This window comes from Chiloscyllium punctatum, chromosome 23 (assembly GCF_047496795.1).
Source record: "Chiloscyllium punctatum isolate Juve2018m chromosome 23, sChiPun1.3, whole genome shotgun sequence".
Classification (NCBI taxonomy): Eukaryota; Metazoa; Chordata; class Chondrichthyes; order Orectolobiformes; family Hemiscylliidae; genus Chiloscyllium; species Chiloscyllium punctatum.
The window spans coordinates 87,598,132-88,174,847 of NC_092761.1; the positions used below are offsets into that span (position 1 = coordinate 87,598,132).

The 576,716-nt window shown below is 46.1% G+C and overlaps 3 protein-coding genes across 32 annotated transcripts in view; 1 reads left to right on the plus strand and 2 right to left on the minus strand.

Moving 5' to 3' along the window:
• Nucleotides 1–33,875: 33,875 nt before the first annotated feature.
• On the minus strand, nt 33,876–89,242 carry nlrx1 (NLR family member X1). 9 transcript variants are annotated; one of them, XM_072593412.1, is made up of 10 exons: nt 89,182–89,230; nt 83,713–83,857; nt 76,910–76,959; nt 61,394–61,519; nt 59,209–59,287; nt 57,389–57,480; nt 50,172–52,185; nt 46,244–46,330; nt 41,040–41,291; nt 33,876–34,716 (listed from the first exon to the last, which is right to left on the minus strand). In XM_072593412.1, the coding sequence occupies exons 4-10, from the start codon at nt 61,476–61,478 to the stop codon at nt 34,401–34,403; spliced, it is 2,925 nt and encodes a 974-aa protein (XP_072449513.1). In that variant the 5' UTR covers nt 61,479–61,519; nt 76,910–76,959; nt 83,713–83,857; nt 89,182–89,230; the 3' UTR covers nt 33,876–34,400. The 9 variants fall into 9 exon arrangements, with proteins under 9 accessions (XP_072449513.1, XP_072449514.1, XP_072449512.1 ...); XM_072593413.1 differs by lacking the exon at nt 89,182–89,230 and adding an exon at nt 84,398–84,486; XM_072593411.1 differs by lacking the exon at nt 89,182–89,230 and adding an exon at nt 84,291–84,468.
• A 21,317-nt stretch (nt 89,243–110,559) lies between these two features.
• On the minus strand, nt 110,560–485,989 carry phldb1b (pleckstrin homology-like domain, family B, member 1b). Of its 22 annotated transcripts, none has more exons than XM_072593422.1 (27): nt 485,542–485,989; nt 373,715–373,816; nt 361,322–361,445; nt 347,705–347,884; nt 300,752–300,874; nt 266,775–268,351; nt 220,536–220,868; nt 216,983–217,123; nt 213,097–213,234; nt 196,193–196,321; nt 195,442–195,597; nt 193,410–193,520; nt 185,121–185,210; nt 179,500–179,625; nt 171,990–172,115; nt 162,149–162,310; nt 157,801–157,959; nt 155,893–156,009; nt 153,178–153,280; nt 151,049–151,084; nt 149,996–150,311; nt 130,290–130,380; nt 126,672–126,818; nt 121,010–121,229; nt 119,881–119,966; nt 114,787–114,816; nt 110,560–112,471 (listed from the first exon to the last, which is right to left on the minus strand). In XM_072593422.1, the coding sequence occupies exons 1-27, from the start codon at nt 485,689–485,691 to the stop codon at nt 112,331–112,333; spliced, it is 5,214 nt and encodes a 1,737-aa protein (XP_072449523.1). In that variant the 5' UTR covers nt 485,692–485,989; the 3' UTR covers nt 110,560–112,330. The 22 variants fall into 22 exon arrangements, with proteins under 22 accessions (XP_072449523.1, XP_072449522.1, XP_072449531.1 ...); XM_072593421.1 differs by having other exon boundaries at nt 157,801–157,962; XM_072593430.1 differs by lacking the exon at nt 485,542–485,989 and adding an exon at nt 472,167–472,233 and having other exon boundaries at nt 157,801–157,962.
• Nucleotides 485,990–576,000: 90,011 nt separating this feature from the next.
• LOC140494009 (interleukin-18-like) overlaps nt 576,001–576,716 on the plus strand; it is a 19,438-nt gene continuing 18,722 nt past the window's right edge. The window contains exon 1 of the mRNA XM_072592941.1: nt 576,001–576,098. The gene's annotated coding sequence lies outside the window, so the exon portion shown is untranslated. The remainder of the gene's footprint in view (nt 576,099–576,716) is intronic.

Consider the following 576,716-nt stretch of genomic DNA (forward strand, 5'->3'; position numbering starts at 1 on the left):
GCTTCCAATTAAACCTGTTGGACTATAACCTGGTGTTGTGTGATTTTTAATTCTTTTCAGTAAGGTTTCTACCCATTGTCTTTATCCAGCTTCTCCTTAAATACATCAACAAAAGTAAAAAGGAAAACTTGCATTCATACCAAGAGTTACATATCTGCTCAAAATGTTTAAAGCAAAGGAAACATTTTAAATGTGTCATCACTATCATAGTGTTGAAAACATGGCAACTAATTTGCACAAAGTAAACTCGACAAAAAGCAATGTGATAATCACCAGATATTCAAGCGTTTTTGTGATGTTAATTAAGAATAAATATTAACCAGGGCACTGCTCTTCTTCAAAACAGTGCTGTGAGATTTTTCCCATCCCCTGAGCATGGTAATGGGGCCTCAGTTTAACATCTCCTGTGAAACAGATCAGCAATGAACCTATTGAATGGCACAGCAGGATTAAGGGACTGAATGGCCTCGTCTGTTCCTGTTTCTTATGATCGTATGTTATTTCATTCAAGTCCAGTACCTGAGGTGGCAAGGTCTGCATTTGCACTGCTCCCTCAGTAAATTCCTAATAGGAAATCCTAATAAGGATTCTAATAGGATTTATTGATGAATACATTATATTCATATATTGGAATAAACTCCTGCCATTTGTAACTTCACTGTTTGAGTATTTGCTTTTCTGCATAAACCCTTTTGTGCAGCACTTCCACAATTGCACACTGGGGGAAAAAGATAAGAAAACTTGTAGAAAGTGTCAAGAACTGAGAGAAATTGCTGAAATGAACGTTAATAAAAGTACGTTTTATTTCTTGGACTGGAGAGAGTGCACTCTGCATGCACCATCTACTCTTTGCTGGAGTGTTTGCAGGTGGCATTTCATTATTATTACCATCATCACATTCTAGTGGAGAACTTTTTTAGAATAATTTGGCACATTGTATATATTTCTTATTTTGACATCTTCAGATGTATTAAAAACGTCATTTCTATTGTCTTTTGCCTCCTCCTGAGGAGATTGATTAGCTCAGTTGGCTGGATAGCTGGTTCGCAATGCAGACTGATGTTTATGGTGTGGGTTCCTCCCTGCACTGACGGAGGTTACCATGAAGGACTCTCGTTCTTAACCTCTCCCCTCGCCTGAAGTACAGTGACCCTCAACTTAAACTGCCACCAGTCATTTCTCTACTGAGAAAATAACTCTGTGATCCAGTTGGACTGTGATGACTTTCTTTTACTGTATACAGTACAATTCAAATGCTTCAATGGTCAGAATCTGGCCAATCGACTCACATTATGAGCATTAATGGTGAATTTCCTTCTTCAGAGGTTTTCCAAGATTGCAATTCTCATCAGAATGACACCTAACTCATATTGTAGCCCTGTGTTTCATGAAGGCAAGGGGTGAGGTCAGAGTGAAGGGAGATAGTTTTCAGGGTGAGGACCATGAGTTGAGACATGAGCATCAAGCTCACATCTAATCAGCAGTATGACCCAGCCCTTGGGTCTGATTTAAATACTTGCAGCATGGTGTTCCACCCTAACCAAGCAGTCTTACGACAGTGGTGGGCAAATTCTTGGAGAGGATTCTGAGAGACAGGCTTTATGATTACTTGGAAAACCATAGTTTGATTAGAGGTAGTCAGCATGGCTTTGTGAGGGGCAGGTCATGCATCGCAAACCTTATTGAATTCTTTGAGGATGTGACAAAACATGTTGATTAAAGTAGGGCAGTCGATGTAAGTGGATTTTAGCAAGGCATTTGATAAGATTTCCCATGGTAGGCTCATTCAGAAAGTAAGGAGGCATGGGATACAGGGAAATTTGGCTGTCTGGACACAGAACTAGCTGGCCCATAGAAGACAGAGGATGGTAATAGATGGAAAGTATTCAACCTGGAGCTTGGTGACCAGTGGTGTGTGCAGGGATCTGGGACCTCTGCACTTTGTGATGTTTATAAATGACTTGGGTGAGGAAGTGGAAGGTGGGTTAGTAGGTTTGCCGATGACATGAAGTTTGGGGGAGTTGTGGATAGTGTGGAGGGCTGTAGTAGGTTGCAATGGGACATTGACAGGATGGGCTGAGATATGGCAGATGGAGTTCAACCTGGAAAAGTGTGAAGTGATTCATTTTGGAAGGTCCAATTTGAATACAGAATACAGGGTTAAAAGCAAAATCTTGGCAGTGTGGATCTTGGGGTCCATGTACAAAAATCCCTCAAAGTTGCCATCCAAGTTGATAGGGTTGTTAAGAAGGCATATGGTGTGTTGGCTTTCGTTAGCAGGAAGACTGGGTTTAAGAGCCGTGAAGTTATACTGCAGCTCTACAGAGTCCTGGTTAGACCACGCTTGGAATATTGTGTTCTGTCTGGTCACCTCATTATAGGAAGGATGCAGAAGCTTTAGACAGGGTGCAGAGGAGAATTACCAGGATGCTGCCTGGACTGGAGGGCATGTCTTATGAAGAAAGGTTGAGGGACCTCGGGTTTTTCTCATTGGAGTGAAGAAGAATGAGAGGTGATTTGATAGAGGTGTACAGGATGATGAGAGGCAGAGATAGAGTGAATAGTCAGAGACATTTTTCCATAGCGGAAATGGCTATCATGAGGGGGCATAATTTTAAGGTGATTGGAGGAAGGTTTAGGGGAGATGTCAGAGGTAGGTCCTTTACGCAGAGAGTGGTGGGTATATGGAATGCACTGCCAGCAGTGGTAGTAGAGTCAGAGACATTAGGGACATTTAAATGATTCTTGGAAAGGTACATGGACGATGATAAAATGAAGGGTGTGCAGGTTAGTTTGATCAGAGAGTAGGATAAAAGGTCAGCACAACATCAAGGGTCGAAGGGCCTGAACTGTGCTGTACTGGTCTATGTTCTAATGTCATTAGGCTGACCTGTGTATGTAAAGGGTTTGCTAAGATTATTGTTCAGTCACTGTAACCATAGCAGCAAACAACAGTTGTAGCACAGAAGGAGGCCACTCAATCCATTGAGTCTATTCTAGTGAAAATGCAGGCACAGGGCAGATAGAGTCAGGAGGTCTTGTGATGCCTCCAGGAATATGTCCAAAAGATGTTGGCAATCTGAGAGCTGCTAAGTGCAAGGACATTCCATTCTGGTCTGAGAGGGCGTGCACAAATAATAGGTGATGGGAGAAGAGTGAGGGCTGGGCTAAGTGTTTTGCTGTGACCATTTTTACCTTCCTGTGCACTCCATTCTCATCAGGCGAGATTTTGTTTAAATCAAGATAGAGTTTAGGTGCACATTGGAGATGCTTTCCTCCTGCATGAGGTGGTTGTTTCAATGGCCACACGTTGCTACTTTCTGTGTTGGCCTAGGTTTGATGAATGGGAGCACTCACTTGTGCTTGTATTGTCTCGAGGGCTGGGTCAGACTAGTCTAATATCAGCCTACCTGATCAGATAGAAGTGATGGAATTCCTCCTTTATTGGTGGCCAGTGCTGTGGTTAATATTTAACGGGTCTCTTTGGAAATAAAACTATTTGTACAGAGAGTTTGCTGCTGACCTCATCCATGTTTATTGCAAGTGTCTCTCATGCATCACTGTACATTAATAAGCTTTTCAATAAAGTGGAAGTCGTGTACAACTGGAAATCATTCCAGCCCTGGGTCAGTGGATCGCACTGTTATCCCGGAGTCAGAGATTCTAGTCCCACATCATTCTGGCTGTTCTGCTTTCTTCCTGGCCTCTTGTGCATCTTTGATTTTAATCTGCCCAGCACTGAGCCCCGGTAGATAGGAACTGTGAGACTGGGGTGGGGGGAAACCAGGAGAAGTTTTAAAAACCGATTTTTTCACTGGTTTCTTTGAAGCAGAAATTAAACCTTAAATATTGAGCAGCTAGGCCACAGCTGCCATTTTACATGATTCTTCGGATTATTGTCTCAGCTCTGTGTGAAACCTTGCCTATCAGATTCAGCCTTAAATCGATTTGATAACCTGGACTCCACTACTTTCGAAAGAATCCCACACTCTAGCAACCCCCTGAGAGATAGGTCTCTGCTCGCCTTTATCTTAAAAGAATGACATCTCATTTTTAAATGAGATGGTCTGGTCTAGCCTCCCGCGCAGGAGGAACCATCCACCTGACCCAGTCCCTTCAGGATCTTATAGGTCACGTTACCAGATATACAACTCTACCCAGCCCCTCCAACCCCAAATCCTCCACATCTGCCCACTCTGCAAGTGAAAATTTAGAATAATTTCCGATCAGTTAAAGAGATTAAAATCAGTTAACATCCAAAAGAAGGGTTTAGAGGGATACGGGCCAAATGTTGGCAAATGGGACTGGATTAGTTGAGGCTCCCTCATTGGCATGGACGAGTTGGACTGAAGGGTCTGTTTCCGCGCTGTATATCTCTGTGAATCTATGAACTGATGAACAAGGAATTTCCATTATTGAACTTCCTCAACTCTACCCAACTCCATAACCAGTCCTCATTGCTTTCAATCAGCATCTTATTCAGTGTTAACTTATACAGTACAGGTGAGGCCCTTTGGCCCATCGGGTCTGCCCTGACCTAACATACCTGGTCATCAATTAATTTGGAAGTCAATGTATTTAAGATGCAGGATGTCAGGACAGTTATAACACTGGCATCCACCCGACAATGTGGATAATTCCTCAGCTTTGTCCTGTATCCAAAAAGCAGGACAAATCCAGCCTGGCCAAATCCAACCTGGCCAAATCCAGCCTGGCCAAATCCAGCCTGGCCAAATCCAGCCTGGCCAAATCCAGCCTGGCCAAATCCAGCCTGGCCAAATCCAGCCTGGCCAAATCCAACCTGGCCAAATCCAACCTGGCCAAATCCAGCCTGGCCAAATCCAGCCTGGCCAAATCCAACCTGGCCAAATCCAGCCTGGCCAAATCCAACCTGGCCAAATCCAACCTGGCCAAATCCAACCTGGCCAAATCCAGCCTGGCCAAATCCAACCCCATCAGTCAACTCCCGATCATCAGTTAATTAATGGAAGGTGCCGTCAACAGAGCTATCAGGGAGCACCCACTCAGTAATAACCTGCTCAGTGACACTCAGTTGGGATCCACCAGGGCCACTCAGCTCCTGACCTCATTACAGCCCTGGTTCAAGCATGGACAAAAGAGCTGAATTCAAGGAGGCAAGTGAGAGTGACAGCCCTTGACATCAAGGCCACATTTGATTGATAATGGCATCAAGGAGCCCGAGCAAAACCAGAATCAATGGGTATTACGGGGCTAACTCTCCACCGATTTGAGTCATACCTGGCACATAGGAAGATGGTCCTGGTTGTTGGAGGTCAGTCATGTCAGCCCCAGGATCTCTCTGTAGGAGTTCCTCAGGCTAGTGTACTGGGCCTAACCATCTTCAGCTTCTCCATCAATGAACTTCCCTCCATCATGAGGTCAGCAAAGGGTTGTTTGGCGATGATTGCAGTCTTCAGCACCATTCACAATTACTCAGATACTGAAACAGCCCGTGTTCAACTGCAACATGACAATATCCAGATTTGGGCTGACAAGTAACAAGTAACATTTACACTCCACAAATGCCAGACAATGACCATCACCAATAAGAGATAATCTAACCACCACCCCTTAACATTCAATGGTATTACCGTCATTAAATCCCTTATTATCAACATCCCCAGAGTTACCATTGACCAGAAAATCCACTGGACTCGCCACATAAACACAGCGGCTACAGGAGCAGGTCAGAGGCTAGGAATACTGCAGGCAGTAACTCACCCCCTGACTTCCCGAAGGCTATCCACCATCTACAAGACACAAGTCAGGAATGTGATAAAATATTCCCCACTTGACTGGATGGATCCAACAACACTCAAGAAACTTTACATCATCCAGGAAAAAGCAGCTCACTTGATTGACACCACATCCACAAACACCCACTCCCTCCATCACCAATGCTCAGTAGCAGCAGTGTGTGCTATCTACAAGGTGCACTGCAGTAATTCACCAAGGCTCCTTAGACAGCCACCGTTCCTGAAACCCACAAACACTTCCATCTAGAAGGACAAGGGTAGCAGATACAGTACATGGGAACATCACCCCTGCAAGTTCCCCTCCAAGCCACTCACCATCCTGACTTGGAAATGTATTGTCGTTCCTTCAGTGGCAACAGGTCAAAGTCCTGGATTTCCTTCCCTTAGGGCATTGTGGGTCTGTCTACAGAAAAGAGACTGCAGCAGTTTAAGAAGGCAGCTCACCACCACATTCTGAATGGGCACGAAGGGATGGGGAGTAAATGTTTGCCTAGATAGTGTTGCTCACATCTCCTGAATGAATAGAAAAATCTTGTGTAATCTTATGTGGATGATGGAAGGATTTCTTCATTAGAAAAAAATGTCTAACAATTTTTTTGCTGGATTGGGGTGTCCCTGGCAAAGTCAACATTTTTCATTCACTCTCTAGTTGTCTCTGAGAAGGTGGTGGTGAGACCCCTCTTGACTCACTGCAGTGTTGGTGGGGAATGGTGCCCCTCGTGTGCTGTTTGGACAGGAGTTCCTGGAGTATGGGCCAATGACGATGAGTGTCTCCCAGAATACCAGACTAATGTCTAAGATTTGTGCACAAGTTTGCAAGCTTTGTTTGGCCTGCTATCTGAGAGAGTACAGATTGGCCATTTATTGATTGTGTTCTTTGAGTATTGAATGAGACTGCAGTAACATCAATTTCAATTCAGTGCAGCCTGGCTTGTAGTTTTTTATCTCCATCCTTCCCTTCCTCAGGAGATATTTATTCATATCAGTTTTCTGAACACTTACCACCCAACAAAATTGCTGCTTCAGATCTTCATTGAGAGATTTTCATGCTGCTAAATTCTGTAAATGTCTACAGTGTACAAAACTATGGAATTTAATGCATAGAGGTTAAAGAAATGACAAAATGACATAATGTTGAAGAATATGATGCATTCAAAATGGCCGAATGGCCTCCTTTTGCTCTATAAAAATTTTATGATTCTGTCCCAGTGCAGTCTGTCAAAGCAGGCATTTCCTGTTAATGTACAGAGTTCTGCATTTCCTGTTATGTTAGTGGTCGCTTCCTGTCTACCACAATTATCAAAACTTTGAAGAATTAGAGAAGTGAGAATTGCTTGGTTCATACAATGTGCCTTAAATTCTAGAATTTAAAAGGAGACTACTCCCTCATATTATAGAGAATCTCTTGTGAAATATTTATGCTCACCCTGTTCCTTTACACCAAATGATTATTCTTATTGCAGCTAAGGCTTAACCCTCAAACATTCACTCCCTCCACCGCCAACACATAGCACCACAGTGTGTCCCATCTACAAGATGCACTGCAGCAACTCACCAAGGTACCTTTGACAGGACATCCCAAAACCTACAACTTCTACCACCTCGAAGGACACTGACAGCAAAATACCACCATCAGCAATTTCCCCTTCAGACTCTGGTAAAAATTCATAACCCCAGAAGAGATTGTGGATTTTTCAGTTAGACAGTGTTTATGCAGATTGTGAAAATGTTGAACTGTGCTGATTGATTAGTACAAACAATGGACAAACAATGAAAGCCACATTACCCTTAACAAATGCACATTGGTCTTTCTTTCTGGTTTTCTTCCCATCTTTCATGAAGGTATTGTAGCTTGGGTAGGAATAGAAACACCCACATTTTTAAAATTCTTCTCGTTTCCAAATTCCTTCATGGTAGTCCTCTCCTAACTCTGTAATCTGCTTCAACCTTACATCCCTTTTCAACTCAACATTTCTTCAATATAGGTAAAAACAATGACTGCAGATGCTGAAAACCAAATACTGGATTAGTGGTGCTGGAAGAACACAGCAGTTCAGGCAGCATCCAACGAGCAGCGAAATCGACGTTTCGGGCAAAAGCCCTTCATCAGGAATAAAGGCAGTGAGCCTGAAGCATGGAGAGATAAGCTAGAGGAGGGTGGGGGTGGGGAGAGAGTAGCATAGAGTACAATGGGTGAGTGGGGGAGGAGATGAAAGTGATAGGTCAAGGAGGAGAGGGTGAAGTGGATAGGTGGAAAAGAAGATAGGCAGGTCGGACAAGTCAAGGAGACAGTAACTGAGCTGGAAGTTTGAAACTAGGATGAGGTGGGGGAAGGGGAAATGAGGAAGCTGTTGAAGTCCACATTGATGCCCTGGGGTTGAAGTGTTCCGAGGCGGAAGATGAGGCGTTCTTCCTCCAGGCGTCTGGTGGTGAGGGAGCGGCGGTGAAGGAGGCCCAGGACCTCCATGTCCTCGGCAGCGTGGGAGGGGGAGTTGAAATGTTGGGCCACAGGGCGGTTTGGTTGATTGGTGCGGGTGTCTCGGAGATGTTCCCTAAAGCGCTCTGCTAGGAGGCGCCCAGTCTCCCCAATGTAGAGGAGACCACATCGGGAGCAACGGATACAATAAATGATATTGGTGGATGTGCAGGTGAAACTTTGATGGATGTGGAAGGCTCCTTTAGGGCCTTGGATAGAGGTGAGGGAGGAGGTGTGGGCACAGGTTTTACAGTTCCTGCGGTGGCAGGGGAAAGTGCCAGAATGGGAGGGTGGGTCATAGGGGGGTGTGGACCTGACCAGGTAGTCACGGAGGGAACGGTCTTTGCGGAAGGCGGAAAGGGGTGGGGAGGGAAATATATCCCTGGTGGTGGGGTCTTTTTGGAGGTGGCGGAAATGTCGGCGGATGATTTGGTTGATGCGAAGGTTTGTAGGGTGGAAGGTGAGCACCAGGGGCGTTCTGTCCTTGTTATGGTTGGAGGGGTGGGGTCTGAGGGCGGAGGTGCGGGATGTGGACGAGATGCGTTGGAGGGCATCTTTAACCACGTGGGAAGGGAAATTGCGGTCTCTAAAGAAGGAGGCCATCTGGTGTGTTCTATGGTGGAACTGGTCCTCATGGGAGCAGATACGTCGGAGGTGGAGGAATTGGGAATACGGGATGGCATTTTTGCAAGAGATAGGGTGGGAAGAGGTGTAATCCAGGTAGCTATGGGAGTCGGTGGGTTTGTAAAAAATGTCAGTGTCAAGTCGGTCGTCACTAATGGAGATGGAGAGGTCCAGGAAGGGGAGCGAGGTGTCAGAGATAGTCCAGGTAAATTTAAGGTCAGGGTGGAATGTGTTGGTGAAGTTGATGAATTGCTCAACCTCCTCACGGGAGCACGAGGTGGCGCCAATGCAGTCATCAATGTAGCGGAGGAAGAGGTGGGGAGTGGTGCCGGTGTAATTACGGAAGATCAACTGTTCTACATAGCCAACAAAGAGACAGGCATAGCTGGGGCCCATACGTGTGCCCATGGCTACGCCTTTGGTCTGGAGGAAGTGGGAGGATTCAAAGGAGAAATTGTTAAGGGTGAGGACCAGTTCGGCCAAACGAATGAGAGTGTCAGTGGAAGGGTACTGTTGGGGACGTCTGGAGAGGAAAAAACGGAGGGCTTGGAGGCCATAGTCATGGCGAATGGAGGTGTAGAGGGATTGGATATCCATGGTGAAGATAAGGCGTTGGGGGCCGGGGAAACGGAAGTCTTGGAGGAGGTGGAGGGCGTGGGTGGTGTCTCGAACGTATGTGGGGAGTTCCTGGACTAGGGGGGATAGGACAGTGTCAAGGTAGGTAGAGATGAGTTCAGTGGGGCAGGAGCATGCTGAGACAATGGGTCGGCCAGGGTGGTCAGGCTTGTGGATCTTGGGAAGGAGGTAGAACCGGGCAGTGCGGGGTTCCCGGACTATGAGGTTGGAAGCTGTGGGTGGGAGATCTCCTGAGGTGATGAGGTTCTGTATGGTCTGGGAGATGATGGTTTGGTGATGGGGGGGGTGGGGTCATGGTTGAGGGAGCAGTAGGAAGAGGTGTCCTCGAGTTGGCGTTTGGCTTCACCGGTGTAGAGGTCAGTGCGCCAGACTACCACTGCTCCCCCTTTATCCGCTGGCTTAATGGTGAGGTTGAGATTGGAGCAGAGGGATTGGAGGGCTGCGCGTTGTGAGGGTGAGAGGTTGGAGTGGGGGAGGGGGGTCGACAGGTTGAGGCGGTTAATGTCCCGACGGCAGTTGGAAATGAAGAAGTCGCGGACAGGTAATAGGCGAGCGCGGGGTGTCAAGATGAGAGTGATGCTGGAAAAGTACAGCAGGTCAGACTGCATCCAAGGAGCAGGAAAATCGATGATTCAGGCAAACGCCCTTCATCTAGAATTTCCCTGAAACATTGATTTTCCTGCTCCTCGGATGCTGCCTGACCTGCTGTGCTTTTCCAGCACCACTCTAATCTTGACTCTAATCTCCAGCATCTGCAGTCCTCACTTTCACCTCATTGATTTCTCCAATATAGGCCTCTTGCAGCTTCCAAAACGTGCACAAAAAAACTTGCTGGAACATGCGAAAATGGTGACATTAGTTCAGAAGGTTTTGCATGGTGTTATTCTGGGCCAAGGATCCTGAATTAAAGGAAATTGTTTTGCAGCTTGAGAATAATCCACTTGAGGAAGCAGATTTGAGCAATTGATTTTCTCCAATTGTTTACAATGGCAAAGAGCAAAATGATTTAGTTAATTTAACGTGCCGAGTATTCATGCCATCACTAAACTGCCTACTTTCTCTACAATGAGACGAACTACAGTTTGAACTCCTTTCAGTGAATACTTCTGCTAAATATTAAAAATGAACCATCAAAAAAAAAAGAAAAAGGAAAAAATAGGCCTCTTGCATACCTCAGAGTTCTGGATGTGGGTTTGCTCGCTGAGCTGGAAGGTTCGTTTCCATGAAATCCTCAACCTGAGCTACAAATCTTCTGAAAACCTGCCAATATCCCTGAGTACCTTCATGCCATCATTGGTAGCTATTCCTTCATCTGCTAACACCTTGAGATATAGGATTACTCAGTCTATCTCTCTCTGCTCTCTTTCAAGATGCTCCTTAGAATCTATTTCCTTAACCAAATTGGTGGTCACACATAAACATATGAAATAAGAGCAGAAGTAGACTGTGTGGGAGCTCTGCTTGCTCCGCTATGCAATTTGATCTGTCTGTGTTTCGAATTCCACCTTCCTATCAACCCCCTAATAAACCTTGACTCCTCCTGCCTGACAAGAAGCTATATCCCTTAAAACTATCCAATGACCTCCCCCCCACCCCTCCTCCCCCACCACCTTCTCAAGCAGGGACTTCCAAAGCTGCCAAAACCTCTGAGGGGAAAAATTCTAATCTTGTCCTGAAAAAGCAACATCCAATTTTAAAACAGTGTTCACTCACAGAGGAAACATCCTTTCATGTCCACCTTGGAATCATACACTGAATGACAGACGTGATGCCTGATAACGTACAGCCTGCTGAGAAAGCTCGGTGGTGAAGTAGAGCTGGGTGTTATCAATGTTACCCCAGACAGGACAGGCCCAGTCCATATAATCTCTCCTCATTGGACAGTCCTGCAATCCCAGGGTTCTGTCTGATATGCTCCCTCCAAGGCAAAGGGATCAAACTATATGTATTGTCCAGGTGTGACCTCACCAAGGCTCTGCATAACTGCAGCAAGACTCCTTTACTCCTGTATTCAAATCCTCTTGCAACGTAGGCCTATATAGCATTTGCCTTGTCCAGGGCAAGTAGAGTGAACTGTGAAGAGCAGATGCAGATGGCCAGCACTTGTCTGGGTGCTGTGGTGGGTTTTAAAGATGACACAGCACTAGGAATACTGGGAGGTGCCAGTGGCAGTGAGTAATTCTGCTCAGAGAGCATGGGAGAATGGGAGTTTTTGGGATGCCGTAAGGAGGTGGTGCAGTTTGGGACAATTACACAAGGAATTCATTAGGCAATGATAAGAGAATTCCTCCATGAAATTCAACACAAATTACACTGAGACAATTCCTGATCATATCCAGCAACCTGTGCTGTAATTCTCCTTACTAACCTCTTGGGTGCAGCTTATTGATAGTTTCCTAAAACTTCAAGTACACTGCAGCCACCTTATTTATTTTGCTAGTCACATCATCAAAACACTCGAATCTGTTAGCCGTGGTTTCCCTTTCATAAATCTGTATGAACTGGGGGAATTTTTGGGATTCTCCATCACGGGAAATGGTTGAGCCTAAAACAAAGAAGGAGTTAGATGTAGTTCTTGGAGGTAAAGGGTCAAAGGGAATGTGGAGAAAGTGGGAACAGGGGACTGAGTTGGATGATTGGCCATGATCTTATTGAATGGTAGAGCAGGCTCAATGGGCTGAATGGCCTTCTCCTGTTCCTATTTTCTATGTTTCTGTCCATGCTGACTGCACTTTCAAAGGTGTCAGGTTATGACATTCCTTATAATAGATTCCAGCATATTCCCTGTGACTGAAAACAGATCTGTAGTTCCCTGTTTTCGCTTGTGCTCCTCTCTTAAATAATGAGATTACTTTTGCTACCTTTCAACCTGAAGAAACTGTTCCAGAATCGACTGAAATTTGGAAGACCTATCAATAATCTTTACAGCCACCTCTTTCAACACACTCTGAGATGTAGCTTCTCAGGTCTAGGGGGTTAATTAACTTGCATTTCTCCAGTAAGAATTTTTCACTCATATTATTTTCTTCTTGCACATCGTTTTTGCTTGATTCCCTATTATCCCTGAGATTTTTTAAAAAATCTTCCTCTATGAAGATAGACACAAAGTGTTGGTTTGATTTCTCTACCATTTCCTTATTCCTCTGTCTCGAGCTTTTGGAGTTATTTTTAGGCGTCCGGCCAGATTTCCTTCATATTCTATTTTCTCCTTCTTTATAAGTATTTTGTCCTCCCAATCCTCAGGCTTACTTTTTTTTGGAAACTTTATAAGCCTCTCCCTGTGACCTAATACAATCTTGAATTTCTCCTGTTAAATTTGATTGCACCAGGTTTCCTGTTGGACTGTTGTGCTTCGTCTGTTCTGTTGTGGTTCATCCACAGGCAACACAGATCAACACACCTTTGATTTGCCTGAGAAACAAATGTCTCTTCCTGTATGTATGACTCAGTGTCATATGGAAATGGTTATTACACAGGGTACCATTAATTCATCTGCACAGTTCTCAGAATCATAGGATTTATCACTTCAGTTTTCCTTCATTCCAAGTTTCCTGTTTGGCCTGTTGCTGGCTGCAGAGAGGGAGGCAGAGAGCTAAGGGAGGGATGGTGAATGATGAGACTCAGCAATGTAATTTTTACCTTGGACACCCTCCAGCATTTGATTAGATTACTTACAGTGTGGAAACAGGCCCTTCGGCCCAACAAGTCCACACCGACCCGCCGAAGCGCAACCCACCCAGACCCATTCCCCTACATTTACCCCTTCACCTAACACTATGACCAATTTAGCATGGCCAATTCGCCTAACCTGCACATTTTTGGATTGTGGGAGGAAACTGGAGCACCCGGAGGAAACCCACGCAGACACGGGGAGAATGTGCAAACTCCACACAGACAGTCGCCCGAGGCAGGAATTGAACCCGGGTCTCTGGCGCTGTGAGGCAGCAGGGCTAACCACTGTGCCACCGTGCCGCCCATTTGCATCATCCCTCTGCACAACAGCAACATTGAGTAGCTGAAACAATGTAAATTAATCAAATGAATTTGTCAGCAGTTACCAAGCATGGTTTGTGCGCTTAAACTTAAGGGTTAGTGTAACTCAATGACTACCCTGTACATCAAGTGGGCTCCACAAATTACAATTTGGAGATACCGGTGTTAGACTCGGGTGGGCAAAGTTAAAAATCACACAACACCAGGTTATAGTCCAACAGGTTTATTTGGAAGCACTAGCGTTTGGAGCGCTGCTCCTTCATCTTAATGAGCCACCCGATGGAATAATAAACTTCCAAATAAACCTGTTGGACTACAACCTGGTGTTGTGTGATTTTTAACTCCATAGATTATATACAACTTATTTTCTAGCCCTAGCAGTTGGTAAAAACATCAGGAAGCATAGTGTGTTCACTAACATAGAGTCATAGTGTTATAGAGATGTACAGCATGGAAACAGACCCTTCGGTCCAACCCGTCCATGCTGACCAGATATCCCAACCTAAATTAGTCCCACCTGCCAGCACCGGGCCCGTATCCCTCCAAACCCTTCCTATTCATATACCCATCCAAATGCCTGTTAAATGTTGCAATTGTACCAGCCTCCACCACATCCTCTGGCAGCTCATTCCATACACGTACCACCCTCTGTGTGAAAAAGTTTCCTCTTAGGTCTCTTTTATATCTTTCCCCTCTCACCCTAAACCTATGCCCTCTAGTTCTGGACTCCCCGACCTCAGGGAAAAGACTGCCAATTTATCCTATCCATGCCCCTCATAATTTTGTAAACCTCTATAAGGTCACCCCTCAGCCTCCGACGCTCCAGGGAAAACAGCCCCAGCCTGTTCAGCCTCTGCCTATAGTTCAAATCCTCCAACCCTGGCAACATCCTTGTAAATCTTTTCTGAACCCTTTCAAGTTTCACAACATTTTTCCGATAGGAAGGAGACCAGAATTTTACATGGAATATTCTAACAGTGGCCTAACTAATGTCCTGTACAGCCACAACATGACCTCCAACTCCTGTACTCAATACTCTGACCAATAAAGGAAATCATACCAAACGCCTTCTTCACTATCCTATCTACCTGCGATTCCACTTTCAAGGAGCTATGAACCTGCACTCTGAGGTCTCTTTGTTCAGCAACACTCCCTAGGACCTTACCATTAAGTGTATAAGTCCTGCTAAAATTTGCTTTCCCAAAATGCAGCACCTCGCATTTATCTGAATTAAACTCCATCTGCCACTTCTCAGCCCATTAGCCCATCTGATCCAGATCCTGTTGTAATCTGAGGTGACCCTCTTCACTATCCACTACACCTCCAATTTTGGTGTCATCTGCAAACTTACTAATTGTACCTCTTATGCTCGCATCCAAATCATTTATGTAAATGACAAAAAGTAGAGGGCCCAGCACCGATCCTTGTGGCACTCCACTGGTCACAGGCCTCCAGTCTGAAAAACAACCCTCTACCACCACCCTCTGTCTTCTACCTTTGAGCCAGTTCTGTATCCAAATGGCTAGTTCTCCCTGTATTCCATGAGATCTAACCTTGCTAATCAGTCTCCCATGGGGAACCTTGTCGAACGCCTTACTGAAGTCCACATAGATCACGTCTACTGCTCTGCCCTCATTAACCCTCTTTGTTACTTCTTCAAAAAACTCAATCAAGGTTTTGAGACATGATTTCCCATGCACAAGGCCATGTTGACTATCCCTAATCAGTCCTTGCCTTTCCAAATACACGTACATCCTGTCCCTCAGGATTTCCTCCAACAACTTGCCCACCACCGACGTCAGGCTCACTGGTCTGTAGTTCCCTGGCTTGTCTTTACCGCCCTTCTTAACATGCAGATGTCACAGAACTCCAGAATATGGCTTGATATCTTTCACCTCCCAAGGATGTTCTTTCTAATCTCAGGGCTTTTCTTGGGGGTATAAAGCCAAACTGGGAAGAGTCATTGAATCATTATAGCCCAGAATGAGATCATTTGTAGAGTATTCAATCTGCCTGATTCTGCCAATCTATTCACAAATTTACTTTCTTCGAGCACCCAGCCGATTTCATTTTGAAATAATTGATTGCCTTCACATCCACGATCCCTGAGGGCAATGAGTGTCAGGACATTACAAATCACTTGTTCTTCCATGGGATGTGCGTGTTGCCAGGGAGACCAGCGTTTGTCACCTGTCGCTAGTTGTCCTTGACTTATGGCTTAATGGGCCAATTCCAACAGTAGTTACTGATCAGCCACATTGGAGTAGAGTCACATGTCAGTCAGAACAAGTGAGAATGGCAGATTTCCTTCGCTAAGCAGTTGGCACAGTGGCTAAGTGGTTAACACTGCTGCCTCAGAGCACCAGGGATCCTCAGACAACTGTCTGTGTGGTGTTTGCACATTCTCTTTGTGTGGGGGTCCTCCCACAGTCCAAAAATGTGCACGTTAGATGGAACGGCCACACTAAATTACTCAGTGTCCAGGAATGGGTAGGAGAAGTGGATGAGCCATGGGAAATGCAGAGATGGGGGTGGGATGCTCTTCGAAGGGTTGGTGTGGACTTGATGGGCCAAATGGCCTACTTCCACACTCTAGAGATTCTATCATTTCCATGAACCAGGTGGGTAATTGTAATCATAGCTTCATGGCCACTATTATGGGGAGTAGCTTTTTAATGGATTGAACTTAAATTCCACGGGTGTTCCAGTGGGATTGTAACATGTGTAACCTGGAGAACACAGCATCAGTCACATTCCCAATGCCAAGGGCTGGCAAAACTCCCCTATTGCCCCTTAGAATGAACCACTGGAATAGAAATTGACAACTGCTGTCCTTCCCTACGTGGGAGTGCAGATCCACAGCAGTGTGTTGACTCTTACTGCCCTCTGGGTAATTAACAATGGGCAATAAATGCTGGCCTGATCAGCCATACCCTCAGTTTCCGAGTGCAATTCTTGCTCCAACAGATGTCCCACATGTTGGCCTGGGGCATTAGTCTCTGCTTGCGTTGGGTTTCTAAGAGCTGTAGATAATGGCACTGAGGCCAGTAGCTGCAAGCTCTGGTCATTCTCCTCTGCCCACAAAGGGGTCTTCACCTGCTGCTTCTCAATGCAGAGGCTGGCCAGCAGCTGCTTGGGGAGGGTGGGGGAGGGTCCTTGCTCTGACTGGGATCATAACTGCTCCCTCATTCAACACTGCCATCTGAGTCTTCCTAAGGCCAGAAGGAATCCTGTGGGAGCTGCCTCTGTCTCCAACGCAGAAGACCAAAATCTATTGGGAATGTCAGAAATAGAGCAGCGTATTAGTAATACTACTCCGCAGCCCTCACATCAATCATTATGAAGTGCAATGTTAGGTTTTGACATAGTATTCTTTGGAGACTTCACAGGGAAGCTCATGCCATGCCTTAATAAGGGGCTTTTAGCTATGTAACTTTAAACAGATATATGTTGCAGAACAAGAGTGTCAATGCTACATTGAGGGACTGAAGTTCAGAGTTCTCTGCACATTTTTATCCATCGTCATTCCAGCCCCTCCCAACAGATTCCACTCTTGCCATCAGGCATTATACTTACAGTTCAGTGCATGAAGGTGGCACCTCCAAAGTGTCGTCTTCTTGTGAATCAGAAATACTAAACCAAAGTGAGATTTCTAAATTCACATCTACATGGATTTGATGAAATGAGGTGACACAGAGGCTATTGGTGCAACTTATATAGTGATGCTTAAACCCATAATTTTTCATCTTCATCCTTGCTAAATGAATGGCCAACCAACAAATTGCAATTTGCATCTACGTGACTGGTGAATCAGTGGGTGCGTGATTACTACAATTACCACTGGCAGCGCCTCATATTCAAAGAATTATACTCTGCCCCAGATGTGGGAAATGATAATGTACCCCACCCATTCTGCCGGCAGCTGTTTTGTCTCGTTTTTGAGAGTTGGTTTCAGTTTGAAGATGGCAGGCTTTTAGCTCAGCGTACGTGTAGGGGCTGCCTGAGTTGGAGAATGTAGCAGCTCTGAAAATGATGATCCTACCCTCTCCATTGCATTTCCTTTCGTCCTACTGTCCCTGATGACCTTTCAACCTACCCTCATCCCTGTATCCATTCAGAACTTTTTTTTACAAGCATCAATGCCCACACTGTACCCCACCAAGCCCATAGCTTTGTGAATTGCTTTGCCCTTGTTCGCTGTTTACTCTCCCCATGTTGATGCCAGAGTGATTTTCACCAGCACCAATGACCCATTCCTGCAGATTCCAGTGTCCCCCTCTGCTCTTCATCTTGAAGTGCCACACTCCCCCTTCACTACAATCATTCACTCAGCAACCAGTCCATTTAGCCCCAACACCAGACTTGAGCTGACCACTCTACATAGAATGGTCCCCAATCAATCCCCCTGACTGTAAGTGACCAAACACCTGAGACTGACTTGACAGGATAGTGTTATGGACTAGGCCAAACCACTCAAAACATTCTTAAGCAGGCAGCTCAGACCATAACTTTGCAATTTGTTTCATAAGTGTACAGTGAAAATTATCCAGAGTAAGATAGTTAGGTTGACTACTAAATTTTAAAACAGACAAAAATTTATTCACAAAATTACACAATGAAACACAAAGAATAGAATAAAGAACCCCTACAGAACTCAACCTATCCAGCTAGACTTAATTATGCTGTTTCGAATAATCACAACAGTCCCAATTAGCAAACTCCCTTTAAAAAAAAACAGTATAAATGGAATACATGCTGACAGGTTGAAGCTGAAGTACAGAAAGATAGAGAGAGAGAGTTTCCACCTAGCTCCCTGTTGAACTTCTCACCAGGCCAGGATTGAACTAAAAACTGCTCAGCTCAGCTAGAAAGCTGACCACTCCCCTGTCATTATACAGGTCACTTCTAAAATGTGACCCATTTGGCCTGAAGTTTCATCTGTTTACATATAAACAAAAGGCCTCTCAAAATCCTTCTCATCTCTGTACCAAACCAGACTGATTGGAGCCTGGCCCGGTTTATTGCCCCTCTGAAAAATATCAAGGACAGAGTCTCCTTGAGCCAAGGAACAGCTTTTAAGAAAAGGACTATCTTTGTGACAATAGCCCTGACCGATAATGGCCATGCCCCAGACTGATGTCTCCACAGCAGCCTGACTGACTGACCAGCCTCTAATCTGGGTACTCTAGCTGCACTTGACCTGCAGGACCGACCTTGCCCTAATCCCTGACCCACAAAGATACAGCTCACTGGAGTCTGGCAGAACCAACTTCCTGGACTGGGATTGGATGAGGAACTTGAATAAGTGGCCCAGAGCTGGAAAGGGAGGTCCTGAAGGACGAGTGAGAATGGAGTGGGAGCAGGCACAATCTCATGGTGAGCCTGGGTCGGTGGATGAAGGGTGGAGGAGGACAGTGCCTATGGAGTACAGAGGGAAATGGTGGTAAGGGGGGAGCTGGATTTAGGAAGGATGGGGAGTTGTTGCTGCCAAGAAACTGTTCTGACTTCAGGAGGTAGCACTGTCTGGTTTCTCAGGGAAGGAGAGAAGAACAGGGAGCCTCAGATAATTTCTAATTAAGGCATGTTCAAAGATGTTATGACACAGGTTGCACTTGACTCTGGGCCCCTGGCTCAGAGATAGGGACACTGTCACTGCACAACAGGAATCTTTGGGGAGCTGCATGGAAATGAGATGAACGTAGGTATAACTAACAATGAATTCAACGGTAGCAATGATGTGGAGGTGTTGGTGTTGGACTGGGGTGGACAAAGTTAAAAATCACTCAACACTAGGTTATAGTCCAAGAGGTTTATTTGGAAGCACTAGATTGTGGAGCGCTGCTCCTTCATCAGGTAGTTCATCAGGATGAAGGAGTAACGGTCCAAAAGCTAGTGTTTCAAAATAAACCTGTTGGACTTTAACCTAGTGTTGTGTGATTTTTAACAATGAATTGTAAATGTACGGAAACAAAGTAGGTGCTGCGCGTTAGTGGGATCCAGAACACCGTTTAAACCCTAAGGACAAAATCAGAATTCCTTTTATTGTTGTCAGTAACCTGATTTTTCCAACTTTTGCCCCATTGTTGACAACATTCAAGGGAATGGAAAATGGTCTCCATGGCACCAGACTTTGGACTATCACTTCAACCTATTTTTAGGTTTTCGGAAAACACATTAAAAAAATAAACTGCATTCCTGTCTCCAGAGCGATTAGTCCTTCAATTTTCAAGTGTTAATTTAAAAGCTGTTAATTTTTTCATACTTCAATAAATTTGGCACACTCAAAATAGCATTCCCAGCTTTTAGGTGAGGTGTTCCTTCTCCTCAGAGAGAAACAGAGTTCATGTTTTGGAGTTAGTGATCTTTCATCAGAACTGGGATGAGGAACCTGAAATATTAGCTGTCTTTTCACTGATGATGTCATATGAGTTATCCATTTCCAGCATTTTCTCAGTTTTATTTCAGTTTTTCAGCACCCACAGTAGTTTGCTTTTATTTGTTCTATTAATATTTTTTTTTGCTATTAGGATCAAAATGAAAATTGAGGAGGTGATGCTAACAGGGAAAGTTAAAGTTCCAAACAGGGGGCTATTGGTTGTGACTGTGATTGTCAAGGGGTGTAAAATAAGCAGGCATCGTGTATTTATACCTTGAAATAATTCACTGGCAAAAGCATTTGTGGTCTTCCTTTCATTTATTACAAAGGTTTAAGAGATTAGGAGTAGAACTGTGCTTATGCAATGCAGATGATATTGGATTAGGGAAATCTATAGCTAAGGTCACAGACATCACTTACATGGAGGTAAAAACAATGACTGCAGATGCTGGAAAGCAAATACTAGATTAGTGGTGCTGGAAGAGCACAGCAGTTCAGGCAGCATCCAACGAGCAGCGAAATCAACGTTTCGGGCAAAAGCCCTTTTTCGCTGCTCGTTGGATGCTGCCTGAACTGCTGTGCTCTTCCAGCACCACTAATCCAGAATCTGGTTTCCAGCATCTGCAGTCATTGTTTTTGCCTTGTTGATTTTAACCCTACTGCGAATCCTCTTGCAAGGATGCCTGCCTTGAAGAAGTTTTCCTCCTCTCTCTACAAGAATCTCAGGGAGTCCCTCTCCCACTGCAACTCCCAGGTCATTTCCTCTGCTCTGAAGCTCTTCAACCATGTCGTGAAACAAACTTGTTACCGCAGCCACATTTGCTTCCTCAGTGCCTGCCTCTGTAACCAACTCATCCCACACGGACTCCGGAACACCTTTAAACCAGCAGAGTTCGGACCCGAACAGGACAAACAGTACAGACTACAGATTCAAAAACACCAGCAACAGTTCTCCTTCAAGATCCTCCGCTCCACGCTTGCAGCAATGCGCCGTCACCTAACCTCTCTCCAGTCAGCCCTGCCTCAGCTGAGGGCCACACTCTCTCAGAATTGCAAAGGACCCACTCTGTACTACATCCTCAGGAGAATTCATACTCGATTCCTGATGAAGGGCTTTTGCCCGAAACGTTGATTTCGCTGCTCGTTGGATGCTGCCTGAACTGCTGTGCTCTTCCAGCACCACTAATCCAGTAATCACTTACATGGATTCAATCAATCAATCCTGAATTGAAAGCTAGTCTCAGTGATGGGGAGCATGAAGCTACCATCAATTGTCATAAAAACCCATCTGGTTCACTAACCTTCATTACAGAAGGAAATCTGCTGGCCTTACTTGGTCTGGCTTACAGGTGACTCCATGTGGTAGTATTCTAACAGCACTCTGCAATTGCTAAGCAAACCACACTCCAGTCAAGGGCAGTTAGGGAAGGACAACATGAGCAGACCTAGCAAGTTATGCACACATCCCATGAACAAATAAAAAATGATCATGCTACCATCAGAGCAAAAATGAAATCAAAACACAGAGAGAGACACTCTGTACGAGAGAGCAGTACTCAGTATAGGGTAGCTCATAGTGTATATGCAGGACTCACTAAGAGTGAGAGAGAATTGCTCTTGAGTCAAGGACATCTAGAGATGCGAGGGACTCAGAGCAATAGTGGTGTAGCCTGTCAATGCAGCGTCACAGAGTGCAGTGCAGAAAGCCGATGCCACAGAGAACCCAGAGTGTGTGGAATCCATGAAGGGAAATCTAGGCAGAGTCAAGCAAGTATAACCCCTAGGTATAGCTGCAGCAGCATAAGGGAAGGTCACACCGGAGTTCTCTCAACGTATCAGCCCTGAAAATGCTGACAAAAACATCAAGAATGAAGGTGAAGGTAATTTCTCAGATTGCATCAACATTGAAGACTCAAACACATTTATCAAATATCTTGGAAAGTCACTCAGCTGAAGGAAGATCTTTTGCTGTTTCCAGTTTATTATTTTTGAAATTTTGAAGAAAAATCTCAGACTGGAAAGTAGGAAAACAAAAATAAAAATAAAATTTTACAATAGCTTTCTCCCAAACTAGAAATTGAAAAGCAAAAATAAATCAGATTTAGGCTTAAATGTTTCAAAGGCATGACCCTGAGACTTTCTATTCATTATCCGAGTTTGGAGATTCTGTAAACCCTCGGGATTCCCTGAAATAAGTGGGAATAAAATCCTAAAGACCATCAACCCTTGAATCCAAATTTCCAGAGAGTCTGTCAGTTAATCAATCCTGGAATATTGCATTATATGACTTCAAATGCAGCAGGACAAAAACTCAAGTCACACAGGAGACCACAGTAAATGTTTTTGAATTAACCTGTTCAGTCCTATGTATCTCTGGAGCAGGAGGGATTTGAATCTAGGTCTCCTGGCTCAGAAAAGCGGACACTACCATTGCACTATGCAAACCCATTACCATGTGTACAATTAATACAAGGAAGGGGATTTATCATCCAGATTTCTGTCTCTGATGGTACATAGCACCTTCTGCTGGATAAAGATAGCCACTAGGGGTCAGTCTGCATTTGCAAATGCGAATGGCCTCAACCGGGACCTTGGGTTCATGTGACATGACAGATGACCCCGCTGCACGATACTCTCTCTCTCACTCACACACACACACACACACACACATGCAGACCCTCGCTCACACACAAACTCTCTCATATGCAAACACATACACTCCCCACACTCTCACCAACATACGTACCCTCTCACACATAAGCTTATGGGGTGAATTTGTTTTTGCAGAATTACATTTTATTTTGCTCAAAAACTACATGAATCCATGTAACATTCTGTAAAACTATACAGAGGGTTTGTCAGTCTGACATAGCGTTGGGACAAAGACAGACTTCATACCTATTGTTTGAAAACCCGAGCCATCTTGGGGCAGCATGGTGGCTCAGTGATTAGCACCGCAGCCTCATAGCACCAGGGTCCCAAGTTTGATCTAGCCTTGGATGGCTGTTGGTGTGGAGTTTGTAATTTCTCCCTATGTCTGTATGAGTTTTTCTCCGGGTGCTGTGGTTTCCTCCTGCAGGCCAGGTGAACTGGCTGTGTTAAACTGCCCATACTGTTAGGTGCATTAGTCAGTGGGAAATGGGTCTCGGTGGGTTACTCTTTGGAGGATCGGTTCGGGCTGAAGGGCCTGTTTCCACACTGTAGGGAATCTAATTTAATCTTGAGAATGTAATTTAGAAGAAGTTCTGGGATTTACATTTCAAAGGACAGAAACCAGATTATAAAAGATGGAAGTTTTAATCTAAGATTGTTTACTGTATCACATCTTGGACTTCCTTTGGCATTAAACTCTGAGCATGATCTTAACCTCCACAACCACCTGATGAAGGAGCAGTGCTCCGAAGGTTAGTACTTCCAAATAAACCTTTTGGACTATTACCTGGTGCTGCGTGATTTTTTTAACTTTGCCAAATGAGAAAGACAAGAAACAAGGCAAGGAGGCTCACTATCAAGTCAAAAGCCACCCAACTTAGAACTATATGGCTGTTCCTCTGCCATTGCTGGGTCAATCTAGGTGCAGCACCCCTCCTCCCCTCCCTATGTACACCCCATGGACTCATCAAGATAGCTCAGCACGAGCATCACCTCCAGCACAACTAGCAAGGGGTAATAGATAACTAGCCTCTGCTTCTCTTAATTCACACACGAGTAACCAGGGGAAGTAACTGGGGGGCTACCTCGTCCCAGTGAGGAGAGGCTTGTATCTGGGTGCAAATTGGTACCTTCAGAGCTAACAGAAAATTTAGAAAGAAACAGTTCATAGCTGCAAGAATAACACAAGTTCTTTTCATCAACCAGAATAAGTGCTATAGACAGGCAACACTAAGTGATGGTCTAGTGACATTATCGCTGGACCGTTAATCCAGAGACCTAGATTACGTTCTGGTACCCTGTCACGACAGATGTTGGAATTTGAATTCAATTTTAAAAAGTCTGATTTCAGAGTCTAATGATGACCACAAATCCATTGTCAATTGTTGAATCACTCATATCCTTTAGGGAAGGAAATCTGCCATCCTTACCTGGTCTGGCCTACATGTGACTCCAGACCCACAGCAACGTGGTTGACTCTGAACTACCCACAGGGCAATTAGCCAGTGACACCCTCACCCCATAATGAATAAAGGAAAAAAAAATCCTTATCCAAACAAACAATCTGCAATGGGAAATTGTTGGCGATAAACTGAAGCAACTGCAAGTGTTTAATGGGCTTATCTCTCCACGCTTCAGGCTCACTGCCTTTATTCCTGATGAAGGGCTTTTGCCTGAAACGTCGATTTCGAAGCTACTTGGATGCTGCCTGAACTGCTGTGCTCTTCCAGCACCACTAATCCAGAATGCAAGTGTTTAATATTCTTGGCTACACATTGTACTTGAAAGCAACTGTTTATGGCCAGCCTGGTCACTCCTGTTTATTATTTTTCAGGGAGATTCTGATCGTCTGGTTACATATGTTTTTCTTCTCTTTCTTAAAACCCACACTACCACCCAACAGCGGGATTGCCTATTCATTCCCCAGCACTCGTGTTGTGTGTGTGCAGGTGTCAGACATAGTGAAGAACAACAAGTGCGTAAATCTTTCTTTATATTCCACCACCAGGAAGAAAGGAAACACCCGAGTGAACAGTGACAAGCAGTATCCTTCTCAAAAGGGCAATGCTGCGTGATCAAACAGTGAAGGGGAGGGTAGGGACTAAATCAAAATAGAGTTGGATGGGGAAATAATTCACTCCACTCCCTGCGGCGCCCACCTCTCCCTGAACAACTCCAGGGTGTTGGTAGACACCGCGTGCTCCTTCTCCAGAGACACCCGGGCTCTAACGTAACCCCGGAAGAGGGGCAGGCAGTCGGCCCTAACGACCCCCTCCATGGCCCGCTGCCTGGATCTGTTTATGGCCAGCCTGGTCAGGACACTCCTGTTTATTTTAAAAAAAATTTTTTTTAAAACAGTACGAAATACAGTCAACAATAAACAGAAAGCAGCAGTTCACCAAAGGGCCGCTAGATATAGGGGAAGGGGCAGCAAAGCCAAACCCAAACCCCACTGTTCAACCAGTTTTCAGGGAAAACAGAAACAAACCTCAAATCCCACTTTCATTCATCACAAAGATAACAGTAACACAGACATGACAGTCCAATTGAATGAGAAACAGTGCATAGAACACAGATCCAATAAAGCTATATAAAAAAAGATACCTGACACCCATCCACACGACATCCTGATCAGACCGTCCTTGGCTAGACTTCTTGCAGGAGAGTCATTGGCCTTCCAGTCTCTGACCACCCCTGCGTACTGACTGACCCTCCACAGGCCTAAGTTCCTCCAGGCTGGTCATCAACCACCCAGTCACCAGTCACCCCATGTACTGACCGGACTATCCCAAGCCACTTTCCTACGAGCTGGTTGTTGGTCTTCAGGTCTCCGGCCACCCTGTGTACTGACTGACCCTCCCCAGGCCACTTTCCTCTGGGATGGCCACCAGCTCCCAGTCACACCACGTACTGACCAAACCCCCCCCACCTCCCCCCCTCCTTTCCTACAGTCGGACTGTCAGCCTTCCAGCACCCGGCCACCCCGTGTACTGACTGACCCTTTCGCACTCAAACAAGTAATTACAAAATCCATATAAACAGAATTCACAAAATCCTCACAACACAGTTTCCAGGACCCAGACAGAATCCACACCCAAAGGCAGAGTCCACTCCAACAGGCAACAAATGCACAGCCCACAGAACACACACACACACGTGTTCAGTCTCCATAGAGGCTTGATCCATCCACAGAGAACCAGGCCCACTCACAGGAATACAGATCATTGTAAAGGTGCAGTTAACTCACAGGGGCTCGGTTCATGCTTGAAGGCAGAGTCCACTCCCAAAGGCAACAAGTGCTCACCACCCAGCACATACACAGGTGTTCAGTCTCCATAGAGGCCTAGTCTACCCTCAGAGAACCAGGCCCACTCACAGGGGATGGTCCACTCCAACAGGCAGGATCTACTCCAATGGGCAGGGTCTACTCCAATGAATGCTCACGTCCCAGCACACACACTTGTTCAGTCTTTATAGAGGCCTAGTCTGCCCACAGAGGAACAATTCACCTGCATAATCTCACAGGCCTCAGTCCAAACACCAAAAAGTGAAAACACATGAAAAAAAAAGAAAACCAGAGTGCAAGTGCTAAGCCCTGCCACAAAATCAACATTGTCCTTTTCTCAAAAGTAAAAGAAAAAGAGTAACACACAGACTGTACCCAGCCAGTGAGATAACACTTCCCTAATGAGAACTGAATTACACCTGAAACACATTGCCTGTGAAAATCAGCCAGTTTAGAAATCAGTCCACAATAATAAAAAAAGGAATAGCAGGCAATAAACTGGCTATATAGTGCAGGGGTTCAGGTGTCAGGCCTCCCCAAAACACACAGAATCTAACAACAGCAGTACACACACTGTTTGTGTGGCCAGCCTGCTCAGAGACAGTTGCCTGACATGAATGGAGAGTCTTTGACACTGATCCAGCTCCATCAGAGTCAGCTCTCAGAGTGAACCAAACCTCTAACACTCCCATTTATAGTCTTTTATTTTACTGAGGGGATTCTACTCTCCTGGTTATATAAATATAAACGGTCTACTGCCTGGGCCTGTTTATGGCCAGGTAAAAACACTGACTGCAGATGCTGGAAACCAGATTCTGGGTTAGTGGTGCTGGAAGAGCACAGCAGTTCAGGCAGCATCCGAGGAGCTTCGAAATCGACATTTCGGGCAAAAGCCCTTCATCAGGAATAAAGGCAGTGAGCCTGAAGGGTGGAGAGATAAGTGAGAGGAGGGTGGGGTTGGGGAGAGGTAGCATAGAGTACAATAAGTGATTTGGGGAGGGGATGAAGGTGATAGGTCAGGGAGGAGGGTGGAGTGGATAGGTGGAAAAGGAGATAGGCAGGTAGGACAAGTCATGGGGACAGTGCTGAGCTGGAAGTTTGGAACTAGGGGGAGGTAGGGGGAGGGGAAATGAGGAAACTGTTGAAGTCCACATTGGTGCCCTGGGGTTGAAGTGTTCCGAGGCGGAAGATGAGGCGTTCTTCCTCCAGGCGTCTGGTGGTGAGGGAGCGGCGGTGAAGGAGGCCCAGGATCTCCATGTCCTCGGTAGAGTGGGAGGGGGAGTTGAAATGTTGGGCCACAGGGCAGTTTGGTTGATTGGTTCGGGTGTCCCGGAGATGTTCCCTAAAGCGCTCTGCTAGGAGGCGCCCAGTCTCCCTAATGTAGAGGAGACCACATCGGGAGCAACGGATACAATAAATGATATCAGTGGGTGTGCAGGTAAAACTTTGATGGATGGGGGGGGGGGAAGGCTTGTTTAGGGCCTTGGATGGAGGTGAGGGAGGAGGTGTGGGTGCAGGTTTTGCAATTCCTACGGTGGGAGGGGAGAGTGCCAGGATGGGAGGGTGGGTTGTTGGGGGACGTGGACCTGACCAGATAGTCACGGAGGGAACGGTCTTTGCGGAAGGCGGAAAGGGGTGGGGAGGGAAATATATTCCTGGTGGTGGGGTCTGATTGGAGGTGGCGGAAATGTCGGTGGATGATTTGGTTTAAGGAAGGTTGGTAGGGTGAAAGGTGAGCACCAGGGGCGTTCTGTCCAGCGGCCTAGGCGAGCCGAGACTGTGGCCTCCAGCTCCTGCCAGTTGGCCGGCCAGGATTCCTCAGCCGGGCTGAGGTAGACCCCCAGGTAGAGGAGATGGGTGGTACTCCAGCTGAACCCCCGTAACTCCTCCGGCAGAGAGTCCACCCGCCACGGACCGACCAGTAGTCTGGAACATTTTGCCCAGTTGATCCTGGCAGAAGACGCTGCCGAGTACACGGCCTGGCACTCGCGCATCCTCCCCAGGTCAGCCGGGTCGGTGAAAGTGAGGAGCACGTCGTCGGCGTAGGCCGAGAGGACCACCCCCGTGCCCGCGCCGCGCAGAACCAGCCCCGACAACCTCCTCCGCAAGAGGCGCAGGAAAGGCTCCACGCACAGGGAATACAGCTGGCCGGACAGGGGACAGCCTTGACGCACTCCTCTCCCGAAGCGAAGGGGCGCCGTCAGGGACCCGTTAACTTTAACCAGACACTCTGCGGCGGCGTACAAAAGTCGGAGGAGCTGGATCCGCGACCTCACGTATGCGCCCCGAGCCCCGACGAGCTGCAGGTCCCGGAGCGCGGCCTTCTTCTCTTCGTACACCCCGCGCAGGGCCGGGTCCGCGTCGGGCTGACCGAGGCGTGACTCCAGGTCGAGCATCTCCCTCTCCAACTCCCCGATCCTGGATTTCCTCCTCTTGGTCGACCCCCTCGCGTACTCCTGACAGAAGACGCGGACGTGAGCCTTGCCCACGTCCCACCATAGCCTCAGGGAGGGGAAGCTTCCCCGCTTCCTTCTCCAGCCGGCCCAGAAACGACGAAACGAGTCCCGGAACTGCTCGTCCTCCAGCAGCAGGTTGTTAAAGTGCCAGTACGCGGAGCCGAGCCTGGCGCCGAACGGAAGGAGTTCCGCCCACACCAGGTGATGGTCCGTGCACGACACCTTCCACGTGGAGGCCTTTGGAAAACAGGAGGCGTACGCCCGCGAAACGTACAGGCGGTCGATTCTGGACGCTCCGACCCCAGGCCTCATGAAGGTGAAGGCGATGGAGTCGGGATGGAGATTCCGCCAGACGTCCACCAGGTCGAAGGACTTGACCAAGTCCCCCAACCTCTTCCCCGATGCACAGCCAGTGCGGGCACCGCCGTGGTCCCTGCCCTCGAGGACGCAGTTAAAATCTCCCCCGAGGACGATGCACTGGTTCTCGTCGATGGAAGTGAGATGAGCGGACAGTTCTTCGAAGAAGCTCGCTTGCCTCGGCCCGGCCAGGGGAGCGTATACGTTCACCAAGTGAAGCACCGCGCCCCCCAGCCGAACCGTCAGGTGAAGCAAACGGCCTGGCACTGGCTCCCTGACCCCCAAGATCTCCGGCTGAAAATGCGGGGCCAACAGGATAGTCACCCCGCCAGATCTGCGGGTGAGGTGACTCATGTAGACCCTCCCCCTCGCCACTCCAGGAGCCAGGTGGCTTCGTCTCCCGGGGTAGTGTGGGTTTCTTGCAGGAAGCACACCGCATACCTCCCGTCCCGAAGGACCGAGAGGGTCTGGAATCTGCGCTGTGACTCCCTGCTGCCATTGATGTTGAGGCTGGCTATAGTCGTCTCCATGTCGGAAGCGTTGTGCTACCACCACCAGTACCAATTACTGGGAGGACGAGGGAGGGGTACAGGAGTCCCTCGCCCTCACCAGGAAGTTCCTGACTCGCTTTCGCTCGTTGACGTTGAGCCCAGGTGCCTGGCGAGCAACGTGGACCGACCAATAAACTTTCTCGAAGGAGCTCCAGAGGTCGAGCGCCAGTTGGGCTCTATCCCGGCGACCTCGAGTTTCCTCGACAAATTCCCGGAGTTCCTCGAGGGGGATGAGGGGGAGATCGGTGGGGGGCACCTGGGACTCAAAAATGTCACTACAGACAGAGTCTGCGTCGTCCCCGGTGTCCGCCACCGATCCCGAACCCTCCTCCGGGAGGTTGCCCTCGGTCACCGACCCCTCCCCCACCAAGAGGATGGGGGCTGGTCCGGCACCGCCAACCAGCCTCGAACCCCCGGCGACCCCACCCCCAGGGTCACCGGCAGTACCTTCCTCGGCGCACCCCGTCCCAGAACGCCCCAGGTTCAGGTCATCAGGTGGCAGAGGCTTGGGGCCCTGCTCCTCTCCCAACACCGGGACGCCTGGCTCCTCGGGGAAACGTCATCCCCCAGGGCCAAGGCCCCCGGAAAAACAGTCTGGGAGGGAGGAGTGAGGATAACACCTTCCTCCCCTCCACCGCTCAGCGACCCAGCAAAGGGTCCTCTCTCGTCGCACGCACCACGGCCCTCGTGGTTGTTAAAGTCCTCCCCAGGGGCCAGAGGAGTCGAGGCAGCAGGAAGCCCTGCTGTAGCCCCTGAGGGTTCTGGCAGGTTGGGCCGCGGTGCGGGACTGTTGACCCGTCCCCTGGAGAGGGGCAGTGCCACCCACACACTGCTTGTATATCTCTCCCCTCCAAGGGCCAGCCCCTCTTCCCATGGGCCTTTCCCTCCCCGCCCGCCTTGTTGGTCATGGGGCCTGAGGCCCCACCCCCCCAGCCTTTCCCAGAATATGATTGGCTGGGGGAAGACAGGGGGCGTGGCCATGGTGGGGAGGGTCAGCTGTGTCACTTCCTGCCCCATCCCTGGTTGATCAGGTGATGGGCGGGGCAGGGGCGCAGAGACACAGTTGCTGCAGGAGATTGGGCAGCGGTGGTTCCCCCGAGGTTAGTGCCAGGGTGTGGCTCGAGCTCAGGGGCCCCCGGGCCAGGTGTTGCAGCCCCAGGGGTTTCTCTATTGGGGTGGGGGGTAGATGTGCGGTCAGTGGGACCAGGATCAGGTACAGGTTTGGGGGTCAGGGTTCCTGCGCCGGGGCGACACTGGCACGGCCGCAGGGGCATTGTCGTGCCGCGGCAGGACAGGTAGTGGGCTAGGTGCCGGGGAAGGGGATAGGGTGGTCTCCCCGTAGGCGGGCTTGATGCGATGCGTCGCGTCTTTTTGAGCACCTTCTGGCCGGCCGGACACTCAACCCCCTCCCTGCCAGAGGCTGGAGCATTGGAAGCCCCCGGCTTAGCCTCCGGTGCCGGGGCTTGTGGTGTTGACTTTGGGGGAGGGGGAGTGGGTGTGGCGGCACCACCATCAGCTGTTGGCATGGGCTGGGCAGCCTTCTGGGTGGGGCAGTTTTTCCGAATCTGCCCCACCTTGCGGCACAGGTGGCACCACACGCCGTCCGTCGTCCAGAAGGCGCGGTAGGCCGTGCCCTCGTGGAGGAGGGTAAACGAGCCCTCGGTGACCTCCTCCCGGGCCAGGCAAATAAACACCTGGCGTTGGAGGGCGGGGTCCTTAAGACCGAGCAGGAGCGGTTGGATCCCTGACCGGATCTCCCCCAAGGTGGTGAGGTGGGGAAGAAGGAGCTCGCTGGCAATGAAGGGCGGGACGTTGGAGATCACGACCCTCTGGGCCGTAACCTCCAGAGGGTCGACGGGCAAATGTGTCCTGCCCACAGTGAGCCCCCTCTCCACGGCCAGGTGGACCGCCTGCTCGGTCTTAAGGAAAAATACGGCCTTCCCATACATCCGGGCCACAGCGACGATGGCCAGTGGGCCGACCACACTAGCCATGGCCTTGCTGCAGGCCTCGATGCTCATATTGGGGTGGGGATAGGCCTTTACCCCCAGGCGTTTGGTTAAGTGCCTGAAGGGTGCTGCAGCCGGGGCTGGGACAGCCGAGTTTAAGGCAGCGGCTACCCCGGCGTAGGTGCGGCTGGGCCCCGCGACTTTCGGGCTCGCCATATTCTGCTGCTGGGTGTGGAGTCGGGCCTCTGGCAGCAGCAGTGGTGGAGGTTGCAGGGAGAGTCCCAGGCAGTGACGGTGGAGACCAGCCTCAGGCGAGTCCCAGGTAGGCCCTCGGTCGCAGTGGTGGGGGGGAAGACCTGTTGGGGAGGGTCCCCAAGGCAAGTCCCAGGCAGCCCCAAAATTGAGTCCTAGGCAGCAGCAGCAGTAGTGGTGGTGGAGGTTGTGGGGAGGGGCCCAACGCGAGTCCCAGGCAGCAGCGGTGGAGGCAGGCCTCTGGCAAGTCCTGGGCAGGCCCTTGGTCATAGCAGTGGGGGGCAGACCTGTTGGGGAGGGTCCCCAAGACGAGTCCCAGGCAGCAGTGGTGGAGGTGGGCCTCCAGCAGTGGCAGTGGTGGAGGTCCTGGGGAGGGGCCCCCAAGGCAAGTCCCAGGCAGCACCAGGGACAGTCCCCTTCAAGGAGGAGAGTCCTTGCATGTGCACGTACACACACACAGTCACACACTGATCCAATCTCCAAAAGGGGAAAACACCCGAGTGGCCAGTGACAAGCAGTGCCCTTCACAAAAGAGCAATGCTGTGTGATTGAGACACTCCTGTTTAATTCTGTCAGCCAGGGCTCCCTAATTGGACCTGATTAACAGCCCCAATCAGGGAACTCCTATTCCATATCGGCTGTCTGGCTGACCCTGGTACAGTCGCTACAAAAGCAATAATGAAGGGAAGTGCCTGATGCCCAGGTTGTCCTCCCAGTGGTGGGTGCTTTTCCGGTTTTGACCTCCAGAGGGGGCAGTAGGCACATCCATGAATCTTTTGGAATAAAATTTATCAGCGGTTATTCTCCTCTCTGCATCCATTTTAAGACAACAAAGCTCATCTTCAAAACCTAATGCCTCAGTAAAGTAGCTGGACATCCTGAAACATTTCAGAGTCACATTAGTTTAATTGGAATAAGGCTGAGTGCAGGTGGTGACGTGGGGAATCCAATAGCAGACGAATTCGACAGAGTCACACGCTGTGAGGGGTCCTGGTGAGTGTGGGGCTAGAATACGACTAGAAGGACAAGGCCATTCATCTCATGAGACTGCTCCGCCATTTAACACAATCATGCTGATCTCACCTCAGCTTCAAATCCACCTTCCTGCCTGCTCCCCACAACCTCAATCCATTACTGATTAAAGATCTGCCCTCTCTTCCTTGTCTTGGCAGCTGCTGTACTCTGGAGTGTGCAACTCTAGGAAAGAATTCTTCCAGATAACTGCCACCCTTCAGCCTAAAACTGTGCCCTCTCGGAATATATCCGCTCCATGTTTAGATTAGATTCCCTACAGTGTGGAAACAGGCCCTTCGGCCCAACCAGTCCACACTGACCCTCCGAAGAGTAACCCATCCAGACCCATTTCCCTCTGACTGGTGCACCTAACACTATGGGCAATTTACCCTAGCCTTTGGACTGTGGGAGGAAACCAGAGCACCCGGAGGAAACCCACGCAGACACAGGGAGAATGTCTGTGTGGAGTTTGCACATTCACCCAAGGCTGGAATCGAACCTGGGACCCTGGTGCTGTGAAGCAGCAGTGCTAACCACTAAGCCACCTTTATCAATCCCCTTTAGAACCTTAAGTTTAGAAGAATGATTTAATTGAGGTATTTGAGTGATTATAAACCTAAATTGCTCAAACTGTGCTCATACACCAACTCATCCTCCTGTGGAGTCTACTGAGGCTCCCACTGGAAATGGAACCTTCTACACCCCACAGAAGGGTAGTGGGTTGTGGGCATCGCTGGCTAGGCCAGCACTTACTCCCCGTCCCTAATTGCACAGAGAGCTGTTAGAGTTAGCCATGTTGCTGGAGTCACTGGAGGCCAGACCAGGTGAGGATGCCCTAAAGGACATTACTGATCATCATTAGACCCTTAATTCCAGATTTTTACAGAATTCAAATTCCACCATCTACTCTGGCAGGATTTGAACCTGGGTCCCAGAAATTTACCTGAGTCTCTGGATTAACAGTTCAGCGATAATCCACTAAACCATCACCTCCCCGTGCACGCAACGCTCCAGTACAGTACTCGGGGAGATCAATCAGAACAGGGTAAGCCCCCATCATCTGCTTGGGGAGATGTGAAAAATCCCATGGTTTTATTGTGAGGAGGAGCTGGGAATTATGCCTGGTGTCCTGGCCAGGGTTTATCCCTCAATTGATATTCCTTTAAAATAAGAGATCCCAGTGTCCTGGTCATGACTGCTTGGTTCTGCTGAGCAAATTAGCTGATGCTAGTTACAACTTTGAGTGAGTCAGAAAGTATTGAGTGTAAAGCACTTTGAGGAATCTAGTGCTACATAATGCAAGTCTTTCTTTATTAAACACCCAGCATTGAACAGATACCAAAAGAAATGGTTGCCATCTCTGGTTAGACATATTCCTGGGGATTTCACTACATAACTAATAGTCTCCAGCCTCATCTTCCCCCACACTCTTTAATATTTTTACAACTAATAAAAAGAAGCATTTTTGTTAAAAAATGGAAAGAAACAATTTATTGCTCATGTTCACTGAGTTTTGTTTTGCTGGCCGCGAAGATAAATCTTTATTTCCTGAAATTTCCAGAACATTCCTGAGCGTGCAGGGAGATTTTCAACATCCAACTGGTCACTTGCGAGTCATTTAGAGAAACCCTCAATCCCAGGATTAAAACTCCATGTCAGGTAGTCAATTTAAAGATCTACCTCCAGAGTTTGGGAGCATTTGCCTCGTTTTCCCTCTGCTGGGCAAGGGAAATAGCTGTCCATTCAGGATCCCTGAGCAGTAGCTGATCTGTGCCTCTGATCTCTCCCTCCCCAACCTAGTTAGGGGTGATTGCAACATCATACAGAGTTTTACAAGACATTCCCCAGAACCTAACAGGAATCAAAGTCTAAACCTAACAAGGCAAGAACCTTGCTCTCCCCCTGTGATCAGCTCACACAAGTGTCACACAACAGGCCACCAGTGGGATACCACCAAAGGAACAATCCGTGCTAACACTGAAACAGTCGCGGTGTTGGCTGCTACTTCCCCTGTTGGACGTTTCTCAGCAGTTTCTCCACTCGACGTTCCACCCGCAGAAGTCTGAGCTTTTTCCAAGGGTTTCGGATCTGCTGGCGACTGAACTTCAGCTCATTCTGAAACAGTGTCAGGTAGTTCGCCATGCGCTCCTGGTCCCTGTTTGTGGCGTTTCGCGTGACATTCTTCAGGATCAGTGTCCAGTAGGCCGAGATGTTGGAGCCATCTGTGATCGAAGCCAGAACTTTCACCCCGTCCTGTTCCCGACTGAGCGTGTGCAGCTCCTTCTTCCCACTGTCACTGATCTCATTTAAATACAGGCTGAAAACAAAACACACTAATGTTATATAGAGCAACCGCTGGCGCAGTGGTAACTTCCCTGCCTCTGAGCCAGGGGGTACAGGTTAAAGTCCCACCTGCTTCAGAGGGGCATCGTAACATGCCCAGAGTGAATAATCTAATTACGGCGCTCTAAGTGCCATTTACTCATTCATCTGCCCAAACAATGAAATCTTGCATTTATATAGCACCCCGAGTGCACAATACATTTAGAATATGTTAATGACAGAATGGAATCTCTACAGTGCACTCAGAGGCATTCAGCTCATCAAGTCTGCACCAACCCTTTGAAAAGCATCCCACCCCTATTCTTGTAATCCCACATTTCCCATTTGGCAATCCACCTAAACCTGCACATCTTTGGACTATGGGAGAAACTGGAGCCAATACACACAGTCACGGGGAGGACATGTGAACTCCACACGGACAGAGGCTGGAATCAAACCTGGATCCCTGATGCTGTGAGGCAGCAGTGCTAACACCACTGAGCCACCGTGCCACTTCAATCAATACACAAACCACCCTCTGAGTGAAAAAGTTGCCCCTTAGGTCCCTTTTATATCTTTCCCCTTCTCATCCTAAACCTATGCCCTCGAGTTATGGACTCCCCCACCCCAGGAAAAAGACTTTGCCTATTTACCCTATCCATACCCCTCATGATTTTATAAACCTCTATAAGGTCACCCCTCAGCCTCCAACGCTCCAGGGAAAACAGCCCCAGCCTGTTCAACCTCTCCCTGTAGCTCAAATCCTCCAACCCTGGCAACATCCTTGTAAATCTTCCCTGAAGCTTTTCAAGGTTCACAACATCCTTCCGATAGGAAGGAGACCAGAATGACATGGAATATTCCAACAGTGGCCTAACCAATGTCCTGTACAGCCGCAACATGACCTCCCAACTCCTGTACTCAATACTCTGACCAATAAAGGAAAGCATACCAAACACCTTCTTCACTATCCTATCTACCTGCGACTCCACTTTCAAGGAGCTATAAACCTGCACTCCAAGGTCTCTTTGTTCAGCAACACTCCCCAGAATCTTACCATTAAGTGTATAAGTCCTGCTAAGATTTGCTTTCCCAAAATGCAGCACCTCGCATTTATCGAAATTAAACCCCATTTGCCACTTCTCAGCCCATTGACCCATCTGGTCCAGATCCCATTGTAATCTGATTCAAGCATTCTAAAATAGGAGCAAATGTGACTAAGAAAACCAGGAAAAAGCTAAGAGACAGGGAGGTTTTAAGGAGTGTTTTTAAGCAGGATGGAGGAGGGGGTGGAGGGGATGATGGAGGAGGGGGTGGAGGGGATGACGGAGAGAGAGGGCGTTCCAGAGGCAGCTAAAAGCAAAACCTCAATCATGCAGAAACAGAGAAGCCAGGGTGGGAGGGAGTCGCGGAGAGCTGTAGAATCCACGGGAATTTGTGAGGGGCATCTGCACCAGGAGGAGGGCTGGAAAAATCACACTGATTGCCAGTGTCTGAAACACACATGGTTACAGTCATGAGAGGTCCTGACTGGTGGACATGGAAAGATGTTCCCTATTGTGGGGAAATTCCTGATGAAGGGCTTTTGCCCGAAACGTCGATTTCGTTGCTCGTTGGATGCTGCCTGAACTGCTGTGCTCTTCCAGCACCACTAATCCAGTATTTGGTTTTCAGCATCTGCAGTCATTGTTTTTACCTTAAAAATAAATGGTGCCCGTTTAAAATCAAAATTAGGAAGGTGCATCCTTAACGTGGCCAAACAAGCTCCTTCTAACATGTGCCAACGGCAGACAATAGATAGGGTTCGGGTTACAGTTAAGTGCAGGAGAGATTCCTGGTCAGTCATAGCTTGGAAAATTGTTGGAGCTTCTTCCATCACTAACCAGAGTCCAGACTGCAACAGGCTGCAGGCTGCCTCACCAACTCAAACTGAAACACCATTGAGGCTAAACAGTCACTCCCTGACATTCTTTACTCTGAAAACTTTAACATTTGGATTTGGCAGCAGATCGGACAGGAGAAAGTGAGGACTGCAGATGCTGGAGATCAGAGCTTAAAAAAGTGTTGCTGGAAAAGCGCAGCAGGTCAGGCAGCATCAAAGGAGCAGGAGAATCGACGTTTCGGGCAGAAGCCTTCCTTCAGGAATGAGGAGGGTGTGCCAAGCAGGCTATGATAAAAGGTAGGGAGGAGGGACTTGGGGGAGGGGCATTGGGAATGCGATAGGTGGAAGGAGGTTAAGGTGAAGGTGATAGGCTGGAGAGGGGGTGGGGGCGGAGAGGTCGGGAAGATGATTGCAGGTTGAGAAGGTGGTGCTGAGTCTGAGGGTTGGGACTGAGAAAAGGTGGGGGGAGGGGAAATGAGGAAGCTGGAGAAATCTGCATTCATCCCTTGTGGTTGGAGGGTTCCTAGGCGGAAGATGAGGCGCTCTTCCTCCAGACATCGTGTTGCTATGGTCTGGCGATGTAGGAGTCCAAGGACCTGCATGTCCTTGGTGGAGTGGGAGGGGGAGTTGAAGTGTTGAGCCAAGGGGCGGTTGGGTTGGTTGGTGCGAGTATCCCAGAGGTGTTCTCTGAAACGTTCCGCAAGTAGGCGGCCTGTCTCCCCAATGTATAGGAGGCCACATCGGGTGCAGCGGATGCAGTAAGTGATGTGTGTGGAGGTGCAGGTGAATTTGTGACAGATATGGATCCCTTGGGGCCTTGGAGGGAAGTGAGAGGGGAGGTGTAGACGCAAGTTGTGCATTTCTTGCAAATGACGAAGGATGATACGATGTATATGGAGGTTGGTGGGGTGGAAGGTGAGGACCAGTGGGGTTCTGTCCTGGTGGTGATTGGAGGGGCGGGGTTCAAGGGCAGAGGAGCATCTCCTCCACTTTCCGCCACCTCCAAACAGACCCCACCACCAAGATATATTTCCCTCCCCACCCCTATCAGCGTTCCAGAAAGACCACTCCCTCCACGACTCCCTCATCAGATCCATACCCCCCACCAATCCAACCTCCACTCCCGGCACCTTCCCCTGCAACCGCAAGAAATGCAAAACTTGCGCCCACACTTCTCCCCCTCACATCCCTCATTTACTGCAGCCGCTGCACCCGATGTGGCCTCCTATACATTGGGGAGACAGGCCGCCTACTTGCGGAACGTTTCAGAGAACACCTCTGGGACACCCGCACCAACCAACCCAACCACCCTGTGGCTGAACACTTTAACTCCCCCTCTCACTCCGCCAAGGACATGCAGGTCCTTGGACTCCTCCATCGCCAGACCATGGCAACACGACGCCTAGAGGAAGTGTGCCTCATCTTCCGCCTAGGAACCCTCCAACCACAAGGGATGAATGCAGATTTCTCCAGCTTCCTCATTTCTCCTCCCCCCACCTTATCTCAGTCCCAACCCTCAGACTCAGCACCGCCTTCTCGACCTGCAATCATCTTCCCGACCTCTCCGCCCCCACCCCCACTCCGGCCTATCACCCTCACCTTAACCTCCTTCCACCTATCGCATTCCCAATGCCCCTCCCCAAAGTCCCCCCTCCCTACCTTTTATCTTAGCCTGTTTGGCACACCCTCCTCATTCCTGAAGAAGGGCTTATGCCCAAAATGTCGATTCTCCTGCTCCTTTGATGCTGCCTGACCTGCTGCGCTTTTCCAGCAACACATTTTTAAGATTTGGCAGCAGATCGTCTTGTCCACTTTCATCATCTAATACACAGGACCACACTGATTTAAAGCAAATTAACGTGAATGCTGGCAATCTATAATAAAACCAGAAAGTGCTGGAGAAACTCAGCAGGTCTGGCAGCATCGGTGGAGAGAGAAAAACACAATAAATGTTTCAAAGCCAATCTGGCTGAAGAAGCATCAAACTGGACTTGAAAGGTAACCTCTTGCTGAGATTCTCCAGCGTTCGTCCTTTTTTATTTAAGCCACACACTCTGAAAAGACCAGGCCAACACCTACTCTTTTATTAAAATGCAAAGGGCTGATGCAGGCAAAATGAATACAAGCTGAGATTTCAACACCACACCTGATGATTAAAAGGGATTATCTTGCAACTTTTGACAATGTAAAGGCACATCTGTCAATATTCTGCCAAATCATTTGAAGAAGGAATAAAGAAAGGCATCGCATTTTACAATGCAGTTCATCCAAGTGGAAATAATTATGAGTTTTGAGTCTGCTGACACCTGGGGAAAAAATTCCCTTCTGTTTCCTGCCTCTTCTTAACCTGTCCTTCTGATACCAATCTCTGAACTACTGACCGAGAGATATCTGTACTTGTCCAATTCTGGCCTTGAGCTTCCTCGAGTTTAATTGCCCCCTATTGCTAGCAGCTGACCCCAGGTAAAGGGCAGAAATTCAGCAATCTGATTGGCTGGAAGCTCCAACAGCACCACAGTTTGAAAGTGGATGTTGCTGGTATTGCAGTCCGTCCCAAGAAAGAAATCCCAGACCTGGGAAAGCTAACACCTTGGGAAGGGAGCATTTAGCAACATTTGAGGCAGGGACAGGGGAAGAGTTGGAGGTTTTAAAATCTGTGCAGGGAGCAATGAAGAGCAGTATCATCTCCTGGGTGGGTAAGTGGGGGATATGTATAATGGGCACCCACAAAAGTTAGTAAGTACATTCCTTCTCACACCTAGAAACTTGTGAAGTAAGAACAGACTGTCCACTCCCATCTGCCTGCCCAGGCCAGCTGTGTTGTGAGTGGGCCAACAGAATCCTGGATGTCTGAGCTTTTAACAAATTTGATAGACCTCAATACCCACCCTTTATTTGACATGACCTCCAATCCCTGCTGATTGTCACCCAGACAGAGACTGAAACCAAGCTGATGGTCAATATGTATCTTCAATGATTGTGAATCATTAACACCGTAAAGGTGTAGCCCCATGACTTTGACTCAGTACAGCAGCAGCAAGCTCTCCTTTTCTGACACTCAGTAGCAGCGGTCTGTACCACCTACAATATGCACTGAAGCAGTTGAATAGCCCCTTCCAAACCCTGTGATCTCCACCATCTATAAGGGCAAGGGCAGCAGACAGAAGGGAACTCCACCAACTGCACATTTCCCTCAAAGCCACTCACCATCTAGATGTATTAGGATGATATTGCCTTTCCTTCAGTGTGACTGGGTCAATATCCTTGAACTTCCTTCCTAACAGTGCTGTCAGTGCACATACACCCCCAACGGCTGCAGTGCTCCATAAGAACAGCCATCACCACCTTCTCAAGGGCAATTAGGAATGGATAATAAATGCTAGCTCAGCCAGCGACGCCCAAGTCCCATGAGTGATTTAAAAAACACCATCAAATAAAGAACCCGTGTTACCATTCTACTGATCCTTGTCCCGTGATTGGTGCATTTACAGCAACAGAGTTGGCACTAACACTGGGCAGCTATGTGTATGAGGTCCCTACAACTGACCCAATTCCAATATTTCTTATAACTGTTCTAAGCACCCTATGATCAAGATGGCCATGTTGCTACGATCTGCCTGTATTGCTCGCAAAACAAAGCTTTTCACTGTACTTAGGTACACGTGACTACAATAAATCAAATCAAATCAAATCAGAAGAATCCAACAGGAGGTCTGGAACTCAGGGTCATATTGTGACTGTATAGGACACTGGTTAGGCCACTTTTGGAATACTGTGTGGAATTCTGGTCTCCCTCCTATCAGAAGGAGGTTGGGAAAATTGAAAAAGGTTCAGACAAGATTTACAAGAGTTGGAGGATCTGAGCTACAGGGAGAGGTTGAATAGACTAGGGCTGTCTTCCCTGGAGCATCGGAGGCTGAGGGGTGACCTGATAGAGGTTTACACAATTATGAGGGGCATGGATAGGGTAAATAGCCAAAGTCTTTTCCCTGGGGTCAGGGAGTCCAGAACTAGAGGGCATAGGTTTAAGGTGAGAGGGGAAAAGATATAAAAGAGACCTAAGAGGCAACGTTTTCACACAGAGGGTGGTACGTGTATGGAATGAGCTGCCAGAGGAAGTGGTGGAGGCTGGTACAATTGCAACATTTAAGAGGCATTTGGATGGGTCTATGAATAGGAAGCGTTTGGAGGGATATGGGCCGGGTGCTGGCAGGTGGGACTAGATTGGGTTGGGATATCTGATCAGCATGGACAGGTTGGACCGAAGGGTCTGTTTCCATGCTGTACATCTCTGTGACTCCAACTCGCGCTCTCTTCACTTACAAAACACCAAAAGGGTCACATGATCGAGTGTAGCTCATATCTACGTCCCTGCAGAGGGGTCTGTGATGATGGATGCTGGTACACTGTGTGCGAAAACAATGGTGTTTACTCACTGGAGTGTTTCTAACGTTGGATGTTTCTTGATCATCTCCACAAAGGTGATGGCAGCCTCCTCACTGATGTCATTACTGGCTAGGTTGAGGTCTTTCAGCCGTGCGTTCTCTTGGATGTACGGTGTAAGCACCTTCACTCCCTGGTCTCCCAGGGACGTGTGAAGCAGTGATAACTGAGTCACTGAACTGTTGCGAGCGATGGCAGGTCCGATACAATTAACTGCAGCCTCAGACAAAACATTATCACAAAGCCTGGAAGGGAAGCATCCAAAGCTGAGAGTTTGTCACAGTGCAAAAAGATTCAAGGGAAAGAGAGACGCTGCAGATTGCCACAATTCGGAGTGAACAGGAGTACCATTCACAATCAGCTTTCCTTTCAAGTGAGATTCTAGAAAGTGTGAGACTCACTATTGGGCGACGTGAATCTGTGTGGGTCTCAGTGTGTCTGTGTGTGTGTCTGCGTGGGTACACGCGTGTATGTGTTTTTCTGTGTGTCTGCATGTGTGTTTGCATATATACACATGTATGCGTGTCTGCGTGTCTACGTGTGTGTGTCTGCATGTGTTTGTGTGTGTACATGTGGATTTGTGTGTCTGTGTGCATGTCTGTGTTTTTGATTGTGTGTCTGCGTGCATTTGTCTGTGTACACACATGTATGTGTTTGCGTGCGTCTGCATCTGTGTGACTGCATGTGTTTGTCTGTGAGCGTGCATGTGTCAGTGTATGCATGTCTTGTGTATGCACGTCAGCGTGTGCATGTCTTGTGCGTACATGTGCATGTATGCGTCAGTGTGTGCAAGTCTTGTGTATGCGTGTCAGTGCATGTGTGTCTTATGTGTGGGTGTGCGTACATGTGTATGTATTGGTCAGTGTGTGCCTGTCTTGTGTATGCATGTGTATACACGTGTATGTATGTGTCAGTGTGCTCGTCTCTGTGTATCTGCGTGTGTATATAATTAAAGCAGTAAGTGCATACTCAAAGATTGGTGTGGGTGAAATGGGTTCAAATTGATCAGACATTGGCACCAATACTGAGAAACGACGGAGTTGTTCTGAAAGGAAGTCCTGGCAGATTATGTAACGAGGGCCATGGATTGGGCTTTGAAATAAATAGTGGGTAGTTGGTTCAGTAACAGGGAATACACAGAGAAAGTTAAGGGGGACGAGGGGCTCAGCAGAGGTAATTAAAGTTTCCAGAACAAGTAACAGGACAGAGAGTATGGAAAGGCTCAGGAATCTAACTTCAGGCACAGCAGATGAGTGGATGACTTTGAGAAGGGGTCAGTCAATGCAGGACTGAGGGTGTTGTATGGAAATGCATGCAGTCCTCAAAACAAGGGAAATGTGACTGTAGCGCAGGTACAAGTTGGCAGGTACAACTTTGTGGGTATCACAGAGACATGGCTGCAAGGGGATCCGGGCTGGGAACTAAGTATCAGGAAGATAAAGTGAGGACTGCAGATGCTGGAGATCAGAGTCGAGAGTGTGGTGCTGGAAAAGCACAGCTGGTCAGGCAGCATCCGAGGAGCAGGAGAATCGATGCTTCAGGCATAAGCCCTTCATCAGGGATGCTCAGAAATCAGGAAAACTAAATATCCAAGGATACAAGTCTTATCGAAAAGACTGAAAGAGGGTGAGGGGCTACCTTATTAGTAAGACACAAAATTAAATTGACAGCAAGATGTGATATCAAGTAAGAAGGTGTAGAATCTGTGTGAGTAGTGTTGAGAAACTGCACAGGAAAAGACGACTCTGATGGCATTGTGCACGGATCTCCGAGCAGTGGTCAAGATGTGGGAAAGGAAATGGATCAGGAGATAGAAAAGGTGTGTGAGAAAGGCACTATTACACTAATCATGGGGGACTGCAATACGCAACTTGACTGGGAAAATCAGGTTGGTAGTGGATCAAGGAACTCGTAGAATATCCACAAGATGTTTTTTTGGAGCACTTTACAGCAGAGCCCATGAGGGAACAGGCAATTCTGGATTTGGTGGTGTGTAATCAGACAGACTGGATTAGGGAACTGAAGGTGAAGGAACCAGGAGGGAGCAGTGACCATAACATGATAAAATTCACCCTGCAGTCTGAGGAGGAGAAGCTAGAATCAGATGCAACAGTGTGACAGTTGAGTAAAGGTAACTACAATGACATGAGGGAGAAGCTGGCCAGAGTTGATTGGAAGGGGAGCCTAGCACAGAAGACAGTAGAGCAGCAATGGTGGGAGTCGGAGGTAATTTGGGAGGCACAGCAGAAACTCATTGCAAGGAAGAGGGGAGGATGAAGCAACTATGGCTGACAAAAAGTAAGGGATAGCATAAATACAAAATAAAAAGCATACTATGTGGCAAAAATTAGCAGGACTTTAAAAATCAGCAGAGGATAACTAAAAAAGCAATAAGAGGGAAGAAGATGAAACCTGAGAGTAAGCTAGCTAGTAATATTAAAGAAGAGGTAAAAGGTAGAGAGAGGCTAAAGTGGACATTGGACCACTGGAAAATTAGGGTGGAGAAGTAGTAACGGGGAACAAAGAAATGGCAAAGGAACTGAATAGGTAGAGTGGAAGTTTCACAGCAGAAGACACCAGCAGCACACTAGAACTTCAAGAGAGTCAAGGGGCAGAGATATGTGTAGCAGCCATCATTAAGGAGAAGGTGCTGGAGAAGCTTAAAATTCAGACAGTGGATAAATTACCCAGACCAGATGGAGTACACCCCAGGGTCCTGAAGGGGAGAGCTGAGTAAATTGCAGAGGCAGTGGTAGTGATCTTTTAGGAATCACTCGAGTGAGGGAGAATGCCAGAGGACTGGAAAATAACTAATGTAACATGTCAGTTTAAGAAGGGAGGGGAGCAGAAAACAGGAAACTATAAGCCAGTCAGCCTGACCTCGGTCGTTGATATGATTTGAGAATCTATTGTAAAGGATGAGATTGTGGAGTACTTAGAAATGCATGATAAAATAGGTGAGTCAGCACAGCTCTGTCAAGGGGAGATTGTGGAGTACTTAGAAATGCATGGTATAATAGGTGAGTCAGCACAGCTCTGTCAAGGGGAGCTCATACCTGACAAATCTGTTCAAATTCTTTGAGGAGTTAGACAAAGGAGAGCCAGTGGACCTGATCTATTTACATTTCCAGAAGGCCTCTGACAAGGTGCCGCACAGGAGGCTGCCAAGTAAGATAAGAGTCCGTGGTGTTAGGGGCAAGGTACTGGCATGGATGGAGGATTGGCTGACTGGCAGAAGGCAGAGAGTGGGGGTAAGGGAGTTTTTTTCAGGTTAGCAGTCGGTGACTAGTGGATTTCCTCAGGGATCAGTGTTGGAACCACAATTGTTCATATTATACATTAATGATCTGGATGAAAGAACTGAGGGCACTGTCACTGAGTTTGCAGATGACATAAAGATAGGTGGAGGGACAGGTAGTGTTGAAGAAGCAGGGAGGCTGTAGAAGGACTGGGCCAAACTAGGACAGGGAACAAAGAATTAGCAGAGGAATACAATGTGGGAAAATGAGTGTTTGTACACTTTGGTAGGAAGAATAGAGTCATGGACTGTATTCTAAACTGGGAAAGGCTTCAGAAATCTGAATCACAAAGAGACTTTGGAGTCCTGGTTCAGGATTTTCTTAAGGTTAACTTGCAGGTAGTTAGGAAGGTAAATGCAATGTTAGCATTCACTTTGAGAGGGCTAGAACACAAGAGCAAGGGTCTGCTGCTGATGCTGTATAAGGCTCTGGGCATACTGCATTTGGAATATTGTGAGCAGTTTTTGGTCTCTGTATCTAAGGAAGGATGTGCTGACCTTGAAGAGGGTCCAGAGGAGGTTTACAAACGTGACACCGGGGATAAAAGGCTTGTCATCTGAGGAGTGGTTGAAGACTTGGTGAATTTTTGCAGTGCATCTTAGTGCGACGGAGTGTCGGTGGTGGAGGGAGTGAATGTGGAAGGTGGTTGCTATGCTAATCAAGCAAGACACTTTGAAAAATTATTTTGATCATTCATGTTGGACTGAATCTTACAAAATGTTTGCCAGTTTTTGTGGGTATTGTGGTGGGTTCTCTATTCTTGCCCAGGTATGTTTTTTCATGCTAACTTCCCACATTTGCCTCATTAACTAAGTTGCACATCCCTATAGCACTTCACGCATCCCATTCTCCCAATCCGTGCAGGGTTTGGTGCCAGTGCCTGCACCTTCTAGGATTTTTGACACTCCTTAAAACCCAACCATAGGGTGGAAGGGTGGCTCAGTGGTTGGCACTGCTGCCTCACAGCACCAGGGACCTGGGTTTGATTCCATCCTCGGGTGACTGTGTGGAGTTTGCACATTCTCCCAATGTCTGCGTGGGTTTCCTCCGGTTTCCTCCTACAGTCCAAAGATGTGCAGGTTAGGGTGGATGGGCCATGCTAAATTGCCTACAGTGTTCAGGGATGTGTAGGTTAGGTACATTAGTCAGGGGTAAATATAGGATAATAGGCTAGGGGGAATGGGTCTGGGTGGGTTACTCTTCAGAGGGTCAGTGTGGACTTGTTGGGATGAAGGGCCTGTTTCCACACTGTAAGGACTCTAGGTACCCAGTCAAGCGATGGCAAGCTGCAGCTGCCCTATAGGGTATTTTTAATTTGCCTCAGCCATGTTGGGTAGAGGGTAATTGACACCCCACTTTGCTGATGGGCACCTTCAGATCCGCCAGAGTGGGGTTAGTGCCTATAGAGTTTGCCCGGAGATGTTGGTGATTGATGGACATCTGGAGGAGCAGGCGATGACCCGAGATCACCAAGTACCCACTCGGAACGTCATGACGGGAATTATCACCATCTGGTTTCTATCCAGGGATTGGAGAATGGGAAACTCCAAATCAATAAGGCGCAATGATAGTCAGGATACTAGTACATGCTAACGTGCAAATAGGCCTCTCGCTGTTCCAACACTTGGTTGGAGAATGAGACTTTTTTTGCTCTGAACATCAGGAAAACTCCTCATTGCCAATCTCTTTCAGGGGTTGGGAGGATTCTGCCTGCTGTGATGCATCTCTGGGCCAGGGATGTGAACCCAGATCTTCTAGCCCAGAAAGAGGACACTAGCCCTGCACCACAAGAGACCTGGCAAGATTTCCAATACACCGATTTGTCAGAAGCTTTGGAAAAAGTCATTTTTAAAAGTAAAATACTTCCAAGTTCGTTTTGAACAAAGATTGTGGCTTACCACAAGTTCTGAACTGTACAGTTCGGGTCCTGTAACAAATGGCTAACTTCCTGCCAGGCGCCAAGTCCAAGATTATTAAACTGTAGACTGCAAAAAAAAAGAGACAGTTTTATTTCAGAATAAATATGGGACTTTGAGCTGCAAACATTCAAAGTGGTGTCTGCCAACAGCAATGATATTTCTAAATTAGTGAAACAAAAAGAGTCAAATGTTCCGAGCTGAGGGACGTATCACCATTCCATTGATTTGCCTTTCCAATTTGACCCTCTTTTGTCCAGAAGCTGTTCATTCTTTGCTGGGAAACACTATCCATGCCCACCCTCCATCACTTACCCAAGTGGCAAACAGGCACAGGGAGGGTCAGGCCCGACAGGGAGGGTCAGGCCCGGCAGGGAGGGTCAGGTTCGGCAGGGAGGGTCAGGCCCGGCAGGGAGGGTCAGGCCCGGCAGGGAGGGTCAGGCCCGGCAGGGAGGGTCGGGTTCGGCAGGGAGGGTCAGGCCCGACAGGGAGGGTCAGGCCCGACAGGGAGGGTCAGGTTCGGCAGGGAGAGTCAGGCCCGACAGGGAGGGTCAGGCCCGACAGGGAGGGTCAGGCCCGACAGGGAGGGTCAGGCCCGACAGGGAGGGTCAGGCCCGACAGGGAGGGTCGGGCCCGGCAGAGTAGAGTAACTCTATTCGTCATTTCTACCATACACAGCTGGTACAATAAAAACAAGACAGCGAGGGATCTGACAGAGGTGTCTAATACTCAAATGGCAAATGCTTTACCAGTTGAGTGTGTATACACACAGGCTCTAGTTCAGCTCACGAGCAGCTGATAGTAACTGTGGAAAGATTCAGGCACATGGAGAAGAATATGAGAAAAGATTGTTGTCGTATGGTGTGCTGAGCCAGAGCTCTGCTGCTTGTATTCTTTACCATCAGTATTTCTGTGCAGCACAGAGGGCACAGCGTTCACTGTGCTCACACACCACCCCCCACCCCCCACCCTCCCCCCTCCCCAGCACAGACCAGCCCCCAATCTTTGTTTTGGGATGGTTGCTGTTGAGTTTCTGGGGGGCACTTTGACCCGCGGCCCCCGGTCTTTGTTTATCCAGAGCACAGAGGGTGGGGAGGGGTCACAGAATCTGCCTGGGGGTCTGTTCCTGGGCAAAGTGTGGTCCTGACAGTGAGCTATGAAGGGGGTTGTTACACTGCACTGTCTGCCCCTATCCAGGAGGGGACGGAAGTGGTCTCCATTTAAGGACTCCGGGGGCTGGAGTCGGCACTATCTCTGTCCGCAACGTCATTCCAATTTACCTTCAAAATCAGCCTTGAACTTTTGAATTTTGTTACAGTGCTCCTGCTAACTTTTACATTGGCTTAAAATTTGTTCCAGTTTGTTCTTTTAATTTCATTGCTTGCCTACACAGGAATCAAGTCTCCTCAGGGAGAGGCTGGTCAATGGAAGGGACAGGGAACCCGAACAGGGTAATGTAGATCAATCCGTGTGGAACCTGGGTCAGCTGGGCATTTACCATCTTCACAGTCAGGAAGGGAGTATCGGTCTCCAGAGAGACACTGTCTGGAATGAGCATCCAATCTGTAATACTGTCATGGAGAACGAAAGTAAGAAGAACAGCCAACTCCATGTTGTCATCTGAGAACCAAATCATGCAGCCAGGTCTGTCTAACTGGCTTGGTTTCTATTCATTTATGGCACGTAGGTGTCGCTGGCTGGGACAGCATTTATTGCCCAACCCTAACTGCTCAGAGGCAATGAAGAGACATTGCTGTGGGGCTGGAGTCACATGTGGTCCTGACTGGGTAAAGATGTTTCCTTCCCTGCAGGATATTAGTGAACCAGATGATTTTTTTTGTGATTACATGGTCACCGTTAGACCAGTGTTGAATTCAATAAAAATCTGGAATTTAAAAATTCACCATCTGCAATGCAGGATTTGAACCCATCCCTCTAGATAATTAGCCTGAGGATTACCAACCCAGTGACAATACTGACAGGCCAACACCTACCGACCTTTGTCTCAGACAGTTACCACCATCTGCTCCCCCTCATTTGCTTCCCTCTATATAATTGGCAAAGAGAAGAAAACACTACCTTGTGGTTTTCTCAAACTACCCTCACTACAGGAATGTTATCACAGTACATGGACCACATTACCACAGGAGCACCAATAAATCATTGTTTCACTTGTTCATTTTAATTCTGCTGAAAGGCTTGTTTCTGTTTATGTGGTAACACTGAGGTATCTTGCAAGTGTCTCAAAATAAATGGGTGGATAAGTGCTTAATCCTCCCTTTGCCAAGCCAACATCTTGAATACATCCTGGTGAGGACTGAACAAGAGGCAGAATTTGCCTCTCCCTGTGAGTGACTGGAGAGCTGTGTTAGAGACACACTGACCGTTACTGGTCTCATTTTGGGAAGGATTGAAAACCAAATGAAAACAACTTGAGACAACTGGCAAATGAAGCATCAGAGAGGGCTCTTGTGTTACTGTGGCAGTGTCTCTAGCTCTGGACTGAGAGAGCTGGGTTCAAGACCTACCTGCACCCGAGGTGTATAATAATATCTCTGAACGGGCCGATTGGGAAAAACAGGTTAAATTTTTTAAAAAGCAGCAGCCCTTTTAACTCGATGGTTGATTTAGACTCCTCCCTCACCTTTGATGGTCTGCTCTCCCCTAACAGACTGTGTGTAAATCAATCAATTGGGAAGCACGGGGGATTTGGTCATTGTGTACACTTAAGACGGAGATAGATAGGTTTTTGATTGTCAAGAGGGTCAAGTGTTACAGGGAGAAAGCAGAAGAATGGGGTTAAGGAATTTATCAACCAGATTGAATGGCGGAGTCGGCTCAATGGGCTGAATGGCCTCATTTCTGCTCCTGTGTCTTATGGTCTTATGGATTTACCGATGGCGGCTAATAGATGAGTAAATACCATGGGTAATCTGGTGATGGGGAAAACAGAAAATGTTCAGCATTTCTGGATATAAAAACAAAAGCAGCGAATCAAGGTGCTGGTGATGTAATGGTGATTACACTAGAATGTAGAACCCTAGGCTAATGCTTTGTGAACATGGGTTCAAGTCCCACTCTGGAAGATGAAGAAATTTGAATTCCATTAGGAAAGGTTTTGCCCATATAAGTGAGCTTCAAGACTGTTGTTACAAACCCATTGGGTTCACTAATGCCCTTTAGGGAAGGAAAGTGCCATCCTTACCTGGTCTGGCCTATATGTGACTCCAAATTCACTCTTAACTGCCCTCTGGGTAATTAGGGATGGGCAATAAATGCTGGCCCAGCCAGCGACAACCTATAGCCCCCTCCATCTTCCTGAACCTTTGGTGGAAACTGCATGTAATTTCATTAATTGGAAACAGGCGATTCATTGGGGGTGGGTAATAGATGAAAAGTCCCATAATTTGCTGGTGGGAAGAAAAAGCCATCATTTGTGAATGATAACACTCCCGGATATGGAAATAATGCAACAGTGGGAGAGGCTTTCGCAGTGCAGTGGTCATGTCCCTTCCTTTGGGCCCAAAGTCCCACCTGGTCCAGGGGTGTGTCATAACATTTCTAAGCAAAGTGATCAGAAAATATATTTTATAAAAAGTAACTGTGACAAGTGTTAAAACATCCTTTCTGCAGTGAATGAGTAGGGTCTGGCGTTCACTGCTCCTGGGAGGGTGGGGCAGACAGAATAAAGTGTGGCTTTGGAAAGAGAATTGGATTCTTACCTGAAGTGAAAACATTTGTAAGGTTACAGGAATACGATGGAGTGGTGGGAGCAGTCAGATGGTCTGGCAGAGAGGCAGAACAGGTACAATGAACCTCAGAAAGAGGCCATTGACATAAACGATGGAAGATGTTATGGCGGGGTAGGGGTGAAGAATGAAATACATGAAAGAAATGACTGAAAGCTTACTTTAAATTCTTGCAGCGGAGGAGAACTGGTCGCAGGATTTTCAAACAGTCTTCACTTAAGTTGCACAAACTGAGGTTCATCACATCAATTGGGTGGTCGGAGGTGTTCATTATCGAGGCAATCACAAAACATTTCAACGTGGTCATCTTAACTTGGGACAAAGTCAAGCTTTGGAAAGCCTTGCAGATCTCCCTTGCAAACACTTCATTCTGTAACTCGTACAGGAACAACAGAAGATCCATGAGCTCAGAGGGAGGTAGCTTCTCTATGGTGACTTTGCTGAGATGTTTCTTCAAACTGTTGGATATTTCGCGGACGGTTACATTCTTTATCGTGCAGCCGAGTTTCTCCAACAAAAGCCGGTTACTCTGGGCCAGTAACCCAGCCATGAACATTGGGAAGAGTTCAAAGCATTGAGTGCTTGTTCTGTCCCCAGTTGGTGGGCTGCTCACCCACACCTCTTTACCAAGAATGCTCTCATTTATTTGCTCTAAAACATCGTTGTTCAACTCATCGTCTTCTTTGAACATTTCAAAGACCATGGTGTTTGCAATGCCCTTCTTGCTCTTGGTGTTAATCTTTCTGAAGATCCGTGGGAAAATGTTCACAAGTCTCAGTAGCGTTATGATTCGGAATGGCACAAATTTCGATACAATGGCCAATATTGCTGTCACGTCCTCACTGGCTTTTCCAATGGTCTCAGACACCATGTTTCCCACTCGCTCCAAGACAGTCTTTTTCTCTCCCAGAACAACATACAGTGCAGCCAGATATTCCTGCATTGCGGGTACAGTGAACCTAAGGAGTGGTTCAGAGTGGTGCTGGGCAGTGGGAGACATGAAAAACCCCAACACATCTGTCTGAAAGGCAGTTAACTGATTCAACTCTTCCTCTGTCTTGGTGTGCAGTTCAAAGCAGTTCTGCAAGTCTTCTTCACTGAAGAGCATTTTCTTCTTTTCTATCCCCTCGTAGGCCAGTTTGCCAACGGTCTTGGCGATATACCGCACGATTGAGATGTTCTGCTGGCTGCTGGCATCTACAATTTGACCGCTGAAACTTAGGGTCAGGAAGCTGCTGTAGAGGCCAGTGAGGTTCTGTATGGGCATGTCAGCAGTGGTGAAATGGAGGAAGTGCAGGTTCGCACAGATGATCCAACAGTAAGACGGCAGGAAGCAGTCAGCAGTGAGCTGGCTTTGTCTCTGGAGATTCCTGTACAGCATGTTCATCAAATTCTCGCTGGCTGTATCATAGGGAGACAGGTTCAGTCGCCTCCTGAAGTACAGATGCTGCTGCTCCACATCAGTGAAACCGCAGATACGGACATACCTGTCCACGTACCTGCTCGGGACTGAGTCCACAGCCGAGGGCCGGGTAGTGGCGAGGATGTTGGCATCTGGGATCAGGTAATTTCGAAGCAGGTTGACCAGCAGGCTGCTGGGAGGCAGAGGCTCGTTCGGATCATTGCACAGCTCAGTCTTCGAGAGACGAAAGTCAAGTTTAAGCTGCTCCAGGTCAGAGAAGACCAAAAGCACTTTCCCAAGTTTCCCAGACCAAATCTGAGGCAAAATGGACCTCAGCTGGGTGTACTTGCGAACGATTAATTTATTCAGGGATGTAGATTGATTCTGCGAGGACAGATCTTCACAGGAGAAGGGCAGGATTATGTCGAACTGATCGAGTCGCCCATCACACCAATCCAAGATCAGTTTATTAACCACCGTGCTCTTGCCCATTCCCACCATGCCATACAGAAGCACATTCTTTGCTGGAGCAGATGTATCAGAAAGGGAGGCAAACATCTGATTAGCCTTGAGGACCCGGGATTTCTCAGGTTCAATGTGACTGTAGACGCCCAATCTTGATGTGAGCTCCCTGTTCTCTTTGGGGGAACTTTCAGCAATGACAGGATCAATATGCCAGTTATCTACCGAGAATGAACCAAACCTCATCTCCTCATTGGGCATGTGACTGAACCAATCCCGCAGTCTCTTCCGATGTTGCTCAATAGAGTCAACTAGAAAGTGAAAGGAAACTGGATTGGTGAGACCGTGATAAGCACCTACTACAGACGGAGCTGGACATTGACTTCAGGAAGTGATTAGATTACTTACAGTGTGGAAACAGGCCCTTCGGCCCAACAAGTCCACACCGCCCCGCCAAAGCGCAACCCACCCATACCCCTACATCTACCTATTACCTAACACTACGGGCAATTTAGCATGGCCAATTCACCTGCCCTGCACATCTTTGGACTGTGGGAGGAAACTGGAGCACCCGGAGGAAACCCACGCAGACACGGGGAGAATGTGCAAACTCCACACAGTCAGTCGCCTGAGGTGGGAATTGAACCCGGGTCTCTGGCGCTGTGAGGTAGCAGTGCTAACCACTGTGCCACCGTGCCGCCAATAAACGATCCTTCTGCTGGTGCATTGAACCATGACGGAAACAATCGTGGTTCAATGCACCAGCAGAAGGATGGAATAAAAAGCAAATTCCACTTCTGTAGCACCTTTCTTAAGCTCAGGACATCCCAAAGCAATTTCCAACCAATCTGAACTTTAATTTTTGCTGAAATGTAGGGGCTTGACTGTCAATTTGGACACAGCAAGCTCCCACAAAAGTAAAAATAATTGACAATCCATGTTAGTGATATTGCTCAAGGGACTAACTTTAATTAATATTATTTAACTTCCAGGGTAACTTTACACCTACACCATCTACTCTGGTAAGATCCTCATCCAATTTGCTCTCTCCTGATAACAGGTTCTCAAGGTGGCACACAATACCTAACTGTAGTCTAACTTCATCATCAGCCCTCACCATCTGCGATTTCCTCACAAGTTTACAGTGCTCCTCTAACTCTAACCCCTTCCAGGTCCACCTCCTCACCTCATCAACAAGAGACCAAGTTGTCCCAATTGATATTCTCTCAAATCTGCAAGAACAGGAAATAATCTTGTTGAAGCCTGTAAAATTCTTAAAAGGTTTAATGGGACAGATGCTGTCAGGAAGGTGCCTCTGGCTGGGGCGTCCAAGGCGCAAGGTCACTGTCTCAGATTGAGGAGTTAACTGTTTGGGATTGAGATGGGCTGAGTTATTTTGTCACTCGGAGAATTGAGCTTTCTATTAGAGTTGAAGTGGGAGATGGCAAGGGGCAGGGTAACACTAAGCACTTGGACACACAAGATGGCCGCTGAGCAATAAGTTGGCCACTTGACTCACAAGATGGCCGCCGGACCACAATATGCAGAAACAGCAGAGCAAACACAAATACTGCCTGGGGCCACCAGAATGCCAACACAATGCACTCACCATCTAGCTGATTAGTGTAAGGCGGGTGGGGGAGAGAACACACATGAGTAACCTACACTGCCTGAAGTGTCTGGGTCTAGCCAACACCTTTAATAGAAATGTTAACAGATTGATATGGACTCAATACAAAATGCTAATAGCCAGAGCTGCAGTAGTTGTCCTTCTCAGGAAGAGCGATTAGAGCCCATTACTACACCAATGGACTTCTGCGCAGTCCAATGAAACTGACAATGACCGCTCTGAAATTAACAAAGGCTGCGATGGAACTGACAATGACTGCATTGAAGCTATCAACGATTCTGCAATTATTACAATAAACAAACTATGTTACAGAGACAATAACCTCATCACTGACCTATTACATCACAAAATGTATAAAAGTATCTTGACATATGCTCCAGGTTGAGAGAAGACTCACAGCTGCCCACTGTGCTGTTGGGGTCTCTCTCTCTCTCTCCCCAGAGCTCCAGTATTTCCTTGTGCAATAAACTCTGTCGTTGAATACCGACTCTGACACTAAGGCTGGTGATTTTCCCCACAACAGAGTCATAGAGATGTACAGCACAGAAACAGACCCTTCGCTCCAACTCATTCATGCTGACCAGATATCCCAACCCAATCTAGTCCCACCTGCCAGCACCTGGCCCATATCCCTCCAAACCCTTCCTATTCATATACCCATCTTTTAAATGCTATAATTGTACCAGCCTCCACCACTTCTTCTAGCAGCTCATTCCATACACATACCACCCTCTGCATGAAAAAGTTGCCCCTTAGGTCTCTTTTATACCTTTCCCCTCTCACCTTAAACCTATGCCGTCTAGTTCTGGACTCTCCCAATCCAGGGAAAGATGATGTCTATTTATCCTATCCACGCCCCTCATGATTGTATATCTCTATAAGGTCACCCCTCAGCCTCTGATGGTTCAGGGAAAACAGCCCCAGCCTATTCAACCTCTCCCTGTAGCTCAAATCCTCCAACCCTGGCAACATCCTGTACATATTTTCTGAACCCTTTCAAGTTTCACAACATCCTGCTGATAGGAATGTAAATGATCCATTATTGACTATACTTAAGTCAGAGATTGATCAATTTTTAGATGGAATAAAGGTCATGTGGGAAGGAGGAGATGAGATGGATGATCAGCCACGATGGAATGGCGTGGCAGATTGAAGGGCTGGATGGCTGATAAGGAAATAAAATATTGAGCACTTGACATGAGCTAAAATAGATATATTTATGTATCTATATAGGCTAAACCATATGTTAAATGTCATTCAAGAATCTATGCATTCTATAAGTTTCTCGTTACAAAAGAAATGTGAAGCAGCAAATGTACAGCTTGAATAACGAAACCCAATTCTACACCAAATTATTGTTATTTTAGAGAAGGTTTACATATGGAGTCACTTCAACATTTTAGCAGCAACAGTATGTCTGCTTTACCCAAGATAAAAATCACACAACACCAGATTATAATCCAACAGGTTTATTTGGAAGCACTCGCTTTCAGAGCGCTGCTCCTTCATCAGGAAGGAGTGGTGCTCTGAAAGCTAGTGCTTCCAAATAAACCTGTTGGATTATAACCTGGTGTTGTGTGATTTTTAACTTTGTCCACCCCAGTCCAACACCGGCATCTCCACATCATTACCCAAGATAGGCTTTCAGAAATCAGAATTACATATTTTTCATACAACTCTGCCAGGGGTACAACTATGGTAAAAGTAGCACTACTGGACAGTGTAGTAACAAACATTCCAGTGTTCGACACTCTGAAAGGTTCCATACATCATTCTAACAAGAAGAGACCAACTTCTATATTGGTCTTTACTGCTTCATCGAAGTTCAGGAGTGGAGATGTTCCCCAATGATTGCACAAGGTTCAGCACCATTCATTACTCCTCTGATACTGAAGCATTCCATGAATGAATGCAACAAGATCTGAACAACATCCAGGACACTGAATGCCATTTACAAGTTTGCTCATGACACCACCATGGTCGGTCGAATCTCAGATAGCGACGAAACAGACTACAGACGGGAGGCGGGAAACCTGGAAGAATGGTGCACTGAGAACAACCCAGCTCTCAATGCCGGCAAAACCAAGGAAGTCATTGTTGACTTTCGGTGGGATGTTACTCATGCCCCCCTACACAGGGGTGGAACGAGTGGAGAGTGTCAAGCTCCTGGGAGTGGTCATCAACAAGAAGCTTTCTTGGACTCTTCATGTGGACGCACTGGTTACAAAGGCCCAACAACGTCCTCAGACATCTGAGGAAATTTGGCATGATGGTGAAAACCCTTGCCAACTTTTATAGGTGTACCTTTGAGAGTATTCTGTCTGGATGTATCATTCCCTGGTATGGTAACTGTACCATTCAAGATTGGATACAGAGAATGGTAAACTCGGCCCGGACAATCACAAAGGCCAACCTCCCATCTGTAGAATCCATGTACCACTGTCAAGGAAAGGCCGCCAGCATTCTCAAAGACCCATCCACCCGGGGAATGTTTTTCTACAACCTCGACCATTGGGGAGAAGGTACAGAAGCCTGAACACATGCACCAGCCGGTTTCGTAACAGTTTCTACCCTACTGTTGTTAGAATACTGAATGGACTCAGAAACTCTTATCATTCGCCTGTACCTGTGTTTTTGTTTTTGTCACTGTTTACCTATTATTTACTATCTTTGCTACTTAACTCTATGATCTGCCTGTATTGCTCACAAGACAAAGCTTTTCACTGTGCCCCGGTACACGTGACAATAAATTCAATTCAATTCAACTCAGGATTGGGTTGAAAATTGGCAAGTAACATTCACATCACTCAAATGCCAGGCATTAACCATTTCCAATAAGAGATAATCTAACCACCATCCCTAGACATTTAAAGGTGTTGCCATCACTGAATCCCCCACTATCAACATCCTGGGGGTTATCAATGACCAGAAACCCAGCTGGATACAATGGCTACAAGAGCAAGTTGGAGGGTGGGAATATGTGGCAAATAACTCGTTTCCTGATTTCCCAGAACCTGTCCACTATCTAAAAGGCACAAGCTAGGAGTGTGATGGAATACTCCCCTCTTGCCTGGATGAGTTCAGCTCCAACAACACTCAAGAAGCTTGATACCATCTAGACAAAGCAGCTCACTTGATCAGCAGCACATCCACAAGCATCCAGTCCCATTGCCATTCTTTCACTGTCGCTGAGTCAAATTCCTGGTATTCTCTCCCAAAGGGTATTGCAGGTTTACCTGCAGCAGTTCAAAAAGGCAGCTCACCACCGCCTTCTCAAGGGGCAATTAGGGACGGGTAATAAATGCTGGCCAGCCAATGATGCCCATGTCCAACAAGTAACTATAAAACACTCGAGCCATTGTCACCTCCGATAAAACATTCCTGTTCTCATGTTACCAGCAGTAGTGAGCATACCTCCCCATTACCCTAATAACAAATCCCCTTGCTAAATCTTTTCACTGCTCTCACTGTTGGTGAGATGCCTTCAATCCTCATTGTTCAAGAAAGCTTTTGCTCACCATGTTCAATATGCCTTTATGCAGATGCTTGTCAATTTCTGTCTTTACGCTTGTATGAAGTGCTTGAGAATGTTTTATGACATTAAAGGTGCTCAAACAATGCAAGTTGTTGTTGTAGTATGAGTTAAAGAGTCTCTTACAAGGGTTATGTCTGGCTATTCTTGACCGTGTAAAGTTGCAGCAATGTAACCAGTATTAACTTATTATGATGGAATCTTCAAATATATCTCAAGTATTGCCATAGGTGAGGAAGGCAGAGGGGTGTCAGTCAGTGTGCAGGTGACACACAGACCACGCATGGTCTGTTGTTCGTATCAGGTTCAGGTCTTTCTCAGAATGGGACACTTGCAGCCTGCATTCTCCTACCTTGAGTAGCGCCAGTGCTCAGCGACCTGCTGTGCTGAATCCCGTACCGAGGACACTGTAAGAAACCAGGCCTCCCGAAGCGACAAAGGCTCCTGGAAGAAAGAAGAAAATAAAAGGATGATTACTTTTCTTTTGAAAATGATACTATTGAGAAATAGCTGCTTCATCATGAAGCATCAGACAGTTCCTGAGTGGAGGGCTTTGGAGATATTTCCGAGTGTGTGCACTTGCTCAGGTCACCAGCTCTCAGGCCAAAGTGTGACAGGGTGGATGGGAGCTTTAACTGAACAGGAATGAGCCTACACACTTGTTAAATTAAACTTTCAGGGTCACTGAGGTTGTTTGGTCATAATTAAGACTTACCACATGGTTGAACATTCACACACACCTGAATGCACAATCTCTAACATTCCCTCCTGTACTGATGAAGTAAGTAATGGCTCTGTACATGCTATTACATGGTTTCCAATGCCATGTCCATCCCACAATAGTGACTACACTTCAATAGTGCTCTATTAGTTAAATAGCTCTGGGAAGTTCTGAGGTCATGAAAAGGTGCTAGCAAAATGCAGGATTTTCTTTCCCTTTCCTCCCACAGGCAGTGTCAATTTATAATTAAGTCCTTCATAAAAGAGGCTTATGATTTAATTAGACTGAACATGGAAATGGAATTGTCTGCCACGGAGGTTACTGACTGCACTCAGCTATGAGTGAGACACAGAGTTTAACATCAGTTCAATGGGGTTTAGTGGGCAGGAGGTGGCCGAGTGGTCCTATTACTGACTGCTAATCCAGGGACCCAAGTCATATTCTCGGGAACGGAGTTTGAATCCTGCAATGGCAGGTGGTGGAATTTGAATTCAATCAATGAAAGAAATCTGTAATTATGAATCTAATGGTGACCATGAATCTATTGTCAATTGTTGGAAAAACCCATCTGGATCACTAATCTTCTTCAGAGAAGGAAACTGCCATCCTTATCTGGTCTAACCTACAAACCACCTCAGACCCACAGCGATGTGGCTGACTCTTAATCACCCTCTGGGCAGTTAGGGATGGGCCATAAATGCTGTGAACGAATATAAAAAAGTCTGGGAGATAAAGATTGAACCTTAGCATCACTCAGGGTGACATCAAGAAAAGGCAACGATTGTCTTTGTCAGAGATTGTGGCTGAAACACTGTCCACAGCCAGATTTGAAACTGGGAATCACTTGTTGCTTTCAGGAGCTTAAAATTAATCACATCCATTGCCTTGAACAGAGACACCTTCAGAACATCTGCGCAGTGCTATTACTGCCTAGTTTAAATGCAGCACAATGGTTCGGTTCTCACTGCTGCCGCATAGCGCCAGGGACCCAGATTCGATTCCACCCTTAGGCAACGACATGTGGAGTTTGAAAGTTCCCCCCCTGTGGCAAAAGTGGGTACTGCAGATGCTGGAAACCAGAGTTTGGGTCAGAGAGGTGCTGGAAAAGCATAGCAGGTCAGGCAGCTTCCAAGAAGCAGGAAGATCAACGTTTCGGGCAAAAGCCCTTCATCAGGAATTGTGTCTGTGCGGGTTTCCTCTCACAGACAAAGATGGGTAAATTTGGTGGATGGGCCAGGCTGAATTGCCCAAATATCTAGGGATGTGCATTCAGGTGGATTAGCCTGGGAAACGTGGGCTTATTAGAATAGGGTAGGTCTGGGTGGGATGGACTTTGGAGGTCGGTGCAGACTCAATGGGCTGAATGGCCTGTTTCCATGCTGTAGGGATTCTGTGATTTGAAAGCTGAGAGAGGAGGAGGGACAGGTGATCCAGTCTGTTCTCACTTGTACCTGGTCAGGGGCCTGATCAGCTGCTTCGAGTTCCTGGCCCGGAAACACCGAACTCCAGCAGATCCCGTGTTCCTGGCTCCTGGGGGAGAAAAAAACAATCAAATAAGATGGAACCTTTCCCTTCTATCACCCGGCTATCAGAAACACAAAGTCGAAAATACTTCGAGAGGCAAATATAAAGTTTACAGCAAGTTTTTAAAACAATTTCTAAGAGAATGGGCTGATCCATGACTGTTCCTTTAAGGTATGTTATATTCCTTCCCATTACTACCAGCCCTTCTGTGCTTCCCCTCTGCTGCCTTCCCCACATCCACTCAATACTTTGGACTCAACACTGGATTCATATCACAATGTGAATGCTCTGTGTGAGTCACACCATTCTCTCTCCTGGTAATGGCATCTCCCTCGTGTTTATCCAGCCGAATTGAAACACTGCTGTGCTATTCAGCTCAACCACGGAGTTTCACTCTCCAGGTGAAGAGGTTACTCTGAAGTTTCCCAATGGATTTATTAGTGATTGGCATGTTTTTGTGGTCCTGTGTGTTTGAGACAGCTCCACAAGCAGAAATATTTGCTCCACATTTACCCCATCAACACCCACAAACTAAAGTGCAAGTTGCAATATCTCAGACTGGGATACCAATAGTCAGACAACTTCAAAGCAGAACGCAAAACAAAATGTTGCAGGTGTTAGAATTCCAAAAATAAAAATGGAAAATGCTGAGCAGGTCTGACAGTGTCTGTGGAGAGACACAGAAGCAGAGTTAATATAGGGTCAACAGCAGCTGAACAAGTAGCACTTTACCTTTAACTGCAGTTCCCTATAACACTCAGAATCAGGTTCTACAGTTTCAGATTATAACCTCTTCATTTTGACTGTTTATTCATTCAGGGTCTGCTCTCCAGCCATTCACACCCAATCTGGCCACACCTTACGTTATCCATAGCCCCAAAAATTCCTGCCCTCCCCACCCTGTCACAGATGTTCTTGTTGATACTTCCTCCCTCATGTCCCACCCCCCCCTTCCTTCACTTGCTCAAAACCTGTTGTGTTTCTACCTCTCCTCAGTTTTTACAAAGAGTCACCATCCTGTCAGCACCCAAACCATTAACTCGGTTTCTCTCTCCACAGATCCTGCTGAATTTCTCCAACACTTGTGGTTTTCAATGAACTGGAAGCAGTTTCCTCTCTGTCTGTCGAGAACTGGATGTGAATTTCTCCAAATATTCACCATCTTTGTACCTGTTGGTTAGTATCCACTTTCCCAAGACCCCACAGGTCATAGAGTCATAGAGATCTACAGCTTGGAAACAGACCCTTCGGTCCAACCCCTCCATGCTGACCAGATATCCCAACCCAATCTAGTTCCACCCTTCAGCACCCGGCCAATATCCCTCCAAACCCTTCCTATTCATATACCCATCCAAATGCCTCTTAAATGTTGCAGTTGTACCAGCCTCCTAATGGGTCAGTGTCCCATGTTTAAGGTAGTCATTGAGGAAGCAGCTGCTGATCTACACTGTAGTTAGAGGAAGGGACTGAACGTATGGTCAGAAAGGAAGGTTTTTGGGAGATTTCTGAAGGTGGAGAGTCAGGTTTGGATGGGACAGGGGTCAGAAATCTTCAGTCCCATGGAGATCTGGTAGCTGGAGGTACATGAGGTCTGCGTTTGAGTGTGGACAAGTGTGAAGGGGTTGGGAGTAGTTGGGCGCAAGATTGGAGAAGATTGCAAAGCGATGTCATGGAGAGACATGGGAAGAAGAAGGCAGATTATCAATGTGTGGGGCCATTAGAAATCCACACAAGGCCAATGGGGTGACTGGTTGGGGGAAGTGAGGGGAAGACAAGGCCTATGGGAGTGACTGGTTGGGGGGAGTGAGGGGAAGACAAGGCCTATGGGAGGACAGAATGTGAGCTGCAGACATTTGAACAAACGACAGTCGACACCAGATGCAGCTTAGGAATGTTGGATGTTAGAGAGTTGAACACAGGGATGATGGAGGTGGGCTTGGGGAGGAATCCAAACATTGTTATCCAGATCCTGAAAAGAGATGTAATTGTTTTAGCATAAAGCATTCTGTAGCGGAATTTCAGTGTTCTGTTGCAACACAAGACTCCAATCTGCTGCAAGACACTAAAGGAACATGATTAAAGTTAGATGGGACCCAGTGTTTTAGCACCTACCTGGGAGGGGGACAACGATGCTGGAGGGCTTGTATTCTATTAAAGTCCATTTTAATCTGATCAGTAAATTCTTCCGGCATTGCATTTTGGCATAGCAAGACACCAGTGTTCAGAATCCCCCAACACCTGAAAGAGATATCGAACATTCAGAACTTTATGCACAAGTTAAATGGCCCCGTGACTAAACACAATGCAGACAGGTTCAAGACAATTTTCATGATAAATGGCTGCGTTGCCATCTGCAAACATCCAGAGGTTATGAAAGGCTTCTTTCTGTCACTGTTCAGTGATCCCTGATGGAAAAATCAGGCAAAACTGACTACCTCCAAAATGCACTGGCTTCAATCACAGCTCACGCAACAGCAGCCACACAGTAACATATGGGAGGCTGGTGAGGAATTACAGTGTATGTCAGGCAGTGTGTACAAGGGAATAAGATAAATATACACATCCCCTGCACCTTCCAGAAAACAGCTTTGCTGCGTTGTGCCACTACGTGATCACAATTAAATATTCAACAACTGCTTTGTTTGAACTTCAAAGAAACAATGAGCAACTTGAAACTTGTTTCTGAGGCTACACCTGGAGTACAGTTTTGGTCCTTGCATTTAAGATCGGATATACTGGGGCAGCACACTGACTCAGTCAGTGGTTAACACTGCAGCCTCACAGCGCCAGAGACCCAGATTTGATTCCAGCCTCGGGCAACTGTCTGTGTGGAGTTTGCACATTCTCCCAGTGTCTGTGTGGGTTTCCTCTGGGTGCTGTGGTTCCCTCCCACAGTTCAAAGGCGTGCAGGTTTGGCTGTGCTAAATTGCTCGTAGTGTTCAGGGATGTGGATTAGCCATGAGAAATGCAGAGTTACAGGATTGGGTGGGATGCTCTTCAGAGGGTCAGTATGGACTCAATGAGCTGAATGGCCTGCTTCCACACTGTAGGGATTCTGTGTGGTTCAAAAGAGATTCACAAGGCTGATTCCTGGGATAGAAGGGTTGATTTATCAAGAACAGGTTAGGCCTTTATACATCAGAGGTTAGAAGAATGAGGGGCCATTTTACTGAAATGTACAAGACTCAGAGGGACCTTAGCAGGGTACGTGTTGAGATGACGGTTTCACTCGTCAGAAAATCTCAAACTAGGGGATAGTTCATGAATAAGGGGACACCTTTTTATAAATTAAACTATTTTTCTAATCAACCCACAGGGAGATGTTATTACATACCGTCTGACGTGACCCTGTGTCTCCTAGCTGAGGGATAGGGACAGAATCACTGCAGCACAACTGCCCCTCATTGAAGACAGAAATGTGATGCTCAGAGTTGTGGAAGCTCAGTCACTGGAAGTATTTAAAGCAAAGGAAGGTCAGAGTTTGGAAATTCTCAGAGGAGCTAGCACAGGAGTTGATGCCTGTGGCAGATCAGCCATTGTTTTATTGAAGGGGGCCAGACTGGATGGGCCGAACAGCCTCCTCCTGCTTCTATTTCTTATGATGTTATGTTCTTCTTACAATACAATGCCTTTCATTGCATGGAACATCGAGGAGACATTGCAAATATTTTCGTGACATACATTACTGCCACCAACTCTCACCATGGTGATACTCTCAGTGCATCAAATTTCAATCAAGACACAACATTCCCCAACCTCATATGACTCAGAATCTGCATCAGCACGTTCAGGCAAGCAGAGGTTTGAAGGTGCCAATGCTACTTTCTTGGAAGTCACTTTACTGCATTGCAAGTTTGAACAATTCACTGGCAATTCCACTTAAATTATCATCTCGGGCGGTGCTTAGTGGTTTATCAAGACCAGAGATCAGGCCAGCAAGTGGGGCCTATTCTTCAGACACAGCAATAGGTAAAGTCACCAGTGGTGAAGCAAATCCAACCAGGGATGCTGAAGAGGTCAGAGTTGGAGGGACACAGATATCTTCAGCAAGGGACTTTACCCCTTGATGCAGGGACCCATGACCGGGGGGGGGGGGGGCAGAGATTTAAGGGAAGGGGCAGGACAAACAGAGAGGACGTGAGGAAAATTGCTTTCACCCAGTATTTAGATGTAAACTAGTGATGCCAAGACATACAAGACTATGAGCTAAAGTGCTGGAAAATGGGATCAGAAGAGAGAGGTTGGTGTTTTGACTGACACAGACTCAATGGTCTGAAGGGCCTTTTCCCAATCTCCATGACTCTGTGATCTCCAGCGGGTTGTAGGGTTGGAGCAGATTTAAAAGGGAGGGAGGGGAAAGGCTTTGGACAGAACTGGAAAACAGTGAGAACGTCAATGTCTGGTTAAACCAGGAGCCTGTATAGGGCACTGGTGAGGCCGCACCAGGAGTACTGTGTACAGTTTTGGTGTCCTTATTGGAAAAGGACACACTGGCACCACAGAGGATGCAGAGGAGGTTCACCAGGTTGATTCTGGAGTTGGCTCATGGGGAGAGATTGAGTAGACTGGGACTATACTCATTGGAATTTAGAAGAAGGATTGGGGATTCTTATAGAAATGTTTAAAATTATAAAGGGAATAGATAAGGTAGAAGCAGGGAGGTTGTTTCCACTGTCACGTTAAGCTAGAACCAGGAGACATAGCCTAGGGGAGCAAGTTTAGGATTGAGTTGAGGAGGAACTTCTTCACCCATAGGTTTGTGACTCTGTGGAATTCCCTGCCCAGTGAAACAGTTGAGTCTTCCCTGTTGAATGTTTTTATGGCAAAGATAGATAGATTTTTGAACGGTGAGTAAGTGGAACAGTGGGCAAGTGGAGTTGAGTCATGGAGATCAGCCATGATCTATTGAATGGCGGAGCAGGCTTGATGGGCCAAATGGCCTACTCCTGCTCCTGGTTCTTGGGCGCGTGGAATGCACTGCCAGTGGTGGTAGTAGAGTCAGATACACGAGAGACATTTAAGCAATTTTTGGATAGGCACATGGCTGACAGTAAAATGAAGGTTAGTTTGATCTTAGAGTAGCATAAAAGGTCGGCACAACATCGAGGGCCAAAGGGCCTGTACTGTGCTGCTCTGTTCTTATGTTCTGTGCTGTCAGCAAATACAGGAGCACTGAGTGAATGGAGGGAGTGAGGATATGAACAGCATAATAGGGGCTGTTGTGGTATAGCGGTAGATTCCCTACCTCTCAGCCAGGAGGCCCACTTTCAAGTCCCAGCTGTGCCAGAGGTGTGTCATAACATCCCAGAACAGGTTAATTCAGAACCTCTCCTGGATGAACCCATATCTTTGGGGGTTGGAAGATGGAAAGTTGTCTGCTCCACTGAAGGTTTTAAACTGACTTACCAGCTAAAAGTGTAAACAGGGAAGTCTTGTGGACAGATAAAGTTCACGACCCCCCACTGCAAACACTGGCCTCTTTAAATACAAGTTTCAAATCAAAGATGATAGCCTCAGATGTGGCCACAATACGTGCTCAGACTGAAAGCAAGCTAAGCAAATAATAAACCCCATTAAATCTTGGAGGCATCTACAAACAAAATATTGCCAGACAAGAACAAAAAGCTAGTCTTCAACACCAAAGGCTAGTAATCCCCTGCCAAGTCTAGACTTGTGTGGGGCCCTTTGATGGCAAACGCTGGAGCTAGAAGAGTAAATAAGAGCAGCTTGATGTGGACAGCCAAAGGATCGGGGAGGTGACTGGTTCCACAGGGAGAAAGCTCTTCGAACATTTCTGTCAGTCAATGGAATCATAATTTGGAGATGCTGGGGTTGGACTGGGGTGTACAAAGTGAAACATTATACAACACCAGGTTATAGACCAATAGGTTTAATTGGAAGCACACTAGCTTTCGGAGCGCTGCTCCTTCATCAGGTGATTGTGGGGGACACAATTGTAAGGCACAGAATTTATAGCAAAAATTTACAGTGTGATGTAACTGAAATTATACATTGAAAAAGACCTTGATTGTCTGTTGAGTTTTTCATCTGTTCGAATACCATGAAAGAAGTGAAACTATGTAAAATTTCAATGTATAATTTCAGTTACATCACACTGTAAATTTTTGCTATAAATTCTGTGTGTTAGGATTGAGCCCTCCACTACCACCTGATGAAGGAGCGTCGCTCCGAAAGCTAGTGCTTCCAATTAAACCTGTTGGACTATAACCTGGTGTTGTGTGATTTTTAACTTTATCAATGGAATCAGGAAGCTTCGTTAAGATTGATGGGTCTTTAAGACTTTAAGTTTTTGCTTAGTATCCTTTCTATCATGATGAGAAGGATTTCAGAAATTCCAAAAAGATTCACAGGTATCTCTGCAAACAATCCAAAACCAAGTGAGATGAAGTTTAAGATGGTTAGTCCAGAGATTGCAATCAATGTATCTGAATTTTATTTGCGGGAATGTTGCTCACCATGAGAAAAATAAGTATTTTGTCATTCTAACTCCTTGTTTGATAACAACAGAGTGTGTGGTTCATTTGCACTGATTAGGTGGTTAAAAGCATGACCCCAAATCTCTGGTCAATTGTTTTTATCTCTCTATATCTCTGCACTGTTCCAATGTAACTCAGGAAACAGCATGTCAACAAGCCAAGCACCTCACAGACCTCTGGGCTCAACATTGTTGAGACCAACTTGACATTGTTGTCCAATGTCAGAGTTTTCTGTTGGGCATCATGGTAACCAGTGACCTCCTTAATACTCATCTTTTGTTTCTTTAATTCTCCCATTGCCATCTCCCTTCGTCTGGTACTATCATCGCTCCTGTTTTGCTGAGTCACCCTAACCTCTGCTCAATCACAATCGTCCTCCTTTGTTCTTTTCCTGTCCCTTCTCACACTTACTTAAAAACTGGTCAACTCCAACATCCTCTGGTTCTCTGATGAAAAACCTTCATTGATCTGAAGGGTAAACTCTATCTTTCCCTCCACAAGATATTCCTGGCAGAGGGGCCTACAGATTAAGGCTTTCCTGTACATGGATGACATTGCCATTTTCTGCTCAGATCTGCTGTCCGTGCACAGACTCATGTGCATATAGGACCAGTTTGAATGGGCCTCGGGGGTCAAGGTAAATCGAGGCAAGAGCGAGGAACTGGGCCGACCAATCCTTCATCCCCTTCACCGTCAGGACTGACCATTTGAAGGTGCTGGGTATTTGGTTTGAGGGGGGCTGGGGCATGCGCCAAGTCTTGGGAGGAGTGTATCAGGAAAGTGAGGCAGAAACTGGGCAGATGGAAGCTACGGTTGCTCTCCATCGTGGGAAAACACCTGGTCATCAGGTGTGAGGCACTGTCAGTGTTGTTATACATGGCATAGGTCTGGTCTATTCCCAGAACCTGAGCCTTTGCAGTCACCCAGGCCATCTTCCATGTTATACGGAGATCAAAGATGAACCGGGTCCGAAGGGAATACTCAGAGTAGTTGGACCGTTCCATATCACCTGTCCTTCATGAAGGAGTTTATGAAGAAAAGCACCTTTGACCACAAGTCCATCAGGAAGTGGTCAGCATGTAATGTCCTTAAGACCCTTTGGGAAAAGGAGAGGGCGGATCCTGTCGAGCCATTCCCTGGGCAGACTGTCATCGCCAGAACTTTCCAACAAGCACCAAGGCATGGCTTGGCTGGCGGTGAGAAGGGCTCTGCCTGTGAGATCCTTTATGCACGCTCGGACTCTCTCCTGCACCGCATGCTGCCCTCGAAGTGGCTGCGGGAGGGACGAGACTGTCACACACCTCCTTCTGGAATGTGCCTATGCAAAGGAAGTCTGGAGAGGAATGCAGTGGTGTTTGTCGAGGTTCATCCCGAGCAGCGCCGTGACGTGGGACTCTGTGCTGTACAGTCTGTTCCCCGGGGCGCAGGCCGAGACAAACATCAACTGTGCCTGGAGGATCATCAAGTCGGTGAAGGACGCTCTTTGGGCGATCTGAAACCTGTTGATCTTCCAGCTGAAGGAGTTGACCCCGACTGAGTGTTGTGACTGAGCACATTCCAAGGTCCAGGACTACATGTTGAGGGATGTGCTGAAGCTTGGGGCAGCTGCCGCCAAGACGCGGTGGGGAAAGACCACTGTGTAATGTCTGCCCACCAAAGAAGAATGGGGGCCCATGCAGTAAGTGGGCTCCGCTGAAGCCTCAGCTAAATACATGGATAGTTAACGTACAGACCTATATATACGAATGATTAATTCCGATCTCTGTATGTAAAGAAATGCAAGGTGCACCTATGAATGGCACCACCAATTGTACAGATCAAAATATTTTATGAATAAAGTATATTTTTGAAATTAAAAAAAATGCTAAACCTCCGGAAGATTCCCTTCATGTACGGAATTTATAATTCACTTCAGATTAATTCAGTGAATGAACTCTGGAATAACCTCTTGAATTTGCTTCCTGATCCTCTCTATCTGCCCCTTTGACCAAGCCTTGTGTCACCTGCCTGAATGTCTTGAAGTGGCTGCGTGTCAGATTCTGTTCAATGAGATTCATTTTACTATGTCAAGGTGCTATGTAAATGCAAGTTGTTGCTTGGGGAGCAAATGGAAAAGAGCACATCAGTGAATCTTTAGAGGTTGATTGAAGTGAAGGATAGTGGTAAAACCCAACTAGTTACAACTGACCAATCTATCATCTTCATCACTTCCCAGAACCTAGCCACTATCTACAAGGTACAAAGTCAGGAATGTGATGGAAGACTCCCCACTTGTCTGGCTGGGTGTAACTGCCATAATATTTAGGAAGCACAACACCAACCAGAACAAAGCAACCCAATGGATTGACATCCCTCCACCAGCACCGCACACTGGCAGCACTGGGTCCATTTTGAGAAACACTGCAGCAACTGGGAAATCCTCCCTCACTGGCACCTTCTGAACCTGCACGTGCTACACCTCGATGGACGAGGGCAGCAGATACATGGGAACACCACCCCCTGCAAGTTCCACTCCAAGCCACCCACCATCCTGACTTGGAAATGTATCACCGTTCCTTCACTGTTACTGCACCAGAATCCTGGAATTCACTCCTTGGGTTTCTCTGCACACGGACGCAGAAGTTCAAGAGGGTTCAAGACCATATTCCCCATGGGCAATTAGGATAGGCAATAAATGGTGGCTCGGCCAGCAACTAACTCCCCTGAAAAAAAAACTTCCTTCAAGATCTCAGCACCACCTCGACAGAAAGCAATTTGCCCACAACCTTCCCTCACCCTCTCACAGCTTTAATTACCAACCTTTGGTGTCTCTGTTTCTGCTGTCAAAATCCGTCAATTGAATAACCATGATCCAATATCAAACCGCTCTGCACACTCCAGACTAATTGAATGAACAGTAAGCAATTTACCCAGTCCACTCAAACAATCACAATTAAGTGTCACATAAGCACCACCTTATAATGAAAACTTCCTGCAACTGCTATCCAATTCTGGTTGGAACAGGCGTAGAGTTGGTTTTTACATACGTCTTCGGATACCTTAAGGGCGTGCAAACATCTTATGCAAGTTTGCTTTTTTCTAAAGGTTGTAGATATTTAAAATTGTTTTTTAAATGTTCGAAGTATTTCCACACATTGCAGGACCTGTGGGGGCACAGCTCAGCTTTGCCTTTAAAGTGGAAACAATCTTCAGATACTCCTACAAGTTTGTACAACACACTCTAATTGCCTTTATTCAATTTTCTTTAAGCTACTAACAGAGTTTGGGGCTCTTGTCTCAGCTTTCTGGGGTACCTCAGCTACACGCTGATTCTTGACCCGGGGACAGAAGGTTCACATGCTACTGGGTCCTCAAATACAATCCTACTAAACTCAGTTGTGCTGCAGTCCAACACTCATTTTATGACAAGGAGCAACAGTTTGGAGTGAAAAAATGATCCAACCAATCTCCTCCCTTTATCCACAAGTACTGAAAATAATAGTTGCTATTTTGTCGTGGCTATCAGTACAAGGCAGGAATTGCACTGACATTTTCTTTGTTCGATGGTTGGGTGTGACATTGCCAGCCGGCCTGACTCACTCTGCCAGAGGGTACCTGGCTTTCACCAGGAATTAACTTGCTGTTTCTCTGGCAACGGATCTTAGACACAGTCATTCAAATTGAGTACTGGATGAATGCATAGAGAGTTGAGCGAGAGGTGGAGAAATACTCTTATAAGGATCATAACAAGGTCTAGATGCTGTCACCCATGACAATCCTGTTTCAACTTGTACCAGAACAGTAGATCCACAGGACACAGCTTGTTCTGAAAGCTGGAGTATGGCGGAGTAATTGCAAAACAACAGAAACAATATTCCAGTCAGCAGTCAATATTGAACAAGCTCCTAGCAGTGAGAGTGGAAGGAGAGTTAAGATTGCTTCATTCAAATGCAAATTTTGGGATACACAAATTGAGACATGATGCATGTATGGTTTGGAAGGAACAAATGACTTTAGACTGATTCCCTGATGGTCTAGTGGTTAGGATTCAGCGTTTTCACCGCCGCAGCCCGGGTTGGATTCCCGGTCAGGGAACGGTTGCTTTCTTAAATTACATCCGTTAATGTATTAGCTTGTCAGGATGGCTGAGTGGTCTAAGGTGCCAGATTCAAGGAGTGTTAGTTCTTGCCTTACATCAAGGCTAGTGAATAAGGGTGGCACGGTGGTTCAGTGGTTAGCACTGCTGCCTCACAGCACCAGAGTCCCAGGTTCAATTCCAGCCTTGGGTTACTGTCTATGTGGAGTTTGCACATTCTCCCTGTGTCTGCATGAGTTTCCTCCGGGTGCTTCGGTTTCCTCCCACAGTCCAAAGATGTGCAGGCCAGGTGAATTGGCCATGCTAAATTGCCCGTAATGTTAGGTGCATTATTCAGAGGGAAGTGGGTCTGGGTGGGTTACTCTTTGGAGGGTTGGTGTGGACTGGTTGGGCCTGTTTCCATGCTGCAGGGAATCTAATCTAATCAAAGTTCTCCAATGTTCCGGAACTACCTTTCGAAAAGCATTGTGGGTCAACCTACAGCACATGGACCGTAGCTATTTAAAGAAGGCAGTTCACCCCCCCACCTAGGAACAGGCAATAAATGCTGGCCAGTCAGCAATGGCCACATCCCACGAGTGAATTTTTAAAAAAATCAGGTTTTCCATACCTTATTTCTGAATCATTTCTAGCCTCATTCAGATTAATCATTGATCAATCAAGAACTCCTTTGTCATTGTATCATGCAACCACCAGGATTGTGGAAGGAGTTTAGAAATAGATGGATCTTGGGCTTCCAATGTTGTTGTTATTTAAATGGATGAGAGAGGACATTTAGTTTAATACACCCACACCTCCTGAACTTCACTCTATTCATGGTATTATTCCTTATCTTACTAATCCAGAGACCCAGGTAAAGTTCTGACAACTCAGGTTTAAACCTTGCTGTGGCAGATGAGATTTGAATTCAATCATTTTCTTAAAACTCTGGAATGAAAACTCTAATGATGACCATAAACTATCATATAGACTCGACTAAAAGTCACTCTCTTGTAAAAGTCGATCCCTAATTGTGGCCAAAAGATCTAGAATTTTTCATATATCGCGTGCAAAAAGTCAACCCTTGTTCTTCACAGATAACAGATCAACATTTGTGAGTCATGTTATTATCCTGTTCATAAATGTTAAGATGAGGAAATGAATTTTCTTTTTAAGTTATTCTGTGATTTGATGTACAATTCACACCAATTTGGCACACAAGTTTAAGATGCATCAGGGTCAGAGTTAGGTGTCAACAAACCTTGTGGAATACAGTCATATACCTAGTTGAGGTTTTGAAATTTCTTCTTCATTTTGTGTAAAAACTACCCCCCCCCCCAGAAAAAACAAACAACATATGGCAGCATTTAAACTGAAAATTATTGAAGTTGCAGAGAACACAAATGATTGTGTAGCAGCAAGAGAATTTTGTGTTTTAGGGAAACTAGTGAGAGACTGGAGAAAGATATCAAAGCAACTTCAGACAATGCTGAATCAAAAGTGTGTCAACAGAGGTGAACCCAGCAAGTGGCCACAATGAGAGAATAAAAGTTGTTGAGCGGGTACTTGAAAATCGTCAAAATGGAAAATGTGAAGCCACCTGAATCCACGTGCAAAATGAATTAAAGAAGGATGGAATTTCGGATTTTAAGGCAAGTGCAGAATGGTCCACAAGGATCATGAGAAAGCATGACTTAGTACTTTGGCAGAGAATTAAGATTGCAAAAGGCTGCCTGCTGAAGATAAGGTATTATGGTTTCACCAGTGTGTAATTGAAATTGGCAGAAGGAATGCTACAAGTTATCATGCACTGGAAACATGGACAAAATACCTATTACTGTCGACATGCCGAAGAATCAAACTGAGAACCAAAAAGGAGAAAAACAGTAATGGCGAGAACCACCGGCCATGAGATAAAGTAGGTTTACTTCAGTTCTTTCTTGTACGGCTGATGGCATGAAGTTACAACCAACGGCTGTTTTTAAGAGAACAACTTTACCAAAGGAGACATTTCCAAAAGGAATTGTCGTCCTTGTGCATCCACGAGGCTGGATGGATGAAGGTGGATGCAACATCAATAGTTTTCAGTTTAAATGCTGAAACTGCATTTGTTCAGCAACAAAATGCAAAAGTTGTTTGTTTTTTTCTAGAGGGAATTTATACACAAAATGAAGAAGAAATTTCAAAACTTCAACTAGGAATCTGACTGTATGGATTAAGGAAGTTTGGAACTTATGAACTGGTGGACTACACAAGGAAAAGAGTTTGCTTGTCTGGGACCAGGTTTGATCCCATCTAGTGAAGAAAGATGGTGCCAACAACCAATCACATAACAGTGATGTAGCTGTAATTCCTGGCAAACTTACAAGTGTTTTGTAACCAATAGATGTTGGTATCAATAAACCAGTTAAGGACATGATGAGAACAAAGTGGAATAACTGGATGCCTGATGCAGAAAAGCATACGTGAAAGGAGGCAGTAAGTGGGCTCCATCACTGCCACTGATCTCTGAATGGACTGATGGTTCATGGAAGAAAATAAAAGCTCACACTATATTCAATTCATTCAAGAAACGTGGAATTTAGAATCCAATAGATGGTCCAGAGGACAATTCTCCACGGGATAACGGATGAAGAAAAAGCAAATTATGTGCTACCGCAAACTACGTACAGCGTGGGTGAACAGCATCGATATGGTCTGATTCATCCTGATGTTTATGAAGCTTTATTCGTTCTGAAGGTGTTGAACAGTGTGATTTTTGTTTCTCCTGTCTTTATCTGGTAATTTGTTGTGTATTTTTCTTTATTTGTTGAGAGATCAATTGGGCTTCTGCTAATGACATGGTATTTTGGACTATAGCATGAATTTCAGCCCTTCAGAAGTAGTAGCCATGTAATAGTCAACCCCATAAATTTAACCTTAAAAATAGTCTAAATAAATTCAACGTTTCCGCGAGTATATACGGTGTTGCCAATTGTCAGAAAAACTCAACTGGTTCACTAACAGAGAAAGAAATCTGCCATCCTTATCTGGTCTGGCCTACATTTGACTCTAGACCTACAGCAATGTGGTTGACTGTTAACTGCCCTCTGGGCAATTAAGGATGAGCAAGAAATGCTGGTGCAGCCTGTCCTGCCTGCATCCCTACAAATGAATGTAAAAAAAAAGTAGCTATTGCAAATACTCAGCAATTAATTGAATCCAAAATTAGAATATGTTTATTTTTACTCTTTGAGCTGTCATCGTGCTTCATGTTGGAACTGAATTTATGATGTTGCAATCCAGCTCCAGCTTTAAGCATGTGCAGGAAAAGATCTGCCAACCCTGCCTACCCCCAGCATGGCCACAGGGAACACAGGAAATCAAGGCTGTCCAAACCATACAAGCAACACCCAGAATGCCTCAGCATTGACCAAACAGGCTGACAAGGGAAATAACCAGACTTGACCACAGTCACTCGCAGACCAGGGAATACACTTCCCAAGACAAACTAACAATAAGCTTCCTGGACCTGATCACCACAGCTGTCCCAAAGCCCTAAGGGCAGTTGCATACCCCAGTGATACCAAAGTCACACAAAGGACAGGTCAGATGAGAGGCACCAGAATACCTCACTCACAGGAGAAAAACAATGGAAACACCTTACTGTTTCAAAAGAAACATTCTCACCTACCCTCGAAGAGAGCTGGAATCACCTGATCCCATCAAGAACTGTTTGATGCTGTCCGGAAGTTACATTGTATTGACAATCAGGACATTCTTCTGATAAATGTTTCACAGTTATCACCAGAGTAACTGGATTACTTAATTTTCAAATACATTGTATTTTCCCCATTTTAATTAACCTCATTGTACAAGATTCCTATAAAACCTGACTTGATTCTCAGCTCGAGAAAGAGAGCTTCAGTTACCTGGACAGATTGTCGGTGCTGTTTCAGCTTAGTCAATTTCTCTTCCGCAATACCACCGTACTAATAAACTGTTTGTTAATTTCACTTCCATCTGAGGTTTATGATCTCTACTTAATTTCGCCGACAGCACGTAAACAGCCTGAACAGCTATTAAAGAATGGAAGAGCCTTGCTCTCTTGCTCTCTGAGTGACCCTACCAATGCCCCAGCAACATTCAGGCTTCAGAATCCAGGCCCTGAGGTAATCAGAGAGACACAAAGGATGACGAATCCATCCCCTCTCACTGGTCCCATGTTTCCAAAATAGGACAGAAGGGAGAGACAAGGAGGAAATTGGAGAAAGGAAGATAAAGGTGGGGAGGGTGAAGAGAACTTGAAGAAATGGCCAGCCAGTATTCATGTGCAAACTTGTGCTCAAATTCTCATGCCTAAAGCTTTTCAGATCAGAATTTAACATTATCCCAACATAAGAGAAATAGGCGGGGGTGGGGTGGGGTAAAACAGACTAATTTCGAAAATGGATTATTAATTTCAGGTTATTATAAATCCTGGTTTTAACAGTTCTCTCAACAAACAGGTAGTTTTATACAAAGCTGATAGAGAATCCTGCCATTAGGAAACAGGACAACTCCCTGTTCTCACTTTGATGGGATAAGGGTGCTGTGGGGTTGGAAACGTGTGTCAAATTCCACGCTGAGTGAGATGATAATAAATTCAACATTTCAGGATGCGAAATCTGTTTTTAAAAGGATTCAATCATGGTGGAAAAATGCAAGCGTAATTATAATGATGAGATTGAAAAGTCAACTATATCAGAACTGCATCGAGTCTGAAACGGTAGGAATCAACTTGACACAAATACTTTGACCTCTCCAGCAACTTTCACAATCTCAGAGACATTTACAGCACAGGAGGCCATTTATCCCATCACATCTGTACCAGCCAAAAGTCTGACTAGATTACTTAGTGAGGAAACAGGCCCTTCAGCCCAACAAGTCCACACTGACCCTCTGAAGAGCAACCCACCCTCCTACATTTACCCCATTCACCCAACACTATGGGCAATTTAACATGGACAATTCACCTAACCTGCACGTTTTTGGACAGTGGGAGGAAACAGGAACACCCAGATGCAGGGAGAATGTGCAAACTCCACACAGACAGTTGCCTGAGATGGGAATTGAACCCAGGTTTCTGGCGCTAGAAGGCAGCAATGCTAACCACTGTGCTGCATGTCAAGGGAACTACAATCGTCCCCTTTTACTGATCTTGAGCCATATTACCTGGAAGTAGGTGAATATCTAAATCTGACTGAAAAGGTGCAAGAGTTTCTGACCTGGCCACCCTTTGAAGCAGTGAGTTCCAGACTTGCACCACTCAGTTAAAATATTTCTCTTACATTGAAAGGTAGAAAATAGGTGTAAGACTAGGCCATTTAGCCCTTTAAGCCTGCTCCACCATTCAATATGATCATGGCTGATCATCCAACCCAGTCCCTATGATCCCTTTGACTCTCAATTCCCCCTTTAGCCTGCTATCTCTTAACTCAAAGTTATTGATATCTCTACAAATGGGGAAAGTACTGTTACATCCTCCTTATTTGTGTCCCTCATAATCTCATACACCTCTGTCAGGACCCTTCTCATACTGTCCCAAAGTCAATGAAGTGGTGCAGAAACAATTTACAAGGATGTTGCCAGGGTTGGAGGATCTGAGCTACAGGGAGAGGCTGAACAGGCTGGGGCTGTTTTTCCTGGAGCGTTGAAGGCTGAGGGGTGACCTTATAGAGGTTTATAACATTTGAGGACTCTAGGCCTATACCCAATGGAGTTCTGAAGGAATGAGGGGGATCTAATTGAAACATACAGAACCCTGAATGGCCTGGACAGAGTGGATGTTGGGAAGGTGTTTCCATTGGTAGGAGATACTAGGGCCAGAGGACACAGCCTCAGAGTAAAGGGAAGACCTTTCAGAATGGAGAGAAGGAGAAACTTCTTCAGCCAGAGAGTGAGGAATCTGCGGAATTCATTGCCACAGAAGGTTGGGGAGGCCAGGTCATTGAGTATGTTTAACACAGAGATAGATAGATTCTTGATTGTCAAGGGGATCAAGGGTTATGGGGAGAAAGCAGGAGGATGGGGTTGAGAAACGTAGCAGCCATGCATCATTTTCAGCAGACAGACTCAATGGACTGAATGGCCTAATTTCTGCTCCTATGACTTCTGGCCTGGAGGCACGAATAGTGTAAAGAGACCAGGTCTTTTCCCTGGGGCGGGGGAGTCCAGAACTAGAGGTCATAGGTTTAACGTGAGAGGGGAAAGATTTGAAAGGGACCTAAGGGGTAACTTTTTCACACAGAGGGTGGTATGTGTATGGAATGAGCTGCCAGAGGAAGTGGTGGATTCTGGCACAATTACAGCATTTAAAAGGCATCTGGATGGGTATATGTATAGGGGAGGGTTTGGAGGGATATGGGCCGGGTGCTGGCAGGTGGGACTAGATTGGGTTGGGATATCTGATCAGCATGGATGGGTTGGACCAAAGGGTCTATTTCCATGCTGTACATCTCTATGACTCTCAGTACATTTTGGAGAGTAGCTAGTGTTGTGGGAGGCTGTGTTTTAGCCAGACCTGCTCAGAACACATGCTTGTTGCCAGAGCAAGTCAAATCGGCAGGGTTCCAGTTTGCTAAAGGTGGGGCAGGTCAGCATGAACAGCCCATGGGAGGGTGGGTTTTGATTTCTGTTCCAGCTGATGGGGATTCTGATCCATTCTGGGTCAGGTCTGTCATACTCAGTTGTCTACCTGAGGAGGTACTGTAGATGAAAGGGGTAAATATTGAGGAGAGCCCTCTCTGTGCTCGTACCCTGCGAGGCGGCAGACACACAAGGGTCATGCTTTAACATCCCCATCTGAAAATCCGTGTCTTGGACATTGCAGCACCCCCTGAGTGCTCCTACCCAGGAGAGAAGGCATTACCTCCCGCACCACAGGAGACTGGGGAGAATTACAGCGACGTACAGGAACAGAGACGGGGGGGAATGAAATTTGCTCGTTCTCATCTAACGACCAAAGAGATACAACTTTTGACATGAAAACTTCAGGCAAACTTCTTATAGTTTACGAAACTACAGCTAAAACCTTTCAGAGCAGTTCCAAAAAGTTACCTTGAGTTAACGGTTTCACTGGGGTTCTGCACTGACAGCAGGAACTGGCTCTGCACAGAGAGAGAGAGAGAGAGTGTTACTGCTGATCAGTCAGCAGCCGGTATCCCAGTCACACTGAGATCAAATCTGACTCAAGGCTAGACTGACCTTGCCTGAAGCTAACGGGGCTCTGGAATCCTCCTCCAGAGACAGACCTGGTTAGTTAAGGCCTGCTTCATGGTTAGTTAGTGCTGTTTTCTGGTTAGCAAAACCTGCTCCCGTGCAGTTGCAGACTTACCCCTGGTTTTGTTCATCACCAACTTCCTGCCAAATCTGTGCAGCACAGAAAACTACCCTGTGCCACAAACATCAACTTCCTAAATTTGGTTTTGCTTTTTTTCCCCTCCTCCTGCGTGTCGATGAATTCAGTACAGCCGGAGGCCTTTCGGCCCTTTTTTGTGTGTGTGTGTATCTCTGGTAGAACTACTCCCTCCCCAGAGCGCTGTAAATCTATGATACCGAGTTTACTGCTTGAAAATAATCTCTGGCAAACCTTTGACCACAACAGCCACTCTTTTGGATTTGTTTTGAAAGTTGCCAAGTCTTTGAAGTTGATAATTCATCCAAAATTGTCCCGGAAACCCCATTCAGGAAATGAGCATTCATTCATCACAGCTCCAAGCAACATCCGAACGGGAATAACATGCTCAAATTCTTGATTACAGCTCACTGCCTTCAAAATAATCTATCGATATTTTAAATTGCCCAGTCATTATCAGACCGGAAACAATAACTCGCTGGCTATCTCCACAATTGCTGCCAGATCTCCAGCAGTGAGTTTCCATTGGGGTAATGAGACACCTCTGGAACAGGTGGGACTTGACTCAAGGTTAAAAATCACACAACACCAGGTTATAGTCCAACAGGTTTAATTGGAGGCACACTAGCTTTCGGAGCGACGCTCCTTCATCAGGTGATAGTGGAGGGCTCGATCTTAACACACAGAATTTATAGCAAAAATTTGCAGTGTGATGTAACTGAAATTATACATTGAAAAATTGATTGTCTGTTAAGCCTTTCATCTGTGAGAATATCGTGATAGTTTCACTTCTTTCATGTGTAAATCACAAAACCTTTTTTTAAAAAAAGTTGCATTCTCAGGAGCTGTTAACAATGGTGACTGTGTGTGTGTGTCTGTCTGGGATGGTGGTTGTCAGTGTGAGAAAGTGTGTGTGTGTGTAGTGAGTGCAGAGTGTCTTAAGTCTGTGAGGGGGTGCATGTGTGAGTGTGGGAGTGTGTGTGTCTGTGTGAATGTGTGTCCGTGTGTATGTGTGTATAGGAGTGCCTGTGTGTGTGTGTAGGAGTATCTGTGTGTGTGTGTGTATAGTGCAATAGTGATCACTATAATGTGACATGAACCCAAGGTCCCAGTTGAGGTCCTCCCTGTGGGTACCGAACGTAGCTATCAGCCTCTGCTCGGCCACTTTCATCTGCTGCCTGTCCCGAAGTCCACCTTGGAGGATGGTCACCCAAAGGTCCGAGGCTGAATGTCCTGGGCCACTGAAGTGTTCCCCGACTGGGAGGGAACCCTCCTGCCTGTTGATTGTTGTGCGGTGCCCATTCATCCGTTGTCGTAGCCTTTGCTCGGTTTCCCCAATGTACCATTCCTCTGGGCATCCTTGCCTGCAACATATAAGATAGACAACGTTGGCTGAGTCACATGAGTACCTGCCATGTACAAGGTGGGAGGTGTCCCCACGTGTAATAGTGGTATCTATGTCCACAATCTGCAACATCTTGCAGTGTCCACCGTGACAGGGTTGTATGGAGTTGTCCTGAGAGCCGGGCAGTTTGCTACAAACAATGATCTGTTTGAGGTTTGGCGGTTGTTTAAAGGCAAGTAGTGGAGGTGTGGGGAAGGTCTTGGTGAGGTGCTCATCCTCATTGATAATGTGTTGCAGGTCACGAAGAACATGGCGTAATTTTTCAGCCCCTGGGAAGTACTGAACAATGAAGGGTACCCTGTCAGTCGCAGCACGTGTCTGTCTCCTGAGGAGGTCATTACGGTTCCTTGCTGTGGCACGTCGGAACTGGCGGTCGATGAGTTGAGCATCGTACCCTGTTCTTGTGAGGGCATCCCTGAGTACTTCCAGGTGTCCGTCACGTTCCTCCTCATCTGAGCAGATCCGGTGTATGTGAAGGGCTTGTACTCTCGACTATCTGTCTCATTCTTGGACACATGCATCTCCATCAAGGATGGACACCTCAGCACCACACTCTACCGCAAACCCACAGACAACCTCACAATGCTACACTTCTCCAGCTTCCACCCAAAACATATTAAAACAGCCATCCCCTACGGACAAGCCCTACGCATACACCGGATCTGCTCAGATGAGGAGGAATGCGATGGACACCTGGAAGTACTCAGGGATGCCCTCACAAGAACGGGGTACGATGCTCAACTCATCGACCGCCAGTTCCAACGTGCCACAGCAAGGAACCGTAATGACCTCCTCAGGAGACAGACACGTGCTGCAACCGACAGGGTACCCTTCGTTGTTCAGTATTTCCCAGGAGCTGAAACATTACGCCATGTTCTTCGTGACCTGCAACACATTATCAATGAGGATGAGCACCTCACCAAGACCTTCCCCACACCTCCACTACTTGCCTTTAAACAACTGCCAAACCTCAAACAGATCATTGTTCATAGCAAGCTGCCCGGCTCTCAGGACAACTCCATACAACCCTGTCATGGTGGACACTGCAAGACGTGTCAGATTGTGGACATAGATACCACCATTAAGCATGGGAACACCTCCCACCTTGTACATGGCAGGTACTCATGTGACTCAGCCAACGTTGTCTATCTTATACGTTGCAGGCAAGGATGCCCGGAGGCATGGTACATTGGGGAAACCGAGCAAAGGCTACGACAACGGATGAATGGGCACTGCACAACAATCAACAGACAGGAGGGTTCCCTCACAGTTGGGGAACACTTCAGTGGTCCAGGACATTCAGCCTTGGACCTTCGGGTGACCATCCTCCAAGGTGGACTTCGGGACAGGCAGCAGAGGAAAGTGGCCGAGCAGAGGCTGATAGCTAAGTTCGGTCCCCATAGGGAGGGCCTCAACTGGGACCTTGGGTTCATGTCACATTACAGGGGATCACCATTGCACTATACACATACACACACACTCTCTCACACACACAGGCACTCCTATACACACATACACACGGACACACATTCACACAGACACCCACACACACCCTTACAGACACACACACTCCCACACTCACACATGCACCCTCTCACAGAATTAAGACACTCTGCACTCACTACACACAATTATATACACTTTCTCACACTCACAACCCCCACCCCAGACAGACACACACACACATATATTTTGTGGAGTGAATTTGTACTTTCAGAGTTACATTGTACTTTGCTCAAAAACTGCATGCATTCATGTAGAACTCTGATTCTAATCTAAAAAGTGAGATAACAATGTAAACATCATGGCATAGACAGAGAACACAGGGGGCTAACAACTTCAACAGACCATAGCAACACGACGGTTGGAGGAAGAGCGCCTCATCTTCCGCCTAGGAACCCTCCAACCACAAAGGATGAACTCGGACTTCTCCAGTTTCCTCATTTCCCCTCCCCCCACCTTGTCTCAGTCAAATCCCTTGAACTCAGCACCACCTTCCTAACCTGCGATCTTCTTCCTGACCTCTCCGCCCCCACCCCACTCAGGCCTATCACCCTCACCTGGACCTCCCTCCACCTATCACATTCCCAACGCCTCTCCCCCAAGTCCCTCCTCCCTACCTTTTATCTTAGCCTGCTGGACACACTTTCCTCATTCCTGAAGAAGGGCTGATGCCCGAAACGTCGATTCTCCTGTTCCTTGGATGCTGCCTGACCTGCTGCGCTTTTCCAGCAACACATTTTCAACTTCAACATATTGTCTAGCTATCACCATTGTTAACAGTTAACCCGAGAATGCAACTTTTAAAAAAAAAGTTTTGTGATTTACACATGAAAGAAGTGAAACTATCACTGTATTCTAACAGATGAAAGGCTTAACAGACAATCAATTTTAAATGTATAATTTCAGTTACATCACACTAAATTGGACACAGTACTCCAGAAGAGGCATTAGGGAGAGCACTAGTAATTAGAAATCTCATCTCAGCCCGAACTCCATTTTCCTGCCACTCCCCAAAACCCTGCAATCACTTACTGATTAAAAATCTTTCTCTCCTTTAAATGTATTCAGTGTCTAGGTATCCACCACACTCTGAGATAGTGAATTCCACAGATTCATGACTCTTAGAGAAAAGGAAATCTTGCTCATTTCTGTTTTTAAATCCACTACTCCTTATCCTAAAACTATGACCTCTCGTTTTGGATTGGCCCACTAGGTAAAACATCCACTCTGCATCTACTTTGTAATCCCTTTCAGCATCTTTTATACCTCAATTAAATTCCTATCATTCTTCTAAACTCCAGAGAGTATAGGCCTGACCGAATCAATCTCTCTTTATACAGAGTCACACACATACTCCTCATCTCTGGAATCAATCTCATGAACTCCTCTGAACAGCCGTCCAAAACACTTACAAGTGTGTGGTGCTGGAAAAGCACAGCAGGTCAGGCACCATCCGAGGAGCAGGAGAATCAACGTTTCGGGGATAAGCCCTTCATCAGGAATGAGGCTGGTTGTTCGCAGTCCTCACTTTCTCCAATACAATTTCACCCCACCTTGAGTAAAGAGTCCAAAACTGTACAAATACTCCAGGTGTGGTCTTATTAATGCCATGTACAATTGCAGCAACAAATCCCAACTTTTGTATGCTATTCCTTTTGCAGTAAATACCAAAATTCCATTTAAGAAGGCTGAGCTTGTTTATCTGAGAGTGGAGAGGGTAGAGAGAAATTGGATCGAGGTTTATGGTCATGAGAGGTTCTGACTGAGGAAAATAAATTGTTTCTGGTGGCAGGGGTGTCAGTAAATCTGTCAATGGAGACAGATTTAAGGTAATTGACAAAAGATCTACAGAAACCTAAACACATAGAACGGTTATAGCAAGGAGCTAGACTCTTTGGCCCTTTACTCTTTATGACTGTAAGGTCATGCATTTTAGTTGAAAAAAATGGGCAGGCGACCTATTATGTAAACGGGGAGAGACTTCAGGGTGCTCCAGTGCAAAGGGATCTGGGTGTCCTCATTCATGAGTCATAGAAAACTAGCATGCAGCTACAGCAGACAATAAAGAAAGTGAATGGAATGTTAGCTTTTATAGCTAAAGGTATAGAATATAATGGTAAGGAAGTGTTGTTGCAACTATACAAGGTATTGGTGAGACCACACTTGGAGAACTGTGCACAGTTTTGGTCCCCTTATTTGAGGAAAGATGTAGGGCATTGGAGGCAGTTCAGAGAAGCTTCACTAGATTGATCCCACAGGTGAGGGGTTTGTCGTATGAAGAGGGATTGAACAGTTTAGGGCCGATACGCTCTGGAATTTAGAAGAATGAGGGGAGATCACATGGAGGATATTCAAGATGATAAAAGGTGTGGGTAAGAGACACAGGAGCAAATGCTTCCCCTTGTCGGGCATTCTAGGACGAGAGGTCATAGTCTTAGGCTAAATGGTACCAAATTTAAAACAGTGGAGAAATTACTTCTCCCAAAGGGCTGTGAATCTGTGGAATTCACTACCCCAAAGTGCGGTGGATGCTGGGTAAATTTAAGGAGGAGTTAGACAGATTTTTAATTGGTAATGGGTTGAAGGGATATGGGAAGAAGGCAGGAAAATGGGGGTGAGGAGTATATCAACATGATCGATGGGCCAAATGGCCTAACTCTGCTCCTCTATCTTTTGAACTTATGGCCCATTGTGCCTGTACTAGCTCTCTGTGGAACAACTCGCCTCATGCTACTCCCCTGCCTTCTCCCTGTAAGCCCACACATTCTTCCGGTTCAGGTTAACAGTCTGAATCCATCGATTGAAACTGCTTCCATCAGATGCTCAGGCAGCACATTTCAGACCCCAACCACCCAGCACATGCATTGTAAGTTACAAAGTACTGACAGGGTTAGACAGTGTGGATGCAGGTTGGAGGTTTCGGGGACATGATCTATAAATAGGGTGTTGCCATACTGGACTGAGATGAGGGGAAAGTTTTTACTCAGAGGGTTGTAAATCTTTGGACCTCTGTACCTTGGACGATGTTGGAAGCTCAGTGTTTGGGTGTTTCTAAAGTAGAGAGGAATAGATTTCTGATCACCAAAGCCATAAAAGGTAATGAGGATAGTGTAGGTAAAAGGCATTGAGGTGTTCCATCAGTCATGATTGTATGAGATGGTGGAGTATGCTCTAGGGGCTGAATGGCCTACTCCTGTTCCTATGTTTCTGCCTGGCATGTGGTGCTCAGGTCTTGAAGCAATATCTTGAGGCCAAACCAGTTCACCCATGACTTTCAGTATATCATTGGCAAAACTCATGTCCTAAACACCCAGGTCAGTCTCAGTAAAATCCATCACAAGGAGCAGGATCCAACTAATGATGGAACAAATTACTGCAGACTCTGGAATCTGTCCGGAAAACAACAAATGCTGGAGATGACAGCGGGTCGGACAGCATCCATGGAGAGAGAGCGAGCTAACATTTCGAGTCGAGATGTCTGATGAAGTCACTATAACTTGCTCTCTCTCCACAGGTACTGCATTATTTTGTTTCCAAACAATGATCCTGAAGAACTCCACTGTAAACCTTCCTCCAACACTGAAAACAATCGCTCACCTGTTCCTGTCACTCAGCTAATTTTGTACCCATGTTGCTTTTGTACCGTCCATTCTAACTTGGCATCGAGTTATCGGACAAGTTGGGTGGGTGGGGTAAATATAACAGCCAGCCATTAACAGTCTTGAATAACTTCCTCCAGCTTCTGTATATAGCAAGAAAAAAATAAAGTTGTAACCATAGTGTTCATTACCACAGCCTGTTATAGTTCACAGCCAAAGGCAGACCTGGTTTTTCAAACAACTGGATATGTGGGTCATTCCCCAGGGTGTGTCTCTGAGGGAGACAATCAGTTTCCTTTTAATAGCATTGAGAAGTTACTTACTTGGGAGCTGGACTTTGGTAAATTAGGATTAGATTTTATTGTTAGGTGTACTCTTGTATAGGAATGTAATGAGTACAGTGAACTGGTTATAAAATCACCATTGTTGAGATTTCCAATGCTATCTGGAGTGAATCATTTTTTGCTGCACACGAGATCATACAAAACCTCAAATGTATAGATTCAAGATGCAATGTTTAACATACAGCCCAAGACTGACAGCACCAATTTACAATGAAATGCAATCTGACTCTACCTTCCTTCTACGCAATATTCAGGAGAATGCCTTTAGGTTTTACCGAGCAAGGACAGGGATACATCCAGGATGAGAAAACAGACCCATTTTTCAAAAAAAAACTTTACAGGAGAGACGCTGCTGCTTCTTGATCCAGTCACATGAGTGAAAGACAGTTCCTTCGCTGTTCAAGGGCATGAAAGGATTTGAGGTGACGTGGACTGCTGCTGCCAGACTCAGTACTTCCATCTGCTGGGCTAGAGTCAAACTTCCTCTTCCCAAAGATATTTGCAATTGTATGGACTTCAGTTTGGTTTCAACACCTCCATATTATGGCTGCTTCTTTAATATTTTTGACCAAAAAAAACTGATGAAGGAGCAGTGCTCCGAAAGCTAGTGCTTCCAAATAAACCGGTTGAACTATAACCTGGTGTTGTATGATTTTTAACTTTGTCCATCCCAGTCCAAAACCAGCACATCCAAATCTTTTCTCAGCTTGTATATGCTGGTAATGGAACTGGAGTATGTAGGGTTCCAGGTAAGATGGCCTTTCTTACCACATAATCCTTCTGTTTAATAAAGGCTGTTGTTGCTCACTCACCAAAGTGCATCTTAAAGACCATAAGAGCCAGCCAAGTGGCTCGAAAAGGAGTCATCTTTCAGCTCATTCCTATGTCCCTTCTGCTCTCTCAGATTATTACAAAAGATCCCACAGCTGGGTGGTTCTCCCATCTATCCTGGTCAATATTTATCCCTCAACTGAAGATGCTTTAGATTGTTGGCCATTTATCTCAGTGCTATTTCTATGCACAAATTAATTGCCTAATTTCCTACATTGTAACACTGACCACACTACAGCCACAAACTGATCGATTCCCACTAACTAGGGTAAAGTGTGTCTCATGGAAGTTCAAAGGGCAAGTATTCCAATTATTGCCTCATCTTTCTCAGAGTCCCCCAAATCCCCTCAGTCGTCACTTCCATATGGACGCATCAAAAGCCAATGATTGACATTAAACAATTCTCCCTTATTCATCTTGTCATAGAATCCCTATAGCCTGGAAAGAGGCTATTCAGCCCATCAACTCTGCACCGCCCCTCTGAAGGGCATCCCACCCAGCCCCCCATTCTATCCCTGTAACCCTGCATTCCCCATGACCAATCCACCCTAACCTGCACATCTTTGGACTGTGAGAGGAAACCGGAGCACCCGGAGGAAACCCACACAGACACGAGAATGTGCAAACTCCACACAGTCAGTCACCCAAGGAGGGAATTGAACCTGGGTCCCTGGCGCTGTGAGGCAGTAGTGCTAACCACTGAGTCACCGTGCCCCTTTCTATTTTACACTGGATCCCATAAACCAGCTGTTATCCAAAGCGTAAATGATCCACACAAAATCCTGTTTGTCCGTCAACTCAATGCTCATTGATGTAGACTCACACTGTCCCTGACTAGCCTGGTGTTAACATTCTTATCCTTGTTGTTAGGACAAACAATCAAATGAAAACCGAGAGGAATAAATTTAGATAAAGGACTACAGTTATTCTGAAAGTTCATAACCAGGACTTTACGTTCCTCCCCAGACATAAACATTTCCTTCATTATTGATACTTTCTTTCCTTTCCAAATGTTAGGGCTGCCCACGATTCTTATTATTATAAAATGGCTGCCATAATTCTTAGTTAAAATGACTGCCCACGGTTTTTACATGACATAAAAATGGCTGAAGGAGATTGTTAGCTGAAGCAGTAATTTTCACAGTTAGAATCATGGCCTCCGTACTCATAGCAACCACATAAGATAATAAAGTGAAACAAAGCAGAAATTGCTGGAAAATCTCAGCAGGTCTGGCAGCATCTGTGAAGAGAAATCAGAGTTTGTTTTGGGTCAAGTGACTCTTTCTCAGAATTCTACAGAAGCTGCCAGATCTGCTGAGCTTTTCCAGCAACTTCTGTTTTTGTTTCTGATTTCCAGTATCCACAGTTCTTTTGGCTTTTATTAAGATAGCAAAGCGTCTCTATGCAATCACACATTAAGGTCGTCCCTATTACATCAAAAATAAAAGAAGTAAAAATGTAGCCACCACTTACACTGAGATAGTTTTGATTAGCGACCCCCTTCTTGCAAGCTAATTTAAAGTTTGCGATTTGAAATGGGATAGAAATGGAAAAACGTGACTGTCATTAGTGAGGACCCTTTGTGATTGTAACTACATCTGCATGTAGACACGCACGCATAAATATATAATCATGGTTTTAATGTGTCACATCAAGGGATTGAATTGAATATCGGTAGACAGTCAGCGTTGGGTAATGAGACTGTCTTGATAAGGAGCACCCTTTAAAAAAGCCTCTATAGAGGCTCTTTTTTTTAACGAGACAGTTCAAAATTTGTTATTTAGTGAAGATTAGCAGGAAAAATCTGATCCCAGTATAACTAAGACTCTTCAGGTAATTGTCACGACACATTATATACACCTGTAAATTCTAAATGCAACCAACAGACTAACAGCAAGGGGTTTAACTGAATTCCTATGGACAGCCAGCATTACACAGCAGGGAGAAGTTTTCATTGTGCCAGCACAGAGAATTGAATGGCAGGTACAGAGGTCAGCAGGATTGGGATGTGGTTGTATTGTTAGTTTTTTTTTCCCATGAGATTGTTACATGCTTGATGCAACTGCAACACATCAACTTCTGTGAACAACCAATATGTTATTAAGCTTTCTGGAGGCACCCTTTAACACACTTCACCATGTCAAGGGATCTTTCTGGACAAAGGAAACAGTCCTTCCTTTATACAAAATCTTTACATCATAGTCAGTAATACCCACAAGAGAGCTCCCAGCCATTCCCTCACAGTCACATGCTACTCAAGACACAATACAGTGGCCTGACAATGTCCAAAAACAATATAATATAAATCATCCCTTAACGGTCAAATCTATTGTGTTTTTTTTAACTGCAAGGAGTATTCACATTCCAACTGCAACGTTCTTATTGATTTTGAATAGGCTGATGATGCAATTCTTTTACTCTGAATAACTCAGAAATGGCCAGGCAAATGACTGAATCGCAAGGGATGGGAATGTAAATTCCTTACAATCTACCTGTAAGTCAGAGGCATCTCACCCGAGCCTTGGGGCATCCAATTTCCTGCAGGTCAGCAGAGCAAATTAACCTTTTAATATCTCAGTATAAAGGGCACTGTGAAAGCCCAAGGAGACGTGATGTCTGGCAAACAACATGAGATCATGGGAAGGTCCATAGGGTCATCCATCACTGACCGTGCAGTCACATGATTAACCCGATTAGAAACTAATGTAATCAATCAGTAATACGATTAGTTTGTAATAGACAAAGGTGGTCTGAAAGCTAATGTATAAAAGTTGATGTCTTTCTGTTGTTCAGTGAGAAAGCTTCTGGACCCACAGAGGTTTCTTCCAGCCAGTGTAACATCAATAAACTCTTCGATTCTGGACTCTGGGTGATTTATTTAGCCATTCTACCCCAGCACTTGTATTTTAAATCTTCCCTGGGTGTTCCCCCTCCCCATCTCTGTAATCCCCTCTATATCCAGGACCTTCAGTGATCTCTGCATCTCCCGATTTGGGCTCCTTGCGTATCCCTCCATTCATGACCATGCCATTACCTGGATGGACACTAGGCTCTGGAATTCCCTTCCTAAATCTCCCACCCTCTACAGCTCAATGCTCCTATAGACACTCCTTATAAACAACCTTTGCCAGTCAGACCATACTGTTAAATGTACATCTGATAATTCCCGTTAAATGCTTTTAGGTGTTTTCATAAGTTCAATGTTTAAATAACTGCAAGTTAGTTGTGGTTTCTGTGGAGTTAGAGTTTAATGAATGTACTGGTGAATTTCTGGGGTAAAAGTAAAGCCACCCTAGTCTTACCAGACTGCTCTCTCATTACAGAGAGACAATGGGGGTGGTTTAAGCTGAGGGTCACCAAAGCTCAGGCAAGGGGAGTGGTTGAAAAGGAGAATCCTTCAGGGTAACCTTAGCTAATGTGGGGGATTGAACCCTCACTGTTTGTCTTACAGCCATCCAGTTTTGATATATTGTGTTATCGGTTATCTTTATTAACTCACTCACCAGCTAGCTATATTCAATAATGCAGGGTTCCTGTTCATTTATTTGTAACCCTTTACTAACCCATTATTTACTACAACACTTTTTCATTCATTCATAAAATCTCGGTTCTATAGTACATTTTACTATCAAAATTTAAAAATTCCAAACCCATTCCGGCATTTCCACACCTATCAGCCCTTCCCAACCATCTGATACAGAACAATACCATCCCCATCAAGTCTCCAGGGAACATTATAATATACATCAGCCCTTCCCAACCATCTCCTGGACCTGAATAGATTAAGTACCTGTTAAATACCTTTTAATTGGGTCATTATCCCTTTAAGAAACTGATTGACAAAATTGCACTTCCATGAAATTGCATGAATGGATGAAACTCATACTGGCAAACAGCAAATAAATCTCACAACCCAACTGCAGTAATAAGTTTAATATCCCTATAGGTACAACATTTAGAGCATGTAGGCCTAGCATTTTCACTAATATTTACTAACTTAAAGACAAAAGGACTAACAACTCCTAATTATGTAAGCAGACCGGACAGGTGTCCCATCAGGAATAGCAATTTGCACTGAACACACATTTAACCCATCTCCTGTCTCCCAGGACAGAAGCCCTTTAAATCTTTGTGTACCAGAGATTAAAAAATGTAACACCATAGTAATGAAATTGTAATCTATGTAAGAGTGTGTACAAAGGAGCTCTCGTGAGAATTGCATTTGGGGATTCTGTTGCTGTCTCAAACTTGTTCTGTGATTGCTGAATAAAGAGGCTGTTTTCACAACTCACCGATTTCAGTCGTGATTTGAACAGGATCCCACACAGCCGACAGCTCACCAACCCCAAGCTCAGTAGCTGTGATTGTCGTATCCTGCCAGGAGGTTGAAAACTTTCCAGTGCAGAATTGTCTCCTCCCACAGAACTTGCTGGCTCTGCAGCTTTACCATCAGGTCGAGCCTATTAATAGATGGGACTGAGAAACCTGGTTTAAGAAGCTCCAAAGAACCCACATCAGAACATGTTGTGTTCTGGCAACTCAGTCAAGTTTCAAATCTAAAACACCAAATCAAATCTCAGTAAGGCAAGGGAAAGCTGCAGTTACTAATACACAGAGTGCTTTTATTTATTTTTCATCAGAACTGTGAACCTGGGTTTGATTAAATAAAACAGACCATAATCTTTGCTTACTGAAGGATGGTGAAAGCAGAAAGGAATGCTACATGGTATAACTTATTGTTTGAAGGTCACAGAACAGTAGTCGTACAGCAACATGTTGCAAAATTGGACATAAATGAGGCTATTACCTCTGCCAAGACCAGTCTTGGAAACATTGACATCAAATTCCACATTTGAAACTTTAACTTGGAAAGAATTTGGGATCCACAGACACTCGGATTACTATAAAACAGCTTTGTACACTTAGCAACCAACAGGTGGAAATCCAGGAATATATTAAATCTCAGTAAGTTCTCTGCAGAGTTTACAAGAGAGTGCTTTGAGTAAAGTCTTTGTCACAGGGAAGCACAGACACTTCCAGTTTAATGCTTCTGTAAATATTAGCGTGTACAAACCATTGTCTGCAAGAGGTCATTCACTTTATTTTTATAAAACCCACAAGAGGGACCAGTTCTGTTGTTTGTTTTGCATCACTAACACACACGCTGCAATTTGACTGGATTAACAATCACACAACACCAGATTACAGTTCAACAGGTTTATTTGGAAGCACTAGCTTTCAGAACACTGCTCCTTCATCAGGTGGCTGTGGAGTATAAGACCATAAGATACAGAATTTATAGCAAACGTTTACAGTGTGATGTAACTGAAATTATCTATTGATCACAATTTAACGGGGACTGTTAGTCTCGTTTTAACAGGAGACCCAATCTTCTGCTTCCAATCTTGGCATTTATCAAGACCAACAGCAGAGAGACAATGTAACAAGCAGCAGCAGAGAGAGAGAGAGAGAGATAGAGAGGGACACGACAGGCTCTACCAATAACCTGCAATATCAAGTTGGCCTCAATAATAGTGACCATCATTGATGTTGGATCAGCACCTTAAGGCTGGGATGAGGAGGAATATCTTCTGTCTGAGGGTTGAGAGTCTTGGAACTCCTTGCCACAGAGAACTGTGGGGATAGAGTCCTTGTGTATATTTAAGGCTGAGATAGATTCTCAATCAGTTGGGGAGTCAAAGATTACAGGGAAAGGGCAAGAAAGTGGACATGATGGATGCTGGATCAGCCATGATCCTATTGAATGATGGAGCGGGCTCAAGGGGCCGAATGGCCTAATCCAGCTCCCATTTCTTACTGTCTTATTATTGCTGTGAAGCCTCATAGGTCTGAATCTTACCTGAATTTGGTTTAGATGTCAACCTCAGTGAGTTTCACGGAGAGTTTCTCGTGCTATCTTTCTGAACATGCCTAATTCACTCCATGCCATGCCCGATGGGCACTGCTCGTTCCCATTCTCCCACACACTGCAGGGGCAAGTATTCGCTACTGCCTGGTCCTGGCCAGATTCCTGGCACCAGCACCATCTTAGAGCTCAGCTGTGCACCTGGTCCAGAGATGGCAGTCCATAGCTGCCCTGCACAGGGTGCCTCTCATTTGCCTTGAGTATACTGGGCTCAAGAACATTGGTATCTAATTTGCCAACAGGGACCTGAATCTCCAAGCAGATGGGGGGTGGGGGAGGGGTGGTCACTGCCCATGGAAAGTGCCCTGAGATGTTAGTGACTGATTGAGGTCCAAAGGAGCAGGCAGTGAGCCGGAGTCACCAGGTACCCACTCGGAATGTCTTGTTGGGAATTGTCACTGTCTGGTTTCTATCTGGGGTGGGGGGTGCGAATGGAAAATTGAATATCAACGATGCACAGAGACAGCTTAGTAAGCTGTATGCAAATGAGCAACTAGGTCACTGGCCTCTAACTAGCAACAGTCTCATCTCATTGTTCAACTCCTGGTTGTATGTCAATACAATGGCTTTAAGAAGGGCAGTTTGTCCTGCATTTTGTTTGAGGAGAGGTTTAAGACAATGGTACCGTGTGTCTATTTGAATCCAGTAAACAGCTTGTGAGGCATTGAAGTTATTTTTAAAGGTTGGAACAATAGAAGCAGCCTGGGAGGGTGGGGTCAAACTCCCCCCAGAATCAGGATTGTGAGTTTTAGCTTTTCAATTGCTGGCATCTTGAAGCTGGGTTTGGAAACTGCAGTATATCTCTCCCTGCTCGTCTCCCTCTCAGAGTTCCTCTTGATGGCTTTCCTTCTGAGTTAGCAAATTGCCTGTGAGACAATCTATTTTACACAATTTGCCTTTGCCAAGGACATGTTTATGGGATGTTCCCAAATTTGAACAGTTACTGTCGAGCAGTTAAATAATCTATTATTCTGGTACATTTTCCAGTAGAGTTAAGTTATTCCAATTTACTCTTTCTTTTGTTGTATTTTAACCATTATATATGAATGAAATGCAGTTTGACCAATCAAACACAATGCCTGGTATATGCCTTTAAAATAAGAAAAAAATTAAGGTCCAGGCTGTTGTCTTAACATCTTTTGATAGGGTTTGGTCAAGTCCATAACAGTTGGTAAATGGGACTTTTTGATCTTCACATTGGGAAACTCCTCACTGACCATCTCACGTGATTCTCCCAACTTTCTCACCATTTCGCCCACCACCCAGGGGCCAGGGACAATTCCAGCTCACGTCCTTCATTAATGTCCCTCAGGGAAGGAAATCTGCCGCCCCTATCTGCTCTGGCCTATACGTGACTCCAAACCCATAGCAATGAGGTTGACTCTTAACTGCCACCCAGTTCAAGGGCAATTGTGGAAGCAAGCCATGTCCCACAGAAGGATAAAGGGAAATGAAACTGCATTCCTATATCACCTTTCATTCCAAAAAATGTCCCCAAGGCCCTTCACAGAAGGATTTCACTAAAAATATTGACACTAAGAAATGCAAGATTAGGATAGGTCATCGAAAGTTTGGTCATAGATTAGGTTTTAAAGAATGTTATAAAGGAGAGGAAAGTGAGGAGTTTTAAAAAGAGAATTTCAGAGTTTAGACATCTGAAGGCATGGTCACCAATGATACAACAATTATGATCCAAACTGAAACATTCGTAGGTAGGTAGATGTTTATTTTGGGATAGATGAAGTTAATTCCTTTTTCAGAATTCCACCGGATTAAAACCAAACCCCATTTTACTCTTGTGTAAACAATAACATAGAACATAGAACATTACAGCGCAATACAGGCCCTTCGGCCCTCAGTGTTGAGCCAAACTGTGAAACCAATCTGAAGTCCATCTATCCCAAACTATTCCATTTTCATCCATACATTTATCCAATGACCATTTAAAAGCCCTTAAAGTTGGTGAGTCTACTACTGTTGCAGGCAGGGTGTTCCATGCCCCTACAACTCTCTGAGAAAAGAAACTACCTCTGACATCTGTCCTATATCTATCACCCCTCAATTTGAAGCTATGTCCCTTTGTGCTAGCCATCACCATCTGAGGAAAAAGGCTCTCACTGTCCACCCTATCTAACCCTCTGATTATCTTATATTTCTCAATTAAGTCACCTCTCAATCTTCTTCTCTCTAACAAAAACAGCCTCAAGTCCCTCAGCCTTTCCTCATAAGACCTTCTCTCCATACCAGGCAACATCCTCGTAAATCTCCTCTGAACCCTTTCCAATGTTTCCACGTCCTTCCTATAATGTGGTGACCAGAACTGTACACAATACTCCAAGTGCGACCACATCAGAGTTTTGTACAGCTGCAACATGACCTTGTGGTTCCGAAACTCAATCCCTCTACCAGTAAAAGCTAACACACTGTAAGCCTTCTCAACAACTCGATCAACCTGGGTGGCAACTTTCAGGGACCTATGCACACAGACACCGAGTTCTCTCTGCTCATCTACACTGCCATGAGCCCAGTACTCTTCCTTCCTGTTGCTCCTTCCAAACTGAATTATCTCACACTTTTAAGACACTGAAATATTTTTCTGGGTAAGTCTGCCATCCAGTGGTGAAGCAGTGAAGATTAGATAAGATTCCCTACAGTGTGGAAACAGGCCCTTCGGCCCAACAAGTCCACACAGACCCTCCAAAGATAACCCACCCAGACCCATTTCCCTCTGGATAATGCATCTAACATTATGGGCAATTTAACATGGCCAATTCACTTGACCTGCACATCTTTGGACCATGGGAGGAAACTCACACCGACGCAGGGAGAATATGCAAACTCCACACAGTCACCTAAGCTGGAATTGAACCTAGGACCCTGATGCTGTGAGGCAGCTGTGCTAACCACTGAGCCACCGTGTCACCTGAAGTTAAGTGAGGGTATTAGATTAGATTCCCTACAGTGTGGAAACAGGCCCTTTGGCCCAACAAGTCCACACTGACCCTCCGAAGGGTAACCCACCCAGAACCATTTCTCCTCTGACTAATGCACCTAACACTGTGGGTAATTTAGCATGGCCAATTCACCTAATCTGCACATCTTTGGACTGTGGGAGGAAACCGGAGCACCCAGAGGAAACCCACGCAGACACAGGGAGAATGTGCAAACTCCACACAGACAGTTGCCTAAGGCTGGGTTGAACCTGGGACTCTAGTGCTGTGAGGCAGCAGTGCCCCCAGTTGCGGCATGAGTGCTGTGACAACTGGCCTTGGTTGCCTTGGGATTGTGGTTGGCAAGAGAATCAGCAGAGACCCCCTCCAAAAGTCTCCAGTCTCCCCAGCGTGCCTCTGCCTTTCACTGCAAGGTAACCCGTGATTGCCTTCAGCAGAGAATTACACCATCCAAAAATAAAATTGGACCAAAAGTTTGAGGTGTCAGATTATCCAAGGTATAATTGTGAGCTTCAGAGCAGGGCGTGGGGAAGCAGCCCTGGGCAGAGACTGGGGTGGGAGACAGAGTCCTGGCATTTACCTTGGAGCAGCGGGCTGTCAGTATGGAGCGGTCTGGGGGGTTGCTGCAGAGTGGGGACGGCTATTGGACTGGGATCTAGTGTGGCTGGTCAGACCACGTGCGAAGGCCCTGCGTGAGATGTGCCTTGTAATGTGCATTTGAAATTTCCTACCTTACTGTAACGCCAACCCTTTAATGTTGTTCTATCTTTAACTTATTTTCCAACTCTGTAACTAACACAACTGCTTTTGTTCCTCAACCGTATCCAAGAATTGTACCGAGGTACTTACACCTAAGATGTTGCCACAAGAATGCAGAGATTGTAAAAGCTTTTACTGTACTCCTACAAAGAAGGATACATCACAATAAAAGGATATTGTATTGTATTGTTAAATAGGAGAAAGTGAGGACTGCAGATGCTGGAGGTCAGAGCTTAAAAATGTGTTGCTGGAAAAGCGCAGCAGGTCAGGCAGCATCAAAGGAGAAGGAGAGTTGACGTTTCGGGCATAAGCCCTTCTTCAGGAATGAGGAGAATGTGCCGAGCAGGCTAAGATAAAAGGTAGGGAGGAGGGACTTGGGGGAGGGGCGTTGGGAATGCAATAGGTGGAAGGAGGTTAAGGTGAGGGTGATAGGCTGGAGAGGGGGTGGGGGCGGAGAGGTCGGGAAGAAGATTGCAGGTCAAGAAGGCTGTGCTGGGTCTGAGGGTTGGGACTGAGGAAAGGTGGGGGGAGGGGAAATGAGGAAGCTGGAGAAATCTGCATTCATCCCTTGTGGTTGGAGGGTTCCTAGGCGGAAGATGAGTCACTCTTCCCCCAGGCGTCATGTTGCCATGGTCTGCCGATGGAGGAGGCCAAGGACCTGCATGTCCTTGGTGGAGTGGGAGGGGGAGTTAAAGTGTTCAGCCATGGGGCGGTTGGGTTGGTTGGTGCGAGTATCCCAGAGGTGTCCCCTGAAACGTTCCGCAAGTAGGCGGCCTGTCTCCCCAATGTATAGGAGGCCACATCGGGTGCAGCGGATGCAGTAAATGATGTGTGTGGAGGTGCAGGTGAATTTCTGATGGATACACGAAGCCTGGAGGAAGAGCGCCTCATCTTCCGCCTAGGAACCCTCCAACCACAAGGGATGAATGCAGATTTCTCCAGCTTTCTCATTTCCCCTCCCCCCACCTTGTCTCAGTCCCAACCCTCAGACTCAGCATCGCCTTCTCGACCTGCAATCATCTTCCTGACCTCTCTACCCCCACCCCAGCCTATCACCCTCACCTTAACCTCCTTCCACCTATCGCATTCCCAAAGCCCCTCCCCCAAGTCCCTCCTCCCTACCTTTTATCTTAGCCTGCTTGGCACACTCTCCTCATTCCTGAAGAAGGGCTTATGCCCGAAACGTCGATTCTCCTTCTCCTTTGATGCTGCCTGACCTGCTATTGTTAAATAGGCCCTTGTGATTCAGTACCACCTTTGTCTCTGGGTCAGTGGGTCATTGACTTAATCTCCTTTGTACCTAGGACCTGTGCCCTCAGCCATACCTATTCTCCAATGCAGTACCTAGGGGGCGCTGCACTGTCAGAGGGTCAGTGCTGAGGGATTGCTGCACTGTCAGAGGGTCAGTGCTGAGGGATTGCTGCACTGTCAGAGGGTCAGTGCTGAGGGGATGCTGCACTGTCAGAGGGTCAGTGCTGAGGGAGTGCCGCACTGTCAGAGGGTCAGTGCTGAGGGAGTGCTGCACTGTCAGAGGGTCAGTGCTGAGGGAGTGCCGCACTGTCAGAGGGTCAGTGCTGAGGGAATGCTGCACTGTCAGAGGGTCAGTGCTGAGGGAGTGCCGCACTGTCAGAGGGTCAGTGCTGAGGGAGTGCTGCACTGTCAGAGGGTCAGTGCTGAGGGAGTGCTGCACTGTCGGAGGGTCAGTGCTGAGGGGTGCTGCAATGTCAGATAGTTAGTGCTGAGGGAGTGCCACACTGTTGGAGGGACAGTGCTGGGGGAGAGCTACACTGTCAGAACTGCTGTCTTCTGGATGAATAGTTAAAGCCATTTGGTTATGAAAGATCCCACAGTGATATTTAATGAATGAGGGAGTTTCTCCTGGTTTCCTTATCAATTTTCATCCCTTAACCAACATTATAAAAATAGCTTTTCCTAGTTTTTTTATGTTGCTATGTTTTGGGGTGGAGATTTTTAATCAAAGGAAATAAGGTTATGGGGGAAAGGACAGGACAGTCAAGTTGAGGATTATCAGATCAGCCATGATCCCGTTGAAGGATGGAGCAGATTCGATGGGCTGAATGGCTTATATCAGCTCCTACGTCTTTTTGGTCTTACACTCTGGGAGTGGGGTGTGTGGATATTGGCTGTTGCGCTTCCTGCATCATGACTGTGATAGTGCCTCATTGGCTAAAAGACATTTGGGATGTTTTGTGCTTATGGAAGCTGACACAGAAACATTTCATTTTCTTTCTGACATTGTCTCTCTTGAACAGCATCAGATTTTACACAGAGACAGTTGTGGTTGTCTGAGGTTTCTTTTCCAGAAATGAGGAATTAAATAGAACGTTAGGTGTATTTAACAGGCATTGCAGACTTGGGTAACCAATTCCCAATTCTCACCCCCCAGTGGATGGGAAACATACCTGTTGCAGAATCTCTGACCTGTTGTGGTTTAGCTGTTCAATGTCCCATCAGTATAGACTCTCCCACACATAAAACAAGAGATCTAAGGGTTTAATCTGAAGCTCTATCACTAACCCCAACACTACTGACTGGCTTATCAACAATAACAGTTTATATCTATTTATAGAGCACCTTTAGCTCAGTAAAATATCCCAATGTGCTTCAATGGTGTTAATGAAAGTCATGGAGAGATGGAAGTGTGATGCTGAGGTTATGATCAGATCAGCCATAATCTTGTTCAGTGGTGAAGGAACAGGCTGAAGGGATTGAGTAGTCTACTTGTACTCCTAATTCAGATGTTCATTGGAGCCTAATTTTTTCTATCAATTCAGGGGATGTAGGCGTCACTGGTTTGACCAGCATTTATTACCTGTCCCTAATTGCCCAGAGGGTAGTTAAGAATCAACCACATTGCTGTGGATCTGGAGTCACATGTAGGCCAAAGCAGGTAAGGATGCCAGTTTCTCTCCCTAAAAGGTATTTGTGATCCAGATGGGCTTTTCCGACCATCAGCAAGGGATTCATGGAAAACTAATAATTAGGTTCTTAATTCCAGAATTTTATTGAACTCAAATTCCACTATTTGCCTTGGTGGCATTTTAACGCAGGTCCCCAGCACATTACTTGGGTCTGTGGATTAACAGTCCAGTGATAATGTCACTAGGCCCTCCCCTCCCTGAAATCTAACGCCAAAGTCACAGAAGGAGATGTATCAGGACAGGTGACCAGAAGCGTGGTCATAGGTGTAGCTTTTAAAGTGGGGTGGGGAGAGGCAAAGATGTTTAGGGAAGGAATTCAAGTCCTCAGGATCCAGGCAGCTGAGGGCACACCGAGTGGTGAAGCGATTAAATTAACTGTTACACACTTACCTCAGGGACATTTTGCAGCAAGTGAGGTGAATGCCAGTTTAACCAGATTTTGATAATATCACTTGAGGGAGGTTGGATAAGAAACTGGGAAAACTCTCTGCTCCAGCTCATCACAGGCTCCTGTAAGGTCTCCCTGAGGGAGGACAGGGTGGTGGGACAGTGGTGAGGGACTGAGTTTACCATCTCTCTGGAGAGACAGAGCAGTGACAGAAAGTGGTGCAGTCACTTGGAAAGTTTGTTGGATATTTCCCAGAAGCCTTTGAAAGCATGAGCATCAGTAGAGTCTCCTCAGGTTTCCACTGTAGATAAATATGCAGGTCCCTGTAGTACATATCAGACTGGGCTATCAATAATAGAACGATTGTGCATACCTGGATTATTTTAAGGAGGTTAATTGAAGGACATTGGAATATTTTTTAAGTCAGATATTTCTTGTTATTCACATGTTTTGTGCTACGTGAGTTTGAAATGAGGTGAATACAAATATATCAGGTTTTTACAATAGCCAATTATAACTTTAATATATATAAAAGCCTTTGTACAATAGGCTTTATGACGTAAATTTACAACCTGTTTCATGTTTGAATAATAAAGTTTGTTTAGTGTTTGTTTTATTTCAATATTTGCAGGTAGTTCTCCTATAACGCCATAGCTGTGTTCTCATGTGATGCTGTGTTATGGAAGTTGATGCAATAGAAACAGTGAGGCCTATGGGAAAAAAAGAGTTCAGGCAAATCACCAAAAATATCAGTAAAAATCAAAACAAAAATTTAGTTAGCCTAACATAAATGATAGCACAGTCTAAGTAAATGTTGCCCTGTTGTAACTCTACCAACTGAGGGAATGCACGGAACGTAGGAAGAAGATCAATGACCTTGTCCACTCTGCCAGTGAAAGTGCCACCATCTTCTCATTGATACCTCACACTCACTCTCTCTCTGTTACTGTACCCCACCATTTCCTGCACAAGGTCCTTTTAAAGGTGGTGCTGCCCCGCGGATGTTGGTCAATTCTGGGATATCCAGGAAGTGGTGAGTTGGTTTGGAAATGGCACATGGTGTGATGGTGCTCGAATGAGACAGAGGGACACCAAAGGGTGAGGGGGAGGTAATAAATCAGGCGGGGTTTGTAAAATAAGGTGATAAACGTCAAGCATCACGATGTGAAACCCTCCATAAAACTTCACAAAACTGACACTTCGTGCAAGACTTTAAGATTCAGCCCTGAATCTTCCCGGCTCACTCTCATCCTTGCTAATATCTGACTCTGACTCGCCCTGAACCTCTTCTGTACAGCCTACTCACCTCCTCAGGGTAACTCTACCAAAGGTAACAGCATGCCCCCCCCCGACCTTTCTCTCCCTCACCCATGATGTGCAGAGTTTCCTGCCTCTGATCACCCTGAGCAGCTGACTGACCTCGTCCAAGCCCCTGTACTGGTGTTATTTTGCTGTTGGTTACCATAGTGATTCGTCACTGAAACAGATTCACATGAGTCTGCAGATGTTCTTTAACAGGCAAACGTATTTTTTAAACAAGACGATAGGGGAGGTAAAGCTCTGAGTACAAACAACAAAGGAGAATGTGAGGACTGCAGATGCTGGAGATCAGAGCTGAAAATGTGTTGCTGGAAAAGCGCAGCAGGTCAGGCAGCATCCAAGGAGCAGGAGAATCGACGTTTCGGGCATGAGCCCTTCTTCAGGCCGCATACTTGCGGAACGTTTCATTGAACACCTCTGGGACACCCGGACCAACCAACCCAACCACCCCGTGGCTCAACACTTCAACTCCCCCTCCCACTCCACCAAGGACATGCAGGTCCTTGGACTCCTCCATCGCCAGACAATAGCAACACGACGGCTGGAGGAAGAGCGCCTCATCTTCCGCCTAGGAACCCTCCAACCACAAGGGATGAATGCAGATTTCTCCAGCTTCCTCATTTCCCCTCCCCCCACCTTGTCTCAGTCCCAACCCTCGAACTCAGCACCACCTTCCTAACCTGCAATCGTCTTCCCGACCTCTCCGCCCCCACCCCCACTCCGGCCTATCACCCTCACCTTGACCTCCTTCCACCGCATTCCCAACGCCCCTCCCCCAAGTCCCTCCTCCCTACCTTTTATCTTAGCCTGCTGGACACACTTTCCTCATTCCTGATGAAGGGCTTATGCCTGAAACGTCGAATCCCCTGCTCCTTGGATGCTGCCTGACCTGCTGTACTTTTCCAGCAACACACTCTCAACTCTGACCTCCAAAATCTGCAATCCTCATTTTCTCTTTATAGGAGAACTACCTATATTTATAAAAGTAACAATTTATGGTCTCTAGGGTCTTTTATGTTTCATCACTTTACCAAGCAGTAAGACAGCCTGTAAGTATGACTTAGAGGAGACAGTGTTGGACTGAGGTGGACAATGTTAAAAGTCACACGACTCCTGGATATAGTCCAACAGATTTATTTGGAAGCACTAGCTTTCATTAGAAGGAGTGATGCTCCGAAAGCTAGTGCTTCCAAATAAACCTGTTGGACTATGACCTGGTGTTGTGTGATTTTTAACATAGTCTGTAAGTACAATGTGATACCTGACCCCACAACTACAAGATTTTAAATACAGCGTTTCCAGTTCATCTTCCCTGATTTCATCAGATTATAGCAAGGCTTTCAAAAATACAACATGCATTCATGTGAATAACTTCTGTTTTTCCTTTGATTTAAAAAAACTTCATATTGTTCAGATCAGGGTTTGTCTTTTTTTGATGAATTGCCCCAGTCCTGATTTTAATCTAAAATGTTTGTCCCAGAATGGTGCAGCATTTCATCACTTCTGTCACAAATCATCACAATCAGCCAACATTTAACTATCATATTACATTAAATTAAACTGTAAATCAGAGCACACAAGGTATTCCTATCAAATTCATCTGGGATGTGAAAGTCCTAGAACAGTCATCAGCTTTCCTTTCCAATATAGGCCTGTGACAATGTTATGAATACAGTAAACTGATTTGAGTACAGGTGGGGACAGGTCTGTCACTGTACAACACTGGGGTACAGTACTGGTGGGGACAGGTCTGTCACTGTACAACACTGGGGTACAGTACTGGTGGGAACAGGTCTCTTACTGTATAACACTGGGGTACAGAACTGGTGGGGACAGGTCTGTCTCTGTACAACACTGGGGTACAGTACTGGTGGGGACAGGTCTGACACTGTACAACACTGGGGTACAGTACTGGTGGGAACAGGCCTGTCACTGTATAACACTGGGGTACAGTACTGGTGGGGACAGGTCTGTCCCTGTATATCACTGGGGTACAGTACTGGTGGGGACAGGTCTGTCTGTGTATAACACTGGGGTACAGAACTGGTGGGGACAGGTCTCTCACTGTATAACACTGGGGTACAGTACTGGTGGGGACAGGTCTCTCACTGTATAACACTGGGGTACAGTACTGGTGGGGACAGGTCTGACACTGTATAACACTGGGGTACAGTACTGGTGGGGACAGGTCTGTCTGTGTATAACACTGGGGTACAGAACTGGTGGGAACAGGCCTGTCACTGTATAACACTGGGGTACAGAACTGGTGGGAACAGGCCTGACACTGTATAACACTGGGGTACAGAACTGGTGGGGACAGGTCTGTCTGTGTATAACACTGGGGTACAGTACTGGTGGGAACAGGTGTCTCACTGTGTAACACTGGAGTACAGAACTGGTGGGGACAGGTCTGTCTGTGTATAACACTGGGGTACAGTACTGGTGGGGACAGGTCTGACACTATATAACACTGGGGTACAGTACTGGTAGGGACAGGTCTGTCTCTGTATAACACTGGAGTACAGTACTGGTGGGGACAGGTGTCTCACTGTGTAACACTGGAGTACAGTACTGGTGGGGACAGGTGTCTCACTGTGTAACACTGGGGTACAGTACTGGTGGGGACAGGTGTCTCACTGTGTAACACTGGGGTACAGTACTGGTGGGGACAGGTCTGACACTGTATAACACTGGGGCACAGTACTGGTGGGCACAGTTCTGACACTGTATAACACTGGGGTACAGTACTGATGGGGACAGGTCTCTCACTGTATAACACTGGGGTACAGTACTGGTGGGGACAGGTCTCTCACTGTATAACACTGGGGTACAGTACTGGTGGGGACAGTTCTGACACTGTATAACACTGGGGTACAGTACTGATGGGGACAGGTCTCTCACTGTATAACACTGGGGTACAGTACTGGTGGGGACAGGTCTCTCACTGTATAACACTGGGGTACAGTACTGGTAGGGACAGGTCTGTCTCTGTATAACACTGGGGTACAGTACTGGTGGGGACAGGTTTGTCTTTGTATAACACTGGGGTACAATGCTGATGGGGACAGGTGTGTCACTGTATAACACTGGGGTACAGTACTGGTGGGGACAGGTCTGTCACTGTATAACGCTGGGGTACAGTACTGGTGGGGACAGTTCTGACACTGTATAACACTGGGGTACAGTACTGATGGGGACAGGTCTCTCACTGTATAACACTGGGGTACAGTACTGGTGGGGACAGGTCTGTCACTGTATAACACTGGGGTACAGTACTGGTGGGGACAGGTCTCTCACTGTATAACACTGGGGTACAGTACTGGTGGGGACAGGTCTGACACTGTATAACACTGGGGTACAGTACTGATGGGGACAGGTCTCTCACTGTATAACACTGGGGTACAGTACTGGTGGGGACAGGTCTCTCACTGTATAACACTGGGGTACAGTACTGGTGGGGACAGGTCTCTCACTGTATAACACTGGGGTACAGTACTGGTGGGGACAGGTCTGACACTGTATAACACTGGGGTACAGTACTGATGGGGACAGGTCTCTCACTGTATAACACTGGGGTACAGTACTGGTGGGGACAGGTCTCTCACTGTATAACACTGGGGTACAGTACTGGTGGGGACAGGTCTCTCACTGTATAACACTGGGGTACAGTACTGGTGGGGACAGGTCTGACACTGTATAACACTGGAGTACAGTACTGGTGGGGACAGGTCTCTCACTGTATAACACTGGGGTACAGTACTGGTGGGGACAGGTCTCTCACTGTATAACACTGGGGTACAGTACTGGTGGGAACAGGTCTGTCTCTGTATAACACTGGAGTACAGTACTGGTGGGGACAGGTCTGTCTCTGTATAACCCTGAGGTACAGTACTGGTAGGGACAGGTTGTTCACTGTGTAACACTGGGGTACAGTACTGGTGGGGATAGGTCTGTCACTGTATAACTCTGGGGTAAACTACTGGTGGGGATAGGTCTGTCACTATATAACCCTGGGGTACAGTACTGGTGGGGACAGGTCTGTCACTGTATAACCTGGGGTACAGTACTGGTGGGGATAGGTCTGTCACTGTATAACCCTGGGGTACAGTACTGGTGGGGACAGGTCTGTCACTGTATAACCCTGGGGTACAGTACTGGTGGGGTCAGGTGTGACACTATATAACACTGAGGTACATTACTGGTGGGGACAGGTCTGTCAGTGTACAACACTGAGGTACAGTACTGATGGGAACAGGTCTGGGAGTTTCTAATGGATGAATCTCAGCAGAAAGTCTGACAGTTGGCCTCGCATCAACACTGCAACATCAGAAACACAGGAATCCTAATTTTCTCCTCTGATGTGGGAATGTTTGGTGCAGATACCCAAATCTGATTTCTACCCATCTCCCCAGCCAGAGAGCTGTGCAGTGTTGGTGCTGGTTCAGATCATTGTTGCCATGGGAGCCACTGTCTGGATGGATGCAATCACAATATCACCACACTCTGCTCTGCTTCTGATAAATGAAGGTTCAATAGATACTGCCCAATCCCTCTGAGCTTCGAGGCAGACCATCTGAATTACATTTGATGTTTAAAGTAAAGCCGATGCAACAATTATGCTAATTTGTGGGTGTTTTTGAGAAAGTGACATTTTAAATGACGGATGTTTCTATGACAAGGAATTCGATACCTGCAGTTCCTGATGGGACTCTGCTTAAAGTGGCCAATAAAGGTTAAACGTGGTGTGTGTGGTTCGCGCGGTAACCGTGGCGATATAACTTTCAAAGAGCTGGCCCAGAAACTGAGGATGCTTCAAACATTAACTTGTTGGGAAATCCCGAAGTCTCCGTGTCCTTCCTGATGGCCGCATGTTGCTGGGTTAGATACTCTGCTCAATCACCTCCATATCCCTCCGACTCACCGCCATCCACACTCGGAAACGTAGACACATCTCGTCACCATCACTGCAGCCAAATCCTGGAACTCCTTCCTGGAGGGACTCAGGAAAACTCTGGAACCTCACAGACTGAGGGGACGGGGCAAGCGAGGAAACAGGGGAATGGGTGGGGGGGGGGGGGTTAGAGGTGGCAAAAGAGGGGGTAAAGCAGTGAGTTGAAAGTGAGAAAGGTTGTCGTGGGGAGAGGGTCAGTGAGAGAGGAGGTGAGGTTTGTGGCATGGGGGGGCATACTGAGGAAGTGCGTGTGAGGGGAAAGGGGGTGGGATAAGGGGTCATGGTGTCAGGGAAACAGAGAGGGGGGGCGATGGTTGGGTGTTGGGGAGTCAAAGGTGGGTGAGGGGTCAAGGGGGTCAGGGCGACAGAGGGGTGTCAGGATCGGGGTCATGGTGACAGAGGGGTGTGAGTGGTCAAGGGGTCAGGACAACAGAGGAGGTATGAGAGGTCAGACTGACAAGGGGGTGTGAAGGGTTGGGGTGTCAGGTGTTGGAGGTCGGGGTGACAGAGGGGGTGTGTGGTGAGAGAGTGAGAGGCGGGGGTGTGGTGAATGTGCGGGGGTCGGGTGTGTGGTGAGTGTGCGGGGGTCGGGTGTGTAATGAATGTATGGGAGTCGGGTGTGTGGTGAGTGTGCGGGAGTCGGGTGTGTGGTGAGTGTGCGGGGATCGGGTGTGTGGTGAGTGTGCGGGAGTCGGGTGTGTGGTGAATGTGCGGGGATCGGGTGTGTGGTGAGTGTGCGGGGGTCGGGTGTGTGGTGAGTGTGTGGGAGTCGGGTGTGTGGTGAGTGTGCGGGGGTCGGGTGTGTGGTGAGCGTGCGGGAGATAGGTGTGGGGTGAGTGTGTGGGAGTCGGGTGTGTGGTGAGAGTGTGAGAGGCGGGGGGGTGGTGAGTGTGCGGGGGTCGGGTGTGTGGTGAGTGTGTGGGAGTCGGGTGTGTGGTGAGTGTGCAGGGGTTGGGTGTGTGGTGAGTGTGCGGGAGATAGGTGTGTGGTGAGTGTGTGGGAGTCGGGTGTGTGGTGAGAGTGAGAGAGGCGGGGGGGTGGTGAGAGTGTGAGAGGCGGGGGGGTGGTGAATGTGCGGGGGTTGGGTGTGTGGTGAGTGTGCGGGAGTCGGGTGTGTGGTGAGTGTGTGGGAGTCGGGTGTGTGGTGAGAGTGTGAGAGGCGGGTGTGTGGTGAGTGTGCGGGGGTCGGGTGTGTGGTGAGCGTGCGGGAGTTAGGTGTGTGGTGAGTGTGTGGGGGTCGGGTGTGTGGTGAGAGTGAGAGAGGCGGGGGGGGTGGTGAGAGTGTGAGAGGCGGGGGGGTGGTGAATGTGCAGGGGTTGGGTGTGTGTGGTGAGTGTGCGGGAGATAGGTGTGTGGTGAGTGTGTGGGAGTCGGGTGTGTGGTGAGAGTGTGAGAGGCGGGGGGGTGGTGAGAGTGTGAGAGGCGGGGGGGTGGTGAATGTGCAGAGGTTGGGTGTGTGTGGTGAGTGTGCGGGGGTCGGGTGTGTGGTGAGTGTGTGGGAGTCGGGTGTGTGGTGAGTGTGCGGGAGTCGGGTGTTTGGTGAGAGTGTGGGAGTCGGGTGCGTGGTGAGAGTGAGAGAGGCGGGGGTGTGGTGAATGTGCGGGGGTCGGGTGTGTGGTGAGTGTGCGGGAGTTGGGTGTGTGGTGAGCGTGCGGGAGATACGTGTGTGGTGAGTGTGCGGGAGTCGGGTGTGTGGTGAGCGTGCGGGAGATAGGTGTGTGGTGAGTGTGTGGGAGTCGGGTGTGTGGTGAGTGTGCGGGAGTCGGGTGTGTGGTGAGAGTGTGGGAGTCGGGTGTGTGGTGAGAGTGTGAGGCGGGTGTGTGGTGAGAGTGTGAGAGGCGGGGGGGTGGTGAATGTGCGGGGGTTGGGTGTGTGGTGAGTGTGCGGGAGTCGGGTGTGTGGTGAGTGTGTGGGAGTCGGGTGTGTGGTGAGAGTGTGGGAGTCGGGTGTGTGGTGAGAGTGTGAGAGGCGGGGGTGTGGTGAGTGTGCGGGGGTCGGGTGTGTGGTGAGCGTGCGGGAGTTAGGTGTGTGGTGAGTGTGCAGTGGTTGGGTGTGTGGTGAGTGTGCAGGAGATAGGTGTGTGGTGAGTGTGCGGGAGTCGGGTGTGTGGTGAGAGTGTGAGAGGCGGGGGGGTGGTGAATGTGCGTGGGTCGGGTGTGTGGTGAGTGTGTGGGAGTCGGGTGTGTGGTGAGAGTGTGGGAGTCGGGTGTGTGGTGAGAGTGTGAGAGGCGGGGGTGTGGTGAATGTGCGGGGGTCGGGTGTGTGGTGAGTGTGCGGGAGTCGGGTGTGTGGTGAGTGTGTGGGAGTCGGGTGTGTGGTGAGTGTGCTGGAGTCGGGTGTGTGGTGAGTGTGCGGGAGGCGGGTGTGCGGGGGTTGGGTGTGTGGTGAGCGTGTGGGAGTTAGGTGTGTGGTGAGTGTTCAGTGGTTGGGTGTGTGGTGAGTGTGCAGGAGATAGGTGTGTGGTGAGTGTGCGGGAGTCGGGTGTGTGGTGAGAGTGTGAGAGGCGGGGGGGTGGTGAATGTGCGTGGGTCGGGTGTGTGGTGAGTGTGTGGGAGTCGGGTGTGTGGTGAGAGTGTGGGAGTCGGGTGTGTGGTGAGTGTGTGGGAGGCGGGTGTGTGGTGAGTGTGCTGGAGTCGGGTGTGTGGTGAGTGTGCGGGAGGCGGGTGTGTGGTGAGTGTGCGGGAGGCGGGTGTGTGGTGAGTGTGCGGGGGTTGGGTGTGTGGTGAGTGTGTGGGAGTCGGGTGTGTGGTGAGAGTCTGGGAGTCGGGTGTGTGGTGAGTGTGCGGGAGGCGGGTGTGTGGTGAGAGTGTGAGAGGCGGGGGTGTGGTGAGTGTGCGGGGGTCGGGTGTGTGGTGAGCGTGCGGGAGTTAGGTGTGTGGTGAGTGTGCAGTGGTTGGGTGTGTGGTGAGTGTGCAGGAGATAGGTGTGTGGTGAGTGTGCGGGAGTCGGGTGTGTGGTGAGAGTGTGAGAGGCGGGGGGGTGGTGAATGTGCGTGGGTCGGGTGTGTGGTGAGTGTGTGGGAGTCGGGTGTGTGGTGAGAGTGTGGGAGTCGGGTGTGTGGTGAGAGTGTGAGAGGCGGGGGTGTGGTGAATGTGCGGGGGTCGGGTGTGTGGTGAGTGTGCGGGAGTCGGGTGTGTGGTGAGTGTGTGGGAGGCGGGTGTGTGGTGAGTGTGCTGGAGTCGGGTGTGTGGTGAGTGTGCGGGAGGCGGGTGTGTGGTGAGTGTGCGGGAGGCGGGTGTGTGGTGAGTGTGCGGGGGTTGGGTGTGTGGTGAGTGTGTGGGAGTCGGGTGTGTGGTGAGAGTCTGGGAGTCGGGTGTGTGGTGAGTGTGCGGGAGGCGGGTGTGTGGTGAGTGTGCGGGGGTTGGGTGTGTGGTGAGTGTGCGGGAGGCGGGTGTGTGGTGAGTGTGCTGGAGTCGGGTGTGTGGTGAGTGTGCGGGAGGCGGGTGTGTGGTGAGTGTGCGGGAGGCGGGTGTGTGGTGAGTGTGCGGGGGTTGGGTGTGTGGTGAGTGTGCGGGAGGCGGGTGTGTGGTGAGTGTGCTGGAGTCGGGTGTGTGGTGAGAGTCTGGGAGGCGGGTGTGTGGTGAGTGTGCGGGGGTCGGGTGTGTGGTGAGTGTGTGGGAGTCGGGTGTGTGGTGAGAGTCTGGGAGTCGGGTGTGTGGTGAGTGTGCTGGAGTCGGGTGTGTGGTGAGAGTCTGGGAGTCGGGTGTGTGGTGAGTGTGCGGGAGGCGGGTGTGTGGTGAGTGTGCTGGAGTCGGGTGTGTGGTGAGAGTCTGGGAGGCGGGTGTGTGGTGAGTGTGCTGGAGTCGGGTGTGTGGTGAGTGTGCGGGGGTCGGGTGTGTGGTGAGAGTCTGGGAGGCGGGTGTGTGGTGAGTGTGTGGGAGTCGGGTGCGTGGTGAGAGTGTGAGAGGCGGGGGTGTGGTGAATGTGCGGGGGTCGGGTGTGTGGTGAGTGTGCGGGAGTCGGGTGTGTGGTGAGTGTGCGGGAGATACGTGTGTGGTGAGTGTGCGGGAGTCGGGTGTGTGGTGAGCGTGCGGGAGATAGGTGTGTGGTGAGTGTGTGGGAGTCGGGTGTGTGGTGAGTGTGCGGGAGTCGGGTGTGTGGTGAGAGTGTGGGAGTCGGGTGTGTGGTGAGAGTGTGAGAGGCGGGTGTGTGGTGAGAGTGTGAGAGGCGGGGGGGTGGTGAATGTGCGGGGGTTGGGTGTGTGGTGAGTGTGCGGGAGTCGGGTGTGTGGTGAGTGTGTGGGAGTCGGGTGTGTGGTGAGAGTGTGGGAGTCGGGTGTGTGGTGAGAGTGTGAGAGGCGGGGGTGTGGTGAGTGTGCGGGAGTCGGGTGTGTGGTGAGCGTGCGGGAGATAGGTGTGTGGTGAGTGTGTGGGAGTCGGGTGTGTGGTGAGTGTGCGGGAGTCGGGTGTGTGGTGAGAGTGTGGGAGTCGGGTGTGTGGTGAGAGTGTGAGAGGCGGGTGTGTGGTGAGAGTGTGAGAGGCGGGGGGGTGGTGAATGTGCGGGGGTTGGGTGTGTGGTGAGTGTGCGGGAGTCGGGTGTGTGGTGAGTGTGCGGGAGATAGGTGTGTGGTGAGTGTGCGGGAGTCGGGTGTGTGGTGAGAGTGTGAGAGGCGGGGGGGTGGTGAATGTGCGGGGGTCGGGTGTGTGGTGAGTGTGTGGGAGTCGGGTGTGTGGTGAGAGTGTGGGAGTCGGGTGTGTGGTGAGAGTGTGAGAGGCGGGGGTGTGGTGAATGTGCGGGGGTCGGGTGTGTGGTGAGTGTGCGGGAGTCGGGTGTGTGGTGAGTGTGTGGGAGTCGGGTGTGTGGTGAGTGTGCGGGAGGCGGGTGTGTGGTGAGTGTGCTGGAGTCGGGTGTGTGGTGAGTGTGCGGGAGGCGGGTGTGTGGTGAGTGTGCGGGAGGCGGGTATGTGGTGAGTGTGCGGGGGTTGGGTGTGTGGTGAGTGTGTGGGAGTCGGGTGTGTGGTGAGAGTGTGAGAGGCGGGGGGGTGGTGAATGTGCGGGGGTCGGGTGTGTGGTGAGTGTGTGGGAGTCGGGTGTGTGGTGAGTGTGTGGGAGTCGGGTGTGTGGTGAGAGTGTGAGAGGCGGGGGGGTGGTGAATGTGCGGGGGTCGGGTGTGTGGTGAGTGTGTGGGAGTCGGGTGTGTGGTGAGAGTGTGGGAGTCGGGTGTGTGGTGAGAGTGTGGGAGGCGGGTGTGTGGTGAGTGTGCGGGGGTCGGGTGTGTGGTGAGTGTGCGGGGGTCGGGTGTGTGGTGAGAGTCTGGGAGGCGGGTGTGTGGTGAGTGTGCGGGAGTCGGGTGTGTGGTGAGTGTGCGGGGGTTGGGTGTGTGGTGAGTGTGAGGGAGGCGGGTTTGTGGTGAGTGTGCGGGAGGCGGGTGTGTGGTGAGTGTGCGGGAGTCGGGTGTGTGGTGAGTGTGCGGGAGTCGGGTGTGTGGTGAGTGTGCGGGAGTCGGGTGTGTGGTGAGTGTGCTGGAGTCGGGTGTGTGGTGAGTGTGCTGGAGTCGGGTGTGTGGTGAGTGTGCGGGAGGCGGGTGTGTGGTGAGTGTGCTGGAGTCGGGTGTGTGGTGAATGTGCTGGAGTCGGGTGTGTGGTGAGAGTGTGGGAGTCGGGTGTGTGGTGAGTGTGCGGGAGGCGGGTGTGTGGTGAGTGTGCTGGAGTCGGGTGTGTGGTGAGTGTGCTGGAGTCGGGTGTGTGGTGAGTGTGCTGGAGTCGGGTGTGTGGTGAGTGTGCGGGAGGCGGGTGTGTGGTGAGTGTGCGGGAGGCGGGTGTGTGGTGAGTGTGCTGGAGTCGGGTGTGTGGTGAGTGTGTGGGAGTCGGGTGTGTGGTGAGTGTGCTGGAGTCGGGTGTGTGGTGAGAGTGTGGGAGTCGGGTGTGTGGTGAGTGTGCTGGAGTCGGGTGTGTGGTGAGTGTGCTGGAGTCGGGTGTGTGGTGAGAGTGTGGGAGTCGGGTGTGTGGTGAGAGTGTCGGAGTCGGGTGTGTGGTGAGAGTGTGGGAGTCGGGTGTGTGGTGAGAGTGTGGGAGTCGGGTGTGTGGTGAGAGTGTGGGAGTCGGGTGTGTGGTGAGTGTGTGGGGGTCAGGTGTGTGGTGAGTGTGGGAGTTGTGTGTGTGGTGAGTGTGCTGGAGTCGGGTGTGTGGTGAGAGTGTGGGAGTCGGGTGTGTGGTGAGAGTGTGGGAGTCGGGTGTTTGGTGAGTGCGCGGGGGTCAGGTGTGTGGTGAGTGTGGGAGTTGGGTGTGTGGTGAGTGTGGGAGTCGGGTGTGTGGTGAGAGTGTGGGGGTCGGGTGTGTGGTGAGTGTGTGGGAGTCGGGTGTGTGGTGAGTGTGTGGGAGTCGGGTGTGTGGTGAGTGTGTGGGAGTCGGGTGTGTGGAATTCAGATGTGTGCAATGCTGGCGATGCAAAATGTAATTCAAAACTCGGCTCTGGGTCAATCAAGAAGCAAAATGTAAAAGATATAAATGTAATTTATTCATCCAAAAATCTGAACCCACATCAACAAGAGTTACTGCAGAGTAATGAGAAATGGTGTCTGGTCATGTAACCAGGATACCTGGCGAAATCACCGTGGACTCTGGGATCTTGCTCTGCTGAATAGGTCAACTACCCATCATTCATGGGGGTCCACAAAAAGCAGCAGTGGACTATTCAACCACAGCGGCAGTCTCATGTCCTCTCTTGACTTCCTTTTGATGGCATTGGAGGAGTGAGGACTAGAGTGGGATCTTGCTGTGTCTGGCCCAGGGGCATTGAGGTCGGCTCTTGGACCTGAAGCACATCACTGGTCCACTCAGCCGGTGCTGGTTACACCAAGCGTTGAATTGGGCCTGTTGTTGCCCAGAAATTGGCAAAGCAACATCCTACAACATTGGCTGGAGTCTAAACCAGGACCACACTTGGTTAATGAGACAAGGAGAGAGCTCCGACAGTATCTTCACTGAGGTGATCATGTCTTTCCAATTGACAAGTCCAACGTGAACTACAAACCAACAAAATCTTGCCAACCACTTCACTTGTCTTTCAGAAACATTTACACGTTCCTTCCAAACTCAGTTCCCCTTCCTTTTTGGCCACGGTTTGATATTGGCAAGATATAAATGAACTAGGTAAATGAAGACCAGTCAATATTATTACTGGCATGTTAAGCAAAATATGGCACAATATAGGAGACAGTAGCTTAACAGGTTTCTTGATACATATAAACAAAAAAAAATCCACAGAGAAAGAGATTTCTGCTCTCCTCCTGCAAAATAACTCGAGGTGTTGAGGTAAGTTCTTCTGCACTGGGAAGGTGAGCTGTTGCAATCACTGAATTGAGAAAAGTCAACAATAAAAATCAAAATTTGATCAAAGGGAACCAATTTCAATTTCAATCCCTGATTCTGCGCCCAAGAAATGCTGCTACATGCCAAGAACATCTCCAAAGTCTGAGTACATGAAATCCCTGCACCAAAGTTTGAAAGGCACATCAGGGAGTGTCTGTAATCTTCCTCCCTCCTCGTCTACAGACCTCAGCCACCTTGTCGAGTTGATGGTGTCAAGGGTGTGACAGTGGTCAGTCCACGTGTGTGTACACAAAGAGCATGTTTCTATTTGCACACGTTTCGTGAGGGAGATTGAATGTTTCTGCCGAGGGCCCTTCACACATCCAGGCACTGGGGCAGGGCAGCTGTGCCAAGTCCTGATAACAGCATCCAAATCAACCCACATTTGCAGATTCACAAAGTCACCCACGTAAAAGGTTCTTTCTATTTCACAGTCTGCCTCTGGTCTCCTGCCGGGTGTTCAGTTTTATTTTTCTGTGTTTGTTCCTTCCCATTTTATTTCGTAAGAATCCTTTTGCCTCTGTCCGTCATCCGTTTGGAAAATTACAACTGCATGGGAGACTTTGCATAGGTTCATTCCCTTTTATTGTTCGCAGGTGAAGACTTTTCTCTCGCCTGCTTTGAAGTCGGTCTTTATTCTGGTGAAAATGCTTCTGTAAATGATTGGCTGGTTTCTCAAACACCTTGTGGGGAGACAGGACTGGGTTTACCGTTGTTCAACCAGAGAGGACGTGAGACGGAGAGAGAGAAAGAGCGAGTGAGGCGGACAGACAGAGAGACAGCCAGTGAAGACAGGCAGCACCACCTCCGCTGTTGGGTCAGGACAGGACAGTTCCACAAAGGCCCCAGCTCAATGCCAACTCGCTCCACCCAGGAACCCAGTCCTCTCTGCCTCTCAGCTCATGAACTGCGTGTAGCCCTCAGCACCAGTGACAATCACATCCATCCAAATCCGCATTGCCTCCGGCGTTGGGGCCACCATGAAGTACAATCGGTCATGTGTCTTCACGCAGAATGTGAGGCTCGGGTTGGGACTCTGTAAAGAAGCACGCAGTGGAGAGAAGACCTGGGTTAACACGTTATTTTCTCAACTGCAACATCACAACCACTCCGCCCTCCCACCTACCAGATGGGACATCTGAGACAAGTTCCTCCCTCCTTGTGAGCAGCATTGGGATTACCTGAGGATGGGTAAGGCACTATGTAAGTGCAAGTTAAGTCTTCCCTTTAAATAGCTCTGGTCCGGTCACAACTGGAGTATCGCATCAGTTCACCTTGTTTTAGGAAGGATAGAGGGTCTTGGAGAAGCTGCAGGGATTTACTGGGCTCTCCAGGGATGAGGGTAGATCTTAGTGACAAGATTAGGTGGGGCGATTTTCTTTTGAGCAAAAGGAGATTCAAGGGAGATCGGATAGAGGTGGACAGGATTGTGAAAGGCTTAGATAAGCTAGAACAGGAAAAGCGGTTCCCATTAGCTAGTGGCACCAGGACCAAGGGGTGGCGTTGATTCAGGGTTTGGGTGGGAGACACAGGTGAAAAACGGGGGTTACTTTTACACAGTCAGTGGCAATGATTTGGCAGATTCTGCCAATGAGGGCACTGGAAGTGGAAATGATCACTAACTACTAAAGGAGAACAGAGAGGCGCTAGAGAAAACGTAGCTGACAGGGCTACAGGGATAGATCAGAGACTGAGGTGTACAGCAGGAAACCAGTATGGCTGCCTCCTCTGTCCCATATGTGACTCTATGACTTCCCAGTTCTTGCTTTTCTTCTTCGGCAAATGAAATTCATTGCCAGGTTTGACCTACACACCACCCATCTTAGGGGCTCCTGCAGTGCAGTGGTAGTGTCCCAATCTGAGCCAGGAGGTCTGGGTTCAAGTCCCACCTGCTCCAGAATTGCGTATGAACATCTCTGAGCAGGTTGCCTGGAAAATATATCAAATCATAGCCTTAAGGGCTCTTGTGGTGCAGTGGTAGTGTCCCTACCTTTGAGCCAGGAGACCCCGGTTCAAGTCCTAACTGCTCCAGAGCATGTGTAAGAACATCTCTCTACAGGTTGATTGGAAAATATCTGCATGGTAAATCACATTGCCCACCACGGTTTAACGAAAAACACCTTGACAGAAAATCATGGAGCCAAGTCTCTCACTGGAGACTAGAGCAGAAAATCTACAAGTGAAACAGCCAGCCCTGCACAGAGGGTGTGCAGCATGGTCCTGGCACTGACGCTTAGGATGGACGTTAAACTGAGGCATTGCCTGCTCCCTCGAATAGATATAAACAATCCCATGGTGCTGTGCTGCAAAGCAGAGAAGCTCTCTTCTTGTGTCCTGGTCAATATTTATTCCTCAGTCAACATCTCAGGAAAACACTGCTCATTGCTCTTAGTGGAATCTTGCTGTGTCCAAACTGGCTGCTGAGCTTCCTGTATTATAAAACAGACCGCACTTCAGCTAGTCACTGGTTACAAAGCACCTTGAGATACTGTGAGGTGGCACAGATGCAACTCTTTCATTCTACCTTCTTGGTGGATAGCCCGTGTTACCCAGTCTCCCAGCTTCAGGCATGAAACCCACAGCTGGAGTAGGGGATGCTCTCGCTCCTGAGCACTCCCTGTGATGCTGCATGGTACTGAATACTCTGTGACTCTCTCAGCTATCCCTGCTCCAAACTCTCTCTTCATACTGTCTCAGCTCTCTCTCTCTCTCTTTCTCTGTCTGCCCCACACTTTCTCTCTCTCTATCTGCCCTACACTCTCTGCTGCATATATTTGCTCCCCCCCTCTCTCTCTATTCTCCTCTCTGTTCCAAATCTGGTCCCTTGTGCAATCCTGATTTCTGTTGCTGTGCCCTCTGGCTGCTAGTTCTCGAACTGCAGGATTCCCTTCCTGAACCTCTCAGTCCCTCTCTCTCCTTACTGATGACCCTGATAACTTAGATGCTTGAACTGTTCCTTCAGAGTAAAAGACTAGTTCATGCTTGTAATGAGCCCCTGGGGATGTGTTATGACACTAATGGAACAATATCAATTGGCTCTAACGTTAACTCTGTTTCTCTCTCCCCACACACTGCAGAGTTTCTCCAGCACTTTCTGTTTTTAATTCAAGGTAAGGTGGTATTGGTTTGTTTTTCCATTCCTGTCAAAAGGGGTGTTAACCTGCTGCTGATTCTCTCCCAACCTGGAAAAGATTAGCATTGACCCAGTATTCAAATGGTCACCTCATTGGCAGAGACTGAGTGGAAGAACAAGCTCATTGTAAAATTGTTTTGACATGTAACAGAGACAAAGCTTTGAAGACCACAGAGCAAGGGGGTCACAAACCACGGATAATAGCAAGGCATACGTACATTGATTCTATGCAGGTTCAAATATCCCTTCTGAGAACAAGGAAGGAAATAGCCCAGCAACAGGGGGAGAAAAAAGGAAAGAAAAGTACAGAAATAAATAAGCTGCAAAGGCAGATCAATGATCCTGTTCATAACGAGCAGAGCTCAAAACTGTAACTTCAAACCAAAGCATCACTGGGGCCATTGTAATCCAACCTGCTGGATGGCAATGGGGTTAAGATTCCACTCCCACCTCATTTCATCCCCCACCCCGTTCTCCCCAAGAGCGGGTTGGCCTAAACTGAGTCCCCAACAATCAAGGATCCACTCACAGCCTGAACACTAAGGGGGAATAGTTCCTTGGTTGGACAGAGTTTGGGCATTGCTGGAAAAGCTGCACTTTGTCAAAGCTTTTTATTTTTCACTCATCAGTTCCCAAGAATACCAATTCATGGGGAAAACCAACATTCATACTGAATGAGAGGACAATCTCTAATTACAGTTAGAAAGCACATATTCATGCTTTGAATGCTTCAATTTAACAAAATAACAGCCATTCATTGGTTCATTTCTTCCAGCAATGACTTCACCAATCCTGACTGCTTTAAAATTTAAACAAAACCTGCCAGTTAATCATCAATCATCAATAACTGATGTAACTTCCATGGTAATGCCACCACCAAACAGAGTCCACTTGCAAATCTAATCAGCAGCCTCCTCTCATCCATTATAAGTGACCTCTTTTTCCCGTTGAATTAGCTGTTCTTGCAAATTGTCCTGATGGGAGTTGGATAAAATGCCTTGACAAAATGTGTCTTTTTGTAGCGATAGGGAATGTTAAACAATTCACTCTGTTCTTGTGATCACTACAAGGGGTCACTGCTGGAAACTAAGGGGGAGGTCCCCTAGTTGCTGTATAACCAAATAATAATCTTTATTCATTAACGTGTTTTAGTGTCAGCAGTGGCTCAGTGGGTGTCACTTTCATCCGAAAGTCAGAAGGTTGAGGGTTCAATGCTCACAGAATGTAGGTTGCTATTTCCAATGCTGTTACTGAGGGTGTGCTGCTTTGTCAGAGGCACGGCCTTTGGTTGGTCAGCAGTGAGTGCACTTTAGATGTACAGTCAGTTCTTCTGTAACACTATGGTTGTGTTCTTGTTATACAGAAATTGCACTTGATGTAATTGTGTTACAGCCAACACATGGTTTAAATGTTCACATGGTAGAAACAGCATCCCTTATTCATCAACTGCATTACAGCGAGTTCACGTTGATGAAACGTGTGTTATAACAGACCAATTTGCACTTCATTGGCTGCAAAGTATTCTGGGATGTGTATCTGTTGTGACAGGTGCTATGTAAATGCAAGTCCCGAGTGCATTGCTAGAAAAACACAGTAGATCAGGCAGGATTTCCTGAAGGGCTTTTGCCCGAAATGTCAACTCTCCTGCTCCTCAGATGCTGCCTGACCTGCTGTGCTTTTCCAGCACCACACTCTTGACTCTAATCTCTAGTATCTGCAATCCTCACTTTCTTCCTCTGTAAATGCAAGTTCTTGTTTTCCAGCATTGCTAAATTCCTCAGCCAAAACACCACCCTCTGCAGTAAGACCAAACTCAGGTGAAAGCTTATTCCAGGTTTTCAAAGTTCACCCCCAACACTCACCTAGATCTGGGGGTGGGGGGCGTTTGGGTTGGTAACGTTCTGATATCTCAAATCCAATTTTAATGGGAACTGTAACAAAGATCAAAGCCTGGATAGGATGAATAGCCTCAGGTTTTTTATTCCCAGGGGTAGGGGAGTCCAGAACTACAGGGCATAGGTTTATAGTGAGAGGGGAAAGATTTAGAAGAGACCTAAGGGGCAACTTTTTCAGGCAGAGGGTGGTGTAAATGTGGAATGGGCTGCCAGAGGAAGTGGTGGAGGCTGGTACAATTACAACTTTGAAAAGGCATCTGGATGGGTACACGAACAGGAAGGGTATAGTGGGATATGGGCAAAATGCTAGCAAATGGGACTAGATTAATTTAGGATACCTGGTCTGCATGGACGGGTTGGACCGAAGGGTCTGTTTCCATGCTGTACATCTCTATGACTCTAGGACTCTTTACAGGAAGCTAAACAGATGAAATTAAAACGTCATTGTTGGTGTGGAGATAAGGCTGAGGGATAGATAATTCACTCCAGCCGTGCAGTGCCCAAAAGTTGCGGAAGGTCAAAGGATCAACAGGTCAATTAAGGGGTTAATGCTGCCCTCAATCCCAAAGGCACACGACTCCCAAAAAAAGGACACGTGGACTTTCAAAATCCAGGCTGAATCAGCGACGGGCCACTGAGGACGGAAGATGAAGTGACCAGCTTTGTTTAGCACAGAGCCCTGTGATTACTGACGGTCACAGACCAAGTGGCTGCAGCTCACTTTTCTGAATGTAGTGAGCTCTGAGCTGTGGCTGGGAGACGTGAGACAAGAGCACCGACGATGGAAAAGAATATAAATACTGCCACTGCAGCATGACAACGCCTGGAAGCGCTTCACCCACCAAATTATTTTTGGAATGCCGTGACTACGATGTGGTGGCAACAGTAAGTCTGTCAAGTTCTGCAAACACCCAGCATGGGGTCAACCAAGGCTGACATGGTAACAATGTTGGGAAATCTCCCTGGTCTGCCTTTCATTACCAGAATGATTATGCACATAAAGTGGCTACTTTGCCTCCTTTATAAAAAACTATTCCATTAATCCCACTCTCCCTGCTCTTTCACCACAGCGCTGTAATTTATTTTAAATATTATTGAATCTGCTTCCACTGTCCTTTCCATGCAGTAGATTCTGAATCGTAACGTGTGCTGATAAACATTCTCGTCTGTCCCTCTTTTGTCAAATTCACTTAAGTCAGTGTCCCTCTAGTGAAGAAACAGTTTTTCCTCATCTGTTCCATCAAAATCTGGAACATATTAGATTAAATTTCCTACAGTGTGGAAACAGGCCCTTCGACCCAACCAGACCACACTGACCCTCTGAAGAGTAACCCACCCAGACCCATTTCCCTCTGACTAATGCACCCAACACTATGGGCAATTTAGCATGGCCAATTCACCTGACCTGCACATCTTTGGGAGGAAACCAGAGCACTCAGAGGAAACCCACACAGACAGTCACCTGAGGCTGGAATTGAACCTGGGGCCCTGGTGCTGTGAGGCAGCAGTGCTAACCACTGAGCCACCATGCCACCCTCAAACATCTCTAGTAAACCTGCCCTTAACGTTCTCAGCTCTAAGAAGGACAATCCAGGAGTGAAGAGAGAATAAACCAAGCCAGTTGCAGACCAAGTGAGTGTCTGTGCAGGCACCAGTTAGGTTGAAGAGCAGCTGATACTAACTGGGAACAGATGAGGACATGTATATGAAGAATATGGAGCAAGTGTGTTGCAGGCGGATTGGACAAGCTCCTCATGGGTCAGCTCCTGAGGCTGACAAAGGTGATGATGAACAGGTCCAGGCAGCGGGGCCTTCGAAGGGTGTGGGGGCCTCAGACTGGAGTGTCACTCTACAGTGGGTACATCTCGGTCTGATGTTCCTGGAGAAGGAAGACCTGGTGTCCACTACAATGCCTGAGATCTTCCACCATCAGTGGGCACTGCAGGGGCTGGAGAGCATGATCATCTCCCAGCCCTGACCAGCAAGGACATTTCAATGGAATCTTTGTTAGGCTTCCTTTAAAGCTTTGATCTTTATGAGTCTGTCACTTATTCGGTTTAATTTGGTTTGGCTTCAAAGTGGAATAGGAGACTGGAGGGTCTCCTCTGTGGAATGGATTGGTGGTCTGCATTTAGTCTATCTGAGACTTTGTGAAGAAACTGATGTGGAAGATAGACCACTTCCTGCTGCTTCTTTGCCCAATGATGTTTAGCAGATTAACACTCAAAGCCTTGGTGCAGGATTTTTGAGACGATCTGTAGCTCAGGTTGAGGTTTTGAGGTTTTAGGTTTGCTCACTGAGCTTGAAGGTTCATTTCCAGGCATTTTGTCACCCTACTAGGTAACATCTTCAGTGGGCCTCAGGCGAAGCACTGCATTTGAGAAAACACTAAAATATTATTTATATGTTTGGGTTTCTTTGGGTTGGTGATGTCATTTCCTATGGTGATGTTATTTCCTGTGGTAAAGTCACTTCCTGTTCCTTTTCTCAAACCCACCAACACACTAAAGCCAGAGACCTGGATTCAATTCCCGCCTCAGGTGATTGTGTGGAGTTTGCACATTCTCCCTGTGTCTGCCTGGGTTTCTTCCAGGTGCTCCGGTTTCCTCCCACAGTCCAAAAATGTGCAGGTTAGGTGAATTGGCCATGCTAAATTGCCCGTAGTGTAAGGAGAAGGGGTAAATGTAGGGAAATGGATCTGGGTGGGTGGCGCTTCGGCGAGTCGGTATGGACTTGTTGGGCCGAAGGGCCTGTTTCCACACTGTAAGTAATCTAATCTAATGAACTTGAAATACAAACAACAAGCAAAACTAATGTCATTTACAAAATTCCGTGCAAGGACTGTAACAAACACTACATTGGACAAGCAGTTGAAAACTAGCCACCAGGATACATGAACACCAACTAGCTACAAAAAGACATGACCCTCTCTCACTAGTGTCCTTTTGTACAGATAAGGAAGGACACCACTTCGACTGGGACAACACATCCATCCTGGGACAAGCCAAACAAAGACACACACGAGAATTCCTAATGGCATTCCAACCGGAACTCTATCAACAAACACATTGAGTTAGACCCCATCTACCACGCCCTGAGAAAGGAACAGGAAGTGACTTCACCACAGGAAATGAATCACCAACTCAAAGAAACCCAAACATATAAATAGAAAGCAGTAATTTTCAGCAATGCTTTGCCTGAGGCCCACTGAAGATGTTACCTAGTAGGGTGACGAAACATCTGGAAATTAACCTTCAAGCTCAGCGAGCAAACCTACACCCCTGGTGCAGGATGTTAATCCATCGTCCATCTGAAGCAGAGGACAAACTGATCTAGGAACAGCAGTGGATGACAGAGGGATACAGGGTCTGCTGGGTCCAGGGTAGTGTTAGCTGTTAGCTTCTTAAATGTTCTTACCTTTGAGGCACTCCGGAGATGGTCATAGTAAACCTCCTCGATAGCTTGAAAATAAATCACTCCCTTCAATTTACTTTCATGTTTATCTGTCAAAGAATTACATTGGTTAAAATGCACAGTCTTTTTTTTGTAGGTCTTTTCAATTGCACTTCCCTGAGCAAGCCCCCAACAATATCCCATCATGCTTCGAGCACACCCCCCAACAATGTCCCATCATGCTTCGAGCGCACCCCCCCAACAATGTCTCATCATGCTCCGAGCCCCAACAATATCCCATCATGCTCTGAGCACCCCCTCCCCCAACAATATCCCATCATGCTTCGAGCACACCCCCCCAACAATGTCCCATCATGCTCCGAGCCTCAACAATATCCCATCCTGCTCCAAGCCCCCCCCAACAATATCCCATCACGCTCGGAGCATCCGCCCAACAACATCCCATCATGCTCCGAGAGCACACCAGGCCAGGCAATCGCCCTAAATCTCACTGAAGCACCTGACTTCTCCAGTCAGTCTCGGCATCAGTGAAACAGCAGCAGCAGGTTTTGTCCAAATCGCAATGCCCACGCTCCCCCTGTCTTCAGGTCTCTGTCCTTTCCTCGTTTACAGCACACCAACTATCAGTCTCTGTTCTATTCTCTCACAGCAAATCAGAAAACTGCTTCGTTTGGAAAGAGTTTTGCTTCTTTTCTCTCGCGTGAATTCTGCGTTCTGCACTGTTGGCTGGAATTAGCCTTCACTGCCGTTGGCTTTCTATTTACTCTTGGATTTTTAGCATCTCTTTGCCACGGTAACCTCAGGGCATTTTAGCAATTCTTAAAACCAGCTGCTTACTGGGAAATTCACTGCATCCCTGCCAGAACATTCTCTAGTTTCAAGTTGGAATTAAAGAAGATGTGTGACAAAAAAGAGCCATTGGTTTTTCCCAATGTAAGTAATTTATCATAGTCTCAATCTTTAAAATTACAGTTGACCAACCTCCCTCACTACTTTGCATTCTCCCCACACCCACTATTGACACCTAATTGCCATTTCTCATTGTCGGGGCTAATTGTTTCCACTTCCAGAAGAGAAATACAACTATTATTTGTTCCAGAAATAGGCAAAACAAAGTTTAAAGATCGCTTACCCACATAATAAGACAATGTCCGCTTGATGCGATCGAAGACAAACCACCGCTTTCTCCAAGATTTGATTTTCCCGCCCATTTTTGTGAGGTAACCCTTACACATCTTCTCAGAGATAGCCACCTGGTAGCAGGTTTCCAGGTTGTGGCCGGACGATTCGATGTGGGATCGTAGGTCGAAATCCTCCTTCCTGATTGGTAGATACCGAGTTAAAGGTCGTGCCTGGAAGCCAGAACAATTCAGGACAAGTGAGTGGAGCCCAAAGCCAAACACTTACCTCCTTCAAGGAGAAGATGGTTCATCTTGAGACTGATCTGCTTCAATATCATTTACATTTTGTATCTTCTTCTGTTCTTCCCGAGAGACATTGATTCTTATCGGAATTGTGAGAATACAATAGCACCAAAAAGGCCATTCAGCCCATCAAGTCTATATTAGTTCTGTTAATTAGTTCCACTCCCTGGTTCTTGCCCCATAATCCTGTCATTTATATTTCAAGTATCCAATCTCCTTTTTACAACTATTATTGATTATGTGTCCAATATCTGATCATTCCAGATCCTAACAACTTATATAAAGTTGGCCGCGCTGCCATTGGTTCCCCTGGGCTCTAGGTCTATGAGAATCTTCAGCGAGGGGAACTGTTCATTAGGTTTTGAGATCAATGAGTGTCCATTTGTGTGATGCTTTCCAAGTTCTATCAATCCAGTGGAAGGGACCAGGGATGACCAGGCTTGGGAATCCTGGCTGATCTTTTCCCTCTCTCGGCCCAAGCCAATAACTAAAGGTGAAGACACATTGGCCTGGCTGCAGTTAGCAAAATGCAGATGTTTTGTAAACTGAGCCAGGAGTTAGTTGGCTCAGAGAAATAAAATCTTCATTATTCTTTCATGCGATGTAGATGTCCGAAAAGTCTCAGATACAGTCACATAGATGGGTTAACTCCAGGAAAGGTAAGGCAGATAGTGCAGAGTCGTCTGTGGCTATCCTCATTTCAAACAGGTATGCTGTTTTGGAAAATGTAAGGGGTGATGGATTCTCAGGGGAACGTAGCACAAACAGCCAAGTTTCTAGTATTGAGACTGGCTCTAATGCAACGAGGGGTACGTCGGCTTCCAAGAGATCAACTGTGTTACGGGATTCTCTAGTCCAAGGTACAGACAGATGTTTCTGTGGCCAGTAGAGAAAAGTTGGAATGCTGTGTTGCTTCCCTGGTGTCAGGATCAAGGATGTGTCAGAGAGGGTCCAGAATGTTCTCACGGGGGAGAGGGGCCAGCAGGAGGTCATTGTCCACATTGGAGCCAATGACATAGGAAGGGAAAAGGATGAGATTCTGAAGGGAGAATGTAGAGAGTTAGGCAGGGATTTAAAAAGGAGGTCCTCGAGAGTAGTAATATCTGGAGCCTGGTGCTGCGAGCTAGTGAGGGCAGGAATAGGAGGATAGAGCAGATGAATGCATGGCCGAGGAGCTGGTGTATGGGAGAAGGATTCACATTTTTGGATCATTGGAATCTCTTCTGGGGTAGAAGTGACCTGTACAAGAAGAACAGATTGCACCTAAATTGGAAGAGGACTAATATACCCTTCAGAATCTCATCCTTTTCCCTTCCTATGTCATTGGCTCCAATGTGGACAATGACCTCCTGCTGGCCCCTCTCCCCCGTGAGAATATTCTGGACCCTCTCTGACACATCCTTGATCCTGACACCAGGGAAGCAACACAGCATTCCGACTTTTCTCTACTGGCCACAGAAACATCTGTCTGTACCTCGGACTGTACCTTGGCAGGGAGATTTGCTAGAGTTACTCAGGAGGATTTAAACTATTAAGGTGGGGGGAAGGGGAGGAGGGGGAGGAGGGGGAGGAGGGTGGGACCCAGGGAGATACTGAGTAAAGAGATCAATCTGAGACCGGTATAGTTGAGAAAAGAAATGAGTCAAACAGTCAGGGCAGGCAGGGTCAAAGCAGAGAACAAGGTAGGACTGATAAATTAAACTTCATTTATTTCAATGCAAGAGGCCAAATAGGAAAGGCAGATGAATTCAGGGCATGGTTAGGAACATGGGACTGGGATATCATCGCAATTACAGACACGTGGCTCAGGGATGGACAGGACAGGCAGCTTAATGTTGCAGGATACAAATGCTACAGGAAGGATAGAAAGGGAGGCAAGAGAGGGGGGGGAGTGGAGTTTTTGATAAGGGATAGCATTACAGCTGTGCTGAGGGAGGATATTCCCGAAATGTTAGTTATCTGTAAGAATAATAGGGTGGTTATGGTAGGCGATTTTAACTTTCCAAACTGCCATAGTGTTCAGGTTTTATATGGAGAGGAATTTGTTCAGTGTGTACAAGAAAATTTTCTGATTCAGTATGTGGATGTACCTATGAGAGAAGGTGCAAAACTTGACCCACTCTTGGGAAATAAGGCAGGGCAGGTGACTGAGGTGTCAGTGGGGGAGCACTTTGGGGCCAGTGACCATAATTCTATTGGTTTTAAAATAGTGATGGAAAAGGATAGACCAGATCTAAAAGTTGAAGTTCTAAATCGGAGAAAGGCCAATTTTGACGTTATTAGGCAAGAACTTTCAAAAGCTGATTGGGGCCAGATGTTCGCAGGTAAAGGGACGGCTGGAAAATGGGAAGCTTTCAGAAATGAGATAACGAGAATCTAGAGAAAGTATATTCCTGTCAGGGTGAAATGGAAGGCTGGTAGGTACAGGGAATGCTGATGACTGAAGAAATTGAGGGTTTGGTTAAGGGGTAAAAAGACATGCAGAGGGTGCAGTGCGTGTGGAATGAGCTGCTCGAGGAAGTGGTGGAGGCTAGCACAACTGCAACTTTTAAAAAGGCATCTGGATGGGGATATGAATTGGAACGATTTAGAGGGATATTTAGAGGGTGCTGGCAGGTGGGACTAGATTGAGTTGGGATATTTGGTCGGCATGGACAAGTTGGACCGAAGGGTCTGTTTCTGTGCTGTGTATCTCTATGACTCTGGGTCACTGATCAACTACTATTATTCATTCCCAATTACTTGAATGAAGTGTTTTGCTTGGCCTTTTCACAGGGCTGTTAGGATTACAGTGTGTGTGCTGTCAAATGTAGGCCAGACAGAGTAAGGATGGCAGATTTTCTTCCCGAAAGGACACCAGTGAACTGACATTTATATATCACTTTTCACCACCTCAGGGACATTCAAAGCATTTTCCCACCAATGAGATACTTTTGTAATGTAGCGAAAGTTGGTAACTAATTTACATACAGCAAGCTCCCACACAGAACCCTGTATCAACGGCCAGATAATCAACTTCTGTGATCTAGATTGAGGGATAAATACTGGCCTCAGATTGATTTGATTTGGTTTATTGTTGTCCCATGTGCCGAGATACAGTGAAAGGTGTTGTTTTATGCACTCTACAGGCAGATCGTACCATACAAAGTGCATCAGGGTGGCAGAACACAGTGCAGTGTTACAGCCACTGAGAAGGCACAGAGAGAAAGAGATTAACATTAACATTTGAGAAGTCCATTCACAACTCTGATAGCATGGCATCTCTCCCATGTGTTGGGACTCCTGAGATGGTGAAAGATGTTATACAGACATCAGTTCTTTCTTTATTATCTTGAGAATGTAAGTTGAGTTTATTTGAAGATGATAATGTTCAAATGTGAGGTGGGGTTTGTGACCTTTGCCTTATAATCCTAGGCTGTCTTCAGTTGATATTAGATGATTTTAATCCTATTAAGCGCTCTGCATTTTGCCTTGAGGTGGCTGTCGTGATTATTTTTAGTTAGTGAAGCTCCTAATGCCCATGTTCCATCAAATACACCAAATGAACAGTTTTCTTCCTGTGCAATTGATAAGGAAGCACCAGCCCGAGACAATGAAAGCATTCATTGTCTGATGGTCCCTCCCTTTCCATAATGGTCCCTCCCTTTCACACAACCCTCTGAAACTGCCGCCACTTCTGGCCTCTTGCTTATCAACTTCAGTGTGTTGACCCAACCCTTGCCCCCCCCCCCTACCCCTCTCTCTCTCACTCTCTCTCCTCCTTCAAATAACTTCATAAAACCAGCCTGTTTGACCAGGTGTTTGGTGATCTCTCTTGAAACCTTCTCCTCTGGTTCATTGCTGCTTTATTTGTTGCGCTCTTGTGAACTGCCTCACAACAGTTTGTGTTTCACTGATTCCCAGGCTCTGCACTCACGTAGGAGAAAGTGAGGACTGCAGATGCTGGAGTACCAGAGTTGAAAAATGTGGTGCTGGAAAAACACAGTAGGCCAGGCAGCATCCGAGGAGCAGGAGAATCGACGTTTCGGGCATAAGCATTCCTGAAGAAGGGCTTATGCCCGAAACATCGATTCTCTTGCTGCTCGGATGCTGCGTGGCTTGCTGTGTTTTTCCAGCACCACATTTTTCAACTCTGCATTCATGTATGTTGTACTCCAACCCCCTTGAAATAAGTTGCAACATTCCATTCACTCTTCCCGACTCCCTGGTGCCTCTGGGTGCTGGCTTTCTGTGTTTAATGCACAAGATCCCCCCAAATACCTTTGTGCTGCAGTTTGTGCAGTTCTTCTCCATTGAGATAAAGCATCAGCCATGATCACATTCTAAGGTACAGCAGGCTTGATGGGCTGAATGGCCTGTCCTTGCTTCTATGTTTAAATGCTCTACAATCTCATCAATAAAATAAGATCGCATGATGACTCTTCTGGTTAACAAACAGGTTCAACAATTCCAGCCTCAGGTGACTGACTGTGTGGAGTTTGCACATTCTCCCCGTGTCTGCGTGGGTTTCCTCCGGGTGCTCTGGTTTCCTCCCACAATCCAAAGATACGCAGGGCAGTTGACTTGGCCATGCTAAATTGTCCATACTGTCAGGTGCATCATTCAGAGGGGAAATGGGTTTGGGGGGGTTACTCTTCAGAGGGTCTGTGTGGACTAGTTGGGCCGAAGGGCCTGTTTCCACACTTTCGGGAATCTAATCTAAAAAAACTGGCAGTTAGGAAGGTAAATGCAATGTCAGAATTCATTTATGAGAGGGCTAGAATACAAGGGCAGAGATGTAGTGCTGTATAAAGCTCTGGTCAGGCAGCAGTTGGAATATTGCGAGCAGTTTTGAGCTCCATATCTAGGGAGGGTGTGCCTTGGAGGGGGTCCAGAGGAGATTTATAAGAATGATCCTGGAGATAAAGGGCTTGTCATGTGAAGAGTGAGTGAGGACTCTGAGTCTGTACTCGATGGAGATCTGAAGGATATGGGGAGAATCTGATTGAAACTTACAGAATACTGAGAGGCCTGGATCAAGTGGATATGGAGAAGGTGTTTCCACCAGCCGTAGAGACATGGACCCGAGGCCACAGACTCAGAGTGTAGGGATGACCCTTTAGAACTGAGATGAGGAGGAATTCCTTCAGCCAGAGGGTGGGAATTTGTGGAACTCATTGTTGCAAAGGGCTCGGGAGGCCAAGTCATTGAGTGTCTTTAAGACAGAGATAGATAGGCTCTGGATTGGTAAGGGGGTCAAGGGTTACGGGGAGAAGGCAGGAGAATGGGGTTGAGAAACTTATCAATCATGAACGGCAGACCAGACTTGGTGGGCTGAATGGCCTAAGTTTGCTCCTATGTCTTGGGGCCTTCTGCTAAAGAATAAAGTACCTGTGAGAAATGTTTCTCCCGCATCTTGACCTCTTTGTCGATGAGCTGCTGCCGGTGATCAGTTTCGTCCTGGAGCCTCTTCTCCAGCTCTTCCCGCCTCTTGCGTTCCTCTTCAAAGGCCTGACGGCGCACTTCCATCTCGCGAGCCTGATGGTGGGGGAGGGAGGGGAATGGGGGAGGGGGGGCAGGAACCAGCATCAACATCAGCAGCCAGGAAAACAACCCAACCCCCAGAGCCATCGCCGGCAGCTTGTCTGAAACCCCCCCTGAGATGGAGCAGTGCCGTGGGGATGCCCTCCACCTGGCATGGACATTTACTGCTCACTCCATCGACTGAACAGCCACAATGGGAACTCATGGGGCAGGGGACTGGGCCAACATTGAGGACGTGTAAATGGATTTAGGCGAAAATAACACTGAGGGGTGATCTCCCCTCACTGCAGCCTCCCTAATCAGCTGGAGGAGGACCTGGTGGGATTTGGACAGTAGACCCTGGGGTTGCTGAATAATGTCATTTGGACAAGTGAGATCACTTGATTCATTCTCATTTAATGTTCACTCATAAGGAACTCCCAGAGTAGCGCCAAAAAATATGGTAATTGGTACTTTTACTGAAAGCATTAATGCATTTGAAAAGGAATGTTTGACGTGTTGCTATGTCAAAATGAGGACAGAAAAGCCTCTCGCTATCTATTAAACAAACATCTTGTGGCACTTTGATGCAAGAGGCAGACGCTCTTGAAACTCTGACTGATGCTGTGTTCTCATCACAGGTACAGAATGTCAGACGCGCAAAAGGTTCCATTTCACTGGAGTCACATCTGCACAGATTGCCCTACATGTAGCCACATGGCCTTACACACTTATATACCACACATGCATACGCTAGAGACATGTACACACACACAACCAACAATTACATCCCCCTCCCCACCGCCAACCTTCTGAAACTTACATCCTCAAAACCCCAGGAAGTCTGAAGCTATTAACTGCGCCAGAAATGTAAGCAGGAAATGATTGTGAGATATCACTGAATCTCCCCGAGGTCTGGCTGATCTGGAATAGGAAGCATGGAGCCCGATTCCAATCTGCCGTTTCATACTGAGTGCCAGGTTGACACGTCACCCACAATCTGAACCAACACTGGCTCAACCGGGGGCCATGGGCTCACGCTAATCACTTATGGAACTGAAAAGGTCAAACGTTAACACGGCTCAGGTCAAACTGAAGTTTGAAAGAATCACAAACCTCATCCTACCCTGCTCCACCTGACCCAGTCAATATGCCCTTCTGTTCCCATCTCCCTCTTATGGTTACACAGTCTCTTCTTAAATGGATCTTTTCTGTTCAGCTCAACCATGAGTTCCACAGTCACATCACTCTCTGGGTAGGAGATTTCTATGGAACTTCTGATTTATTAAGGACTACCTTATATTCAAGACCCCAAGCTTTCATCTCCCCCAACAAGTGAAAAGGAATTCTGTACATCTGTCCGAACAAAATCCCTCATAACCAGTTAATCCGCAGCCCGCTCAGTAATTCTGCCTCTGAGAGCATCTTTATCTAACATCCGAAACACCTCTGGAACACATTCTTGTCCATCTCTTCTATACTCAATCCACTGGAATCACATTCTCCCTGGGTACCACATTCAAGAAGGATGTGAACACATTGCAGAGAGAGCAGAAGGGGTTTAATGAGAATAGTTTCAATGTTGAGAAACTTCAGTTATCAGGTTTGATACAGGATACTGAATGGCCTGGACAGAGTGGATGTTGGGAAGATGTTTCCATTGGTAGGTGAGACTAGAACATGAGGGCACAGCATTAGAGGTTTCAGACGGAGATAAGGAGAAACTTCTTCAGCCAGAGAGTGGGGAATCTATGGAATTCATTGCCACAGAAGGCTGTGGAGGCCAGATTATTAAGTATAATTAAGACAGAGGTAGACAGGTCCTTGATTATAAAGGGGATCACGGGTTACAGGGAGAAAGCGAGAAAATGGGGATGAGAAACTTATCAGCCATGATTGAATGGCAGAGCAGACTCGATGGGCTGAATGGCCTAATTTCTTTTTCTATGTCTTATGTTCTTAATTTGGAAGTGCTTTCCTTGGAGAAACGAAAAGGCAAAGAGGAGGTTTGGTAGGAATTTTCAAAGTCATGAGGGGGCTGGACAGAGCCAGTAACGAGTCACTCTTCCCACTTATAAAAGAATCAAGGTGGAGAAGGCACAGATTTATAAAATGTCTTCTGAAAGCATGAATGTGATGAAAGAAATCTTTCACATAATGAGTCATTTGGGCCTGGAAACAGGACAGAGGGTACAGGATGGTGGGTTTCATTTAATCAACGTGCAAGGATACAGGGCAAAGGCAAGAGAATGGCATTGAGCCATCATGCTCAATTGGCAAGTTGTGAAATGATGGGCTGAATGGCCTCCTTCTATGTCAAAACACTTCCATGATTCTGTGGCTTTTGATCTGTGTTCACACCAAACTGGAGATCTCAGAGCAGGAAACAGAAAGTGAAGATGGACGTTGATGAACAGTTCCTCTGCCCTGAATGGAGTGGAGCAGATGGTCCAATGAGTGGCCAGTATGAGGGAGGCTGTGGGAGGAAAGAAGGGTGGTATGACATGGTGGCTTGGGCATCAGTGGGTGGATGTGAGTCTAGATCACATGGTTACAGGCTCAGGACAAGAAGCTGGCCATTCACAGTGCAGGAGAATTCCCTTCACCCAAACAATTGTGAATCTTTGTAAATCCCTACACCAGACACTCAGTTATTGAGGATACAATTATTGAGGTTGATTGAATTTTTGGACATTAAAAGAATGAAGGATATGTGCATTGTGCTGAAAGATGTGATTGAGGTAGAAAATCAACCAGGATCTAGAATTGCAGAGCAGGTTCGAGGGGCTGAATGGCCTCCTCCTGCACTTATTTCTTACAATCTCATGAAGATGAGCTATAGGGAGAGGCTGACTAGGCTGGGGATTTTTCCCTTCAGCGTCAGAGGCTGAGGGGTGACCTTATAAAAGTTTATAAAATCATGAGGGGCATGAATAGGATGAATAGACAAGGTCTTTTTCATAAGGTAGGGGAGACCAAAACTAGAGGGCATAGGTTTAGGGTGAGAGGGGAAAGATTTGAAAAGGACCTAAGGGGTAACTTTTCACGCAGAGGAACGTATGGAATGAGCTGCCAGAGGAAGTGGTGGTGGCTGGTACAATATGACATTCAGAAGGCATCTGGATGGGAATATGAATAGGAAGGGTTTGGAGCAATATGGGCCAAATGTTGGCAAATGGGACTAGATTAATTTAGGATATCTGGTCGGCATGGATGAGTTGGACTGAAGGGTCTGTTTCCGTGATGTACATCTCTATGTCTGTATGACCCTGTGTCACACAAGGTTGGCTACCTACCCATCAGCAACCAATGTAGCAGGACTCAGCAAGGAAAGGATGGGATCATTTCGGAACAGCTCTGGGATTTGGGTAGGCAGAAGGCTGTGGCATGAGATCAGCTTTTGAATTTTCCAACTGAGTATTTCACTTCCTGAACATCCACTGACGTGAATCACAGTTTAAGTGAAATCCTGAGGTACATACATACCCTCGTCTCCAAGAGTCGTGCCTTTTCAGCTTGCGCTTCCTTCAACATCTTCTCCATCTCCTCGATCTTTGAGACATCGACCCCACTGGCACTTCCCAGGAAGAGGAAGAAACAACCAGACGTTAACTTCAGGAGATACCAACAAGGCTCATCAATGACCTACAAGTCTTTTGGTTCTTTTTTAAACTAAACATGGTTATGTTAAACATTTTAGAGAACACAGGTCAAATACATGATTCCAGATGAAACAAATCAGGGTTAACATCAGGAAGTACACTGTCACACAAAGGGCTTTTGAAATCTGAAACTCGTGTCTCTATAGACCATCAGAAAAAGTGAGCATGAAACAGTCATGAAAAACCAGCTGGTTCACTGGTTCCCTGAAAGGAAATGGTCATTCCCTATGACGGCATGGTGGCTCAGTGGTTAGCGCTGCTGCCTCACTGTATCAGGGACCTGGGTTCAATACCAGTCTCAGGCAACTGTCTGTGTGGAGTTTGCACATTCTCCCCATGTCTGCTTTGGTTTCCTCCCACAGTCCAAAGATGTGCAGGTTAGGTGAATTGGCCATGCTAAATTCCCCATAGTATTTGGGATATGTAGGTTAGGTGCATTAGTGAGGAGTAAATACAGGATAATTGGTTGGGGCAATGGGTCTGGGTGGGTTACTGTTCGGAAGGTTGGTGTGGACTTGTTGGGCTGAAGGGCCTGTTTCCATACTGTCGGGATTCCAGATTAGTCGGGGCTCAAATGTGACTCCCATCTGTCCACTGAAGTAGCCAGTAATGACAGGCCAGTCAATTCAATCTCAGAAATGTATTTGTTTTAATGTGAGGAGTATAACAGGTCAGGCAGATGAACATGGAGCTTGGATCAAGACGAATAGCTATGATGTTGTAGCTATTAAAGACCTTGGCTGAGAGAGAGGCAAGACTGGCAGCTTGACGTTCCAGGATTTAGATGTTTCAGGTGAGATTGGGGTGGCATGGTGGCTCAGTGGTTAGCACTGCTGCCTCACAGCATCAAGGTCCCAGGTTCGATTCCAGCCTCGGGTGACTGTCTGTGTGGAGTTTGCACATTCTCCCCGTGTCTGCGTGGGTTTCCTCCGGGTGCTCCGGTTTCCTCCCACAGTCTAAAGATGTGCAGGTCAGGTGAATTGGCCATGCTAAATTGCCCATAGTGTTAGGTGCATTAGTCAGAGGGAAATGGGTCTGGGTGGGTTACTCTTCGGAGGGTCGGTGTGGACTGGTTAGGCCGAAGGGCCTGTTTCCACACTGTAGGGAATCTAATCTAATACACTCACTTAACTTCAGGTGACACAGTGGCTCAGTGGTTAGCACAGCTGCCTCACAGCACCAGGGTCCCAGGTTCTGTACTGAGGGAGGTAACCTCTCAGGATAACTACTCAGGAGAGTAACCTCTTAGGATACTTAGGGACAGTAACCTCTCAGGATAATTACTCAGGGAGAGTAACCTCTCAGGACAATTACTCAGGGGGAGTAACCTCTCAGGATAATTACTCAGGGAGAGTAACCTCTCAGGATATTTACAGAAACAGAATCAGGCCATTTGGCCTTTTGGGACTATGGTGTTAAAATGTCACGTGAACCTTCTTCCCCACCCCACCCCCCCTCGACTGATCCCATTAACATATCCTTCTGTTCTTTCCTCCATAACACACACATCCTGTTTCCTTAATAACATATTCAAAGTATTTGCCTCAAACACTCCAGATAGGATCAACATCTGCATTCTCATGACTCTCTGGGTAAAGACATTTCTCCTGAATTCTCTGTTGGATTTATCAGTGGGCGGGCTCATCTCTGTGGCCTCCAGGTTTGAGCACCCCCCTGCCCCACTCCCCTGTAAGTGGAAACATCGTCTCTTAAGTCAGTCCTGATGAAGGGCTTTTGCCCGAAACGTCGATTTCGAAGCTCCTTGGATGCTGCCTGAACTGCTGTGCTCTTCCAGCACCACTAATCCAGAATCTGGTTTCCAGCATCTGCAGTCATTGTTTTTACATCATCTCTTAAATCAGTCCCACCAAACCTGTTCATTATTTTCGAGACACCTATCAGATGCTGCCTCAGTTTGGGAAAAATAGACAGTGCCGAAAATCAGTCGTGAAGTAGAAAAAGAAACGTAGATTCCAACCGATGAATTAACAATGATCCAGGGAGGTTCTTCCCCAGGCACTGAGAGAGAGTGATCAACATGTGGAATGGATTTATGGGGAGGTCAGCTGAAGTAACCAGCCTGAAATCATTTATAAATTCAAATAGAAATAAACAGGATGCTGAGAGTATGTTCCTGCTGCTTTCCCCGAGGTGGGCATAGTTTAATATCACCCTCTTTATTATGGAGAATGAAAAGGAGGGTACGTCCATGGTGTTTCACAGCTGTTGTGTTTGTTGAAGGGTTGTCAAAACTTTAATGTAGGAAACTCAACAGCTATTACATGCATAGCAAGCTCCCACAGACAGCCATGACTGATATTTGATATGTAGCTTCATGATTATGTTCTTGGACAAGTAACCCGGAGGCTTGAATTAAGCAACTCGGGATGGGAGCTCAAATCCGGCCGTGACATATGAGGAATTTCAATCCAGCTAATTAAATAAATCTGGAATTTTAAAAGCTCCTCTCATGGTGAATGTGAAATTACTGGATTGCCAAGTCCATGCATACCCTTCAAGGAAGGGGTATCTGCCAGCTTTACCCAGTCTGGCCTGTATGTGACTCCAGACCCACAGTGATGCGGTTGACTCTGAAAGGACCGCTGGCTCCTTGCCCCCTTCTCAAGGGCAATAGGGGGCGCCGCAGCCAGCGATACCCAGGTCATGTCAATGCAGAGAAAGGGAAAATGGTTCTTGTGAGTTTGTTGGAGAGGGGGTAATGTTGGCCAGGATACAGGGAACTCTCCTCTGCTCTTCCTCCAATAGCAGCTGTGGCTCCTATCACATCCATTTGAGGAGGCAGGTGGTTAAGGACAGCACCTCAGACAGAATGACGCTTCCTCAATGCTACTTTGGGAGTGTCAGCCTGGACTAAGTTCAAGAGTCTGCAGTGGGACTTAAACTTAGCTTTTGTTATCCTCCCTGGGACCTCACCCCCATCCCCACCTTCATCCCCACCCCCACAACAACCCTCACCATCACCCCCACCCCCACTCCCTCACTTCCTGGGCCCACACCTTCACCCCCACTCCCTCGGCCCTCACTCGTACCCCCATTCCTTCACCCTCAGTGCCACTCCCTTGGCATTCACCCTCACTCCTCACTGCCTAAACTTCACCACACTCCCTCGGCTCTCACCTTCACTCCTTGACCCTCATCCCCTACTCCCTCACCTTCACTCCCCACTCCCTCGGCCCTCACTCTCACTCCCCACCTCCTGACCCTCACCATCAGCCCCACTCCCTTGGCCCTCACTCTTACCCCCACTCCTTCACCCTCAGCCCCACTCCCTCAGCCCTCACCTTCACTCCCCACTCCCTCGGCCCTCACTCTCACTCCCTACCCCCTGACCCTCACCCTTAGCCCCACTCCCTTGGCCCTCACTCTTTCCCCCACTCCTTCACCCTCAGCCCCACTCCCTCAGCCCTCACCTTCACTCCCCACTCCCTCGGCCCTCACTCTCACTCCACACCCCCTGGCCCTCACCCTCAGCCCCACTCCCTCGGCCCTCACTCTTACCCCCACTCCTTCACCCTCACCCCCACTCCCTCAGCCCTCACCTTCACTCCCCACTCCCTCGGCCCTCGCTCTCACCCCCACTCCCTCGGCCCTCACTCTTACCCCCACTCCTTCACCCTCAGCCCCACTCCCTCAGCCCTCACCTTCACTCCCCACTCCCTCGGCCCTCACTCTCACCCCCACTCCCTCGGCCCTCACCTTCACTCCCCACTCCCTCGGCCCTCACTCTCACCCCCCCCCCCCCGACCCTCACCATCAGCCCCACTCCCTCGGCCCTCACTCGTACCCCCACTCCTTCACCCTCATCCCCACTCTCTCGGCCCTCGCTCTCACCCCCACTCCCTCGGCCCTCACTCTTACCCCCACTCCTTCACCCTCAGCCCCACTCCCTCAGCCCTCACCTTCACTCCCCACTCCCTCGGCCCTCGCTCTCACCCCCACTCCCTCATCCCTCACCTTCACTCCCCACTCCGTCGGCCCTCGCTCTCACCCCCACTCCCTCATCCCACACCTTCACTTCCCACTCCCTCGGCCCTCACTCTCACCCCCACTCCCTTGCTGCGCCTCAATCCTGAAGGTCCTTTCGTTAATCTCCCAGTGAAACCCAAAGCTCTCGCTAATTCAGTGGTTTTTGTTTTTCTTGTGTCCTGCTGCTTTCGGAGGGTTTTGTACCCTCTGGAAATGGAGTCTATTGTACACTGAATGTCAACAGTCTGTGGGAAAGAATTTTAAATATTCAAATCGGATTATATGTTGAAAGTTAAACCCACTGGATTAATGAGAATTTTGGAAACTCTTCATATTTTGGATTAACAGAAACATCTCAGAAACAGGAAGAACCTGGGCTGGTAGATACAAGGAGGAGGCAGTAACTCATGCCCTGGACCCTAGTTTATTGCTGACATTTTAGATTACTTACAGTGTGGAAACAGGCCCTTCGGCCCAACAAGTCCACACCGCCCCGCCGAAGTGCAACCCACCCATACCCCTACATCTACCCCTTACCTAACACTACGGGCAATTTACCATGGCCAATTCACCTGACCTGCACATCTTTGGACTGTGGGAGGAAACCGGAGCACCCGGAGGAAACCCACGCAGACACGGGGAGAATGTGCAAACTCCACACAGTCAGTCGCCTGAGGCGGGAATTGAACCCAGGTATCTGGCGCTGTGAGGCAGCAGTGCTAACCACTGTGCCACCGTGCCGCACACTATTCTGCAATTTGATTTTTAAATTATTCACTCATGGGATGAGGGAGTTATTGGCTGGGCCTGCATTTATTACCCGTCCCTAATTGACCAAAGGGCAGTTAAGAGTCAACCACGTTGCTGTAGGTCTGGAGTCACGTGTAGGTCAGACCAGGTAAGGATGGCAGCTTCCTTCCTGAAAGGAGACATGAATGAGGCCGATGGGTTTTTCCGTCAAATGTCAACAGTTTCATTGTCATCATTGGACTCTTAATTTCAAGTTTTTATTGAATTCAAATTCCACCATCTGGCATAGCAGGATTCGAACCCAGTCCCCAGAACATTACCTGGGTCTCTGGGCTAATAGTCCAGCGACAAGACCATTAGACCATTGCCTCCCCATTTTCTCATCTTTCCTCCAATCCCTTGATGTCCTTTGGTAAGAATTAATTGACTGACCACAGTCTTGAAACTTGAATGGACCCTGGAGCTTAGGGAGAGAATTCCAGATCTCTAGCCTGTTCCCTGACATCACGATGGCACGATGGCTCAGTGGGTAGCACTGCTGCCTCACAGTGCCAGGGACCCAGGTTCGATTCCAGCCTCGGGTGACTGTCCGTGTGGAGTTTGCACATTCTCCCTGTGTCTGTGTGGGTTTTCTCCCAGAGTTCAAAGATGTGCAGGCCAGGTGAATTGGCCATGCTAAATTACCCACAGTGTTAGGTGCTTTAGTCAGAGGAAAATGGGTCTGGGTGCGTTACTCTTCAGAGGGCCTGTTTCTATGTTATAGGGAATCTAATCCAATCATTCCCATAATGGCCTAGCTCGGATTTGGGAGGACCCTCCCTGACCCCCATCTTGGTTTGGATTCCCCCACACCATCCCATAACCAGAGGATATAGTTTCTCTCTGCCTATCCTTTTGGAATTTTTCATCTTGAAACATCTCTGTTACGCAACCTATTAATCTTCCAAATGCACAGAATGCAAACCAGGGTTAGATCACTCGTGCTCGTAATTTACTTCTTTTATTCCTCGTATTTTCCTTTTGCAAAGTAAAGACTAATCTTGGGGTTGGTTAACGAGAGGGTTGGTACTTCACAAAGGTGTAAAACAACATGTGAAATACAAAGAGACCCCTCCAACCCCACCCTGATGGTTCTTCTTGTCTATTTGCAAGAGAGAGATCAAGCAAGGTATATGACTGTGGAGTGCATCACAACTGAGCCTGATTCTTTCCCTACCTGGTTTTCCAGCAGGATTCTGGATCCTGGCTGACGTATATCCCTTATCCAGGCTGCTTATGCCCGGCTGAAATGAGCAAACCCAATACTGAACAAGGATCCAACAACTGAAGTGTACTGGACACCCGGTCTGGACACATCTCTCAGTGCAAGAAGGAACAGAGAAAACACCTGCACACACGTTCCCTCCAGTGAACCGCTTAGAAGTTCATTCTGTTATTGGGGGGGGGGGGGGGGGGGGGGTCAAACACAGTGGCCATTTTAACACAGCAAGATCCCAGGCTGCATGGACATTCATAACCAGTCGGGTTGGGGTAAAGTGTGTTGCCTAGGACGCTGGGGAGACAACATCTGACTCTTGAAAATCAATAATGTGCACCTAAGACATTGACCATGCAGAGAGGAGTCTTGATTAAAAACTTAGTGTGGGGAACTGTTTATCTTGTTCAGAACATCATCTTCCATATACTCATCCCATGGGACTTGTCTCAAACATTCAAGCCTCAGGCTCAGAGGCGAGAGGCCTACCAACTGAGCCACATGATTATAGAGCAGGGATAAAACCACACTAAGATTTCTTCAAACCCCTTCATTATCCAAAGACAAGCTCCTCATTTAAATCTTTATTTTTAAAAAAAAACTTTCTATTCTAGTATTTCCAGCCTTCGAGAGGTTAATGGCGCTGGAACTGGTGCCAGCGAGGGAGTGAGGAGCACTACCTTCAGGGCAAAGAAGCTCTCTCTGGTGGAGGGTTTAAAGTTCAAAGGCCAAGTGCCAGGATCTGAAACGACTCTGCTCCAGATCGAGAAGGAAATACAGACAAGATCCTGGCTGACCATGGGCCAACAGCCAATCCCCAGAACCCGCAGCGTGCTCAATAAGCAAACAGAGCAACTCAATCCCTAAACCTCTGGCAGCTGGGAAAATATTTCTGAGTTGCAAAAACAAGACTTTTAGCGAGAATAAAAACAAGATCTGTTGGCTCTTGCCAAGCAGCCAGGTTACTGTATCCAAAGTCAGAAAAGAGAGAGAGAGAGAATATTTCTGTTGTATGAAACACACTCACCTGCCACTGTTCCTGCACCGATTAGAAGCCATCAGTCCAAATCTAGTTCTGCTTAGGCTTCCCAACACAAAAAAACTGGGAAAATCTTCTCGTTCATCATCACCTTCAGGTGAGCTTAGGTATTCAAGTGAATTGAGTAGAGGTTAAAAACCTTCCCTTAATAACGACTGAAACTGATTAACAGAAATATTCCCTTTCTCCTTCACTCTCTCTTTCGGAAACTCTTCACAATTGCAAACATGGAACAAGTGCACTGTGCGGAAGAAGTGAAATAAAGCTGACTGGAAATCCTGGAATGGAATCCTTATCCCTGTGACAGAATCCTAGGAATGACTGAGACACAATGGCACCAGAGGAGACTGTTCAATCTATCGAGACGACTTCAGCCCTCTGTAGGACAGGAGCATTGACCCAGCTCTGTCCCTGGAACCCTTCACAGTGCCCTGGGGATCCACTGTCATCAGAGAGATTTGACGGCAGTGGACAGGATAGTGGTAAGATTAGATCTGAGCCACAAAGGAAAGCCCATGGTACAAAGGGTCAGGGGATCCAGGTTCGAGATGAGAGATGCAAAGGAATTAAAGAAAGAATTTTGTGTTTTAAACAGTGACTTTCAGAACAGCCAGGATTTCACTCAATGGCAGAGTGGACTGGATGGGCTTCAATCCCTACCCCACCGGTGCTCAGTAACAGCAATCTGTACTATCTACAAGATGTGCAGCAGAAATTCACCAAAGATCCTCAGACAGCATCATCCAAACCCATGACCATTTCCATCTAGAACAACAAGGGCAGCAGGTACTTGGGAGCACTACCACCTGCAAGTTCCCCTCCAAGCCACTCACCACCCTGACTTGGAAATATACCTACATTCCTTCACAGTCGTTGGGTCAAAATCCTGGAATTCCCTCCCTGAGGGCATTGTGGGTGAACCCACAGCAAGTGGACTGCAGTGATTCAAGAAGTCAGCTCACCCCCACCTTCTCAAGGGGCAACTAGGGACGGGCAATAAATGCTGGCCAGCCAGTGACACACAAATCCCACAAATGAATAAAAAACTCTATGGGCTGAATGGCCTACATCTGTTCCTATGATTTATGAAATAATGGTTGCAATGTGCTGCCTACAAGGAGAATGGACAATGGGAGTACATTTCAGCACTTGAAGAGTCCATTTGGCCCTTTTAAGTCTCTGCTGGTCCTTTTCCACCAATCAGAAGTATCTCCCACCCTCCCCTGTCTCCACTCTGTGGAGATTGTTATCGATTCCAAAGCACATAAGTAGCAGATATTTCAGTGCAGTGACCTGGGGCGTGGGGAAATTCACCTCTAATCCACAACATCCCAGCTGGAGATGGATGCAGAAACAGATACTGTCAGCAACCAGTCTGATAACAACATCCATTCCAGAATGCTCCCACCGCCCCCTCCCCAGAATACGATCCCCATTCAAAGGGAGCTGTCAAACATGGCATCACTTTCTACATTAACCATCAGAATTCTCAAGTTTGTTTTGGCAGCAGAGATATCCACATCCTGATCATCAACAAAATAGGATCAATTCCAGAAAAAACTTGCACCCTTCGAAAATACGACCCCAGATACAGGAACAAGAGATGGGCATTCCAATCTCCTTCAGTCTAGTCCACTATTTAATTAGCTCAAGGCTGATCTCAATGGGCTGAACGTCCTCCTTCTCTAAGACTCTATGTTCTGTTCCTCAATATCACTGTCTTACTTTGACTTCATAGCCATTACAAATCAGATCTGTCCATCTCAGCCTCAGGATCCCCAGGTCCCACTATGTTTTAAGGGAGTGAGTTTCACATTCTCACCATCCTTTCTGTGAAAGAGTGTTCCCTGAGTTTATTCAGAGACTTACAGCATGGAAACAGATCCTTCGTACCAATCAGTCCATGTCGAACATAATCCCAAACTAAAGGTCATTGGTTAATTTGCCGAGCTGTTGGGTAACCATGCTGATGTTTTGTTACCAATAACCCAGCAGGTCAATGAGCTAACCAATGACCTCATCCACAACCCAAGCTACAAATCTATACCAAAGTAAATGAGTCCCACCTGCCTGAGCTTGGCTCATGTCCCTACAAACCTTTTCTAGTCATGTACTGATCGGAATGCTTTTTAAACATTGTAGCTGTACCACAGCATCCACCACTTTCTCTGAAGGTTTATTCCACACGCAAACCACTCTGTGGAAAAAACAATGACCCTCATGTCTTTTTTAAAATCTTTCTCCTCTCACCTTAAATGCATGTCCTCTCGTCTTGAAATTCCCCACTCTAGGGAAAGGACACCTATGCTCACTTTATCAATACCCCTCATGGTTTTAAAACCTTGTAAGGTCACTCCTCAACCTTTTATGCTCCAGTGAAAAAAGTCGCAACCTACTCAATCTCTCCTTGTAACTCAAACTTTCCAATCCTGGCAACATCCTGGTAAATTCCTTCTGAACCCTCTCCTGCCTAATAATATCCTTCTGATAACGTGGCGACCAGGACTGCACACTGTACTCCAGAAGAGGCCTCACCAACATCCTGTACAACCTCAACATGACACCCCAACTCCTGTACTCAAAGGTCTGAGCAATGAAGGCAAGCGTGCTGAAGATCTTTTCAACCACCCTGTCTATCCATGACACAAAACTTAAAGAATTATGTACCTGAACCTTGAGGTCGATCCTGAACAGATGATTCTCACTGTAAGATTACCCCTGAATCCAGACTCTCAGAAAGGAGTTTCTCTCCTTTTCTCCAATCAACTGCTCAAATCATTTTAAAACATTCAGTCATAAGTCCCTCAGTCTTCCAAAACTGAAAGAAATACAAACCCTGTATCAGTCACCTTTCCCACACTGTCCAAGGCTGTCTTTGTCAAATTCCTTTTCGGATTAACCCCAGAGATGTGCATGTTACTGGAAAGCCTGGCATTTATTCCTCATTCCCCTCTAACCCCATTCCCCCTGGTTTGAGGCAGCTGACTGGTAATTACGCTCTGAAGTGACCAATCAACCGCATTACGTGACTCCCATTCGTCATCAATCACAGGACAGAAGACGACCACTTGGCCCATCACATCCATGCTGACCCCTACAAGAGTAATTTGCATGCTGCCACTCGCCCTGCAAAACACTCTCCTCTTCTGACAATGGTCGAATTCCCTCTTCAAAGCTCAATTGACTCTAGCCTTGATCAAACACTGAGGGAGTGCATCCTCCACCCTCATAGAAATAAATTTTCCCTCGCGTTGCTGTTGCATCTTTTGCTCTTAAATCTGTGCTCTTTGGTTATGTCTCCATCCAGCAGTGGGAAAAGCTTCTTCCTGTCTCCTCTGTTCAGATCCTGTTCAATCTCCTCTCAGTCTTCTCCAGGGTGAACAGGCCCAATCTTTCCAGTCTGTCTACACAACTGAGCTCCCTCACCCATGGAACCATTCTCCTGAAGAGACCAGACCTGATAAGGACAGCAGGTTTATTTAGTCCATACCCGAATTACTGATTTGGGTTGTATGGTCACAACTGGACGGTTTTGCAATCACATTTACCAATACTGCTGCTGGTTATTATCCAGAAACTGACCCTCACGCCTTCCTGCAAAACAGGTGTGCATCTGTCGATAGTGGCTGAGGTGTGTTAAAATCACTGATGTCTATGTAGTAAAATAGCTCAGCTGAATCTGCTAGCTGGACTCGTGAAGAATTAATACAGAAACGTGGAGGGAGGGGGTGAGAAACAGGGGACGTGATAATTAACCCCAGAAAAGCTTAATGTCCCAGAGGAAATGGGGGGGAAAACAGCAGAAGTTCCAGAGAATCAAACAGATAAGGGACTTTTCTCAATGCAGCAGTGGATCTGTATCAACTGCAGACAATTCCCTCAACAGACTAAGTCTCCATGAATTCCCACTGCAAAATCCCTCACATCGCCTTCCTGTTGTGTGTCAGGAAATAATTAACCTACTCTCGATGGGGATGCATTCCGTGTCTCATTTAGGGAATGACTCAGTCCCTTGCTATCATCTCAATTGTTTGCCCCAAAGCACAAGTTCAGAATAGAGGGGAGGAAATGTGAAGTCCCATCTAGATAACAGCACAGCGTTTACCTTTTAAACTACGGAACACCAGTGGAATTCTCCAGGGCTGCAGCTGGCTTAATCTCAAACATCCATTACACCATTGTAGATGGAGCTTGGCTGACTGGGAGGAGGGGGTGGAGGGGTCAGGATTTACATAGGGACATGAAGAGGCCATTCAGCCTTGCAATTCAATGACATCATGCTTGGTCTGTACCATGACCGTGTTTAACCATTACAACAAAAGCTGCAGGTACTGGAATCAGAACCAAAAACGCGAGAGAAATTCAGCAGGTCAGGCAGCATCTTGTTCAGGTACATGGAATTAATATTTCCAGTCCTCAACCTTCCCTTAGCTCTTAGTCCCTTATATAACACTTGCCTGAATGATTACAACACGAACAAGACAAATTTACAGAAAATAGGAACAGACCATTCGGCCCTTCGAGCCTGCTCCACCATTCAATCGGATCATGGCTGATCATGCTGCTTTCTCCCCCACACCTTTTGATCCATTTACCCTTGTCAAAAAGTTGGTCCTTTTTCTAAAAGCTGTTCCTGTTCTCAAGGATACTGTGTCCTTGATGTTTTCAGAGGGGTCATAAAACAGTCCGGGCTCCAAAATGACTGGTTTGGTACCGAGATGAACAGAGTATTGGGAGGCCTTTTTGTTTTTACATAAACAGATGAGCCTTTAGGCCACAGCTTTCGTGTTTTAGAAGTAACCTATTTAATGAACGGGGCGTGGTCAGTCCTGGAAGCTGAAGTCTCGTTGTTAGTTCAGTTCAGCTGTGAGCTGTGTGGAAACAGGCTGGTAGATTCTCTCTCTCGCCTTCTGCCCTTCTAACTTCAACCTGTAAGCCTCTGTTTCATTTTTACTGTGTTTAAGGGGTTTGTTCATTGGGACTGTTGCACATATTTTTCAGAACAGCATAATTAAGTCTAGTTTGGACAGACAGAGTTCAGCGGGTGTTCTTTATTCTGTTCTTTGTGTTTTATTCCGTAATTTTGTGAATACATTTTTGTCTGTTATAAAACCTGGTAGTCAACCTCGCTGTCTTACTCCAGGTAATTTTCACTGTACACTTAACCGAAACAAATTGCAAAGTTACGGTCTGGGCTGCCTGCTTCAAAGTGGTGTGGCCTAGTCCGTACACCCTCAAGAAGTAAATCTAACGCCTTCTTGAAAACATGTAATATTTTGACCTTAACCACGTTCTTTGGTAGCGAATCCCACAGGCTCACCACTCTCTGGGTGAAGACATTTCTCCAAATCTCAGTCCCAAACGGTTTACCCCTTATTCTTAAAATTGCAGGAGGTTGAGGCCATGAAAGGCTTTTGAAAATGAAGCTAAGAACTTTAAAATCGGGGCGTGGCCTAATCAGCTGCCAGTGCTGGCCAATCAGGGACTGAGTGCCTCTGTGAGAGTTGACATGCAAGTGGCAGGGATCTGGATGAGGTTGAAGCCACATTACGTTGATCCACTACATTCACCTTCTAGGCCTCCCTTGCCCTTCATGATCTTGCCCCATCATCAGTGGATGCGACATCAGTTGTTAGTTTTAAATCTGAGGTTGATACATTTGTGTTAAGCGAAGGTATTAAGGGAAATAGGCCAAAGGGAGGTATACTGGGTGAGGCGACAGATCAGCCATGATCTCACTGAATCTGTAACAGGCTGGAGGGTCCACATCCCGCACCTCTGCCCTCAGACCCCACCCCTCCAACCATAACAAGGACAGAACGCCCCTGGTGCTCACCTTCCACCCTACCAACCTTCGCGTAAACCAAATCATCCGCCGACATTTCCGCCACCTCCAAAAAACCCCGCCACCAGGGATATATTTCCCTCCCCACCCCTTTCCGCCTTCCGCAAAGACCGTTCCCTCCGTGACTATCTGGTCAGGTCCACGACCTCCCCCAACAACCCACCCTCCCGTCCTGGCACTTTCCCCTGCCACTGCAGGAACTGTAAAACCTGTGCCCACACTTCCTCCCTCACCTCCATCCAACGCCCTAAAGGAGCCTTCCACATCCATCAAAGTTTTACCAGCACATCCACAAATATCATTTATTGTATCCGTTGCTCCCAATGTGGTCTCCTGCACATTGGGGAGACTGGACGCCTCCTAGCAGAGCGCTTTAGGGAACATCTCCGGGACACCCGCACCAATCAACTACACCGCCCTGTGGCCAACATTTCAACTCCCCGTCCCACTCTGCTGAGGACATGGAGGTCCTGGGCCTCCTTCACCGCTGCTCCCTCACCACCTGACGCCTGGAGGAAGAATGCCTCATCTTCCGCCTCGGAACACTTCAACCCCAGGGCACCAATGTGGATTTCACCAGTTTCCTCATTTCCCCTTCCCCCACCTCACCCTAGTTCTAAACTTCCAGCTCAGCACTGTCCCCATGACTTGTTTGGTCTTGTCCTACCTGCCTATCTCCTTTTCCACCTATCCACTCCACCCTCTCCTCCCTGACCTATCACCTTCATCCCCTCCCCCACTCACCCATTGTACTCTATGCTACTCTCTCCCCACCCCCACCCTCCTCTAGCTTATCTCTCCACGCTTCAGGCTCTCTGCCTTTATTCCTGATGAAGGGCTTTTGCCCGAAACGTTGATTTTACTGCTCCTCGGATGCTGCCTGAACTGCTGTGCTCTTCCAGCACCACTAATCCAGGAGGGGCTGAATGGCCTACTCCTATACTGATTTCTGCCCTGTCACACTGCAGGTAAAGAGAGAAGGTAAGAACTGAGCTGTGTTGCACTAACATTCCACTTGAGCTGGTCTCATGACCAAACAAGTCATGGGGACAGTGCTGAGCTGGAAGTTTGGAACTAGGGTGAGGTGGGGGAAGGGGAAATGAGGAAACTGTTGAAGTCCACATTGATGCCCTGGGGTTGAAGTGTTCCGAGGCGGAAGATGAGGCATTCTTCCTCCAGGCGTCTAGTGGTGAGGGAGCGGCGGTGAAGGAGGCCCAGGACCTCCATGTCCTCGGCAGAGTGGGAGGGGGAGTTGAAATGTTGGGCCACGGGGCGGTGTGGTTGATTGGTGCGGGTGTCCTGGAGATGTTTCCTAAAGCGCTCTGCTAGGAGGCGTCCAGTCTCCCCAATGTAGAGGAGACCGCATCGGGAGCAACGGATACAATAGTCAGATAACATCAGAAACCTGTCATCTGAAAAGAGCACTTCACAGGCAGTGACTCACCAAGCTCTGTCCACACATCACCCATAACCAGCCAGCTCTCAAACTGCAAAACTGTTCACCCACCTCATGCAATGTCCCTAATAGGAGAAGGACTGACACTTATATAGCACATTTCCTGGCCTCGGGACATTCCCAGGTGTTTAATACACACTGAAACACTACTATTTCTTTGACTGTCTTTCACAAATGTTTGCTAAAGGGCTTTGGGACATGCAAGTATTAACTCCTTACTGTAATCACTGCTCCTGCAGCATTAAAATGTAGTGGAAAAACTGGCCCATCACTTTTAAAAGACACACACCATGGCATTTACTTTATGTTGAGAAACTTTACATACTCCCTGTTCAAAACATCAAAGTGTCAACTGGGTCAGGATCTGGATCTTCCATGGACATCCAACAACAGTGTGTATTTGTAATAGCACCTTCAATGCAACAACAACTTAAATTTACAAAGGACCCTTCAATGCAATGAGCTGTCCCGAGGCATTTTACAGGAAGTTTGTGAAAGATGGAGTTTGACACCGAGCCCCATCTGGAGAGACCAGGACAGGTGACCAATAGCTTGATCAAAGAGTTAAACTTCCAGGAGTTTTCAGGGGTAGAGCTAGGGAGAAGAGAGAGATGTAAGGAGGAAATGGCGATGTGTGGAACCAGGGTGACTGAAAGGGTCAATGATGAAATGATTAAAGTCAGACTGCACAAAAAAGCCAGAGTTGGATGGAGCAGAGGTCTCAGTGAACTGGAGCAGAATACAAAAACAAGGACATTGGAGAGTGGGGTTTTGCCAAGGCTGCACAGGGAGTTAAAAACAAGGTTGACCATTTTAAAATGGACGCACTCAATGATTAGGAGCCAATGTTAGTGAACGAGCACAGGGGGTGATGGGAAACCAGCAGGACTTGGTGTGAACTAGGATGGGGGCAGCACGGTCAACATGACCCAGGGATGAAAGAGCTTTGGGTTAATGCACTAGGGTGTGAGGGGTGTGTGCTGGCACGGGGAGGGGATGGACAGTCTGCAAGTGTTCAGGTGTTTGTGGGTGTGAGTGTCTGAGAGTGTGGATGTGTCTGTGTGTCTGAGTAAGTGTGTACATATGTGAGTGAGTGTGTCTGAAAGTCCCTGGTGTGTTCCCAGAATGGTACATTCCCAATGAAATACTGTGGTTTTTACAGAAACAAGCTGTTGCTGCAGTCCCTCTGTGTTGTGTAGCTCGGAGCTACAACTGCCAGAGACTCAGGATATCAATGTGCTTTCGATCTGAAGCACACAACGCAGAAAGAAGAAAAGATATGGCCTCTAGCTCCACGCCTGATTTCCGCAGGGGAACGTGCAGCTCTACAGGATGGGAGCTCCCAAACACAGATCCTGCTGGTGATACTGGCCTCTGTCAGCATTAGGATCATTAAGTGATGCCCTGCAGCTTGGCTGTACGTCAAGGGCCTGTCCCAGGGCTGCAAGCACGCCTCTGGAGGATTGTGCCTGGACACAGGTTCAGACAGGCCTGTCTTTGACGATGCATACTGCACATGAGATACTGTTCACTAATTGAGGTGTTTAAGGCATTAAGTGCATTCGATGGGCTAGATAGAGAGAAACCATTTCTCATTTCCCTTTAGGGAATAAGCTACGTGCAACTCCTCCTAACCAATAGTACAAGGAAGGACTGGGGCTGAATCTAATATCTCAACCTCTGGACAGAACAGACAGCAAGACATGAACTGAGACAGCAAGATGTAATGCACATGCTCCATATTGGCAGTGGTTTGGCTTTTGCAGCAAATTTGTATTTGTTTTCCCTTCATCTCCATCTACTTTAAATGTTACATTTATGTTCAGCACAGACTGTTTGGACCAAAAGGTCTGTTTCTGTGCTGTATAACTCAATGTCACATTTGGATAACAAATTCCTATTGCAAAAGAATAACTTCCCAGGTGAGATTCGAACCTGTGTCCCCGTTATGGTGATCAGTAATCCGGTGACATTACCGTCACCCCTCATTGGCCAGGCTGAGTTATAACAAGATTCCATTCTCAAAAGATCACTGGGTGATCAGGTGGATTTTTATAATGATTCAACAGCCTCATGGTCATTTTTACTGAGACCAGCTTATCAACTTCCAGATATTTCAAACTGAATTCAAAATCCCAAACAATCATGGCACAATCTGAATTCACTTGATTATTCGTGTAGGTTTCAGCATTGCTATTAATCAATGTGTGATTCTGTTGACTCCTGCTTGGTCTCCCACATTCTAACAAGTCCCATTTCCCTGTGCACTATGCACTGCACCATAATGCCCCTTGAACAAGAAATATCTTGCCTTTAAAATTTGCACCTTTACGTACAAATCCCTCCATTATCTCACCTCACCTCCAGCATCGGAGATTTCTGAGATCCTCTTGTGCATTCCTGAATCCCAGCGCTCCACCATTAGTGGCCATGCCTCCAGCTGCCTGCATCCCAAACACTGGAATTCCTTCCCTACACATCCTTGCTTCTCCATCTTGTTTTCCTCCTTTAAGATGCTCCTTAAAACCTACGTCTTTGACAGTGGTTTCTGTCAATGCATGTGGCTTGGTAGCATGGTGTTTTATAATGTTCCCGTGAAGCACTCTGATACAATTTATTACGTCAAAGGTGCTATATAAATAGAAATTGTTGCTGCATTCAGCGGTCCAATTGGAGAACACACACTGCCAGAAACACAGACTGTATGTAATCAGAGACTGAAACAAGCCTTCTTATAAAAGGGCTGGGCACATTGTGCACATACAGGAGCAAACACTGACACACAAGCAGGACAGTTGGAGTAGATCATTGGCTGATACTCAATGTGTACAACACAGAAGGTGGGATTGGTTAGCTCAGTGGGCTGGATGGCTGGATTGCGATGCAGAATGATACCAATGGTATGGGTTCCATTCACACACCAGCTGAGGTCACCATGATGCTCCAACCTTCTTGACCTAAGGTGTGGTGACCCTCAGGTTAAACTTACTACCACACAGCTCTGTAATGAGAGAGTGGGACAATGCCTCTTTATCTTTTCACTGTAGAGACACAGACATCATTCATTTGTTCCTATTTGATGTCTATGTAAATGTGAAGAGATGGACAGTAAGAGGCAGCATTGAGCTTTTGTGAATTACACACAATGTTAATAGAGACCCGTTGAGATTGATTTGCTTCCTGCTGCTGTACATACACAGAGGCTGACAGGGAAGTATGTGAGACTTGGACAGAATTACACTGAAGTACAAACTCTGAATGGACAATTGACATTTCAATTAATCACCACATTCTGAGCGGCTGGTGTCTCAATTAGTGAAACTGTCAAGCTATTGCAGTGAGTCCGAAAGGTAACACTCATTGTTGTGTCACCTGTCCATTGAGTTAATCTACATTTACAGCCATAAAGCCACCACAAGAGAGAGCATTCATCATTCTGTCCAACATTTACAATCGAGAATCTAACAGCCCAGGGCCACAGTTCTAACAGCTGAAAGCATCCCCTTTTAGAAACTGATCTCACAATGTTACAGGGCTCTGGAAATATTGACAAGTTTACAGGGAAAGCATGGGCAACTGGGAGAGACCACCTTTTTCTGAGAGCTGGACGAGGCTCCATGAGGCAAATTGCCTTCCACCAATGATTCAAGACTGGCCACTTCCATCCCCAGAGCCACAAAAAAGACATGACCCTCTCTCACTAGTATCCTTACATACGGATGAGGGAGGGGATCGGAACAACACATCCATCCTAGGACAAGCCAAACAAAGACATGCACGAGAATTCCTAGGAGCATGGCATTCCAACCGGAACTCTATCAACAAACACATCGAGTTCGACCCCATCTACCACCCCCTGAGAAAAAGAACCGGAAGTGACTTCACCACAGGAAATAACATCATCACAGGAAATGATATCACCAACCAAAAGAAACCCAAATATATAAATAGAAAGCAGGAATTTTCAGCATTGCTTTGCCGGAGGCCCACTGACGATGCTACCTAGTAGGGTGACGAAACGTTTGGAAATGAACCTTCCAGCTCAACGAGCAAACCTACATCCAAACCCTCAACCTGAGCTACAAATCTCCTCAAAACTCACTAGCTCCTTTATTGGTGGAAATGATCCCCCCACTGCCGTTCTCTAAAAGCAGAGGCTGCATTGGAGCATACTGAGTGAATACCGCAAGAAGTGTCACGTGAGATTTACATCATGAGATGGAGAAAGAAAGACTTCTCAAAGCCTGTCCACAAGGCACAAGTCAGGAGTGTGCTGGAATACACCCCACTCGTCTGGATGGTAACAGTCAAATAGCTCAATGTCAACCTGGACATGTGATTATTGCCACCTTAGGCAATCACTCCTTCTACCACTAATGTACAGTTGCAGCAGGGCCAACTATTAGATGCTCTGCAGACATTCCCACATGCTCCTTAGTCAGCACCTTCCAAAGCCACAGAAAGGACAAGGGCAGCAGATACATGGGAACACCACTACCTTCAAGTCCCCTTCTGAGGCACTCACCATCCTTCTCTATTGCTAGGTCAAAATCCTGGAATTGTGGGTCTACCGATAATACATGGACAACAACGGTTCAGGAAGGTAGCTCACCACCAACGTCTCAAGAGCAGCTAGGGACAGACAATAAATGCTGACCTAGACAATGACACCCACATCCCTAGAAAGGAGAAAGGGAGCCTCTGGACTGAGGTTTAACGCCCACAACCTTGCAGCTTTTAGGGAGAGGACAGACCTGAGGCAGTCATTGGTTTGTGGGAGGGCAGGTGAATGGGGGAATGGAAGATTCAACCCAAATCAGGCAGCTCTGGACCAATGATAGAGACAACCTTTGACTTGCCTTTACCACCAGCAAGATTGAGGAATCGCTACAATTAAAGAGAAAAGTATTGAGCTTCAGCCTTCCTGAGGGCAGGCAGTTCCAGATACTCCCTAACCTTTGTATGAAATGCTGCTTCCTGATTGGACGAGAACCCTGGTCTATACCTGTCTCCAAATTAAATGGTTTCTTCTTGCTCATGGCCCAAGAAGGCAGCTCACCTTCTCTTGGGGCAGTTAGGGACGGGCAATAACGCTGGCCTAGCCAGCAATGCCCACATCCCATGAATTAATGTTTTTGAAAGATCTACCCCATTGATTTGACTAATACTATACACAATGACCAAGCAGCCTCTCTTACCTGGACATGTTGTCAGGTGAACAGGCCGAGTTGCCCGTGGAAACACTGGTCTCCAAGCTGTCAGAACTTTCTAGACTGAGCGTGTCAAAGGCATGCTCCAGATCAATGCCATGTTGAGTGGAGAGAGGCTGTGGATGGTGGTGGAGGATGCTGTGGTGGATGAGGTGAGACTGCGGCTGTCCACTCATGGAGTAAGATTGGCCAAACATTGGCGACTGTTGACCGTGCAAGGCTTCCCATTGTGATTGGGCCTCAACTGCAGCCTTCTGCTTCAGCTCAGCCAATCGCCGCCTTTGTTCTTCAATCACCTGGTGACCTTGGAAAAACAATGAGAGAGGTACACTTTGAGATGGTAGAAGCAGAGAAGGGAGAAGGAGTTAAATTATAATATCTAATATAATGGCAGAACATGCTTGAGGAGCCGAATGGCCTCCTCCTGTTCCTCAGTTAGTAAGCTGCTTCGTTATCACAACAAATTAAAATTGCATTGATATAGCACCTTAACATAATAACACATCCCAAGGCACTTCAAAGCAGAGATTAGCAAAGACAATTTGACAGTGAGCCACATAAAGAGGTATTAGAACCCCAAAACTGAGTCAAAGAGTTAAGTTTTCAGGAGCATCTTAAGCAGGAGGGAGAGGTGGAGAGGGAATTCTGGAGGTTAGGACCTAAGTGCCTGACAGTACGGTGATAAGAGATGAAGCGATTAGGATCAGGAGAAGGAAGAGGCCAGGACTGGAGGGACTCAGACACCATGGTAGGGTTATAGGACTGGAGGAGATTAGAGAGATCGGAAGTGGGGCTGCAGGGTTGGGGGCAGGGTGGGTTGGGAGGAGTGAGGCCATGAAGGCTGAGGGTGAGAATGTTCACACTGACTCAATGCTTCTGGTAAGAAAAGCTTTCATGTAAGACCAAATCGGTCTCTTCGGTCTCAATGTTAGCAAGAGTCTAACATTACAGAACGGAGCCTGAAATCCCAGTAAACGCACACACTCGCCTCAAATGTACAACACCACAGCTCCTCCTCCCAACTCCAAACAGAATTCCTACCTCTCCTGTGGTCTGCTTTGGATATCCCTATTGATTCTGCACAGCGTCAGCAAGAAGGAGAGAGTGTAAAAGGTCGAGTCAGAAGATAGGAGTGACGTGCCATTCAAAAAGGAAAGATACGGCAAGGAAGAAAGGGAAAAAAAACAGAAAGAAATTCAGTGAGTGTTTCTTTAATCAGAGTTAAAAATCACATAACACCAGGTTATAGTTCAACAGGTTTAATTGGAAGCACTAGCTTTCGGAGCGACGCTCCTTCATCAGGTGATCCACAGCTACCTGATGAAGGAGTGTCGCTCCGAAAGCTAGTGTGCTTCCAATTAAACCTGTTGAACTATAACCTGGTGTTGTGTGATTTTTAACTTTGTCCACCCCAGTCCAACACCGGCACCTCCACATAATCTTTAAATCAAAGATACGGGACAAAATTGTGTTCAAACCTTTTGGGGAGCTATTCTGTAGCATTGATGGGGGAAAGCTCCTGATTATCAATATATTTGCTTCCCAACGTGTGGTCAAAATGCCAGTCATAGACCTTTCTGGTGCCAGTGTAACGCCTGTGCCAGGAGCCATTCCAGGCCAGGATTCGGATTGATTATAGTTGCGATGGGTTCGGGTTTATTTACATACATGCTGTGAGCAGCCCCAAACAAACCCAACCAGACAGGACTCCTGTGCAACTGTACAAACCTCATCATTGGGTACACACTCTGGGTGAGGGCCCTACACCTCAGCGATTGTCAGGAGGCTGGCCACATTCAGCTTATTCATTACCAAAGGCTCATACAGCATAGAAGAGGCTCTTCGGCCCATCCAGTCTGCCCCAGGATGTTGCGAGGCTTGGAGGATTTGAGCTACAGAGAGAGGGTGAACAGGCTGGGGCTGTTTTCCCTGGAGTGTCGGAGGCTGAGGGGGTGACCTTATAGAGGTTTATAAAATCATGAGGGGCATGGATAGGGTAAATAGACAAGGTCCTTTCCCTTGGGTGGGGGAGTCTGGAACTAGAGGGCATAGGTTTAGGGTGAGGGTGGATAGATTTAAATAGGACCTAAGGGGCAGCTTTTTCATACAGAGGGTGGTGTGTGTATGGAATGAGCTGCCAGATGAAGTGGTGGAGGCTGGTACAATTACAGCATTTAAAAGGCATCTGGATGGGTATATGAATAGGAAGGGTTTAGAGGGATATGGGCCAAGTGCTGGCAAATGGGACTAGATTAGGTTAGGATATCTGGTCGGCATGGATGAGTTGGACCGAAGAGTCTGTTCCTGTGCTGCACATCTCTATGACTCTGCTGCTCCTCCCCTTCATGGGTATGAACCTCCTGGTTCTGAGATGAGAGTGTTTCCCAGTCAGCCACAGTTCCAGCTTCACACCAGGAGAAAATGTTCCCACCGGCAGCACTGTCACTAACCAGCAGGGCGCAGAGTGAAGAGACCTGCCCCCAAGAGCCAGCGGGGGGAGAGGAGCAGAAATTATTTCCGCAGGGAGAAGCTGTGATCTGGATTGCACTGGCTGAGAAGGTGATTACATGGATTCAAAACTTCCAATTGGAAATGTAGCCGGGAATGAAGATTTGCAGCGCTGTGGGGTACAGAACAGGGCAGCAACACTAACCAGGCAGCTTGAAAAACCAAAAGAGCTGTGGATGCTGTAAATCAGGAACAAATACAAAAGTCGCTGGAAAAGCTCACCAGGTCTGGCAGCATCTGTGAAGAGAAATCAGGATGTGGGGGTGCCAGTGTTTGACTGGGGTTGGACAAGGTCCAAAATCACATAACACCAGGCCATACTCCAAGGGGTTTATTTGAAAACACTAGATTTTGGAGCACTGCTCCGTCATCAGGTACTAGCTAGTGTTTTCAAATAAACCCATTGGACTATAACCTGGTGACTTGCGATTTTTGACCAAGAAAAGTCAGAGCTATCATCCTTCAGGTCCGGTAACCCTTCCTCCAAAATACTAACACAAATTTTTTCTTCACAGATGCTGCCAGGCCTGCTGAGATTTTCCAGCAACTTCTGTTTTAGCTCCTTCACCAATGACGGGCTGAATGGCCTTCTCCTGTTCTATAGGATTCTGGGATGTAACCCCCTGTTTCTTCCTCCTGGTGAACTCCCGGCCAACACTCACCTTTCTGCTGCAGTGCCAACTGTCTCTTTACTTCGATGTCTTGCAGAGTAGCAGCAAGATTCCGTGGTAAACTGCCGGTGCCATTCTGTGCCACCACAGGGGTCTGCAAAACAAGCAGAATATGGAGAAACAGGGTCGAGAACACAGCTTGCTGCATCAAACACTGTTGAACACTGACTGTCAAACAGTCTGCGTTTGACCTCCGTGGTGTCTCCGTGCTGTTACCGGCACTATCATAGAATCCCTACAGCGTGGAAACAGGCCCTTTGGCCCAACTAGTCCACACCAACCCTCCCAAGAGTATCCCACCCAAACCCACTCCCCTACATTTAACCCCTAACTAATGCATCCAACCCACACATCCCTAAACGCCATGTGTTTCCCATGGCCAATCCACCCTAACCTGCACATCTTTGGACTGTGGGAGGAAACCGGAGCACCCAGAGGAAACCCACACAGACACAGGGAGAATGTGCAAACTCCACACAGTCAGTCACCCGAGGCTGGAATCAAACCCAGATCCCTGGCGCTGTGAGGCAGCAGTGCTAACCACTGAGCCACCACACTACCATTCCCAGGTGCACTTGGAATATTGTCTTCTTTTATGACATTTTAAAAATTTCCATTGGAGTCATGGAGTCATACAGCATGGAAACAGACCCTTCGGTCCAACCAGTCTATGCAAACCATAATCCCAAACTAAAGTAGTCCCACCTGCTGGTGCTTGGCCCACATCCCTCCAAACATTTCTTTTTCATGTACTTATCCAAATGTCTTTTTAAATGTTATCACTCTACATGTATCACTGTACCTGTTCCTGCACCCACCACTTCCTCTGGAAGTTCATTCCATGGACAAACCATTCTTTGTGTAAAAATGTTGCCCCTCATGTCATTTTCAAATCTTTCCCCTCTCACCTTAAAAATATGCCCCCTACTCTTGAAATCCCCAACCCCATGGAAAAGATACCTGCCATTCACCTCAACTATGCCCCCCTCCCCCATGATTTTATAAACCTTTGTAAGGCAGTAGTTGTAGGTGTGATATCTCAGTCATAGAAATGTACAGCACAGAAATACACCTTTGGTACAACTCGTCCATGCTGACCAGACATCCCAACCCAATCTAGTCCCATTTGCCAGCATTTGTCAAACATGTCCGCTCTACCCACCTGTCTCCATGACAATGCACCATCTCCAAATGCAAACAACTCAAAGTGGGGTGCAACACTTCAGTGGGTAGAATTCCCAACCAGAGGCTCCTGGATTCCAGTCCCACTGCAGAGACCTGAACTGAAGATCCAGTCTGATCAAGGGATTACGACAGAACAGAGGAGGCCACTCAGCCCATTGCGCCTCCATCTATTAGTCAAGGTTAGAGTGGTGCTGGAAAAGCACAACAGGTCAGGCAGCATCTGGGGAACAGGAAAATCAACGTTTCGGGCAAAAGCCCTTCATCAGGAATGAGCCTCCCATTCCTGATGAAGGAATTTTGCCTGAAACGTCAATTTTCCTGCTCCTCAGATGCTGCCTGACCTGCTGTGCTTTTCCAGCACCACTCTAACCTTGACTCTAATCTCCAGTATCTGCAGTACCCACTTCTGCCTCTGAGCTGGTTCTATTAGTTCTAACAGTTATATTAGCCAGGGCCAATCACCTGTCTTTTCCCTATCTCCCTTTGAACTAAATGACCATCCAAAGCCCTTCGAATGCTTTTACTCAGCCTGCCTCCATCAGATTTCCAGGGAGGGCATTCCGTACCCTCACTCCTCACTGTATGAAAAAGTCTTTTTTTCTCATATCACCCTTGCTTCATTTGTAAATTACTTTAAGTCCATGCCCTCTCATTCTTTTACAAGTGGGAACAGGCTCATCCTATCAACACTGTCCCTTGTGCTCAGGATTTCGATTCTTGTTCTCCCAGTGTCTTACTGAGGGAGTGTTTCACTGTCAGAAGTACATCTTTCAGATAGAACATTAAACCGAGCTCTGTCTGATTTCTTGGATGGAGAAAAAGACCAAGGGTTTTAATTTGAAGAGCAGATGGAATTCTCCAGGTGCCACAATCTGTATTTACCCCCCCAGTGAGCATACTGGAACCAAGCAACCTGGCCATTGAGGAGCACTGTAACCAGTATAAAGTGCAGGAATGGGGCAGCCATGTTTTACACAGAAGCATCCCACAAACAGCAAGAAGCTGATGTTGCTTTGAGAACAGCAATGTTGACCAGGGGAGCTCTTCTTCAGGGTTGCAGTGGTTAGCATTGCTGCCTCACAGTGGCCTGGGTTTTGATTCCAGCCTTGGGTGACTGTGTGGAGTTTGCACATTCTCCCCGTGTCTGTGTGGGTTTCCTCTGGGTGCTCCAGTTTCCTCCCACAGCCCAAAGATGTGCAGGTCAGGTGGATTGGCCATGCTAAATTGACCATAGTGTCCAGGGATGTCCAAGCTAGGTGGGCTAGCCCTGGGGAATGCAGGGTTACAGGAATAAGGTTGGGGAGTGGGTCTGCATGGGACATGTTAGAGGGCTGGTGTAGATTTGATGGACTGAACAGCCACTTCTGCATTGTAGGGATGCTGTGATCATGGATCTATTTTTTGATCCTCTCCAAACTCAGCAGTGAGACACAGGACTGGTGTCTCTCCTGCCCAGGGACTGAACCGTACCGCGTGAGGGAGAAGCTCCACAACGTTCAGCCATTTCCTGTCCCTGATTACCTTCGACATCAGGTTTCGGCCAAGAGTTGATGCGCTGAACGGTGAGGAGGGGGAAGATCCCATCTTCGTCCGAGGCAGGGTGCCAGATCCTTCGCTCTCCATCTTGGATCGGTAAACCTGGGACAGGAAGACACCAGAAAAGCCTCAATTAGCCAATAGATCGTCACAGTTTCTGCTGAGGTGGGAACAGTCAACTGTCTGCAGGGGTTTTTCACCTCCCTGACTACCAACAAGATGAGGTCTATTAACCTCCAAAGGGCTACAAGTCCAGTAGGAGGTCGGATCATTGATTTAAATGCCCCACTCTTGCCTGCCAACCTCCTCACTCCTCTCTTTAAGTGTTGATGTTTTGCACAGGCACCTGCTACCCTTCAGACTTGAGCCAACCAGGTGGTCACTCTTCACCCGGGAGGCATGTCCGGCGTCCGGAGGTTACTCAGCAATAGACAGAGGGGAAAGGTCACGGCTGAGTCAACATCCGATCACAAAGATCTGTCAAAGGGGCAACGCTGACGGAGCTCCACTCTGGTTTGTGTTTATCCCCAGCTCAAACCTGCTCCACCCACTCCCCACCGACCCCCAGCAGATATTCGGGTACGTGTACAGGAGAAGATGGAATTACTCAGAGGAAGAAATTCCTCCTCCTTTCCCATCACCGGTTTGGTGACAGGGAGCTTCTTTACCCCAGCGTAACAACTATCCCCTGTACCACCTCAGTTGGCCCAGCACCATTGGTGTGATAGCAGATACTGACAGCAAAATAACCCTCTAACCAAGTGAGGGGCAGCTAAAGCTGACTGGAAGAATCTCCCTGAATATACCCACAGAGGAGATGTAAAAATCCCATGGATGAAACAGTGAGAACGTTTTCCGGAAGTGTGTGAATTAACGATGTTTCATGGACCTGTTAGTGCACCTTTGGTTACAGACTCAGGTTCAGGCACAGAGAACTAAATGTCTGCAAACTAGTGTACAGACATGTTTCACTTTTACGTGACATATCGCATCCAGATTGAAGGAGGAATTAATCCATCTGGAAACATGCAGAACAGAGGCCCTTTGGACCATTGTAACTGTACCAGCTCTTTGAAAGAACTCTCTGAGTAGGTCCATCACCTCCCCTCAGCCCTATAAATGCTTTCCCTTCAAGTATTCATCCAGTTTTTGTTGGAAGTTAATCCTAATAATTACTTGGTAACAGAGAACTTAAGCATTTGCCAAAAAGCCACACAAAGTCAACGTTTTTCATCTTGCACCTACTTGCCTGAGTTTAATCAGCCAACTCAGATTGGCTGCTCCCCCCCACCTTCTCAAGGGCAACTAGGGATGGGCAATAAATGCTGACCCGGCATCCCATGCACGAGGAAAATAGTTCTTGAGCATCGCCATGCCAACCACCATCCAACTTATCAGCACCCTCTTCTCAAACTTTCTAAACTAGCTTTCTTGTATGTCAGTCTTGAAACATCTCTTAATGTCTTTTGTTCCAAGTAAACACAGGAAATTAGCAAATTAATGCCCCTGTGAAAATAGCAGCAGAACAATATCATAAATCACATGGTAAACTATTTCACAAGGAAAAGTAATCAAGGTAAGAGTTCTTGAGCTTTCTTTCTTCCCTGAAAAAATCAGGAACATATGACCCCAAGAATCTGTGAGTATTGGGGGCTTGTCTGAAATTCTCAAAATTGAGGTGGCTAGACTTTTTTTCAATGAAGTGAAGCAAACAAAGAATGTGGAAAAGACAGATAAATAGATCCCCCACGATTCAACAGAATTATAGAACAGGTTTCAAGCATCTGAATGGTCTCTCATTGTTCAATCCCTCACCCGACAATAATTTGTTGTCTTCAAACAAAACCCTGCTCTGTAAGAGATTTAAATGGAAGAGTACAAAGAGGAATTTACCTGGGTGTATCTTCGTGAGGAATGAGCTTTAGCTGGAAGAGGAGGAGGAGAAGGGGAGGAAATTGGAGGTGGAGAAGCTGAGGCCTCAAAGTTAGCCATTATTTCTTGATACCATCGCTCTAGCTCCAGAGTAGAGGTCAGCAACCTGCTGGTAGGCTGCTGCTACACATCGTGGGGAAGGGAGAGAAGGAGGGAGTAAAGACGAGAGAGAAAGTATAGAGTTGGAGGCAGAGAAAGAAGACATGAAGGAAGACAGAAGGGAGAGAATGGAAAAGATCGAGTGAGAGAGAAAAAACAATCATTGGGAAAGGCAGGTAGACAGGGAGAGAGAACCAAACAGAAAGAAATTAATGAAGTAGATGGATATTTAATTAAAAGAAAAATAACAACAAACGAAAATGCCTTTAGAAAGATGTAAATTTTGCATTTTGAGATTATTCTAAACCACAACAATGATGTGAAATCAGAATGGTGCTGTCCAGAAACTCAAACCATGTTGAACCCTTTCAGGGTGAACAGACTGGAGCTGAGAGTTACCGACTCTATATTCCTGAGGATTGACACACATCACCTCCTGTCCTGATACGCCCCACCCCCACATACTCGTCATTGGTCCTTCCTCAAGGTGCACTACCATCTCTCATCCAACTGGAAAGAGAATTGTCTTGATGTATTCCATTGGATTAATTTTGATTTGTTAGCGAAACAACCTTCACTTCCTCACCTCGAAAACTAGTAAGTGGGAAAGATGCATAAAAAAATCCCCTGCAATTTCCCTTTCATACCCACATGGTTTCTCCCCTAGGATTTGCCTTCACTGCTGTCTTGGAAATTCATTTTCAATTCCTGACGACCACAGGGAAATCATAAGAAAGAGAACAGGAGGAGGCTACTCAGTCCATCGAATCTGCTCCATCTTTCAGCAACGTCATGATGGATTTTCCCTTAAAACTCTTAGTGTCCAAAAATCAATCTTTAACGGGTGAACCGACCCAGTGACCACAGTCTTGAGGCAGAAAATTGGAATGATTCTGTCTGAAAAAGTGCTCCTTATTTCACTCCTAAATCACCAACAATCGATATGGGAATCATAGAACGCTGGCTAACAGCAACAGGCCTTTGTACTGTAAGGGACTAGAAGTTCCAAATCTGGGATGGAAGATCCTACTGAGTGGCACAGCAGATTCAAAGGGCTGAATGGCCTTCTTCTGTTCCTGCTTCTTACAGCCTTATGTGTACCTTGTGTGTACCTAAATGCCAGGCAGGGTGAGCAGGGTCTGAGATTGCAGTTACAACCACCAAGATAGGGAGAAGAAATGTGTATTCCATAAGGAACGAGAGGATAAGCTAGGAGTCAATTTACAAATGCCTTCCAGACTACCCAACAGCCAGTCAGAAAGAAGGAGGGAAATGGAATTTCACATCTTTAAGCTCATGGTGTTGGTAAAATAAAACAGCAGGAATACTGGATGGTGTTTTCCAATTTTCATGCGGGTTTTGACCTGATCACTAAGCTAACAGAAAGCTGCATAAATAATAAGAGGTGATTGACACCAACAAATCAAAAAGTGCATCCTTCATTGGTCTGACTGATGCATGAAAGCAAAATATTGCAGTTGCTGGAAATCTGAAATAAAAACAGAAAGTGCTGGAGAAACTCAACAGGACTGGTGGCATCTGTGGAGACAGAAACAGAGTTAACGTTTCAAGTTCAGTGTAACTCAAAACGGTTTCTCTCTCCACAGATACCGCCAGACCTGCTGAGTTTCTCCAGCATTTTCGGTTCTTATTATGTCGATGTATTAATTCTGTAATGGTTCATGATTCTACATGCTGTTGCAAAGCTAAATGAGAACATATTGGAATGGATCTCATTGAAATGGTACAGGATATACATAAACCAATTTGGATTGAATGGTTCCTCATTGTGAAGGTTTCCCACACGGAGTGCACCTCAAATTCAATCAGAAATGACTCTTCAGGAGAAACACATCAACAGGAAGCTTGGTTTGGGGAGTGGATCTATCATTTAAAGTTATATTTCTGATGGTAAAAACAATGACTGCAGATGCTGGAAATCAGATTCTGGAAGAGCACAGCAGTTCAGGCAGCATCCAAGTAGCTTCGAAATCGACGTTTCGGGTTATTCCTGATGAAGGGCTTTTGCCCGAAACGTTGATTTCGAAGCTATTTGGATGCTGCCTGAACTGCTGTGCTCTTCCAGCACCACTAATCCAGAATTATATTTCTGATGTCCATCCAGTGGCATTCCATAGCAGCGGGAAAGTGTACCTCCATGGGTACATTTTCCATCCTCACTATTCCATCTATTTCTGCTGTCCTTAGGGACATAATAAAAATCTGTCTGTATTTGTCAAACTATTCACGAAGTCACAGGCCAACAAACTCAAACTGAAACTAAATGGTGCTTTGGCTGCTCATGCAGAGCTCACTCCTTCACTTTCACTCTCTGACCTCTCTCACTCTCTGACCTCTCTCGCTCTCTGATCTCTCTCGCTCTCTGACCTCTCTCACTCTCTGACCTCTCTCACTCTCTGACCTCTCTCGCTCTCTGATCTCTCTCGCTCTCTGACCTCTCTCACTCTCTGATCTCTCTCACTCTCTGACCTCTCTCGCTCTCTGACCTCTCTCGCTCTCTGACCTCTCTCGCTCTCTGACCTCTCTCGCTCTCTGATCTCTCTCGCTCTCTGACCTCTCTCACTCTCTGACCTCTCTCACTCTCTGATCTCTCTCATTCTCTGACCTCTCTCACTCTCTGACCTCTCTCACTCTCTGACCTCTCTCGCTCTCTGATCTCTCTCGCTCTCTGACCTCTCTCACTCTCTGACCTCTCTCACTCTCTGACCTCTCTCACTCTCTGATCTCTCTCACTCTCTGACCTCTCTCACTCTCTGATCTCTCTCACTCTCTGATCTCTCTCACTCTCTGACCTCTCTCACTCTCTGACCTCTCTCACTCTCTGATCTCTCTCACTCTCTAACCTCTCTCGCTCTCTGACCTCTCTCGCTCTCTGACCTCTCTCACTCTCTGACCTCTCTCACTCTCTGATCTCTCTCACTCTCTGACCTCTCTCACTCTCTGACCTCTCTCACTCTCTGATCTCTCTCACTCTCTGACCTCTCTCACTCTCTGACCTCTCTCGCTCTCTGACCTCTCTCGCTCTCTGACCTCTCCCACTCTCTAACCTCTCTCACTCTCTGATCTCTCTCACTCCCTGACCTCCCTTTCACTCTCTAACCTCTCTCGCTCTCTGACCTCTCTCGCTCTCTGACCTCTCTCACTCTCTGACCTCTCTCACTCTCTGATCTCTCTCGCTCTCTGACCTCTCTCGCTCTCTGACCTCTCCCACTCTCTAACCTCTCTCACTCTCTGATCTCTCTCACTCCCTGACCTCCCTCTCACTCTCTGACCTCCCTCTCACTCTCTGACCTCCCTCTCACTCTCTGACTGTCCCTAATACAGGCTGCTTCATGAGGTAAAGACCAATACGTAAAGCCAGTTGACGAGAACATTGATCAGAATTGCCAGTGAGTGCTCGATTTGAACAGAGGGAATGATACCAGAACTATTAAGACGGCTTGAAAAGAAAACCAAAACAGAAATTGCTGGAGAAACTCAGCAGGTCTGGCAGCATCTGTGGTGAGGAACCAGTGAATATTTTGGGCCTGGAGAAGTTTCTTTAGAACTGTTCTATCATGGACCCTCCTGGCTAACTCTGTTTCTGTCTCACTGATGCTGCCAGACCCACTGAGTTTCTCAAGCAATTTCTGTTTTGGTTTCAGATTTCCAGCATCCTTAGCTCTTTGTTTTATATACGATTGAAACGATCCTCTTTTTGTGAGAATGCAGAAGACTGTGGGCTGACCTTTAACATAATGCTCTTCAAAATTCCGAAATAATATGAAGGGTGAATATCGGGAGGGGTTTTCCTCCACACAGGGGGACCAAACCTTAGAGACATTAATACAAGATAGTCACTAACAAATCCATTTGGGATTCCAGAGCAATCTCTATCCGGAGAGAGTTGAGAATGTGGAACTCGCTCCCATTGAGCTGGGGCAAGTAACAGAGATGTATTTAATGGGAAGCTGGATAAAGGTGTAAGGGAGGAAAGAACAGACGGATGTGGTGACTGGTTTGAGATGAGGTGAGGGGTGGGGAAGAGACTCAAATGGTGTTTAAACACAGGCTTAAACCAGCTACCGAGAATGGAAGAGTAAATGACTGAAGGAGTAAATGAGGACAGATTTGGCCAGAGCTGGCGATGGACTGAAACCTCCAACACAAAGAAAAGGAGAGAACGTTAGCGTCGAGTGCTCATACTAACCTCAGCTGCAAACAGTGTAGAGGCAGCAGGTGGCAAGGACAGAGAGCCCTCAGTGCAGAGAGTCAGAGAAGAAGAGGTTGGATTAGTGTGGAATGGAATAAGGAGAGAGCTCCCAGCTGAAGTACCGTACAACTCCTTAAGCTGATCTATGGTAACGTATTCCTGGGGAAAGCAGCAAAGGAAGCAGACAGCATTGGCCAACAAAGAAAGAGCAGATTAATCAAAACACTGAATTATTATGGTACAGAGGGAGTTATGTGAAACAGCTTTACAGGTAAATTCACGTGGGAAAAAACAAAGTCATTAACTTTTTCTTGTTTTAAAAACATTCTCCCATTTGTTGCATTCACCAGTTAGAAGATTACCTGTCATTTTAAGAAGGTTCAGCAATTGGAATGGGAATAATTAAATCTCAAGTATCTCCACAATGCAAAGCAGATGCAGAAAGACACAACAGCAAAGCAACCCGGATATTTTCACATGCTGCAAGTTATCTCTGGTTGCTGCCCGTGGTTAGCACGCTGCTGCAGGCTGGGGTCGTACCGAGCTGAGATTCACAAGATAGCATGGAATTGTGGGGATTGTTAAAGTCAGGTGGAAGCCTCACTGTGGGAGAAACTGTAACTGGACAGGTCTGGCCAGTGCAGTTAATGATGGAGGAGGTTCAGACGTTTAGAGTCATAGAGATGTACAGCATGGAAACAGACCCTTCGGTCCAACCTGTCCATGCCGTCCAGATATCCCAACCCAATCTAGTCCCACCTGCCAGCACCCGGTCCATATCCCTCCAAACCCTTCCTATTCATATACCATCCAAATGCCTCTTGAATGTTGCAATTGTACCAGCCTCCACCACATCCTCTGGCAGCTCATTTCATACACATACTACCCTCTGTGTGAAAAAGTTGCCTCTTAGGTCTCTTTTATATCTTTCCCCTCTCACCCTAAACCCTCTAGTTCTGGACTCCCCCACCCCAGGGAAAAGACCTGGTCTATTTATCATATCCATGCCCCTCATGATTTTATAAACCTCTATAAGGTCACCCCTCAGCCTCCAACACTCCGGGAAAACAGCCCCAGCCTGTTCAGCCTCTCCCTATAGCTCAAATCCTCCAACCCTGGCAACATCTTGTAAATCATTTCTGAACTCTTTCAAGTTTCACAACATCTTTCCGATAGGAAGGAAACCAGAATTGCACGCAATAATTCCAACATGTCCTATACAGCTGCAACATGACCTCCCAACTCTTGTACTCAATGCTCTGACCAATAAACGAAAGCATACCAAACACCTTCTTCACTATCCTATCTACCTGTGACTCCACTTTCAAGGAACTATGAACCTGCACTCCAAGGTCTCTTTGTTTAGCAACACTCCCTAGGACCTTACCATTGAGTGTATAAGTCCTGGTAAGATTTGCTTTCCCAAAATGCAGCACCTCACATTTATCTGAATTAAACTCCATCGGCCACTTCTCAGCCCATTGGCCCATCTGGTCCAGATCCTGTTGTAATCTGAGGTAACCCTCTTCGCTGTCAACTACACCTCCAATTTTGGTGTCATCTACAAACTTACTAGCTGTATCTCTAATGCTCGCATCCAAATGATTTATGTAAATGACAAAAAGTAGAGGACCCAGCACCGATCCTTGTGGCACTCCACTGGTCACAGGCCTCCAGTCTGAAAAACAACCCTCCACCACCACCCTCTGTCTTCTACCTTTGAGCCAGTTCTGTATCTAAATGGCTAGTTCTCCCTGTATTCCATGAGAACTAACCTTGCTAATCAGTCTCCCATGGGGAACCTTGTTGAACGCCTTACTGAAGTCCATATAGATCACATCTACTGCTCTGCCCACATCAATCTTCTTTGTTACTTCTTCAAAAAACTCAATCAAGTTTGTGAGACATGATTTCCCATGCATAAAGCCATGTTGACTATCCCTAATCAGTCCTTGCATTTTCAAATACATATACGTCCTGTCCCTCAGGATTCCCTCCAACAACTTGCCCACCACCGAGGTCAGGCTCACCGGTCTATAGTTCCCTGGCTTGTCCTTACCGCCCTTCTTAAACAGTGGCACCATGTTATCCAACCTCCAGTCTTCCGGCAACTCACCTGTGACTATCGATGATACAAATATCTCAGCAAGAGGCCCAGCAATCACTTCTCTAGCTTCCCACAGAGTTCTCGGGTACACCTGATCAGGTCCTGGGGATTTATCCACCTTTAACTGTTTCAAGACATCCAGCACTTCCTCCTCTGTAATCTGGACATTTTGCAAGATGTCACCATCTATTTCCCTACAGTCTATATCTTCCATATCCTTTTCCACAGTAAATACTGATGCAAAATACTCATTTAGTATCTCCCCCATTTTCTGTGGCTCCACACAAATGCCGCCTTGCTGATCTTTGAGGGACCCTATTCTCTCCCTAGACAGCTTTTTGTCCTTAATATATTTGTTAAAACCCTTTGGATTCTCCATAATTCTATTTGCCAAAGCTATCTCATGTCCCCGTTTTGCCCTCCTGATTTCCCTCTTAAGTATACTCCCACTTCCTTAATACTCTTCTAAGGATTCACTCGATCTATCCTGTCTATACCTGACATATGCTTCCTTCTTTTTCTTAATCAAACCCTCAATTTCTTTAGTCATCCAGCATTCCCTATACCTACCATCCTTCCCTTTCACCCTAACAGGAATATACTTTTTCTGGATTCTCGTTATTTCATTTCGGAAGGCTTCCCATTTTCCAGCCGTCCCTTTACCTGCAAACATCTGCCTCCAATCAGCTTTTGAAAGTTCTTGCCTAATACTGTCAAAATTGGCCTTTCTCCAATTTAGCACTTCAACTTTTAGATCTGGTCTATCCTTTTCCATCACTATTTTAAAATGAATAGAATTATGGTCACTGGCCCCAAAGTGCTCCCCCACTGACACCTCAGTCACCTACCCTGCCTTATTTCCCAAGAGTAGGTCAAGTTTTGCACCATCTCTATTAGGTACATCCACATACTGAATCAGAAAATTGTCTTGTACACACTTAACAAATTCCTCTCCATCTAAACCCTTAACACTATGGCAGTCCCAGTCTATGTCTGGAAAATTAAAATCCCCTACCATAACTACCCTATTATTCTTACAGATAGCTGAGATCTCCTTACAAGTTTGTTTCTCAATTTCCCTCTGACTATTGGGTGGTCTATAATACAATCCCAATAAGGTGATCATCCCTTTCTTATTTCTCAGTTCCACCCAAATAACTTCCCTGGATTTATTTCCGGGAATATCCTCCCTCAGCACAGCTGTAATGCTATCCCTTATCAAAAATGCCACTCCCCCTCCTCTCTTGCCTCCCTTTCTATCCTTCCTGTAGCATTTGTATCCTGGAACGTTAAGCTGCCAGTCCTGTACATCCCTGAGCCATGTTTCCGTAATTGCTATGCTATCCCAGTCCCATGTTCCCAACTATGCCCTGAGTTCATCTGTCTTCCCTGTTAGGCCCCTTGCATTGAAATAAATGCAGTTTAATTTATTAGTCCTACCTTGTCCCTGCCTGCCCTGACTGTTTGACTCACTTCTGTTCTCAGCTGGACCCGTCTCAGACCGATCTCTTTCCTCACTATCTCCCTGGGTCCCACCCCCCACCCACCTTTCTGGTTTAAATCCTCCCAAGCAGTTCTAGCAAATCTCCCTGCCAGTATATTAGTCCCCTTCCAATTTCGGTGCAATCCGTCCTTCTTGTACAGGTCACTTCTACCCCAAAAGAGATTCCAATGATCCAAAAATGTGAATCCTTCTCCCATACACCAGCTCCTCAGCCATGTATTCATCTGCTCTATCCTCGTATTCCTGCCCTCACTAGCTCGTAGCACTGGGAGTAATCCAGATATTACTACTCTCGAGGACGCCCTTTTTAAATTTCTGCCTAACTCTCTGTCATCTCCCTTCAGAATATCAACCTTTTCCCTTCCTATGTCATTGGTTCCAATGTGGACAATGACCTCCTGCTGGCCCCTCTCCCCTGTGAGAACATTCTGCACCCTCTCTGAGACATCCTTGATCCTGGCACCAGGGAAACAACACACCATTCTGCTTTTTCTCTGCTGGCCACAAAAACGTCTGTCTGTACCTCAGACTAGAGAATCCCCTAACATAATTGCTCTCTTGGAAGCTGATGTACCCCTCATTGTATTAGAGCCAGTCTCAATACCAGAAACTTGGCTGATCGTGCTACGTTCCCCTGAGAATCCATCACCCAATAGGGGAACGTAGCACGAACAGCCAAGTTTCTGGTATTGAGACTGACTCTAATGCAACGAGGGGTATGTCGGCTTCCAAGAGATCAATTGTGTTAGGGGATTCTCTAGTCAGAGGTACAGACAGACGTTTCTGTGGCCAGCAGAGATTTACACAGGATTGAGCATTGAATGATTAACTCAAAACACTGATCATGCTTTGGAGAGCAACAGAGAGAAGATTGGACGTCATACAATATTGCAAAAAGGTACCAATGATAAAGAGGTAACATAATTATAATATAGCTGACTATTCAGGGATAATGTGAGGAAGGACTTCAGATGAAAGGGAATTGTCTGGGCTGGACTGTTTAGTTGTGAAAAGAGACTGGATAGACTGGGGTTGTATTCCTTGGAGCAGAACCCTCCTGATGAAGGGCTCCTGTCCGAAACATTGATTCTTCTGCTCCTCTGATGCTGCCTGAACTGCTGTGCTTTTCCAGCACCACGCTAATTCATTGGAGCCGAGCAGTCTGACGGGACACGATGATGATATATAAAGCTGTGAGGGGCATAGACAGGGCAGACAGAAAGAAACCTTTCCCCTGGAAAGACGGATCAATGACAAGGGGACACAGATTTCAGGGAAGGGGCAGGAAGTTTAGAGGGGACATGAGGAAATGGGAAGGTGGGAATCTGGGACTCACTGCCTGTTAGGGTGGGAGAGGCAGAAATCCTCATCACATTGAAGAAGCGTTTAGATGCACACTTTTAATACTAATGTATACAAGACAATGGACCAAGTGCTGGAAACTAGGATTAGAATAGTCAGGTAGTTGATTCTGACCAGCGCAGATTTGATGGGCCAAAGGGCCTTATCCATGCTGTAGATCTCTATGATTCTATGACTCCATAAAACAGGTTCTTCCTTTCCAAAAAGCTGACGAGGCTGGACTTTAATTGCAAAAGTATGTTTGGTAGAATTTGTGTTCGGTAAAAGGGTCAATGATACAGGATCAAGATGAATAACGGGTTTAAAATGCAGTTCAGGCACACAATCCAGGTAATTGATAGAACCAGCTCAAGGGGCTGAATGGCCTAGTGTTCTGTTCACGATAGAAAGAACCTATTCCAGTTTTCCCATTCTCCCCAAAGTGAGGAATCAGTAAATCCTGCATTTGGCGAATGGTTAGCAAATGGAAAAATTATCTATAACCGTCAAAACCATAAAACTGGAAGGTTTTCAGCTCTGGAAGTAAAAGAGGAGCAAGCCCTTAGGCACTAAGAACCACGTTTCCCATTCTAGGAAAATGGAGTATACAATTAATGAACAAGGTAAAATATAACCATGGAGGAAAGCTTTTGTGGTGGAAGCTGGTACAATTGCAACATTTAGAAGGCATTTGGATGGGTATATGAATAGGAAGGGTTTGGAGGGATATGGGCCGGGTGCTGGCAGGTGGGACTAGATTGGGTTGGGATATCTGGTCAGCATGGACAGGTTGGACCGAAGGGTCTGTTTCCATGCTGTACATCTCGATGACTCTATGGTCATGTTAGATAGTAACGAAGATTCTTTTTCTGTAATTTAGATGATGGGTTGTTTCTGAAATGGCATTCAGTCAATTAAAAGCAAAATGCTGGAAAGCTACAACAAGTGTACGAAATTCTGGAGAAACTCAGCAGGTCTGGCAGCATCTGGGGAGAAACAGATGAGTCCACCACAACCTTCTCAAGAGTGACCAGGAATGGACAGTAAATGCTGGATCAGCCAGTGATTCCCACTTCTCATGAATGATTAAAGATCAAGTTCAGAACCTGAAGTCATGTTCCACCGGACTCAGAAGACTAACTCTGTTTCTCTCTCCACAGATGCTGTTAGACCTGTTGACTTTCTCTGCATTTTCCAGGGTTGTTTAGTCAAAATTGCTTTTAGTTTGTTACTTACAGGAAATGTCTTGAAACGTGAAATGTTAATGTGCAATTGCTTTAAGTTGGGCACTGCAAATTCATATTTTTTTTAGAGTTAATCAGTTTCTCTGGGAATCTTAATGCTCTGATAAAACTACCCCTTGAGTGGATTTTGATTGTTCAACAAGGATGTGCTATTCCAAGCTGCTATAAGGATCAGAACTATTCCACCTTGGCAATGCATATATGAGCATTTATTGTAGAGAATAACTGAGAGCAGTTTGAAAGAGGCAAACACATATTTCACGAAAGGGACTAGAACACAGAAGGATAAAGACTGGTCCTCAAATCCTAAGAAACAAAAAAAAAGACTAGATAGGTTCTTTAAGATTTGACAACAGCAGGATGTAAGCAGGATGGAAAATGCGTTGCTGGAAAAGCGCAGCAGGTCAGGCAGCATCCAAGGAATAGGAGAATTGACGTTTCGGGCATAAGCCCTTCTTCAGGAATGAGGAAAGTGTGTCCAGCAGGCTAAGATAAAAGGTAGGGAGGAGGGACTTGGGGGAGGGGCGTTGGGAATACGATAGGTGGAGGGAGGTCAAGGTGAGGGTGATAGGCCGGAGTAGGGTGGGGGCGGAGAGGTCAGGAAGAAGATTGCAGGTTAGGAAGGCGGTGCTGAGTTCGAGGGATTTGACTGAGACAAGGTGGGGGGAGGGGAAATGAGGAAACTGGAGAAATAATGAAAAACAGAGGAGATGACCTGGGGTGTGCAGTGAGAGAGGGACTCACTGAAACCCTTGTAGAGGGAGGAAGAGAGCTTCTTCAAGGAAGGCATCCTTGTAAGAGGATTCGCAGTAGGTTAAAATCTTCAAGGAGAAAGTGAGGACTGCAGATGCTGGAGATCAGAGCCGAAAATGTATTGCTGGAAAAGCGCAGCAGGTCAGGCAGCATCCAAGGATCAGGAGAATCGACGTTTCGGGCTCTGATCTCCAGCATCTGTAGTCCTCACTTTCTCCTGTAAGCAGGATTGACCAGGATGAGAGGATAAACTTCATTTTCGTGTAGCAAATTGTTAAAATCTGGAAGTAAGCTGCCTGAGAAAGTAGGAGAGGCTGATTTAATTGAGGCGTTCACAAAGGAACAGGATTATCATCTGGAAAGGATTAGCAGAGTCACGGGAAGTTGGTGGGAGCAACAGCAATGGGTGAGTCGCTCATTCGGAGAGCTGGCACAAACACGATGGGCTGAATGGTCTCCTTCAGGGCTGCAGCAATTCTTTAGTTCTGTGGGTTGTAATCCACTCTGTTAATCCCTGCACAGGTCCTTGAAGGTAAAGCATTGCACGTTGAGGTACATCTGAGGTCATGCTCACACAACACTGTACTGAGATATTTTAAGATCCACACAGCTTGAAACACAACATGCAGAAGTCCTCAACATCCCGCTTGATGTGAGCGCAACTGATCATTGCATGTGGGTAACTCCCCTCAGACCAAGCTAAGCACAGACAATCCACTTGTTTTGAGTATCAATGTTTGAGCTGCAGCTCTCTGACAAGGTGAACCAGAATGGCTCAGAGTTGTTTGACGGTAGGTCTGGCTAATTGGCCTTGGTTTTGAAGAGCTGGGCTTTTTCATACACTCCTGATCATTGGGCATCCGGTGTGGAGGGGGTGGGCAGATCGGAGGACCTGCTTCTGGGCCTGGCCATGCTGATTATAAACAGGTCCAGACAGTGGGCCATGGAGGGGTTTGTCTCTGCCAACTGCCTGCCCCTCTCCCACGGTTAGGTTCAACCCCGAGTGACCCTGGAGAGGGAACACTCGGTGACTATCAGTGCTCTTTGGAGACAGCTTGGCACTGGGAATATCATTATCCTGCTCTGGGAATGCCAATACACAGTAATCCTGTTCTGGGATTATCATTAGTTGAGAATATGGTGCTGGAAAAGCACAGCAGGTCAGGCAGCATCTGAGGAACAGAATTATTGATGTTTCGGGCATAAGGCCTTCATCAGGAATGAGGCTTGTGCGCTGGGGGTGGGTGGGGGAGAGAAGGGATGAGAGATAAATGGGAGGGGGATAGGGTTGGGGGAAGGTAGCTGAGAAAGATGAAGGTGAGGGAGAAGGTGATAGGTCAGGGGGTGGGCTGAAGTGGATAGATGGGAAAAGTGATGAACAGGTCAGGAGGGCGGGGCTGAGCCGGACACTTGGGGCTGGGATAATGAGAGATAAAATTTCTTATCCACAAATTCTGCACTGGGAATACCATTATTCTGTAATAGTTCTCTGGGAATATAATTATCCACTAATACTGCACTGGGAATATTATCACACTGTAATACTGCACTGGGACTATTATTATCCACTAATACTGCACTGGGAATATTATTACACTTTAATACTGCACTGGGAATATCATTACATTGTAACACTGCACTGGAAAATTGTTATCCACTAATACTGCACTGGGAGTATTATTATACTGTAATACTGCACTGGGAATATTATCACACTGTAATACTGCACTGGGAATATAGTTATCCACGAATACTGCACTGGGAAAATCATTATCCACTATTACTGCACTGGGAATATTACTGCACTGGGAATATTAATACACTGTAGTACTGTACTGGGAATATAGTTATCCACGAATACTGCACTGGGAAAATCATTATCCACTAATACTGCACTGGGAATATTAATGCACTGTAATACTGTACTGGGAATATAGTTATCCACGAATACTGCACTTGGAATATCATTATCCACTATTACTGCACTGGGAATATTAATACACTGTAATACTGTACTGGGAATATAGTTATCCACTAATACTGCACTTGGAATATCATTATCCACTAATACTGCACTGGGAATGTCATTATCCACTAATACTGCACTGGGAATATTATTACACTGTAATACTGCACTGGGAAATTCCTTATCCACGGATACTGCATTGGGAATATTATTACACTGTAACACTGCACTAGGAATATCATTATCCACTAATATTGCACCAGGAATATTGTTATCCACTAATACTGCACTGGGAATATTATCACACTGTAATACTGCACTGGGAAAATCATTATCCACTAATACTGCACTGCGAATATTAATACACTGTAATACTGCACTGGGACTATAGTTATCCACGAATACTGTACTGGGAAAATCATTATCCACTATTATTGCACTGGGAATATTAATACACTGTAATACTGTACTGGGAATATAGTTATCCACGAATACTGCACTGGGAATATTATTAACCACTAATACTGCACTGGGAATGTCGTTATCCACTAATACTGTACAGGGAATGTCATTATCCACGAATACTGCTCTGGGATTATGGTTATCCCTGGCAGTACACTGGATGAGTGTTGCCCAGAGAATATTCTGGAAAGGATTCATGAATTCCTTAGCTATTGCGCCAATGCTTCAATCTAATACATTGGTCCACTAAGGTTCCTCTCTGTGTTGTCAAATTGCAACTTCTACCCTTGAGCGATGGAGCTCACAGTGGGGTTAGAGCCTGAGTGATGTCACGGATTATTAACCAGAAAGTGAACTGGGAGTTTGAGACCATTTAACAGAAGAGATGAAATTGAGACATGAGGGAGGCAGGCAACATGCAGCAGAAACGGTGAGGAGAGACTGTGCTGGTAAGCATGTACCTCGCGGGGTGGTGGGGCTACAGGAAGCTGGAGCGAACGCAGAGCAGAAGCACAGAAAGTAGCATCAGGCCTTGTGCTGTAAATGTCACTGTAGAACTTAAACACATCAGCCAGTTTCATATATTCCTAAAGTGAGAGAGAGCAATGGATCACAAAGGGATAGAGGCAACAAGGTTAGTGCATTAGATTAGAGCCAGGGCTTACTACTTTCTCATGTATAACACAATCGATAGGGAAGAAATCTCAATCACATTTCGCTCAGGAGATAAATAAACATCACAATTGCTTATGACTGCAACTTAGAAACTCTCTGTTCCATTTGAAAACAATTAAAAATTACCCACTTAAGAAGTTTTCTGCTGAGGGAAAGCTCATTTGTCCCCTTTACTCGTCTTTTAGACACACACAGAGGATTAGTGCGCTGATGATGATTCCAACCAATGATGACATCATGATTGCTAGTCAGCCAATAACAAGTAAAGAATGCCCTTACATAACACCTTTATCATAGTCAAACAGTCCAAGGAGTTCCACAGGAATCTGATCAGATTAAATGTGACACTGGGCCATAGAAGGAGATTTTAGGGCAAATGGACCTGATTAATGTGTTGGCTTTAAGGAATGCCTTGAAAAAATGAGTGGGAAAGAGAGTGCAAGGGGGAGAAGGGAGCGTGAGAGGGAGAGTGAGGGAGAGACAGAGTGTGCGAAGGGGATCTGGAATCAGCGAAGGGGAGATGGAGAGATTGAGGGGGAGACAGAGAGTGTGAGGGAGAGATGGACAGTGTGAGGGAGAGACAGAGAGAGCAAAGGGGAGATGGAGAGATTGAGGGGGAGACAGAGAGCCTGAGGGAGAGATAGAGAGAGTGAGGGAGAGACAGAGAGAGTGAAGGGAAGCTGGAAACAGCAAAGAGATGGAGAGAATGAAAATAAGGGGGAGATAGAGCGCGTGAGGAAGAGAGCAAGAGGGAGATGGAAAGAGCAAGAGTAGATGGAGAGCGCAAGGGGCAGAAAGAGTGTGAGGGGGACAGCAAGGAGGAGATTGGCAGAAAGAGAGAGAGGGAGAGATCAGGCTGTTTATGGAGGACATTCCTGAGCATGAGGTTGAAGTAGTGAAAAGATCTGGACACCCACAGTGGAGTGATTACAATGAGGGATGCTCAAGAGGCCAGAATTGGACTAGCACAGAGATCATAGAAGGCTGTGGGAATACAGGAGGTTAGCAAGATATCAAGGGAAGGAATTTGAAAACTAGGATAGGACTTTTAAAATGAAGGTGTAACCTCTTCTAACTGGGCCTGCTTCATATGAATGGGGACAGTGGGACAATATGATTACAGTGAGGAAGGTTCAAACAGCTGGTGACCAGTTCCCATTTAGATATTGCTCAACCAGGCTGTCTTCCCGAAGCATTCCAGCCTGAAATGGGTGGATTTTTATTGGGCGATGGTATTGAGGGAAGGTGCGGGTAGATCAGCCACAATCTACGGGTGGCAAAGAAGGGTTGAGGGACTGAATGGCCTCCTCCTGTTGCTATGAAATGTTTGATAATAACATCCTTTCTTTTGCTGCCAGTGTCTCAAGCTGAGTGTGCAACACAATGGGCAATGCTCAGGCCTTTCATTTCCCTGTACGTCACTATTTTCAATCAACCCCCCAAAATAACAAAACAATCACGACTTGTTTCTATAATGAATGTAATTTTCTGAAACATCGTACTATTAAAGCTTTGTTCATGTCTTTGCTCATTCTCCCACTGCCTTCAATCAAAGTCAAATCCCTTTTAATGAACAGCTGCTGACCAGATACACCACTACAGAGCTCTCTCTCACTCCCATTTTATTTCTTTCTCTCTCCCTCTCTCTCTCTCACTCCTTCTCCATCTCTCCTTTCTGCTCTCTGTCTCATACATTCATTCATCCCCCTTTTTCTTTCTTTCACTCATTCCATCCCACGTTATGATTTGGAGACGCCGGTGTTGGACTGGGGTGTACAAAGTTAAAAATCACACAACACCAGGTTATAGTCTAACAGGTTTAACTGGAAGCACTAGCTTTCGGAGCGACGCTCCTTCATCAGGTGGTTGTGAACGACACAATTGTAAGGCACAGAATTTATAGCAAAAATTTGCTATAACTTGTTGTGTTGTGTGATTTTTAACTTTGTCCATCCAATGTCACTTTCTCTTTTTCTCCAGTATGACTCTGTCACTGATGCCAGAGCCTGAAAATTAAAGCTGTTTAGGACATGGACTACAGAGCAGCACAGCACAGGCACAGGCCCTTTGGCCCACAATGTGGTGCCGAACATGACACCAAATGAAACTAATCCCTTCTGCCTGCCCTTGGTCCACACAACCCTCCATTCCTTGCTTATTCATGTGCTTATCTAAAAGCCCATTAAAAACCCCGATCGTATCTCCCTCTCCCAGCATCCCTAGCAATGTGTTCCAAACTCCTACCCCTCTTTATGGAAAAAAAACCTGCCCATCTTGTCTCCTTCCAACTTGTCCCCTCTCACCTTAAAATGTATGCCCCCTAGTATTAGACATTCCAACTCTGGAAAAATGATTCTGACTGTCAATCCTATCTATGCATCCCATCATTTTATAGACTTTTCTCTCCTGTGTCTGCGTGGGTTTCCTCTGGGTGCTCCGGTTTCCTCCCACAGTCCCAAGGTGTGCAGGTCAGGTGAATTACCAGAGTGTTCAGGGATGTCTAGGTTAGGTGCATTGGTTAGGGGTAAATATAGGATAATTGGGTAGGGGACTGCATCTGGGTGGGTTACTCTTCGGAGGGTCGGTGTGGACTTGTTGGGCCAAAGGGCCTGTTTCCACTCTGTAGGGATTCTACGATTCTATAAAGTCTCCCCTTAGCCTCAGCCGCTCCAAAGAAAACAACCCAAGTTTTTCTAGCCCTTTCTTATAGCTCATACCCTCTCACTCAGGCAGCATCCTGGTAAACCTCTTCTGCACCTTCTAGAATTGAATGCAATACTCTGTAAGTGTGGTCTAACCAAAGTCTTATAAAGCTGCAATATAACTCTTGTACTCAGTGCCTTGACCTATAAAGGCAAGCATGTCATACACTTTCTTTACCACCCTTTCCACTTGATTGGCCACTTTCAGGGAGCTATGGACTTGAATCCCAAGATTACTCTGTACATCAGTGCTGTTCAGGGTCCTGCCATTAACTATACATTTCCTTAACACCCGATCTCCCAAAGTGCAACACCTCACACATAGCCGGATTAAACTTCATCTGCAATTTCTTCACCCATATCTGCAACTGGTCTATATTCCATTGTGTCCTTTGATAAACTTCTACACTGTCCAAAACTCTGCTGACCTTTGTGTCATCTGCAAACTTACACCTGTCTCCATTTTCATCCAACTCATTTTTAGATACCATAACAGCAGAGGTCCCAGTCCAGATCCCTGTGAAACACCACCCGTCAAGGACCTCCAACCAGAAAAACACTCTTCTACTATTACCTCTGCCTTCTATGAGCAAACCAATTCTGAATCCACACGGCCAAGACACCATGGATCCCATGCATCTTAACCTTCTGGATGAGCCTACCACGAGGGAGCTTATCGAAAGCCTTACTAAAATCCATGTAGACAATATCCACCACCCCACCATTACAGATCACCTTCTTCACCTCAAAACATTCAATCAGGTCAGTAAGACGTGACCTCCCCCGCACAAAGCCACGCTGACTATCCCTAATTAGGCCATGCTTTTCCAAGTGCATGTAAATCCTATCCCTAAAAATTCTCCCCAATAGCTTCCCAACCACCATTATGAGACTCACTGGTCAATAGTTTCCTTGATTATCCCTATTTCAATTCTTGGAATAATCCCTACTTCCTTCCTTATTATGATGTGGTTTAAAGATGCCATAATGACTATTTTTTCTGGTTATCCAACAACAAGATCCTACTTTTTACCAGCACTTTCAAACCCCTTGACGTCTACAAGCTCAAAGGACAAGGACAGCAGACACAGGGGAACATCATCATCCAAAAATTCCACTCCAAGCCACTCCCCATCCTGACTTGGAAATATATCGCCGTTCCTTCACTGTCGCTGGGTCAAAATCCTGGAATTCCCTCTCGAAGGGCATTGTGGGTCAACCCACAGCACATGGACTGCAGCAGTTCAAAAAAGTCAACCCCTTTTCTCTCCATGCAAGCCTGACCTGTGCTACCCACATCTCAAGGAGTGTGACTATTGACATTTCATTATTAACACTGGTTTATAAATACTTTCCAACCAACTTGCCCTGATGTGTTAACACACACAGCTCTAGAGGTGATGGAACCTGAACCTGTGTCTCCTGGTTCTGAGGCAAAGACACTACCACTGCACCAAAACAATCCCTAACATTATTGGTCAGTGCACTGTGTATTGGAATTGGGAGTTATAGTCCAAAAGGTTTATTTGGAAGCCCTAGCCTTCGGGGCGCTGCTCCTTCATCAAGTGGTTGTGACTGATGAAGGATCACCTGATGAAGGAGCAGTGCTCCAAAAGCTAGTCATAGAGTCATAGAGATGTACAGCATGGAAACAGACCCTTCGGTCCAACCCGTCCATGCCAACCAGATATCCCAACCCAATCTAGTCCCACCTGCCAGCTAGTGCTTCCAAATAAACCTGTTGGACTATAACCTGGTGTTGTGTGATTTTTAACTTGGCATCAGCTCTCCATAAAAAGACTTGACAGTTCAGAGGAAAGAAAGCATTTCGTCATCCATAAGGAGCAGAGATTGGGGTGTACAATAAATACAGGCTGAATCAATGGACATACAAAAAAAAACAGAATAATCTTCATCTAAAACATTAGAGAGTGGGTTAATGGAAGATGTAAGAACTGAGATTGAGAGATCTAGTTAAACAGGAGTATTAAATAGGTGGTTAGAATTATGATATTCATTGTCATTCATTCAGGGATGGAACTGGCTTTAGGGGCTGAATGACCTCTTTAATGACCTCATCAATGACAGAAGATGAAACTATAATAAGTATAGAAGGAAATCAAGGGAAACAAAATACAATGATAAACCTTGCTGGTGGTTTGTTGGGAGGATGGTTCAGGCAGGATTGCCAAGACCATCCGACACAAGAATAAAGCGATAGACGGATGTGATTGGAGACAGAACAAATGTCTAAGCCCAGGCCTCAGCATCCGTGGCTGAATGGGGAATAAAAGATCAGTCAGCGTTCCAAGGTCCAGGCACTGAGTATTGCCGGAAAATGCAGGTGTGCGGACAATGGGGCCAGATGCGATAGTCTCACTGCTCATTTACTGGGTCAACATCCGGAATGACCCAGCAAGAATAGCCAACTTGGCAAGGACAATCACATCTCAGGGGAACTGTATTCTTCCACAGGGTCAGCAGTTTCAAGAAAAGAGGAAGTTGGGAAAAGCAGCAAAAACTAAATCTGGTAACTATTTCCTGAGTGAGTGCTCGGAGAGTTTATATTTCACAGTGTCAACTAATTATGTTCCTTACAGCTGAGAGGACACAGCATCAGGGAGAGTAGGAATGGACTGGGAGGCTTCTCTCTCGAAAAGAGAAGACTAAGGGATGAAGTGAAAGAAGTTGCTAATGTTCTCATTGGATGAAAGGTGACTTAATAGAAGAGTACAAAATGATGAGAAGCAGAGATAGAGTGGATAGCCAGAGACTCTTTCCCAGGGCGGAAATGGCTATCATGCGGGGGCACACTTTTTAAGGTGACTGGAGGAAGGTTTAGGGGAGATGTCAGATGTCAGAGGTAGGTTCTTCACTCAGAGAGTGGTGGGTGTGTGGAATGTGCAGCCAGCAGTGGCAGTAGAGTCAGAAACATTAGGGACATTTAAATGACTCTTGAATAGTCTCAAGGAAGATAGTAAAATGAAGGGTGTGTAGTTTAGTTTGATCTTAGAGTAGGAGAAAAGGTCAGCACAACATCAAGGGCCAAAGGGCCTGTACTGTGCTTACTGGTCTACATTCCATGTTCTATGTTACAAAGAGGAATGAAAGGGTAGTCGGTGAGAAATGTTTCCATTATGGGGTCATTAACATAAAAAGTTGTTCATAAATTCAAAAGGGTATCAGGAACAATGTCTGTATCTGGGTAGGTATGGATCTCACTCCCTCAGGGAGTGCTTGAAATGAAGTGTGGGAATGATTTTAGCAGGGAGTTGGATAAACATGACAGAATGCAGAGAGGAATGTGACAGTGGGGTGTGAACAGGAAGTTCATGTGTAGCACAAACACTGACACGGACCAAACAGACCTAGTGGTCTATTTCTATGTCTGGAAATTGGATATAACAATAAATAACATTCAAATGTAAAATGTGCTTCAGTTATCGAATTGAGACCTTTGATTATTACTTTACCAACACCACACCATTTTTAACATTAAGATCAACCCTTAATGCAAGCCAGTGAGATCGGTCATATTGTGCTTAATGTCTCAAGTGTGTTCCTATTCTTCTGCTCTGAGACACTGCAATGTGAAGTCAAAGTAGCTCTACAAGAAAAGTTTGCACTTCTATAGCGCCTATGGCACCATAAAATGCCCAAAGGCACTTCCCAGGATTGTTCTCAAAACAGGATTTACCACAAAGCCACATCAGGGAGTAACATGACAGATGACTGAAAGTCTGGTCAAAGAGATGGAAAGAGAAATCGAGGAGTTTACGAAGGCTCCAAGGAGCTGAAGGCTGGTGTAGCAGTGAAAATTGGGGATGAGCAAGAGGGCAGGATTGTGAGGCTGCAGAAGGTCATAAATATGGGGTGAGAGTGGGAGGCAGGTGTGTAAAAGGCACTGGAGCGACTGAAATCCACAGATACAAATTTTAAAAATCAACGTGTTGCCACAGAAGATGCCAGGAATGGTCAGTGAACACGAGGGGGAGTAGGGAAAATGATTGGTTGTAAGGACTGGATATGGGTAATAGAGTCTCCAATGGAAACGTACATAAAACTCAAACTCAATCATCACCAATATTAAAAAGAGTAAGAAAGTTAAATAAGGTTAATTAAGAAATTGCAGCTAAGACTAAATTTCTTATGTATCTAGAACTAGATCATCAAAAATGTATTTACTCAAACTTTCATCAGGTTGCCACCTCTTCAGGAATGTTCAGGGGAGTCTCCAACCACTAAAGATAAATTTCTAGGATATTGCTGAGAACTAAAAACCATTGGTTTGTGGAAAAGGAAGCATTATTTATTAAACTGGAACATTTGATAGGTTTTTCAATGAAGCACAAAGGCTATGGTGCCGGGAGGACTGGTGCAACTGACTGGAACAAATCATGAAATGACTGACAGGAATATGCCCAACCAGGAGCTGGCAACCTGAATCTGGGATTGTGATTGAGAATCCAGACCCTGGAAATCAGAAACATGCCTCAAACACTATCCAGTCCTTAATGCAGTGAGTCTAGCAGCGAGGATCAAGAGGGCGTTTTTAATAAAAATAAACAAGTAGCATGCAGAAAGTGTTAGTTACCTCCTGGATCTTGGAGTACGCTGGGATGGAAGGAGAGGGGAATAGAGAAGCTGCCTTTCCTGGGAGGTAATGCTGGGGGTTAGGCTCCTCTAATATGTCGCTAGGCTCTGTGATGTGAAGCATTTCCTGTTCAAAGGGCAAAGGTTGAAGTAGCATTGCGATGAATGATAATAGCATGCAAATACCAAGCTTAATTCAAACTATTCTTGTGAAGGATTCTCAAAGTTTAATTAACTCTAGTGTTAGTTCACTGTTTCAATGCTAACACCAATGGTCATTTCTCCCTCCCCCTCCTCAAAGATGGTCATTCACACTTGGTTCTGTTTCTCTGTACACTGCTAGCCCATCTCTACCCTTCCTTTGCGAATATCTTTGATCACTAAAAGACCGCATACTCATAGAATCCCTACAGTGTGGAAACGAGCCATTCAGCCCATCAAGTTCACACCTACTCTCTCTCCGTAACCTGCATTCCCCATGGCTAATCCACCTAACCTGCACGTTTTTGGACTGTGAGAGGAAACCGGAGCACCCGGAGGAAACCCACGCAGACACGGGGAGAATGTGCAGACTCCACACAGACAGTCACCTGAGGCTGGAATCGAACCTGGGACCCTGTGAGGCAGTAGTGCTAACCACTGAGCCACTGTGCCACCCTTCCCCACTTCAGAATGATCAATTCCGGTAGAGAGAAGGGAGGAGGAAAAAGTAGAAGTCAGGAAGGTGATGGAATACTCCACACTTGCCTGGATATGGTGCAGCTCCAATAACACTCAGGAAGCTCGACATCATCTAGGCCAAAGCAGCTCCCGTTGGATTAGCACCACATCCACCAACATTATGGGTGGCACGGTGGCACAGTGGTTAGCACTGCTGCCTCACAGCGCCAGAGACCCGGGTTCAATTCCCGCCTCAGGCGACTGACTGTGTGGAGTTTGCACGTTCTCCCCATGTCTGCGTGGGTTTCCTCCGGGTGCTCCGGTTTCCTCCCACAGTCCAAAGATGTGCAGGTCAGGTGAATTGGCCATGCTAAATTGCCCGTAGTGTTAGGTAAGGGGTAGATGTAGATGTAGGGGTATGGGTGGGTTACGCTTCAGCGGGGCGGTGTGGACTTGTTGGGCCGAAGGGCCTGTTTCCACACTGTAAGTAATCTAATCTAATCTAATTTAATCATTCATTCCCTCTACCACTGACTTCACAGGAACAGCAGTGTGTGCCATTTACAATATACACCACAGCATCTCACCAAAGATCCTCAGGCAGCACCTTCCAAGTCCTTGACTAACACCATCTAGAAGGACAAGAATAGCAGATACATGGGAACACCATCCCCAGCAAGTTCCCCTCCAAGGGGCAATTAGTGTTGGCCTAGCTAGTTATACTTTCACCCTGTGAAAGAAAAGATTGGATAGTGGGATGGAGAGGAAGGGGAACAAGAATGAAAGAGAAGAATACTGAAGATCAAGAGTTTTGGATGAAAGAAGCAAAGTAGAGGAGAAAGGAGGAATAGAGAGAGAAGGGGAAGGATAGAGGGAGAAGGATTGATAGAGGGTGAAGGGAGGAAATGGAGCAAAGGGGTTGGAATGGTGAAATGTTTCCAAGTCAGGATAGTGAGTGCCTTGGAGGCGAATGTACAAGTGGCCATGGGCACATGTATCTGCTGCTCTCTTCCTTCTACTTGGAAGTGGTTGTGGGTTTGGAAGGTGCTGAGGGTCTTTGGTGAATTTCTGCAGTACACCTCGTAGTTAGTACACACTGAGAGTCGCTAGTGGAGGGAGTGGATGCTCGTGGATGCCTTGCCAATTCTCCTTCATTCAAAATAGATGGAGGGGCAGGTAGTATTTAGTAAGTGGGGAGGCTGCAGGAGGATTTGGACAGGCTGGCAGACTGGGCAAATAGAATATAATGTGGGAAAGTGTGAGGTTGTGCACTTTAGTCAGAAGAACAGAGGTGTAGACTACTTTCTAAAAGGGGAAAGGCTTCAGAAATCTGAAGCACAAAGGGACTTGGCAGTCCTAGTTCCAAGTAAACATGCAGGTTCAGTTGACAGGAAGGCAAATGCAACGTTAGCATTCATTTCAAAAGGTCTAGAACACAAAAGCAGAGATGTTCTGCTGAGACTGTATAAGGCATTGGTCAGACAGCATTTATAATACTGTGAGCAGTTTTGGGCCCTATATCTAAGGAAGGACATGCTGGAAATGGAAGATTAGAAGGATGCATAAAGGACTTATGATTGAAACTTACAGAATACTGAAAGGTCTGGATAAAGTGGGTGTGGAGAAGATGTTCCCACTGGTAGGAGAGACTTGGACCCAAGGGCACAGCCTCAGAGTGAAGGGACAACCCTTTAGAACTGAGATGTGGAGGTAGGGAATCTGTGGAACTCAGAGGGCTATGGAGGCCAAGTCATTGACTGTCTTTAAGACTTAGATAAGATAGGTTCTTGATTAGTAAGGGGATCAAAAGTTCCAGGGAGAAGGCGGGAGAATAGGCTTGAGAAAGACATCAGCCATGATTGAACGGCAGAGCAGACATGATGGGCTGAATGGCCTCGTTCTATTCCGATATATTTTGGGATAATAGTAACAGTCTTGTGATGCAATACCTGGACAGACTGTCCCTACCGAAGAATAAAGTAGGTTTGAGCAAGCTCCGTGTTTTTTGCAGCAGTACTCAAGTTCTGTACTTCTAAATGACTGTTAAAAACATCATTAACAGAGGTTTATCAATAACAAGACCAAAATATTTTAACTCTTTACCCAAAATAACGTATTGCCCATGGAGCAGTGACATAAACTGTAGAGCTGCATTCAAGGGGCAGTTGGGGAAGTCTGCAGGGGCAAGAAATGGAATATTGTGCGGGTCTGTTGAGATGTACTGGGGCTGCAAAGGAGAAGCAAGGTCAGAAATCACACAACACAAGATTTCATCGGATTAAGGGGCAGCTCTCTGAAAGCTTGTGATTTCAAGTAAACCTGTTGGACTATAGCCTGGTGTTGTGTGATTTCTGACCTTGTCCACCCCAGTCCAACACCGGTACCTCCACGTTATAAAGAAGCACAAACACCAGTATAAACCAGCTAACCTGACAGGCGAGTTGCTGTGCTGTATCTATGCTGTACTGCCTAACCCCATTGCTGCTCAGCTACCTCCCTGTGGATAAGGATTTGTAACAGTACAGCATTTTACAGGATTCAGCCTGTCAATGGCAGTGCCAGCTCTATGAAAGAGCTACCTATTAATTTCTCTGACGGGATAATTCAAACTACACACCGTTCTAATGATTCTCATTCACTCACTTCTTAAACGTGTGTCCAGTTTTATTGTTCAACACCTGAAGCCCTGGATGAAGGATCAAATTCCTTGCCTCCATGGTATCACAGTCACTAATCCCATTCATTCACACAGAACTTTATGTCCATGGGCTACAAGAGGAAACTAAGCACCTTCATTACTTTGATGTGGATGGGCCAGTGTTGGACTGGGATGAACAAAGTCAGAAGTCACACGACTCCAGGTTAGAGTCCAACAGGTTTATTTCAAATCACGCTGCTCCAAAAGCTTGTGAATTCAAATAAACCCATTGGACTATAACCTGATGTCGTGTGCCTTCTGATTTTATTACTTTGTCAAAGATCCATCGGAAGTCTCGATGATGCTTTTTATGAAAAATATGCAGGCAACATTTGATATTTATCACCAAGGAGTTCAGTTATAAGATCTTTATGAGCTGAAGACTCAGATCCCTTTAATTACAAAACCAGTAACGGCCTGAACGATATTTCAAGGCTAATCGCCTGACCAGCTGTAATTATTACTTTTTGTTCTGAAGCTGTTTGTGAGCTACACTTGGTGCCATCTGCACCGGACCAGCTTTGATGGCAACAACAAACTGAATTTGCTCGATTTGGAACAGCTGACTCCAGGAAACCAAATGTAAACTGTTCTGGAGGGTATAATCTCCTCCAGGAGCACAGAAATGGGTAACAGCTCATCAGTGCCCATTTTACACTGTGTCAATTTATTGACTGCCTTTGGCAACAAGGTAAGATGGACAATCCATTGAATATTGTGTATCGCTTGGTCCAGGCAGAGGCCAGCTGTGCACCCACGCCCCCTCCACATCCCCCTCCATGCCCATGCACACCCCAATATCTTCCTGGTTGGCATTAACACATCTGGCAATTTGCCAGCTGCCGTGAGACACTAAAGGATCTGTAGCCAGCTATAAATGTCACTTTCAGTCAGGCTGAAATGGATTCCAGTGGGATAAATCCGACATTTTGCAGTATCCCCATTCAACAGTGTTCCAACAAACCCACCCCCTTTGTGGTTTGGCTGTTCGCTGTCGAGTCCCAATGGCTTTTCACATTCCCACCTTCAAATGTGGTCAGACAGAAGGCTGTATACACACTGGATCATTTCAGCTGTGTGTTAGCAGCAGGGACTGCAACAGATGTTCCTCACCAAAAACTGCATATCACGCAGTCAGGATGTGAGGATTTAGGTTTGAAGAGAGACTAGATAGGCTGGGGTTGTTTGGCGGCACGGTGGCTCAGTGGTTAGCACTGCTGCCTCACAGCGTCAGGGTCCCAGGTTCGATTCCAGTTTCAGGCGATTGTCTATGTGGAGCTTGCACATCCTCCCCGTGTCTGCGTGGGGTTTCCTCCCACAATCCAAAGATGTGCAGGTCAGGTGAATCGGCCATGCTAAATTGTCCATAGTGTTAGATGCATTAGTCAGAGGGGGGTGGGTTACTCTTCAGAGGGTCAGTGTGGACTTGTTGGGCCAAAGGCCCTGTTTCCACACTGTAGGGAGTCTAATCTGAGAGTAGGCTGAGGGGAGATTTGACTGAGGTATGAAATCTTCCTCTTCAAAGAGGGGTCGATAACCAGGGGCAGATTTATAAGGAAAGGAGCAGGAGGTTTGGAAGGGGCTTTGAGGGTCACCTCTCTCACCCAGAAGGTGGTCAGTATTTGGATTTCACTGCCTGAACAGGTGCTAGAAGCAGGAACCTTCAAGACACTTGCATAGCATACAATGATATAGGTGAAGTGCTGGGAATTGAGATTAGAACAGACAGATGCTTGATGACTGGCATGGACACAATGGGCCGAAGAGCCTGCTTCTACACTCTAAAACCTTATGATCGTCTCTGACTCTGAGCTCAACCAGAGAATGTGACAAACACCTTTTCGATTGAAAGTGATCAAGAATTTAGCAATTACATGCCAGAGGTTCCCACTGACACAGGGCGGTATGTCAAAGACAGCGATGAATAGAGGCTGTTTTGACCACGTCTGCAAACCCTCAGAGTTTCGGATGGAAACTGGGAGGTTGGGAAGGGTGAGATTTCAGGTGAAATGAATGAGGTGTGATGCAGTGTAGTGACCAGGGTAGACTTTGATCAAGCCATCCAATAAAGCAAGCATTCAGCTCTCTACAGCATTCAGAAAACCATCCCAGCAGTTCCCTTACATAACAGTTAGTCAACTTCATAAGTTGTTCACAATGAGTGGGAAAATCCCTTGAGACATTTTGACTTCATGAAGTACTTTGTGAATGCATTTTTTTGCCAATATACAGATAGGAACCAGAATAATATAAAATCAGTTCACCTCCTTTAGTGCTGTCGAGACTTTGGAAAAGGTTTTTCCTCCAGTCACCATGAAATACTGCTTCTCCAGATTGGCCAGTTTGTCTTTTTCCTGGAAAGAAGTTCATTTGCAAATTAGAAAATGCTTCCCATCAAATACCACAGCCTTGAGTTTGCAATCTGGGTGTTACAGTCAAAGAACAAAAGAACAAAGAGCATTACAGCATAGGAACAGTCCCCTCGGCCCTCCAAGCCTGCGCCGATCCAGATCCTCGATCTAAACCTGTCGTCTATTTTCTAAGGACCTGTATCCCTCTGCTCTTCGCCCATTTATGTATCTGTTTAGAAATATCTTAAATGACGTTCTTGTGCCCGCCTCTATCACTTCCACTGACAACTCGTTCCAGGCACCCACCACCCTCTGCGTAAAGAACTTTCCATGCATATCTCCCCTAAACGTTTCCCATCTCACTTTGAACTCGTGACCGTTAGTAACTGAGTCCCCCACTCTCGGAAAAGCTCTTTGCTATCTGCCCTGTCTGTACCTCTCATGATTTTGTAGACCTCAATCAGGACCCCCTCAACCTCTGTCTTTCTAACGTAAAAAATACTAATCTTCTCAACCTGTCTTCATAGTTAGCACCCTTCACACAGGCAACATTCCAGTGAACTTCCTCTGCACCCTCTCCAAAGCAGCCATACCCTTCTGGTGATGTGGCCACCAGAACTGTATGCAGTATTCCAAATGTGGCCAAACGAAAGTCCTATCCAACTGTAATGTATCAATCACTTTTGGGGAAGCAGCGGATGAGAGGAAAAATCACGCAGCAGTGATTGTCCACAACTTGGCCAATGAAGACAATAAGACATAGGATCAGAATTAGGCCATTTGGCCCTTCAAGTCTGCATGGCCATTCAATGGGATCAAATAACATCCAACGTCAGTATATCTTTCCTTCGATCAGATGGCAGAAGACCATGAGATATAGGAGCAGAATTAGGCCATTTGGCCCATTGAGTCTTCTCTGCCATTCAATCATGGCTAGTATGTTTCTTAACCCCATTCTCCTGCCTTCATTCTGTAACCCTTGATCCCCTTACTAACCAAGAACCTATCTCATCTCTGATTTGGAGATGCCGGTGTTGGACTGGGGTGGACAAAGTTAAAAATCATACAACACCAGGTTATAGTCCAACAGGTTTATTTGGAAGCATGAGCTTTCACACTGCTGCTCCTTCATCAGGTGGATGTGGACAGGAGCAGTGCCTCGAAAGCTAGTGCTTCCAAATAGACCTGTTGGACTATAACCTGGTGCTGTGTGATTTTTAACTACCTTATTTAAATCTTAAAGAAACTAATGACTTGTCCTCCACAGCCCTCTGCAGCAATGAGTTCCATAGATTCACCACCCTCTGGCTGAAGAAATCCCTCCCCCTCTCAGTTCTAACAGGTCATTTTTTCACTGAGGCTGTGCCCTTTGGTCGTAGTCTCTCCTATGTGAGGAAACATCTTCTGCATACCCACTCTATCCAGGCCTCTCAGTATTTTGCAACTTCCAACAGATCCCTCCCTCATCCTTCCAAAGTCCATTGGGTACAGACCCAGAGTCCTCAACCGCTCCTCATGTGACAAGCCCTTCATCTCTTGGATCAGTTGTGTAAACCTCCTGTGGACCCCCTCCAAGGCCAGCACATCCTTCCTTAGATACAGGCTCACAGTATTCCAAATGTGGTCTGACCAGAGCTTTATACAGCCTCCGTAATTCATCCCTGCTCTTATATTCTAGCCCCCTTGAAATGAATGCTAACATTGCACTTGCCTTTATAACTGCCAACGGAACCTGCACATTAACTTTAAGAGAATTCTGAACGAGGACTCAAGTTCCTTTGTGCTTCAGATTTTCAAAGCTTTTTCCATTTAAAGAATAGTCTATGCCTCTGTTCTTCCCACCAAAGTGCATAACCTCACAGTTTCCCACATTGTATTCCATCCACTACTTCTTTGCCCACGTTCCTTGTTTATCCAAGTCTTTCTGCTGGCTCCCCTCTTCCTCAACACTACCTGTCCCTCCACCTCTCTTAGTGTCATCTCCAAACTCAGCGACAGTGCCCTCAGTTCTTTCATCCAGATCATTAATGCATAATGTGAACAAATGTGGTCCCAACACTGATCCCTGTGGAACTTCACTTGTCACTGTCTGCCATCCTGAAAAAGACCCCTTTACCCCCACTCTCTGTCTTCTGCCAGTCAGCCAATCCTCTATCCATGCCAGTACCTTGCCCCTAACACCACGGACTCTTATCTTATTTAACAGGCTTTCTGGAAATCCAAATACATCACATCCACTGGGTCTCCTTGCTCAATTCCTTTTCAAAGAATCCTAACAGATTTGTCAGGCATGACCTTCCCTTGACAAAGCCATGCTGACTCAACCTGTTTTACCATGAACTTCCAAGTACTGCACAATCTCATCCTTAACAATGGACTCTAAAATATTATCAACCGCTGAGGTCAGGCTAACCAGCCTACAGTTTCCTGTCTTCTGCCTCCCTCCTTTATTTTTAAACAGGGGTGTTACATTAGCCATTTTTCAATTTTCAAGGACTCTCCCTGACTCCATAAATTCCTGAAAGATCACCACCAATAGCTCTACAATCTCCTCAGCCGTGTCCTTTGGAACACTGGGCTGTATTCCATTGAGCCCAGGTGAGTTATTCACCTTCAGATTTTTCAGCTTCCCCATTACCTTCTCCTTAGTGATGACCACTGTACTCACCTCCCCCCCTCCCCCCCCACTGTACTCACCTCCCCCCCTCCCCCCCCACTGTACTCACCTCTGCGCCTCCCCCCTCCCCCCCCCCCACCCCCCACCCTCCACCGACTCTCCTGAAGCTCTGGTGTGCTGCTGGTGTCTTCCACTGTGAAAACTGATATAAAGTTCCTATTCGGTTTCTTTATTCCTACTTCCTATGTTATTAATCCCACTTTATCACGACTTCTCCAGCCTCGTTCTCCAGCAGTCGAATGTTCACTCTTACCTCTCTCTTACCTTTTAGGTATCAAAGAACTGTTCTCAGTATTCTCGATGTTTTCTGACAAGTGCCTTGTATATGTTTGGTAAGACCTCATAACTTTTGCACTCGATTTCCTCTAAAATAAAGGCTAACATTCCATTTGCCTTCCATCTTAAACCTCTCATGTGGATTCAAGCTTTTCATGATCCATGCACGAGGCCTCCCTGTGCTAGCATTTTGCAGTCTTTCCCTATTTAAATAATATTTAGCTCGCTTATTCTTCCCGCCAAAGTGCATAATCACACATTTGCCCAAATTAAATTCCATCTGATGAGTTTTTCCCCATTCATTTCAATCTGTCTATATCCCTCTGTAAACTCCTTGTGTCCTTCCCACAACTTGCCTACCTATCTATTTTCGTATCATTGACCCATTTGGTGATATACATTCACTTACCTCCTCCAAGTCATTAATATATATTGGAAATAATTGTGGCCCCAGCACTGATCTCTGTGACACTCCAGTAAAGTTATAGGTTGCGATCCTCAAATTGCCCCATTTTCTCAACTCTGTCTTCAGTTAATTAATCAATTTCTATCCATACTGTAAGTTACTCCTCCCCAACACCATGGGATTCTCATCTAGTGAATAGGCACACGGGTGATTGGAGCAAATTTTCACGCACACTATGTTTGCCGCAAAGTGGGGATGAGAAACCTGACCAATGAGATACAGCTTCTTGATTAAATTTGAAGAGACTCGAGTTTCAAAATGCACAACATAAACCATAGCAAGATATTGCTGCAGGGAAGTGGAGAGGAACCACACAGCAGAGTACAAAGTACGGGAGAGACCTCACCCTCAGATTGACCACCTCCTGTTGGAAGTTACGGAGGTTACACTGGGCAGGGTAAGGTTGCTCAGGGTAAGGCAGGTCAACTCTGCTCAGCACCTTCCCTCTACACCTCCTTCCCTTCCACCCTACCTGTGAGACAGGTAGAGACTTACTACGATAGTGCGATGATGCCAAAAGAAGCCATTTGGCCCAACATGCCTGTGCTGGCTCTTTTGAAAGAGCTTTCCCATTTGTCTCACTCCCTTGGTCTCTCCTCAGAGCTCATTCAATTGTTGATTCATTGCCAAGGCGTTGATGAAATTGGAATTGGGTTTCCCAGTCTATGGGCAGAGGAGATACCACTCAAAGAAGGTAACAGCAGCCAGCTGAACTGGAACCTGCTTTATACAGTGTGTATGTTACTTACTGCTTTAAACAGTGTGTACGTTACTGCTTTATACAGTGTGTATGTTACTCACTGCTTTATTCAATGTGTATGTTACTTACTGCTTTATACAGTGTGTATGTTACTGCTTTATACAGTGTGTATGTTACTCACTGCTTTATTCAGTGTGTATGTTACTTACTGCTTTAAACAGTGTGTATATTACTCACTGCTTTATACAGTGCGTATGTTACTCGCTGCTTTATACAGTGTGTATGTTACTTGCTGCTTTATCCAGTGTGTATGTTACTCACTGCTTTATTCAGTGTGTATGTTACTCACTGCTTTATACAGTGTGTATGTTACTCACTGCTTTATTCAGTGTGTATGTTACTCACTGCTTTATTCAGTGTGTATGTTACTCACTGCTTTATACAGTTTGTATGTTACTCGCTACTTTATACAGTGTGTATGTTACTCGCTGCTTTATTCAGTGTGTATGTTACTCACTGCTTTATACAGTATGTATGTTACTCACTGCTTTATTCAGTGTGTATGTTACTCACTGCTTTATTCAGTGTGTATGTTACTCACTGCTTTATACAGTGCATATGTTACTTGCTGCTTTATACAGTGTGTATGTTACTCACTGCTTTATTCAGTGCATATGTTATTCACTGCTTTATACAGTGCATATGTTACTCACTGCTTTATACAGTGCATATGTTACTTGCTGCTTTATACAGTGTGTATGTTACTCACTGCTTTATTCAGTGCATATGTTACTCACTGCTTTATACAGTGCATATGTTACTCACTGCTTTATTCAGTGTGTATGTTACTCACTGCTTTATTCAGTGCGTATGTTACTCGCTGCTTTATACAGTGTGTATGTTACTCACTGCTTTATTCAGTGTGTATGTTATTCACTGCTTTATTCAGTGTGTATGTTACTCACTGCTTTATTCAGTGTGTATGTTATTCACTGCTTTATACAGTGTGTATGTTACTCACTGCTTTATACAGTGCGTATGTTACTCGCTGCTTTATACAGTGTGTATGTTACTCACTGCTTTATACAGTGTGTATGTTACTCACTGCTTTACTCAGTGTGTATGTTATTCACTGCTTTATACGGTGTGTATGTTACTCACTGCTTTCTACAGTGTGTATGTTACTCACTGCTTTATACAGTGCGTATGTTACTTGCTGCTTTATACAGTGTGTATGTTACTCACTGCTTTATACAGTGTGTATGTTCATCTTCCAACACAAATTGGTTTTGTCAGGCAGTGATGCAGATTAGGAGGGTATAGTTAAACTTTTAAGAAAAACGGAGGTTAAAGTGGGAGAAGAGAAAGCCTGAGCACACTCACTGGAACACAAGAAGGCTATTCAGCCCCTTGACTCTGTTGCAATGTTCAATCAGATTGTGGCTGAGCTGAATCTTAACTCTGTTCAGCCACCCTATATTACCTTTCATCTTACTCTAGTAGGTACATCCACATACTGAATCAAAAAATTGACTTGTACATGTTTAAGAAATTCCTCTCCACCTTAACCTTTAACACTATGGCAGTCCCAGTCGATGTTTGGAAAGTTAAAATCCCCTACCATAACTACCCTATTATTCTTACAGATAGCTGAGATCTCCTTACAAGTTTGTTTCTCAATTTCCCTCTGACTGTTAGGGGGTCTATAATACAATCCCAATAAGATGATCATCCCTTTCTTATTTCTCAGTTCCACCCAAATAACTTCCCTGGATGCATTTCTGGGAATATCCTCCCTCAGCACAGCTGTAATGTTATCCCTTATCAAAAATGCCACTCCCCCTCCTCTCTTGCCTCCCTTTCTATCCTTCCTGTAGCATTTGTATCCTGGAATATTAAGCTGCCAGTCCTGCCCATCCCTGAGCCATGTTTCTGTAATTGCTATGATATCCCAGTCCCATGTTCCTAACCATGACCTGAGTTCATCTGCCTTCCCTGTTAGGCCCCTTGCATTGAAATAAATGCAGTTTAATTTATTAGTCCTATCTTGTCCCTGCCTGCCCTGACTGTTTGACTCACTTCTGTTCTCAGCTGTACCCGTCTCAGATCGATCTCTTTCCTCACTATCTCCTTGGGTCCCCCCGCCCGTCCACCTTACTAGTTTAAATTCTCCCAAGCAGTTCTAGCAAATTTCCCTGCCAGTATATTAGTCCCCTGTCAATTTAGGTGCAATCCGTCCTTCTATCGGTCACTTCTACCCCAAAAGAGATTCCAATGATCCAAAAATGTGAATCCTTCTCCCATACACCAGCTCCTCAGCCATGCATTCATCTACTCTATGCTCCTATTCCTGCCCTCACTAGCTCGTAGCACTGGGATATTACTACCCTTGAGGATCTCCTTTTTAAAATTCTACCTAACTCTCTTGTCATCTCCCTTCAGAATCTCAACCTTTTTCCTTCCTATGTCATTGGTTCCAATGTGGACAATGACCTCCTGCTGGCCCCTCTCCCCCGTGAGAACATTCTGCACCCTCTCTGAGACATCCATGATCCTGGCACCAAGGAAACAACACACCATTCTGCTTTTTCTCTGCTGGCCACAGAAACGTCTGTCTGTATCTTGGACTAGAGAATCCCCTAACACAATTGACCTCTTGGAAGCTGACGTACCTCTTGTTGCATTAGAGCCAGTCTCATTACCAGAAACTTGGCTGTTCGTGCTACGTTCCCCTGAGAATCCATCACCCCCTACATTTTCCAAAACAGCATACCTGTTTGAAATGGGTATATCCACAAAAGACTCCTGCACTAGCTGCCTACCTCTCTTACCCTTCCTGGAGTTAACCCATCCATGTGACTGCATCTGAGACTTTCCCCCCTTCCTATAACTGCCATCCATCACATACTGTTGCTGTTGCAAATTCATCATCACTTCTATTTGTCTCTCCAACCGATCCACTCGAGCTGATAAGATTTGCATCCAACAGCATTTATGGCAGATATAATCCACAGTAACCCTTAAACTCTCTTTAATCTCCCACATCTGACAAGAAGTACATATCACTGCAAAGCTGAAAATGTGTTGCTGGAAAAGCGCAGCAGGTCAGGCAGCATCCAAGGAGCAGGAGAATCGATGTTTCGGGCATGAGCCCTTCCTGAAGAAGGGCTCATGCCCGAAACGTCGATTCTCCTGCTCCTTGGATGCTGCCTGACCTGCTGCGCTTTGCAGCAACACATTTTCAGCTCTGATCTCCAGCATCTGCAGTCCTCACTTTCTCCATATCACTGCAAAGGCCATTTTTGCTCCTTCACAATCTACAGACCCAGAAAATGACACCGTCTTATTCCTCTACAAACACTGCCCCAGGTTAAATTAATAGCTATGGCTTATATTTTAAGTTTAATCAAGAGACTTATCTCCAAAAACATATAATCAAGAAAGAATCCACTGTACTCACTACTGCAGCCTTTCTCTTGGACAGACTTAAAACAACAATTAACTTATCTGATTCTGTGCTGTGAACTTCGCCCAACAGTTCCTCCAAGATTAGTTGTGAATTTCACTGTTTATTACTTTTCCCAGATGCACTCCAATGTCCAGCAATCCACAAATTCAAACAGCAAAGGCGGTAACTGTGCAGATTCTCTCTCTCTCTCTCTCCTGCACTGCCCTCACCATATGCTTCCTTTGTCTGCTCTTCTCCCTTTTAAACTGCTGTTGTTTTGACTTTCTTTTTCCAAAGTTCCAAAACAATACAACAGCATATAAAACAGGAATTGCTGCTCCTGGAATTCGAGGAAATCACCTCCAGCCTTCTGTGGCAATGAATTCCATAGATTCCCCACTCTCTGGCTGAAGGAGTTTCTCCTTATCTCCGTCTAAAAGGTCTTCCCTTTCCTCTGAGGCTGTGTCTTCGGGTCCTAGTCTCTCCTACTTCAGATGACCTGTTGTCTTAATTTAGCCCTTTGAACCTCTGTATCATTTTGGAAAGAGTGGTAACTAGTGTTAGCACAGGGGGCCAGTATCAGCACAGATCAGATGGGTCCTATCCAGTGTTTGAATCAATTCAGATACCAGTACCTTCTGAAGTAACTGCATCATTGCGTTTTTCTCTCTGGTCAACCTCTCACATTCCTGGAGAGCCTGATAGCGAATCTGATTGGCTTGATTCTCTAAAGCAGAAACCTTGTCCTGTGGAACAAAGATGGAGATGATTGAGCCCTTAATCCAGAAGGAACATTCCAGCACAGCATTGAGGCAGTGCTATTGGAGCTATCTTTACAGAGGAGTAAGGAATGAAGCTGTGGTCTCTGTGAACTCTCTTGGGAGGAGGTTAAAACTCACACAGCCAATACTTTAAAGGGGAGCAGCTATTCTGGTCAATATATATCCCTCAACCAATGGGGGATCTTATAAAAACATATGAAATTGTGAAGGGAATAGCTAAGGTAGAAGCAGGGAGGTGGTTTCCAATGGAAGGTGAAACTAGGGGCCATAGCGTCAAAATAAGGGAGAGCAGATTTCGGACAGAATTGAGAAGGAACCTCTTCACCCAAAGTGTGTGAGTCTGTGGAATTCCCTGCCCAGTGAAGCAGTTGAGGCTTCCTTGCTGAATGTTTTTCAGTCAAAGTTGGATAGATCTTTGAACAGTAAAGGAATGAAGGGTTATGGTGAGCAGGTGGGTAAGTGGAGCTGAATCCACAAAAAGATTAGCCGTGACCTTATTGAATGGCAAGGCAGGCTTGATGGGCCCGATTTCTTCTGTTCAATAGCAGGGAGGAGACGGCACAGTGGTATTGCCACTGACTAGCGATCCAGGGACCCAAGTTAATGCTCTGGGACATAGGTTCAAATTCAACACTGACAGATGATAAAATTTGAGTGAATAAAATTTTTGAATTAAACGTTAGTCTATTGATGACCATGGAACCATTGTTGTAAAAACCCATCCAGTTCCCTAATGCCCTTTAGGGCAGTAAATTCTTACCCAGTCTGACCTGCATGTAACACAAACCCTTGGCAACATGGCTGAATCTTAACTGATGATCCCATGAACAAGTTAATCAGGTCATATCAAGAGTAGGCCACTTGTCACCTTTGCTCTGCTGTTCAGCAAGATAATTGCTGACCTTCCACCTCCATTCTACTTTCACGCCTGATCACTGTTTCTCTCTGGTATTCAACAGATCCCTTGATCTGAATGCGGAATCAACTGAGCATTATAGCAACCCTCAAAGGCAGAGGATTCAGGGATGATCCTGATGACACTGTGGAACATCACTGTTAGCATCTCATCTGGTCTCAGGGGATGCCTGAGACCTAATGGATGAGGGAACAGCGATGGATAAACTCATTAAGGGTTTGAATAGTTGTACAAATACAGGGAGTTAGTAATCAGTGGTGTGTGGGCATTATGGATTATGACTAACAAACAAACATCTCATGTAAAGGTGAGGACTTGAATTCTGTTGACATTTTTTTTGGAGTGGAACACAGGAGCAGGCTATTCAGCCTGGCAAACCTGCTCTGACCTTCAATTGCATCACATCTGATCATCCCCTCAATGCAATTTTCCTGCACTATCCCAATATTCCTCAATTTCCTCAATGTGCCCAGAAATCTACTGATCTCCATTTTGAACATACTCAAGTGACACTGCCATTTGGAGTATAGAATTCTAAGAAATCACTCCTCACTTCAATCCAAAATGGCCGACCCGTTATCCTGAGATTATTTCCCCCGGTTCTAGACTCGACAACCCATCTAAACCGTCCTCTCGTGCTCTGAGAGAATTTTCTAAGTTGCAATGAGGACCCCCTTTCATTCTTTAAGGGAAGACAGAGCCAATCTCCTCGATCTCTCCCCATCAATTAATCCCGCATTTCCAGGGATCTACGAAGTCTTGCTGTGAATCAGTTGGCCCACTGGATTTTAGACACTGTGCTTCAGAAGGTTTTGTGAAGCACTCTGGGATAATCCCCAAGACAATGTGAAGCACAGCCTGCGATGAAGTCAAACCCAGGTCCCAGCTGCTCACCACCCACTGTCATTGAACCTGGAGCGGGGAGGAGGGCAGGAGGCAGGGACTTTGGCTACAGAGAGGGGCCAGTACCTTTCTCCGCATGGCACTGCGCTGGTATTCAGCCTTGTCCTGCTGGAGCTGCTGGCTCACCGTCTCCCGTTCCTCTTCCAAGCGACTCTCCTTCTCCAGCTGCTGAAACTCCAAGTCTTCAAAGAGTTTGGCTTCAGATTCGAGAGTCTCCACTTCCTAGGACAGGTCATGAGAGATCCCGTAACTAACAGCAGAGAGAAAGAACATCAAGCCTGCTGTGTCCTGCTGCTCGGCAGCAAATCCTCCCGGAGGACATTAATGTGATTCATTTAAGACTGACTTACCACATCAAGAGCTTAACTACTCAATCTCTCTTGCTCTCTCGAACCCTCAAAAACTATTAGCAAAATACGGAGTTCATGTTTTCAACATAACTTCACAAACTTCTCAGTACAAATGGCCACAGTATATTAATAAGTAACGACAAAGCAAAGTTAAAAGCATTTATAAAAGGAGTTTCTTAAGGCATTCCAACAAATTGGATCCAAAATTTAAAACAACCAAAAACAAAACCCAACAAAATGCAAGACTTATTCGATCATGCAAGTGTCATTCCAAGGTTTCCCCCAAATCTCTTGGGTTTTATGCTGTGTATGGGCGACCGTAAATACTTTATTAAACGCTTCTGATTCCAGAGTCCCTAATCGCCTTTAGGCTGTGACATTGAGTACCTGGAGTCAGCTACTGTATCAGGACAGAGAGGTCATACGATCCAGAGGGAGGGAAAGCCAATGAGGTAGGAGAAACTGACCCTTTTGAGGTGGTCCTGTAACTGCTCCCTCATTGATTCAGGGCAGTTATCAAGCTGGCTCTTCAACTCATGGCAATGCGACTGTAGTCTCTGCACTTCTCTTTCCTCAGCATCAAGCTTTACCCTTTCCTGAATTTGAAAAACAAAAAAGAGAAAAAAAAAACACACTTCTCAAATCCACGCCATGCAGAAGCCTGAAGATTAGAACAGTGGTTACAGCCAAACAGGTTTGGAATAGAGAGTTGGCGATGGGTTTTGGGAGCTGGAGTAGCGAAGTTTGAGAAGAGGCCTGAGAGTAGCTAATCATCACTAAAACAGTTCTGTTTCAGCTCCTGAATGCTGCACAATAGAAGGGCCGAATGGCCTACTCCAAAGTCCAAATAAAGAAAATCTAGAATCTCTGGAACATGAAGCTGATCATAGTGGTGCCATCTCAATTAGCCCCACATCCTGTAAACTTTGTCCCATTCAAGTGGTTAGCTAGCCTCACCAAAATTTACCCAACTTCACCTCTTTCACTGGGCCACAAAGATTTTATAGATTAACGATTACTGTGTGGTTGGGATGTTTTTGTGTGAAGTGGTACTAATACTTAATGTTTGACAATAAAGTCAGTCCCTGTACTTCAAGCTAATCCATCATCAGAAGCACTTTAGGAGGTCATCCTGGTCAAACAATAGAGACACAGGATTTCACTCAACAACAGGCAACCAGTTACACAACGCCACCTCAAACCCAATAGTGTTTCAAATGAAGCCCCTCCATCGCAACGTCACTGTGTCTGGGCAATCCCTTTTCATTCACAGTCCATTGAGAAGGAAGGTTTAATTTGTCTCATTCTATCATCTCTGGGGGGGATTTCTCTGGAATTTTCCATTCCCCAGTTAATCCAATTTCCTTGATAAAGGCTGCCACTGACCCAAGATCTAGGCTCAGAGCTGGCCAAAGGTGTATTCTTCTCTCCTAACCACAACCTCAGGCGGATTAGAGGGGAAGGTTTCCTACAACACCTTGGTTGCTTTTTACCACCCATTTCAAATCTGCCCCAGCAGATCACATGACTAGCAAGGGGACAGGAAGTGTCCAACGATGATGCTCCAAATACTGAGAGGATGTTGTCATGTCCCTGAGCACTGGTACGGATTTGGAAATAGCTCACTAGCTAATAATCAGGAGCGTGAATTGCAGCAAAAACTCTGGTCATTTTATTGAACCTGGGATCAGCTACAGACTGAAGTCCTGCTGACCTTCTTGCATTCCTCCTCAGCCATTCCTTCCTTCAACAGCAACTTCAGTTTGTTTCGTGTGGTGACAGCTTTCCCTTAACTGCTTCTTCCTGACTCGCCACAACTACTCGGAAGCAGCCCATGTCCAGATGCAGCAAGACCTGGACCATATCCAGGTTTGGGCCAAGATGTGGCAAATAACACTCACGGCACAAAAGTGCCAGCAACAGCCATCTCTAACAAGAGAGAATCTGAACATTGCTCCTTGACATTCAATTGTGTTTATCATCTCTGATTCCCCCCCACTTCACTGTCAACATCCTGAGGATTACCATTGACCAGAAACTGAACACAACCAGCCATATTAATACTGTGGCTGCAAGACCAGGTCAGCAGCTCGGAAACTCCCATCCTGCCTCCCAAAGCCTGTCCACCATCTACAAGCACGAGTCAGGGGTGTGATGGAATACTCCCCATTTGCCTGGATGGGAGCAGCTCCAACAACACTCAAGAAACTCAACACTATCCAGGACAACGCAGCCCACTTGATTGGTATCACACCCCCAAGCATTCACTCCCTCCACCACCAACACTCAGTAGCAGCAGTGCGTACTGTCTACAAGATGCACGGCAGAGATACACCAAAGATCCTCAGACAGCACCTTCCAAACCCACGGCCACTTCCATCGAGAAGGATAAGGGCAACAGATACATGGGAACACCCATCCCTGCAAGTTTCCCTCCAAGCCACTCACCATCCTGACTTGGAGATATATCGCCATTCCTTCAGTGTTGCTGGGATAAAATCCTGGAGTTCCTTTCCTCAGGTTAGTGTGGGCATCCCTCCACTCCAAGAACCTCATCAGTTCAAGAAGGCAGCTCACCTCTACCTTCTCAAGGGGCTGAAGAGATGGGTAATAAACACTAGCCCAGTCTCATGAGCAAATAAACTTTCATGTGGGAGGAGGTTCCACAGTCTCACTGCTCTCTGGATAAAGATGCTTCTCCTAAATGTATTAGGAAGTTTACAAGAATCTAGGTTATATTTATGCACACTCTTACAAGTGGAAACATGTTCTCTACACTGCCACACTGCCATACTCCTCAAGGTGAGTTGTACAATTCCATCACTTTTTATTCCAGGTTAGACTACTTCACTGCACATGCTCTGGACATGGTGGTAAGGAAAAGGTTTGGCACAACATGGGTTGCTCAATATCCCAGTGCTCCAGGAATATGCTGACCTCAGTTCATGGTAACAATAGCCAGTAGATAAGCTCCACACTCACTTGCAAGCAACCCTTCAAAGTCTGAGGAACAATTAAACAACAAAATCTGCAGAAATCTTTTGAGTATAATACAGCCTGTGTTTATAAAAGGCACCTCTCCGCACCCAGTCTTGGGGTTGGCAGGGGTGGGGTGAAGGTGGTCAGGGTGTGTGTGAATGGTGTCTGTTATAGTCAAGGGTGCTTCAAGGAGAACCCTTTCGAACTAAGAGGAGGAGGGATTTCTTCAGCCAGAGGGTGGTGACTCTGCAGAACGTATTACTGCAGAAGGCTGTGGAGGTCAAGTCACTGAGTGTACTTAAGGACAGAGACAGATAGGTTCTTGATTAGTAAGGGGGGTCAAAGGTTACAGGGAGAAGGCAGGAGAATGGGGTTGAGAAACTTATCAGCCATGATGGATGGGCAGAGCAGATTTAATGGGCGAAATGGCCTAATTCTGCTCCTATATCTTATGGTTTTATAACACTGATGGTAGCGGAATTTTATCTCAATCAGCCTGTGGTGTTGAGTTTTTAAAAAATTGTTCAAGTGAAGTAGGTGTTGATGGCTAGGTCCTTATTTATTGCCCATCCCTAACTGCCAGGGAGAAGGTGTGGGTAGGTGACACTTAGCTAATGAGAACTAGAAAGGTCTGCCTATGAGTGAGTGGGAAAATGGCCCCCACTGGAGAATACTGATCCAGACAGACACGGAAAATTTCTGCCTCTCCGTAATCTCCTTAACCCCTCCAACCATCTGAGATCTCTGTGCTCCTCCAGTTCTGGCCTCTTGAGCATCCCTGAATTTCCTCACTGCAGTACGAGCAATGATGCCCTTCAGCTGGTAATGAAATCCCTCCAGAAATCTCTGCACCTCTCCAGAACTCTCCCCATCTGCTCAAAAAATTCACTGAAATCCTCAAAGCACCTTCCAAAGCCACAATCACGACCATCGAGAAGGACAAGGGCAGCAGATACATGGGGACACCACCCCCCTGCAAGTTCCCTCCCAAGCCACTCCCCATCCTGACTTGGAAATATATCACCATTCCTTCACTGTCACTAGGTCAGAATCCTAGAATTCCCTCCCTAAGGGCATTATGGGTCAACCCATAGCAGGAGGACTGCAGCTCACTACCACCTTCTCAAAGGGCAACTAGGGACGGGCAATAAATGCTGGGCCAGCCGGTGATGCCCCATCTGAGTGAAAATAAATAAAAACAGCACGGGACCGAGGAGAGATTCCACACGCTGTAGTCAAACAGCGTGTTGACACTTGCTGTGGTGGTTGTTTGGTGAACACCTCCCCAGTATCTCTGGCCATGAGCCCGAGATAGTGAAAGCCTGGAGCTAGTAAAACTGGGTGAAAAACACATGCTTTCACTAAACTCAAAGGAGTTGCTGGAGAAACTCAATAGGTGTGGCAGCATCTGTGGAGAGAGCAACAAAGTGGGACCAGTGACCCTTCTTCAGAGCTCAAATGTCAAAACGTTAGCTCTGTTTCTCTCTGTGCAGATGCTGCCAGACCTGATGAGTTTCTCCAGTGATGTCTGTTTTGTTTTCTGATTTCCTGCATCCTCAGTTCTTATGCTCACACAATTGTACAACCTTACCAATCAGTGGCCGACCACTTTCACAATTTGTACCTTTGTCACTTCTCGGAAAGCAATTTACTTCCACACATTCCACTCCACTCTGACGGACATAACTGGCCAAATCCAAATACACACAGTTAGTATGAGTGTTTGTGGAATCTGTCTCAGTCAGGACAAGGACTGGGAATTGGATTTGAAATTGTTGGTCCCAGGCGCCTGTATCTTCTCAAACTGAGGTCGATCAGGAGATCTGACAAAGTTTCTGGGTCATGTATTTATTGGCCATTTGGGACAGGAGGTAGTTCGTGCACCAAGTCCCTTACACATCTGCTTCAATTTAAAACTTCTCCTCAATGCTTTCAATTCTTCCACCTCTGTATCCTTCTTCAGTCCCACCCACCCACCAGCGTCTCTACATCCCTCTCATCCTGCCCTTTTGCTCATTCATCACTTGTTTTTCGATGGTCACGGTTTCTGCTCCCAAGCTCAGAAACTCTCTCCCTAAACATCCCTGCTTCCCTTCAAGACCCTCCTGAAAACATTCCTCTACCCACCAATCTCCTTTTCTCACTCAGCATTCCATTTTAGTGGATAAGCAATTCTGTATAAGGCCTCAGGATGGTTTAGTATGTTAATGGCACCAGGTAATGCAAGTTACTATTGTATGGAGGTACTGGGCTGTATTAGGAAGGATCATGGAGATACCTGGACCTGCATCCAGCTGGTAATGTGCACTCAGTGTCCTCTCCACTGCTCCAGTTGCTGAGGGAGACATTTTCAAGGGGACAGTCAGATGTTAGGTTAGCCTGGAATTCCTAATACTCTCCGGGGAGCTGGGGCAGGGAATGTTGCTGGTCATTACATGAAGCAGGTTCGAAACACATTCACAAACAGTGTCTGTGCACACACACGCTCACACACACGTGCGTACACAAACGTATACACATGTGCGCACACAGACACGCACATGCAGACACACACACACACAGACACGCATGTACATGCACATACACCTTAAAGATCAACAAGGCTGTCAATGTGTGGAACCACAGGAGTTGCTTCATGAGTATTTTACGTCAATTTTACTGTGGAGCCAGATATGGATGCTAGAGAACTGGCAGGGAAAATAAATATTGATATCTTGAAAAGTGCCCATATTACAGAGGAGGAGGTGCTGGATATTTCAAATTGCACAAAGGAGGATAAATCCCTGTGATCTAATCAGGTGTACCCTGGAACTCTGTGGGAAACTCGGGAAGTGATTGCTGGGCCCCTTGCTGAGATATTTGTATCACTGATAGTCAGAGGTGAGGTGCTGGAAGACTGGAGGTTGGCAAACATGGTGTCACTGTTTAAGAAAGGTGGTAAGGAAAAGCTAGGGAATGATAGCTGACATTGGTGGTGGGTAAATTGTTGGAGGGGAATTCTGAGGGACAGGATTTCCATGTATTTGGAAAGGCAGGGACTGATTACGGACAGTCATCATAGCTTTGTCCGTGGGAAATCCTATCTCACAAACTCGACTGAATATTTGGAAGAAGTAATGAAGAAAATTGATGAAGGCCTACACGTGACTCCAGAAGCCTAACTCCCCTCGAGGGTAATTAGTGATGAGAACAAATGCAGGTCTTGGCATCGATGCCCATATCCTCATTAATGAATAGAGAGGGTCTGTGCCTTACACTGAGAGGAGAATTGATACCTGTCTCATAACTGCCTGGAGATCTATAACAACTGCATTCTGCTTTGAAGGACTGGTTAAACATCTGAGAAACCATACTGCTGAAACACATGCTGGCTGGCTGCAATTTACCCGAGCAATTTTTCTTTTGGGTTTCATGTACGAAAGATCAGACAGAAAAATGGTGTTACCCAGACTTCCCCACCTGGTTTTTATGAAGACTGAGTGTAACAAAACTCTGCCACTCCATTAAAATAAACCAGAACTTTGGAAAGAATCTCAGGCCACTTCTTTTGTTAATTCATTTAAAGCAAGCAATTTTTGGGACTGGTCCCCCTGGCAAGACATGACGGGGGAGGGGGAGGGATTTTGTTTTCCCATCTGGTGAAGTCTCATTCATCTTCCTCTGGCCATGTCACTAGGTTAGGAACAATAGCAGAAAGACGTTATAAACAACCGATGAATCTCTGACACAAATTCATCGATTCGCTCTCGGAGGTGGTGAAAGCAGTGGTCCACGAGGTAAGACGCTTAGCAACGCGAGCGCGCACTCACACATCGCCACGGGGACATGGACGGTGCAGTCAGATGTTGTTTAAGTGGAGGGTGAGGACGATGGGGCGGGGGGAGGGGGGGGGTGAGGGAATGGTCTCTGTGACGTTACCTCAGTTACCATAGCAGACTGGGTGATAGACAAAACATGCAGGAGAAGGAAGGAGCCGTGTCAGTATCTCAAAGAGTTAACAGAGTTAGAAGGAATTAGTGCACAGAAAGTTAGAAACTATTTAAGCAAGAGTAAAGTGTGTCACAAAAAAACCCCTCGACTATGGTAGCCCTTAAATATCAGATTCCGTTTCCCAGTTTGAGCTCGCCCTTACTTGGTGTCACTTGCTGCAGGGAGTAGGGGCTGGAGTCGGAATCTCCTGTTTACTGGAGGCTGCCGCTCAGATCAGATCTCCCAGAACGTGACCTTCCCTCTGACAGAGGACACAAATCAGCTTCATCTGCAGCTGCATTGGCCAAGGCTGCTCTCTCATTGCAGAATGTCCAAGTTCACATTCAGACCGACTGAGAGACCACAGCATCAAAACAATTTCCAGAACAATTCACACACTCACCAGGTCACAGGCTACAGGTGACATGGGGCTGTGAGTCAGCTGATCAGATATCTCTAAGTGTCATTACTGGAGTGTAACAACATACACTGACACACAAAGCAACAACTGCTGCTTATATTTGTCTTTGTGTTAACACCTCTGGAAACGAGACTTGATTGTTGCATACATTTGATTTTTTACAGGTTCCCTGTCTGCTGGTCATTCTGGTCTCACTCTGTGACCACTGCACCTGTGCTAGATCCCTAGAACATCATTGGAATGACCAATCCATGCACAGAGACTGAGGCAGTGCTAGTCAGTCAGATATTTGCCTACAGAAGCACTGCAGCTTGTTCAGAGCCCACATTCAGGCCTTTGGACTTGAGGTGATATCCAGAAACAGGATGTGATGTGTTTTGTCATTTTCTATGGGATCATTCATAAATATCTCAAAGAGTTGAATTTGTGTTGAGATAGATGTCGTGACATTTATTTACAACACGAATAATTAATTAATGGCCCCAATATCACAGGCTTGCACAGAGAGTCAGGACTCTGAGTCCGCTGATTGTAGTAATTGGAACGAGATCAGCTGGGTAGATCTCATAGAAAATAGATTCCCTGATTGGGGTTGTTAACCTGGTCCAATCAGAGAGCCCTGGCTGACAGATATAAACAGGAGTGGCAGGAGGTTCTGCTCACTCAAGGAGCCAGCTCTGAGCTAGCTGGGTCAGTGTCATGTACTGAACATACAATAAAGGGTGACTTGGTGACGGGATGCCAGTCTTTGTGGTGATATTTCACTGACGTTACTGGATATTGCACAGACACAACTGACTGAACCCTGACTGTGGGAAACAGAGAACATGTCCAAAGGCAAGGCAATAAGGAATGTCACATATTACTAACATGTAACTGTCCTGAAAGGTACAGGTCCGTATAGTCTGGAGCATTTGTCATAATAGAATGGGATGAGTTGCCTTGATGAAGGATACAGGCAGGAGGCTGGAAGAACACAGCAAGCCAGGCAGCATCAGGAGGGAGAGAAGTCAACGTTTCAGGTGTAAACCTTCTTCAGGAATGGGGGGGGGGGGGTGGGAAGCTGTAGATAAAGGGGAATGTGGGGGCAGGATGGTGAAGACAGGTAGAGGGTTAGTCAATGGGAGGAATGAATCCAGTTGGAGACAGGGAGGAGTGGAAGGGAGGGGGAGGGGCTGGGAAGGAAGTTGGGGTTGGGAAGGGAGGTTATTTGAAATTGGACAACTCAACATTTGAGTCCTCAGGGCTGTAGGCTGACAGGCGGAAGATAAAAGCACGCAGGAGAGGAACCCGAGGAACTACAGAGGTAGTGCCTCCCACCCGCCCTCCTCCTCTAACCTAATAATAAGACCCGTTGTGGTAAGTAGGTAAGTGCTGCATTTTGCTTGTTCTGTTCTTTAGACCTAGTTTGTTTTTTTTTAAAAGGTTACTTTTAGAGGGATGGCAGTGAAGGCAGTGCAATGTTCCTCTTGCAACGTGTTTGAGGTGAGGGATGCCATGGACGTCCCTGCTGATTACACTTGCAGGAAGTGCACCCATCTCCAGCTCCTCCAAGACCGTGTTAGGGAACTGGAGCTGGAGTTGGATGAACTTCGGATCATTCGGGAGGCAGGGGGGGTCATAGATCGGAGCTTTAGGGAAGTACTAACTCCAAAGATTGCAGACAGATGGGTGACAGTGAGGGGGACTGGGAGGAAGCAGCCAGAGCAGGGACCCCCTGCAGCCATTCCCCTCAAGAACAAGTATACCGTTTTGGATACTTGTGGGGGGGACGACTTACCAGGGGTAAGTGACGGGGCTCAGGCCTCTGGCATGGAGCCTGTCCCCGTTGCTCAGAAGGGAAGGGTGGAGAAGAGCAGAGCAATAGTTATTGGGGACTCGATAGTTCGGGGCACAGATAGGTGGTTTTGTGGGGGCGAGAGAGACTCACGATTGGTATGTTGCCTCCCAAGTGCAAGGGTACGTGACGTCTCTGATCGTGTTTTCCGGGTCCTTAAGGGGGAGGGGGAGCAGCCCGAAGTCGTGGTCCACATTGGCACCAACGACATAGGTAGGAAGAGGGCTGAGGATGTTAGGCAGGCTTTCAGGGAGCTAGGTTGGAAGCTCAGAGTTAGAACAAACAGAGTTGTTGTCTCTGGTTTGTTACCCGTGCCACGTGATAGAGAGCCGAGTAATAGGGAGAGAGAAGAATTAAATGCTTGGCTACAGGGATGGTGCAGGAGGGAGGGATTCCAGTTTCTGGATGACTGGGGTTCTTTCTGGGGAAGGTGGGACCTCTATAAACAGGATGGTCTACACCTGAACCTGAGGGGCACCAGTATCCTTGGGGGGAGGTTTGCTAGTGCTCTTTGGGAGGGTTTAAACTAACTCTGCAGGGGCATGGGAACCTAGACTGTAGCTTTAGGGTACAGGACCTTGAGTGTAGGGAGGTTAGGAACATGGCATCGATCTCGAAGGAGGGTGCCGGTAAACAGGAAAGTGGCTTGAAGTGTGTATACTTCAATGCAAGAAGTATACGAAATAAGGTAGGTGAACTTGCAGCATGGGTTGGTACCTGGGATTTCGATGCTGTGGCTATTACGAAGACATGGGTAGAACAGGAACAGGATTGGCTGTTGCAGGTTCCAGGGTTTAAATGTTTTAGTAGGGTCAGAGGTGGGGGTAAAAGAGGGGGAGGTGTGGCATTGCTTGTCAAGGATAGTATTACAGCGGTGGAAAGGACGATGGATGAAGACTCGCCATCTGAGGTAGTTTGGGCTGAGGTTAGAAATAGGAAAGGTGAGGTCACCCTGTTAGGAGTTTTCTACAGGCCTCCTAATAGTCCTAGAGACGTAGAAGAAAGGATTGCGAGGATGATGCAGGAGAAGAGTGAAAGTAATAGGGTGGTTGTTATGGGAGCCTTTAACTTTCCTGATATTGATTGGGAAAGCTATAGCTCGAGTTCGTTAGATGGGTTGGTGTTTGTCCAATGTGTGCAGGAGGGTTTCCTGACACAATATGTAGACAGGCCAACAAGAGGTGAGGCTATACTGGATTTGGTTCTGGGTAACGAACCAGGCCAGGTGTTAGAATTGGAGGTAAGTGAGCACTTTGGGGACAGTGACCACAATTCGGTGACTTTTACTCTAGTGATGGAGAGGAATAAGTGTGCACTGCAGGGCAAGAGTTATAGCTGGGGGCAGGGAAATTATGATGCGGTGAGGCACGACTTAGGATGCGTGGCTTGGAAAAGTAGGCTTCAAGGGAAGGGCGCAATCGATATGTGGAGCTTGTTCAAGGAGCAACTATTGAGTGTCCTTGATAAATATGTACCTGTCAGGCAGGGAGGAAAGGGTCGTGTGAGAGAGCCATGGTTTAATAAGGAATTGGAATCCCTTGTTAAAGGGAAGAGGGCGGCCTATGTAAAGATGAGACGTGAAGGTTCAGTTGGGGCAATTGAGAGTTATAAGGTAGCCAGGAAGGATTTAAAGAGAGAGCTAAGAGCAGCATGGAGGGGACATGAAAAGTCCTTGGTTGGTAGGATTAGGGAAAACCCAAAGGCTTTCTATATGTATGTCAGGAATAAAAGAATGACTAGGGTAGGAATAGGTCCAGTCAAGGATAGTTGTGGGAAGTTGCGTGTGGAGGCTGAAGAGATTGGTGAGACACTGAATGAATACTTTTCGTCAGTATTCACTCAAGAACAGGACATTGTTGCCGATGTGAATATCGAGTCACAATTAATTAGAATGGATGGCTTTGAGGTATGTAGGGAAGAGGGGTTGGAAATTCTGGAAAAGGTGAAAATAGATAAGTCCCCTGGGCCTGATGGCATTTATCCTAGGATGCTCTGGGAAGCAAGGGAGGAGATTGCAGAGCCATTGGCCTTGATTTTTATGTCCTCGTTGTCTACAGGAATAGTGCTAGAAGACTGGAGGATAGCAAATGTGGTTCCCTTGTTCAAGAAGGGGAGTAGGGATAACCCTAGTAACTATAGGCCGGTGAGTCTCACTTCTGTTGTGGGCAAAGTCTTGGAGAGAATTGTAAGGGATAGGATTTATGAACATCTGGATAGGAATAATGTGATCAAGGATAGTCAGCATGGTTTTGTGAAGGGCAGGTCGTGCCTCACAAATCTTATTGAATTATTTGAGAAGGTGATTAAGGAGGTCGACGAGGGTAAAGCGGTAGATGTGGTATATATGGATTTTAGTAAGGCATTTGATAAGGTTCCCCATGGTAGGCTACTGCAAAAAATACGGAGGTATGGCATTGAGGGTGAGTTGGAGGTTTGGATTAGGAATTGGCTGGCTGGAAGAAGACAGAGGGTAGTAGTTGATGGTAAAGGTTCATCTTGGAGTACAGTTACTAGCGGTGTTCCGCAAGGATCTGTTTTGGGACCATTGCTGTTTGTCATTTTTATAAATGACCTGGAGGAGGGGCTAGAAGGTTGGGTGAGCAAGTTTGCGGATGATACAAAAGTCGGTGGAGTTGTTGACAGTGAGGAAGGATGTGTCAGGTTACAGCGGGATATAGAGAAGCTGCAGAGCTGGGCAGAAAGGTGGCAAATGGAGTTCAATGTGGGTAAGTGTGAAGTGATTCACTTTGGTATGAGTAACAAAAAGATGGGGTACTGGGCTAATGGTCGGATACTTGGTAGTGTGGATGAGCAGAGGGATCTTGGTGTCCATGTACACAGATCTCTGAAAGTTGCCACCCAGGTAAATAGTGCGGTGAAGAAGGCATATGGCGTACTGGCTTTTATTGGTAGAGGAATTGAGTTCCGGAGTCCTGAGGTCATGTTGCAGTTGTATAAGACTCTGGTGCAGCAGCATCTGGAGTATTGTGTGCAGTTTTGGTCGCCATACTATAGGAAGGATGTGGAGGCACTGGAACGAGTGCAGAGGAGGTTTACCAGGATATTGCCTGGTATGGTAGGAAGATTGTATGAGGAAAGGCTGAGGCACTTGGAGCTGTTTTCATTGGAGAAAAGAAGGTTTGGGGTGACTTGATAGAGGTGTACAAGATGATTAGGGGTTTAGATAGGGTTGACCATGAGAACCTATTTCAATGTATGGAGTCAGCTATTACGAGGGGGCATAGCTTTAAATTAAGGGGTGGTAGGTATAGGACAGATGTTAGGGGTAGGTTCTTTACTCAGCAAATCGTGAGTTCATGGAATGCCCTGCCAGTAGCAGTGGTGGACTCTTCCTCTTTATGGGCATTTAAACGGGCATTGGATAGGCATATGGAGGATAGTGGGCTAGTGTAGGTTAGGTGGGCTTGGATTGGCGCAACATCGAGGGCCGAAGGGCCTGGACTGCGCTGTATTTTTTCTATGTTTCTATAAGGTGTCGTTCCTCCAACTTGCGGTGTGGTTCGTTGTGGCAATGGAGGAGGCCAAGGATGGTCATGTCGGAACCGGAGTGGGAAGGGGAATTAAGGATACATCCAATGGCCATCTCTCTGGAGAGCTGAGCTATCATTGATTGCACACAGCTGCTCCCTGAGTAGAATAAGGACAATGGCCCTTTTATCTTGGGTAACACGAGAGAGAGAGTACAGCCCGATGGACAGGCATCTGACACACACCCTGGGGAGCACAGAGCATACTCAGGCCAACTCAGCACCATCACTTGTCAGCAATATTACCATTAGTCCTCTTCAGAAAAATGGATGATTCCTGCTGGAGTGACTTCTAGGACTAACCAACATAATTTTTTTGTTTAATTGATGTAGCTAATCTCCACGGAGAGCATTATGCTAGAGAAATAATCTTGCTTTCATCGGGAGACATCAGTCTCGCATTTGACAAGTTCTGATTGGCAGCAGGTAATGGAAGCTCATGTTTAAAAGAACTCTATTTGCATTAAAGTAGGCTGTTAATGTAAATCCTTCCATAATTCTGCTTCCCTCAAATTCATTGGCTGACAGTCATGTTAATATTTACAGAGCCCTGTTACACCTCGATTTACAGCTGATTTCCTGTCACAAATCATGATTACTGTTAGATTACCTCTCAGTGTCAATAGCTGAGATCCCACAGGTGCAGATCATTGACCAGTATTTAACCACACCTCTCCTCCCACAAGAGAGGAAAATTAGGAACCTGTCCCCCAAGATGAAATTGGACCAAAGGGTCCGTTTCCGTGCTGTACGTCTCTGTGACTCTATGAAGGTCTCATTGTTGGTTACGGGACTCACTTGGACCCAAAGCCCATGTGAAAATCCAGCCAATTGTGTAAATAGGACAAGATGTATGACAGAATCATAGTTATTCTACTAGGTTGTATGGGAGTTGAAAACAACAAATGCTGGAGATCACAGTGGGTCAGGCAGCATCCGTTTCGATTGTAGACGGCTCTCAGGAGGGGACAACATTTATGAATTGGTTGGGGGGTGGATGGGTTGGACTGCAGGGTGTTGGTTAGCTCAGTTGGCTGGTTTGTGATGTGGAGTGATCCGTACCTGTGATATCTCAGCTATTGACACTGAGAGGTGACCTAACAGTAATCAAGTTCAATTCCCACACCGGCTGAGGTAACCATGAAAAACTCTCTTTCTCAATCTCTTGCCTCACCTGAGGCATAGTGACCCTCAGGCTAAAGTGCCATCAGTCATCTCTTGCTGATGAGACTGGAGCCCTATGGTCTGGTAGCATTGTGGCAACACTAAACTTAGTTATCATCAATTCCAGGGACTGCACTAAATGACCTGGAAACACTAGGTCAAATCCCTTCCCCCAGCTGTTGGAGGGTGTCAATTTAAATTGTGTAGTAAATTCTCAGATCCATGATGGTGCCTGGGAAGTTAATGGATTGTTGTGAAAACCCATTGGGAGTATTCCTGGGTTCCAAGAAGAAAATCTCCCATCCTGTCCCACTGCAACATAGCCAATCTGTAAAATTCCTGATGAAGGGCTCCTGCCTGAAACATCGATTTTCCTGCTCCTCGGATGTTGCCTGACCTGCTGTGCTTTTCCAGCACCACACTAATCTTGACTCTGATCTCCAGCATCTGCAGCACCCACTTTCTCTGACTTGTAAACACTGTCTGCAATGTCTTCACAACCTCCCTATCACCTTCTCAAGGACAATCAGGGATAGACAATAAATGCTGGCCCAGCATTTGTTTAATCCCTTGTCCTGTGAATGAATATAAATTAAATCGAGCCAGCTAGGAATTTAACACAAAGACTCTCAGGAGCTGACAATGAGGTTTTCAACTCAATCCTTACTGTTTGTTTAATCAATCTCCTACTCTTTGTACTTATCTTCCTGCATTATTCCAATGAAGCTGAACGCAAACTTCGGGAACCAAGCCTCAGGTTTTAAGGAGGCATTTTTGACCCTTCCAGTTTCAATATCTGTAGGTCATTGCTATCCTTCCCCTGTTTGCCAGGGAGCAGATGCTGGTAGATGTTCAGTGTCACCTTTTACACGTATTCTGGGCCCATCTTTCCTTTCCCTCCTTGTTCTATCCACAGTCTTTCAAATTTGCATTAGTTTTTGTCATTTAACCTCTCGTTCCCTTCATCCCATCTCGACCTTCCCCTTTAGTTTCTCCACCCAAATCTGCCCCTTTCGCTGCTTCTGAACTCGCTTAAAATTAAATCCCTTAATCTCTGAGTATTCTGTGTGAAAGTTTAACCGTGTTTCTCCCTCTCCATCTGCTGCCTGACCTGCTGAGTGTTTCTAGCATTTGCTGGTTTTTGTTTAATCCCTGCTTTAATGGAATGGAATCACAGAATGGTTCCAATATCACTTGCCAAAAATCAATGTTTTTCTTTCTGTTTGAACACCTCTGCTGCTCTGTGCCTGGGGCTTAGTGGATATTATGATTCAAAGTTGCTGACAAAATAGCCCTTTGTCACTGCCTGTGAGTATGTTTAAACAGCACAGTGATATCTGAACAGTAATGTGTCGTAGCTTGTGCTGTGAGAGATTGTTGAGGTATGATGAATACACTACACAGAAACAAGCCATTCAGTTCAAATGGTTCATGCTGGTATTTATGCTCCAGTTCAGTCTCCACACAACTACTTCAGTTAACCCTATTAACATATCCTCCCATCCTTCCTTCCTACATGTACTTATCCAGCTACCCTGTAAATACATTCCTTAACTATTCACCTCAGTCACTTATCTGTGGAAGCGGGTTCCACATTATACCCGTCCTCTGGAGAAAGACATCTCTCCTGAATCCCTGACTGGATTTATTAAGGACCGTTTGACCTTTTTCTGACCCCTAGGCAAAAGCGGGGACTGCAGATGCTGGAAATCAGAGTCTAGATTAGAGTGGTGCTGGAAAAGCACAGATGGTCAGGCAGTATCCGAGGAGCAGGGAAATCGATGTTTTGGGCAAAAGCCCTTCATCAGGAATGAGGCCGACAGCCTCTGGGGTGGAGAGATAAATGGGAGGGGGATGGGGCTGGGGAGAAGGTAGCAAAGTGTACAATGGGTGAATGGGGGTGGGGATGAAGGTGATAGGTCAGAGGGGAGGAAGATTGGCAGATAGGACAGGTCATGAGGATGGTGCTGAGCTGGCAGGTTGGAACTGGGGTAAGGTGGGGAGAGGGGAAATGAGGAAACTGGTGAACTGCTGATTTCAGACAATACCTCACCTCTCCTAAGTTGAGGAATACAATGATCAGCAGTCAGATGTTTTATTTGACATCAGGTCAAATGTACCTGTCACCGGTGTGTCTACCACTCTCACTGCGGTTTTACACAAACAGGAGCACAGACACTCACAAGTCCTGGCATTAACATGAGATAATGTTTATTTTGAGCCAGTTTATGGCATCACTCTCAAGCTCAGATCTGAATGAGACAAAATGAACCAGTGTCAAAGAGTTGCTGTTAATGTCTGATGTGCAATTACAAAATTTGTCCCTGTCATTTTGTCACAGCTCCTTATCGTTACAGTCTTAGGGCCAGGAGCTGCTAAAACACCACACTGCTGCTGGTCTGGATCGTGGCCATGGGCTGGAACATTACCCTCCTCATTCATCAGCCATTGAAGTCAGAGAGCGAAGAAAGCACCACCGTGCTGTCACATCATCAAAACGGGCAGATTCAACAGCAACAAGAACAGAAACGTTGCTGGAAAAGCTCAGCAGGTCTGGCAGCATCTGTGAAGAGAAATCAGAGTTAACCTTTCAGGTCCAGTGACTGGAGCAGAAGCATTAACTCTGATTTCTCTCCACCAATGCTGCCAGACCTGCTGAGCTTTTCCAGCAACGTTTCTGCTTTTGCTTCTGATTTACAGCATCCGCAGTTCTTTCGGCTTTTGTCAAGATGTGATAGCAACTTGGTTACTCTGATGTTTGTTGGTCCAATTATTGGTGTAAATGAGAATCCTTTTAAAAATGAGCCAGGACCTACTCCAGGTATAATTGAGAGCAGCTGCTGTGCATTGGAGAGATGTTTTTTTTTAATGGGGCTGGTTTTGGGGCCCTCTTGTCGCGCAGTGGTAGTGTCCTTACCTCTGGACCGCGAGGCCCAGGTTCAAGTTCCACCTGCTCCATTGGTGCGTAATAACATCTCTGAACAGGTTGATGGGAAAATAGGTTAAATAAAAAATATGAAAGAGCTGGCTTTGTGCACAGTGGTAGTGTGCCTATCTCTGAGCCAAGAGGCCTGAGTACAACTTCCACTTGCGCCAGAGAAGTGTAATAAGATTTCTGAACAGGTTGATAAGAGAAAAGGGCTGTTTTTCTGCAGTAAGGGGAGTGGTTTGGGAAGAAGCGAGAGTAGGTTGGAGTTTGTATCGAACTGTGAAATGCAAAGAAACAACTTGTGGAAGGTCGACCCTTGCTCGCTGTTTGGGACAACTAACAACATAACATCCAAGTTTCCCTCGAAAAGCAAACTGAACTGTCTCCCCTAATGGTGAGGGAGCTGACATCAGACAAGCTCCACATCTCTGCATCTTGAAGAAATAATGAGAAAAGATTAGAGAGAGAGAGAGAGGGGAGAGAGAAGAAAGACAGCGAGAGACCTGGGTGAGAATGGGCTTTACCTTCTCTTTCTCTCTCTGGATGTTGCTCTCCAACTCTGAGAGTTTCTCCTCCAGCTGCGCAATGATCTCCTGCTCCTGCCGGATTTGAGCAACTTCCGATTCCCGCTCTCCCTGAAGCAGCGCCCGCTCCATCTCCGCCTGCGGTGAACGGCACACAACCACAGTTACATAGCGCCTGGCACATCCTCGGGGCTTCCTGAGTGATTTGCAGCCAGCAACGGACATTCCTCCTTCCTCCACACCCCCACATCACCCGCCCAAGGGTTAAAGCTGTCAAAGAGTAGGAAATGCAGCAGCCTAAATTATGCACAGCAAGATCCCACAGGGAGAGGGGCAATGCTGTAAGATAGATCGCGACAAAGTTCGTTCCAACATTTATGTCGATTCAAAGGGATGCTCTAAGCCTGAGAATGTTGGATTGCCACCCTTCCAGAATGTTCCTGGAGTCTCCATCAGTCAAAGGTTAAAGTGCGGGTCACTGCTGCAGGGAAAACCTGGCAGAAAAAGCAGTGCAGCATTTGCCAAAACTGTAATTTCTTTTCATTTCATTCAAACACTTTCATTTCCTTATTGATCAAAACATGGGCTGTAAAAGGTGGTTCACTAACAAGGACTTACATTTATATATTGCCTTTTCCCTCTGGCCAAATTAATCTAAAAATGTACGGTCTGGGAGGTTGAGGAGACACAGACCGCTGGAAAAGCATGGCAGGTCAGGCAGCATCCGAGGAGCAGAAGAATCGACGTTTCGGGCATAAGCCCTTCAAACCCTTGTCAGCGTTTTGGAGAGACCATTCCCTCTGCAACTCCTTTGTCAGATCCATGCCCCCCACCAGCCCACACCCCACTCCCAGCACCTTCCCTTGCCACTGCAGGAGTGCAAAACCTGCACCCACACCTCCCCCCTCACCTCCGTCCAAGGCCCCAAGGGATTCTGCCACATCTGACAGAAATGTACCTGTACTTCCACCAATGTCATTTACTGTATCTGTTACACCCGATTTGGTCTCCTCTACTGGACACCAACTTGCGGATCGTTTCAGTGAACATCTCTGGGACACCCACACCCACCAACCCCATCTCCCTGTGGCTGAACACTTCAACTCTCCCACCCACTTCACCAAGGACATGCAGGTCCTGGGCCTCCTCCATCGCCAAACCCTTGCCACCCGACCCCTGGAGGAAGAACGCCTCATTTTCTGCCTTGGGACCCTGCAACCACATGGGATCAACGTGGGTTTCACCTGTTTCCTCATTTCCCCTCCCCCCACCTTATTCCAGGCCCAAACCTCCAACTTGGCACCGCCCTCTTGATCCTGTCCATCGTTTTCCCACCGATCTGCTCCACCCTCCTCTCCGACCTATCACCTTCTCCCTCACCTTCATCCACCAACTGCATTCTCAGCTCCCTTCCCCCCAGCCCCAGCCCCCCTTCCATTTATCTCTCAGCCCCCTGGGCCCACAAGCCTCATTCCCGAAACGTTGACTCTCCTGCTCCTCGGATGCCGCCTGACCTGCTGTGCTTTTCCAGCACCACATTCTCAACTCTGATCTCCATCATCTGCAGTCCCCAATTTCTCCTAGAGGCACAGACCAAATCAGTGCAGGTTTACAAGATTTCCTCAGAATACCAGGTACAGGAGAGCGAGGTCTACAGAAACACTGGGTTCAGTTCCCACACTGTAAAATGTATGAGCAGCAAGAGGCCATTCAGCCCATCAAGGTTGCTTCACCATTGAAGGAGATCATGGCTGATCTGATAATGCTCAAGTTGGGTTGCTGCAGTTGGTAATTTTAAAAGGGAAGAAATGTGGGAAACATCCCCAGATGGTCCCAGATACTACTGGAGCAGGTGCTCCTCCTTCCTCCACTGCAGCACTGGTGACAGGGCTAGTATAAGGCAGTTGGTTTGAATGGGTAAATCTGAAGTCCTACCCACTGAGGTGTAAATTGTCTATCTCTGGGCGGAGCTAATCAGCTCTAATTGATAGCGCAGTCGTTCTATTTTGTTCGTCTATCTCTACTGTTAACATCCATGTCGTTTAAGGTAGCTTGGTATCTCTTAGGAGATAACCATTTCTTCGATTAGGTTGACGTAGTTATCTCTACTGTTACTTCCTTTATTTAACATTGAACCTTTCTTGTTCCTGAAGAACGGGCCTCTTTTGACCAGACTTGCACGTGGTCATCTGTCCCCGATTAGTATTAGTAATCCCTAGACCAGTGCTAGAATACAGCTTGGTAAGATTCCTGTTGGCCCAGATGCACAAACGAGATCTGAGCAGAGGCTGGTGTCACCTGAAGATGTCTGTTATTACGGTGGGTTGGTCAGGTGGGCACCACAGCACCATGCCATCTCTGATCCATGGGTGACACCCTGGCCCAGACACCATTTGAGATCCTTCAGTGGCAAGTTAATGCTCAGCGAAGACCCTCATCCTGTCACCGTGAATATTAAGTGAGACAGGTGTCGGCATCATGGTTTTGTCACTGGGCAAGGAACCCTGAGACCCAGGTTAATGGTCTGGGCACATGGGTCTGAATCCCAACACAGCAGATGGTGAAAGTTGAATGAATGAAAATCCAGCATTAAACAGCCAACCCCATGGTAATCATTGCTGTTCAGAAACCCATCCAGTTCACTAATGGCTTCTTTTGGGAAGGGAATCTGTGCCATTCTAACCTACAGTGACCCACAGCAATGTGGTTGACTCTTAACTGCCCTCTGAAGTGGCCCTAGATAGACACTCTGTTCAAGGGGTAATTAGGGATAGGCTATAAATGTTGGCCTTGTCAATGGAGCCCATGTGCGCCAGATGAACAAAAAGTAATTAACCCAGGGATTGGCATTCTGGGACGGAAACCAATTGGAGATAGATTGTGGTGAGAGCTCCATGGTGTGGTTGGAAGAGGCGAGTCACTTGTTCAAAGGCAGTGCCCAACTGAGAAGTATGGCGCTGGGAGGTGAACCATCCCCACTCCTGCCCTTATGAGGTGGCACGGAGTGGTTAGCACTGCTGCCTCACAGTTCCAGGGATCCGGGTTCAATTCCATCGTCGGGTAACTGTCTGTGTGGTGTTTGCACATTCTCCCCGTGACTGCACGGGTTCCCATCGGGTGCTCCGGTTTCCTCCCACAGTCCAAAGATGTGCAGGTCATGATGGACTGGCCGTGGGGAATTGTCCCATAGTGTTCAAGGGTGTGCAGGCTAGGTGGGATTAGCCATGGGAAACACAGGGATTACAGGGATAGGGTAGAGGGATGGATCTAGAGGGGACGCTCTTTGGAGGATTGATCAATGGGCCGAATGGCCTGTTTCCACACTGTAGGGATTCTATGATTCTTACTGTCAACTTGCCCAACCCAGGCCCCTCCAGCCTGCAATTCCCCAGCTGTAGCGGTGGGTCGCTCAACAATCCTGAGCCCCTCCGTGAGGGGCAGTGCCATCAGTTGACACAGCCCCCAGTGCCAGCTCTGGGGGGTTTCACTCCTGCCAAAATGGCCCTCAATCAGCTAGTGACTGACGTAGCTTCTCCAGAAAGCACAACGTGAGACACCTGTCAACTCTCCCAGCCACCACTCCACCCCCATGCCCCTCGATCAATGATCACCCAAGGATTCTGTTTGTTCTACAATTGGCCGCAGGGAGGCAGTGTCGCTGGAGGATGGACCAATGACTGGGGGAGGGGGAAGAGATGTCTTAAGATGGGATGTCATGTGATGGAGCCTCCAGGAACCTTGACAGAGGTGGAACCCCTAAAAATTAAATATTTAAAAAAAATCACAGAGACCTGGGTCAGGGGGAAATTTTACCGTCTGCCTGAAGGTGAACTGCAAAATACAATGGAAGACACAGAGCTGAGTAAAATGGGACTAATCCCCGCACCTCGTGATTGGATTCCTCAAGTTGTTGATCAAGTTCTTTAATCCTCTGCTTGAGTTCGTCCACAGACGCGAGGATTCGGAGTCTCTGCTCCTCCAGGTAGACAGCCTGTTGGACTGAGTGACTGCCCGCAGAATCTTCATGCTGTTTACATTGAGACATAACCAAGACTGAGAGGACGGAAAGGAAAACAAAACCAAGACAGCAGCTCGGATAGATTCTCACAGCACGGAACAGGGGCCCTTCAACCCATCACAGCTGTTCTAGCTCACGGGAATATTCTATCAGGTTAAAGCCACTCACCTGCTCACTCCTCATAACCCTGAAAACAATTCCTTCAACATCTATTTTGTAATTCCCTCCTTAACAATCCTGTTGAATCTACCCCCTTTCAAGTAGTGCATTACAGATCAAAGTGACTCCTGGTGTAAGAAAAGGCTTTCCTCTGTCATTTATCTTAAATTTGAGCCCTTCGATTAGCACTGCTGCATTTTCAGCTCTTTTAACTCTCCAGCACAATCTCCCTCTGGCCATTTTATTTTATTATTCACTGACAGTACCTGGGCTCTGCTGGATGATAGCATTTACTGGCAGTCCTGATTGCACTGTCTCCTACAACACCGCATCGAAGGTTAATGAAAGCCTGGTGCTCTGGGCCTCTCACTATGGACAGTGACTGTTACCTAAGATTATAAAGAGGTCTTGATTGATTGGGTCAACGGGTTGAGGACTGGCAGATGGAGTTTAATTTGGATAAATGGTGGCTCAGTGGTTAGTACTTCCGCCTCACAGCACCAGGAACCTGGGTTCGATTCCATCCTCGGGCGACTGTCTGTGTGGAGTTTGCACATTCTCCCCATGTCTTTCCGCCCACAAACCTGAGATGTGCGGGTCAGGTGAATTGGCCGTGCTAAATTGCCCGTGGTGTTCTGGGATGTGTAGGTGAGATGTGTTAGTCAGGGGTAAATGTAGAGGAATGGGTCTGGGTGGGTTACTCTTCGAAGGGCCGATATGGACTTGTTGGGCCAAAGGGCCTGTTTCCATGCTGTAGGAATTGTCATTCAAATGCAAGGTATTGTATTTTGGTAAAACAAACAACAGCGTAGGTTAGGCACATTAGTCAGGGGTAAATGGAGGATAATAGGGGAGGGGAATGGGTGTGGGTGGGGATATTCTTCGGAGGGTCAGCGTGGACTTGTTGGGCCGAGGGGCCTGTTTCCACACTGTAGGGATTCTATGATACATGAATAGGAAAGATTTGGCGGGATATGGGCCAGGAACAGGCCGATGGGACTAGTTTACTTTGCGATTATGGTTGGCGTGGACTAGTTGGACAACAGCAGGACTTATACAATTAAAAGTAGGGCCTTGGGATCTCCAGCCTCTGCAGTCCTGACTCTCTCCTTGGGTAGTGTTGGAGAACAGAAAGGCCTTGGGGCTCAGGTACATAATTCTTTGAAATTTGCATTACAGGTAGACAGAGTGGGTAAGAAGGTGTTTAGCACGCTTGCGTTCATTGCTCAGCCCTTTGAGTATAGGAGTTGGGGTGTCATGTTGAGGTTGTACAGGATATCGGTGGGGCCTCTCCAGGAGTACCGTGTGCAGTTCTGGCCACTCAGTTATGGGAAGGATATTATTAAGCTGGAGAAGGTTCTGAACAGATTTACCAGGATGTTGCCAGGAATGGAAGTTTTGAGTTATTGGGAGAGGCTGGATAGGTTAGAGCTCTTTCACTGGAGCACAGGAGGTTGAGGTTTTTAAAGAGGTTTTTAAAATCATGAGGGGTATAGATAAGGTGAATGGCAGGTGTCTTTTTCCGAGAGTTGGGGGGTTTTCAAGACCGGGGGTATATTTTTAAGGGAAGGGGAGAAAGATTTTAAAAAGACATGAGAGGCAAAGTTTTCACACACAGAGTGGTCTGTGTGTGGAATGAACTTCCAGAGGAACTGGTGGATGCAGGTACAGTCACAACATTGAAATAGACATTTGGATAAGCACAGTGGCTCAGTGGTTAGCACTGCTGCCTCACAGTGCCAGGGACCTGGGTTCAATTCCACCCTCGGGCAACTGTCTGTGTGGAGTTTGCACATTCTCCCCGTGTCTGTGTAGGTTTCCTCCGGGTGCTCTGGTTTCCTCCCAGAGACGTGTAGGTCAGGTGGATTGGCCATGGTAAGTTGCCCAGAGTGTTCAGGGTTGCGTAGGTTAGGCGCATTAGTCAGGGGTAAATGAAGGATAATAGGGTAGGGGAATGGGTGTGGGTGGGATATTCTTCGGAGGGTCAGCATGGACTTGTTGGGCCAAGGGGCCTGTTTCCACACTGTAGGGATTCTATGATACATGAATAGGAAAAGTTTGGCGGGATATGGGCCAGGAACAGGCCGGTGGGACTAGTTTACTTTGCCATTATGGTTGGCGTGGACTAATTGGACTGTAGGCAAAAGTGAGGACTGCTGATACTGGAGATCAGAGTCTAGATTAGAGTGGTGCTGGAAAAGCACAGCAGGTCAGGCAGCATCCGAGGAGCAGGGAAATCAATGTTTCAGGCAAAAGCCTTTCATCCAGCTTCAGTTCTGATGAAGGGCTTTTGCCCGAAACGTCGATTTTCCTCCTCCCCGGATGCTGCCTTACTTGCTGTGCTTTTCCAGCACCACTCTAATTGGACTGTAGGGTTTGTTTCCGTGCTGTATGACTCTATGACTTTTTATAATCTTCCTAACTCGTACAATTTCTGCTCCCATTGTTTTTAAGAAGAGCAGCCAATGCTGATGTTTCCTATTTTGTTCTGTTCAGTTCTCCTTGGCACTGCTTTGATTTCTTGTCTTGTGCTCATTGGTCTGTCAGCATTGTCACTTCATTTAACCTGCCATCCTCACGTCTACTTGCCCCTCCCTTCCCCCTTCACCTGGAAACCTCCCTCGGTGCCTTTTGCACTGCTCAGGCGAACACTTTAACCAATGTGGCAAGTGCTGGAGAAACTCAGCAGGTCTGGCAGTGTTTGTGGAGAGAAACAGAGATAATGTCAGAACTGAGGAAGTGTGTTAAAGGTCTTGAAGCATGATCTCTGTTTTTCTCTCTCTCCACAGGGGCTGCTAAACCTGCTGAGTTTCTCCAGGACAGTCAGTGTTTGTTTCAGATTACCAGCATCTGTAGTGTTTTTGCTTTAATCTATCTGGTGGAAGGTTATTGATCTGACACATTGACTCTGTTTGTCTCTCTCTCTCTTTCCACAGGGGTTGCCTGATCCACCCAGTATTTCTAACAATGTCTGATTTTACCCCAGTAAAAACTAAAAGAACTGCAGATGCTGGAAATCAGAAACAAAACCAGAGTTCTGAGCAAGGGTTACCGGACCTGAAACGTTAATGCTGGCTTTTCTCCACAGATGCAGCCAGACCTGCTGACCTTTTCCAGCAATTTCTGTTTTAACCCGGTGTGGTAGGGCACCTCACTGATTTGTTCCCGTGCACTTCATAAAGCAATAGCTGCCCTCACTCTCCCTTGGGAAAGCTGGAAGTGTTTTGCAGAAAGAGGTTTGGTTTTTCTGTCTCCTTCCTACCTCATGGTGCGTGCTCTCGGTGCTGCTGCACTCCTCCTTCAGGTTCTCCTCCTCCGACCTCTCCAGAGCCTCTCGTGGTTTCTGAGGGTGGGGTTCGGCCACCTGCTCCCTGAACCCTTTGCCCGTCCCACTGCGCTCCATCGAGGTGCCCCTGCTGCTAACGTTGGTGGTGCTGGTGGGAGCAGAGTCCGCCACTCTGGGGTAGAATCCCTGCTCGTCGATGTGGAGCTGCTCACTGTGCGGGGTCACCCTGCCCATGTCGGGGCCACTGGACACGTCAGTCTTGGTGTACTCCGCACACAGGTTCAGGATGGTTTCAAGACGCTGTCGCTCCTGCAGGATAAGAGATAAAGAGATAAAGAGCTGAGACCTGGGATATGTAGCCACCACCTCCCCACCCCCCCACCCCCTCACACACACACACAAAATAGAATCTCTGCAGTGCAGAAAGAGGCCATTTGGCCCATCCAGTCTGCACCGACCCTCCAAAGAGCATCATGCCCGACCCAGATGCCTACCCTATCCCTGCATTTCCCATGGCCAACCCACCTAGCCTGTGCATTCCTGAACACTATGGGTAATTTCCCTTGGCCAATTCACCCAACCTACACATCTTTGGACTATGGGAGGAAACCGGAGCACCCGGAGGAAACCCATACAGACAAGGGGAGAATGCGCAAACTCCACACAGACAGTCACCCGAGGCTGGAATCGAACCTGGGACCCTGGTGCTATGAGGCAGCAGAGCTAACCACTGAGCCACCCCTTAAGAACAAACTAAATGAAAAAATTGACAATACAAGCATGCAGCTCTCTGGAGTGGCAGAGACGTGACTTGGAGGCTTTAAATACCATGGACAGAGGGTGCATAAAGGGTTAAATAAGATCATACAAGCAGGGAGAGGCCATTTGGTCCATTGTACCTGCTCTACTATTCAGTGACCTCACACAGGACTGAACTGATTGGGGCTGATTTCAATTTTCCCACCTGTCCCTCAAAATCCACAACTCCCTTTGGTGATCAAAAATCTAACTCAGTGTTGAATATATTCTCAATCTCCCCTGCTGTCTGGGAAAAGGAATTCCAAACACCAGAAACCTTTGGAAAGGAAATTCCCCCTTTATCACCACCGTAAGTGATGTCCTGGTCAACATCCCACCCTCAGTTAAAGCCAGTAACAGGAAAACGGAATTGCTGCAGTTTGTGAGACCATTTGATCCCTCCTCCCTGTGCTGGCCCTTTGAAGGAGCAATCTAATTAGTCCCACTTCTTCTTTCCTGAGAGACCTGACACTCTTTTCTTCCATATATTTACCCAATTCCCTTTTGAATATTACATCAAAATCTCCTTCACTGCCTTCCAGCCGGAACTTGCCGGAACCCGTTGTGTGAACACAAGTCCCTCTGTTTTGACAGCACCTCCTCCAGATTATGAGGCCTGTACTCAGCACACAGCCTGCACTGTTAGACCTGCACACAACTCGATGTTTTTGTGAACAAACTGTGTCCAAAGAAAATCTTTCATCAGGCGATCAGCCTTGATTACGTCCATTTCACACTTTCTGGGTCACAAGTGTTTACTGATCAGTCTGTACGGAACTCTATCTGCACTGAACAAACAGAGATACATACGTAGTATTGATTTATTTCTGAACTCCTCATTCTCCTTCCCCTGTTTTGTTCATTGGCAGCTGTTTTCGGAATCAACCAGCCACTGAACAACAACAATAATTTGCATTTAAATGGAGCCTTCACTAAGGTATTTCACAAGAGCTGTCTCAAATGAAACTTTACATCAAGTCTCATAAAGAACAATGACGGCAGGTTCAGGTGGTCGGTTTCATGGAGGGTTTTAGAGAAGAGGAGAGTGGTGGGTGGGTTGAGTGAGGTTATGGGTCATGGTCACTGAACGTAACGTGTAGCAAAGAAAATACAGAAATTGTCCTGCATTAGAGAAGCGCCAAAAGTCTGGGATGGGGTCTGGAGCAAACAGGGTCATGGAGGGATCTGAACACAAGGATGAGAATAGACATGGGGCAGAGGTATGATGGGTTTTGGTGGAGCTCCTGTTTATAGACAGTGGGAAATGGACACCAGTCTAGAGGCAGTCGGAGTTACATTGTTATTAGTCGCTAAGGTGAATGGTAGAGATACATTGAAGGAGAAGTATGATACACACACACAACGGAGAAACAAAGCAAAGGGCATGTGGGATGAGGCTGCACTGTAATCTCAATGTAGCAAACACCAGCTGGGCCGAATGGCCTGTTTTTGTGCCTTACACTGAAAGCAACTTGATCATTCACAGCAGGACAAGCAACGGCAGATCTCTACGCGTGAATGTTTAAACAAACTCTTTCCCCGCCAGGGCAGCATTTACTGTTCATCCCTCAATGCCCTGAAGCAAGGGATGGTGCGCTCTCTTCCTGATTGGCTACACTCACTAGTTTCAAAAATCACTACTTTCACACAATTCAAGCGTTCATCAGCAAATCCCAGCATATTCCTCGACATTCCCTCAATATGGAGAATGGAGTGTACATCTCTGAGCAATGAGAGCTGAGCAGTGAATTAGAGATAATGTGAAGAACATAGAGATTGGGCAATGGCTTCCCTGTTCACTGAAACAAGCCTCATCCAGAGACACTGTCAGTCCCTTACCCTTTGTCCCCAGTTCCAGGGCTAAATATGTGGAGAAAGCCAACCTTGACTTGGTCCTTCATTCTCTCACTTTTCCCTCTGACACACACATTCACACACACTTATCCATGCACACTCACTGTTTTCAAAGTCAAACCTCAAAGCGCCACCCCCTTCTCTCTAACTTATTAATGTCCATGACTTTTAAACTGCGGAATTCCTTATCTCCCTCATTCCTCCCTTATCCTTAAAAGTTGCCAGCTTTAATAACCCGAGACCGTCTTCAGAAAGCCTGATGTTACTCATATTTTCCTCCCTACTCCCAGCTCTCTCTTCCTGCTCTTGCTGATGTTCTGAGCAACAGGGCTCCGGCCTACACCTGGATTTAGCAACCTCCTGTCATGACACTCCACTACAGGGTAACTGCTGACTGAACCCAGACACAGCCTATTAATCAATAACCTTCATGTGAGAAGTAATTAGCCTGAATGCAAGCTCAGGCCGTTAGTACTCAGCAATGCAAAGGTTAACTGACAAAACACTGCTGTAGCTTTGAGAGCTAACAGTGTACAGGAGGGACTTACAAACTGATCCATCGGCTGCGCCAGTTTCAGGTGCTTTCTGAGTTTGCACGGCCATTTGAGACGTTGATTTGAAAATCTGGAACGGAGTGGCTCACACGTACCTGCCTGTGGAACCCTGCCTTCATCCTTCCCACTCAGCTCCTGTCAAAACACACCAGCTGCTTCCCAGGGACTGCCTCTACTCTCTAAGGTCATGAAACACACACCAATCAGAACAGAACCTATCAGACAGGTACCTCCCCTGACAACTTACCACTTTCAAACGCAGGGCTCTCCTGCACAGTGGCAGTGTCCTCACCTGTAAACCAGGAGACTCAGGTCCCACCTACTTTAAAGGTGCGTAATAACATTTTTGACTGTAAAGTATCCTGAAGCCAGTTTTAATGTTCCTCTTTAATCACTTTTGGTCTGGACCATTGTAGCCAGGTGACTTGGAAGAAGTTTCGAATGGCGTCATGGTCAGCACAGATGTGGTGGGCCGAAGGGCCTGTTCCTGCGCTTCCAGGATCTATGTTCTCTGTCATGGCCCATGGTTCCCCACTCTCAACTCTGACCCAGGTGCCTGTAGAGTGAAGTCCCACTTGAGCTCTCAGATCCACACTGGGTCTGTTCCTGATCCACACTGGGTCTGTTCCCGATCCACACTGGGTCTGTTCCTGATCCACACTGGGTCTGTTCCCGATCCACACTGGGTCTGTTTCTGATCCATACTAGGTCTGTTCCTGATCCACACTGGGTCTGTTCCTGATCCACACTGGGTCTGTTTCTGATCCACACTGGGTCTGTTCCTGATCCACACTGGGTCTGTTCCTGATCCACACTGGGTCTGTTCCTGATCCACACTGGGTCTGTTCCTGATCCACACTGGGTCTGTTCCTGATCCACACTGGGTCTGTTTCTGATCCACACTGGGTCTGTTCCTGATCCACACTGGGTCTGTTTCTGATCCACACTGGGTCTGTTCCCGATCCACATTAGATCTGTTCCTGATCCACATTAGATCTGTTCCTGATCCACACTGGGTCTGTTCCCGATCCACACTGGGTCTGTTCCCGATCCACACTGGGTCTGTTCCCGATCCACATTAGATCTGTTCCTGATCCACATTAGATCTGTTCCTGATCCACACTGGGTCTGTTCCCGATCCACACTGGGTCTGTTCCCGATCCACACTGGGTCTGTTCCCGATCCACATTAGATCTGTTCCTGATCCACATTAGATCTGTTCCTGATCCACACTGGGTCTGTTCCTGATCCACACTGGGTCTGTTCCTGATCCACACTGGGTCTGTTCCCGATCCACATTAGATCTGTTCCCGATCCACACTGGGTCTGTTCCCGATCCACACTGGGTCTGTTCCTGATCCACACTGGGTCTGTTCCTGATCCACACTGGGTCTGTTCCCGATCCACATTAGATCTGTTCCTGATCCACACTGGGTCTGTTCCCGATCCACACTGGGTCTGTTCCTGATCCACACTGGGTCTGTTCCTGATCCACACTGGGTCTGTTCCTGATCCACACTGGGTCTGTTCCCGATCCACATTAGATCTGTTTCTGATCCACACTGGGTCTGTTCCTGATCCACACTGGGTCTGTTCCCGATCCACACTGGGTCTGTTCCCGATCCACACTGGGTCTGTTCCTGATCCACACTGGGTCTGTTCCCGATCCACATTAGATCTGTTTCTGATCCACACTGGGTCTGTTCCTGATCCACACTGGGTCTGTTCCCGATCCACACTGGGTCTGTTCCCGATCCACACTGGGTCTGTTTCTGATCCATACTAGGTCTGTTCCTGATCCACACTGGGTCTGTTCCTGATCCACACTGGGTCTGTTTCTGATCCACACTGGGTCTGTTCCTGATCCACACTGGGTCTGTTCCTGATCCACACTGGGTCTGTTCCTGATCCACACTGGGTCTGTTTCTGATCCACACTGGGTCTGTTCCTGATCCACACTGGGTCTGTTCCTGATCCACACTGGGTCTGTTCCTGATCCACACTGGGTCTGTTCCTGATCCACACTGGGTCTGTTTCTGATCCATACTAGGTCTGTTCCTGATCCACACTGGGTCTGTTCCTGATCCACACTGGGTCTGTTTCTGATCCATACTAGGTCTGTTCCTGATCCACACTGGGTCTGTTCCTGATCCACACTGGGTCTGTTTCTGATCCACACTGGGTCTGTTCCTGATCCACACTGGGTCTGTTCCCGATCCACATTAGATCTGTTTCTGATCCACACTGGTTCTGCTCTCGATCCACACTGGGTCTGTTCCTGATCCACACTGGGTCTGTTCCCGATCCACACTGGGTCTGTTCCCGATCCACACTGGCTCTGTTCCTGATCCACACTGGGTCTGTTCCTGATCCACACTGGGTCTGTTCCTGATCCACATTAGATCTGTTTCTGATGGTACAATTCCCAAAACGAAAGCAGGGGAGATCTCCCTGAAGATTCTGCAGCCAGTAACGGACAGAATGTGGGGCCAAATGTGTGTGTGCAGTGAGCTCTAACTGAAGACACTAAACAATCACTTGTTGATATGGAGCAGCTTGGGGGCTAAACCGGGAAGGTAAGGCTGCGGGTCTGAATCCTGACTGAGGTGTACAACGTTATGAGGGGCTATAGACAGAGAGAAACAATCTCCTGCATAGGGGGGAGTCAATCGCAAGGGCCACAATTAAGGTAACGATGTTTGAAGGAGATTTGAGGAAAATCTCAGAGGGGGAATGGGATGCCAATTTAAGACTGAAATGGGGTGAAATTTCTTCTCTCAGAGAGTTTAGAATCTCACAGCGCCAGGGACCCGGGTTCAATTCCTGCCTCAGGCAACTGTCTGTGTGGAGTTTGCACATTCTCCCAGTGTCTACGTGGGTTTCCTCCGGGTGCTCCGGTTTCCTCCCACAATCCAAAAAATTGTGCAGATCAGGTGAATTGGCCATCGTAGTGTTTGGTGAAGGGGTAAATGTAGGGGAATGGGTCTGGGTGAGTTGCTCTTCGGAGGGTCGGTGTGGACTTGTTGGGCCGAAGGGCCTGTTTCCACAATGTAAGTAATCAAAAAGAATCCCTTACGACAGACAGTGGTGGTGGTGGGGGTGGGGGTTCAGTCCTGTTGTATATCTCAGGCTGAGATCAATAGATTCTTGATCAATTAGGGAATCAAGGGTTACGGGGAAAGGGTAGGAAAGTGAATGTAGGAATGTCGGATCAGCTATGATCCTATTGAATGGCAGAGATACTCGAGAGGCCGAATGGCCTACTCCTGTTCCTATTTCTATGGCCTTGTAGGGTGGCGAGGAACCGGAACATACTCCCTAAAAGGGTTGTGGAAGCAGGAGCCCTCAAGAACTATTTCAATGAGCACTTGAAACATGGTAGGGCACAAGGCTATGGGTCAGGGGCTGGAAAATGGCATTGCAGTAGGTAGATGGGCCAAAGGGCCTTTCAGTGAGCCATATAAACTCTTACGAGACCAACATTATCCAGGACTCGGGGTGTAATTCTACAAATACATATTCTCCACCTGGAAGGAGAAAGTGAGGACTGCAGATGCTGGCGATCAGAATCGATAAGTGGGGTGCTGGAAAAGCACAGCTGGTCGGGCAGCATCCGAAGAGCAGGAGCATCCATATTTTGAGCATAAACCCATTCCTGATGAAAGTCTTATGTCCGAAACCTCGACTCTCCTGGCCCTTGGATGCTGCCTGACCGTCTGTGCTTTTCCAGCGCCGCACTTATCGACTCTCCACCCAGGAGGGCAGGCTGCGTTTAAATGCAAGTCTCCTTCTCCATTGTTCTGAGGAAGGATCACTGGACCCGTTATGTACACTCTTGTTTTTCTCTCTCCAGAGACGCTGCCAGACCTGCTGAGATTTTCCAACAATTTCTGATTGTGTTTCTCCACTGCACAGGCTGCCTTCTTGACAGCACTCGGGGTTGTCCATACTATCCTCCACTGTCAGACACTGAGTCTGAGAATCCCCTCAGTGCAGGGGCTGCCTGCTAGACCAGCTGCCCTCAGCAATGGGTTAGCACTGTCTGTGCTCAGTGCCGTTAGCACTGGTCTCTGGCACAGGAAATTCAAAAGCCAGACTTTCTGTACACACCCTCTGCTGTTGCCTATCTCACTTAGATCTGCATTTTTGAACAAACGCGAGTTTGCCTTCTATGTTTGTTGTTCCAAACTGATTCATCGCGTCTGTTGAGACAGCTCCTTTATGTCTTGCTTTGCGGTCGCTGAGTCATTCAACCCGTCTATTCAGGTCAGTGTAACCACAGCAGGGGTATGTGCTGCTCTGAGGGTTACACTTTGAGCTGGGATAGCTCAGGCACATTCCACACATTCTGCAGGTTAGCTATTCATGAGCAGAAGGACTTGCCTTCAGACAGCAGCCTCAGGCTGCAAACATCCACCTCTCAGCCCCAGATTCTCCCACCCAGCGCCTTAAGGTCGGGGGTAACCAACATCCTGGTCAACATCAGCTGGGATAACAGGCAGGAAGGAGATAAGAGGCCAAGTTGCATTTACATAGCACCTTTCACACCTTCAGTGTGTTCCCAAAGCATTCCACAGCCAAAAAGGTACTTTTGTGATGTACTCACGGAAATAAGACAGGAGTGCACAGCCTGATCCCACAGACAGTACTGCAGTCACCCCCGAGGGAGTGGGACTGGCTGATTCACCTGTCCCATAATCTCGATCAGGTCTTACACTGCAGGAGGGTTAAAATGCCTCACATTGTGACAAAAGCTCGATAAAAGAATCGGTTTTCCTTTTTATTGCCTGAGCGGAGAGAGAATCAACAAATAGGATTTGTAAGTGACTCCTGCCGGTGAAGGTGGGTAAAAAGACATTGGGTGGAGGTGGGTAACCCCATCCCCTCCAACCGGCAGGAGGTGTAGAATACATAACCCCAGTGCTCCGGCCCAGTGAGAGAGTGAGAGAGAATCCCTTTAGGAGGTAGAAGGCAATCAGAGACAGCTGGACAAAATAGGGGTCCTAATTATGAATGAATTTGATGGAACAGAAGAAGCTACCATTGGTGGCAAAGAGCTGGTAACCAGCGGAGACAGACTGAACGTGACAGAGACAGAGACAAGAGAAGGAGAATGCTTTATAACAACGAGGTATTAGGCTGGCATTCCCTAAAGGATAGCAAAAATAGATTCAACTCTAACCTTGGTTTTTCTCTCTCACAGATTCTCCCAGACCTGCTGAGTTTCTCTGGCAATTACTGTTTTTGTTTCAGATCTTCAGCATCTGCAAACCTTTGTTTTATTCAAGAGTAACCTATCCAAGGTGATTGGATAAATGCTGTGGCAGGGCTGGGGGGCATCAGTGAGATGAAATCTGCAGGGTGAGGGGGAGAAAGCAGGAGGGTGTGTCAGACTGATGGGGTAACCCCTGGCACAATGGGGCTGAATGGCCTCAGATGGAGATCCTTCCAAACACATGCCTGTAAGCACCCAGTGCTGGTGAAGGAAGGCAATGGAGAATGACATTGCGTGCTGTAACCTGGAGACCAAGAACAATTACTGAAGCATTTGAAACTTCAGAGTGACCTGCACACACTTCATTAAAGAGTTGACTAAATTATGGCCAAAAAAAAAGCTAAGAGGTTTAATTCTCGGCTGACTGTTAGGCTTCCCAGTGTGAACGCAGACTGGAACAGCTACAGAGCCTAATTCAACAGGAACTGTCTTTGACTGAGGAGCCAGTTCCCTGGGTAGCAGCCACAACTGTATGAAGTACTCATGGAATGCAGCAGATCCAGAGACCCGGGGCTAAAAGTTGCTGAAAACACAGGGTGAAGGAAAGGGCAATGCTGCATGGACGAGCAGTCATATTTTTTCCCATCGCATTTCACTCCTGGTCGTGCTAAACTCCAGCTGTTTACAGAAAAACCTCCTCCCATTCTCTGCCCACGTCTCTCGATGTCAAACACACTGGCAAGAAATACGGTAATTTGTTTACTGGTAATTAGTTCCATATAAAAATTCAGAGCAAGTTACAAGACCGTGAGAGAAACAAAACAGTAACTGAGCACCAATCCAACAGAAGGCTATCCTGCACTAAATACTTCTGCCTGCATCTTTACTCAGACCAAGTGCCATTCACTCCAATCCCTGTGTGGATCAGGAAGCATCAGGTACCATTTTTGTGTTAAAATCCCTTGCCTCCAGATCCTGCACTCCCCTGGGTCTCTGCATTCATCCTGAAGCATTCAGCTGTTCCGTCCTTGACTATGTTTGACTATACAATTGCTGCTCACTGCACTTGATTGGTTAAGCCTGGATGCAGACTCTGGGAACAGTAAACAAAGCTGCAGTAAGAGCTGGAAGCCAGAGCTACAAACATGAAGCAGATATTCGAAAGCACTGAATAAAGCCCTGAATTTGCTGGAAAAACTCAGTGTTCTGAAGAACATTGTTGTTCTCTGTACAGATGCTGCCTGACCTCCTGAGTTTTCCAAGCAATTTCTGATGTTGTTTTTTATTTCCGGCATCCGTAGTTCTTTGGGTTTTTTTTGTTTTGTGAGTAAACCCCGTTACACACATAGAAACCATGTCACCTCTGCCTCGAATTTTGTTCTCTTACATATCACAGACTCATAGAGATGTACAGCATGGAAACAGACCTTTTGGTCCAACCCGTCCATGCCGACCAGATATCCCAACCCAATCTAGTCCCACCTGCCAGCACCCGGCCCATATCCCTCCAAACCCTTCCTATTCATATACCCTTTTAAATGCTGTAATTGTACCAGCCTCCACCACATTCTCTGGCAGTTAATTCCATACACGCACCACCCTCTGCGCGAAAAAGTTGCCCCTTTTATATCTTTCCCCTCTCACCCTAAACCTATGCCGTCTACTTCTGGACTCCCCCATCCCAGGCAAAAGACCTAATCTATTAATCCTACCCATGCCCTCATGATTTTATAAACCTCTACAACGTCACCCCTCAGCCTCCGATGCTCCAGGGAAAACAGCCCCGGCCTGCTCAGTCTTTCCCTCTCGCTCCCTGAAGTTAATTACCCCAGTCCCAGCCTGAATTCTGAGCTTTAGGATTCCTTCCCTCTACCTCACACTCTCTCCACTACTCACTCTCTAAAGACACTGTTTAGAACCTACCTCATCCTTAAATTATTGTTGTTCTGTCTGAGTGACTCAGTGTCTAATCGTGTTCATAACGCTTCAACACATAGATTTAAAAATAAAGTTACATTTTTCCTCCATGCCTTCTTATGATTCTTTTTTCCACTTAATGTTTAGAGCTTCCCTCACAACAATAGCCCTGAAGCTAAATCTTTCATTTGCAGAGCCTCATAATTGCAGGCCTGCATAGACACCTCACTCTGCACGTGCAGCCTCTCCCCTGTTTATTCAGTGCTCATGCCTCAGCGTCTAGGATACAGCCACTGCATAAGCTCCTGTGCTGTGAACTGTAAGCTGACTGGAGCCCCAAGATTCAAGGACAAATACACAGAGAGTCTGCCCCACCCCCACAGCAGTGGGTTATTTATGCCATTCCCTCCCTCGGAGCTGCTACATTCCTCTGTCACAAGTCCCAGACTTTCCCTGATACTTCACCTGTCCCCAGGACAAACACTGCCCGCCACAGGCGGCACGGTGGCACAGTGGTTAGCACTGCTGCCTCACAGCGCCAGAGACCCGGGTTCAATTCCCGCCTCAGGCGACTGACTGTGTGGAGTTTGCACGTTCTCCCCGTGTCTGCGTGGGTTTCCTCCGGGTGCTCCGGTTTCCTCCCACAGTCCAAAGATGTGCAGGTCAGGTGAATTGGCCATGCTAAATTGCCCGTAGTGTTAGGTAAGGGGTAGATGTAGGGGTATGGGTGGGTTGCGCTTCGGCGGGGCGGTATGGACTTGTTGGGCCGAAGGGCCTGTTTCCACACTGTAAGTAATCTAATCTAATCTAAACAAATGGTTTGCAGAAATAGGGATTCATCAAAGCCCGTGATAAACAGGGTTTAGTATTGACACTGGCACCGATAGTCTTACACAGGTGAACATTTTGGAAAACAGCTCACTCTGTGGCAAGGTGGAACATTTCCCTGGAATTTTCTTTTATTCATTCCCAGAATGAGGATACCACTGGCTAGTCTAGCGTTTATTACCCATCCCTATTTGCCCAGAGGGCAGCTAAGAGTCAACCACATCGCTGTGGGTCTGGAGTCAGGTGTAGGTCAGACCAGGTAAGGACATTAGTGAACCAGACAGGTTTTTCTGACAATCAGCAAGTTTCATGGTCATCATGATACTCTTAATTCCAGACTTTAAAAAAAAATTCAATTCAAATTCCACCATGACAGGACTTGAACCCAGGTCCCCAGGATATTTCCTGAGTCTATGGTTTAACAGTTCAGTGATCCTTGGCTATCACCTCCCCCCCCGATCACAGAATTATAGATTACAGTCTACTGCAATGAAACAGGCCATTTGTCCCAACCAGTTTTTTTTTCGCTACCCCCCAAACCCTTCATGGGAGCTCAGGGTTATTTTTGCAGACAGAAGGTGTTCTGTGAACTGGTCACCCAGTCTCTTTCGTCATTTCCGCCACCTCCAAACAGACCCCACCACCAAGGATATATTTCCCTCCCCTCCCCTATCAGCGTTCTGGAAAGACCACTCCCTCCGCGACTCCCTCGTCAGGTCCACACCCCCCACCAACCCAACCTCCACTCCTGGCACCTTCCCCTGCAACCGCAAGAAATGCAAAACTTGCGCCCACACCTCCCCCCTCACTTCCCTCCAAGGCCCCAAGGGATCCTTCCATATCTGTCACAAATTCACCGACACCTCCACCCACATCATTTACTGCAGCCACTGCACCCTCCTCTATATTGGGGAGACAGGCCGCCTACTTGCGGAACATTTCAGAGAACACCTCTGGGATACTCGCACCAACCAACCCAACTGCCCCGTGGCTGAACACTTTAACTCCCCCTCCCACTCCACCAAGGACATGCAGGTCCTTGGCCTCCTCCATCGCCAGACCATGGCAACACGACACCTGGAGGAAAAGCGCCTCATCTTCCGCCTAGGAACCCTCCAATCACAAGGGATGAATGCAGATTTCTCCAGCTTTCTCATTTCCCCTCCCCCCACCTTCTCTCAGTCGCAACCCTCAGACTCAGCACCGCCTTCTTGACCTGCAAACTTCTTCCCGACCTCTCCGCCCCCACCCCCTCTCCGGCCTATCACCCTCACCTTAACCTCCTTCCACCTATCGCATTCCCAACGCCCCTCCCCCAGTCCCTCCTCCCTGCTTGGCACACCCTCCTCATTCATGAAGAAAGGCTTATGCCCGAAACGTTGATTCTCCTGTTCCTTTGATGCTGCCTGACCTGCTGCGCTTTTCCAGCAACACATTTTTCAGCTGCATTTCATCTCCCCAATGTAGAGGAGATCATATTGTGAACAGCGAGTACAGTATCACCGGCATCATGCAGTACAGTAGATTGTGTATAAAACAGATAAATCACTGCTTCACCTAGAAGGTGTGTATGGGGCCTTGAATGGTGAGGACGGAGGAAGTAAATGGGCAAGTGTTACACTTTCTGTGGGTGGCACGGGGCAGGGGATTATGGGAATGGAGGAAGAATGGACCATAGTTTCCCAAAAGGAGTGGTAGTGATCCCTGTGGAATGCTGCCAAGGTAGGGGAGGAGATTGGGTGTCTGGTGGTGGCGTTAGAGGTCACAGAATAGTCGTCTGGCTGTGGGAAGCTGGTGGGATGGTAATCAGGACAAGGGTGAAGAGAGTGGCTGAGGGCTGAAGTGCGGGGGAATGGGTCCGACTTGGCGTACCATCTGTCAACCACAGAGCTGGGGAAATCTCGATGGACGAAGAAGGTTGTCATTTTGTTGAATTTGGTAACATTGGAACAGATGTGACAGAGGCAAAGAAACTGAGGGAATGAAATAGAATCTTCATAGGAATCAGGGTGTGAGGATGATTAGTCCAGGTAACTGTGGGAGTCGGGGAGTTTGTAGTGGTTGGGAGCAGCCTATCCCCAGAGTTGTCAAGGAAGGGAAGGGAGGAGTCAGATATAAACCAAGTGAAAGTGAGACCAGGGTGGAAATCGGAAGCAAAAGAGATAAAACTTTTCCAATTCCAGATGAGAGAGGGAAACAGCACCAACGATGTCACTGATGTACCAGAAAAAGAATAGTGGGCAGGGGCCAGAGTATAACTGGAACATTCCACGTGCCCCACAAAGAGACAGGCTGAACCAGGCCCCATGTGGGTCCCAATCACCCACATCCTTGATCTAAAACAAATGAGAGGAGTTAAAGGAGAAGTTGTTCAAAGCAAAGATGAGCCCAGTCGATGGTAGCTGGATTGCTGTACAATGTAAGATCCTGAGAAACATGAGAAAACACGTTTTGATTCAATGCTCTGGAATGTGCTGCCTGAAGGGGCGATTCAATAATAATTTTCTAAAGAGAACTGGATAAATAATTAAAAGGAAACATTGACAGGATTGGGGGGGGGGTAATTCCTAAGCCCTTTAAAGAGCTGGTATTACTGTAATGGGCCAAATGGCACCTTCTGGGCAGTAAGAGTCTACAAAAGGGAATGTATTCATTCTCTTCATTAGCAATTTGTTGGAACTTGCTGTTTAGTGGGCGTGAACTACATTCCATTGCTTTACTGAATAAAGCATCACTTCAGAAAGGAGCCGTCCTGTAACCATACCCCTACCACAGGGCAGGAGGACCCCACAGCAACAGATCAGGTCAATGGCTCTGAGGCTTAAATTACATTTGCATATCATCCACTCAGGGATGGATGTCCCAAAGCACTTTATGACAGTGAAGTACTTTTGCTGTGGAGTTGGAAATGTAGCTGGAGTCGACCTGCAAACAGCAAGCTCCTACAAGCTGCTGAGATCAGCCAATCAGTTTCGACATGCTGGTTATTGGGTAATGATGGGCACCGGAGACTGGGCTAACTCCCCTTCGACATTATACCGTGCGATTGCTTTCCCATCCATCTGGGAAGGCACAGGGACCCCCAGTATTGTGGCAGACAGTGCAGCACTCCCTCAGCACCACACTGGTGACTTATTTTTAATATATATATTTTTGAACAACTCTTCTAAGCACTATTCTCAGACATGAGTGAGAAAAAAAAACTCTTTGATAGTTTGGCTGCACTTGATCAACTCTAGGTTTAATTGATGGTGCAAATAGAGCCACAAGAACTAACCAGACCTTACATGACAAAAATGGGGGAGAGAGAGAGAGGGGAAGATGGGTGGAAGGCGGGCAAGGGGAGGAGGAGGGAGGGAGAAAGAAGGGAAGGGGGGGGGACAGGACTTTCTTTTGATGTTATCTCTGGAAGATGGTACGTCTATCAGTGCAGCACTCCCTCAGTACTGCAATGGCAGTATCAGCCTAGGTTTAGTGCTCATATTTGTGGAATGGAGCATTGTAAAGTGAATTCACTCACTCAAAAATGACAGTAACCCAACAGTTCCAGCAAACAGCTTTACAGTAGGAGGTGCTTTCACAGGAGGGTTATTTGACCTGGACAGGTTTGTCCAACATCCCAACACAGAAATAGGAACAAAGCCTGCTGTGACCTTTGGAGATTATTCCCGCATTCACAACAATTACTTTGCAGAGTCTTTCTAACAGTCTCCGTTTCAGGATCCCTGAGGCAGTTCAAGGAGTTTGTGTTGGTAGATGAGATACTGTCATCTGTGTGTAGCTTCGTTAAACAGAGATAAAATATTGCAAAGGGTTTCACAACAGCATATGACACCTGAACATCTTAAGAAATGTCTTGATCAAAGAGGTAGATTTAAGGAATGTCTGAAGGAATGAGGAAAGTGAGAAGGACAGGTTTAGAAAGACAACGACAGAGCTTAGCGTCAGACAGCTTATGGCGCAGCTCCCACTTGGGAAGTGAGGGAACACTGGGAATGTGCAAACGGGAAAAAGGAGAGATCTCTGAGGGTTCTTGACTGAGAGTTTCAAATCACATGCAGCGAATGGTGAAAGAAAATTCAACCTATTTGATCTCTTGTGGGTAACTCCTGGACAAAAAAGAATGGAGAATTGTCAGGTTGCGAACTCCCAAAGGGTTTACTAATGTCCTCAATAAATGAAATCTGCTACCCCTAACTAGTCCGGCCTACGAACATTCAAGAATGTGAAGACATTCTCTCACATGCCTGATTATACACAGCTCCAACAACATTCATTATCCTGCGCAAAGCAGCCCACTCAATTGGCATCCCATCCACCATCTTCAACGTTCACTCCCTCCACCATTGGTACACAATGGCTGCAGTAATGTACCATCTACAAGACACACAGCAGTACATTACTGAGGCTCATCCAGCTGCAATTTCCAAACCTGTGACCTGTCTCCAATAGAAAGACAAGATTAGCAGTCACCTGTGAACACCCCCCACTACCTGTCTGTTTCACTCCAAACCATTCACCATTGTGACTTGGAAATGTATTACCACGTTTTAGATTAGATTCCCTACAGTGTGAAAACATGCTCTTTGGCCCAACAAGTCCACACCAACCCTCCCAAGACTAACCCACCCAGACCCATTCCCCTACATTTACCCCTGACTAACGCACCTAACACTACAGGCATTTAGCATGGCCAATCACCCTAACCTGCACATCTTTGGACTGTGGGAGGAAACCCACCCAGACACAGGGAGAATGTGCAAACTCCACACAGACAGTCGCCTGAGGCGGGAATCGAACCCAGGTCCCTGGCGCTGTGAGGCAGCAGTGCTAACCACTGAGTTACCCTGCCGCCAAGATTTTCATTGTGAAAATCCTGGGATCATGCCCCTACCAGCACTGGGAGTTCCTGAACAGCAGTAGACCTGAGCCCTTCACGAGGGCAATTAGGGAGGGGCAACATATTCTGGTCCAGATAGCAATGCTCACATCCCAAACATGAATATAAAATGGAAAACAACAGCATTGGAATAAACTCAGGAAGTGATAGACACATGAACGTGAGGCCAACAGAGCACTAGAAACCACACATGGGAAATGAGTATTGGGTCTAAGTAAGGATTGGGAATTAGCATAGGCTTGGTGGGCCGAAGGGCCTGTTCCTGTGCTGTATTGTATTGTATATCTGTTGGAGAACCTCAGCAGGTCCAACAGCATCTGAGAAACAGAGTTAACATTTCGAGTCCAATATTCACAGTTCTGAGGAATCCACTGGCAATATTAATTCTGTTTCTCGCTCCACAGAAGCTGCCAGACCTGCTGAATGTATGGTTTTACTTCAGCTCTATAGCATCCACAGTACCGTAACTCCATTTGTAAGAAAAGCACTGGTTCTACCATTAATTCAAAATGCTTCCCCAGTAAGTCATTCAATTGTAAGAATGTTAGTTCCTAAAGGTGACTCCCACTGGTTTTCCCAGGACAGCACAGTGGCTCAGTCAATGGTTAGCACTGCTGCCTCACAGCGCCAGGAACCCAGATTCGATCCCAGCCTTGGGCAACTGTCTGTATGGACTTTGCACATTCTCCCCGTGTATGCGTGCGTTTCCTCCCACAATCCAAAGATAAGCAGATTAGATGAATTGGCCATGAGAAATTGCCCATAGTGCAGGTTAGGTGGGATAACCATGGGAAATGCAGGCTTAAAGGGATGGGGTGGGTCTGGGCAGCATGCGCTATAGAGGGTTGGGATGGGCTGAATGGCCTGCTTCTACACTGTAGGGATTCTATGACATTGAGTCAAGCCCACCATGGGTATGTAAAAATAATTCACCAGCACAAAGTCTGAAGCTTAGAATCTTTCACATCAACACCTCTCACATTGTCCATCTCTTTCACTGACAGTCAGTCATCGAATTCTTTCTTGGGTCTTCTAACCATCATCTGTCCATTACTATTAATATTTTAGCCCTGGATTGTTCATGTTACAGAACACAAGAACACAGGGAAACCGATCTAATTCAACAGAATACCTGTGCTCTGATCTCCAGGCAAATTCTTTCCACCATAAAACCCTTTCATCAACTCTCACTGTCTCAGGTAAACCATGATTTGGAGATGCCGGTGTTGGACTGGGGTGTACAAAGTTAAAAATCACACAACACCAGGTTATAGTCCAAGCTAGTGTGCTTCCAATTAAACCTGTTGGACTATAACCTGGTGTTGTGTGGTTTTTAACTCAGGTAAACCAGTTCATGATATAATAAATACACAGCCACACAATCAACAGAAAGAGTGGAATTCTGCTGCATAGCAGGAGGATAGTGGAATTATCTTGCCTTTTAAATAAACTCAATGGCACCTTTCAAGCATAACTCTACATCGCTTCCTTTGGCCATAATGCTGTGAGGGCAAGAGGATCAAGTTCCTGCCTTGAGGGTGATTTGAGGACGTGATTTCCATCCGTGTTACTGAAGCTAGTTCCCCCCCCCCTCCCCCACCCCCATCCCCCCCCCCTCCCCCACCCCCACTCCCCCCCCCCTCCCCCACCCCATCCCCCCACCCCCCACCCCCATCCCCCCCACTCCCCTTATGTGGAGATGGGAAGCCTCTTCTGCTGTGCCCACTGAACATTGAAAGTGCAGGAAATACACCCCCTCCTCTGTACGCAGGCAGCAGATAGCTTGTCAAATTATTTGACCTAAAATATCATTTGTTCGGTCAGTTTTTGTCTGCCTCCCTCCAATTCTGAACTCTTCTGTCTTCCCCACATCCTTTGCCCCACTCTAGATGGTGGACTGACGGCAAAGAGATGGAGGGTGTGAGAGAGGTGTTGCTGTGATAAAGATTCTAAGCCCCTGCCTTCAGACTTTGTACTGGTGAATTACTTTTATCGACCCACCGTGGGCTTGACTCCATGTCCTGAGAGAGCCAGTGCAAGTTGTCTTAAGGAACTATCATCCTTACAACTGAAGCTAACTAAGCTCAAATGTCTCTTCCCTTTGCTCATCCTATAACATTCCACTTAAAGCCAACCTCTTTGACTAAACCTTGAGTCACTTCTCCAACTATCTATCTCTCTCTTTGGTTCATTGTCAATATATCAGCCTGGCTAAGCTCCTCGGATTGGCTTTCAGCCTCCCAGACTCTGGCCTGTTGCTTCAATATCCCATCACAAAAAGAAAAGCCCCAGAATATTGAGTTTTTCTCCACAAGAACAGGTAAGGTTTGGTATAATTCTGCACTGAAGAAATACAGGAACATTTGAAACTAAGGATTCAACATTCTGTAAACTATGGATTGCATTATCTTCATTCACCAAAGATCCTCAGGCAGCACCTTCCAAACCCACAACCACTTCCACCTGGAAGAACAAGGGCAGCAGATGCAGGGGAACACCACCCTCTCTAAGTTTCCCTCCAAGCCACTCACCATCCCGACTTGGAAATGAATCGTTGTTCCTGGAATTCCATCTCTAATGGCATTGTGGGTCTACGCAGGTGGATTGCAGCAGTTCAAGAAGGCAGCTCACCCCCACCTTCATAAGGGGCAACTAGGAACAGGCAATAAATGCTAGCCCAGACAGCAATGCCCATGTCCCATGAGTGAATTAAAAAGTTGCTTGAATTTACAGACTAGATTCCAGTCTGTAACTCACTATCTGTTATTGTATATACAAACTACACTGAACCACTCGATTAGATTCCATCTAGTCTGTAACTCACTCCCAGGTGAGACAATGAATGCTTTATGTTAGTGAAGGTGTTAGCTCAGTCAGCAACAGACATAGCTCCACTTCAGAAAGTTATGGTTCAAGGCCTACTCCAACTGCTTAAGCACAAAACCCTCAGGTGACACTCCAGAGCAGTACTGAGGCAGTGCAGCACTGTCAGAGGTGCTGTATTTCAGACCCTGCCTGCTATCTCACAAGGATGGAAAGAATCTTGAGTACAGGAGTTGGGAGGTCATGTTGCAGCTGTACAGGACATTGGCTAGGCCACTGTTGGAATATTGCGTGCAATTCTGGTCTCCTTCCTATGGGAAAGATGTCGTGAAACTTGAAAGGGTTCAGAAAAGATTTACAAGGATGTTGCTAGGGTTGGAGGATCTGAGCTACAGGGAGAGGCTGATCAGGCTGGGGCTATTTTCCCTCGAGCGTCGGAGGCTGAGGGGTGGTCTTATAGAGGTTTACAAAATTATGAGGGGCATGGATAGGATAAATAGACAAAGTCTTTTCCCTGGGGTAGGGGAGTCCAGAACTAGAGGGCATAGGTTTAGGCTGAGAGGGGAAAGATATAAAAGAGTCCAATGGGGCAACCTTTTCATGCAGAAGGTGTTAAGTGTATGGAATGAGTTGCCAGAGGATGTGGAGGAGGCTGGTACAATTGCAACATTTAAGAGGCATTTGGATGGGTATATGAATAGGAAGGTTTGGAGGGATATGGGCTGGGTACTGTCAGGTGGGACTAGATTGGATTGGGATATCTGGTTGACATGGATGGGTTGGACCAAAGGGTCTGTTTCCATGTTGTACATCTCTATGACTCTAATCCCACGGCTTTGAAGCTGTCTTCCCTGGGAAGAGCCATTGGTGATTTCTGAGATAGAGAAGATTCCTGACAAGTGAGAGAAGTTGAAAGGTTATCAGGGTTAGTCAGGAATGTAGAGGCATCAGATTAGCCATGACCTTAGCCAATGGCAGAGCACGCTCAAGGGGCTGAATGACTTATTTCTGTTTGTTTGTACTACCTGAAGAAAAGCAGGGAGATCTGGCCATTATTTACCAGTTGTCACTAAAGCAGGTGATCGGTTCATTGGTCATGTTGCTGTTTCTTTGTTGCAGCTTCCTGTGTGTGAATTGGCTGTTGTGCTTCCCTCATTACAATGGTGTCCACACTTCGAAACATGCTTCATCAGATCTCAAGACCTTTTGAACATCCTGAGGTCACTATATAAAGGTAAGTCTTTTTGTGTGTTAAATTTGAAATCACGTGCCTAATGAGTTAATTACGTCAGGAGATAAATGAATAATTAACCATCACAAAGAATTGGCAACTTGATTGTTTAAACAACAGACATGTTTATTGAGATATTACAGTTGCTTCTGTCTAAAGTCTGAAACGATCCAACTAAATGGTGTTAATCATTAAATACAATGAATGGGAAGGTGCAGAGTAAGCATTCCCACACCAATCAGAGCTGTTTGTCCAGCTGCTGGGGTTTGAATGTTTGATCCCTCATGACAGAACCAGGAAGACAGCTGATGTGAGCCGCACACCATGGCTGAATAGCTGTGTTGGAACAGGTGGGGACCCTGAGAGGACTAGCACAAAATACTGGAACAAGAGACCCCTCTCTGTCCGCTCCAGGGAAAATACTGAGAGACAGAACAAGAGAGAGGAAGTGAGGGAGAGGGAGGAAGAATGTGTGTGTGTGTGCGTGTGTAGAGACAAAGAGAGAGAGGTGATGGACTGAGAGAGATAAAAGAGTTACAGGGAGAGATGGGAGAGTGAGAGGGTATACGAGAGAGGAAGAGCAAAAGAGACGGAGAGCATGAGAGGGATAGAAAGCAAAGGAGCTTCAGAGATTGGCGTGATTGGTCAAGTCAAACAGGGTGCCTTCAATGGTGTGATAAACCCTCTTCCTCTCTCACTCTTGGTGGGTGACACAGTTGGATGTTTCTACAGGGACCACCTGAAACTTCATCTGAAATCCTCTGGTAGGTCAATGATTATTATTCCAGGTATTAATTACTCTATATACAAACCCCCACATCCCTTGATTAGATTCCAACCTGTAACTCCTTCCCGGGTATCTGCATGTCAACCACCCTGCACATCTCAATTAGATCTCAATATGTAAACACTCCTATTCTAGATATAAACCCACTGCACCCCTCGATTAGATTCTGGTCTGTAACTCACTCCTGGGTATCTGTTATTGTATAAACAAACCACACCGAACCCCTCGATTAGATTCCGGTCTGTAACTCACTCCTGGGTATCTGTTATCGTATAAACAAACCACACCGAACCCCTCGATTAGATTCCGGTCTGTAACTCACTCCTGGGTATCTGTTATCGTATAAACAAACCACACCGAACCCCTCGATTCGATTCCGGTCTGTAACTCACTCCTGGGTATCTGTTATTGTATAAACAAACCACACCGAACCCCTCGATTCGATTCTAGTCTGTAACTCACTCCTGGGTATCTGTTATTGTATAAACAAACCACACCGAACCCCTCGATTCGATTCTAGTCTGTAACTCACTCCTGGGTATCTGTTATTGTATAAACAAACCACACCGAACCCCTCGATTCGATTCTAGTCTGTAAATCACTCCTGGGTATCTGTTATTGTATAAACAAACCACACCGAACCCCTCGATTCGATTCTAGTCTGTAACTCACTCCTGGGTATCTGTTATTGTATAAACAAACCACACCGAACCCCTCGATTCGATTCTAGTCTGTAACTCACTCCTGGGTATCTGTTATTGTATAAACAAACCACACCGAACCCCTCGATTCGATTCTAGTCTGTAACTCACTCCTGGGTATCTGTTATTGTATAAACAAACCACACCGAACCCCTCGATTCGATTCTAGTCTGTAAATCACTCCTGGGTATCTGTTATTGTATAAACAAACCACACCGAACCCCTCGATTCGATTCTAGTCTGTAACTCACTCCTGGGTATCTGTTATTGTATAAACAAACCACACCGAACCCCTCGATTCGATTCTAGTCTGTAACTCACTCCTGGGTATCTGTTATTGTATAAACAAACCACACCGAACCCCTCGATTCGATTCTAGTCTGTAACTCACTCCTGGGTATCTGTTATTGTATAAACAAACCACACCGAACCCCTCGATTCGATTCTAGTCTGTAACTCACTCCTGGGTATCTGTTATTGTATAAACAAACCACACCGAACCCCTCGATTCGATTCTAGTCTGTAACTCACTCCTGGGTATCTGTTATTGTATAAACAAACCACACCGAACCCCTCGATTCGATTCTAGTCTGTAACTCACTCCTGGGTATCTGTTATTGTATAAACAAACCACACCGAACCCCTCGATTCGATTCTAGTCTGTAACTCACTCCTGGGTATCTGTTATTGTATAAACAAACCACACCGAACCCCTCGATTCGATTCTAGTCTGTAACTCACTCCTGGGTATCTGTTATTGTATATATAAACCAAGACCCTCAATTTGATGTAAATAGACATTAAAATGGAAATTATTAAAAATGCCTGTGATAAAGTAATTTCATGCCAACATGAAAAGTTTGTCATGTAAGAAAGGAAACAATCAGAGAGGATTCAAATGGTGAAAAAGATCATTTTAAACTGGAAAGTTGTTGAATCTCTTGGTACCTCCTGCTAAGCCCATCATTGAAAATCCAGGAGCAGGTGTTGAGTATTCAACAGGCTGAAACCTTTACTCCACTTGTTGCACTGACTTCAGTTCGATCATTTCTGTACCATCACTGGATTCATTTACTGAATGCTGTTGCTCAGTTTAATTGCCATTTAACCACAAGAAAACACTTGGATGAAAATAGCCTCAATAACTAGAAACATTACATTGTGTGTAAATCCCATCTCACTCCCATCTCCCACAACATTACCTGCTTTAAACTTCCCCCGGTTTTTAACCAGTCTCGATTGTAGGTGATATTTTGGTCCCAGTAAGTTAGGAAGGATACCCAGGCACTATCAGTCAGCTCGCTGTCTCTGTTCTGGATTGCCTTTGTTCTCTCAGCTCTTGCTCGGGCTCTGTGTTCCATTCTGAAATCCAGCTGGCGTAAAGGTCACCTCGCTGAGCTTCCACCCTGTCACTGCAGCAAGACTTGCTCTTCTGCTCGGTTTTGTTTTATCTTGGTCTGTTTTTTTCACCTCCCCCCAACCCCCACCCTGCAGGCACAGCTGTCCGATGTCCAGTCCAGTCCCTCAAATGAATTACTGCATCTGTGGGTTACAATCACCTTCTGCCAACTGACTGCACAGAACTACACGGTTAGTCATGGGGATTGGATGGGATGGGGGGGGATGTGCTATGATCTTCAATGGTAATATATCCCGCCTGCAGAGACCCTGAGCTACACAATTACTTTTGCAAATCTAAAAGTATTCCCACATTCACTCTCATTCCGGATGAAGGCCTCATGCCCGAAACATCGATTCCCCTGCTCCTCGGATGCTGCCTGATTGGCTGTGCTTTTCCAGCACCACACTCTCGACTCCCACATTCACTGACAAGCAGGGGATCCCTCGCCCCTCACTTCCAACCCGGGTCAAAGTGGCTGCACAGTGATGTGGATGGGCAGAGTGGCCTTATCCAGTGAGACATTAATCTCTTGGCCCTGCTGTATCAAAGAATTGGAGGCAAGGGGCACACATCTACAACATGGCTCACAGCATATCCGCCATCCAAAACACATTCACTACAGATGCAGTGCCTGTTCAAACAGGAGCAAATGGATCACAGAGCTGGCTGAAAATGAATCCCTTACAAACTATTGCAAAGGAAAATGCATCACCAAAGTCAACACTGAAATCTGACTAGTCAGCATGTAGTGGTTTGTGGGATCTTGCTGCTATGTTTCCTAATCGCAGCTACATTTCAGAGTTAACTCCTTGAACGTTGAATGGCCAATATTGAGGACAGAATGAGGGGCTGAGAGGGCAGAGAAAGTGAGAGAGAGAGGGAGAGAGAGGTCAGGGAGGGAGATAGGAAGGAGAGAGAACAAGGTTGAGGGAGACATGGGGGTCAAAAGCAGAGGAGGTGTTCAAGGAGGCAGGGAGAAAGGTCAAGGAGAGAGAGGGGAGTCAAGGAGTGGGAGGAATGTCAAGGTGAAACAAGGGAAGGAAGAGAGAAGGGGTCTGAGGAAGGAGTGAGGTGAGCTGTGAGAGGGGTGGTGTGGATAAGACAGTTAGTCAAAGAGAAAGGGGTCAGAATTTCACAGTTCGATGGGTTGCTCAAAGTGTCTGATTGTTTTGTTCACTCTTGGGACATAGTCATCAATGGCTGGGCCCAACATTTATTGCCCGTCCCTAGTTGCCTCTTGAGGAGATGATGGTGAGCTACCTTCTTGAACTGCTGCAGTCCACCTGCTGTAGGTTGACCCATAATACCCTTAGGGAGGGAATTCCAGGAGTTTGACCCAGCAACGGTGAAGGAATGGCCATATATGGCAATATATTTCCAAGTCAGGATGGTGAGTGACCTGGAGGAGAATTTGCAGGGGGTGATGTTCCTATGTATCTGCTGTCTTTGTCCTTCTAGATGGAAGTGGTCGTAGGTTTGGAAGGAGCTGTTGGAATATGTTTGGTGAGTGTAGGTAATGCAAACCCAGAAGGTTAACAGAATATTGAATATCTGACTCTAAATGTTCCTGTCTTTCTTCAGTGCAAAATGACACCATAATTTTGCCTGTTCTTGTGGAGAAAAACTTATATACTGGGGGTTATCTTGTTTTTATGGGTTTAATGAAACAATAGGTCAGGATCTGGAAGGATCCCATTCAGGATTTCAGACAGGTGTGGAATGCTCAAACAAAATACCAAGGTTATAGGCAGCACTCAGTCCAATGAGTGACCCCCCACAAAGCTAGAATAGGATTCTGAACTCCACAAAAAAGATTACAGCACTTTGCAAACAGTCTGCATGTTATCCTCCACGGTCTGTTCTTGTTAATGAAGGAAAACTCAGAGAAGATAAAGCCCACGGAAAAGTTAAGAGCGTCCAGGAAATGACAGTCTCATCACAACCTGGGTGGTCACCCTGAGCTCATCCCAGCAGCTCAGCGGCAGGCCTGGTGAAATAGCGGAGAGAGAATTGAATCACTCCCCCACTGATGGGCTACTGGTTTTCCTGTTCAATCCCAGGCCGCATGATCAGGGAGGGAGTGGAGCCAAATGAAGGCCAATCAGCCCTTAATGTCCATGCTAGCCCTGCCCTACTTTGGCCCTGCGGTCAGCAAATGTCAGGCAAAGATTCAAAACTCTTTGGAAGACTTTGAAGACAGTTCATAGAGTGAGCAAACCTTGGCGTACTTAGGTCAGGGGGTAGCTGTCTTCTGAAGAGGCAGAGTAAGGTCAGTACCAATCATCTGCCCAGTTCTATCAGGCACAGGCTCTGTGTACCAACGTGAGACAGTTTGACCAGCTTTCCAATTAGATATAGCTCAGGACTATATGACCAGGTCTTGTTCAAGATGGGTCACCTCCATCCACATACAGTTATAGAGATATACAGCACAAAAACAGATCCTTCGGTCCAACTCATCCATACTGACCAGATTTCCAAAATTAATCCAGAGAGGATTTAACATCTCATCCGAGAGATGGTGGCTCAGACAGTGCAGCACTCTCTCAGCGCTACGCTAAATGTGTCGGTCCGCAGTCCAGGCTCAGGTCCCTGGAATGGGCATGGCCTGTATGCAGGGGTCAGCAGCAAGGTGTACTCTCTGCCCCCTCACAGCTACCCTGCAGCTGACTGGAGACCCAGTGTGCCGGACCTCCGTTACAATGTGAAATGCACAGTTTAGGAATTTTAACATTTAATGGTGGTTGACATCAGAAGCCAATTACATGTCTATCATACATTTCACTCAATTTTCTTCCTCTTGCCTGTAGAATCAAAAGAGAAGGGAGATCTTCAAACCTTGAAATCCATTCTATCGTTCAATTCGATCAAGGCTGGTCTGTAGTGGGGTAACAAATGTCTTTTCTGCAGTCACTAGAAAGGGTCATCAGTCCTTCAAAGCCCTTTGCAATGGAAGGGATCTGAGGTTTTTCACATGATTTTAGGATTTGTTGTACTTGCCTGGATGGGTGCAGTTCCAACACACAGGAAGCCTGGCACCATCCAGGTCAAATCAGCCCACTTGACTGGCACAACATCAACAAACATCCACTCCCCCCACCAACAACACTCAGTAATAGCAGTGTGTACTAGCTACAAGATGCACTGTAGAAATTCACCAAAGATCCTCAGACAGCACCTTCCAAATCCACGACCACTTTCATCTGGAAGGAGAAGGGCAGCAGATACAAGGGAACCCCCACATAGCTTCCCCTGTAAACCACTTGGAAGTATATCACCATTCCTTCACCATCGCTGGGTCAAACTTCCAGAACCCACTCCCTCACAGAAGCGGGCTCTTTCTAATTTCACATGAACTGCAGCAATTCGAGAAGGCAGCTCACCCCTCTCTTCGAAGGCACTGCCATTTTGCTGCTCTGTTCTCAAGGCTGCTCCTGTTAACATGTTTGTATTGTCTATCACTAGCTCCTGTCTGAATCAGCCTTGTGCTAACACTGCCCGAGTGTGAGTGGATTACATTCCTTTCTATTTCCAAATGCTGGCTTTTCACACAATGGCCACCTGTTCCTCTCTAACCCATGGTCATCTCAACACAGCTGCAACGGCTGTTCTCTCTCTGTCTCACTGAGCTGAAATGATGAGCTTACCTGAGCTTTTGGTGACTGCACTGTCTCCAGCATGACTGAGTGCTGATTATTTCTGGTGCCTCATCATTCTGCTGGGGGCGGGCATAGAAGTCACATACAGAAATTCCCAATGACGCAACCCTGCAGCACTTTACAACTGCAATTGACTGATGTTGGTTGTGCCTCTCTCATGAGCTGAAAAATGTGTTGCTGGAAAAGCACAGCAGGTCAGGCAGCATCCGAGGAGCAGGAGAATCAAAGTTTTGGGCATAAGCCCTTCTTCAGGAATGTGCCTCTCTCATGCCCAGTCATGTTTTCAATCAAAGAATCACAGAATTGCACAACATAGACAGAGGCCATTGACCCCACTGAGGTGGAGCTGGCTCTTTGGAACATCAGAGTCAAGAGTGTGGTGCTGGAAAAGCACAGCCAGTCAGGCAGCATCTGAGGAGCAGGAGAGTCGATGTTTCAGGCAAAAGCCCATCATCAGGACTTGGAGAACTTCTTCCAGCTAGGCATCCTTGGAAGAGGATTCGCAGTCAGGTTAAAATCAACGAGGTGAAAGTGTGGACTGCAGATGCTGGAGATTAGAGTCGCGAGTGTGGTGCTGGAAAAGCACAGCAGGTCAGGCAGCATCCAAGAAGCAGGAGAATGGACGTTTCAGGCAAAAGCTCTTCATCAGAATTTGCCCGAAATGTCGATTTTCCTGCTCCTCAGATGCTGCCTGACTTGCTGTGCTTTTCCAGCACCACACTCTCGACTCTAATCTCCAGCATCTGCAGTCCTCACTTTCACCTAGTCTTTTGAACAGCAACCCAGTTCATCTCACTCACTAACTCTCTCTCTCCTGCATCCGCATTAATTTCTCCTTCAAGTATTTATTCAAGTCCCTTTTGAAAGGTACTTTTCAATCTGTGTCCACTGCCTGCATTCCAGATCATTAACAGCTATTGCATGAACAAAGTTAAACTGACCGACAGCTTGCTAAAGTGATGCCTTTTCACCATGGAATATCCTCAGCATCTGGTGTAGGACGAATGGACACAAGGGGAGACACCCAAGGAGGCACTGGCCACTCCGGATGAGTTGGCACAAGCAGAAAACAAGACAATGGGAATAAAAGGTTGCAGCAAGCTCATAATTATGGGAGCCTGCATTCTGAACAACCTGGGTCCGATTCCTCAGTGAATCCGGCCTGTTCCAGGCACATAACATTGAACAACACACCCCACTACAGACACTTTCCAACACACCTGTTCTGGTGGATTATTACACACCTTTGGAGCAGGTAGCTCAGAGGGAGGGACACTACCATTCACCCACAAGAGCCCCCATGTTCAAACATACTCTTGCCCAAAAGTAATTACTTGTATTTGCTGCAAAAACAAAATATAATCAAAGACTGCCAGCGGAGGGACAGGAAATGATATTCAGCAATAACAAAGTCTGGCTGGTCCAAAAAGAGGACTTGCTTTGGGATTTATCGGTGCTTGGGCTGGGATTGGTTTGTTGAGAAAATTTAATCTGCCTTGAAACGTGTACTGGTCCTTTTCGGCTCTGCCAAATGGCCAAGCTGGTACCTGACCCGGACAGTGTCAAAGGGGGCCAAACCGAGTGGAATCGGAGCGTGCAAAGTCAAGATCTCCGCAGTGTTCCACAGACACTAACCCCAAAGCAGCTCCCCCTGGGTGTCTGAGAGATCAAAACATTAACTTAGGAATAAGGCCAATCTCTGAATTTCTACAGTGAATGGGTGAAGACTGGGTCCGATTTGTCTACATTGCCCTACATAATAGAATCATGTTTCAACCCTCACATTCTAAGCTCAGACAGAGAGCGTGCCCACTTAAAGGTGACAGTGTCATTGCGTCTTTACAACAGATCCTCCCTATCCTCTGAGAGACTCCACTCTCTCAAATAGCCTTTTCATTAAAATGTTCAACATTTACTAACTTCACTGACCAGTCCTACTCCTGAGCAAGCCTCCGGATATCAGACTGGATTAAAACCTACATTGGGAGTTAGCGGAAAAACCCCAGCTATAAATTAAACTCTTTGCTGCATTAAATTCCTGTCCTCAGACAGGCAAGGACAACACAAGTGTTCACACAGCTGTGAAAATGTTTTCAGTTCTGACCAAAGTGATGTGGGTTTAAATAGCTGGCGTTGATAAGTCAGACTGGGACCTGTGAGAGATACAGCCAAAGGGACACACAAAATAAATTGAAACTCAACATTCACAGTCAGCACACAACACAGTCTCACGCTGACACACACACACACCCACCCACACACCCACCCACACACACTAAACAGGTTGAGTGACTCTCTAGGGGCAAATTTGTGCTGAAAACAAAAAATGGTGGAAATCACACAGTGGGTCGGTCAGCATCCATGGAGAGAGACAGACAGACAGCAAGCTAACATTTCGAATCGAGATAATTCTTCATGAGTTCTCTGGTAAATTTGATATCCCCATTCCTGGCTGGGATCTACGGGGGCAGCTTGGTCTACTCCATTACAGGACTACTGCTTGGTCACTGGATGAGAAGAGAGTCTTGTTTTTAAACAAGATCTAGTGATAGGAACTGGGAACAAGTTATACTGAGGTGGACGTAGAAACAGGGCAAGTCCCAGATTGTCGACCTTCCTCCTTCGAGATTCTTAGCTATTGTCCCTCCAAATCCGTACAACACTATCCTGGCGGGTGCTGAATAAGGTATTAGCCCTTTCAGACTTGCACAAAATATGCATACCAAATCCTTGTTATCCACAGAGGACAGGGGGCACTGACCTCCCGTGGATAACACAGGAACATAGACAGTGTGATAACAGAATATAATGTCAAATTACAATGTAATGTAAGACATGAAGCTATAAGAGCAGAATTAGGCCATTCAGCCCATCATGTCTGCTCCATATTCGATCACGGGCTGATATATTTCTCAACCACACTCTCCTACTTTCTCCCTATAACCCTTGATGCCGTTACTAATCAAGAATCCGTCTGTGTCTTAAAGACAGTCAATGACTTGGCCTCCACAGCCCACTGTGGCAATGAGTCCCACAGATTCCCCACCCTCTGACTGAAGAAATTCCTCCTCATCTCAGTTCTAAAGGGTTGTCCCTTCACTCTGAGGTCCAAGTCGTTCCCACCAGTGGAAACATCTTCTCCACACCCACTCTACCCAGGCCTCAGTTTTCTGTAAGGTTGAATCAGATTCCCCTCCCTCATCCTTCTAAACTCCATTGGGTACAGAGCCAGAGTCTTCAACTGACAAGCCCTTCATCCCTGGGATCATTCGTGTGAACCTCCTCTGGACCCCCTCCAAAGCCGGTATATCCTTCCCCAGATATGCCCAAAACCGCTCACAATATCCCAAAAACGGTCTGACCAGAGCCTTATGCAGCCTCAGCAGTGCATCCCTGCTCTTATATACTAGCCCTCTTGAAATGAATGCTAACATTGCATTTGCCTTCCCAACTGCCAACTGAACCTGCATGTTAACCTGAAGAGGCTCCTGAACCCCTTTGTGCTTCACATTTCTGAGCCCCTCCCCATTTAAAAAACACAGTCTGTACCTCTACTGTTCCTACCAAAGTGCATCACCTCACTGTCACAGAGTGCCACGCAATTGTCAGCAACGTGTTGAATTGAGAAAAATAAATTAGGCACAGGGCCGGCCTCACAAGGGTGTACCATCCGGGGCAGTGCTGAGGGGGGTGCAGCACTGTCACAGGTGCTGTCTTTTGAATGACAGGGTCTCTGTGTCCTCTCAGGCAGATGGATTAGATTCCTTACAGTGTGGGAACAGGCCCTTCGGCTCAACCAGTCCACACCGACCCTCCGAACAGTAACCCGCCCAGACCCATTTCCCTCTGACTAATGCACCTAACACTACAGGCAATTTTAGCATGACCAATCCACCCTAATGTGCACCTCTTTGGGTTGTGGGAGGAAACCAAAGCACCTGGAGGAAACCCACACAGACACGGGGAGAACGTGCAAACTCCACACAGACAGTCACCCGAGGCTGGAATTGAACCTGGGACCCTGGTGCTGTGAGGCAGCAGTGCTCACCACTGAGCCACCGTGCCACCCCATGTAAAAGCTCCCATCGCTGCCTTCTTGAAGAGGAGTGGGAGTGGGGGAAGAGTGCACTCTGATTATATTGGGCAGTACTTATTCTTTGACTAAGATCGCTAAAACTGATGATCTGGTCATTGTCGCGTTGCTATCTGTGGGATCTTGCTGTGCATGAATTGGCTGCCCCGTTTCCTACATTACACCTGAAATTACCCCATTGGCTGTCAAGCGCTTTGTGATGCCCCAGACGAAGGCACCATCTCCTTCTTCAAATGGCCCTCTTACTTCAGCAAGTGCAAAAACAACTTGCTTTTACATAGCGCTTTTGGTGTCTCAGTAAAGCACCTCAAGGTGTTTCAGAAGACAGCTTCAGAAGGTGAAGCATCCCAAGGTGTTTCAGAAGACACAAACAGTGCTGGGCACCAGATCACACAAGCAGCACACCAAACGTGGTTGGGAAAAGTAACAGATTTTAGAATGAGCAGTAAGTGTGTTCTCCAGCAAAGGTGAAGGATTGATGTTTCCAGCAGCATTTTATTGTTAAACATTGGCCTCATTAAGGGACTGCCCTGTATTCAGTTAGTGGGAGAGTGGCAGGTGTCAAGAGCCAGAAGCTATGTCAAATAATTCACTCCAGATGCCTTCATTCAGCAGATGTTCCCTGAGCTGCTGTGACACGCAATCACTCCTTTGAAGATGTACCAAGGCCCTCCCTCATTTCTGGCCCAAATTCCACATTCCGGCGTTATCTGACAGTACCTCTAGAAGGTTCATCACTCCAGGAGGGGCCTGTAAAAAGCTGTGCTGTTTTTGGACAGAAACCTACCACATAAGCATTAGTATCAGCAAGAGATTATCTAACCAGAGAAACACAGGTGGGGAATTAGACCATTCAGCCCCATCAGGGCCACTCAGTGAAGGCCTACTCCAATGAGGGAGTCAGTTCTGCTAAACTGCATGGGTCAGGATTTGACCTCAACATGGTACAGATCTTCACTGTCAGAGATAACAATTGATGGTAGTTGCTGGGATTACTTTTAAAGAGATTATCTGACATTCATTTTCTATTTGTTCATAGGATGTGAAGCTGGCTAGTGAAATAACTCCACATGGTATCCCATCACCAAATAACTCCACACGGGCCGGTACCCTATCACCAAGTAACTCCACACAGGCCGGTATCCCATCACCAAATAACTCCACACGGTCTGGTATCCCATCACCAAATAACTCCACACGGGCCGGTATCCCATCACCAAGTAACTCCACACGGGCCGGTACCCTATCACCAAATAACTCCACACGGGCCGGTATCCCATCACCAAATAACTCCACACGGGCCGGTACCCTATCACCAAATAACTCCACACGGGCCGGTATCCCATCACCAAATAACTCCACACAGGCCGGTATCCCATCACCAAATAACTCCACACAGGCCGGTATCCCATCACCAAATAACTCCACACAGGCCGGTATCCCATCACCAAATAACTCCACACAGGCCGGTATCCCATCACCAAATAACTCCACACGGTCTGGTATCCCATCACCAAATAACTCCACACAGGCCGGAATCCCATCACCAAATAGCTCCACAGGGGCCAGTATCCCATCACCAAATAACTCCACACGGGCCGATATCCCATCAACAAGTAACTCCACACAGGCCGGTATCCCATCACCAAATAACGCCACACAGGCCGGTATCCCATCACCAAATAACTCCACACGGGCTGGTATCCATCACCAAATAACGCCACACAGGCCGGTATCCCATCACCAAATAACTCCACACGGGCTGGTATCCCATCACCAAATAACTCCACAGGGGCCGGTATCCCATCACCAAATAACTCCACACAGGCCGGTATCCCATCACCAAATAACTCCACACAGGCCAGTATCCCATCACCAAATAACTCCACACGGGCTGGTATCCATCACCAAATAACTCCACACAGGCCGGTATCCCATCACCAAATAACTCCACACAGGCCAGTATCCCATCACCAAATAACTCCACAGGGGCCGGTATCCCATCACCAAATAACTCCACACGGGCCAGTATCCCATCACCAAATAACTCCACAGAGGTCAGCATTTGGGGCTGCACTGTGGTCTAGAGGTTAGCACCGCTGCCTCACAGCACAGGGACCCGGGTTCGATCCCAGCCTCGGGGGACTGTCTGTGTGGGTTTCCTCCCACAGTCCAAAGATGTGCAGACTAAGATGCTAAATTGCCCTTAGTGTCCAGAGATGTGCAGACTAAGTGGGTTAGCCATAGGAATGCAGGGTTACAGGGATTGGGAAGGCGGGACTCTTCGAAGGAATGGTGTGGACTCAAAGGGTTGAATGGCCTGCTTTCACACTGCAGGGATTCTATGATTCAAATTAATCCTATCACCAAGTCTCCCTTTCTTTACATAGGAACAGTCCTTGTCTTTAGTTCTGCGTCAGGTACCAGAGTAGAGCATGTTGCTGGAAAAGCACAGCAGGTCAGGCAGCAACCGAGGAGCAGGAGAATCAACGTTTCAGACATCAGCCCTTCATCAGGAATGAAGCTCATTCTCCTGCTCCTCGAATGCTGCTTGACCTGCTGTGCTTTTCCAGCAACACACTCTTGACTCTGATCTCCAGCACCTGCAGTCCTCACCTTCTCCTCAGGTACCAGAGTGTCAGTCTCCTTGACACTCACCCTTTTTCTCTGTCAGCTAGGGCTCCCTGATTGGCCCATATTAACAGCCCTGAGGTCATCTATTCTTTCCCCATCTCTAATTACCAAGAATGTAAGTAAGGGTCAATCACATTAATGCAAAGTCACATGTAGACCAGATAAGGATGGCAGATTTCCTTCCCGAAAAGACATTCATGAAGCAGATAGGGTTCTACAGTAGTTGTCATTAGATTTTAATTCCTAAGCTTTATTGAATTCAAATTTCACTGTCTTGCAGTGTGGCATTTGAAGGCATGTCCTCCTGGGGTTCTAGGTTACTATCCAATGACATTGCCACAAAGCCACCAAAGTGACCAGGCTCCCTGGACCCCATAGCACCGTGCCCCAAATGAGCTTCAGGCCTCAGGAGAGGGGAGGGGGAGACGAGGAGGCACATTGGTGCAGGAACGAGAACTGTGTGACAGAGTCAGGACAGTCACAAAGAAAACTATCTTAGTCTGATTAAAGAACGGAGGGTTTCCCTTTGGGAGTCCCATGTTGCAGCCAAATAGAAACGGTTTCCATGGCTCCAGAGTGTGGGAAGTCCAACATGAGCCAGATTTCCACTGGCAGGGTCATGAGGAAAATGCTACCAGAGACAAACGTCATAGCTTGGAGTTTGTGACTCAAATCTCCAGCAGTTCATGGGGTCACAAAATATTACTGTGTGTGTCTGCCTTCTGTATTTGCTCAACACCCTGCAGTGACCCAGCTCGCAATGATTTCAACAGCACTCTCTGATGACCTCAAATCAGGAAGCCTTGCTGTGAAAACCTTACAGCGCACAGGAAGATTCACCCAAACAATAACAGTGTTTCTATGGCCACTGAATGAGGGCCAATGGTCCCCACAGCTCTGCAATCAATGATGCAACTTCCTGTTGAAAGGGAGCATTGAATCAGTCTCCACTGGCCATTCAGGCAGCGCATTCCAAATCACAACAACACACCCTGTTTTAATAAAGTCTTTCCTCTCCATGCCCTGGGTCTTCTGTGAATTATCTTAAACATGTGCTCGTTATTGAGGTTCCCTCCAATGGAAATCTCAGCTGAATTGAGGTGGGGCTGGCTGCACGTCACAACTACTTTCAAACACCATGGGTTGGGTGGGGAGGGGCTAAAGAGGCCAGAGTGGGAAGTTTGTGGGCAAGAGTACATGGGGGGAGGGAAGGGTGAAGGGGTGTGATTGCCATTATCCTGTGACTCCTGAGGCCAAGCCCAGATACTTATATTGTGTGTTATGCTGGTAAGATCGTAAGGAATGGGAACAGGAGCAGGGAGAGACCATTCGGCCCCTGTTGCTTGTTCTATCATTCAATAGGGTCATGGCAGATCAGAAGAGAAACCCATCTTCCCAACTCAATAACCCAAGAGATCTGGCCAACTCAATCTTGAACATATTCACTGTCTCAGCCTTCCCTGCACCCAGAATTCTAAAATTCATCATATTCATCAGCAAAATGGCCCTAACTTTGATAAGCCTATCTCCAGTCAAATGACCAACTGATCTGTACTATCCATTCTTGGGAACTTTGACCTTTGCTGGCCTCCTGTATTCACTAGACTTTAAAAGATGAGATGGGATCTGATTGAAATGTTCAAAACTTTATCAAGGCTGGACAAACCAGATGAAGGGAGGTGGTTTCCCCTGGTTGAGGAATCTAAAACCAGAAGAGAACACTCTCAGGATACATAGTAGGTCATCGAGGACGAAGATGAGAAAACAACTCAGTGGTTAGCACCGCTGCCTTACAGCACCAGGGACCCAGGTTCGATTCCAGCCTCAGGCGATTGTGTGGAGTTTGCACATTCTCCCTGTGTCTGCGTGGGTTTCCTCTGGGTGCTCTGGTTTCCTCCCACAGTCCAAAGATGTGCAGGTTAGGTGAATTGGCCATGCTAAATTGCCTGTAGTGTTCAGGGATAGATAGGTTAGGTGCATTAGTCAGGGGAAAATCTAGGGTAGTGGAATGGGTCTGGATGGGCTATTCTTTGGAGGGTCAGTGTGGACTTGTTGGGCTGAAGGGCCTGTTTCCATACTGTAGGGATTCTATGAATCTACTTCTTCACCCAGAGAGTGGTTGAGCTTGGGAATTTGCTAGCACAGGAGGCTGTAGAGGCTAGGTCACTGAGTTTATTCAAGAAAGACATTGATAATGTTTTTCAATATTGAAGGCATCAAGAGGTACAGGGAGTGAGCAGGAACATAGAGTTGAGATACAGGATCGAGTATGATCACACTGAAAGCAGCATGGTTTAATCCTGCTCCTTGTTTCAATATTCCAACGTCTTCAGGACAAAGAATCAGGAAGAAAGGAAATAAAAACAGTCGAATGTTTTCAGACGCCACCTGGCGATGACTCAGCTATTCTCATGTTCATCTCCACTGGACCATCAACGGTTTCTTTACTAGACCAAATACCAATGTGTTTTGATCTTGTGGCATAGAGATTGCGAGCTATGAGTCAGATTCAAGTCCCACATGACGGCGTTGGGGAGGTGGGTCAGATACACAACAGGTTGATCATCAGTCAGTACAGACTCCCTTTAGCTCAGGGACAGCAAGCAAAAACACAACGAGTTTCTGGAGCAGTTAGAACCATGTGACAGCCTTCGAAAGGTAAAGGCCAGGAGGTTTCGATGTTAATTTATTTTAGCCAGAGGGTGGTGGTATGCTGGCACCTACTGCCTGTAAGAACCTGTCTAACATTGAGGAACCATTTCAAAGTGCACTTCACCCTCACCCTAACCCTAACCCAGGGCACACAGCTGAAGGCCAAGTGCTAGAAAATGGGATTGAATAGATGGGTGGTTGTTGTTGACCCATGCAGATTCGATGGGCTGAAAGGCCTTTCTCTGTGCTGTAGATCATTATCACTGAGTCCACACACACAGTCGTGCCATGATCAAACACCATGCCCATTCCAAAGCTCCACTGCACACACTATTCCTGGCCTGATGCTGCCTGACTTCCTGAACTTTTCCATCTTTTTCTGCTTATATTTAAACCCAAAACTTGTTGGGAGTGAATGCAGCAATTCTGATCCCCCTTCGGCAGGCTCAATCTCAAAGTGCCAAAAACCATGGGAACCGTATCCTGAATGGAGAGGTTGGAATCAAATTTCTACAAAAGTATAACATTGTGGGATACAATCTATAAATAATTTTAGATGCAACATGAGGGAGAGTGTAACCTTTTGGAAAGGAGCAGATGACTTCTGACTGATTATTCCCAAAGCTCTATCCTTGGGGATTTTCCTAATCTCATGTGCGTGCGTCTGTTTAAACTCACTGATCGAGATCAAACTCTCGATTAACCAACACCTTCACTATTTTCTGTATTTTCTGATGAGAGGAACTTTGGTCTATTCAATTCTTCAATTGTTAAAATATATATCCCAGTTTTCAAATCCTTTCATGGTTTGATCATCCCGCCTCCTCCCCCCCTGTAATTTCCTCCAGCCTGAAAACCCTCCCAGATCTCTGCAATCATCAGGTTCTGGCTCTTGAACGTGCCTGAGTTTGCGCATTCAGCTGCCCGGGCCCTGAACTCAGAATTCTGAAAACCTTCCGGAATTTTCTCTCCCCTTTTAAAGTGTTCCTGAAAACCTAAGTCTTTGATCAAGACTTCATTCATCTCTCCTAGTTCCTCCTGATGCACTTCAGTCTCAGTTCTTTTTCTGTGAGTTGCCTTGAAACATTCTATTAGATTACAGGTGCTCTATAAATGCAAGATGTTGCCGTTGTGTGATTTCCAATGAATGCTCACAGGAACATTACTTGTGGGGACTTTATTTAAAGTGAAATATCAGCAGGGTTTTCATTTGGGGCTTTTTGTTGCATTATTTCTTGGGTGTTTTTTCAAACCTGGGCTTTTTAAAATTCATTCAGAAAGCATGTACCTTCACTGGTTAGGCCCGTACTCATCCCGAATTGCCCAGAGGGCAGTTTAAGAGTCAACTACATTGCTATGGGTCTGGAGTCACATGTAGGCCACACCAGGTAAGGATGGCAGATTTCCTTCCCAAAAGGACAACAGTGAATCAGATATTTTTTTAAACAGGGGTTCCTATTGAATGCTAATTTGACTCCAGTGGGCCGGCATAGCCCTTGGCTATTATTTGAGTATTTGTTGACAAAGACTTTAAACCTGACATCAATTTTTATAGGGCAGTACAGCCACCTACTTTTCTGTTTGTATCAAAGACATGGACAATGTGCAGTGGAACATCTCAAATCCCTAGAGGAATATCACAAACACCACCTTTTCAAAATCCTACAAATCCAACTGGAGATTTGGAACTTTCATATCGATCTCTTCTCTCAGGCCAACCTCCCCAATAGCAAGGCACTGCTTTCCTCTCTATCAGTTTGGCGAGTGCATGTCATTGGCATTCCAAAACAAACTTTTAATTCTGAGCTTAGTCACAGCAAATGGTTACCAGGAGGCCATTGAGAAAGTTTCATGACATCCTCAACATGCCCTGAAGAAATGCAGCATTCCTCCTGTCTTGTGAGAATCTCTTGCCCGATGCATCCCACCTGGAAAAGGAGCACTCATGAAGGTGGTGACCATCCTGAGAGGCCCAGGAGGGAGGTCAATGGTGCACGATAGAGGCAGTGAGTAAGGAGCTAAGGATCCCACCCACCCACTTCTTCAAACCCTTGCTCCCCACCCTGCCAACATCAGAGCCTGCATAGACTCTGTGGTCCCAGTACTGGCAGTGAGAGGAAGCTATCCTTCATCTTGTCTGAGAAGGAGGGGAGCTGCCTGAGTTTTGGATTCTCTCTGGGATCTGGTGAGCTTGTAAAATTTCAGTGGCAAGTTCCCCACAGGTATCGAGAATTCTCCAGCATCCTTTTCATAAACACAAGGAAAAATCAGCTTAGCTCGAGACTTGCTCTGGAGTTGCGGGTAGGGGCGGGGCGGGGGTGGGGGGGAATATTGTTCTGTATCACATCTAGGGTTAGCTAAATGGGAAATGTTTGTGAGTGAGAGAGTGAGTGAGTTGGTAGAGGAGGTAAAGAGAAAGTCAATGAGTGACGGTGAGAAAGAGGGTGAGCGAGGAAGTCAGTGAATGAGGAAGAGACAGCGTGAATGAGTAGAGAGAGTGAGTGAGGGACGGATAGTGTGAGTGAGGGAGAGAGAGTGTGAGTGAGGGAGAGAGAGTGAGGGAAGGAGAGGGTGAGTGAAGGAAAGAGAGGGTGAGTGAGGGAATGAGTAAGGGAGAGAGAGGGAATAAGTGAGGGAGAGCGCGGTTGACTGAGGGAATGAGTGAGAGGGAGAGTATGAATGAGGAAAATTGAGAGTGAGTGAGGAAGTGGGATGGATGATTTTGTTGCTTCGAAAGCAAATCTATCACACTCTGGGAACCTGGGTTCACCACAAGGTCAGGCAGAATGAGCTGATTGGCTCTCACTGAAGTGACATTTAAATCCATTTCAATGCGTTTCCCACAGTGAGGTAATCCACAACAGAGCAAAGATCATAAAAAACAAAATGATTTTCAGCTTGAAAGTGTTGGCGGGGAAAGAAAAGGTTTACTGCATTTTAACGAGGTTTAAAATGTCATCGAGTTAGAGTGGGTGGAATTTTCTCTGGCTCACCATCCAATACCCTCCTCCACATGCTCTCATTTTCTGAAGAGTTTTACTAGGAAGCCACAATGGTACTGCCAACTCTGACTGGATATATTCCAGATGGTTACATGACATTCCCCCCATTCCCTCCCTGATATCCCATTGGACACCTGATGTCCCTTTCTATCTCAAATGGAAAATGCAAGAGCTGGCTGTTAGCCAGTCAACCTTCTTGAACCCACCGCTATACGTTGCTTAGACTGATCGTTGGAAGAAAATTAAAACAAAGTAACTTTTTCCTCATGCCTTTTCTGAATTTCCACTTCATTTTTGCACTTGGCCATAACCTGGGGATCAATGCTTCATTCAAGGGGTTTCCTGGACAATCCAGGGTGGTTTGACCAGGAGTGAGACTGTGAATGGCACGTTGGACCAAACGCAAAGGTTGGAGCCCCATCCCACAGCAGGGACCTTCAAGTCTTGCTCCATCCAACATGAATCCTAGCCCACACCATACTCTGCGAATTTCAGAATCACATCCCAGAGGAATTTTAACAGGGAGGCTGGAGAATTTCATTTGCCTATATACTTGCCCCAGAGGGAATGCAGCACAGGTTCCCCCAGATTAATTCCTGGGATCTGGGATCAGCCCTGAAGAAGAGTCATCCAGACTCAAAATATTAACTTGCTCTCTCTCCATGGATGCTGCCTGGCCTACTGTGATCTCTGTAGGTTCAGGGATAAATATTCACCAGGATGTCCTGGGTGAGCTGTGATCTCCTCTGCTACAATTTTTGTGAAAATACCATGAGCTCCTTTACACCCACTCAGAAACTATTTAGTTTTATGGCTCACCCATAGGAGCTTTTATTTTTAATTCACTTGCGCGATGTGGGTATCCCTGTCTGGGCCAACATTGATAACCCATCCTTAGTTGCCACTTGTAAAAGGTGGGGGGGGTGAGCTGCCTTCATGAACTGCTGCAGTCCACCTGCTGTAGGTAGACCCACAATGCCCTTAGGGAGGGAATTCCAGGATTCTGACCCAGTGACAGTGAAGGAACAGCGATATGTTCCAAGTCAGGATGGTGAGTGAGTTGGAGGGAAACTTACAGGAATGGGTGTTCCCATGTATGTGCTACCCTTGTCCTTCTAGAATGAAGTGCTGAGGAGCTTTGGTGAACTTCTGCAGTGCATCTTGTACACAGTACACACTACTGCTACTGAGCGTTGGTGGTGGGGAGAGTGGGTGTTTGTGGATGTGGTGCCAATCAAGCAGCTGCTTTAGCCTGGATGGTGTCAACCTCTCTGAGTATTGTTGGAGCTGCATTCATCCAGGCAAGTGGGGAGTATTCCATCACCCTCCTGACTTGTGCCTTGGAGCCACTGTGTTTATGTAATGAGTCCAGTTGCGTTTCTGGTCAATGGTCACCCCAAGGATGTTGATAGTGGGGGATTCAGTGATGGTAACACCACTGAATGTCAAGGTACGGTGGTTAGATTATCTCTTATTGGAGAAGATCATTGCCTGGCATTTGTGTGGTGTGAATGTTACTTGCCACTTGTCCAACCCAAGTTGAGAGGGTATGCTGGAAAAGCACAGGTCAGGCAGCATCCGAGGAGCAGGAAAATCAATGTTTCGGGCTGCAGCCCTTTATCAGGAATGGCTTGTCAATCCAAGCCTGGATATTGTCCATGTCTGACAATACAGCACTCCCTCCGCACAGCACTCCCTCACTACAGTATTCCCTCGTTAACATGTAACCTTGATTTAAAGCTCAAAGCTCTGTAGTAGGCTATAACTCAGAGGTGAGTGTAACACCCCTTGAGTGAACCCTTCCTGATGCTAGTTAAATAGGAAAGAGACAACAAGACAATCTCTCAGATAAGAAGAGGAACACAGAAGGGGTCATGAACGAGCCAGACTTGTTCAGATGGATTTCAAAGTAGTTTTGACTGTGAAAGATTCCGTTGCTAAGAAATGACACTAGGTCTCTGTACTGATCAGCTGGTACTGGGAGAAGGCTCATGTCAATAAACAGGAAGGGTCTGCATCACTTAATAGAAATGGGATACCTTTGGAAAACTAAATCTTGAATCTTCATGTCTCACTTACAATAACAAGAAATTAATCCAGTCCTGACTCACCGCTGGGCACAATGAGTGAAGGTCCCGAGGAACTTCAGAGAGTCAAGGAATGAGGGAAAGAGAGGAGCTGAGGGGGGTGAAAGGGGGGGGGGGGGGGTGAGTGAGGGGGAGGGGAAGTAAGGGGGGAAAGTGAGGGGGGAGAGGGGACGTGAAGGTGAAAGAGAGAGGGGAAGGGGAGGGGAGGAGGAGGGGGAAAGGGGAGAGGGGAAGGGGAGGGGAAGGGGTGGGGAATGGAAGGGGAGGGGAAGGAGAGGGATAGGGAAGCAGGGAAGGGGGAGAGGGGAGGTGAGGGGGAAGTGAGGGGAAGGGGAGGGGAAGGGGGAGGGGAGAGCGGAAGTGAAGGGGAAGGGAGGTGAAGGGGCAGGGAAGGGGGAGAGGGGAAGTGAAGAGGTGGGGAGGTCAGAGAAATGATTATAAAATGAAGCCCGACACTTAGGTCAGGTGGTTAAGACTGCATCCAAATGATAGACTGAATCTGAAAAGGTCAGGGAGAGAGGCTGAGGGGTAAGGAGGTTTATCCAGGGAGTGGAGGAGTTGGGGGGCCAGGTAGCTGAAGGCATGGCTCCCCCAATGGTGGAGCAAGGGTAATCAGGAATACACAAGGGGGCAGAATCAGAGTACTCCCTCTGACCCTCGCTCCCTCTTACTCTCTGAGCCTCTCAAAACCCCCACTTCCTCACTACCCTTTCCCTCACTTCTCCCCCCATCACCTTCCACCCTCTCCATCTCACGCAATCAAAAGACTTGCCCCCACCTTTCCTCTCCCCCTCTAACCCACACACTCTCTTCTCCTCTGCTGTCGTCTCTCTGTCTCGCACACATTCCTTTTCCTCCTCCTCCCACACAGCTCCCTCCAACTCCGACAGCACACTACCAACGGGAAGCTATTCTCAAGCTGGGGGGGGGGGTGCAGAGAGGATGCGAGTTGATGTAGAGGACTCTGGAGCCACATTGCCAGTTAGGATAACACCTCAGTGTTATTTCCAGGCACCTCTGGGAGATTAACTCTGACTGATTAAGACTACACCTTATAGAAAATAAATCGAATATGACCTTAATACATAAGACACATCATGTTACTGATAATGGGGACTCAGAACTGGAAAGCAATACATTGTAAGAATTCTCAAATCAAACATCATCCGCGATGAAGAGGCTTTACAATGATACTGAAATCACCTGATGTTTTCCAGGGTTCAATGGAGGGGCTCAGGGACCAGGCGCTACATCATTTCAGTATTAGTTGGAGACATACCACTGGCCTAGGGAGCTCCAGCAGGCTGAGTGAGGATGAGGAGGGCATTGCTGTAGGGACACATTTGGAAGAGGACAATGGGGAAAGAAAAGGATGTCGCACGGATGTGATGCCCAGTGGGTGGAATCGCCCTGTGACTGATCGCAGTCGGAGTTTTGTTGTGGGGGAAGGGCTGGGCAGGTGGCAAGCTGCCAACTCTTACGGTACTGGACCGGAGGAAGAATCGGTGCCCTCAACAGAGGGGAGAAAATCAGAGAGGGGGCACAATTTATCTCCAGATTCATCAGCCTGACATATCTTCCACCATCATCAACAGATTTCCTGTTCTCTTGTTTCTCACGGGGAATCCGAGGACAGACTGTTCAACAAGACAGACAGTGATGGGATAGCTTTACAGAAAGTGAACAGACAAACATACAAAACAAGAGCAGAAATAGACCATTCGGCCCCTCAAACCTGCCTTGCCATCCAATAAGATAGTGGCTGATTTGTTTGTGTTTTGGAATTCTACATTCCAACCTACTTCTGATAACCCTTGACCCCCCCCCCCCCTTCCGCACAAGAACTATCCACCTCTGTCTCAACAATAACCGTCTCCACTGCCTTCTGAGGCAGGGAGTTACAAATCCACACAATCGTCTGAGGGAAAAATATTTCTCCTCATCTCTATCCTGAAATGAGCAACTCCTAATTTTCAAAGTGTCCCCTAGTTCTGAACTGACCCACAAGATAAAACATCCTTTACATGTTCATCTTATTAAGACCATTCAAAACTACTCACAGGAAATGAGTGTGACCATTACAGGAAATGAGGGCGACCGTTGCAGGAAATTAGGGTGACCATTACAGGAAATGAGAGTGACCGCTACGGGAAATGAGGGCAACCGTTACAGGAATTGAGGGCGACCATTACAGGAATTGAGGGCGACCATTACAGGAATTGAGGGCGACCATTACAGGAATTGAGGGCGACCGTTACAGGAATTGAGGGCGACCGTTACAGGAATTGAGGGCGACTGCTACAGGAATTGAGGGCGACCGTTACAAGAATTGAGGACGATTGCTATAGGAATTGAGGGCGACCATTACAGGAATTGAGGGCGACCATTACAGGAATTGAGGGCGACAGTTACAGTGTAAAAGAGTGTTTGTTACAGGAAATGAGAATGACTGTTACAGGGAATGCACATGACACACACACATATTAAAGGTGTTTTTACGATAATTGAAATTTCTGCCAATGCTCTATGCCTGGGCTACACAGCACAATAGTTACTTGGGAGATGACTCAGAGAAGCCAGAACCAATGGGTGAATAACCTCTGAGGGGAGAGGAGAACATATAAAAAAGGCAAGAAAAGGTTCAAGCCTTTCGTGTGGGCCGAAGATGTGTGACATCCTTTGCTCCATGTCCTTTTCTGTTACTTTTAAATACGTTTTTTATGTTAATCCTGAATCTATGGGCGACATTGCAAGTTAGCCAGGAAAGACTTAAAGAGAGAGCAAAGAAGAGCTAGGAAGGCATATGACAAGGCATATATTGGCAGATAGGATCAAGGAAAATCCTAAAGCTTTCTATAGGTATATCAGGAATAAAAGAATGACTCAAGCAAGGTTTGAGCCAATCAAGGATGATAATGGGAAGTTGCGTGTGGAGTCAGAAGACATAGGGAAAGTGCTAAATGAATACTTTTCATCAGTATTCACACTGGAAAAAGACAATGTTGTGAGAAGAATTCTGAGATACAGGCTACTAGACTAGACAGGATTGAGGTTCACAAGAAGGAGGTATTAGCAATTCTGGAAAGTGTGAAAGTAGATAAGTCCTTGGGCTGGATGGAATTTATCCTAGGATTCTCTGGGAAGCCAGGGAAGAGATTGCAGAGCCTTTGCCTTTGATCTTTATATCGTCATTGTCTACAGGAATAATACAGGAAGGAGCAACAGGAGTAAAGATTCTTGGCAGTGTTGATGAGCAGAGAGATCTTGGTGTCCATGTGCATAAATCCCTGAAAGTTGCCACCCAGTTTGATAGGGTTGTTAAGAAGGCGTACGGTGTGATGGCTTTTGTTGATAGAGGGATTGAGTTTTGGAGCCACGAGGTCAAGTTGCAGCTGTACAAAACTCTGATGCGGCCGCACTTGTAATATTGTGTACAGTTTTGGTAACTACATTATAGGAAGGATACGGAAGCATTGGAAAGGGTTCAGAGGAGATTTACTACGATGTTGCCTGGTATGGAGGGAAGGTCTTATGAGGAAATGCTGAGGAACTCAAGGATGTTTTTGTTAGAGAGAAGAAGTTTGAGAGGTGGCTTAATTGAGATATATAAGATAATCAGAGGGTTTGATAGGATGGATAGTGAGAGCCTTTTTCCTTGGATGGTGATGGCTAGCATGAGGGGACATAGCTTTAAATTGAGGGGTGATAGATATAGGACAGATGTCAGAGGTAGTTTCTCTACTCAGAGCGTATAGGGGCGTGGAACGCACTACCTTCAACAGTAGTAAACTCGCAACTTTAAGGGCATTTAAATGATCATTGGATAGACATATGGACAAGAATGCAATAGTGTGGGTTAGATGGTCTTCAGATTGGTTTCACAGTGTAATGCAACAGCGAGGGCCAAAGGGCCTGTACTGCTGTGATGTTCTATCTTCTATTAATGCAAAAATGGACTGTTACTTAGCCTGAAAACATAAGGGAATTAATATGACATAGATTGCCCAGGAGTGAGATGGAAACTAGCTGTAGGATTTACGTGCAGTAGGCCAGATTGCTGAAAATGGTTATAGAATATTATGCAATGAACATATTTAAATGCTAGGAACCAGTCAGAAGTCACAGGTGAAACCTAATGAAGAAGCAGCACTCTGAATGCTTGTGATTTCAAATAAACCCCCTGTTGGATTATAACCTGGTGTTGTGTAACCTCTGACTTCGTCCACCCCAGTCCAACACCGGCACCTCCACATCAGAAAGTCCAAAAGTGACGTTCAATTGATTTCTGACTTATTAAGACATCTCAAGATTACAGCATGTTTACGCTGTCAGGGATCCATCCATTGCAAGCTTCAACTATCGAGGACAGTGGAGTGTTCCCTGTCTCTGATGTGATGGACGTGGTGGTGGAAACTGGCACCATCTTAAGGACAATCCATAATGTCACCCTCACTGCAAAACAAGCCTCCAATATAAAGACAGAAAGAAGGAGAACAGAGAGACTGGGCTGTGCAGGATCCAAGGAGAAAGGGGGCAGAGAAGAAACAAAAAAGCAGAAAGGGGATGAGGAGAGGGAAGGTGTGAGGGAAGAGGTCAAGACAAAGGGAAGGCATGAGAGGGAAAAGAGAAAGATGAGAATGATAAAAGGATTGAAGGATGAGAGAAGAGGATGAAGAGATGGTTTAAGAAGCAAGAAAAGAGAAGAAAGAGGAAAGAGTGGTAAGGAAAGAGAGAAAGGTTTGGTTCCTAAGCTGCAGGTTGGGGTTTTGTATGCAGCCCCAGTTGCTGATCTACCATGTACCACGTGCAAATGGTTTGCAGATTGCCAACATCTCAATACAGAGTCTAGATTAGAGTGATGCTGGAAAAGCACAGCAGGTCAGGCAGCATCCCAGGAGCAGGAAAATAAACATTTCGGGCAAAAGCCCATCCGAAACATCGATTTTCCTGCTCCTGGGATGCTGCCTGACCTGCTGTGCTTTTCCAGCACCACTCTAATCTAGATTCTGATTTCCAGCATCTGCAGTCCTCACTTTTGCCGAACATCTCAATACAGACAGAGGTAGCAGTGCACTCACCAGCATCTGCATTTCCTGCTCCCGGATTCGCTCCTCCCTCTGTCGACGGTGGTAATCCAGCAGCTCATCCTCATTGTCACTGATTTCGGAAATACTGTTCTTCCGCTGCCGAGTCACGGGTGTCCTCTCGTCCCCTGCTGTCTTCCTCTGTAGCCGTGGGCTTTGTAACGGCGTGGACACAGCCAGCGAGGTCAGGCTGTGGGCGGGGGTCACGCTGCTCCCATACACTTTCCTTGGGAGGTCAGCGGACAGCAGCGTTGGGGAAGGACTGCGGTCTCGGACCCTCCTCCCAGTGCTCAGCAAGCTTAGACCCGGCACACTGTGGGACGAGAAGTCCTCACTCCTCTCCGACGAACCCGACGAATGCTTCCGTCGAAGTCGCGGACTTTCTGGCGTCTCCTTGACGACTTTCCCCTGGGGAGGTGGAGTCTCATGGCGAACTCCTTCTCGGCAGGGCCTTGGGTGAGGTGAGGTCGGCAGATTGGAGAACGGAGAATGCGGTGAAGCCTTCCTGGACATGGAGGGACTCAGCGGGGGCAGGTCTCTCATACTCTCCAGGCTCCTTCGAGCCAGTCGGGGACTCTCAGAGGGCTGAAGGTTTCTGGGATGTAGCGGGACAGGTTGGTTGACGTGGGCAAGTCCCACACTCTCCACTGGCTGGAAAACCCGCGGGGACATCTGCTTGGATGGGCTGGAAGTGATGGCTCGATCCATCAGAGTTTCCTTAACCTCTCGGAAAGGACTCGGAGGCCGTTCCTGAAGGGAGCCACCCACCTTGGACCTGGGACTAGGGATTGGGTGGGACTTGCCTCCAAATCTAGGACTGCCAGGAACTGTCAGAACGGGGACTCTGGGACCCCCACTGCTGGGGCTCACAGATACTGATGGAACGTTGTGACTTGGATGAGAAAACTTTGGACTTTCTGGCACTTTCCTGGCATCGGAGGGCACTGCTGAGGGGAAACTGTCCAGTGGGAAGGCTCTCCGGCTGACCGTGGGACTTGGTGGGGTCTCCTGGACATTGGCTCCTTTCCTATGGGCACGCGGACTGTCTGGCATTCGCTGGCTCCCTGGACTGAGGCCATTACACTTGCCTGGCTCAGTAGGTGCTCCACTGTAGTTAGGCCCAGGCCTAAGGCCTGGGGGCTGTACAGTGTGGTTGTAACTTGAAGATCTGACAGGAACAGTGGGAGGCACGAGGGGTGCCTGCTCCTGACTGCCTGGGGAGTAGCTGGTGTAGCTGCTGCTGCTGGCCGCACTCGGAGATGACAGGGGGGAGAAGGGTGGCGACATGTTGTCATAACTCGAACCCACTGACATGGCACCGGGACTCAGGGGTGGCGACAGGAGGTACCTGCCACCTCCATTGACCATGGGAGACAAAGGGGACTGGGCATTGACTGTCTGCTTTTTCCCAGGGGACGTGGCATCGTCCATCACCAAAGAGTCCATAATGTCTTGTAGGTCCTTCTCAATGGAGCTGACCAATGAGCTATGAGTGACTTGGGCTCCAAGTTGATTACTTGAACCTTCATTAAGCGGAGTTTGATGGTTGCCATTTACCAGGCTCGCGGAATCTAGAAGAAGGAAAAGAAGCACATTCATTCCTTGTTTAAGATGCCAACAATATCACCCAGGAGTAGCCATGATTCAGTAACCTGACTAGATGGGGACCAGTTCCTAACACAGGACTGCCATTGGTCAGAGTGGGGCCAGAGCTGAGAAGTTCACGGTTTGCAGAGAGCCGCACAAACCAGTAATTCCTGCTTGGGTCACTGGACTCGAAACATTTGCTCTGCTTTCTCTACATAGATGCTGCCAGACCTGCTAAGCTTTTCCAGCAATTTCTGTGTCTGCTCCTGGTAAAAGGAACACAGCGTTAAATCCCGGGTCTCCTTTCCGTTTGAAAAGCAGGTTTGGATCTGGAAAAGTCTGACCAGGTATGGCATCACAGTCACAGGATGATACTTATACAAGATGGACATGCATATTAATCACCTATTCCAGAGACAGGATCACCCTGAAGCAAACCTTTTTTTGCCACCATGGAGGTTGGGTGTTACAACAAAAATTTGCATTTAAAAAGCACCTTTAGAATAGCTAACACTTCATGAAGCAGTTCACATAAAGTCATAGAGATGTACAGCATGGAAACAGATCCTTCGGTCCATGCCAACCAGATATCCCAACACAATCTAGTCGCGCCTGCAGCACTCTCCAATATACCCATCCAGATGCCACTTAAATGTTGCAATTGTACCAGCCTCCACCACTTCCTCTGGCAGCTCATTCCATACACGTACCACCCTCTGTGTGAAAAAGACAGAGGTCCAGGAAAGAGGAAGCAAGGGGAGGGGACCAGATGCTTGACCAAAGAGGGAGCTTTTAGATAGCATCTGAGGAGGTTTAACCACTGAGATGGGGAATTCCAGGGCTTGGCGCCTTGGCAGCTGAAGGCTCATTACTTTTAATGCCTCACATCAAAGCGCTGTCACTGGCAGCACAGTGAGGGATACCCACATCTCTCATCAGGAAGGGCTTCACCTTGGTGTGGAGCACCTCACAACGCTCACCCTCACAGAGGGCATGGGGACACAAGACCCAGGAGGAGGCCATCCTCATTGGGAGGGAATCTCAAGACATTTTGACTGTGTGTTCATGATTTCCCAGAGGGAGGGGGGTGCCCAGTTTATAGGAACTCAACACAAGGGGTTTCACACTCTCTGCATTAGCGAGTTTTGAGAAGATTTGTAGCTCAGGTTGAGGTTCTGGATTGCTTGCTGAGTTGGAAGGTTCATTTTCAGATGTTTCGTCACCATACTAGGTAACATCTTCAGTGAGCCTCCGGACAATGTTACCTAGTATGGTGATGAAACGTCTGAAAATGATCCTTCCAGCTCAGCGAGCAAACCTACATCCAGAACTCTCTACATCGACGCGATCACAGACTCTCAGGATTTTTATGACACAGAAGGAGACCATTCCGCTCCCGCTCTTCAAATGAGAATCAACAGCTGGTACTGATCTTTCCTTTTCCCGAATTCCTGCACAGTATCTCGATGCAAACCATCATCTAGTTCTCTCAACGGAAGCTACCTCCACCACATTTCTATACCTGAACGACTTGCTGGGTGAAAAGGCTCCTTTCTCCCATCACTCTTGCTTCATTGGGTTCATCACTTTAAATCTATCCCTCTCAATGATGAGCAGGAATGTTCTCTCCCTATCTTCTCAAACCAACCCGCTCATGAGTTTGAAAACTTCTATCAGATTTCCTCTCAGCCCTCTTCTCTCTGAGGACAACAGTCCTAACGTCTTCAATCTATCCCAATCACGGAACTTCCTCATCCCCTGGAACCATTCTTGCACATCACATCTGCACTTTCACCAAGACGTTCCTTAATGTGGGGCCCACAACTGTACCCAGTCCTCCAGCTGAGGTAGAACAAGTGTGTCTTTCATGTTGAACATCACCTCCTTGTTCTTGTTCTGAATGTGCCTGTTGTTAAGGTTGAAGTACTGTATGCTTTACTGTTCTCTCCACCTGTCCAGCCACCATCAATGACCTGTGCACGTACACACATATACAATGACCTCTGCTCCCACATCCTTCCCTCCCCCATTAGAATTGTAATCTCTATTTTGTTTTGCCTTTCAATGTTCTTCTGACCAAAGTGCATCAACTTGCATTGACCCTCACCCACTCCACCAACTTGTCAATGCACTCTCTGAGGTCCACACTGTCATCCTCATAATTTACAATTCTTCCAAGTTCTGAGCCATCAGGAAAACTTTGAAATTGCCCGCTGCACACCAAGATCCAGATCATTAATATGCATCAAGGAAAGCAAGGGCCCTGACTCTGACCCCTGGGAACTCCTGTACAAACTTCCCTCCAGCCTAAAAAAAATCCATTGGCCATGCCAGAGGCTGAGGGGTTTATAAAATCATGGGGGGCATGGACTGGGTGAATAGACGAGGTCTTTTCCACAGGGTAGGGGAATCCAAAATTAGAGGGCATAGGTTTAAGGTAAAGGGGGAAAGATTCAAAAGGGAACTAAGGGGCAACATTTTCACACAGAGGGTGGTACGTGTATGGAATAAGTTGCCAGAGGAAGTGGTGGAGGCTGGTACAATTGCAACATTTAAAAGGCATTTGGATGGGTATATGAATAGGAAGGGTTTGGAGGGATATGGACTGGGTGCTGGCAGGTGGGTCTAGATTGGGTTGGGATATCTAGTCAGCATGGACAGGTTGGACCGAAGGGTCTGTTTCCGTGCTGTACATCTCTATGACCGTATGACTTTACTCTCTGGTTTCTACACATCTTGTCACTGCCCGTTATATTCCATGGCCTCATATCCCTCCCTGTGTGGCGCTGTGTCAACTGCCTTCTGGAAATCCATGTACATCCACAGCATTACCCTCATCGAACCTTCCTGTTACCTCTTCAAAATATTCCAGCAAATCAGTTAAACATGATTTCCCTTTTAGAAATCCATGCTGTCTCTTCCTAGCCAGCTCACTGTTTCCCATGTGACCACTATTTTTGACAAAGTCAGAAGTCACATGGCCCAGGTTACAGTCCAACACATTTATTTGAAATCACAAAAAGAGCTGCCCCTTTGTCACATGAAGGAGAGGGAAGTACACAGGCACAGGCCTGATCTGAGAAAGAAACAGAAACCCAGAAGGTCTGGCAGCATCAGTTGGAACACAGCAGAGTTAACGTTTTGAGTCCAGTTCTGATGAAGACTCAAAACATTGATGCTGCTTTCTTGCCACAGATGCTGCCTGGCCTGCTGAGTTTCTCCAGCAACTTCTCTTTTTGTTTCTGCTGTTCTGGGACTCCACCTACAAACTGCAGGGTTGGAGTTTCTCCAGTGTGAACTTGGAGATTTGGAGAGGACTCCCAGGTCCATCAATGCCTCAATTTTAAAATCTTCATCCCCATGTTCCAATCCCAATCCTCCCTTTTCCTCCAACCTGCCCTACCCTACAATTCTCGGCTTGCCCCGCACTCAGACCATTTCCTAGCCTCACCATTGGCAGCTTTGCCCTCAGCTCCACCCTCCACGAACTCTGAAATTGACTCTCCGAATCCCTCAGGCGTTGATAACAATGTACATCTTTGGCCAAGACGTTGTTCATCTGTCCTAATACCTGCAGCTTTGACATGCTGTTAATATTTATCTAGCAACACTATTGCAATGAATCTGGGAATGTTCTATTATTTGAATAGACACCACATAAATACAAGATATTGTTTCATTTTGGGCAAATCACATGCTCTGCTTTGATATTTAATACACTTTAACTCACTGACTCACACTGGGATATTAAAGTAACCCCAGGACAGATAGGAACTGCAACTTCTAAAATCACCCAATCCTTTTAATCTTTACTCTGCTTAGAGCCCAGAAATGATGTTATTGTTTCATTAAATAAAAACGAATGAGATTAGTTGGGTCAGAATGGAATTTCTGTCTGCTTTTTATTTCATCAGTAATGCTATAGCTCAATACTAAGTGGATAGATCACAGACATAAGGAGAAATGAGATCTTCTGTTACAAATACCCACTTATACCTCATTAAATGTGAAACTGACTTTTAAGGAATAGCTTGTGTAATTTGCAGATGTCTAGCAAGTGGAAAGAAGACCAGAAGAAATAGGAACAGGAGTAGGCCATTCGGCCCCTCAAACCGTTCAAAAGGATTGTGTCTCATCCAACATTCCTGCATCCAGTTTCCTGCCCTTTCCCTGTAATCCTTGATTCACTGACGGATCAAAACTCTGTTTCAGCCTTACATACACACAAGGGCTCTACCTCCCACAGCTCGCTGTGAGAGAGTTCCAAAAACACTCAATCCTCAGAGAGAAGAAATTCCTCCTCATCTCAGTCTTAAATTGGCGCCCCTTTATTCTGAGACTGTGCCCCTGGTCCTAGACCCTCCCTGAGGGGAAACATCCTCTCAGCATTGACCCTGGCAAGCCCCTTAAGGATCCGATATGTTACAATGAGATCACCTCCCAATCTTCTCCACTCCAGTCCCAACCTGTTTCACCTTTGATCGTACAACAGTCCCTCCACACCCAGCAACATCCGAGGGAACCTCCAATGAAATAATAATGTTCTTTTAAATTCTCAATGCCACGCCGGCAGACTGGGTGATTCCCAGAATAATTTCCCTGATCTGGACACTGTAATCCGGTTGCAGTTTGGTCGGTGTCTCATTACCCCTGGCCTGAGGAAGTGGAGACAGCTATCTGCAAGGTTACAGCACTGGGTGAGGGGAGGATTGAGGGCATCTATGGTTATTGCCAAGAGCCAGCGGAGAACAGTTTAAACTCTCAGACCAACTGGTTGTGGACCTCAAGGTTGGCTCCAGGGAATTCAGGAGCCAATTTGAAATGATAAAGCTGACTTTCCGATGAGATATTAAACAAAGGCCTCAATTTCCTACCCAAAATGTCACATGACACTATATCCCTAAATTAAATCAGTTCAAACAGATTTGACAGAGCGTCATATAGCACTCGAAATGTTAGCTGTTTCTCTACACACAGGTAATGCCAGAGCTGCTGAGTTTCTCCAGAATTTTCTGATTTGTTTTATTTTGGATCTCCAGCATCTACAATATTTTGCCTTACAGTGCAACAGACCTCCTGGTTGTTGTCACATTGTTATTTGGGGGTGGGGGGGGGCTTGCTGGGTGCAAATTTGATCCTGTGCTTCAGTGATAGTGACTGGATCCCCATGTGTGCCTCAAAGATGCTATATAAAGGCTTGTTATTTTGACAACATTCTCTTTCCCAATTCACCCACAACATAGTGCAACTTGGCACTCAGTCCTACAGGACAGACCCTCTCAGAGTCAATGCCTCTGTATTAGGGCCAATGGAACTGGGAGGTAAGGGCTCTTTAAGACTTAAAGGGGAACCACCATCTCATAGATAAACAGAGAACAATGACTCATGATTTCACTGTTATGTATGTATGTAGCTATAATTAATTTTATATTTTTCTCCATTTATTGGGTTTTCCCTTTCTCTCAATGCATGCTAATATCAGATTGAGTTTGCGTAGGAGGCTCAGATTGGTTTTCTCTGTAAAGTCTCCGTAAATTTGTGCTATGTTAGTGTTAAAAATTACACTCAGAGTCTGTGTTTACTGTCCCTTTTTTGCATTTGATTTTAATGTCAGTATTTTACCTTAGTCCCACTGTTTTTCTATGTCTTCTACTTTGGTCTCATTTGTCAGAGTTGCACTAAGGCACTGAGTCACCAACAAAACCTGCATTCATGTGGCACCTTTTAAAGCAATAAAATACTCCCAAGGAGTGATCAGAAGCAAAGTTTAACATGAAGTCACACGGGCTGCTATTAGGGTAGGTTGGTTAGAGAGGTAGTGTTGGAGGGCCATTTGGAAAGGGAGACATCAGAGGTGGAGTGGACAAGGTCAGAAGTCACATGACACCAGGTTATAGTCCAACAGGTTTGTGTGAAATCACAAGCTTGTGGAGTACTGCTCCATCTTCAAGCTTCAATAGTTTGTGATTTCAAATAAAACTGTTGAACTATAACTTGGAGTAGTATGACTTCTGACCTCGTCCATCCCAGTCCAACGCCGGCACCTCTACATCAGAGGTGGAGAGGTTCAAGGAGGAAATTGCTGAGTTGGAGCTATTCAGAGAAGAGCAGAATGTGGATGGTGGTTGGTGGGCAGTGGGCAGTGTGCGATGGGTGATGGTTGGTGGGTGGTTGGTGATGGGAGATGGGCAGTGGGTGATGGGAGATGGACAGTGGCTGATGGGAGATGGACAGTGGCTGATGGGAGATGGGAGATGGGCGGTGGGTGATGGGCTTGGGAGATGGGTGGTGGGCAGTGGGTGATGGGGATGGGGGATGGGTGGTGGACGGTGGGTGATGGGGATGGGGTATGGATGTTGGGCGGTAGGTGGTGGGGGATGGGGGATGGGTGGTGGGTGATGGGCGATAAACTCTGGCATCCCAGAACCATCTGCAGAAAAAGGCAGATTATCCATTCAAAATCTCATTGCAATTGTGAGAGTTTGCTGTGTATAAATCTTTGGATCCAATTCCTAATATGTCACAGTGAGAATATACTTGAGAATTACACCATTAGCTACAAATGGCTGAGGTTTCAAAATAAAGACGTGCACTTATATAGCAGTTTTTAATAACCTCCAGACAACTCAAAATGCAGTCACTGTCACCATGTAGGAAATACATTACCACTCCGAAAGTCTTTCATTTTTTAAAGTCATAGCTTCTTTACATTTCACCAGTTCAGGTTAAAACTAGAATAGATCCTGAATGAAAATCCACCGTGACTAATTCTGAGGCACCATATTATAATGTATTCCTGGGCTGATAAAACCCAGTGGATTTGTTGCAGGGTAAAGCAGCACGAGTTAAACCCCAAGGAATTAAGATGAAACAGACCAGCAGGCAGAGTGTGTACAATGAGAGTAGGTGTGACCAACGATGGAACAGACTGGATTAAAACCTCCGTGCTTTCGCTACTTAATTCTGTTTTAATTCTTATAATGTCCAGGTAATAAGGTCTAACATTGTGCAAACTGGACTCACTCCTGAGTAAAATATTATTCGTCTTGTATGTCCCTGTGTGCCATCTCTGACGCAATGAGAAAACAAAACCTACTCCTGGGGCAGCTTAGTAAATCTGTTCAACATATCATAGAGTGAGAGTTGGAGACAAAACAGCGACACTCACCGTGGTTCTGTTCAGAGAGAGGTGGGTCTCTCCTTCACTTAGCTTCACACCGGGAATGGGTTGTGGCCCTTTGATTCATCGATGTGTCCGACTCCCTCACCCATGACTGGCAGCCAGTCAAGGCCAGAGTGGTCACAGGAGGGGGCACTGGCAGATGCTAGGCCAGCTTCCTGCTTAAAGCAGCAGCATACAGTTCCCCAGGGAGGTAAGAACACCAGAGATGAGTCTCTCTTCCCTGTCTCCCCACCCACAGCCAACAACTCTCCCACAAACCACCCCCCCATCTCCAAACCACCCGCCCAAGAAACAGGCTGAGACAACAGCTGGAGGTCTGCACGCTTCCAACAGAGTCGCAAGGCAAACTGTTTCAGTACAAGTGGCTGCATAAGCAATCTTTTTGAAAACAGTGTGTGGGTCTGTTTCCGCGTGAGTGTGTGCACGTGTAAGAGTGTGTGTGTGTGTCTGTGTGTGCGCAAGTGCGTGTCTGTGCACGCGAGTGTGTGTCTGTGTGCATGAGTGTGTGTTTGTGCACGCGAGTGTGTGTCTGTGTGCACGAGTGTGTGTCTGTGCGTGCAAATCTGTGTCTGTGTGCATGAGTGTGTGTGTACACGAGTGTATGTCTGTGTGTCCGTCTGTGCGTGGATGTCTCTCTACTGGTCTGTGAGTGTGTGAGAGTGAGTGTGAGAGTGAGTGTGAGAGTGTTGGAGCAGGATAAACCAAACCAATGCAAATAGAAAACAGTCCCAGGGTGTTTGTTTTAATTCCCCAGGTTGCCATCAGCCCTCTGTGCCAGGATGTTAACTCCTCGCTGGGTGTTGGTCACGAGCCAGTAACTCACCCCCACTTGGCCACTCCTCGCATGTGAAGTCGGAGACAAAAACGCTACAAATGAGATCATTTGGCCCCCAGCCGTTTCTTTGTAAGCACCAATTACTGACTCTCCCCCACATATTCCCCGGGGCCCTGAATTTTCTCTCTTTTCAAATATTCATCCAACTCTCACTTGAAAGCTATGTTGGAATCTGCTCATCTCTCTCTCTCTCTCTCTCTCTCTCTCTCTCACTCTCTTGCAGACAGATAAATGCAGGACTCAGGAGCAGCAGTAGGCCATTCAGCCCCTCAAGCCTGCTCTGCTAGTGGCTGATCTAATTACATCACATTCCCACCTCCACACCCTGACACTCTTGTTCCTTTATCAAGAATCCATCTCCATCTGTCTTAAAAATATTCAAAGCCTCCGTTTCCACTGCCTTTTGAAGAAGGCAGTTCTAAAAACTCTCAACTCAGTTACTGATTTATAGATCATAATAGCACGAGCTCAGAGGAGAGAGGGGGCGCTCTGTCTCAGCTAATACTTAACCCTCAACCAACATCTCTTGTCACCTGGGCATTGTCATGTTGCTGTTTGAGGTGCTTGCAGTGTGCAAACTGGTTGTGGTAGTTTCCAAAGTCACAATTATTTTGACAGGAGGAAACTGTTTTGGGACATCCTGAGGTTGTGCAAGTCGCAACAGAAATGAAAATCATTTCCTTTAAGAACAGGTCACTGTCCAGTTTCTACGGCAGTCTGTAAGGAACAAGACCACGTTAGGGAGAGCCCAGGAAAATTCATGCCGGAGGTGCACTGTACAATGGGGCAGAGCGAGCACTGTACACCGGGACAGGGACAGCACTGTACACCGGGACAGGGACAGCACTGTACACCGGGACAGGGACAGCACTGTACACCGGGACAGAGAGACAGCACTGTACACCAGGACAGAGAGACAGCACTGCACACCGGGACAGAGAGACAGCACTGTACACCAGGGACAGGGACAGCACTGTACACCAGGGACAGAGAGACAGCACTGTACACCGGGACAGAGACAGCACTATACACCGGGACAGAGACAGCACTGTACACCGGGACAGAGATAGCACTGTACACCGGGACAGGGACAGCACTGTACACCGGGACAGGGACAGCACTGTACACCAGGGACAGGGACAGCACTGTACACCAGGGACAGGGACAGCACTGTACACCGGGGACAGAGAGACAGCACTGTACACCGGGACAGAGACAGCACTGTACACCGGGGCAGAGAGACAGCACTGTACACCGGGGCAGAGAGACAGCACTGTACACCGGGGCAGAGAGACAGCACTGTACACCGGGGACAGGGACAGCACTGTACACCGGGGACAGGGACAGCACTGTACACCGGGGTAGGGACAGCACTGTACACCGGGGTAGGGACAGCACTGTACACCGGGGTAGGGACAGCACTGTACACCGGGGTAGGGACAGCACTGTACACCGGGGTAGGGACAGCACTGTACACTGGGACAGAGAGACAGCACTGTACACCAGGACAAGGACAGCACTGTACACCGGGGACAGGGACAGCACTGTACACCGGGACAGAGAGACAGCACTGTACACCGGGGTAGGGACAGCACTGTACACCGGGGTAGGGACAGCACTGTACACCGGGACAGAGAGACAGCACTGTACACCGGGGTAGGGACAGCACTGTACACCGGGGTAGGGACAGCACTGTACACTGGGACAGAGAGACAGCACTGTACACCAGGACAAGGACAGCACTGTACACCGGGGACAGGGACAGCACTGTACACCGGTTCAGAGAGACAGCACTGTACACCGGGACAGGGACAGCACTGTACACCGGGGACAGGGACAGCACTGTACACCGGGACAGAGAGACAGCACTGTACACCAGGGACAGGGACAGCACTGTACACCAGGACAAGGACAGCACTGTACACCGGGGACAGGGACAGCACTGTACACCGGGACAGGGACAGCACTGTACACCGGGACAGGGACAGCACTGTACACCGGGACAGAGAGACAGCACTGTACACCAGGACAGGGACAGCACTGTACACCAGGACAGAGAGACAGCACTGTACACCGGGACAGAGAGATAATAGACAATAGGTGCAGGAGTAGGCCATTCTGCCCTTTGAGCCTGCACCACCATTTAATATGATCATGGCTGATCATCCTTAATCAGTATCCTGTTCCTGCCTTATCTCCATAACCCTTGATTCCACTATCCTTGAGAGCTCTAACCAACTCTTTCTTAAATGAATCCAGAAACTGGGCCTCCACTACCCTCTGGGGCAAAGCATTCCACACAGCCACCACTCTCTGGGTGAAGAAGTTTCTCCTCATCTCTGTCCTAAATGGTCTACCCCTTATTTTTAAGCTGTGTCCTCTGGTTCGGCACTCACTCATCAGCGGAAACATGTTTCCTGCCTCCAGAGTGTCCAATCCTTTAATAATCTTAAATGTCTCAATCAGATCCCCTCTCAGTCTTCTAAACTCAAGGGTACACAAACCCAGTCGCTCCAGTCTTACAGTGTAAGGTAGTCCCACCATTCCAGAAATTGACCTCGTGAACTTACGCTGCACTCCCTCAAGAGCCAGAATGTCTTTCCTCAAATTTGGAGACCAGAACTGCACACAGTACTCCAGGTGTGGTCTCACCAGGGCTCTGTACAGCTGCAGAAGAACCTCTTTGCTTCTATACTCAATCCCTCTTGTTATGAAGGCCAGCATGCTATTAGCCTTCTTCACTACCTGCTGTACCTGCATGCTTACCTTCATTGACTGGTGCACAAGAACACCCAGATCTCTCTGTACTGCACCTTTATCTAAATTGATTCCATTTAGGTAGTAATCTGCCTTCCTGTTCTTGCCACCAAAGTGGATAACCATACATTTATCCACATTAAACTACATCTGCCATGCATCTGACCACTCACCTAACTTGTAATCTCCTAACATCCTCCTCACATTTCATCTGCCACCCAGCTTAGTATCATCAGCAAATTTGCTAATGTTATTACTAATACCATCTCCTATATCATTAACACACATTGTAAAAAGCTGCGGTCCCAGCACTGATCCCTGCGATACCCCACTGGTCACTGCCTGCCATTCCGAAATGGAGCCGTTTATCACTACTCTTCATTTCCTATCAGCCAACCAACTTTCAATCCAAGTTAGTACATTCCCCCCAATACCATGCGCTCTAATTTTGCTCACTAGTTTTGCTCAGTGCAGACAACACTATACACCGAGACAGACAGACAGCACAGTACACCGAGACAGACAGACGGCACTGTACACCGGGACAGAGAGACAGCACTGGACACCGGGACAGAGAGACAGCACTGTACACCGGGTCAGAGAGACAGCACTGTACACCGAGACAGACAGACAGCACTGTACACCGAGACAGAGAGACAGCACTGTACACCGGGACAGAGAGACAGCACTGTACACCGGAACAGAGAGACAGCACTGTACACCGGGACAGGGACAGCACTGTACACCGGGACAGAGAGACAGCACTGTACACCGGGACAGAGAGACAGCACTGGACACCGGGACAGAGAGACAGCACTGGACACCGGGACAGAGAGACAGCACTGGACACCGGGACAGGGACAGCACTGTACACCGGGACAGGAACAGCAATGTACACCTGGACAGAGAGACAGCACTGTACACCGGGACAGAGAGACAGCACTGTACACCGGGACAGAGAGACAGCACTGTACACCGGGACAGAGAGACAGCACTGTACACCGGGACAGAGAGACAGCACTGTACACCGGGACAGAGAGACAGCACTGTACACCGGGACAGAGAGACAGCACTGTACACCGGGACAGAGAGACAGCAATGTACACCGGGACAGAGAGACAGCACTGTACACCGGGACAGAGAGACAGCACTGTACACCGGGACAGAGAGACAGCACTGTACACCGGGACAGGGACAGCACTGGACACCGGGACAGGAACAGCACTGTACACCGGGACAGAGAGACAGCAATGTACACCGGGACAGAGAGACAGCACTGTACACCGGGACAGAGAGACAGCACTGTACACCGGGACAGAGAGACAGCACTGTACACCGGGACAGAGAGACAGCACTGGACACCGGGACAGGGACAGCACTGGACACCGGGACAGAGAGACAGCACTGTACACCGGGACAGAGAGACAGCACTGGACACCGGGACAGAGAGACAGCAATGTACACCGGGACAGAGAGACAGCACTGTACACCGGGACAGAGAGACAGCACTGTACACCGGGACAGAGAGACAGCACTGTACACCGGGACAGAGAGACAGCACTGTACACCGGGACAGGGACAGCACTGGACACCGGGACAGGAACAGCACTGTACACCGGGACAGAGAGACAGCAATGTACACCGGGACAGAGAGACAGCACTGTACACCGGGACAGAGAGACAGCACTGTACACCGGGACAGAGAGACAGCACTGTACACCGGGACAGAGAGACAGCACTGTACACCGGGACAGGGACAGCACTGGACACCGGGACAGAGAGACAGCACTGTACACCGGGACAGAGAGACAGCACTGTACACCGGGACAGGGACAGCACTGGACACCGGGACAGGAACAGCACTGTACACCGGGACAGAGAGACAGCAATGTACACCGGGACAGAGAGACAGCACTGTACACCGGGACAGAGAGACAGCACTGTACACCGGGACAGAGAGACAGCACTGTACACCGGGACAGAGAGACAGCACTGTACACCGGGACAGAGAGACAGCACTGTACACCGGGACAGGGACAGCACTGGACACCGGGACAGAGAGACAGCACTGTACACCGGGACAGAGAGACAGCACTGTACACCGGGACAGAGAGACAGCACTGTACACCGGGGCAGAGAGACAGCACTGTACACCGGGGCAGAGAGACAGCACTGTACACCGGGACAGAGAGACAGCACTGTACACCAGGACAGGGACAGCACTGGACACCAGGACAGAGAGACAGCACTGTACACCAGGACAGAGAGACAGCACTGGACACCGGGACAGAGAGACAGCACTGGACACCGGGACAGAGAGACAGCACTGGACACCGGGACAGAGAGACAGCAATGTACACCGGGACAGAGGGACAGCACTGTACACCAGGACAGAGAGACAGCACTGTACACCAGGACTGGGACAGCACTGTACACCGGGACAGGGACAGCACTGTACACCGGGACAGGGACAGCACTGTACACCGGGGTAGGGACAGCACTGTACACCGGGGTAGGGACAGCACTGTACACCGGGGTAGGGACAGCACTGTACACTGGGACAGAGAGACAGCACTGTACACCGGGGTAGGGACAGCACTGTACACCTGGGTAGGGACAGTACTGTACACCGGGGTAGGGACAGCACTGTACACCAGGACAGAGAGACAGCACTTTACACCAGGGTAGGGACAGCACTGTACACCGGGGTAGGGACAGCACTGTACACCGGGACAGAGAGACAGCACTGTACACTGGGACAGAGAGACAGCACTGTACACCGGGGCAGAGAGACAGCACTGTACACCGGGGCAGAGAGACAGCACTGTACACCGGGGCAGAGAGACAGCACTGTACACCGGGGCAGAGAGATAGCACTGTACACCGGGGCAGAGAGACAGCACTGTACACCGGGGCAGAGAGACAGCACTGTACACCGGGGCAGAGAGACAGCACTGTACACCGGGGCAGAGAGACAGCACTGTACACCGGGGCAGAGAGACAGCACTGTACGCCGGGACAGAGACAGCACTGTACACCGGGACAGAGAGACAGCACTGTACACCGGGACAGGGACAGCACTGTACACCGGGACAGAGGGACAGCACTGTACACCGGGGTAGGGACAGCACTGTACACTGGGACAGAGGGACAGCACTGTACACCGGGACAGAGGGACAGCACTGTACACCGGGGTAGGGACAGCACTGTACACTGGGACAGAGAGACAGCATTGTACACCAGGACAGAGAGACAGCACAGTACACTGGGACAGGGACAGCACAGTACACTGGGACAGGGACAGCACAGTACACCGGGACAGGGACAGCACAGTACACTGGGACAGGGACAGCACAGTACACTGGGACAGGGACAGCACAGTACACCGGCACAGAGGGACAGCACAGTACACCGGGACAGAGGGACAGCACAGTACACTGGGACAGAGACAGCACAGTACACTGGGACAGAGGGACAGCACAGTACACCGGGACAGGGATAGTATTGTCACTGCCCAGTCTGAGACCGAGTGACTGGTTGGAGCAAGACACTGGAGTTAAGTTCTTCTGAAATTTGCAACAGAAGAAGAAATGGGAGCCACTTTAAAATGATTCCAAAGCCTCGTTTGTACAATAATTCAATTTTGTATCACCCATGCGTGAAGAGGGTTTATGGAAACCTGTGTCAGGGGATCGAGGTGAAACAATTGGTTAATTTTCTTCCTTGGAACTGAACTCCAATAAGGTCCATGAGTTAGAAATTTGTTTTGGATGGTGAGTTAAAAGTGGAGCAGTGTCCATCCATTATACACACTGTGCGGTAATCACAACCATCCACAAGAACATTTTTAGCCAGATTACTCAATGCTGAGGTGAGTGATCATATCTGAAGCAGTGTTGGAACACAGTGGGGAGGTTTGAGGTCAGTTCCAGGGTGATGCTCTTTGAATGAGAGAAACTGTGTGTGGGGAAATTTAGGGGCTCTTTAGTTGTCTCTGTCAATGCCATCGATTGATCTTCAGAAGGACATGGGAATTAATATCGACAAACAGCTGCCGGCTCAAAGTGTCGTACCACCTCATGGAGGTCCAGAACATTGTCACGAAGGACCGGAGGAAATGGGCTCATACAATTGGGAAGATCAGAGGCTTGATGGAGGATACTGGGATTGGAAGATTTCCACGAATGTTTACATCATCAGGAATCGTATACGAGACAGTGCCATATCAGAATGCGAACTAAAAAGCTGATGAAGGAAGGAAATTTCAGTCCATTAGGCCAACGCTCTGGCAAGGATGATGATGGTCCATAGGTGCTATCCTCACACCATCTCATCCCATCACAGGCAGGGAGAAACCAATGGACTATCATCCCAGCAGGCCAAGCTAAAGTCTGAGAGACTGCAGTTGGTCTGCTGAAGGTTGGAGTGGAAATATTCATCATGTTTCGCAACGCCATTCATTGGTCATAAATCTGTGTGATTTCCTATTCGATTATTAAATTCCAATTAAATCGGAAAGGAAGGAGAGCTGTGTTTTTATGTGACTCCTGAGACCCTGAGACCCAGTGACTCGTTGGAGCAAGACACTGGACACTGGAGGTCATCGTTCTATCCTGTGGTGCTGTGCAGGGATGGGATCGTGTATACATTGAGTCAAGATTAGAGTGGTGCTGGAAAAGCACAGCAGGTCAGGCAGTATCCGAGGAGCAGGAAAATCAACATTTCGGGCAAAAGCCCTTCATCAGGAACATCACGTATACATTGTTTGTGGCAGATTGCAAATCCTTTATTCTTTATTTGCAAAATCTCTCATTGTCCTTCTGATTGCACAGCCCCTCCCCCAACATTCCTGGGGACCTGCTGTGGAGGGGGGAAGCAGGCAGGTCGCAGGATCTCCTTATAGACCTGCTCCAGAGCCTGGCTAAAGTAACTATCAATACAGCATGGGGTGTGGAGACAAACATAATCCCAACCCCTGCCCCCTGAACACAGTTGTGTATATTCCCCGGTGTCCTTGGAGAGGGAGCACGCCGTTCACAACAATAACCTGGAAGCCTTTTTGGATAAATGGGTGCCGTGGGGTCTGGAGACAATTATCTCCCCAACTGATGATATTTTTGACTGAGTCTGTTTCAGTTGTCCCATTTTTGGTTGTTAACTTTTTGGTTATAGTTACTGTGGGTGGTTATTGTGATTGGGTGATTGAGGTTACACTCTTAAAAAAACCTGGGTGGGACTGGGGGGAGGGGAATTGGTTTCTGGACAGGGAAAGGGTTCAGAAGAGAAAGGTGGAAACCAGTGTCGGTGCTATATAACAGATTTATTATGAAATCCTTGCAACTCTCTTGCTGCCACGTGGATGTTGGTCTGTGAAACAAGGGGGAGGTGAGTGATGTTATGAGGCTCCAAATGGCCCTGGGCGAGGGAGTGGAAGAGCAGGTGGGGTTGGTCCACCATCCAGACGGCCCACCGCAGACTCTTGTCTGAGAACTCACAACAGAATGTACGTGCTTAGATGTGAATCAATTCTGCTGTGATTCATCCCAAACCATCTGCAACAAAAATGACAAACAGTTGTTTGGTTGAGATACTGGGAGGAGCAATCATGCCAAGGGATCATCCTCTGCCTTGACAAGACAAGGGGAGAAACTGGAAGACAAAACAATGTAAGAAACGCAAGATGTGGTGCACGGGGCAAGACCAAACAGCAACTTGCATTTTGTTGTGACCACGGATCGGAACCTTGGGAGAACTCATGGACATATTGCAACTCTTAATTCTAACATGCATCTTTCTTCAGAAGAGGAACTGTTAGAACCACAAGATGAGTGTGGACTTAAATTCAGTAACTTTCTGGCACAGTCTTGTGTTGGCCCTGGGCAGTGTCAGGAAAACCCCGTGTAAAATGGAAGAGGTAACCAGAGGCTGACGACTCAAAATGTCTCAGTAGGAAGCTGTCCCCTGTAGATATATTGCTGTGCACTCGTTAGGAATATATGAAAGAAAAGGGTGAACAGCCCATTGCTACCACTGGACTGCCCGTGCCAGTGGCTCAACATATGACTGTGTGTGGACTAGTGTACAGTGAAGGTCACAGCTTGGAAGCAACCATTAACTACCACTGCACTGCAGGTAAAGGAAAGGAAAAGGCACTCTTTCACTGAGTGCTGCTAACCAACCACTGCTGAAAGGAGTGAGGATGAAATAAGTTCAGTTAACCAGCAAAGCCAAGAAAGTTGAAATCAACAATTCATCTACTAAAACCAACCCTGCTGATAACATTACGGACACAATTTTTTACTATCTATTCTTCATAAATGACTGAGACTGATCTGCACTTTTTTTTAAACGTATATCATTGCCAGACTCACTTTTTATTCCTAATCTGTGTCTGTGTGTTTTGTATTATTGTTTCTTTTCATTTCTAAGAGCTAATCAACTCAAGAAAGTCTGGTTAAAAGGATTCCTTTAAAAACAAAAATTAATTCAGTCTGCTCACCCAGGAGCTCAACAATTTGGGAATTTCTGCCAGATACAGGTTGTAACAGTTTCTATCAAACCTTTAACATAACAGCTAAAAACAACCCCAAGGTGCTTCCCTGGTGGTTAATGGACCAATGTTAACACTGAGACACAAACTGAGAAATTAGAGCAACTGCAGGTGAACAATAAAGGGGATAGTGGGGAAGAGAGGGGAGAAAGATTAGATTAGATTACTTACAGTGTGGAAACAGGCCCTTCGGCCCAACAAGTCCACACCGCCCCGCCGAAGCGCAACCCACCCATACCCCTACATTTACCCCTTACCTAACAATTTAGCATGGCCAATTCACCTGACCTGCACATCTTTGGACTGTAGGAGGAAACCGGAGCACCCAGAGGAAACCCACGCAGACACGGGGAGAATGTGCAAACTCCACACAGTCAGTCGCCTGAGGTGGGAACTGAACCCAGGTAGTAAGGGGGTAAGGTAGTTGGGAATATGATAGATGAAGGTGGGAGAGAAGGCGATAGGTCAAAGAGGAGGGTGGAGCAGATAGATGGGAAAGGAGATGGTCAGGTAGGACAGGCAGGCACCTACCTGTTCCACCCTCCTCTCCGACCTATCATCTTCTCCCCCACCTTCATCTATCATATTCCTAGTTATCTTCCCCCCAGCCCCCTGAGGCCACCCCCTCATTCCTGATGAAGGGATTATGCCCGAAACATCAACTCTCCTGCTCCTCGAATGCTGCCTGACTGACTGGGCTTTCCTGATTATCACTGAACAACACGCTATAACCGCTGACTGATTCTAGTCCAGACAGACTCAAGACCATATACTGGATTAGTGGTGCTGGAAGAGCACAGCAGTTCAGGCAGCATCCAACGAGCAGCGAAATCGACGTTTCGGGCAAAAGCCCTTCATCAGGAATAAAGGCAGTGAGCCTGAAGCGTGGAGAGATAAGCTAGAGGAGGGTGGGGGTGGGGAGAGAGTATCATAGAGTACAATGGGTGACTGGGGGAGGAGATGAAGGTGATAGGTCAAGGAGGAGAGGGTGGAGTGGATAGGTGGAAAAGAAGATAGGCAGGTCGGACAAGTCAAGGAGACAGTAACTGAGCTGGAAGTTTGAAACTAGGATGAGGTGGGGGAAGGGGAAATGAGGAAGCTGTTGAAGTCCACATTGATGCCCTGGGGTTGAAGTGTTCTGAGGCGGAAGATAAGACCATGGCTACCGAACACTAAATGTCAATCTGAAACCTCATTCATGTCCTGGGATCTTTCAGACCAGCCCAGAGAACAGGTTGACTGCACCAATTGTCGCTCGGAGTGTTGGCCTGGGCTCTGGGGTCAGGATTCTGCAGCGAGACTTGTCTCCACAACCTCTTTCCTCTCAGACAGAGAACACTGCCCACAAGAGGCCTTGCTAACATTTCTATACAGCACCGGACATACTGGCCCTGAGGGCTCCAGTCAGGTAACACAACGTCAAATCCCACTGCCGCAGCTGGGCAATTTCAATGCAATTCTGGAATCTGGAATTAACAGCTAGACTCAGTAATGAATGATCCAAAACCTCTTAGGTTAAAAGCACAGCTGTTTAACGAAATGCCCTTTTTGGGAGGGAAGTCTGCCAACATTACCCACTTTGGCCTGTGCCCCCAGATATGGTGGATTCGGAAATGCCCTCTGAAATGGCCAAGCAAAGCACAGCACTGTACTGAAGAAGGGGCTTACAATCACTTTCTGAGGGGCACTCATTGCTGCCTTCACAGGCAACATGCGCATCCTCAGAAATAGTTTTTAAAAATTCATTCTTGGAAATTAACACACTGGACCTCTGCTTACAAAAGTGCGAGTGAGACCATTCGCAAGTTTTACTGGATTTTGCATCTGGGTCCCCTGAACAGTGTGGAGAAACTGAGTCCATCTCATTCTCTATCTGAGTCAGTCACTGCCGAGAGAAGGCTCAACATTAACAAGTGGAGGTGAAGAAGGATTTTTTACAGAGAGAGTACGTTGCAGTTGAATGAATCACAGCCATCTCTACGGAACGTATTATGTGCACTCCCACAAGGACAAGACATTGATCGGTTGGATTCAACACAATGAAACTTTGACTTTGTCAGACCTTTCTGAAGAACTGTAGTTTTTGTGAGTGTGAGGATGCTGTGGGGGATAAAAAGATGCAGGTCTCTGCCCTATCCTGAAAAAAGGCTGCCTTCAGCTTATGAAACGTCACATAGTTTTGTCATTTTCTCATGAAGGCTGATTACTTTCCATTCTTTCATTGAGACAATTGACACATTGTGAAAGGGAGAGCTGGAAACTGTTAAAGTGTCCTATGCCAGCACTGCACATGATCTTAACCCTCTCAGTCCAAGGAAGGCAGCCTGGACAGAGAGTCACTACACATTGTGAAATTTTCCAATATTCTCAGTCCTCATTTAATCCTGAGCACAACATGCAAATCATACTTTGCAAATACTCTTCTCCTGTTTTTCGTGGATTTGAATTGTCTGTGACAATTCCCCAATGTCTCAGGGATGAGGATACCATCCTGTCTTATTCCGGGTCAGAGAATTCCCATGAACCATCCCAATGCAGCAAGTCCTGTTCACCCATCACCCCCTGTGTTGGTTGGCCAATACTGGTTCACAGTGTGGTCAGGCTACGATTTAAACTTTCTTACCCCGAGGTTCACATCCTCTCCCCACCCCACCCTGAGCCCCATGTACCCGTCTCTCTGTAATCTCCACCAGTCCTACAACTTTCTGCAATCTTTGCACTCCTCCAGTTTTGGCATCTTGCACCTGACTGGATTTTAATCGCTCTGCTATTGGTGGCCAGGCCTTCAGCTGCCTGAGTCCCACGCTCTGGAATTCCCTCCCTAACTCCCTGTGTCTCTCTCTGCTTCAGCCTCCTCCTTGAAAACCTACCTCGTTAACTGGGACAGACCCATGGGATATTTCGCTCCAAGCAGAATCGTCAAAAATCAAGAATAAACTAAACCTTGAATTCCCAAAACAAACTAAACCCCAAATCATAAAAATGCTGAAACCAGATTCCAAAATAAACTGAAACCCAAGGCCCCAATAAACTGAGGCCAGATCCCTTGAGTCTGTGGAATGATTTGGTGCGCTCAGGAAGGATGGGAGACAGGAATTACAGAAGGAGGAAGACTGCGGGGGTGGGGGGGGGGGGGTTAAATGGATGAACGAGGTTTCCTCTGAGTTTAGGAGCCTGGAGGACTCCCAGTTCCAGCCCAATATCAGCCCCACTGCACCATCCATCACCATCAGATAGCTCCAGCAACATCCCTTCTTGAACCACCCCTCCTCCCAACTCCGATACCTGACAGCTTCTCCCCTTTCAGTTACCATGGATACAGCTAAAGGCCACGGTGCTCTGAGGTCAGCAGCAGGGTTTAATTTTCCCACATCCTGAGTAAACACTGTCACACTGCTGCTCTCACTCCTGTGCAAACAGCCAACAGTAACGCATTCTGTTGCCACGGAGACCGCAGGATCGTTCTTCCCAGCAGTTTGTCTTTCCCTCTTCCACAGGATGTGAGCAACACAACCAGCCTTTGCTTCTCATTCCTAATCTCTCAGAGTCGAAAAGGGTGGTGCTGGAAAAGCACTCAGGACAGAACAGCATCCGAGGATCGGGAGAGTCGACGTCTCAGGCATAAGCCCCTCATCAGGAATGTGCCCAAAATGTCATCTCTCCTGCTCCTCGGATGCTGCCTGACCTGCTGTGCTTTTCCAGCGTTTTGACTCTGACTCTCCAGCACCTGCAGTCCACACCCTCTTTCAGAGGGTGATTCAGAGTTAACCACATGCCTATGAGCCTGGAGTCACATGTAGACCAGATCATGTAAGTGCAGTAGGTTTCCTTCTGTTGCGGGAAGCCAGGCAGGTCTTTACCCCACTTGAAGACATATCATGATTACCATCACGGAGACTTTAATTTCCAGATTTATTGATTTTACTTCCACCAATTGCTGTGGTGCGGTTTGAACTATACCTCCCCCCCCAACCATTTGCCTGGGCTTCTGGATTATAGTCCAGAGGCACTTTGCTATGACATCATTGTTATGGACCAGGCCAGACCCCCTTAAAGCATTTCAAGAAGGTAGCCAAGACCCTAACTTTTCCAGTTGTTTTAAGCAGGTGTAGAGTGTAGCTATTCCTGGAGGGATGTAGCTGGTCCAACTACTCAGTTTAAAACAAAACAGAATTTATTTACACCTGAAGAAATGAAAATGGAACTTAGAATAATATAACTATCTGAAAACTCAATCAAGTCTATCCCAACTTACTGGTGCTGTTCCAAATACTTGCAACATTCCCATAAACGCCCTTTAGGCATAAAAAGGTAAATTCAAACACAGGTTCTCACAGGAGAGATGTCAGAGAGAGAGAGAGAGAGAGAGAGAGAGAGAGAGGATCAGCATGGAGCTGTTTCTATGGGTCCTGAAGCTTCTCTGGGTTTCCAGCTAAGAGTTGACCAGCAGTTTGCTGAAACCAAACCCCAAACCAAACCAAACCCTGGACAACTGGCCACACCCTTTCCTTTGTACAAGTCATTGAGTCATTGAGATGTACAGCGCGGAAACAGACCCTTTGATCCAACTCATCCATGCCAACCAGATATCCCAACCCAATCTAGTCCCATTTGCCATCACTTGGCCCATATCCCTATAAACCCTTCCAATTCACATACCCATCCATATGCCTTTTAAATGTGATAATTGTACCAGCCTCCACCACTTCCTATGGCAGCTCATTCCACACACACCCTCTGCATGAAAACGTTGCCCCTTAGGTCCCTTTTAATTTTTTTCCCCCTCTCACCCTTAAACCTATTGTTTTAAAAAACACTTATAAGCTTTCTCAAGTAGATATTTCCAGACCTATCGGAACCTCTGTTTTTACGACTCCACTGAAGTAAAAACCAAGGACAGAATAACTTTGAGCAGCATCATCACACCGTCACCTTTCCCTCGTGGTGTAGGACACATCCAACTCAATTTCCTGTCTCTGGTTTCTCCTTCCTGATTATGATCCAATTGTCCTGTCTAATTCCCAACAATCACCCTGGTGATTTGATTTGATTCGACACTGAAACCGATAAAGAATTCGAAGGCAGCAGATTTTAAGAGGTGCCTTCTAGGAGGAGGAGGAAGTGATTGAGAGATGGAGAGATTTAGGGAGTTTAGGGTTCAGGCAGCTGAAGGCAGGGCTGCCAATCACAGATGACGATGCTGTAGCTCTGTAGGAGCACAGAGACTGTTAGAATAATGATGGTAAGGGCTGGCTTCCGGGACTTTCCAGGAGTCTGTGATGAAGGATGGAGCATGACCAAATCTCTGTAGAGGAGATTTTAGTAACAAAATCTGTACAAGAGTTTAGTACTTCAGTAACAAGATCTGACTTATTACTTCTCGGTAACTATATAGGGGTTAGAGATTGTAATATGAGGAGATTGAGACTTGACTTGCTCCAATTAGATTAGATTCCCTGTAGTGTGGAAACAGGCCCTTCAGCCCAACCAGTCCATACCAACCCTCCGAGGAGTAATCCACCCAGACCCATTTCCCTCTGACTAATGGACCTAACACTATGGGCAATTTAGCATGGCCGATTCACCTGGCCTGTACATCTTTGCGACTGTGGGAGGATACCGGAGGAAACCCACACAGACACAGGGAGAATGTGCAAACACCACACAGACAGTCACCTGAGAGTGGAATCAAACCTGGGGCCCTGGTGCTGGTGAGGCAGCAGTGCTAACCACTGAGCCACCATACCACCTAATTAAAGTGCTCCAAATTGCACAATGTTCCATGCAGAGGGCTGTGTTCTTGAGTAGAGTGGGAAGGGCTTCAATTTAGCTCTTAGATTAAGTCTTTCATATCCATCACTTTGTACAATAGAGAGCTATGAGGATTATCAGGCCAACAAAGATTACAGAGACAGGAGCACACTCAGGAAGGGATTTGATAAGAAGGACGAGTATTTTTTTTAAACATCCTATTCTAGTAAGGTGTCTACTCAGCCTGCCAGTCAAACAGAAATCTACCGCACTGACCTTCTGATCAATTGTGGCTAATGCAGGTTGAACAGTGTAGATACTGAATGATCATTATTGATGCAAACCATACTCAGACATTGTCTGCATGGCTGACTTAATCTGACCTTCCTCCATCCAGCCCAGCGGTGACCCAGCACTGTATGTTGCAAAGCTGATAGAGGCAGTGGCTTACAAGGAGAGGTTGAGTAGATTGGGCTCAGACTCACTGGAGTTGAACAGAATGGGGGACGACCTTACTGAAACAGACAAGACTCTTTGGGGGGGGGGCTTGACAGGGTAGATACTGTGAGGCTGCTTCCCTTTTGGAGTGTCTCGAGCCTGAGGGTGTCATCTCAGAATAAAGGGCCACATATTTGAGACAGAGACGAGGAGGAATCTATTCTCTTGCAGAGTACTGAATCTGTGGAATTCTTTACTGCAGAGGGTTTTTGAGGCTGGAATGTTAAAGGTGTTCAAGGCTGAGAGTTTTAATTAGTGGGGAATCGGGGGATTATGGGGGAAAAGGCAGGAAGGTAATTTGAGGATTAGTAGATCAGCTGAGATCTCACTAAAGGGCAGAGCTGACTCAGTAGGTTAAATTGCCGAATTTAACCCCTACGTCTTACAGTCTTATTACTCTCTTTGAACGTCTCAAAATGTAAACTCCATGTCTTGCTTTTAGTGATTGAAGATCCCAAACTATTAAGATCCCTGGTCACAACAATAACCATAATTTTTATCCTACACAATAAAAGAGCTAAAGATGCTTCACTATCAAAAAACGGATGGAATTTAATATCCCCCACACAAGATGGATTTTGTGGTTTGATTTAACTGGGCTAGGGTTGTTGCTGGTGTTGACCAGGGCAATGATCAGGAGTTGCCTTCCACCAGAATGCTTGTCCAGAACCTCAGTCTGCTCTCAAATGCCCTCTCAATGGTCTCATCTTAGTACGCAAAAGTGAGGACTGCAGATGCTGTAAACCAAAGTCGACATTAGAGTGGTGCTGGAAAAGCACAGCAGGTCAGGCAGGAAAATCGACGTTTCAGGCAAAAGCCCTTCCTCAGGAATAGAAACAGGGAGCCTCCAGGGTGGAGAGATAAATGGGGGAGGCTATTGGGGAGAAGGTAGCAAAGAGTACAATAGGTGAATGGGGGTGGGGATGGAGGTGATAGGTCAGAGAGGAGGGTGGAACGGATAGGTGGGAAGGGAGATTGGCGGGTAGGACAGGTCATGGGGACAGTGGTGAGCTGGAAGGTTGAAACTGGGGTGAGGTGGGGGGAGGGGAAATGAGGAAACTGTTGAAGTCCACATTGATGCCCTGGGGTTGAAGTGTTCCGAGGCGGAAGATGAGGCGTTCTTCCTCCAGGCGTCTGGTGGTGAGGGAGCGGCGGTGAAGGAGGCCCAGGACCTCCATGTCCTCAGCAGAATGGGAGGGGAAGTTGAAATGTTGGGCCACGGGGCGGTGTGGTTGATTGGTGCGGGAGTCCCGGAGATGTTCCCTAAAGCACTCTGCTAGGAGGCGTCCAGTCTCCCCAATGTAGAGGAGACTGCATCGGGAGCAACGGATACAATAAATGATATTGGTGGATGTGGGGGTAAAACTTTGATGGATGTGGAAGACTCCTCTGGGGCCTTGGATGGAGGTGAGGGAGGGGGTATGGGCACAGGTTTTGCAATTCCTGCGGTGGCAGGGGAAAGTGCCAGAATGGGAGGGTGGGTCGTAGGGGGGTGTGGACCTGACCAGGTAGTCACTAAGGGAATGGTTTTTGCCAAAAGTGGAAAGGGGTGGGGAGGGAAATATATCCCTGGTGGTGGGGTCCGTTTGGAGGTGGTGGAAATGTCGGCGGACGATTTGGTTTATGCGAAGGTTGGTAGGGTGGACGGTGAGCACCAGGGGCGTTCTGTCCTTGTTACAGTTGGAGGGGTGGGGTCTGAGGGCGGAGGTGCAGGATGTGGACGAAATGCGTTGGAAGGCATCTTTAACCATGTGGGATGGGAAATTGCGGTCTCTAAAGAAGGAGGCCATCTGGTGTGTTCTCTGGTGGAACTGGTCCTCCTGGGAGCAGATACGGCAGAGGTGGAGGAATTGGGAATACGGGATGGCATTTTTGCAAGAGGTAGGGTGGGAAGAGGTGTAATCCAGGTAGCTGTAGGGGTCGGTGGGTTTGTAAAAAATGTCAGTGTCACGTCGGTCGTCATTAATGGAGATGGAGAGGCCCAGGAAGGGGAGGGAGGTGTCAGAGATGGTCCAGGTAAATTTAAGGTCAGCTGGAATGTGTTGGTGAAGTTGATGAATTGCTCAACCTCCTCACGGGAGCACGAGGTGGCGCCGATGCAGTCATCAATGTAGCGGAGGAAGAGGTGGGGAGTGGTGCCGGTGTAATTATGGAAGATGGACTTTTCTACGTAGCCAACAAAGAGACAGGCATAGCTGGGGCCCATACGTGTGCCCATAGCTACCCCTTTGGTCTGGAGGAAGTGAGAGGATTCGAAGGAAATTGTTAAGGGTGAGGACCAGTTCGGCCAAACAAATGACATCGGGAGAGGAAGAAATGGCGGGGGGGGGGCTTGGAGGCCCTGGTCATGGTGGATGGAGGTACAGAGGGATTGAATATCCATGGTGAAGAGGAGGCGTTGGGGGCCAGGAAAACGGGAGTCTTGGAGGAGGTGGAGGGCATGGGTGGTGTCTCGAACATATGTGGGGAGTTCCTGGACTGGGGGGGATAGGACAGTATCGAGGTAGGTGGAGGTGAGTTCGGTGGGGCAGGAGCAGGCTGAGATGATGGGTCAGCCAGGGTGGTCAGGCCGGTGGATTTGGGAAGGAGGTAGAACCGGGCAGTGCAGGGTTCCCAGACTACGAGATTGGATCTCGAAGTGCAGGATAGTGTTGCTACCACTAGGAAACACGGATTCAGGTCCAGCCTGCTACAGAGATGTGTAATAAAATCTCTGAACAGGTTGATGAGAAAATATCAAGCAAAGTTTGTGATGAATTTCCAACTAGGGAAGACTGAAAAGCAAACAAAATGGTTTGTCAGGTTTGGGGAGATATCAGAGAGGGACTAGACTCTCCATGCTCCTATCAACGCTTGGGTGAAAAGCAGTTGAGATGTTGGCTCTATGGGGTTACAGTGTAGACCATGTTTGTAACAGTGGGAGTTCTAGATCAGGTTTCTAACAGAGGGGAATTGCAAGTGTTGTTTCAGGACAGCATTGGAGAAATGTGAGGTGAGATAAAAAACCTTTTTACTCAGTGAGTGGTTCGGGCTGGTCGAGTGGTGGAGGCAGGGCCAATCCATGTGTCCAAGTGGGCATAAAACTGCACTTAAATACAAACAGTGCATAAGGCAAAGAAAAATGCACAGGGTCACACACAATGGGCCAAATGGCCTCCTCCTGCACTGTAAGAATTCTGACATTGAGTGAAGTGACAATTTCAGCAAACCATGGGATGGACTGGGATAATTGTTCAGAACGCTGCCCAGGATTAAGCACATGCTAAGACTGTTAGGGTCATGCAGGTTAAAGAAATCAATTCTCAATAAATGGAGTAAATCAACCCCTTCAATGATGAAAAGAAAACTGAATGTTTAATAATACTTAATTAGCAATGGAGGATTGATGAAAGATATTGGTTAAGGTCAATCGGTGATGAAATGCTTGTGCCTGGAGATTGTTAGAATGCAGGAGATGTCCCAGAGAGGAACAAAGGCCTCAGGACTGTGAGAGATTCGGTATATTCACAAAAGCACCAAGTCATGAGTTAGGAGACAGCGGTGAATTTCTCAGGAGATTTAATAAAGTTGGTGAAAGTCCATCTAACTGACCTCAACAATCGTGACCACTCGGATCCAGAATCTGGAGAAATTGGGGATAAAGGAGTGCGGGAATAGGTTGTAAGAACTATTTGCTCACCTTGAGGGCAAACACCAACACAGGTTGGATGGAACAAATGTCTGTTTCTGTCCAGTTTCCATGCATCAATGTATTAAAAAAGAGAGGAAACCAGAGTACACCCACACAGACATGAGGAGAATGTGCTAACTCTTCAGTCAGTCGCCCGAGGCAGCAATTGAACCTGGGTCCCTGGTGCTGTGAGGTAGCCATACTAGTCACCAGGCCACCCTCAGATTCCTGAGTTGTACATTGCAAGTAAAGGCATTCCCTCTGAGAGGAAATAGTTTAATGTAAGGAGTTACGGTGTTGAGCAAAGGAACAAAATGCTCTTGTTCTATTATCTTGAAGCTGCTCTTGCCTTTGGACAACTTTATTCGACAGAAACTTCACACGGCAGTCAACACACAACCATTTCAAATTCACGGCTAAGAAACCAGTGATGCCATCCAGCTGGTGCTTATGGCCCACGTGAACTTCCTCCCACTCCCCTTCACCTCAGGCTATCAGCAGATCCTTCTTTTTCCTTTCACTCTGTGTGTTTATTCAGCTTCCTTTTCACTGTGGCTATCTATAGAACGGCTATGTAGAGGCCCAGACTCTGTAAGAACAGCAGTTTTCCTTCTATAAAGGATATTAGTGTTTTTACTGACGATCTAACAATTTAGTTGGTGTCTTTACTGGTGCCAAGATTTTATTTGGAGTCTTTGTCTCTCAAACTGCCATTTGAACTCATGTGATCTGGATGATTACACGAGGTTGATTATTAGTTTAGTAAGCCACCTACTGCACTGAACTGCCGACATGCAAACCTTCCAATCACTAGGCACACTGCATCAATAGATTTACACAGAATGGACAGACACAGGATCAGGCCATTTGGCCCAACTGGTCTATACTGGTGCCTGTGGTACATACAGTTAGAACGGTTGTGCAGTGGTTATGTTACAGGACTCCCAATGCACAAGCCTGGACAAGTGAAACATGGATATAAGTTCACAAATCCTCAAGTAATTGGGCATTTAATTCAACTGGAGAATATAGAGACTCAATAGAGTGGTAACTGTGGATTGTCATTAAGACGCACTGAGTTCATGGATGATCTATACGGGAGGCAATCTGACATCTCTCCCGGGTCGGGCTGATCGACGGCTCCTGACCCACAGCACATTGCTGGACTTGAAACAGCCGAGCAAGTCACAGTCAGATGGTCCGGAATGCACCTTGTCAAAGGGAAGCAGCAATGAGAGCTAACTTTGCCACTTATGGCCAGATCCCATTTATGAATTTTTGAGAAAAGCATACCTCATCTCAACCAGTCAGGTGCACACACTATTTGATTCAATAAAGTCAGAAGTCATACGACACCAGATTATTGTCCAACAGGTTTATTTGAAATCACAAGCTTTCAAAGCGACGCTCCGAAAGCTTTTCATTTCAAATAAGCCTCATAGAGTCTCACAGGTGTACAGCACGGAAACTGACCCTTCGGTCCAACTCATCTATGCTGACCAAATATCCCAACCCAATCTAGTTCCATTTGCCAACATTTGGCCCATATCCCTCTAAAACTTTCCTATTCATATATCCATCCAGATGCCTTTTAAATGCTGTCATTATACCTGTTGGACTGTAAGCTGGTGTCATGGGATTTTTGACTTTGTTCGTCCCAGTCCAACACCAGCACCTCCACAACGTTCTACTGAATAAAGACACAGCTGAAAATGTGTTGCTGGAAAAGTGCAGCAGGTCGGCAGCATCCAAGGAGCAGGAAAATCGACATTTCGGGCATGAACCCTTCTTCAGGAATGAGGAGAGTGTGCCAAGCAGGCTAAGATAAAAGGTAGGGAGGAGGGACTTGGGGGAGGGGCGTTGGAAATGCGATAGGTGGAGGGAGGTTAAGGTGAGGGTGATAGGCCGGAGTGGGGGTGACAGCAGAGAGGTCAGGAAGAAGATTGCAGGTTAGGAAGGTGGTGCTGTGTTTGAGGGTTGGGACTGAGACAAGGTGGGGGGAGGGGAAATGAGGAAACTGGAGAAATCTGAGTTCATCCCTTGTGGTTGGAGGGTTCCCAGGCGGAAGATGAGGCGCTCTTCCTCCAACCGTCATGTTGCTATGGTCTGACGATGGAGGAGTCCAAGGACCTGCATGTCCTTGGTGGAGTGGGAGGGGGAGTTGAAGTGTTGAGCTACGGTGTGGTTGGGTTGGTTGGTCCGGGTGTCCCAGAGGTGTTCTCTGAAATGTTCCGCAAGTAGGCGGCCTGTCTCCCCAATGTATAGGAGGCCACATCGGGTGCAGCGGATGCAGTAAGTGATGTGTGTGGAGGTGCAGGTGAATTTGTGGCAGATATGGATCCCTTGGGGCCTTGGAGGGAAGTGAGGGGGGAGGTGTGGGCGCAAGTTTTGCATTTCTTGCGGTTGCAGGGGAAGGTGCCGGGAGTGGGGTTTGGGTTGGTGGGGGGTGTGGACCTGACAAGGGAATCGCGGAGGGAGTGGTCTTTCCAGAACACTGATAGGGGAGGGGAGGGAAATATATCCCTGGTGGTGGGGTCCGTTTGGAGGTGGCGGAAATGACGAAGGATGATACGATGTATATGGAGGTTGGTGGGGTGGTAGGTGAGGACCAGTGGGGTTCTGTCCTGGTAGCGATTGGAGGGGCGGGGCTCAAGGGCAGAGGAGCGGGAAGTGGAGGAGATGTGGTGGAGGGCATCGTCGATCACGTCTGGGGGGAAATTGTGGTCATTGAAGAAGGAGGCCATCTGCGTTGTTCGGTACTGGAACTGGTCCTTCTGGGAGCAGATGCGGCGAAGACGAAGGAATTGGGAATATGGGATGGCGTTTTTACAGGGGGCAGGGTGGGAGGAGGTGTAGTCTAGGTCGCTGTGGGAATCGGTCGGTTTACAGGAAATGTCCGTGTTGATTCGGTCGCCCGAGATAGAAATGGAGAGGTCTAGGACTGTGTTGATTTACACCGCTGAGGCTAAACGCCAGCTCGCGGACACCTCCTCCTACTGCCCCCTTGACCATGACCCCACCTCCCACCACCAAACCATCATCTCCCAGACCATCCATAACCTCATCACCTCAGGGGATCTCCTATCCACCGTCTCCAACCTCATAGTCCCACAACCCTGCACCGCCTGTTTCTACCTCCTGCCCAAAATCCACAAACCTAACTGCCCCGGCCGACCAATTGTCTCAGCCTGCTCCTGCCCCACCGAACTCATCTCTGCATATCTCGACACGGTCCTGTCCCCCTTAGTCCAAGAACTCCCCACCTACGTTCGGGACACCACCCACGCCCTCCACCTCCTCCATGATTTTCGCTTCCCCGGTCCCCAACGCCTTATCTTCACCATGGACATCCAGTCCCTGTGTACCTCCATCCCCCATCACGAAGGACTCAAAGCCCTCCGCTTCTTCCTTTCCCAGCGAACCAACCAGTACCCTTCCACCGACACCCTCCTTCAACTGACTGAACTGGTCCTCACTCTGAACAACTTCTCTTTCCAATCCTCCCACTTCCTCCAAACCAAAGGAGTAGCCATGGGCACCCGCATGGGCCCAGCTATGCCTGCCTCTTCGTAGGATATGTGGAACAGTCCATCTTCCGCAGCTACACTGGCACCACCCCCCGCCTTTTCCTCCGCTACATCGCTGACTGTATCAGCGCTACCTCGTGCTCCCACGAGGAGGTTGAACAGTTCATCCACTTTACCAACACCTTCCACCCCGACCTCAAATTTACCTGGACCATCTCAGATTCCTCCCTCCCCTTCCTAGACCTCTCCATTTCTATCTCGGGCGTCCGAATCAACACCGCCATTTACTATAAACCGACCGACCCCCACAGCTACCTAAGCTACACCTACTCCCACCCTGTCCCCTGTAAAAACGCCATCCCATAGTCCCAATTCCTTTGTCTCTGCCATATCTGCTCCCAGGAGGACCAGTTCCAATTCCGAACAACGCAGATGGCCTCCTTCTTCAAAGACCACAACTTCCCCCCCAGACGTGATCGACGATGCTCTCCACGGTATCTCCTCCACTTCCCATTCCTCCGCCCTTGAGCCCCGCCCCTCCAATCGCCACCAGGACAGAACCCCTCTGGTCCTCACCTACCACCCCACCGACCTCCATATACATCATATCATCCATCGTCATTTCCGCCACCTCCAAACGGACCCCACCACCAGGGATATATTTCCCTCCCCTCCCCTATCAGCGTTCCAAAAAGACCACTCCCACCGTGACTCCCATGTCAGGTCCACACCCCACCAACCCAACCTCCACTCCCAGCACCTTGCCCTGCAACCACAAGAAATGCAAAACTTGCGCCCACACCTCCTCCCTTACTTCCCTCCAAGGCCCCAAGGGATCCTTCCATATCCGTCACAAATTCACCTGCACTTCCACACACATCATTTACTGCATCCGCTGCACCCGATGTGGCCTCCTCTACATTGGGGAGACAGGCCGCCTACTTGCGGAACGTTTCAGAGAACACCTCTGGGACACCCGGATCAACCAACCCAACCACCCCGTGGCTCAACACTTCAACTCCCCCTCCCACTCCACCAAGGACATGCAGGTCCTTGGACTCCTCCATCGTCAGACCATAGCAACACGACGGCTGGAGGAAGAGCACCTCATCTTCCGCCTAGGAACCCTCCAACCACAAGGGATGAACTCAGATTTCTCCAGTTTCCTCATTTCCCCTCCCCCCACCTTGTCTCAGTCCCAACCCTCAAACTCAGCACCACCTTCCTAACCTGCAATCGTCTTCCTGACCTCTCCGCCCCCACCCCCACTCCAGCCTATCACCCTCACCTTAACCTCCTTCCACCTATCGCATTTCCAGCACCCCTCCCCCAAGTCCCTCCTCCCTACGTTTTATCTTAGCCTGCTCGGCACACTCTCCTCATTCCTGAAAAAGGGCTCATGCCCAAAACGTCGATTCTCCTGCTCCTTGGATGCTGCCTGACCTGCTGCGCTTTTCCAGCAACACATTTTCAGCTCTGATCTCCAGCATCTGCAGTCCTCACTTTCTCCTTGAATAAAGACACAGCCTTATGCTCCAGATGCTTCCATCTGTGAACCCATCCAGGACGTGTCAGGGTAATACAGCATGAGGTTAAGCAGAGGAACACCCTACCTGGAGAATGGCAGTAGGAGACAGGAGTGTTCCGGTTCCCGGACATCATGCTCTTCATCCTGGACGCCTCGGCTGGGTGGTTAAAACGGAAGAATGTTGACTGACCAAAGCATAGCATGCACCCTGGAAAACAGAAGGAGAGGGACAGCAGGGTCAGCGCCAGATACAAACCCGAGAGAGCTGCGGATGCTGTAAATCAGAGACAGGAATAGAAAGGGCTGGAAAGGTTCAGCGTGTCTGGCAGCATCGCTGGAGAGAAATCAAAGTTTACGCTTGGCATTCTGAGTAAGGGAGACCTGACCCGAAATGCTGACTGTGACTTCTCTTCACAGATGCTGCCAGACTTGCTGAGCTTTTCAAGCGATTTCCATTAAAGTCAATCCCAGGCTATGCTCTGCAGATGGAGTGCATTAAATGAGCCGTACATCTCAAACCTCCAATCAATCAAACCCAAGGGACAGTGCTTTTAATTTGGCTACAGAACAAACCGGTTAATTGTTTAATATAACATGATTCCATCTGTGCTTGTTGCAGACTATGGGAGGGTTGGGTTTGTGTTTTATGGAATCTATCAGAGGTAGTTATTGAAGAAGGTCAAAGGGACAAACATAGAAATATCGAAAATAGGAGCTGGATGGGGCCATTCAGCCCATCGAGCCTACTCCATATTCAACATGATCATGTCTGATCATCCAACTCAGTACCTTGTTGCTGCTTTCTACACTTTAATCCACTTAGGCCTAAGAACTATCTCTAATTCCTACACATTCAATGTTTTGTCAGTTGTTTTCTGTGGCAGTGAATTCCGCAGTCTCTCATCATCTCCTCATCTCAATCCAAAATAGTTTACTCCATATTCGTAATGTGGAGGAGCTAGTGTGGACTGGGCTGGACAAAGTTAAAAGTCACGCCACACCAGGTTATAGTCCAAAAAGGTTTATCTGTAAACACTAGCTTTCAGAGCGCTGTTCCTTTGTTTGGTGAAAGAGCAGCGCTCTGAAAGCTAGTGATTAGATTACTTACAATGTGTGGAAACAGGCCCTTCGGCCCAACAAGTCCACACCGCCCCGCCGAAGCGCAACCCACCCATACCCCTACACTTACCCCTTACCTAACACTACGGGCAATTTAGTATGGCCAATTCACCTGACCTGCACATCTTTGGACTGTGGGAGGAAACTGGAGCACCCGGAGGAAACCCACGCAGACACGGGGAGAACGTGCAAACTCCACACAGTCAGTCGCCTGAGGCGGGAACCGAACCCAGGTCTCTGGCGCTGCGAGGCAGCAGTGCTAACCACTGTGCCACCGTGCCGCCCCTAATGCTTCCTAATAAACCTGTTGGACTATAACCTGGTGTTGCGTGATTTTTTTAACTTTGCCCATATTCTTAGACTGACCCTCGGTTCTGGACTTCCCTGGTCATCAGGAACACCCTTCATGCATTTACCCTGTCTAGTCCTGTTTGAAATTTTGCAGATTTATATTAGAACCCCTTCAACAGTCTGTGTTTATTGGGGAATACAGGAGGCAAATTTCTTAACAAACTTCAGACTTTGTCACATCTTCAAATCAGACTGAATAATTTGCATTCCGGGTGAGTGACGTTTCACAGATCTGACAATGGTCAACAGGGAATCTGTTGCAGAAAGTCACTGGATGATCATTCAAAGTCACTCCTCCCCCACCTCAGGAGAAAACCATACGTTACTGACAGGCATAGAAATTCACACGGTTCATCATGTGGTGTAAGTGACTGGGCCTCAAATTTCTTGCCCTATTTAGCGCTGCAGTGTGTGTTCATAATATTGCCAAGCAAGAGCGAAAGCTCAAAATATTTTTTTTATTTTATAAAAGGACTGTCAAATAAAGAGTAAAAGTGCTCCAACATTTTCCTACAGCACTTAACATCTCATACGAATGAATGACATAGACCACTAAACACTTTGTGGGAGCACTACATTAATTTTCTAAAAAGCTTGAAGTGTGAGTCACAGCTCTATATCATTCTGACGCACGCACTCCCGTCGCTTTATTAGCATTGAGCACTCAGTCCTTCAGACTTGACAACCATTCAGGGTCATCTGTCTGTGCACACAGCACGTTAAAACATCTTCACAACTGTAGTTAGTCCCTGGGCCAGTGCACAGATTACAAACAAATAGATTTGTTCAGTAGAAAACCATCAATAATTTGGAAATAAAAGGTTGGCACCACAGAAAGGGACCATCGAACTATGTGGAAACTAATATTTCTCAGGGACAAGCACCTTTTAATGTTCCTCTACGTTTTTCTATTCGTTCTCAAAGTAGGCAGTTGAAGATTATCAGATCGATCATGATCTCATTGAATGATAGGGCACATTTCTGGGCTGAATGGCCTTCCTCTCCTATGTTTTATGATTTTATAGTATCGATGCTCTTGAGAAAGTGGTGGTCAGCTGTCTTCCTAAACTGCTACAGTCCTTGGAGTGTAGGGATACCCCACAGTTTTGACAGGGAGGGTGTACAAAGATATTGGACATGTTTCACAGAAGGAAGGTGAAGTGATTACATTCCCAATTTGCTTGAATATTTACACTTCTTGAAAGTGATCCACTGGAAACCCACCACTACTGCCTTGTCAAGGTGACTGCAACTACACCCTGGATTACTTACCAGCAAAGTTCATGAGTACGAATGGCCAATCTCATCACAACTGTGGAGGTAACAGGAAGTCTATTGCTGCATGTCATATAGCCAAACGACATGAACTGTGACAACGTTAACTGTCGGCCTCTGACAGGAAGGATGGGACCGCAGAAAGAGCACAGCATCATCCCATAGCCTGGTCTTGATCAAATCACAGAGACAGACCGTGTACTGTCCAGTCCCTCTACAGACACAGAGACACTCAGACTGTGTAATGTCCAGTCCCTCTCTAATCTGAATATTTTATGCGAGGGCAGATAAAGAATTAAATAAACGGTAAGTTGGATCTGGTCAAACTGAAAGTTTCTGGGATATACTAACATAAATTAATTCCTCATTATTTACATCTGTGCTGTCCATCTGGTCGAACTGTGTGTTTATGTTTCACATGTGCATCCTCCATCCTATTCCACTTCACCCTATCCACCAGTCCTTCCATGGTTTTATCCCTCTTGTATTTATTAACATCCATTTAAACACATCGATGCTATTACCTCAACTATTGCCTGTGTGAGCAAGTTCCATAAACTCTACAGATGGAGCGGTTTCTCCTGAATTCCTGTTTGTGAGGCGAGGTTACACTCTGAGGTCATAGCCAGCAAATACTTTCCTTCTTATCCAATCCCTCTGTATAAATAACACAGTCTGAGGAATCCAGTCATTTCATGGCTGTAAGTGGAATCTTGCTGTGCACAAATGGCTAGGTGCTTTAAACGTGTCCCAACACCTTGAGGTCGGCCTTGCCCATGAAGTTATCTGCACTTTTTAAAGGGGCAAGTAGATTAAGTCAATTTTTCTGCTGCTTTTCTAATGAAAGGCTTGTTTGTGAACACTGCAGGAATGGTCTTTCAATCAGACAAGGCTTATTTTGTGACTATTGTGGCCTAGATCAGAGTTGAGGTGATGCAGGGTAATGGCGATGGTGGGGGTGGGGGTGGGGAAGGGAGAGATAATAGGAAGAGAACTGAAGATCAAAGTTTGGAATCATCTGTGTCTATGTTTGACTTCCTCAAAGATCCCGTTAGCCTCAGATTAATGAAGGTTGAGCTCCTGTGCACTAACCAGAAACATGCTTTCAGCTGATGTGAACGGTCCAGTTGCTTTTGATAATTCTGCAACAGCGCCTTGCTGGCAGGCTGTTAGATTAATGCAGGAATCCTTCAGAGAATCTGCACACTTGACCTCATTCTCTTCTCCATTTCATCACATCATCCAGACACGTTTCACTGGGACAGACCAAAAAAAAACTCGCTACAGACAGGAAGAGCATGCATTTATCTGGTTCCTGTTACAACTTTCAGGGTGTTTTATTTGAAGGGTGTTACAATCCCTTGAGATCATGAAAGTTGCTATAACAATGCAAGATTTTTCTTTATTTCTTTCCATTGGGAATGTTGTAACCTAAATTCTTGTCTTTCACTGGCTTCTGGGCTCCTTACGTTTCCTCTTCACCTCCAAGGCATGAAGCAAATTATTTATAAACAGCTATAATACCTTATAAACAGTTTGCCGCACTTCAAAGATGTTAATCTGGATCACGGTCAATAGGAAACGTTCGAGAATGGCTCGGGGTGTTTAAAAAGCGTGCTCCTGTTGCTTGCCAACCATAGGCTAAAGAAATGCCACAAGTCATCATCACAAATTATAGTTACCAGTGGTCTTCTAGTTCTTCATAAACTTTAGCTCATTAAAACCTCTGCTGCTCATACCCTATCCCGCTTGCAGGATCTCTGACCAACACTAAATTCCAACAACAAAATTCCTGAAATGTTTCATTCCTGAGTTGAAATACCTCCACAGCCTTGCCCTCTCTCTGTCTCACAATCTGCCAAACTCTCTATTCCTCTGCTCTCCAATAAACATTCTTCACTCTCTTCATCCCACCATCAGTTCACCCAACTCCTCACACAAAAGGTCACATCATGATAATATTCCTAGACGGAGGGTGATGAGAGGTGACTGGTGCTGGTTTGACTTGAAGAGGGTCACTATGCCCCAGGCAAGAGGAGACGTTAAGAAGCTGCCCCCTAATGGTGTCCTCAACCAGTGCCAGAACTGGGCCCACACTGTGGTGTACACTCTATCGACATTACCATCCAGCCAACTGAGCTAACCAACCTCCATGGTCTCTCATACAAGAAACCTTCAAACATCACCTTCCACCTCCTCCTCTCTGAATTCCAGCAGCTATTGTCCAGGAAATGCCTTGTGACTGGGTCCCTGGTAAAATCATCTTATAAATAATCTCTCCTCCTGCTTAGACAAGCAGGAGGCTGGAGAACCACAGCAAGACAGGAAACATCAAGAGTTGGACAAGTCAATATTTTGGGTATTAACCCATTTTCAGGACTTGGCTAATACCTGAAACGCTGACTTCTCCACCTCCCGATGCTGCCTAGTTTGTGCAATCACCCAGCCTCCTGCCTGTCTATTTTGGATTCCAGCATCTGCAGATTTTTTTTGACTCCAGCTGCTTCTTGCTTTCAACTAATAAATACAGGTATCGTTGATAACAATTACAGCCTGATCTTTCCCCCTCAAAAATAAATTGCTGAAATATTACCAAACTAATTTATGAAGCATACTAGGCAAAAGTGAGGACTGCAGATGCTGGAAACCAGAGTTTAGATTAGTGTGGTGCTGGAATCCTGATGAAGGGCTTTTGCCCGAAACGTCGATTTTCCTGCTCCTTGGATGCTGCCTGACCTGCTGTGCTTTTCCAGCACCACTCTGATCTAAACACTAATTTATGAAGCATGACTATTCTGGTTTATTCTGTCAACCATCCCAGACATTATTTACTGGGATCTGTGAGACTTGCACCTCTCTGCATTCTTCAGGAGAGTTCCTGGGGCAATATCATCCACCTCAATCCTATGTTGGTCTGCAACATTTTTAATTCACCAACGGGGTATGAGCACTGCTGACTGGGCCACCACTTATTGCTTACAGCTGCTTACCTGTGTGATCTCCGGACTCGACTACTCCAATATACACCTGGCCAGCCGTTCACCTTGTACCTGGCTTCAGCTTATCCAAAACTCTGCTGCCCATAACCGAGCCCACACCAAGTCATGGTCTCCTATCACCTCTCTGCTCACTGTTAACTCCCAGCCCAGCAACAAACTTTGGGGCAGCATGGTGGCTGTGGGTTAGCACTGCTGCCTCACAGCACCAGGGACCCAGATTCAAGTCCAGCCTCGGGCGACTGTCTGTGTGGAGTTTGCACTTTCTCCCCGTGTCTGCATGGGTTTCCTCCGGGTGCTCCAGTTTCCACTCACAATCCAAAGATGTGCAGGTTATGTGAATTGGCCATGCTAAATTGCCCGTAGTGTTCAGGGATATATGTGTAAGTTGGGGGAAAATGTAAAGTAATAGGGGAATGAGTTTGGGTGGGATACACTTCAGAGGGTTGGTGTGGACTTGCTGGGCTGAAGGGCCTGTTTCCATTCTGTAGGAAATTTCATTCTAATTCTCCATGTTCTCACAATCTTCCCTTCTCTGCACTCTCCTCCAGTACTACAAATCTCTGTGCCGTGTTTTTGGCCTTGTATCCAAATTTCACCTCTCCTCCTCCTCCTCCTCGTGATCATGCCTTCAGCTACTCAGGGATGAAGGAAATCTGATTACTGCTTCAAGGAGCTTGGGTCACAAAAGGACAGAACAAGGCATTTATTTATTCCCTACAAGCTATAGAAAGATGTAGGGGAGGGCAGACATTCACTTGAGCTTTCCTCCTTCAGTCTCTGTTCTGATATGACATCATTGTGACCATGCTACTGAGCATGTCTGGAAGGAACTATAGTTAAACCATAGATATAAATAGCCCTTTACTTTATAGGTGCCTGGATCTCAGTTCGAGAATTTCCTCCCTAAACCTCTCCATCTCAATCTCTTCCATTATGACACTTCCATTTTACCTCAGAATTTGATCACTTTATCCGAATACACCTCCTTCTGTAGCTTTGTGTCAAATTGAGCATGTTCCTTTGAAGCTTCCAAAAATACTCTTGTGATAATGACTCGACAATCCATCTCTAGTAACATTTGTTGAACAAGGATACTAAGGAAAATGCTTCTTTGAAACAGAATGGTTGAATGTTCTCCACTGTGTGGGGGCCTGGCCTATCTGAAAGATGACATCCCCTGAAGTGCAGCCCTCCCTCAGCACTGTCCTGGGGGCCTTGATCATGTTCTCCAGTCTCTGAAGTGACACTTGAAACTACCACCTCTGATTCAGCGGTAAACGTGCTACCCACTAGATCGATGTGAGGGTCATACCTGGTACAAATTGAGAACTGGGTTCCCTGTATTATAACACCAGAGACATTTCACAGGCCATTTGTCAGCTGTAAATACCTTTGGTTGGCCTGAACTAGTGAAAAGTACAAAAAATATACGGTGCTCCATTTTCTTTTAAATACCATCTCATTTTCAGTCTGGAAAATGAAGGTTATTCTTTTGAAACTATTTCAGAATGTCAAGAATTAAACATTATAGATCTACAAGAAGACAATGTATCTGACTCATGAACCACTCCCCCCCCCTCCTCCACCCTCCCTCCCCCAACCAAGGAACTTGGCTCCCTCACTGAAATGTAAAATCCCACACTAAAAACCAAACCCTATTACTGTTTCCATCAGCATCAGAGCATCATTTTGATGTGGAGTGTGTTACCAAGGAGACTGGTTGAGACACTTCGGAAAATGGAAACATTTAAAAACACCAGGAGTAGGCCATTCGGCCCTTTGACACCACTCAAACTGATCGCCCAGCTCAGTCACCTGTTCCTGCTTTCTCCCACACATCCTTTGATCCCTTTATATGTCTAGCTCCTTCTGGAAAACATTCAATGTTTTGTCCTCAACCATTTTCTGTGGCAGAGAATTCCACAGGCTCCCCACTCTCTGGGGGGGGGGGGGGGGGGGGGAGACATTTCTCCTCATCCCAGTCCTAAATGTATCCTTAAATTGTGACCCCTGCCCCTGCACAATTTTGTTCTATGACCTCAATAATGTTTCTTCCTATGTATCAGTTTTATTCCGGGAGACAGCCATACAATCCTAGCAATCCAACATGATGGGAATCAGGTACAAAGATACCTCGGTGGGGATGGCAGGGGCTGATGGGCAGACAGCAGACTCTGGAGGACAAGCACGAGCTACAGCGAGGAGACACGGAAGCTGATATTGGAGAAGAATGCGGTCATCTTATACGAAGAGCTTTCTTCATTAATTATTGAAGGAGATGTATTCGACCATGCCCACTGAACCCGGAGGACTTGGCGATAACTGAGTGATGACGTTGACTAAACAATATGGGAAGCTGATAAAGGAACTCGCCAAGGCTTCTTTATCAGCACCTTAAGAACCAGTGGGACCTTTACCATCTAGGAGGACGTGGACAGCAGATACATGGAAATACCGCCACCTACAAGTTCCCCTCCAAACCACTCGCCAGCCTGAATTGGAAATATACTGCTGTTCCTGTAGTGTTGCTGAGTCAAAAATCCTGGAATTCCCTCCCTGAGGAGATGGTGGGCGTTCCCACACCCCAACAGCTGCAGCTGCTCAGGAAAGCAGTTCATCGCCAGGAGATTAACAAAGAGCAGTAAATGCCGGCCCAGCTAATAACACGCACATTGTATGAACAAATTAATAAATAAATATAAAACAGAGAACATCCAAATTCTGCTGTATTTAGTGACTCACAGCAAGTTCCATTTCAACTGTCACCCTGGCAGTGCTCACTAGACAGCACAGTGGCTCAGTGGTTAATACAACTGCCTCACAGTGCCAGGGACCTGGGTCCGATTCAACCCTTGGGTGACTGTCTAGTGAGGTTTGCACATTGTCCCTGCATCTGCATGGGTTTCCTCCAGGTACTCTGGTTTACACTTGCAGTCCAAAAATGTGCAGGTTCAGTAAAGGGCCCCTTCTCACACTGTAAGGATCCTATGATCACTGACCTATGTTGGCTCCTGGTCTAACAGGCCTCAATTTTAAAATTCCTCCATGGCCTTGCTTCCTCTAATCGTACAACTTAAGGATATATCTGTGCTCCTCTAATGCCAGCCTTTTGTCCATCTCCCTCAACACACAACACTGGCAGCCATGCTTTCAGGTGCCAAGGCACTAAGCTCTGGATTGTTTCCTTCAATCTCCGTGCCCCCATTACAATCTGAACACGAACCTCTTTTATCAAGATTTGTCGTCAGTGACGATGGTCCCTTTCCCAGTGAATCAGGACACACCCCAAACATAACAGGAAGCTGCTGGTGCTCATGTAGAATGCATCTCAGGACCAGGGTCTCTTGTGGTGCAGTGGTAGTGAATCGACCTCTGGACCAGGAGGTCCAGGGTTCAAGTCCCACCTGCTCCAGAGGTGTGTAATAACATAACTTTGAACAGGTTGATTAGAAATATCTAAATGGTGGGACAAGCTCACCCCCATTTCAGGGAATTGATTAGGAAAAGGAAGCAGACTGGAGTTTGCATTGATTTGCGAAATGCAAATAAACAGTTTGGGGAAGACAGACGGTTTCCTCCTTCAGTAACCAGATGACTAACAATTTGACAACTTGTCATCATACTTCGTAACGTGGTTTGGTGTCCAATTTCATACAGATGGAGCACCTCAAAGATGCTATCTAAATACATGTTGCTGTTGATAAACACAGCTTTCAGGGGACACCAACACCCACCGTACCACTCTCAACAAACTAGCTTTAGGTTCTACAGAAATTCAAAACTGAATAATAAAGACATAATTTAAGGTTTGAAAGAATATTATAAACCCAACTTCTGATCATTTACAAGTTACAACCTACACTCCAATGTCAACAGGTGTGAAGCTTGAAAAGCACATCTGGGGGATGCTGTCCGACCTGCTGCACTTTTCCAGCTAACCACGGTGGCACAGTGGTTAGCACTGCTGCCTCACAGCGCCAGAGACCCGGGTTCAATTCCCGACTCAGGCGACTGACTGTGTGGAGTTTGCACATTCTCCCCGTGTCTGCGTGGGTTTCCTCCGGGTGCTCCGGTTTCCTCCCACAGTCCAAAGATGTGTAGGTCAGGTGAATTGGCCATGCTAAATTGCCCGTAGTGTTAGGTAAAAAGGGGTATGGGTGGGTTGCGCTTCGGCAGGTCGGTGTGGACTTGTTGGGCCGAAGGGCCTGTTTCCACACTGTAAGTAATCTAATCCACTGACTCTGGCTTCCAGCATCTGCAGACCTCCCTGCTTCCCCTTAACTCTCCAATGTACCGTGGATCTGATTAGCTGTCTCATTGCCGCATCGTATAGCACCTACTTAGATTCACTGGCTTTGCCCGAATGCTTGTGTAAAATGATATTAATCAACATTGGTTCTCACTCAACGCTCGGGATTCAGTGACAGGTTCCATCGTACTGTCAGAGTTACTGCCATTAATCTCAGAACTTTCACCCTCTGAGTCCATAGCGAGATAAGAGAGAGATCCCCAAACAGATTGTATATCTGCTGCATGTCAATAGATTTCTAGATTTACTGCTGGCTGAATTGGTAACACATTATTTGTTCTGACATTAATCATTCTGAATGATAATGCTGATAACTCCTTTCAGCCCCTCCAATGTGTCAATATTTACAAGGAAGCCCCTGGAATGCCAGTGAGACAAGGACAAGAACATCAAAGATGGCCCTGGAAGTTGGATGTACATTGTCTACTTAAGACCCTGGGTACCAATTGGCCTCGCAATAACATGAACAACGAAGGGTTAGACAGGACTGATCAGAGATGGATACAGGACACTGCGACAGAGAGACAGTGGAGACTGGTGGGTGACTCATTTCAGCTCCTGGACATCTCCCCGTAACTCAAGCACTGAACAGGTACAAAACAGAAATCAATAGGTTTCTGGGGACTAAAGACATTAAGGGATACTGAGATAGTGCAGGAAAGTGTCACTGAGGAGATAATTATCCATCTCAATGACCTGAATGGCCATGTCCTGTTGCTATGTTCTACCACAACTCTCTGGGGTAGAAAATTCCCAAGATTCCCCACCTACTAAGTGAAGATATGGTGACTCAGTGGATAGTACTGTCGCCTCACAGTAATGGGGACCAGAGTTTGATCTCGGGTGACTGTGCGGAGTTTCGACATTCTCCCCGTTCCCATATGATTTCTGCCAGGTGCTCTGGTGTCTTCCCACAATCCAAGGATGTGCAGATTAGGGTGGATTGGCCATGGGAAATTACCCATAGTATCCAGGGATGTGCCGAACGATTAATGTAAGAACAAACAATGCTTACCAACTCAGCCAGCAGTAAATCTAGATATATGCAGCAATATATGATCTGCTTGGGGATCTCTCTCTGATCCCGTTATGGACTCTAGGGTGACAGTCCCAGGATTAATGGCAGTGTCTCTGACAGTATGATGGAACCTGTCACTGAATTTCTAGTGTTTCTGTGATTCAGTGAGAACCCATGATGAAGAATAGGTTAGCCATAGGAAATACAGAATTACAGGGAGAGTGTAGGGGTCAGGGTGGGGTGCTCTGTGATGGGTAAAATGGCCTCTTTCTGCATCACAAAGATTCTTCCATATAACATTCTATTCTATATCAGTAACAATGTGGCCTGAAGTGAAAGATATTGTGATGGATCAGGCCTGGGGATGGAGTCTTGTTGCCCATTGTCCAGTAGTGGACCAGAGGAACAGACTCTCACACTAATTCGATGGGGCCCCAATTGCCTGGGATGGGAGAGTGTGGGTTTGGAGTCACTATGGGTCTGTTAACATTTACATGGGTGTCTCCAGGTGGGACCAATGGAACACGCCCTGAGTAATGAAGTATTCCAGTTCATGTCTGCTGTGTGAGGTAAGATTGGCTGAGGCATAACAGGCAATATTAGTTGAATGGCCTGTACAGTGAGTTTATTTAAATGTATTAGCCCCTAAGGCATAGTATCTGTCAGGGAGTAGTTACACACCATAAAATAAAATCAACAAGCAAATCGATGTGGAGGAAAATCAATGTTTCAGTGTAGAAATCTCCAGACGAGGTTCTGTGATGTCTGAGAGTATATGAGGGCACGGCGAATGAGAAAAGTTAATTGGACCCTTTCAGACATGTCCTACGGTTCAGATTAATACAAACCCTGTCACTCTCTCTTCCCCAGACACTGAGCCCAGTCACCCCTCAGGAATTCTGAACAGGAGGGAATCTCATCACAATAAGGCATAGATGAGGCATTGGCGTTCCCCTGACTGTCCAGGACGCGGGTCGTAGTCTGAGGGGAACGAGTTAGGATGAGATGAACAGAGTTTTCTTCATTCTCAGGACGGTGAGTCTATGGAACTATCCATCTCAGGGAGCTGTAGATGTTCATTCGCTGAATATGTTCAAGACTCTGACTTTTGTAGGGAACCATGAGATATGTGTGGATTGTGTAGCCAAGTGGGTTTGAAAAAGAAGATCAGTGGTGGTTATGTTAAATAGTACAGTAGGTTCAAGGAGCTGAAAGCCAGACTCCAGTTGCTGTTCTCTATTTCCTGTTGAGTTCAGAGTCTGCCCCTTTTCTTCTTTGAACATCTCAGCTCATACTGCATTTAGCACATGGTGTTTAAATATTGTCCCATATATACTCTTACTGATACATCTTTCTTTAGGAGCTTCTCAACGCAGCTTTGTCAGAAATGTTCAGGATTTACAGTACCCAGAAACTAAAGAATCTGGGTGATTTCTGGGGCTCCTTCTCCTTTCTGTTTCATAAGAAAAATCTCTCGGCTGCACAGCATGCAATGATATTCTTGTGTTATCGAAATGTAAAAGTGTAAATGTTATCTAAATCACAGTTCTGGATTCTGGTTGTTTGAAGATCTCTGCTGTGTTTATTTACACAGATATCTACAACACATAATCGTCTCCAGACACAGCCTGTGCTTAAACTGCCACAGTGCAGAGAGCCTGGGTTACGTGATAACATCAAGATACTTGACTCATTTGTATGTTGAGCTTCTGAAAGGGATATCACCATAAGGAGCAGAAGTAGGCCATTCAGCCCATCGAGTCTACTCCACCATTTAATGGCTGATCTGATTGTCCTCAATTGTATTTTCCTGCTTTTTCCTCATTATCCTTGACTCCCTTACTCACTAAAAATCTGTTTCAGTTATGAACACTTAACCCAGCCTTGGCAGTCCTCTGTGGTAAAGAATTCCCCTGAGAACTCGAAGAGATAAAGTCTGCCTTGAGTGATCCCTGACTTGGAGGGGATGCGCTCTGGTCCTAGACGCTCCCACAAAGGGAAAAAAATCTCTCCACATCTTCCACATCAGGTCCACGTAGAGTCCTGGATGTTTCAATAAGATCACCTCCTATTCCCCTCACAAGCCATCATTACAGTATGATAAGATAACCATTGCCGGTCTCAGCTGTAGCAACTCTCCACAGTCTCCAAGTGGTCTAAAACTCAACCTCCTCCCTCCATCCCCCTACATCCTAGAAATGAGCCCCTTCACCTTGTTGTTCAATGTGTTCTAATCTTTGAGTGGGAGGCTTTTTTTTTCATTACTGAGGAGCTCTTTCCCTGACCTGCTAAAGATAGCATCACTCACCCAATAGACAGCACCAAACCAAGGCAAGCCCCCTTTTCTGGTAAAACACAGCAGCAGAAAGAACAAGCTCAACAAAAGCAAAGTGTACAAAGTGCAGAATTCCAGACAGAAACATTACCCTCTGTGATTAGCATTCCTGGGAGTTCCACTTCACAATCTCTCACATTTAGATGGTGGCTTTGATCTGTGAAAACATCTGCAGCACTCATGGGCACGCCATTAAGTTGTGACACCAATCTACAACCAGTAGGTGCGAAGACTGGTGACCAGAAATTTGGTCAAAGAGATAGATTTTAAATCCTGATGAAGGGCTTTTGCGTGAACGTTGATTTTCCTGCTCCTCGGATGCTGCCTGACCGGTTGTGCTTTTCCAGCACCACTCTAATCTAGACTCTGATCACCAGCATCTGGTGACCAGAAGTTTGATCAATTTTAAAGAGCACCTTAAGCTCAAGGCTGAGCTTCAATTGAATTGAATTGGATTAAATTTATTATCACATATCCTCAACTCGGTACACGGTGAGAAGTTGAGACAATGAAACTTTCAGTGCCACCTCAGTTACGAAGATACAAAGGTATTATTTCCTTAGTTACAAGGTCTTAGAAAATAGGGAAATAAAAAGTCCAGCATTTCAGAAATCAAAGCTGTTTCCACTGGTGTTCCAAAAATTGAACGGAATCAAGATCCTTATGGTGGGTGTGGGAAGAATGTTTCCTCTTATCGGTGACTCGAGAACTAGGAGCTAACTGTTGTAATAAAAAGGGTCACCCTTTCAGAACTGAGATGATGTGAAATATACACTTCAATCACGTGACAGCCCACTGTTCAAAACTCCAGTGAAGAGATACCCAGTTTTTCTCTGAAGACAACCCACTCATTCCAGCTATCATAAGACTATAAGACATAGGAGTGGGATTAAGGCCATTCAGCCCATCGAGTCCACTCCACCATTTAATCATGGCTGATGGGCATTTCAGTGCCACTTACCGCACTTTCCCCGTATCCCTTAATTCCTTGCGAGATTAAGAATTTATCAATCTCTGCCTTGAAGACATTTAACGCCCCGGCCTCCACTGCACTCCGTGGCAATGAATTCCGCAGGCTCAAGCTCCTTTGAACCGTCTCCAACACGGTTACACCCTTCCTTAAATAAGGAGACCAAAATTCAACTGGTTCCATTAGACAAGAAAGCTGTTGCCTTGACCATCACCATCACCATCAGTCACCAGACCACAGTGTTGACTGTGGGAACTTGATGTGTATGACACAGATTAGATTCCCTACAGTGTGGAAACAGGCCCCTCAGCCCAACAAGTCCACACTGACCCTCCGAAGAGTAACCCGCCCCCCTCTGATGCACTTAACACTATGGACAATTTAGCATGGCCAATTCACCTGACCTGCACATTTTTGGATTCGGGGACGAAACCGGAGCACCCGGAGGAAACCCACGCAGACACGGGGAGAACGTGCAAACTCCACACAGACAGTTGCCCGAGGCTGGAATCAAACCTGGGACCCTGGCGCTGTGAGGCAGCAGTGCTAACCACTGAGCCACCATGCTCAGTGGTTAACATGGCTATCAATGTTTCCTAATTTACAGTATTGCTTAAAATTTCTTGGAATTAAGTGCTCTGGAACACCGTCCTGCTGTGGAAGCACCATATAAATGCAATGTATTTCCTTTGACATTTAATGGCGTTTCGAAGTGGGATAGCAAACCATTATTCTGCATCAAACTGGAACAAAACTGGGGCTAAAGGCATTCAATACGCAGCTCCTTCTCCAGGGGGCACTGAGGATATTGCTTGACCAGTGACTCTCAACATGCCAAGTATGAATTATGACAAAAGCTTAAGACTTTATAAATGGAAAACAAAATTCTCATTCCGGTTTTCCACTGGGAAGGGATTAGAAGCCACTCCAGGGGAGTTAGGCTGGCACATTCCTAAGCTTTGCACCAACTTCCTGTTTGGGTCTTGGACTGACTTTGACTTGAGTTCTGAACATTGTGCTGACCAGTGTTTTGTTTTGTTTGATATTCAGTAACAGACAAGTCCCAAAGGAAGGAAGCTTTCTGGGGCTAATTGATTCGCTTGATCATATCTCGAATTACACCATTTGATGCTTCGCCCCTCTCTTATCTCCATTCGTGTCGCATAAACGTTGATTTTTTTTTGATGATCTGACAGAAGCTGACTGCTCCCTCTCTCACACTGCATGAGTGATCCTGAGCAACCATTCAACTCTGAAGTACACCATGACTTGCCCTGAGCCACACAGGCAGGGGTATAGTTAAATATAGAACATTACAGCGCAGTACAGGCCCTTCAGCCCTCGATGTTGCGCTGACCTGTAAGACCAATCTGAAACCCATCTAACCTACACTATTCCATTCTTGTCCATATGCCTATCCATGACCATTTAAATGCCCTTAACGCTGGCAAATCGACTACTGTTGTGAACTGGTGTGTACACACACATTTTCCAGGAAAAAGAAACACTTGATCAATCGAACCAAACTCTGGAGCGGTCATTTATGAAGTGGGGAGAGCATTAGTAAGGCCACATCTGGGAGTACTATGCATAGCATTGGTCTTCTTATTTAAGGAAGGAGATAACTGTATTGGAAGCAGTTCAGAGACAAATAGCTGGAGTGGGTGGGTTATCTCATGAGGAATGGTCAGACAGATCAGGCTTGTATCTGCTGCAGTTTAGGGTGTAAGACGTGACTTGATTGAAACATATCAGATCCTGAGGGATCCTGAAAAGGGTGCATGAGCAGAGGATGTTTCCTGATAGAAGTATCTAGAGCTAGGGGTTACTGTTGAAAAGAACGGGCTCACTTCCTTAAATTGTCTGCTTCTATAGCTCTCCATCTCTCTATTCTCCTTCCTTATGATGCTTCTTAATATCGTTCTCTTTGACCAATGGCACCAGTTCCAATAACAGACCAGGAACCAAAGCTCTACTCTTCCCTGCGCCATGGACTTCATTGAATCTCTGGGTTATGATCTTCTTTTCAAATGTGCTCATGAAGAGCTGGATCTGTTCTGGACAGACTCAATTTAGAAGGAGTGTGATTTGTACCATTTCATCACAAGCTCACCTCCCTTGAGAAACAGAAACCCTAATCAGAGGGAATTTATGCACGGCTAATTCATTTCAACAGACTAAAGACCAACTAATTAACCTAGCAATAACCGGTCATCCCTTTTGAAGGTGTGTGTGTTTTCTTTTAAACAAGAAATTGTATTGAAAAAGTTTCAGCAGCAGTGTTGTGAAATGCCAGATGAGAGAACACATTTGTCATTTCAATCACTGTCTGGTCTGAAATAAACCAAAACAGAAAGTGCTGGAGAAACTCAGCAGTTCTGGCAGCATCTGAGGAGAGAGAAACCAAGTTAACATGTTGGGTCCAGCAACGCTTTATCAACGCCTGGTCTCCCTGTCAGTGAATTGCTGCCGTGCATCTAGTAGATGGTGCACCCTGTGTTAATGTGCTGCTTGAAATCTGACAGTGTCTGAGGAGGTAATGGTAGACCAAAGATCAGTTTTGATGTTAAACGCCCACACTTCGGGAAAGCAGTTCTCATTTCTAAGCCCTCCTCTGACCCATTTCACCCACACTTGCCAGCTCCCCGTGCATTTGCTGGAGTTCCACAGAGAAGCCTTTCAATGATCGGCTTGTTTTCCACAGCCCAGCCCTGACCAGAAGAAACAAGACAAGTCCAGTCTGGCTAAACAGCCCATTCTCACCCATCAGCAAAGTCATGGAAGACCTCATCAACAATGAAGGTGTCTAAAATGCTCTGCTGCAACTGGCCTAGTCTCCTTTAACAGAATCTTCCAAACCCACCACCTCAACCATCAAGGAGGACCAGGGGAGTGGATGTTTTGGAAACACCATCATCTGCAAGTTGCCCCGTTCTGACTTGGAAACATATCGCCATCGCTTTGCTTTTGCTGGGTTGAAATCCTGGAATTCTCTCACACAATGGGATGTTCCTATAGCCTTGAAGTGACTCAAAAACACAGCTCAGTACCACCTCCTGCAGGGCAATGAGGGTATAAGGACCTGACTGAAACACCCACATCTGGTGACAGAATTTAAAAACCCCCTCCAGTCTGGATCTCAGGATGAGAAAAGACTGAGCCTTTGTTGGAAATTAGGAGTTGGAATTTTTCTTCTTTTCACAGTGCAGTGGGTGTTGGGAAAAATTAGATTTAGCTCAAAGCACAATCATCAGGCTAGACAGATGTCCACTCAATCTGGTTCTTCATGCTGCCATGTGGACTGTGGACAGTGCACACCCCCCCATTGAGAGGTGGGGACACACTGAACTAGCTGAAGTTTCCCTCAGTCAGAATTATGTCCACCTAAATTCACCGACCAACAGAAAACTCAAGTCACTTTCTGAGTAAATCAGCAAAACTGCACAACTCCCACCAAACAGCTCTTGGTTACTGTTACAACGTGTAGGAAAACAAAAAAAATCTGAGCAACAGAGTTAGGCTCAATTTGATGATTCTTTTACTCAAAGGCATCACATTAACAATCCCATGGGTAAAGCAAATCAGAACCGAAGGAACCACAAATTCCATTGATGGAGAGAATCAAACCAAAGCTTATGGATTAGACATGGAACGCTATTGTCAAGAAATCTCACTCCGAGTAAATTCTGACATTTTCAGACATTGTTTCCGGGGTTAGTTAGCTCTGATGGCTGCTGTGTAAAATGCAGAGTATCGCCAACACTATCAATTCAGCTTTGTACCAGCTAAAACCACCACGATGGTCTCATTGGAGGCAGGATAACCCTCAGGTTAAATCACCACCACCTGTCTCTCTCAGTCTCCCATGAGAGAGTGGGACTGTGGCACTTGGCTTGACACCTACATTTTTATTTTAATTTAAACCTCAATTTTAAACACTTGAAGATTAAAGAAATACAATAACTCGAACTTTTATATGCAGGTGGAATTTGATAAGGCTGACTCATTCAGCAGCCGTTTTTAACATCGGATTCTTTTGTTCATTGGTCTGGCTTCAGTTTGATTGAACCCATCTTGATCTGTTGGGCATCTGAGCCTGTTTTTCCGTTTGATCTGTGATTGGGGCTCCTCATTGCTACCATTCATGCAGATTACATAGCTCAAAGCCTCAGAGAAACTCTCAGTATCATCAGACTGGACAACGACACACAAAAAACAACTCCTTCGCACAACATCAGGAGTTTGAGCTCACATATTTAAATGTGTGCTTCCAATTAAACCTGTTGGACTATAACCTGGTGTTGTGTGATTTTTAACTTTGTACACCCCAGTCCAACACCGGCATCTCCAAATCATATTTAAATCAAGATCTGTCATGTGAGGAATGTACAGACAGAGAGAGGGAGACAAAAAAGGAGGAAGGACAAAGACATACAGAGGGGGAAATAGTGCAAGTGACAAGGAGGAAGATGTGAGAGACAGAGGCTGGGGAGAGAAACAAAGATGGTTTAAATATCAGAGTAACAGTCCAAGGGAGACTGAGGCAGAGACAGAGAAAGAGTTACAGAGAGTAAAAGTGAGAAAATACAGAGAAAGAAACATGAAACATTGTTGCGTGCACACACACCTTTACACAGAGATACAGACACACATATAGTGGCATGCAAGATGAGACACACACCCAATTAAGTACATACACACACAAACATAAAGACTCTCAGAGATGCACACAGAAACCTAGACATACAGATGTCTGCATACAAAGAGTTAAACCCATTTAAACAGTCTCACAGCCCAAGTATACTGACATACACACAAACACTACAAATGCAGGCAGGCACAGAGAAACACAAGGCAGACATAGTCAGGCATGCAGAGAAACAAAGAGAGCAGTGAGAAGCTCACATTAAATAAAATGGAGACAGACACACAGACATATGTGGGGACAGGAGAGGCCACACAAACAAAGACAGTGAGACCCACACAAAGAGAAAGAGAAAAACACAAAGGAACAAAGAGGGGCGGACACAGGGACTTGTAAATCTATCAGAACACTCACCTTTCTCCTGGTTCCAATGGTAATACTGACAGCACAGGCCACCCCAGCTCAAGTTAAACCCTCCGTTAACCTCAGTCCCAAAGAGGTCAGAGCTGTGCTTCTGAATTCAAATCCATCCCAGTATTTCTTTGGAATATTGCCTCGTCCTCCCCGCTCACTTTTCAGGATTGAATGATAAATGCTGAGAGGCACGCCAACTTGTTCCAGACAGGAGTAATTTCAGTGACACAGCCTTTGTGACAGGATGAGATTGTGTGTGTGTGTGAGAGAGAGCTGGTTAAAGGGGAGGGGGAGGTGGCTGGTCGTGGTGAGGGAGCTGGGAATGAGGGGGAGGGGGAAGCAAACGGAATGGAAGCTGTAGCTGATTCTATTGGAGGGCTGTGCTTCCCAGTTCACGGAGCAGAGCGGCTAGCATTCCTCTCTGTTGGTATGAGCTAGGCAACGATCCAGTTTCATTGCCACTGACCTCACTGAAGATCTCCTCCCACTCTAAAAGCACTCCAGTTATCTCCCTCCTTCATCCTCACCCTACCGCAACACTATTTAAAAATAAACTGTTGCTCTTTAGACAAGAGCAAAAGGGGGACACGAACAGGCAGAGAGAGACTGACGGAGAGAGATACAGATATAGATAGAGAGAAACTTAGCCATAGATAGAGAGCGCAAGACAGAGCCATAGATAGAGAGAGAGAGAGAGAGACAAGCAGAAGAACACAAGAACAACACAGAGAGACCAATGGACAGAGAGAGTCATGAGCCAAAACACACACAGAGTGACAGAGTTCCTGGTACACACTCACATATACACACACATACACACACACTCCCACACACACATACACACACTCTCACACACACATACACATACACGCACACACACTCACACACACTCACACACACACAGATACACACACTCACACATACACACACACACTCACACAGACACACACACATGCACACACTCACATACACATACAAACACACTCTCACACACAGACAGACACACACACTCTCAAACAGACACACACTCTCACACACACACAGACAGACACACACAGACAGACACACACACAGATATTCAAAGAATTCAAAAGAAACTGCCTCAGTCCTAGAGATATTCATAGACAGACTAAGAGACACAGAGAGACAGAAGTAGTTTGGGATTATGGTTGGTGTGGACTAATTGGACTGAAGGGTGTTTCCATGCTGTACGACTCCAGGAGAGATATGACCAACTTAGCAATACAGAGACATGCACAGAGGCAGATACATAAAAGACTGAAGAAGATACAGATCGAGAGATACACAGAGGCTGAGAAGGACCCACACACAGGATAGGTATACAGGTACAGAGACACAAACACACAGATAGAGCCATGCAGACTTCTCAATGCACAGAGACATAAATGGAGATGTGCAAAAAGAGGCAGGGCCCAGACAGAGAGAGACAGACTCAGAGAAAATGTACAATGAGGGAAACTCCTTTAGACACTTTCCCAAAATTGGAAGAATGCTGTTAACTGCCTGTAGAATTAATGATACAACAAAAGGATGTTTCCAGGGTAACCTGTCCTCTGACTAGACACACACAGATATGCTATTTTGTGGTGAGCCACGCAGCTGGAAGGTAATAATTTGCCGAGGAGTAACCTGATTACTCACTCGTGAGGGAAGCTTCCTTCGAGACATCATCAGAGGAATCGACTGTTTCTACAGACTCTGTGAACCCAGAGGATGTGACAGAGTCACTGAAGCAGCTACAGGCTGCGAGTTTCAGAAACTGCAAATATTGTGACAATAACGTAGATATTTCCCCTTCACTGTGGATGGAAGGAATGTTTTTTTCTCTCTCTCATTTCCCAAGCCTAACCTCATGCCGATGGTCATTCTTCCAAATACAGACCAGGCGATGAGCCACATACACAAGTGACATTCTGAGGAAGGATCATTCAGTTTCTCTCTCCACACATGCTGAGTTTCTCCAGCAACACACATGGATAGCGGTGAGTTGAGGGATGCGTAGGTTAAGTTATTATATTGTACATTAGGATTAAACCTCGGTACAACATCGTGGGCCAAAGGGCCTGTTCTGTGCTGTACTTTTCTATGGTCTAATTTCTGCCTTTGGCTCACATCTCATGAGCTTCCAGACTACAAACCACGGTCAGTGTTACTCAGCTAGTAGCAAACAGAGAACCAAGAGGAGGCCATTCAGCCCTTCCAGTCTGTTCCACCGGTCAATGCGATCATTGTTTACCTCCATCCTAACTCCCTCTAACCGGTTGGCTTCTGTAACCTGAACATCTTTCCTCACCAACAATCCATCAATTTTCAGATTTTCCCATTTCAACCAAAAGCATTTTTCTTGGAGAGGAGAAAGTTTCTCACATTTCAACATGACCTGATATTACCTCTGAGTGGCTGACTTTTGTCTGGTTAAGGGTTTTTTTTTGCCTTTTAGCCCTGGACCATCCCATCAGTGTGAAATGATTTACCGAGGGACAAAACCAGAAGTTGCTGGAAAAGCTCAGCAGGTCTAGCAGCACCTGTGAAGAGAAATCAGAGTTAATGCTGACCAGACCCGAAACGTTAACTCTGATTTCTCTCCACAGATGCTGCCAGATCTGCTGAGCTTTTCCAGCAACTTCTGTTTCTGTTTCTGATTTACAGCATCCGCAGTTCTTTTGGTTTTTTATTTACTGAGGGATCAATTTCACCAGCAGCTGCAATCCAAAAGGCAGCCTGTCAGTGGCAGCACTGAGCCGTTGAGTCTGCAGGAATTGGGAGTGGGAGTGGGATTGGGAATGGGGATTGGGACTGGGGAGTGTGAGTGAGAAGTGGGGACTGGGAGTGGGATTGGGTTTGGGATTCGGAGTGGTATTAGGAAGGGGATTGAGATTGGGACTGAGAGTGGGGATTGGGATTGGGACTGGGAGTGGGAGTGGGCACTGGCAGTGGGGAGTAAGAGTGGGAATGGGGAGTGGGGAGTGGGGAGTGGGGAATGGGGAGTGGGGAGTGGGGAATGGGGAGTGGGGAGTGGGAGTGGGAGAGGGAATAGGATTAGGAGAGGGAATGTAAGTGGGAGTGGAGAGTGGGATTGGGTGTGGGGAGTGGTAGTGGGAATGGGGAATGGGAGTGGGTGTGGGGAGTGAGAGTGGGAATGGGATTGGGAGAGGAGGTGGGGCTGCAGCAAACCAGGGAATTCTGCCCCTCCCCTGTTTAGGGGAGCAACAAGTTTAGGGCTTAAGCACCTTTCCCCAATCCCCACACACTAGGCCTCTCCCCAACCCCAACACATCAGGCCTCTCCCCAACTCTCCCCAACCCCCCACACACCAGGCCTCTCCCCAACCCCCCATACACCAGGCCTCTCCCCAACCCCCCATACACCAGGCCTCTCCCCAACCCCCCCCCCCGCCCACACACCAGGCCTCTCCCCAGCCCCCACACACACTAGGTCTTTCTCCAAACCCCACACACCAGGCCTCTCCCCAACACCCCACGCACCAGGCTTCTCCCCAATCTCCCACACACCAGGCCTCTCCCCAGCCCCCCACACACCAGGCCTCTCCCCAGCCCCCAACACAAAAGGCCTCTCCCCAACACCCCACGCACCAGGCTTCTCCCCAATCTCCCACACACCAGGCCTCTCCCCAACCCCCACACACAGATTGCTCCCACACAGTGCCCATTGTCAGTCACTAACAGCCCCATTAGCACCCAAACATTTCCCCAGACTGACCTTTAACTGCTCCTTAATCTGTCCAACTGGTTTTCTCTTCATTGGGCTCTATCTCCATCTATCGTTTACTCCCCTACCTTATCTTCTGTATAAAAAACATCCTTTTCCCAGCTACCATCAGCTCTAAGGAGGGGTCACTGGACCTGAAACGTTAACTCTGGTTTCTCTCCACAGATGCTGCCAGACTTGCTGAGATTTTCTAGCAATTTCTGTTTTGTTTCAGATTTCCAGCATCCGCAGTTCCTTCAGGTTTTCACTTTATAAAACCATCTGCCTGGTCATTGCTGCTTGTGGGATCTTCCTGTGCACAGCTTGGCCACCCTGTTTCCTACATTACAACCACAACCAATATTGGCTGTAAAGACGTTGTGAAGGCTGCTACACAAATGTAAGTTAGTTTTGTCCTTTCACTGCTGTGGGAGCTGTCCTTATCTGGACACCCTGTTGGAAAATGATCTGCTCTCAGTGCAGGCTGGGAGAGAAAATTCTACCACCGCTCAAAACAAACTCCTTGAAATAGTAATCTCTGATTAATTATTTACACTAATGCCCTTAAGCATTATTAAAGAATTGGTAGTTTAGTTATCACTTAGAACCCATTTAAAATGGTGACAATGTCTCCTTGCAGGATCCCTACAGTGTGGGTGCAGGACATTCAGCCCATCAAGTCCACACTGACCCTCTGAAAAGCCAATGCATCTAACCTAGACAGACACAAGAAAGATTCACAAAGTTCATACAGACAGTCACCAGAGGCTGGAATCAAACCTGGGTCCCTGGTGCTGCAAGACAGCAGTGCTGATAATTATATCACCCTCCAGGACAGGGTCTGGTCCTTGTCGATGACACACAGGGTTCTGAGGCAGACCTTTGTGTCTCTTACTCGCTGTTCACTCTAAGGGAGCTCACCTGTTGGTTGCTGAGATGAGAAACTTCTGTTGAGTTTTGAGGTCATGTTCGAGGGGATGAATGGCCTAATCCTGTGCCTAAACCACCCTGACAATGAAGGGAAGAGCCAAAATGAAACAGCAGCTCTGGAGGGGATTGAACATCCTTCAGTGAGGAAGATACAGAGCAATGCCCCAGGTCAGGGGGGTGGGGGGAATGGACTGACTTCAAAGTGCTTGATCCTTTAGGAACATAGGGACTGCAGTTGGAGCTGTGCTGATTGGAGTTTACAAGAATGAGCGGCAACCTTGATTGGAACATAAAATTCTCCAGGGACTTGGCAGGGCAGAGAATCTCGGAGCAGAGGAGACATTCTCAGAGTGAGGGGGTCACACATTGACCACAGAGATGAGGAACATCTTCACTCCGAGGGGAGTACACCTGTGGATTTCATGATTGGGTGGCACGGTGGCACAGTGGTTAGCACTGCTGCCTCACAGCGTCAGAGACCCGGGTTCAATTCCCGCCTCAGGCGACTGACTGTGTGGAGTTTGCACGTTCTCCCTGTGTCTGCGTGGATTTGCTCCGGTTTCCTCCCACAGTCCAAAGATGTGCAGGTCAGGTGAATTGGCCATGCTAAATTGCCCGTAGTGTTAGGTAAGGGGTAGATGTAGGGGTATGGGTGGGTTGCGCTTCGACGGGGCGGTGTGGGCTTGTTAGGCCAAAGGGCCTGTTTCCACACTGTAAGTAATCTAATCTAATCTAATCTAATTACCACAGAGGCTGGATCGTTAAGTATATTCAAGACTGAGAATAGAGAGATTTTTAATCAGTAAGGAGAATAACGATTATGGGGAAAAGGCAGGAAAATGCGATTGAGGATCATCTGATCAGCCATGATCTCGTGAGTCATACAGCACGGAAACAGACCCATCGGTGCAAGTTTCTCTAACTAACCTCGTCCCATTTGCCAGTGTTCGGTTCATATCCCTCTGAACCTTTCCTTTTCATGTACCCATCAAAATGTCTTTTAAATGTTGGATCTGTATCTGCATCTACCACTTCCTCTGACAGGTCATTCCATGTACAAACCGCCCCCGTGTGAAAAAGTTGCTCCTCATTTCGGAGTACTCTCGATGGGCTGAATGGCCTACGCCTGCTCCCACATCTTAAAGTCTTATGGATTCAACCATTCAGCCCATTTACTACAATCATGGCTGACCATCTGGCTCAATGCCTTTTAACCACATTATCCCAAAATTCTTTATGCCATTCACATAAGAAATATCAAATTCTCTTTGTCTCTCTCTCCTCCTTAAATGGTGGGGACCATTCAAGATTAAAAACAGTGCAATCATTGAATTTTACAGTTAAAAAGGCCATTCTGTCCCTTATTCTAGTACCAAGTCTCTATAAGAACTTCTAGGAGAAAGTGAGGACTTCAGATGCTGGAGATCAGAGCTGGAAATGTGTTGCTGGAAAAGCGCAGCAGGTCAGGCAGCATCCAAGGAGCAGGAGAATCGACGTTTCCGGCATGAGCGCTTCTTCAGGAGTTCTATAAGAAATCTCCAGCTTAATCCCATTACTCAAACCTTGCCTGTTGTCGGTAAAATTGTTTCTAATATTTGGCCCCATCCCTTTTAAAAACATTTATAGATTGCAGCAAAAAGATCAAGGAGGAAAGGCCAGTAAAAAGATTTGAGAGAGAGGATATCTTCCTGATTTGCCAACTTTGGAACAAATGAAAGGAGGATCAAAGGAGGAATGGAATTTGCAATAACCGAGCACCTTACATGATCTCAGGGGATCCCAAGTTCTCTATAGCCCACTGTTGAAGTGTGGTCACTGTGCAATGCACACAGAAAGCTCCTGAAATCAGTCATCGTGGCAAATCATCAGACAACCTGTTGTCAATGCTGCTTGAGGGATAAATATTATCTGGGATACCAGGGAGAACATCCTTGTTCTTCTTCCAACTAGTGTCGTGGAAGGCACACACCCCCTGGAGGGCACACACCCCCTGGAGGGCACACACCCCCTGGAGGGCAGACAGGGTACTGGTGAAAAACACCACCTCTGGCAATGCAGCATTCCTTCAGTACTGCACTGGAGTGTCAGCCCGGACATCTCTGCTCAAGTCCTGGAGTGGGACAACTTGAAAACACAACATCTGGGAAGAGACAATGTGATCCACATTGAACAAGAGAATTATGGGTCGAGCACATCACCATTTCTGGTATGCCTTGGCCAAGGTGGACTCTGTATCCCCAGCACCAGGCCCAATGAATGATCTAACCCTCCGACCCTCAAGTCAACCAAAGGCCAATCGGATGGAGAAATAGCTTGCAATTATTTAACGCCTTTACCCCAAAGCGAAACATACGAGAAGTTACTGAACAAACGTTGACCTTCCCATCTATCCACTCCACCCTCCCCTCCGACCCCCACCTGCATCTACCTATTGCCTTCTCAGCTGTCTACCCTCCAACCCCTACCCCAAGGTCTTATTTATCTCTCAGCCCCCATCCCCCCCAACATTCCTGATGAAGGCCTTATGCCCAAAACGTCGACTCTCCTGCTCCTCGGATGCTGCCTGACCTGCTGTGCTTTTCCTGCACCACACTTTTCGACCCAAGTCATAACAGTAGATTTTCAAAGTGGCCAACAGCTGAATTAAAGAGGTCAGTCTGGCTTGAGGACAGACAGCTGGAAAGGCTCAGGAATTTCACAGCCTCAGCTGAGAAGGAGAATGAGGAGAAATGTCTCCATCCAGAGAGTGGGGAACCTGTGGAATTCTCTACCATGGAAAGTGGTTAAGGACAAAAGATTGAATGTTTTCAAGAAAGGGTTAGATATATTCCTTCGGGCCAAAGGGACCAAAGGGTCTGGGGAAAAAGCAGGAACAGGGGACTGAGTTGAATGATCAATTGTGATCCTACTGAGTGGGGGAGCAGGCTCAAAGGGCCAAATGGCCTACTCCTGTTCCTATTTTCAATGTTTCGATGGTCAGCAATGGAACAATTAAAAATTAACCTTAGCAAGAGAGCAATAAATTGAAGGAAGGTGTGTGTTCAGTGGGGTTTCAGTACAACAAGTAAACACACAACAAAAGCACGTGCTTAAGCCAACTGAATGCTAACATGGTTGGAGTGATTCGATAAGCTGTGTTCACCTGGTTACTGTTAACGTATGGAGGGACCCATAGACTTCAATCTGCTCTGGAACTCTGCACAGAGCACTGAGACTTAGCACAGTTTTTAATGCAAAGCTTCATCTGTGAAAAGACACATCATTTTAGAAATAACAGACTTCAAAAGAGCCTCTTTAATTTAAAACTGACAGGTTACCTCCCTTTGCGGCTGTCTCTGGGTTTCTGTCTGTTCCAGTCATGAACACGCTCCATCCTCGGCATTGCCTCTCTCCTCGAATAGTGTCTGCAGAACATCCTTCATGACTTTCTGTCACTCCTTACTGCTGCTCACTCACTGACAAACATATAGAAGTAGACCATTCGGCCCAACTGGTCCATGCTAGTGTTTGTAATGCTCACAAAGCCAAACCCAGGTTATCCCATCCTATCATTACTGCTTTCTCCCTCATGAGCTTCCTCTCAAATGTACCTCCACTGTATGTCTCAACCATCCTGTGGGATCACGCTCCACATTCTCAGCACTCAGTGAGGTTTCTATGTGATTCTGTATCGGATTTCCAGGTGACTCGCTCATTCTTATGTTCCCTTGTTTCGCTCTCAATGTTAGTGAACATAGCTGTCCTGCATCTACTCCATCATCATTTTAAAATCCTCCACCAAAAACCACCCCCTGCCCCCCCCCCCGTCCCCCCGTCCCCCGGCTACCCCACCCCAACCCAGCACCCTCTTTGCTGCAAGAATATTTTCCCAAAACACCTCTGGCCTTGCAGGTGAGATGGGGTGAAGGTTTCAATGGGGAGTGGAGACTTAATTCTCATCTCCCTGTGACTTCTGCCCCCACCCCACACCTCCGGCTCCAGAGTTTTTGGAATTGACAAAGATCAGCTTTAACTGCGGACTGGGTGCAGTAGATCCAAGCCCTCAGCTGTCCAGAGTATTTTTACTTTTTGTTAAAATGACTGCCTCCATTTCATTATAAGTTTGGATTAAACAGAAGATAACGAGGGATCTGCAATTTGCCAAAATAGCATGTGCATGAGCAACCTCAAATTATCAAGGGTTCAACCCACAACTGTCCTGCCCATTATATTTTAATAGCACATTTTATTTATGGCTCCAAACGTCATTCATGAGTGACCTATCTGCTGCCACAAGTCTCCACAAGACAGCTTTTGCTGGAATCTCCCTTGTCCCAGCCATATCCTGTGACATGGTAAACACCCTTCCTTCCAGCTTCCTTCCCCACTTGTCTCCTGAAGGGGCTAACCCTCCTGACAGTGCAGCCCCACAAACACCAATCACACAGTTGTAGACAGACACAGAATCTGGCCATTCAGCCCAACTGGCCTATGCTAATATTTATGCTCCTCAGGCACTCCCCCAACCACCATCAGTGAATCTCACCAACAATCCATTCCTTTCTCCCTCATGTTCATCCATTTCCAAAATACCTGCGCCTCCCCTTCCCTCTGGAAGTGACTTCCACATTCCCACTACTCTCACAATTCCTTTTAAGTTCCTGATTGGATCTGTTGGTGTCTGTCTTATACTGATGGCCTCCAGTTTTTCTCTTTCCCACAAGTAAGAACACTCTCTCTGAATCCACTCTGGTAAAACACCCCAGCATGATGAAGACCTCTGAACACAGAGCCACCTTGTCACTGCTTCCTGACAGGTCAAACATGGCATTCCGTATCATCCTGGGAAATCCCTGCATCCTGCCCATGGCTCACAGAGCCATACAGCATGGAAACAGACCTCTCGGTCCATCTCATACATACCAACTAAGTTTCGCCAAACTAAACCAGAGGGGTGGCACGGTGGCTCGTACTGGGCACCAGGGACTGGGGTTCAATCCCTGCTTTGGGTGACTGTCAGTGTGGAATTTGCACATTCTCTCTGTGACTGTGTGGGGTTTCCTTCAGTTGCTGTAGTTTCCTCCCACAGCCAAGATGTGCAGGTTAGGGTGGATCGGCCATGTTTAAAAATTGTCCATAGTGTTTAGTGATGTGCAGGCTAGATGGATTAGCCATGGGAAATACAAGGTGGGTGGTGGAATGCTTTTTGGAGGTTTGCTGTGGACTCAGTGGGCAAATTGGCCTGTAGAGATTCTATGATTATAAACTAGTCCCACTTGCCTTCAGTTGGCCTGTACCTCTTGGATGGCACGGTGGGTCAGTGGTTATCATTGCTACCTCGCTGCACCAAGAGCCTAGGTTCAAATCCAGCCTTAGGTGACTGTCTGTGTGATTTACACATTCACCTCGAGGTTCTCAGGTTTTCTCCCACAGTCCAAACATGTGCAGGTTAGGGTGGATGGGCCATGCTAAATTGCCCACAGTGTTCAGGGATGTGTAGGTTAGGTGCATTAGTCAGGGGTAAATGCAGAGTAGTAGCGGAATTGGTTTGCGTTACTCTTCGGAGGGTTGGTGTGGACTGGTTGGGCCAAAGGGCCTGTTTCCACACTGTCGGGATTCTATCATTCTCTCCAAATCTTTCCTATTCATGTACCTATCCAAATGTCTTTGACATTTTTTTAACTGTAGTCTTCTGTATCCTTTTACAATATAACAACCAATGATAGAGATCCTCTAAGCCTACCTGTGAACAATACATTAAACTACATTACAGCTGTTTATTGCTTATCACAGAGCTTACCTCTCGACTATAATCAACCACCCTTAGCACTGACTGGCTTTTCCTTATATACACATCTAAGTATCATTACCTAACCAACAGCCAACACCTATTTAACTCATTACTTTCAGCTATGAGGCATTTCACATCCATCGACAGAGTTTAATAGATACTAACACACAAACTGCACACTGTAGTCCAGTCTGAACTAACAAAGGTTCAATTGTACTTCTCTAGAAATAAGTCCTAGAGACTGATTTGCTTCTGTCTTGGCCTTCTTAGACTCCTAGAGTTTTATGCAGCATAGAAAAAGACCCTTCAGCCCATCATGTCTGTGCTAGTCATAAAACATCTAACTATTCTCATCCCATTTTCCAGCACCTGGCCCATAGCCTTGTATACAAAGGCCTTTCAAATGCTCATCTAAATATCCCTTCAATGTTTTGACCGTTCCTGCCTCTACCACCCCTTTAGACAGTGAGTTCCGAACGTCCACCACCCCACAGGTGAGGACGTTTTTCTGAGGCCCCCTCTAAGCCTCCTGCTCCTTCCCTTAAAGTCGTACGCCCTTGTTATTGACCTCTCTATGAAAGGAATATGTTTCTCCCTACCTACCCTGTCTTTACTCTTCAGAACTTTCTACACCTCAGTCAGAGTTAGCCATCAGGCTCCTCTGCTCTAATGTTGTCTCTCTCGATATCTGACCAGCACCATCACTGTTAGTGGGTGGTATATTTGTACAGGTTTCCTTTACCCTCTATGGTTAGTAACATAATATTTAACTTCCTTATTTCAGTTAGATAGCTGCAATCCCTCATCTTTACTTATCACCGAAATTCATTTGCCAATACAAGCCCGTTCTGAATGTTTAGTATTTTTATCTGTCCACCCGTTTCTTCCACCCAATCTTTTTTATTCAGTCCGTATGTCTCTCCACCTCTTGTGGCTTGTTTTCTTTATCTCTGTTGCTGGCTTTCTCTTTTTCGTTCTCTATCCCTGGAGTTTGGGATATTATCAGAAATCACTCATGGGGTTCAAGAATAAGACCATAAGACCATAAGACATAGGAGTGGAAGTAAGGCCATTCAGCCCATCGAGTCCACTCCGCCATTCAATCATGGCTGATGTGCATTTCAGCTCCACTTACCAGCGTTCTCCCCGTAGCCCTTAATTCCTCTAGACAACAAGAATCTATCAATCTCGGCCTTGAAGACATTTAGCGTCCCGGCTTCCACTGCACTCTGTGGCAATGAATTCCACAGGCCCACCACTCTCTGGCTGAAGAAATGTCTCCGCATTTCTGTTCTGAAATGACCCCCTCTAATTCTAAGGCTGTGTCCACGGGTCCTAGTCTCCTCGTCTAACGGAAACAATTTCCTAGCATCCACCTTTTCCAAGCCATGTATTATTTTGTACGTCTCTATTAAGTCTCCCCTTAATCTTCTAAACTCCAACGAATACAATCCCAGTATCCTCAGCCGTTCCTCATATGCTAGACCTGTCATTCCAGGGATCATCCGTGTGCAAAATCAACAGAGATGGCCAACTCAATCAAACATATAGCTCTATTCCCTGAGTGCCAGAACTTCAGATATTCTCCCAGAGCCAGGTGACTCACTCCCTGGAATTGGTCAGCATCCATTCACTCTGCAAGACAAGTTACAGATTTAAAGTAGAATTTCTCTTCACTTAATGGAGAGACCCTCTGAAGGTGACTTCTCTGGGTGCATGGACTTAATTTGAAAAGACTTTCTCAGAACACTAACTGAGCTAACGGCAAAACAAAATTACAGAGTGCTTTAAGGTTGATCAGATGCATTCCTGGAGGCTTCATCACATGATCTTCCCGATAGCCATTATTTTGCAATTTACAATATTGATATAATTAATAACCAACAGCCTTCAAAGGACATTTAATTGATGGGTTCTTTTTAACAGACTAACTTAAGTCCAGGAAGTTTGTTCACAGGGCCACCCTGGAGAGTAACCTTTAACCTTCAGAGACTCCAAGGCAACTTGCAGAGTAGGCAACCCAAATTTTGAGAAGTGGAGGTCACCGGACTTGCTTAATAGTCAGTGTAGAACACAACGCCGAAAGGGGCTCCGAAATCAATGCCTTTGTCCTCAGTCTGTCAACTCCGATCTGCATCTTTCGCTACTCGGCCCTCGGTAATGTCAGGCAGAAACCATGGCTCCACATTAGTTATTGTAGGCAGTGTGACCTTGAGCAGTAATTACACAGACTCCACCCGTTAGAAGTGGAGGTGGTGTGATGAAATCACCAAGTTCTCATTGGACATTCCAGCCTGTTAAATTTGACCCTGTGAGATGTGTTCTCAGGGATCAACCCCCAGTGTAAGGGGAACATTTCACACTGATAAAAACATGTGGTGCATAAGTGATTGGTTCAGTAAATACGGAATTCAGGATTTGAATTTGAGAATCTATGTGTGCATTTTTATTCAGGAGATTGAACTCAGATTTCCAAATCCACTCCTGTTTCCAGTAACCGTCACATTGTTATCATTAGCTGCTACCCCCCAAAGTTAAGTTTAATGTGGCTGCTTTATTCGAAAACATATAGGAACAGGAAGAGACCATTCAGCCCCACAGGGTGGTCCCATCTGAAATCACTTCTAAGTGGTGTAGCCCTAATTGTAAGATTATACCCACTGGTTGTGAACTCCCCATTCAATATTTTCTCTGCTGGTACCCAGTCCAATCCCACTGGCTTTTTAAACACCTTGATTTGGTACAGTCCCCACTAAGGACAGATATTTTGAATCTGTTCAGATGCATAATGACACACCTTCAGAGCAGGTGGGGGTTGAACCCAGGCCTTCCAACACTATGTGTCTTAGAGGACGCTGCAATGAAGGTTCCTGACACTGATTCCTGGGACAAGAGAGTGAACCAATGAGATGAGGTTGGGTAGGATGAGTTGATATTCTCAGAATACAACGAAATGAGGTCATCTCATTGCAATGATCTCATGTAAAATTCTTAGAAGAACTTGACAGAGGAGATGCTGAGGGAATATTTCCACCTCCCACATCCCCACAGAGACTGGCACAAAGCGTCACTAAGAGTCATAGTCTCATAGTCATAGGACTGTGGGGATGGAGAGATGTCCTTTTGCTTCTGGATTGTACCACATCCACAAACATTCACTTCCTCCACTGCCAACACTCAGCTGCAGCAATGTGTATTATCTATACGATGCACTGCAGAAATTCACCAAGGCTCCTTATACAGCACCTTCACCAAGCCTCTCCACCATCTACAAGGCACAAGTCAGCAGTGTGCTAGAATACTCTCCACGTGTCTGGGTGAGTGCAGCTTCAATGACGCTCAAGAAGCTTGACACCATCCAAGACAAAGTGGCCCACTTGATTGGCACCAAAATGATAAACATCCAATCCCTCCACCGCTGCTACTTAGCAGCAGTGTACACTCTCTCTAAGATGCACAGCAGAAATTCTCCCACAGTCCTGAGAGATCACCTTCTAAACTCACAACCACTTCCGGCTCAAAGGACAAGGGCAGCAGATACATGGGAACAGCACCACCTGCAAGTCCCCCTCCAGGTCACTCCCCATCCTGACTTGGAAACATATCGCCGTTCCTTCATGTCGCTGGGTCAGAATCCTGGAATTCCCTCCCTAAGGGTCAACCCAGAGCAGGTGGACTGGTTCAAGAAGACAGCTCACCACCACCTTCTCAATGGCAACTAGGGACAGGCAATAAATGTGACACCTACATCCTGTAAGTAAATGAAGGAAAAAAAGGAGGCTGTTTGAAATTCTCTGCCCTAGGAAGCTGTGGATGCTCACTGCTGAATGCATTCAAGGCTGGAAGCATTTCTCAAAGGTAGGGGAGAAGTTAGCCTTATCGCCGGTAATATCACTGTACTAGTGATCCAGAGATCAACTGGGGTCCTAGATAAGGGTCCATATCCCACCACAGTAACTGGCAGGATTTAAATTGAATTAATAGCATCTCAAATTGAGTAATGGTGCCCATGATAACCATTATCGATTATTGGAAAAGGCCCATTTGGTTCACTAATGTCCTTTAGGGAAGGAAATCTGCCATCCTTACCCAGTCTTGCTGTCCTGTGACTCTTAACTGCAGGATGAATGCTGGCCTAACCAAATGCTGCCTACACCTCATGACCATATAAAGACAAACCTGGAGGAAATGAGATTGCTCTTCTTAGAGAAGGGAAGTTTAAGAGGAAATTTGATCAAAGTGATTTAAAATCAAGAGGTTTTTATAAAACAAGGAGGAATTAGTCCCAGAAAAATCAACAACCAATGATTATAAGTTATAAATAATTGGCAAAGGAACCAGTGATGATAAGAGAAATCATCTTTTTACAAGTTGTTTTGACATGGAACGTTAACTGAATGGATGATGGAAACAGATCCAACCATAACTTTCATAAGGGAATGTTGTAAATCCTGGAAAGGACAATGTATGCAGAGGAGTGGTAAAAGGAAGTGAGATCATGCTTGGCATCAAAGAGCCAGCAACAGGATGATGGGCCAAATAGCCTCCTACTCTGCCACATCATTCAACGATTTAATATTCTGCATCAGACTTCCAAGGAGGAGACCTTGCAAATAGAGGTTACATTATAATAAAGCTTCAATTAATTTATTTAAAGTGAGTTGTAAAAGAAAGCGAGTGATATGAGAGAATCTTTTTCACCCAGTGCATGGTTTGGGTCTGGAATGTGCTGCCCCAGCCCATGGTGGAGGAGGGTTCAAATGAAGAATTCAAAAGGGTTCTTTTTGAGGGAAAATGGGCAGGGCGGGGGTGAGACAGCAGGAGGATGGCACTTTAATGAAATGCATGCTGGGAGATTCAGTGCCAAATGGCCTCCCTTTATACTGTAACAATTCTTGTGATTCTGTGATTGGTAGAATGCATTATTCCAAGCTGTTAAACAGTTTATTCTCGGTTTGCTGTTCCATGGAGAAATAAATCAGAGGGAAATAAACGGGATAATGTCGATAGTGGAGAAAAAGAGAGAAAAATGAGAAAGGAGAACAGAGGTGAGTGTGCAAATGAGACCTGCAACGAGGCACATGGTTAAGGGCTGGTTTGGACATGGTTTAGGTTTCTTGCATTGTATCCAACTTTAAAAGGAAGCATTAAACTTTGAGAGAACTTGTCCACAGATTCCAAAGTCAATGTTGGAGTTATTTAGCTTGGAGGCATCACCTTGGCAATGTCACAGAGACAGAAATGAAAGATCTTAGGCCAGTATCTGTCATTCCTAGACATGTGATAACAGAGAGCTGGAGGAGCTTGGTATTAAATGTATTCGGAGATTTGAGAACACTGAAGGCACTAAAGGATGCAGTGATGGTGAAGGAAGGGAAGATGAGGGAGAAACATAGTCATGATCATTCTGAATGTTCATGTGGGCTCAACATACCCTATGTTTCCATAGTGTGGAGGTGCTGGTGTTGGACTGGGGTGGACAAGGTCAAAAGTCATATAACACCAGGTTATAGTCCAGTAGGTTTGTTTGAAATCACAAGCTTTCACAGTGCTGCTCCAAAAGAGGCTGGATGAGTAATCCCAGGCTGATGTACCCACACTGTAGTGCTGCACTCTCAGAGGTACTGCCTTCAGATGAATAATGAATTTTAAATTATTTATTTCTACTAATTACTTAAAGTACTAATTTTAATTTGAGACATCATCTGTTCTCTGATGTGGGCATAAACGATTTCACAGGACAACTGAAGGAGGGATATGGAAGTTCTTCCAAGTGTCTACTTAATATTTGTTCTTCTACTAACCTTGCTAAAAGAGATGATCTGGTAACCAGCACATTCCTATTCATGGGATCATGCTGTGTACAAACTGATGACCACATTTAAATGGGGAATTAATTAGCTGTGATGCATTTGGGATATCACAAGTCTTTATAAATGCAAGTCTTTTCTGTCATTTAAAGATGCCAGAAACTAAACCAGTTCTATCTCTCACTTTGACGTACAGTAAATGATTCATTGGCTGGTGCAGTAACACAGCTGTCACCCAGCTGACAGAGACATGCTGTGACACTGCCCCCCCCCCCCCCCCCCCCCACCACCACCCCCGCAATGTTTTGTCTCCAATGTAACTGCTTCCTTCCTTCCATTCTGCGTCAGCACAAACAGATCGTTTCAGGTGAGCATTCTCTTGATGCAACATGATCTCCAGCTCATCACCAACTGGGTCATGATGAAAATCATTAACCAATTCAACAACAACATGCATTTATATTGCATCGTTAATGCAGTAACATGGCCTGAGGGACCTCACAGGTGTGCACTCTGACACCGCACCTCATATGTGATGTCAGGGCACTCTTGTTTCTGATGGAACCATCTGGAATGCCTTGGGTAGATTTGAGTTGGCAGCAGTCAATATTACTATTGCTAACTGGGGAGGGATCTCTACATGAAGAAAGTCATGCACTTGATAAAGAGAAAATGTTTGCTACGCACTGGGAGGCAATAGCCTAGTGGTATTATCACTAGAGTATTAATCCAGAGACCCCGTAATGAGTTGGGGTAGCCGGCTTTGAATCCCTCCATGACAGATGAATAATTAATGATCTGATAGTGACTGTGCAACTAGTTTTGATTGTCAGAGGAAAATCCCATCTGGGTCACTAATGTCCTTCAGGGAATTAGATCGGTTATCCTCACCTGCTCTGACCTACCTGTGACTCCAGACCCACAGCAATGTGCTTGACTCTTAACTGCCCTCTGGGTAATTAGGGCTGGGCAAACAACATTGGCGATGCTAACATAATGGGCTCTTATGTGTCATCAAGTTCAAGTTATAACTCAGTACATAGTACAGTTTATATGAACACAAGATACAGAAGCAGAACTGGGTCATCCAGCTGGTCAGGTCTGCTCCACCTTTTGATCATTGCTGGTGTGTTCATCCCCATTCTCCTGCTTTCGAAACCTTTGATCCCCAAACTAATCAAGAACCTATCTATCTTTCTCATAAAGACACTCAATGACTTGGCCCCCATAGCCCTCTGCGTCAATGAGTCCCACAGATTCCTCCTCACCTCAGTTCTAAAGGGTTGTCCCTTCACTCTGAGGTCGTGCCCTCGGACCCAAGTCTCTCCAATTAGGGAAAATTTCTTCTCCACGCCAAGCTCCTGTTATGACAAGCCTTTCATGATTAGATTACCTACAGTGTGGAAATAGGCCCTTTGGTCCAACAAGTCCACCCTGACCCACTGAAAAGTAACCCACCCAGACCCATTCCCCTATGCTATATTTACCCTTGACTAATGCACCTAACACTATGGCCAATTCACTTAACCTGCACATCTTTGGACTGTGGGAGGAAACTGGAGCACCCAGAGGAAACCCACACAGACACGGGGAGAAGGTGCAAACTCCACACAGACAGTCGCCCAAGGAGGGAATCGAACCCAGGTCCCTGGTGCTGTGAGGCGGTGGTGCTAACCACTGAGCCACCATGCCACCCAGTCATCCCTGGAATGATTCTTGTAAAATCTTTTCCCCTCATTACTGTTTTAAAACTCTCTCGTGTTCCTTAAAAATCTGCCCCCGAGACTTGAAATCCCCCGTCCTAGGGAAAAGACAATTACCATTAACCCTATCTATTCTCCTCATGATTTTATAAACTTGCATCAGGTCGTCTCTCAACTTCCTACACACCAGTGAAAAAAGTCCCAGCCTATTCAGCTTTTCTTTATAACTCAAACCTTCCATTCCTGGCAACATCCTGGTAAATCTCTTCTGAACCCTTTCCAGTTTAATAATAATGCCCTTCCTTTTAATGTGGCGACCAGAACTGCACACAGTACTCCAGAAGAGGCCTCACCAACATCCTGTACAACCTCAACATAACACCCCAACTCCTGTACTCAAAGGCCTGAGCAATGAAGGCAAGCGTGTCAAATGCCTTCTTAAGGTGGAACATTGCGCAGTATTTTTTGAAGAGCAGCAGGGGAGTTTGCTTTCACACAATGCTTGATGTTTTCTTCCTTCCAGGAACATCATTAAAAACCCGATTATCTGGTCAGTGACATGGAAAGGTTGTTTCCTCTTGAGGTAGAATCTGGAACTAGGGACCACTGTTTCAGGATGAGGGGGGTCATCCTACTTAAAATGGAGATGAGGAGATTTCTATTCTCTGGGAGGATCTTGAGTCTTTGAAACTCTCTCAAAAGGTGTGGGATCAGAATCTTTGGATATTCATAGGTTGAGATGGAGAGATAGTTGTTAAATGAGAGAGTGAAATGCTATGGTGGATAAGGGGGGAGGGGGATGGAATATGGTGTAATCAGATCAGCCATGATCTCATTGAATGACAGAGCATTCTCAGGGGGCTGAGTGACCTATTCCTGCTCTTAATTTGAATGATTGTACAAAATTGCCCGAACATTAAGAAGTAATTACACTTCAAAAACATTTTACAGCCTGTAAAACAAGGCAGGATGGACCAAAATCTGTGAGGGGTGCTATGTGAATGCAAGGCCTTTCTTACTTTCAATTAGACACAGACAGCTTCAACAGTAAGCACAATTGTCAATCCGAGGAAATCACAGAGAGTCTGTGTCAAACTCTGCAATCCTCCATATCTGTGGGCACTTCCCCTACGTTTTGTAACCAAACATTATTGCTCAAAACCCTGCAAAGTATTTCCTGTGGCTTTGTAAGGATAATTGATCCTGGGAATTGTGGGAGACCCTGTTGGTTTCTGAAGACAGTTTGAGATCTGTTTTAGATACTGTCAGTCACTGATTAACAATCATTGGTATGGTGCTCTCAGGGACACAGATGCCTGGTTAACCTTATTGCTCTAATTACCATGGGCCATATCTGTGACTCCCAGGCCACAAAGGGCTAGCAGATAAAGTAGTGGTGAGGGGGTGGGTGGGGAGGGATGTTGCAATCATGAGGGATACTAATAAATACACCCCCCCCCCCATCCCTGTGGAGCAGCACTGATGCAGATTAGCCGGAAAGCGTGTGTTAGACAAACACTGCCCGTCCGTGTTCAGTCCGTGCTGTAAAATTGCTGGGCCCTGGAGAAGGCTGAAAGGGTGGAAACCAAATCCAGTCAACCGAGTGCTCAGAGTATCCGCTCAGAGAGTTTTCAAACTTAAAGAGCTCTTTGCTCCACAAACCAACCCAAAATGTTCTAACAATAATGAACTGCAGCGTTCACACAAACTCTGCCATCTAAGTTCTAGTTTTTGGGGTTTTTTTCTTTCAACCCTCCACTGTCACTAATTTCTCCCCCTTTTCTACAGCCATGTGTCAGCAGTAGCCCAGCGGAGTGATTTCTCATTTCTACATCCAAGATGGCTGTAGGAGTGTCATAAATCCAAGATGGTGGCAGAGTAGGACACTCCAGCCAAAGCTCCACTGTTCTGTCTGTTCCTTTTCTTTTTTTCTCTTTTTTTACTCTCTTCTGTCTTTCTCCTCTTCTGCCTGCAGGCCTGGAGCTGAGCGGGAATGGCCTGGAGCTGAGCGGGAATGGCCTGGAGCTGAGCGGGAATGGCCTGGAGCTAAGAGGGAATGGCCTGGCAGTGAGTGGGAAAGGCCTGGAGCTGAGCGGGAATGGCCTGGAGCTGAGCGGGAATGGCCTGTAGCTGAGAGGGAGTGGCCTGGAGCTGAGCGGGAGTGGCCTGGAGCTGAGAGGGAGTGGCCTGGAGCTGAGAGGGAGGTGCCTGGAGGTGAGAGGGAGTGGCCTGTAGCTGAGAGGGGGTGGCCTGGAGGTGAGAGGGAGGTGCCTGGAGGTGAGTGGGTGTGGCCTGGAGGTGAGCGGGAGTGGCCTGGAGCTGAGAGGGAGTGGCCTGGAGCTGAGAGGGTGTGGCCTGGAGCTGAGAGGGAGGTGCCTGGAGGTGAGTGGGTGTGGCCTGGAGCTGAGAGGGAGTGGCCTGGAGGTGAGAGGGTGTGGCCTGGAGCTGAGAGGGTGTGGCCTGGAGGTGAGAGGGTGTGGCCTGGAACTGTGAGGGTGTGGCCTGGAGGTGAGAGGGAGGTGCCTGGAGGTGAGAGGGTGTGGCCTGGAGCTGAGAGGGTGTGGCCTGGAGCTGAGAGGGTGTGGCCTGGAGCTGAGAGGGTGTGGCCTGGAGCTGAGAGGGAGGTGCCTGGAGGTGAGAGGGTGTGGCCTGGAGCTGAGAGGGAGTGGCCTGGAGCTGAGAGGGTGTGGCCTGGAGCTGAGAGGGAGTGGCCTGGAGCTGAGAGGGGGTGGCCTGGAACTGTGAGGGTGTGGCCTGGAGCTGAGAGTGTGGCCTGGAGGTGAGAGGGTGTGGCCTGGAGGTGAGAGGGTGTGGCCTGGAGGTGAGAGGGTGTGGCCTGGAGGTGAGAGGGAGTGGCCTGGAGGTGAGCGGGTGTGGCCTGGAGCACCAAACGGAGTGGGGGTGGTCTGGAGTGGAGTGGGATATGGGAGTGGTGTGGAGTGGACAGGGGACATTGACCAGCAGCACTGAGTGAAGCTGGCTCCTCGTTGGAAACCGCTGGAGTGCAGTCAGACCATGTGGAAGCCTTTATAGAACAACTGTAATGTCTATCTTTTTAGCTTTATTTCTTATTTTCCTAACATATCCTTTCCTAACATCCCTTTCGGAATGGCAGGCGGTGACTAGTGGGGTACCACAAGGTTCGGTGCTGGGACCGCAGCTGTTTACAATACACATCAATGATATAGATGAAGGCATTAAAAGTAATATTAGCAATTCTATTGATGACACAAAGCTGGGTGGCAGGGTGAAATGGGAGGAGGATGTTATAAGAATACAGGGTGACTTGGACAGTCTAGGTGAGTGAACGGTTGCATGACAGATGCAGTTTAACGTTGTTAAATGTGTGGTTATCCACTTTGGTGGCAAGAACAGGAAAGCCGATTACTATCTAAACAGTCAAGTTCGGTAAAGGGAAAGTACAACGAGATCTGGGTGTTCTTGTACATCAGTCAATGAAAGCAAGCATGCAGGTACAGCAGGCAGTGAAGAAAGCAAATGGCATGCTGGCCTTCATAACAAGAGGAATTGAGTATAGGAGCAAAGAGGTCGTTCTGCAGCTCTACAGGGCCCTGGTGAGACCGCACCTGGAATATTGTGTGCAGTTTTGGTCTCCAAATTTGAGGAAGGACATTCTGACTGTTGGGGGAGTGCAGCATAGGTTCACGAAGTCAATTCCTGGAATGGCGGGACTATCATATGTTGAAAGATTGGAGCGACTGGGCTTGTATACACTCGAGTTTAGAAGGATGAGAGGGGATCTGATTGAGACGTATAAGATTATTAAAGGATTGAACACTTTTGAGGCAGGAAGCATGTTTCCGCTGATGGGTGAGTCCAGAACCAGAGGACATAGTTTAAAAATAAGGGGTAGGCCATTTAGAACAGAGTTGAGGAGAAACTTCTTCACCCAGAGAGTGGTGGGTGTATGGAAAGCTCTGCCCCAGAAGGCAGTGGAGGCCTAGTCTCTAGATACTTTCAAGAAAGAGATGATAGAGCTCTTAAAGATAGTGGAATCAATAATGGCGATAAGGCAGGAACAGGATACTGATTGTGGTGCTGGCTTGAAGGGCCGAATGACCTACTCCTGCATCTATTGTCATTGTCTGTTATACTATGTATACCTGTAATGTAGTGTAACTTTTTTCTCTATCTTTTGTACCTAATATTTGTACCTAGGTTCTTTGTACCTAAGATGGAGCAATGTGTTGGCAACATTGTACACTTTTCACTGTACTCCTGTACTTTCATAACTCAAATACACGTGGTGATAAACCTAATTCTAATTCTAATTTCAGAGGCTTGGGTGTTCACGTTCCCCCTCCAGTGTAGTGATGGTAATGAGGTCAGTCAGTTGGACCTTATAGAAAATGAATTCCCTGATTGGGACTGTTAATCTAGTTCAATCAGGGAGCCCTGGCTGACAGATAAAAAAAGAGTATCAAACACACTGGTACCTGATTCAGAATGAGGCAGGACTAAAGTCAAGAACTGTTCCTGTGTAAATAAACAGAGACTTGGTGACGGGAGTTGGTGCGAGGTTATTGGCTTAAGTATGAAAATCAGAAAGCAACACCGTAGTGCAGTACCTGAGAAGCGCTATAGGAGGTGCTTTCTTTACAAGAGGTGTTAAACTGAAGCGCCCATGGACCTCCCAGAGCAACAGCTCCTGTGGTACTAGTTTGAGGTACAGCACGGGAATTAACCTGAATATCCTGGCCAAAATCTATCCTTTTCATAAAAACAGATTCTCTGGACAGTTGTGGGAGTTTGCTGTGTACAAACTGGCTGCCAATTTTCTGACATTACAATGCTGACCTCACTTCAATAGGATTTAATTGGTTCAGGGATGTCTGATGGTCATAAAAGGCGCTATATAAGTGCAAGGCATTATTTTCATTTCTTTTGCCAACTCCGTAACCCTGCAATATACATCACTACAGAAAGGTACATGCCCTAAATAATGAGATTAGTCAGCTTTGGGTTTCACTTTATAACTACATTAAACTGGATGAAACATACAGCGTGGAAAGTAGGCATCTCCCCCACTGTTGCCTGCAGTTAGTTTATGTTCCTTACTACATTAGCCATCTGTCCACTCACTGCCTGAACCTGTCAATGCTGTTTTACCTCAGCTTCCTCATGTTGTCACACCTATTATCTGAAACGGATGCCTATCAAAACTTCGCAGCCAATGAGATACGTCCTTTTCTTTATTCGTTCACAGGGTGTGGTCCAGTATTTATTGCCTGTCCCTACTTACTCTGGTGAAGGTGCAGTCCTGTGCGGTTGGTGCCATTAGGGGGGAAAGTTCCAGGATGTTGCCCCAGTGATACTAAGGTAACGGCCATAAATGACCAAGTGAGTGGCTTGGAGAGGAACGTTCAGGAAATTGCAGCAGCCCCTATACAGCTCCCACAAACAGCAACAAGATAATGAGCACATTTATCAGTTTTTTTACGACATTGATCCTGTGCTAAATGTTGGTCTCTAAGTCATTGGAGAGAACTCCTGATTTCTCCTTGGAACAAATGCAATGGAATATTTTGGTGTGGGGAAGGTCAGATATAAACAAAGACATGAATCTGCAGCTTGAGAATGCGTTCAGAGTTACAGTACATGATCAAACAGTGGGTGGAGACACAGAGGAAAACTATCTTGCTAAATTTGAGATGGTCTCTTTATTGGCAGCAGATGTGTGGAACGTTCCTTGTGGCTATTTGATTTAACTAGCCTGTCAATCAGACTCATTGTGAAGGGTAGGTTACAGTGTAAATACAGCTGGAACAGGCATTACTCACTGAATAACCAGCAGTGGTAAAGGAGGTTCGTTTCTTCTTTGCAACATTTTAGAGTTCTAAGCTGAAGAGATGAGGCCATTCAGCCTTTGTGCCAGTACAGTATTGGATATTCGTAAGAGCTGTCCAATTAATCCCATACTCCCATTCTTTCCCGTAGTGCCCAGTGAGCCAGTGCGCAGTGAGACAGTGTGCAGTGAGACAATGTCCAGTGAGCCAGTGAGACACTGCCCTGTCAGACAGTGCGCAGTGAGACCGTGTGCAGTGAAACAGTGCCCAGTCAGACAGTGCACAGAGAGTCAATGCGCAGAGAGTCAGTGCCCAGTGAGACAGTGCCCAATGAGACAGTGCCCATGAAACAGTTACCCATGTAATAGTATTCAGTAAGACAATGCCCACTGAGCCAGTGAGGCAGTGCCAGGAGGAACACCATTTTACACAGATGCATTCAGTCAGTGAGTGGTACTATTCCTCTATCAGAAGCGGAATTGGCCTGGGATCTGTGTACTGCACTTTCCACAACTTAGCTCAGCTTTCCAGCAAATCAAACAAGAAGCTGGAAACCAACAGTGTAAATCACAGGCTGCTTGTACCATGGCAACAGCAGGGCGACTTCCTGTCTAATTGCTGGGTTTGAGTTATCCTGTGACTGTCATCTGTGAGCCAGTCCCATCCAGGGTGCGATTTCAAAGCTGCTCGGCTAATTTAGGAAATGGAACAGACCATCTGCTTCACATCAACCACATTGCTGGAATCTTGTTGTGAAAATACTTTTATAACAAATGAAAAAAAGTGTGCATTTATATAGCACCTTTCACAAACTCAGGACATCTCGATGCACCTTGCACAAAGCAAGATTCCACATTGCGGCGCTGACTGGATAATCTGTCTTTGTTTCAGTGATTTTGGCTAAAGGATAAATGTCAGGCAGGACACCAGAGAGAGCTTTCATTTTCTTTATTGAAATATTAATATCCTTGTATCCACTTGAGAGGGCATGGCAGGACCCTGGTTAAGGTGCCATCGAAAGGCAGACAGTGCAGCACCTTTACAAAATTCTGCAGCCTGGGGAGTATCACCTGAAACCATATTCTCAGAATCACTAGAATGGAACTTGAACTTGCACATCTCTGGGGTAGAGGTGCTATCAGCTAACCTATAGGTGACAATACTTGAGCATTTTGAAGTTAAATTAAAGAGAGGCACAGAGAGACAGCACTGTTTACTTTGTTCTTGTGTCCTGCTCCCAGAGACGCACCAAAAGCTAGTGCCTCCAAATAAATCTATTGGACTATAACCTGGTGTCGTGTGATTTTTGACTTTGTCCACCCGAGTCCAACACCAGCTCCCCGCATCATGGCTCCCAGTGAGGACCATCCTGCACTCCTACTTCTGTGGAAAAGTCTGACCTCTCTGCCATCTTGAAAAGCAGAGGGAAGATTATCTTGGCTGGGGCAATTAGGAACGGGCAACAGTTAGTGACCCAGCCTGTGGTGTCCACTTCCCATGATCGGGGTTGGAAATAAACAGAAAAACTGAACTTCACCCAACTGCCTCATCAGTGCTTTCCTGGGCATCACTTCACTCAATGTTATACCATCCGATCACAGCCAATGGGTATTAAGGGCAAGGCACTTTGTAGCACGGTGCCCCCTAAAGGCCAGCTGACAGCATGACCTTGGATATTTACTGCAAGTTTTTGAAGACTTGCCAAAGCCCTTTGTTATAGTAACAGCACCCCTCTCCACCAGCCCCTCCCTTACCACTAACAGGAATCCCCTCCCCACCCCGCCTAACCTCACCAGCCTCTCAATGTCAGGTGACATAGTGATAGTGTTACTTGCCAGTAACCCAGCGGTTCAAGTTTGCAAACTTGGGCACATGGATTCAAATCCCAACCAATTTGTTAATTAGGTTCTCCTTTTGGGAGTGAAATCTGCTGTCTTTACCTGGTCTCCCGTCCATGTAACTCCAGGCCAATAGCTAAATGGTTCACTGTTAACTACCCTCTGAAATGGCCCAAGAATGCCACTCAGTTCAAGAGCACTTAGGGACAGGCAATAAATACTGGCCTTTGCAGTGATACTCAAAGGTAAGGGTTTAGGATCAGTAGCAGCAGGACTTTAAGATGCTGCTATTATTCCTGGGTCTGAGGTACAATGATACATTAATGCCATCCTTAGCAAAACTGGCAAAGTACCATCCAAGTGAATTCCTTATGAGGTGAGACTTTCAGAGTCTGTGGGATGACAAAAGCAGCTTAAAATTCCCTCGATTTTCAATTATTCATGAGTGTTAAGTATGGTGTTGTGGCTGCTTTGTGAAATTTGAGGTGAGTGCATTCAATAAACTGATTGTAAGTCATTTGTTTATCAGATGAGGAAGTGACTGTGAAAGAATATTAAATAGAGCATCCTCCTGACCTCATTAATAATACTGTAAGTCAATCACCTCTGTTGTACAGCATGAGAGAATAAATTCGATTCATTCATGCAAGGAATTAATTATCATTTAAATTACCTAAAACAACAACTCATTCAAATTCGATATACAAAATGCAGAGCAGTAAACAAAGAATTAATACTTCTTGTACAAAGCCAATATCACCAGTAAGATTTAGATCAGGATTCTGTGCAATTCTTTTTCACTAAATACAAATGCAAAATACAGTAAGTGCTGGAAACCTGAAACTAAAAACAAAACTCTGGAAATACTCAGCAGGTTTCATGTTTCCTTCATAGTGGTATGTTCTATCAACAAGATTCATTGCAGAAATTCACCAAAGATCCTCAGACAGCACCTTCCAAACCCACAACCACTTCCACATCACCAACCAAGGGCAGCAGATACATGGGAACACCACCACCTGCAAGTTCCCCTCCAAGCCACCCACCATCCCGACTCCGAAATATATCGCCGTTCCTCCAGTGTCACTGGGTCCCTCTCAGCTCCAGTGTCCCTCCCTCAGGACATTGGGGGTGTATGTACACCTCAAAGACAACATTGATTAAAGAAGGCAGCTTACCATCACCTCAAGGACACTTAAAGATGGGTAATAAATGCTGACTTCAGTGGGTGGCACAGTGGCTCAGGGACCTAGGTTTGATCCCTGCCTCAGTGACTGTGTGGAGTTTGTACGTTCTCCCCATATCTGTTTGGGTTTCCTCCTACAATCCAAAGATGTGCAGGTTGGGTGAATTGGTCGTGCTAAATTGCCCATAGGGTTAGGTGCATTAGTCAGGGGTAAATATAAGGTGGGGGAATAGGTGTGGGTGGGTTGCTCTTTGGAGGGTTGGAGTGGACTTGTTGGGCTGAAGGGTCTGTTTTCATACTGTAGGGTATCTAATCTAATCTAACCAGTGAGACCACATCCCATCAACAAATTGTAAAATGAGACAACATATATATGTGATACCAAGCCTCTTACAGGGTCAGCATTAGATGTGGGCAACAAAGACTTATCTATGTTGCATCTTTAATGCAAAAGCAACTGAAGATATTTTAAGGGACAGAGCACATGCTTTAGACAGAACAGCACAAAACAGAAAGTGCTGGAGAAATTCGGAAGATCTGGCAGCATCAGTGGCCAGAGAAAGAGCGTTAACATTCTGAGCCATTCTGAAGAAGAGTTACTCAGAATGTTAACTCTGTTTCTCTCTCCACAGCTGCTGAGATCCTCCAGTGCTTTCTGTTCTTATTTACCAGCCCTGTCAGTGACACTCACATCTCTTGAACATATAAATAAAGGATCTTTACTCATTTACATTCAGAAGCTGTGATGCTCTTTGGGAATCCTGAGGTTGGGAAATTATTAAAATGCAACTTCTTTCTTCGCATTGAATTGCTGTTCATTTTCTCCTTACCTTGGGACAGGCGTTTCGGCTGTGTCACCTGAACTCCATCCACCATGCACAGGTTCCCACACGGATACAGTGTTATTACTCCATTTCGGTTTTCGATGCAGCAATGCTGGTTAGCAATGCCGGGTCCTTGGATGCTAATGTCCTGTGGAGGGCAATCAGAACTGCCAAACGTGGTCCTCCCTGTCAGCAAGACAAGAATCACAGGTACGTCATGAGATTGACTCATTAAGAATGGCGCAAGATACAGACATGAGAAAGCAACATAGTACAAGACTAGCCAAGAGAGTCTTGCCATCTTCCTGTCTCTGAGCCCCTCCACCTTCATTCTGCTTTACTGAGAAACCACATTTACCCAGCACTCAAGCTCCTTGGCCAACTGCTCAGCCAATCAGGATGGTTCTGTTTGACCACAGGAGGTACTCACATTCGTGCGTGACCCTGTCCTCACTGAGTGCTTGGTGGGGTCGTGCCCATTTATTAACCCAGCCAGGCTGGCATAAAAGCCCACCAGGTCCTCTATTACCAGCAGGAAGGAAACCGGCTGGTCTACATGTGACTTCATACCCAAAACATTGTGGTTGGCCCTTAACTGCCTCCCTTCACCCACCCCCAAAATGTTCTCACAAGCAAATCATTTATATTTGTTGTGGCCCATCACCACTCTCTCAAGGGCAGTTAGCGATGGGCAATAAATGCTGGTCTAGCCAGTGATGCCCACATCCTGTGAACAAGTAACAGTAGCAGAATTTCCCAACACCTTCTCGGAGGCAAGGAGTCCAACAATGGCAGCAATTCTCAAGCAAGAGTCCCCAGCCCTCAAAGACTCTGAGAAAAGATTGGAAAATAAACCAATCATTCATTAACAGCCACTTATGCCAATGTGGAGTGTTGAGTTTGAAATGAGAGCGCAGGGCAGAGGTCCCTCTGACAGGAGACAAACTCTCACTCGCACTCACTCACTCACTTATACACTTCCTCAGGAGGCTAAGGAAATTCAGCATATCCATAAAGACCCTCATCAATATTTATAGATGCAACATAGAAAGCATTCTATCCAGGTGCATCACAGCTTGTTATGGAAACTGCTCTGTCCCAGGACTGTACAAAACTACAAAGAGTTGTATGCACAGCCCGGACCATCACGCAAGCCAACCTTCCATCCATTGACTCCAACTACACTTTACGTTGTCATGGAAAGGCAGCCAACATCATCAAAGACCCTCTCACCCCGGTTACAATCTCTCCCGACCTCTTCCGTCGGGCAGAAGATACAAATGCTTAAATATATGTACCAACAGATTCAAGAACAGCTTCTTCCTCATTGCTGTTAGACTTCTGAATGGACCTTTCATATTTCAAATCTAATGTTGATCTCTCTTTTTCTACACCTTCTGTGCACTATTACTTTGTATTCCTTGCTCTGTTCAATTGGCCTGTATGTCCTTCTATGTTATGATCTGCCTGTACTGCTTACAAAACAAAACGTTTCACTGTACTTAGGTACATGTGACAATAATAAATCAAGTCAAATCAAATCAATGACTCACTCACACTCGCTCATATGAACTCACTTGCGCGCGCAGACACACACTTCCTCACTCATTTACTTGCTCACTCACTTCCAAGTTACATGTAAGGTCTGTTAAACAAACATAATGAATATATATTATTTAGAAAGAGAAACTTGGAGTTGTGTTGGCAGAGGGGGTTGTGAAATTTTTATAACATCCAGTCTCAATTTTTAATTTAGTTTGTCGTGGGATATGAGGGTCAGTGATAACACCAGCTTCTGTTGTTTATCCCCTAATTAAACCCTGATCACTGTCTCTGAGCAGTTTCAGAAACATTGACCCAGCATGAGCAGATTAATCTAAAATTATTTCACACTTAATGCCAGGGCTTCATACTGGGATAGTAACCTTTCAATGTGCCTCCAGAACAGTAATGTCCTATACTGGGTTGACCTCTTCCCAAATTCACTTGACAGACTAAACTTTAAAAATAGTCTCTGCTGTTTAAAAATAAAACTGGCTAGAAAGGGATATAATTAGTTATAAGCCAAGTTTATACTTTAACAAATTAGTACTTAGTCTCCAGTCAACATGTAGCACCAAATGTCACAAAGGAGAGAAGGTTAACAAGGTGTTTGCCACATTTTTGTGAAAATTAAACATTTAGATCCAAGTCTGTAATTCACTTAGAGTGCAGTGTAGATTGAGCAGAAGCGTCCTATATACCAAAGATTAAGTTGCTTGGAGAGATTACTCAAACTAGGGTTCTGCTCCCTGGAATTTAGAGGATGAGGAGTGATTTGGACAAAGTTTCTAGATGTTAAGGGATATAAGTAGACAGAGTCTGCCTGTTTCCGTTCGTTGGAGAGTCCGGGTCTAGGATGCATTGTTGTCTAAAAACTTTAGCCAGATTTTCCAGCAGGGAAATTGGAAAACACTTCAACACTACAAAAGATTTGGACGGCAATATATGAGATCAAATGTTAATTTTGAAACTTGGATTAATCAACCCCAGTTAACCAAATGTATTGAGGGTAATGAGGGAAATGTGCTCATATGGAGTTGTTCACAGATCATATCAGAATCTCATTGAATGGTTGGAACAGATTCAGGAGGTCCTCACATTCCAGCCTGTAACTAACTGCCAGGTATCTGCTATTCCACACATAAATCCGCTGAACTTCTCAAATAGGTTTCAGTCTGTGACTCAGTTCCAGGTATCTGTTATTCTCAAAGTACTCTTTTACTTTCCACAATTTTTTTTACATGCAGGTTGGGCAAGCTGTAACTAGTGGAGTTCCAGAGAGATCAATGTTGGGGCCGTAATCATTTACAATCAACAATTTGGATGACAGAACCAAATGTATGGGAGCTTTATAAATTTTCCAATAACAACAAGATTTATTGTTACAGCAAGTAAGTTGTTAAGATGAGACAGAGGGTACTAAAAGGGATATTGGTGGATTAATCGAGTGGGCAAAATATTGATAATGACGTGGACAAATGTGACCTCGCCAGTTTGGCAGGAAGAATAGAAAAGAAGTATATTATTTAAATGGAGAAAAATTGTGAAACTGAGGGACAGAGGGATCTGGGTGACATGGGATATAAATCTCAAAATGTTAGTATGCAGATATCAGGAAGGCAAGTGGAATATTGAGATTTATTGCAAGGGAATAAAACTGGGGAATAGGAGCAAAATACTGGGGATGCTGAAGGTCTGAAAGACAAAACGGAGAGTAATGGAGAAACTCAGCATGTCTAGCAGTACCTACGGAGAGAGAAACGGAGTTAATGTTTGTAGCCCAGTGTGACTTTTCTTCAGAGTGCACATAAGACTTCACATAAAAGTGGGGACATGTCACTGCAGCTGTATTGACCTCAGTGAGGCCACATCTGGAGTACTGTGCAAAGTTTGGCCTCCTTACTGGAAAATGGAAATAAATGGGTTAGATGCACTTCAGAGAAATTTCAACTGACTCATTCCTGAGATGAAGATAAAAATCACACAACACCAGGTTATAGTCCAACAGGTTTAATTCCAATTAAACCTGTTGACTTAAACCTGGTGTTGTGTGATTTTTAACTTTGTCCACCCCAGTCCAACACCAGCATCTCCAAATCCTGAGATGAAGAGCTTTTCTGAAGAAAGGTTGAACAGACTGGACCAGAATTTGTTGGATTTGAGAAGAATGAGGTGATCTTAGTGAAACAATTACGATTCTGAAAGGGGAGATACCCAGAGGATGTTTCCCCTTAGAGGGAGACTAAAATGAGCCAACATGGACTAAAAATGAGATGTCTCCCTTTTAAGACAGGGATGAGGAGAAATATTTCTCCTGGGGTCATTAGAGTGTATCATGTTCTCGAAAGCAGCAGAGGCTGAATCACAGAAATTATTTAATGCTGGATTGATAGTGTTTTTTTGATAGACAAGGAAATCCAGAGAATCTGACAGGAAGGTGGATCCGAGACCACAACTGGATCAACCGTGATCTTACTGAATATCAGTGCAGGTGTGAAGGACTGAGTGATCTATTCCTGTTCCTAAATCCTACTGTAGATGTCCCTCAAAATCGGAATTTAAGTGGGGATGGCATGGTGACTCAGTGGTTAGCACTGCTGCCTCACAGCAACAGGGACCCAAGTTTGAATCCAGCCTCGGGCGACTGTCTGTGTGGAGTTTACACATTCTCCCCGTGTCTATGTGGGTTTCCTCCGGGTGCTCCGGTTTCCTCCCACACTCCAAAGATGTGCAGGTTAGGGTGGATTGACCATGCTAAATTGCCCATTGTGTCCAGGGATGCACAGGCTAGGTGGATTAGCCATGGGAAATGCAGGGTTACAGGGATTGGGGGGAGGGGTTGGTAGAGGTGGGATGCTGTTTTGAGGGTGAATGTGGACTTGATGGGCTGAATGGCTGCCTCCACACTGTTGGGATTCTATGATAAATCCCTACCTGTAACTCAGTCCTGGGCATTCTGACTAGGTTTTTAAAGCAAGACATTTCTGTTTGTAGTGAATGGTCTGTGTGATGTCCAGTTGCAGAAGTGGGGACTTTGACCAATGGCTGCATTTCTCTTTACCGGGGCACCCAGGATATTAGAGGAAACAGAGACGGGGAAAATCATTCCATACAGAGGTCTCGAAAACAGGTGGGGAAGTCTGGGGATTTGTATATCCCCACCAGGAGCAATCACTGTGCACTGAATTGTCTTTGCGTCTGAGTGCTGTAGATGCTGAACAGAGAGAGAAACATTTCTTCTCATCTCTGTCATAAAAGGGAGACCTCTCATTCTGGTCTATTCCAATCCCATGGATATTTCGGCCAATTCATTCGATTATTTAATTCAACACAGACTGGGGATTCAAACCGAACCATCTGGGTCACAAAGGCCCCATCACGCTCTAGACTTTCTTCCTGAAGTTCCCCTTTAACATTTATTCCATTGACTAAGTGAAGGAAGTGACTGTTAAAGGTGGTGTTACATTCTCCACCACCTTCAACATCCACTCCCTGTACCAGGGACGCCCAGTCGCAGCAGTATGTACCGTCTACAAGACGGACTGCAGCAACTCACCAAAGCTCCACTGACAGTACCTTCCAAACTCTACAAATAAAATAAAAATATGTCCTCATGTGGCTCAAGCCTCTTTGTGTTTGATACACCTGGGGATTTTTTTATTAATGATGCGATGTAAATAGAAGTTAATACCTCTCTGATAATGTGCAGTCGACGGCAGAGGTCAAAGGACATAACTCTGATTTGACAGGAAGCAGATACAGTCATAGAGATGTACAGCATGGAAACAGACTCTTCGGGCCAACCCGTCCATGCTGACCAGATATCCCAACCCACTCTAGTCCCCCCTGCCAGCACCCGGCCCATATCCCTCCAAACCCTTCCTATTCATATACCCATCCAAATGCCTTTTAAATGTTGCAATTGTACCAGCCTCCACCACTTCCTCTGGCAGCTCATTCCATACACATACCATCCTGTGTGGAAAAGTTGTCCCATAGGTCTCTTTGCCCCTCTCACCCTAAATCTGCGTCCTCTAGTTCTGGACTCCCCGACCCCAGGGAAGAGACCTTGTCTATTTATCCTATCCATGCCCCTCATCATTTTATAAATCTCTATAAGATCACCCCTCAGCCTCTGACGCTCCAGGGAAAACAACACCAGCCTGTTCAGCCTCTCCCTATAGCACAAATCCTCCAACCCTGGCAACATCCTTGTAAATTTTTTCTGAACCCTTTCAAGTTTTAAAACATCCTTCCAATAGGAAGAAGACCAGAATTGCACACAATATTCAAAAAGCGGCCTAACCAGTGTCCTGTACAGCCGCAACAAGACCTCCCAACTCATGTAGGTAAAAACAATGACTGCAGATGCTGGTTCTCCTTCAAGATCCTCTGCTCCACGCTCGCAGCAATGTGCCAGCACCTAACCTCTCTCCAGTCAGCCCTGCCTCAGCTGAGGGCCACACTCTCTCAAAATTGCAAAGGACCCACTCTGTACTACATCCTCAGGAGAATTGATACTCTCAACAAACAGTATTTCAACTCCGTTTCAAACATCAAAAACTGTAAGTACAACAAACTTTTATCTATCTACCTCCATAACCAGCACTCCTCAAACATTCCAGAAGATTCCCCCGGCCTCTGGATCTGCTCGGACACCATTAGCCATGCAGCTGGTGCAGCCACCATCCCCACACTGATCGATGACATTACTTCTGCCCCCATCGTGGCCGCTTCCACAGCCACTTCTGCCCCTCACAATTCCTCATGCACTACACGTGACATCATTTCCGCCCCTCACATCATCGCTGATGTCACACGCTCAGTGACTTCCGCCCCCCCCCATACTGACATGTTTGCCACCACTTCCACCCCCACCAACGCCACTCACCTGCATTCTGCTGACACGCCCCCCCCCCCCCCACATATCCCACTGTCACCATTCCCGGCCCCCAGAACCCTGAGGGGCACACCACCCCTGCTCATGACTCCAGCTGCATTCCCCCCACCACCACACCCACTCCAGTTACCGGCTCCGCCCCCACTCCCAGTTCCATATCCACACCAGGCCCGAACTCCCAGCCCTGTTGAGATTTCACCATTCCCATTGACCTCCCCCTCACCTGAGGATGAACGATCAGTCCTCAGCAAAGGATTCACCTTCATCCCCCTCTGCCCACGCATCAATGAATTTCATACACGCCGTGACGTCGAACACTTCTTCCGCCACCTCCGCCTCCGAGCTTACTTTCACAATCAGGACTCCCACCCACCTTCCGAGGACCCCTTCGCCCACCTCCAACACACTCCATCCACCTGGACACCCCGCGCTGGCCTATTACCCGCCCTCGACCTCTTCATTTCCAACTGCCGCCGGGACATTAACCGCCTCAACCTGTCTACCTCACTCCCCCACTCCAACCTCTCACCCTCACAACGCGCAGCCCTCCAATCCCTCTGCTCCAATCCCAACCTCACCATCAAGCCAGTGGATAAAGGGGGCGCAGTGGTAGTCTGGCGCACTGACCTCTACACCGCTGAAGCCAGATGCAAACTCGAGGACACCTCCTCCTACCGCCCCCTCGACCATGACTCCACCCCCCATCACCAAACCATCATCTCCCAGACCATACAGAACCTCATCACCTCAGGAGATCTCCCACCCACAGCTTCCAACCTCATAGTCCAGGAACCCCGCACTGCCCGGTTCTACCTCCTTCCCAAGATCCAGAAGCCTGACCACCCTGGCTGCCCCACTGAACTCATTTCCACCTACCTCGATACTGTCCTATCCCCCCAGTCCAGGAACTCCCTACCTAAGTTCTAGACACCACCCACGCCCTCCACCTCCTCCAAGACTTCCGTTTCCCCGGCCCCCATTGCCTCATCTTCACCATGGATATCCAGTCCCTCTACACCTTCATCCGCCATGACCAGGGTCTCCAAGCCCTCCGTTTTTTCCTCTCTCGGTGCCCCCAACAGTACCTTTCCACCGACACTCCCATTCGTTTGGCCAAACTGGTCCTCACCCTTAACAATTTCTCCTTCAAATCCTCCCACTTCCTCCAGACCAAAGGGGTAGCCATGGGCACACGTATGGGCCCCAGTTATGCCTGTCTCTTTGTTAGCTACGTAGAACAGTCCATCTTTCATAGTTACACCGGCACCACTCCCCACCTCTTCCTCCACTACATTGATGACTGCATTGGCGCCACCTCGTGCTCCCGCGAGGAGGTTGAACAGTTCATCAATTTCACCAAAACATTCCACCCTGACCTTAAATTTACCTGGACTATCTCTGACACCTCCCTCCCCTTCCTGGACCTTTCCATCTCCATTAATTACGACCGACTCGACACTGACATTTTTTACAAACCCACCGACTCCCACAGCTACCTGGATTACACCTCTTCCCACCCTACCTCTTGCAAAAATGCCATCCCGTATTCCCAATTCCTCTGCCTCCACCGTATCTGCTCCCAGGAGGACCAGTTCCACCATAGGACACACCAGATGGCCTCCTTCTTTAGAGACCACAATTTCCCTTCCCACGTGGTTAAAGATGCCCTCCAACGCATCTCGTCCACATCCTGCACCTCAGCCCTCAGACCCCACCCCTCCAACTGTAACAAGGACAGAACATCCCTGGTGCTCACCTTCCACCCTACCAACCTTCACATAAACCAAATCGTCCGCCGACATTTCTGCCACCTCCAAATGGACCACACTACCAGGGATATATTTCCCTCCCCACCCCTTTCCGCCTTCCGCAAAGACCGTTCCCTCCGCGACTACCTGGTCAGGTCCATGCCTCCCAACAATCCACCCTCCCATCCTGGCACCTTCCCCTGCCACCACAGGAATTGCAAAACCTGCACCCACACCTTCTCCCTCACCTCCATCCAAGGCCCCAAAGGAGCCTTCCACATCCATCAAAGTTTCACCTGCACATCCACTAATATCATTTATTGTATCCGTTGTCCCCGATGCGGTCTCCTCTACACTGGGGAGACTGGACGCCTCCTAGCAGAGCGCTTTAGGGAACATCTCCGAGACACCCGCACCAATCAACCACACCGCCCTGTGGCCCAACATTTCAACTCCCCCTCCCACTCTGCCGATGATATGGAGGTCCTGGGCCTCCTTCACTACCGCTCCCTCGCCACCAGACGCCTGGAGGAAGAACTCCTCATCTTCCGCCTCGGAACACTTCAACCCCAGGGCATCAATGTGGACTTCAACAGTTTCCTCATTTCCCCTTCCCCCACCTCACCCTAGTTCTAAACTTCCAGCTCAGTAACTGTCCCCATGATCTGTCCTACCTGCCTATCTTCTGTCCACCTATCCACTCCACCCTCCTCCCTGACCTATCACCTTCATCCCCTCCCCCATTCACCCATTGTACTCTTTGCTACCTTCCCCACCCTCCTCCCTGACCTATCACCTCCATCCCTACCCCCATTCACCTACTGTACGCTATGCTACTTTCTCCCCACCCCACCCTCCTCTCATTTATCTCCACCCCCCAGGCACTCTGCCTTTATTCCTGATGAAGGGCCTTTATCTGAAACGTCGATTTTACTGCTCCTCGGATGCTGCCTGAACTGCTGTGCTTTTCCAGCACCACTAATCCAGAATCTCCCAACTCCTGTACTCAATGCTCTGACCAATAAAGGAAAGCATACCAAACGCCTTCTTCACTATCTTGTATACCTGCAACTCCACTTTCAAGGAGCCATGACCCTGCAATCCAAGGTCTCTTTGTTCAGCAACACTCCCTAGGACTGATTTGGAGATGCCAGTGTTGGACTGGGGTGGACAAAGTTAAAAATCACACAACACCAGGTTATAGTCCAATAGGTTTATTTAAAAACACTAGCTTTCAGACCACTGCTCCTTCATCAGGTGATTGTCCCTAGGACCTTACCATTAAATATATAAATCCGAGGAGAAAGTGAGGACTGCAGATGCTGGAGTACCAGAGTTGAAAAGTGTGGTGCTGGAAAAACACAGTAGGCCAGGCAGCATCCGAGGAGCAGGAGAGTCGACGTTTCGGGCATAAGCATTCCTGAAGAAGGGTTTGTGCCCAAAACGTCGATTCTCCTACTCCTTGGATGCTGCCTAACCTGCTGTGTTTTTCCAACACCACATTTTTCAACTCTAATATACAAATCCTGCGAAGGTTTGCTTTCCCAAAATGCAGCACCTCAATATATCTTCAAACCCACTTCCTAATCAGTACTTAAACCAGACAAACTGCAAAGAAGATTGTCCTGAACTGTTTTGGTAGTCAGTTTCATTCAGCCTTGAGCTTGTTTTTAAGCTGATGGCATCTCTGATCTGCTTTGTTCCTGTTGATAAAGCCCTTGTGCGTCAGGAACTGTTGGTTTGTGATGGAAATGAACAGCATCACACCATCACCTCCCCTGCCCCGGGGCTTCACTGCTTATGGCAGCTGGGTCATCATTACTTCTGTCAAAAACTGCATGAAATGAGAGCCAGTCATTGGGAAATTTCCACTTTGGTGAAGACAGAGCTCACTCCAGGAGTGAGACGTAACTGGAGAAATATCAGGCAGGTATTGCTCTCAACCACAACTGAAGCAAATCGGCATAACCACTCCAACGTGTAAACACATACACACACACACACGCACACACACGCAGTTATCAACACACACACACAAAAAGGCATACAGCTGTAGACACACATGCACAAAGACAAATGCACACAGACATCAACATACGCACACACAAACATCGACACACATAAAGACACACATACACATACACAAAGACATATAGGTATTGACATACATAGAGGCACTAGACCTAAACACACTTATAGAAACACACAGGCAAACACGTACTTAAATAAACATACACAGACACGTATAAATACACACAGACACACACACGTACACATTTATAAACAGAAACGCGCACATACAGTACACTGAATCAGACATACAGTTAAAAATCACACAACACCAGGTTGTAGTCCAACAGGTTTATTTGGAAGCACTAGCTTCAGATTAACCACCTGATGAAGGAGCAGCGCTCCGAAAGTTAGAGCTTCCAAATAAACCTGTTGGACTATAACCTGGTGTTGTCTGATTTTTAACTTTGTCCACTCCAGTCCAACACCGGTTCCTCCACATCATGGCAGAGATGCAGTGAGATGGGCACACACACACACACACACACACACACACACACACACGTCCCAAAGCGTATTTCAATGCAACAGCTTTGAGGTGGAGTCAGTTTAGTGATGTAGGAATCACAGCAGCCAATTTTAGATTCCCTACAGCATGGAAACTGGCCCTTTGGCCCAACAAGTCCACACCGACCCTCCAAAGAGTAACCCACCCAGACCCATTTCCCTCTGACTAATGCAGCTAACACTATGGGCAATTTAGCATGGCCGATTCACCTGACCTGCACATCTTTAGACTGTGGGAGGAAACCGGAGCACCCGGAGGAAACCCGCACAGACACGGGGAGAATGTGCAAACTCCACACAGACAGTTGCCCAAGGCACGAATCGAACGTGGGACCCTGGTGCTGTGAGGCAGCAGTGCTAACCACTGAGCCACCATGCTGTAGACAGCAAGGTCCCACCAACAGGAACATGTTATGTCCTTACAATCTGGCCTTAGTGAAGCTATGTGAGAGATAAGTATTAGATTAGATTAGATTACTTACAGTGTGGAAACAGGCCCTTCGGCCCAACAAGTCCACACTGCCCCGCCGAAGCGCAACCCACCCATACCCCCACATTTACCCCTTACCTAACACTATGGACAATTTAGCATGGCCAATTCACCTGACTGGCACATCTTTGGACTGTGGGAGGAAACCGGAGCACCCGGAGGAAACCCACGCAGACACGGGGAGAACGTGCAAACTCCACACAGACAGCCACCTGAGGTGGGAATTGAACCCCGGTCTCAGGCGCTGTGAGGCAGCAGTGCTAACCACTGTGCCACCGTGCCGCCCAGCCCCATCTCAGTAGGAATACCCTTCAGAATAATGCCATTAGATATTTTCATTCCACCCTGGGAGAGAAGACTGTTTAATGTTTCATCTGGAACATGAACTAAACCATAGAGAAACAAAGGTGGTTAATGATAAAAATGATGTGCAGGAGCCAGTGTTGGACTGGGGTGAACAAAGTTAAAAATTACATAACAGCAGGTTATAGTCCAACAGGTTTATTTAAAAGCACAAGCTTTTGGAGCGTACCTGATGTTTTGCGATTTATAACAATGACAAAAATGTCAGTGCAAACAAGGAGACAAGAAAATTGATCAGCCGATGTAAACTTCTATATGAGACAGTCACAATTTGTAGCAACCTGCAGTGCACAATTTTGCAGGAACAACAAACATTCCATAAGGTACTTTCCTCAAGTCTTCACTTACAAGGGACAGAAATGAATAAGTTACAAAGCTGCTTTGTGAAGTGTCTTTTGTCAGTTGTCCCTTGCTCAGTTGTTAAAAATGCCACTGAATGTGAAACAATGTTGACCTCTTCAATGAAGCAAACTCAGAGTCTTGTTTGATGTGGTGCCCAGAGATTGGGTCTGATAACAGCACTCAGACAACTTGTTATCTGTCTCAGTGCAGTCTTTCCAGAGAAATTTAATCTGATCCTTTAATCTCCTACCCACTCCCCATACCAGCATCAAACTAGTTCCCAAAAGCAAGGGTGGAGGGGCCTTCAAGATAAGACATTCTGCACACAATGATGTCTAGTGGGATGCCTGTAGGTCTTCTCAAAACACAATCAAACTAAAATAAACATGGAATGAGAATATGTTTAAAATTATTCCATTTCCTTTTGTTTCAAAAACTACTTCTCAGTGAGTATCAAGAGCAAATCTCTGCAATTAAATGACAGATTTTTTTCAAAGTTTATGAGGAATCCTAATACTTTGACATTAAAGATTTAGAGGGATTTCCTCTTCTTCCTCTTTATATAGAATTGAAAAAAAATGCCCTCGTGTCTTTTCTAAACCTTTCTCCTCCTCCTTAAAAATATGCCCCTAGTCTTGAAATCACCCATCCTAGGGTAAAGACGCATGCCATTCACCTTACCCATAGCCCTCATGATTTTATAAACCTCTATCAGGTCATCCCTATGCTCCAGTGAAAAAAGCTCCAGCTTATCCAGCCTCTCCCTGTAATTCAAGCCTTCCATTCCCGGCAACATCTTGGAAATTCCTTCTGAACCCTCCCCAGCTTAATAATATCCTTCCTATAACAGGGTGACCTGAATTGGACACAGTGCTCCTGGAGAAGCTTCATCAATGTCCTGTACAACCTCAACATAACATCTCAATTCCTACACACAAAGGTGTGAGCAATGAAGTCAAGTCAAGTCAAATACCTTCTTAACCATCCCATCGACATGTGTCGCAAACTTCCATAAAGTATGGGCCTGTTCTCTCTGTTCTATAACACAATCCAAGGTCCTACTTACAAATGTATAACTCCTGCCCTTGTTTGTTTTAGCAAAATGCAATACCTCACATTTATCCAAATTAAACTCCATCTGCTACTCCTCAGCCCATTCACCCAATCGATTAAGATCTCTTTGTACTCTTGGATAATCTTCTTCGCTGTCCACGATACACCAATTTTGGTGTTATCAGCAAAATTTACTAACTATGCCTCCTATATTCTCATCTAAATCATTTATATAAATGACAAACAAAACAGGGCCCAGCACTGATCCCTGGAGGGCACAGTGTAAAATGCTACAGAGATAACTGAGGAGCGTTGGAAAAAGTTCTCTCATGCACAAGTTGGACCAGCATCATCGGAAAGGATTACCAACAGCACCATTTGAAGTGTCTGTCCCAGCACTGATCTGCTTCGCTACCTTAAAAAAGCAAAGTATTGGAAATCCAAACTAAAAACAGCAAGTGCTCATGAGACTCAGCAAGTCTGGCAGCATCTGTGGACAGCGAAACAGCATTAATGTTTGGAGTCCTGAGTCTAGGACGGTTCTGAAGAAAAGTCCTGCAGTTCAGACCCATCTACCCAACATCAGCATCCAACCCTTCACCTCTCACCTTCTTCAAGAGGAAGCAATGTGACAGCGATGCTGAGACGGCCACTGCCCAGGCTAACCAAGTGAGGCTTGTCCGTTTGTACCTTCAGCCCCTTGCCGGTGTCAATAAGGTCCAGAGGGGTGTTCTGAGAGGGAAAAAAGAACAGCATGATGTCAGTTGGCTTGGAATAACATAAGGACAGAAGCAATAGGAGCAGGAGTAATCTCTGGGTCCCTTGAACCTGCTCCTCCATTTCCTGCAAACATGGCCAATCTTCTCAACTTCACTTTCCCACCCGATCCCCACAGGATCCAAACATCCACTGGATTCAGTTTGGAACCGACTCGATGACTGAGCATCGTTGGTTCTCCGGGGGAGAGAATTCCAAGGATTCACAGCCTGTGAGTGGGGAGTTTTCTCTTCCTCAGTTATAAACAGCTGAATTCTCATCCCAAGACTCTGCTCTCTTGTTCTAGATCTTGTGACCACAGAAACAGCCCCTCAGCTTCCATCCTGCAGAATACGATACGATTGAATGAAATCACCTTTTAATCCTCTAAACACCAAGACTGCACAGACCTATTCCACTCAAAGCACAGACAATAGACCTGACATAATTAAAAACAGCATGTGCACAGATAACATATTTAGTTTTGGTTTAATTTGGTATGACTGACATTTATAATGAAAGTTTCCACTGTAAGTGGTTAGCATACAGATACACAGGAGCTCCACCATGACCCCAAATTACTAAAGAAATAAACAAAATTCCTAGAAAGATGCCCCTTCCAATGCCCATGTTTGCCCTCAGTTTCTCAGTTTAAGTTCCCTTGCCCTCTCCTAATTCTGTCACTTCTTCCAGCCCCAAGTCCTTATCCAGCCCCTCCAGCCCCCAGAACACTCCATTCCCAACAGATCTTTGCCACGGGGTTATTGACTCAATTCGAGGGCAGGGGATGAAGTTGCCGATAAATACATCCCAGTGGATCAAAAGTACATTGGGAATCAGTGCAGAGTGTGATCTGTTTCTGATGCTGCTAATGTGAAGGCTAATGAAAAGGAACAAACTTGCATTGATATAGCACCTTTCATGACCTGAAGACTCCCCCAAAGCATTTTGTAGCCAATCTATGAGGTTCTGAAGTGTTGCGACCGATGTACGAAACCCAGCAGCCAATTGACACACAGCAAGTTCCCATAACAGCCACATGATACATAACGACAGACGCTGTTGGAGTGATTCTGAGTGAGAGATAAGTATTAGCCACGACACTGGGAGAGAACTTCCATGGGTTTGCTGGGCGATTCTCTATGGCTACATGAGACGGTATCGTCAGTGCCAGTTTAATGTCTCATTTAACACTTGGCACTGCCAAGCAGTACAGCATGTAATGGGAACACCCAGGCGGCATGCAAGATTCCTAAAAGTGGTCTGAACTCAGTAGGAACACCACTCACTGAGCATGTACCTGCAACAAGACGCCATTCGTTTCTCTTTAATAGTGCCCAGGTAATACCTGACAGCTCATAACGCCATGGCAACTACAATCCCACAGATGCTGACTTCCCTTCCACCCACCCGCTAAAGCCTGGTAGTGCCTAATAGTTGTTACATTCCTTGATGTCACATTTTGCAGCAGACTGAACTGCCTTGTGGCTGAATGATATATCTGAGCGTTGTACCTACCCCCCCGCCCCGGAATCTCCAGACTAACCCATTGGACAATCTGTCCATTTGCAGCAGAGAGAAATCTCACTTTCTGGTTTATCCCCAAGGCTTTCTACCCAGCTGCCTGAAGGCACTGACTATTTCTGAATTAGGTCAGAAGTCACACGACACCAACAGGATTGTTTGAAATCATAAGCTTCCAGAGCACTGTCCCTTCGATGAAGGACTATAACCTGGTGTTGTGTGACTGTTGACCTTGTCCACTCCAGTCCAACACCAGCACCTCCACGGTCGTTTCTGAATTACTGCGAACTGTGTTGATGAGGGTCTGCTTTGTAATCAACCCGTTCTGAAATGTTATAGCACCCTCTGGAGCAGGTGGAACTTGAACCCAGCCTCGTGGCTCAGAGGCAGGGGCACTACCTCATCAGGGGAGGGAGGTGTGTGTGTGTGAAATGTAGAGCACAGTACAGACCCTTCGGCCCTCGATATTGTACCGAGCATTTATCTTAATCCAAGATCAACCTAACCTACACACCCCTCAATTTACAACTATCCATGTGCTTATCCAGCAGTCACTTAAATGTCCCTAATGTCTCTGACTCTACCACCACTGCTGGCAGTACATTCCATGCATTCATCACTCTGTGTAAAGAACCCACCTCTGACATCTCCCCTACACCATCCTCCAATCATCTTAAAATTATGACCCCCTCGTGACAGCCATTTTGGCCCTGGGGGAAAGTCTCTGACTATCTACTCTATCTATGCCTCTCATTACCTTGTACACCTCTATGAAGTCACCTGTCTTCCTTCTTCTCTCCAGTGTGAAAAGCCTTAGCCCAATCAACCTTTCTTCATAAGACAAGCCCTCCAATGCAGGCAGCATTGGTAAACCTGATAAATCTCTTCTGCTCCCTTTCTAAAACATCTACACCCTTCCTATAATGAGGCAACCAGAACTGGACACAATATTCCAAGTGTGGTCTAACTAGGGTCTTATAGAGCTGCAGCAAAACCTTGCGGCTCTTAAACTCAATCCCCCGTTAATGAAAGCCAAAGCATCATACGCCTTCTTAACAACCCGATCAACTTGGGTGGCAACTTTGAGGGATCTATGTATGTGCAGCCCAAGATCATCCACACTGCCAAGAGTTCTGTCTTTTGACCTCCCAAAATGAATCATTTCGCATTTATCCAGGTTGAACTCCACCTGCCACTTCTCAGGCCAGCTTCATCCTGAAGAAGAACTTATGCCTGAAACATCGATTCTCCTGTTCCTTGGATGCTGCCTGACCTGCTGCGCTTTTCCAGCAACACATTTTCACCTCTGATCTCCAGCATCTGCAGTCCTCACTTTCTCCTGCATCCTGTCAATGTCTTGTTGGAGCCTGCAACAGCCCTTGAAACCATTTACAATACCAACGACCTTTGTGACATCAGCAAACTTACTAGCCCATCCGCTTCTTCATCCAAGTAATTTATAAAAAGTACAAAGAGCAGAGACCCAAGAACAGATCCCTGCGGGACACCACGGCTCACTGACCTCCAGGCAGAATACATTCCATCCACTACCACTCGCTGTCGTCTTTCGGCCAGCCATTTCTGAATCCAGCCAGCCAAATTTTCCTGTATCCTATATCTCCTAACTTTCTGAATAAGCCTACCTTGGGGAACCTTTTCAAATGCCTTACTGAAATCCATATACACCACATCCACTGCTCGACCTTCATCAACTTGTCACATCCTCAAAGAACTCAATGAGGCTTGTGAGGCATGACCTTCCCCTCTCAAAGCCGTGCTGACTACCTTTAATCAAACTATGTTTTTCCAAATACTCATAAATCCTATCTTTCAGAATCCTTTCAAGTACCTTGCTTATCACAGATGTAAGATTGACTGGTCTGTAATTCCCAGGGATTTCCCTATTCCTTTTCTTGAACAGAGGAACAACATTCACCTCCTTCCAATCATCCGGTATTACTCCCGTGGAGAGTGAGGATGCAAAGATCACCGTCAGAGATGCAGCAGTCTCATTCCTCACTTCCCGTAGTACCCTTGGATATATCTGCTCTGGCCCTGGGGACTTATCTATCTTGATGCTTCCAAGAATTTCTAGCACATTCACTTCTTTAACATCAATCTGTTCAAGCTTATTAACCTGGTCCACGGTGTTGTCACTATCAGCAAGGTCCCTCTCTCTAATGAATACTGAAGTAAAAAATCTCATTTAGGGCCTCCCCTACCTCTTCAGACTCCAGGACATGTTCCCTCACTATCCCTGATCAGCCCTACCTCCTCTCTGATCATTCTTTTATTCCTCATGTAAGTGTAGAACACCTTTGGGTTTTCCCTAATCCTTCTCACCAAGGCTTTTCCATGTCCCCTCCGAGCTCTCCTCAGTTCTTTCTGAGCTACCATGTAATCCTCTAAAGCTGTGCCAGACCCCTGTTTCTTCAAACTTGTGGAAGCTTCCTTCCTCCTATCGATGAGGAGCTCCTCTGTTCTTGACATCCAAGGCTCCCTCACCTTACCATTCCTTGCCTGTCTCAGTGGGACAAAGTTATCCAACATTTGCAACAAGTGCTCCTTAAACAGCCTCCACATTTCTGCTGTGTTTTTCCCGTAGAGCAATTATTCCCAATTTATATTCCACAGCTCCAGTTGAAGATCAGTATAATTTCCCCTCCCTCAATTAAATACTCTCCCATACTGTCTGTTGTGAGTAACTATTCGCAGAGTTGTAAACACTCCCCATATTGTTTAAATTCACCGGCCAGGGGCACCATCCATGCATCATGTGGAAACTTTCTGATTGGAGAAAATCCTTCCATCCCATTACGAGGAGTGGGGGACACACTATCTCCAAAGTAATAGCTGCACTAATAAGATTAACATGATCCTATTACAGTGAAACTGATTTGGAACACAGCAGCGTGATGAAGAAATCGTTTTGCAGTCAGTACATGTAATGGTGTATCAATTGCATGTATCGCTGGGGCTGGGGTGGAGGTGGTGGAGAGTGTGAAGTTCCTAGGAGTAAATATCACCAACAATCAGTCCTGGTCCACCCACATTGACGTTATAGTAACAAAGCACATCAATGCCTCGACAGATCGTTCTGCTATAACGCATGTTTCATCAACATGAATTCATTGTAACACGATTGATGAATTGGGGATGCTGTTTCTACAATGTGAACTTTTAAACCATGTGTTAGTTTTTCTTGCGATTACATTGCCGACACTTTAAGCACTGTTGCTAAAGCGCAATTTTTCTATAATCTGCACAAGAACACAACCATGGCATTATAGAAGAACTGACAGTACTTCCTCCAAGGCTAAGGAGGTTCAGCACAAAGACTCTTACCAATTTTTACAGATGCACCAACAAAAGCATTCTACCTGGAGGCATTACAGCTTGGTATGACAGCTGCTCTGCCCAAGACCAGAAGACATTACAGAGAGTTGTGAACGCAGCCTAGTCCGTCACAACAAACAGCCTTCCTTCCATTGACTGGCTGGACCAAAGGAGCTGTTTCCATGCTGTTTGACTTGATGATTTCATCTACACTTTCTGCTGCCTCACAAAAGCAGCCAACATCATCAAAGAGCCCTCCCACCCTGGTTATCCTCTCTTCCACCCTCTTCCATCGGGCAGAAGATACAAAGGATTGAAAACACGTACCAAGAGATTTAAGAACAGTTCCCCGTGTTATCAGTCTGATGAACAGATCTCTCATACTGTAGAGTTGATCTCTATATTCTGCATTCTGTTCTATTACACTGATGTACTTCTGTAAGGTATGATTTAGAGTCATCAGCTCATAGAGATGCACAACGTGGAAACAGACCCTTCAGTCCAACCTGTCCATGCCGACCAGATATCCCAACCCAATCTAGTCCCACCTGCCAGCACCCGGCCCATATCCCTCCAAACCCTTCCTATTCATACACCCATCCAAGTGCCTCTTAAATGTTGCAATTGTACCAGCCTCCACCACATTCTCTGGCAGCTTATTCCATACACGTACCACCCTCTGCGTGAAAACATTGCCCCGTAGGTCTTTTTTATATCTTTCCCCTCTCACCCTAAACCTATGCCCTCTAGCTCTAGACTCCCTCATCCCAGGGAAAAGACTGTCTATTTACCCTATCCATGCCCCTCATGATTGTATAAACCTCTATAAAGTCACCCCTCAACCTCCGACACTCCAGGGAAAACAGCCCCAGCCTGTTCAGCCGCTCCCTCTAGCTCAAATCCTCCAACCCTGGCAACATCCTTGTAAATCTTTTCTGAACACTTTCAAGTTTCACAACATCCTTTCAATAGGAAGGAGACCAGAATTGCAGGCAATACTCCAACAGTGGCCTAACCAATGTCCTGCACAGCCGCAACATGACCTCCCAACTCCTGGTCTCATTACTCTGACCAGTAAAGGAAAGCATACCAAACGCCTTCTTCGCTATCCTATCTACCTGAGACTCCACTTTCAAGGAGCTATGAACCTGCACTCCAAGATCTCTTTGTTCAGCAACACTCCCCAGGACCTTACCATTAAGTGTATAAATCCTGCTAAGATTTGCTTTCCCAAAATGCAGCACCTCGCATTTATCTGAATTAAACTCCATCTGCCACTTCTCAGCCCATTGGCCCATCTGATCCAGATCCTGTTGTAATCTGAGGTAACCTTCTTCGCTGTCCACTACACCTTCAATTCTGGTGTCATCTGCAACCTTACTAACTGTACCTCTTATGCTCGCATCCAAATCATTTATATAAATGGCGAAAAGTAGAGGACCCAGCACCGATCCTTGTGGCACTCCACTGGTCACAGGCCTCCAGTCAGAAAAACAACCCTCCACCACCACCACCCTCTGTCTTCTACCTTTGAGCCAGTTCTGTATCCAAATGGTTAGTTCCCCCCGTATTCCGTGAGATCTAACCTTGCTAATCAGTCTCCCATGGGGAACCTTGTTGAATGCCTTACTGAAGTCCTTATAGATCACATCTACTGCTCTGTCCTCATCAATCTTCTTTGTTACTTCAAAAAACTCAATCAAGTTTGTGAGACATGATTTCCTACGCACGAAGCCATGTTGACTATCCCTAATCAGTCCTTGCCTTTCCAAATACATGTGCATCCTGAGGGACAGGGAATCCTGTCCCTCAGGATTCCCTCCAACAACTTGCTCACCACCGACGTCAGACTCACCGGTCTATAGTTCTCTGGCTTGTCCTTACCTCTTTCCTTAAACAGTGGCACCACATTAGCCAAACTCCAGTCTTCTGGCACCTCACCTGTGACTATCGATGATGCAAATAACTCAGCAAGAGGCCCAGCAATCACTTCTCTAGCTTCCCACAGAGTTCTAGGGTACACGTGATCAGGTCCTGGGGATTTATCCACTTTTACGTTTTTCAAGACAAACAGCACTTCCTCGTGTGTAAAATGGATATTTTTCAAGATGTCACCATCTATTTCCCTACAGTCTATATCTTCCATATCCTTTTCCACAGTAAGTATTGCTGCAAAATACTCATTTAATATCTCCCACATTTTCTGCGGCTCCACACAAAGGCCGTCTTGCTGATCTTTGAGGGGCCCTATTCTCTCCCTCGTTACCCTTTTGTCCTTAATGTATTTGTAACAACCTTTGGATTCTCCTTAACTCTATTTGCCAAAGCTATCTCATGTCCCCGTTTTGCCCTAATGATTTCCCTCTTAAGTGTACTCCTACTTTCTTTATACTCTTCTCAGGATTCACTCGATCTATCTTTCTATACCTTACATATGTTTCCTTCTTTTTCTTAACCAAACCCTCAATTTCTTTAGTCATCCAGCATTCCCTATAGTTACCATCCTTCCCTTTCACCCTGACAGGAATATACTTTTTCTGGATTCTCGTTATTTCATTTCGGAAGGCTTCCCATTTTCCAGCCGTCCCTTTACCTGCGAACATCTGCACCCAATCAGCTTTTGAAAGTTCTTGCCTAATACTGTCAAAATTGGCCTTTCTCCAATTTAGCACTTCAACTTTTAGATCTGGTCAATCCTTTTCCATCACTATTTTAAAACTAATAGACTTATGGTCATTGGCCCCAAAGTGCTCCCCCACTGACACCTCAGTCACCTGCCCTGCCTTATTTCCCAAGAGTAGGTCAAGTTTTGCACCTTCTCTAGTAGGTACATCCACATACTGAATCAGAAAATTTTCTTGTACACACTTAACAAATTCCTCTCCATCTAAACCTTTAACACTATGGCAGTCCCAGTCTATGTTTGGAAAGTTAAAATCCCCTACCATAACTACCCTATTATTCTTACAGATAGCTGAGATCTCCTTACAAGTTTGTTTCTCAATTTCCCTCTGACTATTAGGGGGGTTTATAATACAATCCCAGTAATGTGATCATCCCTTTCTTATTTCTCAGTTCCACCCAAATAACTTCCCTGGATGTATTTCTGGGAATATCCTCCCTCAGCACAGCTGTAATGCTATCCCTTATCAAAAACACCACTCCCCCACCTCTCTTGCCTCCCTTTCTATCCTTCTTGTAGCATTTGTATCCTGGAATATTAAGCTGCCAGTCCTGCCCATCCCTGAGCCATGTTTCCGTAATTGCTATGATATCCCAGTCCCATGTTCCCAACCATGCCCTGAGTTTATCTGTCTTCCCTGTTAGGCCCCTTGCATTGAAATAAAAGCAGTTTAATTTATTAGTCCTACCTTGTTCTCTGCTTTGTCTCTGCCTGCCCTGACTGTTTGACTCACCCCTTTTCCCAACTGTACTAGTCTCAGAGTGATCTCTTTCCTCACTATCTCCCTGGGTCCCCCCACCTTACTAGTTTAAATCCTCCCAAGCAGTTCTAGCAAATCTCCCTGCCAGTATATTAGTCCCCTTCCAATTTCGGTGCAATCCGTCCTTCTTGTACAGGTCACTTCTACCCCAGAAGAGATTCCAATGATCCAAAAATGTGAATCCTTCTCCCATACACCAGCTCCTCAGCCATGCATTCATCTGCTCTATCCTCCTATTCCTGCCCTCAGTAGTTTTTTGCACCGGGAGTAATCCAGATATTACTACTCTCGAGGACCTCCTTTTTAAATTCCTGTTTAACTCTCTATATTCTCCCTTCAGAATCTCATCCTTTTCCCTTCCAATGTCATTGGCTCCAATGTGGACAATGACCTCTTGCTGGCCCCTCTCCCCCATGACAACATTCTGCACCCTCTCTGAGACATCCTTGATCCTGACACCAGGGAGGCAATACACCATTCTGACATTTCTCTTCTGGCCACAGAAACATCTGTCTCTGCCTCGGACTAGAGAATCCCCTAACACAATTGATCTCTTGGAACCTGACGTATCCCTCGTTGCATTAGAGTCAGTTTCAATACCAGAAACTTGGCTGTTCGTGCTAAATTCCCCTGAGAATCCATCACACCCTACATTTCCAAAACAGCATACCTGTTTGAAATGCGGATAGCCACAAAAGACTCCCGCACTAGCTGCCTACCTCTCTTACCTTTCTTGGAGTTAACCCATCACTGCAACTGTATCTGCAACTTTTCCCCCTTCCTGTAACTGCCATCCATCGCACCCCCTTGCTCTTGTAAATTTCTCATTGCCTCTAACTGTCTCTCCAACTGATCCATTCGATCTGGTAGGATTTGCAACCAATGGGATTTATTGCAGATATAATCCTCAGTAACACATAAACTCTCCCTAAACTCTCACATCCAACAAGCGTTCAAAGCAATACCTTTTGTTGTATCTCAGTACAAGTGATAATAATAAATCACATCAAATCAATCAAACCAAATCAACAGGTTCATTCAACAGTCCGACAGACACGGTATTGTTCAGTATCAGTGATGGCATCTGATACCTGTATTTAATCAGTGACTGTGGGGCCCACCAGAGAGCATTGTGGGTAAAGGCAGGAAATCACATTTAACAATGTAATTCACTCAGTGGGAGTTTAAGTCTCACTCCAGAGATCTGAGCATGTAACCAAGACTGACAGTCTAAGTGCTGGAGCAGGTGAGTGCTGTGCTGTTAAGGATACTGACTCCTGGATGAGATGCTGAAATCAAAGAGCTTACCAATCCTGCCAACTCTCAGTTGCCCCATAGCAAGTTACTGGGTTCAAGGACAGTTAGGAGAAAGTGAGGACGGCAGATGCTGGAGATCAGTCAAGAGTGTGTTGCTGGAAAAGCACAGCAGGTTAGGCAGCATCCGAGGAGCAGGAGAATCGACATTTCAGGCATAAGCCCTACATCAGGAATGAGGCTTATGAAGGGCTTATGTCGAAAACATCGACTCGCCTGTTCCTCGGATGCTGCCTGACTTGCTGTGCTTTTCCAGCATCCCACTCAAGGACAATTAAGGATGGGTAATAAATGCTGGCCTTGTGAGTTACACCCATTTTCCATGAAAGAATACCATGTCTAGGTCTCCTCCTGTCTGAATTCCACTTAACATGAACTTTGATTGTTATTTAACACACATTGTAAAAATTTAGCACAGAGATATATATAGATATTTTGGTTCATATGGTTACAAAATCCCCTCAATGGGGAATGTTCCGGAATGAGTACCTAAGGTAACTTTCCAAATTCAGACTCACCAATTTCGGACAAGATTCATCACCTGAGTGTGGGTCACAACACAGGCAAGTTAATTACATACAAATGGACGCACATGTAAACCATTCAGCCCCTCAAGTCTGCTTCGCCATTCAATAATAGTCATAGAGTATTACAGCATAGAACGAGGCCATTTGGCCCATTATATTCATATCAGCCATAGGTGCAGTAGAAGCGAAGAAGGTCACCTCAGATTACAACAGGATCTTGATCAGATGGGCCAATGGGCTGAGAAGTGGCAGATGGAGTTTAATTCAGATAAATGTGAGGTGCTGCATTTTGGGAAAGCAAATCTGAGCAGGACTTATACACTTAACGGTAAGGTCCTAGGGAGTGTTGCTGAACAAAGAGACCTTGGAGTGCAGGTTCATAGCTCCTTGAAAGTGGAGTCACAGGTAGATAGGATAGTGAAGAAGGTGTTTGGTATGCTCTCTTTTATTGGTCAGAGTATTGAGTACAGGAGTTGGGAGGTCATGTTGCGGTTGTACAGGACATTGGTTAGGCCACTGTTGGAATATTGCGTACAATTCTGGTCTCCTTCCTATTGGAAAGATGTTGTGAAACTTGAAAGGGTTCAGAAAAGATTTACAAGGATGTTGCCAGGGTTGGAGGATCTGAGCTACAGGGAGAGGCTGAACAGGCTGGGGCTGTTTTCCCTGGAGCATCGGAGGTTGAGGGGTGACCTTATAGAGGTTTATAAAATTATGAGGGGCATGGATAGGATAAATAGACAAAGTATTTTCCCTGGGGTTGGGGAGTCCAGAACTAGAGGGCATAGGTTTAGGGTGGGAGGGGAAAGAGATAAAAGAGACCTACGGGGCAACCTTTTCACACAGAGGGTGGTACGTGTATGGAATGAGCTGCCAGAGGAAGTGGTGGAGGCTGGTACAATTGCAACAGTTAAAAGGCATTTGGATGGGTATATGAATAGGAAGGGTTTGTAAGGATATGGGCCAGGTGCTGGCAGGTGGGACTAGATTGGGTTGGGATATCTGGTCGGCACGGACAGGTTGGACCGAAGGGTCTGTTTCCGTGCTGTACATCTCTATGACTCTATGATTCTATCAAGCACCTATCTACTCTAACACTCCCAGCACTTGGCCCATAACCTTGTAGCTATGACATTTAAAGTGTTCATCTAAATACTTCTTAAATATTGCAATAGTTCCTGCCTCTGTCAAAATTTTTAAATCCTCCTTATCTCCTCCTTAAATGAGAGGCTCCTTTATTTTTAAACTGTGCTTCCTCACCGTTGTCTTGCTCACAAGAGGAAACATTCTTTGATCAACTGCTTCTTCCCTTAAAGTTTTGTCTATACTTATCAACACTTCTTATGAAAATCACACTTGTTTCTTGTTACACTTTAGAAAAAGAAAACATTTGCACTTTTACAAATGCTTGCACTACTTCAGAATGTGCCAAAGGATTTTGAGTGGGAGGCAGATGTTGGAGAGAATGAGAGACAGACTGATCCATTTCATGCAAGCGGCTAAAAGGTAACTCACTAACCTGTGCTCGTGACTGCACACGGAGAAAAACTCAATTTTCACAGTACTTTTCACAATACAGTACCGCATTTGGTGCAGAGCATTCCACATGAAATGCTGAAGGTTCTTGTCATTCAATTGGCACACAAGAAGCTCTTGCTAACAATAATAAGGCTGACCATGTAATTTGTTTAAGGGGAATTAGTTATGGAAAAATATTAACCAGGAGACTCTCTTCCTCTTCCTCAAGATAGTGCCATGGATCCTTTATGTCCAGGTGAGCGTGCTTAAGTCTCATCTGGCAGAGAGGACCTCTGGCAGCGTAGCATTCCTTTCAGTACCACACTGGCAGTATTGGTGTGGATTTTGTGCTCAGGTGTCTGGAGTGAAGCTTTCATTGTTAAGAGGGCTCCACACTGACTCACGGCTGGCAGTGTTACAATGAACCTGCAGCAGGTGATGTTGTGTCTGTGCTGATATTTTGTATTTCACTGAACCGCTGTACCTCAGAATCGGCTGTCTGCGCGGACTTTGGCTAAAGATCAAACTTTGACTGCAAATACTCAAGTTCAGTCACTGTTATTGCTCAACTAACATGTCTTACCTGAATGATTTTCTGCGATTTTTTCATTTGGCTAACCATGTTTCTGCTTGTGTTGTCCATGATCACATCATTTACAATGGCTCCTTCACACTCCTGGATATCCTGAAAGGAAGAAAGAGAAGGGTAAGTGCTATTTTGTTTAAATCCTCACATGAGGTGCTTCCCAGGATTTTTTCATACAGTACTCTCAGCTCTCAACCAATACATCATGGGTTCAAATACCACTTCCTCCACAGTATGGAGCACAAAATCTAGGCTGACATCTCAGTGCAGTGCAGAGGGAGTGCTGCATTGTTCTAGGTGCTATCTTTCAATTAAGATATTAAATGTAGACTGGTCTTCCCTCTGAGGTGCCACTTCTTTGAAGAAGAGCAGGAGATTCTTCCTCTGTAAACATTAGGCTCTGGGTACAAACCTCTGATAGGTCACTGTCCCCGATCCTGCTCTGTATGCTGAGTCTAATTATCAGCGATAGAGGACAGACCACAAGAGAGGATGAAGAAGAAGCCATTGGTAGTTTACTGCACAAAGGCAATAGATACAATCGATTAGTTAGACATCATCACAATTATCAGGAACCAGAGATGACATGTCTATCTCCATCGACACCTTATATAAACTTGCTCTTCTCTCCACCATAATACCGACTGGCATCATCAGATTGGGTGGAGCTTAATATACCTTCAACGTTAACTCTTCCAGAACCCTTACTGTACACAACGCTCCTTCAGTGCTTCACTGACCTATCGGCATCAACAGTGTACTCGTATTTAAATTGGATCTTAACCCACCCTCTTTGTGATTCGGGGAGAGTGTTACCAAACCGATCTGGATGAAAATAAATCAAATGGAAGAACGATTGGTCAGGACATTGCAGCTAGCATTGGGTTCTGAGAGTTAATCAGCTGATACAGGCTGTCTCCCACATCCAGACCCCATCTATCATCGCAGGTTATTCCTCAGAGAGCAGGAGATTTACATTCAAAAGGCAACTTCCATTCTTCATATCAAACCTGAGACATTAACGCTGTTTCCCTCTCTACAGTTGCTGCCAGACCTGCTGAGTTTCTTCAGCACCTTCCGTCTTTGTCTCAGATTCCCAGCATCTGCCGGATTTTGCTTCAGTATCAGTGCACACCCTTTGGAGGACAGGAATACCTCTGGATAGACAGACACTGGAGAAGGTGCAAAAACGATTGACCGAGATGCTAGCAGAACTGAATGTTTATTTAAAAATTAGGAAAGACTGCTTGGGTTGGAGCTGTTTGCTCCAGAAAAGAGAAGACTGACAGGTGACTTATTAGAAATCTTTAAAATTATGAAAAGGTTTAATTAATATGGTGAAGAGAGAGCATACGTTTCTGTATGTGGAGGAGACAGGAACTAGTAACCAGAAATATAAGGCCATCATGAATAAATCCAATCAGGAATTTGGGAGAATTCTCTTCATCGAGGAAGGAGGAACCTGCTGCTGAAAGGACTGGTTGAGTGAACAATGTTGATGTGTTAGAAGGAGCCAGATAAATAGATGAGGAAAAGGGAATTCTTCAAATAATAATAATGATTAAAAACAATAATAAGATGAAGTCAGGAGCTTTTTGGGAGCATAGAATGTACTGCCTAAGAATGAGTGCAGGTTCAATCAAGGCATTTGAGTGGGAATTGGATTATGTCTAGAAAAGGAAGAAAATGCAGGATTATGGGAAGCAGGTGGAGCATGAATTGTTCCCTTGGAGGGTTAACACAGACACAGATAGGCTGAATGGTTTCCTTGTGGTTCTGATTCTCTTGGCTGCCCTTCTGTGATCCAGTATTCAACCTTTCCAGAGTTCCCGCTACATTTCTCCTTTTATTACTGTACGGTTCTGGTAGTGAAGAATGAATTCCTGATGTTAATATGTGTTGGGTAACAGTGAAGCATGTTATTGGTTACAAGCACTGAACCAGGAGAGACACAAACAGGGATCATCCAGGACATTATAGGCTACTGAGCCTGACATGGTGTGGGGGTGGGGGCGGGGACGGGGACGGGGGGGGGGGGGGGGGGGGTGGTGGAAATCATTGGAAAGAATTCTTATAGATAGGATTTATTCGCATTTGGAAAAGAATGGATTTATTAGGGATAGGTTTTGTGTGGGAGGAGGTCTTGTCTCATAAATCTGATTGAGCTTTTTTGAGGTAGTGATAAAGATGATTAATGAACATAGGGCAGTGGATGTTGTCTACGTGGACTTTACTAAAACATTGGACAAGGTCCTTCATGGTAGGGTGGTCCAGAAGGTTAGGTCATGTGGGATCCCACACTGTCGGGATTCTATGATTCTATGATCTACAGTGAGTTGGTAAGCTGCGCACAAAATTGGCTTGGTCATGTAAGGCAGAGGGTAGCTGTGGAGGGGTGTTATTCTGACTGGAGATCTGTACCTGTGGGTGTACAGCAGGGTTCAGTGCTGGGAGCCCCATTGTTTGCAATTTATATAAATGATTTGGGTGAAAATGTAGGTGGTCTGATTAGTAAGTCGTGAAAATTGTGGATAGTGAGTAAAGTTTTCGAAGCATACAGCTGGATGTAGATCAGCTGGGAAGTTGAGTGTAGAAATGGCAGCTGGAGTTTAATTCGGATATGTGTGAGGTGATGGAGTTTGGGAGGTCAAATGCAAGAGAAAAGTATGCAGTAAGTGGCAGGACTCTTGGGAAGTTTGAGTCCCTGCGTTTGCTTTGTTTTGATTCGAGTGTCAGAGGCTGAGGGACAACCTGATAGAAGTCTGTAGGATTCTGAGGCATAGACAGGACGGAGTTGTTATCCATTGGTGGAAATACTGTGGGGGGCGGGGGGGGGGAGGTGCACAGGTTTAAGACGGGAAGGGAAATGTTTAAAGGAGAATGTGTGAGTGACGTTTTGTACACAGAGGGTGGTAGATGCTGCCAGAGGAGGAGGTCAAGTCAAATACAATAGCAGCGTTTCAGAGGCATTTAGACAGACACGTGAACAGGCAGCGAGCAGAGAGACATAGACTGTGAGCAGGCAGGTGGGATTAGTATAGAATGGCATCATGGTGGGCAAAAGGGTCTGTCTACATACTGTTCCATGGTCTTTGCTCTGTTCTATATTACAGCCCTGCTCTGATTAGACAGGCCTATCAGTCATTAACAAACCTCACGGGTTAAATAGTTTTCCTTTTTAAAAACAGAGTCAGTGACAGACATCCTGGAAACCTGCTGACATGCATTCCGCACAAAGAGAAATCAAATCTTCAATCTGCATGAGCCAAGGAAATGCAAAGTGAGCTAAACATTCTCCTCCCGCTGGTCAGCATTTCCAATCCCAACTGTTAGGTCCTCCAGCCCAGCACCAGGCCATTCCCACTCTGCTAGCTCTCCACATGGCACAGACATGGACTGGTGACAGACCATGACAGAGTTCAGCTCCATAGCAACACAGCAACAACAACAACACGGCAACATGACTTGCAACAGTTTTAATGAGGGGATTTGATAATGGAAGCAATTATCAGTGCGGCCACCAGAGACTCAGGGAGTCAGGGAACTGCAGGGAGAAGCACAGATTACACCAAACTCCTCCCATCGCGCTCCCCATGAAACCACAACGTGTGTGAATTCAATTATTCAGAGTCAAATCCTTTAAGGCTGCTCTGACTCACCGTCCCAATTACACAGAGCACTGGTGTGTGAAAGAGGAAGGATCTTGCATTCGTGTAGCACCTTGCACAATCTCAGGATATTGGAAAGTGCTTCACATCCATTACTGTGCTCACTCTCCTGTTGCACAGAAGCAAATGTGGGAGCCAACTTTTCTGTCACTCGCTGGCTAGGACAGCATGTAATCCCATTCCTAATTGCCCAGAGGACAGTTAAAAGTCAACAATTTGGGCACAGCAAGCTCCCACTAACAGCTGGAAGTAAAATTCTGCAGATTTTGGAAATCTAAATCAATAACAGAAAGTGCTGGAGAAACTCAGCAGGTCTGGCAGCATCTGTGGAGACAGAAACCGAGTTAACGTTCGAGTGCAATATGATTCTTCTGAAGTCAAACAGCAATGCGGTCGTAACCAGATGATCTACCTTTGAGATGTTGACCAAGAGATGAATATTGACCAGAACAAATAGCAACCTCTCCTGTTTCTCTTTGAAACGCTGGCTGTGGGATTTTTACAAACATCTGAGAGGGCAGATTGTTTAACATCTACACAATAGAACACAGAACAGTCCAGCATAGCATACAGGCCCTTTGGCCCTCGGTGTTGTGCTGGCCTTCTTTCCTACTCTAAGATCACACTAACCTACACACCCTTCATTTTACTATCTTCCATGGGCCTATCCAAGTGTCGCTTAAATATCCCTAAAGTATCTGACTCTACTACCACTGCTGGCAGTGCATTCTAAGCACCCACCACTCTCTGTGTAAAGAACCTTCCTCTGACATCTCCCCTAAACCTTCCTCCAATCACCTTAAAATGATGCCACCTCGTGAAAGCCACTTCCACCCTGGGAGAAAATCTCTGGCTATTCACTCTATCTCTGCCTCTCACCATCTAGTGCACCTCTGTCAAGTCACCTCTCATCCTCCTTCGCTCCAATGAGTAAAACCCTAGCTCCCTCAACTTTTCTTCATAAGACATGCCCTCCAGTCCAGACAGCATCATGGTAAATCTCCTCTGCACCCTCTAAAGCTTCCACATCTTTTCTATAATGAGGCAACCAGAACTGAACACAATATTCCAAGTGTGATCTAAATAGGACTCTCACCCTTAACAATTTCTCCTTTGAATCCTCCCACTTCCTCCAGACCAAAGGCGTAGCCATGGGCACACGTATGGGCCCCAGCTATGCCTGTCTCTTTGTTGGCTATGTAGAACAGTTGATCTTCCGTAATTACACCGGCACCACTCCCCACCTCTTCCTCCGCTACATTGATGACTGCATTGGCGCCACCTCGTGCTCCCGAGAGGAGGTTGAGCAATTCATCAACTTCACCAACACATTCCACCCTGACCTTAAATTTACCTGGACTATCTCTGACACCTCCCTCCCCTTCCTGGACCTCTCCATCTCCATTAGTGACGACCGACTTGACACTGACATTTTTTACAAACCCACTGACTCCCATAGCTACCTGGATTACACCTCTTCCCACCTTATCTCTTGCAAAAATGCCATCCCATATTCCCAATTTCTCCGCCTCCGCTGTATCTGCTCCCGGGAGGACCAGTTCCACCATAGGACACACCAGATGGCCTCCTTCTTAAGAGACCGCAATTTCCCTTCCCACATGGTGAAAGATGCCCTCCAACGCATCTCGTCCACATCCCGCACCTCCGCCCTCAGACTCCACCCCTCCAACCGTAACAAGGACAGAACGCCCCTGGTGCTCACCTTCCACCCTACAAACCTTCGCATCAACCAAATCATCCACCGACATTTCCGCCACCTCCAAAAAGACCCCACCACCAGGGATATATTTCCCTCCCCACCCCTTTCCACCTTCCGCAAAGACCGTTCCCTCCGTGACTACCTGGTCAGGTCCACACCCCCCTACGACCCACCCTCCCATTCTGGCACTTTCCCCTGCCACCGCAGGAACTGTAAAACCTGTGCCCACACCTCCTCCCTCACCTCTATCCAAGGCCCTAAAGGAGCCTTCCACATCCATCAAAGTTTCACCTGCACATCCACCAATATCATTTATTGTATCCGTTGCTCCCGATGTGGTCTCCACTACATTGGGGAGACTGGGCGCCTCCTAGCAGAGCACTTTAGGGAACATCTCCGAGACACCCGCACCAATCAACCAAACCGCCCCGTGGCCCAACATTTCAACTCCCCCTCCCACTCTGCCGAGGACATGGAGGTCCTGGGCCTCCTTCACCGCCGCTCCCTCACCACCAGACGCCTAGAGGAAGAACGCCTCATCTTCCGCCTCGGAGCACTTCAACCCCAGGGCATCAATGTGGACTTCAACAGCTTCCTCATTTCCCCTTCCCCCACCTCATCCTAGTTTCAAACTTCCAGCTCAGTAACTATCTCCTTGACTTGTCCAGACTTGTCCGACCTGCCTATCTTCTTTTCCACCTATCCACTCCACCCTCTCCTCCTTGACCTATCACCTTCATCTCCTCCCCCACTCACCCATTGTACTCTATGCTACTCTCTCCCCACCCCCACCCTCCTCTAGCTTATCTCTCCACGCTTCAGGCTCACTGCCTTTATTCCTGATGAAGGGCTTTTGCCCGAAACGTCGATTTCGCTGTTCGTTGGATGCTGCCTTAACTGCTGTGCTCTTCCAGCACCACTAATCCAGTCTATAGAGCTGCAGCATAACCTCGCAGCTCTTAAACTCAATCCCACTGCTAATGAAAGCCAACATACCATACATCTTCTTAATAACCCGATCAACTTGGGTGATAACTTTGAGGGATCTATGGACTTGGACCCCAAGATCCCTTTGCTCCTCCACACTGCCAAAAATCCTGTCTTTAACCCTGTATTTTGCATTCAAATTTGACTTTTCAAAATGAATCACTTCACACTTTTCCAGGTTGAACTCCATCTGCCATTTATCAGTCCAGCTCTGCATCCTGTCAATGTCCCATTGCAACCTACAACAGCCCTCCACACTATCCACAACTCCACCACCCTTTGTATCATCGGCAAACTTACTAACCCACCCTTCCACTTCCTCATCCAAGTCATTTATAAACATCACAAAGAGTAGAGGTTCCAGAACCGATCCTTACGGAACACACTAGCCACTGAGCTCCAAGCTGAATACTTTCCATCTACCACCACCCTCTGTCTTCTATGGGATAGCCAATTATGTATCCAGACAGACAGGTTTCCTTGCAACCCATGCCGCCTTACTTTCTGAATGAGTCTACCATGGGGAACCTTATCAAACACCTTGCTAAAATCCACGTACACCACATCCACTGCTCTACCTTCATCAATGTGCTTTGTCATATCCTCAAATAATTCAATAAGGTTTGTGGGGCACAACCTGCCCCTCACAAAGCCATGCTGACCATCTCTAATCAAACTATGGTTTTCCAAGTAATCGTAAATCCTGCCTCTCAGAATTCTCTCCAATACTTTGCACACCACAGATGTAAGACTGCCTGGTCTGTAATTCCCAGGGTTATCTATATTCCATTTCTGACATTTCAGCCAGTGCAGAAAAGGTGCCACTTAAATGCAATATAAATAAATGCATCTGTTCTCTTGAGCGGTAAGAGCTTGGGAGAAGCTGGGTTGGAAGACAAAGATCAGGTCTCCAGTGAAAGCAGTAGAGAGTGAACGTGAGAGCACAAGGTAGTCAGGATTGGATACAGTCCATGGAGCCCAACCTGAACTCATTCACTAACACACAGAGAAGGTACCAACGTGTGACCAAGAGATATGCACATGACAGGAGCAGGAATAGCCCATTCAGCCCTTCCAACCTGCTCCACTGTTAATATGATCACAGTTGATCATCCAACTGAGGTGCCCCGTTCCTGCTTACTCCCCAAATCCTTTCAAAAGCCTATCAGCTCCTGTGCTGTGCCGAATCAGAGCAGGGTTAAGTGCGCACCTGCAGGAGGCAATCATTGACAGTGAACAGACCGATGAATGAAACACGTTGTGGTCAGGATTTGGTGAAGAGTAGCTTCCTCTCTCACGTCTTCACTTTTCACACTCTTTCACTTTTCTCTTCAGTTCCTCCTAGCCCTCCCACTTCCAACTGCAGAGTCATAGAGTCATAGAGATGTACAGCATGGAAACAGACCCTTCAGTCCAACCCATCCATATGGATCAGATATCCCAACCCAATCTAGTCCCACCTGCCAGCACCCGGCCCATATCCCTCCAAACCCTTCCTCTTCATATACCCATCCAGATGCCTTTTAAATGTTGCAATTGTACCAGCCTCCACCACTTCCTCTGGCAGCTCATTCCATACACGTACCACCCTCTGCGTGAAAAAGTTGTCCCTTAGGGGTCTCTTTTATATCTTTCCCCTCTCACCCTAAACCTATGCCCTCTAGTTCTGGACTCCCCGACCAGAGGGAAAAGACTTTGTCTATTTATCCTATCCATGCCCCTCATAATTTTATAAACCTCTATAAGGTCACCCCTCAACCTCCGATGCTCCAGGGAAAACAGCCCCAGCCTGTTCAGCCTCTCCCTGTAGCTCAAATTCTCCAACTCTGGCAACATCCTTGTAAATCTTTTCTGAATCCTTTCAAGTTTCACAACATCTTTCCAATATGAAGGAGACCAGAATTGCACACAATATTCAAACAGTGGCCTAACCAATGTCCTGTACAGCTGCAACATGACCTCCTAACTCCTGTAGTCAATACTCTGACCAATGAAAGAGAGCATACCAAATGCCTTCTTCACTATCCCATCTACCTGCGACTCCAAGGAGCTATGAACCTGCACTCCAAGGTCTCTTTGTTCAACAACACTCCCTAGGACCTTACCATTAAGTGTATAAATCCTGCTCAGATTTGCTTTCCAAAAATGCAGTACCTCACATTTATCTGAATTAAACTCCATCTGCCACTTCTCAGCCCATTGGCCCATCTGATCCAGATCTTGTTGTAATCTGAGGTAACCCTCTTCGCTGTCCACTACACCTCCAAATTTGGTGTCATCTGCAAATTTACTAACTATACCTCTTATGCTCGCATCCAAATCATTTATATAAATAATGAAAAGTAGTGGACACAGCACCAATCCTTGTGGCACTCCACTGGTCACAGGCCTCCAGTCTGACTGCCCAAAATCATCTTTCTCCTTAATTCTCCTTCAGTCATCTTCTTCCACAAAGTCGCTTGCCTTAGAATCTGGCCAGTCCCAACCTTGCAACATTTTACATTGCAGCAACATTGAATGTTAAAATCTGCATTACAACCATCTTGTACAGCTCATTCCCACAGAACCAGGGACTGCTTTATAACACAAGGGTTGACCTGAAAGGTTCTGAGGCTGGCAGTACATGAAGGCCAATTTAATCCACTTTGAAGAATACTTCAAACTGATTTAAACTGAGATTAGATGATATCACGTTGGAAAATCAGGTAAATAAATGGCAACGTTAGCATTGCTGTCCTGGTTCAACAGAACAAATTGCATTCATGTAGCGCACTTCATGCAGTAACACATCCCAAGGCATTTGACAGGAGTGTTATCAAACACAATTTGATACTGAGCTACAGCAAGTGATATCAAGGACAGGTGATTAATGCTTCATCAGAGAAGTCAGTTTTACTGAATGTGTTAAAGGAAAAGGGTGAGATGGAGAGGTTTAGGGAAGGAATTGCAGAGCTTGGGGCACAGGCAGCTGAACTCACATGGCTAATGGTGAAGATCAGGATGAGCAGGAGGAAAAAGCCAAATATCTCAGAGGGCTATGGGCTTGGAGGAGGTGATGGAGACACAGAGAGAGAGAGAGAGAGAGATCATGGAAGGTGTTGAAAACAAAGTTGGGAATTTTAAAATGACAGTGTTGTTGGATCAGGGCAAGTGAGCACAGAGACAATTCCCATATTTCAAAAACAGATTGAGGAATGCTCGGGAAGTAATGGAAAGACATCGTACAAACAGTCAGCCCATTCACCCATCTGTCCATTGGATGCGGTATCAGTTAGACACTGTGTGAATCCTCAGACACAGAATCAGATCCTTCAGGGAGAAGCATCAGACCCTCTGGGCTCAGACAGCATTGATCCTCCACGGCATCAAGAAAGAAAGATTTGAAAGAAAAGCAGAGCATAACTTTACTAAGCTAAACACACACTCCTACTCAAGCTGCACACACACACTACTGTGGACATTCTTATGGTGTGCAACATACACACACTCCAACACGCACACACTCCAACACGCACACACACTCCAACATGCGCACATACTCCAACATGCACACACACTCCAACACGCACACACACTCCAACATGCGCACATACTCCAACATGTACACACACTCCAACACGCACACACACTCCAACATGCGCACATACTCCAACATGCACACACACTCCAATGCACACACTCCAACACATGCACACACTCCAAAACACGCACACTCCCAAACGCACACTCCAACACGTGCACACTTCAAAACACACACTCCAACACACACACACACCAACACGCACACACTCCAACACGCACACACTCAAACATGCACACAATCCAACACGCGCAGACTCCAACACTCAAACACTCCAACATGCACACTCCAACATGCACACATACTCCAACATGCACACATTCCAACATGCACACATTCCAAAATGCACACACACTCCAACATGCACACACACTCCAACATGCACACACACTCCAACATGCACACACACTCCAACACGTGCACACACTCCAACATGCACACTCCAACATGCACGCACACTCCAACATGCACAAACATTCCAACATGCACACATACTCCAACATGCACACATTCCAAAATGCACACACACTCCAACATGCACACACACTCCAACACGCGCACACACCCCAACATGCACACTCCAACATGCACACACTCCAACACGCGCACACACTCCAACATGCACACACACTCCAACATGCACACATTCCAAAATGCACACACATTCCAACATGCACACTCCAACATGCACACACACTCCAACATGCACGAACATTCCAACATGCGCACACATACTCCAATATGCACACACACTCCAACATGCACACATTCCAACATGCACACATACTCCAACATGCGCACACACTCCAACATGCATGCACACTCCAACATGCACAAACATTCCAACATGCACACATACTCCAACATGCACAAACATTCCAACATGCACACATTTCAAAATGCGCACACACTCCAACATGCACACACACTCCAACATGCACACATTCCAAAATGCACACACACTCCAACATGCACACACACTCCAACATGCACACATTCCAAAATGCACACACACTCCAACATGCACACAGACATTCCAACATGCGCACACATATTCTAACAAACACATACACTCCAACACGTGCACACACTCCAACACGCACACACACACTCCAACACGCGCACACACACTCCAACACGCACACACAAGAACATAATGCAATCACACTGATGCGTGTTTGCATACACTCACCTTCTTACACATATCCATCCATACAGTCACCCCTATTCACACTCATGCACACAGACACATGTACACACACAGATACACCACACAGTAATACACACATACACTCCAACACACACACACACACAAACAGACATATACATGTGTGTGTGTGTACACACACAATTGGAAACCACAGCAGTAACAATCACTTACACAAGGAGCTTCGTCAGTAATGAGTAAGTCTGATGTTGGGAGCCAAAGACGTCGATACACAATTCATAGTTCGACACAAATTAATGTAGCAGATGTCTCCCTGGGGCTGGGGAAAGGAGAAGCAACACAGAGACGCTGCCGGCTACACAGAAGAAAAGCATGGAATGACTTGTCCATTAGAAGTCAAAGATCTCAATCAGAGTCTGTGAGTCTGTGAGTTTATGCTAATCAGATTATTCATACAGGTTCACACTGGCTCGAACCCAAAAAATGTGAAAAATGTGCTGCAACAGAATACATTCTGCAGGATGCCTGCCAACTAGCTATTAAGAAAATTCACATCCCAGCTTTATTTGAAGATAGCTCTCTTCTTACGAGTAAGTGCCTCAAGTAGCCATTGTCTATTTGTAACATTTACTGAAATCCAATTTCTCAACCATCAGCTGCCTTTATCTTTATTCATTCATGAGATGAGAGTGTCACTGGCAAGGTCAGTGCCTGTTGACCATTCCTCATTGTCTCTGAACAGAATGGCTTGCTAGAGTTGTAGGCCCAGACCAGGTAAGGATGGCAAATTTCCTTCCCAAAAGCCAACCAGATGGGATTTTGGAATAACTGATGACAGTTTCCATCAGCTTTTCAATTTAAATTCTGTCAGCTGTGTGAGGTGGGATTTGAACCTGTGAGCCCAGAGAACCAGCCTTGTCCAGTGACAATATCACTCTGCCAGCCTACCCCCATCCATCATGATACAATTGGGGTTCTATAATCAGAAAACAACATGGGGTTTCAGCTGTGGGACTGCATTGTTAGGGAGAGCTCAGCTTTCCAGGCTGGTGGGATTAGCAATATTCAGCTACCGGATCGAGATCACAGTTGGGATCTTGCTGGTTATTTATGCAACCATTAGCCATTTGCAATTCAACATTATAACACATCTCCACGACGGGTGGGAATTAAGCCTGGGTCCCCATCCAAGAGGCAGGGACACTGTTTACAGAGATGAGATTAGCTGCGCATTCTTATTTGAAATCGAGGCACCTCAATGGCCTCTTGTTCTCTCATGCTTGTCAGCTACCTGAAATATCATTGTGCAGCGAGGAACATACAAAATCAAGTAGGCCATTCAGCCCCTCAAATCTATTCAACTAGTGTAGAATGCTCATTCAAAATGTGAGTTGGTTCATGTGAGTTCAGGAGGATGGGAAATGATTCCCCCATTCAAACATACAATGTCCTTAAGGGGGAAATGCTAAGAGGTTGTCTCACTTGGATGGAGAATGTAGAATAAGGGGAAGCGGGAGAAGCTCCCTATGTTCTGGGATGTGAAGCTATTAGTTAGGTACCTCTTGGGCTTTTAGAGAATTATCTTCAGGTCTCAAGTTAGAACAGAGACAGAGAACATTGAACATAGATCAATAAAGCACAGTACAGGCCCTTCGGCCCTCGATGTTGTGCCGACCTTTTATCCTACTCTAAGATCAGACTAACCTACATACCCCACATTTTACTATCATCCATGTGTCTATCCAGGAGTCGTTTAAATATCCCTAATGTCTCTGACTCTACTACCACCGCTGGCAGTGCATTCCACGCACCCTCCACTCTCTCAGAAAAGAACCTACCTCTGACATCTCCCCAAAACTTTCCTCCAGTCACCTTAAAAGTGTGCCCCCTCATGATAGCCATTTCCGCTCTGGGAAAAGAGTCTCTGGCTACCCACTCTATCTCTGCCTCTCATCATCCTGTACACCTCTATCAAGTCACCTCTCATCCTTCTTCGCTCCAATGAGGAAAGCCATAGCTCCCTCATCCTTTTTCCATAAGACCTCCAGTCCCTACGTACCCTACAGACTGTGTGAATGGCAGAGTGCAATGTGATTTAACCAGCAGGGGTTTTAAATAAAAAGCCTCTCACTTCCCATTAGGTATTGTTAGGATCGGATTCAGGCCTACAAGATTGGTGACCAGGAGTCCATTAGATTTGAGGTGTTTGGAAAAGAACCAAAGGCTTCCTGAACAAACACGCTTTCCTCAGAGAGTTGCCATGATCTGGGCTGTCCTCAAGGGAAGTGGGAGCAGATTCAACTGTAACTTTGTATAAATACCTGAAGGAGAATGGGCTTACACAGCTCTGGCTGAAGGAGCCAGGGAGTCAGATTGACTCAGTACGGGATGAATGGGCTGAATGGCCTTCCTCTGGGAATTTTTAAAATCTTGGGATGTGGGTGTCGCTGGTGGGTCATCCAAGGTCTTATTGCCCATCCTTAGTTGCGTCTTGAGAAGGTGAGGGTGAGCTGCCTTCCTTAGCCGCTGCTGTCCACCTGCTGTGGGTTGACCCACAATGTCCTTAGAGAGGGAATTTTAGGATTTTGACCCAGTGACAGTGAAGGAACTGTGATATGTTTCCAAGTCAGGATGGTGAGTGGCTTGGAGGGGAACTTGCAGGTCATGGTGTTCTGACATATCTGCTGCCCTCATCCTCCCAGATAGGGATAGTTATGGGTTTGGAAGGTGCAGATCTTTGTTGGATTTCTGCAGTGCATCTTGTAGATAGTACACACTGCTGCTACTGAGCATCTATGGTGGAGGGAGTGCATATTTATGGATGTGGTGCCAATCAAGCAGATTGCTTTGTCCTGCATGCTGCCAAGCTTCCTGAGTGTTGTTGGAACTGCACCCATCCAGGCAAGTGGGGAGTGTTCCATCACACTCCTGACTTTTGCCATGTAGATGGTGGACAGGCTTTGGGGTGTCAGGAGGTGAGTTACTTGCCACAGTATTCCTAGCCTCTGACCTGCTCTTGTAGCCACTGTGTTTATGGTTGCATTTCTGGTCAATGGTAACCCCAAGGATGTTGATAGAGGGGGATTCAGTGATGGTAACACCATTGAATGTAAAGGGCAGTGGTTATTGGAGATGGTCATTGTCTGGCATTTGTGGTGCTGTGACTGTTACTTACCACTTGTCAATGTAAGCCTGGATATTGTCCAGATCTTGCTACATTTGAATATGGACTGCTTCAGTATCTGAGGAGTCTCAAATGGTGGTTAGTCAGTGAGGAGAAATCGAGAGTTACAGGGTAAAGGCAGGAAAATGGGCCTGAGAATTATCAGATCAGCCGCAATGTCAATGAGTGGCAGAGCAGACTCGATGGGCTGAATGGCCTACTTCTGCTTGTGTACCTTATGGTGTCATTGAGCTGAATCAATGGATGGCAGCACATTGAGGCAGCAAGTCTCTCACCTGATGACTGCCGAGATCCCTGTGGACAGATTTCACGATTGCTGACTGAACCCTCAGGTTATTAGGCAACAGGTGGGCCTGTCTCCAGAACCAGGAACAACCCCCTCACCACAAACCCAGGGCAGAGGCTGGAGCACTGCCCCCCTTCCCTCAGCAGCACATGGTGAGGACTGGAAGGAGGGCAGAGTCCCAGCATCATGGAGTGTCCCAGGCCACAGTGAAGGTGGTATAGGGGAATCAGTGGGGGGAGGACCATTGGACAGATGGGTGTAAGGTGGAGGTCAGGTATCAGGGCAAAAGGCTGGCTGGTACCCTGCTCCCCCTTTTCCAAAATCAAGTCCCTCAATCGGGCACTCAGTGCCCTTGAAGAGTCCTGGCCAACCTCCCATACTTGGGGAGGTGGCAGACTGGCATCATGTGTTTGCCCTTGGGAATAGACCTGCCTGCAGCTGGGTAAACATAGCAGCCTTATTTGTTGACCACATCAACCATGAGATCTAACTATTCCTGACTCTTGACCTCTATCTGTGGATGTGCCATCATTCGGCCCTAATTAAACCCCCCACCTCCAGCACATGGCCAGAAAGCAGTAGATTTCCCTTGTCTTTCTCTCTCCGGTGTCTTTTCCTCTGATCTTTTAAAATTCCAATTCCCAACATCCACAGTGTTCTGACTCTATCTAAGAGTCATCTGACTTGTTTTTGATGACATTATCTTTGATTTGGATTTAACTCGGTAATGCAGCCAGGACCATTAGCACATGCTGCCTTCCTATCAACGATCAGCTGGAGACCTTTCTCCCAGATTGTCAGGATGATATCTTGTACAAACATATCTTTCCAGCAATAATTTAATCAGATCCCTACATGATTATTAGAATATGCCACACCCCAATAAGGAAGCATCTCCCTCATCTGCCAATCTCTCATTCTCTCTGTGCTCTCCGTTGTGAAATTTCTCTCCTGACTAGTTATTTTCTTTCTCTTCTTCATTCTGTCTCTCTCCCTTTCTCTGTTCAACTTCTTTTCTTCCTGCCTTTTAGTCACTGTCTCTTGCTGTGCAACAGTTGGTGTCTTTTGTCATTCATTCAGCAACCTCCTGCTACCTCCGAAACGTCAGCCAGTCTCTCCATCTGCTTCCTTATCTTTCTCGTCTCAACATTGTTAGCCCCTTTTAATCCTCCCTTTCTGCTGAAATGTATGTAAAGAGGAATTTTAACTCCTCACCAGCCAATTGCAGGAGTGGGAAGAATCATTCTCAGAGCTGGCACTGACACAATGGGCTGAATGTCCTCTTTCTCCTTTTTTGGTATTCATAGAGTCATAGAGATGTGCAGCACGGAAACAGACCCTTCGATCCAACTTGTCCATGAAGACCAGATATCCTAACCTACTTGAGTCCCACTTGCCAGCATTTGGCCCATATCTGTCTAATCCTTTCCTATTCATAAACCCATCTAGATGCCTTTGAAATGTTGTAATTTTGTACCAGCCTCCACCACTTCCTCTGGCACCTTCCACACACACACCACCCTCTGCATGAAAAAGTTGCTTCTTTGGTTCCTTTTAAATCTTTCCCATCTCACCTTAAACCTATGACCCCCCACCCCCACCCCTTGAAAAGACCTTGGCTATTCACCCAATCCATCCCCCTCATTATTTTATAAACCTCTATAAGGTCACCCCTCAGCCTCCGACGCTCCAGGGAAAAACAGCTCCAGCCCATCAGCCTCTCCCTGTAGCTCAAACCCTCCAACCCTGGCAACATCCAAGCAAACAATCATCAAATGAACAGACACATGATTAAATTTGGGAATGAAGAATATTGTAGGCAGCAGGTTTTGGCACAATGGATTACCAATCTATCCTTGAACCACTTCACCGTGACTACCATGCAATACAGACCCTCCCCCATTGTCAGCAGGTATCCTCAGAGAGGGAGCAGGAAACAGACCCATGTGACACATGGACCATACCGACAACTATTCCATTACTATGTGTGAAAGTAACATTGTATCCAAGTCCAAGCTCTACTCTAAAAGTCCTTACCTTTGGATATAGCCTGCTCTGCAGAGGATCCTGTGTGATTGGAAACCAACTCTCTCTCTCTCGAGCAAGCCAACCTCCAAGCTGGAAGCTTGTCAAACAGCTAAGATGCCAACTGTAGAGTCAACTTTACGGTGTGCTTCAGAAACCTGGACATCTGAAACCCCTTCACTTTCCCCTTTGAAGACCCACCCCAATACCAGAGGCACATTTCAGGTGAATTCCCAGTCCTCAGGGCCCCCGTAGTTTTATCTGCTGCAGCTTTGGGACCGATCACTGCAGAAAGGTATAAACAGCTCGGCAGGACCTTAGTTCAGTAAGCTCCTGAAACTGAGGGTGGAATGTCTAATTGCACTATCGCTGTATTACAGCAACATGAAGCAATTTGCAAAAATTGTTTTGGTTTTAAATTGAAATATTTCACACAGAGGATTATTATTTCATTCCATCCCCAATGACTCTGTGCTACAATACTTAATGACAGGTATTGATGGCTTGCGCTGTACACTGCACAGCAAATTAACAGAATAATGTTTTCTCGGATTGAATGATTTTTCCAACCCCTCCTCTATATTCAACACTTTACTGCATATTTCCAATTTTGCTTTTGAACACAAATGAAATTTTGCGATTTCCTATCTCTCCTCTGACACTTGAGTGACAATTCCCCGTTTGTTGACTGTATTTAGGGAATACAAATCCCCAGAGCCAAGTGATAGCCTCGTTTGCTGTGTTGGAGGTGATTGGTTCCATCAAAGAGTCTGCAGTGGGGTCAATCCTCTGTAGAGCGCGGCTTCGTATAGCTCAGAACCAGCATCTCCCATCTGGCCACAAAAACAAAGCCAGAGCAAACACTGACCATCCCACATCGATTACAGTCAATCCAAGTCAGGTCATGACCCCTGTGTCCACCCATTTCCCCTGCCCCCAAACCCCGCTCCCACCACCGGCTCCGGCTCATCTATCAACCCTGCCCTCTGGCCTCTACTGGGTCTTTTGTTCCAAACACATTTAGTGTGGTCCTGTGGAAGTACCCTGCACTATCAATGATGGCACTTTTCCACAGAAATGTTAAATCCAGTGCCCGTCTGCCCCCTCAGGTGGATCCCACAATCCCTTTTCAATAGAGATGACAGGAGTTCTCCTTTGTGAGTCTCTGACTCTATCACTCAATGTTTCTCCCTCACTCAATATGGTTGAAACATATCATCTGATTATCAAATAAAAACCAAAAGAACTGCGGAGGCTGTAAATCGGAAACAAAAACAGAACTTGCTCAGCAGGTCTGGCAGCAGCTGTGGAGAGAAATCAGACCATGGAAAGTTCACTCGACCTGAAACGTTAACTCTGGTTTCTCTCCACAGATGCTGCCAGACCTGTTGAGCTTTTACAGCAACTTTGGCTTTTGTTATCTGATTATCAACATACTGCTCTTTGTAGAAACATTACATTAATTGCCATCAATTATTTCCTGCATTACATCAGAGACTACACTTCAAAGAACCTCATTGGCTGTGAAGCAATTGGGATGTCCTGGGCTGCCACATTTAGTAACGTCTCGTTTTCCTTCCTCACAAAGTCAATGGGAGCCTTTGAGAGGATCTGCAGAAACCTTTTGGGTGCTCCAGGTTTGGTGAAAGAATAAAGGTGGGTAAACAACAGCCATCTTTACCAAAGTCCAAGTAGGCAGCACGTTATAGTGAGGAAAACAGACCCCATTCACTGCAAAAAAATGCCACAAATTAGACCATAAGACATAGGAGCAGAAATTAGGCCATTCAGCCCAGTGAGTTTGCTCTGCCCTTCAATCACGAGTAGACAGGCAGGAGGCTGGGAGAACACAGCAAGCCAGAGGCAGCATCAGGGAGGTGGAGAAGTCAATGTTTCAGGTGTAACCCTTCTTCACGAGGGCCTCTGCCATTCAATCATGGTTGATCGGTTTCTCAACCCCATTCTCCCGCTTTCTGCCTGTAACCCTTGATCCCATTTACAATCAAGAACCTGTCTATCTCTGTCTTAATATACTCGATGACCTGGCCTCCACAGCCTTATGTGGCAATGAATTCCATAGATTCCCCACTCTCTAGCTGAAGAAGTTTCCCCTTATCTCCTTTGTAAAGGGTTTCCCTTTACTCCAAGCCTGTGTCCTTGGATCCTAGTCTCTCCTACTAATGGAAACATCATCCCGACATTTACTCTGTCCAGGCCATTCAGTATTCCGCATGTTTCAATTAGATCACCCCTCATCCTCTAAACTCCATCGAATATTAACCCAGAATCCTCAAACAGAAGTTACAGAATGAGTTGTGCGACTCCCCCACTAGCCTTGCCAAAATAGGAACTCACATTTAATATTCATGTGGGTTTCATAAAGTTGTTGCGTTAATTTCTTGTTAAACCAGTTGTCCAGAGTTACATCTAATAATTTACAAGTCAGCAAACTTTAAACAACGTAATCATTGTTAATGATTGCCAATCAATTCCTCTGGCTCCCTCAGTAAACAATTAATGTATGTGGAGTCTTTCTCCAGCTACTGAAATTGAATAGATTGTCAAGTGTTTAAGTTTAGAATGTTAAATTTACCTCTTAGTTTTCCTTTCTCTCTCCAAACTCCCTTCTCTTCCCTAGAGTGAGGGAGTTCAATACTAGGGGGTGTATTTTTAAGGTGAGAGATGAAAGTTTCAACAAGGACAGGGGAGGAAATTTTTTTACACCGAGAATTTGTTAGTGTGTGGAATGAACTGCCAGAGGAAGCGGTGGATGTGGGTACAACGTGTAAAATACATTTGAATAAGTAAACGAATAGGAGAGGTTTGAAGGGATACGGGCCAAATGCAGGCAAGTGGGACTCGTTTAATTTGGGATGGATGAGTTGAACTAAAGGGTCTGTGTTTACACTGTGTGATTCTATGACTTAGTCCAATCTTTCTTTCACTCTCTGTATTTCGCTTTCTCTATCCAAATCAACTCTGATTTACCACTCTGTTTGCTTCTCTGCTGTTTCTCTGTTTCTTAACCAATGTTTAAATCTCATTGGTTAAGGAGATGGACTGTTAGCCTCTTCATTCAGTGAGGCACCAGGTGACCTTCGCTGTGTCATTATTAATTCCCAGTTATTAATATCCAATTATTAGATCCCAGTTATGAGTTCCCAGTTATTAGTTCCCAATTATTAGTCCCAATTCCAACAATTCTGTGGACAAATTATATCAAGACCTAATGTTGCACAAATTGGTTTAACTGAGAGGGCCTGATGTAAGATGCCCCTCTCCCGGTGAAATCCTACACCAGGCAAGTAATCCAACTGAGCAGCTCCGATGACATCATAGGCCATTAAAACAAAGATCAGCCAATTTATCTCTGACTACTGACCCATGGAACAGGCTTATTATCCGTAATGCACCAACATCTGTCCAGCATTATTTGTGTTATTTAACAGTCGGTTAATTCTTGGACATAATGTATGTTTTGTTCAGTGCTGACAGTAGCTGATTCATTTGGTTCCACAGGCACTGATCCGATTCACAGTGAATTCGCGTCCCTGAGTCTGGATAGGCTTTTTAAAAAATGCCGTGGGATTACTCAGGATGGGAAATTGCAGAAAAGAAATCTTTCATCATTCTTCATTCCAAAATTATCTACTAAATTCTTTTTAACAATTTTTTTAATGTAAGGCTGGAACATTCATGCCAGGGACACACCCTGAAATGCTAATTGTATATTTCTTTTACTATTTTGGGGGATGTTGGTATCACTGACTGGGCCAACATTTGTGGCCCATTCCTAATTGCCCTGATGAAGGGAGTTGGGGAGCTGCCTTCCTGAACTATTGCCGTCTGTCTGGTGTAGAAACATCTCCGGGACACCCGCACCAACCAACCCCAATTCCCCGTGGTTGAACACTTCAACTCCCCCTTCCCACTCTGGCAAGGACATGCAGGTCCTGGACCTTCTCCATCGCCAAATCCTTACCACCCAACACATAGAGGAAGAACGCCTCATCTTCCGCCGCGAGACCCGCCAACCCCATAGCATCAATGTGGACTTCACCAGTTTCCTCATTTCCCCTCCCCCCACCTTATCCCAGATCCAACCTGCCAACTCAGCACCGCCCTCACGATCGGTCCTACCTGTCCATCTTCCGTCCCACCGATCCGCTCCACCCTTCTCTCTGACCTATCACCTTCACCCCCCCCCCCATCTAACTATCATATCTATCATATCTCAACTACCTTGCCCCCAGACTTACCCCCCTCCGATTTATCTCTCAGCCCCCTTGGCTCACAAGCCTCATTCCTGATATGGGCTTGTGCCCAAAACGTCGATTTTCCTGCTCCTCGGATGCTGCCTGACCTGCTGTGCTTTTCCAGCACCACTGTCTCGACTCTAATCTCCAGCATCTGCAATCCTCACTTTCACCTGGTGTCCAGAGCAGAGTTCTAGGTGTTTGACCCCGTGACAGTGAAGGAAGGGCAGTATAATTCCATGTCAGGATGTTACGTAATGTACGACAGTCGCTTGAAATTTGGAGGGGAACGTGCAGGGGGTGGTTTCTCATGTACAGTATCTGCTGCCCTCGGTTTTCTGGGTGACAGCGGTGGTGGGTTTGGAAGATGCTGCAGATGGTACACACGGCTGCCGCTGTATAAAATCTGCTTTAATGTCTTCTTTATTATGGCTCTTGCGGGTTTAATTACTGTGCCTCTAACAAACCTCAGGAGTGAACATTACAGTCTGAAGCCTGGCTATTATACAACATCTTTATCAGATAAAGCCAAACAACACAGGAACAGGAGGAGGCCATTCATCCTCTCCAGCCTGTTCTGCCATTCAGTTAGATCACCAGTGAGCTGTATCGTAATCCCATTTACTTGCCTTGTCCAATTAAAATATATCAGTCTCAGATTTGAAATTCACCCCCCCACCCTCAATGGTTCTCTGCATTATCAATGAGCTGAGTTGTACCCTCCAGTGCCTTTATAAATTGCCTGATAATGTGTCTGTGAAACACCTTATGACTTAAGCACACTGTATAAATGTTGCTGTTGTACGGGAAGCACCACACATGAGCAGAATTTCTATTTTTGTTTCTGGTTATAAATAAAACATTTCTCGGTAAAACTGTTTGGGTCTCACTACAGTCAAACTGCAATCTCAATCACACAGCCCAGGAATTACTGACATGACTAAATCTATCTGTGAGCCCCACCCAGCCAACATCTGTTTCTCTCCTCCTACTGAACACTCTCACCTCCTTGGCACTTTCATAACTTACTGAACAATGTCAAAGATTCCTGCAAGTTTCTCTGGAGGCCGATTCAGTCACTGACTCTCGGGCGTTTGTCAGTCACAGCGGGGGTGTGATAGTTGCAAATCCGAGTGTGATTCAAGAGACACTCAGACAACGGGATAATTAGAGACACTGCCGAGCCCTAGCTGGGTCTGGATACAGAGTGGTCAGGGATGTGTAACACCCAATAAAAAAGAGTGAGAAAAGTAGGTCATTCAGCTCTGCACACATCTAACTAGTATAAGTGACTTGTTGTCACAGAATGGGTATTGTAATTTAAAAAGATACATTCAGCACAATGCATAACTTGTTCAGATTCATAGAAACGATTACCCTTTATGCATTTGCAGGATGAGGGCGTCACCATTTACTGCCCAATTCTAATTGCCCAGAGGGCAGTAAAGAGTCAACCACATTGCTGTGGGTCTGGAGTCACATGGAGGTAAAGATGGCATCTTTACCAGGTAAAAATGGCAGCTTCCTTCCCTGAAGGAACACCAGTGAACCAGATGGGTTTTTCTATGATGAATTCATTAATTAGACTCCTAATTCAAGATTTTTTTCATTAAGTTCAAATCCCACCATCTGCCATGGCAGAATTCGAACCTGAGTTGCCAGCACATTACCCTGGTCTCAGGATTAGCAGTCCAGTGGTAATAACCATTAGGCCATCACCTCCCCGAATAGCTTTAGCTGATAAGGACGCTGCCCAGTCTATTGTGTTGATGATTGTCCTCTGCAAGAATAATTTACCTGGTGCCAGTTCTCTTCCCCTTAGCCCTGAAATCGTTTCCCACCTCACATTGATCCAATTCGCGAATGCAATTAAAATACTGCAGATGCAGGAAATCTGAAACAGAGAACCTCAGCATGTCTGGCAGCATCTGTGGAGAGAGAAACAGAGTTAACGTTTCGAGTCCAACGTGACTCTGAGATGGGATTTGAGGCATTAACACTGCTTCCCTCTTCACAGATGATGCCAGACCTGCTGAGTTTCTCCGGCAGTTTCAGAGTTTGCTTCATGATCCAACTCTCTTCAGAAAGCCAGGGTTCACCACACTCCACCATACTATCGGGCAATGCATTCCACACCCTCACTACTCCCTGTGTGAGAACATTATTCTTTATGTCCACATTGGCTCTTTTTGTCAATTATCACGAATTCTTGTCCTTGAGTTCTTAAATCCTTCCAACAGTGAGAACAGTTTCCGACTATCCACACTGTGCTGATTTCATCATGAGTTTAAACACCATTAACAACATTGTTCTTTGCAAAGGAGAAGTGTACGGTGGCTCAGTGGTTAGCACTGCAGCCTTACAGCACCAGGGTCTCCATGTTCGATTCCAGCCTCAGGCGACTGTCTGTGTGGAGTTTGTACATTCTCCCTGTATCTGTGTGGGTTTCCTCCCACAGTTCAAAGATGTGCAGGTCAGCTGAATTGGCCATGCTAAATTGTCTGTTGTATTTGGTGCATTAGTCAGAGGGAAATGGGTTTGGGTGGGTTACACTTCGGAGGGTCAGTTTGGGCTGAAGGGCCTGTTTCCACACTGTAGGGAGTCTGAAAAAGAAAATTCCCCATTTCATCCTCTTATATTTAATTATTACCTTTGGTAACCTCTGTACATGTGAAAGTACTTCACATCCAATGAAGTCCATGTGAATAAAAGACACACTGCAGCCAATTTGCACACAGTAAGCTCCTGGATCAGGAGAAGATGGTGGCTGAGGGATAAGTATTGACCAAGACAAAGCAGTAAAAACTGCACACAGCTGGAGGTAGACAGCATCTGGGTTCAATGTCTTGGTCTAAAACACTGTACCACTGACAGTGTAGGGCTTCCTCAACACTGCCCTGACAAATTGAGGTATTTGTAATTACTTTGGTTTTTTTTCTCAACAGTGTATTAATACTGATACATCAAGTCAGCCCAGAATACTATTCATGCTGGTTCAGAGTGAGCATTATAATTATGAGTAATATTGTTTTGTTTTGGTCTGCCTCTCTTGTTTTCTTTCAGGGAGGAGAATAGTTAACAAACTCCGAGGACTGCTTTGGAAGGAGTGTCTCGGAGCTCAGTTTTGCTAATGGCTGAACCAACAGTTTGTCCTGACCTCAGTCCAGCTGACTCAGCAAACCTTTTGAAATTCAAACATCCCAACCTGCAGAGAATTTTCCATTCCCTCGCCACCTCCAGCCTCTCTCGATGATCATCCCTATTCCAATGGTTATCTTGTGAGTGCCAGATACATCCAATGCGCTCCCCCCTGACCCACCGATTAATGTCATGGCAGTGATAGCATTACTCAGGTCCTCAGAGTGGGGTCATTGAACACGTTCAGAGCAAAGGCAGCTACATTCTCATCTAGCAGAGGGTTCAGAGATTGCGGGGACTGGGCAAGAATGTGGACTTGAGGCCACAGCAGGATCATTCATGATCTTACTGAATGGTAGGTCAGGTTTGATGGGCTGAATAGCCTATTCCAATTCCTGATTTGTTTGTATTAATGCAAGTCTGACTAAAACGCTCAAGTAGAACTATAATGAAGCCTTGCTGCCCAGACTGACCCAAATTCATAATGAAACAAGAAGAACAATGCACACAGGTTGGCATCCCGGACCTGAGCAGCAGTGAACTGAGCTCCCAGGACAGGGGAACCTATCAGATAACAGCACAGGATTTCACCAGGTCAAGGCAGCTGAAGTGGATGCAATTATCTCCTCTTTCCTCAACTCAATCCATTTTGAAGGTAAACCATTTCACCAAAATTTCTAAAAACTCAAAACCACAATGTCTCTCTCTGGAGGAGAATAATGGTAATTAAGACAAAGCACACTACAAAATTCGAATGCTAAGTTACGTCAAGTCAGAGTGAGAGAAATTTGACACAGGTACAGAGACAGAGTCATGGAGACACCCACTCACATACAGAGACACGCACACATATAGCACATATAGCATATCACACAGATTCAGAGACACACACACTCACATACAGACAAGCAGAGACATGCACATAGAGACACACTCACATATATTGTAGATACACAAACACTCACACACACATTCTGATATACAGACACTCCTGTGCAGATACACACACGCAGACATGGAGACATACAGACACACAGAGTCAGCACACGCACATGTACAAAGACACAGACAGAGACAGACACGGACACACTCACTTACAGATACAGATTGTTTGAATTTGATTTATTGTTGTCACATGACCCAAGATACAGTGAAAAGTGTTGTTTTACATGCTAGACAGGCAGACCTTACCATATAAAGTGCATCAGGGTAGCAGAACAGAGTGTCACAGCTGCAGAGAAGTGCAGAGAGAGAGATTCATTAAGATTTGAGAGATCTGTTCAAAAGTCTGATAACAGCAGGTACACACACACTCAGGTATAGATGCATATAGACAGTGACACGCACACACATATTCTCGCACAGATATATACACAGACACACACCAAAGTACCAATACACAAAGAGAAATGAACACACACGCAGATACACATCGAATGTGACACAGACACTGCACTCACACAAGCACAGATGTAAACAGTCTTGGAGACACACACACGCACACGCACACACACACGTGTACACACATACACACACACACACACACATACAGAAACACACACACACACATACACATACACACACACACACACATACAGAAACACACACACACACACACATAGAATCTGTACATGGCAAAAAGAGGCCATTAGTCCCATTGAGTCTGCACCAACCCGGCAAAGACCTGCTCACCCAAATCCACTCCCCCACCCTCTCCCTGTAACCCTGCAATCCCCATGGGTAACTCACTTCACCTGCACATCCCCGGACACTACGGGCAATTTCCCATGGCCAATCCATCAAACCTGCACATCTTTGGAGTGTGGGAGGAAACCGGAGCACCTGGAAGAAACCCATGCAGACACGGGGAGAATGTGCAAACTCCACACAGACATTCACCCGAGGCTGGAATCAAACGCGGGTCCCTGGCGCTGTGAGGCAGCAGTCCTAACCACTGTGCACACATACACACACAAACACATGCAAAACTGACATAAGCACACACAAATACATAGAGATACATATGTGCAGTGACCAAAGCTGAATCAGGTTATCTGGGAGGATACCAGATGTTGTTAATAGACAGATGATAGCGTTGGTATTCAGAAGATGAGGCTAAATGTTGATTAATGCCAGGGTACGATGTAACTGTGTAAAGGGGGGAGGCTTTTGCAATTCCTACAGCTGTGTTTTTTAGAAACAGATATTAATTAGAGTGGGAGATAAAATCCCAGAATTCCTTTGGGATTCATTTTTATCCAAAGTTAGATGTATGAAGAAATTATTTCATTAAAGCCCAGCATTATACCAAATGAGCCCTAATAATTCACTCTCACATTCGGTGCAGAGTGCGGAGTAGATCCCTCAAACTTGCAGCCTCATCGAAATACCTGCTTGAATCAAGCCCCCAAGTGGGGTCACCGACTAAGCACTGGGGCCACAGGCTCTGAGGCATTGAGTTATTACACTCATGGTCTGGCTCGAATAGGCCTGCCACACATCTCTCTGAGGGACCACAGCAATTTTCCAGACTTAAAACTATGTCGCAACGGGAAAGTATTCGGGAATTGATCGCAACTGTCTACAATCTCACTGCTCCGACTAAGAGGAAACACGGGCAGCAATCTTGACCTCAGGCACCTCAATGTAAAACAATAACTTGCATTTATACAGCACCTTTAATGTATAAAACATCCCAATGTTTTTCACAAGAGTGAGATCAAACGAAGTATGATCCTGAGTCACAGAAATGGGGGGGTGGGGGGGGGTGGAGGGGGTGGTATTATATCAGTTGGCAGACAGAGGTTTTAGGGTGCATCTAGAAAGAGAGGTGGAGAGGTTTACGGATGGAATTGCAGAACCTGGGGTCCAGAAGGTGAAGGCAGGGCTCCCAAAGATGAAATGATGGAAGTCAGAGGTATGGAACAGCCAGAGCTAGATAAATGCAATCATTTCAAAGGGTTGTGGGAGCTGGAGATGGTTCCAGAGGGAGGATGGCGGGGCTGCCGAGGCCATGGTTTGATAGTTTATAATCAACCTGTTCAAGGATGTGATGACGCCTCTGGATTAGGTGGGACTTGTCCCCAGGCCTCCTGTCTCAGATTTTTAGAGACAGTGACACTGCCACCGCACCAGAAGAGTTTTCTAGGTTACGCTTTGAAAAAACAAAGATAAGAATTTCGATATTGATCGTGATAGTCAACAAAAGTAAGAGTCAGGTGACTGATTAGTCATTGGTTGCTTTACACTCTCTCACAAAGGCTTCTTGTGGTGCAGTGGTAGTTTCCCTACCTCCGATCCAGAAGGCCCAGGTTCCAGAGATGTGTAAAAGCATCTCTGAACAGTTTGGTTCGAAAAAACCTGACACTATCTTATCCAATGGCCTTTGAGGGCACAACTTGCAGTCTCCAAATGTCCAATGCTGGGCCTGTTCCACCAACAAACACCAATTCCAGATGCTGTGCCCACACAGCTGCACAGTTTGTTCTTCGTTGGCTCGATCCCAGTACTCACAAAGCCTGCTCGAATCCAAGCAACCCCTTGTTTCACATTTCTCCTGTACTTATCCTGGTGACAGTTGCATTTAGTTTAAGCACAATGCCATCTACAGGAGTGAGATAGGATATTTTCCAGGTTTTATTAAATGGAAGGGAAGGTCATGTCAAATCCATTAGATGTCGAAGCACAAGTAGGCCATTCAGCCCATTGAATCTGCTCCATCACTCAATGGGATTATGGCTGATCTGATAGTCCTCGGCTGGTTTGCCTTTTGCCCATGACTCTTGATTTCTTTATTGTCTAAACCTCTTGTCCATGCTGTGCTGGCTGACAGTCTTTCATTCACATATGATGGCAGTGGCTTCATGGGTGACACCTTTCTCACCTCAGAATCACAAGGTCAGGGGTCCTGCTACGTTGCCAGCTCTGGTTGGATGTGTTCCTGAAGCTTTCATTATTTGACCCTCATTCTCCAGGGGTCAGAGCCTGCCCACAGCCAACTGGAAACAGGGAGCAGATGCATTGTTGTCCACTTGGATTAATTCGGGCTATTAGTGAAACAATCTGCAAACTCAAATCTAGACTGGCACTTCAGTGTGGTACTGAAAGCAGGCTGTACGATCAAAGGAACTCATCCCTGAAGCAACACCGCAAAAACAGATAATCTGATCATTGAAAAGTGCTGCTTGTACGATTATGTCGTGTATTAAATAGCTGCCACATTTTCACATTGCAACACTTTACAAAGTCTTTGATTGCATCATACTTTGAAAAGTCCCAGGCCTGTGAAAGAACATTAAAAATATAAGGCTTTATTTCTGCGGTGGTGAAGTCCCAGGCAAGGTTGGAAATGTGGACAGAAGCATTTCTGTCATTAACATTTCCTGTTGGGGTTTGTGACTCCCACAGTCCATGACTGCTCATGAGAAAAAATAGGTTGCAGTTTCCTGTAACAGCACGTTTGGAGTCAATGGATCATGTAACAATCTGTCATTGAGATACCTTAGCTTGGCCTGCCCCTTTAAGGCGACACAGTCTCACATCTCTGCAAAGAGGGCACCTTCAGATCAATTGTTGCCAGTGAAAGAGGCGTTAGCAGATTCTGAACACTCACAATTAAGCAGAAACAACTGACTAGCTTAATTTGTTAAAATTATTTTTGATGCTTTCAAGATAAGTGAATTGTTGTTTCAGTGTGGCCTACAGAAAGTCTGCAGTAGTGAGTAGAGTCTTGATTAAACTTAAAATATAAGCCATAACTATTCATTTAACCTGGGGCAGTGTTTATAGAGGAATAAGACGGTGTTATTTTCTGGGTCTGTAGATTGTGAAGGAGCAAAAATGGCTTTTAGTACAGTGATATGTACTTCTTGTCAGATGTGGGAGTTGAAAGAGAGTTTACAGGTTACTATGGATTATATCTGCCATAAATGCTGTTGGGTGCAAATCTTATCAGATCAAACAGATCGGTTGGAGAGACAGTTAGAAGAAATGAGGAATTTGCAACAGCAACAGTATGTGATGGATGGCAGTTATACAAAGGGGGAAATGTCTCAGGTACAGTCACATAGATGGGTTAACTCCAGGGAAGAAAAGAGAGGTAGGCAGCTAGTGCAGGAGTCTTTTGTGGATGTACCCATTTCAAACAAGTACGCTGTTTTGAAAAATGTAGGGGGTGATGGATTCTCAGGGGAACGTAGCACAAACAGCCAAGTTGCTGGTATTCAGACCTGCTCTAATGCAACAAGGCATACGTCGGGTTCCAAGAGATCAACTGTGTTAGGGGATTCTCTAGTCTGAGGTACAGACAGACGTTTCTGTGGCCAGCAGCGAAAAAGCAGAATGGTGTGTTGCTTCCCTGGTGCCAGGATCAAGGATGTCTCAGAGAGGGTGCAAAGTGTTCTCACGGGGGAGAGGGGCAGCAAGAGGTTACCCTCCTCATTCCTGAAGAAGGGCTTATGCCCGAAACGTCGATTCTCCTTCTCTTTTGATGCTGCCTGACCAGCTGCGCTTTTCCAGCAACACATTTTTAAGCTCTGATCCCCAGCAAGAGGTCATTGTCCACATTGGAACCAGCGACATAGGAAGGGAAAAGGTTGAGATTCTGAAGGGAGATTATACAGAGTTAGACAGGAATTTAAAAAGGAGGTCCTCAAGGGTAGTAATATCTGGATTACTCCCAGTGCTATGAGCTAGGTGAGGGCAGGAATAGGAGGATAGAGCAGATGAATGCATGGCTGAGGAGCTGGTGTATGGGAGATGGATTCACATTTTTGTATCATTGGAATCTCTTTTGTGGCAGAGGTGACCTGTACAAAAAAGACAGATTGCACCTAAATTGGAAGGGGACCAATATACTGGCAGGGAGATTTGCTAGAGCTGCTCAGGAGGATTTAAACGAGTAAGGTGGGCGGGTGGGACCCAGGGAGATAGTGAGGAAAGAGATCGATCTGAGACAGGTACAGCTGAGAACAGAAGTGAGTCAAACAGTCAGGGCAGGCAGGGACAAGGTAGGACTAATAAATTAAACTGCATTTATTTCAATGCAAGGGGCCTAACAGGGAAGGCAGATGAACTCAGGGCATGGTTAGGAACATGGGACTGGGATATCATAGCAATTACAGAAACATGGCTCAGGGATGGGCAGGACTGGCAGCTTAATGTTCCAGGATACAAATGCTACAGGAAGGATAGAAAGGGAGGCAAGAGAGGAGGGGGAGTGGTGTTTTTGATAAGGGATAGCATTACAGCTGTGCTGAGGGAGGATATTCCCAGAAATACATCCAGGGAAGTTATTTGGGTGGAACTGAGAAATAAGAAAGGGATGATCACCTTATTGGGATTGTATTATAAACCCCCCTAATAGTCAAAGAGAAATTGAGAAACAAACTTGTAAGGAGATCTCAGCTATCTGTAAGAATAATAGGGTAGTTATGGTAGGGGATTTTAACTTTCCAAACATACACTGGGACTGCCATAGTGTTAAGGGTTTAAATGGAGAGGAATTTGTTAAGCGTGTACAAGACAATTTTCTGATTCAGTATGTGGATGTACCTACTAGAGAAGGTGCAAAACTTGAGCTACTCTTGGGAAATAAGGCAGGGCAGGTGACTGAGGTGTCAGTGGGGGAGCACTTTGGGGCCAGTGACCATAATTCTATTAGATTTAAAATAGTGATGGAAAGGATAGACCAGATCTAAAAGTTGAAGTTCTAAATTGGAGAAAGGCCAATTTTGACAATATTAGGCAAGAACCTCCCCACTCCTTTCCACCTTCCACAAAGACCGTTCCCTCCGCGACTACCTGGTTAGGTCCACACCCCCAAACAACCCACCCTCCAATCCTGGCACTTTCCCCTGCCACCGCAGGAACTGTAAAACCTGCGCCCACACCTCCTCCCTCACCTCTATCCAAGGCCCTAAAGGAGCCTTCCACATCCATCAAAGTTTCACCTGCACATCCACTAATATCATTTATTGTATCCGTTACTCCTGATGTGGTCTCCTCTACATTGGGGAGACTGAGCGCCTCCTAGCAGAGCGCTTTAGGGAACATCTCCGGGACACCCGCACCAATCAACCACACCGCCCCATGGCCCAACATTTCAACTCCCCCTCCCACTCTGCCGAGGACATGGACGTCCTGGGCCTCCTTCACCGCCGCTCCCTCACCACCAGACGCCTGGAGGAAGAACGCCTCATCTTCCGCCTCGGAACACTTCAACCCCAGGGCATCAATGTGGACTTCAACAGTTTCCTCATTTCCCCTTCCCCCACCTCACCCTAGTTCCAAACTTCCAGCTCAGCACTGTCCCCATGACTTGTCCGGACTTGTCCTACCTGCCTATCTTCTTTTCCACCTATCCACTCCACCTTCTCCTCCCTGACCTATCACCTTCATCCCCTCCCCCACTCACCCATTGTACTCTATGCTACTTTCTCCCCACCCCCACCCTCCTCTAGCTTATCTCTCCATGCTTCAGGCTCAATGCCTTTATTCCTGATGAAGGGCTTTTGCCCGAAACGTCGATTTCGAAGCTACTTGGATGCTGCCTGAATTGCTGTGCTCTTCCAGCACCACTAATCCAGAATCTGGTTTCCATCATCTGCAGTCATTGTTTTTACCTTGTTGAAGAACTTTCGAAAGTTGATTAGGGGCAGATGTTTGCAGATAAAATGGGAAGCCTTCAGAAATGAGGTAACGAGAATCCAGAGAAAGTATATTCCTCTCAGGGTGAAAGGAAAGGCTGGTAGGTATAGGGAATGGTGGATGACTAAAGAAATTGAGGGTTTGGTTAAGAAAAAGAAGGAAGCACATGTAAGGTATAGACAGGATAGATCGAGTGAATCCTCAGAAGAGTGAAAAGGCAGAAGGAGTATCCTTAAGAGGGAAATCAGGAGGGCAAAAAGGGGATATGAGATAGCTTTGGCAAATAGAATTAAGGAGAATCCAAAGGGTTTTTACAAATATATTAAGGACAAAAGCTGCAGAAAATGGGGGAGATACTAAACGAGTATTTTGCATCAGTATTTACTGTGGAAAAGGATATGTCTGTAGGGAAATAGATGGTGACTCCTTGCAAAATGTCTATATTACAGAGGAGGAGATGCTGGATGTTTTGAAACACATAAAGGTGGATAAAACCCCAGGACCTGATCAGGTGTACCCTAGAACACTGTGGGAAGCTAGAGAAGTGACTGCTGGGCCTCTTGCTGAGATATTTGTATCATCGATAGTCATAGGTGAGGTGTTAGAAGACTGGAGGTTAGCTAATGTGGTGCCGGTGTTTAGAAGGGTGGTAAAGACAAGCCAGACAACTATAGATCAGTGAGCCTGACCTCAGTGATGGGCAAACTGTTGGAGGGAATCCTGAGGGACAGGATGTACATGTATTTGGAAAGGCAAGGACTGATTCGGGACAGTCAACATGGCTTTGTGCGTGGGTAATCATGTCTCACAAACTTGATTGAGTTTTTTGAAGAAGTCGCAAAGAGGATTGATGAGGGCAGAGTGATAGATGTGATCTATATGGACTTCAGTAAGGTGTTCGATAAGGTTCCCCATGGGAGTCTGATTAGCAAGGTTAGGAATACAGGGAAAACTAGACGTTTGGATACAGAACTGGCTCAAAGGTAGAAGACAGAGGGTGGTGGTGGAGGGTTGTTTTTCAGACTGGAGGCCTGTGACCAGTGGAGTGCCACAAGGATTGGTGCTGGGTCCTCTACATTTTGTCATTTACATAAATCATTTGGATGTAAGCATAAGAGGTACAGTTAGTAATTGGTACATTTGCAGATGACACCAAAATTGGAGGTGTAGTGGACAGCGAAGAGGGTTACCTCAGATCACAACAGGATCTTGACCAGATGGGCTAAGAAGTGGCCAATGGAGTTTAATTCAGATAAATGCGAGGTGCTGCATTTTGGTAAAAAAAATCCTAGCAGGACTTATACACTTAACGGTAAGGTCCTAGGGAGTATTGCTGAACAAAGAGACCTTGGAGTGTAGGTTCGTAGCTCCTTGAAAGTGGAGTCACAGGTAGATAGGATAGTGAAGAAGGTGTTTGGTATGCTCTCTCTTATTGGTAAGAGTATTGAGTACAGGAGTTGGGAGGTCATGTTGCAGCTGTACAGGACATTGGTTAGGCCACTGTTGGAATATTGCGTGCAATTCTGGTCTCCTTCCTATTGGAAAGATGTTGTGAAACTTGAAAGAGTTCAGAAAAGATTTACAAGGACGTTGCCAGGGTTGGAGGATTTGAACTAAAGGGAGAGGCTAAACAGGTTGGGGTTGTTTTCCCTGGAGCATCAGAGGCTGAGGGGTGACCTTATAGAGGTTCACAAAATTATAAGAGGTGTGGATAGGCTAAATAGACAAAGTCTTTTCCCTGGGGTTGGAGAGTCCAGAACTAGAGGGCATAGGTTTAGGGTGAGAGGGGAAAGATATAAAAGAGGCCTATGGGACAACTTTTTCACACAGAGGGTGGTACGGGTATGGAATGAGCTGCCAAAGGAACTGATGGAGGCTGGTACAATTGCAACATTTAAGAGGTATTTGGATAGGTATATGAATAGGAAGGGTTTGGAGGGATATGGACCAGGTGCTGGCAGGTGGGACTAGATTGAGTTGGGATGTCTGGTCGGCATGGACAAGTTAGACCGAAGGGTCTGTTTCCATGTTGTACATCTCTACGACTCTCTGACTCTAGGACAAGTGATGCGCACTAGAATAATTATTATCATAGATCATAGAATCCCTTCAGTGTGGAAACAGACCATTTGACCCAACAATCCACACTGATCCTCCAAAAAATAACCAACCCAGACCCACTCTCCTACCCTATTGCTCTACATTTCCTCTGACTAATGTACCTAGCCTACACATTCCTGAACACTATGGGTCAATTTAGCTTGGCCAATTCACCTAACCTGCACATCTGTGGATTGTGGGAAGAAACCAGACTACCCAGAAGAAACCCTCACAGAAACGGGGACGATGTGAGGCAGTGGCCTAGTGGTATCATCACTGGACTGCTGACCTAGATAATGCTCTGGGGACCTGGGTCTGAATCCTACCACAGTAGATGGTGGATTAGAATCCAACAAAAATCTGGAATTAAGAGTCAAATGATGACAATGAATCTATTGTCGGGAAAAACCTGTCTGATCCACTAATGTCCTTTAAGGTAGGAAACTGCCATCCTTACCTGGTCTGGGCCTACATGTGACTCCAGACCCACAGCGATGTGGATGACTCTTAACTACCCTCTGGGCAATAAATGCTGAGCCAATGATGCTCTTATCACATGAATAAATAACAAAAAAGTAAATTGCTCCTCTTCTTAGAAAATTTGAGAGTTCCAATGGGTGCCTTGGATGGAAGGTGGGATTATTTACGAAGGATCACTTGCAGGAAGTTAGAAAAGGGATTTCTTTATTGATCTGATTGGAAAGGGGGTTATTTTAAGACTCACTCACAGTTAATTGTGAGCATTGGTGACTCAACATCTTGAATACTGTGTGCAGTTTTGTTCTTATTTTAGAAATGCTCTTGAAGTGTTTGCTGACTATTGAAAGGAATATAGTTGCCTCATGAATAAGCTGATTCCAAGAAACTGTGATGCCATCAGGTAGGGAACTGCCTGCATCTGTTTCAAAATTCCCCTCGAAATAAACAGGCATCAGGTTTGTCAACCGTCAATTAATAATTGTGAAAGGGCATATGGTTTTGAAGGACAAATTAAAATAATCACAGTCATTACTGGATGGGTGCATTAACATCATTTGAAAGCAAAACTAAACATGTTGGTAATACACCAGAGAGCTCAGGCTGGTTAAAATGATTGACAAAAACTGCTCACAAAAGAAACATTCACAACTATTTCCTTTGTGAAGTTTCCCTTGTCCCACATCATTTAGGATGGAAAGCACCTTTCAACTCAAAAACTAACATTATGACAAAGTAAAAATAAGATACTTTTGCTGCAACATCTACCACCTCCATGAGTTCAGTTGGCCCAAAGGATTTCCCCACATTCTCTCACACTCAATTCAGAAGCTCTGACATTGTAAACCTCGTGCCATCTCACAATAGAGGCAGCAGCTGGAAAAGCAATACACACAGCTTTGATTCCTTTAAAAATAAAATAAATTAATCTCCAGGCAGGCAACAGGCTGGGTCTGTTTAGTTGTCAAGGCAACGACAATCAGTCCTTCTACACTGATTGAGTGAAACCTCACTAAAATAGAAAAAAATAATTTACGCGGACAGGTCTTTCCTGACCTCAGGGCATCTCAAACGCTGTGAAATGATGAGGTCCTCTTTCAAAAGTCAGTTCACCATTGGCAGGCAGGGAAGGTGCACAGCAAGATCCCACAAACAGCAAGGGCCAGTGACATAAACCTGATGAAGGGCTTATGCCCAAAATGTTGACTCTCCTGCTTCTCAGATGACTGGCTGTGCCTTTCCTGCCCTTTTCGACAGGAAGCTCCTCACCAAGTACAGCAGATGTTAAATACTGGATTAGTGGTGCTGGTAGAGCACAGCAGTTCAGGCAGCATCCAACGAGCAGCGAAATCAACGTTTCGGGCAAAAGTCCTTTATCAGGAATAAAGGCAGTGAGCCTGAAGCATGGAGAGATAAGCTAGAGGAGGGTGGGGGTGGGGAGAGAGTAGCATAGAGTACAATGGGTGACTGGGGGAGGAGATGAAGGTGATAGGTCAAGGAGGAGAGGGTGGAGTGGATAGGTGGAAAAGGAGATAGGCAGGTAGGACAAGTCCGGACAAGTCATGGGGACAGTTACTGAGCTGGAAGTTTGAAACTAGGATATTAACGCGAGTGGGTGGAATTTTAGCATTTACTGAGAAAGGAATGGAGTAGCAAAGTAGGGCAATGATTCCACAAGGCACGAATGAGACCGCACCTGGAACATGACATCCTGTTTCTCTCCCTTGCTTGAGGAGGGATGACAGGCCGCCTACTTGCGGAACGTTTCAGAGAACATCTCTGGGACACTCGGACCAACCAACCCAACCACCCCGTGGCTCAACACTTCAACTCCCCCTCCCACTCCACCAAGGACATGCAGGTCCTTGGACTCCTCCATCGCCAGACCATAGCAACACGACGGCTGGAGGAAGAGCGCCTCATCTTCCGCCTAGGAACCCTCCAACCACAAGGGATGAACTCAGATTTCTCCAGTTTCCTCATTTCCCCTCCCCCCACCTTGTCTCAGTCAAATCCCTCGAACTCAGCACCGCCTTCCTAACCTGCAATCTTCTTCCTGACCTCTCTGCCCCCACCCCCACTCTGGCCTATCACCCTCACCTTGACCTCCTTCCACCTATCGCATTTCCAGTGCCCCTCCCCCAAGTCCCTCCTCCCTACCTTTTATATTAGCCTGCTGGACACACTTTCCTCATTCCTGAAGAAGGGCTTGTGCCCGAAACATCGATTCTCCTGCTCCTTGGATGCAGTCTGACCTGCTTTTCCAGCAACACATTTTCAGCTCTGATCTCCAGCATCTGCAGTCCTCACTTTCTCCTTGAGGAGGGATGTGACTGCATTGTAGGAAGTTCAAAAAGAATGTTGACTTAATTAATTCCAAAGATGAGGGACTTGACCTATGAGGAGGAATTGAGCAGTTTAGCTCTATACTCGCTAGAGTTTAGAAGAATGATTCAATTGAGGTATGCTAGGTGGTAAAAGGGATTGACAAAGTAGATGTGAAATTGATGTTTCCCCGTGTGGAGCAATCTGGGATGAGAGGTCACAGCATTAGACTAAGGAGTGGTAGTTTTAAAACTGAAAGGATCACGAATGTGTGGAATTCCCTCCCACAGAGTGCGGTGGATTCTGGGACACTGAATAAATTTAAGGAGAAGATAGATAGGGTTACGGGGACCAGAGAGGAAAGTGGAGTTGGGGCTAAGATGAGATCAGCCAGGATTGTATGAAAGAACACAGCAGGCTTGAGGGACTGAATGGTCTACTCCTGCTCCGAGTTCTTATGTTTTAGTTCAATGATAATCATCAGTCGGGATCACTGCACCTCTTCCAATGGAGACATAGCACTTTTAACTATGAGACAGCACTACGCTGAACAAATGCAGTGTTAAAAGCAAGTTTTTATAAACAAGGTGTTAAACTGATGTTTTGACTGAGATTTTCGCTGCCTTCTCAAACACAAAAAAAGCCCTCGAGACTGTTCCGCAGCAGAACACAGGAAGTTTTCCTGATGGCTTGAACAATACCTTGTGCGAAACGGGTGATTTGGGGACATTATTACTTTGCAATTTGTTACAATGTCTGGATTGGTTGCTGGGTTTCCTTACATTACAGCAGCTACACTTCAAAAGAACTAGGCTTGTCACAACACGCTCTGGAACATCCTGAGGTCATGAAAGACCTTCTATAAATAAGTGCAAGTCTTTCTTTCCAACAGCAAAGTTTTACCCTTTCCTCAGTAAGGTTGCCACAATGAAATATTTGTCTTAATAATTATGCTTTAATGGAGAGTAATTATACTGAATGGAGCAGTGTTTCGAAGCTAATTAACTCAATTCATCCCTATCAGTTCAAGAAATCACCCAAGATGGGCCTTGAGCCAGTAAGATAGGAATGAGTCCACCATTACACAGCCACTGTGGGCACCTTGGTTACTCCTGGGTGAGATAACTCAGGTTTAAGACCCACACGCTGTCGAGGTGCAGTGTAATGTGTTTGAACATTTAAAATATGTAGAAGCTTGAAGCTTCTCTGAAACGCAGAGAACTGCATTGCAAGGTTATAAAGTAATCACTCTACAGCACCTTCCTACAGGCAGGTAATATTTCAACATCATTTCCCCATTCTATCCCCTATATCCCTTCCTCTCATTAGGCCCTCGAAATCTATCAAGCTGTCTTGGACATATTCAATGGCTGAACTCCCACAGCCCTACGGAATACAGAATTCCAAAGATTCACTGTATTCTGAGTGAAGAAATTCCAACTCAATGGCTTGCCTCTGTTGTGTTATGGCACAGATACTAAACCCAACAACTTTGTACTTTGAAAACTGTTACATGATAAAAATGGTACACATGTCATCTTCAGTAACCCTCCCTCTACTGGAGTCAATACTGTCACTTGACCATGTGTATGCAATGCACAATAACTTCAGTAGGCATAGAATGCTGACCTTGTGTCTACGTCTGTGCTATTGTAGGCTTATGGCTGGTTAGTGTTGCAAATATATATCAAGATATCTGACTCAAAAAGAACCAGACTCTTTATTGTACATGGTAAAAACAATGACTGCAGATGCTGAAAACCAAATACTGGATTAGTGGTGCTGGAAGAGCACAGCAGTTCAGGCAGCATCCAACGAGCAGCGAAATCATTGTACATGTTCCATTGGCTAATACAATCATAACTGCAACACCCTTAATTGTAAGATTCATTCCCCTGCTTCTAGATCCACCCAATCCTGGTTACTCTGGTAACACTTTGATTTTAAAATTCTCACCTTTGCTTTCTAACTGCATTGTGACTGTCTCCCTCTCTATCCCTGTAAACCTTTTTCCAGCCCCAGAACCCTCCTAGATCTCTGCACTCCTCTAAGCCTGGCTTCTTGTGCTTCCCCAATTTCAATCACTCCACCATCGATGACCAAGCCTACAGCTGCCTGGGCCATAAGGTCTGGATCTTCACACCACCTCTTCCCCTCTCTCCTACTTTATGGACCTCCTTAAAGCCTCCATCTGTGATCAAGCCGTTGGTCACCCATCCTGGTATCTCCTTACGTGGCTTAGTATCTCATCAATTTTGATAACCCTCCAGTGAAGTATGAAGGGAGATTTTATCACAGAAGCTAGGAGCAGGAGTAGGCCATTTGGCCTACCATTGAGTATGATCATGACTGATCATCAAGTTCAATATCCCATTCCCCCTCCCCCCATCTCCCTTGATCCCTTTAGCCACAAGAGCTAACTCCTTCTTGAAAACACATAATGTTTTGTCCTCAACTGCATTCTGTAGTAGTGAATCCCACTGGCTCACCACTCTCTGGGTGAAGATATTTCTCCAGATCTTAGTCCTAAAAGGTTTACCCTTTATCCTTAAACTTTGAACCCTGGTTCTTCCCCCCACCATTTGGAACATCCCTCCTGGACCTAACCTGTCCAGTCCTGTTAGAATCTTATAGGTTTCTGAAATCCCCTCATTTTCTTCCAAACTCCATTGAATACAATCCTACCCGACTGAATCTCTCCTCATACATCAGTCCTACCACCACAGGACAGCACTCCCTCTGCAGCAGGAACGTCCTTCTTCAGATAAGAAGATCCTACCGCATTAGAGGTGCTAATTCAATTCACATTGTTACTGTTGTTGCTCAAGGCAACTCTGAGAAAACTTGTGACACAGTGGTCAGTGTATCCCTACTCTGGACTGGGAGATCTGGGTTCAAGTCTGCCTACCCCACTCCAGAAGGTGCTTAATTACGTCTCCATACAGGTTGATTAGAACAATAGGTAAAATAAATAACATTTCTAACGTTTGTACAGAGAGCCAGGGCTGACTCATGTAGCTTGCTCCAATGCAGTGGAGGAAGGTCCACGTGCAATAGAGCCTTAGCCTTCAGGAGCCCATCAACAGGCCGCTGCTGTGCTGAGAAGACACACGCACCTCATGGCTTCCAAAAGGGACAAAGCCAGAAGTCACATGACACCAGGATATATTTCTGGAAGAAGTGAGGACTGCAGATCCTGGAGAGTCAGAGTTGAAAAGTATGGCGCTGGAAAAGCACAGCAGGTCAGGCAGCATCTGAGGAGCAGGAGAGTCGGGTTTTTGAGCATAAGCCCTTCATCAGGAATGTGGGGGTGGTGGGAGGGTGGGGAGTGGAGGGGTGGAAGGGCCTGAGAGATAAATAGGAGTATGGGGGTGGAGGTGCAGTAGCTAGGAAGGTGATAGGTTGATGCAGGAAGATCACTGCATCTTTTGCCTTGGGACCCTCCAACTACATGGCATCAATGTCAACTTCACCAGTTTCCTCATCTCCCCTCTCACCACCTCATCCTAGATCCAACCCTCCAACTCGGCACCGCCCCTTTGAACTGTCCGACCTGTCCATCTTCTTTCCCACCTATCCGCTCCACCCTCCTCTCTGACCTATCGCCTTCCCATCCCCCTTCCCCCCACACATTCCTGATGAAGGGTGTACGCCTGAAATGTCAACTTTCCTGCTCCTCAGATGCTGCCTGACCTGCTGTGCTTTTCCAACGCCGTACGTTTCGACCAGGTTATTGTCCACCAGTTTGATTTGAAATCGCACAAGCTTGTCCAACATTGTCACCTCCACATCAATCCTGAAGGGGCAGGTCATGACCCTGAGGGATTCGGGGAGTTGCCAGCCGCCATTCTGTGCTGGCAAGCTCTGAAGCATTCCTGATGAAGGGCTTTTGCCCTAAACGTCGATGTTACTGCTCCTCAGATGCTGCCTGAACTGCTGTGTTTTTCCAGCACCACTCTAATCTAGACTCTGGTTTCCAGCATCTGCAGTCATTGTTTTTACCTAAGCTCTGAAGCAGCATGACGCGATTGTGGAGCTCTGACCAGGTAATAACAGTCACACTCCCTCACTAACAGGCCCCGACTCAGCTCCTGTCTCTCACCTGGGGGTTGGGGGAGGGGGGGGGGGGTGGGGAGCTGATCAACAACAACTGTCAAACCTCGGGCCTACATACATGGAAGACGTTTGGGAAGAACCTGACTTGGAGATGCCGGTGTTGGACTGGGGTGTATAAAGTTAAAAATCACACAACACCAGGTTATAGTCCAACAGGTTTATTTGGAAGCACTAGCTTTCGGAGCGCTGCTCCTTCATCGAGTGGGTGCGGAGCAGGATCATAAGTCACAGAATTTATAGCAAAAGATGACAGTGTAATGCAACAATGCATTGAACAAACCTAGATTGCTGTTAAGTCTTTCATCTTTTAGAATGGGTTGCAGGTTTCAGTTCATTCATATGCAAATCCCAGAACTTCTTCTAAGTCACATTCTCGAGATAACTTAAGGAAAAGATGACATCTCAGTTCAGACAGTACATGAAAGTGTGAGGTTAGAGTCTATCTGTATCCCAATCTTGAGTCAGACTGGTTCTATTTCCAAAGTGGAATTTACAAAATATTACATGGATTGACGTCTTGCACCACTGCTACCTGGTGAAGGAGCAGCACTCCGAAAGCTCGTGCTTCCAAATAAACCTGTTGGACTATAACCTGGTGTTGTGTGATTTTTAACAAGAACCTGATTGGTCCCAGTGTCGACAATAACCCCCTTTTAAAAAACGCAGCTTGGTATATCCAGGTGAGCTGCGGGCCCTCCCTCCTTTCGGTTCTGGGGTTGGGAGATCCTTAACGATAGAGAGCAAAGTGGCGGAAGAAGTGTACGAGCAGGCTGAAGTGGAAAAGGTGAAAGATGAGGCAGAGGTCCGGGTCAACAACCGCTGACGATGCAGTACTGTGCAGGCTTTGTGGAGTCTTTACATGGCAAATGGACTCTGATGCTATTTCTACATTTTATGAAGATCATCCATTTTGGAGGCACCTCAGATGCTGGTCATGAGAAGGTATGATTTGGAGATGCCGGTGTTGGACTGGGGTGCACAAAGTTAAAATTCACACAACACCAGGTTATAGTCCAACAGTTTAATTGGAAGCACTAGCTTTTGGAGCGACGTTCCTTCGTTAGGTGAAGGAGCACCTGATGAAGGAGTGTCACTCCGAAAGCTAGTGTGCTTCCAATTAAACCTGTTGGACTATAACCTGGTATTATGTGATTTTTTTTAACCATGAGACGATATTGAACATTGGTCTGTTGTACTGTGCCTTTGTGTGTAGTAGTTGTGGAACAAAACACAAAACTCATTTGTAAAAAACAAAACTCAGCCCAGCCATCAAAGATACCTCATTGGAAAATGAAGAAATGTGATGACATATGTTTCAGGGAACATGATTGTAACTGAACACCTGTGTGGGGGGAAACAAATGACCAAATACTTACCGTGCCCATAGTTGGAAACTGAAAGTGAGAAGCTCTCAGCTATTTCAGAAACACTAGAAAATAAAACTCTATTACACACTGAAATCGAGAGTGTTATCTCCAATACACTAGACATCAGCTGGTGTACTGTGTAGAGCTGTGGGTGTCATATTGTAGGAAAGATGGAAACACATTGGAGAGAGTGCAAAAGCAATTAACAAGAATGGTTCCAGGGAAGAGATAGGCTGAAAAAATTTGGGACTGTTCTCCTTGAGAACAGATATTTTAAAAATTTGCTCATGGGATGAGGGTCTCACTGGCTCAGCCAGCATTCAATGTTCATCCCAGTGGGTAGTTAAGAGTCAACTGTATTGCTGAAGGTCTGGAGTCACATGCAGGCCAGACCAAGTAAGGAAAGCAATTTCCTTCCCTGAAGGACATTAGTGATCCTGAATCATTGTCATAACAAGGCTCTTAAGTCCAGATATTTATTAAATTCAAAGTCCACCCTCTGCCACACCAGAACTCCAGGTTAACAGGCCCATGACAACGCCACTAGGCCATTGCCTGGCCTCTGAGAGAGGTTCCCAAAATCATGAAGGGGCTGGGCAGTGTCAATAGGGAGAAACTGTTCCCACTTGTAAAAAAGGATTAAAAATGAGAAGGCACAGATTGCAAATTATTTGGAAAAGGAGAAAATGTGATATCAGAAAAAAAAACCTTTTCATACAGCGAGTAGTTTGGGACTGGATGCAGTGCCTGGACATATGATGGAGGGAGGGTCAAGTGAGACATTCAACAGGCATTAGATGATGAGCTAGTGCACAGGGGCATGGGGATAAAGCAAGAGGTTGGAAGGGGAAATGATGCTCATTTGAAAAGCAGGTACAGACACAATGGCCCGAATGGACATCTTTGGCACTGAATCACGTCGATAGTGCAGTGAAATATCTCCAAGGCTAGATACAGACCAACTGGATACAAAGATAGTAAATAGCTTACATTGATCAGCTCCAGCAGCTTTTGTTTATTTGCTGCGAGATTGAGGGGCTCCAGGGTTCAAGACCCATTCCTTCACTAGAGGGGCCGGACAGTCAGCAGGTAGGAAGGTGAGATCTGCGCACAGTTTAAGGCTAGTGAATATCTGAGCAATATATTACACAGGACCCACCAATGTTTCAATGTGGTGGATAAGCACTCACGAAAAATACTTCAGGCCAAAACAAAGTGTGACCATTACATATAAAAAACAAAGAACTGTGGACACAAAATGAGAGACTCAGCAGGTCAGGCAGCAACTGTGGAGGGAAAGCAGAGTTAACATTTCAGGTCCTTCTTTAGAACTGACAAGTTCAGAACTGAAGAGTTCTGAAGAAGGGTCACTGAACCTGAAACATAATTCTGCTTTCTCTCCACAGATGCTGCCTGACTCCTGCTGAGTTTTTCCAGTTATTTCTGAGTTTGTTTCTCATTTCCAGCACCCGCAGTTTTTTGGTTTTTAGTGAAGAGCCGTGGAAGCTGGAAATGTATTGTGCGACAATGGAATGATTGATATTCCATCAGGAATAACTCGCCTGTGAAACAATACAGGGGCAGGCTGTGGAAATCTGATACTCCAACTTACAAACTGCTCTGCGACCAAATGATGAAGAAAACTTCACATCAATCAGGACAGGTCTCACCTGGAGGATAATGATTTAAATGTGGGGAAAACCATGATCTTGGCTGTCTGATCCAAATCTCAAATTCAACATACTAGATTCATTTGCTAAATTCCAGATGCTGGATCCAAGTTGTTACATTCTAGGTGCTGGTTTCTAGGCACTAGATTCTCAATATTAGATTCTAGATGCTAGATTCTAGGAGTTGGATTTTAGGTGCTAAATTTTCAGTGCTAGATTCAGAGGTTACACAAAAAAAATGCACCTACAGAACACGAGTCTCAGAGACAGTCTGCCCACCCAGCTCCAGTGCATGCGTAACAGGCAGTGAGAACTCAGCAGACTCTCTGGCACATATCCGTCAGGTTCAGATACCCTCAGGCAAGTGCCCAGTCTGTGGAGGCTCTCCTCAATCTCCAACACCGAGTCCACCTCAAGGGAATAAGTGTAACTTACACCGAGAGTGGATTCACTCGACAAAGCTGTGCAGATCATTGAAGAGGGGGACTGCATCAGTCGGGTAACTTCTTCCTGAGGGTGCGATGTTCTTCATTGACTCTCCCTGGGCGGGATGAGGTTGACTCGCTCTCACTGCGGAGTGGGGATGGGGAAGTGGGGGAATCTGCTGTGGCTGAATTGTCCAATCCTGCAGGCGGTGACTCTGCCCTGGGGTTAGTCGGGGGAGGTGGGGAGGTGTGAGGGGGCAGGAGGGTGGGACACGCTCAGATTCCTGTACAGTCCGGCTGCTGATTGCGCTGGGTCTCCACGTGCTCCAGTCAGTGACGCTCAGAGCAGTTGGCGTCTTTGTAGATGCCTCTTCTCCAGTTTGTGCATTGTGGGACAGGCAATTCCCTTGTGTTGATGAGGATATTGCAATTGTTCAAGGAGAACTTTCAGGGCGTCTTGTCACATTTCCTCTACTACTGCTCACCCCCGCCCAAGTGATTGCTCACCATCGCAGAGCTTGGAGTACAGGTCGCTCTGCTATAACGTGGGTTTCGTTAACGCAAATTCGCTGTAACGCGGTTGACGAATTGTTTCTATAGTGCAAACTTTAAAATGTGTATTGGCTGTAACGCGATTATACTGTTTAAGCGCTATTTCTAAAACGTGATTTTTCTATAATGTGGGGTTGCATAAGATGGCAACCATCGCATTATCGAAGAACTACCCATAGAGCACTTGTTTAAGGAGTCTTGCTTGTGTCAGCAAGTGGATAATGTGACCTGTCCACCATAGCTGGTCATGTGTGACCAGTATCTCAATACTGGGGTTATTGATCTGGAAGTGCAGTCTCACACTGGCAAACCTATTCTGCCAGGTGATTCGCAGGATTTTGTGAAGGCAGCACTGGTAATATCTCTCCAGGGATTTGAGGCGTCTGCTGTACACGTTCTATGTTTCTGATACATACAGGAAGATGGGGACCACAGTTGTCCTGTACACCATATGATTGGTGCTGGGTTTGAGGTCTCAGACTTCAAACATTGTGTTCCTCAGGCATCAAAAGGCTGTGTTAGAGTCAATGTTGGATTCCATCATCAATGTCTACTCACATTGAGAGGAGACTCCCAAGGTTTTGGGAAATGGTCTACATTCTCCAGGGGTTCTCTATGGATTTTGACGTTGGGGAAACTCAAAGGTGTCAGTGGGTTTGGGAGCTGGCAGAGATCGTGAAAGAGAGGGGGAACAGAAGGCATGCAATGATTTGAATGTAAGGATGAGAATGTTGATAATCATAGTGTGAGACTTGGAGGGGGGGATACTTCCTGCAAATCTCTCATTCAACCACGTTAATGAAGAGTAAGAAATGAATTATTCATTTTCTGACATGCAGGAGAGTGATTCAGTCAGGTGGATGCTCTTTTACTGTCAAACATGGAGTTGGCTGGTAACCAGCTGAGTAAGGGCAGACATTTCTGAGCTTATTGTTCTGAGGGGATTTTGGGGGACACTTTTATGAACAAATCTGCATTTCTGCATCAGGTATTCTGACGATCCTAAAGTGTAACACAATAGGGAAATTACTTCTGAATGTGTTACTATCCTGGACCAGATCGCTACATTTATGTTACAATCTGGCCGAAGATCGGTCACTCCTATTTTTAAAGGATGCAAAAGGTCAGATTCAAGGGACTCAAAAAGAGAATAAAACCACGATAAACTTTACAATGTTAGAACAGTGAACAATATGGAGAGGCTGAATAGGCTCGAGCTTTTTTCCAGAGGTTGAGGTGAGACTTTACAGACGTTATTGAGTTTTGAGAAGATTTGTAGCTCAGGTTGAGGTTCTGGATGTAGGTTTGCTCGCTGAGCTGTAAGGTTCATCTTCAGACATTTCGTTACCATACTAGGTAACATCTTCAGTGAGCCTCCAGACAAAGCATTGCTGATGATTCCTGTTTTCTATTAATATGTTTGGGTTTCTTTGGGTTGGTGATATCATAGAGTCATACAGGCGTACAGCATGGAAACAGACACTTCGGTCCAACCTGTCCACACCGACCAGATATCCCAACACAATCCAGTCCCACCTGCCAACACCAGGCCCATATCCCTCCAAACTCTTCCTATTCATATACCCATCCAAATGCCCCTTAGATGTTGCAATTGTACCAGCCTCCACCACTTCCTCCAGCAGCTCATTCCATACACGTACCACCCTCTGTGTGAAAACGTTGGTCCATAGGTCTCTTTTGTATCTTTCCCCTCTCACTCCAAACCTATGCCCTCTAGTTCTGGAATCCCCGACCACAAGGAAAAGACTTTGCCTATTTATCCTATCCATGCCCCTCATAATTTTGTAAACCTCTATGAGGTCACCCCTCAGCCTCCAAAGCTCCAGGGAAAACAGCCCCAGCCTGTTCAGCCTCTCCCTTTAGTTCAAATCCTCCAACCCTGGCAACATCCTTGTAAATTCTGAACTCTTTCAAGTTTCACAACATCTTTCCAATATGAAGGAGACCAGAATTGCACACAATATCCCAACAATGGCCTAACCAATGTCCTGTATAGCCGCAACATGGCCTCCCAACTCCTGTAGTCAATACTCTGACCAATAAAGGAAAGTATACCAAACACCTTCTTCACTATCCTATCTACCTGCGACTCCACTTTCAAGGAGCTATGAACCTGCACTCCAAGGTCTCTTTGTTCAGCAACCCTCCCTAGGACCTTACCATTAAGTGTATAAGTCCTGTTAAGAGTTGCTTTCCCAAAATGCAGCATCTTGCATTTATCTGAATTAAACTCCATCTGCCACTTCTCAGCCCATTGGCCCATCTGGTCAAGATCCTGTTGTAAACTGAGGTAACCCTCTTCGCTGTCCACTCCACCTCCAATTTTGGTGTCATCTGCAAACTTACTATCAGTACCTCTTATGCTCGCATCCAAATCATTCATGTAAATGACAAAACACAGAGGACCCAGCACCGATCCTTTTGGCACTCCCCTGGTCATAGGCCTCCAGTCTGAAAAACAACCCTCCACCACCATTCTCTGTCTTCTACTTTTGAGCCAGTTCTGTATCCAAATGATGAGTTCTCCCTGTATTCCATGAGATCTAACCTTGCTAATCAGTCTCCCATGGGGAACCTTGTCAAATTCCTTACTGAAGTCCCATTTCCTGTGGTGATGTCATTTCCTGTTCTTTTACTCAGGGGGTGGTAAATCAGGTCCAAGTCAATGTGTTTATTGATAGAGTTCCGTTTGGAATGCCATGCTTCTAGGAATTCTCGTGCGTATCTCTGTTTGGTTTTTCCTAGGATGGATGTGTTGTCCCAGTCAAAGTGGTGTCCTTCCTCATCTGTATGTAAGGATACTAGTAAGAGAGGGTCATGTCGTTTTGTGGCTAGTTGATGTTCACGTATCCTGGTGGCTAGTTTTCTGCCTGTTTGTCCAATGTAGTGTTTGTTACAGTTCTTGCACGGTATTTTGTAAATGACATTAGTTTTGCTCATTATCTGTATAGGGTCTTTCAAGTTCATTAGCTGCTGGTTTAGTGTGTTGGTGGGTTTGTGGGCTACCATGATGCCAAGGAGTCTGAGTAGACTGGCAGTCATTTCCGAGATGTCTTTGATGTAGGGGAGAGTGGCTCGGGTTTCTGGACGTGTTTTGTCTCCTTGTTTGGGTTTGTTGCTGAGAAATCGATGGACTGTGTTCATTGGGTACCCATTCTTTTTGAATACACGGTGTAGGTGTACCCAATGAACACAGTCTGCCGATTTCTCAGCAGTAAACACAAAGACGCAGACAAAACACGACCTTCAACATCTTATCTGCGCTGACACCAATTGTTACAGTTAACCTGAGAATGTAACTTGTAAAAAAAAGTTTTGTGATTTACAAATGAAAGAAGTGAAACTATGATGGTCATTCTTACAGATGAGAGACTTAACAAACAATCAAGCTATTTTTCAATGTATAATTTCAGTTTCATCACACTGTAAATTTTTACTATAAATTCTGTGCCTTACAATTGTGTCCTCCACACTCACCTGATGAAGGAGCAGCGCTCCGAAAGCTAGTGCTTCCAATTAAACCTATTGGTCTATAACCTGGTGTTGCGTGATTTTTAACTTTGTCAGGCAGAAGATACTGAGCTTTAACACATGCACCAACAGGTTCAGGAACAGCTTCTTCCCTGCCGTTATAAAACTGCTGAACGGACTCTCTAATTTCTAATAATGTTGATTTTCCTTTGTACACCTCCTGTCCAGCTGTAATCCTGTATTCCTTGCTCTGCCTAAGCACCCTCTAATCTATATGTCCTTGTTTGCTTTGATCTGCCCTGTATTGCTTGCAAAACAAAGCTTTTCATTGTACCCAGCTACATGTGACAATAATAAATCAAATCAAGTCAAACAATACATGTAAAACTTGTTTCTAAGATCCAAAGTTAACATGTGGCAAACAAAGGTAACAGATTACGATCAAACACTCCAAAAATACGTATCAAATATCAAATGTGATCAAGACAGATCTCATGTATTTCTCAGTTAAGACCTCCAGACATTAATTATACTCAACATCAGGGCAAAAGTGAGGACTGCAGATACTGGTGTTCAGAGTCAAGATTAGAGTGGTGCTGGAAAAGCACAGCAGGTCAGGCAGCATCCGAAGAGCAGGAAAATTGACGTTTTGGGCAAAAGCCCTTCATCAGGAACGAAAGCCCTTCATCCTGATGAAGGGCTTTTACCCAAAATGTCAATTTTCCTGCTCCTCAGATGTTGCCTGACCTGCTGTGCTTTTCCAGCACCACTCTAATCTATACTCAACATCATCCTATCGCATTTTAATATCACAAGGGATCACAATTTTTCACTTTTTCTGATTTGTCCTTGAAGCTCCTTGAAGCTCCTTCTCAAGAATTACACAGTCATGTTATCTCGAGAATGTGACTGAAAAGAATTTCTGGGATTTACATATTAATGAACCAAAACCTGCAACCATTTTCAAAAAGATGAAAGGCTTAACAACAATCTAGGTTAATTCAATATATCATTTCAGTTGCATGACACTGAAATCTTTTGTTACAAACTCTGGTCCTGCAACACAGCTACCTGATGAAGGAGCAGCACTCCAAAAGCTAGTGCTTCCAAATAAACCAGTTGGTCTATAACCTGGTGTTGCATCATTTTTAACTCCATCACAGACTGTATCAAGACTGCTCCTGCTCTGGTCGATGACCCTCCTTTTCTGGAGCTAAGCTCCCCCTTGACTCAGAGTGTAGGCGAAATAAAACTCACTCACAAGCATAGTTCCAGCTCTTCCCCAGCAGCTCCCTTCACCCAGCTGATCCTACCTCTGCATATTTCACAAAATTCCCACTCTCGCTCAGGGTGGATCAAGCCTGGGAGCTCTTCAGCTTCCGCGCCCTCAATTCAGAAAACAAGGAGAGACGGATAAGAAAAATACTGAGAAGTATAATCAGGGAGAGCCAAGAGGTCTTTCTCACAGAGAAGGGATGAAAAGGACAATGTGGGCAAGGAGGAGATCATGTGAAACATTGTGTAAGATAAAGAGTGAGAGAGAGAGAGAATATTATAAGGTTCAATCACTTTCGAAAGTTAGTAAACAACCAGATACAAAGGAAATATGTTCCAGCCAGTTAAAGGAAGCAAAAGAGGAAATAAACAAGTCTCTGAGTATTATTTCCCAATCCTTTCCCCTGTGGTTTCAGACCAGGAAAAGGACAGCAGATTTCCATCCCTGAAGGATGTGAGTAAATCAGATGGTTTTTTCCTCTGACAATCAGGGATGGCTTCACGGTCACCTTTAGACTCTTATTTCCAGATGATTATTTAATTCAAATTCCACTATCTGCCATGGTGGGACTTGGACCCAGGGTCATCTGAATTAATAAACTAGCGATAATACCATTAGGCCATCACCTAACCCCACAGTCCCTGCGGATGAGTGAAGAGAACCTGGTGACTGACAAGCGACTGGGTTTTCTGATGACGTCACAAAGAAGGGAACTCAGGAGAGTGGTTTGAAATGGTCTCCATGGATTTTCACCACGCTGGTGACAGACTGCACAGAAAAGGGAAAAGCCTGTGAGATTTCAAAGCAAGTGGCAAATTGGATCCAAAATTAACTCCATAGCAAGAGCAGAGGGTAATGTTTGACATGTGTTTTCATGATTTGAAGGCTGTTTACAATGATCATTATAAAGATCCTTCATTTGCATGGTATACATCAACTTAAACCAAGGGCCTTATAAAAGGCTGTGTGTGGGGGGAGGAAGTCGGAGATTGCAGGAAGAAACTGGTCAAGAGGGCATTAAGTGGCAAATAGAACTCAATCCAGAGAAGTATGGAATAACGCATTTTGGAAAGGCAAACAAGGCAATTGTTATACAATAAATGCTGGAATACTGAGGAGTTCAGAGGAACAGAAGGAGTTTGGAATGTCTACCCAAAGATCCTTGCAGATAGCAGGATAAGTATGGTTCAGGAAGCAGAAGAGATACTTCCACTTATCAATGGATATAACAGCAGGGAGGTTAGGCTTGACCAATATAAAACACCAGAAAACCCAGTTAGAAAGCAGGGTGCAAATTGACAGATAGAGTTCAATGTGGATAAATGCAAGGTATTGTATTTTGGTACAACAAACAGGGGTAGGACTTATACACTTAATGGTAGGGCCTTTGGGTAGTGTTGTAGAACTGAGGGACCGAGGGGTTCAGGTACATCATTCGTTGAAGTTTGCGTCACGTATAGACGGGGTGGTTAGAATGGCGTTTGGCCCACTTGCCTTGATTGCTCAGTCCTTTGAGTCTAGGATTTGGGACGTCATGTTGAGGTCGTACAGGACATTGGTGAGGCCTCTTCTGGAGCATTGCGTCCACTTCTACTTGCCCAGTTACAGGGCGGATATTATCAGGCTGGAGAGGGTTCAGAAGAGATTTGCCAATATGTTGCCAAGTATGCAAGGTTTGAGGTATAACGAGAAAGGCTGGATAGGCTGGGACTTCTTTCACTGGAGTGTAGAGGTTGAGAGGTGGCCTGATAGAAGCTTATAACATATTAAGGGAGATAGATAAAGTTAATGGTAGGTGTCTTTTCCCTAGGATAGAAGATTTCAAGACTACGGGCCACATTTTCAAGGTGAGAGGAGAGAAATTTATAAAAGATACAAGGGGCAAATTGTTTTACACAGAGGGCAGTTCGCGTGTGGGATGAACTTCCTGAGGAAGTAGTGGATGGGGGTGCAATTACAACATTTAAAAGATATTTGAATAAGTTTACAAAGGGGAAAGGTTTGGAGGTATATGAGACAGGAGCAGGCAGCTGGGACTGGTTTAGTTTGGGATTATGTTCAGCACGGACTGGTTGGACTGAAGGGTCTGTTTCCATGGTGTATGACTCTATGACTCTATGACAAAGCAGCCCACGTCCACAACCTTCAACATTTACTCCCTACACAACTGACAGACACTTGCAATGTTATGTACTCATCCAAGATGCACTGCAACAACTCACCAAGGCTCCTCCAACAACTCCTTCCAAACACATGACCACTACCATCTAGAAGGGCAAGAACAGCAGAGACATGACAACACCATCATCTGCAAATTCTCCTTGAAATCATATAGTTAGAAATATATCACCATTCCTTCACTAAGAGCAGGTCAAAATTCTGAAAGTCACTCTCTAACAGTACTGTGGTGGGACTGGCAATACCTGCTATCCAGGCAACAATACCTGCAGGCCAGAAATGAAAGGGAAACTGTGTACAGTTCTGGTCACCGTATTACAGGAAGGATGTGACTGCACTCTAGAGGCTGTAGAAGAGATTTTCAGGAATGTTCCTAGGAATCAGAGGAGACCCAGATTGATAATGAAAGTGTCTAAAATTATGAGGGTCCCAGGTTAGGTTGGATGAGAGTGTGTTACTTTTGCCCATGTGGTAATTTGGACAGTGTTGGAATATCTGGAATATCCTGATGAAGGGCTTTTGCCCGAAATGTTGATTTTGCTGCTCGTTGGATGCTGCCTGAACTGCTGTGCTCTTCCAGCACCACTAATCCAGTATCTGGATTTCTTGGCTGGTGAAGAATCTCTCCAGCTCCTGCCATCTGCTTTTCCTGTGAGCCAGAAGGATTTGCAAGTTGATAATCCACTTGCTTTGGCCGCTTCATGAACATTCCTTGGCCATCAAGTCCTGAAGTGGGACTCCAATCCAGAATTTCTGGCTCAGAGACAGGGACACTACCCCCTGCATCCCAACCAGATCCCTTCAGATAGAATGGATGAGGACCAGGTGAAGAAGGCAACTCACCTTCTCAAGGGCAACTAGGGACAGGCAATAAATGCTGGCCCAGCCAGCGATGCCCATATCCCACGATTGAATTAAAAAGTCATTAGTAGAGAGGTTTATAACCCAGAAGCATAAATTAGTGAAAGGGTTTAGATGGAGTTGGGGGAGGAGTGGAGATTTGGAACTGACTACCTAATTTACCAGAGACAAAACCTTGATTGCATTTAAAAATATGGAGACATGCTTCAAACTGCAGTAACTAAAGGACTCGGATCAAGAGGCAGAAAGTGGAAATAAGCCATTTTGATTTGGTTTGATTTATTATTGTCAAATGTACTGAGATACAGTGAAAAGTATTGTTTTGCGTGCTAACCAAATAAATTTTACCTTACCTAAGTACAGCAGGGTAACAGAATACAATACAGTACTGCACATCACGTTACAGCTACAGAGAAGGTGTGGGTCAGTGAAAGGGTAGTGCATCTGCAGAGAAAGCTTTAGCCTCGGGCTGTGGCGCAGCGGTAGTGTCCTTACCTGTGGCCCAGGTCTCAGAGATATACCATAACACGCCTGAGCAGACCAATTAAAAATACCGAGAAAGCTTTCGCCTCATTGCTACAGAATATTTAAACTGAAGCTGCTTTTGCTTATTTTCCAACCCTGTACCACAGCCTCTTTCGGTCTCAGCCTCACAAACCTTCCTTTATCAGCTCAGTGAGTCAAGTGATATTTTCTACTGCCATTTACTCCTGTGTATCACCAGCTTGCCTCTTTGTAATAAAGTCCCTCTTGTTTCTTCGGGCATCGAGTGTTTCTGCTCACAGCCTCTTTTGTTCATTGATTTTTCAAAAGAATTTCCACTCATCAGTTAGCGATGAATAAAAACACTTTCTCATTCCATCGGCAAGTGTCAGCACGAGTGAAGATATCTCTGTGGTCCTTCTTCTACTGGTTAAGTACTCCGGTGAACTTCAGTTCAAAAACGAACACAGCAGTGTGAGGATTTGAATTTATTTAAAATGTTTGGAAATAAGATTAGATTTCCTACAGAGTGGAAACAGGCCCTTTGGCCCAACCAGACCCTCTGAAGAGTAACCCACCCAAACAGGCACCCAAGGCTAGAATCAAACCTGGGACCCAGGTGCTGTGAGGCAGCAGTGCTAACCATTGAGCCACCACGTCACCCCTGAAGGCTGCTGTCATTAAATTCACTATGAAGCTGTCATATTGGCAATAAGATAATGGCTTATTCATGTCCTTTCCTGGCAAATGGAGCCCACGGTTATACAAATGCAATTGATTCCCAGTAAATCTTTGCAGTAGCAAAGAATAACTGAAACCACAAGGCTGCTAGGAGATCAAAATCCAAACTCAATTCCTGACAGCACTGAGGTAGGCACGGCACCTCATAGCCAGCAGTAGTTTAAGGATTCAGCTCACCACAACCTTCTCCAACAGCGTTTAGGGTGAATGATAAATGCCAGCCCAGCCAGCGAGACCTACATCCATAAACAATTAAACTTAAGGTGCATTCTCCTTCCCAGGTCGCCTGGGGTTAGGGAGTGTGTTCTGTTGTGGTCACAAATGTATTAATGATTGGATCAATGCTACCCAACTCCCCTTTCGATGGTACAACAACAACTTCCATTTCTATAGTACCTTTCAATATGTAATCAAACATCACAAAGTGCTTCCTGGGAACAATCACTAAGTAATACTTGACCCAGTCACAGAAGGAGATGCTGCTAGGGGATTTGGTCACAGCAGCCAGTTTTACACAACCTCTTAAAAGAAGGAAGGTGAATCAGAGACGTATGGGACAGAGTTCTGAAGCTTAAAAACCTGAGGCACTTAAATGTATGGACACCAAAGGTGGAGAAATCAAATCAACTCAAACCAAAACAAGTCGTCAATTTGGATCACAACCACAAACATTCACTACCTCTACACCACCGAGGCTCAGGACCAGCAGCATGTATAATCTCCAAGATACACTGCAGAAATTCACCAACGCTCCTTAGACATCACCTTACAAACCCACAACCACTTCCATCTAGAAGGACAAGGGAAACAGACACAGGGGAACACCACCCCCTGCAAGATCCCCTCCAAGCCACTCACCATCCTGACATGGAAATATATTGCCGTTCCTTCATAGTCATTGGGTCAAAATTCTGGAATTCCCTCCCCAGGGATATTGGGGATCAACCTGCAGCACATGAACTGTTGTCGTTCAAGAAGGCAGCTCACTACCACCTTCTCAGGGGCAATTAGGGACGGGCAATAAATGCTGGGCCCGGCCAGTGACACCCATGTCCCATGAATGTATAACAAAATTGGTACACTGCTATTGAGGGATCTTGCTTTGCAAATTGGCAGCGGTGTCTCCTCCACGATACTATTGGACTATACTTCTTCGATCAGTTACTGGCTGCTAGGGATTTTGGGATGTCCTAAGGTTAGGAAAGGTGCTACATAAACACAAGTCTTTCTATCGCTCCCTCATCCAGAGCCTCTTTGTAACCATTCTGACTGCAGTCGGCTAATTGATCACGGAAATTCACAATTCCAAAACAACTGAAGTTTCATTGTGCATTTGAACCACAGCAGCGTGAATACTATCCACTGAGACACTGTCTGGCAGTTTGATATAACACAGCCGTTCAGTGGTTGCAGCAAAGTCAATAATGAATGGCAATCCTTTGCCTGTGGGGGGGTTGACAGGAAATGGACAGTATGCTTCTGCTCTCACTGCACACTCCTCTGAAAATGTGACTCCTGAAATAGACTCTCAGTGATGGGACAGGCCCACCGAGGGGCTTCCTGTGTCTAGGGAGGAATTCAGACAATCGCTGGCCGAAATTAGACTTCCGGACTCTTTGCTGGGATGTGGGTGTTGCTGGCTGGTTTAGCATTTATTGTCCGTCCCCTTGTGCCTTGGGAAGGGTGGGGATGAGCTACCATCTCCAATCGCTGCAGTCCACACGACGTAGATGGGAGTCCGAGACTTTTGATTTCACCATAACTAGCTACACCATAACAACAAATGCTGACCTTCTGATTAACACTCGCATCCTCAGAATAAAGGAACGAAAAGCCCTTTTGATTTTTATCCTGGTTGGTTGCAGAGCGTTAATGAATTAACTGGGTGCAGGTGCATGTGTTTTGGAAAAGGACAACTCCCTGAGCAGAAAGTGGAGGTTTATCTCCTGAACCAGAGCCCAACAGGATATACACAAGAGAACAGCTTCTCCATCACTCTCACCGGGATGCCACTGGTGCTGACACCAAGCTACTAATTCCACTCACTGGATCCCATTACAGGATAAGACAGGATGGAGAAGGGGCAGGGGGTAAAGACAGATAAAACTCCACAAAAGTGATCCATTTACTTGCAGGAGGGTTTGCTAATGTCTCATTTGGGAGCACGATGGAGTTCTTTACTTCATGAGGGGTGCCCTGATCAAAGTCTTTCAACTTCTCAAGGGCTTCAATGGTATAAATGTAGCGAAGATGTTTCCACCCCTAGTACAGACCCTGACAAGGAACGACGGACTGAAGATAGTCACTAATACGGCCTGTAAAGAATTCAGGAAAACGTTCTCATCAGATTGGGGATGTCACTCCCACGGGGAGTAGTGGAGCCAAATAGCTCCAAATGTGTTTAAGATGATGTTAGGTAAACACATAGTGGAGAAAGAAATAACAGGATGTGGTTGGGGGAGAGAGATAAATTAGGCTGCATGTCGTCTCACATGGAGCCTAAACAGGAACACAGACCATTCCAAACAAATTTCTGTGCCTGTAAATTCTACATCATTTTTGCAATAGTTAGTATTATAATGCCAACTTTAGTTTGCAAATTAAAATTGTTTTCTTTATATCAAACATTTAAATTCCTTCAGAATCTTATTGCCTCCACTTCCTGACTAATGTCTTTCACTGAAGGCCCTGTTATATACTGTATATTTATTCAGACACCAGCTTTCCCAAATTGGCACGGAGCATTAGCCAACCAGAATGGCTTGTGTCAATCATCTCATTGAGGAGGAATACTGTATCTGAGCCTAAATCCACCAGCAGTGATCTCAGGTGAACATTGTCAAAGGTAATAGCTCTGAAAAAGTTAATCTTCGTGTTACATTGGCTCTACCCATTCTACTGATGTCATACAGTCTGTGAGGAGAGACACCTTCATCTTTTCAACGGAGCAGCTGTACTTACACCAACTCCCTAAGTCCTAGTGATAATTCCTGACGAAATGTAATTGTACTCATGGCTATCTCTTCCTGTTATCTATTAACAGTTGTTATGGACCAGACCAGATCCCCTCCAAATACCCTTGACCCTAACTGTCTCTGATTTTAAAGATAGGTCTGAAGTGCTGTTTTCCAGATGCAATCCGATTGGTCAAACTACAGTCAGTTCTGTGCGTTTCTTCGATGCAAATTGGATTTAATGTGATTGAAGAATTTAGACCATTATTTGTAGAACGCACATGTTCTTTATCTGTATTGGCTATAATGCAATTCTGGTTCCTTTAGTTTAAATGGCACAGCTATTACACAATTTTCTTATAATACAAGATCACATGAGAACAGATCTATTGTATTATATCAGAATCAACTGTACTCAACATTAAGCAAAATATAATTTATTTAAACACTATAGTAACACTACAAACAAAACGAAGAGGAATTTAGAATAAGTCAACTATTGGGAAACTTAACCAAATAATAGATTCAGTACCTATTACTAATCAACTGTTCCAATACAGTCACATCCCATAAACACACCCCTTGGCAAAATGGCAAACTTAGACACAGATTCTCACATGCAGCTCTCTAATCGAGGAGGAAATAACATAAAGAGAAAATTTGGAGAAAGTAGCAGCTAGGAGACATTCACAGAAGCTCCAACTCTTTTGCGATCCCAACAGCTTCTGCTTAAAACTAAACCGAAACACTAAAAAAAAACAAGAGAGCCTGTTCTGTGAGAGCTGGCCACACCCATGCTGCTTCCATTGCTCCAACTTTAAACAAAACCCCAAAGCCTCACAAACTGTTTACTTTCTGAGAGACAGCTCAGCACCTCACCTTACAACTTCTCTTCAAAACAAAACCAGGACAAAATAACCTTTGAAAGTGACAGCATGATCACACAGTTCCTTTTCTGTAGATAGTGGACAGTGAAGTATCCTTTACCATCGAATCACATGACAGGGACAAGACAGAGCAATGAGAATGAAGGACCAATGGTAGCAAACTGCCTCAAACAGCGCTTACCCAGCCACAATCCTGGTAGAAGTGCCAAAGACCACACAGTACTAGATTACAGTCATCCCAGATGAGGACCAACTGCCTGTGACACTGGGTAATTAAACAAGAGAAAAAGGGAGGGACAGCCAAGGTCCCTACTCCGCATCCATCCATCCCCACAGCGTCTGTCCATCCCCACAGCGTCTGTCCATTCCCACAGAGTCAACCCATTCCCACAGTATCCATCCATTCCTGCAGTATCCACCCATTCCCACAGTGTCAATCCATTCCCGCAGTATCCATCCATTCCCACAGTGTCCATCCATCCCCACAGTGTCCATCCATCCCCACAGTGTCCATCCATTCCCACAGTGTCCATCCATTCCCAACATGTCCGTCCATCCCCACAGTGTCCATCCATTCCCACAGTGTCCATCCATTCCCACAGTGTCTGTCCATTCCTGCAGTGTCCATCCATTCCCTCAGCGTCCATTCATTCCCACAGTGTGTATCCATTCCCGCAGCGTCCATCTATTCCTGCAGCATCCATCCATCCCCACAGTGTCCATCCATTCCCACAGTGTCTATCCATTCCCACAGTGTCCATCCATTCCCACAGTGTCTGTCCATTCCTACAGTGTGTATCCATTCTCACAGTGTGCGTTCATTCCCACAGTGTCCATCCATTCCTGCAGTGTCCATCCATTCCCTCAGCGTCCATTCATTCCCACAGTGTGTATCCATTCCCACAGTGTCCGTCCATTCCCACAGTGTGTATCCATTCCCACAGTGTCCGTCCATTCCCACAGCATCTGTCTATGCCCAAAGTGTTCATCCATTCCCACAGCGTCCATCCATTCCCGCAGTGTCCATCCATTCCCACAGTGTGTATCCATTCCCACAGTGTCTATCCATTCCCGCAGCGTCCATCCATTCCCACAGTGTGTATCCATTCCCACAGTATCCATCCATTCCCGCAGCGTCCATCCATTCCCACAGTGTACATCCATTCCCACAGTGTCTATCCATTCCCACAGTGTCTGTCCATTCCCACAGCGTCCATCCATTCCCACAGTGTCCATCCCTTCCCACAGCCTCCATCCATTCCCACAGTGTGTATCCATTCTCACAGTGTGCGTTCATTCCCAACATGTCCATCCATTCCCACAGTGTCCATCCATTCCCACAATGTCTATCCATTCCCGCAGTGTCCATCCATTCCCACAGTGTTCATCCATTCCCACAGTGTCTGTCCATCCCCACAGCGTCCATTCATTCCCACAGTGTCCATCCATTCCCGCAGTGTCCATCCATTCCCGCAGCGTCCATCCATTCCCAACATATCCATCCATCCATTCCCATAGTGTCCATCCCTTCCCACAGCGTCCGTCCATTCCCACAGTGTCCATCCATTCCCACAGTGTCCATCCATTCCCACAATGTCTGTCCATTCCTACAGTGTGTATCCATTCTCATAGTGTGCGTTCATTCCCACAGTGTCCATCCATTCCCAGTGTCTATCCATTCCAAAGTTTCCATCCATTCCCACAGCGTCCATCCATTCCCACAGCAACTGTCCATGCCCACAGTGTGTATCCATTTCGACAGTGTCCATCCATTCCCACAGCTTCCATCCATTCCTACAGCAACTGTCCATGCCCACAGTGTGTATCCATTCCCACAGTGTCCGTCCATTCCCACAGTGTCCGTCCATTCCCACAGCATCTGTCTATGCCCAAAGTGTTCATCTATTCCCACAGCATCCAGCCTTTCCCACAGTGTCCATCCATTCCCATAGTGTCCATCCATTCCCATAGTGTCCATCCATCCCCACAGCGTCCTCACTATGCACTCTGCAGCCAAGAAAGTACTTGATTTGAATTTTTTTTTGTAATGGTGTAGCAATGACAGTTGGTTTGTACAAAACAAGCTCTCACAAACAGCAATGAAGATTTTTCTTTGCTCAAAGGGTGAAGGGATATTTAACATGAGGAGCATTTGTTCAACATGGTGGCTCCCTGTCAATAGAACATTGGGAACTTCCTTGCACATTGAGAAGAGGATCCATATGCCTGGGTTCCCAAGGTAGAGGATGAATGTTTGTAATGCAGTAATGTTTTTTAAAGCAGTATTTACATAGGTGCCTGCACTCCGTTAATATCTACATTCTCAAATCTAATCAGGAAGAACTATATTCCTATGAACTGGTCACTTTGTCTTGTTGTTTGGATGTATTGCCAGCTCTGTATGTGCAGATGTGACCCGAGTATATTGTTCCAGCAATCCGGTCCACAATGTCCTCAACACAGTCAAAGACCAAGAGGGTACTGGTAAAAATTAAACAAACAACTGAGAGAGATGAAAATAAAACAAAACAGGTCAACCAGGAATTCCTTAAAATTCAATCTAAACTAAACTCCTTGCATTTGTGTAACATCTTGCAAACAGAATGAAAAACAACCCAAGGCATTTCACTGGAGTGATGCCAAGATAGAAACAAGCAGGTAAACAAATACTTGATCTAAAGGTAGATTTTAAGAAGCTTCTTTGAAGCAGATCTGGAGGAGTGCAACTATCACAGAGGGTTGTGTGGCTGGGAGATTACAGAGATAGGAAAGGGTGTGCTGGAGGGGGGGAAGCCTTGGATAGATTTGAAACCAAGGGAAAGGATTTTTAAAAAAAGTGTTGCCAAATTTGGGCAAGATCACACAGATAAATACTAGATGACTCAAAACCCACAAGATAAACAGGCAGCTCTTGCACTTAAAAACACTTCACCTTTTCTATTGCTAAAGGAAGACATATTTTATCAAAACTTTTTGTCTTAGAGTCATAGAGATATACAGCACGGAAACAGACCCTTCGGTCCAACCCGTCCATGCCGACCAGACATCCCAACCCAATCTAGTCCCACCTGCCAGCGCCCGGCCCATATGCCTCCAGACCCGATCAAAATAATTCACAAGAATACCAAACCAAGGGGAAAGAAACCCAACATTTGTACAGCATGAGCATGACTGTTGATTTGTGGGCAAGTGGACTCTGATTGGTAGAGGCTGTGCCGTGCAGAATGCACCAATCACTGACAATTGACAATCGAATTTGAGTTTGATGTAGTGTTCTCACATGTACCGAGATACAGTGAAACATTTTGTTTTGTGTGCCATACAGGCAGATCGCATGATACAAAGTTCATCAGGGTAGCAGAACAAAGTGCAGAATACAGAGTTATAGCTGCAGAGGAGATGGTTAAAAGTCTGATAACAGCGTGGAAGAAGCTGGTCTTGAATCTGTTTGTATGTGTATTCGAACATTTATGTCTCCTGCCTGATGGAAGAGGGTGGAAGAGAGTATATAACCAGGATGGTAGGAAGGGGTCTTTGATTATATTGGTTGCTTTTCTGAGGCAACTGGCAGTATAGAATATATCGGAGTCAAAGGATGGAAGGCTGATTTGCGTGGTGGACTGGGCTTTGTTCCGATTTCTCTATGATGTCTCGCGGATTTGTGAGAACAGTTGCCATCCAGATAGAATGCTTTCTATGATGTTTCTAAAAAATTGGTCAGAGTTTTTATGGACATGTCGAATTTCCTTAGCCTCCTGAGGAAATGGAGATGTTGTTGTGCTTTCTTGACCATTGTGTCGATGTGGGTGGACCTGGATAGATTGTCAGTGATCATCAGGAACTTGGTGCTCTTGGCCATCCCATTGTTTCAAATTTAAATCAAGCAATTTGACTCTGATTACATGGAACATTTCCCTGAGGAATGAACCTTCGGGCTGAGGTGAATGGCTGTCACCAATTTTATTGAGTTGAAACAAATGCAATGCATGTACACATTCTTTCTGTTTGCAAAGAGAGCCATTTCATTATCTGTAGCTTCCAATACATGCAGTCATACTACACAGCAAACATGGAGAAAGTGAGGTCTGCAGATATTGGAGATCAGAGTCAAAAAGTGTGGTGCTGGAAAAGCACAGTCGGTCAGGCAGCATCTGAGGAGCATGGGTATCGACGCTCACGAAGAGCTTATGCTCGAAATGTCGACTCTCCTGCTTTTCAAACGCTGCCTGGCCAGCTGTGCTTTTCAAGCACTATACAGCAAACATGACTGACAATCCTAAACTGGTTGTCAGCGTAATTCCTAAAACACAGGATTATCCAGCAAATGTCCAATTATAGAATCATATGTAACGTGCAGCACATTGTTCCAAGGGGTTCGGTACAATCAGTGCCTCACTTGCTGGGAACAACCAATGGAATGTGCTGCTTGATACAATCTACCGCCTTTGAGAGTGCATACTTGGCATCACACTGGCACTGAAATTCAGATACCACATTACCTATTTGTGTGATAGGCAACATCTTGGGAGAGGTAAGTATGATTTGTGTTGCTACTGCATTGTGGCAACGTCAAGCAGCCCTAAGGCAGTCGCTGTAGTTCCAGTAAAATGCCCTGTCTACCTCAGATTATCCTGGAAGCTATCCTATCCATTCAGAATGGGTGACCCTTTGTAGCTATTCAATAACAGGTAATATCACAGTCAGGTCTGAGAGACCTCGCCTCATCCCCATTCTCACTTTGCAATACGATTTGCATCCTGTCAAAGCGAGAAATCTAAAACAAGTCCAATCCAGACCTGATCTGCTAGGATCAGGCTTAAAGGTCCTGACTGGAGACTTGCCTGAGATTAGTGAGACTCAGCCCTACCCACTACCCCATCTGGGACCTACCCTGTTCAATAGCACTGTGTTGCATCATCTATTACTACAGAAACCACGGTTACAACAGTTTATTTCCTTCAATCAAATGTGAAGAAAGTGTTTATATAAAATTCCTCAAGGAGCAATTATTTTATAGTAAAATCCAACACTTATATTAACATTATAAACATAAATGTCAATTGCTTAAGTAAAAGCTGTCAGTGTAAGTTATAAAAACCACAATATTGCCTGGTTAATTCCCCGAAACTGGCCATATTAAGAAATGATGAATGCTCACAATTGCTTGCAAAGAAGTTGCTGCAATCGTCTTGAAATTTGAAACGGTTGAATAAATTATTTTTGGTTAAATAAAGGATTTAAATTGTTCTCTTTAAATAAATTGTAACATTTTAACTAATGATATACCCAACTAATCCAGCTTTTTCTGTCACTTCTTCATTTCTCCATTCTGAGCTCTGTGTGGTATGGACTTGCTTGAAATTCCTTGCGCCATTTGTTCTGAATATTCAAGTCACTATATAAATGCAGCTTCTGGTTGGGATGAAGTGGTGCTGTTCCACAGCCTCGGGGACTCACTGTAGAAGGTGCCTTGTGTTTGGGCAGCTGTAGCAGACGCTGATACAGTGATCCTTTGTCTCTATTAATCTGGTTTCCCCTTGTGGGAGAGTCTAGGATCAGATGGCATAATGTCAGAGTAAGGGGTCAAACATTTAAGGCACACACAGGAATGTCCTCTCTTGGAGAGTTATGAATGTGTGGAATTATTTACCATAGAGGGCTGTAGAAGCTGGTCATAAAGTACATTCAAGGCGGAGATAGACAGATTTCTAATCAGTAAGGGGAATCAAGGATAATGAGGAAAATGCAGGAAAGTGGTGCTGAAGATTATCAAATCAGCCATGATCTCACTGAATGGTGGAACAGAATTGAGGGGTTGAATGGCCTCCATCTGCTCCTAAACTTTATGAGATAAAATAACTGCAAATGCTGGAATCCAAACTGGACAGGCAGGAGGCTGAAAGAATACAGCAAGCCAGGCAGCGACAGGAGGTGGAGAAGTCGACATTTCGGGTGTAACCCTTCTTTAGGACGCCTACACCTTATGGGCTTAACCTAAAACCCAAACCCTCCTTGTATAGACTGACACAAGCTCATTGACATTTTGTGAATGTACTCACGACAATAACAAGGCTGAAATAACTCCACAGAGGCAGTATCCCATCAGCAAGTCACCCTTTATTTACAGTGTGTTGTACACGACAATGGTCCAGTTCCCTCAGAACCAGCTCCATGAGTGAACAGAACCCTTGACACCCCTGTTCATCTCTGTCAGCCAGGGCTCCCTGATTGGACCAGGTTAACAACTCTAATTACGGAATACATGTTCTTTGTGGTCCACCTGGCTGCCCTCGTTATAATCACTACAGAGGAAATCTTTGTCAATGTTAATATAAACACAGGGACCTCCCTCCAATGCAGTCAGTACAAAGTCATAGGCAAACAAGGCTACTACTACTTGGGGTGGCACGGTGGCTCAGTGGTTAGCACTACTGCCTCACAGCACCAAGGTACCAGCTTAGAGTCCAGCCTTGGGCGACTGTCTGTGTAGAGTTTGCACAGTCTCCCCATGTCTGCATGGGTTTCCCCCAGGTGCTCTGGTTTCCTCCCACAGTCCAAAGATGTGCAGGTTAGGTGAATTGGCCATTCTAAATTGCCCGTAGTGTTACGTGCAATAGTCAAAGTGAAACAGGACTGGATGGGTTACCCTTCGGAAAGTCAATGTGGATTTGTTGGGCCAAAGGGCCTGTTTCCACACTGTAGGGAAGCTAATCTAATAACACGTATTTTTTGCAATATGCCAAAATAACGATACATGGGTTGAGAGACTTTGAAAACGCTAGAAAAGATGCAATTACTCTCAAACCGATAAGGTTAAGGGGAAATTTATTTGTGGAATTTTAACAGAGTAAATAAAGCAAAGCATTTTCTACTGGCTGGATGGTGAGTAAGGAGTTGGTAACAAGTGGGTCAATAGGTAGCAGATGAGGTTTGAGGCACAGAAGTGTGAGGTGATGCATTTTGGTAGGAAGAACATTGAAAGACAATATAAAATGGGCAGTAGAAATCTACTAGGAATAGGGGGATCTGGGTGTATATGTGCACAGATCATTGAAGGTGGCAAGTCAGTTAGAGATAGCAGTTAATAAAGTTAGCATCCTTAGTTTAATAAAGACATAGAGCACAAGAGCAACAGGGTGATGTCAAACATGTACAAACCACTTGTTAGAATGCAGCTGGATTACAAAGCAATATTATAGGAAGGATGTACATTTCTTCTTTATTCATTCATGGGATGAGGACGATACTGACTGGGCCAGCATTTATTGCCCAGAAGACACTTAAGAGTCAACCACATTGCTGTGGGTCTGGAGTCACATGTCAGCCAGACCAGTTAAAGAATGGCAGTTTGCTTTCCTGAAGGTCATGAAAGAATTGTCATTATTAGACTCTTAATTCTCGATACATATTGAATTCAAATTCCACCCCTTACCATGGTGGGATACACACCCTAGTCCCCAGCACATTATCTGGGTCTCTTGGCACAGTGGCTCAGTGGTTAGCACTGCTGCCACACAGCACTAGGGTCCCAGGTTCAATTCCAGCCTTGGGTGACTGTCTGTGTGGAGTTTGCACATTCTCCCTGTGTCTGTGTGGGTTTCCTCCCGCAGGCCAGATGGATTGGCTGTGCTAAATTGCCCATAGTGCTAGGTGCATTAGTCATAGGGAAATGGGTCCTGCTTTGCTTCCCTGAAGGTCTAATCTGATGATAATACCATGAGGCCATCGCCTCCGAATGCTTGAGAGAAAGTGCAGAAGCGATTTGGAAGAATGGAACCAGGAAGGAGAAACTTCAGTGATGAGGAGAGATTGAAGGAGTTGAGACTGTTCTCTTGGAGAGGGGAAGGCTGAGAGGAGATTTAAAAGAGGGTTTTAAAATTATGAGTGGGCTGGCCAGAGTAGATAGAGAGAGGCTGTGTTTACTCATAAAAGAAAGAAAAGAGAGGGCATAGATTTAATTGATTTGCAAAGTAAAGAGAAAAAAGTTTTGACACAGCAAGCAGAGTCAGAGGGCAATGTTTAGAAATGTTATGAATGTGGGTTCACCTGAGGTAGTTAAGGTGGCACCAGATAATTATTGGATGGAAACAATGTACAAGATATAGGGAAAAGGCAGGAGAGTGGTTCAACCATTGCAGGCATGATGGGCTGAATGGGCACCTTCCACCCATAACGATCCTGTGAATCAGAGGATACTAGGCGAAGATAAATTGTTAAAGAGCCGGAGAGGAAATTTGGAATATTTGTAAACACAAAGAGTTGCGGTAATCTGGAATATGCTGCCTGAAAGGCAGATTCAATAGGAATTTTCAAAAATGGATTCAGGGAAATACCTGAAAAGGAGAAATCTACAGGGAAAGGCCATGGGGAGTGGGACTGGTTTGATGGTACAGTTAGCACACCCATGATGGGCTGAATGGCCTTCTTCTCCACTGCTATAGAATTTGCTAATGCAAAGAAATAGATCAAACCCATTCCGAGACCAATGCACAGATCCTGATCCAATATCTCAGGGTAATGCTGAGAAGGTGGTGATGGTTTGTTAGCCTGGAATCCTGTGCCGACTACATCCCACCCCATCCAATACAAGAACTGATTATCCAGGCCATTACTGTCTCTGGAATCTTGCTGTGCATTGAATAACTGCCTGTATCATAGCAACCAGAACAATTCATTTGATGGTGTTGTTACATTACTGACATGCTACTACAGATGTTTTAAAAATCAGAGCAAGGGCTGAATCACAAATGTATCCAGCGTCAAGCTCTGGTGTGTAAAATGTTAAATCTCTGACAAGCGCATATTTGACAGCAGCTGGTGTGTTGGATAGATTCTGATAGAGCTTGCTGTTAGTAATTCAGGTTGGCAACTTAAGTGGCAATTTTCTGGCATTCCTTAAACCTTATTAAGTGAAAGAGTTCTTTCAGGCTTTAGAGGAAATTGCTATAGTGTATATGTCAAATCTCCCATGTGACGTTTACTATATAAAAGGGGTTTGTTTGCCTGGAAACAGCTCTGACTAATAGCTCTGGGTGTAGTCCACCTAAATCAGTCAGTGATACACACACAGACCCTCTTGTAGTTGAAGGCTCACTAACCAATTGTGCTAAGACTTCAGGGCAAAAATGTCTTTCTATCCCTAAAGAACGTTAATGTTTCAATATGGAAGGTGTAGTGGGACATTAATTTGTACAAGGCACAGAGATGCCAGGTTCAATTGGCACACGGGATCTGGGTTTGATGGCAAGGCTGGCATTTCTTATCAATCCCAAATCGTTCTGGAGAATGGCTTGCCACTTCAGAGAGCAGTTAGGAGTCAAAATTATCGGTATGGGTCTGCAGACCCACAAGCTGAATTCACTGTGCTCAAGGGCAGCAAACCATAATGACACAGACTGTTCTTCAACTGGGTGCCATTTGTTCTGTATATCGTGCATTGTGCAAAGAGTGACATTACCAGCAACACTCCACTTCAGCAGATTGTCACTCGAGTTCTTTCTGAATTGTCTGGCTGCCGAGATTCTGTACACGCTCTAAGCCTGTGCAACATCCTGTTGGATGGGAACGAGTGCAGAATTGGCCAGCCTCACTGATCTCCACCAACATACTCTGAAAGAAATACCTCATCTGCTCATGTCTCTGACACACTGCAGAAAGAAATGACAGAATTACACAGCATTCACAGCTGTAGAAACAGGCCATTTGGCCCAACTGGTCCACGGCCATGTTAATACTGTACATGAGCCTCCGCCCACCTGCTTCACATCAGCCTGTCACCACGATCTCTGAATGCTTTCCCTCTTTTCTCCAGCTTCCCATTAAAGACATCTCTTTGTTCAGCCCAACAAACGCAAATTCCACATACTCACCAGTCTCTGAACATCTGATGTTTCATGGTGGTGGTTCCATCATTTGTAATTGATCCCTATTGTAATAGAATATGCCATTTCTGAGGGCAGTTAGGAGTTAACCACACTGCTGTGGGTCTGGAGTCACATGTAGGCCAGACCAAGGCAGCTTTCCTTCCTTAAAGGACATTACTGAACCAAATGGGCTTTTATAGCAATCTCCATCACTGAGACCAGCTTTTAGTTCCAGATTTTTCATTAACTGAGTTCAAATTTCATCATCTGCCATGATGGGATTTGAACCCATGACCCATGAGTAATAGTTTGGGCCTTTGGAATACTGGTAACCTGGTTGGGGTCCAGTGATATAGTTATGATCCTTAGTTTTAGACATGCAAAATATCTTCTCCATGTCTACACTGTTAAACATCTTCTGAATTTGAGGAGAAAGAAGCTAGACTGTTCAAATTAGCACTGACTTGTTCAAGTTCCAAAGATGATTAATTGCAGAATTGAATTCTTGATTATTTTGAAAGCTGGTAACACAATGTGACCTGCAGAGTGCGGTTACTCCTGACAGTAACATCGATGGCATGCTGATACCTTGTTAAAACAAAGTGACAGGAATTTCACCCACACAAAGTGCAAAGATGTATTTTTATATGGTTATTTTCACACACACACTACGTATTCAAAGACCTGTATGTGACACATCACAGCACTGAGGGTGGATATTCTGTTCATTGCGCCTGTGCTCACTCTCTGTTCAACTCAATTTCTCTGCTCTTTCCGCCATTGTCCTGAAAGCCTATTGCCTTCAAAGATTCATCCAGTTCAGAGAATCCCCACAGTCCAGATGGAGGCTATTCGGCCCATCAAGTCTGTACCAACCTTGCAAACAACATTCCACCCAGACCCATCCAATCCCTGTAACCCTGCGTTTCCCATGGCTAACCCACCTAGCCTGCACATCCCTGGACACTTTGGGACAACTTCCCATGGCCAATGTACCTAACCTGCACATCTTTGGACTGTGGGAGGAACCCAGAGCACCTGAAAGAAACCCAACAGACACGGGGAGAATGTGCAAACTCCACACAGACAGTCACTAAAGGGTGGAATCGAGCCTGGGTTCCTGGCACTGTGAGGCAGTAGCGCTAACCACTGAGACACTGTGCCATCCCCAGTTCCCTTCTGAAGTTTCCCATGGAATCTGCTGTTACTACCCTTTGAGGGAGAACATTCCAGATCACAACAACTCTCTGGGCCGAAGGCCATGGTCTCCTGCCAGAGGATATGTAGATCTGGTCAGTTCCTCAGGAGGCTTTCCCACTTTCCTCGGCCCACACCCACCCCATGCCCCCCCATAACCTGTCCAGTTTACTTGGGGTGAGTAAGGCCTAAGGCAGCCTCCATTGTGGCCAATCATTAGCCTCTCAAAAACCACTTCCTACCCGGCCTCCATTTTGTATTCAAAGGGAAGGGGGAAGCTTATTGGGCCATCTTTTGACCTTGGGTGAGAATACAGGGGTCTGCGTTCCTCAAGGGGTCTGCTTTCAACATTGGGCATTGCCCACCAAGGCCAGGCCTTTGAAGTTGTGCCCATCTCCTCTACATCTCTAGGCGTCACCTTCGAGACCCCATCCCCTTCCCCCATCTCCCTTGCTGAACCACTCCATCTACTAAACCGGGGGTCAGTTGGTCTTCCGCAGGCTGGTTATTTGTATTTCATACTTCAATACAAACTCTAGTCTGACCTCTGTTCATAACCAATTTCATGTGAGAAAAATCTAGCCCTTTATATTTTAATAATCCACCACCAAATCACAGATTTCACTCCTTTTAAAAAAAAATTACAAGTACTGCCCACTAAGGCCAGAGCTACAGTAACAAAACCCAAACAAGAAGGAAATAAATGAAGGTTAACGTCAGAGGGGGAGATAATACATCCCATCCCCTGCAGCACCCACTTTAAGGAAGTCCAATTTTTTTTTCAAATCCAGAAGCATTATCACACATAACTAGACGGCTTTGTTCCCATCACCAGACTACCCCCATGATAGTTTCCATCTATTATAGAATAATAATTTGCCCCTACCACACAAAAGCTGGGCATTCAGCCCACACCAACCTCTGAAGAGCATCCCACCCCTACCCTGTAATTCCCATGGCTAATCCACCTAGACACTATGGGCAATTTAGCATGGTCAATCCACCTAACCTGCACATTTTTGAACTGAGGGAGGAAATCTATGTAGGCACAGAGAGAATACACCAACTCCACACAGACAGAGGCTGGAATCGAACCTGGGCTCCTGGCACAGGGAGGCAGCAGTGCTAACAACTGAGCTACCCCATTTCCCAGTTCATCACATTGAGGGCAATGCAGGCAACCAAAGGTGAGGAGAAGTATGGAGGGAAATCCAGGCTATTTTTAAAAAATTCACCTGATTTGAGAGGTGATTACATAGCACTGGATCCAGTGTGATTTGAACCTAGGATTCTTGGCTCAGAGATAGGGTCACTACCACTACACCACAAGAGCCCTTCAACCCAGTGCTTAGACATTTTCTAATCCTGTTACAGAGTCAAAGAGTCACAGAGATGTCTCTAGAGAGTCATGGACCCTTCAGTCCAACCCGTCCATGCCGACCAGGTATCCCAACCCAATCTAGTCCCACCTGCCAGCACCCAGCCCATATCCCTCCAAACCCTTCCTATTCATTTACCCATCCAGATGCCTTTTAAATGTTGCAATTGTACTAGACTCCACCACTTCGTCTGGTAGCTCATTCCATATACATACCACCCTCTGCGTGTAAAATTTGTCTCTTAGGTCTCTTTTATATCTTTCCCCTCTCACTCTAAACCTATGCCCTCTAGATCTGGACTCCCCCATCCCAGGGAAAATACTTTATCTATTTATCCTATCCATGCCCCTCATGATTTTATAAATCTCTTTCAGGTCACCCCTCAGCGTCCGATGCTAATATCACTGTACCTTCACTGTCACTGGGTCAAAAGCCTGGAATTCCCTCCCTAAGGGCATTGTGGGTCATCTCACAGCAGGTGAACTGGTGTGGTTTAAGAAGGCAGCTCACTCCCACTTTCTCAAGAGCAAGTAGGGATGGGCAATAAATGCTGGTCCAGGTAGAGAGGTCCACATCCCATGATTGAATTTTTTAAAATTTCCAACATCTTCAGTCTATTGATTTTTTTTTTGCAATGATGTCCCGAAACGATTTCCAGTCAATGTCAGACTATCAATAATGTGTACTCACAGTTGTAATGTCAAGAAACAGAACAGCCAATGTGCACACAGCAAGCTCCCACAAAGAGTATTGAGAATGAGCTGATTATGTTTTCGGCTGGTGTTGGTTGAGGATCATCAACAGAAAGAAGTCTTACTATTGAAGGGAGAGGAGAGAGTGAGTTTAAGGAGAGAATTCTGAAGGACTGGATGGGAGGGCAGTCAGGAGAATGATGACAGATGCTCGGAAGCAAGTTCTCAACACAAAGAGAGGCCACTTGCAGAAATTTTTAATGACCTTGAGCACAATTCTGTCTACACAGAGCAAGCACAAAGTGCAGCCACTTACTAGAGAATGGAATTCTCCACATTATTGCAAATTCTACCAAAGACTAAGAGCTCCCGATTTGCCCCAACTGCTCAATATTCATGCAATTCCCCAGTGGAATCTATGGTATGTCGACTGCGCACACAGACCTAATCCCAACTCCTCGCAGTGTTTCATTTCAGCAGAAGGTTTATTACACAAATATTTACACTGGACAATCCAATGCACCAGTGCTATACAAATATCGTTGTGGAAATAATGTCGAGAAGCCCGTTATTAGGTTTACAGCTGGGACACAGGAGGGGCAAATCCTTCAGGCTGCAGCAGCTGTATAAACCCAGTCTGTAGCTTAAGGTGACCTTCAATTCAAAGCTTCAATTGAATTCAGGGTGGGCAGGGCACAGGGGAAAAACTGGAATTTCTGACTTCCATGTGAGGCTGGTGCAGCTGTTCAAATGCGGAGGAGGGAAGATTACTCAGATCGAGAAGACATTATTCAGACCAAGAAGACTTCATCACTTCGAGATGGCGGTGGGTGGGAACTGTTTACGAGTGGGATATTAATACTATCTAAGAGCTTCACTCTCCGAGTATCTTGGTCACAATCAAATGAAACACATATGAGCTGTATGTTCAGTCACGGAAAGCATAAAAGGGAATTTCTTGAAAAGTTATGACAATTATATTTTATTTTCCAGAGGGAAGGCAGCATGATTATTCCCATTTTAATATTACATCACGCCTCGCTGGGAGTTTGAGTCAGAACATTCAGCTGCCACTCCCCAGACTCTTGCAGGATCTGTGCTGAGGGAATGCCGCACTGTCACAGGGTCAGCGCTGAAGGAGTGTCGCACTGTCACAGGGTCAGCGCTGAGGGAGTGTCGCACTGTCACAGGGTCAGCGCTGAGGGAGAGCCGCACTGTCACAGGGTCAGCGCTGAGGGAGTGTCGCACTGTCACAGGGTCAGCGCTGAGGGAGAGCCGCACTGTCACAGGGTCAGCGCTGAGGGAGTGTCGCACTGTCACAGGGTCAGCGCTGAGGGAGTGTCGCACTGTCACAGGGTCAGCGCTGAGGGAGAGCCGCACTGTCACAGGGTCAGCGCTGAAGGAGTGTCGCACTGTCACAGGGTCAGCGCTGAAGGAGTGTCACACTGTCACAGGGTCAGCGCTGAGGGAGAGCCGCACTGTCACAGGGTCAGCGCTGAAGGAGTGTCGCACTGTCACAGGGACAGCGCTGAGGGAGTGCCGCACTGTCACAGGGTCAGCGCTGAGGGAGTGCCGCACTGTTGGAGGGTCAGTGCTGAGGGAATGTCGCATTGTCGGAGGGTCAGTGCTGAGGGAGTGCTGCACTGTCGGAGGGTCAGTGCTGAGGGAGTGCTGCACTGTTGGAGGGTCAGCGCTGAGGGAGTGCCGCACTGTCAGAGGGTCAGTGCTGAGGGAGTGCCACACTATTGGTGGGTCAGTGCTGAGGTAGAGCTGCACTGTCAGAGGGTCAGTGCTGAGGGAGTGCTGCACTGTCGAAGGGTCAGTGTTGAGGGAGTGCCGCACTGTTGGAGGGGCAGTGCTGCGGTAGTGTGGCACTGTAGGAGGGTCAGTGCTGAGGGAGTGCTGCACTGTTGGAGGGTGAGTGCTGAGGGAGTGCCGCACTGTCAGGGGGTCAGTTCTGAAGGAGTGCGGCATTGTCGGAGGGTCAGTTCTGAGGGAGTGCTGCACTGTTGGGCGGTCAGTGCTGAGGGAGTGACGCACTGTCGGAGGTTCAGGACTGTCAGCAGTGCCTTTAAATCAAGGCTCTATCTGCTCTCTCAGCTGGAAGTGAAGATTCCATGGCACTACTCTGAAGAAGGGCAAGGGCATTTACTCCAGTGTCCTGATTAATGTTTGCCCCTCAATGAATCTCAATACAAATAGATTATGGGATTGCTCCCCTGGTGGGATCTTGCTGTGCAGAAATGTCCAACGTGACATTATATTGCAGTTGTGAAGATATATATGACTCAATACCCGAGCAGTTGAAGATGGCCAATCAGTGTTGGCCTAGCCAGGGACACTCACATTCTGTAAACATTAGAAAAAGGGACCACATTTCAAAAGCATCTCATTGGCCGTTCTCTGTAGTGTGCACAGCAATGACTCAGAAATCTGAAACAGATGGATTTTCCCACAGAACTATTAGTGAACAAAGAGGAAGATGTTTGCCCACAACACTGCCACAAAATGGCGCCTCAGTAACATCTTGTGGCTCCCTGGGCCAATCACATTTGACTCCCATATTGTGTCAAGCATGGGAAATCACCTTGTAATTAAAATGGTGCATTTGACAGAGTGAAAATGTGCGCAAGAGAATCAGCAAGCACCAGGACAAAACAGGAGTGTAACCCAACATGAGTCAGTATGTGGGCAGGCAGAGTTGTGAATGAATCTGAGGTCACGGAGAGGGGAGACTCTCAGCCAGCCTGGCAGGTCAATGGAACTGTCGATGCCTGATGCAACAAAAGCATGGAGTGTGTCAGGACGGGAATGCAAACCCTTTGGTGAGACCATTGCACATGACACCACGTGTGAGGTCATTCACTCTAAATCCAGCACCTGTAGATGTCTATTGCGTCCCCTCTTACATTAATCCCCTGTCCCACTCCCAGCGATTCTAGACAGTAAACTCCCTCCTTTACTGAGCAATATTGAAATACCATAGAATTATAGAATGATATAGTATAACACAAGGCCATTCAGCCCATCGACCTCGAGTGCAGAGCTACACAAATAAAGCTAATCCTACATGGTATACTGTTTTCCCTTTCGGAGGAAAAATGTCTGCTCTAAAATACACCTTTGAAAAATTTCCCTGTTTTTGATTTCCAATCAGTTTTGTTTTGTCATGCCATTATACTTACTTTGGTAATAACATGTAAGCTGGTGTTGGGCAATAAGCTGGTGATTACTTTCACAGGGAAATCTGCTCGAATGTGTTTCCTCTTCTCCATCTCATAGTCCCACCACACACAGTGGGCGGGGGGCAGAGACCCGTCAATGCAGGGGCTGGGGGGAGGTCACTCGCCTTCAGCTGGTGCCAACGCACTAGGCACTGCCAATGCTCCTACCTTCGAGTCTGCCAGCTTCTTGTACCAGCGATAGTTCCAGCGGGCCAACACACCAAGTCAGCCAATGTCTCTGTTGAAATGCCTCGATTCCTTTCCAACTGCACAGTCTAGTTCAGAGAGTGAAGCTGGGTGACTAAACCACAGTCACTGGATTCTGGAATTGCTGCTTTTGGGACTTAACAACAGACTTTGAATTTCACTTCCCAATCCCTTCCGCTGCCATCTCTCACCACTGCACTAAATCTCGCTCTGAGGAAGTTTGTTTCATCGTCGAAGACATAACAGAACCAGGCTCGACTCTTTAACGTAAAAACCTGACTGGAGCCCAGAGCGAATCATTCTCTCTCTCTCTCTTCCCCACCCTCTGCTGTATTGGAGAGAATATTCACAGAGCAGCAGACAGGAACAGGACACAGTGGGTGGACAAAGAGTTGGAGAGAAATTTGACAAAGCTGGAAATGCAAATGCTTAACTCCTTTCAGTCCATTCTGTAACGGAATATTCTCCTGTGAACTGAACTAAAGCAAGTACTGTATTTTATCAACTACAACACCCCCTCCCACACAATAACCTCCCCCTACATCTCACCCCTACCTGAAAACATTCAGATTCTTTGTGCAGTTTGCCCTCAGAGTTGATGGGAGTGGTGATGGAGCTGGAGGACAATGTGTACAGAAGTAAAGTTGCTATAGTCCCAGAGGACCACTCCCTCATTAGACAGAGTTGTTTTAACCTGAGGGTCAGAACGCCTCAGGTAAGGGGGAAGGTTGAGATGGAGGGTCCTTCAGGATAATCTCAGCTGCTGTGAGAATTGAACCCACACTGTTGGTGTCATTCTCTATAACAAACCAGCCAATGCAGGCTGACTGACCTCCACTGGCTACTGTAAGGTCTGATGAAACACTCAGAGTTTTGTTGTGATTCATTCATTCATGAGATATGGACCTTGCTGGCTGTGCCAAAATGTATTGCCCAACCCTAAGTGACCAAAGACCAGTTAGAAACGAACCACATTGCTGTGGGTTTGGGTTCACGGGTGGGCTACACCAGGCAGATTTCCTTTCCTGAAAGGCATTAGTAGACCAGAATGAATTCTATCATCTCCAGCCTGCCTCCCACTTCCTGTCACATGCTTGACTCAGATCCTCCTCAGACTCTCTAAGACCTCTGCATTCCTGCAATTCCATCTCCTCGACTTGATTTTAATCACTCCATAATTGCTGGCCAAGCCTTTGCTGTTCGCGTTCACAAACTTCTACAGCTCTCTAGATTCACCTAGAGCCTGTACACTTGCCTTTATACCTGATGGTATGGCTGTGAGTCAGGTTTTGTTAGATTGGGACCTAATAAGGCATCTTTGAGCTGTTTTAGTGTGTTAGAGGCACTATATGAATGAAAATGACACAGCTAAGCATGAGGCTCTCAAAAATTAATCTGAGGCATATTCAGCTCATCCTGACCATCAGTACAGCTTAATAAAAGGTTTAGAGCAAAGTGTTTAGCAGTGTGCCCACAGTAAATGTTACCAGGCTGTTTTAAGAAGATCTATGGGAGATGGTACAATGAGTGAGCTCTCGAAACAGCAGCTGGCCTGCAATTAGCACTCACAAAACTTTGTGCTGCAGGGAGAAAGTTTCCATCACAAGCTTCCAGGAGGTGACTGAAAATGTTCCTGGCCTTTTGTCATTTGTCTTGTCCAATTCTATTCACATGGGAAATTCACGCCTGCATTTCTGAGCGAGGTTTTTTAGTTAAATTTTGATCAACTTTGTCCTCACTCCATTCTGAGGTCAAGGAACTTTGGAAATTTGCTCTCACAGCAGATGGTGCAGTTTGGAATCAATTAAAAACCTTGAAATCGTTGTTTCATAGATAGATGAACAGGTCCTTCGGCCCAACAAGTCCACAGCAACCCTTCGAAGAGGACCCCACCCAGATCCATTCCCCAATCCTATTACTCTACATTTATCGTTGGCTAATGCACCTAGCCTACACAACCATGAACACTGTGGGCAATTTAGCATGGCCAATTCACCTAACCTGACCTGCACATCTTTGGACTGTGGGAAGAAATCAAAGCACCCAGAGGAACCCCACACAGACACAGGGAGAACGTGCAAACTCCACACAGACAGTCGCCTGAGGCTGGAATCGAACCCGGGTCCTTAGCACTGTGAGGCAGCAGTGCTAACCACTGAGCCACTGTGCCACTCCTTGATTGCCAGAAAAGCCCAACTGAGTCACTGATGCCTTTTAGGATAGGAACTCTGCATGGTCTGGTGTACACATGACTCCAAACCCACAGCAATGTGGTTGGCTTTTAACTGCTCTTCAGGCAACTGGGGATGGGCAATAAATGCTGGCCTGGTCAGCAACATCCACATGTTGTGTATGAATGAATTGCCTGAAACAGAGGTGCTCAGCATCAGGTAGTTTACTGCTACCTAGAAGGGACTATAGGTATCTCTCCCTGATGGATAGAGAGAGGTAGAGAGAGAGTGAGAGAGAGGTGGAGAGATAGAGATGGAAAGATAGAGATAGAGAGAAAAATAGAGAGAGAGAGAGAGCGAGAGAGAGAGAGAGAGAGAGAAAGAAGGGGTTTTATGGTTGGAGGGGCAACACTCCACTTGAGGCACTGGGAAGACCAAAGAGCAGACCTCCAAGAACGAGCACAGATGGTAGCTATTGAGCCAACTGAATGAACAGACCCCACAGTTAACAACATCTTGCATTTATATAGAGTCTCTGATATGGAAAAGCATCTCGAGCACTTCACAGTAGTGTTGATTGAGGAAACTTGGATAACAAGCCACATGAGAATCATAGAGTCATACAGAACGGAAATAAACTTTTCAATTCAACCAGTCCGTGCCAACCATGTTCCCAAACTAAACTAGTCCCACTTGTGTGTACTTGGCCCACATCCCTCCAAACATTTGCTGCTCATGCACTGATCTAAGTGTCTTTTAAACATTGGAACTGTAGTCACACCCACCTCTTAGAAGCTCCGTCAAAGAGCTGAGTTTTAAGCAGTTACCCTAAGAAAGGAGAGAGATATAGAGAGGCCAGAGTTCAGGGTTCAGGGTTCAGGGAGTTGAGGACATGGTCATTAGCTACAGAATGATTAAAAACTGGATGTTCAAGAGACTTGAATCAGAGGAACGCTGATAAAATTGTCAAAGGTACAGGAAAAGTTAACCTAGATAATGGCAAGAAATGAAAGTGAACAACAAGTATCTGACTAGAGGTAACCCATATTAGGACAGACATCAGAACACTCTTCACACAATGTGTACAACCAATTCTAAATAAACCCCCAGAGTCAAAATATAAGGACCCATTTAAAGAGACAACTAGCTACAATGGCAGTGGTTATCAGGATTGATAGCACTGACTGGGTGAGTTATGATAGCTTACTTTTTAAAAACTCTTTCTTGGGATGGGGGTTTTCACCAGCAAGCCCAGTATCTGTTGCCCTAATTTTTAGGCCATTTCAAGAATGGTTAACAGTCAACCACATCGCTGTGGGTCTGGAGTCACATGTAGGCCAGCCCAGGTAAGGACGGCAGATTTCCTTTCCAAAATGGCATTAGTGAACCAGATAGGTTTTGGCAACAATCAATGATAGTTACTATGGTAACCAAGACTGAGACTATCTTTACATTCCAGATTTCTCACTTAAAATTGAAATCTCAATAACTGATACGATGGGATTTGAATCCATATCCCCAAAGTATTGGCCTGTCCCACTGGCTCACTAGTCTAGTAATATCGCCATCTCCCCATCCTGCTACTCCCTGTCTCCTTGCAATAAATCGTGTGTAGACTTCAAACTGAAAACTCTAGTGTTATCCTCAGAAGAGATAAACTGTGGTTTGTTTCTGAACCTGGTTGCAAAGAGTATCTTCCAAAAAAAACCTCCTCATCTTCCATTCAGAGATTTAGAAAGAAGTGAGTTATAGTCAGCAATATACATTACCAAGGTGAGTGTACAAAGGGGGATATAAAAAGCTGAAGTCAGTTCTGAAGAGTTCAGAAAAGATTTACAAGGATGTTGCCAGGGTTGGAGGATTTGAGCTATAGGGAGAGGCTGAACAGGCTGGGGCTGTTTTCCCTGGAGTGTCCAAGGCTGAGGGGTGACCTTATAGAACAAAATTGAGGGGCATGGATAGGGTAAACAGGCAAAGTCTTTTCCTTGGGGTGGGGGAGTCCAGAACTAGAGGGCATAGGTTTAGGGTGGGAGGGGAAAGATATAAAAGAGACCTACGGGGCAACCTTTTCACACAGAGGGTGGTACGTGTATGGAATGAGCTGCCAGAGGAAGTGGTGGAGGCTGGTACAATTGCAACATTTAAGAGGCATTTGGACGGGTATATGAATAGGAAGGGTTTGGAGGGATATGGGCCGGGTGCTGGCAGGTGGGACTAGATTGGGTTGGGATATCTGGTCGGCATGGACGGGTTGGACCGAAGGGTCTGTTTCCATGCTATACATCTCTATGACTCTATAAGGGTGACTGGACTCGAAACATAAACACTTCTTCCTCTCTGCCAGACCTGCTGAGTTTCTCCAGCAATCTCTGATTATACTTTTAGCAAAAGGATTGGAGAACCATAGAGCAGTCTTGTACAGTTTATAGTTGAACCAGTGTTAGATACCCCAAAGATTCTTGGCTTCATTCACAATCCAAGCAGATACAATTATAGCATTTAAAAGACATTTGGACACGAATAGGAAAGGTTTAGAGGAATATGGGCTAAAAGCAGGCAAATGGGACTAGCTTAGTTTGGGAAACTTGGTTGGCATGGACGAGTTAGACCGAAGGGTGTGTTTTTATGCTGTCTGACTCTATGATACACAAGAATAGTGAAATTTTGCACCTCAAGGCAATATCTTTTTCTATGTTCTGCTGTGTACCATCAAGTCAATTCAACATCAAGATGATGTGGAGGAGCCAGTATTGGACTGGAGTAGACAAATTTACAAATCGCACAACACCAGGTTACAGCCCAACGGGTTTATGTGGAAGCACGAGCTTTCAGAGGGGTCCTGCTTCAGGTAAGGAGCAGCACTCTGAAAGCTCGTGCTTCCACATAAACCTGTTGGGCTGTAACCTGGTGTTTTGTGTGATTTTTAACTTTAACAACATCAAAATGCAATGGTAAGGAAGCGAGGGAGTTAGTAATTTGTAAAATGATTTAAGATTTTACTCATCTACGTACCAAAGAGTGTTATGGAGTTAGTGAGTGACAGGCCCTTATCCAGTCTTGAGGCTGTACCGATGACCAGAGTATCCAATGAAATAATTTCTCGAACTGAATCATTGCAATGAAAGCTGTCCAATGTCCCCTTGCTACTGAGCTCCTGTCTCATAGAAATGTTATGGTATAGAAGAAGGATGTTTGGTCCATTGGGTCTGCTCTGTCTCTCTGAGCATGACATTTCAACTGCTTAGCATTCATTCTGACCCCATTTCAATTTGATTGTTTAATAGTGTGGCCATTTTTAATGTTTGAATGATGGTCCGAAACAAAACTTCATAAATACTCAATAAAAATCTTCAAATATTACCAATCTCCAAATTAAAAATGTATTTGGGCCTGATTTTAACCCATTCAAAAATTCAAAATTGGAAGACCCAATTGCACAGAGTTACAGTCAGGCTTTTGGAAGCTGGTGGAGGCCATTCAGCCTCTCATAGTCAACCTATCCCTCAACTCTTCTTACCAACCTTAGCTTCATATCCTTTGGTACTGTTACAAATCCATGAACCAGATCATGGAATCAGAGATTGACCCTGTACAGATCAATCCAGCACCAGCTCCCACTCAACTCCTCTTTTGCCGTATTCTTGCAATTTTCTTTCTCCTTCAAGTTAGACCTGGCCCCTGTTGCCTGTGGAGGCAGCAACGTTCTCTGACGGATGTGTACTTGTAGGAAATAAACTTGGACTTGCTGTCACGATAGGTGGAGGTAAAGGGATTGATTGGATTGCTCTATGGAGAATCAATTCGATGGACTGAATGGCCTCCAACTGTGCCCTCAATGTCTCCATGACAACTCACTTTAACTCCTCTTTGGGGTGTGTTTGTGGCTCAGCGCGGTAGATTTTCACAAGGACTCAACAGCATATCTTAGAGAGATCATTTCCTTCCCACGGTCCATCTGACCCCAGGGTGACCCCAGCTGGAGGGTCTGAATGGCCTCCTCCCATTCCCAAGTTTTTATAAATGTTCCCAATAACTTCTCTTTCCAAACAAACTGTACTAATGTTATACAAGTAGTTAAAATGATACAACCATCTCCTTCTGGAAAGTAGCCACTCAAACACAAAGAATCAATGGAAAGCAGCCACGACAGAGAATTCCGCTGTTGGGAAGAGCCAAGTGTAACTCCGCAGCTGGCCTGAACGCCTTCTGAAGTATTCAGAAATATTTCCGCCTCTGCTTTTCTCCCTCAGCTTTTTCTGGAGGCCGACTCTGAGGAATATGGAGCCTTCCCCCCCCCCCCCCCACCCCCTGCCCCAGCTCCTGTGCCCAAATTCCAGCGTGACTGAGCACAGACGAGGTGTCTCAGTTGTCTCTCTAGCTCTCCGGAGAGCCACCGCATTTTGCCCTCATCCTGGGCCACTGGGCCTGGCATGGCCAACGACTCCACCTGCGTAAAGCTGAGGTTATTACCCTGGTCCCCTGGGCACTGTCAGGGTAATCTGGCAACTGAACCTGGCTCTGTGTACAAAAGGGTTTTGTGAAACCTGTTGTGAGATTCAGAACCAATTTCTCCTGGGTGCCCTTTGGCTGCTGCGGGGAGTGGGGGTGTGGCTGGTGCCAAAATGATAGCCATGGAATCCCTACAGCGTGAAAGCAGGCCATCCAGGCCCATACAGACTCTCGGAAGTGGATCCCACCCAGACCCACCCCCTACCCTATCCCTGTAGTCCTGCATTTCTCCTGGCTAATCCACCCAACCTGCCACTTTTGGACTGATATGAAGGAAACCAGAGCACCCGGAGGGTGCCCACACAGACACGGGGAGAATGTGTAAACTCCACACAGAGAGTCACCCGAGGCTGGAATCAAACCCAGGTCCCCAGCACTATGAGGCAGCAGTGTTAACCACTGAGCCACCGTGGTGCCCCAAAACTAAGGAAAATTGGCATCACAGATTGAACATGCTTTGGAAGAGTTAAACTCCTCACTGAAGACTTTCCCTATTTTTAGGCATGAAGTCAAAGAGGAGGATAGTGACTCAGTCACAGGTCTGTCAGACACAGACTGTGAGTCAGCTTCCTCAGAAAGGGCATCTCCCAGCCAATCATAACTGTCGAACTAACACCAGGACACTTGGAGTTAGATTGTAAAGCTGAGATGCAGTCACTCCCACACTGAAGACCAATATTCCAGCCCACTTCAGGACTGAAAGTTCTCAAATACAAGAGGGAAGTATTTCCATTTATACAACGCTTCCCATAAACATAAGACGCCCCTGACAGTGCAAGGTAGCAGACAATGACACATCCCTCCCAGATCATCTCAATGCCTTCTATGCTCGCTTTGAGCAGAATTTCAGTGGAGAGGTTACACCTATTCCGACAAATCCTGACGGACCTATCCCAACAGTCACTGCATCAGTGGTCAGATCAGTTTTCCTTCGTGTGAATCCAAGGAAAGCGATGGGACCAGACGAGTACCAGGCCGTGCACTCAGAGCATGTGCAGACCAACTGGCAGAGGTTTTCTCGGACATCTTCAACCTCTCCCTGCAGCAGGCCATTGTCCCTGCCTGTTTCAAGAGGTCAACATCATCCCTGTGACTAAGAAGGCTCATGCAGCACGTCTCAATGACTACTGCCCAGTGGCCCTAACTTCGATGGTCATGACGTGTTTTGAAAGGCTGGTCATGGCATTAATCAACTCCAGCCTCCCCACTACTCTTGACCCACTCCAATTTGCCTATCGGACCAACAGATCCACGTCAAATGCCATATCACTTGCCCTTCACTCCTCCATAAAACATCTTGACACCAAGAACAGCTATGTAAGAATCCTACTCATTGACTACAGTTCAGCCTTCAACACTATTATCCCCTCGAGACTGATTACTAAACTTAGTGATCTCAAACTAAGCCCCACTCTCTGCAACTGGATTCTCAGTTTCCTGACCCACAGGCCACAATCAGTGAAGATTGGAGACAATATTTCATCCTCACTAACACACAACACTGGTAGATCCCCAGGGCTACATACTCAGCCCCCGACTATACTCACTGTATTCCGACGACTGCGTCACCAAATACCAGACTAATGCCATTTACAAGTTTGCTAATGGCACCATCATAGTCGGTTGAATCCCAGATGGCAACAAACAGACTACAGATGGGAGGTGGAAGACCTGGAAAAATGGTGCACCGAGAACCACCCAGCTCTCAATGCCGGCAAAACCAAGGAACTCATTATTGACTTTCAGTGGGATGTTACTCATGCCCCCCTACACATTAACAGCACAGAGTTGGAATGAGTGGAGAGTGTCAAACTCCTGGGAGTGGTCATCCACAACAAGCTTTCTTGGATTCTTCATGTGGACGCACTGGTTACAAAGGCCCAACAATGTCTCTTCTTCCTCAGGCAGTTGAGGACATTTGGCATGATGGGGAATACCCTTGCCGACCTTTACAGGTGCGCCATCGAGAGCATTCTGTCTGGACGTATCACTACCTGGTATAGTAACTGTACCATTCAAGATTAGAGCCAGTTACAGAGAGTGATGAACTCAGCCCAGACAATCACAAAGGCCAACCTCCCATCTATAGAATCCATCTACCAGGCCTGCTGTCAAGGAAAGGCCGCCAGCATTCTCAAAGATCCATCCCACCCTGGCAATGTTTTTCTACAACCTCTACCATTGGGGAGAAGGTACAGAAGCCTGAACACATGCACCAGCCGGTTTCACAACAGTTTTTACCCTACTGTTGTTAGAATACTGAATGGACTCACAAACTCTTAACATTCGCCTGTACCTATGTTTTTGCCACTGTTTACCTCTTATTTACTATCTAAGCTACTTAACTCTGTGATCTGTCTGTATTGCTCGCAAGACAAAGCTTTTCACTGTGCCTCAGTACACGTGACAATAAATTCAATTCAATTCAATTAATGGCTAACACTTTCAACTTGGTTGTGAGTTCTAGTCTCAGTCCCGTACTTGAGGGGGGAAAAAAAACAGTCTAGGCTCACACTTCAGTGTCGTACTGAGGGAGTGCTATGCTGTCAGAGGTGCTGTGTTTCAAATGAAGTGTTAAATTTAGGTCCTGCATCCTTTCTTGGGTAGATGTTTAAACAAAAACCCACTGCAAAATTTGAAACAAGAGCAGGAGAGTTTTCCCTGTTATTCTGGACAATATTTGTCTCTTAATTAATCACAAAAGCTGATCATCTGATAATGATCTGTTGGTGGGGGCTTACTGTGCATTGATGAGCTGCCAGATTTCCTACATTAAAACAGTAATTACACTTAAAGAGTTCTTACTTGTAAAATGCTTTGAGATATCCAATGGTCATGAAAAGCTCTGTATAAATAGGGGTGGCACATTGGCTCACAGGGCCAGGGACCTGGGTTCAATTCCACCCTCAGTCTGGCTGGAGTTTACATATTCTCCCTCCATCTGTGTGGGTTTCCTCCAGATGCTCTGGTTTCCAGACAGCGCAAAGATGTGCAGGTTAGGGGGATTGGCCATCCTAAATTGCCCATAGTGTCCAGGGATGTGCAGACTGGGTGGGTTAGCCATGGGAAATGCAGGGTGACAGGGATGGGGGATGGGTCTGGGTGATATGCCCTTCAGAGGGTCGGTGTGGATTTGACGGGCCAAATGGCCTGCTTCCACTCTGTAAGGATTCTAAATGCAAGTTTTCCTCTTCTTTTAGCACTCATTAAATGATTTCTAAAGTGCAGTTACCGTTGCAACATCAACAATAAAGCAGGTAACCTGCACTAACAACAATGAGATCATGACTACCCAAACTGCTTTAATGATCTCCACTGAGCAAGAAATATCCTGTGACCAGCACACTGAAGGAACTCTGTTACTCTTTGAATGCAGTCACAGAGTCAGTTCTGGTTCAGGAGGCTGTTCAGCCCATCAGATCCTTGCCAGCTCACTGCAAAGCAAACCAGTTAGGGCTGTCCAGTTTTTTAATTCCACCAAATTGAGGCTTGCTTTATCATTTCATCCCAAAGGCACAGGTCTCAAAACACTCTTGAATCTTCTGATTCCAAGTTGCAATTCTCATTAAGCCCCAGAGGGCAGTGACTTTGATGCATCTGTCAGCATTCAGTTATATCAGTTTGATCATGGACATCATCAAGCAACTAAGATGATATACAATGATGTGATGCTCAAACTCATTCTTTAACCTTCTTTTACAAACAAACAATGCTGTGTTAAAGGAAGAGTGCAATTACTTAAGCTGGATTTGACATGGAGTAGATGAATCCAGAGTGAACAGGGATCCGCTTGGTGAGTGAGTGAATTCGGTGTTTCAGTTTATAGAAGGCACTGACTGAAATGGCAGTGGATTCAGATTTACTGAAAATTTGCAGAAGGGAAAAATATGTGAAAAAAATGGCAAAGTTCTGGAGGAAGAGCAGTTGGACGGGGAGTAATTAGATACCTCTTTCAAAGGGTCAGTATAGGCCTAATGTGGTGGGCAGCCTCATTCTGTACAGTAAGATTGAATGATGGTTAATTACGTCCAACTACATCCTAATTCAGTTTGAATCCTGCTCTTAGCTGAGCAACATCTTCACTTCGTTGTTGATCATTGTGTCCTTGAACTTGCCCCATCTGTAATCTCCTCCAGTGCCACAACTCTCTGTAGTATCCACGATGTGGAGGTGCCAGTGTTGGACTGGGGTAGACAAAGTCAGAAGTCACACGATACCAAGCTATAGTCCAACAGATTTATTTGACTGAAAGTTCGTGGTTTCAAGTAAACTTGTTGGACTATGACCTTAGTGTCATTTGACATCTGACTTTGTGGTATCAAATTCTGGCCTCTTCAGCATCCCTGATTTTAGATTAGATTACTTACAGTGTGGAAACAGGCCCTTCGGCCCAACAAGTCCACACCGACCCGCTGAAGCGCACCCACCCAGACCCATTTCCCTACATTTACCCCTGCACCTAACAATTTAGCACGGCCAATTCACCTCACCTGCACATTTTTGGACTGTGGGAAGAAACCATAGCACCCCAAGAAAACCCACGCAGACACCGGGAGAATGTACAAACTCCACAGTCACCTGAGGCAGGAATTGAACCCGGGTCTCTGGTGCTGTGAGGCAGCAGTGCTAACCACTGTGCCACCCACTATTTTAATCTTTCCACCTAACAGTACCTTCAGGTACTTAGACCCCAAGATCTGGAATTCCTTCCTTACACCTCTCCACATCGCCAACTCACTTTCCTCCTTTAGTATACTTCCAAATCTATCTATCTGACCAAAGTAATTTCTCCTTTTGGGGCTCGGTGTTTTATAACATCACTGTAAAGCACCTTGGGACATTTCATTACATTGAAGATGCTAAATAGATAGAGAATGTCGTATCTCTGGCATAAAGCAATACCTTGGAAACAATTGTTTGACCTTACAGCTCCATCTGGGAATGTAGCAAAAAACACTCAAACACCATTATTCCCCAGTCTGGGGTGAAGAAAGTCTGACATAAACAATATCACATAAAGGAAGTCAACCTAGCATGAGACACAATAACTACTTACATGAACGGATGTGAGTTCACAAGCTGCTTAAAGTAAGGTTCAAACTTTATCACAAAGACAAATATATGCCGGGTCTTTAACAAACTGCACTTGAGACAGTGGTTAAGCTACATTTGAATGTAATAGAAATAATTCTGTGGACATTAGGATAACACTTGACTTTAAGTAAATAGGAAAATAGGATCATCATTACACTTGGTCCAATCCAATCAATATGATGGCCAACCGTAACAAATTCATAACACAATACACTGGGAAGTCCAAAAGGCAGAAAAAGGAAAATATCACTCAGAGCTTTCCAGTGGAAACAAGACCCTTCAAAACTTGAGGTATTTAATTTTCCCTTTGCACCCAGAAGCACAGAAATGGAAATGCTTCTTGATATCCCTGGTGCCTCTCAATGGGGCCATAGTCAATGCTCTGGTCCATATAGGACTGAGCTACAGAGGTCTACTCCATGACAGGTAAGATCCAGACCATCAGCCTCAGTCTCAGGGAAAATCATGCTGGGCTCTGTGCACGCTTTCTCACTGAATGACTCCCTATGAAAAAGGACCTGGAAGCATTGCGGACAGGAGTGGAGTTACAGGCGAAGCCTCCTGTTGTTGCATGGCCCATGTGTAGGCTGCCGGATGAGGAATGATTGTCTATGTGTGGCAGTAGAAGATGAACAGTGTCCATCAGTCAGAGCTGGGGTTTTGTGGGGATGGGTTCATTTCTGAGGTTTAGATACCTTCCCTCCCACATTGGTGTGTTGATGGAGGTCAGCTGGCAGCTGAGTCAGGATGTGAGCTTTCTGACCAATCAGTGTCCAGGGTGGGGAGGGAGGGGGTGATGGTGCACTTTGGGGAGTGGTCACTGAAAATGTCACCTTTTATGATCACAGTCTTTGGACTATAAGTTTTCAACTTGTAAAGAAATTAGGATTTGCAGACTTCTCTTTTCAGTGGCAGAGGAACACGTGGAACCCAGGATAGTACGGAACTGTCTTTTAGCTACTCATGGAATGTAGGCATCACTGGCTGGGCCAGCAATTATTGCCAGTCCCTAGTTGCCCTTGAGAAGGTGGGGGTGAGCTGCCTTCTTGAACCGTTGCAGTCCATGTGCTATAGGTCCCACAATGCCTTTAGGGAGGGAATTCCAGGATTTTGACCCAGCGACACTGAAGGAACGGTGATATATTTTCAAGTCAAGATGGTGAGACTCAGAGAGGAACTTGCAGGTGTTCCCATGCATCTGCTGCCCTTGACCTTCTAGATGGAAGTGGTTGTGGATTTGGAAGGTGCTGTCTAAGGATCTTTGGTGAATTTCTGCAGTGCATCTCGTAGATAGTACACACTGCTGTGACTGAGCATCGATAGCAGAGGGAGTGGATGCTTGTGGATCTGGTGCCAATCAAGTGGGCTGCTTTGTCCTGGATGGTGTCAATTTTGAGTGTTGTCATTGCTGGACTTATCCAAGCACTTGAGAAATAGTTAAAGTTTTTAGACTTTACATAAACAGTATCGGCTCCACTAAAACTCATTATTACTTGTAGGTTGATGTTCTTTGTACTAGCCCTGCACAGGGTCACAATTTCACTACAAAGGAAAGGTATCTTAATGGGCTCTAGACACCAACCATTGATGGCTTTATGTTGGGATAGTACATTGCCACGACTCCTTTCTTTGCTGAGTCTAATGGCTTGCCCAAATATCAATGGTATAGGATAGACCATATAAGAATCTTAATAAGAAGAGGCACTTGCCTCACCTAACAAGGGACAGTTTATTTCCTGACAGCTATAGGTACTACGAACATGAACCAATGAGGGATAAATACAATTATCATCATTTAAGCACAATAGCTCAGCATTTATGTCAACTCTCTGATGTTTCAAAACTCTTTAATCCTGTCTTTCGACCCTTCCAGTGATGTAGCCTTCACAACCCTTTGGGAGAAGGAATTCCTTCACATCTCAGTTTGAAATGACTGTTCCCGTATTCTGTAACTATGTCCCACAACTTGAGATTCCCCACGAGCAGAAACATCTTCTCAACATCTGCCCTGTCAAAACCCCACAGCATTTGTATGTTTCAATAAGACCTAAGGTCTAATGAACAAAGGCCTAACCTGTTTAGCCATTCTTGATCCAGAAGTCAGGCTAGAATTGTCTCCATTGCCAGTATGTTCTTTCTTAAACATGGGGACCAAAACTGTACACAGTACTATAGGTGTAGTGTCACCAACACCCTGTACAATTATAACAAGACTTCCCTACTTCTATGTTCCATACCCCTCGGCAATAAAGGCGAAAATTCCATTTGCTTTTCTATTTACTTGCTAAACCTGCATTCTAACCTTTTGTGTTTCATGCACAAGAACACCCGATCTCTCTGCACTCTGCTTTTTGTGGAGTCTTCCTTCATTTAAATAATAGTTTGCCTTTTGATTCTTCCTACCAAAGTGCATGACCTCACACTTTCCTATATTAAACTCCAGTCACTCAACCTACGCATATCCTCTTCCAAATTCCTTATGTACTCATCACACTGTGTCCTCCCACCTTTTTGTATTGTCAGTAAGTGTGGATACATGCCCCTTATCCCCTCCTCCAAGTTATTAGTATCAATAGGAAATAATTGAGGCCCTCAGACTGATCCTTGTGGCACTCCACCAGTTACATCTTTCCAACCTGAAAAGATTATTTATTTCCAATTCTCTGTTTTTCGTGTGTCAACCAATTCTCAATCCAGGCTGATACATTACCCCCAATACTCTTAGCTACTATCTTTTAGATGGCAGTTTCATTGAATACCTTCTGGAAATCCAAATAAAATGCGTTGAACGATCCCCTTTATTAACTCTGCTTGTTATATCTTCAAAGAACTGTAGACTAGTAAGTCAATACTGTTATGGTCCCAGCTAATGTTATTACTGAACATTCCAGATCCCAGACTGAAATATGTTTGATAGTTATTTTTTTATTTAACAAGGTGGTCTTTTATTGAAACACAAGTAATCCCAACTCACAGGCTTCTGTGTGTTAACCAATCCTCAACCATCCCTAACAGTGAGAGCTCCTATCTTGTGGAAAAGCCTTTGAAATGGCATCTTATTGAAATGCCTTCTGGAAATCAAATACATTTCATCCACTGATTCACCTTTAACATCCTCAAAGAATTCCAACAATTTTGTCAAATCTAATTTCTCTTTCACAAACAATGTTGATTCAGTTTGAATGCAGTAAGCTTTTCTAAATATCCTGATATTTCTCCCATAACAATGGAGTCTAGTATTTTGCCAGCAGCAGGTATTAGACTAACGGGCCTACAGTTTCCTGTTTTCTGTCTCCCTCCATTCTTGAGCAGGCATCACATGAGACGCTTAGTGATCTGTTGGAATCCTCCTTGAATCCAGTGGTTCTGGAATAGTTTGAACAATGCCTCCACTATCTCTGCAGCCACGTCCTTTAAAAACCCTTAAGATTGAAGTGAAAATGGGAATTGGGGAATGAGGGACCAGGAGCAACTGGTTTCCTTTTTGAAAGAGTCAGCACAGAGCTGATGGACCAGATGGCTTCCTCCTGGGCCTCATGAGTCTATGCTTCGATTTCAAATTGAAAATACGTTTTTCCATTGAAACTGTAAGCAACACAATAACGGGTTTGCAAGCTGACAGACATGAAAATTTGCATTTACTCCACACACCTGGAGCCCCACGACATCTCAGAAAGGAAAAGGGTCACACTTGTTTAGACAAGACAGTACAGTCCAGCAACAGAGTGAGGTATTATACAGTGATACTCGTGCACATCATGGATAGTATGTGTGGTAAGGAGGACAGGAACTTTCTGCAGTGTGTTAATAGCAATCTCAAGCTTTCAGATACTCAGTGCAGATGTGCTCAGCACGCAGCAGTTTTAATTCAGTTGTCTACTGGATAATGTGCTTTGCCTTTACATGGAGATTATTTCTATACATACGAGGAGCTTACAGTAAATCTTTCTATCAATCCACTGGACTGTTGTCACAAGTTTCAGAGAAATTACTTTCAAATAAGATACACACACTATCAACAGCACTCACACTCACCACACCCTCACTCTCACATCCATCATCCCACTCCCACACTCACACATTCAGCACCCCCACTCTCACACACATGTACATATTCAGCACTCACACACACACTCCCACAACACAGCCTCCTCACAATCATCATCCCATTCACACACTTACACATTCAAAATCTCGACTCTCACACCCATATATTCAGTACTCACACTCTCACTCTCACATTCACCATCTGCACTTTCACACACTCACACCTTCACCATCCGCATTCTTACACACTCACACTCACACATTCACCATCTGCACTCTCACACACTCACACTCACACCTTCACCATCCACTCTCTCACACACTCACACTCACACATTCACCATCTGCACTCTCACACACTCACACCTTCACCATCCGCACTCTCTCTCACACACACACACACATTCACCATCTGCACTTTCACTCACACTCACACCTTCACCATCCGTACTCTCACACATACTCACACTCACACATTCACTCACACTCACACCTTCACCATCTGCACTCTCACACACTCACCATCTGCACTCTCACACTCACTATCGGCGCGCTCACATTCTCACATTCACCACTGCACTCTCGCACACACACTCTCTCACATTCACCAACTACACGCTGATACACACTCACACATTCACAATCTCACTCTCACATTCACCATCCGCATTCTCACATTCACCATCGCACTCCCACACTCACACTGACATATTCACCATCTGCACTCACACTCTTGTAATCAGATGTTCAGCATCTCACAAACACACGCACAGAAGTACACTTTTGTAATTAATATTACAACCTGAAATGAGTTAGTACAGATCACATCTAAGAAACAGACTGTGCTGTCTTTTTAAAAATGCCTGGACAGATAGTTAAATATTAAAACAAAAGGGCAGAAGGGAGGAAAGTGAGGTTCAATTAAGATCTAATATCGGAACACGCTCAATTATTGCTCCACAAAGACACAAAGAGGTGTTGCAATTGCCAGAACAACATTGTTTAAGGAAAGTTAGAATGCCTGACAAAGATACAGTGTACTTAAAGATTCAAATTGTGGATGAAAAATGTACCTTTCACTCTGTTCAGGCGCTCCTGTAGAATAACTTCTCTAAAACCAAAACATCCATGTGGTGTTATTCTCATGGATCAATTCTCCAAAAGCCACCCAAAGTCCTGTGTCAATATTAACCTTTTTAGCAATTCCTTACAGTACGAACAAACTCCTTGTACTCTCCACGAAAACCAAGACATGAATGGACAGAAAGCAAGTGAGAAGATAGAAGGATTAGTAAGAGAGGTGAAATTGGCAATGACGGGAGCTCTCAGACTGAGGGTTGCCTGTCAAACTAGCCCAGCCTAAGGCAATGTGACCCTGCTCCTCCACCCTGACCAAACAACAAGGCTGCCTTTATTCATGTGAAAAAGATTTGCAAACAGTGCACTTGTTCATTGAAGGGAGAAAGGCCTTCAGTTTAAAATGCCAGAAAGGAGAAATGTAAGCACTAAGTATCAACAGTGCCAAATGAAAACCCCACACGGCCTCTCTCCCAACCTGGCTGCAAAGAGCATGGACACACTCCCCTGTTTGTCTTTTATTCCCAACAGAACTTAATATAACAGTCAAGCAGTTATGAGATAGAAAGTCACAGATTAACCGTATTCAACAAAATCCAACATAAATTTTATTGTAAATTCTGTTTCTCAATCTAACTAAGCTTCTTTAAATCAGGGTTGTACAAAGTTTAAATGCACTGAAACACTTTTTGTTTACAAATTAATTATCTTCAATTTAGCTGAAATGCCCACAGTACTGCAACACAGTGTATGGGCACTGTGCTACAACTGGCATTGGCCAGAAACTGGAGAGTTGGTTTGATAAAAGTGGGCATATTATTGTATTTTAACTTAGCATCTAAATGCCAAATCTATGTTGAAATTGTAGCTTCTTTACACACATATGTAAAACACAGACATGAACACATGCCCACATTGCACACATACACAGACACACACAAACAGGAAGACACATGTGTATATGCTAACATATGTACAAACAAGAGGACACACATGCACGTGCTAACACACACACACACACACACACGAACAGGAGGACACATGCGTGCATGCCAACATACAAACAGGAAAACACACGTGCACAAGCTAACACATAAATACAAACAGGAGGACACACATTGCACACAGACATATACACAACACTGGAGAATTTGAGGGTGCACATGTTGCCAACTGATGGTGGGTAATTTAGAGACTGGTTATTCCCTGTGTCCTGGCCAAGGCTTATCTTACAACCAACATTAGTAAAACTGTTGATCTGGTCCTTGCCTCAGTGTGATTATTGGGAGCTTGCTGTGCACAACATGGACTGCCATATTTCCTACAAACAATGGGGATACCCCAAACTTCCCTGTCTTCATCCAGACCCTGATATTGGCACCAGCTCAGGAGTCTGGGTCTACATTAACCAGCTAGACAACCATTGGTGCAATCTCCTGGCAGACAGCCTCTTTACTGCCCAGTTTGGAAATATATCAGGGTTCCTTCCGTGTCACTGGGTCAAAATCCTGCAAATCTCTCCTGGGCCTGCACCACATGACTCCAATTCACTACCACATTCTCCAGGGCAGTTAAGAGATCGGCAAAAATGTTGGCCCATCCAATGATGGCCACATCCCAAGAATGAATAAAAGAAAGAAAAACACCACATTCATCATCTTACTAACGACATCAGACAGATGACCAAGAGTGTTGGAGCACTGTCTGTCCCAGAGGGAGATGTAATTGTTGCTGAGAAAGGCTGGAGACAGCAACATCCAAGTATAGAATCACAGAATTCTAATAGTGCAGAAAGAGACCATTCAGCCCATTGAGTGTGCACAGAGCCTCTGAAGAGCACCCCACACAGATCCTCTCCCTGCCCTATCCCTGTAACCCCGCATTTACCATGGCTAATCCACCCAGCCTGCACATCTTTGGACATATCAGGAAGAGCTCCAGACACAGCTGTCGGTTACACCTATCCCCACATCTCATCCCTCCCCACCTCCCCTCCCCTCAGGGATCCCAAATCTTCTTCTGTCGACTGTGGGAAATCAAGTTGGACTGTCAGCCTTGACTTTATTCTGACGTTTCAAGAGTGGCCAATGAATCTTGACTGAGCCACAACTGACAGACAATGGAACCTATTCAAAATATGTGTTGCTGGAAAAGCACAGCCAGTCAGACAGTATCCAAGGAGCAGGAGAATCGACGTTTCAAGCAGGACGTCAGGACATTCCTGATGAAGGGCTTATGCCCAAACCATTGACTCTCCTGCTCCTCGGATGCTGCCTGACCTGCTGTGCTTTTCCAGCACCACACTTCCTACTCTGATCTCCAGCATCTACAGTCCTCACTTTCTCCTAGACTATGGAACCTGGGAGATAGATGGCCATTCAGCCCATCAAGCAAGCTCTACTATGCCATTAGAACACAGCTGATGTGACTGTGTCCTCAACTGCACTCTCCCAGTCTGCTCACCTTAACCCTTGACGTCCCCATTGATCAAAAATTCACAAAGCACAGCTTTGAATAAATTCAGTGACACAATCTCCAGCACTGCCCGGGAATGGAATTCCACAAACAAACTGACTGAACGGATTTCTCCTCATTCCTTTTCTAAAAGGAAGGCCTCTTCCCCTGAAATGCAGTCCCTTGTCAACAAATTGTTAACAGTCACTGCATCCACAACTTTGGCTCAGGGACATTATTCACACAACAGTTTTGATATAGAGGGGTAACAAACCCTTCACTGCCACCTGTAACTGCAGTGATTCTAACAGGGTCAGCCAGGTGGACCTCACAGAATCTGAGTTGCCTGATTGGGGCTGTTAACCTGGTCCAATCAGGGAGCCCTGGCTGACAGACAAAAGGGGGAGTGTGAGAGATGCCGACACTCTGGTAGCTGAGTCTGAATGAGGCAACACTAAGGTCAAAGCCTGTTCATGGGTAAATAAAGGGTGACTTGGTGACAGATACCAGCCTCTGTGGAATTATTTCAGTGACGAGACTGAGAATATGATCCTGAAGAAACTCACTCACAATAGTTGTCTTTGAGTTGTGGTAAGCATTTCTGGTGTCATGCTGTTGTTTGGGATGTCTGACTTATTCAATCCTGACATCAAACACTATGCCCAGTATGTGGAAAGAATATGGGGGTTTAGATCAGATTGGTGCTGGAAAAGCACAGGTCAGGCAGCATCCAAGGAGCAGGAAATTCAATGTTTTGGGCAAAAGCCCTTCATCAGGAATAGAAGCAGGAAGCCTCCAGAGTGGAGAGATAAATGGGGCCGGGGGGGGGAGGGGGGGGGGGGGGTGGGTGGTGGGGGTGAAGGCTGGGGAGAAGGTAGCAAAGAGTTCCAGCATCCCTCTGATCTGAACTCTGGTTTTCAGCATCTGCAGTCCTCACTCTTGCCTTGTGGAAAGAATATGTTCCTTTTTTCTGGACAAACAACTTTGCGACAGACAGAAAAAAAACAAGTAATTCTCCTGACAACCTGTGGAGCTACAGCCTTTTCAGTTATTTGGAGTCTAACATTCCCTGAGGCATCAGATACCAAAACCTTTCAGGAGTTGATAGACACAGTTAAGGAAGATTACAGCCCAAGCTTCCTCCAATTTTGAGACCCTATCAGTTTTACTCAGTAATTCGAGAACAAGGGGAATCCGTATTGGGATTTTTGATGAGATTAAGTTGACTGGCCAAAGCTTTGGCTTAACCCTTAATAAGATGCTTAGATACCATCTTGTATGTGGAATTAATAATGTAACAATGCAAAACACCAAGTAGCTAAAACCCAACTGGACTTCAAACAGGCACCTCAAATAGAATAGAAACCTTTGAGAACCTGGAGAGACCAGCTCACTATAGAAAAACTGTGCACATCTTTTTCAACACAGAGTTCTGGAAGTGTTGGGCACAAATAATGGGTCATCGTTTATCATCAGGGTATTTAGGTGTTTCCTAAAGTTGAAAGGATTTGATACAGAAGGACAACTCCATATCATCCATCATCCAATGTCTGGCAGAAACAGCATTCTAAACTTTGAAGGAAAGCTTAAAAAAAACAGCCTACAGCTTTACTTGATACCAAACTGTCCTGGGTCCTGTTTGATTATCGGACCACCCCTCTCACAACCACAGCAATAGTTCCAGCAGAGTTGGTAATGGGGAGAAGACGCTGCATCAGGACTTGGAGGGAGGGGGGGAGTTGGAGGCTGAGACTGCATCAGGAACATCAGTGCTGGAGACAAGATCCCACCAAGCGAGAGATACAGTTTGATACAGGGGACGAGGTTTAGCGTAAGAATCGCGGAAATGTCCCTGCACAGGGAAGAGGCATGGTCAATGTGAGGATATGATGTATAAATTTCGGGTGGGTGCGATGGTCCTGAACAAGCACATGGGTCAACACGGATTCGCAACTGGTGCGGGAGCAAACCCGTGCTGTGTTCTTTAAAACAGTTGGAAAGGCTCTGTAGGTTCACCCTCTCCATCGAGCATTGTCAAGAATCAGAGATGGACATGCCTTCGCCACCGGAATAAGAGAGTGAAATTCTACCGAGGCGTTCCTGGAGCAAGAGGTGAGCTCCTGTGCGTTACACGCTGCCCGTATTAGACGGCGAATCAGAGGAACCCGACCCAGTGCTAAAACTCCTTAGGAGGATCTCCAAGAAAAAAGACCGGTCTTCTTAATAAACAGTTTCCACGATGCCCTGAGGATAATGTGTCTGTAATATGAAGTTGTGCTTAGTTACAGGACAAACCTTTCCCAACTTCCTGTGGGCGTGAAGCAGTCCTGGTTAAATTTAGACATTTGACTGAAGAGGTATTCTCCACACACTTCCTGCCTCACTTGGCACTGCTGTCTGGAAAGGACAACCACTTTTTTCCACAGTAACTTCAGAGGGTGCGAATAAACTCAATCCACAGTAACGGGATATCAGACATCCTGACTGCAGGAACCCCCTGATCTGATCCAAGGCCGTTTGGATTTCCGTGCTATCAAATACACTGTCCAAATGATGTTACCTTTCTTGAAGGATTTATTGCTGAATATTAATGAAACTGAGCATATGTAGCTTTTATAAATCCTGCTTCTACCTTGAATCTCTGACTAGGAGGGAGGGGAAGAGTGTGAATGAGACGCAGGATCACAAAGAGAACGAGAGAGAGAGAGAGAGAGATGAGTTAATGTAAAGCCTGAATGAAAAACAAAGACACACACAAGAGAAAAGTGAGTGAGATACTTGCTTCAAAATATTGGCAGAATATTTTTATCGTGAGAAATTGCCAGAGAGAGAAAACAAAAGACAAAGTAGGAATTTTTTAAAAACACCTTCCAGTCTGTTAACTGAATAACTGTTTATGGTATAGATGAAGTGCAAGTTTGTTGTGGACAAAGGAACTGGGCATATATACCTTGACCCACCTTTTCCACTCACATATTCTGTGCCTGTCTGCTTCCCTCCTCTTCACTTGATGAAGGAGCAGCGCTCCAAAAGCTTGCTGAGTTCAAATAAAGCTGTAGGACTATAACCTGGTGTCATGTGACTTCTGACTTTGTCCACCCCAGTCCAACACTGGCACGTCCACATCAATCTGCACAGCAACAACTTTCTTTCTGCAAAATGGCATTGTTGATTTGGCAAAACCCAGTCGCCAATAGCGGGCCAAGGAACTGCCTGTCTGCTAAGTCTGAACACCACACTCCCTCTGGAGAGGAGTTTGAAGCTTCAATCTCTATTCCCTACCCTGTAGACATTGGGGGTGAAAGGCATTAGTTGGGGATTATGTCTCTGTTTGCTTCCCATCAACTGGAACTGAAGGATATGTTTGCCACTGTGAGCCGTCTGGCAGAGTGAGGTCCCCACCCTTGGCTGTCACCACCAACACTTTGACTCACTTGGGGAAGATTTGGTGGCATTGACTGAAGTTTACATAGCGCTGTCGGAAGGAAAGAATAAAAACAAAGGCTTTAGGCCAGTGTCCCATATTTGGCACCTGTAACTATTTTGATGGGCACTTCATTTCAAACACACAGACACAATCTAACAAGCAAACTCCAAAGGATTAGCGCAACAGTGATTAAACTGGACCACTCCCATACAGTCAGTTCTGTAGTTTTGAAACTTGTTACCAAAATTATCAAGTTGATGGGTTTGGATGCCTATACTTACATCTTGTAAAAACTCAAGTGGCTTTTTTTTTGAATACTCAATCCTCCCCTCTCTCCCCAAATACACTTTTAGATTTATGCAGAGGATGTGAATGACTCAGTGATGGCTGAGGTGTGTGTGTGTGTGTGTCTGTCCACACTGAAGTGAGTGGCTTGCCTGACCATTTCAGAGAAAAGGCGAGAGTCAGCCACACTGCAGTGGGACTGGAGTGACAGGATCATAGATGGTTAACAGGGAGGCCATTTGATCCATTGTGATAGAGCCAACCAGGTGAGTACAGCAAGCTTCCATTCCCCAAAAGACATTGGTGAACCAGGTCATGACTACCCAATAATTATAATTGAATAGTCACCATTACCAGAACTTACTTCTTATTCCAGATTGATATAATGAATTGAATTTAAATTCCCCAGCTGCTAGAGTGAGACCCATCGAAATAGAGAAAATGGGAGCAGGTGTAGGCCATTCAGCCATTCAAGCCTAGTCCACCATTCCAAGTCAATACCCGGTTCCTGCTTTCTCTCAAAGTCATATCACCAGATCAGTTTCCAGAGCTCCTGTGTTACTCATTGAGTGAATAAAGTACTCTCAATTCTTAACACAGCATATGACCATGAATCCCTGATGCCAATAGTCTGATCAGGCCACACGAAGTGGTATTAGAGTCTGGGCTGTACTATCTGTGAGCCTACCTCTGTCCACATGCTGCTGTCTGCTGGTTTACATGAGAATTTAATAAAGAATTGCTTTTATATTTGGTAAACTCATGTTCCATCCTACCCCATGTCCCTGCCAATTGGATACGAGATCAAGCCCAGCTCTGTACAAGGCTAATGTTGGCACTCCGTAACAAAATGCAACAAATTCCTGTTGATTGAAAAGGTAAAATAAAAAATAAAACCAGAAAACACAGTGACAGGCCACTCACCATCCAAAAGAGATAAGGCAGGTCAATGTTTCTGATGAAAGGTCACAGACATGAAACGTGAACTGTTTCCCTCTCCACAAACACTGCCAGGCTTGAGGAGCATTTCCAACATTTTCTACTTTAGTCTCAATTTTAGATGCTGGATCTTTCACTGAATCTGATTGAAAAATCTCCAGCCACCAAGAGATCCATGATGTTCTGCAGTGCACTAATTGTCGCTTTGTATATTAATGTTTTAAAGGTTTTCAGTGATTAAAAAGAAAAATGATTTTAACAAGTTTGAATACTGCTGTAATTAAAAACAATAAACACCATTTTTAAAGAAAAGTCAAATACCTTAAAGTGCATCAAAACCCGCTTCTTATTCTTTCTTCTCTTGCAGCTGAGTGCCAACCTATTTCCCATGTCGAGGACAGGGATACTGCTTTCCTGTTACTTACACAATGTCAGTCTAGATTTGTACCCAGGATCCACAAAACGCACGTGAACAATGGGGATAGCACAGCGACAAAACCTCAGATGGAAAGTAAACTAGAGTTCCCCACTCCACCACAGCTAGTGGAGAGCCTGCATTTCCCCAGCCTGTTCTCCAACTGCAGCTGAACTTTCCCAGGCCAGAATTCACTCTCCACCTGTTGCTGGTTCATGCCCACGCACAGCAGAAACAGAAATAATAATTTGCGATTAACGGCTTGACGGAAGGACCAGCTCAGGATGGATGGTTGGCAGAGTGTCAGATCCCCAAAGCAGTTATACGTACCCTGTAATCTGTCTCACTCCATTAACCAGATTCCTGTCACGCTGCCTAGCAGGGGCAGTTTTGAATAACATGACAACATGAGCCACTTATCCAAAGATCAGATCCGGACCTCATTCAAATCCTAATAATTCTACAAATGAGGACGTGTTATCTCGTGGACTCTTGCCCAATTGCTCCATTTTCCTGTATCTCAGTCCTACTCTCTGATTGCCAAATATTATTCTACTTATGTCAACCTGACATAACTAGGGCAGTGTGGTGCCTCAGTGGTTAACACAGCTGCCTCACAGTGCCAGGGACCTGGGTTCGATTTCAGTCTCAGGCCACTGTCTGTGTGGAGTTTGCAGTTTCTCCCGGTGTCTGCGTGGGGTTCCTCTTGGAAGAAACCAGATGTGCCGGTCAGGTGAACTGATCATACTAAATTGCCCATAGTATTCATGGATTATGTAGGTTAGATGCATTAGTCAGGGGTAAATGTGGGTTAGGGGAAGGGGTCTGGGTGGGTTGCTCTTCGGAGGGTCGGTATGGACTTGTTGGGCCGAAGGGCCTGTTTCCACACTGTAGGGACTCTAATTCTAAATATCAATCAAATTAACCTTCTAGTCATAAGAAGAAAGACTTACATTGAAATAGCTCATTTCCTGACCTCAGGACAAGAGAAAGTACTTCATGGCTAATGAATACACTTTCCGTCACTGTTGGATTGTTGGAAACACAGCAGCATTCCCAGAAACAGCGCAGTCATAAAGACCACTTCACCTGTTACTGTGTGATGATGACTGGGCCAGAGTAATGGTGCGGGGTTTGAATATCACCTGAAAGGAGCCTCAGTTTACCAAACCATCTGGAAAACTGCACTCCCGATAGAACAGCAAACCCGCAGTACTCCCCTGGAGACTTCACTTTGATAATCCCACTGCTTCAGTGAACCCACAACATTCTGAGGTGATGAGGAGAGGGCTACTCAGTGACTAGTAACATTCCAATGTACAAGCTTCTTCCTTCTCCCAATGATGAGAGCAGGAAGCCATGACAATCTCTGTCCAGTTGGAATATTCTTAAACAAAGTCGATTTGCTCATTTCCAACCAGAATGGTGCAAGACAGGGAGGAACATGCATGGAATAGGGCCACAAGCTGTGGGTGTCACTGATTGCGAAAGACAGCAAACTTCCAGTGTCATGGTCATGGCCCACCATTGACCTCAATACTCCTTTCAATCAGTCAAACTGCTATACCCCTTGAGACATGGAGTGGAGAAGACTTGCCCACCCACACCCCATGAGTGGACAAAAAAGTAAACTGCACACTTCAAAAGTTACCTTTGTTTGGCCCAGCTACAGATATTTCTTTATGTGGTTTCCTGCTGCAAACTCTGCAGCTTATAATCATTTTTGCAATGTGCAATTCACAGTTATTGAAATACCCTGAAGTGATGTTGATAAAGGCACTTGGATTATTCCCATTCGTTCTCCTCCCTCACCCATATTGTTTCCTGAGGTGAGAGCAAACGCTGGCCAAGACCCCCAGGGTAGACCTTTCCCATCATTTTGATCAAGATTTGATCCAAAACGGCACTGCCCAATCGCGGACAATAACTTGCATTTATGTGACGCCTTCAATTTCGTAAAACATTCCCAAGCACTTCACAGGAGAGTTACAAAACGAAACCTGACACGGAGCCACAGGAGAAGATACTAAGGCAGCTTTTAAGGAACACCTCGAATTGAAGAGGGAGAAGTTTGGGGGATTCAGACAGGGAATTCAAAAGCTGAGAATGTAGATGACGGAGGTGCCAATGGTGGAGTGAGCAAATCTGGTTCAAGGGACCAGAGTAAAGGAGTGACGAGGTCACAGGAATTAGAGAGTTTGGAGGTGATTACCCAGGTCAGGAAGGGTGAGGCCAAGGAATAGCTTAATATGTTGTACGTGATGCCTCACTGAGGAAGCCAATAGTTAAAGGATTGCTTCACACTGTTTATGGTAAACATGTACAATTTCAGTGATCTGAGGCGTGAATTTAAACACCAGCAGATTTTGATTAAAATAGATTTGTTCTTCAACCCTTGAAAATAAAGACAGAATTAATAAACCAGAATGAAAGGAGGGTGAGAGATTTCAGCCAAGAGATATAGGCAAGAAGGATTGTTCCCTTTAGAGCAGAGACATTGTAAATACAAGAGCTTTTGTAAATAATGAGAAACAGTCTCATGCTTTGGGATGTCCTACAAAGGTGACAGGCACTAAATAAATGCAAGTCCTTCCCTGAGATTGTCCTTTCAAAAAGCTAACAAAATACTCTCTTGAAGGGGAAGGACTTTGATATCTTTGGGCTCAGCCCAGTCCTGGGAAACAGAACACATTACACTGTGAACACAAAGTGAAAAAGGAAAGGTTTTGCATTTCTATAATGGTCTTCATTACTTCAGGGTCCACCCCAGCCCTGACAAACTGGTTTCCAACCCTATACGAAGTATGGCAAACTGCTGGAAACACAAGAATCTATGCACAGCAAGATCCCACAAGCAGCAGTGTGCTAAGTGGCCTGAATAATCCAATCCTTCAGTGATATCAATTGAGAAGTAAGTATGAACCCAGGGTACAAAATTAAAAATCACAAAACACCAGGTTATAGTCCAACAGGTTTATTTGGAAGCACTAGCTTTCAGACCTGTCCACAATCACCTGATGAAGGAGCAGTGCTCTGAAAGCTAGTGTTTCAAATAAACCTGTTGGACTTTAACCTGGTGTTGTGTGATTTTTAACTTTGCCCACCCCAGTCCAACACCGGCACCTCCACACAGGGTACCAGGGAAAACCTCCTGCTCTTCTAGCTCTTTGGTCTATTTGAGATGAAATGAATATTGTAAATCTAACCTGCAATTGTAGTTAAGGAACCTCAGCATTTGATATGCTATACTGGACAAAACTAATCTGGTCAGCGCTTTATCTCATGTCATAACTTGAAGAATTGCATTAACGTTTTACTGAATAAAGTATATTAACATCGTAGGGAAAGAGGAAGGGTCACCGGACCCGAAACATTAACTCTGGCTTCTCTTCACTGATGCTGCCAGACCTGCTAAGCTTTTCCAGCAACTTCTGTTCTTGTTTCAAATATTTCTCAATCTGTAAATAAAGACTGTGCTTTTAAAGATCATTTCCACTTCAGGTGAGGTTGTGAGGTAACATCCACAACGTCAGCAGCTTCAAGGTGTGCAGTTTCCCAGATTCCATCAAGTCAGCTAGACTTAAACATTAAACTGCTTTGCTGTAAATGAACGAAGGGTGTGACTGAGCAGCTGCTCCCACCTCAGTAACGAGTCAATTCATCGCACGGTCAGTTCCTGATCCCAGGTGTGGGATTCGGAAAAGCTCAGCCTGTTGTATATGCTCAGCTCTCTGGTGTATAACACTGGATATTCCAGCATCTCTGAAAAAAGGTCCTCTTGCATTTATATTGTTCATTCAGACAGGTTTATGGGATCTCATGACATTGCTTTCATTTGTCTATGGAATGTGGATATCTCTTGTTAGACCGGCATTTATTACCGGTCCCGAATTGCCCAGAGGGCAGTGAAAGAATAGTCATAGTCATACAGTCACAGTCACCAGAAAAAGGCCATTTGGCCCATTGTATCTGCGCCAGTCAAAGTCAACTACCTAACGAATCTAACCCATTTCCCAGCACTTGGCCAATAGCCTTGGTATTGCAAGTGTACATCTAAACCCTTCTTCAATGTTGTGAGGGTTTCCATTTCTATCACCCTCACAGGCACTGGGTTCCAGATTCCCATCACCTTCTGCATTAAAAAATGTTTACTCACTTCCCCTTACTCCCTGGTCCCTCCACCAAGGGAAAACATTGCTTCCTGTCTATGTCTTTTTTTATTATTTAACCTATTTTTCCAAACTAACCTGTTCAGAGATGGTATGACACACTTCTGGAGCAGGTGAGACTTGAATCTTGGCCTTCCTTTCCAAGGGGTGAGACACTACCACTGCACCACAAGAGAGCCCTACCTATGTCACTCATAATTTTACACATCTCAATTCTGTACATCCCTCAGTCTCCTCTGCTCCAAGGAAAACAGCCCCAGGCTGTCCAATCCCTTTTCAGAACAAAAGCTCTCCAACTCAAGTAATATCGTGATGGATACATCTCTCCTGTAACATGGATTCCCAAAGTGCACATTGTACACTCAGCCAACCACATTGCAGTGGGTCTTGAATCACAGATGGACCAGACCAGGTCAGGACGGTAGATGTACTCCCCTAATGGACATTAGTGAACCCAATGGGTTGTTAGGACACCTGCACTGGCTCCATGGTCACCATGAGGCCAGCTCTCTATTCCAGACTTCCATGAATTAAAATTCTGGCATGGTGAGATTCAAACTCATGCCCTAGAACAGTAGCCTGGGGCTCTGGATTACTAGTCGATTGACATTACCACTGGCTCCCCTCAGTTACTGAAAGGGGAAGAGAAAATTCCACCTTGTTGCCCAGGAGTGTGTGCAACCTCACAAACACATCACCAAAAATGGATGATTTGCTCATCATCATAGTCTAGTTGGTGGGATCATAAGATTGCAAGACATAGGAGCAGAATTTGTGCCATTCAGCCCATCGAGTCTGCTCCACCATTCAAGCATGGCTGATAAGTTTCTCAGCTGAAAATGTGTTGCTGGAAAAGCGCAGCAGGTCAGGCAGCATCCAAGGAACTGGAGAATCGACGTTCCGGGCATAAGCCCTTCCTGAAGAAGGGACAGGGGTCAATGTAGGGGAATGGGTCTGGGTGGGTTGTGGATCGGTGTGGACATGTTGGGCCGAAGGGCCTGTTTCCACACTGTAAGTATTCTAATCTGTTCAAATCCTTCTGCAGCCTCTCTGCCTCCTCAATGCTGCCTGTCCCTCTACCTATCGTTGTATTGTCTGCAAACTTAGCCAGAATGCCATCAGTTCCTTCATCTAGATCGCTAATGTATAAAGTGAAAATTTGTGGTCCCAGCACTGAACCTTGCAGATCATGCTGTGCACACAGGCCATATTGCCAACACTACCACAGTGGCTGCTTTTCATCAGAACTACTGGAGGCTGCAACGTGCTGCTTAGCACATCCCGTGGTGATGAAAAGTGCTATGTAAATGAAAGTCTTTCTTCTCAAGCATGACAATTGGTCGCTGAAGCAAGATGAGAGAAAGTGAGAACTGCAGATGCTGGAGATCAGAGTCGAGAGTGTGGTGCTGGAAAAGCACAGCAGGTCAGGCAGCACCCGGGGAGCAGGAGAATCGACGTTTTGAGTGCAAGCTCTCCATCAGGAATGAGGCTGAAGTAGGATGCCAACGGAGACCCTGTGCCCATCGAAGACCTCTCCACCGTTCATAGCTTCAGCAGGGAAGGGGCAAATCGAAACAAGGAAACAATCCTTCTCAAGGCAAAACATTCCATGGGAGGAATCAATGATCTGAGAGATATCCGAAACGTCGATTCTCCTGTTCCTTGGATGCTGCCTGACCTGCTGCACTTTTCCATCAACACATTTTCAGCTGAGAAACTGAGATAAGGGTAAATCTTCACCAGAATCAGTGAAGGGCTGGTGAAGCTGGCTGGAAGTCGATCACCTGCTGCAAAAAGGGAAAGGTGTTTGCAAAAAGAAAGATTTTACATCCTTCAGCAGAAAATGGAGTTGCAGGTAGCATGCTTTCTTTCATTGATCAGAGTATTGAGTACAGGAGTTGGGATGCCATGTTGCGGCTGTACAGGACTTTGGTTAGGCCACTGTTGGAATATTGCATGCAATTCTGGTCTCCTTCCCATCGGAAAGATGTTGTGAAACTTGTAAGGGTTCAGAAAAGATTTACAAGGATGTTGCCAGGATTGGAGGATTTGAGCTATAGCGAGAGGCTGAACAGGCTGGGGCTGTTTTCTCTGGAGCATCAGAGGCTAAGGGGTGACCTTATAGAAGTTTATAAAATTATGAGGGGCATGGATAGGATAAATAGGCAAAGTCTTTTCCCTGGGGTCGGGGAGTCCAGAACTAGAGGGCATAGGTTTAGGGTAAGAGGGGAAAGATATAAGAGAGACCTAAGGGGCAACTTTTTCACGCAGAGGGTGGTACGTGTATGGAATGAGCTGCCAGAGGAAGTGGTGGAGGCTGGTACAATTGCAACATTTAAGAGGCATTTGGATGGGTATATGAATAGGAAGGGTTTGGAGGGATATGGGCTGGGTGCTGGCAGGTGGGACTAGATTGGGTTGGGACAGGTTGAACCGAAGGGTCTGTTTCCATGCTGTACATCTCTATGACTCTAAAAACAGTTAAAACGCTTGAATTTCAGGGCAGCAGTGAGTGTGGCTGGTTTGGAAGTGGCAGCAGAAATTCCACAGGCATGTAAGGAATTTCAGGATGAGCTTGTCCTTTACTGAATAGTTCCAAGATTTCCAAAGGGTGATGAATGGACTATTGTCGAGCTCTGCACAGATCCATTCCAACGAGTGGGCATCCCTCCCAACTTTGACAGACCACTGACAGAGAAAAGCAAATTCCACCTTTCAGATTTTGTGCTGTTTAGTATCCTGCGAGTGAATTTAGCAGAAACCTACTCAACACTAAATGGGGTTCCTGAGTGACAATCTCCAATCTTTAACAGCATCTGCAGTTCTTTCGGTTTATTTTTATCAGAAACTGCTGGAAAAGCTCAGCCGGTCTGGTTCCATCTGTGGGGAGAAATCAGCTTTAACCTTTCAGGCTCTCCACAGACACTGCCGGACCCACTGAGCTTTTCCAGCAGTTTCTGTTTTGGTAGCTCCAAGCTTGTCCTACCACATCCGTCCCTTGCTGTGGACTCCTCATTTTTAGCTGAGGCTCGGTCAACATCGCTCTTCACTCTGAGTCTGGAAACTGTGGGTTCATCCCATTCCAGAGATGGTTGGATCTGGGTGTGAAAGGGTTAATGCTGAGGACGCCTATGAGCACCACCCACAGTGATGACATTAAATGGAACCTGTGACCAGAGCAGCTTTGGATGGTGAAGGCAGGAGACCCAAAATCAGGTGCCCCTTCACAACAATCCCTGGAACAATGTCTATCATATCAATGCAACCTAGAACTAGCATGGGAACAGGAGTAAGCCATTCAACCCCTCAAGGCTGTTCCATGTTCAATGAGATTGCCCCTCCTGTGCATCTAACCCACAGTCCTTAATAACTTGCTGAGCAAAACCCCATCTATCTCAGACTAGTTGCTAACATTGCCGCCTCGGGCGACTATCTGTGTGGAGTTTGCACATTCTCCCCGTGTCTGTGTGGGTTTCCTCCAGGTGCTCCGGTTTCCTCTCACAATCCAAAAAAATTGTGTGGTTCAGGTGAATTGGCCATGCTAAATTGCCCATAGTGTTTGGTGCATTAGTCAGGGGTAAATATAGGGTAGGGGAATGGGTCTGGGTGGGTTACTCTTTGGAGGGTCAGTATGGTCTTGTTGGGCTGAAGGGCCTGTTTCCACACTATAGGGAATCTAATCTAATCATGCAGTGGCCTATTGTTAGGGGACTGCTGTGTTGCAGTGGTAGCAACCTACCTCTAAGTCAGGAGACTTGCTGAGAAGTCACACCAGATTTATTTGAAATCACAAGCTTTCGGGGGAGCACTTCACCTGACAAAGGAGCAGCACTCCGAAAGCTTGTGATTTCAAATAAATCTCTCGGACCATAACCTGGTGTTAGTGTTCTGACCTTGTCCAACCCCAGTCCAACACTGGCACATCCACATTAACAGACCTGGGTTGAAGTCCCACCTGTTCCGGAGGTGTGTCATGGCATGGCTGAACAGATTGGCTAGAAATATCTAAAAGGAGACAGTGAGGTCTGCAGACACTGGAGATGAGAGTTGAGAGTGTGCTGCTGGAAAAGCACAGCAGGTCAGGCAGCATCCGAGGAGCAGGAAAAATCGACATTTCGGGCAGGAGCCCTTCATCAGGAATGATTTGAGAGAGGAGGAGAACTTCTTCAAGGTAGGCTTTCTGGAAAGAGGCTTTTCAGTAAGGTCAAAAGCAACTGGGAGACTCTGATGAAGTGCCCATAACGTCGATTTTCCAGCTCCTCAGATGCTGCCTGACCTGCTGTGCTTTTCCAGCACCACACTCTCAACTAAAAATATCTAACCCTGATCGTGTTAACGACTAGAGACTGTTCTACTTAGACCATTATGTGTTGTTTTCTTCTCCCACACCGGACCAAGCAGATCCCGTAGGTGTCCTGCTCTTTATGGACAACAGTGGCAGCATCCCTCATGAGGATTGCAGTGAGCTGACAAACCCAGGCAAGAGAGACCACGGTCCGATATCCACACTGATACTCCCAGTGAGACACTGGGCCCAGTCCGATATCCACATTGATACTCCCAGTGAGACACTGGACCCAGTCCCATATCCACACTGATGCTCCCAGTGCCACACTGGGCCCAGTCCCATATCCACACTGACACTCCCAGTGCCACACTGGGCCCAGTCCTATATCCACACTGATACTCCCAGTGAGACCCTGGGCCCAATCCGATATCCACACTGATACTCCCAGTGCCACACTGGGCCCAGTCTGATATCCACACTGATACTCCCAGTGACACACTGGGCCCAGTCCAATATGCACACTGATACTCCCAGTGAGACACTGGGCCCAGTCCGATATCCACACTGATACTCCCAGTGAGACACTGGGCCCAGTCTGATATCCACACTGATACTCCCAGTGCCACACTGGGCCCAGTCCCATATCTACACTGATACTCCCAGTGCCACATTGGGCCCAGTCCGATATCCACACTGATACTCCCAGTGAGACACTGGGCCCAGTCTGATATCCACACTGATACTCCCAGTGCCACACTGGGCCCAGTCCCATATCTACACTGATACTCCCAGTGAGACACTGGGCCTAGTCCGATATCCACACTGATACTCCCAGTGCCACACTGGGCCCAGTCCCATATCCACACTGATACTCCCAGTGCCACACTGGGCCCAGTCTGATATCCACACTGATACTCCCAGTGACACACTGGGCCCAGTCCCATATCCACACTGATACTCCCAGTGAGACACTGGGCCCAGTCTGATATCCACACTGATACTCCCAGTGAGACACTGGGCCCAGTCCAATATCCACACTGATACTCCCAGTGCCACACTGGGCCCAGTCTGATATCCACACTGATACTCCCAGTGCCACACTGGGCCCAGTCTGATATCCACACTGATACTCCCAGTGCCACACTGGGCCCAGTTCCATATCCATACTGATACTCCCAGTGCCACACTGGGCCTAGTCCGATATCCACACTGATACTCCCAGTGAGACACTGGGCCCAGTCCGATATCCACACTGACACTCCCAGTGCCATACTGGGCCCAGTCCGATATCCACACTGATACTCCCAGTGACACACTGGGCCCAGTCTGATATCCACGCTGATACTCCCAGTGCCACACTGGGCCCAGTCCCATATCTACACTGATACTCCCAGTGAGACACTGGGCCTAGTCCGATATCCACACTGATACTCCCAGTGCCACACTGGGCCCAGTCTGATATCCACATTGATACTCCCAGTGACACACTGGGCCCAGTCTGATATCCACACTGATACTCCCAGTGCCACACTGGGCCCAGTCCCATATCCACACTGATACTCCCAGTGCCACACTGGGCCTAGTCTGATATCCACACTGATACTCCCAGTGAGACACTGGGCCCAGTCCCATATCCACACTGCAACTCCCAGTGAGACACTGGGCCCAGTTCCATATCCACACTGATACTCCCAGTGCCACATTGGGCCCAGTCCCATATCCACACTGCAACTCCCAGTGCCACATTGGGCCCAGTCCCATATCCACACTGATACTCCCAGTGAGACACTGGGCCCAGTCCCATATCCACACTGATACTCCCAGTGCCACACTGGGCCCAGTCCCATATCCACACTGATACTCCCAGTGAGACACTGGGCCCAGTCCCATATCCACACTGATACTCCCAGTGAGACACTGGTCCTAGTCCGATATCCACACTGATACTCCCAGTGCCACACTGGGCCCAGTTCCATATCCACACTGATACTCCCAGTGAGACACTGGGCCTAGTCCGATATCCACACTACAACTCCCAGTGAGACACTGGGCCTAGTCCGATATCCACACTGATACTCCCAGTGCCACACTGGGCCCAGTTCCATATCCACACTGATACTCCCAGTGAGACACTGGGCCTAGTCCGATATCCACACTGATACTCCCAGTGCCACACTGGGCCCAGTCCGATAATCACACTGATACTCCCAGTGCCACACTGGGCCCAGTCTGATATCCACACTGATACTCCCAGTGCCACACTGGGCCCAGTCTGATATCCACACTGATACTCCCAGTGAGACACTGGGCCCAGTCTGATATCCACACTGATACTCCCAGTGCCACACTGGGCCCAGTCTGATATCCACACTGATACTCCCAGTGAGACACTGGGCCCAGTCTGATATCCACACTGATACTCCCAGTGAGACACTGGGCCCAGTCTGATATCCACACTGATACTCCCAGTGCCGCACTGGGCCCAGTCCCATATCCACACTGATACTCCCAGTGCCACACTGGGCCCAGTCAGATATCCACACTGATACTCCCAGTGAGACACTGGGCCCAGTCCCATATCCACACTGATACTCCCAGTGCCACACTGGGCCCAGTCCGATATCCACACTGATACTCCCAGTGCCACACTGGGCCCAGTCCGATATCCACACTGATACTCTCAGTCAGACACTAGGCCCGTTTCAACTGAGACCTTAAAGTGAAACCCCATCTGTCCTCCCAGGGGTGCATCAAACATGGTTATAAAGCAGGCTTATGAGGAGGCAGTGGGTGAGAGGATGAGCTAGTGAAGGCTGCTATACAAATGTAATTGCACACCACCATCTGAAGATGGAAAGGGGAGGTTTCCCCAGCATCTCAACATTTAATTAACATGCATTTCTTTACACAAACAGTTTGATCATGTATTTTCGTGCTGATTACAAGAGCTTCCTGAGTGCAAAACTAGCTGATATGTTGCTCACAGTACGACTTCAATGTCTTAACAACAACATTGCCAACTTGCATTTACGTGGTGCCTTTAATCAAATAAGACATCTGTGCAGCTTCACAAGAGTAGTAACAAAGAAAATGTTATGTTAGTCACATTAGGGGAGGAAATTAAAAGCTTTCTCAAAGAATTACATGTTAAGGAACATGTTAAAGGGGGAAAAAGTGAGGCAGAGACCTTTAAGGAGTGTATTCCAGAGATTAGACTCCAAGCAGCTGAAGACACAGGAAAGCATGTTGGCACAGTGGTTAGCACTGCTACCTCACAGCGCCAGGGACCTGGGTTTGATTCCAGCCTCGGGCGACTGTCTGTGTGGAGTTTCTCCCCATGTCTGCGTGGTTTCCTCTGAGTGCTCTGGTTTCCTCCCACAGTGCAAAGATGTGTAGGCTAGGTGGGTTAGCCATGGGGAATGCAGGGTTACAGAGGTGGGGGGGTGGGATACGCTTCAGCGGGTCAGTATGGATTGATGGGCCAAATGGCCTTCTTCCACACTGTCTGAATTCTATGACATGGCTGCCAGTGTAGAGTGATTAAAAGCTGAGCTATGCAAGAGCTCAGGATTAGAGAAGCACAGTGATACTCAAAGGACTGTAGGCCCAGAAGTGGTTACAGACATAGTGAGGGTAGACACAAAGAAGGAATTTAAATATATCAATGTCAATTTTAAAATCAAGGCACATTAGACCAGGAGTCAAACAGGTCAGTGGGCACAGGAGGGATAAGGATGGTACAGGTTACAGATTTTCAGATGAGTTCAGATTTATGGAGGGTCAAAATTGAGAAATACGGAGGCGTGGGTATCTTGTAGATAAAAGGGGATATCTGGTTGGAAGCTCCCATCAGGATTAAACAGGAGCAGGATCATCAGGACAAATCTGAAGCAAGCATGAGAATGCTGGAGAAACTCAGCAGCTCTGCAATCTGTGGACAGAACGGGAATTCTGAAGAACAGTCATACCAGAATCAAAACATTAACACTGCTTTTCCCTCGCCACAGTTTCTCCTGCACTTTCCGTGTTTGGAACAGGATAAGGAAGTTTAGCCTCAGATAGAGGGACAGACTTGATAGTGAGTGAGTGGAGTTTGTAATGGAGACTATAGACGTGGCTTTGATCTTATCGATATTTTGTTGGAGGGAATTTCTGTTGATCCTGTTCTGAATGAGGCGACCTTGAGAGAGGTAGTGAGCCAGGGCTGTCTGTCATTGTGTTTATCCTGAGTGTTTTTGAACATGGTGTCATGGAGGAGAAGCACAAGAATTAGATAAAAGAAAAGGGTTTGGGGTTGATTCCTGCGCTGGTAATAGTGGCAGGAATGGAAGGAGAAACCAGTGTGATCGCCTGTAATGATGGGAATAGAACTAAATCTGAGCTGTCTCACTCCACTAGATATTTAGCCACCAGATGGATTTTTATGACAATCTGATGACTTCACAAACACCTTTTATTTTTATTTCCAGTCCTTGTAGAAAAGGAAACTGAAATAACATTCTCCAAGTGCCACAGTGAGGTGTGTATCTCTGAATTAGTAATTCAGGAACATCGCCACCGCACTCTGTACCCATCAATTACAGCAAGTTCAATGTTATTAAATCAGCAAGAGCTGTGCTACTGGAGATTTTTTCACACTTCAAGTGGATACATAAGGAACATTTTGCAAACCCAATATTTCACTTCACAATGGCAACACTGTAAAATCCTACTGCGAGTTCACAGAACCTGTACCATAGAATTTGCAGAGACACAGAAATATTCATTATTGTGCTCTATATCGGGCTTTTCTAGCTGCACAATCAGTGAAAATTCAGTCTTTACCTTAAATCGTACTCTCTTTGCCACCTTCCTGTTGTCTAAGAGCAACACGGCTGGGAGTTGCTGGGCTGAACTGCTTGAATCGAATGTCTCATCGATCTCAGGACTGGAGATGTCCAGCAACCCCTGACTTGGCTGTGTCTTCTCCTTCATACTTCTTGTGGCCCTCAGTCCTGGGAATAAGTCAGGAGTGCTCCTGAGGCACCGATAACCATACCGACTGCCTCAGGAAGATGTGTCTGGAGTCAAAATAAAGCTGCCCTGAGGCAGTGTTCTCTCCTCCTGCTCCTTCCTTTCTCTCTCAGTCGGAGATTTGTGTTCTGTTGCAACAGTCAGGAACAGTGTGAGCTTTTCAGGACGAAAAGACACAAGGATAAAACATTCGGAACTCTCTCCGTGAGCTGACAAGGGCTACAGTCGTTCCCTCCCGAGGCAGCCTGTCCGAGGTAACAGTGCGATGCAAAAGGAAATCTTCCTCCTGCCTTTATGCTGTGATGTAGCAGGAGCCAACACACAGAGATTCCAAGATCCCACCTACACTCCCCCGTAAACTAAACACACGGCTTCCTGACTGAAAGGAGGGACAAAGTTACAAACATCCAACCTCCCCCCCAACCCCCACCCTCCACGCCCCCACCCCACAACAAAAGATAAGGAAAAGGCAGATCAGGAAAGCAGGGAGCTGGGAATACATTCACTTGCCTTTCACCTTTGAATGATTCCCTTTGCTTCTCTGTTCCCTGACACTTGCTGGGGTACAGTTTGACAACTCTCAGTCTCACATCCAAGTGAGCACTGCCTCATGCACAGGTCCACGCCACAGTCACCTTCTGCACAGCAAACTCCCACAATAGCAACAATATCAATAACTAGATCTTTGGTATTGTGATGCTGCTTCGAGGATACACAATATAATGGTCAGAATGCCAGGGACAACTCCCTCACTCTTTTTGGATTTAAACCATGAGATCTTTTATGTTCACCTTAAACAGCAGATTGGACCCTGATTTATCCAGTGGCCAACTCCTTCAACTGTGCAGCTGCCCCTAATGTGGTGCTTGAAACACATCTCAGCGACAGAGGCTATACTCAAGATCAGTGTTTCTCAACCTTTCCATATTCAATACCCCCTTCTTATCCTTGAAATCATGTAACGCCCCCAAATCACCAAAGTCATGGGTATTACCTTATCACGATGATTTTAAGATGCTCAGACAAGTGGCAAAATTTGATTGACTAATTAGCTGTAATGTGCATTCATTCTGCCACCCAGTAGAACAGTTGAAAAGCTACATTTCGTCTTCCTAGAAACGACACGAGTTCGGTGATATTGATCTCGGCAGTAGAATCAGTGCCGACTGCGAACAAGTTCAAATGGTTTGCCATTCACAGAGAAGACTATCAATAATAGCGCAGCAACCAATCAGAGCGCACGCCTCCATGGGTGCGGGGAAAATAACAGACTCGTGTTATGTGACTATCCATCTGCACACAGCAACGTCCTTCGAGGACACGGCAGTCTTCCAAGTGATTGGTAAGCTCTCTACAAAGTCGTTCAGTGTCCCTTGCCACCCCCTTTGACTTCAACACCCACCAAAGGAAGGCAAATGCCCCTCAGGGGGCGCTTCTGCCCCCGTTGAGAAACACTGCCCTAGTTCAATCACTCCAATACAGAATGGTGGTGTCCTCTGTCCACGGTCCCAAAACTCAATCAGCAAGCCAGTGGTCACTTGTCATAATGTCAGAAATCAGGCAGCCCACACTGAGCACAGCAAGATCCCACAAGCAGCGATGGCGATGACCGGACAATGTGTTTTCACAATGGTCACTTGAAGGGTTACTAACCACGAGACAGCTATTCTCCATCACAATCCAACTTTCAAAAGATTTTCTGCATGTCCCCTCTGCCCAGCTTCTGAAGTGTTGTCGTTCCCACGTTTTCCCGGACATTTAGCAAAACCTGCCTGGGAGCAGCGAATCCTGCTGCACAGAGGCGTCATCCACTAGTGATGTCCTTGGCGATTATCAGTCCGTAGCTTGTTTTGTCTAGTACTTTGGACACCCCTCTCTCTCTCTCTCTCTCCATCTCTATCTCTCTCAGGGTTGGTTTTTCAAAGCAAACACTGAAATAATAGAAATGAAAGGCATTCAGGATGCCTCGACTCATTCCCCCTCTCTCCCTGAGACCAGCCCTGAGCTGCGCTGGCTGGGAGCGTTACTCCTGAGTCAAGTGATCAACACTTGAATTGAAACATGGTGGACCGAACTCAAGATTTGAGGGTACCCCTTGGCCCGCTCCCTTAACCCTCCCCCCTTCAATAACGCAATGACGGTGCAGTCTCTCCAAGTCGATTTCCACCGCGATTTCTGTGGGCTGGGGAAACGCTAGGGGCTCCCTCTACTTTTCGCAGGGGGAGACCATGGCTTGGTTTCCTCTGTTCCATCTCCCATCTTCTCTGTCAATGGTTTCACCTTGTTTCCATGAGAATGATGCACTTCCATCATGAAGCAGAGCCTGGTGAAAACCAAAGTGCAGAGACATTTGCTTCAAAGCGCACACACACTGAGCAGATGGTACATTTCACTTGGGCATCTGTGAAGTGGCTCACAGCCACATCAACAAGAAGCTGCATTATTTAAATGATCTACAACACACTGCAACACAACAGAATCATGCAGAAACGAGGAAGAACACCAATACATGGTCTTCACAAACAACGGATACCCTAACAGCTTCATCCACTGATGCCTATCGGACAGACAGCACCAGCTGTACGCCCCAATACAATGGACACCCTAGCCTACATCAAAAACATATCAGAAATCACAACCAGACTATTACAACCACAAGGAATTATGGTAGCACACCAACCCACAGCTGCACTACACCAACTCCTCACCAGGACAAAACACCCCATACCCACAACATGCAGGACCCACGTGATATACAAAATCCCATGTAACAATCTCCATAAACATTACATTAGTCTGACTGAGAGAAAACTAGCAATCCAGACACACGAACACCAACTAGCATCAATTCTCCCTCATCTCAGTACACACAAAGAGGGCCATTGATTTGACTGGGACAATGTAACCGTCCTAGGACGAGCTAATCAGGGACAGGCACAGGAATTCCTGGAAGCCTGGCTTTCAATCCGGAATGCCATCAACAAGCACGTTGACATGGATCTCATATTCAAATTGGAAATGAGACCACCCACCTTGAAAGGCTGCAGCATGTATCTAGCGGAGTAGAACAACACTTAACGGAATTCACACCGAGGATGTGGCCTAGCATGGGGATGGAACGACTGCATGACAATCCAGCAGCTCGGCCTACAACCACATCCACAACCCAAGCTACTGACCTTCACAAGAACCTTAACATCAACAAGAAACTCAAATCCAGCTCCCTGAAACCCAGTCAGAAGTCACATTGCAGCTGAATACAGTTCGGTGAAAGAAAAGAAAACTGACAACACAAAAACACAGAAGCAAAACAGAAGACAAATGCCTCCTTAGTCAAGGGAACTCTTTCCCCCACAGTACCCTGGCTGTGTGGCCATCTAGTTCAGAGTAAAATGTATGTGAAAGCACTCGAAGGTTGCTGTGAAAGTCAAACACACAGCCACTGGTTTAGAAGACTATCCCTCTAACCACTAAGCTACAGAGTTGGCTCTCACAGCTTTACCTGAAATCACAAGCTTTTGGAGCACTGCCCCTTCGTCAGATGGAGTGACTTCACCTGATGAAGGAGCAAGTCTCTGAAAGCTTGCGATTTCAAGAAAACCTGTTGGACTGTAACCTGGTGTCATGTGATTTCTGACTTTGTCCACCCCAGACCAACACTGGCACCTTCACATCATCCCTGAAACCCAGAGACTTTGCATTGATTTTAATTGAGAAATATATTTTTAAAGATAAGAAGGGGCCTGGACATTTCAGCTTCCCTTTGGCTTTGCCAATTCACACCGAGCTTCCAGTGACCCTTGACTCCACTCGAACAGGTTGGGCTTGTAGGACCTGACTCAGGGCATTCTGGGAAGGCAGTGCTGCCATGATAATGTCACAGGGACCGCTTTGTGCAGGAGCCCAGACTACCGCTGCAGAACATGGATTCAAATGCCACTAATAACAGCTGAATAAAACCCAGAATGTAAATGAAATCAATCCTAACAGTAACTACTAGGCCACTACCACTTGTCACAAAATCCATCTGGTTCACTAATGTCCTTTAGAGAAGGCAATTTGCTGTCCTTACCTGGTCTGGCCTACATGTGACTCCTGACCTTCCATAATATCGTTGGCTCTGGACTTTTAGGAATGGGTAATAAATACTTGCCAGCTATAGATACCAATATCTCTTGAATGAATAAAGGGAAAACCAGCATAGTCTCAGTCGGAAGAACTGAAGGAGTTGAGGCACTGTACCAGTAATCCCAGTGCCCCGACTTTTAAGCTGCTGGGGAATACCATTAACCACTGACACGAGGCCAATCAGCCCCTCGAATCTGCTATCCACTCAGTTAGATCATGGCTGATCTGTACAATCTGATCGAAGTTTTTGAGATATTAACAGGAAGAGACAGGGTAAATAAAGATAAACTATTCCCATTGGTTTGGGATTCCAGAACTCGGGGGAATCAACTGACAATTAACACCAGACCGTTCAGTAGAGATGTTAGGAAGCACTTCTACACACAAAGGGTCGGAAAGCCTTGGATTTCTCTTCCACAAACGACAGTGGATGTGAGATCAATTGTTAATTTTAAATCTGAGATAGATACATTTTTTGTTAAGCAAAGGATTTAAGGGATTTGGGCCAAACGCAGGTATATGGAGCTAGACCACAGATCAGCCATGATCTCATTGGATAGCAGAAGAGGCTCAAGGGGCTGAATGGCCTACTCCCTTATCTATGTCCCTGGAATGAATTTCTCCTCCTTAATGGCCTATTCCAAACCTAAACAAAATTAGGAAATCATTTGCACTCAGTTGACAGCCCCAGTTGATCCTCAGAATGCACAGGTTTTGCTGGAGGAAAGAGAGTTTCAGTTTTCTGTTGCTGTTTGTTTACAACAGTCATGAATTGACAGAGATTACTTTAACCAGACAGGTGAGAATCCCCAAATCATTCATTGTATCACTGACTGGGCCACAAAGAGAATATGCTTCCCACTAAACAGCAGGTGCCATCATTTTCCAGGTTGTTCCTATTAGTTGATATACAATACAGAGACTGTGGTCTTCTTCAGGAGCTGCAAAGACAGAGGGTTTAGGCTACTGCTCTTTTGCTTCCGATATATAATAGCAGCTCTACATGTTGGCCCAGCTACATTACAACAGCTGCTGTTAACACTGTGTAGGACAGGATGGAGTATGGCAATGTGGTCAGAACAACTGTGAGGTCCTGCCAAGACCCAGCTCCTGGTCAAGGTCAGCGACAGAGACGAGCTGCTCGATGTCAGTCTGCTGTTTCAGAGTGTCATTGTGCTTCTGCTAGCTTCGGGGAAAGGAGCTCAAGAAGACACTAAGGAATTTCTGATCTTTTCTCCCCTCTCTGTACTCCAAAAATACATAGTTGTGGTGACACGATGCAGCTACCATCCAATGACTCCCTGAAGGAGCTGTTCCTCACACGAAAGGCAAACACACAAATTAGAAGCAAGTGTAGGCCATTCAGCCCCTCAGGATTCAATAAGGTTGATCTGATTGCAGCCTCAACTCCACTGCCCTGACTCTTGTTAGTCAAGAATTTATTGGTCTTCACCTTAAAACTATCCAATCACCCTGCCTCCACCATCCTCAGGGAAGAGAATTCCAAACACTCACGGCACACAAGAGAAGAAAATTCTCCTCTTCTCTGTATTAAAAGGGAGAGGCCTTAATTTGAAACTATCCCTTTGTTCCAGTTTCTCCCACAACAGGAAACATCCTTTCAGCATCCACCCTGCCAAGACTGCGCTGTCTCAATTAGATCATTTCTCATTCTTTGAAGTTCCACTGGGAGAGGCTAGACTTGTCCAACTTTGTTTCATAACGTAACCACAAATCCCAGGAGTGTCAAGCAAACCATCACTAAACTGCGTCTAATGTAATGATGTCCTTTCTTAAATAAGGCGACCAATACAGTACACAATATTCACAATGCACCCTCACCAAAGCCTTTAGATTTTTAGATTTAAATTTTATTGACACATCTACTCAAGTGCAGGAGTACGGTAAAAAGTATATAATGTTGCCACACGTGGTACCAAAGTGCCTAGGTACAAAAAAAAGCTGAGGTACAAAGTAGTAAGAGAAATAAGAGTTTAAATTTTAAGCATTATCTCACAGAATAGCACATAAACAAAGAAATATGTACATTAAAGTTTACATTAAAGTCTTTCATAGATTAAACTAGGAAAATAAAGGAATAAGCTAAAAGGTCAATTGTCTTTGATGGGTCCTCCACTTACCTTGCTCTGCTGGCTGTTCCCTACATTGCTGTCACAGACACTGGTGCTGCTGCTGGAACTGCCACCTCTCCGATCTCCCCCCCGATACATTGGGAAATACCCGGGCTGGATCCACTCACACACCAAGCTGAGACACCACTATGAGCAGCCCAGAGACTTACTGACATACCACTGAGAGACAAGGCTGAGAGACACCGAGAGACCAGGCTGAGAGACACCAAGAGACCAGGCTGAGAGACACCGAGAGACCAGGCTGAGAGACACCGAGAGACCAGGCTGAGAGACACCGAGAGACCAGGCTGAGAGTCCAGGCTAGGCCCCATCAGGAAACCAAAGAGGGAATAAAAGAGGAAGAAACAGAAGGAGCAGAGAAGCTCCAGTTGGAGCATCCCCCTCTGCTGCCATCTTGACCACAGCATACTGAAGCAAAACAAAATCCTTTTTTTTTCTGTTACACTTACCTTCAAAAAGCATCAACATCCTCCCTTCTGATCACTTGCTGCATACTAACTGTGTGTAATTCATGTACTAGGTTCCCTCTGTATCATGTATCTGGATTCCTCTGCTCTACTGGATTGTAAAATTTCTTTCTATTTAATCAATATATTATTTTATTTCTATCGGACTATGTGGACAGGTTAGCATTTTTGCATTAGATTGTACATCTCATTCCTCAAATTAAGGATTAGACATGGTTGGATAGAAAGTGTGTTGTATAAGTGCTTTAGGATCCTGGTGAAATCTTGTGATGATATCACAGTGCTGCTCCTCACTGGGCACAAATAGCACAATATGGGTGGAGTTGTGGGGAAGTGAAGAAGAGAGTTATGTCTGTATAGATGCATGTGCAGCATATCAATGAGCATTTGGTGGTAGAGTTTATGGAAGAATCTTTCAATATTGCAACAGTAAGATTAAAGCATGGCATATTTCTGAAAATCACATTTTGTAGTACTTACTCTTAATATGGTGGCTCAGTGGTTAGCACTGCTGCTTCATAGCACCAGGGACCTGGGTTCAATTTCAGCCTCAGGCGACCGTGTGTGAAGTTAGCAGATTTTCCCCATATCTGTGTGGATTCCTCCGGGTGCTCCAGTTTCCTCCCACAGTTCAAAGATGTGCAGGTTAGGTGAATTGGCCATGCTAAATTGCTCATAGTGTTCAGGAATGTGTAGGCTAGGTGCATTAGTCAGGGTAAATGTAGAGCAATAGGGTAGGGGAATGGGTTTGGCTGTGATACTCTTTGAACAGTCAGTGTGGACTTGTTGGGCCAAATAGCCTGATTCCACACTGTAGTGATTCAAAGAAAATTCTATGAATGCATAATAAAGAAAAGCCAAATTATAAAGAGAGCCAAATGTGAAGATAGACTTTGACGTCTCCTTAAGCAGTATGTCTTGGATGTAAACTCATAGGTTTGGTCATAAATCCATATGGGACAAGAATGTGAGAAGGGACAGATTAGATTTGGTTTGATTGGGTTGGGGAGGGTGGTGATGATGGTGCTGTAATTTTACTGGGGGGATGCAGATAATGCTTCTGGAGAAAGAAACGTTTTGCTTGTATCCTGAAGTATTCATGTTGACCTTTGTTCCAATATAAAGAGTGAATTTCCTTCAACTATTTTGTATTTGGGATTGTATTCATTAGAGTTTAGAAGGCTGAGGGGAGCTCTAATAGAAACCTACAAGATAATGCATGGCTTAGAAAGTGTGGATACTGGGAATTTGTTTCTGTTAGGTGGGGATCCAAGGACCGGTGGGCACAGCCTCAGAATTAGAGGGGGTCAATTTGGAACAGAAATGAGAAGACATTTCTTCAGCCAGAGAGTGGTGGGCCTGTGCAATTCATTGCCACAGAGCGCAGTGGAGGCCGGGACGTTAAACATCTTCAAGGCAGAGATTGATAAATTCTTGATCTCGCAAGGAATTAAGGGCTATGGGGAGAGTGCGGGTAAGTGGAGTTGAAATGCCCATTAACCATGATTGAATAGCGGAATGGACTTGGTGGGCCGAATGGCCTTACTTCCACTCCTATATCTTATGGTCTTAGTTAAACCATAAGAACCTATCAGTCAACATTGTAATGGGGACCTGCAAATACAATGGGGTAGCTTATGGCTTTGTGTAACATTATTAAACAGTAAGTCAACACCCAGGTTCCCCAAAGACTAAACAGAAGTCGAAGTGGGGGAAAGGATGCAGTCAGTCTGCTAACTCCCAATTACCTGATTTATATCGTCACACTATCAGGACATGACTCGATGGAAAACAGAAAAGTAGCATTTTAAAAAGAGAAAAAAAATTCTATATCACTTTTACACTTCCATTGCTATTTGGTTGATGAGCAGGCACTGTTGATTTTATTTGACTTATTATTGTCATATGTACTGTGATACAGTGAAAAGTATTATTTTTGCATGCTATCCAGACAAATCATACCTTGCATAAGTACATCAGGGGATTTGAACAGAGTGCAAAATATAGTGTTACAGCTACAGAGAAGGTGCAGAGAAAGATCAACTCCAACATATGAGAGTTGATAAAACGTGGAATCAGGAAGGCACAGCAGGTCAGGCAGCATCGGAGGAGCAGGAGCGACGATGTTTCAGGTTGGGACTCTTCATCAGGACTCTTAGACTAGGTTCCCTACAATGTGGAAACAGGCCTTTCGGCCCAACCAGTCCACACCGACCTTCCGAAGAGTAACCCACCCAGACCCATTTCCCGCTGACTAATGCACCTAAAACCATGGGCAATTTACCAGGGCCAGTTCACCTGACCCGCACATGTTTGAACTGTGGGAGGAACTGGAGCACCCGGAGGAAGCCCACGCGGACACAGGGAGAATGTGCAAACTCCACACAGACAGTCGCCCGAGGCTGTGAGGTAGCAGTGCTAACCACTGAACCACCGTGCTGCCTACAGAAGCTGAAACAACAAGCTCTCAATGCACCGTGGAGGTACCACTGAGGATGAGAGGTCTGTTCATAATTGGCCGGTTGCAGATGGTGAAGAGGATTGTCAAAGGGTACAGTGGGATATAGATAGATTGCTGATTTGGGCTGAGAAATGTGTTACAAAGCTGGTTCTCTTCTCAAAGTTACTGTGCCCTTGAGTTTTTTTTCAGAGAGGGGGTAATTGGCCAGACTTCAACTAGGCTGGGTTTGAAAGGGTTATTGGGGAACTTTTTGTTTAAACGTAAAGAAATCATGCTTCAGGCAGAAAGCTTTCAAGTAATTTTTTTTTAAAAACTAGTATAATCAAGGGGGGCGTGGCCAGCTTTTTAGCTGCGCAGGTCAGTTCAGTTCGGGGGTTAGTTGAGTCAGAGTCACAGTTGAAACTGGAAGCTCACTCCTTCCTCATGCCCTTCTGACTTTGTGACCGGTAAGCATTTTGCCATTTTTACTCTTTGTGCTAAGGGGTCTGTTTATGGGGATTGTTGCAAGTATTGCTGGAACAGCATCATTAAGTCAGGATAGTCTGTCGGGTTTTTGGATGGGATAAGTTATCCAGGATTCTATTTTCTGTTTTTTGTGTTTCATTCTGTAATTTTGTAAATAAATTCTGCTTGATTAAAATTTGGCTGTCGGACCAGCTAACTCACTCCAGGAATATCCATTGTACACTTACCTGAAACGAACAGCAAAGTTATGATCTGGGCTACCTGCTGAAAAATGTTTTGAGAGGTCTGGCCTGGTCCATAATAAATGGCAGATGAATTTAATCCAGAAAAATGTGAGGTGGTGCACTTTGGAAGATCAAATTCAGGTGTGAATTATACAATAAATGGCAGAACCCCTTGGAGCATTGACATAGAGGGATCTGGGCATAACAGGTTCACAGATCCCTGCACATAGCAACACAGGTGGATGAGGTAGTCAAGAAGGTATACAGCATGCTTGCCTTCATCAGCCAGGCATCAAATATAAAAGTTGGCAAGTTATAGTACAGCTGTACAAAACCTCAATTCGGCCACATTTGGAATATTGCATGCAGTTCTACATTACCAGAAGGACATAGATGCTTTGGAGAGGCTACAGAGGAAGTTTACCAGGATGTTGCCTGGCCTGGAAGGTTTTAGTTAGAGGAAGGGTTGGATAGACTCAGATCGTTTTCACTGGCAAGATGGAGGCTGAGGGAGGAACCTGATCAAGATCTACAAACTTATGAGAGGTAGCAATAGAGTGGATAGTCAGAGGGTTTTTTTTCCCCCCGAGGGTGGAAATGTCAACTACAAGACAGCACAAGTTCAAGCTGAGAAGGGGAAAGTTTGGGGGGAGACATACAGGGAAAGTTTTTCACACAAAGGGTGGTTGGAACCTCAATGCACTGTTACAACAAAGGGTAAATCCACTCTGTTAATTTTAAACCAGCAACACAGAAAAGATTTATCTCACGTGGCAATCTGTGAAAATTCGAGAGGCCAAGAACTGGTTAATCTAAAAAGTAACAACTTTATTTCTTAAAGTATAACAAAGAATAATTAGCTAACAACTACTTACAATGCCTATATTTACTTTCCCTTCTATGATACTAGTCTGATAAAGACTTACCAAAATTGAAATTTCAAAACCAGGCAGCTGTTGAATCTTCCCTTTGTATTTTCCTCTGTAGATTTTCTTCTTCTTAGTGATTTCTCTTTCACAAGTGGTGGAGAGGTAAAGGTACCTTTAAGAGACCTATTCTGCAGGCAGTCTACATTTGTTGGTGGCTTGGCAGTTCTCTCTCAACTGTTCACGTTTTCCCAGTTTTATACCTCCAAAGCATCGGATTATGTGATTGGTTTTTAACATTGTCAATATACTCAATTCAAACTTGATTGGAGTTCAGTATGTTTTGGGGTATAATTTAAACTGATTGGCCTAATTCCAATTTGTTTTTGTCTCCAGGTAATCAGCTACACTAGTTGCTGGACCAAAAGGTTACATTGTATCTTGTTCAGAACACTTGGTGCTGTCAGGTAGTTCTGCTAGCTTTTAAATTTCTTAAAGGTACAGTACATTTCAGCACCTTCATAACAGCACTGCCAGGGGACATCATGTGAGGCATGGATAGAGTGAACAGTCAAGATCTTTTCCCCAGTAGGGGAGTCTAAAACTAGAGGGCATAGGTTTAAAGTGAGAGGGTAAAGATATAAAAGAGACCTAAGGGACAACTGTTTCACGCAGAGAATGGTACGTGTATGGAATGAGCTGCCAGAGGAAGTGGTGGAGGCTGGTACAGTTGCAACATTTAAAAGGCATTTGGATGGGTATATGAATAGGAAGGGTTTAGAGGGATATGGACCAAATGCTGTCAAATGGGACAAGATTACTTTAGAATATCTGGTCGGCATGGACAATTTGGACTAAAGGCTCTGTTTCTAGGCTGCACATCTCTATGACTCTATGGTGGAAGCAGGCACATTAGCAATGTATAAGGCATATCTTGATAGATACATGAACAGGTGGTGAACAGAGGGATAGAAACCACGCATGCACAATAAGTAGTGGGTTTAAATGAGGGTTAGGAATCAGCACAGGCTTGGTCAACCAAGGGGCCTGTACCTGTGCTGGATTGTATTGTATGAGGTTTTATAAAGATCTGATCAGAGTCAAGAGTCAAGACTGCCAGTCGGGCAGCATCCTGATGAAGGGCTTATGCCTGAAACGTCGATTCTCCTGCTCCTCAGATGCTGCCTGACTGGCTGTGCTTTTCCAGCTTCACACTCTCAACTCTTGATCTCCAGTATTTGCAATGCTCACTTCCTCCTAAAGCTCTGGTCAGACCACATTTAGAGTTTTGAAGGATGAGGGGTGATCTAATTGAAATATACAGAATACTGAATGGCATGGACAGAGTGGACGTTGGGAAGATGTTCCCATTGGCAAGGGAGACAAGGACCTGAGGGCGCAGCCTTAGAGTAAAAGGAAGATCCTTAGAACGGAGATAAGGAAAAACATCTCCAGCCAGAGAGTGGGGTACCTAAGGAATTCATTGCCACATAAGGCTGTGGAGGCCAGTTCATTGAGTATATTTAAGACTGAGCTAGGTAGGTTCTTGAGTATGAAGGGGATCAAAGGTTATGGGGAGAAAGCGGGAGAATGGGATTGAGAAACTTATCAGCCATAATTGAATGGGCCAAATGGCCTAATTTCTGCTCCTACATCTTATGGTTTTATTGTCTTATGGTATATTGTATAAGATTAATTATAGTTAGGAAAGAAGCAATTTTTCTAACAAGGCAAACAGAGCAGTCAATCTGCACACAGAAGACTTCACAAAATAATCTTTTACTGAAAACGGTATTGTTGATTGTGAGATAAAGGACAGCTACAAAGGAATTCCCCTGCTCAACTTCCAAACAATGCAATAGGGCTAATCAGATGTACTCCTCCTCCAACTTCTCAGAAATAACACACCTCCAACCACAAAGCACTTTGCCATAGTTTCACAGCCCAGAATTTTGACATGAAGACCTAAGTGAACTTACAATATTCTGATGCAGAGATAGGAGATGCTACCCATTGAATCTGTGCAGAGTGTTAGTCCCTTCGATGATCAGCTCAGGGACATGCAAAGGAAATCTGCACCCACCCACATGCTGCAGGCCCCCTGCGCTTTACATCTTTTAACCCCCTTAGTTGCCAAGCAACAATCTACTGCATCAGAACAATCTTACATAGAGAGAAGGCAGAGGAATTAATGTGGACAGTTAATGAAGCTACAATTTAACTGGCCTTCTTGCTGCAAATATAAAGTAGAATTTCACCCTCTTCGTTGTGAAACTTGAAAGGGTTCAGAAAAGATTTACAAGGATGTTGCCAGGGTTGGAGGGCTTGAGTTACAGGGACACGCTGAATAGGCTGAGGCTGTTTTCCCTGGAGCGTCAGAGGCCGAGGGGTGACCTTATAGAGGCTTATAAAATGATCAGCGGCATGGATTGGGTAAATATACAAGGTCTTTGCCCTGGGGTGGGGCGACCCCAGAAGTGGAGGGCCTAGGTTTAGGGTGAGAGGGGAAAGATATAAAAGGGACCTAAGGGGCAACGTTTTCACACAGAGGGTGGTGCGTGTATGAAATGAGCTGCCAGAGGAAGTGGTGGAGGCTGGTACAATTACAGCATTTAAAAGGTACCTGGATAGGAATATGAATATGAAGGGTTTAGAGGAATATTAGCCAAGTGCTGGAAAATGGGACTAGATTAGTTTAGGCTATCTGGTCGGCATGGACGAGTTGGGCAGAAGGGTCTGTTACCATGCTGTACATCTCTATGACTCTTTCGATTGTTTGGACATTAGTGTTCATGCGGTAAGAATGTGTGGTGATGGAGAGAAAGGCTTCCGATGATTCGTCAAAAAATCATGAAACAGCAACAGCACAGGAGTAGGCTATATGACCCATTTTGTCTGTACTGTCTTTACAAGAGTGATTCACCACATACCCCTGCTCTGCCTTCTCCTGATAACCAGACACATGCTTCCTCTTCAAATGGTGATCAGTTCTCTTTTCAAAGCCACAGCGGAAACTGCCTCCATCTAGCAGGAAGGACAGTGGAACAGCAATGGCAGGAGTTTCTGGGAGTAATTCAGGAGACACAGCAAAGATTCATTCGGAGGAAAAAGACGCATAGTACAGGGAGGATGGGGCAACCATGGCTGACAAGGGAAGTCAGGGACAGCATAAAAATAAAAGAGAATGTATATAATGTGGTGATGGGCAGAGGGAAAGCAGAGGATTGGGAAGCTTACAAAGGCCAATAGAGGGTGACAAAAAAATCAGGAAGGAGAACAATAAAATATGAGGGTAAGCTAGCCAGTAATATAAAGGAACACTGTAAGAGTTTCTTCACATATACAAAGAGCAAAAGAGAGCCAAAAGTGGACATTGGACTGCTGGAAAATGATGCTGGAGAGATAGTAAGGGGGAACAAGGAAATAGTTGAGCAACTGAATAATTACTTAGGGTCAGTCTTCACAATGGAAGACACAAGAAGTTTCCCAAAACTTCAAGGAAGTGAAGTGCAGAGTGGAGTATGGTAGCCATCACAAAGGAGAAGGTGCTAGAAAAACTGAATGGCCTGAAGGGAGCAACATCACCTGGACCAGGTGGACTATACATCAGAGTTTGGAGAGAGATAGCTAAAGAGATAGCAGAGGTGTTATTGGTGATCTTTCAGGAATAGCTAGAACCAGGAAGGGTCCCAGAGGACTGGAAAATCTCTAATGTGACACCCCTGTTTAAAAAGAGAATACAGCAAAAAAGAGAAAATTACAGAACAATTACACTAGCCTCAGTCGTGGGTAAGATCCTGGAATCGATTGGGAAGGATGAGATTTCTGAATACCTGGAAGTGTATGGTAAAATAGTGCAAAGTCAACATGGTTTCATCAAGGGGAGGTCAGGCCTGACAAATCTGCTAGAATTCTTTGAGGAAGTAACTCGGAGTTTAGATCAAGGAGAGCCAATGGATGTTATCTACCTGGACTTCAAGAAGGCCTTCAATAAAGAGCCACACAGGAGGCTACTGAGTAAGATAAGGGCCCATGGTGTCAGAGGCAAGGCGCCATGGATAGAAACTTGGCTGTCTGACAGAAAGCAGAGAGTGGGGACAAAAGGGTCCTTCTCAGGATGGCAGCTGGTGACAAGTGGTGTTCCTCAAGGCTCAGTGTTGGGACCACAACTTTTCACTTTATACATTAATGATCTAGATGAAGGAACTGAGGGCATTCTGGCTAGGTTTGCAAATGATACAAAGACAGGTAGAGGGACAGGTAGAATTGAGGAGGTGGGGAGGCTACAGAAGGATTTGGACAGGTTAGGAGAGTGGGCAAAGATGTGGCAGATGGAGTACAATGTGGGAAAGCGTGAGGTCATACACTTTGGTAGGAAGAATAGAGACTATTTTCTGAATGGGGAAGGAATTCAGAAATCTGAAGTGCAAAGAGACTTGGGAGTTCTAGCCCAGGGTTCTCTCTAGGTAAACTCGCAGGTTGAGTCAGTAATTAAGAAGGTAAATGCAATGATGGCATTTATTTTGCGAGGACTTGAATATAAAAGCAGGGATGTACTACTGAGGCTCTATAAGACTCTGGTCAGGCCATATTTGGAGTGTTGTGTACAGTTTTAGGCCCCATATCTCAGGAAGGATGTACTGGCCCTGGAGTGTGTTCAGAGGAGGCCCTTGAGAATGGTCCCAGGAATGAAAGCTTTACATATGAGGAATGTTTGAGGATTCTGAGTCTTTACTCGATGGAGTTTAGAAGAATGAGGGGGATCTAACTGAAACTTACAGGATACTGAATGGCCTGGACAGACTAGCTGTTGGGAAGATGTTCCCATTGGTTGGAGAGACTAAGACCCGAGGGCACATCCTTAGAGTAAAGGGAAGACCTTTTAGATCAGAGATAAGGAGAAACTTCTTCAGCCAGAGAGTGGGGAATCTGTGGAATTCATTGCCACAGAAGGTGGTGAAGCCAGATCATTGAGTATATTTAAGTTAAAAATCACACAGCACCAGGTTTATAGTCCAACAGGTTTATTTAGAAACACTAGCTTTCAAAGCGCCGCTCCTTCATCCTGATAAACTGCCTGATGAAGGAGCAGTGCTCCGAAAGCTAGTGTTTCTAAATAATCCTGTTGGATTATAACCTGGTGCTGTGTGATTTTTAATTTTGTCCACTCCAGTCTAACACCGTTACCTCCAAGTCATGACGAGTAAATTTAAGATTGAGATAGATAGGTTCTTGAGTATCCAAGGGATCAAGGATTACAGGGGGAAAGCAGGAAGATGGGGTTGATAAACTTATCGGACATGATTCGATGGTGGAGCAGACTCGATGGGCTGAATGGCCTAATTTCTGCTCCTATGTCTTATGGTTATGCTCAGGTAGGGCATTATATCCAGTAATTAGGACTGCACAAATTTCTGCAAAGTTTTAACAAACAGTAAAGTTTCTTCTGCTCTTCAATGATCCTTTTGAGCAAGAACCTCAAATGTAGCCCCTTAACATAGTCTTACAGCAGAGAATGAGGTGTTCTAAAGGTTGGGGTGTTCAATTTCCACTGGAGAATATAACCCAGGGTGCCACTCCCCATGCAGAACTGAGGGAGTGCTACACTGTCAGAGGTGCCACCTTTTAGAGGAGCCTAGGGGGTCTCTCATAGGTCAGAAACATGTGCGTTATTTCATCGTACTGGAGCTCTAGGTGGGCATTGGATGGCCAGAAAATGCCCAAAATCAGGTGATGAAGGAGCATCGCTCCGAAAGCTCATGTGCTTCCAATTAAATCTGTTGGACTATAACCTGGTGTTGTGTGATTTTTAACTTTGTACACCCCAGTCAAACACCGGCATCTCCAAATCATAATGTAAGGTTGACCTTTATTTCAAGAGGACTTGAGCACAGGAGTGGTGAAGTCTTATTTCAATTGTATAGGAGCTTGGTTGGACCTGTACCTGGAGGATTCTGGATTAGTGGTGCTGGAAGAGCACAGCAGTTCAGGCAGCATCCAAGTAGCTTCGAAATCGACGTTTCGGGCAAAAGCCCTTCATCAGGAATAAAGGCAGAGAGCCTGAAGCATGGAGAGATAAGCTAAAGGAGGGTGGGGGTGGGGAGAGAGTAGCATAGAGTACAATGGGTGAGTGGGGGAGGGGATGAAGGTGATAGGTCAGGGAGGAGAGGGTGGAGTGGATAGGTGGAAAAGGAGATAGGCAGGTAGGACAAATCCGGACAAGTCATGGGGACAGTTACTGAGCTGGAAGTTTAGAACTAGGGTGAGGTGGGGGAAGGGGAAATGAGGAAACTGTTGAAGTCCACATTGATGCCCTGGGGTTGAAGTGTTCCGAGGCGGAAGATGAGGCGTTCTTCCTCCAGGTGTCAGGTGGTGAGGGAGCGGCGGTGAAGGAGGCCCAGGACCTCCATGTCCTCGGCAGAGTGGGAGGGGGAGTTGAAATGTCGGGCCACGGGGCGGTGTGGTTGATTGGTGCAGGTGTCCCGGAGATGTTCCCTAAAGCGCTCTGCTAGGAGGCGCCCAGTCTCCCCAATGTAGAGGAGACTGCATCGGGAGCAATGGATACAATAAATGATATCAGTGGATGTGCAGGTAAAACTTTGATGGATGTGGAAGGCTCCTTTAGGGCCTTGGATAGAGGTGAGGGAGGAAGTGTGGGCGCAGGTTTTACAGTTCCTGTGGTGGCAGGGGAAAGTGCCAGGATTGGAGGGTGGGTTGTAGGGGGGCTTGGACCTGACCAGGTAGTCACGGAGGGAACGGTCTTTGTGGAAGGCGGAAAGGGGTGGGGAGTGAAATATATCCCTGGTGGTGGGGTCTGTTTGGAGGTGGCGGAAATGTCGGTGGGGGATGATTTGGTTTATGCGAAGGTTGCTAGGGTGGAAGGTGAGCACCAGGGGCGTTCTGTCCTTGTTACAGTTGGATGGGTGGGGTCTGAGGGCGGAGGTGCGGGATGTAGACGAGATGCGTCGGAGGGCATCTTTAACCACGTGGGAAGGGAAATTGTGGTCTCTAAAGGAGGAGGCCATTTGGTGTGTTCTATGGTGGAACTGGTCCTCCTGGGAGCAGATACGGCGGAGGCGGAGGAATTGGGAACACGGGATGGCATTTTTGCAAGACGTAGAGTGGGAAGAGGTGTAATCCAGGTAGCTATGGGAGTCGGTGGGTTTGTAAAAAATGTCAGTGTCAAGTCAGTCGTCATTAATGGAGATGGAGAGGTCCAGGAAGGGGAGGGAGGTGTCAGAGATGATCCAGGTAAATGTAAGGTCAGGGTGGAATGTGTTGGTGAAGTTGATGAATTGCTCGACCTCATCTCGGGAGCACGAGGTGGCGCCAATGCAGTCATCAATGTAGCAGAGGAAGAGGTGGGGAGTGGTGCCGGTGTAATTACGGAAGATCAACTGCTCTACGTAGCCAACAAGGAGACAGGCATAGCTGGGGCCCATACATGTGCCCATGGCTACCCCTTTGGTCTGGAGGAAGTGGGAGGATTCGAAGGAGAAATTATTAAGGGTGAGGACCAGTTCGGCCAAACGAATGAGAGTGTCGGTGGAAGGGTACTGTTGGGGACATCTGGAGAGGAAAAAAACGGAGGGCTTGGAGGCCCTGGTCATGGCGGATGGAGGTGTAGAGGGATTGGATATCCATGGTGAAGATGAGGCGTTGGGGGCCAGGGAAATGGAAGTCTTGGAGGAGGTGGAGGGCGTGGGTGGTGTCTCAAACGTATGTGGGGAGTTCCTGGACTGGGGGGGATAGGACAGTGTAGAGGTAGGTAGAGGTGAGTTCAGTGGGGCAGGAGCATGCTGAGACAATAGGTCGGCCAGGGTGGTCAGGCTTGTGGATCTTGGGAAGGAGGTAGAACCGGGCAGTGCGGGGTTCCCGGACTATGAGGTTGGAAGCTGTGGGTGGGAGATCTCCTGAGGTGCTGAAGTTCTGTATGGTCTGGGAGATGATGGTTTGGTGATGGGGGGGGTGGGGTCATGGTCGAGGGAGCAGTAGGAAGAGGTGTCCTCGAGTTGGCGTTTGGCTTCAGCGGTGTAGAGGTCAGTGCGCCAGACTACCACTGCGCCCCCTTTATCCGCTGGCTTGATGGTGAGGTTGGGATTGGAACAGAGGGATTGGAGGGCTGCGCGTTGTGAGGGTGAGAGGTTGGAGTGGGGGAGTGAGGTAGACAGGTTGAGGCGGTTAATGTCCCGGCGGCAGTTGGAAATGAAGAGGTCGAGGGCAGGTAAAAGGCCAGCGCGGGGTGTCCAGGTGGATGCAGTGTGTTGGAGGTGGGCGAAGGGGTCCTCGGAAGGTGGGCGGGAGTCCTGATTGTGAAAGTAAGCTCGGAGGCGGAGGCGACGGAAGAATTGTTCGACGTCACGGCTTGTATTAAATTCATTGATGTGTGGACAGAGAGGGATGAAGGTGAGTCCTTTGCTGAGGACTGATCGTTCGTCCTCAGTGAGGGGGAGGTCTGGGGGGATGGTGAAAACTTGGAAGGGCTGGGAGCTGGGATCTGGTGTGGGTGTAGAGCTGGGAGTGGGGGCAGAACCTGTAACTGGAGTGGGTGTGATGGTGGGGGGAATGGGGGTGGAGTCATGAGCAGGGGCAGTGTTCCCCTCGGGGTTCTGGGGGGTGGGGATAGTGACAGTGGGGTCTGTGGGGGGCATGTCAGCAGAATGCAGGTGAGTGGCGCCGGTGGGGGCGGAAGTGGTGGTGACCATGGCAGTAGGGGTGGCGGAAGTCACTGAGCATGTGGCATCAGCGATGATGTGAAGGGCGGAAGTGATGTCAGGTGTGATGCATGAGGAATTGTGAGGGGTGGAAGTGGTTGTGGGAGTGGCCATGATGGGGGCGGAAGTGACATCATCAATCAGCGTGGTGGTGGTAGCTGCATCAGCCGCATGGCTAATGGCGGAATAGATTCCGAGGCCAGGGGAATCTTCTGGAATGTTTGAGGAGCGCTGGTTATGGAGGTGGGTGGATAAAAGTTTGTTGTACTTACAGTTTTTGATGTTTGAGATGGAATTGAAATACTGTTTGTTGAGAGTATGAATTCTCCTGAGGATGTAGTACAGAGTGGGTCCTTTGCAATTCTGAGAGTGTGTGGCCCTCAGCTGAGGCAGGGCTGACTGGAGAGAGGTTAGGTGACGGCGCATTGCTGCAAGTGTGGAGCGGATGATCTTGAAGGAGAACTGTTGCTGGTGTTTTTGAATCTGTAGTCTGTACTGTTTGTCCTGTTCGGGTCTGAACTCTGCTGGTTTAAAGGTGGTCCGGAGTCCGTGTGGGATGAGTTGGTTATGGAGGCAGGCACTGAGGAAACGAATGTGGCTGTGGTAGCGAGTTTGTTTCGCGACATGGTTGAAGAGCTTCAGAGCAGAGGAAATGACCTGGGAGTTGCAGTGGGAGAGGGACTCCCTGAGATTCTTGTAGAGAGAGGAGGAAAACTTCTTCAAGGCAGGCATCCTTGCAAGAGGATTCGCAGTAGGGTTAAAATCAACGAGGTAAAAACAATGACTGCAGATGCTGGAAACCAGATTCTGGATTAGTGGTGCTGGAAGAGCACAGCAGTTCAGGCAGCATCCATGTAGCTTCGAAATCGATGTTTCGGGCAAAAGCCCTTCATCAGGAATAAAGGCAGTGAGCCTGAAGCATGGAGAGATAAGCTAGAGCAGGGTGGGGTTGGGGAGAAAGTAGCATAGAGTACAATGGGTGGAGTACTGTGTGCAGTCTGAGTCCTCTTACCTTATAAAGGATATAACTGTCACTGAGAGAGAGTAATGGAGGTCCACCAGAACCGCCCCTGGATGGCAGGACTGCCCTATGGAGAGAGATTGGCCAAGCTAGGTCTGTATTCTCTCAAGTTTCAAAAAGACAAACTCATTATAACTTACAAAAATACAGACCGGGGTAGTCAGGGTAGATGCAGGTAAGATGTTTCCCTTGGTTGGGGAGTCTGAACCAAGGACACAATTTAAAACTAAAGGGATCGCTTCTTAGGACCAACATGAGGAAAAAGAACTTTGCTCAGAGGGCTGTGAATCTTTGGATTGCACCAACCCAGAGGGCTGTGAAAGCTCTGCCATTGAATATGTTAAAAGTAGAGATTGATAGATTTCTAAATATCAATGACATAAATTGATATAGAAATAGGGTGGGGAAAAAGACGCTGAAGAGGATATCAGCCAATGATTGTTTTGAATGGTGAGCATGCTCAATGGGCTGAATGGCCTTCTTCCTATGTTCCTTGTAATTTTGTTTTACCTTCCACAGCCCCTTCCATTACCTCGAGTGTAAACTCAGCACACACAGGGAGTCCTCAATAATACAATGACAAATGGGACTAGATTTATTTAGGATATCAGCAAGGACGAGTTGGACCAAAGGGTCTATTTTCATCTCTTAGACTCTCTGACTCTATTAAAATCCATATATTAAAACCTTGCCCACAACAGGATGTGAACTGACTTCTGATCTGTTAATGTTCCTTTTGTACTATTAACAAAACCAATTTCCAGTTACTGAATCATTCCGAGAGCAACCGGGTTGAAGCTACACTGAACATAGCACCACCTTGTTACATCATGTGATGGTAACTGCAATAGAGCCAGGTACACAATCACTGAATTATGACAGCATGGAAGGAGGCCGCTCAGTCCACATGTCTGTGATGGCTCACTACAAGAGCCACTTGTTGCCATTCTCTTGCTCTGCAAATCTTTCCAGTTCTGATCATGGCCCAAATCCCTTTTAAAGTCTATATTGAGCTACCTCCAACACTCCTTCAAGCAGCATATTCAAATCCTGACCACCTGCTGTATTAAAATGATTTTCCTCATGTCATCATTGCATCTTCTTCAACTTCCTTAAATCTATGTGCTCTCACTCTCAATGTCTCCACCAATGGGATCAGTTTCTCCCTATCAATTCTGTCCAGACCTCTCATGGTTTTGAACACGTCTATCAAATTTCTTCTCAATCTTCTAGTTTCTGAAGACGACCGCCCCATTTCTCAATCACTCTATGTAACTAAAGCTCCCATCTCTGGAATCATTCCTGTGAACTTCCCAAGGTCTTCACATCCTCCCAGCACTGGTGCACAGAACTGGAAGCAATACTCCAGTTGAGACCAAATGAGTCTTTCAGACAAATTTAACATAAGTTCCTTGTTTTTGTGCTCTGTGCTCTTATTTAGAAAACCCAGAATAACATATGCTCTACTAACCAAGATCTCAACTTGTCATGTTACCATCAATGATGGAGATGGAGATAACTCTGCTTTCTCCCCACAGATGCTGCCAGACGTGCTGTGTTTCTCCAGCACCTTCTGCTTTTGCTCCAGATTTCAGCATCCACTAGTTCTTCATTTATTTTATCTTCATTGATATCTACGCAAATATATCTACGTCCCTCTGCACCTATAGAATTATAATCCTTATTTTATATTGTTTCCCCGCATTCTTCCAACCAAAGTCAATCACTTCCCACTTGTGGCATTAAATTTCATCTGCCACTTGTCCACCAATGCATGTTCTTTTGCAGCTCTCCACTATCCTCCTCACAGTTCACATTACTTTCAAGTTTTGTATCACCTGTGAATTGAAATCGTTCCCACCAGGGTTTAGCTCCGGAATATATCAAGAAGAGTTGGGGATCTAACATTTACACTTTAGGAATTTTGCTATAAATCTTACTCCTGTCTGAAGAAACAACTACTTACGGTTGCCTGTTACTCAGCCAATTCCAATTCCATTTGCTACTGTCCCTTGTATTCCATGAGCTCTGCATTTGTCCACATGTCTGTTGTGCAGCACATTATTAAATGTCTTTGGGAAGTCCATATACAACGTATCAATAACATTAACCCTTATCAAAGCTCACTGTTAATCTCTTGACAAAACTCCAGCAAGTTAGTTCAACGTGATTTTCCCTCAATAGATCCATGCTGACTTTCGTTAACTAACTAGTGACCAGTGTTCCCTCTAAGATGCACAGCCAGGATTTTATCCTGAATTATTATTTCTAAAAGCTTTCTCACCACTCAGGTTAAACTAATTAGTGTGTGCTTGCTTGACTTATTTTTACTCTACTTTTGAACAAGGGGTGTCATATTTGCAATTCGCCAGTCTTCTGGCACTATGTAAAAGAAAGACGAGGAAGTTATAGTCAGTGACTTCACATTTTCTACTCTCACCTTTCTGAGAAAGATCTCATCTTGACCCGGTCTTTTATCCACCTTCAGACGTAGAATCATAGAGATGTACAGTATGGAAACAGACCCTTCAGTCCAACTCGTCCATGCCAATCAGATATCCTTAATTAATCTAATCCCATTCACCAGCACTTGGCCCATATCCCTCTGAACACTTCCTATTCATATACCCATCTAGATGCCTTTTAGATGTTTCAATTGTACCAGCCTCCTCTGGCAGCTCATTCCATACATGCTCCACCCTCTGTGTGAAAACATTGCTCCTTAGGTTCCTTTTAAATCTTTCCCCTCTCAACTTAAACCTATGCCCTCTAGTTTTGGACTCCCCTATCCTGGGGAAAAGATTTTGGCTATTCACCCTGTCCATACCTCTCATGATTTTATAAACATCTATAAGGTCACCTTTCAGCTTCTAACGCTCTAGGGTAAATAGTCTATTCAGCCATCTCCCTGTAGCTCAAACCCTTCAACTCTGGCAAAATCACTGTAAATCTTTTCTGAACCCTTTCAAGTTTCACAACATCCTTCCTATTAGGGAAGAGACCAGAAGTGAATGTAGTATTCCATAAGTGGCCTAACCAATGTCGTGTACAGCCGCAACATGACCTCCCAACTCCTATACTGTACTCAATGCAATGACCAATCTATCCTGTTCCTCCTCTTTATCAATTTTAAACCTGTTACATGTCTGAATGAAAATAGAAATTGCCAGAGAACATCAGCAGATGTGGCAACATCTGTGGAGAGAGAAAGCCGAGCTAATGTTTTGGTTCCAATGACACTTCTGCTTTTGTTTCTGATTTCTGGCACCCGCAGTTCTTGGTTTTCTGCTGTTGTGTCTGCACTACCTCCTGTTTTACTGTGACATATCCTTGATACCCTTGTGGGCGGAACGGTGGCTTAGTAGTTAGCACTGCTGCCTCACAGCACCAGGGACCCGGGTTCAATTCCCGTCTCGGGCATGTGTGGAGTTTGCACATTCTCCCCATGTCTGTGTGGGTTTCCTCCGGGTGCTCCAGTTTCCTCCCACAGTCACAAAGATGTGCAGGTCAGGTGAATTGGCCATGCTAAATTGTCAGCAGTGTTAGGTGCATTAGTCAGGGGTAAATGTAGGGAAATGGATCTGTTTGGGTTGCTCTCCGGAGGGTCGGTGTGGACTTGTTGGGCCGAAGGGCCTGTTTCCACACTGTGGGGAATCTAATCTAATCTATTTAGTATCTCAGACATGCAATATTCTTTCATGCAAAAATACCTTTCTTGGTTCCAAATTGGCTCCTCTCCTCCCTCTGACATCCCCATTAAAAATTTCTAAATGCATTTTTTTTAAGGTTAGCTGCCAATCTCCTCTCATACTGTCTCTTTGTTTCTCTTATTTGATTTTTCAATTGTCTATCTGGCCCCTCCAGCATGTTCCACCAATAGCTTCACAAGATTCAAATGAGAACAGGATACTGATAAACTACAAAGCCGAAGCATCCCAATTTATTTTCTCTGAATCTTTCAGATAAGTAACTAAATCACAAGCCAATATGTGAGGAAGCTACTACTTCTAGCTACCAATTTACTAATTAGCACCCAAGAAAAAGCAAATGTGTAATTAACTCAACATCTGCTCAATTGATTAAAAAAAAGGACCCTCCATTTATATCCAGGCCTTCAGATTGTGCTACAGAATTTTCCAGGCAATAAAGTATTGTTGAAGTTCAGTCACTTTGTAACATAAGAAATACATTAATCATTACGTACATTGTAAGATCCCTCGGACAGCCACAAGAAAATTAACAGAGAATCTGATTTAATCATTTTTACAAAAGCAGTTTCAGGATTTTTCTTTATCCCACCTGAAGGCCTTGATTTAATGCCTCAGCCTCAACAGGCACTTCTGACAGTGCAGCACTCCCTCAGTACTGCACTGAGGCATCATTCTAGAGTTCAAACTCAGACATGAGACTCTGGCCCTTGACCTGCTCACTCAGAGACAAGAAGGCTACCAATAAGGAGTCATTCCTGTTGAAGGGCTTATGCTCGATGCGTTGATTCTCCTGCTCCTCGGAGGCTGCCTGACCAGCTGTACTTTTCCAGCAACACATTCTTTGACACTACCCTTGGCCCCATTCTCCCCAATGGACAGCAGTGGCAGGTGGTAAGGTGTCGGACGATGAAGAGGATGCAACTGGGAAGCAGCATCAGACAGAAACTGCGACTGAAATGTAGAACTGTTGATGGATAATAATCTAATCTGCCTGACTGGTGGATGTATAAAATTCCGTAGGTGTTCTTCCTGCTGTCTTAGCCAATATTTCCCCAAACAACATCTCAAAAACAGATTGTTTAGTCATTATCACATGGTGCAAAGCTAGCAGCTGCATTTTCTGTACTACATCATTGACTGCACTTCAGAAAGAGAAGGAGTCCTGCTCTCCTGTGCCCTCTATGGGCTGGGAGGTCCTGAGCTGACCACATACACACTTTCAGGTTAAGAATCGCCCTGTCCAATCAGGTCAAGACCCACAGCACAAAAGCATTACCCTAAGCAGGCACCACCGTTGAGTGGAGGGACAGCTGACAACAATAACCCTACAAAATGTCCTCCATTGGCTGTAACACACTGACATATTGCTTGGCCCTTTAAGGAGCAAGTAAATGAGTGTCTGCACCGTGCTGCCAGGGTGGTAGTGGAGGCAGGTATGATAGGGGGCGTTCAGGTAAGCTAGGAGAAAGCGAGGACTGGACATCAGAGTAGAGAGTGTGCTGCTGGGAAAGCACAGCAGGTCAGGCAGCATCCGAGGAGCAGGAGAATCAACGTTTATTTGTAGTGTGTACTCGGTATCCTGTTCAGGTGCAAACTGTGTTGGTCTGAAGGTAGTCTGGAATCCATGTGGGATCAGACGATTCTGTAGGCAGGCACTGAGGAAGGAGATGTGGCTGTGGTAGCGAGTCTGCTTCAGCACATGGCTGAAGAGCTTCAGGGCAGAGGAATCATGAGGGGCATGGATAGGATAAATAGACAAAGTCTCTTCCCTGGGGTGGGGGAATCCAGAACTAGAGGGCGTAGATTTAGGGTGAGGGGGAAAGATATAAAAGAGATCTAAGGGGCTACTTTTTCTCGCAGAAGGTGGCATGTATATGGAATGAGCTGCCAGGGAAGTGGTGGAGGCTAATACGATTGCAACATTTAAAAGGCATCTGGATGTGTATATGAATAGGAAGGGTTTGGAGGGATATCGGCTGGGTACAGGCAGGTGGGACTAGACTGGGTTGGGATATCTGGTCGGCATGGACAAGTTGGACCGAAGGGTCTGTTTCTGTGCTGTACATCTCTATGACTCTATGACTCTATGAGTGGACTTGGATGCTGCCTGACCTGCTGTGCTTCCCCCGGCAACACACACTCGGCTTTTAGATAAGTATATGAATAAGCAAGGAATGGAGGGATATGGATTGAGGGCAGGCAGAAGGGATTAACTTCATTTGGTGTCATATTCGGCCCAGCATCATTGGCCAAAGAGCCTGATCCTGTGCTGTACAGTTCTATGTTCTATCACTGAGACACATTGATGATAACGCACAGCGCTATATAATTGCAAATCTTCCTTTGAGGGGAAAGTTAAAAAAAATGCAAAACCTAAAGCTGAACATTTTTCAGAATTGGAAAGAATTAAACCTCGTGAAGATTGGTTCTGAGCTTAGCTGCCTCTTAATTTTAATTAATCAATCTCGTTAATTAAAATAATGAAGTTTAAAAATTAAACTAACATAAATGAAGACATAATTTAAATTGCAGCAGAGAAAGATCTCTACAAAGTGATACTCAGACACTAAAACATGGAGACTGGGGCCATCCCAGATCTGAGAGTGGGTTACAGTGATCTCTCTCTCTCTTTAAAGTGGGGGGTAACAGAAAGGGGTGAGTCCGCACAAGCGGATGTGGATGACAGATATCACAAAGAAGGAGGCAGAGATGACTCCAGTAAATGTGTAAAGTTGGTAGCTAGAAGTAGTAGCTGCAGCAGTTTTAATTCATACAGAAATTTTCATTAATGACATCAACTGTTTTTAAAAAAAAGTGCTTCTGGAAAAGTTTGAGCAATAACTGAGGCAGATTTTCTACATGATAGTAATCCCTGAGATCAGTTCCTGTTGAGAAGGATCTGCAATCACAGTTGCTCAGCAGCAAGTAGGAAACTGCAAAGTTTAAAGCACTTTTGCAACAATAGGAAAGTGGAAAATGAATTGGCTCCCTCCACTTCCAGCCAATCTTTCCCTCTGGAACATCTCGCACCTTTCCATTTTTAAATATTTGTCATGTTTCACTGCGAGTTGTCACAGTCTGAGTTGTTTTCCTTGGGAAGAATACATATGGCTTCATTTTTAAAAATTAAAAACAAACTTTGTGACTGGCTTCTGAGGTAGCTCCCAGCTCAATGGCTTGTTGCCTGAGTCTCTCGATCCGAGGAGCGAGAGAAGGAAGCCTTTGTTCAAACTCTCCTACGGTCCTGGATTCCTGAAATTGGCTTCAGCAAATCACTACCCTTAGGTTTCCTGGGACAATCCTCGCAGCTTCTCAAATATGCAGCCACTATTTCACCCAGTCTGCTCTGATACTTTGCGGATTCGTCTGGTTTTGTTACAAAGCACCTTAGACAACTTACCCTGAAATATAGCAACGTGTGACACAGGCCTATCACAAGAACAGCCCTGCACTGATTCTATAATGGTGAGAGCACTGTGAAAATTTTAGGTTTAGGGAACAGTTTACACTTTACTCTCTAAGTTGTGAAAATGTTGTTTCCTACATTTGCAAACGATAATGCCTGCTCATTAAAGGCGTTGTTGATACATAAATTCTTAAAAGTTCAACAGCACAGAAACAGACCTTTTTACCCATCCTGCCTGGGAAAGTGCTTTCCAATTAGTTTCTGTCCGTCCCACAATCTGGGTTTCTCCCTCTCCACAGCCCTGAAAATTCTCCCCTTTATAAGCATTCATTGTAATTTTCTGATGCAAATAGAGTCACAGATTCATTGAGATGTACAGCATGGAAACAGACCCTTCGGTCCAACCCGTCCATGCCGAACAGAAATCCCAATTCAATCTAGTCCCACCTGCCAGCACCCGGCCCATATCCCTCCAAACCCTTCCTATTCATATACCCATCCAGATGCCTCTTAAATGTTGCAGTTGTACCAGCCACCTCCACATCCTCTGGCAGCTCATTCCATACACGCACCACCCTCTACGTGAAGAAGTTGGCTCTTAGATCTCTTTATATCTTTCCCCTTTCACCCTAAACCTATGCCCTCTAGTTCTGGGCTCCTCCACCCCAGGAAAGAGACTTTGTCTTTTTATCCTATCCATGCCCCTCATAATTTTGTAAACCTCTATAAGGTCACCCCTCAGCCTCTGACGCTCCAGGGAAAACAGCCCCAGCCTGTTCAGCCTTTCCCTGTAGCTCAGATCCTCCAACCCTGGCAACATCCTTGTAAATCTTTTCTGAACTCTTTCAAGTTTCACAACATCTTTCCGATAGGAAGGAGACCAGAATTGCACACAATATTCCAACAGTGGCCTAACCAATGTCCTGTACAGCCGCAACATGACCTCCCAACTCCTGTACTCAATACTCTGACCGATAAAGGAAAGCATACCAAACACCTTCTTCACTATCCTATCTACCTGCGACTCCACTTTCAAGGAGCTATAAACCTGCACTCCAAGGTCTCTTTGTTCAGCAACACTCCCTAGGACCTTACCATTAAGTGTATAAGTCCTGCCAAGATTTGCTTTCCCAAAATGCCCACCTCGCATTTATCTGAATTAAACTCCATCTGCCACTTCTCAGCCCATTGGCCCATCTGGTCCAGATTCTGTTGTAAACTGAGGTAACTTTCTTCGCTGTCCACTACACCTCCAATTTTGGTGTCACCTGCAAACTTACTATCAGTACCTCTTATGCTCGCATCATACAATGATTTATGTAAATGACAAAAAGTAAAGGGCCCAGCACCGATCTTTGTGGCACTCTACTGGTCACAGGCCTCCAGTCTGAAAAACAACCCTCCACCACCACCCTCTGTCTTCTACCTTTGAGCCAGTTCTCCATGTATTCCATGAGATCTAACCTTGCTAATCAGTCTCCCATGGGGAACCTTGTCGAATGCCTTACTGAAGTCCATATAGATCACATCTACTGCTCTGCCCTCATCAATCTTCTTTGTTACTTCTTCAAAAAATGCAATCAAGTTTGTGAGACATGATTTCCCAAGCACGAAGCCATGTTGACTATCCCTAATCAGTCCTTGCCTTTCCAAATACATGTACATCCTGTCCCTCAGGATTCCCTCCAACAAGTTGCCCACCACTGAGGTCAGGCTCACCGGTCTATAATTCCCTGGCTTGTCTTTACTGCCCTTCTTAAACAGTGGCACCACGTTTGCCAACCTCCAGTCTTCCGGCACCTCACCTGTGACTATCGATGATACAAATATCTCAGCAAGAGGCCCAGCAATCACTTCTCTAACTTCCCACAGAGTTCTTGGGTACACCTGATCAGGTCCTGGGGATTTATCCACCTTTAACCGTTTCAAGACATCCAGCACTTCCTCCTCTGTAATCTGGACATTTTGCAAGATGTCACCATCGATTTCCCTACAGTCTATATCCTGCGTATCCTTTTCCACAGTAAATACTGATGCAAAATATTCATTTAGTATCTCCCCCATTTTCTGTGGCTTCACACAAAGGCCGCCTTGCTGATCTTTGAGGGCCCCTATTCTCTCCCTAGTTACCCTTTTGTCCTTAATATATTTGTAAAAACCCTTTGGATTCACTTTAATTCTATTTGCCAAAGCTATCTCATGTCCCCTTTTTGCCCTCCTGATTTCCTTCTTAAGTATACTCCTACTTCCTTAATACTCTTCTAAGGATTCACTCTACCCTGTCTATACCTGACATATGCTTCCTTCTTTTTCTTAACCAAACCCTCAATTTCTTTAGTCATCCAGTATTCCCTATACCTACCAGCCTTCCCTTTCATTCTGACAGGAATATACTTTCTCTGGATTCTCGTTATTTCATTTCGGAAGTCTTCCCATTTTCCAGCCGTCCCTTTACCTGCGAACATCTGCGCCCAATCAGCTTTTGAAAGTTCTTGCCTAATACTGTCAAAATTGGCCTTTCTCCAATTTAGCACTTCAACTTTTAGATCTGGTCAATCCTTTTCCATCACTATTTTAAAACGAATAGAATTATGGTCGTTGGCCCCAAAGTGCTCCCCCGCTGTCATCTCAGTCACCTGCCCTGCCTTATTTCCCAAGAGTAGTTCAAGTTTTGCACCTTCTCTAGTAGGTACATCCACATACTGAATCAGTAAGTTTTCTTGGAGACACTTAACAAATTCCTCTCCATCTAAACCCTTAACACTATGGCAGTCCCAGTTTATATTTGGAAAGTTAAAATCCCCTACCATAACCACCCTATTATTCTTACAGATAGCTGAGATCTCCTTACAAGTTTGTTTCTCAATTTCCCTCTGACTATTGGGGGGGTCTATAATACAATCCCAATAAGGTGATCATCCCTTTCTTATTTCTCAGCTCCACCCAGGTAACTTCCCTGGATGTATTTCCGGGAATATCCTCCCTTACCACAGCTGCATGTTTGATAAATCTGTCCCACTAACTTTGTTCCTTTCATTCTCGACTGTAAGTGTAATCTGACTGTTCGATCCAGTTCCTTTACCAGTGAGCTGTAAGGAAGTGAAAATTTCTGTGTGAATTTCTGACCTTGCTGAATAAGCACAACATTGAAGGCACAGGGCACACTAGTGCGATAAGCTGTGATTGGAGAATGGTGGAAGAAGCTATATTAGGTTGGTAACCTTGACCTATGGGGAAACTGCCATCCTTACCCAGTCTGCCCTGCATGTGACTCCAGAACCATGGTTGACTCTTAACTGCCCTCTGGTTAATAAGTGCTGCCTGGTCAGTGACACTGTCATCCTGTGAATGAATAAAAAAAAGTCGCTAATTTTCACTGGAAAACCCTCCCTTAGCCATGGGGTAAGCCTGGGTAGAGCCCTGTTCTTTCCCCAGTGACGAGGCAGGAAATGGGACTAGGTTTTCCTGCCATATTCTGCTCACCATTACATTGCAAAATCCTGACGCAGTCTGCAGGAGGTCCTCATCAACACAGATCAAGGGCAGGTTACTATCAACTGTCCCTGGGCCCTTCAAGCTGATGATGTTTCTGTTTTGCAGCTGGAACTTACATTGAGCAAAGAGTGAACTGCTCCCCACACAGAGATTGAGGAATGTGAGGAGGGATCAGAATTATGGTCGTTGGCCCCAAAGTGCTCCCCCGCTGTCATTTATTATTGTTAAATAAATGCCCAAGTGAAGGAAATAATAACCATTTGGAAAAATAAAAACATTTTTAAAAAACTGATTGCAGCATGAGAATTTTTCAAGATGAATCTTTATTCCTGTGTACAAGGCAAGAATTCAGCAGAGGAGGGTGAACAGTTACAGAAAGGAGGCCATTTAGGTGTGAATTTTTCACCAAAATTAAGAGCCAAAACAAAAAAGCAAATTGTACTATCAGTGGTTGTTACAACGATTTAAACTATTCTCTTTTTACAGTGTGGTCCAAAACACCAGATAACTCCTAAGTTGAGTTGCAAATTTTTTTTTAAATGACATGAAGCTTTCTTTACTGCAGATGGAATTTTTTAAGTAAGCTGCTTAATGAGTAAATTCATTTCAGAAGGACTCAAATTATTAAATCACTATTTTTTCGGTTTCTAAAACAAAATTTTTGAATTCTACCAAGCACTCAGAACAAAGGCCAGTCAGCCTTCCGTGTTAATGCTAGCTCTTTGAAAGAGTTGAGGTTAAAGATCTTGTTGAAGCTCAGTCATTGAGCAGGATCAAGAAGCAGATTTCAGGAAACTAATGACACAAGACCTTTGCTCAATTCTTTCACAGGATGTGAGTATCTTGCCAGCATTGGATGCCTATCCTTGACTGCCCCGCAACTGAATGATTTGCTAGCCATCAGTTTAGAGTAAAACATGTTGTTATTGGTGTGGAGTTCGTTGGAAGCCAGACTGAGGTAAGGACAGCAGATTTCTTTCCCAAAAGGAAATGAGTGAAACAGATGTATTTTTATGACAATTGGCAATGCTTTCACATTCACCATTCCTGAGACTAATTCCGGATTTATTTATTGAAATTTAAATTCAATAAATTGAATTTATAAAGCAGCTGCTATGGGATTCGAACCTGTGTCCCCAGATCATGGGCCTGGGCATGGAGATGTGAGGATAATGAGGGAAAGTGGCATTGAGGTAATTTTTTTAAAAATCATTTATGGCCTGTAAGCATCACTGGCTAGACCAGCATTTATTGCCCAGAGAACAGTTAAGAATCAACCACATGTAGGCCAGACCAGGTAAGGATGGTAGTTTTCCTTCTTTAAAGGACATTAATGAACCACATGGGATTTTCTTGACAATCAACAATAGTTTCAAAGTCATCATCAGACTCTCATTTCCAGATTATTGTGAAATTCAAATTCCTCTATCTGCCATGGCAGGGTTCAAATCCAGGATCCCCAGAACATCATCTGGGTCTCTGGATCAACAGACCAGCAATAAAACCAATTTTTCTCCCCCAATTTTTCAATTGTGAGCCATGATTTAATTAAATAGTTGAGCAGGTTAAATGGGCTAAATGGCCTATTCCTGTTCATAAGTTTCTCATAGAATTAATAAGAAATAATTCCCTTCCAACTTTAGCAAAGGTTCAATTAGTGCAACCTTATTAAACCAGAATTCCTTAACCAGCAACAGGCCTGGTAAGGCCAGAGACTGAGTAACTGAACCCAAGCTCAAAACTATAGTTTCTGTAATTGATGCAATGCTGAGAGATTGGAGGAGGCTGTAATCACAACACAGTGAGTGACACACAAGTCAGCAAGGAGAAAGCACTCTGCTCCTCAGCCCTAAAGCACTTCAGACACAAACCGATTCCCTTCACAGACTCACAGCTCTTCAGGTCTCCTGTAGCTGCTAGCGTTAAACCAAGAACCAATCCACCCTCTCACATGGATGTGAAAAATCCCCGGAAACTTTTCAGGGAAACTGGTCAATATTTGCCCCTTAGCCCACATCACGAATAAACAGAATATCTAATCACTTATTTCATCGCATCTCCCGGCATCATGATCCTCGAGGTGAAGCCCAGTGTGGACTGGGGCCAGGGCCTTGTGTGGACTAGAGCCAGAGCTCGGTGCAGTCTGGAGCCATGGCCCGGTGCGGACTGGAGCCATGGCCTGGTGTGGACTGGAGCCATGGCCTGCTGTGGACTGGAGCCAGGGCCTGGTGCGGACTGGAGCCAGGGCCTGGTGCGGACTGGAGCCAGGGCCTGGTGCGGACTGGAGCCAGGGCCTGGTGCGGACTGGAGCCAGGGCCCGGTGCGGACTGGAGCCAGGGCCTGGTGCGGACTGGAGCCAGGGCCTTGTGTGGACTGGAGCCAGGGCCTTGTGTGGACTGGAGCCAGGGCCTTGTGTGGACTGGAGCCAGGGCCTTGTGTGGACTGGAGCCAGGGCCTTGTGTGGACTGGAGCCAGGGCCTGGTGCGGACTGGAGCCAGGGCCTTGTGTGGACTGGAGCCAGGGCCTTGTGTGGACTGGAGCCAGGGCCTTGTGTGGACTGGAGCCAGGGCCTGGTGCGGATGGAGCCAGGGCCCGGTGCGGATGGAGCCAGGGCCCGGTGCGGATGGAGCCAGGGCCTGGTGCGGATGGAGCCAGGGCCCGGTGCGGATGGAGCCAGGGCCCGGTGCGGATGGAGCCAGGGCCCGGTGCGGACTGGAGCCATGGCCTGGTGTGGACTGGAGCCATGGCCTGGTGTGGACTGGAGCCAGGGCCTGCTGTGGACTGGAGCCAGGGCCTGGTGCGGACTGGAGCCAGGGCCCGGTGCGGACTGGAGCCAGGGCCCGGTGCGGACTGGAGCCAGGGCCCGGTGCGGACTGGAGCCAGGGCCCGGTGCGGATGGAGCCAGGGCCCAGTGCGGATGGAGCCAGGGCCCAGTGCGGACTGGAGCCAGGGCCCGGTGCGGATGGAGCCAGGGCCCAGTGCGGATGGAGCCAGGGTTCAGTGCGGATGGAGCCAGGGCCCATTATGAACTGCTGCCAGGGTCCAGTGCAGACTGGAAGCTAGGGCCTGGTGCAGACTGGAAGCTAGGGCCTGGTGCAGACTGGAAGCTAGGTGCCAGCATGGTCTGTTGTACTGAACTTTTATTTTGGTAATGATGGACATTTTATTTCTCTATTGTCTAAGATCTTGTAAATAAAGAAGCTGTGCCTAGGTACATTTCTCAGTGCTGTAAGTGGTGAGTTATATAAACTTTTCACTGTACTCATTTAGTATACTGTCTGTTCTGATACAATGTGATAGTTCCATTCCCATACTATAAGAAAATCACATGATAGCAGCTCAACTTAAACCAATATTATAGCCAATAAAGATAAGGAAAGTTCTCATTTTATAAATAACAATCTAAATTCTTCAATCAATTAAAGCCAATTCACATTGAAGAAACGCGCATGTAGCAGAACCAACTGTATGTGACAATAAAGGCTAATTCTACTCCTAATTCGAACACTGGCTTCATTTTTGGAGTACTGTAAATTGCTTTAATCTTGAAACTGCATTTGTAGTACTTGAGATTCAATACTTTTCAAGAATATGGGGGTAATCTTTCTCCCTTCAAAGGCATGAGTAGCAATAAGCTATTGAACTGTGATGGCATGACAGCTGGATATAATGTGTATTGTGTACATGACAGAGCAGATGCAGGCTCAGGAACAGTGTTCACTTCAAGCCAGAAGTAGATTGAGAAGAAAAGCTCTATCTCAGCTTTGCAAAAGCGTCATTGTTCCCCTTTTCAGTTCCCTGGTTGATGGGGTTGCAAGCAAATCATCCACAAGCTTGACAACACTTTGTTATTTGAAAGTTTAAAATGACACACTTCAACAATCTTGACCTCCTGGACACAAGGAGGAGGGAAACTCTGAAATACCAGGGACCTTGTGGTGGTGAACCCGGAGAATTGAGATGGATGAGGTAGAGCTGGGTTCTGGCTCCTCAGAAGGTCATGACTGACAGCCACTGAGAGGAGCAACTTGGGCAAAACTCACAATGGCAAGTTTGCATTACACTTCAACTCAAAGCTCGACATCAGGGCAAAACTGAAAAGATAAATTGACACCATTAAGATAATTATTTATTTCTGGAATTACCAAGAAAGTCATAAGGAGCTTCACAGGAGTATAAATCAGATGAGAATCAACCTGAAGTGAGAGGAAGGAACATTAGGAATTGTGTTGCACAGCAGAGAAAGCAAACTGGATTTTAAGAAGGGTCTTTAAGGAATGGAGATGGAATGGCAGTGATTTCAGGAGGAGTCTGGAGCCTTGGAAACAATGGCACACAAATGACTAGACTTGGAGGAAAGGACAGAAAGATTACAAAGATATTGCCATAAGATAATAAGATATAGGAACAGAAGTAGACAATTCAGCCCATTAAGTCTATCCCATCCTTCTACCATGGCTGGGAGAGAGTTGAGACTAAGGGAGAATTTAAATACGAGCATTTGAATTTTTATTTTGAGGCTTTGGATTGGATATGGAGAATTACTGAAGAGATATCAGCCATTCTGATATGAGACTGGTCAGGACATGGAATTTCCTGTGGGTAGACTGTGAGTAACCACGTTTGAGCCAGCTGAATAATGAAAAACGTACTTTCCAGAGTGCAAACCCAAGATTGTGGCATCCCTGAACACTGTCCATTTCCTAAAACGGTTGAAATTGAACTGGAGGGTGTTATTGAACAGTGAAACTTGCTTTTGCAAAAGACCAGCTTTCTATTGTGTGAGATGACAGTCAAATTTACTGGATAGTCAGAGACTGACTGGAAGAGACAGTTTGGCAGATCCCTGCTCATTGTGCACAGACAGGCGACAGGAATTGAAAATTAAAAATCATTGGCTCAAACTGAACTGGAGGTGCCTTTGTTCACACCTTCAGAGGTTCTCCAGAACATAGTGAAAGCTATTTGAAATTAAAGCAGACCATTCCAAAGTGCTTGTAACTTCAGGAACCTTCTGGTAGACAGGAAGAATCCAGATTCCTTTTAAAAGGGTGAGGGGTACACTTTCTCACTAAGTTATTTCTCCCTGAAATGGCTCATTCTAAACTGTGCTGCTTGGACCTTCACTCTCAGTGCCTTTGTCTCTTTCTAGCTGTGTACATCTCTGTACCTCTCCTCTGACCTTACAACCCTTCAAGATCTCTGCATCTCTCTGACACTGGCTTCTCAAACATTCCACATTTTCTCTGATCTGTCATTGGTGACTTCACCTTTAGCCCCCTGCACTCAGCTCTCATCCTTTAAGATTAAAACTCATTAAAACTCCCCTCTTTGTCCAAGCTTTTCACTCAGCTGATCTTGTACCTCCCTTTGTGGCTCCCTGTTAGATTTAGTTTGATAATTGCTCCTGTAAAGAGCTTTGACATGTTTCACTGGACTGAAGGTACTATGTAAATGCAATCTGTTGTTGTCGGTGAGCATTCCCTCCCAAGCCTAGTTGACAGATTGAGTCTGACGGGATTAGTGGTGCTGGAAGAGCACAGCAGTTCAGGCAGCATCCAACGAGCAGCGAAATCAACGTTTCGGGCAAAAGCCCTTCATCAGGAATCAGTCTGACGGCCTAGGGCAGGCTGCTGGTCTGATTGACCTTCTTTGGAGTATGAGGTCAAAGGTCAAAGTGGGAGGGCATCGATGAAGAAAGGAGAAGGATCGCCGGTAGAATTCCAAATCCAGATTCCCAGGACAGCATTGCCTCGAGAAACACTGTCTTCCCGTTAATACCACAACATTAGACAGAAAGAAGGAAATGCAACTATTCTCGGGATTGTGAATTGCAATTTCTGTGCCTCTTCAGATTGCAACTAACCGAATACCAAATGCACTGACTCCATCTGCTGGTTATTTCCATTCCTCTAGAAAGGAAATTCTTCTCAGATTCACTATCCCAGAATTCCTGAATCACCCTGGGGAACAGTCCCACCTTGCCAATCCCTTCCTGGAGTACAGTCCCACCCTATCACCCCCTTCCTGGGGTACAGTCCCACCCGGTGAGACCCTTCCTGGGGTACAGTCCCACCCTGTGAGACTCTTTCTGGGGTACAGTCCCACCCGGTAAGACCCTTCCTGGGGTACAGTCCCACCCGGTGAGACCCTTCCTGGGGTACAGTCCTACCCTGTGAGACCCTTTCTGGGGTACAACACTCAAGGTGCTTGATGCTACCTGGTACAGAGCAGCCTACTTGATTGGCGCTTTATCCCCCACCATAGACAATTATTCCCGACACGCAGTAGCAGCAGTGGGTACCACCCCATAAGTCACTGCAGCAACTGACCGAGGATCCTCCGTCAGCCCCTTACAAACTGTGACCCCTTATCACCTCGAAGAACAGGGTAGTAGGTACATGGAACATTGCTACCTGTAAGTTCCCCTTCATGCCTCCCACCATCCTGACTTGGAAGTACATCTCTGTTCCTTCACTGCTGCAGGGTACAAATCCGACAGTAGCCTCCCTAACAGCACTGTGGGTGTCCTGCATTCACATGGTCTGCAGCAGTTCAAGAAGACAGTTCATCCACGCCTTTTTCCAGAGCAATTAGGGATCAGCAACACCCACATCCATTGTGTGAAGATTAATTTTAAAATACAGATGGAAACAAGCTTAACACTTGATCATAGTGAGCATTCCACAGCTGAGGCAATCCCAAAGTACATTACAGGATGTTTGAAGTGCTGATGCTGTTGTAGGAAACACAGCAGCCAATCTCCCACAAACAGTATGATACACTGACTGGATAATCCACTGATTGTGCCTCCACTGTTTCTTTGAAAGATTCAGTCCAATTAATCCCATTTTCTGCCCATGTCCCAAATTGTTCCACTTCAAGTATTTATCCAACTCTCTTTTGAAAATTACTGTTAAACCTGCTTCCTTTGTCCTTCCAGACAGCACATTCCAGACCATGCCAACTCACTGCATGAACAATAATCCTCGACTGCTCCTCTTTTTGTTTTGTTACCTATTAACTGACACTGTGTTGTGTGACAACTGACCCTCTTCCTGGTGGAAACTTTCCCTCTTTATTCATACAATCACCTGGTTGTTAGTTAGCGATATTACTGAAAGGATAATCCCAGTGAATCCATGAGCAACTATATATAGCTGAGCTGCACATCTATTAAATGCATCGCCCTGTGAATAAAGTCGAACTCCCAATAGTGTGTCAGCATCTCAAGTCCCTCAATGCCATCAGATCTTGATCATCCAGTCAGGAAGTAGCTGTAAATGCTGTCACTTTTAATCCTCCTGGCTCATCCATTGCAATGTTCTTTATAAAGCATGTTTTTTGCTTCTGATTAATTCTGACCAAGTTCCACATACCCATTCCTCTCTCTCCCTTTCTCATGTTCACTGTTGTACACCTTGCCATATTTTGATTTAAAAGTCCTCAACCTTATTTTCAAAACCCCCTTGGTGTCGCCACTTCTCATCGCTATGAGTTGTTTCTGTCCCAGAACTTTCCAATATCTCTACCGTTATCCAATTCTGGCCATCCCCAAATATTTATCGCTCCACCACTGGGGTCTGTGTTGATGTATACTTTGTTCCACAAATCCAGACGACACAAGTTTCTGTACAATGGTAGTTGCTTTATTATCAGACATTCAGCGAGAGATTCAAATGTTCCCAGAGTAGTCGCGTGTCTACATATGGTGACACTTCTCCATGACTCTCTGCCCTGCACACAGAGACAGTATATCTTATAGGAATTAAACAAAAGGTTTATCAGTCACATGGACGAATATCATCACATAGTTTAAGGCAGGTAATTATGAATCTACAAAGTCCGGTGAATGCCGATGTCCTGTGATATCGTGTGAATGGATTGCAGAAACTGATTATCATATTCTTCATGATTATGTGTTGAATGGAAGAGATTAAAACAGAAGGGTTTTGCCTACTCTCAATGGGGGATTCACATACCTATGTTAATATGGAGGGTAAGTAAGACAATGGGAGGGGGAGGCAGTTTAACAGGGTTGTGGCCAAGGCTTTCAGTCTTGTCTGGAAAGGGCAAATACCCGTGTCTGGGGCTACAGGGGGAATCCACATGTGTAGCTCCACTCGGCTGTATTTCTGAGAAACAGTCAGCCTCCCCCCTTACTGAGATGTTCTGTCTGTATTGTAAGGCTTTCTGTTGACATTGCAGTAAGTCCTTTGGTAGTGAAATGTTTAACCCTTGAGTCCCCAGTGTGTCCTGAAAGAGATGTAAAGCATGGAACTGACCCCCTGTGGCATTTTAACTTCCTCATCTATACCTTCAGCTGTATCAGCCCCAAGCTCTGGAATTCCCTCTCCAAATATCTACCTTTTCTTCATCCTTTCAGATGCTCCTTAAAACCACTTTGACCAAGCTTTTTGTCATTGGTTTTAATGTTTATGTGCCTGGGAGAAATCATTAAACAATGTTAAATTTGCTAAAGCTGCTGTTAAATACAGGGTATTATTAGTTGAAAAAGAAAAAAAATTGAGATAGTTTACAAGTAACTACTAATCCTGCAGAAATAAACAGCCCAGAAACTGGCAATTCAGTTGAACTAATTGGTGCTGGTTTTGTAATCTACAGACATCTCCTCTAATTCCATCTCCCTCGACCTATTCCCTTTTCTCTCACATAGCTATCCAGTTTCCTTTTGATTTACCTTCAAGACTGAACAAGGAACAAACATAAAACCATTGAGAAAGCAAGGTATTCAAAGTTACAACGTGCGTGTCTTTACAAAGTCAGAGTATGGCCTTACTCGCCCTGTGATTATGTTACATCATTCAGTGACATCAACCAAACCTTTGTCTGACTATTTTTAAAAATTTTTAATTGATAAAATTACAAATAATGAAGCAGCTATTGCCATTTGCAGAAGAGAAAGTCAAATCCTTTACATGAGGAAGTGCTCGAAATTTCATTTTTGAATTGACTGGTTCTCATGACATTTAACATTGGTGCCACTATTAGGTGGTCAAAGGTGCTAAATGAAAATATGCATAAAATATAACATTTGTAAATCTTGGATGTTGAGGGAAGAGCTACTCCACACCTTTGACTGTCTTGGAGAGAGAGTCAGAGCCAATTGGACCTTATCACCCTAGATCCCACCTTCAGGCCATGTGGAGTTTGACAGCTATGAATAAAAGGCACAAAGAGCATTAATTCCCCTGAGGAGACACAGCAACAGAAAATAGGAAATACAGTCAAGGCTCAAACAAAGGGATTTGTAGAAGAAATTAGTATTAAAAAATCAAAACTCAACCAATCCCTTTCTTCTATCTCATTAGTAAAGATCAAAATGTGTATACACCTGTCCCTCGCTCACTATTTTAGTGGTTAAAATAGGGGATGCTTAAGAACGGGAAAAAGTTGTAGCTGGAACAGCTATTCCTTTTTTGAGGTATTTTAGGTGTTGGAGGTGATTTTCTTGAATTCCAGGACCAGCATTTACTGTTTTATATGCTGTTGCAATTGTTTTGGAACTTCGGAGAAAAGAAAAGTCAAAATAAGAGCCCTTTTAAAAGGGAGAGGGCCAGACAAAGGCAGTGAGCACATGGTCTGTAAGGGAGAAGTAGAAAGAAACTCACACTGCTAACTGACACAGCATGAATCTGTGCAGTTACTGCCTTTGCTGTTTGAAATCATGTATCACTGGACATTGGAGTTTGTCGAGGAAAACATAACAAACAGCGAAATTCACAAGGAGCAAAAATGGCCTTTAGTAGAGTGATATGTACTTCTTGTCAGATGTGGGAGTTTAAGAAGAGTTTACGGGTTACTATGGATTATATCTGCCATAAATACTGTTGGTTGCGATCCTATCAGATGGAATGGATCGGTTGGAGAGACAGTTAGAGGCAGTGAGGAATTTGCAACAGCAACAGTATGTGATGGATGGCAGTTGTAGGAAGGGGGAAAAATCGCAGATACAGTGACATAGATGGGTTAACTCCAGGAAAGATAGAGAGGTAGGCAGTTAGTGCAGAAGTCTTTTGTGGCTATCCTCATTTCAAACAAGTATGCTGTTTTGGAAAACATGGGGGGTGATGGATTCTCAGGGGAACATAGCACGAACAGCCAAGTTTCTGGTATTGAGACTGGCTCTTATGCAATGAGGCGTACATCGGGTTCCAAGAGATCAATTGTGTTCGGGGATTCTCTAGTCCGAGATACAGACAGACGTTTCTGTGGCCAGCAGCAAAAAAGCAGAATGGTGTGTTGTTTCCTTGGTGCCAGGATCAAGGATGTCTCAGAGAGGGTGCAGAATGTTCTCACGGGGGAGAGGGGCCAGCAGGAGGTCATTGTCCACATTGGTACCAACAACATTGGAAGGGAAAAGGTTGAGATTCTGAAGGTAGATTGCAGAGAATTTAAAAAGAAGGTCCTCTAGGGTAGTAATATCTGGATTACTCCCAGTGCTATGAGCTAGTGAGGGCAGGAATAGGAGAATAGAGCAGATGGATGCATGGCTGAGGAGCTGGTATATGGGAGAAGGATTCACATTTTTGGATCATTGGAATCTCTTCTGGGGTAGAAGTGACCTGTACAAGGAGGACAGATTGCACCTAAATTGACAGGGGACTAATATACTGGCAGGGAGATTTGCTAGAATTGCTTGGGAGGATTTAAACTAGTAAGGTGTGGGGGGGGGGGGGGGGGTGGGGGGGAGGGGGGGGGGGGATGGGGAGGGTGGGGGGGGGATGGGGAGGGCTGGGGGGATGGTGGGGGAATGGGGAGGGCTGGGGGGGATGGGGAGGGCGGGGTGGGTGGGTTGGCACCCAAGGAGATAATGAGGAAAGAGATCGGTCTGAGACGGGTACAGCTGAGAACAGAAGTGAGTCAAACAGTCAGGGCAGGCAGGGACAAGGTAGGATGAATAAATTAAACTGCATTTATTTCAATGCAAGGGGCCTAACAGGGAAGGCAGATGAACTCAGGGCATGGTTAGGAACATGGGACTGGGATATCATCGCAATTACGGAAACATGGCTCAGGGATGGGCAGGACTGGCAGCTTAATATTCCAGGATACAAATGCTACAGGAAGGATAGAAAGGGAGGCAAGAGAGGAGGGGAAGTGGCATTTTTGATAAGGGATAGCATTACAGCTATGCTGAGGGAGGATATTCCCGGAAATACATCCAGGGAAGTTATTTGGGTGGAACTGAGAAATAAGAAAGGGATGATCACCTTATTGGGATTGTATTATAGACCCCCTAACAGTCAGAGGGAAATTGAGAAATAAACTTGTAAGGAGATCTCAGCTATCTGTAAAAATAATAGGGTAGTTATGGTAGGGAATTTTAACTTTCCAAACATAAACTGGGACTGCCATAATGTTAAAGGTTTAGATGGAGAGGAATTTCTTAAGTGTGTACAAGAAAACTTTCTGATTCAGTATGTGGATGTACCTACTACAGAAGGTGCAAAACTTGACCTACTCTTGGAAAATAAGGCAGGGCAGGTGACTGAGGTGTCAGTGGGGGAGCACTTTGGGGCCAGCGACCATAAGTCTATTAGTTTTGAAATCGTGATGGAAAAGGATAGACCTGATCTAAAACTTGAAGTTCTAAATTGGAGAAAGGCCAATTTTGACGGTATTAGGCAAGAACGTTTAAAAGCTGATTGGGCGCAGATGTTCGCAGGTAAAGGGACGGCTGGAAAATGTGAAGCCTTCAGAAATGAGATAAAAGGAATCCAGAGGAAGTATATTCCTGTCAGGGTGAAAGGAAAGGCTGGTAGGTATAGGGAATGGTTGGATGACTGAAGAAATTGAGGGTTTGGTTCAGAAAAAGAAGGAAACATATGTAAGGTACAGACAGGATAGATCAAGTGAATCCTTAGAAGAGTATAAAGGAAATAGGAGTATACTTAAGAGGGAAATCAGGAGGGCAAAACGGTGACATGATATAGCTTTGGCAAATAGAATTAAGGAGAATCCAAAGGGTTTTTGCAAATATATTAAGGACAAAAGAGTAACTAGGGAAAGAATAAGGCCCCTCAAAGATCAGCAAGGCGGCCTTTGTGTGGAGCCACAGAAAATGGGGAAGATACTAAACGAGTATTTTGCATCAGTATTTATTGTGGAAAAGGATATGGAGATATAGAATGTAGGGCAATAGATGGTGACAACTTGAAAAATGTCCATATTACAGAGGAGGAAGTGCCGGATGTCATGAAACGCATAAAAGTGGATAAATTTCCAGGACCTGATCAGGTGTACTCTAGAACTCGGTGGGAAGCTAGGGAAATGATTGCTGGGCTCTTTGCTGAGATATTTGTATCATCGATAGCCACAGGTGAGGTGCCGGAAGACTGGAGTTTGGCTAACGTGGTGCCACTGTTTAAGAAGGGTGGTAAGGAAAAGCCAGGTAACTATAGACCAGTGAGTCTGACGCGATGGTGGGCAAGTTGTTGGAGGGAATCCTGAGGGACAGGATGTACATGTATTATTGGAGGAAAGGCAAGGACTGATTAGGGATAGTCAACTTGGCTTTGTGCGTGAGAAATCATGTCACACAAACTTGATTGCATTTTTTGAAGAAGTAACAAAGAGGATTGATGTGGGCAGAGGGGTAGGTGTGATCTATATGGACTTCAGTAAGGCATTCAACAAGGTTCCCCATGGGAGACTGGTTAGCAAGGTTAGATCTCATGGAATATACGGTGAACTAGCCATTTGGATAGAGAACTGGCTCAAAGGTAGAAAACAGAGGGTAGTGGTGGAGGGTTGTTTTTCAGACTGGAGGCCTGTGACCAGTTGAGTGCCACAAGGATTGGTGCTGGGTCTACTACTTTTCATCATTTACATAAATGATTTGGATGTGAGCTTAAGGGGTACAGTTAATAAGTTTGCAGATGACACCAAAATTGGAGGTGTAGTGGACAGTGAAGAGGGTTACCTCAGATTACAACAGGATCTGGACCAGATGGGCCAATGCGCTGAGAAATGGCGGATGGAGTTTAGTTCAGATAAATGCGAGATGCTGCATTTTGGGAAAGCAAACCTTAGCAGGACTTCTACATTTTATGGTAAGGTCCTCGGGCGTGTTGCTGAATAAAGAGACCTTGGAGTGAAGGTTCATAGCTCCTTGAAAGTGGAGTCGCAGGAAGATAGAATAGTGAAGAAGGCTTTTGGTATGCTTTCCTTTATCAGTCAGAGTATTGAGTACAGGAGTTGGGAGGTCATGTTGCGGCTGTACAGGACATTGGTTAGGCCACTGTTGGAATATTGTGTGCAATTCTGGTCTCCTTCCTATCGGAAAGATGTTGTGAAACTTGAAAGGGTTCAGAAAAGATTTACAAGGATGTTGCCAGGGTTGGAGTATTTGAGCTACAGGGAGAGGCTGAACAGGTTGGGGCTGTTTTCCCTGGAGCGTCAGAGGCTGAGGGGTGACCTTATAGAGGTTTACAAAATCATGAGGGGCATGGATAGGGTAAATAGACAACATCATTTCCCTGGGGTAGGGGAGTCCAGAACTAGAGGGCATAGGTTTAGGGTGAGAGGGAAAAGATACAAAAGAGACCTAAGGGGCAACTTTTTCATGCAGAGGGTGGTACGTGTACGGAATGAGCTGCCAGAGGAAGTGGTGGAGGCTGGTACAATTGCAACATTTAAAAGGCATTTGGATGGGTATATGAATAGGAAGGGTTTGGAGGGATATGGACCGGGTACTGGCAGGTGGGACTAGATTGGGTTCGGATATCTGGTCGGCATGGACAGATTGGATTGAAGGGTCTGTTTCCATGCTGTACATCTCTATGACTCTATGGCTATTCCTGCTCCTATATTTCATGGCTTTGAGAGCAATGAGCCTTTAAGATCCACATGCTCATCAAACTCCAGGCTTCACGCTGTGCACCTCTTCATCACCTTTTCAAGTGCAACTAGAGACAGGTCGTAAAAATGCTCACCCAGCTAGCAATGCCCACGTCCCATGAATGAATAAAAATGAACTTAAGCAGGAGCCAGTGAGGGTCAGCCAGACTTGGATGATAAAGAAGGGACTTGAGGGCAAGTTAAAACACAGGCAGCAGATTTTTGGCTGACCTCAAGTTTATGAGGTTTTCATATCCTCGAGTTTCCATAAGCCCCAATCTCACAAACGCTGATGAGCAGGAGAGGATATGAATGTGTCCTACCCTCAGGGGACAGCAGGAGGTGTTGGACCAACTAGTTTCATGTTGTCAATGGGTCTGGGGCAAACATATTGGGCTGAATGGCCTCCTCCTGCAATACGAGATGTGATGATTTTATGAACAGGAGTCCATTGGAAGAAGCTTCCTGCATAGAGTCAAAGTTCATTGCCCCAACGTAACCTCAGCCCAAGATATGTACCTGGTTTAAACCAGGCATTGTCTGAGATGTATGTTTTACAAACACAAAAATAATAGTGCAGAGAAACAAGGCTGTTCAGACAATTGTGTCTGATTCAGTTCATTGAGGATTCCATTCAATTAGGCCCACTTCCCCATTTCATATGCACAACCCTGCAACGTTTCCCCCTTCAAGTATTCTATTGAAAGCTTCCACTGAATCTTTCTCCATATGAGCATAAAATGCTGAAGCAAAAGTAGGCCACTCAGCCCCTCAGGTCTGTTCTACCATTCAGTGACACCTGGACTGATCTGTGGCCTAACTCCACACCCCTCCCTTTAGCCAATATCCTTTCATATATTTGCTTAACAAAAAAGTTTTATCTCAGAGTTAAAGTCCAATGCCATTTGTGAAAAAATGTTTCAAACGTTGACCAGCCTTTGTGTATAGCAGCAGTTCTTAACATCTCTCCTGAATAGTCTGGCCCTAATGCTCACACTTTTTCCCCTCGTGCTAGAATTCCCATCTTGTAGAAATAGCTAATCTTTATCTGCCCTGTCTTTTCTTGTTACTATCTTGAAGACTTTGATTAGATTAGCACTTAGCTGTCTAAATTCTACAGAAAACAGGCCTAGTTTGTATTATCTCTACTGGTAACTCAACCACTGATGTACAGAAATCATTCATGTAAACCTACTTTGTATTCCTTCCAATGCCAATATACCTTTCTTGTGAAGTGTTACCGTGAGCTGCCAACAGTCCTCTAAATGGGGTCAAACCAGAGTTTTGTGTAGCTGCAGCATAACCTCTGCATTCTTGAACTCCAATCCTCTGAATATAAAGGCCAGCATTTCATTAGTCATCTTGATTATTTTCTGCAGTTGTTCATGGCATTATAACAACCTATGCATCTGAACCCCCAAGTCTCTTTGGACAGCCACTGTAGTTTACTTCACACCACCTAGAAACTACCCTGATCTATCCTTGCTAACTCCAATAGATAACCTCACACTTGGTTACATTGAATTCCATCTGCCACAGTTTTGCCTATTCACCCGATCTATCAACATCCCTTTGTAATTATATTCTATCGCTATCAACAATGCTGCCCAACACTGTGTCATCAACAAATTTGGATTTATGACCTTCTATGTGCTTATCCAAGTCTTTAATAAATAATGTAAATAATTTAAGCCCTAACACAGATCCTTTGGGGCACCATTGACCATATCCTGCCAACTTGAGTAGCTGTCCATTATCCCTATTTCCTGTCACCTGCCACTCAGCCGATTTCCAAGCCATGTCAGTAATTTGCCCTCAATTCCATGCGCTTCTACCTTAGGTAACAATCTCTTGTATGAGACTTTATCAAATGCCTTCTGAAACTCCAAATGCACAACATCTAAAGACATTCCCCTGTCCACTATCTAAGTCACCTCTTCGAAAAATTCAGGAATGACCTACCTGTCACAAATCCATGCTGGCTCTCCCATTCTCAAGGTGTTCAATTACCCATCCTTGGTTATAGACTACAACAATCTCATCACCACAGATGTAAAGCCAACTGATCTCTAATTCCCTGGTTTTTCACTTTCACCCTTTTAAAAGGCAGAGTGTGTGTTAATTTCCAAACCAGAAGGACAAATATCTGGGCAGCTCTGAAAGATGATAGTAAGGGCTCTATAATGTGCTGCGCTACTTCCTTTAACACCCCTCGGATGGAAACCATCAGATCATAGTCACAGAGTCATAGAGATGTACAGCACAGAAACAGACCCTTCGGTCCAACCTGTCCATGCCGACCAGATATCCCAACCCAATTCAGTCCCACCTGCCAGCACCCAGCCCATATCCCTCCAAACCCTTCCTATTCATATACCCATCCAGATGCCTTTTAAATGTTGCAATTGTACCAGCCTCCATCACTTCCTCTGGCAGCTCATTTCATACACATACCACCATCTGCATGAAAAAGTTGCCTCTTAGTTCTCTTTTATATCTTTCCCCTCTCACTCTAAACCTATGCCCGCTAGTTCTGGACTCCCCCACCCCAGGGAAAATACTTTGTCTATTTATCCTATCCATGCCTCTCATGATTTTGTAAACCTCTATCAGGTCACTCCTCAGCCTCCGATGTTCCAGGGAAAACAACCTTAGCCTATTCAACACCCCCCCAAAAAATCAAATCGTCCAACCCTGGCAACATGCTTGTAAATCTTTTCTGAGCCCTTTCATGTTTCACAACATCTTTCTGATGGGAAGGAGACCAGAATTGCACACAATATTCCAACAGTGGCCTAACCACTTTGTTTTGGGGCTTTTTCACTCTTTAGTTCCATTCATTTCCTCATTATCAATATTGTCCTGACATTAAATTTATTCAGTCTCTGCCTGTGATCGTCCAATAATTTTCTCAGGATTTCGAGCAAGCAATCCTCCTTATCTACAATAATACTATAAATAAATACTAAATCCTCAACTCCACTTTCCTGCCTTTGCCCTTGATTCCCTTACTAATTAAATATCTGTCCATTGCAGCCCTCAGTATACCAAATGACCCAACCTCAACAGCTCTCTGTGGTAAAGAGTTCCACATATTCACTGCCTTCTTCCTCAGCTCTGTCTTAAAAATGTAACCCAATCGTGTGAGCATATTCCTTTCGGTCAGGGACTCTCCCACAAGCGGCATCAACCCTGTCAAACCCACGAAAAATCTTATCTGTTTCAATGAGGTCACCTCTCACTCTTCTAACTAAACCTTAACAAGTACAAGACCAACCTACGCAATCTTTCCTCGTAAGCCAGTTCATCTATAACTCAGATCAACTGAGTGAACCTCCTCTGGGCTGCCAGTAAGTCTTTGCTTAGATAGGACCTCAAAATTGTTCATAGTATTCCAGAAAATCACTATGGAAAACAAACTTTTCTCATCTCTCTCGCTGGTTCTTTTGCTGATAATCATAATTCTCTGTGTCACACCCTGGTTTCCAACCCACCAACAAGTCAATTTGATATTTAGTTTATCAAAGCCTATTACAAGGTGCAAGTGCTCTAACAATTATGAAAGGACAGTGAAGTGTAAGTTCCATCCAGTTAATCCTCATCCCACCCCTTTCCCCATCTTCTTTATTCACTCGTGGGTGTCGTCGGCTGGCCCAGTGTTTATTGCCCGTCCCTAGTTGCCCCTTGAGAAGGTGAGAGTGAGCTGCCTTCTTGAACTGCTGCAGTCCTCCTGCTGTGGGTTGACCCATAATGCCCTTATGGAGGGAATTCCAGGATTTTGACCCAGCGACATTGAAGGAACGCTAACATATTTCCTAGTCAGAATGGTGAGGGGCTTGGAGGGGAACTTGCAGTAGGTGGTGTTCCCATGTATCTGTTGCCCTTGTGTCTCTAAATGGAAGTGGTCGTGGGTTTGGAAGCTGCTGTCTGAAGATCTTTCATGAATTTCTGCAGTACATCTTGTAGATAATGCACACTGCTGCTACTGAGTATCGGTGGCTGGACATTCTAAAGCAATCTCCCCCTCGTCCCAGGAACTAATTTAGTGAACTTTTGTTGTACAGCCTGCAATGTAGATGAACATACAAATTAATGGTGAGAGTGGATGTTTGTGGATGTAGTGCCAATCATGCGGGCTACTTTGTCCTGGATGCTGTTGAACTTCTCGAGTGTTGTTGGAGCTACAGTCATCCAGGCAAGTGGGGAGTAGTCCATTCACACTCCTGATTCGTGTTTTGTAGGGGGTGGTCAGGCTTTGGAGAGTAGCTCGCTGCAGTTTTCCGACCTACTTTGTAGCCACCATGTTTATGTGATGAAATCCAGTTCAATTTCTGACCAATACTAATCCCCAGAGTTTTGATAGTGGGAAATTTAGCAACGGTAACACCATTGAATATCAAGGGCCATTTCCCCTTCAAGTATTTATCCAACTCTCTTTTGGAAGTTACTGTTGAACCTGCTTCCATTGTTCTTTCAGGCAACACGTTCCAAACTCTGCCAACTCACAGCATCCTCTCTGTTGTTATTATTGCATTGTGTGATGACTGACCCTCTTCCAAACAGAAACTTTCTCTCTTTCTTTATATTATCACAACTCAGCTTGCCACAAGGTGCATTCATTCAATATATCAACCAGATATTCAGAGGTTTGAAGAGAGTTTTACCCTTTGTTTCCATTTTCTCTTGTATCGTGCTTGTGTTTGTACTCTGTGGATGAGGTCACATATCCCACTGATCATATCATTCCTCAATCTATTAGACCATAAGACACAGTAGTGGATGTAAGGCCATTCAGCCCATCGAGTCCACTCCATCATTTAATCATGGCTGATGGGCATTTCCACTTACCCGCACTCTCCCCGTATCCCTTAATTCCTTGCAAGATTAAGAATTTATCAATCTTTGCCTTGAAGACATTTAACATCCCGGCCTTCACTGTGCTCCGTGGCAATGAATTCCAAGGCCCACCACTCTCTGGCTGAAGAAATGTCTCACCATTTCCGTTCTAAATTTGGCCCCTCTAACTCTAAGGCTGTGCCCTAGTCTCCTCGCCTAACGGAAACAACTTTCCAGCGTCCACCCTTTTTAAGCCATGTATTATTTTGTAAGTTTCTATTAGATCTCCCCTCAACCTTCTAAACTCTAATGAATACAATCCCAGGATCCTCAGATGTTCATCATATGTTAGGACCATTCCAGGGATCATCCGTGTGAATCTCCGCTGGACACGCTCCAGTGCCACTATGTCCTTCCTGAGGCGTGGGGCCCAAAATTGGACACAGTATTCTAAATGGGGCCTAACTAGAGCTTTATAAAGTCTCAGAAGCACATCACTGCTTTTATTATTCAACCCTCATGAGATAAATGACAACATTACATTCGCTTTCTTAATCATGGATTCAACATACAAGTTGACCTTTAGAGAATCCTGGACTAGCACTCCCAGATCCCTTTGTACTTTGGCTTTATGAATTTTCTCACTGTTTAGAAAATAGTCCATGTCTGTATTCTTTTTTCCAAAATGCAAGACCTCGCATTTGCTCACGTTGAATTTCATTGGCCATTTCCTGGACCACTCTCCTAAACTGTCTAAATCTTTCTGCAGCCTCCCCACCTCCTCAGTACTACCTGCCTGTCCACCTAACTTTGTACCATTGGTGAACTTCGCCAGAATGCCCCCAGTCTCTTCATCCAGATCATTAATATATAAAGTGAACAGCTGCAGTCCCAACACTGAACCGTGCAGAACACCACTTGTCACTGGCTGCCATTCCAAAAAAAAACCTTTTATCCCAACTCTCTGCCTTCTGTCAGCCAATCCTCAGTCCATGCCAGTAGCTCACCTTGAACACCAGGGGCTGTCTCCTACTCAGCAGCCTCCTGTGAGGCACCTTATCAAAGGCCTTTTGGAAGTCTGGATAGAAAACATCCACTGGGTTTCCCTGGTCTAACCTACTTGTTACCTCTTCAAAGAATTCGAACAGGTTTGTCGGACATGATCTCCCCTTACTAAATCCATGCTGACTTGTTCTAACCTGACCCTGCACTTCCAAGGATTTAGAAATCTCATCCTTGATGATGGATTCTAGAATTTTATCTACAACCGAGGTTAGGCTAATCGGCCTATAATTTTCCATCTTTTGTCTTGATCCTATCTTGAGCAGGGGTATTACAATAGCAATTTTCCAACCATCTGACTCCAGTGATTTTTGGAAGATTACAAACAATGCCTCCGCTATTTTCTCAGCCACCTACCTCACAACTCTAAGATGTAGCCCATTGGCGCTAGGAGATTTTTAGACATTTTAGTTTTTCTAGCACTTTCTCTTTTGTAATGGCCACCATACTCAACTCTGCCCCCTGACTCTCCTTAATTGTTGGGATATTACTCACACCTTCCACTGTGAAAACTGACACAAAGTACTTATTAAGGTCTTCCGCTATTTCCTTATCTCCCATCACTAGCCTTCCAGCATCAATTTGGAATGGCCCAATATCTACTTTTGCCTCTTGTTAGTTTCTTATGTATTGAAAGAAACTTTTACCATCATTTCTAATATTACTGGCTAGCCTACCTTCACATTTGATCCTCTCCTTCCTTATTTCCCTCTTTGTTATCCTCTGTTTGTTTTTGTAGTCTTCCCAATCCTCTGATTTCCCAGTGCTCTTGGCCACTTTATAGGCTCTCTCTTATTCTTTGATACATTTCCTGACTTCCTTTGTCAGCCATGGCTGTCTAATTCCATCCCCCCCCCCCCCCCCCCCCGCCCCCCAACCCCCACAGATAATGTTTCTTTTCTTTGGGATGAACCTCTGTACTATGTCCTCAATTACACCCAGAAACTCCTGCCATTGTTGCTCTACTGTCTTCCCCGCTAGGCTCTGCTTCCACTCGATTTTTATCAGTTCCTCTCTCATGCCCCTGTAATTACCTTTTTATAACTGTAACCCCATTACATCCGATTTTGCCTTCTCTCTTTCAAACTGAAGACTGAACTCCAACATAGGGTGCTGGCAGGTAGGACTAGATTGGGTTGGAATATCTGGTCGGCATGGACAGGTTGGACCAAAGGGTCTGTTTCCATGCTGTACATCTCTCTGACTCTACATTATGATCCCAGCCTCCGAAGTGTTTTGTGGGAATTCCAGGCTGTCCTTGATGTACTTGTAATACTTTATAATCACTTCTCTGAAAGTAAGGAGACAAGTTGCCCACTTGTTAGTTTGAGATATCATTGAATGGGTAGCCCCAGTGAATCCTCAATCCAGACGTCAGAGACAGAGTTACAACCAGATACATCCAAAGGTTAAAATGCACATTCATCATACCTGTCACCCTGTGAACTTATCTCAAATTTTCCAATAAGAATCAGTATTCCAAGTTGCTTGATGCCAACAGATCCTGATTTTGAGGAACAGCATCATTGAGGGTATCCTTTATTGGTCAGAGTCTTGAGTACAGGAGTCGGGGGGTCATGTTGCAGCTGTACAGGACATTGGGTAGATCACGTTTGGAATATTGCATATAACTCCGGTCTGCTTCCTATCGGAAAGATATTGTGAAACTTGAAAGGGTTCAGAAAAGATTTACAAGGATGTTGCCAGGGTTGGAGGATTTGAGCTATAGGGAGAGGCTGAACAGGCTGGGGCTGTTTTCCCTGGAGCGTCGAAGGCTGATGGGTGACCTTATAGAGGTTTACAAAATCATGAGAAGCATGGATAGGATAAATAGGCAAAGTCTTTTCCCTGGGGTGGGGGAGTCCAGAACTAGAGGGCATGGGTTTAGGGTGAGAGAGGAAAGATATAAAAGAGACCCAAGGGGCAACTTTTTCATGCAGAGTGTGGTGTGTGTATGGAATGAGCTGCCAGAGGAAGTGGTGGAGGCTGGTACAATTGTAACAGTTAAGAGGCATTTGGATGGGTATATGAATAGGAAGAGTTTTGAGAGATATGGGCCGGGTGCTGGCAGGTGGGACTAGATTGGGTTGGGATATGGATGAGTTGGACAGAAGGGTCTGTTTCCATGCTGTACATCTCTATGACTCTATGAGAAAGAAGCTATAAAACCCATTGTCTTCAAGCATCCAGCCTGCCCAATGCCTTCATCCAACACGCTGTTGCCCAAGCCCTAATTCCCACCAAATCTTATTCACCCATTTGTTCCCCAACAGCACCACCCCCACATCCGTCTGCTCACTAATCTATTGTGGTGACTCAGTACAACAAATGCCCAGGTATCAGTTCCCATCACTGTCCCAGGCAACAGGCTGAAATTAAGCCAGTCTTAGAGTCACATTAATCCTGAGATGAACTTCTGACCTTATATTCGGGTGTCACTATGACCCCCCATATCTCCCTCCGTGACCCTAGAGTCGAGGATTATTAGGTCAGCCATGATCTCACTAATGATGGTACATACTCGATGGGCTGAATGGCCTCTTCCTGTTCTTCTATCTTTGGGTTCTATTTTCAAATCCTTCCATGGTATTGCCCAATGTTATGTTCTACAATTTGCCCATAACCCTTTTCAATAGTTATGGTCCTGCAATTCAGACCTTGTGCATTCCAATTATCATCACAGTATCATTGCTGAACTCACCAAGGCCCCAAGCTCTGGAATTCCCTCCCTACATCTCTCCTCCTCTCCACCTCACTTTTCTTCTTTAAAATGCCCATTTAAATCTTCCTCTTTGACCAAGCCCTTGGCCTAATATCCCTTTGTGCTTCTCTGTGTCATATTTTGTTTCAAGAAACTCATTGCACTAAAGGTGCTACATAAATATAAGTAGTAGTTGTTGTTGCAGATTCCCATTGAAACCATCCAGGTGATTTGCCTCAAATGCTGGGCTTGGAAACAAATTGGAGCAATGGAATAAGAAGTGTAAATAAGAAATTGGGTAGTGTTAGCTCGGGTCTGCCCTTGGGTCAGAGCTGGCCACTGAGAGAGAAACAGCACAGATAGCCCATGGTGAGGAAGGCCTTTTATTTATTGCTTTACAATTCTGGTGACTCCAGGTGACCCTCACTCCCCTTTGATGGCAACCACAGCCAATCGGCCGACCTCTCCACAATGTCATGGAAACCATGGCCTCCACTGGAACAGATGAGGCCTTTCAACCTGTCGGGCCTGTTCCACCTATTCCATTAGATTGTGACTAATCTCTGAACAAAGTCCAATTCCCAGCCCCCTTCACACCATTGTGGCCTCAACTTGCTTTCCCTTAAGATGTTGAGGGGTAAGAAAGGGAGGGCAGTTCCTGGTGACTTTCTCAATCCTGCGCTAGGTCCTTAAGTTGTCAATTAATGGCAGTTTCAGGGCATGAACTTGACACCTCTATGATCACTTGCCTCCCAAAACAGTCAGAACAGAAAGGGGGATATTTTTCCAACTTGGGAAACCAGGGTGACACTTTCCCACAAACTGGACAAACACAGGCATGGATGGAGTCCAGGAAGGGAAGGGAGAGTTAGCCTCTGAAAACCAAACCCCTGGCCCTGGCCTATAAACTCTCTGAGTTGACTCATCTCACCTGGCAATCCGCCACCCTGTGAAGTATGAAATGTCCCTACCTACTCACCCCGGGATCTACTGAGGAGTAGGCCTTGACTGGGGTCTGATTGCCTGGAGAGGGTACAGAGGAGATTTACCAGGACATGACTTGAGTTGCAGTGTTTTAGTTATGAAGAAAGATTGGACTGACCAGGGGTTGTTTTCCTTGGTACAAAGGGGACATGATTAAGATGTATACAATTATGAGGGGCATAGACAGGCTAGACAGGAATAAGCCAATCCCCTTGAAGGAAGGATCAATAACCAGCTGGCATAAATTTAAGAGGCAGCAGGTTGAGAGGGTGTTGGGGGAATCGGGAGCTCACTGCTTGTGAGGGTGGTGGAGGCAGAAACCCTCGTAATGTTTAACAAGGGGAGGTACTCGGCAAGGTGGCGGCAATTCTGTAGAACTGCTGTGGACAGCTCTGCCTAACAGCCAAGGCATACCGGTGTTTTTTTGCCATCCCTGGCCAAATTATGTGGTGGAATTATTAGTTTAAAACCTTACAGAACACATGTTTGTTAATATTTGGGAGTGGGAAGAATGCCAGAGGGAAAAGGATTGAGCAAACAGCAGCAGGGAGGACACTCCCCTGCAGCACCTACCACACAGCAGCAGCAGCCTCTCCTGACAACCCCCCCCCCCCCCCCCCCCCCCCGGGGACCTGACAGACTCACAGGAATTGGCTGCGGCGATGGAGAGACTTACCTTGAAAGTTGGGGATGCAATTGAGGAGATCCGTGCCCAGGCCCAACCTTCACGCCCACGCTGCAGAAGAATGAGCAGGAGATCCAGGGCCTCGGGGAACGGCTGGAGGGTCGAACTAAGGCCTCGGAAGCTGCGATGGAGTCCTCATCCAGTCGGATCCAGGTGCTGGAGCAAGACATGTGGGCCTGACGAGACCATATTGACAACCTCAAAAATCGATGTCGGAGGATAAATCTCTGAATTGTCGGGCTCTCTGAAGGTGAGGAAGGTGAGCAGCCAGTCAGCTTCTTTGAAAGGTGGCTGCCAAAATATTTGGGCCTTCACGTCGAGTCCAGCAGATTGCAGATTGAAAGGGCTTATCGGGTCAGGGCCCCCGCTCAGTCCGAGTGCACTCCCATTCATATAAGGACAAGCAAAAAGTGATACAAGCTTCCAGATCCTTGGGAAAAGATCCACAGGGGTCAAAAATCGCGTTTTTCCAGGATTTCTTAGCAGGTGTAAGGAAGTCCTTCGATGAAGTTAAAAAGAGGCTGAGGAACCTGGGTATCCAATACTCCATGAGATACCCCGCAGTACTTCATTTCAGCCACAAGGACTCAGTTTATACGTTTGACTCAATGGTTAAAGCTAAAAACTTTGTAGACACTTTAAAATAGACAGACTGGCCTGAAGAATACGGTTAATGTTTGTTCTCTTTTCCTCCTTTCTGCATGTTTTTCCTTCCTTTTTTAATCCTTTCTTTCTCCCTAATAATTTCTTTTTTTTGGAAAGGGGGGAAAGGCCTTGGAATAAGTTGTTCCTCTTTTTTAATACCTGGATTTTCTGATGGGGAATTTTATGGATGTTCTTTGTTGTTTCCTTTTATTTGTTTGTTCTGTTTCTCTTTTAGTCACAAGTAGGGGTGGCATGAGGCCAGGGATGGGTGGAGTACTCATCCTGACTTGGTCTTTTGATTTAAGGATCATCTCCTTGGTTTTTTTTCTGGCCTAAGGCTGGGGCACAGTCCAGGTTTGAAGGAGCTGCGAAGGAGGGGATGGGTAGGGTGAGTGCCCTCTATGGGCAGAGGGAAGAGTCTTCCATTCAAGGTTTTATAGTTGGTTTTCTTTATAGATTTTTGGTAGTAATAGCTGTTTATAGTTATGATAGAGTAGTTTTTGTATATATAATTGTTCGATTCTATGAGTCATTATTTACTTGTGCTTGGCACTTTGTCAGCAGGGTTCTCCCTCCCAGGGGTTCAAGGATGTCTGAAAGGGGATATGGCTGCGTGTCTTATTAAATGGTGCACCTGGAACATTAAGGGAAGTCATTTCTCTGTTCAAAGGAAAAAAGTGCTTTCTAGCCTTAGAAGGGAAAGGGTTGATATCACTTTGTTGCAGTGTTTTAGTTATGAAGAAAGATTGGACTGACCAGGAGTTGTTTTCCTTGGTACAAAGGGGACATGATTGAGATGTATACAATTATGAGGGGCATAGACAGGCTAGACAGGAATAAACCAATTCCCTTGAAGGAAGGAGCAATAACCAGCTGGCATAAATTTAAGAGGCAGCAGGTTGAGAGGGTGTTGGGGGAATCGGGAGCTCACTGCTTGTGAGGGTGGTGGAGGCAGAAACCCTCGTAATGTTTAACAAGGGGAGGTACTCGGCAAGGTGGCGGCAATTCTGTAGAACTGCTGTGGACAGCTCTGCCTAACAGCCAAGGCATACCGGTGTTTTTTTGCCATCCCTGGCCAAATTATGTGGTGGAATTATTAGTTTATAACCTTACAGAACACATGTTTGTTAATATTTGGGAGTGGGAAGAATGCCAAAGGGAAAAGGATTGAGCAAACAGCAGCAGGGAGAACACTCCCCTGCAGCACCTACCACACAGCAGCAGCAGCCTCTCCTGACCCCCGGGGACATGACAGACTCACAGGAATTGGCTGCGGTGATGGAGAGACTTACCTTGAAAGTTGGGGCTGCAATTGAGGAGATCCGTGGGGAGATCCGTGGGGAGATCCGTGGGGAGATTCGTGCCCAGGTCCAACCTTCACGTCCATGCTGCAGAAGAATGAGCAGGAGATCCATGCTCATCTTGATGACGTGGAGCACCTGAAATTACAACAGGGGGGTTATGACCGGGTATTCTTTCCATCCTTTACTACTAAAAGTAGGGGAGTGGCAGTACTTATCCAGAAAAATCTTCCGTTCACATTATTAGAGCAGGTGAAAGATGAGCAGCGATGGTTTATGATACTTAACGCCCTGATCCAGCGGATCCCCTCAAATTTTTGATCAGTGCTTTCTCTAGCCTGAGTGCTTTTGGAACACGGCACATTATTATAGGGGGTGATCTAAATTGTCGTTTGGATCCGACAGTGGACAGGATGCCTTGTGGGCTCCCAACTCTTTCTTCGCAGGCCAAGCAAGTAGTTGACTTATGCGAGGAGTTGGGGCTGGTGGATATTTGGAGATGTCTTCACCCTACTAGCAGGGACTTCACCTTTTTTTCAAACACACATAAATGTCACACGAGGATTGATCTTTTTCTGGATCCCTCGGCCCTTCTGGATTCAATTATGGGTTGGAAAATTGGGAATATAGCTATCTCTGATCACACGGCAGTATATTTGGAGGTTAAAGCGAAGAGTGATGGGCTAGGTTTGCGGCACTGGCATTTGGATCCTTTTCTCCTTAAGGATTCCAAATTTGTGGAATACTTTTTGAAGGAGTTTCAGGAATTCTTGACTCAACACAGGCACGGCTAGTAGCCCGTCTATTCTATGGGAGACCGCTAAGGCCTTTGCTAGGGGATTAGCTATTTCCTGTTTGGCTAGCCGGAAATGACAGAAGCAGGAACAGCAGCGTCTACTTGAGACGTGGTTGAAAGCTGCTGAGGCAGCTCATTTTGCACGGCCTTCGGTGACTAAGCTACAGCGAATCACAGCCCTCCTGGTTGCCTTGAATCCAATACTGACACAAAACGCAAAGAAAGAACTTACTTTTGCTAGACAAAGGTTGTTCGAATATGGGAAGAGGCCAGGGAAGTATTTTATGTTCCTGACTAGGAAAAAGCGTGCTTCCCAATCCATTACTGCAATCAGAGACAGCGCCGGGGTCCTTACATACGATGCTAAAAAGATTAATGAGGCTTTTAGGAACTTTTACTCTGAATTGTATCAGTCTGAAGGTTGCGAGGACAGGAGGGCTAAAATGGAGGCCTTTTTTAAGAACCTGGACCTCCCAGGAGTAACCTTGGAACAGGTCTCTCTCCGTAATGCCCCCTTGACAGTTCAGGAAATACAGGAGGGCAACTAAGCAACTTCAGAGTGTGAAAGCGCCTGGCCCTGATGGTCTCCCGGGTGAGTTTTATAAGGAGTTTCTAAGGATTCTGTCAGGGCTGATGTTTGGAGGTGTACAATCACTCCTATATGCATGAATGCCTACCACCATCTTTGAGAGAACCTAATATTTCCTTTATTCTTAAGAAGGGGAAGATTCCTGAGGATTGTGCCTCATACAGGCCCATCTGTCTATTAAATTCAGATTTCAAGATTCTGTCCAAGAATCTCTTGGACAGAATCCATTGAGATTTCCATTGAGATTGGAAAGGGTGTTGCCCCATATTGTTAAAGAGGACCAGACAGGCTTTATAAGGGGCCGTAATATCAGAAGGTTGCTGAATATGGTCCAGGTTTGTCAGTAACAATCGATTCAGGGGTTGGTGATTTCCTTAGATGCAGAGAAAGCATTTGACTGGGTGGAATGACCATATCTTTTTTATGTTTTAGAACAGTTCGGGTTGGGTGGAGTCTTTGCTTGGTGGGTGGAGGTTTTATATCGCCACCCTCTGGCCGTGGTCATCACCAACGAGGTGAAGTCTAGGAATTTTACGATTGGTCAGGGTAGTCGGCAAGCCTGCCCCCTCTCACCATTGTTGTTTATATTGGTGATAGAGCCGCTGGCAGAGGCCATTCGTCAGAATGCCCACATAACCATTCCGGAAGTGGGATCGAGGGCACACAAGATTACACTGTATGCGGATGATGTCCTCCTGTTTTTATCGAACCCGATGACCTCTGTACCCCATTTGACATGATGTATTAATTCATTTGGGGCTATTTCAGGATATAAGATTAACTTTGCAAAATCGGAGGCTATGCCTTTGGGGAACCTTAAGGATGTGCCAGAAGTTGAAGGTGGCCCTAAGTTCCCTTTTAAGTGGTCACGGGCAGGGTTCCGATACCTAGGCATTTTTATTAACCCCAAGTTTGATTGTTATTTCGGACTAACTTCACTCACTTGCTCAACAGTATTAGGTGAGATCTCCAGAGATGGGAGGCTCTTCCAATTTCATGACTGAGCCGATATCTCTCATTAAGAGGAATGTTTTTCCTCGTTTGCTTTATCCCATGCGTATGCTCCCTTTAATGTTTCCCAGGTCAACACTGCGGAAGCTTTTGGGGTGGTTTGTTTCCTTTGTCTGGCATCGTGGGCAGCTCCACATCAAATTTACTAAATTGCAGTTGCCTCATGGAGGGGGAGGAGTTGACTTCCCAGACATCAGGAGATATCAATTGAGTTCCCTGCTGTCCTTTGTCTGTGATTGGGTAGGTAATGATCCAGGTTCAATATGACTGGATATAGAAGCCTCTCAAGCAAAGTGCCCTCTTATTAACCTGTTGTTCATGGATAAGATAAGGACAGTTATGGACCACTGCCGGAACCCCATTGTCATTAGTACAATCTGGGCTTGGAGGACGATGTGTCAGAGTGAGGGTTGCTTATCCAAGACTTTGCCACTCACTCCCATAGTTGGTGTGCTGGGGTTCCAACCAGGGATGATGGACTCAGGGTTCAAACTATGGGCAGCGAGAGGAGTTTCTAGTTTGGGAGACTTGTTTGAGGGGGAGGTTATGATGTCCTGCGAGCAACTGAGCTGCAAATACGGGCTGCCCAGCAGAGACCTTTTCTATTTCTTTCAGATTAGGGATTTCATCCAGAAGAAGACTACACTTCTCACTAAGCCCTATAAGCCCAATACAGAGAGGTTGTTGCTACGTTCCACAAGCACCCTTTCGGTTAGTGCCCTCTATCGCCTGCTGGGTGGCAGGGCCAGGCAGGATATTAACTGTCTGGGAGCAAGAGCTAGGAGGGGAGATCTCTTCTGAAACATGGGAGCACTTATGGGAGAATACTCGAAAGATCTCAATCTGTAATAGGACATGCGCTATGCAATTAAAAGTTATGCACAGGGTTCATCTGGCACCAGACCGTGTGGCAAAGTTTAAAAAAGGGGCATCTTCAGTGTGCCCCAAATGTAAAATAACTGTAGGTACTCTTACCCATTGCTTCTGGACATGTCACAGGTTCTGTGGTTATTGGAGTGCCGTGGCAGGAGAGATAGCGAGGGTATTGCGGACTGACTTCAAAGTAGACCGGATATCTCTCCTCTTAGGTCTACCGAATTTACCATCTTTGGGCAGGCATGGGAAGAAACTATTTAATATTCCTGCAAACTGTGCACTTAAAGAATTTTCTGATAAACTAGGTGTCTGACAACCCGCCGGGCAGAAATTAATTATGGAGCACATTCCCTTGGACTTTTTTACAAACATGGCGCAGCACACAACAAACCATTTGTATAAGACATTAGATTAGATTACATTACATTACAGATTAGATTTTAGATTAGATTAGATTAGATTAGACTACATTACATTACATTACAAGTGTGGAAACAGGCCCTTCGGCCCAACAAGTCTACACCGACCCGCTGAAGCGGCAGCCCTACTTGAGCTTTTTGGATATAGATTTGTCAGTTATCTTCACTAGGGTATTTGTTTAATGAGGATGGTTAGGTTTGTCAGGCCCTGGGCCCTGGAGGGGATCTCCTGAGTTCCTATACTTGGGAGCTTTGTTCCGAGCATAGCTATTCTGTATTTCTTTTGTTTTTTTTTTGCTTTTCTTTCTTTTTTTTGATCTATTAGTTATTTACTTATTAATTGGTGTTGCTTTGTATTATAGGGGTAGGTTAGTAGTTAGTAGACAGTAGTTGTATTGTAATTTGTGTTTTTATTTCAATTATACTGATATTTGTTATTGATTGTATTTTTCAATAATTTTATATGTTTGCAAAGTTAAAAATTTTGCTAATAAATATATTTACAAAAAAAAAGCAGAGTACATTGTGGAACTGTGTAAGCATGGAGCTGCTACACTTGTAAGTTTGTTGGATGCTGCCTGAACTGCTGTGCTCTTCCAGCACCACTAATCCAGTAGCTGCTACACTTGTGTCAGAAGTGATGTAAATGCTTGTGGTTGAGCAAGACATATTTTTGTCATCGCGACTATTAAAGTGAAACTTTTTAGTTGAATATTTGTTTGCCTGTTAATCCATATGTAATTTATGATGGTTTTGGTTATGTTAAAATAAAGGCATAAAAGGTTATGATCCAAGTACTGGATAATGGGATTAGAATAGTTAGGTGGCTGTTTTGACTAGCACAGACAATGGGCCAAAGGGCTTTTTCCTGTGCTGCAGATCTCTCTGACTGTATGGCAGTCTATGGAACACAGAAGCTGCCAGCCTCTAATTTGCAACTTCTGAAAGATCCGAGTGTACCAGTAAGGTTGCCTGTCGTTTTGGTGTCACTGAGCTCGTAAGCGGCAGTGACTTTCGGAAGTAGGAAGGGGATTGATGGGCTTGGAGCATCCCCCAATCCTTAGCTATGTTGGTGTCACTCATCTTCACTCACCTGCCAGTCCTGATGAAGGATTACACCTGAAATGTCGACTTCTCCACCACCTGATGCTGCCTGGCTTGCTGTGTTCTTCCAGCCTCCTGCGTAATTACTTTGGATTCAGCCTCTGCAGTGCCTCTAGTCCTGAGCAAGCCCATTGATGAGTTTTCCCAGTAGCTGGGGCAGTCGAACATGCTCGTTCCCCCCACACTTCTAAACAAAAAGGGAAAATTCTGCCCTCGGTTGACAAAAATCAATGATTCTCAACTTTAAAGTTAACAAGTCATTTGTGGAGAGAGTTTCAGACTGCCTGCACCTTTTGTCTGAAATAAATATTTTGAAAATTCATTCTAAAGTGAAAACAAAAATTGCTGGAAATCACAGCAGGTCAGACAGCATCCATGGAGAGAGACAGTGAGTAAATGCTTCGAGTCTTAGAGTCATCTAGACTTAAAATGATTGCTTCCTCTCTCTCCATGGAATGTGCTTTTTCATATGTGAAGTGTTTGGTTCTCATGACATTTGACAATGGTGTCACTATTGGATGGTCAAAAGTGCCGTTCATAAAATTAAAAAATGCATAAAATAAATATTTGCAAACGTTGGATTTTGAGGCTAGTGCTGTTCAATTATCTTGGAGAGACAGTCAGCGCCCACCAAATTGTATCCACCCTAGATCCTGACCTCAGGCCACATGCAGTTTGACAGCTACAAATAAAAGGCACAAAAATAGTTAACCCTACTCCAAGGAGACAGTGCAATAAAAATAGAAACCATAAGCCAGGCTCATACAGTTGGCTTTACAGAAGAAATGATTATTTTTTAAAACCCAAAAATCAACCAGCCCTTTCCTCTATCATATTAATAAATGTATGTGGAAGTGTACAATCTATCCCTCAATCCCAAATACACTCATTCTCATATAACAACATGCAGGCATCAAAAATACTTATCCAGGTAAACAGTGGAAGCAGAGAAATTGACAAGCCACTGATCTGCTAGTTAAGGCAACATCTGGTGCAGCCCAAATATCAAACAATATGCATTTATGTAGCACCTTTCACATTGTAAAATGTCCCAAGACACTTCACAGAACTTTATCAGACATGCATTAGCACTGACTTCATAAGATGTTACTAGGGTCCTGAGAACAATAGTTTGGTCAAAGAGCTGAGCTTTGCGGAGTATCTTAAAAACAGTGAGGGATAGAGGGATTTAGGAATGCCAGGAAGAGGTTTGGCACCTCCTGCAGCCAAGGTCAAAACCCAGGATCAAAGCAACCTCTGACTCCAATCGATCCATGCCTCCTCCTAATTCCTAGCAACCAAGTTATTCCGACTGACCAACTCACTACAGAATGCTAAACAGAAGATATGCAAATACATCTCCTGTGTTGCATCTTTGCCAGACATGGCAGGACAGAGTTTTGCTCTGTGCTGTGGTTTCATGGACACATTCTAAGTCATGTTTCCTGCCCTACTCTGAGATTTGACTGCATCATCTTGGCTGACCTTGCAATGCAGTGGGAGAGGCTGTGCAGTACTGCCAAAGGTAGCAACTTGCAGAACCTGGTGCTGAAACAAGACACAAGGTTGGGGTCTGCTTACAAATTCAACACACACACACTAACAGTAATGTGTGGAGTTACTGCGAGGCAGCTGCTCTAATGATCCCACAGACTTTTCGGCTGGTGTCAACTCCAGCTCTTTAAAATATGGCTATCACGAGGATCACAGGAACAGAAAAAGGCCATTTAGTCTGCTCTGCCTTTCCGTTTCCTTTCACAGCTGAGCTGTATTTTAACATCACACACTTGCCTGGTTTCTGTCACCCTAAACAGAAGTTACACAACTGAAGATCTGGGAAATAAAAGGGGAATGCTCCAGATGCTTGAAATCTGCAATCAGAGCAGAAAGTGCTGAAGACTCTCAACAGACCTGGCAGAGAAAGAGAGCTAACGACTTAAGTCTGATATGACCCTTCTTATGAAGAAAACTCTAGTGATCTCAGTTTTGAAGTTTCAATTGAATCTCATCAGGGGTCTGGGGTTCAGACAGAGAGGATGGAGAGAGTTTCAGCTTTTTCATTGGGTGAAAAACTCCAGAACGGCCTGGTTCTATTCTTGGGGTTGCATTTCTTTGATGTTTTCTCATCCAAAAAGGAAGTGGCTTCACTCTACCAATCCTAACATTGTTTGAATCAATAGTGTGACTGAGCAACAGGGGAGAACAGGGACAGCATTTACTGGAGACATGAAACAGCCACTTCAAACAGCAGGGAAGGTGTGAAATCAATGACCATCCCTCTGTCATCAGGTCAGAAGTGGGAATGTTCGCTGATGATCGCACATTCATGACTCCTCAGATACTGATGTAGTCCATGCGCAAATGCAATAAGATCTGGACAATATCCAGGTTTGGGCCGAAAAGTGGCAAGTAACATTCGTGCCACACAAATGCCAGACAATGACCATCACCAATAAGAAACACTCTAGTCACTGCCCCTTAACATTAAACGGTATTACCATCACTGAATCCCCCACTGTCAACATCCTTGGGGTTACCATTGACCAGAAATGCAACTGAACTCACCACATAAACACAGTGGCTACAAGAGCAGGTCAAAGACTAGGGATAGTGTGGCAAGTAACTCACCTCCTGGCACCCCAAAGTCTATCCACCATCTACAAGGCATAAGTCAAGAGTGTGATGGAATATTCCCCACTTGCCTGAATGGGTGCAGCTCCAACACTCAGAAAGTTTGACACCATCCACGACAAAGCAACCTGCTTGATTAGTACCACGTCCACAAACATTCAATCTCTCCAACACCAGCGCTCAGTAGTAGCAATGTGTTCTATCTACAAGATGCACTGCAGAAATTATCCAAAGATAATCCTTCGAAAGCATCTTCCAAACCCACGACCACTTCCATCTAGAAGGATAAAGGCAGCAACTACATGGGACACCACACCCTGCAAGTTCCCCTCCGAGCCACTCACCACCCTGACTTGGAAATATACCTCCATTTTTCACAGTCGTTGGGTCAAAATCCTGGAATTCCCTCCCTGAGGGCATTGTGGGTGAAACCACAGCAAGTGGACTGCAGCGGTTCAAGAAGGCAGCTCACCATTATCCCCTCAAGGACAAATAGGGATGGACTGTCAATGCTGGCCAGCCAGCAACGCCCAAGTCCCACAAATGAATAAAAAAAAGGAAAAAGGGGACATGCTCAATTAAAAACGCAATTGCATGCTCCCCTTCAAAGAATTAATTTTACAATCTCTGGAAATCCTGCATGCTTTACAGCCAACAACATGCTTTTGTTGTAGTGTAGGCAACGTGGCAGTCAATTCCTGCACAGCAAGATCCCACAAATAGCAATGCAATTGTATGCAGGTTACACAAGAGCTGTTGGTTTTATTACTGACCTGGTGACTTGGGACATATCCCACACTCTCCTCTGGAATGCTGCCATGGAATCTCTTGCAGGAGTGTGTGCCTAGCTTCAGCTTTCCAAAGGTGGGCACACTACTCACCCATATTCTGAGAGTGCCAGGCCTCTTTACAGGTTATCTATGCTCTGCTCAGTGGAGTGGCTCCATTAATTCTACTGGTCAGGAGGATCGGGACAGTCCAGGAGAGGTCATGGGACAAATACCTGCCTGCAGCATTTATGGGATTTGTGTTGATGTCATCAAATCACAAATTCTATCCATGCCCCTCATGATTTTATAAACCTCTATAAGATCATCCCTCAGCCTCTAATGCTGTGGGGGGAAAAGCCCCGGCATTTTCAGTGTCTCCCTACAACTCAAACCTTCCAGTCCCAGCAACACCCTTGTAAATCTTTTCTGTAACTTCTCAAGTTTTAAAAGAAAGGTCAAATGTAGGTTCATTATTTAGTTTCACATAGGCTCATAAGAGCAGTATGGTGACTCAGTGGTTGGCAAGTGTTGCTTCACAGCACCAGGGATCCAGGTTTGATTTCAGCCTGTTGGGTGACTGTGTAGAGTTTCCCCATTCTCCCCTTGTCTGTGTGGCATTCAGTTGGAAGTTCTGGTTTCTCCGACAATCCAAAGATGTGTAGGTTAGGTGGATTGGCCATGTTAAATTGCCCAGTGTTCAGGGATGTGCAGTTGGATGCATTAATCAGGGGCATTGAAGGAAGGGGAATGATTCTGGGTGGGTTACTCTTTGGAGGGTCGGTATGGATTCGTTGGGCCATATGACTGTTTCCACACTGTGGATTCTATGCGATTGAATTGCCAGTCTTGGAAATTACACAGTCGTCATTTCAGTACCTACATTTCTTCATACTACATGAGCACGACGTAGATTTCTCATCATGGGTCATAACTGAAAAGTGCGTTGTCAGCAACTTGTAACCCCTCTCTATTGACTCAATGACTATTTTTAGGGCAAGGATAAATATTCAGAGAACCATTTAGAAAACAATTAGGGAAAGGGTGGATTTCGGGATGGGGGATAGAATGGATCCTGTCAGTTCTTTGCCTATTTTTACTCCCAGGTTTCTTAAATGCAGAAAGTATCCAAAGCCCTTTAAATAAACCTTTAAAGACTAGGATGGGATAGTGGGGAATTTCCATGGGGTTTTTTCGAGTGCCTGTCATGATCTACATTTCAGCTTGTAAAATCTTAACTTTTACTGATACTGCACACCACCTTGGGGACAGAAGACCAAAGGATAGCTAATTTTCCAGATCAGTCCCTCCCTCCCTGTCATCTCATCAAAAAAAAGCTAAATCCGTGACAAAGACTGCATATTAATAAATAAACAGGCTCATCAACACGGAGAAAAACGGGGCCAGGAAGGTGAAATAGCATTTCTGCACGATTTTTTTAAACTCATTTAATTGCGTGCTTTGAAAACATTTTATGCATCCACAACACAGGAAGTCGCAGCTACAGAGAAGTGAGTCAAATCATAACGTGCCATCGACAAATTTTATCAAGACATTACGGTGAGTAAACGTGCAACAGAACAAAAATAATGATCTCTATTTTGATTGGGGAAGGAAAAAAATAATGTTATTTATTCTCGCAAATATCAATACAGCACTGGCCGCCAGTTACAAACAAAACATTTCTACCTGTGTTTTCTTCAAGCTAAAACGAGGAATTTGGGAAAACGAGACACATTAATGAAGGAAGCATTAATTCTGTTGCTGTGTAATTTTTGTCAAATCCTGCATCATTCCCCATCGTTTTGCATTACAATGTTAGACCCAGATTTTGAAATTAATTTCAATAGGGTTTGTAAAATCAATACGTGTTGAATCAAAACGCATTTTCGTTCGTTTCACTGATGTTAGGATTATAAACAGAAACAGTACAATCGGGGGGAAGAAAACGATCCGCGTCTGTTACATGGGTAAGCTTTTGACATTATGAGATAATGTTAAAATCTTTTTTTTTCGCAGCGGCAATGTTTGTTTTAATACAAATAATAACTGGACGCTGCTCATTTTTAAAATGCACCTTCAGACAGAAGTTAACTTTATTTGATGTCGGAATCTTGTTGCATCCACTTCCTATTGACTCTGCGTCCACATGGAGTCATGAACATGTACATTAATGACACTCCGGGCTCTCCCTGAACAGCCCTTACTGACTGGAACCACAAATGTCTCCTTACAACGTTATGTCGAGGTCAGAATGTTGGGTTAGCAGAACCATGACCAAAGCAGAAATTACCCGGCAAAAAAGTAACTGGTAATAACAAGAAAGGTCCATTTCCGGGATAGACAGACAACTGCACGTTTGCTGTTTTGAACATGAGGAGTTGGTGACGTGCAGATGCCCAGGAATCTATGACATACCGTTAGTGTCAAAGTGCACTCAGAAACAATAACAAAAACATCGAAGTTATTTCAAAGGAACTCGTACTCAGATCCTTTAAGACTCAAATACTTTTGACAGCAGATTCACATTTATTGCTATTAAGTGATATGCATAATTGATTCTAATTAAATAATCATCCCTCTGAATGCCTCCTATGACCTTACTTCAGCCACCTAGATTCCATCATCAGCAGACTTTCAGTCTCTCACCACCACCACATAGAGTCACACAGCACAGAAACAGACCCTTCCCTCCATCTAGTACAGCACCTAAACAGACCCTTCAGTCCATCTAGTACAGCACAGAAACAGATCCTTCAGTCCATCTAGTACAGCACAGAAACAGACCCTTCCCTCCATCTTGTACAGCACCTAAACAGACCCTTCAGTCCATCTAGTACAGCACAGAAACAGATCCTTCAGTCCATCTAGTACAGCACAGAAACAGACCCTTCCCTCCATCTTGTACAGCACAGAAACAGACCCTTCCCTCCATCTCGTACAGCACAGAAACAGAACCTTCAGTCCATCTAGTACAGCACCTAAACAGACCCTTCAGTCCATCTTGTACAGCACAGAAACAGACCCTTCAGTCCATCTAGTACAGCACAGAAACAGATCCTTCAGTCCATCTAGTACAGCACAGAAACAGACCCTTCCCTCCATCTTGTACAGCACCTAAACAGACCCTTCAGTCCATCTAGTACAGCACAGAAACAGATCCTTCAGTCCATCTAGTACAGCACAGAAACAGACCCTTCCCTCCATCTTGTACAGCACCTAAACAGACCCTTCAGTCCATCTTGTACAGCACAGAAACAGACCCTTCAGTCCATCTAGTACAGCACAGAAACAGATCCTTCAGTCCATCTAGTACAGCACAGAAACAGACCCTTCCCTCCATCTTGTACAGCACCGAAACAGACCCTTCAGTCCATCTATTACAGCACAGAAATGGTCCATCTCATCCATGCTGACCTGATATCCTGAATTAAATTCCTGATGAAGGGCTCTGGCCCGAAACATTGATTTTCCTGCTCCTTGGATGCTGCCTGATCTGCTGTGCTTTTCCAGCAACACACTCTCAACTCTGATCACCAGCATCTGCAGACCTCATTGTCTCCTGATATCCTGAATTAATCTAGTCCCATTTGCCAGCATTGACCCGTATCCCTCTAAACCCTTCCTGTTGATACACCAATCCAGCTGCCTTTTAAATGCTGTAATTGTACCAGCCTCCACCACTTCCTCTGGCAGCCCATTCCATACATGCACCTCCCTCTCCGTGAAAAAGTTGCCCCTCAGGGTCCTTTTTAAATCTTACTTCTTCCACCTTAAACCTATGCCCTCTACTTTTGGACTCCTCTACTGTGGGGAAAAGACCTTCGCTATTCACCCTATCCATGCCCCTCATGATTTTATAAACCTCTATAAGGTCACCCCTCAGCCTCTGACGCTCCAGGGAAAACAGCCCCAGCCTGTTCAGCTTCTCCCTATAGTTCAAATCCTCCAACCCTGGCAACATCTTTTCTGAATCCTTTCAAGTTCACAACATCTTTCTGATAGGAAGGAGACCAGAATTGCAAGCAATGTTGCAACAGTGGCCTAACCAATGCCCTGAACAGCCGCAACATGACCTCCCAACTCCTGTACTCAATACTCTGACCAATAAAGGAAAGCATACCAAACGCTGCCTTCACTATCCTACCTACCTGTGACTCCACTTTCAAGGAGCTATGAACCTACACTCCAAGGTCTCTTTGTTTAGCAATACTCCCTAGGACCTTACATTAAGAGTATAAGTCCTGCTAAGATTTGCTTTCCCAAAATGCAGCACCTCGCAGTTATCTGAATTAAACTTCATCTGCCACTTCTCAGCCCATTGGCCCATCTGATCAAGATCCTGTTGTAATTGGAGGTAACCCTCTTCGCTGTCCACTACACCTCCAATTTTGGTGTCATCAGCAAACTTACTAACTGTACCTCTTATGCTCGCATCCAAATCATTTATGTAAATGACAAAAAGTAGAGGACCCAGCACCGATCCTTGTGGCACTCCACTGGTCAAAGGCCTCTTAGAATAAAGTTAGAAATCACACAACACCGGGTTATAGTCCAACAGGTTTAATTGGAAGCACTAGCTTTCAGAGTGCCGCTCCTTCATCAGGTGACAACCAAGTGATAATAAAGTGCTTTCATAAATATAACTGCGTGTTTAGGGTTCACGTGGCTCAGTGGTAGGGTCCTGCCCCTAAACCAGGTGGCCCATGTTCAAATCCGACATGCTCTGGAGCTGTGGAGTAACACCCACAAACAGATTGATTTGGAATGTTTACAACTGTTATCTGGGGCACTATGGCACAGAGGTGGTGACCCTATCTTTGGGGCAGGAGACCCATGTTCAAGCCCTATCTGCTGATAACATATCTGGGCAGATTGATTTAAAAATACTTACAGGTGGATATTTGACTGGCAATTTCAAAGGGAGCCACATTGCTTGGGTATGGTGGTTCAGTGGTTAGCACTGCTGCCTTACAGCACCAGGGAACTGGGTTCAATTCCAGCCTCAGGTGATAGTCTGTGTGGAGTTTGCTCACTCTCCCCATGTCTGTGTGGGTTTCCTCCCACACTCCAAAGATGTGCAGGGTCAGGTGGATTGGCCATAGGGAATTGCCCGTAGTGACCGGGGATGTGTAGATGCAGTGAGTTAGCCATGTGAAATGTGGGCTTATTGGGATTGGGTGGGATGCTCTTGGAGGGCCAGTGCAGTCTAGGCGGGCTGAATGGCCCCGTTCCCCACTATAGGGATTCTATGAACTGCAGTTGTACGTTAACTAGACAGGGTAAGGGTGGCCGATTTCCTTCTCTAAGGCTCACTAGCGAATCAAATCTTTTCATGATCATTATTATTGATGTTGTTTTATCATTCTAGATCTTTAAAAATTGAATTTATTTAACTGAAATTGAGTTATCCAGCTAGTGTGGTAGAACACGATCTTCTGCCCTTAGACCAGGCCTCTGATGATAAATTCAATAACAGATCTCACTGTGCCACTTTACCATAACCAAAGAAAATTAGATCATTTTTTAAACCTGAGAGCTAGTGCTGGAGGGAACTGGTCTGGACAGAGCAAGTATTAACTTCTCATCAGCGATGGCCAATCCTTCTCTTCATGTCCAACAGGGAAGGAACAATCGAATATCTTCTCTGAAATCCTGCCCAAGCAATGACAAACTGTTGGCCTAGATTACATGCTCTAGTCTCTAGATTGGGACTCAATTAAGAACATCAGTGGCAAGAACAAGCATGAAGTGTACAGTGTTCAACGCCTCTCCTTAGATCGCTGACCACACTAACACAGGGGTAGAGCTGAGAAAGAAACCACAGGAGACTGTTAGGATGTGTTAGCATTGTGTCCTCACCTTAGAATACTGTAAAAGGATCTGTTGTGAGAGAGAGAGATGATGCGCAGTCTAGATTATGAACTTCCTTTCAGACTTCCCTTCCTCCTACACAGCACAAAACAGGAACACAAAAAGATCAAGGTAAGTGCAATGTTAAACATGGGCTAGAAATACCGAGCAGGTTGGTAGCTTTTATTTTAAATTCATTCAGGAATGATGGCATTGCTGGCTAGGCCAGTATCTATTGCTGATCCCAGGGGGTAGTTAAAAGTCACATGTAGGCCCAGACCAGGTAAAGAGGGCAGTTTTCTTCCCTAAAGGATATCAGTGAACAGGTGGGTTTTTCCAACAATCAATTCATGGTCACCACTAGACTCTTAATTCAAATTCCACCATCTGCCATGACAGGATTTGAATGTGGGACCTCAGAATGTTACCTGAGTCTCTGAATTAACAGCCCAGTGATAATACCATTAGGCCATTGCCTCCCCACACAGTCTCCCTGCCATACAGAATAGTAGATTATTAATCTGATCACTATAATAGTAGCTTATTAATTCTATTTCTTTCTTCACAGGTGCTACCAGATTTGCACAGCTTATCCCATGTTTACTCCTGTCATATTTCAGATTTTCCACCAAGTTATTTTCTCAAAAATTGGTTAACGACATCGAGATGTCTCTGAGCAGAAGGGAGTGTGCTGAATCAGTGCTCTTTCCTATCTGCATCTTCCTCCCACTCCCAAGCTGCCATTTCAGGAACCCCTCCCCATCCCCCAATTTCAATCTGTCCAGCACCATATGCCCTTGTCTCTTTTCTGCCACTGACTTCAAATCCATGCCCTTGATCCTTCCAACCAGGCTCCACAGCTTGAGCTCCAGTTCTGGGGGTTCTGCAGCACTGCAGAGAAGACAGTCAGGAGGGAGACGGGCTGAAAGGTCTCAGTGTCCTGTTCGCTGCAGAGGGTGGACCAGAGCTTGGGAAGTCTGCTCCCAAGCAGACTTATTGGGATCCCGAATCTAGACACAGGCACAAAACATCATTTTCTGTCCCTATTCACTCTAAATTAAACCGAGGAGGAAGGGAAAGAGTAGGAGGAAGGGCGGAGGAAGAGGGGGACAGAGGAGAGGGGAGGAGGAGAGGAAGGGGGAGAGGAAAGGGAGAGAAGGGCTGAGAGTTGAGTGGTGAGGGAAGAGATGCGCCAATGGTGCAAAGGAGAGGAGAGAGGAGGATATGGAGAGTGGGGAGTGGCAGGGATAGGAGGAGTTGAAAAAGGACAGAGGGAGGAGGAATGGGAAATGAGAAAGGAGTGAGAGAGAGGAGGACCAAGGAGGGGAAGGGAGACGAGTGAGAAATTTGATGTGGGGTGGAGGAAACATGGGATGAGGGGTGGAGGGGAGTTGGGGAAGGAGTGAGGGGAGATTGCGGGGTGGGGACGGGATGAGGTAGTGAGGGGTATGAGGTGAGGAGGGGATGAGATGGTGAGGGGATGTGGGGGGAGGAGATGTAATGGAAGGGGAAGTTGGGGGAAAGGACATACGGGGAGGGGGTGAGGTTGGGAGGGGATTGGGGGAAGGGGATGAGGGGGAGAGGATGTGAGAGGAGGGGATTTGGGGGAAGGGGATATGAGGGAATGAATGTGGGAGAAATTGATGTGGAAGGAAGGGATGTATGGGGAGGGGATGAGGTTGGGAAAGGATTTGGGGGAAGGCGATGTGGGGAAAATGGATTGGGGGAAGGAGTGAGCAGGGAGGGGATGTGAGAGGAGGGGATGTGGGCAGAAGGGATGTGGGGGAGGGGATGTGGGGGGAGGGGTTGTGGGGGGAAGGGATGTGGGGGGAAGGGATGTTGGGGGAGGGGATGTGTGGGGAGGGGATGTGGGGGGAAGGGATGTGTGGGGAGGGGATGTGGGGGGAGGGATGTGGGGGGAAGGAATGTGTGGGGAAGGGATGTGGGGGGAGGGGATGTGGGTGGAAGGGATGTGGGGGAGGGATGTGGGGGCAAGGATGTGTGGGGAGGGGATGAGGTTGGGAGGGGATTGGGAGGAGGGGATGTGGGGTGGGTATAGTGAGTAATGTCTATTGGAGTTAGCATTGACTGTAAAGCCTGACCAATCATAGAGTCCTCGAATCATGCTGCATTGAAACAAGCCCTTCAGCTCAACCCATCCATGGTGATCACGTTTCCCAAACTAAACTAATTCCACTTGCCTGCAATTGATTGATAAACCTCTCAACGTTTCCTATCCATGTGTTAAAGTACTGATTCAAGAGGGCTCAGGGAATCCCTGATGGACTCAGCCTGTAAGCTTCTTTTAGTTCATCCCGGAGATCATATTCTGTGGCAGTCTAGAATATAAAACTCTTGCAGACAGCTTAGTTTAAGTTATTACCTTCATTTACCAATGGCATCAATGCTACACTATAACATAGAGACCTGCAAGCCAGGCTTGAGCTAAGATTCTAAAACCATGAGCAGAGCAGCAGCACCAGCCCTTACCCCTAAGGGCTGTCTCAGGCTACTCCCCTGATTGCTGCTGTCTTTATACAGAAACTGCTATTAAAATTACAAAAACACCAAATGTCCTTAATCAGATAAGCAGCAATAAAATGGCAGAAGTTTGCAGAGGAAGAGAAACTCATTGACAGATCTGTGTACACTTGACTAATAAAGCTACCTGCACATCAAAGTGGGAAACCTTGTTCCAGCCAAGCCAAATTGTCAATTTGGCCAATACATCATAATGAGAGACTAGTGAAAAGGTCACAAGGTAACCTCGCTCAGTTAACATGTCCAGTATCATTGTCCTACAAAATGGCTTTTTTAAAAATCATCTTAGATTCCCAGAATGCAAAGTAAATTCATAATATTCCCAGATCTCGAGCTCCAGGGAACAACACACAGACATTCAATCTATGACAAGCCAGTATTCACTCAAATCAGACCATAAAGAGTTATTTTTTTTCACCAGCTTCCGTCCTCTCTCTCTCTCTCTCTCTATCCCTTGGAACCCTTCAGTCGGTGAATGTAATTTACAGAAGAACGTTGTCTCTCTCTCTCTCTCACACACACACGAACATCTTCCAACTTTCAGCCTTCGTGTTTCCAAGCCTGTGAGGGTAATGAGACATTCAAATTCCAGAACAGTCAAGATGAGTAAGCTGAGCTTCATAAATTCAAATCTGCTGAGTGTGGTATACATGAAAATGTATCAGGATTGTCCTATTATGTGCATATTCTACTAAGCTTATTAACCAGTATTTTTAGTTATTCAGTATCCCATTGTGAAAATGCACACCTCCAGCTCCTGGGGTGAAAAGAAAGTACTGCCACACGGTCCACAAGTGAACAAATGTTATCACTTTATTTACACCGATCCATTGACACTAAGAACAGATGTCCCAATCCATCTGAACAAGCACTTTCCCGCATCCTGTAGCAAATGCATCACATGTATGGCTACAAGCTTTCTCACATGAACTGCCCAAATGTTTTTCGCCAGCCTCCACCACTTCCTCTGGCAGCTCATTATGTGGGGTGGCATGTTGGTTCAGTGGTTGGCACTGCTATCTCACAGTGCTAGGGACCTGGGCTCGAGACCCACCTCGGGCGACTATCTGGAGTTTGCATTTTCTCCCTGTGCCTGTGTGAGTTTCCTCTGGGTACTCTGGTTTCTTCCTACAATCCAACGACGTGCAGGTTAGGGTGGATTGGCCGTGTTAGCTTGCCTATAGAGTTCAGGGATGTGTAGGTTAGGTGCAGTAGTCAGGGGTCAATATAAGGTAGGGGAACGGGTTTGGGTGGGTTACTGTTCAGAGGGGTGGCGTCGACTTGTTGGCTAAATGGCCTGTTTCCACACTGTAGGGGTTCTATGATCCTTACATGCACCACCCACTGAGTGAAAGGCTTGCCCCTCATGTCCCTTTGAAATCTTTCCCCTCTCACCTTAAACCTATGCCCTCTAGTTTTGTTTTCCCCTACCCTGGGAAAAAAGACCTTGGCTAATCACCTTTTCTATGCCCCTCAAAATTTTATAAACCCCTACAAGGTCACCTTTCATCCTCCTACACACCAGAGAAAAAGTCCCAACCTATCCAGCCTCTCCTTACAACTCAAACCCTGTAGTCTACTTCCCCTACTGTGTCCATTGTTCTCAATGTGGTCTCCTCTACAGTGGGGAGACAGGACACCAACTGTGCACAATTCTATCATCACTGATTCTAAGCCAAAGATTTATTTTTTAAATTGAAGTACCTTTCATGATTATTGGTGTTGTTCAGTGGTAATCCTTTCATTTGAATTACAGAATTGTGGGTTTAAGCTTTGCATTCAGAGATATGGGCAGCACTGTGACACAGTGGTTAGCACTGCTGCCTCACAGCACTAGAGACCTAGGTTCAATTCTTGCCTCAGGCAACTGTCTGTGTGGAGTTTGCACATTCTCCCTGTGTCTGTGTGGGGTTTCCCCCCCTCGGTTAGGTTAAATAGCCATGCTAAGTTGCCTGTAATGTTAGGTGAAGGGTTACATACAGGGGTGAGTTGCTCTTTGGAGGGTCGGTGTAGACTTGTTGGGCCAAAGGGCCTGTTTCCATGCTGTAAGTAATCTAATATAATTGAATCTGACAGGCTGGTGCTGTTTTACAATCAAAGGTGTTGTCTTTCCAATAACGTTTTAACCCAATGCCACATTTGACCTCTTGGGTATATGTAAAATATCCCACTCAGCATCTGGAAGAAGATCAAGGGAACTCTCCTTGATTTTGTGGGCAATATTTATCCCTAAATGAACATCAGTAAAATATCCCATTGCTGTTTGTGGGATTTGGATGGGTGCAAGGTGGCTGCCAGGTTTCCTATACTCCAACAAATGTATTCTAGTGACACATTTAAATGCAGTACGTTATTATCTGTAAAATAGTTTGGGACATGCGGAGGATATCAAGGGTGCAATGCAAGTTCTTTCTTTGCATTTGAAGAGCAGATTATTTTTTCATCAGTCACAAGGGGACATAAATTTAAAGTGAAGGGTGGAAGGTATAGGGGGGATGTCAGGGGTAGGTTCTTTACCCAGAGAGTGGTGGGGGCATGGAATGCACTGTCTGTGGGAGTGGCAGAGTCAGTGTCATTGGTGACCTTTAAGCGGCAATTGGTTAGGTACAAGGATGGGTGCTTAAGCTAGGACAAATGTTCGGCACAACATCGTGGGTCAAAGGGCCTGTTCTGTGCTGTATTGTTCTATGTTCTATGTTCTACATGACGTCACCAGGATCTAAAAGTTAATGTTCTAAATTGGAGGAAGGCCAATTTCAATGGGTATTAGGCAAGAATTGTTAAAAGTTGATTGGGGACAGATGTTTGCAGGTAAAGGGAGGCTGGAAAATGGGAAGCCTTCAAAAATGAAAGAATGAGAGTCCAGAGACAGTCTGCTCCTTTTAGGGTGAAGAGAAAGACTGATAGGTGTAAGGAGTGCTGGATGACTAGAGAAATTGAGGTTTTGGTTAAGAAAAAGAAGGAAGCATGTGTCACATAGAGACAGAAGAGATCAAGGGAATACTTAGAAAGTAAAAAGGCAATAGGATTATACTTAAGAGGGAAATCAAGAGGACAAAAAGGGGACATGAGATTGTTTTGGCAAATAGACTTAAGGAGAATCCAGGACTCGGCAAGATGGCAGTGATTCATTTGAACTACCACGGATGGCTCTGCCGAACAGCCAAGGCATATCGATATTTTTTTTTTGCCATCCCTGGCTAATTTCTCAAAGAGAATTGTTAATTTAAATCTTTGAGAACATATATTTGTTGACACTTTAGAGTGGGAAGGATGCCAAAAGGAAAGGGAGCGAGTAAACAGCAGCAGGGAGGACACTCCCCTGCAAGACCAGGCACACCAGAGACTGCAGCAGTGGCCTCTCCTGAACCCCCCGAGGGACTTCACGGACTCACAGGATTTGGCGGTGGCAATGGCGAGACTTATCGTGAAGGTTGAGGCTGCGTTCAAGGAGATTCGTACCCAGATCCAACCTGTCGCAAAAATGCTGTAGAAGGATGAATGGGAGCTCCAGGGCCCCTGGGCGCAGATGGAGAAGGTGGAGGGTCGAACCACGGCCTCGGAAGCAGTGATTGAATCCTCTTCCAGATGGATCCAGGCTCTGGAACAGCAAGTGCTGGCCTTGCGAGATCAGGTTGACAACCTCGAAAATCGAGGTCGGGGGGAACAAATCGTCGGATTGCTGGTCTCCCAGAGGGTGAAGAAGGTGGGCAGCCAGTCAGCTTCTTTTGAACACTGGCTACCACAGTTCCTGAGCCTTCAAATCGAGTCTGGCCGGCTGCAGATTGAAAGGGCCTATTGGATCAGTGCACAGGTCAGGGCCTGTACAGCGCCCCCGTCTGGTCTGTGGGCACTTCCACATGTACAGAGACAAGCAAAGAGTGATAGAAGCCTCCAGATTACTGGGAAAAGACCCACAGGCACTGCTGCACAAGGGGTCAAAAATTATGTTCTTCCAAGATTTCTCCGTAGCTGCAATCCAAAAGAGGAAGTCCTTCAATGAAGCTAAGAAGAGGCTGAGGAACCTGGGCATCCAGTACTCCATGAGGTACTCAGCGGTGCCTCGTTTCAGCCGTTAGGATTCAATTTATACATTTGACTCGGCAGATAAAGTTAAGAACTTTGTGGGTGCTTTAAAATAGATGGACTAGTCTGAAAAATATGGTTAATGTTTGTCCTTTTTTCTTTCTTTCCCTGTGTTTTCCCTTTTCCCTTTTTGTTCCTTTTTCCCTAATAATTTTTTTAAGGGAAAAAAATCTTGGAATGTGTTGTTCCTATTATATTTTTATAACTGGATTTTATCATGGGAATTTTTTTGTACTTTTTCTCTTTTATATACAATTGGGGTTGACATGGAGCTGGGGATGGGTGGAGTATTTATCCTGATTTTGTCTTCTTTTGTTGATTTAAAGATCATCTCTGAACTTACTTATTTTTTTTTTTAGATTACTTACAGTGTGGAAACAGGCCCTTCGGCCCAACAAGTCCACACCGCCCCGCCGAAGCGTAACCCACCCATACCCCTACATCTACATTTACCCCTTACCTAACACTATGGGCAATTTAGCATGGCCAATTCACCTGGCCTGCACATCTTTGGACTGTGGGAGGAAACCGGAGCACCCGGAGGAAACCCACGCAGACACGGGGAGAACGTGCAAACTCCACACAGTCAGTCGCCTGAGGCGGGAATTGAAGCCGGGTCTCAGGCGCTGTGAGGCAGCAGTGCTAACCACTGTGCCACCGTGCCTAAGACTAGGTCACAGTCCGGGCTTGAAAGAGCTGTGAAAGGAGGGAATGGGTAGGTGAGTGCCCCCTATGGGCAGGGTGAAGAGTCTCCTGTTCAAGGTTTCACAGTTGGTTTTCTTTGTAGTTTTTTTGTTAGCAACAATCCTTTGTAGTTATGTTAGAGTAGTTTTTGTATACACAATTCTGCGACTCTATACTTCATTATTTATTTGTACTCGGCGCATTATAAGCAGGGTTCTCCATCCTGGGGGCTTGAGGGGCTCTGAAGGGGGATGTGACTAAGTGCCTTATTAATTGGTGCACCTGGAACATGAAGGGAAGTCATTTGCCTGTTAAAAGGAAAAAAATGCTTTCTAGCCTTAAGAGGGAAAGGGTTGATATCACCCTGTTGCAGGAAACCCAGCTTGATGATGGGGAACACCTGAAGTTACAAGGAGGGGGGTTATGACCGGGTTATTCTCTTTAACCTTTTCTACTAAAAGTAGGAGAGTGGCGGTGCTTATCCAGTAAAATCTTCCATTCACATTATTAGAGCAGGTGAAAGATGAGCAAGGGTGGTTTGTGATACTTAAGGCCTTGATACACGGGGAGGAATATGGTATTTTAAATATCTACTGTCCTCTGGTGCATCCCCTCAAATTTTTGATCAGTGCTTTCTCTAAGCTGAGTGCCTTTGGAGCATGGCACATTATTATGGGGGGGGGGGTTCAATTGTGTTTTGGATCCGACATTGAACAGGATTAGATTAGATTACTTACAGTGTGGAAACAGGCCCTTCAGCCCAACAAGTCCACACCGACCCGCCAAAGCGCAACACACCCAGACCCATTCCCCTACATTTACCCCTGCTCCTAACACTACCGGCAATTTACCATGGCCAATTCACCTAACCTGCACATTTTTGGACTGTGGGAGGAAACCGGAGGAAACCCACGCAGACACAGGGAGAATGTGCAAACTCCACACAGCCTGAGGCGGGATGCCTACAGGGCCCCCAATAATTTCTTCACGGCCAAGCAGATAGTTGACTTATGCGAGGAGTTGGGGCTGGTGGACATTTGGAGATGTCTTCACCCTACTGGCAGGGACTTCACCTTTTTTTCAAACACACGTAAATGTCACATGAGGATTGATCGTTTTCTGGCTCCCTTGACCCTTCTGGATTCAATTATGGGTTGTAAAATTGTGAACATAGCTAGTTCTGATTACGTAGCGGTATATTTGGAGGTTAAAGCGAAGAGTGAGGGGCTAGGTTTGTGGCACTGGCGTCTGGACCCTTTTTTCCTTAAGGATTCCAAATTTGTAGAATATTTTTTGAGGGATTTTCAGAAGTTTTTGACAATCAACTCAGGCATGGCTATTAGTCCATCCAAACTAAGGGAGACCGCTAAGGCCTTTGCTAGAAGATTAGCTATTTCCTATTCAGCTAGCCAGAAACGACAGAAGGGGGAACAGCAGCGTCTATTTGAGACGCGGCTGAAAACCGCTGAGGCGGCACATTTTGCGAGGCCTTCGGTGACTAAGCTACAGCGGATTGTGGCCCTCCGGGCTGCCCTGAATTCAGTACTTATACAAGTCGCAAAGAAAGAACTTGCCTTTGGTAGGCAAAGGCTGTTCGGTATGGGGATAGGCCGGAGAAATATTTAGCGTTCCTGACTAGGAAAAAGCATGTTTCCCAATCCATTACTGCAATCAGAGACAGCACCGGGGTCCTTACATATGATGCTAAAACGATTAATGAGGCTTTTCAGACTTTTTACTCTGAATTGTATTAGTCTGAAGGTTGCGAGGATAGGAGGACCTTTTTAAGAGCCTGGAACTCCCGGGGGGATAACCTTGGAACAGACCCCCTTGACAGTTCAGGAAATACAAGAGGCAGTTCGGCAACTTCAGAGTGGGAAAGCGCCTGGCCCTGATGGTCTCCCGGGTGAGTTTTATCAGGAGTTTATAGGGATTCTGTCACGGCCGATGTTGGAGATGTACAATCATTCCTGTATGCATGAATGCTTCCCACCATCTTTGAGAGAAGCTAATATTTCCCTCATTCTTAAGAAGGGGAAGGTTCCTGAGGATAGTGCCTCATACAGGGCCATCTCTCTATTAAATTCTGTCTAAGATCTTGGCACTGAAATTGAAGAAGGTGATGTCCTATATTGTCAAAGAGGACCAGACAGGTTTTATAATATTAGATGGTTACTGAATATGGTCCAAGTATGCCAGCGACAATCAATCCTGGGGTTGGTGATTTCCTTAGTGCAGGGAAAGCATTTTGTGAAGCTTGAAAGGGTTCAGAAAAGATTTACAAGGATGTTGCCAGGGTTGGAGGATCTGAGCTACAGGGAGAGGCTGAACAGGCTGGGGCTGTTTTCCCCGGTGTGTCGGAGGCTGAGCGGTGAGCTTATAGAGGTTTACAAAATTATGAGGGGCATGGATAGGGTGAATAGACAAAGTCTTTTCTCTGGGGTCTGGGAGTCCAGAACTAAAGGGCATAGGTTTAGGGTCAGAGGGGAAAGATATAAAAGAGATCTAAGGGGCAACTTTTTCACATCGTGGGCAGCCCCTCATCAAACTTACTAAATTGCAGTTTCCTCAAGGAGGGGGAGGAGTTGATTTCCCAGACATCAGGAGGTATCAATTGAGTTCCCTGCTGTCCTTTGTCTGTGATTGGGTAGGTATCGATCCAGGCTCAATATGGCTGGATATTGAGGCCTTGCAGGCAAAGTGCCCTCTTATTAACCTGTTGTTCATGGATAAGGACAGTTATGGACCACTGCCGGAACCCCATTGTCATTAGTACAGTCAGGGCTTGGAGGGTGATGTGTCAGAGTGAGGGTTGCTTATCCAAGACTTTGCCACTCACTCCCATAGTTGGTGTGCTGGGGTTCCAACCAGGGATGATGGACTCAGGGTTCAAACTATGGGCAGCGAGAGGAGTTTCTAGTTTGGGAGACTTGTTTGAGGGGGAGGTTATGATGTCCTTCGAGCAACTGAGCCGCAAATACGGGCTGCCCAGCAGAGACCTTTTCTATTTCTTTCAGATTAGGGATTTCATCCAGAAGAAGACTACACTTCTCACTAAGCCCTATAAGCCCAATACAGAGAGGTTGTTGCTACGTTCCACAAGCACCCTCTTGGTTAGTGCCCTCTATCGCCTGCTGGGTGGCAGGGCCTGGCAGGATATTAACTGGTTAGATGAGGTCTGGGAGCAAGAGCTAGGAGAGGAGATCTCTTCTGAAACGTGGGAGAACATATGGGAGAATGCTCAAAAGATCTCAATCTGTAATATGACATATGCTACGCAGTTAAAAGTTCTGCACAGGGTTCATCTGGCACCAGACCGTCTGGCGAAGTTTAAAAGGAGGCACCTCTAATGTGCTCCAAATGTAAAATAAGTGTAGGTACTCTTACCCATTGCTTCTGGACATGCCACAGGCTCCATGTTTATTGGAACGCTGTGATGGGAGAGATAGGGAGGGGATTGAGGACTGAAGTCAAAGTAGACCCGATATCTCTTCTTCTAGGTCTACCAAATTTATCATCTTTAGATGGGCATGGGAAGAAACCATTCAACATTCTTACTTATCAGGCCCTTAAGAGTATTCTGATAAATTGGGTGTCTGAGGATTTGCTGGACGGCGAAGACTAATTATGGAGAATATTCCCTTGGATTTTTTCACAAATATGGTGCACCACACACAACAGACCTTTTTTATAAGACATGGCAGCCCTTTTAGAGTTATTCGGACACAGATCTGTCTGCTTTCATAACAAGGGCATTTGTTTTACCAGGATGGCTAGGTTTGCTGAGCCCTGGGCCCTGGAGGGGGTGTATATATATAATGCTCCCGTTTTTTGTTTGGGAACTTTGCACATGCATTATTATCTTGCGTTTTTTTTAGTCACTTATTTATTTATTGGTGTTGTTTTGCTCAGTGTTTGGCTTTGTTTTGTTTAATGAGGCAGGTTAGTAGTTAGTAGACAGTAGTTTTATTGTGATTTGTGTTTTTTTATTATACTGGTAATTGTTATTTTTTATAACTATATATTTTTGTAAAGTCAAAACTATATTTACAAAAAAAAGGAGAATCCAAAGGGATATTATAAATAAATTAAGGACAAAAGGGTAATTAGAGAGATAATAAGGCCCCTAAAAGATCAGCAAAACCTTCTATATGTGGAACAGCAGGAGATAGAAGGAGGCAAGAGAGGAGGGGGAGTGATGTTTTTCATATGGGATAGCATTACAGCTGTGCTGAGGGAGGATATTCCCAGAAATACATCCAGGGAAGTAATTTGGGTGGGACTGAGAAATAAGAGAGAGATGATCACCTTATTGGGATTGTATTATAGACCCCCTAATAGTCAGAGGGAAATTGAGAAAAAAACTTGTAGGGAGATCTCAGCTATCTGGAAGAATAATAGGGTAGTTATGGTAGGGGATTTTAACTTTCCAAACATAGACTGGGACTGCCATAGTGTTAAGGGTTTAGATGGAGAGGAATTTGTTAAATATGTACAAGAAAATTTTCAGTATGTGGATGTACCTAATAGAGAAGGTGCAAAACTTAACCTACTCTTGGGAAATAAGGCAGGGCAGGTGACAGGTGTCAGTGTGTGAGCACTTTGGGGCCAGTGACCATAATTCTATTAGATCTAAAATAGTGATGGAAAAAGGAGCTAAAAGTTGAAGTTCTAAATTGGAGAAAGGCCAATTTTGATGGTATTAGGCAAGAACTTTCAAAAGCTGATTGGGGCAGATGTTCACAGGTAAAGGGATTGCTGGAAATGAGATAACGAGAATCCAGAGAAAAGTATATTCCTGTTAGGGTGAAAGGAAAGACTGGTAGGTATAGGGAATGCTGGATGACTAAAGAAATTGAGGGTTTGGCTAAGAAAAAGAAGGAAGCATATGTCAGAGACAGGATAGATCGAGTGAATGCTTAGAAGAGTATAAAAGCAGTAGGTGTATACTTAAGAGGGAAATCAGGACAGCAAAAAAAAGGGACAAGAGATAGCTTTGACAAATAGAATTAAGGAGAATCCAAAGGGTTTTTGTCCTTAATGTATTTGTAAAAGGGTAACTAGGAAGAGAATAGGGCCCCTCAAAGATCATCAAGGCAGCCTTTGAGTGGAGCCACAGGAACTAGGGGAGATACTAAACGAGTACTTTGCATCTGTATTTACTGTGGAAAAGGACATGGGAGATATAGAGTGCAGGGAAGTAGATGGTGACATCTTGAAGAATGTCCATATTACAGAGGAGGAAGTGCTGGATATCTTGAGACGCATAAAGGTGGATAAATCCCCAGGATCTGATCAGGTGTACCCTAGAAGTCTATGGGAAACTGAGGTAGTGATTGCTGGGCCCCTTGCTGAAATATTTTGTATCATTGATAGCCACAATTGAGGTGTCGGAAGACTGGAGGTTGGCTAACGTGGCACCACTATTTAAGAAGGGTGGTAAGGACAAGTCAGGGAACTATAGACCAATGAGTCTGACATCAGTGGTGGGCAAGTTGTTGGAGAGAATCCTGAGAGACAGGATTTACATGTATTTGGAAAGGCAAAGACTGATTAGGGAGAGTCAACATGGCTTTGTGCGTGAGAAATCATACCTCACGAACTGATTGAGTTTTTTGAAGATGTAACAAAGACGATTGATGAGGGCAGAGCGATAGACGTGATCTATATAGACTTCAGTAAAGCGTTTGACAAGAGTCCCCATGGGACACTGGTTAACAAGGTTAGACCTCATGGAATGCTGGGAGAAAATTTGGATACAGAACTGGTTCAAAGGTCTGACAGAGGGTGGTGGTGGAGGGTTGTTTTTCAGACTGGAGGCCTGTGACCAGTGGAGTGCCACAAGGATCGGTGCTGGGTCCTCTACTTTTCATCATTTATATAAATGATTTGGATGTGAACACAGGAGGCATAGTTAGTAAGTTTGCAGATGACACCAGAATTTGAGTTGTAATGGATAGCGAAGAAGGTTACCTCAAAGTACAACAGGATCTTGATGAGATGGGCCAGTGGGTTGTAGATTTGCTCCTCAGGCCACTTTTGGAGTATTGTGTATAGTTCTGGTTGCCCTACTATAAGAAGGATATTATTAAATTGGAGCTGGTAGAAAAAAGATTTACAAGGATGTTATCGGGACTGGAATATTTGAGTTATCAGGAGAGGCTGCATAAGTTGGGACTTTTTTCATTGGAGCGTAGGAGGTTGAGGGGTGGCCTTATAAAGGCTTATAAAGTCGTGAGGGGCATAGGTAATGTGAATAGCCAAGATCCTTTCCCTAGGGTGCGTGAGTTCAAAACTAGAGGGCATATTTTTAAGGCAAGAAGAAAAAGATTTAAAAGGGACATGAGGGACAACATTTTCACACAGATGGTGGTCTGTGTGTGGCATGAACTGCTAGAGCAAGTGGTAGAGACAGGTACAATTACAATATTTAAAAGACATTTGGACAGGTACATGAATAGGAAATCTTTAGAGAGATATGGACCAAATGCTGGCAAATGGGATTAGGTTAGTTTGGTAAAATTGGGCAGCATTGTTAGTCTGAAGGGTCTGTTTCATGCTTTATGATTCTGTGACTCGATAGCCAATGGGGTACAACTCTTAGTGAAGGAGATTCTGGCTAGTGTTTAAGGGTGAGCAGGGTAAGCAAATCCACTACTAGTTACATTCGCTGACAGACAGGGGCTTATTGTGGGGCTCGGTTAGCTCAATGAGTTGAATTCTCAGTTCATGGAGGTCAGCATCCTTGCCTTGCTCTGGAGTCATTACCCTTTGAGCCCACAGTCCAATCCCCTGTGCCTAGATCCCTCGTGGGGGAAAAAAAAGATGAAATAATACCATTTACTATCAGGTTCATGGAGAGACAGTCACTGAGTAATTACACAACTATGGCCTGGAGGACAGTCTGAGTGCAATCACTTTTCAATAATTACCACAGTCATTTCCGAAAGTTACTGACAGCACCACCAGTTCTCCTCTCTGTGTCACTTCCTTACTATTACTCCTTGTCTCAATTCCCCCACCCCAATTTTTCACCCATATCCGGACCCCCTCTCACCAGTTACTTCCCGTCTTTCCAGTTAATTCCCCTCTCTCTTGTTCTTCCCTCTCCATTCAGTTATTGTCTCTCTGCCCCTCTGCGGGACTCGTTGTTTTTGCCTGCTCTTGCTGACAGGTCCCCTGAGGCTGTGCTGCATAATAGGTGCTTGCATCTGACCACAAAGCAGCTAAACAAACACAGCCACAGCGAAATTCAAAAGCAATTTGTAGAATTTACATGATCATATGTCATGGGGTCAGAATAGCATGTAATCAAAGTTCCAAGAAAACTTTGCTCATTCCTCAACCAAATTACAATCCAGTCTCCCAGACAACAAAACACTTTACGATGGAAACTGAGCGCTTGGAACCGATAGAAAGGAGGAGAATGATGAGAACGGTATCAGTGGATGAGTTGGGATTGTTCAGCATTGAATGCAGAAGGTTAAGGGAAGATTTCATCAAGGTGCTAAAATTGCACTGAGTTTTTGACAGGGTCGATAATTTCCCTCCTCCAGTTTTTCACCCATATCCCCCCCCCCCCTTCCCAAGTTTCTCCCCGTCTTTCCAGTTAATTCCCCTCTCTCTGGTTATTCCCTCTCCATTCAGTTATTGTCTCACTGCCCCTCCCCAGGACTAGTCGATTTTAAGTGCTCTTCCTGATTTTGCGGCATGCTGGTTCAGTGGTTAGCACTGCTGCCTCATAGCGCTAGACAGCCGGGTTCAATTCCAGCCTCTCCAACTGTCTGGGTGGATTTTTGCACATTCTCCCCGTGTCTGTCTGGGTCCCCTCCGGGTGCTCTGGTTTCCTCCCACAGTCCAAAGATTGCAGGCTCGGCGAATTGGCTATGCTAAATTGCCCATCAACTAGGTTAGGTGCATTAGTCAGGGATAAATGTAAAATAATAGGGTAGGGGAATGGATCTGGGTGGGTTACTCTTCCGAGCGTCGGTGTGGGTTTGGTGGGCCAAATGGGATTCTATGAAAATACAATGGAGAAACTTTTGACACCATCAGAAGGGTTGGAAAAAAAAAGAAATTAACATAATGTTCTTTATGATCCTGGACATCTCAAGTGTTTTATAGCAAATTAAGTACTTTTGAAGAGTCATTTTGTAGAAATTACCAAACAGCATAACCTGTTTTTCATGATATTGATTGACAGCAAAATATTGACAACCAAGGCACCTGCAGTACCTCTTACAGAGTCATAGAAATGTACAGCACATAAACAGACACTTCAGTCCAATTCATCCATGCCAATTAGATATCCTAAATTAATCTAGTCCCATTTGCCAGCATTTGGCCCATACCTCTCTAAGCCTGTCCTATTCCAGCTGCCTTTTAAATGCTGTAATTGTACCAGCTTTCAAAACTTCCTCAGGCAGCTCATTCCATATACCCACCATCCTCTGTGTGAAAACAATGCTCTTTAGGTTCCTTTTACATCCTTTCCCTTTCACCTTCAACTATGCCCCTCTAGTTTTGGACTCCTCAACCCTGGGCAAAAATCCTTGGCTGTTCCCCCTATCCATGCCCCTCATGATTTTATAAACTTCTATAAGGTCACTCCTCAGCCTCTGACGTTCCAGGGAAAGTAGCCCCAGCCTATTTAGCATTTTCCTATAGCTCAAGCCCTCCAATGCTGGCAATATTCTTGTACATTTTTTTCTGAACCCTTTCAGGTTTTGCCCCATCTTTCCTATAGCGGGAGACCAGAATTGAATGCTGTCTTCCAAAAGTGGCCTAACCAGTGTGCTGTGACCTCTTCTCTGAAATAGAGCCCGTGGGATCTTTTAAATGCACTGGAGCATTCAGATGGGACCTCAGTTTTGCAATCTCATCTGAAAGATGTCCCCTCCAGCAATGCTGTGCTTCTTCAGTACTGCGCTGGAGAGTCAGACTTGATCGTTGTAACCAGAGGACAGAGATTGAAGATTGGTCCTGCAATGCAATCAGGGAAGAGGAGAATTTTATTTACTCAGTGAGTTGTATTACAGGATATGCACTGCTTGTATACCTATAATGTGAAGTGTATACCAGAGTATGCCAGAGGAATCTCAGTAAACATATTTCTGGCAAATCCTTGACATAAGCACAAACAATTATATTCAGCCAAAGGAAGACCAAAATGGTGTACAAGGTAAAAATGAAGTTGTGAAGAGGTTTTGGAAGATAATTCCATAGTTTGGAGGCCAGACAGCAGGAGGCACACCTACCAACAATATGGTGATTGAAACTGTGAAGCTCAAGAGACCAGAATTAGAAGCTCAGAGATTTTGGGAGCTGGAGGGGATTACAGGGGCAAGGAGCATGCAAGAAGGGGTTTTGAAAAGCAGAACTGCCATAGCAGGGAACTGGTGTGCCCAGGGTGAGATGATTGAATTAATTTGGCATGAGTAAATAAAGAAGCAATAAAGTTTTTAATGAGCTACAGATTGATCATGTTTCCTGGGACACCCCTAATTTAGTTTGTAAAATAAACACTCCAAGCTGTGCAATAAATAGCTTCACAGATTTTTGAAAATTGAGTAATCATCATGAGTCACTCTCATGCCTGACACAGGCATCGTGTCGCCATAGTCACAAATTTCCTCCTTTCACCTCTTTACCTAAGACCTTCCACTAAAACCTACCTCTTCAGTCATGTTTTAAGTTACCTGTCACGATATGAGGCTCAGTGTCAAATTTTACTCTTGACAGCCACCCCGGTGGAAAAGCTGTAAATATTGTCTGGGGCGCATCCCTCTTCTTTGAACGCTCTCAAAGAATTTTTGTTTTCGTGCACTTAAGAGGGTAGAAGGGCGTCAACTTAACGTATGAAAATTGGCAACTCCAACACTGCAGTGTTTCCTCAGAGATGCTCTGGGAATATCAGTTAAAGTCTGAACTGTGTATAAAACCCAGGCTACCAGCCCAGCCCAGTACTGAGGGAGGACTGCACTGTTGGGGTTGCAATGGACACTTAGTCCTTTTGGTTTCTGATGCATGCATTCACTTCCTCGAGCAAAGCTACTCAACAACAACAAAGAAAGATTTAATTGCAAAATTCAGAAAAGGAATGTCAGTCTTTGCTTTTGTTTCAGAGATTACAATTCTCAATCTGAGATGAGTAAAGAATTACAACTCCAACCCTTGGAATTTAACAAGGAGATTGAAACCTGTAAAGGTAAGTTAATTCTTATTGTTCATTAGTAACATGGTGATGTGCATCATTCTGTTCGATTGTGCTCCATGTTCCCTGCAGGGTAAATGACATTGAGATATTTTGAAATCGTCGGAATAATTCAATTGGAAATCACGATGTTAAACGTTAATAGACTTTGCTGCATCTGTACAATTCTCGCCCTGGTAGCAAACATGAATGGCTCGAGGCTTTCCGCGGGTTTTGAGGGTTTTTGCATACACACCCGTTTCCTCTTCATGCATACTTGTTTCCTCCTCTTCGTTCACACCTCGATCAGAGAGAACAGCTTCACTTCCGTACTTGCAAATCCCTGCCGCTTGACAAACTCATCAGAGCCCAGCTATTCCACCAAGTATTTGGGGATATTGTCTGATCTCTCCCTCAGCGCCTCCCTGTCTCTCCTATTATTTCAGAAACCCTCTTGCTGATAACCGCAAGGTCGCGGTTATGGTGTTGGGAGGTGTGGAGCACCATGTCTGATTGGAACATTAAAGTTAAAAATCACACAACACCAGGTTATAGTCCAACAGGTTTAATTGGAAGCACACTAGTGAAGGAGCACCTGGTGAAGGAGCGTCGCTCCGAAAGCTAGTGCTTCCAATTAAACCTGTTGGACTATAACCTGGTGTTATGTGTTCTTTAACTTTGTACACCCCAGTCCAACACCGGCATCTCCAAATCATGATTAGAACATATTCGTTTAAGAAGTATCACTCTCACCAATTGCTTGCAATTTACTAAGTGAAAGGATGATCGCGTTGTGAAATGAAGATGCTCTCTCTCAGGGTTTAGTTACCCCTTTTTCGCTCCTGACAAGAAGTCGAAATTGTTCAGATTTCATTCACGATTTTTCAAAGATGTTTTTCATGTGGTTTTGTGGTTTTCTTTCTCAAATGCGTATTCCTACACACAACTTGACAACTACCTATCAGTTTATATTCAGAAAGGATTTTTCAGAAAAAAAACCTTTTAATACAGAGAGAAAATTCGGAACTGAAAAAACAGTGATGCAATCATGTCTGAGAAAACGAGTTCGGTGTTCTGATAGATATAAGATCGCAAACTGCTAGGCACTATGTAGAGATTCACACAGAGAGAGAGAGAGAGAGAGAAAGCAAGCGGTGTGTGAGCAACTGGGAACCTCAAGATGACATCAGACAGTGAGTTGGGCAGTATTTTGCTTTAAACTAGATTAATTATTACCGGGGGAACGTGCAGGGAACATAAAAACGGACTTTGTCAGAAAGCCAGTATTGATGTTGGAAAAGTAGGTTTTAAACTGAAAGTGTAAAATAAATTCTCTTCCATCCGATCTCCCGGGTCAGTAATGTGTCTCAGCGATTCGCTCCTTCCCACATTCTGCCATTGGATGAAGAATAGATTGATATAGCTTTGAAGTTTTGAAATAAGGGGAACGTTATAAACGCGGGAGACGGCAGCGTGACTTGCTGGAGGGAGGGAGGGAGTGATTAAGGAGCTTGTTGAACAGTTAACATCAGGTCTCAGCAATAAACCAGTACGAATCTGCAGGGCGCAAGCTCTCTAAAGACAGCGAAAGGTGATGGGAAACTTACAAAAGCGGCAGACTTTTTGTCCAAGGTAATTTGCGAAGAGAATGCATTTTCAGAGAATTCTCACTGCGCAAACAGGCTATTCGGTCCATCGAGTCCACACCGACCCTTTGAAGAAGAAAAAAAAAGTCTTGTCTCACACACACAGTCTTCGAAGAGCCTTCCCTACCCGCTCCAAACCCACCCTCTGTCTGTAATCCTGCGTTTACCCAACCTGGGCATCTGCAGACTGTGGGAGAATGTATAAACTCCACACAGACAGAGACTGGAATCGAGCCCAGAATCCTAGCTCTGTGAGATAGCAGTGCCAAACACCGAGCCACCATGTCCGCCACTGCTCTGAGATTAGCACTGCTGCCGCACAGCGCTGGAAACCTGAGTTTGAGTCATCACACTGAAAATCTTTTGATCAACTCCCTCAAATCCCTTTGTAAATTCAAACTGATATTTTTAGCAGAGAAAATAACCCTAACTTAAAATATTTACGGCATAGGATCAGGCCATTCGGTCCCAATACATCTAAACTGGTCTCCAGAGCTCCGCCTGACTCTCTTCCCATTTCATTTCATCGAATGTCCGTTTTATTTCTGGTCGCTGTTTGTCTGGATTCCGCTTACTTGCACCTTTTTTGCTTTTTTTCCTTAAG

Coding starts and splice junctions, on each gene's coding strand:
- phldb1b (XM_072593421.1), bottom strand. CDS start 485,691: ATGAAGGAGAAGACACAGCCAAGTCAGGGGTTGCTGGACATCTCCAGT. Junction 300,875..347,704: donor GCCGAAACGCCTGTCCCAAG/GTAAGGAGAAAA, acceptor TCTGTTTTCCAG/GGTGCATGCTATGCTTTGGT. Junction 217,124..220,535: donor CCGAGAGCACGCACCATGAG/GTAGGAAGGAGA, acceptor CAATGTAAACAG/CATGAAGATTCTGCGGGCAG.
- nlrx1 (XM_072593419.1), bottom strand. CDS start 61,478: ATGCAATGCCGGAAGAATTTACTGATCAGATTAAAATGGACTTTAATA. Junction 52,186..57,388: donor GAGCACTGGCGCTACTCAAG/GTAGGAGAATGC, acceptor TTCACTTTCTAG/TTGACTCTATTGAGCAACAT. Junction 34,717..41,039: donor CCAACGTTAGAAACACTCCA/GTGAGTAAACAC, acceptor TTTTGTTTTCAG/CCTGTATTTAAATGAGATCA.